Source organism: Ciconia boyciana, chromosome 1 (genome assembly GCF_034638445.1).
Source record: "Ciconia boyciana chromosome 1, ASM3463844v1, whole genome shotgun sequence".
Lineage (NCBI taxonomy): Eukaryota > Metazoa > Chordata > Aves > Ciconiiformes > Ciconiidae > Ciconia > Ciconia boyciana.
The window spans coordinates 117,375,067-117,902,520 of NC_132934.1; the positions used below are offsets into that span (position 1 = coordinate 117,375,067).

General features: G+C 40.9%; 12 protein-coding genes and 1 long non-coding RNA gene across 63 annotated transcripts in view; 7 read left to right on the forward strand and 6 right to left on the reverse strand.

Moving 5' to 3' along the window:
• Positions 1-7,766, forward strand: part of IFNAR1 (interferon alpha and beta receptor subunit 1) — a 24,976-nt gene extending 17,210 nt beyond the window's left edge. Inside the window, exons 9-11 of one of the 2 annotated variants that reach the window (XM_072845579.1) lie at positions 747-900; positions 4,006-4,133; positions 5,570-7,766. In XM_072845579.1, coding sequence (XP_072701680.1) covers positions 747-900; positions 4,006-4,133; positions 5,570-5,797 — 510 coding nt within the window. In that variant the 3' untranslated portion in view covers positions 5,798-7,766. Of the gene's footprint in view, positions 1-746; positions 901-3,978; positions 4,134-5,569 lie in introns of both variants that reach the window. The other variant, XM_072845570.1, reaches the window with a different exon arrangement.
• Positions 7,767-24,836: 17,070 nt separating this feature from the next.
• IFNGR2 (interferon gamma receptor 2) lies at positions 24,837-38,102 on the forward strand. The gene is made up of 7 exons (XM_072845662.1): positions 24,837-25,108; positions 28,724-28,850; positions 29,329-29,504; positions 31,502-31,650; positions 33,077-33,230; positions 34,342-34,496; positions 37,017-38,102. The coding sequence occupies exons 1-7, from the start codon at positions 25,030-25,032 to the stop codon at positions 37,182-37,184; spliced, it is 1,008 nt and encodes a 335-aa protein (XP_072701763.1). The 5' UTR covers positions 24,837-25,029; the 3' UTR covers positions 37,185-38,102.
• Positions 38,103-38,145: 43 nt separating this feature from the next.
• Positions 38,146-62,738, reverse strand: TMEM50B (transmembrane protein 50B). 10 transcript variants are annotated; one of them, XM_072845683.1, is made up of 9 exons: positions 54,348-54,374; positions 51,038-51,547; positions 48,546-48,646; positions 46,535-46,710; positions 45,802-45,914; positions 44,641-44,708; positions 43,632-43,724; positions 43,368-43,425; positions 38,146-40,947 (listed from the first exon to the last, which is right to left on the reverse strand). In XM_072845683.1, the coding sequence occupies exons 4-9, from the start codon at positions 46,631-46,633 to the stop codon at positions 40,902-40,904; spliced, it is 477 nt and encodes a 158-aa protein (XP_072701784.1). In that variant the 5' UTR covers positions 46,634-46,710; positions 48,546-48,646; positions 51,038-51,547; positions 54,348-54,374; the 3' UTR covers positions 38,146-40,901. The 10 variants fall into 10 exon arrangements, with proteins under 10 accessions (XP_072701784.1, XP_072701817.1, XP_072701843.1 ...); XM_072845716.1 differs by lacking the exon at positions 51,038-51,547 and adding an exon at positions 47,120-47,219 and having other exon boundaries at positions 54,348-54,370; XM_072845742.1 differs by lacking the exons at positions 48,546-48,646; positions 51,038-51,547 and having other exon boundaries at positions 38,146-40,752; positions 40,854-40,947; positions 54,348-54,441.
• On the reverse strand, positions 46,643-62,858 carry DNAJC28 (DnaJ heat shock protein family (Hsp40) member C28). Of its 7 annotated transcripts, none has more exons than XM_072845623.1 (4): positions 62,612-62,748; positions 61,739-61,885; positions 59,546-60,718; positions 46,643-46,710 (listed from the first exon to the last, which is right to left on the reverse strand). In XM_072845623.1, the coding sequence occupies exon 3, from the start codon at positions 60,663-60,665 to the stop codon at positions 59,547-59,549; it is 1,119 nt and encodes a 372-aa protein (XP_072701724.1). In that variant the 5' UTR covers positions 60,666-60,718; positions 61,739-61,885; positions 62,612-62,748; the 3' UTR covers positions 46,643-46,710; position 59,546. The 7 variants fall into 7 exon arrangements, with proteins under 7 accessions (XP_072701724.1, XP_072701733.1, XP_072701741.1 ...); XM_072845632.1 differs by lacking the exon at positions 46,643-46,710 and adding an exon at positions 58,971-58,985; XM_072845640.1 differs by lacking the exon at positions 46,643-46,710 and adding an exon at positions 61,349-61,417 and having other exon boundaries at positions 59,341-60,718.
• A 238-nt stretch (positions 62,859-63,096) lies between these two features.
• Positions 63,097-91,545, forward strand: LOC140647393 (trifunctional purine biosynthetic protein adenosine-3-like). The gene is made up of 23 exons (XM_072851958.1): positions 63,097-63,630; positions 65,424-65,529; positions 67,308-67,456; positions 68,257-68,352; positions 69,013-69,187; positions 70,778-70,889; positions 71,355-71,414; positions 72,267-72,392; positions 73,083-73,170; positions 74,369-74,454; positions 74,928-75,096; positions 77,231-77,462; positions 77,598-77,692; positions 78,423-78,532; positions 80,581-80,779; positions 81,358-81,609; positions 81,903-82,055; positions 83,885-84,091; positions 85,133-85,276; positions 85,604-85,734; positions 87,682-87,823; positions 89,035-89,150; positions 89,622-91,545. The coding sequence occupies exons 3-23, from the start codon at positions 67,312-67,314 to the stop codon at positions 89,886-89,888; spliced, it is 3,105 nt and encodes a 1,034-aa protein (XP_072708059.1). The 5' UTR covers positions 63,097-63,630; positions 65,424-65,529; positions 67,308-67,311; the 3' UTR covers positions 89,889-91,545.
• Positions 91,546-92,578: 1,033 nt separating this feature from the next.
• On the reverse strand, positions 92,579-133,914 carry GART (phosphoribosylglycinamide formyltransferase, phosphoribosylglycinamide synthetase, phosphoribosylaminoimidazole synthetase). 4 transcript variants are annotated; one of them, XM_072845772.1, is made up of 23 exons: positions 133,803-133,886; positions 129,685-129,719; positions 125,146-125,294; positions 120,931-121,026; positions 120,023-120,197; positions 119,219-119,330; positions 117,872-117,940; positions 115,733-115,858; positions 114,758-114,845; positions 114,257-114,342; positions 113,467-113,635; positions 112,639-112,870; positions 109,450-109,544; positions 108,146-108,255; positions 107,349-107,547; positions 103,275-103,523; positions 102,759-102,911; positions 101,374-101,577; positions 100,911-101,042; positions 100,163-100,293; positions 98,441-98,582; positions 95,226-95,341; positions 92,579-94,009 (listed from the first exon to the last, which is right to left on the reverse strand). In XM_072845772.1, the coding sequence occupies exons 3-23, from the start codon at positions 125,288-125,290 to the stop codon at positions 93,827-93,829; spliced, it is 3,012 nt and encodes a 1,003-aa protein (XP_072701873.1). In that variant the 5' UTR covers positions 125,291-125,294; positions 129,685-129,719; positions 133,803-133,886; the 3' UTR covers positions 92,579-93,826. The 4 variants fall into 4 exon arrangements, with proteins under 4 accessions (XP_072701873.1, XP_072701883.1, XP_072701865.1 ...); XM_072845782.1 differs by having other exon boundaries at positions 129,656-129,719; positions 133,803-133,866; XM_072845764.1 differs by lacking the exon at positions 129,685-129,719 and having other exon boundaries at positions 133,803-133,914.
• A 2,266-nt stretch (positions 133,915-136,180) lies between these two features.
• SON (SON DNA and RNA binding protein) lies at positions 136,181-180,351 on the forward strand. Of its 5 annotated transcripts, none has more exons than XM_072845803.1 (12): positions 136,183-136,474; positions 138,139-138,305; positions 140,738-151,645; positions 153,191-153,351; positions 155,677-155,817; positions 157,630-157,818; positions 162,132-162,242; positions 162,643-162,759; positions 170,086-170,233; positions 174,353-174,421; positions 174,510-174,625; positions 175,183-180,351. In XM_072845803.1, the coding sequence occupies exons 1-12, from the start codon at positions 136,362-136,364 to the stop codon at positions 175,339-175,341; spliced, it is 12,399 nt and encodes a 4,132-aa protein (XP_072701904.1). In that variant the 5' UTR covers positions 136,183-136,361; the 3' UTR covers positions 175,342-180,351. The 5 variants fall into 5 exon arrangements, 3 of the variants coding, with proteins under 3 accessions (XP_072701921.1, XP_072701904.1, XP_072701912.1); XM_072845811.1 differs by lacking the exon at positions 136,183-136,474 and adding an exon at positions 137,220-137,392; XR_012039624.1 differs by lacking the exons at positions 170,086-170,233; positions 174,353-174,421; positions 174,510-174,625; positions 175,183-180,351 and adding exons at positions 168,411-168,531; positions 169,279-169,362 and having other exon boundaries at positions 136,181-136,474.
• A 142-nt stretch (positions 180,352-180,493) lies between these two features.
• Positions 180,494-213,009, reverse strand: CRYZL1 (crystallin zeta like 1). Of its 13 annotated transcripts, none has more exons than XR_012039648.1 (17): positions 212,880-213,002; positions 211,703-211,783; positions 211,224-211,295; positions 208,194-208,271; positions 207,593-207,665; positions 206,150-206,194; positions 201,880-201,948; positions 199,709-199,842; positions 198,779-198,890; positions 194,928-194,951; positions 193,689-193,787; positions 192,833-192,954; positions 192,247-192,352; positions 190,508-190,553; positions 189,671-189,813; positions 186,316-186,396; positions 185,082-185,140 (listed from the first exon to the last, which is right to left on the reverse strand). XR_012039648.1 is itself a non-coding variant. In XM_072845968.1 (15 exons), the coding sequence occupies exons 1-14, from the start codon at positions 212,578-212,580 to the stop codon at positions 189,714-189,716; spliced, it is 1,179 nt and encodes a 392-aa protein (XP_072702069.1). In that variant the 5' UTR covers positions 212,581-212,610; the 3' UTR covers positions 185,002-185,140; positions 189,671-189,713. The 13 variants fall into 13 exon arrangements, 5 of the variants coding, with proteins under 5 accessions (XP_072702044.1, XP_072702054.1, XP_072702069.1 ...); XR_012039645.1 differs by having other exon boundaries at positions 211,577-211,783; positions 212,880-213,001; XR_012039646.1 differs by lacking the exon at positions 212,880-213,002 and adding an exon at positions 212,482-212,509 and having other exon boundaries at positions 211,577-211,783.
• A 131-nt stretch (positions 213,010-213,140) lies between these two features.
• On the forward strand, positions 213,141-357,754 carry ITSN1 (intersectin 1). 11 transcript variants are annotated; one of them, XM_072845844.1, is made up of 39 exons: positions 213,141-213,317; positions 246,538-246,597; positions 254,192-254,284; positions 256,252-256,315; positions 264,063-264,223; positions 265,740-265,919; positions 266,552-266,645; positions 269,392-269,492; positions 270,137-270,200; positions 272,477-272,614; positions 273,571-273,686; positions 277,230-277,492; positions 278,302-278,451; positions 278,625-278,765; positions 284,241-284,328; positions 284,503-284,642; positions 294,875-294,999; positions 300,342-300,571; positions 301,957-302,078; positions 308,815-309,059; positions 310,699-310,858; positions 311,732-311,937; positions 312,633-312,715; positions 314,928-315,094; positions 321,938-321,983; positions 326,712-326,833; positions 330,008-330,125; positions 334,163-334,354; positions 344,480-344,601; positions 345,506-345,612; positions 347,018-347,201; positions 347,652-347,750; positions 348,600-348,767; positions 350,367-350,639; positions 351,161-351,282; positions 353,517-353,599; positions 353,700-353,783; positions 354,213-354,386; positions 355,335-357,752. In XM_072845844.1, the coding sequence occupies exons 2-39, from the start codon at positions 246,570-246,572 to the stop codon at positions 355,481-355,483; spliced, it is 5,202 nt and encodes a 1,733-aa protein (XP_072701945.1). In that variant the 5' UTR covers positions 213,141-213,317; positions 246,538-246,569; the 3' UTR covers positions 355,484-357,752. The 11 variants fall into 11 exon arrangements, with proteins under 11 accessions (XP_072701945.1, XP_072701986.1, XP_072701963.1 ...); XM_072845862.1 differs by having other exon boundaries at positions 213,142-213,317; positions 350,427-350,639; positions 355,335-357,750; XM_072845893.1 differs by lacking the exon at positions 213,141-213,317 and adding an exon at positions 253,598-253,681 and having other exon boundaries at positions 355,335-357,753.
• Positions 357,755-365,968: 8,214 nt separating this feature from the next.
• Positions 365,969-369,528, reverse strand: ATP5PO (ATP synthase peripheral stalk subunit OSCP). The gene is made up of 7 exons (XM_072851981.1): positions 369,390-369,528; positions 369,112-369,162; positions 368,888-368,998; positions 368,369-368,498; positions 368,141-368,253; positions 366,456-366,542; positions 365,969-366,148 (listed from the first exon to the last, which is right to left on the reverse strand). Exons 1-7 carry the CDS (start codon positions 369,417-369,419, stop codon positions 366,035-366,037), a joined length of 636 nt encoding a protein of 211 aa, XP_072708082.1. The 5' UTR covers positions 369,420-369,528; the 3' UTR covers positions 365,969-366,034.
• Positions 369,529-371,854: 2,326 nt separating this feature from the next.
• LOC140643783 (uncharacterized) lies at positions 371,855-377,060 on the reverse strand. 3 transcript variants are annotated; one of them, XR_012039652.1, is made up of 4 exons: positions 376,975-377,060; positions 376,458-376,635; positions 372,383-373,784; positions 371,855-372,259 (listed from the first exon to the last, which is right to left on the reverse strand). It is a non-coding gene; the product is annotated as an uncharacterized lncRNA (long non-coding RNA). The 3 variants fall into 3 exon arrangements; XR_012039653.1 differs by having other exon boundaries at positions 373,657-373,784; positions 376,908-377,034; XR_012039651.1 differs by having other exon boundaries at positions 376,908-377,034.
• Positions 377,061-433,680: 56,620 nt separating this feature from the next.
• SLC5A3 (solute carrier family 5 member 3) lies at positions 433,681-456,019 on the forward strand. Of its 4 annotated transcripts, none has more exons than XM_072846041.1 (3): positions 442,187-442,352; positions 442,776-443,068; positions 447,700-456,019. In XM_072846041.1, exon 3 carries the CDS (start codon positions 448,002-448,004, stop codon positions 450,141-450,143), a length of 2,142 nt encoding a protein of 713 aa, XP_072702142.1. In that variant the 5' UTR covers positions 442,187-442,352; positions 442,776-443,068; positions 447,700-448,001; the 3' UTR covers positions 450,144-456,019. The 4 variants fall into 4 exon arrangements, with proteins under 4 accessions (XP_072702133.1, XP_072702142.1, XP_072702149.1 ...); XM_072846048.1 differs by having other exon boundaries at positions 442,779-443,068; XM_072846032.1 differs by lacking the exons at positions 442,187-442,352; positions 442,776-443,068 and adding an exon at positions 433,681-433,821 and having other exon boundaries at positions 447,700-455,945.
• MRPS6 (mitochondrial ribosomal protein S6) lies at positions 433,687-480,621 on the forward strand. Its single transcript, XM_072846068.1, has 3 exons — positions 433,687-433,821; positions 468,105-468,244; positions 479,992-480,621. Exons 1-3 carry the CDS (start codon positions 433,777-433,779, stop codon positions 480,170-480,172), a joined length of 366 nt encoding a protein of 121 aa, XP_072702169.1. The 5' UTR covers positions 433,687-433,776; the 3' UTR covers positions 480,173-480,621.
• The last annotated feature ends 46,833 nt before the right edge of the window (positions 480,622-527,454 follow it).

The following is a 527,454-nucleotide window of genomic DNA, read 5'->3' on the forward strand; positions in this document are numbered from 1 at the left end:
TTATTTTCCAAAGAGGCACATATATGGTGTATCAATCATGCAATCAGTTTGGATTTTTTTTTCTCTGAAAGATTCTTTTAAAAATCTGGTCAAGATTACTTTTATCACAAAGTAATTGAGATTTTAATTTTTTCCATTGATGTGGCTATGTGTAATGATTTGCAGAATTGCACTGAGTGTTGTACAAGCTGCTAAATGGCTCACTTTTGAATACAAGTTGTAGGGTTCTTGTGATGCCGTCTTTCTTACGGTATGACTCTGTGCACTGTCTTAATGTAGCTTCCGGCCCCTCAAATTCTTTTCTTTCTGTATTGCAGTTTTATAGCTATATGTATCATAAAACAATGAAGTCTTGCATGCTTTTAGCTCACGTTTTAATGGATCTTTCCATATTCTGTAAATGCTTCTTACAGTAAAATATTTTACAGTAATCGGTAAATGTGTATGTGTAAATGTGTGGAAGAAGAGAATAAAACAAACTGCAACAGGAAGTTTCATTTTGCACACAGCTTTGAACTGTAAAATTTTAGTAAGGCAAAAGCAGTTGGTTCTTGCTGATAAGTCTTTCCTGAATGTGTTTGCTTAGGAGAGAGTTGTCAGTTCCTTTTACTTTATTTAATCCAAGTGCAGAATGGTGTCTAACTTCTTACAGAATTACTCCTTCAGCAGAGGCCAAAATTCTAATCTATTTGAGTGACTCTTGTACTATTTATGTGCATCTCATTCTTCCAATTTTTCTTTTTCAGGAAGAAATCAAAATGAAAGAGATAAAACAGACAATAGGGACAGTCTCTGATCTAACACCCTCGACTTTGTACTGTGTAAAAGTACAAGCGTTCTCGGAAGTTTACAACAAAAGCAGTCATTACAGCAAAGAGGAATGCATCAAAACACCTGGAGGTAGGAAGAGCTTGGGAATTGTTACACCTCTGGAAGTAAAATTGCTAACCCTTCATAGGCCTTTACAGGTCTCGCTGGTTAAAAAATATTTGCAGCATGACCTAATGGCCTCACAGAGTAAGCACCTAGTTGGGCAGAGATCCATATCAGCAGTCTGTCACTTTGCTGCTCTGTGTTCCCTCCTATAGCTAAACTAATAAACTGCTTCTCTTCTGACCTGATCAAAATTTCATTCTGGTTATTCCACGACACAACTCACTGTAGAAATTATCTCAGATTAATAACTGTAATGACTGTGAATTAAACTTGCTTCTGTACAATGACTTGTTAATAGGCAAGCTTTAATTTCCAGTACTTTCAAGATATTTTTACGAGGGTGCAAGGAATCACTAAATGCTATGTTTTAAAGACTATTTTATTCTTGGAATTGTCTTAATTCTTCTGTGAATGAATTTAAATTTTAAAAAATCCTGTGCTAAAGTGTGAGGAGGTAAATCATCAGACTCATTACAGCTGAAAGCTCACCTTTGTGCAAAATGAGAATACATTTGTAGATGGATTACACTCACTCAGAACACAAGAGCAGGTTATCTGTTGAATTTAATTTGGCCAATTATCTTCTATTAACAGGTTGTAACACTAGAAAAACTACTAGATATCCAAACTGACTTAAAACTAAGAAAATGTAATAATAGTAATGCTACTTTCTCACATCTTAAGCTCTTAGGATTCATTTATATTTTAGTCCTCGCTGCTTTGTCTTTATCAAGCCTAAAAAGAAACAAATGTTACTTTTTTTACATTCATAAGAGAAATTCTTTAATCTATTTTTACTAGTTAGTTATTAGTCTTCCCCATATCATTCTATTATAATGAGCCTATTTAAGACCAAGCAGTACATTCAAGACTCTATAGTCATACAGATTATGCCCTGTACTTCCCATACGTTCTTATATCCCAGTGTGGAAATCTTCCATTCTTTGATCACTCGTACCAACTGGAAATAGACATAAAAAGACCTGATTGTCTCATCTTGATTATTTATTATCAAGATAATAAATAATCTTGGTATGTATTAATTTTAGTATGTTCAGACTCCCTTCAGTTTGTTTGTTAGAGATAGTGCCAGAGAATATGTTGCAAAGCAAAAGAGTGGAGGGGAGAAGGAAGTTTGCAAGACTCTTGAACTTAAGCACTGAATAGCTTATGACTATACAGATAAAAGATTTGACTACAATATTTTACTGTCAAAAGCTGGATTCTGTCATGTAAACTCCTCCTTCTACCGTAAGGTCCCAACCTTAAGTCCTGGAACTGAGCCTAGCCTGTTAGAAGGTTTTCCACAGTTCCTGGCTTAATACAGGGATGCAGAACCATAGAATCACAGAATGGTTTGGGTTGGAAGGGACCTTCAGAGATCATCTAGTCCAACCACCCCTGCCATGGGCAGGGTTGTCTTTCACTAGATCCAGTTGCTCAGAGCTCCATCCAACCTGACCTTGAACACTTCTAATGATGGGGCATCCACAGCTTCTCTGGGCAACCTGTTCCAGTGTCTCACCACCCTCATCGTAAAGAATTTCTTCCTTATGTCCAATCCAAACCTACCCTCTTTCAGTTTAAAACCGTTGCCCCTTTTCCTGTCACTACAGGCTTTGGTAAAATGTGTCTCTTGTCTTTCTTATAAGCCTCTTTTAAATGTTGAAAGGCCACAATAAGGTCTCCCCAGAGCTTTCTCTTCTCCAGGCTGAAGAATCCCAACTCTCAGCCTTTCTTCATAGGAGAGGTGTTCCAATGCTCTGACCATTTTTGTGGCCCTCCTCTGGACCTGCTGTAACAGGTCCATGTCTATCTTGTGCTGGAGGCCCCAGAGCTGGACGCAGTACTCCAGGTGGGGTCTCATGAGAATGGAGCAGAGGGGCAGACTCACCTCCCGCCACCTGCTGGCCACTTCTTTTTATGCAGCCCAGGATACGGTTGGCTTTCTGGGCTGCAAGCACACATTGCCAGCTCATGTCCAATTTTTCATTCACCAGTATCCCCATAGTCCTTCTCCACAGGCCTGCTCTCGATCCATTCATCCCCCAGTCTGTATTGATACTGAGGATTGCCCCAGCCCAGGTGCAGGACCCTGCACTTGGCCTTGTTGAACTTCATGAGGTTCACATGGGCCCACTCCTCAAGCCTGTCAAAGTCCCTCTGGATGGTGTCCCTTCCCTCAAGCTAATCAACTGCACCACTCAGCTTGGCATCATCAAGTTGATGACACCATGTTTGAGCACTGAAGTGAAATTAATCTCTCCTTTCTGTACTGACCAAGTAAAATCTTGTGCTGACCTAGTGTGTAGACTACCAGTGTAGAAAATAACTGGAATAGTCTTAGGATTGATTTCTTCTTAGATAAGCATCTGAAAGGAATAGATGCTCACTGGAAGATCCTTTTTCTCTCTGTTGGCTGTGTTGTAGTCATCTGAAGCTTAACAATTGGAGTTCCTCTCTTGTCCAGGAAACCATTTGGATGCTTTTGGGCCCCTGAAGACCCTGCAAGTCTAGGCACTCTAATAATTTCCTTGCTAAATAACCATGGGCCAACTTCACTTTCGTAATTGCCCATTCTTACTCCATAGGCCATGGGAGTTCTTACTTCTGTATCTCTGCCTTTTTAAAGGAGAGCGCTCTATCAATTACATATTATGTTCCTTGGGATTATACCCTGTACACAAGCAATAGCACAATAGATTTACATGCATCAAGTGCTTCATGGTAGCTGTCTACGTGCAGCCTTCTTGTCCTGCTGTCAAGTAGTGACATATAACTGGGAATAACTGGATCTTGGTTCTGATCCTGTCTGCAAATGCCTGTGTTCTTATATTGGATGAATATTTTGTGCTGTGTTTTTTAATAAAATTATCTAAGATATTGGAATGGCATCATTTTTGTAATGATCATCATGGCTGGGTATAGTACTGCAGAAATGTGAAATTTTATGATAAGTACTGTAGCAGATTTGGAGATATGTTCTTTAATCTTTGTAGTTTATGAATACCTAGACTGAATGGTTTTTATTCACTTTTTTAGATAAAATTTTACCTCTGATCATTTTAGCGACATTTGTAACTGCCCTGATTGCTGTCTTGCTTGTGGCTACACCACTTATTTTTGCCCTGTATCAAGTCTACAGTAAAATCAAATACGTGTTCTTTCCATCATGCCAACCTCCTTTGAACATAGAGGTAAGATGAGACGTTTTTCTCTCATTCATTAAGCAGATGTATTTTTAGAAAAATGAACAGAAAATATTATGAAAAAGTGTTTCTCTGTTATCCTGTGGTCCTATGGGTATGCCAAGATTAATTGTATAAGTTTTAACGAAGTGCAGGAATTCCTATGGAAAAAAGGGGTAGTGTCAATTTCTAGAATTCTGTGATTAGCAAATATTTTAACTTTTATGGGTTTTCTTCTATTTGTGCAAAAGTGTTGCTAACAATCCTTCATTCCAGAGAGTGTGCATGTCTACCCAATGTGGTAAGGTACTTTTGCCCTGCTATGTGAGATCAGAAATGTTTTCCTGTTGTGTAATCTGGAAGAGCATGCTCCAGCCTTTTTACCACCCTTTAAAACTCAGAGGAGGTGAAAATGCAAGCCCAGTCTTTAGAGGAAATTTTAGTGTAGCAGGTAGCAAATGCTTCTACCATGTCCTGACCTAGCAGCCTGGATGGTCTCTAAAAAGGCAGATGTTGTCCAATTTCCAGCTCAGCTTGGCACAGGTACTACTTAGTAGGGATCCTGTTCTGGAATGAACAGGGCAACACATAAGTGTGGGTATATTTTGAAGTGTAGCAAGAACTGCTTTTCACTGTGCTTTCTTCTGTGTGTCTCAGAACATTGTTGTTGAGTAGCTTGTGGCCTTGCTAACATCTGTCATCTTCTCACTGAAGCTCCTAGGATACGTAGTACACAAAGCTTTCTGAATGAAGTTGTAATTTAAAACCAGTCTCATCGTTTACAAGGGCTAATCAGAATTTAATTTATTTGTAAGGCAGCATTTTAGCTGGTTTGTTCAGTAGAATACTGGTAACATCGTTAACACAATGCATATTTAGAACCTTTTGTGATGGATTTGATATAAATGACCACTTCAGGGAACAGATTTGAAGCACGCAGGATAGACAGCAGTGCACTGTTGAGAGCTGTATAAGGCGTGGTATCCTGCTGCAGCAGCTCACTTTCTCTTCCTTCTTTCAAACTCTGCTTTATAACTGATAATGATTTGTAGACTTTGCAAACACACACCTGTCATTCCTGTGCTACCACATGATCTTTGGAAGTGTTCTAAATTAGGATTTTCTTTTAGTTCTTGTGTGGCCTCATAAGGCTATAATCAATGAAATATTGCAATTATATAGACGATTGACAACTACGAGCATAGCAAAAGTTAAGATTAATGTTAGAGTCAATCTTTAGTGTTCTATTATATGAATGCAACTAAACTTCATCCTAACTTTGAGTTTGTGAACTTAGGGAAGGAAATGGCATGTTATAGGTAGAAAACCTCATGATGCGACTGAATACAATAAACCAGATTTGTACAGCTCTGGTGTTAAGCAGAGTCATTATTTAGGTATTACGTATGAATGTTCATCTCTCTTTTCTGCTTCTCTTTTTGCAGGGTTTTGGAGGACAGCTCTTTCACAGTCCTTATCTGTCAACTACAGAAGAACCAATAGAAAATTGTTCTATAATTGAGACTGTCATCACAGAAGAAGTAAATCAAATTGATTTTAAAGACTACAAACATTCTAAACAGAGCAGTCGAGATTCAGGAAATTATTCTAATGATGATGATACTTCAGGGACCAAAGTGTCAGAAGAAATGCTAGAAAAGGAAATAGTATAACTTCTAAGAAAATAAAATTCATATAGGGGACTGGCAGAATAATAAACACTTAAAACTTTTTTATTATGAAAGTTGCAGCCTAAGGAGGGCAGTGTGACTTTGGGATCTTTGTCTTCAGGTTTCCAAATCTGTGCTTCGTTAGTGGCAAGTTGCATACCCTTTCTGCTGCAAGCTGACTGAAGTTAAAACACAGTTGACACCTCGTACCTTACACCATTTGGACTGGCTTTTCATCATATGATAAAAAGAATACCATCTGTGTAAAGAGGAGCAGGCCTGTACACTTTATATACTTGAACCTGATAACCTCAGCAAAAGCCTGCTCTGTTCCACAAGAAGAGATTCTGGCTATCTTAGAAGTTTGGTTTGAATGCCAGGGTGTACTGTGACAGAAGCCTTAAATTCCAGTATTGAATTGTAATGATGTTTACACAGGCAGAAGGAAATGGACGCCTGATACAATTTGAAGAACTTCTCTGACATTCTCTTCCAGCCCCTTCGGGGGCAGTGCTTTTTGGCTCAACAGGTCCAGAGCAAAAGATGCAAAGAGAGGAATGGTAGCCTCAGTGAGGTGGCTCCTCTGAGCCTCCCTGTAGAACTCCTTGTGGCCATGGCTGCAGGATGCCCCCAGTGCCCACTTGCTTGTTCAGGTATCTGTGTCCCTGCGTCAGGGTGCTCACCTCTCACAGCACTCAGTAATCTGGGCAAGTATGGGGAGGGGAAAAGGCAGGAAGGAGGTTTGCTTCACTTTACTATAAAGAAAAATCTCATAGTGGAAGCTCTTTGTAAATAGAGGTTGGGTCAAATTGTTTTGCATTGCATTTAGGATAAAAAAACTACAAACATCCAAACCAGATGTACACTGTAAGAAGAAGCTAAAGAATACTGTTAATTTAAATGACAAGGCATGTTAAGAGGTATATTCTTGATTTTTTTTTTTTCCCCCCCCATAGCTACATAACCAGAAGTGTAACATATTTACTTCAATTTAATTGTATTTAGAAATGTGAATCTCTTTTAAGAAGGAGGAAACTTATTTCTGTAATTAGAAGGACCCAAGTTGAATTTAGAAAATGCCTTTTAACAGAATGGTGAGGATGCTTGTCATTCAGAGCTTTTTCAGCTTAGTCTCATTTTGCCAACAGACTTTCCTTTGTACAAATTATAAGGATATGCTGCAATAATGTTTCAGTTTGCATACCACTTTCTTTTGAAGTAATTTTTTAAAGTAGCTTATTTTTTATGAAGAAATTGATTTAGAGTAAACTGGTTTTGAGCTTCCTGTGGGCTGTTTATTGTAACAAGCAACTGTTGGTGTTTATATATAATTTTTTTAAATTTTGAAGCTGTGATCTAATTTTATAAATTTTATATCTCTACGTTCATTGAAGAACATAATAAATTTTGCACATTTACTACTTTATCCCTTTCTTGGTTCCATATATTTTTGACGTAGTGACACTGAAGCTACACCATGGATACTTTGGAAGTTCCCAAGTGTGCTGGTTTTGGCTGGGCTAGAGTTCATTTTCTTCACAGCAGCTAGTATGGGGCTATGTTTTGGATTTGTGCTGAAAACAGTGTTGATAACACAGGGATGTTTTAGTTACTGCTGAGCAGTGCTTACACAGAGTCAAGGCCTTTTCTGCCTCTCACCCCACCCCACCCCACCAGCGAGTAGGCTGGGGGTGCACAAGGAGTTGGGAGGGGACACAGCCGGGACAGCTGACCCCAGCTGCCCAAAGGGCTATTCCATACCATGTGGCGTCATGCTCAGCATGTAAAGCTGGGGGAAGAAGGAAGGGAGGGACATTCGGAGTGATGGTGTTTGTCTTCCCAAGTCACTGTTATGCATGATGGAGCCCTGCTTTCCTGGAGATGGCTGAACAACTGCCTGCCCATGGGAAGCAGTGACTGAATTCCTTGTTTTGCTTTGCTTGTGTGCGCAGCTTTTGCTTTCCCTATTAAACTGTCGTTATCTCAACCCACGAGTTTTCTCCCTTTTACTCTTCTGATTCTCTCCCCCATCCCACCATGGGGGGAGTGAGCGAGCGGCTGGGTGGGGCTCAGTTTCCGACTGGGGTTAAACCACGAGGCCATGAGTCTTCAGTTATTGTCCTTCCTAAAATACCCAATGTGAAGATCATATATAAATTTAATTAGGGCTTATGGGTATAAATTTTATTAGGGCTTTAATTAGGGCTTATAAATTTAATTAGGGCTTAATCAGCTTTAAAACTCAGTGTGGGGAGGGGCGATGAAACAGAAGTTTTCTGTCATGGGATTGTTAGTTGAAGGGAAACCAGCATCTGGTAGTGATTTTGCATATTGGGTCACACATGCTGTGATTTTCCCATGACTTCTGCTTTTGGAATGGGTTTTGTTATTAGGATTTTTTTTTGTGTATATTATTTCAGAATCACATGCTTGATGTTGAAACCTGGGTAAGAATGTACAGATAAATACATAGTCAGTAGAGAACCCCTTTGGTGGTAAATCTTTATGGGATATTGGGTCATTTTTGTATGGATGCTTTACTGAATTATAATTGTGCAGTGCCATTAGCTCTTGACTGTACTTTGTACTGAAGTACTTGGCATATTTGTAAGTGTTATGTACTGCTGTTTGACATTGGGACTTTATTTCAAAGAAAATAATTGAAGATGCAGGATGGTAGAATTATTTCTCACCTTACTAGGAATTTCAATGTCTCTTGGGTAGGGGGAAGCAGAGGAGATCTGCAGGGGAGGATTTGCGGTAGATGGCTATGTTCTGTGCTTCCTATCAATACAAGGTTTTTTTGAATGCGTGCCAGTGATGATTTTCACTTACGATGAAATTCATAGGTACAGTAGTACCTGGTAATGGATAATTTGATGTAAATGAAGAAATGTAGTTAAGTCTTGGGGCATATATGCCTTTCTTAGGGATTGATGACTTTAATGATCTACCTTTACTCAGTGCTGGTGAGGCCACACCTGGAGTGCTGTGTCCAGTTCTGAGCTCCCCAGTACAAGAGAGACATGGACACACTGGAGAGAGTCCAACAAAGGGCCACAAAGATGATGAAGGGACTGGAGCATCTCTCCTGTGAGGAAGGGCTGAGGGAGCTGGGACTGTTCAGTCTGGAGAAGAGAAGGCTCAGGGGGATCTCATCAGTGTATGTAAATGCCTGAAAGGAACGTGTAAAGAGGACAGAGCCAGGCTCTGTTCAGTGGTGCCCAGTGGCAGGACCAGAGGCAATGGGCAGAGACTGAAACACAGGATGCTCCATCTGAACATCAGGAAACACTTTTTCTCTGTGAGGGCAACCAAGCACTGGCACAGGTTGCCCAGGGAGGTTGTGGAGTCTCCATCCCTGGAGATACTCAAAAGCCGTCTGGACACGGTCCTGGGCAGCCTGCTCTGGGTGGCCCTGCTTGAGCAGGGGGGTTGGACCAGATGCTCTCCAGAGGTGCCTTCCAACCTCAACCCTTCTGTGATTCTCTCTTTTTGGACAGTACTGCAAAACATTTAAGATAGGAACTAAGCCACTCTTTATTCTGTTCTTCTTTTCAGATGCTCTGTCAAGGCCCCATTAAAAGTATAATTGCAGCAAACTTCAAACCATGACGTAGTTGATAAACAGCCCCATGAAAATAATCAGTCTCAGTGCTAAGCAGTTAAACTTAAGCTAGAGGAATACCAGACTTGGCATAGTCCTCCTGACAATCACAGTTTATTAGGGTTGAAGGTAGGCCTGGAAAATTTCTGACAGGTAGGCTTGTGGCACTGAGAGAGATCATTTGGTAAATTTTTAAGGGAAAATATCCTCTTGTTGCAGGTTGATAGTCATCAGAATAAAATGAAAATTCTGTGACACTTAACTTGCATTTCTTAACGGTCCACCTATCCCTTCCCCAAATTTCCCTATCTGTAGCACCCAACTAAGAAGTGCAGTGATATGCTTTAAGAATCCCAAGGCATCAGAAGTGTCACTTTTTGACAAATGGATTATTGGCCATTGCTATCTGTGACAGATAATCCAACTTTCAAAGACTTGCTTAAGTGATTGATCACTTGACCGTTTTAAGTCAATTTCTAGAAATGCGAGCAAGATTGCCTGCAAGTTTTCTAGCAAGAGATCTTTTCCTAGACCATCAACCCTTTACCTACTCCAGCCATTTGGATTATAGAACTGGGGATACATGTGCAGAAGAAAACATAGTTGTCTTTGTAGAGCTTCTTCCCCTTGACATTGCCTGCATGTCTGATACTGCAGCTAGCTCGCAAGTGAATTTTACACACATCTCGATGAGGAAGGCTTTCCAATTACATTAGAGTAGTGGCGGCCTTAGTAAATTCTTGTTTTCATCACAGATGATAATTCCTAGGTATCTTCTTTCCCACTGAGGGCAAAAAAAACCCCAGCCCTTAAAACTGTCACTGTAGTCCAGCTAACATCCTATTTTAAAAAGCAACATGACATTGTGGGCACTCAGGACAAATTATTTTATTTAGCTGCTTGGAAAATATTTTGGCAAACTTTACACTAGAAAAATCTGTGTTGTCAAAGTAACTTGATCTCACAACAGAATCCAAAAGATCTTGAAATCACTGAACAGCAGCTGTTGTCTTGTTTTCTTTACACAGGAAACAACTGTAATACCAAGAAATCCTATTTTTAATATAGATAGCTACAGACTGGGGTAATTTATTCAGCGATGTTGAATTGATGGTGCCAAAATTACCATCTAAGCATCTGTTAGTAAGTGCAAAATTATTTTAATTAGTGGAAGCTACCACCATATAAGCAACACATGATCTAGTTAATCTGACAGGCAATAGCATAGAATCAAAGAAACTTCCGCTTGACCATATACCAACGTTTTGTCATGGAGACACCAAACTTGAAAAATCCTATACTTTCAACTAGTTTTCTTTTTTGTGCAGTTTCGGGCAGTCCGGAAATAATCTCGTAATTAGTACCAAATCCAATTCTGTTGCCTTGCTGATGCCTTTTTCCTAAGACAGCAAAGGCAAAGCATATGCAAAAAGAAAATGGTGTCAGTGGCAGCTTTGCTTAGCTTCCAGTAACTATATTCCCTTTCCTTCATTGAGTGTCATTTATTTACTAAACCTGCCAGGTATTGCTATCCAACCACATGAAAAGTAAGGTTTTTTCCCTGGCACACCTTTCTAGAAGGAGTGTCGGTACCCAATGCTTTGAACTCCCTCTGCTGGTCTCGTAACAGCAAATTAAAAATCCTCACCCAAGAGTGAAGATGGGAGAAGGACAAGGGCAATATTCAAACAGCCTTGTAAAAGGTTGGGGTTTTTTTTCCAGATTCATTAAACAGTCTCTTAAAAGGAAACTGATTTCAAATTAAATTATCCAAACTATTTAGCCAGTAATTTTCTGCCACAATGACCTTATCTTTAGATCCTTGCCCATAATCCATATGTATATTTGTAACTGACCGGCTGTGTAGTAATGCAAAGCTGTTGATTTAAAGTACACCAGAATACTGTTTGGTTGGGTGGGTGGGGTTTTTAAATTTTTTTAGTCTCTCCTCTATTTTCAAATGAGATTCAAGGTCAGTGTATAAATTCATAATTTTGTTTAAAAGCACTTCTTTTTAGCTAACGACTTCTGAAAGAAACCTGTACTTTATGTATGGCAATTGTCCCTGTGCTCTGCACGTAAGTGTCATAAGTATCAACAACCAAAAGATGATGATTATTCTATAATACCAAATGGAGAGAAGGCCACAGCTGCTTGTCAGCTATTTGAACATCATGTGGCTGCTTAGGCACGTGTTGCCAGTTTGTATACTGACTCATAAGGCTTTTGACTCATTAAGGGATTCTCCGGCATTGTTTCTCTGAGGATATCGACCGAGGACTCTGATATTAACTCTTCTTGAAATAAATGTCCCAAATCCATTCCCTCTAGCACAGAATCCCTGAGTCTTGCACATTTAAACTAGGTTAGACTGATATATGTGTATATCCATATTAGCTGATACTTATAAACACTTCTCAGCCCTTTTGTGTCAGCATTGTCATTTCCTTCGGTTTGAGGCGGGGCGGTGTCTGATTAGCACTTCTACAGAAATGCCAGGGTAGCACGTTCTAGTAACACAGTAAAGCTTCAGAAAAAGGTCCCTTTCCAAAAAAGCTTTCAGGTATTGTTTGTGAAATTGTAACCACATGTAACCAAAATGATTCGTTTGTTCTTTTGTAACTAAGCAACATAGAGATAGGAGCAGGTTAGACAATGCTTTAATATTGTGTTTGTACACCTATGGCTATGGATATGCTACTATGCCCAAAGACAATTGGACAAGGAGTAGTACGGACATGCTGCTATGTTCCCAGTACAGCCCCAGCCCATCTTGACAACGAGTCGAGGGTGGTTAGAATAATTGGTTTGTGTTAAGGGTGCCAAATCATTGTTAGGGACCATGCACCATGAAGAAGGGCAGCAAGTTACATAAGCAAGGTGGGATTGCACGTGTCCAGAAGAAGGAGTCAACTAAAGGACACACCTGTACGGCCACCAAGGACCACCAGAGACCCCCACAGAAGCCCCTCGGAGCTCAAGGATGCATGCGCAATGACCACGCAAATGTGATAATTAGTTCCAGGAAATAGAATTAATATGCATGATCATTCCGGTAAATTTGATGCATATGTATGTAACTGGACAATATAAGTTTCGGCTGATGTAACCTGCGGTATGCACGCTAGGTGGAACGATACCCCGTGCATCCGGCGCCGTAATAAAGAATGCCTGCTTCTTAATACTACATTGGTGTTAAGGAGTTTGATTCCCGATTTCAGTGACAAAATGATTGGCAGTGTGCCACAAGGTGTATGACAAAGGAAACAAAATTCCTGTATTCTTTAATAACAGGTTTCATGTGTGTAGTTCACTGCTAGCTTTGCCAGTTTCTGTCGTCTTTTTTTTTTCCCTTCTCCAGCTGCTCTGTCTCGGGACTCCCCTCCTGCCAGGCCGCTGGAGCCCAGCCCAGGGCTCTGGGGTCTCTGCCCAGGCTGAGGGATGTGGCTACTGCTCTCCTGTTTGCAGGTTCAACCAGTAGCGAAGCTGAGCACGTGTCCCGGGGCACACACACAGGGGACACTGACATGGCTGGTGACGCAGACTGCCACAGACAAGGTAAATGTCTACAGACCTACAAATAGGAGACCTACAAATAGGACTCATGTAAAGCACAGCCAGCCAAGTCCTTTTCCTCCTCTTCTGCTGGTAGAGATAGAATTCATTGATCCCCCCAAGTACCAGCACAGCCCCTCCACCTTTCTGGTATACCCCTGCCCTGGTCCCAGGCCCTCTTACCTGCTTCGTGGTCCCCTGCTCCCTGGCTAGTCCAGCTTGGTGTTCACTAGCAAACACATGCACTCACAGACTTGTCCCACTGGCACTCCACGTTTGCAAGTTCCCCTGGATACCAGCACCAACCCTTGCCCGCTTGCTTGCTGGCTAGGCCAGCTTGGAGTTGGCTAGCGAATACGTGTGTACACCCCATGCACACCAGGATTAGGGAAGACACAGACGCGTGTCGTTCCCCCCTCCGCCAGCACCAGGCCCACAGGCTGGTGCACAACAGTCCTGTTCCAGCTGCCAGTGCTGAGTCCCTCACTTGCCTCACTCTCGCTAGCCCCCTGAAGGAGCCTGTTTTCAGAACACGCACCATTCCCACCCCAGTGGCTGGAGGTTAAAGCCCCCTACTCCAGCAGCTGACGCCACATCCCTGGTCTGACTCCAGGAGCTGGTGTCAAATCCACTCTCACACACACAGCTCTCACCGGTAGCTGGCACTTAGTCCTTGCCATACACATGGGACAGAGACTGAGACCACACAGAGAAATAAATAGTTAGGAAAAGATTGAATAATAAGATACGAGAAGATAGGACAGACTGCAGTGCTCAGGCACAGGGCTCAGCCAAACAAATGTACAGACTGGCCCTGTTTTACGTACAACCAGCCCCTTTTATACCCTTTTCTATCTCCCCCCCTCCCCCCCTTGGTTCCTTCCTGCTTCCCCTTCCCTTCTGCATATCCTCTCATGGCTTTGTACAGCTCTGTTGATTCCTGAACGCCTCCCAGCCAGGTATCCGGGATCCCCCTGCTTCACAATCTTTATCAGTTGCAAATTCCAGGAGGGGCCTTCCCAGTCCTGGGACTGGTACCTGCAGTTTCTGGAGAGCCCATCTATTAGTGTGAGTGGCAAGGTTTGTTTTGTCAGGTTTGTGTCTCTGTATACTGTTTCTCATTTTCCTCTTTGTCCCTTTGTTTCCTAACTGACAAGGTCCCTGATCAGATAACCTTGCTGGAATAGCTCCCGGACCAGATACCCTTAAAGGAGCTGACACTCTCCTTCCACAAAACCTTGCACTGAGAAGATGATTCATTTCATAATACACAAAACAAATATATACTGAGGTCCCAAACATCTAGACATTTGAGGGAGGTTGTCATATAAGCAATCCTGGAAAAGGTCTAGCCATGAGACCCTGCTTGATAGCTCAAGAAAGGTGTCTGTTGGCATTTTGAGCCAAAAGGTCTTTTACACTGCATGTAAAATATACGCATAAACTTGCCAGAAAAATTCCTGCTAGGTGAACTGTTTTTGTTTGTGCCCTGGTAGGGTCTAAGGTCCTACCCTCCAGTCATCCCCACTGTCAAACCTGTGTGTCTCTGGCCCTGTGTTCTTAGGCAACTTGAGAGGTTTTTTTGAAAGGCCAGACAGGAAAAAAAGGGGGGGATTTCATAGCTCTGTATGATAGCATGTCTCTTCCTTCCCACGCATGATAAAGATCATAGTGAGCACACAGTTTCTTATCTTTTTGTGTTGAAGTAAAACACACGCAAGAAAGTTCATAGCTGGAAAGCTGAAAAATCTTGAAAGACGACGCAGTTTTGCATCTTTCCCCTATGGGAATGATGATACCTCAAAACTTTTAAATCTTCCCATGAGAGGCTCAGAAGATTTTTCTTAAATCATCACTTCTCAATAAATGTGTGTGGCGTACGTACATGCATACATACATGGGTGCATCTGCCTTCCTCTTGAGCATGTTTTCCACTGAAAGTTTTTAGGAATTAATTTCCTCCTTTCAGTTTACAGAACCTATTCCTGCAAATGAAGCCCCAGAAAATGTCTACGTTTTTTCACCACAGCCCAGTCTGCAGGACTGGGGTCCTACTCCTTTTTTCTTTTTAACTTGTGCTAGCATCAAGGTTGTAAATGTACAAATGGGATGCAATCTAAATTCTCCTTCAAATACACATCTAGAGTTGCAGTCACACCGAGCAACCTGTATGTACGTGCTGTACTGGCTAGACTATTCTTCACCCTGGCTGCATCAGTCATTCCTGTCCGTACATGCCCTGAATGTTTATAAAAGGAGCAGCATGCACCTTCTCTCAGTTCTTCTGAATTTCTTGACTGAGTCATAGCAAATTTCCTTTCACACCTTCCTAGAAAACAGCCTTATTTTTTTTGTAAGGCCCTTGTTGACCTCCTAAAAGCTTATTCACTTCTCTGGTATGACCAGTTTTCCCTTATCCCCCACTTTCTCTTCATACCGATTCTTCTGCATCAGTTCTGCATACTGCTGTGAAACTGGCTGCCTCTAGCCACGTTTCTTGTAGTGGAAGGGGCTCCTCTCCCGCAGAGCCACTGCCATTTCCTTTACGGCTTTGACAAAGAACATAGAGCATGTTCTCTATGCTATTACCAGCCTGGCTTTTCAACTAAAGGCTGAATGTGCAAGCGATGATGGTAGCAACTAACAGTCAAGACTAAGGTTTCTGTGGTGCTCTCTCCAGAAAACAGCAAGGAGACTTTTTTCATTCTCTGGGGTGGCCTCAGAGTATTCTTCATCAGAAAACCAGATCTCACCCACCCCAGAAGCAGCACGAGATCTCTGGTAGTTCCCTCACCTTTGCTCCAATATCTCTCTACCTACAGTGACTACAGGAGAGTGTCACCAGAGCTCTGGGTCCTTTTGTGTTATATTTACAGCTGTGATTTCCTATCTGCTCATGCACAATCAAAGGCAAAGGCAAACGGCTCAAGTAATTCTCCTTTGTCCCTGTGTCAGAGGCCATAAAGGAACGCCATTGCCTATACATAAAGCAGTGTCCTTTCACTAGTCAGAGGATCAATCTCTTTACATTGCAGAGAAATGCTACAGAGTCTATATGAGATACTAGAGGTCCAGATGCATCTTTGGCAGAAAGTTGCATTCTCCCAGTGCCTTCAGCTTCCCTGATAGATCAACTGCCATATCAGTTGTCCTTCAGAGACATTCTCGGCCACTAATTTCTGTTTTTAAGTGCTGAGGACTTACTATTTGCAGAAAATAATATCTAGCAATTGGAATTAAGTGCTTTGCTCAACCAAGGTTTTTCCAGAAGACTATTAAGATCTTGAATCTTACCTCTACAAGGAAAACCACCTCCTTCCCATACTGTGTATCTGCTCTTTTGCGAAAACTTTCTCATATGGAAGCCTCTGAGATGTAAGCAGAGTTTTCGTTAACACATCAAATTAGTTCAGCCATATTTGCACTGCAGCCCTTGACTCTAAAGAACTTCTGAAAGTAACCTAAAGGACACAAATCAATATAGTTTTCCCAGTTTTAGTCACCAGTTCCCCTTTAGAGTCCCCAGAGTTACCATCCCCAAAGGATATTGCAGTAAATGTCTAATCACACTTGGCAGACTACAATGTTGGACAAATGGATGGCATTTGGTTATGATGTCTATAATTAACTTAAAGCATTACCATTTCCAAACCCATCTTGCCTAGTTCTTTTTCAGGGACCTTAATCCCCTGTTGGAGGAGCTTCTCGTAAGTAATATTGCTGAGTCTGAGTGACGGATTCAGTTCCTACTCACCTTCAGAGAGAGGTGTAACAGTTACTATTTCCTGGTTACTTCCCGAAAGAGTGGTAGTTTGAGGCTTATTTTAGATCTCGGGAACCTAACTGCTTTTATCTACATATTTTAAAATTTAGTACAGTTATTTTAGCATCTGTAATCCCTTTCAGTAAAGGGATTAATTCACATCTCTCAGTCTGCAAGCTGCGTATTTTGACATCACATCTAAGTCTTGTATCAGAAGTATCTTTGCTTCATAGTGGTCCCAAACCTTTCCTAATTTAGAGTCACATCCCTCTCTTTGGAAAAGAGAGTCTTTTAGAGTCACTAATTTAGAGTCACAGTCCTAATTTAGAGTCACATCTTTGGAAAAGCCAAGATGTGAATTCTCCCCAGGTCTTTTGTCACCAAATGAGGTTGTCAGGACAGGAGTGGGCTCTGCGGGCACCCATAGGGCCCACACAGTTTTGGTATCGGGATCATATAAGGCTCTCCATGTGAAAAACTGGGTCTTTGTCTTTGCTTCCAGGTCTTCTGTCAATTTGCCAGGGCAAATTCCTTTGCCTGAATCTTGGCTTGTACCTCATCACTTGGATGCTGGAAGGCTTAGACAAATATAATCATGCAATTCTCCTCCTCTTCCTCCAAAACAAATTTGCTTAACAGTAAGCAACTGTCCCCCAGAAAAGCCTATAAAGCAAAATAGCTGACCTTCACAGATTGAAGTTCAATTATGTCCCTATCTGCAATGCTTGTTTCTCTTCCCTTCGGGTTGCAATTTGGAATATGGAAAAAACCTCATTCTTCTGTATGAAGTAAAGAGAAGTCCTTTAACAGCTTCTTTGACTTTTCATTCCCCATTCTGTTTAGCGCTATTCAACTACAAGGTGGCTTTTGCAAGGCCTATCTAGACCCTTCCTGTGAAGGACCCAGTTTCTTAACAGGATTTAAACACAGGCTGCCATTTCACAGCATCCTGAGCCAACCTATCTGCTGCCTTCATGGTTCCCCAGACCATAGTTTCACCCTTTGTCTTGTCCCAGAGCTAGTTTCACCAGAGCTCAGTAAACCAGCAGGAAAAAAACCCAACCAAACAAACATGACAAAAGCAAACAGTTTCCTGTTACTTAACACAAGGCTAAAAATTAACAAAATATATAAGGAAAGAGAAGCAGTGTAATACCAGTCAGCAGCTGCATGGCCTTAGGCATGCTGCAACAGGAAACACTCTGAGCAGCTTGTTTCCACCTTTGTTTGTTTACGATGTCTGACTTTTTGGGAGCAGTTATTTCCATTAGATGGGTGGGAGAGATTCAGGCCCTAAAGACAAACCTTGTTAGTCTTTTTTTTTTCTTCTTCCTTTTTTTTTTAGAACTAATTATCTGAGATCAAATTTCAAACAGACCTAAGGTGGTGTCAGAATTTAATCATCTGGTTTGAGTGAATCCGTACGTTTTCTTCTGAAATCTTACGAAATTCAAAGCTGTACTTTTAAGCCCTCTCTTACTTTAGGCATGCTTTGTCATAGCCTGAAGACAAGGTGATTTAACCATCCTAGTCTGTGCCCAGAGGAGAATGTCCCAGTGGAAAGCTGCTTTTGAAAACTGTTGAGGGAGCCAAGACAGGGCCTCAAAGTCTGATTAGGATTTTGTTCATCAAGACCCTGAGTGGTGTTGGCAACATCCATTTGAAATTCCAGTAATAGGTGAGATTCAGGAGGTCATGTCATAGATCTCCACTTGTGCTTTTCAGTAAGCATTATGGTCTAGTTCAGGCATCAAAGAGGGATGTTGCTAGGGGTAAGGCAGTCCGGCAGGTTGAGATTTGACCCTACAGAAGAGCTGATTTTACCGCTGTTGGACTGGATGAGTGTTGCTGCTCTTCTACCCCAGCCTCAAGCCTTCATCTCCCAACTCCTTCTTCACTCCCTTGTGTTGGATCTAGTAACTACATGGTGCCAGGACGCATCGGTTCAACGAACTTTGAGGAAGTTGTGTCAAATCAGCCAGGCCAGCGGGCTAGACCAGTGCCATGAGCCAGAGAGGGGACACAGCCTCCTCTTTACAATGCAACTGACTGTGCAGTCAGCTTGCCTTTTGTTCAGGTAGGAAGCTGGGGATTCTCTCCCAGGCATTTTAATGTGGTCATTGCCTGTATTTGCCCACAATACAAATGTATATGTTAGACAAGACCTCAAAGGAGAAAGATGAGTTATTTACATGCAACTGTTTTGGGACACTCATGTGTTCTAGAGGTGCTTTTGTAAGTCATCTCCCCATGCTGCAAGCCTTCCATTACCAGAAATAATACTTGATCAGGTAATGTGCCTTAGGGTGCGCTCTTCAAAGAAGAATGACTTAAGGAATTAATCTGTTTTAACCTCCTACCCTATCCCCTAGAGAGTTCCCACACCAAAAATTGTTATCTTCCAAACAATTCTGCATCTAAATGTCAGTATTTGAGGAACTTGGTGTTTTCTGTCACTGTGATCTTTTTGTTAATACAACTATTTACAACTATCAACAACATGCCCAGGCATCTTAAATTAATGATCAATATGAGACATCAAGACATGCCTTGTCTTAGAAATAATGATCTGGAAGACAAGTTTATCTATAGCAGATACAGGGTGTTTATCTACCCACATAAGCACATCTCTGTTTCTGCTGCTTATGTAAACTGCTCTAAGTAGGCATGCCATGACTAACTGATTATACTTCCTCTCTGTTTCTAGGATACTTTATTTCATCAGACAGTTACTGTAAATGAATGCTAAAGCTTTTTTTTTTCATTTTAATTTAAGCACCACAGCATGCTGAAATGCACACACCACAATGGGCTCAAATCCATTGGCCTGTAGGAAAGCCTATTCTAGTTGCTTGGTTCCCCAGTAAACATCCTAAATAATGCTCTGATTCAGAATATCCAAACAAGATCAAGGGAGGTGTTCTTTTTTTCTTCCTGATCTCTTCGTCTTCTCTCCTTTTGACAGGCACAAGCAGTAGAACCTGAGCCTCATACAAGTACAGCTTGCTGCTGTGCCTGTGAGTGGGAGAAGACAACCTGCAGGGAGTTCAGTGGGGCCAAGGTCCTGCTCTAATACATTTGTATTAAATACTAAACAACTACAAATATTTCCTACCTTTTTCCTGGACATTAACTGCTAAATGATATGTCCTGTGATTAAAAATGACACTTCCCTGTGCTACAAGATCGAAATGCAAAGCATGACAGCACCAACTTTCCAATTAAAACTCAAAAACTATCTAAAGCACAAAGCAAATCTCTCTACTGGTGTGACATAACTTCCTTAACTCTCTTTTTCACTTTATAAACTTATCTCAGAACAGCTCAGACAAATAAAGTAACGTTTTTCCCCTGAGGAGAGGGCTGATCTTTAAAACATCACTTCACATGACTCAGGTGTTTTCTGGTTGCGTGACGCTGTGGGAACCCCCTTCAGTCAGCAGCAGAGCCCTTCTCCCTGGTGGCACCGAACTAATGAATACCCAAACTAGTGCGCACCTATCTTACTGCCGGAGCTGCTGATTTCTAAGAGATCATGAAGAATACCAGGCTCAGCAAAGAGCTGGTGAGAAGTCAGACTCCTCAAGGCGCTAGCCTGGAAAAACCTGTGCCCACGTGCCTACCTCATCATGGGCCTCATCAGGCCCCCGCGGCCAGAGTCACCAGAATACCAAGTTTGGAGGGTCCCATGCAAACTCAAGCACTTCTGACACTCCCTGAGGCCGGAGCAGGGTCCAGGCACTGCTGGTAGCTGTGGGTGCTCATGTCTCCTTGCAGGGTGAAGTCTGTTCTACCCAGCATTTCCCTCTGAGCGCAGGCATCGCTTCAGCCCAACCGCCATGACGCCGGCTGGCTGTGCAGCAGTTTGCGCACGCTTTTTCTCCCAGTTGCTTTCCTGGCTCCTCTTTCCCAGTTTTGGATTCTTTTCTCCTTTGTTCTCCCTCACCTTTTTCAAGAGGAAGCATCAGAAATGGATCCTGCAGCAGCTGGAGGAGCACGAACGCAGTTCGGAGAGCAGAACAGATTCGGGTGCTAAAGAACGACTGACAGGGAAGAGAGCTGTCGCGGGGGGGACCAAGACTTAGGTGGCTGTGTCAGGGGACAATAGAAAGAGAATAAACAGATGTTTATCAGCTCTTTAGAACCACCCCAAATCGCCTCTTCCCATGAGTAGATAAAACACTTGTTCACTCTCTCATACATTCAGAGACAGAGGGTGGTATATACAGGGTGTCTGAATGCAAAAATGCAATATAATCCTTATCTCCAATATCCAGATATTAGGAGCATTTTTCTAATCTTGTGATTTAACTTTTGAACTATTTGATGGTAGCACCTCTGCTTTTGCAGGTTGGGAATAAGAGCATGGGAAGATAAAGAGCTTGATGTCTTCATCCATTTGCTATGCAATGATGTTTCCCATTACAAACCCCTTGTGAATAGAAGTGGGCTGCAGAAGGTTTAGTCTGTCAGGTGCTGGGGACCAGAACATTTTAGTTATTGAAAGTCCTGGAGGGAGTAGAACTTTTAAGAGAACCAAGATGTCTTGCTGAATTGGAGATGTCCCTTTACATGCCTAAATATCCTTCCATCCATCTCCAAAAGGACACCAAAAGTTTGCAGATGAGGGTCCAGATCATTCCAGCTTTCTCCTACAAGTTAGTAGAGCTACCACAGCAAATTTTGCAGAGGGAGGCTTTGTGTCTGAACAGATCAGTACACTTTTCCTATAAGATTTCTTTTTTTTTTTTCACGTTAGACCAGTATTATCTTCCAGGAAGAAGATTAAAAATCATAGCAGCAAACACCATGATTGGAAGTAAAGAGGTAAGAGTTTGAAGAGCTAGCTTTTGTCAAAATAAATCTTTAATTTGTTTAAGGCTTGCCGAAGCCTAGTTTGAATAGGAGTGGGCTTTCTTGTGTGTGTTTACTTTTGTTTCCTGTCCCCAGTACATTTGTGTTGTTTCTTGCACATTAATGACCTATCTTGCAAGCGTCTGTAAGTTCACACTACTCGAAACATCGGCAGAGTAAATACCATAGATGAATTCCAGTGCCTGTTAAAAACTTTTGGTCATTTACAAACTGGGGGGGAGGGGGGATTCTTCTTTTTTATCTTCTTCCTTTTTTTGGTTTCTTAACTGAGTTAGCCATGGTTCTTTACGTGAGATGCCTAGAAGAGGGATAAGGGAGGAACACAAAGGAAGGTGGTTGATTTCCCTCCTAGACCACTGTGGCCCCACAATTGTTCACCTACTGATCACTACCTGATGTATGAGGTGTCCCTGAGTCTTACAATGGATGCATTTCACCTCTACCTATGTGTTATTTTTTGAGAAATTCCTTATCTTTTGTGGATGCAATTTTTTTTCAAGATTCTGTGCCAGAAATTTGGCTGCAGGAAAATGATTGCCTTGATATTGATTAGCTGTCTTCTTATGGGTGAGGTGGTTTCAGTTTTACAAGGGTGAACCCAAGCATCCAGATATAATAACTGGCAAGGCTGGGATTTTAGAGTAGTAAATAGTTTGCATTGGTGAAATGCACCCAAAACTACTTACTATGTCAATCTTTTGCAGTTATGTGCCATAGTGAATTTTCTTTTTTTCTACAGGTAAGACTTCTCAATGGTTTTAAGAGCCTGTAACTTGCAGTGATAGATGGAGCTATTTCTCCTGTGAAATATATTTCCTTCAACCTTCACTTGCTACCTGTCACTTTCCCATGTTGATAGCTTTTAGTGAGGGAAAGGGACCAGCAAGAAAAAATAATTTATCCCTTACTTTGGGATTTGACATTAACTTTGCGTTTTGCTCCCTAAGCTCAAAGAGAAGAAAGCAATATACATCATTATCTCTGAACTCCTGTAGGTTCTACAGATTTCCTGGGTTAATTAATATTTTTTTCTTTTGGAGCTGATTGATAGGATCAGATGTTGCATTGACTCCAGTTCTCTCTCCTCTCTGTCTTCATTAAATCACTATTTATTCTCAGTTCTCTCCTCTCTCTCTTCAGCTCTCCTTAAGCTACTAGTTTTAACAAGTCGTCCCTCATCCACTGGTGGTGAAAACCACATATTTCGTTAACCTTTTTTCATGAAGGCACAACCAGTCATTTTGACTTGCCTCCTAACAGCCTGCTAGACTGTAAGAGAATGATTTATTGGGCTTTGACTTAAGAGGAAGCTCAAGGTAAGAGAGAGATCAGCTGGAGCAAAACCAAAAGCCTGCAAAAGTTTCCTGTCTGGTTTGGCAAAGGGAAAACACACATGATCGGTTATGGGATTTCTCTAACAATTACAGTAAATACGTGTCTTTCAGCGCAAGGGGAGACCCCTTGCAGCGCAGAGGGAAACCCCGCTTCAGAAGTCATATTTTGAGTTGCTCTTTAATATACCTAAATTGTCTCTGTGAACCAAAATCTCATTAATGCATGAATTAGAGATGCCACCAAAATTAACATGCCTTCTGCACATGCCGTTTTGCTATTTAAGTTTTGCTATTTAGTTAGAAATTGTCAATGGCTTTCTCAGCTACGTGCTTGGCTACCTGCCACCAGAAATGCTCCACAAGTCATGCTAACAGTGCGTGACCGAAATTCCTCCACTGGCATCGTTATTAAAGGATCTGTGTCTCAGCATAGGCCTGGCACCGGGGAAATCCCAAAGTGAAGCTTGTGGAGCAAAGGGTTTCAGAAGAACAGCGCTGCTCGGCTGAGAGAGTTGAGTCACTCTTCCCAGAAGGGTTCAAAAAGAGGTCAGACATGTTGAGTGCAGAGAAAACAGGCTCCATCTATAACCGAATGACTTTAATCTCTACCATCACCTCCTAGCCCATCTTATTTTCACAATCAACCAACCAACCAACCAGGCGGCTTTTCAGCATTTCCTTTTTTTCCCCTCCTTTGTTTATACTCCTCTCTAGCTATTATCATTTGTGTCAGTGTTAAAAGGCTTTGACTGAGTTTCTGGCCCGTTTTATTACTGTACCTTCCTGCAAAAGGAGGATCTTTGCCTTGAAAGCTTGCAACTGATAAGAGCAGGCCATTCGGGGCTAAGAGAAAGGGAGGAATTTCTCTTTCAGTTGAGGAAGAGCTGAGCTACAGCGAAATCAAACGATTCATCCAAGCTTACTTGGAAATCAAAGCTGCCCAGCCCTTACCTAGTGCTCTCAACGCAAGATATTCTTGCTGTACTTGCCTGCTTTCCTTTTGTTGGAAATCTGATGACAGTGATGTAAACTTTGCTCAGGGAGCCTTCAGGCAGCCAAACATCACCTTTATTAATATTAATTAAAGATGTTTTAAGTACCCTAACTCTGCATGGTTTCCTCTGTTGGCAGTCATGCCGGTCATAGTTCTGCTGACTTCCCCATCTTGTGCTAATAACACGTATTTTCTCTCTCAAGTGTTTAAGAGAGAGTATTGTGACTTTGTCTGGGAGACATATGAAATACTCCTCCGCTTTAGGGTGCTTTTAAACTGAAGTAGCGTCGAAGCTCTTAAAAACAACGGATCCCTGCCTGGTGAATTATTTACAAACAATTGCTCTATTAAAACAGTAATAATTTGGGAGGAATGCTGCCCCCTGGCATCACCTCCAGATTTTTTAATCGCAATACTGCGTAACCAGTAGCATCAGTTAAAGGTATGTGGTTAGGCTTAACCACGGGTTGGTGTTAGGCTCGAAGCAGCCAGAGAAAGCTGGGGAAATTTAACCACCTAACGGCAAGATTTTCTCCCACCGACCGCACACCATAAACCCTCTGCGCCCGTCAGCGCGTCCACACCGCATGCGGTGCTGCCTGCAGGGCCTTCCGCGGGCGCCGGGCAGGGGCCGGCCGCGGGGCTCGGCCATAGCCCGCCCTAACGCCGGGCCGGCGCCTGCCCGGGGCAGATGGCGCCTCCAAGCGCTCCCCGCCGGCCCGGGGCCGGCCGCGGGGCTCGGCCATAGCCCGCCCTAACGCCGGGCCGGCGCCTGCCCGGGGCAGATGGCGCCTCCAAGCGCTCCCCGCCGGCCCTTGGGGCGGTTGGGGCCGTTGGGGCCGTTGCCCCCAGCCAGCCCGGCCGCCCGCGGCGCTGCAGGCGGGGCCGAGGGCGAGCTCTGCCTCCCCGTAGGCGAGGGTGGAGGCGGAGCGGGGCCGGGACGCAGCGGCCGCCCCGCTCCCCGCCAGCAGCTGCCGCAGCTGCGGCCGGGTCGCGCGTGTAAGGCGGCCCCGCCAGGCCTGCCCGCCGCCGGCCCCGCTCCTCAGGGACCGGCGAGCAGCCTCTGCGGCGAGCGGGGCCGGGCGGCGGGGCGCTGCCAGCTGGGCCATGCCGTGTCGGGCGCCGCTCCTCTCCCTTCTCCTCTTCCTCCTCCTCCTCCTCAGTTCGGTCCGGGCCCCGGGCGCAGGTGGGTGCGGCGGAGCGCGGGGCTCGCGGCGGTCGTGGCCGGCGGAGCGGGGCTGGAGGCTGCCACCCGGCCTGCGCCTCTCTGTGCGCCTCCTCCCCGGTGGCCTTCCGGCTCGGGAGGCGGTGGAAGCCTGTGGGACCGAGGGCCCGGGCTGGGGCGGCTTTGGAGGGGGCTGGCGGGGGACAGCGGGGCTGTGCCTCTTAGCCAGTCCCCTGAAGCAGCCCTGGCGGGTGCCGGAGCCGCAAGCGGGGGGCGGCAGCGGGGCCGTCGCGGATTTCACCCTTTCCTCACCCCGCCTGTGCCTGGCCCTCTGAAGGAGAACAAGGCCTAGTTTCTCCTGCCGCCCCCGGGGTTGCTGCTCCTAGAAGAGCTGCCGTCGTCTGGGTTGCTGCCGGCTCGCCTCCCAGCCCGAGGCTGGCTCTGCGGCCGGCTGCCGGGCACACTGGGCAGCGTGGCCCCAAACCGGCCGCATCTGTGAGAGAGCGGCTGAAACCTGCACGGGTTCGGCCTTGAAGGGGGATTGATCCGGTGTAAGTCGTTGATGTGTCTGTAGTTCGTGATGTGGCACCCCTTCACCAACTGTACTTGAGCCTCCTCCGTTTAATTTTGTGAATTGACGGTTTAGGTAGGATTGGATTTAGACTTCGATGTAAATGCTTTGCCATGATGGGGCAGGTTTGCTCTTCAGGTCAGGTCAGGTCTGAGCTATAGCTCATGAGTATAATCCTGGCTTCAGGGTGTTTCCCAGCAAGTGTGGAAGAGCTGCTGTGACGTATCTTGAATGAGGTACGCATACAGCATGGTCCTTGTTCAGGCATGCGGGTACCTCCATGAGTTCAGCATGTCCACTGTCATGTTTCCTTGTGTTTGTCAAGGCCTGGCTGGCCAGCCTGTGGCTGGTGAGCCCCGTGAGCTGCTTTCACTCACTGTAACTTGTGACTTCACACTCTGTTATGTGAAAGCTTTGACTTGCTGCTTGAAGAGGCAGGAAGTCTGCATCAGGAAAAAACAATCTGAGCGTTGTTTGGCAGATGCTTTACAAGAACGGGTTCAGTGAGACCACCTTCCAGACAGAGAGAAAGGACGGGGCATTTCTGCCTTTCCCTGGCTAAGGTAGTTTGGGTTTTTCTAGGATACTTGCATATGTAGGTGCTTTTTTCTGAAGTGTGCATTTTGTTACTTTGGGTCATACAAACTAATGATCATTACAGAGTTCAGTGTGTGATTTCAGAAATTTAAGAAACTTCCCTTGTCAAGTTGAGATACCTAACTAAAATATGAATGCGTTCCTTCAGTGTGCTACGGAAGCATCTCCTCAGTACAATAGTAAGTGCCTTGTGGCGCACAGCACCTTGATGGTCAACTACAGAACCATAGATTTGATAACTTTTTCAGTGTTTTTGAAGCTAGGAGGGGAAGTGATCTGTTTCTAAATGCTAATGTAAGGCAAAATAATCAGTGTGCAGTCTTGATTGAGGAGAAGGTGAACCAGCTGCCCTCATCCTTCATTGCTTCTTCATTTTCTTTTTTCTTTTTTTTAAGGGGCAGAGGAAAGAAGAAAAAAATGCTAGTGCTTATGTTTCGTTCTGACAGGTTTCTTGAATTTTGTAAAATTAGTTTGTATCTGATGTCTGAGTGAACAGATTACTGATGGTGTGAGATACCTTGCCACATGCCAGACCAGCAGTGAGAGTGCAGGAAAGAATCTGTGTGACTGGAAAGTGAAAACTTTTATTGAATGAAGAAAAGGTTACTTAGTGGCCTCTAAAATACACGAGAGATTAATAGTTTAGGTATCGTTTGTAACTGTAAGGAATCTCAAACAGGTCTGCAATGCTGAATGGTTCATCTGTAGGCTAAGGCAATGTGTGTTTACTTAAAAGCACTACTCAAAAGTTGAGGCTGAGAAACTAGTAACATACCTAATTAAAACTTTGAGAGCTTAACTAGTTATTTTGGACCTAGGGTTTAATGCAACTTTATGAAGATTCGTGGCGTCTCTTTCCTGTACATGGAGCACGTGAAGAGCCTGGCTTGATGTCTCTTCTGAAAGATAGTGCTGTCAGCATCCGTGTGCTGTCTAGCGCTGTGTAACAAAATCAGATGTAGAAATCAAAAAGAAAAAACTTTTTAACATTATCCCCATATTCCCAAAGAAGGCTGGGGCCAGAATTTAGCTTAAGTGCTTGATTTTCTGATCTTATTTATGTAAAAATAAACAAACTGTATCTTAGGAGACTATTGTCTTAAAAACAAAAAATGGAATCTTATCACATGGGATATCATGTCATGTTATGGTTGTCTTTGAGCTTAGGACCTGTTGACCCAGTGTTTTGGCCCTGCTTGGGGCAGGGGCTTGGACTGGAGAGCTCCCCAAGGGCCCTTCCCACCTGAGTGACTGCAGTGCTGTGGTTAAAACTGTGAGGCTTTTCTTGTTTTAAGGGCATTTGATAACCATGTTTTCCTGTCTTCCTCGCCTCAGCCTACTTGCGGTAATCTTAGTCTCTCTTTTGGCTATCCCAGTTCCTTGCCGTCGGTTTACTTGTCTTCCAGTGTTTTTTGGTTCTCCGTCCTGTTGTTTTGCCCCGTTTGCCAGCTAACATCTCCCTCCAGCTGCTCCCCCACTTAACTTCTCATCTGGCTTTCTTTACTTCTCCTGCCCCCATTTCCCCAGCCCTTAGTTCTCTGCCTTTTGCTCGGCTGCCCTCCTTCCCTCCCTCCCTCCCTCCCTCCCTCCTTCCCTCCACTTGGTTTTTCTACCCCTCCACCCCCAGATCGGTGCCTGGCCTTTGGCCGTGCTCCAGTCCCAAGAGGAGCTTCCTCCTCTGCTCTGCTTGGGCCAGCAGGGAAGTGGTTCTTCTCCTGTACTAGAGACACGACTCTTTGCTCTCCGCTTCCATGTTGCTCGCTTCCTGACAAGCTGCTTGAGAGCACTTGCAGTCTTCGTTCACCCCCAGGAGTTTATAGCATGACCGAATTGGGGTGGACATTCCTCCTAGCAGAAGGCACGCCTCTAATAGAGGTTTCTGTCCTTTTCTACTTTGTGAAATCGTTTTCAAAATTGACAAAACTTCAGGCTTGCAAGTGGAACAGTGCACTATGTGTTTGTGAATGTTTAAGTATGAGAAGGCTTTTTTTTTTTCCCCCACCTCTTTCCTGGCAAGTTTCAGTGAAGTGACTTCAGCGTTTTCAAACAAGTTAGCAGGAGGCAGATGGTCAGGAAAAATGTGGTCTGAGCTGTTAGCCCAGGAAAATGGGAGATGCAAACAATTGAAATTGATGAGCTTTTGTAATGATAAGTGGCTGTGGACCTTAATATTTAGCTTCCTGGGGCAGATGGGTGGGGTTTATTGTTTTGTGCTGGATTCGGTACTTTCGGTGCTATGTTCTGTATGGAATAAATAAAAGCAGTAAGTTGCAATTCAGTGCTTTGTGGGTAGCAGCAACTTAAATGTACTGCTACTAGTGCACCTAGAAACGGAATGAGGAGGAGGAATGGTTTTGCCTGCAAAGCAGTGAAAATATAATATCTGGTGATGGAATTTGGAGACCAAAAGTTAGTTACTGTGTATTTGAATGTTTAAATAATTATTTTTATCCCTCTTCTTACTTTAGAATCTTCTCCCCCTTTACCGGCACCAAAGGATGTGGTGATTTATTCCTATAACTTTCATAGTTTGCTGAGGTGGTCTCCTGTTAAAGTGAATGGAAGCTCGGTGTTATATACAGTCCATTTTAAAACGTAAGTAAATAGTTCTAAAAACAACCAAACTAATTTTGTTCTAATCCAGTAACACAATTGGTTTAAAAAAACCCCCAAAAACATAAAAATGAATAAGCTCAGAAATTAAAGAATGAGTTGTCTATTACAGATACTTTTATGTATATCCAAAAGCAGCTTCTGGAGACTGACAAGCTCATAGCCTGTGATGTGTCCACTAAACTGAGAAAACTGAGAAAAGACCTGAAGAGCACCCAGAAATGTTGCATAGTTTCCTGTATAATTTTAGCCTTACCAAATTCTCTCTCGCTAATTTTAATTTTTCCCAGGTACCGAGGAGATGCAGGTGCTGAAAGGGCTGTGAAATTAAACCTGCATGAAAGCGGTAGTTTTGTAACACGTTCTTTTGTTACAAAAATTGTCTAGGTGGGAGGGACTGTATTTTAGGTAGTTGCTCTCTTCTGCTGATGCTTTATTTGTCCTTAATTTTGCATTGCAGAGGGGCCTTTAACCAGTGGGATGAGATGAACTGCACCCGTATCACCCTGACTGAATGCAGTTTCCCTTGGTCACTTAAGGAGCGGCGCTGGACTGTTGTTTTGCGCGTGAGGGCTGAGCTAGGGCAAGTGACTTCTGACTGGGTGGAAACAGATCCATTTGTGGCAGAGAGAAACAGTAAGGGCTATTTATTATTTCAGTGTCTCTCTCTCTCAAAGGAGATTTCTTTGAAAAAAATGTTTGTTGTCTGTTCTAGGCTTTTTTGACTCTATTATGTACAAAAGCCAAGTGAGAGAATTGTAGGTGTTCAGTTAACAAAAACTACAAGGCCTCTGTGTGTCACTAGGAATTTGATACTACTTAGTTCCTCTGTAGTGGGGTTAGCAGTGCGCTCTTTCAACAGGTATCAGAAGAGAAACAGAGGAGTTTCCTTGGGTGGTTAAGCCTTATAAGAGCTACAATGTATATTATGTTAGAGAGTTTTCCATTGTCTTATTTCTCTGCTTAGCACTGCCGCATGTGCACATACCCCCCCTTGATTTGTGGTAGTCTGAGTACAAACTACCTGTTTCTATTGAGCAGATCGCTTTTCTAATAAATATAAACTGTCCTGACTACAGTGTAGAAGGGTCAAGGCACACTTTAAATCCCGTTAAATGTGTGAACAAGCATATTGTTGTTTTTATAAGATCTGCTCTTTGCCTTGCTGTGACTGGTTTCAGGATTAGAAGAAAGTAAATGTTGAGTTTAAAAATCTCTGAAATGATAACGAAGCAGAGGAATGGATTTATTAACTCTGTAGTTCAAGTTCCCCCATACCTTGTGAGGAGCAGTGGTGGTCCATGCTGCAAAGAGTACGATACTTTTCCTGGTGATTTAAGCTCTAAATCTTGGATTTTCGCTAGTAGTAAAGAGTGTGGGGATGAGGAACTACCTGAATCCTGAGTTGAAGATTACAACTGATGTATCCGTAGCTTGATGCAGAATTGTTTGGGAATGGGATCCTTTACACGTTAGGAAAGTGCTGGGCTAATGGGAATACAAGACAAAGGAGAGGCTCTGTGTGGGAGCGATGTTTGTGTGTCTGTTCTTGGGGGAGCAATAAGAATATTATGTGATCATTCTTGTATGACCACCCTCGAGATCAGTTCCTAGACACCAAGACCATGGGCTACTCAGCCAGGCTGTTCTCTTCCTTTAATGTTTGGGTTAATGTTCTCAAGCTCCCACTTGAGAAGGGGAGCTTTAGGAATTTGTGAGGACATGCAACAAGGCATTTGCAGTTGTATAGCAACAGGAAGTAGAAAGAAACTGAAATTTCTCTACCAATATAACGATCGTGGGGACCAATTTTCTCTAATGGCAGACAGAGCAGGTTCTACTGGATTTTTTGAGGTACAATAAGCAATGATTGCATGCAAGGATTTTTTTTTTTTTTTTTTTTTTACTGTTAATAGTTACCCCTCTTTAGTACAACACCAGCTGTTAACTAATATTTGCATGAGTGGGTTTTTTGAGATCCTGGAGTGCTTTACAAATGGTGATAAGCTTAACTGGTGAAAGAAGTCAAGATACAATGGATAAATGACTAATGACCATATAACCTGTGATCACACAAGTCTTTTGTATTAGGACTGACAGTACTTTATATAATATTTTTCATTATTTAGACCTCAGAGTACTTCACAGAAGGAAGTCATGATCCTTACCCTATAGGACAGATGGAGACATCAAAGCAAGGAGGCAGAAACTAGTTATTCCTCTTCCAATCTATTGACCCAAACAGTATGGTTTTTCGAGAACATGGAATATGTGGCAGGCTATTTGAAGAAGAAGAAGAAAAAAAAAAGAACGAAATTGTATCACCATTAACTGCAGATAAATTCAGATACATTCTGGTGAATATTTACTGAATTTCCAGGGAAAGTTAACAGAAAACTTTTTTTTTTTAAATTACCTAGTTTCACTTATGTTTTCAAGTCTTTTTCCTTAGATTTGTAATAAAGTAGATATCTTAAATGCATTAAGCAGATGAGAAAATGTTGTATTCCTTTTCTTGAGAAATAGTTGTAAATATTTAGCGTGTTTGCTGAGAGTATCTAAGTAAAGCTGACAACAGTATGATGAGCTGTTCTGCATTCCAGGGGTTCACTGCTCTTTCTGTTTATTTTCAGCTACTGTAGGGCCCCCTAAAGTGAACAGAGTGAATCTAAGTTCTGACTCACTTCTCATTAGTGTCGCACCCCCTTTTGGATCTGAACCAGGTGATTTTCTTCAGTATCATGTGTCCTACTGGGAGAATGCAACAAGTACTACTAAAAAAGTAAGAATTCTCTCTAATTTATTTTGTTCATAATGCCTTAGTGACTACGAGATACGAGTCAGTGTCTCTTGGCAAAACAGCAGAAATGGAGGAAGAAAACTAATGTAATTTTTTTCTCTAGCTGTGAAGGTCACCATTTGTTGTCTTGAAAAAAAGTTAATTTGGTCTTGGCACAAGTATTGCAGGTATCATGAAACTTTCAAAAACATCTTTTTTTCCTCCATATGAAACGAAGGTTAAATCATGTTGCAGATCAAGTGAGAGAATCCACAAAGTGTCAAAGGTGGCTTTAAAATGACATTTAGATTCCAAAGTTTCCTTAGGTAATTTGGAAAACTCTGAAATATCCTTCCTCCTTTCCTGTGCTGGGCTTGTTTGTGCTGGCAGCTTCAGTAACAGGCTGCTTTGGCCTGATGTCGCCTGTTCCGCGGGCAGAGAAAGGCAGAGTTATTAGAAACATGCTGGACGCAGCTGGGATGAGCTGTTCCTGTTCATAGTGAGACTTGGAAGTGTTGGTCTCATGCGCTTATGCTGCTGTCTGGGGCCCTGGTAATTGTGTTCTTGACAGGCCAGCGTTGCAGCGGAGGGATTAAGCTACATTTAAAAAAAAAAACAACAAAAAAAAAAGGAGGAAGAAGATTCAAAAGAATGTCATTCTGAAGTCAAATGTTTAAAAAAACAGAAGCAGAAAAAAATTAATTTATTTAAAAAAACCTTTTGTTTCAAAGACCTTGCTAAATCTGATACACCTCCGCTTCCTTCCTCTCTTGCACCAATGTGTATTTTTCTGACACACATAAAATACCTTCATGTTTGGGATTCAGACAAGAAGTCACTCTCGTATGCTTCTGTAGGCTTCACCGAGGCCCTTATCCTAGCTCCTTGCAGGTTAAAAATTCTCAAAAGACTATGGTGGCTGTGTGGAGGTTTTGCACTGCCCATCAGCTGTTTTCCTCTTCAGTAGAAGGAGCTGAGATGGTGGAAGCTCTTCACTGAACTAGACTTCCGTCAGCCTCCTCTGATGGTGGAGGCAGTTCTCATGGCTTGTTTTTCCTTCCCCCTTCCTATATTGCGCTCGCTCCCTGAGCTGTTACAGAAGCTGCGTCAAAGTGCCCAGCAGCATATTGTGCATAAAATGAGATCTTGCATCAGTTTATGCCTCTGCTGTTCCTGGCCTTATAGATGATTTTAAATGGTCAGGCTTAATGTCATTTAAAAATAATGACATTTCAAATGCATTAAAGTAGGAAAGTTGAAATATATTTCACTGCTTCTCTTCTTTGGGAAAGCTGAAAACTATGAAAAATAAAATGAAAAATAAAATCTCTGCTTTTTGAATGAGAAACTTTAAATATGGGGAGGGGATTTGTGTTGAAACAGGTCTGTTTTTTTTACAGTAACACTTTTTTTTTTGTCTTTTAAACAGGAGGCAAAGACGAGCAATACACTATTCAAAATCGGAAATCTAAAGGAATCGACACTTTATTGTTTTAGAATTCAAGTAGAATTGAAGACAAATTCAGATTTCCAGTTACTTGGACTGCAAAGTGTCCCAGAGTGTTACAGAACTACAATCAGTGGTATAAATCTGATATTTTTTTTTTTTTTAAGTATAATGGGATGAGTGTAGAACGTGAGTCTGAGATCATGTAACTGGTCACTTACATACCTGTATTTGTCAGGAGTGCTAAGAGAGCACCACTGATAGTAGTTCACAATTGTCATTAATGGCAAAATAATAAGGAATTTTTCAGTCAGTAATTGAGGGTCTGTGTTGTACTCTTCCCCTCGTCCTTTTCCTTCATAAATACTGCTGTGGGTATTACTTTCTAGAAATATGCAGAGAAAGAAAATACAAATACTTGGTCTTTAGAGGAAGTCATTGATGAAGGAGATGGTGTTACTCTTGCAAATCCTCTCCCTCAGCCACTGCCTCCTGCAGGACAGGAACGTTCATTCTCCTTTTGACCTGCTTCCTTCTCTGACACTGTGAGCTCCACGTTTTTGTATGAGATAAGAGAGAGGGTGAGGGGAGGAGAGGGCATGTGCAAGATAACAGAGTTTGTCCCTCTCTCGAATCTCTCCATGTGACCACCAACACACAGGGACAACCCATCTTCAGCATGCTTTGAACACACTGGAAGATGTGTGGGTGAAACCTGCTTATGCAGTTTCTGAAGCCCCACAGGAGCTGACCTCCCGGGTAGCGTTGACCAAGTACTTGATTGCAAGCCCCTGAGCTGTGATGTTGGAGTCTGTGATGCTCCCTTTGCTCCCTTAAGGGAGGTGCAAGTTCTGAAAGAGAAGCCCCTGGCATTAATGGCCCTTGCTGACAACTTGGGGGTGGAAGGACAGATTGCATTCCCCGCCTGCCCTCTGCCCACCAGCAGTGATTCCTTCAGCTCTGTTTGCTCTGCTAGTGTGTCAAGTAGAAGCTTGCCTTAGGCTGCGTGATTAAAGGGAAGAAGCTTGTGGGAGCTGGTGACTTCCATGTGCAATCACGAAACAAGCTACTTCTGGACACAGGTGTTTAGAGTGCATCTATAGTAGAGTTGTGATCTTAGCCTTGGAAATTTATACTTTGATTACCAAGTATAGTAAATTTCAGCTTGCTGTATATTGTTTTACATTTGATGATGTATAAATATGAACCTACCATATGTATGTGCTGTTTTATTTTTTCTTTTTCAGAGGCAACCAGAGCTGGATATATTATACTAATATTTGTGTTGGTGTTAGTTTTTGTAAATCTGGTAACAGTTAGTTTGTTTCTTCTGTGGAGACACCACAAAAAAATTAAATATTGGTCTCAGCCACCTTTAGACATCCCATCACACTTTGAAGAGGTATGTGTAGACATTTCCTTTTTCTCCCCCCTCTCTCCCTCCCCCTGTAAAAGACAGTGATGATCTTGGAGTTAATATGAATGAAGCTAGTTGTTGCATAACAGAAATAAATATAAATAATTGTTGACTTAGTGTAAACTGTTACTTTTCTCATATATGATCTCCCACTTTATTCCTCTTTTACTCAACTGATTTTTTTTTTTTCTCTGCACTAAGATACAAATGCTGCTATACTCCTGTTATGAAACTGGAGCAAGATTCTCTGTTCTTTACCCCTTGTCCATCCCTTTCTTTGCTTATCTGTCATCAGGCCTGAAACAGTTGCTCACTTGAAGCAAAAAGCTTTTGTGTGCTGCAGAACATGTACTTGGGACCTAGGTCTCTGATTAGAAATCAAATATGGAAAAGCGAACACTGATCGTTTTAAGAGCAAGGACTGACTTGAAGACTAAGGACTACCTAGGGGAATGTTCTTGGGCTTTTTCTTTTTTTCCTGTAGTTTTAGCAATACTCAGATGAGAAAGTAATCCTGGGACTTTTTTCTCCTTGTAGCTTACACATTTCTGTACTAAATGATACTGTTTCAGTCCTGTTCATCTTCCTCTTTTTAGTATTTAAACAGGAAGTAGTCTTTTAAGTGAACTTCTTGATTTAAAAGTTCTTGTTCAGCATACATTCCTTATTTTTAAAAGCTTGTATTTGTTTGCAGTTCTTTGAGGTGTATTTCTTTGTATATATCTGCGTGTCAGAGTAGTCCATTGTACTATGGTAGTTCTGTGATGGTGGAGCTGTTTTCCAGATTTTTATAGACGTATGGGTGAATGAACCCAGACTTTCTGCAGAGTCCTAAGTACATCACTTTCTCTCTTCATGCTACCTCAGCTGCCATTTCATGGGGCACTGCATTTCATGAGACAGCTGTATCACATATCAAGCAAAGTATATCTCATGTAGGGAAAAAAAATCCTTGTACAGTGTACTAAAACAGTGCAGCATTTCATGCGAAGGACTTGCAAGAATAGAGTCTATCATCATGTGTTCTGGAGTAACTGTATTAATCTGGAAAATACACAGAAAAGTAGATACTCTTGAACAATGTTGAGCCTGGTTTTGGGCAAAACACTGGTAAGAAATGAAGGTAAATCAGTCAATATGTAGAATTTTTTAAATGTGTATTTCTAAAAGGGATCAACCAGCCTGAGGCTTCTCCTCTTAAAACGCTTTCCATGAGTACACAATACTGATTATTTTAAGGCAGTTTCATATGTACTCTTAGAGTTTCAGAAAAATCACATGCTTCCGTCCTTTACAGAAGGATCTCAGCTTTCAGCGTTGGAGTTACAGGGAGCAGTTCTACCACAGAAATGCCTTCACATGCCAAAGCCAAACTGATGTCCATTTATGTCTTGAATTTGCTAAAGCAGATGTATTTGAAGTTCCCATATGAAACATTTGTTTTTAATACAGCTGAAAAAATCATCCTGTTGCTCATTAGCCTTGCTATGATTACAGAGGAAGTGGTGCCTTAATTGAAACTAAGGTTAATTTTGTCCCACAACAGACGTGACTTGAGCTGCAGTCCCGTCTCAGCCAGATTATGACACCTCCTACAGTACAGAACAGCTTTTGAGTAAAAACTTCAAGCTATGTCAGTCTTTTAACAATGTGAAGGGGTCTGTGTTCCAGACTTTTTTTTTTTTTTTTTTAAATCAGGGAAAAAGTGTTCAATGGCAGATTGGTTTGGGGTTTTTTTTGGTTCAGTACCTGAAGTGGTAGAGGGCTCCAATTCCCCATGAAACACAAGACCAGCTTAGTGATAAAGAGAGTATATGGGGGTGGAAGGAGGAACAGAAAGCACTGTCTCTGGCCTACATTTTTTTCTAATGTTCCTTTCTTTGATTATGCATTCATTATAAAGCTGATGACTTAACTTTGGAGGAAAGGGGAGCAGAGGGGAAGGCAGACCAAAAAGTAACTGCAAGAGAAAAATGCCACTAGAGTTTTTGGGTAACAATAAAAGATGCAGATCTGACTTGCCTGACACTGAACAAACCAGAATCTGAGATCTCGTTTGCTCCATCAGTGCTTTAGACAAGCTGTCAGTTGCTAGATTCCTGCAGTTGGAGGATATTTCCCCAGCAGTGTAATAAAGTGGTTTTGTCTGTTGTTTGTTCTTAATTAGTAGGAATTTGCTTGAACTGACATGAAAGGAATATTAGCCAAAATTTATTTAAAAAAAAAAAAAAGGAAATGCAGGCTGCTTTAACTCACTTAAATGGATGTTTGCATGACTGACTCCCCACCCCACCCACTCCCACAAAATAAGGTATTTTTAACTTTCTCCTTGTGCAATGTAATTTCAAGGAAATCCAGAACAGAATATGCACTTAGCAGCTCTCACTGTGAATTCTGGTCTGAGGCAACTTGCCTATAGGTGGTGGTACCCTGCTCTGTCTCTGTATTTTGAATACATCTGTTCTGTGGATAGACATCTAAACTGTTGTTTCTGGCTTTTTCCAGTATTTGAAAGACCCTAGCATGCCTGTTTTAGAGGACAATTACACCGAGGACGATCCCCATGATTCCTTATCTGTTGTGTTTTGTGAAGAAGGAAGCCAAGTCTGTGGCAGCAGTTTGGATGGTCAAGCTCATTCACACAGCGTCTCCAGTGACAGTGAAGTAACTTAAGCAGCGCCCTAGTGAGAATGCCTGTACCGAGTCTTCGCAGAGGCTCCTGCCCATGAGCAGCACCACGTGGCTACTGGCAGGACAGACAACAGGCTCTGGACAAAATGCAGCTCCTGACAAATCCTGAGGGAGATGTTGCTTCCTGAGAATAGTGTGGACCCTGAGCCTTTGTTTAAATGGCTTCTGCTGTGCTACAACAGCACCTGTGTTCTGCCAAAGAGACTTAAAAGGTGGACCATGAAAGGGAAATGAACACTAAATTGCCTAAAGACAGATGGTTATAAAATGGTTATATTAACGTCATCTTATTTCCCATGCCAAATTGAAATAAAGCTTTGAGAAATAATGGCACTTTATGGTAGGATATAGTACAACCTGGGATTTTTCAGTGAGTGATTAATTGCACCATGAATTACTTACAGTGGCTTTTGTTTTGTTGCCTTATTTGTGAAGTCTGTGTTAGCACTCAATGTGTATTATATCCCCCCCAGTACGCTTTTCTGAATTGTTTTAAGTACGTGCAGTTGTCTGTGGCACCTTCTTCCCTCCAGATAAAAACAGCAGTCTAAAAAGAAATTTTATAGTCCTTTCCTCAGCATGAACCTGTGCAAAGAACTGCTCCAAGAAGGGCCTCCTAACACATTCATGAGAAGCATTAATCTTCTGCTCCTGCAGTGAGACAGTTGTTCTTCACAGCAAACCAAACTTTACAATAATTTTGCTCAGAATTTATATAATGTGTATCAGTAATTACCAGACACTAAAATCTCTTGTTGAATATCAGATTAGTCCTGCAAATGGAAAGTTGACTGAGGGCTGTTTTGAGTCCCTTAAAGAAGAAGCAGAAGACTACGAGTTAAGCCTCATATCACAATCCTGTGGGGTTTGGAAGGTGTCTAATAAAGAACAAATGAACCACTTCTGTACTAAAAAGATTGTTTTTATTTGTTTGACTTTTTTCCTGGGTTTGATACAAGTTGGTTAAAAAAGGGAAAAAAAATATGCTTGTTTAGTTGCAAATGACTTGTTCAAGTTACTTAGGTCTGTTAATGAACCTGGTCACTGTCAGAGCTGTGGGCTATCTGAGGTAATGCTGTTCCGCCCCTTCCAGGAATACAGAAGACTAGTCTGAAACACCAGTAACCCTTTTTCTAAGCGCTTCGTGAGGTTATTTCCTCATAGAGCTAATCTAATCACTTGTGATTAGGCAACGTGCCATGACAATGTAGTTATCTGAAGACTTAGTCATACTTCAAGTCTGGTAAGAATTTTCAGGTCAGCCACAAGCTGCATAGTACCTGCTTTTAAGTTCATCCATGTTCTTTTCTTTTTATATACTGTGCAGTAAACAAATGAAGAACCCCAGGCACGCAAAAGGAACAACCTAAATGCATAACAGAGGACATAGATAAGGCAGCAGTTAAAACATCTCCTGTGAATATTTAGCAATACAGCATACAACTTCCTGAATAAGCCCTACACTAGACTTCTGTTACGAGAAGTTACACAAATAGGCCAAAGTTAAAAACCTTTTGTTAGGTGTAACTCAAGGGTTATCTTCACAACTGTCAACTGTAGCGGCCAAGGCATTACCTAAAATGAGCCATCCCTATCCACCTTGGCCTGCGCTGGAACTACCTGTGGTGTAAAAGCGGACCTCGGGATATTCTGAATGAAGCCTGCATGGTTCTTATGCTACACCTGTTTTCGGCTTCGGATACTGGAAAAGACACATGCTCAAAGCTGTCTCTTTTCTCCTCCTAGCAGCTGTACAGAGAGCACAACCACTCCAGCTCTCTAAAACCAGAAGGGATGGTCAAGAAACACTTGCAAGAAAGCAAACTTCTGGTAGAAAATGCAAGTCACCTCAGAAAGAAGCTCTTACCCTGCTCTTAAGAAAACTGTTTTTTTAACTGGGAACTTGCATTAAAGCAGACTGTAAGAGTTCTTCCAGAGCCAAACACTTAGCTTGGGTCAGGTGTAAGATACTGTAAATGGGATTAGTTATAGGCTACACTTGTTTCTCACGTAGTAAAAAAGCCAACAAACGTTCCCAAGCTCCTAAGCAAGAAACTGGCAGATCTGAAAATAAAAGCCTTGGTGTTACTTACTAGCTGGGGTAAGACCTGCTTAAAGGTCAGTACTACTTGAGCTATTGATTACCTTGTGAAGTTCACTATTTTGAGAACATAAGATCAAGTTTATTGCCATTTTCTGAAATTACAACCAAACAGACAACTTATGTACAAAGCTATGATTAACACCAGTGAATATATTGTAACTCACTGCAGGATGGTGAAATCGGGATGAAGTTAGTCTAGCCAGTAGCACAATTTCAGCTGCAGTATTTGCTTCATATTCTGTCCACTGGAGAGATTCCCACAAGGGAGCAATTAGATGACTAACAGTATACAGTAACCATGCACAGAAGTCACATTCTGCAGTGTACTACCATTTGGTCAGCAATCTTGATACATGGGAAGTTAGAAAAGCTTTTAGACACAAGGTAGATTCAAATGCTTTAAAAACCACATAGAACTCATAAGATAAGGAAGTCACCAACAGCAAGATGAATATACAAGATCAGTCCAAAGCTATAAAACATCATTGTTCTCCCTTTCTGTATACTCCAGCTAGAAGAAACTGGATTTCATTTTTTGGAAGCATTCCCATAAAGTGCCCATGAAATTTAGGAGATAAATACATTTTAACTGGGGCAAATGGCAGTCCTAGAACTGCCAATTATTTCAAGGTAAGATTGTGAGCAATAAATACAGCTACTATATCCCCACTTGAAATGCTCGCCTTTTAAATAGAAAAGGTAATAGGTAGCACGATAACTGTTCATTTACCAGCAAAAAGCTTCCCCCGAAGCTAGCATAATTTTAAAGATGTTAATCTGACTCTCATTTATTCTTTATATTCCTTAAGTATGACTGGCATCAGTTTGTTTTTTAATTCTAGTATCAGTAAATACATTAAATACTAATTGGTATCTATTACGCCAAACAGCGTGAAATTAATTCTAACGACTGTGGTGCTACCAAATGTCACTTGTGCTATAGCAATCAGAGGTCAAGCACAGTTTGATTTGCCATGCAGAACCTGCTTAATCTAGGGCCTTGTTTAAAAATTCATAACCTTTTACAAAAAAATAGCTACTTTATATTTTTCTGAACAGTTATATAAAATTCTTAAAATCAGCTCTTATCTCAGCATACAATAGAATTTACCCTCATTAAATACAGGCTTAGCTGAGTCACTTCCATGCGCTGACTACTCCTTCAGGTTACGCAGGCAGCCCTCGCTGTCAGCCCTTGCAAAATTGGCTCTAGCTCACCTGTGCATGAAAGTAACAACCCCTTTTACAGGGTACGGGCTTTATCCTGCTTGTTCACTAATAGTTCCACTGAAGTCTCTGACACATGTGAAGGTTTGGAAGATCAAGTCTTAGGAGTTGATGGAAACCCATGTATTTGAAGAAATAAGCCTGAAGATTTCCGAAAGAAAGCCTGACATTCCCTTTTTAAGATATATACAGTCATATGTACATATTCACAAATCTGTCCTGTGAAGAGAGGGGGCTTATTACAGAAACTGTAATTTGTCTCAGTTCATACCATTTAGAAAGCAAAACAAGGACAAATAAATGTAAATATTTCTACATACATAGTACGACATAGCAACTACGGAATAGACAATGCTATACGTGATCTCTCATCCCCATAACTCTTCTGTTCTTCCAAACTTGTAGATCAGAGTACTAAAGGGGGAAAAAAAAAAAAGAAAAAAAAAATCAGACCATACATAAGCTGGAAAAGGTAATTTTAATAGTATCCTTATAATCTTATACTATCCGCACTGCAAATCTGCATCCCTCCAGTAACCTTAACTTTTATTCAAGTCAGTGTCTGGTTTTTGTACTTATATTTCATTTACTATGCATTGCTAAAACTATGAGATTCAGATGAAGCAACTGCTCAAATAAAAAAATAGCCAGTCTCACATTGAAAGCAGCTGCTCTTCTGAAGGAAAAAAATTATGGTATTTAAGAGATTCTAGGACTGATCCACAGAGTTACAGAGCAGCAAGTCTCATCCTGGCATCTGGCAATCAGCTGAACATAATGCATCATGCTAGGATAGAATCTAAGCAATTAAGTTTTTCTGAGCAAATCAGAATATTGATCCTGTGGTGGACAAGTGAGATCCAAATTACAATTTGATTTCCAAAATTTCTTTTATAAGGTTGGATGCAATTACATATTGTCATGAATAAAAAAAAAAAAGTTGAGGGAACAAAACCAAGCATGATTTCCTTATTGTTCCTTATCCTTTATTTTTTTCTTATAGCCAACAAACAGGTGGTAAAGAAGGGCACAGTCATACTAAGTCATAAGAGAATGAAGAGGGAGGGAAATGAGAAATACTGACACTGAAAACAACAATAATAAGCAATGATAAGTATAACAAGCTAGACACCTGGGCAATTAACTAGAGAAGAGAACTACTAATACAGCATGTTGAACTAAGTAAAACCTGGTGGAGTAACAACCAGGGCTGAAGCACAAGTCCTGAAGGAGACACATGGCTCAGGGAATATAGACATTATGGAATAACACTGATGGAAGAGAATCTGATTCAATCAAAAAAAAAGGTTTGGGTAAGGACATTGAGAAGGGCATCGTTGATTGACCCAGGTCTGGTCTAAGGAAAGGAGTCTACGGCAATGGATGGACTTATCTATCAAATGTTACTGCCTAAAGTGCATGGTGGGATAAAAAACAAAGACTTTTTAATTTTTTTTAAATAAAAAGGTTGTAGTTTGTCTCATAGTTCATACCCAGAAAACAAATTTTAGAAGACAAAACAAATAAACCTAAAATATATCTACATACAGAGTACAATAGAAACGAAGGAAAGACACTTTCAGAAACAAAAAGCAGCTTCAGTTCATCATAAATTCAAACTACTGAAATAAGACTAAAGATTTCAGGCATGGTGAAAGTATTCTCAGAAGCCTCCCTTCATCAGTATCGTATTTCAATCATGTGCAAGACTACAGAAGAGATTTAGGAACTGCTATTTTCTGCAAGAACGTAACTGATTTTCCAAACAGGGAAGCACAGTGGAGCTAGTCAATCTGGCTCACTGCAAAGCATTTGATATGGTACTAGAAGGAAAATCGTTAGCACAGTAATTTAAGTGGGTAAGAACTTGCAAAAAAGGAGGTTATGTGAACTTTTTCAGTGACTGATCTTGGAACTTACACTATTTAATGCTTTCATAGTCTTTTATTAACTAATAAAATTCATGGATTGCAGAATGCATTATCCATATAAAAAGAGTTAGTACAGATACAGACAGTTTCAAAGTATCAATTATATACACTTAATGATATTAAGTGAAATAAAAGAAATAGATTTAAGTGTAATATTACAAAATGTACCATTGTGCTCCTATAAAAAAATTTATCACTCTTCATAACTGAAAGCTTATCCAGTAGAAACAAATCTTGGTGTATCAACTACCAGATAATTAAGCCATTGGTAAGAAATAGTCAGGAAAAGGGCAATAGGATCTCCTATCTAGTGCTGTTCGGATATCTGAACAAGGTATTTGTAGTACAGAGATGAAAGCATTATTGCCATTATCCAAAGACAGTGACAATATGTCACCCAGAATACTGTCTATATTCTTGGTCATCCACATTCTAGAGCTGTAAATTCAGTGAGACCAGAAAGAGCTGGACTAACAGGAGCATGAGGGGAATGAAGAGCCTCTCACGGGCTGAGAAGGGGTAAGTAAAAGATTGTTTCTAAGCACTGGAGCAAAGGGAGTAGAAAAAAGTAGCAGAGTAAAAAAAGAAATATATATAGTTTTTAAGGAATAGTTTGATCAGTTTATGCATTGAATAATATCACATCAGTTCTCTGTATAATGTCAGTTTACTCACTGACCCAAGAGGTTCCTTTGTCACCCTCCTCAAGTAAAGGTCAGGGTGGGTAATAAATCAAAATACGGAGGGTCCTGCATTGAGAGCAGCAAACTCCACATTTTGGAAGGTCAAGCCTAGAGTCAGCCTCCAGCTTTCAGAACTTAATTTCCAGGAGTATCAATGTGCATGAAAGCAGGTCAGTGGGATAACCCGTTGGAAGGAGGGAAATTTACCCAGATAACTTACCTGAAAAATATCAACGCATTTTGGAAAAACACTGCTAATCCAGGGTAAACATTAGTGTCTGCAAAGTAAGCAACAAAGGAAATATTAAGTTCTTTTCTATTGGAAAGTGTATTTAAAGCACTATTCATAGTATTATTCACTGACTACAAAACTAGATGGTATGGCTCTGACAATAACAGACCACACACTTCCATTCTTCTGGATTTTCTGCCTTTTGGCTGACAGCAAAAGTACTTTTCTATATGTGAAAATAAATAAACTTACTCTGTGTAACATATGCTCCAAAAAGAATCCACATTGAAGCAATAAGTGAACCAAACATCAACATAAAGCCAATGAAGAGCCAGACGCGAGCACCTGCAGGAAATATTAAAACCTCCAAGAACCATGTAGAGTATTGTCCATAGTGACAGATGATCCAATTACGATACAACTCTATTATGGTACAATATGTTATCTTGACGGAGGCACAAAAGGAAAGGATTAAACCCTATATCAAGGACAAGATAAACCAAAATTTGCCTTCTTGAGTAAAACACATAGTAGCTGGATTCCCCTTATTTTAGTGAGCAGACACAACTACCAGAAATTTCCCCTCATTGGTAGGGAATGTCTATAACATAACTTAACACAACTTGGAGTGGACTAATGATGAGGTACTTTGCCAAAGACACGGTGTTTCTGAGGTAAAGATGCCATTCCAATAGGTTACGTAAAACAAACCCTTCCTGTGTTTACTTCAGAAAGATATTTTCAGATGGGCAACATCTACCATAGCTAGACGTTACCTGCTGAAAAAGAAAGATGACGCCATTGAAAATAATCAACCTGCTCAGTCATGGGAATGGAAAAATATTTCTATGCAAAGACTTTCTCAAGCCGATTTATGAATGACACACAAAAAAGCATTGTACGCTAGTTCAAAAATCAGTAAATCCTACCAGATTTCCAGTGAGGCATTCTACAAGTCATGTGAAAACAGATGCTGGGATCCACATGGGAAATAGTAAGGGAATTATGAATGAAAGCAGAGAGAGGACAGCAGGTCCACAGACACCACACAGTAGGTGACATACAGAGGAAACAGCATGTTTGTGGTATGTTCTAAAGTAAGACATTTGTAAGGAATGTCTGCTCCATAGCCTACCACAAGGCAGAAATTTTTCTCCCAGTAGCTATACAGGATTTGCAGAGGTTTAACCACCACTTAGAAAAAAATCAACACCTAAATAATCAGTCTTTCAACTCAGCATGATTTTTAGAGTTAATTTACCTGTTCTTCCTAAACATCCATCACTGTAGCTGTCTCCTCTCACCTGCGCATTTGATACAGCATTTATCCTAGGAACAAAAAAAGTGTATACACTTCAGATTATTAGAAAATCAATTTAAAGTTATAAGTGAAAAGCTAGCTTTTTTTAAGATGCGAAAAATTCTGGGAAAATTACTTGGCATTCTGTATAGTCACATATTATTACATGTCCCTTCATGGAAGGATTCCAACTGGATTTCAAGCAAACCCTGTATTTGTTCATTAGTTTTATTTAAATTTTTACATTAACAGACCTGTAAGATAAAAGAATTGCCCTTTTTAGTGACTGAAATATTCCTGGTCACTTTCTGGCTGTTTAAGTTTCTAAAACATCTAAAGCCACTTCACAGGAATAATAACAGCCAGTAACACAGTGCTCTCATGATTATGATACAAGTTGCTTTTGGATGCCTTGCCTTCACAGTGAATACCATAAGTATTCAAGTGAGACACACCTTGTAAGGAGGGACAATACATTTTCTGAAAATTAATTACACTGCTGAGGAAAAAAAACCAGAAACTTTCAGAGACCAAGTGTTAAGAAGTTCTTGCGTATCCAAATGCATCCTCTTTTCTCGCCAATACTGTATGATTGAATAAAAGCTATTACTTCTCCTTCAAGCTTGCCACATTTACATCTTTACAACAATAGCTATAATACTACTACCTCTCCCATTTGAGTAAGTTTTGGGCCAGAGACAACTGTAAAAATTATTTAAAAACAGGGGAAAATGCAGTCAAATGTTTTATATTGAGGTAAGCAACTGGTCAGCATTACATGAATTTGCTTCTATGAATCTAAACACTTATTCTAGAAAGCTACTTGCATAAAGGAAGGTCTGCTTGCTTACATTCAGCCAAAGCACATAGGAAAAGCAATTTACCCTAAACAGATGGGGGGGATAGACAGAACAATAAATAAATAGACTACAATCAGAAACAAAGGCCACAGGTAAAAGAAAAAAGGCCTTTACATTGCCATGCAAAAAGGTACGACAAGATTACTCATAAGTAATTTATAACCAAGTAATTCAAAGTTTTATCCTACACCATATTGTCTAGTAAAAACTGTGTCTAACAGCTCATGTTTATTTTATAAGAACTCCCTTTATATACACTTACATGAAAAAAGCTAGTGTTGAAAACACCCCACAGGTATGGAACGCATGGTTCATTTGTTCTGGCTTAGGGTAAACTACTGCAGCATCTATCATTATCCACCAACCTGTGAAAAACTAGAAATAAAATACACCAGTATTATGAGGCTGGAAGGGTACAGAGACAGGGAGATAAAACATGGCAAGTGTTCGTGCATACTATTGGTTTAATTGTCTTTTAACAAGTATAAACTATTCTAGAAAGTTATTAGCTTTAAGTCGGACTCTAAATCCGTTTGATATGCAAGTTCTGCATAAACCTTAACACTGATGTTTTCAGAGAAGCATTTGGAAATCGGTCACATTTTCTATTCAAATTAAATACCACTGTATGGCTAAATTCCCTGTACAGCTTTAAGAACAAGAATCCAGATTCTAAACACATATGAGATACAAACTATGTATAACATGGGTGTTCTAACATACCTAATTATGCCAAAAATCCACCAGGAATTTCAATCTTTTTTAAAGAAGAGATAGCAGAACTGGTACATCATTATCAAACAAAATGCAAAGTTATGTGACCTGTGAAAAAGCTGCCTAACAATTACACTTAAAAAAACCCAAAGTTAAAGAAATATACTGGATTAAGGTGCAGTTAAAGAGTGAACCTTCACAATATACAAAACAAAAATGTAACTTTGTCATACGTCCAAATTTGTCAACACAGTTATGATTCGCATCCTCTCAAAACTTACCAATACGCCTGCAACTATTGAAGCGATGGCATTTCTTCTTTCACTCCAGTCAATACACTCACATTCTGGCCACCGGAAGTTGTCTAGGAATCCTGCCATTTCCTCAAAGATTAGATTGCCCTTCTTATTTTGTACTTATACATGAATTCTTCCATTAACAACTGTGTCCTAAATACCTGAAACACAGCCAAAGATGCATTTAATACAAAATAGTAAAATCTTGAGATGTTTGACAACTGTCACGGGCAATCTTTACAATGTGTTTTGTTTTTTACAGAATTAAGTATTCCATATACTCTATGGATTCTATATTGAGCTATATTAAAAAAAAGAACCTACCTTACAAACAGAATTACAAAATAAAATCATCACATGACACAAAAACTTATGCATTACATATAAATTATCGTATCTGAAACAAAAAAGAAATTGAATAGAATGCACTGTTTGTTCAAACGTATGGAACACAAAAATAAAAGCAAGCAAAAAAGCAGGAGCGAAAAAGAAAATATTTCAATCTAAGTTTCATCTTCAAACCATAATCCTCTCTCTGGCATTAGCAGTTTAAAAAAGTAAGATACATACAACAGGGCTCCATACGCAGACCAGAACGTGGTCGTTGAGTCAGGCCAAGGAACCTTGCATATTTCCAGTCTCCAAATAAGACAGATAATATAGTGCCTTTCTAACATAGGGAAAAAGACATCAACTCAGTGAATCAGCTAATACCAAGGGCAAAGAATGCCCCGCTTCACAGAGAGAGGATCACGCAAAACTTTAAATACAGGAAGATGAAAGTAAAGTTAATTAGCGTTACAAAGCGACTACTGAAACAACACGGTTCTCCAACAATTTGGTGAGGCAGTAGCTGTAAAAGATTCTGCACTACACTACATCTATTCTCACACTGTAAGAGGATCAGCATATAGAGCTGGCATGTCAGAGGTTAAAATACTTAGTTTTTCTATTGAACAGTGACTCACAGCCACTCTTGATGCCATTCTATTTTGTTTTAGTATTGCCAAGTTCTGTATTTTCCCAATGTGCCATAAATAATTTCCAGATACTTGTTAAAGGCTACCAACGGAAAAAGTCCCTTATTACTGTATTACAGGAAAGACTGATGTATAACATTTTTCTGGTTAATAACCGTAATTAAAAGTCCACATTAGGAAGTAAAATAAAAATTAAAAAAACAGAGTTTACCTACACTACAAACACAGGCCACCTCCTATGAATAAGATAAAAAAATTTGTCCTCCTGAATCTAGTTCCAAAAGCCCATCCATAGTTATGATGCTACTTTAAAGCATTAAAATCAATTGCTCAATTCCAAAATTATTTTACTTTTGTATAATATCTGGGCTCTACCATACAGTTATTCTCCTAGATTACACTTTTGCCTAGCAATTTTCAGATCCCTATTCTTTCTACAACTTTCATACAAAATCGCCATTACAGATTTACGACTGCTCCTACAGCCCTTCCTTCTTTCCCACCCTTAAAATGGCTCCATCTGTACTTTATTTGTTCCTCTTCAAACCCTGAATGTGTCTCTTCCTCATCCTGCAGTAATGACTCTCTTCCCCTCCCAGCTCCTTGCCCACCCACACTGGAACACAGCTCATGGTTCCAATTGCTGTCACCACTACAGACTACATGGCTCTCACCCTGCGATGCAGCTGGTCAGTAAATAGACCAACATGCTGCACTATTTCTTCTCCCCACTAAACACAATAGTGGTTATGTCAAATCTGCCAAAGTCATTGTCTTGCCCATAAATACACTTTCAGTCCTTTTCAGAATGACCAAAGCTGTATTTCTTCAAAGCTATATATTCCTTTGGAATTTTTTCCCATAATGGTCCATTAAAATAGTATTAACACAGCTAAATAAAATCACCTCCTTCAAACATAATATAAAGTTCTACTGCAATTCAGAAAGCAGGTCAAGAAAAGCCACTGGAAAAAATTATTTCAGCTATGTCAACAACAACAGAAATTATTTTTCACCCTCTACTTGGATGCCATCCAGAGGTACGTCAACAGGCTGGAGAAATGGGCTGAACTGGAGCCTCATGAAGTTCAACAAGGGGAAGTGCCCAGTCTTGCACCTGGGAAGGAACAACACCATGCACCAGTATGTGCTGGGGAACAACTGGCTGGAAAAGAGCTTGGCAGAAAAGGACCTAGGGGTCCTAGTGGACACCAAGTTGAGCATGAGCCAGCGATGTGCCCTTGCTGCAGAGAAGGCTACCAGTATCTTGGGCTGCATTAGACAAAGCATTGCCAACAGGCCAAGGGAGGTGATCCTTCCCCTCTACTCAGCACTGGTGAGGCCACACCTGGAGTGCTGTGTCCAGTTCTGGGCTCCCCAGTACAAGACAGACATGGACACACCAGAGAGATTCCACTGAAGGGCCACAAAGACGATGAAGGGCCTGGAGCTTCTTTCCTATGAGGAAAGGCTGGGAGAGCTGGGACTGTTCAGTCTGGAGAAGAGATGGGTCAGGGGGATCTCATCAATGTATATAAATACCTGAAGGGAGGGTGCAAAGAGGACAGAGCCAGGCTCTTTTCAGTGGTGCCCAGTGGCAGGACCAGAGGCAATGGGCTCAGACTGAAACACAGGATGCTCCATCTGAACATCAGGAAACACTTTCTCTGTGAGGGCAACCAAGCACTAGCACAGGTTGCCCAGAGAGGCTGTGGAGTCTCCATCCCTGGAGATACTCAAAAGCCATCTGGACATGGTCCTGGGCAACCTGCCATAGGTGGCCCTCCTTGAGCAGGGGGGTTGGACCAGATGCTCTCCAGAGGTGCCTTCCAACCTTAACCCTTCTGTGAGTCTGTGTTACCTAAGAAATAGCCTGTTAAATTCTTGGATGACTTCATGAAAGAAATCTTCTTACTCCTACAAAAATGCTTCAGTTCAAAAGGCTGAAATGAAATGAAAAAAATCATTCCCTTCTATGCTTTAGAAGGATTATACAGTTTCTTTTGCCAGCTAATATACTGTCCTGGTTTTGGCTGGGTTAGAGTTAATTTTCTTCCTTGTAGCTAGTATAGTGCTGTGTTTTGGATTTAGTATGAGAATAACGTTGGTAACATGCTGATGTTTTAGTTGTTGCAAAGTAGTGCTTATACTAAGCAAGGACTCTTCAGCTCCCCATGCTCTGCCGGGCGCACAAGAAGCTGGGAGGGGGCACAGCCAGGACAGCTGACCCCAACTGCCCAAAGGGCTATTCCATACCATACAATGTCATGCTCAGTATAGAAACTGGGGGGTGTTGGCTGGGGGGCAGCGATCGCTGCTCGGGGATGGGCTGGGTGTCTGTCAGTGGGTGGTGAGCAATTGCATTGTGCATCACCTGTTTTGCACATTCTTTTATCATTATTATTATTTTTTCTTCCTCTGCTGTTGTATTAAACTGTCTTTATCTCAACCCACAGGTTTTACTCCTCCCCCCACCAATTCTCTCCCCCTTCCCATGGGGGGAGCAGGGGAGGGTGAGCAAGCAGCTTTGTGATGCTTAGTTGCTGACTGGGGTTAAACCACAACATATAATTAAGCCAACTTCCAATCCAAAAACTGACTAGCGCTTATCCTAGTAAAACCCTTTCAACTTTGCAAAGTCAGTAATGCTAAACGTTATGGATACCATACATCGCACAAAAACCTGTCTTAATTATTAAGTGTTTTTTAAACATAGGTGACAAACCAGAGGCATTGTGCTCACTTCAAAAATCTGAGACAAAATCTCTCAATACTTAATTGTATTGGATATCAAATGGAGTTTTTACAACTGCATTAGTGACAAACAAGTGAAGCTAGGGAGACTAGAAAAAGTTGTTTGGTTTTTTTTTTTAAATACCTTCTAAGATGCAGGGCAACCTTCTGCCAAAGCATATTATTTTATCAGAAATTGTATTTTTGGTGCTTGATACTGGCTCACAAACCTGCACTCTGCTTTAACCTTATCTTTGCGCTCAGGAGAGAAGCGCCCTATGCAATGTGAATTGGTGAGATAAACACTATTTGCTGGCAGTCTTTCTACGGCAAAGACTACTAACTGACTACACAATTCTCCTGCTTCACTGGAATGACAAACATGGAGAAACAAGGTGCACAGAATTTGCAACAGAACACAGACAAGAAGTCTAGAATTATTTCTACACGTGTCTAATGCCAGAAACTACCTTTGATTTCACAAAGAAAGCTTAGTGCTAGAGCAGGCATGTAAGACTACGATCGGCAGTAAAAGGAAACAGAGGTGCTAATGCGGCTGCCCTTTTTCTAAGATGATCTAAACATTAACTGAATTTTGAATTCAGAATTCTGCAAAGGAGTCTTTCATAGAGGTATTTCAAGAGCGTCCCACTTAGTAAAAATAATTAAACCTTTCTCTCACTACTGACATAGCTCCGTACGCGTACAGACTTCACAGATACATGACTAAAAAGCAGTGATACACAATTTCTTCCAGCATTATGAATGTGCCTACCTTCTGTGACCAACGTGTGGATATTCCTCTCTCTGTGAGGGGACAATGCCATCTCTGATCAAATGCACACCCGACTGAGGGCACCCACATGTAGAGGGCACGACAAATAAGGGCCGTGGGGTTTCCATAAAAAAGGATGCCAGGAAGCAGACTGCAGGATGCCAGAACAATTAATCCAGCCTGAAGTCCAACCAATTACTTTCCCAGGCTCTCATTTAAAAGGTAAGCATAGTGCCGATCAGACTTACTGGAAGGACGCGCAGTACAGAGCCAACCCAAATGCTTGGCCACCCTCTCACAAGTTGTTAAATAAACACCTAGCTATTATACAATACTGGTTTTAATACGCTAGAGGGAAGGGACGCCATCCAGAGGGACCTTGACAAGCTTGAGGAGTGGGCCCATGCAAACCTCATGACGTTCAACAAGGCCAAGTGCAAGGTCCTGCACCTGGGTTGGGGCAATCCTCGATATCAATACAGACTTGGGACGAATGGAATGAGCGCAGCCCTGTGGAAAAAAAGGACATGAGCTGGCAACATGCACTTGCAGTCCAGAAAGCCAATTGTATCCTGGGCTACATAACAAGCAGGTCAAGGGAGGTGATTCTCCCCCTCTGCTCCACTCCGTGAGACCCCACCTGGAGTAATGTGTCCAGCTCTGGGGTCCCCAGCACAAGACACACACGGACCTGTTAGAGGGGATCCAGAGGAGGGCCACAAAAATGGGTGCCTCCCATTTGGGAGGGCTGGAACACCTCTCCTATGAGGAAAGGGTGAGCGAGTTGGGGTTGTTCAGCCTAGAGAACAGAAGGCTCCAGGGAGACCTTATTGCAGCCTTTCCATATACAAAACGGGCTTATAAGAAAGGTTGAGAGAGACTTTTTACCAGGGCCTGTAGTGACAGGACAAGGGGCAACGGTTTTAAACTGAAAGAGGGTAGGTTTAGATTGGACATAAGGAAGAAATTTTTTTACAATGGAGGTGATGAGACACTGGAACAGGTTGCTCAGAGAAGCTGTGGGTGCCCCATCATGGGAAGTGTTCAAGGTCAGGTTGGATGGAGCTCTGAGCAACTGGATCTAGTGAAAGACGACCCTGCCCATGGCAGGGGTGGTTGGACTAGATGATCTCTGAAGGTCCCTTCCAACCCAAACCATTCTGTAATTCTATGATAATGTTCCATATGTATGTAGTTCTCAACACCCCTAGCAAAAAAGGAAGAAAAAGCTATATTTCAACTGTGAAAGACCAGTGACATTGTGAAGCTGAGTCTCCACCAAGACCACAAGAGCTAGGCTAAAGTGTATCCTCATATGGCTTAATATGGACACATACACAGGTTTTAGCCCAATTATATCCTACTACGCAGACAGAAAACTCTGACGAAGACAGATGCTTTCAGCTGGACTTTCTTACCTGAATAAAGGTACAAAACTCACTCTCTGGGTTTAAACTTTTACATCCACATACTTCATAGCAAAGAAACAGGTAAAACCCCTTGCATTAGCTGTCCTTCAATGCCCTTCCTACAATCTGTCTCCTCCCCTTTTCCAAGGGCAGACAGGCGCTCCCACTGTTCTCAGGAAACGTTTCTCACTCATGTCCAATAAACAGAAACACATGAACACTTGCACGAACAAACTGGTGACTGACGAACTAACAAGGACAATTATACTCACTGTAAAAATAACACTTGGTAGACACTAGGACTCAGGTTAAAACAACTAGTACATTATTCAGACAAATTAAATGAAATGAAAACACAACAATCTGAGCTCAAAATTTTCATCTGAAAATCAGTTTCTCCCAAAATGAATTGATTTCACTTGAACAAAGTATTAAAAGCAGTTGCAAGAAAATAGGAAAAGTCTGCAAAAAGAAAACTGTCTTAAGCTGTACAAGGACCCTGGAATGCTGTCAGGTTAGCAAAGAACGGAACCTCCTATTTCCAAAGAAGAAAGTAAAAGACGGACAGGAGGAAGAGAAGAAATTTAAAGTCAAGAAGAAAACCCTATTTTCCTTGAAGAAGACAGCATCTTCCACAAGCAACCAATCAGAATATGCTTTAAACCACATACTTTCGCCATATGTGTATACTAGGAAGAGATATTTAGCATGGTTACTGTAAGGAGCTTATGTGAACTTTTCTATTAAGCCCAGTGTAATTTTTTAAAGAGGGATCTTTAGACCACTCACTCATTTCAGTAATTACATGCAGTTTCACTTTCATTTTCCCACACACCATAGCACTATGCTATATTGCCTAGTTTTTACATATCACAGAAAGACAGGAGGAAAGAAAGGAATTTTTAAATGAACTGACACAAAAATAAGGCTGTGTGGCAAAATTATTAAGCAGGTAATCACCTTGCATGAATCTGTGTGATGCTCAGCCCTAGAGCAATGTGACTGCTGTCTACAGCAAGTATTCTTTAAGAGTGTTATTAAAATTTGAAGACTTGAGGCAGAAAAAAAGATCAATTCTGCAATTATCCACAGGCCTATTTTTGCTCATAAGAGTATACTATGTTCATCAATATTTTTTTAATGGGTTTAAGCCATGACAAGGCAATATGCGGCAGAATCCCAAAGCTGCAACTAAAGTCCTGAGAGTAACTGTCACGCCGAGGGCAGCATCACTTAGAGAAAGTAAGTAATTTTTTTAAAATTTAAGCTACAGACCTCAAACTTTCTGCTCAGTACCACCGCTCCCTTTCCCACATGCGGATAACTGCAGTCTGAGGAAGCCCTGGCTGAGGCCCTGCGGCGGGGAGGGACGGGCCCTGCTGCCCCCCAGGCCACTCCGGCACCCGGAGACAGGCCCGCGGCTGAGGCCGCGCTACGGCAAAAGGTCACGGCTCCGGCCTGAGGGGCAGGGAAGCGCGGCCGGACACCGCCCCCCGCCCCAAGCCCGAGGGGCGCCGAGCCCCTTCGCGCTGCCCCCCCAGCTGCCCCAGGCCGGCACCGAGGGGTGCGCGGGAGCCCCGGGCACCGGGCCGGGACCGACGGAGCCGCCCCAGGCTCCGAGCGCAGGTGGAGGGAAGAGTCGCGGCTCCCCGCAGCGGAGGGGGCTGCGGAGGGTCCCGCGGAGGGTCCCCCGCGGCTCGGCTCGGAGAGACGAGGCGGAGAGAGGCGGCTCCGGGCACCGGGGCGCGCGAGGGCCGTTGGCCAGGGGAGGCAAGCGGGCGCGCGCTGACACCGGACACGGGTGTCCCGCGCTACCCTCCCGCCTAACGTCCCCTCCCCCCCGCCGCCCCTCTTCCCCACCGGCGCCGGCGGAGCGGCAGGAAAACAACGGCGGCACGTACCCCCCGTCCTGGGCGAGACTCTTCCGCCTGCGGGGAGCGGGGGTGGGGGGCGGAGACCCGCGAGCGACGCGGCCGCCCACCAATCGGAAGCTAGCGCTTCGCGTCACCGGAGGCTGGGTGAGGACGAGGCGCCACAATTGGCCAACGCGGCAGCCCACGCCAGCGACCGGAGCGACTGACGGCAGGAGGGGCCGGCACAAGCCCCGCCCCCTTCTCGGGCAGCCCGCCTCGCCTCCTCCCGCGCCGCGGCGGGGGAGCGCACCCCCGAAGCCTGGGTGCCACAGCAGACGCCTACAATCAGCTCCCAAACCGCTTATGACCCACGTCGTCTTACGCACCGTACCCCTCGTCGCCGTACAGTGTCCCACGAGTGCAGTACAGCGCAGCGCAGCACCCTTACCATTTTTCAAGCAGCTCCCATATTGGAATGGACGTACTTCACCACAAGACGCCGTTACAGCTTAGCCCCATGTCTCGTTTAATAAAAATAAACAGGATTAATAAGTAATTCTGTGTTCCTCTCGGCTGTCCAGCAAGAAGCATCTGAATTACTTCTTTCTGACTTTACCACGTTTCCCAGCCAGCTTCAACGTAGCGCAGGCGGTTATCACACCCTCACTAGCAGCCTGCTGATGGCCACGTTCTTCTCGCCACATTCCCGTTCCCGAACGCAGGAAGCGAGCAGGGGCTCGGGACGAGCCAGCAGCACTGCTCACCCCAGGATCTCTCCGTACCTGCCATGGCCAGGGAGAGCCAAGAGTGTCACTACACATTTTGGTTGCACAACAGACGTCAAAAGATGTCTGATTGCAACGTGGTTTTGAAGATCCCCGAAACATACTAACCAACCCAAGATTTCTGACCCTCAATGAATTCCCTTCATGCTTCCCACACACAGGATTCAATTCTCTTTTTCTGGCTTTCTGGCCTGTTTCTTGCCAAAACATTGGAAAGAGAGCCATACCAGCACCAGAGGTACCTTAAGAAAGAACCACCTTCTCATAATATACAGATGTTATATATAATATACAATGTTGCCTATTATAAAAGATTTGATGTCAAGATTTTAGAGATACTAAGGGAAAACGCTGCAACTGAATTAAGTATTGAAGTTAGGAAAGTGATTAGTCTTGAAAATTCACACGCTGGTGTGATAAAAAAGTACAGAATCAATCTGAAAAGTGAGAAGTAGAAATTTCAGAGCGGAACAGGACAAACAAAAAAAGAGGAAGGCATTTCAAGGATATTGCTCAAGAACAACGAAGAGCAGTATGGGGCACTAAGTAAGAAAAGGAGCACTGTGAGAAAGGCCAATAAAGACGCAACTGAAAGGCAACAGAATATTCACTTTCTTGTTAAAAGACAGTTAAGCTGTGGCCCCACAAAACCCCACTCAAAGTTGTACTCAAAGCCCTCTACTCTCAGCTCCCCTCCTTTTTTCTTTCAGGTATATGTGCTTACTGTGTTCCACCAGGTCTGGAGCTAAGCCACAGTCTTCTTTGGAAGCAGCTCCTCCTTTCTCACTTTACCTGGCCCAGAGAAGAGGCTGCAGAGAGGACTGAGAGGACAGTTGTTTCTTACTCGTGATGCTTAGAACCACACCGCAAAGAAAAAGTTCGTAACAAAACTCTTGCCTTGCTGTTCATTGAAGAAGGAACACAGCCAATTTTTTTTGTAATCCACATGTCCCTACTCTCCAACCTCTATCGCTGTTAATACATGTGTCACCACCTTCTCACCCTCATCTGGAAGCATTACATGCTGTTTGCTTCCCCCCAAATCTCCTCTCTCCTTTCCAGGCTCTTCCTATCACCCCTCCCACCCCCCATGCATGCACACACATGTTTCTGTTTTCTCATCAGCTGATCTCAGCTGTGGGAAGGTGAACTCTGCGGTTGCCACATCCAGGGAAACACAACTGGTAGGGAAATAACCTCAAGGGAGACACCACACATCCCCTTCTCCCTCATAGTGGCAGTCTCTCTCACTCAGAACAGAGATTTACCACTTGTCTTTGTCTCTTACAGCATGCTCTGCTCTTGCTTCTCCCGACTTTTACTCCTTCTCCTCAGAGCCTTCTCTGTAACTCCACGTGCACCCCGAGAGCTGTTATTCCTCTGAAACAGAAAGATACTCAGCAGGCCTCAACATTTATAGGGTATATAGAAACTCTCCAGCTTACAGGACAGCCTGAGACATTACTTCAGAGAGCCTACAGCTATATGGCTTTTCCTTTTCTTGGAAAGTACTAACATGTAATTGTATAGCTTGCTAACAGTGCTTGAAAAAGCCATCAGATTGTTGGGCGAGAAGCAGATTCCTCACCCTGAGAAAAACTGACACCTTAGTTAATATATCCTAATAATAAATATAAATAATATTTTGTCTGCGTATTAAGATGTCACCTAGATAAGTCTTTCAAGCCACAAGCCATATGGCAATTAGATCAACACACAGGGAGTTCTGGGAATAAGCAACACGTATTGCATCTGGAAACCACAATTATTTCATCCTTTTGAGGTCAGTAATAAGATATCTTATCAAATTCAAATTAACAGTCTAGTCTCAAATGGAAAAATTACTTCTGAAGGCCATTCTCTCCTAGGTTTTTCTAATTCGTATGCAGTACTTGGTGTTACTTGTTCCAGGAACACTGACTAAATACTGCTCCTAAGAGTTTGTGAGCTCAGAGCAACAAAAAAATAGACCATCCCTGCAAAAATATACTCCCGCACACATCTGGGGAAAAAAAAAAATTAAATTATTTTTTTCATCATCATTGCCGTAAATGTTGAAGAAGTGGATTTTTGTGCCTGGCAATTTTTCACGACATCAGTGTAAAGCTGATTTAAAGTGCTGAGAGTCAGGTCACATCTATGCCATTTAAAACCAAGTAGTTTTAAAAGGAACATAAAAATCACTCAGTATGTTGACTCATCCTTTATGGCAACTTAAATATTTAAACTGCTGATACTTATCTTCATTGTGAGCCAAAGTGGATTCCATCAAAGCTGGATTTACTACAATCTGGTTTCTGTTTACTCTTGTGCAATGAATTTGATTTGCAATCAGCTCTTTTTAAATCTATCACTGGATTAGTTTAAACAGCAATTCAGATCCAATTCCATAGATCATAATGAGAATCAAAACCTGATCTTTTTAAGAGTACTATGTCAAAGGACTTCCATAACAGTATGTTTAATTTACAGTCTTCATTAAAAGCAAGAACACATAGGTAAGTTACTGAAATAAACAAGACAGACATACACACAGCTGCTCAAATGAGTGAGGAGCTTATGAGGTCAAAGCCTTCTGGTATCACCTGGCCTACCACTGTGATCTCAATGAATCATATCTGTATCACAAAGGAAAGGACAGCAATCTGAACTCTGAGTCCCCAGAAGCAGAGGACTGCCATGTAACCCGATTTTTCTTTCTGAGCATTTAGATTGGGGTTACTTACATGGCAGATCAAGACCACAGGCACATTTTGTTCCCACTTCACCACTATATAGGACTTAACTCCTGTATCAGCAAGACACTCGTTATTTCTTACCCTCTTTGCAAACTTGGAGAGCCACTGAAGAGTACATTAATTACTGGCTGGCCCAACTGATCTACGCACTGCTAGTGGACTCCTGCCCCCTAACTGAATCTCAGCAGAAAGGAACCAATAGCCATGACCTAATCCTTTCAGCTAACGCCAGGGCACAGCACAGCACAAGCATCCCAGTGGCAACAGATCAGCCTGCACGTAACACTGTTCTTTTTACTTTTGCCACCTTAATTCCTACAAAAAGGTATGTTAAAGGAAGCTGAGATTAGCCCTATTTTCTAAAACATGACAAACATCTTGTCATTATTACTTATTTGCTGTAACACGAAGGCTTGAAAGACCTGTAGTGGTTACCAATACATTATATTCGATTATATTACTAGGTTATATAATACCCTCTGACAAATGATACTTCAATTAATCCATTCTACCAACAGATATAAATAATGGTCTGCCTGCATGTTAAGACCTCATTGAGATGAGCAAGAGCACAAAGACCAAAAGGAGCACATGCAGTGTTATCTGCCCAGAAGCGAACGCATTAACCCAGACTCTGCTGGTGCTGGGGCATCTGCCAAAGGTCATCATCTAGCTTTCATTTCTGAAACTCTTTGAGAGTGGAAATTCCCTCTCCGTGACATACCAGAGCCTCTGGGACACCTTCCTACAGACCGGCAGGGCACAGCACGACTCCTGCACAAGCGGAGACAGGGACAGTCTGAGTCAGAGCAGCATGAGTGAGGAAGGGGGCCCACACAGATATTAATATATCCAGTGACACCTTTTCAAAGGCAAAGTCCTCCAGGAAAATCAGATTGTGTGGGGAGCTGAGAGGTTACTAAAGGTAAGTAAATCTTTGGCATCATGGAGATTTTCCCACCCTTCAAGCCATTGCCCAGAAACTTGAATAGTACAGCAATATTTCACAGTAAGTTATTGATGCCAATATTCTAAAATATTTAAATGGTGCAATTACTTTTGAAAATTAATATTCCCTTCTCTCACCTCCGAAAAGCCCTGCATCTAGGGTACAGTTTTGGCCAGTCTTCCTTATTTGCTTGGATGCTTTCTGAGACCTCCTTCTGTGTTAAAAGCCAGATACAAAAATGGACTTCTGATGAATGTACAGCCCAAGTCCAGACATCCAGAACCCTCCCTTCATTCCCATTTAATTTAACCTTGAAGAGATGAATGTACTTCTAAAAAAATGCATGAAACCTGTCAACAATTTATGAGCTGTACGCATTTAAAGAAGAAAGGATAAAGGTCGAACAGGGCACAGCAAGACTTTTACTTCCACTTCGTCCTTCATGTGTTTTTGTTATGCCTCAGTTTTGCCTTTTGAAGAGATAACAGACTGTAAAAGTGATCATACTCCATTGTAAAGTGAAGTGTTAATTTTGATTTAAGCAGAAGTAAAATGAGCTGCAAGAGGACAACTGAATTTATTTGTTCCTTAACAATGTTCACAAATAAATCAAGCACCTGCACATGCACATCAGACAACCCAATTACTTTTAACTGGTGTAACAGTGGACAGCTGGATTTTACATTTTCAGTGTACCTGGAATTTCTCTAGTGCTACAAGTTTCATTAATAAAGTGCATTCAAAATCTTGACAAGACAGATGAATTCGTATTACCTTATTTCAATGTAAGGTTTAACCACTTAAATAGAGAAGACTTCCACCCAAGCTTTTTAACATTTTCCTCTTCATTTTCCTTTGTGTCTGAATTAGAAGCCTCTCTGCTTTCCATCAAAGCTTCGTAAGTCTTTTGTGCTCGAACAATTTCTTTGTCTGCGCTGAAGTGCACCATTTGTCTGCTCAGGATAGGAACAACTAAATTGAAGTTGTCAACTCTTTTGTTTAATTTCCTGATATCTTCTATAAATTGCTCACAAACACCATTCCATTGCTTTTGCCTATATGGTGTCATTGGCCCTCCAAGCTTACATCTGGATGCCGCTATACTCTTCCTTAACCGCTCAATAGTTTCCCGTATTTCTTTCTGCATCAGGATCCACTCTGGCTGATAGCCATTGTCTATCAGAATCCTGTTCAAGTTGTGAGTCATAGGGTCGATATGCGGACAGTCTGAAAATTTCTGCAAAGGTTTTCCTTTGCCACTGAGGTTGTCAAAGTCTCCTTTCGCCATCGATTCCTGGATGAGGTCCTCAACCAACCGTTCAACTGCCTGAGTTATTTTCACCTTTTTGCTCTGCCTCACATCTTTGGCTTTCATTAGGTCAGTCACAGCGTATTGGTTTTCAAGTCTCTGCTTCCGGTACTCCAACACTTGTTCAGTAGCACGGTCTACTCGAAATTGCATGTACTGCTTTTCTCTTTGGCTTGGTGTTCCAAAACCAACGCCTTCAAAACTCAAGTAGTGTCTATGCTGTGGTGCTTTTGATTTGAATGGATCTTCCTCATCTTCATTGTTCTCATTTGATTTCTTTTTGGTTGCCACATCACTGAGCACAACTCTGTATGCTTCTTCTACTTTCATAAATGCTTCGGAATCAGCCGTGGCAGAACCGCTGTCTGGATGGTATTTTTTAGCAAGATTTCGATATGAGTTTCTGATATCATCAAGGGAACATCCTTCCTCAAGCTCAAGAATTTTGTAAGAGTCCTTGATGCTCCTTTTAGGTTTGTAACCCGACAACATTCTGTTGCCACAAATATAGGGAAATGGCTTCAGGTTTCTCGGAATCATTGCTTGACGTACCATTAAACGATGCCCTATGTTGTTAGTCAGCATGACACAAAGCCACTTTACATTTCTTCAGATGCAGCTACATTATAAACAATGACCTATAAACATATTTTTATAAAAATTGTGTTAAATATGCTTTTTAAAAGAACTTACATGATTTAAGTCTTATCCTTGTTATATTATTTAAAGAAATCCCTACAAAATTTCAGAACAGTACGCAATGTTCTTTTCTTTTACAGACTAATATTGAAATCTGCATTTCTTATTAATTACTACTGAAGTAGTAGTATTAAAATGTAAATGCAAATTAATTAGCAATATAGTTTTCTCCTGGTCTAGCAACAGTAGCATAGGTTTGTTTTGCACTGCAGAATTCCCCAATGGCCAAAGCTTTATTGCCTTTCTGCAAACTCAGTGCAATGTAAGCTGGAAATATGCTTTATGCTGAGCGGTGACTCTGCTGAAACAAATCTCTCCCTTTCCCGCTATACACCTACATACAGCTGTCAGCTGAATTTTCTATTCATATACATCAGTGCCTCGAGATCTACTACCTGGTACATTCTCAAAGGATTTCATTACAGTACCCTTTTGTGTTTTGCAGCAACAACTGAAGTAGCATTTGGATTATAGATTCATTTAGATTAACTCTTGTATCCCAGCAGGATACAGGGCTCTCGCATCCTAGTGGCCAATCTCCTTCATTTGTGCCAGGTAAGGTTACAAACCTGGAACTCAGAACAGATCAAGAGCAGACAGTATCTCATTCCGTCAGGAATACCAGTGCTTCTGCATGACTTTGGGAAACAGCAAAAGGAACGCCTTTAGCAAATGACAACATAACTAAGTCTTCACGTAAAATCAAAAGTAGAAAAATATCACACAAACTGCACACACAATTTACACACCAGCTAACTTCTCTTTATTAATGAAAATCCCAAGACAAATGCCGCATACATGGTGCTAAAAAGTCTCCTTCCACAGATTCATCACTGACTGCAACATACCCTTTGCTGACTTCCTTTCCAAACAAAAAACTAGGTTAAATCAAGGTTAAGTTTAAGGAATAAATACTGTTTGTATGTTCTGCACATAACAAACTGCCGTTCTGCACTAACCTGCCCGAGACGAGACGGGAAAGGAGATGTGCTTGGGACTGGAGGAAAGACTGGATCAATCCTGAATATGCTCAGTTGATTTTGATCCAGGTAAGGTATTAAGTCATCATCTTGTGGTTATTATAATGGACCTTATTAATTTTTTTTCTGTGTAAGAAGGAGAGAAGGTGATTCACTGTATCAAGGTGATTGGCAAAGATAATTTAGTTCCATATGGCCATTAAAATCCACATAACTACTACTTGAATGGAAAGATAAACGGATACACTCTTGAAATTCCACATACTGATCAGAAGCAGACTTCCTCATAATTCTGTAGACCTGATTTTAATATATTTGCGCTGAAAAAGCTGTATCAAACTGTATGTAGAGCACTCGCCCCACGGCACCGAAGGGTGCCGGCTGGGGGGATTTTTATTCCGCAGCCGTTTGAATTCAGCTCTCCCCGATGGGGCTAAGTACGGGGGCACAAGACCGAGCCCCCCTCTCGCACAAGGCCGAGGAGAGCGGTGGCACCGAAGGGCGCGCCCCGCCCCGTCCCCCTCCCCCTCCGGGCCTGGCGCACCCGACAGCCCGCCGCTCCCAGGGCTCCGCCCGCGCCCCGCTGCCGTCAACAGTCCCAACGGCTGCCCCGCAACCGCTGCCCCACGCGGGCTGTGGGGACAAGGACGAGCTCCCGCCCCGGGAACGGACAAGCGCCCTGAGGCGATGTGGCGCAGAAGGGCTGAGGAAAGCAGTTACCGGCATGCGAGGAGCCAGGCACTCGGCATCCCTCCCCCCCTTAACGGCTGTCATGCGGGGCGGGGGAAGCTCCCCGCACCGCCACGCACACTTTTTCGCCCAGGGCCCCGCTGCCCAGCACCCCCGCCTCACCTGGTCCCCGCCGCTGCCCGCCCTTCCCCCTCCCGCACAGCGAGGCAGGCCCGAGGGGGCGCGGCAAGCGCGGGGCCAGGGGCAGAGCGCCAGCAATGGAGGAAGAGGAGGGGCGACTGCTTTTACCCTTCGCTCAAGGACGTCTCCTAACGGCAGGAGGGACGCCCGAGAGGCGGCGCATGTGTGCCCGGGAAGGCAGGCAGGCAGGCAGGCCGGCCAGCCCGCCCCCGCGCCCTGCCGCGCCGCTCACCAGCGGGGGGAGCCCCAGGCCTGCCGCAGTCGCCGCGTGACGCCCGTCCCCGGCGCGGGGCCACGTGACTAGGCGACGCGTGGACGGGCTGCGAGAGCCGGGAGGCGCGGGGGAGGGGCGTGTTGTCAGCGCGCGTGCGCGGGTGGCTGTGGCGGGCTGGCTGGCTAGCGCGGGCAGGCTGGCTGGCGCATGCGCACTGCGGCGGGAAAGGGGGGGGGGTGGGCAGCCTGGGCGGTGTCCGACATGGCGCTGGGGTTGGCCGGCCAACGCTGAGGGTGTATGAGGGGCACGACTTTTATTATTCTTTTCTTATATGTACACTTACACATGTAGACCTTAACTGCTTTTCAGCCTTCGTTCTCCTGAGTGAATTCCACCGTAGTAGATGACAAGCTCTCCTGCCTCTTCACGGGCTTGTGGAACAGCTTGTGTGCAGTGCGTACCCTGACAAAAGCTTAGGCTTTCACAGCCTTCTCGTCCTTGCCCATAACACCGTTTTCAAAATGCTGTGAGTGCCTTTGAGCAGCTGGACTAGCAGCAGGGTATGCTGGCATGTGCTGGGGTCACCCAAAAAGGCAGTGTCAGACTCATTGCAACCCAGAGCTCCCGGCCTCCACTGCGTTGCAGCAGGGCAGGTAATGCCTGGTGGGTTTTCCTACGGCCTCCGCGCGTGGCATCAGCTGGCTGTCAAGGGATGGCAACTACAGCTAAAGAAACCCCAAACCAAGAAGAAGCAGTTCTTACCCTCAGCCCGGAAAGGAGGACCCAGGTGCGCGAACAAAAGGCCCAATAGATGGAAGAGAAATAACAATTGGTTTCCTCTGTGAACACCAACATCTATTATTAAAAAACAAACAAACAAAAAAACCCTTGTGTTTTTTATTAGCGGTACTTGATGGGGTATGGTTGAGCATGCTGCATATCCAGCCAGTGAAACGGTAGCATTGATGTCTGAAAGGAAGCAACAACCATGTAGAGCAGTCTGCTTCATTTTACAGCTTCCAGTGTTACACTCTGACTGCTCATCCTGTTAGGGCTTTGACAGTATACTATCTTGGTGGATAAACAACACTAAAATACATTGTTTCAGGGAGATTTTCTCTTCTGTTCATTAAGTAGTGGTTTTCTACATTTTTTAAATTTCAGGTTCACTTTCTGTAAAAGTCAGATTCACTTTCTGTAAAAGTCACATTTTGATATTGGAAGTTTCCGTGTATATTGTCTTTCTCTGATGTGTATTCAGTTAATCACCTAAGAAAACAATTTGGTCAAATAATTGCAATACAAATTGACCCGCTGGAATGAATGCAAGTTTAAATTACCACCTTCTGGCCAGCCATGCAGCAGAGAGATGTTTCAGGGCTGCACGAGTTCTGTTTCTGACTTAAATTGTGACAGCTTCCTGACTGTAAGGAAAAAATCCAAAAACTGTTGCAAAAGGGAGAGAAATGTTATCCTTGTTTCATCTTACAAGAAATAGGACTCTTCTTTCCTTGTGGTGGTTTGCTCTTCAGCCACAGGTAGAAAATGTGGAACTGTGAGTTTGCAAATCTAAGGAAGGCAGTGTACAGATACTTGGTAAGTGATGCTTAAGACTATTGTGGCAGGCATGTCTCCTTAAACTGGGAGGTTCAAGTACAGCATCTGTCCAACAGTACACAAGCTGTTAATTCCATACAATTTTTAAACAAACTTTGGAGATTTCCTTTAAAAATTGTTTTAGTGGTGTGAAAGGAATGGCTTGTGTTTCTATTAATGTATTTTTTATTTCTCATTGCTTGACTTTAAGACACACAGACACTGCTCAGTGCTATGTTGGGATACATTAATTTTGTTTTCAGTAAAGAGTGGTAGCATTGCAAGCTTGCCAAACGTTAACCGAATTACTTCAGATACTATCGTGAAAGGATTAGGCTGTTGAAGAGGATGGTGTAGGAACCAGTGGAGAATAAAATAACACTTATTATATGCATTGTATCTCTGACACTGCTTGTATTAAATTTCTTCAAAAGGTAAAAAGGGTAGTAATTAAATGGGGCACAATTCAAGCGTGTGCTAGATATTAAAATAACCTTTATATATACATCTAAGGATATGTTCCATTACAAAGAATAGGTGTGTGGGAGTTATGCGTGCAGGTTTTAACGGGAGTGTTTCTGTTTAGCTATAGACCATGAAAGCTATGTTTTATTTTTACAAGTTGTCTTTGGGATTCTTTACTTGTCAGAGGATATAAAATTGCTCTTAACATGGGAACTGAGCAGTGATCTCAGCTTTTTGATACCACATTGTAGCTTCTTTTTTATTTTCCTAGGGTTGAATACTAGTAACATTGTAGGACTGATTGGTGGGGAAGAGTTGTTTTTGTTGTTAGCTGAGGAAAAATGGAAAGAGAGGAGAATGGTCCATGCTGCTGAAGTCTGTAGGGAGGTCTGTTTTGAAGGGCGGGCAGCATTAAGGAGATCCTGCTGGGGATCCTCCCGTCAGGAGGATAAAAGGGGACAGGGCAGCATGCAGGTCTGTCTGCTTCCTTCACCCTCTCACCCTTATCCTTGGCTTTAGGAGATCAGAAATCATTTGGATCTGAAGCAGGAGCTGAAGGAAGAACTCGAATCTGTCTGGGGGACTCCTCAGCCTTTTGTGTGGACAAGCAGCAAGGTCTCACACGGTAAGGGAAGATGATTCAAGGGAGATGTCCCTCTCTACAGCCTTTCCTCTAGGAACAACTGTCTTACCAGCTTTCTTTTCTTCCAGCACGCTTTTGAATTGCTTTGGAAAAAATGTCTTTAGTGTCCTCACTATGATGTGGAATGGAAACGTGCATTTTTTCCACAGGGTAGGAGGCATTGCTTGGTTTCACTCTCTTCCCAGTCAGGAACTTTAATTTATTCTGGCTTAGAAAATGTCAGTGAACTGTGAAATTATATTTAAGGGAAAAAATAATTTTGCTTTTAAAAACACTTTGCTTTTTACTAATAACGGTTGGGCCATAGTGCCTAACGAAGCTTTGTAGAGAGCATGTTGATGTCTTTGTTAGAGATAGAGCAGTTGTGACCCTTTACTTTTAAGTTCACAGCAACTTCCTAGTGACTCCGGAATTATTTGTCAAGCAGTTTGTTATTTGTCAAATTATTTGTCAATTATTTGTCAAAAGGAAAAACAAATTATGACATATTGGATAGTTGCACAGTATAAAGACTTAGAAAAGTCTTTTGCAAGGAAATCAATCTGGCGATTGACAGAGCATTAAGCATATGCTCTGTGTTTATATGCCTGGAGCACAATACCCAAAACTTAAAATTAGTCTCTTAGATAATCCACAACGGTCTGTAATCCCCAGGGACAGGCTACCTGAAGTACTTACATTGTACTTGGACAATTTAATAATTATGAAAATATACATAGTTAAATTTTATTTTGTTGATAATAGGTTAAGACATCTTAATACTGTTTCAGGAATTCAAAATGTGATTATTGATGTATCACAGCTCTATGAACATCTTTTCTGAAATATTATACCTCAGTGTCACCATTTAGCTTCTGTTTGCCTTTGGAAGCTATGTAATGAACTCAAACCAATGGTTCTGATTTCTTGGAAAAAGACTGCTGACATGTTGCTTGCAAAGCTGGTGTTTTATGGTATCTTTAATTTATTATCTATTTCCTGGCTAAGGACTGGTTTATGCCATTAGCATCTTCCTTAAAGGTCATGTTCTGGGGTGTATTTTCCTTCTGACATTTGTCCACATTCAGCACATACGGAAAAATTAAGTTTGCAGATGTGACCTACGTTGAGTATGATAATATTTCTGAAATAAATCAAAACTAATTTGCCTAGAAATATTATTGAGGAACTGTTTTAAATGTCAGTGTGCTAGTGAAATTAACAGTTGTTCCTTTATTGAGCATGCTGTTCTGCTGAAGTTACCCTCTTAGCAGTTGTCAAAGTGTAAAATCTGTTCTGAAAACTGTCTTTGCCATTTATTACTGAGGATGTTTACACTCATAAAAGTTCCTAGACTGACCAGGGTGTTCAGTTTGAAATATATTTATCTGGCAAGTTGCCTAGAGCATTTGTATGAAACTTTTTGTCCTGTCCTGTGTAGTTGTGCAAAGGACTTGATGAGACCTAGTCATGACAAGATTATTTCAGCCTGGATACTTAAGAGAGGAAATCTTGACTGTACTGAAACAAGTGGAAAAAAATCTCAGTGATTTCATTGTTGTCAGTATTTAAACCAAATGTGAATGATGCATCCATCCAGTGGCACTACTGCTACAGTCACATTGTTCAGATGTGTTATAGATACCTTTCTAATCTGAACTGGATTGATATTACTTACCAGTTATAAGTGAGAGATATAATTTATATATTTTTGCTTATTTTTACATGGGTTTGTGAAATAAATAGATAGTACTATATATGATGATTCTGGGTTTGCACAGGTTAATGGCTGATCGGGTGCTTGTGATTGGCAGTGGAGGGAGAGAGCATGCGCTGGCTTGGAAGTTGGCACAGTCCCCACATGTAAAACATGTGTTTGTTGCTCCAGGAAATGCAGGAACAGCTGACAATGGAAAAATTTCAAATTCAGGTAAAAAGGGGGAAAAAAATAGAATATTGTGCCAAGTAATCAGTAGTATGTGTGTTGGAACTGAAACAAAACAGACCACATTTGTGTTGAGTTGGTAGGAGATAACAATTATTCTTTTCTTTTACTGGTACCACAAATTATTTAAGGCACATAAGTATTTTTTTCTGTATGTTTTGTTTCCAAATTTTAGAACTGCCTAGTAAAACATCATACGATATCTATTTTTAGCCTAGCTTCTTAAGATAGTGAGGCTTATATGAGACTGTGTATTTCTACACCTCATCTCTTTCCTCCCACTGTTATGCTTTAATTCACTTACCAATTTCAGCAAAATGTAACAGAGGAATAGAAGGCTCAAAGTTACTAACTTCTGGATAGAAACTTGTCTGTTGTCTGCCCAGGCTGCTCAGCTAAATATAGCTACATCATGCACTGCCATTGAGTAAATCTTTGCTCAGATGTTGAAATTGAGTTTCCTTATGAACTTACAGTTTTATTTTTTTAACTTTTTATTCTGTTATGATAAGCAGCTTTTAAAAGTTTATATTGATTACATATAGCAAATAAAATACATTTAATAAGTTAGCAGATGTGTTTAAAAACAGTAGTGCAAATTGGAAATGTTCACTGTTCCTTCTGGATCCGTTATTATTATATTGTATGTTTTACTTTGCCCTTCATGGACTGTTTCATTATTTTAATCATACTTCTTAGGGAGATGGAACAATGACATTCTCATCTCCCATCTCTTATTTAGGCTTTACAGTGGTAACTTAATTGAATTTCCTTTTCCTTTTCAGCTGTATTAGTGAGCAATCACACTATTGTTACCCAGTTCTGCAAAGATCATAACATTGGACTTGTGTTAGTTGGACAAGAAGCTCTTTTGGCAGCTGGTAAGGCTGAAATAAATTAACTTGACAGTAAAAATCAGCACCTTGAATTCTACTTTAAAATGACCTTTCGGTGTGTGTCTTAGGACACACACTGACTTAATTAAACTGAAGAGCAAGAAAATATGGATTATCTTGTAAATGGGAATTGTAGTAACTTAAAACATTTGGCTTCATAGCTGTATGCTGCTTTTTGTGTGTTAGAAATCAGCAGGGGAAATCATTCGGGATCAAGAATCAGTAACGGTTACAAGTACTCTTGTGTCTTCTGCTCTGCTTTCCTTTACATAAAGAATTTTCTTGCAATAGTCCTAACGTTGTTGCTGTACGCAACAGTACCCAGACCATCACATGCATTTATTGTAATGTTCAGTAAGATCTTCGTGTCTTAAATAGGGAACAGAAGCACTGACAGTCCTAGTGCTAGTCATGGGATGGTAACTGTGACAGTGCTTAGTAATGTAAAGAGCTAAAGACCTCTTAAAACTAAATGATGAAACAGGTCATTGGATATGCAGAACCTTATTTTAAGGATGAATTAGCTGTTTGAGACACGGAAAAGTGTAGCAGACTGCCAGAATGGTTATGTGGTTTTCCTTTTGTCAAAATGACTTGATGTTTCCAAAGAGATGACTTGTTTCTTTTGCTATTTTTGATAATTAGGGATTGTTGATGACTTGAGAGCAGCAGGAGTTAGGTGTTTTGGACCATCTGCAAAAGCAGCCCAGCTGGCATCCAACACCAGTTTTGCCAAAGCCTTTCTGGATCGACATGGGATCCCAACAGCAAGATGGAAAGCCTTCACCAATCCCCAGGAAGCTTGTAGGTTTATTATCAGGTAAATATTTTGATACTGGAAACTCCTCTGTAAAGTTATCTATGCATTTGGCCTTCACCCATGATAGTTACCTAGAACTAGGTAACTTTTCAACTGTTGTTCTTCTCAAATAGCTACTGAATGAATTAGTTTTGTAATTAGAGACAGATGGTGAAGGTGCAGGGAACTTAAACAGGTTGATTTTTCTGTTCACAGATCACAGCTCTTCTTTGATCAGCTTCTTCAGGATGCTAGTTAGCCATTTAAAAGACAAAAAAATTGTGGCAGAGAAAAATATTTCAATAAATCTTTCTGTAAGGGTGAGAATAATTTCTACAGAGACAGATACCAGCAAAATACTATCTATGGAGTGATTTGGGCGGGACTGGTCAAATACTTATAACTTAAGGAGGATACTCTTATGTCTTCAAGGCTAGACAGCATCTCTCTTACATGGAGAGAGAAATGTAACTGCATATCTCTGCAATTGCTTTGAGCGGTAACGCCTCTGAAGTCACTGGGGATCCTTTGGGAGAGTAACTTACCGCTGTGGCTATTTTGGTCCAGTCTCACAGCAGCTGCTGTGTTCAGCTACACTGCTCTGTGGCTGTGTGTCGGTTTCACGGTCTTCTTGTCTTTGCCGTCACATGCTACATGTGGTATAATCTAGTGGAATTTTTTTTCTTTTTTTAAATAAAAACAACCTTTTCATTGACTTTGCTCTGTAACAGCATTTAGTCTGTATTACTGCCATGTAGAGAAACAGGCCAACAACTTGTATGTCTGTAAGCGTGCATAAGACTCAGGTCAGCACACTGAGATGTGGAGAAAGGGAGCTTTGTGTGAGCCTGCTTTGGCGGTTGTATAAATCTAGGGTTGAAATTTATCCTAATATAAACTGTAATGTAGAAGGGAGGAATGAGATGTTGTTTCAGAAAACAGGCTAGTAGTGTGTAGAATCAGCTCTTCAAAAGGGACATTTTATTTGACTGTCCACAAGCCGGAGAGAGGTGAATGGATAAAGTGTAGTTAAAATACGTTAACATTATGCTGGTTTGTTCTTTTTTTTCTTCTAGGTTTAGTTTGTGTTTAAGAGTAAGTGGAGCAATTCTGGGAATACAGTGTTAATACACTAGTTCTAACATATCCTTTACATGCAAGACCTAACTCCGCCTTAACCTTACAACCCTACACAGAACTTCCATAGTGGTTTATAGGATCATGTACTGTAGTCTGGTGTTATGGAACTATAAATCATCAATGAGTTCATCTTTCCAAACCTATGACAGGAATAAAATAGTAACCCAATTCAGGGAAAAGAGGAAGAAACTGTGAGGTGTCAAAGTTCAGTGACTTGTCCAAAGATATACATTGAGTTGGTGTCCAGCAACAGAATTCATGGATTTCTGGTTCACAGTCCTGTGCTGAGGGCTATAAAGAGCCCATTCACCTCCATCACAGGATGGGCTCGCAGGGAGTGTATTTTTCTGAAGTGTTATTCTTCAACTGTTCAGAAAAAAAGGAAGAATATGAGAGGCATTCAGCTTAAAAACGATAATTTCACTGGATGCCGTAGGGATACCTGAATCTCACTTTTGCTTTCATTTAAAGCACAGACTTTCCTGCACGAGTTGTACGGGCAAGGGGCCCTGCTGCTAGAAAAGAAGTGACTATTGCAGCCAGCAAAGAGGAAGCCTGCAGAGCTGTCCAGGAGATTATGCAGGTGGGTGAATCTTTAATTAATCAGTGGGAATCCAATTCTTTATGTTCTGTGGCCTGAGAGTTTGTAATTTCGGCCACAGGAAGCAAGTATTTTCAGGAGAAACTTGCCCATTTGACTAAGGAATTTCTCTGGGTATCGTCCTCAAATTCCTCATGTTTGCCCCAGACAGTGGGCAGTGAGCAGGGCTTTGCAGAGCTGGTGACTGAACTCTCATTCCAGCACTGAGTCCTGCTGTCCTGCCTCTCCAACTTTTTCATGTTTCGTTGGCTCCTGAGGTCTGATAAGGTGCATTTCAATGTCTCTTCCTTATCTCCAAATGAGATTCTATTAGCTTTCATCAACATACCAGAATTCAAGCAAGTCGGTACTTTTCATATACATTGTTTTTTCTGTTAAAAGAAAATAAAGAGAGGATTTAGCTGGTAGATGTCATGTTTGCTAACTGGAGAATTTTTTTTTGTACAGGACAGAATGTTTGGAGAGATGGTTGTTATTGAAGAACTTCTTCACGGGGAAGAACTTTCTGTATGTGATCAATGGTGTGGTTGTGTGCTTTTATTCTTTGGCATTATTGCTATGCTCTGTGCATAAACACACAAGTTTTTTGTTTCAAATAGGTTTTTTTTGTTTTATTTGCACTTACATAAATAAATATGCAATCTGAGCAATTTGATGTCATACTAGTCAATGTATGTTGTCAGTGGAATTTTCTTCTACATTAGCCATAAAATTGCAATATGGTGATCTTTTTTTCACCACTTGATGGAAAATGATCTTTTTTTCCTAAGATAACCTAAAACATGTTTGTATGAACTTTGTCTTGGTAATTCTTGTTACATCAATAATTTTGTGCTAATATTTAGTGCCTATTTTAGCACTTTCCTTACCATGGATTACTACTCAGTGGCAGGATAAAACTTAAGCATGCATATTATATGCCACATGAAAACTGAAAACGAGTTCTTTGTGCAAGGTTTGTCGTGCACTGAGAATACCTCACACTCATTCAGGCCCCAGATCTGCAAACACACATGTTTAACTTGAAACATATGAATAATTCTGTCAAGTCAGTGAAGACTATTCACATACCTTAAGGTAAGCATTTGTCCACATGACTGATAGGTCAAGATCTAATTAATCAGAAAGGAATTGTTATGATGGCCACCATTTCTCTTGATTATTTAAAAATGAGCAAGAAAGCTCAATGAATCCTTCAGGTCAGTGGGCTTGCAGCAGAATAAGTGGATCCTATTGCTTTCTGTCTTTGATTCCTAAATTTTCCTGGCAGAACTGAGCCTCAGCCTATGACTAGCAGCGTTAGCTTCCTTTAGGACAGGACATTGTCACTGTTTGTGTGTTGTGTGTGTCTCTTAACAGTGCTTGTGCTTCACGGATGGTGTCACTGTTGCCTCAATGCCCCCAGCCCAGGCCCACAAACGATTATTGGATGGTGACCAGGGTCCAAACACTGGAGGGATGGGAGCCTATTGCCCAGTTCCTCAGGTATAGCAATCCTCCTCAGCGTGCAATAAGGCTGATCACATCTGTGGTTAATATGTCTCCTTTACGGCCCAGTCTTTTTTCTATCACATAGGCCAGATTTCTTCTTGAACAGATTGACGCTTTGCTTGTGTAAGTGCAATATAGGGCTCAAACTTTAGTAGTCATTCTTGAGGATTTAATGAGCCAGTGTTCTGAGGAATGGTCTCTCTTTTACCTTTTCCATTTTTCCTAAACTTGGTGTTTCTCTGCTCTGATTAGCATCACTTGAAATGTCCCTGCAAAATTCCCCACATGCCTGGAGTCTTTGTGTCTTGAACGTGACTTTGGGTTTCTTGTTGTTGATTCTTAAAGCTGACTGCATTGTTCTAAATATGCTGCTCAAGTACATTATTAGTGTGTTTTTCTCTAAGTACAGAAACAATCTTACTGTGTACAGCCCAGGTTGCTAGTGTCTCAAACCTCCTTAAAATTTGCCTTCTAAAGAAAGAACCAAACAAAAAATCTTGGGAGACAGAGGATCAGTGTATCTGTCCTTCAGGCAGCAGCACCCTGATGGAAGGAGTGCACTGGTTGGGGGTGGGAGAGCAGAAAACATAGCTGAGGGATTTACTTACCCCAGTCCTTTCAGGTCCTATGAGCTAGTCCAGCAAATGTCATCACTGTCTCAATCAGTTTGATGTTGATCGTCAGGTTCCAGAAGTTCTTCTAGAGAAAATCAATGATGCTATCCTTCAACATGTTGTTGATAGTATGAGACAAGAAGGAACAGCATATGTAGGTAAGTAAGCATTCAACTGAAAAACAAGGTAAAGTCATATTAAGATTAGTTTCATTGTTAGGGAATGCTTTTGAATTCCAAATTATGTTTGTTTAAAAAAAAAGTAAAAGTTAATTTTTCATGCAGTATTAAGCTGTACTAGTTTGGCTTTTAGCTCTTCCTTTGGAGGGAAGAACTTTCTCCATGGAACATACTTCTCCATGAAACATACTTCATTTTTATTAAATATTTTGTATTTAAACAGTTGCAACCAGACTTTCTGTAGTTCAAGTTCATATACTTAATTACAGGTGTACTGTTCACTCCTGTATACAGCAATGTACATTTTCCTAAGATCTTTGTGTTAAGGCTCTTTTGAAAAAGGAAGGTCATGCTCACAGCTGTCACTTAATGCCAATGGCTGCTTTTGGTACTGAAGACCGTCAAGATCACATACATGTAAAGAATTGGGTTCCAGTCTGCAATGTATTCTCTGCTATTTGGTAACTTTTTACAATGCCCAAATCTGCAGTAAGAACGTAGTGTGTGTTGGGCATTTTCAGGATGATGCTGGAGGACCTGATGCTTTGTGGGGTTTAAATTTTCACACTTGTTATTCTCTGGGGATTGGTTTTCTGATTATACAATGACAGGCCTGCTTTAGATCACCACATGCATATATGTGTGTTGAGTAGAAATCACAGCATGCCAACTTCAATAAGTTTTTGTTTGTTCTTGTTTGTTAGTAGCAGTAGTGAATTTTGGTTTGTTATTTTTGCCTGAAATACAGAGGTATACATCTATATTTATGCATAACAATAGTGCACTTAATGGTAAGAAAATAGCAATGTCTGCTTAATGAATGAGGTTTTATGGGAACTTTTTTTTTCATCCTGTCAGTTCCTTCTGATCTCTGAACGCCTGCAATTAGAGGGCTGTAGCAGAAGGCAGAACTCAGCTTTCTGATGCAGAGAAGTTGCTTTCCGTTGTATTCGGTCTAAAATGTGACACAATGTTCCTCAGGTTGTTGCTAGCCACCTTGTTGGTTATTGTGGAATTATTATAACTTGTGTGTAACTGCTTTGCAGTATCCCTGCTCCTAATTCCTTATGGTTTGCAGAAATGCTTCCTGCATCCCAAAATACTGTGTTGCATTTAAAGGAGTTCTTGAAAAATAAATGTTTAAATTCATTTGCTTGGCTGTGTTCTTTCTGTTCAGGTGTGCTGCAAACAGGTTTAATGCTTACCAGAGATGGTGTGAAAATTTTAAACTTTAAATGTCAGTTTGGTGACCCTCAGTGCCAGGTGAGTGAAAGGTACTGGAAACTTAAATATGCTTAGGGAAATGTACGTGATAGATTTGCATTTATTTCTTCCTTCCCCTGAACATGCAGATCTGAATGAGAGTGTTTAGACAATGTATGAGGTACCTTAAAATTTTAACTAGTCAGCTTCTGTGAATTGTTAGTTAAAGAATTTAAGTTAAAGAGCTGTTGCTCAGATTTTATTTTTCTGGATAGAAGCAGACTGGGAGGGGCCTAAATTCATCTTCCTTCTACATAATCTCACATCTCATGTTGTAAATTTCTGCCTGTTACAAAGAGATGCTGCAAATTAATGCTCACCTATAGTTTCCAAATCTACTGGTATAGGGAAATAGAGTATTTTCCATTTGGCAGGTACAGATTTTACTCTATTAACTGAGTTTTCCCTAAGTTGAATTTCAACAAGTCAGCAAAATAAGAATTAACTTCTATCACGATGAAAATTATCTGCAGGTAATTCTTCCACTGCTTAAAAACGATTTTTATGAAGTGATTCAAGCAACAATCGATGGCAAACTCTGCAGCTTCATGCCAGCCTGGTCAGAAAATAGTACAGCTGTGTGTGTGGTCATGGCAAGTCCAGGATACCCAGGAGACTATGACAAAGGCATGGAGGTAACAGGTAACTTCAGTAGATTGTTTACTCTTTAATTTTAGCCTGGTACTTCAATGAGCTTGCATTTATCTCTTCTCCCAGAGCACTGCACTGCTTTCCTCCATCCTACCCCTCACACTCATCAGAATCTAGCTTCCTCCGTCACTCCTTGTCCTTGTGGAAGGGATAGCTGTTCAGTAAGGCCATTTAACTGGAATGGATGCCTGTCCAAAGTAGCACAGGGGCTAAATGATTAAAATTGCATCATTCTGTAAAGCTCTGTCTGTAGCTGGTTGCTGAGATGAGAAGGTGATGGGGCATTATGTCCTCTTGGAACAACTCTGATGCGTGCATGTGGAGTACTTCCGCAAACTGTACTGGAAACATGGACCACAGTGTTGTCTGCATGTGACTGCTTATTGCTAGTTTTTCTCCCTTGCTGGGAGGTCCCTTTATCTTAGCTAATGCTTGGCCAGTGATAAGGGTGAGACTTGAGGACCTGTGGCCTTTAAGATAGGAGCAGTTCATGCCTCCACCATCAGCTTGGTTCCTTCCCTTGTGCCAGCCAGCCAGGTCATTACTGTGTAATACTAATAAGCACCTCTTCTTCATAGGGCTCGAAGGGTTTTGTGGAAGTTGGACATGTGGGCTTTAGATCAATACTAATTTTCTGTGTTAAAATTCTTGTGGTTCAATATTAAGATTAAAATTTTTTAAAATGTTTAAAATCAGAGGAAACTGTTGCAGAACTATTTCCTTCCCCCTCAGCTACTGCTTTGCCAGTCCAACACTATGCCTTGTGTAAAGCAACCCAGACAACTGATCTTACATCAAGGCCACCTTATTTTTGTCAGCACTCCAGTTACCCTACATCACCCAGGGAGGAGGTCATGTTATATTGCTTTTTCCCTTGTCAAGATTTCTGCTGTCATGTTCTCCTTGCCCACCCTCCTCTTCCAGTTCACTCACTGTATTTATTTTGTTTTGTCAGTGATATTCTGGGAAACTCTGCGTTTCTGTAGCTGTAAAAACCCATACCACGTAACTGAATGAATCCCTCTGCTAATGAGCTGCCTTTCATTAGTCAGACTCAGGAACTTAACTTTTTTCAAGTTGGTTTTCATACCTTTAGGAGTGAGGTTGTATGACCATGCTGCTTGTTAATCACAAAAAAAGACAGTCAAAACAATGAAATTCAATTCATTCTTTTATTATTATACTCCAGCCCCTAGAGTTGTGTGGTTTTTTTTTTTCCTCTTTTCCACATTGATTCACACATTTTAATGACTTTAATAAACATTTTATTCTGGAGTATTCGCTAAAACATGATGGGAAGGAGTTAGGTTTCTGTTGCAGCAAGGCTAGCTGGGGCTCAGCTTTGACCTTGTCAGGGCAGTGCTGTGGCAATGTAACACACTGTACTTTCAGCAAGTATAAAGATCCCTTTTCCTTGTTTATAAAATCTGTCTAGCTGACAGCAAGGGGAAAACTGTGTTTTGTTTCACTTTTTCCAAGTGATGGCAGCAGTTCCTCTTCTTCCCTTATCTCCTCCTCAAAATATGAATCTAAAAAAATGCCTGAGCAATTTTGCTTTCCTCTAACAGGAAAATACATGGAAACAAATTAAAAGAACAAAATATGTAATTTGTTTTAGCTATTGGACAGACACCTGCAAGTGTTTGTAGAGCATTGATTTCAGGTGTGGTAGGGAATTGTGTGGTGTGGGCACAGCAGAATAGCAAGGGGAGTGCTGAGGTAATATTAATATTAATGGTTTGATATCAGGGAGAGGAGAGAATCCAAGCAGTAAACTGCTGTGAATTGTGACTTCATACAGGAAAGCCCTGCACAAATTATTCACAATTACAATATTCAGCACAGTTTTGCCCTGACACAGGCTAGTTATATATCCCGTTGTGGCTCCTGGATCCCTTATTTCTGTTCCTGTGTGATCTATGTCCTTACTGGACCTCTCAGAAGGGAGTCTTAGGGCCAGTGGAGTGGGATACCCTTCAGTGGTAATGCTGTTTCTTGGAAGAAGGGTAAGGTGGGAAGCTTTATTGTTGTTCTCCCTTGCCTGAAGAAAGGTCTTCAATCTTCACTGCTTTGCCAACATAGTATCTGATTTAAAATACTCAGAGAGTTCCTTTTGCTTTTGTAGGGCTGCTGCAAGCCAAAGAGTTAGGGCTGGAGGTGTTCCATGCTGGCACAACGCTGAAGGATGGCAGAGTGGTGACAAGTGGTGGCAGAGTCCTGTCCATTACTGCTGTTAAGGAGGACCTGATTAAAGCACTGGGAGAAGCCAACAGAGGTGTAGCGGCCATACGTTTCAAAGGTGCCACTTACAGGAAGGACATTGGCCATCGGGGTATACGGCTTCTCAAACAGTCTCTGTATGTAAGCAAAGGCACTAGCAGAAATAGATGCTAGTCCAAAGTTTTATATCTGTTATTCCCATTTCTGTGATGAATGATGATCTATGCAGAAAATGTCACTACTGCTGCTAGCATGTCCTTTACTCTCTGCAGGGGTCTAATATACAAAGAGAGACACATGGAAGCTGTAACCCGTGATGTTTTGTTTCATCAGCCGGAAACATCAATTGTAAGTGGTACCAGATCAGGTAAGATTGGGAACCATCTTTGAATTTCCACAGTATACTGAATGCGACAGAACTTTTTTTTCCACAGGAAGTGAGCAATGCATTCTTGGCATTGAAATTGAGCTTGAGAAACTGGGCTGAGGTCACCAAGAAAAATTAAAATTCTCATTTCTTTCTCATCACTCCTCTTTTGCTTAATTAAAAATAGTTGGCTTAACATGGGGATGCACTTTTTCAAGGTTAGTCTAGTGAACAGAATAACTCCTGGATTAAGGGAATGGTTTTGTACGTCACTGGACAGAAGTGATCCTACCAGCTGAATATATGAGTACAACATCCAAACAGTTATTAGGGTGTGACTAACAATCACTGAACTTGTTATTTGCTCTTCAGGCTATGTTCTTTACTCTTAGCAGTGATCTACTGAGGAAGATTTCTTGTTGATTTTTTTCCCCTTAGAAAAAAGTAGCTGCATAAAGAAAAAAGATGAGCTGTTAACAGTTTGGTAAAATGTTTAACCTTTGCTATACACAATCCATAGGTCACAAATACAGAATAATAAAGATCTATTTACAGCACCATGAAATATTTCACTTTGGGGTCCATGCTTCATAAAGCTCTGCATGTTTCTGTCAGTGGACACAGTGCTGACTTCTCCAAGAAATCATAATTTGCAGTACTTGCCTTGATGAGTGTTTTGGGTGGTTTTATTTCCCTTAAAAATGATCCTTGACATATTTGTACTTGGCAGGTAGTCATTCAGAAGTAGGAGGCTTTGCTGGTTTCTTTGACTTGAAAGCATCCGGTTATGATGATCCTATCTTGGTATCTCAAACTAAAGGCCTTGGACCTAAACTGCAGGTAACTTGCAACTTGACTGTAGCAAAGCTTATGTTATCTCCCAAGACTGTTTTAAATGCCACAGCTAATTGCATCATCTACACCCTTCTGAGCATTATAAATACATCTCAAGGCCACTGCAGTGGTCATTTGAACTTTGTATATGATCTTTTGAGCAGGGCCTGTGCATATGTCATTGAGAATGTGGAAGTTCTGGATATTTTGTGATGAAATGATAATAAAACAAAACATTTAGCTGGGCACTTGAGGAACTAAGAACCAGAATTTCTGCTATAAAATAGAGGATCCGTTGGCTTTGAGAAAGATCAGTTCAGAGAGGAATTGGTGCAGTGAAGTGCTGAAATGATAACTGTCAGCTTAATAAATTGTATGCAGAGAGGTAGCATGATTACCACTGTTAGGGTACTGGGGAAAAGAAGGATGGAGGACATAAACATTAAAGAGAAAGAGAAGCCAATAGATAAATAATGCTAATTACACAAGAGCACATAGGATAAGTTGAGCCAGAAATATGTTTATATATTGAATCAGAAGGCGGCTTTCAGCCATCAGAGGAGTGGAGGTCTGAAGCTGCCTTTCACTGATCAAGCACAGCAACTTGTTTCAAGTTGGTGTTTATACCTTTAGTGATGGGATGATGTGATGTGGCTTCCTGCAACAGCAGGAGGCTGAAGGATAATAATCCAGAAGGTCTTTTGCAGTCTTACATCCTTGGACACCTCTGAGCATGATAAAGTGATTGGTGCTGATTCTTGTGAGTCTTTTTTCCAACTGCTTGGCAGAGAGACATTCCCAACTGTGTTTACACAGACTGTTCCCAAGACTCTTCGTTGGCCAAAAAAAGTTGGCCAATGCCTATACACATTGTTACTAGATCAGTGGGAGGGAGATGTTATAATGCAACAAAGGACATGGGATGACTGGTTTCCATAGCACTTCTAAGTCCACCAGCCGGTGAAAGAAATCAGGCTTGTAATCCAAACTCAGACTTTGTTTAGGTGCTGATCTGTTACCATTTTGAAACCAATGATAGTACTTATCTGCATTTTTCCCTTCCCCATCTTTCTGTACTGAGCTTTTCTGCATTGGTATAACTACACTGATAGAGCTGTGTCAGTGAAAGGCAGTTACCTTGAAAATTTACCCATACACATGCAATCTTTGTCCTGTTTCAGACCCTGAAGTGGTAACTGACAGAGGTGAATTGCACTGTGTGAGCTGGTGGTCTGCACCTACATCAGCAGTTGGCACAAGCGGAACTGCTCTGGTGTATCCCTGACGGTGTAGAAACTTCTGCTTGTAATAAAGTAGCGTAAATGTCGCCGCTTTATAGAAGCCATGATGTCTGAATCAGGTTTCATTACTTGTAGGATAACTTGATAACTTTTAAAAAATCGAATAGCAGCATTCCTGAGGGAAATACTATTGCTTTGTGAAAGACCTGTCTTTCAAGGGAGCCTACAGACCAGGCCCACGTTGTTACCTGTGACATGAGATAGCTGAAATTAAAAGACTTCTTGGGAAGGCTGGGAGTGAAGAATCTCATTCCCTGTGGACTTGGAGAAAAAGAAGAAAACTACTTAATAAATTGTTTAAGTTTTGCTACGTAGCCCAGTGAAATTAGCAGGCAAAAGTAAAGCAGAACACACAGTGATGTTTGAGCAACCCAATCTTATTTTTGGAAGTTGCTAGGATGTTCTGTAGGTTGAATGTCCTGGGAACTTGTAATTGCTTTTAGACACCTCTTATTCTGGATTTGACATAATATTCCAAAAAGCAAGCAAACAACCCACCCAAAATGACAATTTCTGGGTAGCTGGAGCTAGAATTCGAATTAATGTTTCAAAAAACAAAATAGATTTTTCTTTTCTCTGCAAGAAAATGAGCTGTTTTGTCTTGATTTAAACTAGATGTACCAGGTTATCTTCTGCATGTATGTTCTATTGTGATTCTTTTCAGGGAAAAGAGGATTTCTGCTATTTGACTGATTAATGTCTGAGTTTTGCGTATTTCTTGTCACCACTGCTGGTTCCCACCATGTTTTGCAGATTGCACAAGTATGTAAGAGACATGACACCATAGGTCAGGATCTGGTTGCCATGTGTGTCAATGCCGTCCTGGCTCAAGGAGCAGAGCCTCTTTTCTTCCTCAGTTATTTTGCCTGTGGCAAACTTGATATTGAAGTGACTGACACAATCAAAGAAGGAATAGCTGAAGCTTGCAGAAATGCAGGATGCGCTTTTCTGGGTATGAACACTTCTCTCCTTTGAGATTTGAAGGTTCTGATGTTGAAATGATTACTAGTGAAATAGACTGTGTAGGCAGAGGCAGTATGTGGCATTAGAACTGTTGGTTTCTGTTTGGTGGAAAAAACAGTCAAGCATTTGGGCTTAGACTCTTACTTATCTCTAAAATGGGTCAGCACAGAGGGATGATTTTTACTATTCATGCATTTGGATCCTGATTCTTGCTTATTTATCCTTGTACAAAGGAGAGCAAAACTGGATGCCTCACATTCTTGAAGTGTTAATGTTTTCATTCCCTCTCTGATACTCAGTCATAGCAGGGACATGCCAGATAAGTAGCATGAAATGGAAAAAAAAAATTCTTCTTTCATTAACTTCATGAGGCTTTGTTTTGTTGAAGTCTTGAGGTGAGGTAAGAAGCCAAGAAGGATTTTTAAAATATATCTGACTGCACTGCTTAGGCTTCATGTCTCTGCAGCTATCCTGGATGCGTTGCTTATTTTAGAAGATGCTATAGATTTAAAGTTAACAATAAAAAATGTTTACAGCTAATGCTGACTGCTTTCTCTCCCCACTTAGGCAGGGAGATGGCTGAGGTGACTGGCATGTATTCTTCTGGAGAGTATGACCTGGCTGGCTTTGTGGTTGGTGCAGTGGAGCGGGGGCAGGTCCTTCTGGGGCTGCAGAGAGCTGATGAGGAGGATGTGCTTATTGGACTGGCCTCTTCTGGGATTCACGGCCATGGCTTTAGCATCATAAGGAAGATTCTCTTAATGTCCTCCTTACACTACTCCTCACCAGCACCTGGCAGTTGTGGTGACAAGACTCTAGGTACAATATCTTTCTTCTCAAAACCAAAACTGCAAATGAATTGTGTGCAGACATTTTCATAACTATGGTGCTGCCAAGGGTTGTTTACTTCAGGATGGGTTAGGGTTAATCAGTGTTTGGGGTAGGTATGTGGGCTTGCGTCCACAGTTTTGGAAGAGTGGGCCAGCACTTTTTACTGCTTCCCAAGGTTGTCTGCCACAAAGAGCAGAAGCGAACCCGTTGAGAGAAGCATTCCCACTAAACACCTAATGACCTTTTAAACAAATTGATTAAATTGACAATTTTGTTTGCAGGAGATATATTGCTGAGCCCAGCAAAAATGTACAGTCCATCTTTGCTGCCTGTCCTTCGCTCAGGGCACGTGAAGGCTTTTGCCTTCATTGCTGAGGAGGGGTTGCTGGAAGGCATCTCCAGAATCCTGCCAGAACATGTCAGCGCTGTCCTAGGTAAATGTCAAAGATGACTGTTTCTGTTTGACAGAATTTATATACAGCATGGACTTGACTTTTCAGCTTCAGTTATGACCAAAGTCAATGCTTTTCCAAAGAGCCTACCAAAAACATTCCTGTTTCAAGTAAGCATCAGCTGATGAGCACCACTCTGTCATTGGAGAAGGGAAATTTAAGGAGAGTTTGAAGGCAGCTCACCTCTAGGAGAAAAGGGATTTGAGAAGATTGTGTATTCTGCAAGACACCTCTCCATACTAAACGTTTTGACCAAACAGTGAAGCTTGTTGAGAGAACTAATTTGAATGCTTTGCTCCACAGTCTGTGTACACACACACACATTTAGTGCAATTTTATGGTAGGTGGTAGCTTCCTCAAAACAGATCAGCATTCAACATCTGTAAGTAAGGTAGAACTTTTTCTGTGTAAGCCAAAATTGGGCAAAGTAGTCATAAGTTCAAAATATTAAAGAAAACCATATTCATGTGAGTCCAAAAATATTGTGGGGATGGGGAGAGAGGAAAGAAGATGTCTGTATGTCTGTCTGTATTTCTCTAGAATGAAATTAGAAAGGAAAGAAATAAACCCAGTTTACTAATGTGGTGCCCAGCTTGCTTGCCAGCGCCTGGAACCACAGACAAGATAACAAGCCCAAGGGATTGTTAGTTTTCTAACATGAAGATGAGATGGCAAGTCTACACGATCAAGCTTTCCAGAGACAGCCTAAGGCCATGCCTTCATGAGTAGGTGCCGTGGTTTAACCCCAGCTGGCAACTGAGCCCCACCCAGCCGCTCACTCACTCCCCCCCGGTGGGATGGGGGAGAGAATCGGAAGGGTAAAAGCGAGAAAACTTGTGGGTTGAGATAAAGACAGTTTAACAGAGAAAGCAAAAGCCACACACACAAGCAAAGCAAAACAAGGGATTCATTCACTACTTCCCATGGGCAGGCAGGTGTTCAGCCATCTCCAGGAAAGCAGGGCTCCATCACATGTAATGGTTACTTGGGAAGACAAATGCCATCACTCCGAATGTCCCCCCTTCCTTCTTCTTCCCCCAGCTTTATATGCTGAGCATGATGCCATATGGTATGGAATAGCCCTTTGGGCAGTTGGGGTCATCTGTCCCAGCTGTGTCCCCTCCCAGCCTCTTGTGCACCTGGCAGAGCATGGGAAGCTGAAGAGTCCTTTATTTAGTATAAGCACTACTTAGCAACAACTAAAACATCCCTGTATTATCAACACTGTTTTCAGCACAAATCCAAAACATAGCCCCATACTAGCCACTGTGAAGAAAATTAACTCTATCCTAGTCAAAACCAGCACAGTAGGGTCACTGTGAAAGCCCATCCATGTGTAGACCTCTCAGCCCTGTTCCAGTCTGCCCATCAACACGCCTAAGTATACACGCTTGTACTAATTATTGATTCTTTGAAACAGAAAACCAGGATCTGCTTAAGTAGTCCAAAAAAGGCAGAAGATTATTTGTTCCACAGCTCCTTTATCTCTTATGGAAGAGATGTATGCCATCTGTAGCTTTGTTCTTCTGGCTGATGAGGGATGAATACATGTTAATTTGCCATCATTTCCTACATGTTCTCATTAGAAAGCCTGGAGAAGACTTGGCTCGCACAAATTACGACTAGAAACCTCTAGCTAAGCAGCACCTATAAACTTGACTGGAAGTTGGGTCAGTGTCTTCCTTGGACAGTATTCTTAAAATAGCAAGAATTAGTCTCTATCAGCTCTTGTAGTATACCACTGTCGTACATAATAAAAGATGGGTAGCAAACATTTGTGCTGACCATATGCAAATTTCAATAATTTTCAGATGCGCTCAGTTGGAAGATTCCTGAAATCTATTGCTGGCTTTACAAAGAGGGAAACCTCTCTGAGGAGGAAATGTCTCAGACATTTAATTGTGGGATTGGTGCCATCTTGGTTGTGCAGAAGGACCTGGCTCAGCATGTTCTTAAGGACATACAGAGGCATGAGGAAGCTTGGCTGATTGGGAAGGTTGTTGCGCCTTGTCACTCAGGTTAGCAGGTGTCCTAATGGGAAATGAAGACACTCACAAAAATTAAACAGAGTATGTTTTGATTCAAAGTGTAACAGATTCATCTGTCTCACTTCAGAGGGGTTTCCACTTCAGGATGCACTATTTAATTTTTAAGTTGATACAGGATAAGTTGTTTTAGAGTATGATTCTCTGAAGTGCTGAGCATCTCTGGGAGGTACCAGTTACCCTCAGTTCTATAGGCACTGAGGAGACTCCTTACTGTGAAGTTTGTGTAGTTCATACTTTTCTTCTGTCATTTCACTAGGCTGGAGGCTATTTGACACCTTCACATCTAGATTTCATTATTAAATACAGTGAGAAGTGAATGACTTGTTTTCAGAGCGACAGTACTTGAATAGTGTCTTACCTAGGTACCTGCTTGAGACTCAGGTATATCCCTCTGATGACTGTCTGCAAGGACTCAAACATTATTTATTATTATATTTGATTATATTTTACCACAATCGTGGTAATCAACCCACTCCTTTCCAACCCCTTCCCAACTCACATGAATCCTGTGTAAAGATTGAGGATAGGCCACAGCTGTGTACAGTCACATGTGATGGTAAGTCTTCATTCTGGTATGTCCGTTGCTTGACATACAGCAAGACATGAGCCAAAATCCCTGTGGAAGCCAACAGCTTGGGGAGCAGTTTGGGCAGCCAAAATGCAACCTCAGCTCTGTCAACATCATCTTTAGTTTTATTTTGCAACGTGAGAGAAAGAGGAAGACAGGTGTAAAAGATGGGGATAATCTTTGAAAAGACTATGCCATATCTAGGCATTTGGAGACAATTCTGCAAGTGAGTAACACAAAACAGATGAGCACAACTAGCATGAGTTGGTTTGTTTGTAATGTAATGTATGTTTTTGTAGTTCAGTTAGTGCTAGCATAAATTAATTGCTGATAGGTTTTTCTCTTAATTGAAACTTATGATTCGTAAACTATACAAAGTAAATTTAAATGGGAAAGTAAAACTAAGGTATTTTACTTTTAACTTTTTCCTCAAATATTTGGAGGAGGTTCTCACATCAAAGTCGAGAATCTTCTTGAAGCTCTACAGCTGAGCAGCCCCCAGCATCTGCTGAATAACGCTGTTGTTGGGAGTCAACACCAACCCAGGAAGAACAAAGTTAAAGTGGCTGTTCTCATCTCTGGAACAGGTGAGCTTTCATTTATCATCGCACAGAGAAATGTCCTTAAAAAGGAGAGGCTGAATTTAGCCCTGATACAAGTGCCTCCACCTTGCCTTTTTTTTCAGTGGGGTCTATGGAGCCTTCTAAAACCAAGGTTGCATTTTGTCTGAAGTCAAGAAGGTGTGTTGTACTGCTTAACAAATGAGCTTTATGAGTGCACAAATTCTTTAGTCCTCTTCTATTTGTGCAGTTGTTGAAAACAAGATTTTTGTTAGATAAATGGGACTGAGAGCCAATTCTCAGTGACATAGATGCTCATCTATTTCATGAATGTTTGCTCTCTCTTCATTTGAGGCACAAACCTTGCTGCACTCATCAGTTATGCAAAAGAGCCAGGAAGTTGTGCTCAAGTTGTCCTTGTCATCTCCAACAAATCTGGTGTGGAAGAACTACGAAATGCAGCCCGGGCTGGAATTCCCACTAGGGTAAAGACACCCGTTTTCCTTTCCTTTTAATCACCAACTCACAGCTACTGAATCTCTGTGTCTTTATGAAATGCTTGGTAAGCATTCATGTTTCACTTTAAAACTTTTATGTGGATAAGTGGACGTAGCACAAAGCTGTCAAAGTTACCAGTAGAGGCAGAGCTGAAAGCTGTATGAACAGTGCTCACTGGAGGCTGTGAGTGTCTTTCCCATCTCTTCAGTGAGTGTCCCATCTCTTCAGTGAGTCCAGAGTTAGGAAGGGACTTAAAATTGCAAGTGCTTTGATGATTTGAGTCTGAGACTGTAGCCCATGCAGCTTCAAGCTTTCACTGAAATCAGTAAGACTTCAGGCTCTGTGAAACACATAGAATCGTAGAATCATTTAGGTTGGAAAAGACCTTTAAGATCATCAAGTCCAAACGTAAACCTAACACTCCAAGTCCACCGCTAAACCATGTCCTTAAGCACCACATCTACACATCTTTTAAATACCTCCAGGGATGGTGACTCAACCACTTCCCTGGGCAGCCTGTTCCAGTGCTTGACAACCCTTTTGGTGAAGAAATTTTTCCTAATACCCAATCTAAACCTCCCCTGGCACAACTTGAGGCCATTTCCTCTCATCCTATCACTTGTTACCTGGGAGAAGAGACTGACCCCCACCTCTCTACAACCTCCTTTCAGGGAGTTGTAGAGAGCGATAAGGTCTCCCCTGAGCCTCCTTTTCTCCAGGCTAAACAACCCCAGTTCCCTCAGCCGCTCCTCATAAGACTTGTGCTCTAGACCCTTCACCAGCTTCGTTGGTCTTTGGACGCACGCCAGCACTAACATAAGCATGTTGTGGCTCATCCTTTCTTGGCTCATCCTTGCTAAGAAAGACCTTTGTCTCATGTTGTGCTCAGCCACTTTCAGCAGCACCATACAAGTCTCTTCTACCTGTGGTCAGTAGAGTAGCACTGTGTTATGGAAACTTTCATAGGTTAGTTTCGTAAAACAAAAAAAATGTAGAAAGAGAGTAACATCATGTCATCGTATTTGTCCAAGTATAGAACATGGCTTTTGAAAACATTCAACAACTTGGGATTTCAATTGCAGCCCACCAGCAACTCTTCCTTCTAAAGTTTAATGATTTCGAGCAGTTACCATGTTTGTACAGCTACACACAGATGGGAATAAATACTGTTAGAAGGTCTCCATGCATGAAAAAGTTTTCAGCAAGCTTCCTCAACAGCTGAGTTGGCTTCATGTTACTTTTTTTCTGGCAGTGTAGACACTCATCTCTGGGAAAAAAAGTTATGTCAAAATTAATTCACATTTTCATAGGCAAGAGCATGACAGCTTTGTTAGCCCCTTATTTGAATGTCTTCATGAACAGAGTCAGGAATCAATACTTACCTTGGGAGCTGGAGCCGAGAGTTGGAGTAGAAATAGAACAAGACTTGACTCCTCCCCTTACACGGAACATCCAGCCAGTTTCTTCTCTTTTTAGATAAGTTCATGATTTTCAGTAAGCAACTGTAGACTTAACTGGTGGTGATGATGTCAATGGGTCATTACTGTTTTTACTTTAGTCTTTGGCTAGACATTGTGGAGTAAGAGGTCAGTATCTTCTGATATGTTCCCCCTTATTTCCCTCTACACCACATTACCCACATGTTTCTCATTTCACAGTTGGCTTCTCTTTGGGCAGATTTTCTACGCATCCTAGAAAGTATCCTGTGTGAAACAGCCAGTGTTAACTAGCAAGTGATTGGGGTGTTCTCAGGAATGTTTGTATGAATGTGAAAAATCACAAATACCCCGAATAATGCACAAACTTACAACTTTTAAATCCTCAAACATCCTGGAATGAATCCATTTTACTTTCTCTTTGTTGCCCAAGTAGCTGCTCTCATTCACACAAAGTTATTTCCTTGATATGGCTTTTGGTCTGTTTTAATGTTTTAGGTGATTGATCATAAGTTATATGGGAGTCGCTCTGAATTTGACAGCACGATTGACCGAGTTCTTGAAGAATTCGCTGTTGAACTAATATGTCTTTCAGGATTTATGAGAATTTTGTCCAGTCCTTTTCTCAGAAAATGGAAAGGTAAGAAATTGTAACTGTAAAAGAGAAATTAAAATATGGATGCTTGGTCTCACCAGAATTACACAATCATAGTTCTTCGTCTTTTGGTTAAATCTCCCACAGCCTTGCCGGCACTGAGGATTGCGTGTAAATCAGTGGGGCTGCCCTATGCTTCCATTCTTTCCAGCCAGTGGGACTGTGCTGGGGTTCTATCTGTGCATTGGCAGAGAAACACCTTGTGCTGCCATAATGAGTAACAGAGGGGCAAAATCAGGGTCATGGAGTTGGTCTGTCTGCCTTCCTGCTGGGAAGCAGAAATGCCTGCGGAGCAGGCAGGAGTTTGGTTCTGTCTGCAGTAGAGGACAGATAGCATATCTGTGTCATTTCTTAAGGAGCTGTGCTGGGGAGTTGTGCTGAACTTACTCCTTGCAGCTGTTACTCAGAAAAAAATGGGAGGGAGACTGATTTCTCAATGCCTTTCCCTCCTGTGCTGCCCTGAAGGCTGCACAGCATAGCAGTACTCTGTACTGTGTGCTGGAAATACAGCCGTTGCAGACCCCTGAGTGAGCGTGGCTCTGCTCGGGGGCAGAGCTTTCTTTAGACACGCTCCAGGCAGTGGAGGGGGAATGCACACTCCTCTTTCCTCTTGGCTCTGGGCGCCAAGTGCCAGCTCCTGAGGCCTGACTCAGAAGTTACTCGCTCACTGTGCGGATTGCACTGAGACAGGCTCCTTTGGGAATGATATATGAAAATCACTTCCATCTGTGCAGTGGGTCTTCATCAGGCTGCAGTGTGAAGTCCACTTCCAAGCCCCTCATCTGCAGCATGAGGGCTGGTCACCTGGGAGGGGAGAGACTTACGACTCCATCTGTCCATCCACAGATGCAAAAGCAAATTAGGTCCTTGGCCTTAACTGAAGCATGCTTGCCTGGCTACTGCCGAAGCCTGCACACCATCGCCTGTGTTCCTGGAAGAGCAGTATTTCCTCAGATCAGAGCAGCACTTCCTCACATTTCCTTAGAGGTTGTAACACCATGTATATGTTTTGCTTTTTAATTTGAATCTGAACATGCCCTGTTACATTCTGACTGCAGTTGAGACCATTTAAACTCCTGAGTGGTGCTCAATGCTGTTCTTTTGAACTGATGATCACATCTCACTTTTATTTTTAAAGGAAATTCTGTTCAAATTTATTTTTTTTTCTTTTTTTCTCCTCTCACACTGACGCCCAGGGAAAATTTTGAATGCTTCCCCATCACTTTTCCCAGCAATCAAGGATAGAAACGCCCATCAGCAAGCCCTGCAAAGTGGATTCAAAGTTACAGGCTGCACCGTGCATTTTGTCCTGGTAAGTGTCCCCTTGCCTAACATTGAGTAAGTTATGAACAGGAATTTGCTTTTTTCTTTTCTCTCTGAAGGCAGAAACAGGAAGAGGTAACAGGAATGTGTGGAAATCTTGGGATCGTTACCAGTAAAAACAGGAAGATGTGGGGGTTACATTGCATTTGTGGTTTCTTGAGGTCCTGTCTTCTTCTTTCATATTATGGTTTTTTTCTTCAGTTTCTCCTACCCTCAGCAAACGGCCCTCTGAATCTTCTAGTCCATGTCTCTCTCCCCGCTGTACCCACTAATGTAATGTAGGTACCCCTAATGGAGGTCGTAAGCCTCTCCAGATGTACTTTCAGCCTCCTGCACACAACTACAGGTGTGCTCACCGAGATCTCTCATGAGACTTTCTCTGCCCTGTCTGCGTTGTCCGTAACCTTCCTGAGACTGTTAACCAGCCTATTCTGAAAGACTGTCAATATCCCCATTGTAGGAGGAATCTAGTCCGAAAGCAGTGATCCACCAGGAGCCGGTATCTGTGAAGGCAGACGACACGGAGGAGACACTGTCAGAAAGGGTTAAAGAAGCTGAGTGCCGGGCTTTTCCCATCGCCCTGCAGCTGGTGGCCAGTGGAGCAGTGCAGTTAGGAGCTGATGGTAAAACCCACTGGAAACAAGGGAGCCAAAGTCTCTGTCTTCAAGAGGAGACATGCACCTCCTCTCTCGTGGCTCTGGTGCCTCAAGAAAACGATGTGGTGTAGCCAGGTTAATGAGCGGCTTGCTCTCTGCTTATCTTTCTGTCCTCCCTCCTCCTCCCTGCCCTCAATGTGCTTCTTTTTGACTGCAGGCGTATCAGTGTCACAGGTTTCCATTCTGAGCTGTGATCCTTTTCCCTTAGCTTGCAGCTTTAGTTACACTCCTTTTGCAAAATTGGCAGTGGAAGCCAAGCTATCATTTCAGATTTTTAAATTTCTTTGTTCTGTTTTTTTCATCTGCAAAGGAGATACTGCGTTACAAATCAGAGGGGGCTTAAGCTGTGAAAATGGTCTAGTGCTTCAGAGGAAAATTAATTCTTCTGAGGGATCAATTTTTGTTGGCTGCATCATGTTGCAGAGCACCAAGAGCTTCACAAAGCAGCCACAAACACAAATCATGCTGCTGCAAGAGGGTGACCAGCTACTGTTGGATGGAAGAGGCCAGACATGTTGGGGCAGATCAGAAGTGAGGCCCAGCGTGGCATGGTGTGGATTTGGGGGTGAATGGGCATTAGGGACAAATGCATAGTTCTGTGGGAGGAGGTGGGAGCCTACAAGGACCTTGTCCTTGTGAGCCCCATCACCATGGGAGCTCTTCAGGGCGCAGAGGAGAGGAGGGCATGTAAACATGCAGCAGTGTGGGAGCCAGAGTCAAGTGAGCTGCCAAGCAGAAGATCCAAAGGCCGAAAAGGCAGGGGACCTTTAGAAGGCAAAACAAAATGAAACAAACTCCCCTTCACAGATTATTTGTCAATAAGATGTAATAGTGCATACTGAACGTACATCTAGACACTTCCCTGCTCCTTGAAAGGGAGCAGTGCATACATTCCCAGAATTTCATATCAAAACATTTGGATCTTGAGGGATGAAAATTTGATTAGAAGGACTAGAAACACCAGATTTCAGGCATTTTTCTTCCTTCATCCTTGAAATCAGCAGATCAAGACATCCTCAGCTTAACTTGCAGTAGCAGGAAAATCTCAATTTTCTTTGTTGACTGAATGATTGGCTCGGTCCAGAAAGTCACTGCTGTTAAATAAAACCTTTTTCTGTGGAAGCTTGTTTTTTATCTGCCAGAATAATGACTTGCATGCAAGTAACAAATCAGAGGAAGAAAGCTAGCTAAGAAGCTACTTGAACAAACTAGAAAAGAAGTAGCCAGAGCTGAATTTTCCAGAGGAGGGAATTGCTAATAGCCATTAGATGCAGTGAAAAAAAAGTATTCTTGTTTTGGTATTACATGTACTGTACTAGTAAGGGACATACTGTATACCTTGCTCTTGGCTGTATCAGGCTGTTTGAGAGTGTGAGTCGGCCCCGGTTAAAAAGTCTAAATTTTTCCTTTTTTTTTTAATGTGTAGCTAGTGGTGTTTCAGTAGTTAGGGAGGGGAGAAAAATTCGGTTCCCTCCTGTAAGCTCTGCCATTTATGTACAGAAATCTGTAGTTGTCTCTTGTGTTCCAACGACTGGAGCAAGGAACGTGTATTTTTCATGATCTGGGAGAAATAGGAAGAACTGTAACAAGGCAAGATTAACAAATGTTTGGTATATCTAGATAATTTTTATGATAAACACATGGCTTAGTTTGCTTTCGGTCTGTTGTAACTGTGTAGTAACTTAATGTTTTATATTGTTTGAATTGCATAGCGTGCATGACTGAATGTTTCCAACCTAACAAATAAAATGTTAAAAGAGAATAGGGTGCTAGTTACTGTGCTCTGATAGGTCTCCAGACTATCACCATGGTATCGAACAACTCTCTCCAATTGTGTTCCTGGCATCCCTCTGAGACTGGGTGTGGTGATAGGCTATTAACCTATTTATTCTTTTTTACAGACTGGTAATTGAAGCAAAGCCGTCTAAGATCCAGTTCACAATGAAATTTCTTTTTATGCATTTGCAGAAATACAGATAGGTGCTTAAATCCCATTTGTCATCAGTCTTAGATGGCAAAATACCTGAGTCTTGCTCAAGATGTCTGTGATGGAATGGGGTGTTGGATATGGGGGCTCCCAGGTCTTCTGCTATCGGCCTTCCTGGCAGTGATCAAACTGCTTTTATCAGTAATGTTATATTTGTTACTGTATACCTGTACTATACTGTACAGGTAGTGATTTCACCTCTAGTAATCTTACTTCTCCTAACGTGTGAGTTAATTTAAGTACAATTTCTGTTGACTTGTAAAAGGTTTGCTGTGTCATGGCTGAGGCACTGAACTTGTGCAGACTGAACCCCTGCCAGAGCTTCACACTCCCCACATCTTTTGCATTCTCACTGAGACAGGCTGGATTTCAAGCCTTGGCGGGCAGTTTGCCTGCAGGGGAGGCCCTTCCGTGGGAGGGCACGTCTGTAAAGAAAAATGCTGGGCTGAAGACTTAGCTTTTATTCTTTGCCCTTTACAAGCAAATTAAATTTGACCATGTCATTTTCCTCTGTATTTGCTTGAGCTTTATCTTCAGTGACAAATGATGACAGGAATATTTTGTCAGCAAGTTTCTTCATTACGGACCATCTGGCCACTGAAAGGTCACCACACGCCGCGAATCATTACTAACTTATGCGGGATTGCACATGTCTGTAACCTCGCAAACTGACTTACTTACAGTTGCTGTACTGTAGCCGAAGTTAGGTTCCGTTTCACAAACTCCTCCTTCAGCTTATCCCCCCAGTAAAGGAATTCCAAGGAAAGATTTTGATATTTAATTTTTCAACTTTATTAGACTTTATTTCAAATCCAAAGTGAGATCACATCACCACGGAAGTACCATAAGGACATCATCGCACAGAATACAAATCAGCTTTCTCTGCATTAAAGGGGAGCTCTAAAACATACATAATCAGCTTCAGTCAGATGCTTCTGGTTTGTACGGAGGAAAATTGATTATTTTACTAAATACATCAAAACATTTTCACAGCTATGCTAAAACATTAAAAGAAAAACAGGTGCTTTTTCACAAGAGTTCAGCTGTGCAAAAAACCTTACTGTTTTCAGAATGATAACATCAACTGGGTTTCCATCAGTATTATTCCAGGTGAAAATACTGTTCTAAGAATAAAGGCACTTAACTTCAGCAGAATTTCTGAAGAATGTCTCACAAGCCAAGAACACATTTTGTGTCTCGCCCTAACTCCCTTTCTGCTCAAAAAAACACCAAAAATCCAACCTTTTCGTCTCTGAACAAATCTCTGAGGGGAATTCATATGTGGATTCACATGGGGATGCTCGAAGGCAAATGGTCAGCAGCCATTTAAATCTATTTAGCGTCTGATTGATAGCAGGTCCAATATTTGAAATTATGGGATATGTCCAGAGAATCAGGCCAGACAAGATTACCGACATTAAAACAGAAACTAAATGGAAAAAAATCCATGTCATTATCTGCAGGAATAGTTAGTGTTTTGGGAGGCCAGTTTTTCTTGTTTTGGCTAGAGATTTTTATGAGTAAAGTTTTTTGCCTTTAGCTGTCTCTTCCATTGAACTAGTTCCAGTACTTTTCCTCACAAACACTTCACAGCACATGACAAGAGAATCCCTTGTTACAGCCTGTATGGTCTGTTAGAGAGTAATACTGATGTTCCTAAATCAATCTCAGCGATGCTCAGATCTCTCTGTAACAAACTGAATGTTTTTTGGGTTGTTAAGAAAGTGATTGAGAACCAAAATGATGGCCAAGGAAGTGATTATAATTAGGAAGCATGTAACAGAGCCATTGCTGAAACTCCTGAGAACAGCCCCCTACCTTAATATTCCCATTTGTGGCTTTCTCCGGATTTTACTTCAAATCTTTACCCATTTGAGGGAGAACATGACATGGTAAACTCTACGTCGAAAACACGTTGTGAAGAGAATACAGTGTGCGTGTTATTAGGCTGTGTGACCTCTGTTTTGACCAATTAAGGCACCCCAGCTGTCCCATCTGAGGACCTTGACGGACATGCTGCTCCTACTTCCAGCAGATCCTGCCGGCTTCCCCCACCTGTACGGCCCCGCTGGCGACAAGCTGCAGGGCAGCTGGGAAGGCTCGGTGCTCGGCCTCCTTCACCCTTTCGGACAGGGTCTCCACTGTGTCACCGATCTTAACGGGAACTGCCTCTTGGAAAATGATTGCTCCAGCGTCAACTTCCTCCTGTAAAAGCAATAGCCAGAAGGTCTGTACGGTTGAAAGAGGAGAGAGAGGGGGGCCCAGCTGTACGATAATTAATGTAATCCTGCTGCCTCGGGGTTCTATTTATCATTACATTATTACAGCAAACATGAATTTCGGCTAACATGAGGAGTGCAGAAAAGATGCTGGCACTCACGCTGGCCTGTGAGGAGCTAACAGAAGTGTAGGGTTCAAAGTAAAAGAGGAGGCAGGCAGAACACCAGTTAGTAACATTTCTGCTACAGAAAACAACAAAAGCCATGTTAACTAGGGACATGATAGGCTAAATTGGACAAAATGATGACATTTCAATTCAGAAGAGTGAATTAGCCAAGCCTTGGCACAGAGTGGGACTAGGGGACCCAGCAGATCTTTCTTTTGCATGTTAATGAGGCAGACCCCTGCTGTTTAATTATTGTTTGCCAGTACACTGCCACACAGAGAGGAAACCCTAAGTCATACCATGGGGAAAGGAATGCAATTTTTCCTTCTATCTGGAAAAACAGTTTTTGTCTCTTTTTTCCAAGAGAAAGCAAAAGTCATGAGAATAGATTTCAGGAGCAGTGGAAAAGGGGAGGATAATCTGAAGAATGCAGTAGAGGAGGGGAGACTGTCAACTGTCAACCCTGAGAACTGAACAAGATGGAAAAATGCTCCCTAAACTGATAAAAATGTGCATCTTCCAAGTTGAGAGATCTCTGGCTTGTGTTCTCTTATTTTTTTACTTACATAAATTGCCAAGTTTCTCCTCTGTTCCCACAAACATTAGATTACGCCTTAACAAATCTAAGCTTCTTGTGCCACTTCCAGTGTTGCTTTTTTTCTTGAAAGCAACAAATAAGGAAGGTTGTATGATAAAATCTAAGAAGTTGGTGCTGTGTAGTAATAAAGATTTTCAGCTAGCCAAGGCCTTATATGAACTAGTACCCCCAGCGCAACTGGTGGAAGGCAGCAGTGGGATGCTTAGGGAAGAAGTTGACTTAGGTAAAGCTTAAACTCCTGTACAGACTATTCACTTCCAGTTCCTTCTCCAGGGACAGCAAACTAAAGCACTACATTGTCTAATAATGTTATGAATGAACAACGCAGAAAAGGTAATCAAACGTGATGGTGTAAGGGTGTTCCAAGCAAGCTCTGAGGTGAAAATGTTAAGACTAATGAATTACAGAGTTAAAGGGAGGGAGAGGGAAGTACTTACGGCAACAAAGTGTACAGTACAGCCTGTGACTCGGACTCCAGCTTGTAACACCAATTTGTGGGCATTTGCTCCCTTAAAAGAAGGCAGCAGAGATGGGTGGATGTTCAGTATTTTTCCTGGAAAATTATAAGTGAGGTCATTGTCTTTTACCATTCGGCCTTACCAGAGTGTTCACAGTACCGTAATCAGCAGAGGAACAAAATACATTTGTGAAAAAGATTTTTCACGACTTTTGCAAACACTTGTTTTTTGATGATACTGACGGATAACCAGCCCAAAGCATTTCAGAATGTCTCGCTATTTCAGAAAAATCAAAGGCAGCAATCAGTTACAATTAATTGCATGGCTAAAGCATATTTCTCCAGTCACTAATAATGATTAATTTTTCGATGTAGCTGTCCTTTCCCTCAGCATCTTGTTCTTCTCTTCTTTGATCACAAGCACAATCCTCTTTCTTACAAACTCAGCACGCGGAAGAAACTCGCTGCAGTTTCAAATGACATAACAGGTCCCCCATGACAAGGCAAAAATTCTTCAGCCTCGACTTTTCCTCCACACCTGTTTTGGCTTAACAAAAGACAACAGCTGCTCATAGAGCAGCCCTTCTCTCTGCCCTTCTGAAAAGCACCTGTCTACTGCTACTACTCTCCACGCAGAAAGTTGGCTGGGGGATCCTGAAATTGGTAACATCACCTCTAATGCTCAAGCAGGTGCGACCATGGTTATAGCACTGGGAAGCCTGTGCCTTATGTTTCCCTTTAAAAGAGAAAGCATATGCCTGCGTTCCTACCTAGCTGTAAAGTAAGGGAGAGTGGCTGCCTGTGACCTCAGGGTCTCACTGCTACAGCAATGCAATGGTTAAACCATGAGAAAACCTTCTTTCTCCTGGCAGATTTCCCCTGTCTGTTCCTAATACATCTGTGACAACTCCTCCTGCCCATTCTGGACCAGGGCGAAGTCAAAAGGTGCTTGGCAGCCCTAGATCTCTTAGGTTCAGTACAAAGCCTTACAGGATAAAAAAAAGTGGCCATCGATACTATTTATATCACAGTATGCTACGCCCACGCCGTCTCGGCATGCCTCCTGTTTAGGAAGACTGTATGTCATCAGGATTCATTGAACGCCACCTAAATGCCAAGCAGTGAGACTGAGCTGACACGTGTTGGCAGAGGCAGCAGCGTACCAAAATAGAGGCTTATGATTTTGTAATGTGAAGTGAAGGCCATTTCTGGCAGCACGATACAAAAGCTTGCACTCTCACTGCGATAACTCATGCAGATACTGACCTAATGCAGCCTAGAGACAAATGTATCGACTGATCTTTAACAATATCTCAAATGTGGTTTGTATCTCAAAAATACCCCTTTTTAAGCATCAACATCTCCCTGCTTGCTGCTTGAGCAAAAAAGTTTTGGGGACAGTGAGCTGAAAACAACACTCTGCACTTCTGTCTGAGTTTCCCCAGTTTCTCATTACAGTACTGTCAGAAACTGCTCTAAAGGAAAGTTTTGTTTGCTTGTTTTTTTGTTTTTTTTAATCTGTCTGTTATGTTAACATTCAAAATTAACATTTCAGGGCCATTAAACAAGATAGATAGTTTCACAACCAACTTACACTGTATGTCCTTGTGACTACAGGAGAAAGAAAGGTAATAGCTTTTAAGAGAGCAGCAACAGGAACTGATTGCTCCTCGACAATTTAGGCTAGTCAGTGCATGGCTGGGTCAGAGTTTTACAGTAGGCTCCTGTTAGCTGGCACAGATCCCTGAGCTGAACTGAATGTTTGAGCTCACATCTAAGACCTAGCTGGTGGATACTCTTGGTCAGAGCTCAGGTAGGTATCTGTTTTCAAGCTCAATTCAGCGCTGGACATTTAAAAACGTGAACTAACCAGTGCAGCCATCCTGCACTGAAGAGAGTCTCTTCTTTTGCTCTCAGGCCAGTCATATGTGTAACACAAGTCCTGCACTGTGCAGGGCGATCGTCGGTGCTGGAAGTGCTTCTGTCCCTAAATCAGAGGAAACTAAGCTCATCCTTTACTTGCACAAGATCTCTGCACTGGAGAAAGTTCTTTTCCATCCTCTACACAGATACTCTACTCAAAACACATCTCTCCTAGTGAGGGATTCCTCTCTCCTAACTACAGCTGTCTACAGCACAGACATTTACATCTTCATCTTCTGGACTCTGTAACAAATGGAGAGAAACAAAACAATTCCTCTGACTTAACTTCAGTTGACAGCTTTAGCATAAAATGAATTGCCTCCTAGGAATGCCTGTTTTGCTCCACTGATTTTAAAGAGAGGTTTGAAAAGTGGTTCAGGTGTAAAAGGTCTGTGTCACAGGCACACCCAAAGTAACACAAAAGTCGCGATGTGAACAGAAAAGGCTGCCCGGAGAGCTGCAATGTATAGGCTGACCAGCCTGTAACTGGTATGAGCAAGAGCTAGTTTAAGTAACCGTGACTGAACCCAAACCAGAGCAAACAGTGAGAGGAGCAGCTGCCTCCGTGTGATTCAGGACTCCCTAAAAGAAACAGAAAGAGATAAGAAGAGGAATGTAACAGCTGAGGGAGGGAGAACAACACTGAAGTAGGCAGAGGTGTTATCAGCCTCTAACAAAGACCTGGAAAAATTGTAAAAGATGACCAGAATGGAGACACGCTTAACACTTTGGACAAACAAGAGCTGAATCTGCCTGTAAAACATGCCCCCCTCAGATTCAGTCAGCTCCTGGGACGTCTGACCAGAAGACTGGCAAGATCTTGTTAACAGGAACTGCATATCGCTGCCTAGTTTTGCAGTTTTACACGCAGCCAAAGCAGCTCATCTCTTAGGGGAAGGAATTATCAGTGGCTGGATGCTCACCTCTCCCCAGCCAACACTTGCTGCTTAGGTAACAATTTGGGCTGCACCTCATGTTTGCAGGGGTCTGAAGTTTTCACAGCCTTATTTTAAAATATTTTCTAATAACTCAAAGACCACAAGATCTGCATTTGCCCTCAGCTTCCTTAAACCTCTGTGGAAATGACAGAGGGAAGGGGAAAAATACTGTCTTTCTCATCCTTTTCCTTACAATATGGGAACAGTCTAGTAGTTTCCTGCAAACCCAGAATTAATATGGTCCCTTTTCTATATTTTTCCCATTTTCTTTTTCCTGAGGGTAAGCTATAAAATTACTTTTTTAAAAATGCATACACTACTATGCTGTGCTTACCTTCCCATTTTTTGACAAAAGGACCCGACAGTATTCGCATAAATCCAGCCAGACAGATCAGTTCAACTGAGAATTCTTCGAGGACTTTGTCAACTGCACTGTCAAATTCAGTGCGACTTTCATACAATTTATGGTCAATAACCTGTGATAATCCAAAAGACGAAGAAATATGGACATGGTGATAATTTAATCTAAATGTCTTAAGAGCACAATTAAATGGTACCCTGGAGTAATAAACAAAAACCAAGTAAATCTCTATGTGTGGTTCGAGTTGGGTGCACATACACAGCAAGAAGAGCAGTTCATAAACGCATGCAGCTATCAGACAAACATGCAGTCTTTATTCCTATTCACACAGAGCAATCGTCAGAATAAATAAGGGTTTTATTTTATTAGGCCCACAGCTGTAGGTCCCAGCATTTGGACACAATTTAACAACCTACAAATTTAGGTCATAAGGATAACCTAAAGTCTCAGAATGATTTCACTCAATTTAAGGCCTCTGATAGTTTTAAGCAGTTGAGCCTTGCCGAAAATTATATCGCAAAACCTTGAAGGAAAGGCTAATCACAAGCTGATAAAACAGCCCCTACTGCAAAAGGTCAATATAACTGAGTTAGGTATTTTCCGTCTAGGATACATCCCCTAATTTAAACAGGAAGAAGGCAGTGCTACGTAACTTAAAACATCCACAGCCTTTTAAATAAAAATACCTGTTAATCCCTACCAGATTTACCCCAGTGGCACATTTAAATATCACGTAGTAGTTTTGAAAAACCAGAACTGGTTAGCTGAAAAGGTGGCAGAGAGCACTAGACATAGAGCCCAGCTCAACACTGGTCTGAACTCTGCTATGAACTACCAGGTAGTAACTGGCAAGGCATGTACTCCTCAGTGTCTCCGTTTCACCACTCGCTCTCCTTCGTAACCACTAAGACCATCATCTCTCCAAGGCTGTATTTTTTTTCCTCATTATGTTTCTTCTTCACCCACATACCACAGACATAGTTTACTTGTGATCTTTGTATACTCCCAAGCAAGAGACAGCAGCGCTAACAATCAGATCCTGCTACCCTTCAAGTCAATAACACAGCTTGCACTGGGTCCAAATCTTCCATACGTCTGTAATTATCAGTGAAAAGTGACTGTAAAATGCTCCTAAGTCAGAACAGTAGCATTTCACATCTGTGATGCAAATGGCCGCACAAAGGGCAAAGCAATGCAGCACTGGATCTGGTGACACTAAGGGAAAGGCACTTTGCTTTGAATGAATCCTGGAGAGCCTGAAGGGAGTCAGTGGAAGGTCCCACTGAGTCTGACCTTTCTATTTCATTCAAATGAACTACTGTGTCTGTTTAGCATGTAATTTTAAAATTAAATTCAAATAAAATAGCTTGTTACTTTAGTGCAAACGCACTGCAGTTAAATAAATGGCAAAGTTTCTACTGTAACTGGGGAAGTTTTACGCTGGTTTAATACAATGAGTGTTCCCAAAACCATCAGGATTGCTACCAACATCTCTGAGAAGGAGAAAAGGAAGTCTTTTGCTTCCTATGTTAGGTAGTTTGCCCAAGGGCACAAGTTCATGACAGACCAAACAATAAAAGCTAAAGGCTTCCTGTCAAACCATCTCTTACCCTAGTGAAACTCATTATCTCACAGTACCTTCCTGCTGAGTCAGAGCTAATGATGGCTAATTTTAAAAAGATGAGAAATACTTACCCTTGTAGGAATACCAGCTCTTTCAGCTTTCCTTAACCCCTCCACACCAGCTTTGTTAGAAAGAACAAGAACTATTTGTGCGAAACTGGTGGGCTTCTTTGTGCTGTTTATGAGGGCTTCCAGGTTTGTGCCTATGAGTGAAAAAATAATTAATGAATATCAAGTCGTTCCTGGAGAATAAATATAGTTAACAGCTAGAAGAGGTGTTAAATAAGAGGCAATATGGGTGAGACCCAATCCAAAAAACATTGATGTTAACAGTAATCCTTTTTTCATTGATTTTAATGGGGACTGAATTCGAGGCTACAGGGCTTTTACTAGCAATTAAATTTGTAAACTGTAATTTTTGGAACTGGAATGATGGTCTAATTCTTAGCAAGTGAGAATACTGGAAACCCTGGGAGTGCCTATATGGCAAGAAGAAATTCTGATCTATTTGTGAAAGAATGCTGCTGTCCCTACAGTGCAATGCAGTGGTTGCTTGAACCTAGAGACATGCAGAAATTTGTAGATAAAATGAACACAGATGCAATTCATAGTCAGTTTGCAGCAGAGGTTGAAGATGATTCTGTTTGTGACTGAAATTAATCCAAGGGCAAAATCTATTCTGCCTCTTACTGAAAGCCTGTTAGAAGCCTATCAGAACTTCCATGGAGAATTGCAAGGACTTCAAGAGATTTTGAATCTGAGCTGAAGTTCCTTTTTCAAGAGTCTGTTTTATGCTGTAGTAAAGAATATAAACTCTCACCTGTTCCAGAGATAAGGACAGCAACCTTCACTTTGTTTGTCTGGATTTTGCCTTGGATATGGCTGTGCACAGACAGCGACCTATTTGCTTGCAAGGCTCGAAGCATATTATGGACTTTAACACGGGCTGAGCCTGAACATGTACAAGAAAAAAAAAACAACCCAAAACAACAACACGTAAATAAAGGGAGAAACAGAGAGAGGAGAAAAGTACACATGAAAAGAGATTAGTGGTACTGCTTTACTTATTATTATTTATTTATAGTTCTGGTGACATCTGACATTGCTAAGCACATGCTCTATGAACTAAGACTGAAGTTGTGAGCACTGTCATTTTAATACCCTGTGCAAAAAAGCCATGGAGGTTCCAATTAAGAGATTTTCAGCTAACCTCCATGGAGACTCACCAGCTAAGGAATTTAGATCTGCTTTTTTTTTTTAAAGGAAAATAAAAATCTAATAACCTTTTTGTAGGGAGACAACTCTCCCGATCAGCCAGGCTGCCTCGTGTCTCTGTATATCCTTGAGGACCTGCTGAGCCAGCTCCTTCTGAACTACCAAGACAGCACCAATCCCACAATTAAATGTCCGAGCCATTTCCTCCTCAGAGAGGTTCCCTTCTTTATGGAGCCAGCAAAAGATTTCAGGAATCTTCCAGGTAAGAGCATCTAAGGAGAATTGAAAATACAAATGAAGAGTGGAAATCACTACCAATGGACAAATACTAAAATTATTAGAGCATTAAGAGGCAAGATCTGGATGGAAAGCATAGATAAAGTCCCACGGCAGCATTAGCTTGAGTGAAATCAGCTTCCATGCACGGAAACAGGATGTCTTCTCCTTCCTTGCTGAACAAGACTTGGGAGTCGAAAGAAGTGTCACTCTGGGAGGAAATTAATCATATTGCTCCACTGCAATCCGTTAATCAGTAATTCAAAACGGGCTCTGAGGCAGACTTTGGAAAATCCTCTTCTTGAAGGTGACAACTCTGCTCCTACAGAAACTATTGTACCAGAATGATAGCCTTAAAAACTGTCACAAAAGTCTCACACTGCCCCCAGTTCCCACAAGGTAAGGATGATTTACAGCAGCATGAGAAATGCTTCTGGATGAGCCGCTGTAAAGGAACTCCAAAGACAGTAAGTTTCTTTCTCATCATGTTATATCTAAAATGGTATTAACCCCATTTATATATACTAGTGTCTACTGTGGACCACTGGTTAAGTGCCAAGTGGACTAATTATTTACATGCGGTTCTGGAGTGCAAAACTCAGAATTAGTTCCCTTATTTTATTCTACAACCCAATGAACACTGCATAACCTATAGTAAGTCATTTACCTTTCCATACTACACTTTCTCCATAAGTGAAATACTACTTCTAGCATACCTAATGAGATTGTGGTGAGGATTAATTACGGTATGTCGAATAGCATGAGATGTACTTGAGCTAGTAACCATATCTGAATGCTAATCAAAGACTTCATGAGTGTCATTTAATTAGCAATAATTTTGTAGGTTATTGCAAATGGTGACAGCTCACTTTGGGTTGCTTTTAAAATTGTTTTATTTTTGCAAGTATGGATAGAGTTTCCTAAAAAATCCAATCCAAAACACCATCAGAGGAAGTGAACTCAATGAGCAGCAGTCTTAAGACTACAAAGTGTTTTGACTGGCTCTGTTTCAGGCACAAGGAGAAATTCAGCAACAATGAAGAAAAAGGCGAACTTACTTCTAGACAGACAAGTCTAGCTCTTACAGTGCAAGTCAGTTGACGTGGCCCCATGTACACAGCTTCCCCCAATCCATATTAACATGAGGATATTTCTACGTCTTTTCTTTTTATCTCACCTAAAACGACACCAAAGGACTCTGGGAGAACTCTGGGGATGTTTTCCAGCAAGCCCCCTCCAGTGATGTGGGCATAGGCTTTCACATGGCCTGAGCGAAGGACAGGCAACAGAGTCTTACTGTAGATCTTAGTTGGGGTTAACAAGAGATCTCCTGTAGATGAAAGAGGATGAAAGAAAACCAGTTACAGCACAGAACGAAATGGTAATCGATATGAAATTGAGGGAATCTCAAAATATTAATTTGCTGGATACTAATGAGCATTGTACTACAGAGAAAAACACAGTGTTCCACCCTTTTTAGCACACAATTAGTTATTTATCCCCTCTCCCTTAATTTCTTTCCTGCATATGTGATTCAGAGGAAAAAGAAGACAAGAACATGTTCAAGAACAGAATAATTTTTTTAGTGCCTTAGAAAAGTTAGAAAGGCAAAGGCACAGCCAAAACAATTGTGTGGCATTTGCCTGTTCAGAAGTTCAAGCTATAATGCAAGAAACTGTGTTATAAGTGGTACCTAATGTCTGATCACCGGAGACACCGACTGGAGAAGAGAAATCGAATGATGACTTTTCCACAATCTTCCTTACAAGGCTGTACCCATTGCTGTGAACCCCAGAAGAAGCTACTCCAATAACCACGTCCCCATCAGCAATTCTCTCCAGCTGGGGCAGCATCTGCCCTCGCTCCACTGCACCGACAGCAAAGCCAGCCAGGTCATACTCTCCGGGTGGATACATGCCTGGCATTTCAGCAGTTTCTCCTCCTGTGGGAACCAAAAAAAGAGAAAGGGGGTGTTGGAAAACCATTGGGACCAGCAGGCATGCAATTTTGCAAAGTTTACAACTCATAAGGCATTAACAGACTAGGTTTTTTAATTAGATAAATGAACATTAAAAAGAATTAAAAACACGTTTGTCACAGGCCCTTCAATTGAAAAAGCAATAAAAAATTGGGAAAGAACATTTCCTCCCTCACTCTGACAACCAGTATCAAATTGCTGTGCATTCTCATTTTAAAATCAAAGCATATATTTAGTGCTTCTTAATTCCAAATTTCTGCCAAGTTTAATATTCTCCATGAAAAACCTACAAGATACAAGACATACAAGACATTCACGCAAGGACATCGAAGGAATAACATAGCTATTAGTCTCACTTGCCTTCGTAAAGATTTTGTACGTAGCGCTATCCTGCCTGCCACTCCTGCCCACAACCTGGCCATCATTATCACGCCAACTCTGAACATCTAAGGTTTATAGACTTTTGGGAGAACAACTCTAAAAGAGGGTCTTTCCTACCCATCCGTGCAGATGAACTGTTGTCTAGGCTATTATCTTATATCCTGATTATTAGAACATCCTGTTGTTTTGTCCTGAAAACCATGTTTTATCTGGCTGACCTTATTCAGAGTGCAGTCTGAAAAGGTGATTTTCCCAGCTTGCAGAGAGATGCACAGCGCTGCTTAGGCAGCATTCTCTCTCTATATACATACCATACTGGCTCCCCTACTGCCCTTCAGGTATAAGCTGATGGTCTGCACTGTTGAAGACCTGTGTTCTGCCTGCCACGGTCACATTCAGTCTAGAGAAGGGAACTTGCTGTGTTTGGTACATGAAATATGCATTTACTGCTCGCTCCAAAGCCTTCCAAACAGGCATCTTCACACTACCCCCTCATATGTGGAGAAACTCTCCCCAGCTATCCTCACAGCCATCTCATCAGTCTCCTTCAAACCTCTCTGCTGGTCATGACGGCTACAAGAAAACAACTGGACAATTATTAAGTTGCCATTATATTATGACTTCTGCCCAACATGCTGCCCAGTACCGTCTTGCTTTTCTTTTGCACTCAGTAGGTTTCATTCAATACAAAATTCTTCTGTTTCCAGGAAGTGTCCCTGAAGGGGCTCCAAATTTACCTGAGTGATGGTGGAAGCTGCTCTTGTGCTCAGTGCTTGACGCTGCTCAATACTAGATTCTCTGGAAGCTTTTCCAGGTTTCTGCATTACATTGCTATAATCAACTTTAAAATCAAAGTTCATTTGCTTAGGTACATTAGTTTAAATCTGTATTTAATCATCTTTGTGCAAAACCAAGCACGTAGATAAGCCCCTCAGTAACTCACTATCAAGTGGTGCGATAAGCTTAAGGTGACTGAGCTAAATATTCAGCTATTGCAGAAATGCAAGGCAGGAATTTAGGAACATGCTTCAAATGAGACTTTTATGAGACGATACTATACAAAGACAGATATACATGCTATGTGAATGCACAGTGAAATGAACGTGTGAAGTCGGAGCCCAAACTGAATTGATGATCCAGGCTACAGAAAAGCATTTCCTCCTTAGGTTCAGAGTTACTGCATCATCTCTGTCCTCTCTCTTCTGAGAGTGCCAGAAATTTGGGGAAGAAATCATGGTTGTTTTATTTATGAGTTCGGACTTATTTTTATATTAGCACAAAAAGATATTTACTAACCTATTTACAATTTTGAGAAATTATTCTCTGGTAATTAATTTACAACATCCAAAGCCCTTTGGTAGTTTTAAAGTCTTCCAATTGGAAATAAAATCTTGAAAATTCAGTAAGCAATTTCATAGCAATATTTCACATAACATGTACTTATGCTGAAGTATGAATGGTTCGATTATAGTTGATAAACAGAGAGAACACCTTAAGACAAATATAAAACTGACCAACAGTTCATGTGGAAAAAAATAAACCAGAACATAAATAGCCTCTTGTTCAAAGCTTGTAAACTACCTCAAAATGACACGCTCCCACTTAGAAAATACTTTTGTTACTAACTTTCTTAAAGAATTGGAAAAAAGGAAAAAGCTACAGTATTACAAATTATAAAGTGGTACCTAAAGTAAGACACATGAACTGTCATTTTTAGTCTCAAATTAAAGATCTTTTTTGAAAAATCATGGTAATTCTCCATGTCTGTTTTTATAAAAAAAGAAGGAAAAATAAAAACTATGTGAGAAAACTGAATTTTCTGGGTTTCATTGCTTTAAAATTTAACCCTGTGTTGTACTACTTTGTCGTGGTTTAGCTTCAGTCGGCAACTAAACACCACACAGCCGCTCACACACCCTCCCCTACGGTGGGATGGGGGAGAGAATCGGAAGAGCACAAGTAAGAAAACTCATGGGCTGAGATAAGAACAGTTTAATAATTTGAAATAAATAAATAAATAAATAATAATAACAAAAATTGTAAGGAAAAGGAAAATAACAAGAGAGGGAGAGGAACAAAACCCAGGGAAAAACAAAGAAAATGAGTGATGCAACCGCTAACCCACCACCGACCGATGCCCAGTCAGTCCCCGAGCAGCGATTGTGCCTCCTGGCCAACTCCCCCCAGTTTCTATACTGAGCATGACACCATATGGTATGGAATAGCCCTTTGGCCAGTTTGGATCAACTGTCCTGGCTGTGCCCCCTCCCAGCTTCTTGTGCGCCCGGCAGAGCATGGGGAGCTGAAAAGTCCTTGACCAGTGTAAACATTACTTAGCAACAACTAAAACATCAGTGTTTTATCAACATTATTCTCATCCTAAATCCAAAACACAGCACTATACCAGCTACTAGAAAGAAAATAAACTCTATCCCAGCTGAAACCAGGACATCCTTTTATAAAATAAAGACTTATACAAAATAATGTATTTTTCACTGACCTAGAAATATTTTTATTGAGTTGAACAGCTTTAAAGCTGTATTTTTTAAGATTCAAGAAGTGAAATATTGTATCATTTTCATCGATAACTAGATAACTGTATACCAGAATACATACATAATTTGTTAGTAAAAGGTATTATCTACTTGTATTATAGGGCTGAAAAGGAAAATGTTTAAATTTGAGTCTTAACATCTTGGAACATGCAGATCTTCGTGAAATAAATCTTCAGCAAGTCTTCAGTAGACAAATAGTTTTGCTATTAGTTTTGTAACTAACAAAACCTCGTTTCTTTTATGTTTCTGTCTTGTGGTTAACTTCTGTGTCTTAAGTAGTGAGCTTCAGCTGAAGCTTGTGTTGCATTCATAAGGACATTCTCTGGCTTTCTAGTTTTATGAAGCTTGTGGGAACACAATAGGTGTGAGATCTCTACCTTTCCTGTCAAATTTGGTTAAACTCAGCCAAGAGGTTCAAAGAATAATATGTATGCACACAGGGACATGTGCATGCACAGTAACACATATAAATCTTTTTTCTGGAGGAAAACTTGAGGATTTCCTTTAGCATAAAGGATAAAAATAAACAAACCTATTTTGCGTATTTTAAGGTTTAGTTGAAAAATACAAAGAACTAAAATACATGAGTTGTTAGTTTTCTAGGTAGCTGTTATAGTTACAAAGTTAAATGAAAAGATACGAATAAGAAAATGTATATGCAACTTCCTGAGCTAACGGCAACATTTGTAGAGTACTGTTTCCTTCCAGTGGGTAGAGATTACCTGCTCTGAAAGCAAAGACATGTGACTTTTCTCTAAGATTCTTCAGTAGAGTAGGAAAACAAACACATTAAAACCAATTATAAGGAGATTGCATAAGATTTTTCAAATCCTTCAAAGAAGAGTGTTCATACCCAAAAGAGCGCATCCTGCCTTTTTGCAAGCTTCAGCTATTCCTGCAATGACACCCTGAGCCACTTCAACGTCAAGTTTGCCACAGGCAAAATAGTCAAGGAAGAAGAGGGGCTCCGCTCCTTGAGCCAAGATGTCATTGACACACATAGCCACCAGGTCCTGACCTATGGTGTCATGTCTCTTACACACTTGTGCAATCTGCAAAACACAGCAAGAGAACCCGTTGGTTAGCTTTGAGAAACTGAAACACAAGCAGAGAGTCTGCAGTGGAAGAAGGGGATCAAAATCACGCTGTTCCTCTTAGATGCTTTTGAGGAGCGGCTTCAGTTATTATCGTCTCTGTGAGCCTCTCCTAACATTGTGTTTTAGGAATTGTTACTTTCGTAACTGGCAAGTACAAAAGGCACTTTACGGAAGGAGACTGAACTGGAAAAGGTTTCATTGCAGCTTGCGTAAACACAATAGCAACCGCATAATTAAATGTTTTTCCCCATGAGTAATCTTTTTGAGGGTGGAGACTCTACCTTAATGAAACTGAATCCCTGATTACGTACTCAATATTTAAAAAGAGTTATTTTAAGCATCATTTCAAGTATGGCTATTTACATGCCAGAAGTTAAACGTATAGTTAATTCTTTTGCCTGAAGGAGGGCACTTGCTTTTTAATTCCCTTTTTAGAAATACAAATAGGTGTTTTTAAAGGACAACTGATATTTTCTGTTAAAGCATTAATGATGTGATTAAGCATTTTCCCTTCTGTGCTATCTTCCTTCCTTTACATGGATTTTCACATTACCTTGAGTTTTGTGCCAACACCATCAGTTCCAGATACCAAGATAGGATCTTCGTAACCAGCTGCTTTCAAATCAAAGAGGCCAGCAAAGCCTCCAAGTTCCGCATTGCAGCCTGCCAGCCAGAAAACAGGAAAAAATAATAAACTTACTTTCATGGGTTTCTCCAGGATCTCCAACACAAATTCTCTCTGGTATCTGTCAACATGACTTTGCTTTGTCACCAGGAAGCTTTTCTCTGACATTTAGAGCCTCTTCACAGAGGCACGGGAGCTCCTAATCCTCTTAAGTTTGCTTTGTCTTATTTCTCTGTTATTACCTAAGACTAAAAATCCAAAACTTTGTGATTGAACATTCAATAATTACTGTCACTGATATATTTCCCCCTTGTACTTTTTCTGAAAAACAGAAAAGGAATTGTGGTAACAGATTGAAGCCCACTGCTTTCTGGGAAAAGATTATAACTAGGCATTTTCCAACTGAAATTCCTTATCTCTTGACTAATACTGCTACTTAGAGTATCTTAAGACTCCTTGTTCCTAAGACTCGTTATGACAGGTAAGTATGGTAACCTTAAAACTAAAATTGGTTAAATGCTAAGAGTCAAACAAACACGAGTAGAAAATACTATGAATGCTAAGAAGTGACTAGTTATACTAGCGTGTGTGTGTGTCTGTATACAGTTTTCTCTCTGTGTATATCTGACGTTGTCTGAAGGTTCTCAGTTAATTTGAAGTTAAAGCGTTATTATATACATCAGTGATATTTTAAATCTATCAAATGAATTACAAGGACTTGCTAGAGCAAGATGTGCCTGAGACCACAACAAAAAAGGACGAACTGATTCTGTTTTAACCAAGCAAAAGATGTGTCTTCCATACCTGTCTCAAGTAATAGATAGTATCTCTGAGGAATTATACATCTCGTACACCTTTCTAAACATTTATCTACAAAAATTGTATAGTTTACTGTGCAAGAAATAATAATCCATGTAATCAAAAATAGCACTAAATTGTAGGATTTTTGCTTGCATTTAACCTTTTAGATCGCTGAACTGTGTTCTCTAGCGTCCTTAACACACATGACATTCAGGAGATATAGTTTAGAGTCACTTTGAGAAGAAAATCTGTAAATTTAACGAAGGACATTTTTAAGAAATCACAGGCATTTGCTTACCACTAATAATTCTTGTGTAATCTAGAAACACGCAGAACACACAAATATGAGCTTTTGTATCAAGATCAAGATCAAATGATAAGCCTCATTGCCATGAACTGACTGAAACAGGAATAGAAGGTACAAGTCTTACCTGACCTTGATGTGGCTGCAGCTAGGGGTTTAATCTTCTGAACCAAAGTATTCCCTGCTGCGATGTCTACCCCACTGTTTTTGTAAGTCAGGCCTCTGAAAGATTGTTAAAAAAAAATGTTACGGCAATTGCTTACTAAATGCACAAACATATATTTTAAAATAATATTTACTTCTTTACATCACTGCATCACTAAGAAGATTAACCATTCAGAATCCTATTCTGCTGCCATGTAGAACTATTTTCCCACTTGTACAGTAACTTTGCTCATATAAAATGATTTCTAAGTATTGCAGTATTCATTTCAGGCAGGCTCAATAGCTCAAAGGTTAATCTTTTTGCTGTTTGGAACCTGACCTCACACATATACCTGAAGATAGGGAGTATTACACCAAAGAAACAAAACTTCATGGATTTGCAGCACAGAGAGTTTGCCATAAGCAGTATTCAAAGAGTTCCAGATACCTTGAAGACAGCATCAGAGCATCAGCATCATACACTATCCAGTCAAATAACAAGATAAAAACCAACCAAAAAAAATCCAATAACAAGGTAAAATAGGTAGAATAACAGATCAGATTTTTCAAGGTTTGAATACCTGGTCTGGATACTGAGGCATCAGTAGTATAGTTCCTACGCTCAAAACAAAACGTATATAGAAATGCACAGCTACATCAGACCACCTCAGCACCTTGCAGGATCAAGCTCAAGTTAGCTTTTCAAAACAGAAGTATCACATAAATCAATAGCCCTCTGTGATACTTTGAGAGCTTTACAACTGTAGCTTAAAGGTTCCCTCTCCTTATCACCTGGGATGATACCACCACAAAACCAACTGCACTTCTTTTTTACTTTTTTACTCTATGAAAGCACGTTTTAAAGTTTATTTTAAAAGAACTAAGTTTCTAAGGACCATTTTAGCAATCTAGAAAGAAATGCCTATAAGCTCCGTTTTTTTCTTTTATATACAGCCATACAAAACAGAAAATACCCTTACTACAAACAGGTGTATGTAACTTGTCTGTCCATATGACTGACTGGAGACATTAAGTATCATATCATATTTACAGAGGGACCTTTTCATTTTGGAGATAGCAAGTTTAATGACTTCTAATTACTAGTTGTACCAAACATATCTCACTCCAGTTAAGCAATTGTTACTTCTATATTGTCAGTGGCACGAACCAGGCTACCTGGTGCATCCCTATTTTAGGTTCATACCTACTTTAGCTCTCTTATTGATGTGATTCAGTATTAAGTTTAAATTCTAAGAGTGAAACACACTATTGATTAACAAGCACATGTACAGTAACAAAACAACTGGCCAAAGAGCTGTGGTACCAGGAAAATACACAGATATCTGCACTCACATTGTATCACTGCTCAAAAATTTGCAAGAGGAAAATAATTATAAGAAGCAGCTATTCAGCCTGTGAATAAGAGTCAAGGAAATATTAGCCTGCAATAACATGAGACCAGTCAGGCCCCTTCAGTGTGAACATGATGAATATTCAACATATTTTCACCATATTTTTAAAAGCATGGTACTTTGACTCTTTAAAAGGAGAGTACTGTTCTAAAATATTCTTTATTAAATAAATATTCTGGATATTTTCACAAAGTGAAACACATAGGACTTAACCCTGCAAAGCTGCGAAGAGGAGGTGCGTCCCCAACTTTACTGAGCCAACCATCACCCTTCCTTCACTGTGTGCAACACAGAGTCCAAAGTGAAGCGTGCCTGACTGTCTGTTCTTCCAGTTTTAGGATGGCTGAGCAAAAACACCAGCCAGGCAGGTGTTTTATATATATATATAAAAATATAAATATATATATATTTATATTTTTATATATAAAGCGCCTATCACCATATTGATAAACATTCTTTGGAACCACTGACAGCAGAGGTAAGAACAGGAGTCAGCCTGTTAGTACCTCAGCACTTCTGTTTCCAACCGATTTAAAAAAAAAAAGCCACAAGACTTTGCTGCCAGCCTGCCTGGCTGGTGTTTTTGGTCAGACCATCCTAAAGTCTGCTGCAAAACCACCTTCAGTCTGTTGGTGCAGACTGAAGGACTGTGAAACAGGCGCTAATTGTAAACAGTTCCCAGGAGTCTCCTTCACAAGCTAGGGATCCTCCCACCATACAGGCACTCCAGTCAAGAAACTTGCCGGCCATGGCCCATGAACTCAGTGATTTAGAGAACTGTTCATTAAAGTACCTTCTTCTCTTGCCTCACACAATGACTTAATTTTTTCTACTACAATACAAATACCAATTACGCGTTTTCACAAAAATTTCTCAAAAGATGCACAGTAGTTGAGAGAGAAAGAAGACTAGATACGAGCACCCTTGTTCATTTAGTAAGTTTATTGATCATAATTTTACAATATACTAATTGGCATACACTGTCAGCAAAAATGAAACTCTTACTAATATCTTTCAGAGACTACAAAATAACCTATTATCAAAAGTTATGTTTTGAGCTAATTGGAGACTAGGCATACAGATATGCTTCACATTAGGTAAAAATGAGTCTAAAAACCTGTGAGAAGCTCTCAGTAACATCAGAGAGACAGTAGGACACACTGCTTTAAAAAACCCCTGCACCCACATCATCTCAAGATTGTTAAACCACGTACTGTGAAAATAAAAGGAATAATAATAAAAAGGAGGGATAAATTCTACCCATGTTGTTAGCCAGCTATTCCATTAAAATGCATATCCCAGCAAGGTAGGTGTCTCAAGACCATTTTAACCATTTCTAAAGACTCTAAAATGAACCAATAAAATAGCTCAAACTTTGTTCATACATACATTTAATGATATTAATATTAGACTTATGGACAACACAAATCTAGAGCAAAAGGTACGTTTTAGAGCCTAAGAACCAGAAGTTCACCTTCCCTAAAACAGACGTAAGAAAGACAGCAACACCACAAGTTACTCCTGTGTGCTGGTCACTGTAGTTTAACTCAGACTTGGGAGAATAAGAACATGGATGAGAGAGCCGTCAAAAAGCCTGTTCCTTCCTTGGCTGGTCTTGCTTAGATTGCTCACAAGGACGCTAGTTAAAACTTGCCTAGAGTTATGCATAATATCAACATCAGTTTATTAATGTAAACTAGTGATGTCTTTAAGTCCCTTTTACATCAGTTATTTCCATTTCAAGTATTTCAAATATCTACCTGGATTGCCTCAGGAAAGCTATAGCCCGATAACCAATGTCCTTTCTATAAATGGCACCCTTGAAATGTATGGCTGCTACTCCCTTGTTGGCTTCTTCCAGTGCTGTCATTAGATCCTCTTTAACAGCAGTTACTGTAAGGACTCTTCCACCACTAGTCACCACTTTGCCATCCTTTAGGGACGTGCCTGCATGGAACACCACCAATCCTAGTTGCTTAGCCTTAGAAAGTCCTGTGATTGTTGTTCAATAAAATAAATGCAGAAAAATCAGTTGATTAGAACATCTCTATTAAATTACACATGAATAGATATTCAGCACTTATTGACTGTGTCTAGAAACCACAATTGAATTCAGTGTGATCATGCTGGGAAATGGGGATAAATTTGTATAAACTACATTTTGAGGAGAGACAAGTCTACTACTTTTATGCTCAGAGACACAGAAAGAGGTATTTTGCTGAAACATCTGCATACAACATTTAATTCAAGCTGGATTTTACACTTCACTGACATAGAGACCACAAAACATATCAGCATCAACATTACATAAGAATCAGTGATCAGCCCAGAATTACTTTACTGTAACACTTATTAAAGAAATGCTACAGAACCTAACAATATAGTGCGGAGATTTGAAAATGCTATGGGTGCGTTACCAATAAACTTTGATGTGTGAAAATTCAGTAATCTCTTGCTGACCCATAACCATAAGATCTAAAGTTTCTACGAATCTGAGTTACACTGATTGACCTTCATCTGGCAAAAGAGAGAATGGAGAGTGGGCAGGAGAGGAATCAGACTTCTGCAGTTTTTCCTGCTATATTTACCTGTTATTTCCAAACCCTTGGGATATGTTCCTGGATACCCTTCGCTAGCCATGACCACCGTCACAGCTGCACTGTCTTCAAACCAAACTGGCATGGAACTAGACAACTTTTTATTGATAACCGCTTGCATAACTTCATACAAATCACTTTTCAACAGTGGAAGAATTACCTACAAAAATACAAATTAGCAAATTAAAGAAAACAATGCACATTGTTACATTTTCTTCACTGAGCTTTTAAAAATACTAATGCAACTGTAAAAATAACATTAAATAAGTACATTCATCTACTGTATTTTCACACATATATACATACTGTGCATAATCTATGTACCTTTAAAAATACTCTTCCTTGAAGGTAATTTCTATGGGTAAAAGAACTGCTACATATGGAGGGGAAAAGGCAGAGGCCAAAGAACCCTGTTTGTTCTGAAGAATGGAAATGAAGGGTTTTGTTCCACTTGTCAACAGGGAGTGGGGAAAAGAAGTGTTCACTTCTTCAATAAAGTAAAAAAAAAATCCAACTCCATTCCAGAAAATATAGGAACGTGCTGCGTTTCACTCAAGCTTACCCTTGTAAAGTCCATATTTGAATATAACCTGCTGAAATCTTCTCTGGAATGGAACAATTTCATAACAGACCTTCTGTCTTGAATAAACAAACCAAATATTTTAAATCTCAGTGCTATTAGCTAATTATTCATCTGAAAGTTAGTTAAGAATAATGGTAGATGGTAACAGACTTTCTTCTCCCATAATGGCAAACTGTACCTACCTACAAAATAACTCACCTGACATTCTGGGTCACCAAATCTGCAGTTAAACTCTAGAACTTTAGGTCCATCTTTGGTAAGCATTAATCCAGCATAAAGCACACCTGGAATAAAAAATTATATAAAAAGCTATCTAAGCAACTGCATAGGTAATTTGTTTTGAATCTATTCATAATAGTGTTGAAAAGGATGCCACCTGTGTTAATTTAAAGGTAGAATGTTAACACTTTAGAAATGTTAAAAATATATCAGGCAGAAATAGTTCTGATTACAATTTGGCATCTTATTTTCAAATGTTGTCCTTTCTGTTCTTCCTTACTGGACAATTATCCACCGTTAATGAAATTATATCCATTGGTTTCAATGGACCCTAAATCAAGCCACTGATACTAAACCCAGTTTCCAAATAGATCAAAGTTATCTTCCTTAACTTACAGTGTGAGTTAGGCCTATAAAGAGGACAAAGTAAAAAAACCGTCTTTCTCCTTATGCTTAAAACCCCCAAACTTCTGTACATACCAAAATAGGGGACACCTTCTTTCCTCATGCCATCAACAGTTTTCTGAAGAACAGTATCATTTATTTTCTGCAGTAAATCTTTAGAAACCTAATAAAACAGGATTAGAAAACAGCATTTGTAAAAAGGGAGTGCATGATTTTTCCTACTGTGATGACTAGCGTTTTTAAGAGCCAAGCAGAACACTTGGATGGTCTCTTGCTCACTCCAAAACATTTCATACAACAGAAAGCTACTATTTTTTTCTCTCTCCTCAGACAACATACCACAGCATTAAAACAACCATCTATTTCTTCAGACACTTTTCCGTGCTTAGATCTACATGTGCAAGCAATCCCACTGGCTTCACTGGGACAAACCATTTGCACAGACATACTGGCATTTAGATAAGGCCTCCCAAAGACAAATCACGGTTGGAAAGTATAGTGATCAATGATCAAATTTTATTCAATAAACAAGATTAATAGCTTTCTATATGAACAAAACCTGTAATTTTCTTCAACATGAAAAAGAAAAATCTCTGGCCATGACACAGGTGAATGGAAAGCAAAGTCAGTCCTTTTGCAAATAGTTCCTTGCCAAACAGAAACCAAACTACCTTGAGGTACAGCAAGTGAACTAAGCTCATCATTAGCTTAGTTTGGCACAAGATAAAAACGTGGTTTTAAGCACTTAGTTCTAACAATGAGTATTTCATAACACTTAAAAACCAAATCAAAATACAAGGTTGCAGAAATAACACTTCCACCTTTATAATTAAAAGTAATTCACTAGAAATATCCTCCTCTTTAGAGAAACAAATTTAAGTTATGGACTTTACTTGACTACGTCTGTTTTAGGCAATTCTTCCCATCCACAAGAGCCCACTCTCTTCACTCTCCTGTTCATCATGGTGGAACTAAAAATTCACACATTCTTTCAATACTAGAGCTGTAGTACAGCTTTAGTGAAACATCTCCTTGTCAATACATTTTTACCTGAGGTGCTGGGGAATAAGCTCCCATCCCTCCAGTGTTAGGGCCCTCATCTCCATCCATTAATCGCTTGTGGTCCTGGGCTGGAGGCATGGGAGCAATTGTGACGCCGTCAGTGAAACATAGGCACTAGAAAACAAGGAGGATAATTAAAATCCCAGTGTATGATTAAAATTAAAGCACAAACGTGCAAATGTATTTGATTTTCAGTGTTGCAAATGGATATTTAAGAGTATAAAATCTGTCTTCCTGATAAAACAAACTACAGTATTCTAAACATTTCCCTTTTCCCTCAGGAAGCAGTGCCTCAGTTTATATGACCTTCTTACAGAGATTAACTTTCATATAACGTATAAAAAATTATAACATAATATCAGTAGTTGTACTGAAAAGAAATACTCAAAAGGTTAAAAAAAATTTAAAATACTCCATGGTGGAAGCTACTTCTTCCCTCCCCCTTCCTCCCCCCTGCCCCGGAAGGAAGGCATTACATTCCTTTCAAGATTTCCTTTTCCTTGTTGATAAAACTATTTACTTTTGAATTATTTATAAATTACTTATATAGCAGATGCTTTTATCCTCAGTATCTTCATAATAACAAGCCTGCTGGCATCTCCTGTAACTGGATGATGACGATCACTGTCTGGACTACTGCTAGCAGTACTCATAAAAAGATTTTATAATGTTAATTAAAAAACAAGCAAGGATTCCCCGACAAAACCCCCAAATGCCAAAATATTAATATATTAAAAACTACAGTCATTTGCAGAAGGTGAATTATTTTGACAGGCAAGGCAAGCAGTATTTTTAATTTGTTGTTGTCAGTCATCATAGAAAAAAACCCTTTCAACTGTGTGTTTATATTGTTGTGTTATAGTACAGTAAGTCTGATAGTATTCTAAGGACTAATTAAGAGCATTACATATTTTCCACCAGAGAATGAAGATCTGGATAACCCCTTAGTTCCTAAAAAGGTCAAGTCAACCAGGAAAGAATAAGGATGGCCAATATCTGCACATCTAATTTCTTCATATCGGGCAGGAAACCAGACTATGCAAAGATTGGCAACAGCTGGAGATGATCGCTTACTTTATAAATACCACCACCTCCAAGATGAATGTTCACAACATCCAGCATAAGTCAGTTCCAGCTCCAGGACTCGGGAACCTGAGCTGGTACTTGGCTGTTTACTTTGTGTGATGCAAGTGTCAAGTTCCCCTGCCACCTCAAAACCTAGGCTGTAATTCTCCTTTTCTCCTTCACACTCTGCTAATTAAATCAGATACATGTTTTGAAACAAAGGAGCTGAATCAGCTTAAAACGAAGGAAATGTCCTCTGTACATCTGCAGAGTAAATCAACACTGTCAAATCATTCAACAGCCTTTGGTTCCAGACCCTTCGTCCCTGGGTGCACTTCCACATTGCAATCTCTCTGGCAATTAAACTGGTTAAAGAGGATCCTGCCTGCACCTGTCTTGAGCTGATTGTTCCCTTGCTCCAAAGGAGTTTACTGTTCCCTCATGATGCAGTTCAATATATTCCCTTCATCAGCAAAGCTGATTAAAGAAAGTCTCCATCCTCCCTTATGCCCAACCACTCCTTGCCTTGCTCTGCACTTCGCCATCCTGTTACTTGTACTGATTCAAATGGCACTGGGCTCTAAACCAGAGCACAGAAAACATTCAAGGTGGTACTCTTGATTTCTTTGAAAAAAGGTCTTTAGGTTGCAGCTTCATGAACAGGTGACTAGTATAACTGAATCAAAGGCAAACAGCGGTGAAGAGGTAGCAATATGGAAGGGAAGGGACATCTTATACTGTCTTTGCTGTCAGAGGAATCATAACACAGAACTGCACACTCAATGACACTCAAAACTTTTAAGGTTTGATTTTTTTTTCCATGTGGCAACAGCTGATTACTGTTTGAGCTATTTTTATTTCAGTTGAATTATTTCAACAGACTGCAGGAAGTTTGGTTCTTAACACAGCTGTCTTTAATTAATACAATTTTATTTATAAACAGGTAACTATTTTAAATTAAAGTAATAAAATCTTACACATCCCTGCTGTAGGTACTTACATAGTGTTTCCTAAATAGTTTAGAACAGGTATAATCAAAGTGTTAGTGAGATGCACACTTACAGAAATTTCTTCTCCTTCAAGAAGTTCTTCAACAACAACAGTTTCCCCAGCTGTGCCAAAAGTCTTATCCTACAGTAAAAACAAAATCTCTTAAGTTCTGTTTCAGTTATTTTAAAATATTCAAAATGCAACAGGAAAAAATATTTTTAAAACAGCAAGAAAAATGCAGCATGGTTTTGAGACTATTAATCCATTCTCCATCCTGGGTATGTCAGCAATGGTAAAATATTTGCTCCTTTTTTCTGTTTGTTCTTAAATCAATGCAGATTTTAGGCTTGAATATTTTTAAATTGCAGAGTAAAATTATGACTTACTGAGCAATTCCTCATGCTCTACCTTCTGAAGTTTGGACCCATGATACTGAGAGTAATAGCAATGACGGTCAAGTATATAATCTGAACTTTTACTTTCTTATAAAGTGCAATTCTAGAGAATACATTGGAAGGGGGCAATATTTTCATATTCCAATGCAGTGTTTGAACACTGACTGCATATTTAGGCAATTAAGAACCACCAATCCACACTGACAAGATAATTTTGTGGGTCTATAAGTCTCTCTAACATACACTTTTCTTGTTCAGACATTGGGCGACATGTTAAGACATATATTTGTCCAATAGCCATACACACACATACATACACAACAAAATGTGAGTGCAGACCCTATATTCTGACTCTTGAAATACAAGTGTGTCAGATAATGTCTCCTATGAATCAGCATAGCTCCACTGAATTTTAAGATGCTGTGCTGCTGACACCAGCTGACGACCTGACCTGTATGTTTCTTATTTTCCAGCTCTACATTCCTAACTGTTCAGATGAAATTGCTTCATTTTGCTTCTCTTCAGATTTTGATGGTCCTAATATATTTGTTGAATATCCTACCTAAATATACACTTTACTTGAAATAATGCCACTGGAATTTTACTACAAGTTTAAGTGCTGTGTGACTGGAGTCCTAAAGCTGATGTTGCTTGTCAAGTTTCAGCTCAATCACAGTGTTAATATTACAGCATTGTAGTACCCGTTTGATTGCAGCAGTCTCAAATGGTAAAAAAAAAAAAAATAAAAAAAAAGGAAATCCATATGGAAATAAGTGTGGGTGTTCATTAGGAATGATTTTATTTTAGCCTACAGGAACTATGCCGAGAAAGAGTACCCTGCCTCAAGCAATAAATATCACAGAGCTTCATAGCTGTCCAAATAATGGGTAAAAGATCCGATGTCTTTTAGTCAAATTCCTATTATGTAGACATAAAGAATATCCTTGAGACTCTGAGATGGTTAACTTTAACAACTTATTTTGTGTGAGAATGCCTCCATTTAGTGCATGACATTTCTACTCACCTGCATGATTTCCGTAACAGCTTTGCAGGCTTCTTCCTTGTTTGAAGCCACAATTACTCCTTTGCCAGCTGCCAGGCCACTAGCTTTTACAACTAAAGCAGGGAAGTTTGAACTTCAAAGATAGAAAAGAAAGATTCAACAGTAAACACTCTGTATTGCAAATAAGTTTTGTAGGCATTTTGAACATTTCAATAGTTGAAAGATCAAAATACTTATCAGTTTTCATAGCAACCATTTTACCTTATTGAATAACACACAAATAAAAACCAGGCTTCTCTTGTTATGCTATGCCTGTAAAGGTTTTCTGCTTCCTGTTTTTTCCCCACCACTGAATTTCATTACTGTTCTGAAAGGTTGCTTTCCTTTTAATAATTTACTGTTGTATCATTTTTGGGTCACCTGGATTGTATTCTGATGAGTAGATCACCACTTGCTGAGTAGTCTCCAATACAGAATTTATATTTGTAGAGAAAAGGTACAAAGAAGGCAGAACATGTGACTATCAGACTGCAAGCTGGGTTACCACAATAGGCAATTTGAAAAAAATAAGAACTTTTCCTACATTCTCCTGTAAACTGAACACTGAACTTTGTTTTAATTGAAGAGCAGTAAATAAGAACCATTTAATTATCAGACTTATTGCAGTGTGATAGTGTCATGTTAGATTATCCTTTAAAACCTTTATAGATGTTCTATCGCAGCCATAAGTGTTGATATATTAGTAATCATTTGATTGCTTGTTTTAGATACCTAGCACACTGTATATTGCTGTAAAAAAAAAATCTAAAATGACAATAATTTTACCTGTTAATAAAACTACACGCTGCTTTAGGATCAGTAAAAGATTTCCATCTTGCAGTCGGGATATCATGACGATCCAAAAAGGCTTTGGTAAAGCTCTTACTAGACTCCAGCTGAGCTGCCTTTGCTGTTGGACCAAAACACCTTACTCCAGCTGCTGTCAAGTCATCAACAATTCCTAAAAATGGCAAAACAAAAAAATTTTAAAAATCACCAGATGATTTATAGGAGTCATGTAGTCCAAGTCTACAGATGCACTCATTTGTTGGAACAAGTATGTCAGGAATGATAAGCCATATATATCTATCCAGTGCCTATTTTACCAGATGGATGGTAAAAAAGACACATTCTTCACTGTAATCAGGAGCAGGTAACCCTGCAATATCTGGGACTAAGAAGATCTGCTGCATTTGGTAAGAGATGACAATCCCCCCTCGTTTTATTATAGATTTTAACTAGAAAGTTGACATTAGTCTTTTGTGAAGATGACAATTGTTGATCATGTAAAAGGTTAAAACAGAAAAATTATCAACATGTTTATAAATTTTTTTTTTACCAAGTCCCAAATTATTATTATTTCAAAAAATGAAAACTCCATAGGAAAATCAAAGCTCTAGTTAAGGTTCCTACATGGAAACACTTTGATACCTCTTTTACGAATTCCAAGCACTTAAAAAGAAACTGAACATTTAAGGATATTTTAACTGTTATATTGCTCACACAATACCCTTCAGAAATTCATTGTCATCACAGCACAATCCTGAATTTCAGGAAAACTGTCACGGAGGATCTGTTTCCATTCCTACTGAAGACACTCAGATACTGTTGAGTGGTGCACAGAAGGTGGGGACTAAATTTTAGTTTTCTTCCTAAATTATGAAGGCTATGATTTTTAGCTTGGTTTCTCTTACCAGCAGCAAGAGGGACCTCTGGACCAACCACAACCAGCCTGATCTCCTGATCTCTGCAGAACTGGGCAAGTGCAGCATGATTGCTGACTGAAACAGCTGTCAAAGATACAAAAGGGTGGTAAGACTGCATTCATTACTGTTGCTTAGCACTTATTTATCACATAATGCTGAAGCAGCATTTTCCCCACTCACATTCTTGAACGGCAGGTCACTGTGAATCTGGAAGAGCGAGGCATACACTGATATAAAGACTCACACGCGAGGCTTGGACCAAAATACACCACCAAACCCCCAAGCACAGGCTGCAGTTTGACAGGGATTGTAAGCTGACCTTGCTCTTGAAAGTGAGAAAAAAGTTTCGGGTTGCCCTACACTGTCATACAGTAAATGGTTCTCATCTTTAGGAACATCCTGTTTGCCAGCACAAGAAGCATCGCAAAGGATCCAAGTGAAAAATAACTCACAAGAAAAAAGAAATAAAATATTTTTCAGCCAGTCTCCTCCCTGAGTAGGGTCACCATGAAGCTTTACAGATGTCTGTGCCACCACGGTGTAGGGGACAGGAACGAGTGGCTGGTGGTGGGATCGTAACCAGTTTCTTTTGCTTTTTTCTTTCTTTCTGCAGTGCCAGCTAAAAATTGCCACACTAAACTGTGACCCCACTGAAACAAAGGGGAATCTGAACATTCTTTCTTACATTAGGCTGAACTTAATAAAGGCAGGTGCTGTAATTATGGGTAAGGATATTTGGCCTTAGGTTTTTAGGACCGTTATCTTTCCATAAACAAACATTTAATATGACGATACTTGGAATGCCAAAAACTGCGTAAACAAAAGAAAAAGCTTGCACTAAAGACAATAATGTCAAGTCTCATGATAAAAAATTTACGCAAAGGCAATGCAATTCCACTGCTTTTATCAAGAATAAATAAAGCCAAGGTCTACAGAGGACGGGAACGTGAACCCAGAGAGAGCCAAAAAAGCAGCAAGCGTGGCCCGGTGTGGATTGGCTGCCCCTGCAGGGAGGAGACTAAGAAGACATCAGGGCACGAAGGGAGCACGGTACAGCACAGCACAGACCCTCGTTGCAGCTGGACTACTTGCTTCAAGTTTTGTCTGCGATCTCCTGTTAGTGACTGTACTGGCAAGCACGCTGGGAGCTGATGGTCTCTTGCAGCTAATTTCTGAGGAAGCGATGAGAGAGAAAGGAGAGGCAGTGATACAGCAGCTTCTGCTGGACAGACATGATTTTGTGTCGTCCCTGCCATCCTGTATGAATAAATTGCCTGCTTGCACAAGAGAAGCGGTCATTTCTGCCTAAGAGATGGCATAAAAGCAGCTATCTGAAACCTACATTTCGGTTCTAGATTTGCCCTATTTGGGTGGAGCAGGGGAAAAAAACTGAACACTAATAAAAATTACCTCCTTGATACCTATTTAACAGTTCAATTATTTTGTTCCACCAACATTTGTAAGCAGAAGCAAAGGCCTTTGACTTTCATGTGCAATTTATGCCAACTGACTTCTGGCTCACAAGAGAGCAAAACAAAAAGCATAACACACTTGGCTTTAAAGTACTGATTAACATAAAGGTCAATATTGTCTTTCAGTCCCGTGGGGCTGTTGTGAAAGCAGCTGGAGAACAGCAGATCCCAACCGAAGAGAGCGGGAGCTCTGGTGGGCCACTGAAGAGGGACGATCCCTGTTCCCCGCAAGATTAATCCATGCGAAGGGGAGCAAGGAAAGGAATGAGCCCGTAAGGTGATTGTGCTTTTCATCCCAAATTGTCTTGCCACAGGCCTGATCTACTAGTGATATGAACAGTGAACATGGCACAAGATTTACATGATGTGGAAATGTCCTAGTAACAAATGGAAAGGAATAAATCTCATTGTTAATACGTAATTGTAACTTTCTCCCCAAACACCCTTTTCCTCAGGATGTAGACTGAAAGGGGACATTTTTGTAGCTGTGTTTCATTTCTCAAAATGACAGCTAAACATTCCTTTTGAACCAGAGAGAAGGACCTTGGACCAAGGTTTTCAAAGCTAAAGCTTAAAGTTCAGAGTATACATCACACTGAGAGCTAAAATGTGATGGAAGGAGGTGTCAGGATGCTAAAGTCCATTCACAGACACGCATATGTCTATCTCTGGATTCTGCAAGCCATTCTGTATGGTTCTGACACCAAAATTGCCCTGCTAATTAAATATAAATTGAATACAAAACTATATTTAGCCACTCAACCTAAATCTGTCTTTATTGTCAGAAACGATTACTGGCTCAAATTAACCATGAAAACTTTTTTTTGACTTAGATACAGGCAAGGTTTGAAGGATTTAAGGTTATTTATAATTTTAAGCTCACCTTTGTTTCAGAAATCATCTGAGAACCAGAGTTGCAATGCTAATTAAAGGCAATCTCATGAACCATGAAGGGAGGATGGATTTTCAGAGCCAAATCTTGATTATACCAAAAAAACAGAAACAATGGTAGAGGTTTCACAGACATCGTTGCCCAGTCTCACGCAATATAATAGGGCTCACATGCTTCTGTAAAGCTGTTTTCCATTTTCTCCCCTGAGTTAAAATCTAGACCCCCGTGGTAGGACTAAAATGCCTGAGCAGGTAAGACAAATTGTTTCCTTAAAAACCAAAGAAGTCAAACTCTTCACAAATTCTAGATTCTTCCCGTCCCCTGGCTAGCTGAGGAATTCTCTCCCAAAGTACATGTGAGCCCATAGTCTAGAAAAAAAGATTTTAGCACACATGGTAGATTCCATGGACCTGGCTCGAGCATTATTATGCACATGCTCAAATATTTTCCACTGTTGAGGGTGCAGTATTTTTTATGGAATAACAAGGTGAGAGAAAAGCACAGCAGTTTTTAAAAGACAGCGCTTGCGAAAAAATACTGAAATTAACATTCTGCAGGCCATACAGACTGCCATTGACCCCATTTAGCACAAGGATAAAGATTTTTGTTTGACTTTCTGGGATGAGAAGGAAACGTATGACTTTCCTGTCAGGCTCTTCCTTGGGCCTTGTCCTCAGAGACCAAATAGAACAAAAAAACTACTTACAATACTGTGACTAGTCAAAGAAATTAAGGACAAAGTTATTTAAACAGCCTGTAATTAAGCATTCCAATGGAATTAAGTATGATAATTACCTGCTGTACAAGAATCTGACAGTATTCACGTTTCCATGTGAGATGGTCACAAAAAAAGTTTTTACTCACATACAGATACGAATGCAGAAAATTGAGGTCTATAATTGACGTTCACATGCATACCATGTTAACTTTAATTCCATACGTTATCACATGTTTTAAAGTGGCAACTTAATTTGGTTGTTTAAAGTACCTAATTCAGGATCTGTTATATAAAGGACACAAGACAGGAACCTCTGAGCAATTACCCCTGGTTTTGTACTGATTCACTGTGTGCCTCCAGGCAAACCCCTTAGACCAGTACTTTTTTTAAATGCAGCACGTAATTTTGGATGCTCAATTTGAAATACCTTAAGCTCGATTTCTCAAAACTAGTAACTATGAATAGTTTCAATTACAGCCAGTCAGAGCTTAACACATTAAGCTGGAAGCTCAAAACAGGCAGTCAGTAGAAGAGAGAAACATTTGAAAATAACCTTAACTTCTTAAGGTCACTAGGACAAAGGAATGAATGTCTTTCTACGGTTGAACATTTCAGGTGAGAAAGTATTCTCATCAAAGGCTGTAGGGATCACAGGGCTTCAATGCACTTCTGAGAATATAGTAGTGAATTTAGTACTTTAGTTGCTGGCATTTGCTTCAGGCACTTTTCAGCTGTTCACCAACCAGTTGTTGAACTGCAGTGCGTACCAAGAGAAATCATCACCCCTTCTCTGCTAGGCTGCTGGGAGGCAGGAACCACTGCAGCTATCCCAAGCTGTATTCCCAGAGGAATGTGCATTGGACAGATGGAGTTTTGGCTGCATCCTCCACCCCTGAACCCAAAGAACTAGCTATCACAACTGAGATGATACAAAATGAGTGGTAGTTGCACAAGGTTTTGCTCAGACATTTTTATTTATTAACTGCTACCATCTATTTCACACATCCGGAATTTTAAAAAATAGCAATAATAATAATAATCATTTCACATTAACAGATCCACGAATGGAACAACTTATTTGTTGAGTTATCAAATTTAGAAACGGTATTTTTTCTTATTACCTGAACTTGAAATTTTTCCATTGTCAGCTGTTCCTGCATTTCCTGGAGCAACAAACACATGTTTTACATGCGGGGATTGGGCCAACTTCCAGGCTAGCGCATGCTCTCTCCCTCCACTGCCAATCACAAGCACCCGATCAGCCATTAGTCTGCATAAAACCAGAACACAAGCAAAACAGCCAGAATTAGGTTAGGAAAGCAAGAGCTTCACAGACCACGGTTTTAAGTGCTGGGTGCAACGCAACTCCTAACAGAGGTGAATGATGGCACTTTGTTTCAGGCAACAATATTTCTATAAGGGTTTTGCTGGTTTTTAAAAAAAAAGAAAAAAAAAAAAAAGATACATACATGAAAATGGGTAACTGACTTCATCAGATGTGATATAAACTAAATGTCAAAGACTGAACCGCTCCAGAACACAGAAGTAACCCACAGGGCAACCCATCCTGGTTTTCCTTTAGTCAGATTGGCAGCTGCTCCAAGTTATACAGAAGTCTGTGATACAGGAAAAACCTTTACGAGTGACTGGGCTGTGATTTGTAACCTACAGAAATTCCTGGAGAATCCATGCCTGCAAAGGGGAAAGCCCTTCTGATGAACTGACTGTATGAACACAGTATTACAGTGTTAGGGAGCTGAATGGGACCACTCAAGACTTTTCAGAGGTAATACCTGAAAGAGTTCTACATACTTCAGGAAAAGGGAAGACTAAGAGCAATGAGACAGGCAAATCAACTTCCAGCTCTGGCTTTCCTTAGGAAAGAACAACCACGAGGCAAACAACAGGGAAGACCAGGTGTCATTAATAAAGGAGCTCGCTCTGAGAAGGTACTGCAGGACACTCACTCCTCCCTCCCATTCTGCCGAGTTTTAGAAAAACACATTAGCACTCTCTTGGCCTGCAGAAAGTAGGTGTATGAATGATGGTTGCAATTTCATTATAAACTGTCCAAAACCTTTTCTGTAGTTTGGAAACAAAACGGTCACAAAAATTAAATGAACTCTCTGTTTCACCCTCCCTATGTCCTTATGTGTGTGTGTACACGTAACTTACACTATTGGATTCATGTCAATATTACAACTTTTTCTTTAAGCAGCTTTGAGAGTTAGCCTTTGCATTTAAGACATGTTTACTTCTATGTGTACTCTCTACATATTTACTGATGTACATCACCTCAGAATTGCTATTCCAACAATAATACCACCCAACTAGCAAGGGAATGGAAGAGTTCGCTTATGCTGAAAAAAACCACTGGAACTCAGAAAACAGTAAATAATGAACTAAAGTAAGTACATAATTTATAAAATAAACACATATGTCTTTATTTGGAGTTCCTTGAAAAGCAAAGGCTAGCCTCCTAACCTATTCAAAGAATAAGCTGTTAGAGTCACATTAGTCCAACTATATATATAAATTACGTACAGAAACGATACCACTGCACTGGTTAAAGTGAGAGTTTTATTCACAGAAGTCAAACAGTCCCTGAAGAATCTGTTCAGTGAAGCAGAAAGTGAGCAGCTACAAATTGGTAGCTGGTCCTAAGCCCAAGTGCAGCATGCACTACTTGCAGAAAAGAATCGAAAAGCTTTAAATCATAACATATGCAAAATGACGATCTAAGCCTATAAAAAATAGCTTAAAGCATTTTAAGTAATGAGAATAAACAAAAGAATTTCATGTGGAAAATGGTAGGATTTATTTAAAGGACTTTGCATAGCCAGTGAAGAGGCTTGATGTGTCCCTCTGCTGTATGAATGACCTCCCCTTCATCGGGGGAGGAACGCAGCCCAGATAAGAGTTTTAGTCAAGAGGAACGACCAGTCTCCCTGCTGTAATCCTGGCACACGTAACACGCAACCCTTGGTCGCTCCCTGTGCCTCTTCCATTAAGCAGCTGGTCGTTGACCTGTGCTTGCCAATGTGTACCCAATGAGCTCCCAAGGCGAGCTCAGAGAAAAACCACCGACACATACGATGCAGCTTGAATACACACAGGCGACAGCTCCATTTCCAAGAGCAGCAAAAAGTCAGAATTCCTCTGTGGCCCCCTCCTTTAGAGGAGGACAAGAGAGGACGACTAGCACAAAGCACATCTTCAACAAAAGAAAAGAAAAGGAAAAAAAAACCCAACAGATTTCTAAGGGAAAAGCAAAAAGACATGACAGAAAGCAGATTTTCAGCCAACTGATAAGGCAGGGGTGTGTGCCTCTCCCCCACGTCAGCTGCTACAGCTTGACTTGAATAAAGCTGCTCCCATAGCTCTGACCCTGGAGAAACCCATCCTTCCCGAGGACCTGGACTATGCAGGAAATGGCTTCTGCTCTGAGGGCTCTATGCGATGCGTATGGTGAGCCTGATCTTTAAATCCAAGTCCCCTGTAATAAACTTTAGAGAGGACGAGCCCACGCGTGTTTTAGAAGGTATTCCTATGCCATTTGCTAATGTATTTAATCCATTAACGAAGGAATGATTTGTTCTGAGAGGGATATTAGGCAGAACATCCAGTCAGAATAAAGACAAAACAAACACGAATAGAAGGATAAAATACAGAAAATTAACACTGAGTTGTTCGCTATGAACTAAACACACTAGAGTTAAAATTTAATTGTAGTTTCAGGCGGGGGGAGACCAATAGCTTTCTAATCACCAGTGTTTGGCAAAATATACATGTTGCAAAGTTGCAGAGATGTTTTAATTACAGAACTCCAGGATTACTTACAATTAAAAAAAATAGTTGGGGTAAAAATTATCAGTTATGGTATCCATACTTGGGATGTCAAGTTACGCTAAACCTCTTTTATATTACAATTCAAGCAAAAAGAAAAGATAAAAGGGGCTGGCTACAACAAAGGGATGAATTAGATAAAGATAGTTACCTAGGACAAAAGAATGCAATATAAAAGAATAAACGTTTACCATGTAGCAGGCAGTTATCTCCTACGCTAAAGTTAAACCAAACAAGTATGTTTCCAGTGCTGTCCACAGACTGTTGTCATTAAATAATAATTTTTAAGGCCAATTTTATCAATAATAATTACAGCATTTTCTTACAAGTACCTCAGAACTGAGCGCAGAGATTCAAACCCGAATAGAGAACATACTTACTCTGTCCTACCTGCTGCCAGTCTGAGGAGAGTAGTACTCAAGAGTTCAGATGCGCAAAGAGAAAGGAGATAAGCAGCCTCCGGTTAAAATGTAGTACCCCTGTCCCAATACTACCGCCCCACTGACGACACTGTGCAGCTAGCCAATGAATGGGAAAGTTCAGCCATTCCAGCTGGGAAGAGGGGACAGAAACTTGCGTACAAATGGTCTAGGAGCGAGGAGCAAAAACTCTGCAGAGCAGAACCCCATCCTGTTGTTTCTAAACATGCAAAATAAATTCTGTCCCATCCCAGGTATGTTTTGCAGATAAAAGCCGTTTACTAATCAGATTGTAAACATTCTCTTTTTACCTAAAAATGAGGCTACGCATTTTTGCTATGCATAAAAATGAGGTTATGCATAGTCCTATGCATATCAACAGTATGAAGGAATAAGGTGCCTGATGCACATTCATGCTCCATTAAGCCTACTGCTTAAAAATAGTAGGACAGGCTTGAAGATCCAGTGACACTGTTGCCAGCTAAAGTAATTCACCATGCTGGCAACTCAGTCAAAGAATCATTTATTTTTTTCCCCAAAAGTAACGTATTCTAATACTACTGTCAGCTGAAAAAAATTAATAATATACAGCATAAAGTTTTATATGGGAGCAGGTAAATAGAACAAGCCATATACCATATGTTCAAATAAAATTTAACCATTTTATAACAAAATGTGAGTAAAAAATAAGTTTCAGCCATTTGTTTTGAAATTCAATATTATTTGTGCATCCCACAAGTGGTATCCTAGCAACTTTTACTTAGGGATGTAGCTTGAGAAGGACTTCTGGTGGCAATCCCAGTTTAGGAGGCTCAAATCTAGCAGTTGCAGCCTTTCTTTTTCACACCAACATAAAAAGATGCTGTGTAGGCCCTCTGCTGCCCAGCAATATCTTGCATTAAAAATGCAAATTCCAAGAGGTGACATTTCTTTTTATTTTGTCAGTAATCCAGGAGTCAAAAATTGGTTCTCAAAAGGCCAAAAGCCATTCACAAGGTAGTTATTTCTTCTGTGAGGATTATCACACACTCAGGTTTTTTTGGAAGCAATATGTAAAATCCTTAAACTCTGAAAAGATTCCAAAACACGGTACGTAATTACCTTAAACAACCACTGTCTGCTATTGTAAAGAAGGAAGATATGTTTGTTTAAAAGACGTTTTAAAATAAAGACAGGTGGCATTTCAGGCAAGGGTCGATTACTAGGTCCTTATAGGAAATAAGAACAGGAAAGCAGAAACAAGCTAATCACTCCATGTATCCAAGAGGAGAAGACACGAGGATAGAGTGAAGAGAAGTCGATTTCCAGAGCCTATCCCTGAGGTTGCCAGTAGTAAGTCAGCAGGGACGAGCATCAGCCTAGACACCTTTATTCTCCACAAAAGGTAGGGCTCACCAAGAAGCTGGGCAACTCTTCCACTAGGTCAGGGCCTGTGGAGCAGAGAAAATAAAGTGAGGAAGGCAAAACCAACAGTGTCTGATAGCTTTCTCCATCCTGACTCCTCCATGAGGCATGGTGAGATTTCAAATACAGGTAGAAGTGAGATGAGGTTACTAAATCAGTTGCTGCCCCTTCCCTATTAACAGGGAAGGGACGCGAGCCATTGACTCTTCCTTGAACTGAGCCTGTGCACAGGCTTGGGGGTTAAACTGAGCTCCTTGCTTATATTTATGAAGATAATTGTATAAGAAAATGTAAACTCCTTAAGCAATTTCTTCCCAAGTTTCGGTTTCATATCATAAGTGTGTGGTGCAAGTTACCTAAATATTTTATCTCAACTAGATGGAGTCTCGTAATAAGCCATTGCCTTATTACCTCACCCTAACTAAAGCCAGAAAAAGGTGCAATTAAAATAAGATCTACGCAATATAGCACAAACAGTAAAGGGCATGACTGGTGGCAGCTTCAGACAGTATCTTTTTTTTTTTTTTTTAAGTTAAGCTCCAATGCTGTTGGCTTTCTCTGTGCGCCTTGATTGAGAGACCTGGGTGGAAGGTGTTTTGCTTTGGTGAGCCAAATAACACAAACCTTGAAAACCTGTGTGGAAAAGGTGCAACAAAACAAAGTAGTTTAAAAAGATACTTTTTAGTGTCTTAGTTTCAACAAAATCTGAGCTGAAGGTGGAGTGACAATGATAACACTTAGGTATACTTAAAATGTTACACTATGCAGCACCCAAGGTGCTTCAGCCCTTCACTAAAAGGTATTTTCTGCTCAAGCATGTTTACACTCTGCTGCTAAAAATTTACACATGCATGAATGCTGGACCCATTCATGTACCTTGTTGTCATTGAAAGGGGATGTCGTGAACCCAGATACACTTTCCCCTTCTTTGTACTGGCTCCAGTGCTCACCTGAGCATAGTCAATTCACTGAGATTTCATAAAACTAACCTGAGCAAAAAAAAAATGCCAATCCAAAACCGATTTCTGTAAGCTGAAGTGGCTTGAAGTGCAATCAGCCAAGGTCTAGAGACACTAACAGTGAATGGATGGGACAATAGAGCTGCACAGAAGGGCAAGACCTGCCTTTCAGGCAGCAGCAATCTACTCTTATCACCACACGTGTAACATTTAACCTTAGCTGCAGCCTATTTAAAAGCTGCAATACCTTAGCTTCCCAACACTGGGATTCAGGAAACCTGATGCAGGCATTCAAGTTTCTTTATACAAAAGACACGGTCCTTGCCCAGAGCATCTTAACTCCTACCTTTCCTAGTACTTAGGCTACAAAATAGCCCAGCAGTGACAGCACTTACCCCAAACACAAAGAACCCAAGCCCAGCATCACCAAGAAGGTTCAAACCCACACCCCCCAGTACCCGGAGGAGAGCTCTTGGCTTTGGACTAAAGGAGAAGGTTCATTTTTCCTCTTTAAGCTAGGCAGGAGAAGGAAAAGAAATTAAGACTCACAGGACACAGCAAGAACACAAATCTGGGAAGGCTGTGCAATTCAGCTGCCTCCCCACCGACTGTAGTATTAGTGTCTAGCCCTAGCAGTCAGGACCATTTATGCGGTTTTTTTTCATAGACCTGTAATGGGATAAAATACTGAAAGAACTGCCTGGAGAAGAGAAGAAGCCAAAACCTAGGACTTCCTCCTCCCAACTTCAACAGCTAGGCTGCTGCCGTACTCCCACCCGGGAACCTGCCATCCTTTACTCGGCTTCTGAACTTGCCAGCAGCCAGATAGCACAGTCCCAAACCCCCTCAGGCTGAACCCTGCTCTTCTGCTTTCTGAATTAACGCTCTAATCAGCAGGCCGAGTAATTTCTTAAGAGTCCACTCAATGTTCTGAGTGCACACAGATCTCGGTACACAGGAGATGAGCTCCGAGATGGCCTTCTCAGTGAACCTCTGCCAACTACCGGACCCTGTTCAAGCTTGGACACCAACCGGCGGCTGAAATGTGCAAGCTGCAGGTTCATGGACTGTTGTTTCACAATTGGCTCGTGCTGCCCTTTGCCGGTGCAGCTTCCCATTGGTCCCACCAACTTCTCCACCTCCAGTCTCTCCTTCCCTCTGCCACCCGTGTGTGCCAAGGGTGTGCAGTCACTCGGATGAGGCAGCCAGTAATGCTGGAAAACTAACACTACAACAGTGACCAATGCAGTAAAGTAAATATATATATGCACACATAAAGGAAATACTTTTGTGCCAGGTTAGCGCGCTAAACTAACTCACCGAGGGACGAAGCGATCGGTACAATGGAAGCAGCAGAAGGCGGCAGCGATAGGGTGAAAAGAGCTTAGTTTTTGCTGCAGCAAACTGCTCATCGGCCCAGCTGTCCTGTACACCGCACCCTCAGATCATCTTGATTGATTGAGAGACCATAATGCAATCGGTGGCAAACTCTGCTTCACAATTTACCTTCTCACCCAACTGCTTGTTCCCACCTCTTGCCCCAGCCTGTTTATGGTCACAGGGCAAGTTGGATCAGAGAATCAAATGAGGGCTGGGGAGGAGAAGAGATCTGTGTCTCTCCACATTTTTTTCCTGTATGGATCAGTTTCCTGAGGGAATTCACTGTACCAATTGTGCACGCAGCTCTGCTGGTGCAATGCAAGGTGCAGAAACAAACAGCCATGGCGCTTAAACTGGCAAAATGGCCAAAATACAATGACGGAACTGCAAGTTTAGGCTAGGGCAGCATTAGGCTCATCCTGAAGGAAAACAGCACGCCCTTAGAAAACTTCTAATTTTCTCAGTTTTCAATATTGTAAAGAGTTACTTAAACAGTTCAAAGGCCTCCAGAATCAGGTGGCAATTATGGTTTTTAGTTATAGCTTTGTGTTTAAATAAGCTTCTTTTGCTCATGCATTTTATTTAGGACTAATTCCTGGCTCTCACCTGGCCATATAGTGTGGTGTATCAGACAGCTTTATAAAACAAGCGATGGTGGTTTTTACCCAAGAAAAGTCATTATTATCTGCATTTCATCCCTGCAGAAACCAGAACATCACACATATGTCTTTCATGGCCTGAACTGAGGATCTGCAAGGCAGGCATCTTGCCTCCCGCTGTGATCCTCCAAATGGCTGGATTGTACTTTTCCTAGGCAAAATGCTACTGCAAGTTTCACCACTAAAAATAAACGGACCTTAAAAGTTTTATCACCCTCCCCAAAGTACTAAATTTTGACACGTCAAACTCTGTAGGAAGCTGGAAGTGCTCAGCATCTTTCACCATCAAAGCCTCAGCAGAAGCTACGAGGTGAGAATCAGAATGAACGAGGGAAGATAAATGCCCTTTCTGTGTTACTATTTCAGTTATACACACAATATAGTGAAATAAGTATCAACTCTGCTCATTAATTTCAAGTACCCACTGGACAGATTGAAAAAAGAGAAAGAAAAAAAAAGATGGCCAATGTTAAAGTTGGTAAGCCCCCAACTTCGCAAACAGCAGGGAAAGAATCAAAGTGAGTCAAAGTCCAAACCAAGAGAGGTTAGAAGTTTAATATTTACTTTAAAGCAAATATTTCACCACTTTTTCGAAGCCAAACAGAGCAGAAGAAAAAAAACCCATAGAAATAAAAGCCGTGTGCGTTTTAAAATACTTTAAGGCGCAGTACATTTAAGAATGCTACACACCAAGCTCCCCAGAAGGAAATCTGGGCAGGAGACACGCAGTTAAAATAAATATATAAATGAAGAAGCCGTTAGCAACCAGATCTCCACACGCCCCTCCACGGCCATAGGTGCGGGGCAGAGCAGGACCGGGGCTAAACCAAAGCCGGCCGGGTTTTTAGACGAGGCCCGCTCTCCGCGACGGCCTGGGTGCGGCACGGGCCGGCAGGAAGGCGCCGGGCCGGGCCGGGCCGGGCCGGGCCGGGCCGCCCCGCCATTTTACCGCGCCGGCAGCGGGGAGCACATGGCCACGGCCCCGCCGCCGCCTCGCCTCTCCCGCGCCGCCGCCGAACAGCCCGGCGGCGGGAGGCCGGCTACGGGCAGCAACACCGAGACGGGGCGGCCCGCGGAGCGTGCCCTTCTCCAGAGCGACAGAAAAACTTACTTTTCTTCAGGGGGATTTTAAGGAGCGGGAAGGCATCCTCTGCCGCGCCGCCGAAAACTACAGTACCCAGGGGGCACCGCGACATGGCGGCGGGTCGGCCCCGGGGCGGGGGCCGGGGCTGGGAAGCGGGGCGGGCGGGAAGGAGGGAAGGGTAATCAATGTCTCAGGTTGGAGAACCATTAATTGGCTTTTGCACGTAAATTCTTCAAGTCTAGACATATTTTCCGCTCGGGGCGGCTGCTGCCTGCGGAGCATGCTGAGCCGGGCCGGGAAGGTGCTAGAGCCGGCCGAAAAAGCTTACCTATATGTAGGTTTTTGTTTTTACGTTATCTAGGAAGTAGAGTATTGCTCCAGAGGGTAAAGGTGATAGTTTATTAAGTTGGCTGGATAGGACTGTGCAAAGATTGATTTTGTTTCTATGTCCTCTCAGGGGGAATGCTCCTATGTATCTTTAAGTGCTGCGTAGGAGCAGCTCCTTAGTTTGTACCACACAGAACTTTCTACTTTATGAAACCAAAGAGTATTGGGCAACAATTAGTCCAATTTAGCATTAAAATTGTGCAACAATACTGTTAATGAAAACAGATTTCATCCATAATTTTGCTTCTTCCCTCCCCTCCCCCCAAGAGCTATAATGTGAAAACCTCACTGTTCTTTGGAAATTTGCTTATGAAATATAGGTTTAATAAATATTGTTTGCATATTTAAGCACGCCTTTGACTCTTGCTTTAAACGGGAACAGTCACATGAATAAATGCTCTAAGTAGTACTGACAATTGCAGCAGAACTGCTCTTAGTAAAGTCATATAATGTGTTTACAAAGTGAACACTAAATGTATCTGCAACAATCACTGGTCTTGACAAGATGGAAGTAAAATATTTCATTTAATTAATCTGAAAACTACCTAACACCTAACTGAATGAAAGTGTTTAACTAAAGGGTTGTGATTTTTTTTACAGCAGAGATGGGACGGGAGCACAGGAATAGTTATTTTCCTGTGAGGCTGTGGATCCTCATTTCTATTAATAGTGATTTTCGTAGTTATTACTTTGTCCCTGTTAATTTTTAGGGAACCAGAGCGAAATACGCAGCACGCGCTAAAATCCTTCCCTGGCTTTTGTACCTTTCTTGATGGTTTTATTTGTATAGATGGAGGCCTACAGTGGTAGGGATGTCAGCGTAGTTAAGCTACTTTGAATGAATTAACTGCAGTTGAAAAGGGTCCCTTTCCTGAGGGTGGGCAGGTCCGTGGAGTGGGTTCCCTGTGGCCTGCATCAGAGGTGTGATCCCTGCCTGGAACAGCTTTTCTGTCTGAAGCCCCTAACACAGGCTAAGTTACGCCTGTCAAACCTGCTGTTCTCTTGAGTACAGCTGGGGTCTTTTTGGAAGGTGTAAGTTAACAATTATATCGTGCTGAAAGCCCTTGCAGCTTTGTTGGTAGGGCAAGGCCCCTACTAGCAACCTTATGCCTATGTAGAATATCACTACTTGCTTCTGGGTAAAAGCATGCCTGGTCTAGACAAGGCCATTTGCATCAAGGGAATCTAAATATGTCTGAAATTGTTCAAGTGAAACGTTTTCAATCTTTAGCTCATTGAATACCAGAAATTAGATACCGTATTCTATCGGAAAGATCTAAAATATATCAATGTTGGCATGGCACAGAAGGTACAGGTTGTTTGTAAAAGGGCCTCTTAAATACAACTGCCTTCTATTATAGATGTAATAAATCGACTGTGACATAAAAGTAAGCAAATTGATCCAAGTATCAAATCCATTATTTTTCCAAAGTTAATATTAAGGCACACCGCCTCCCAGCGATACACAGTATAGAACAATGCTGCTTTTAAAGGGTCTTGCAAGTGATTATTAAACCACATTGAACTTGAAGCTGATGTTGCAAATAAAGACCCCAGCAGCAATTAAATTGTTATACCTAGGTTTTGAGGTGTTTTACATTTGTTTCAGGTCAACTAACCCCCTAAGCTACTACTTCATGACACCAGAAGAAACTCTATGCGGGGTGAGTCTTCCAGCTGTAGGATTATTTGGTTTTACAGGACCGAGTCGTATTTGTACACATACATCCTTGAGAACAGATTTTGGGGTAGCATGAAGGGGACCCCCAGGGTGGCTGTGCTCGGGACAAATTGATTTTGGTGCGTTCTAACAAAACGCCTGGCAGAAGACACGGCTTTGCAGGTGGGCTGAGGCCGGCTTGCACTCAGGTGTTATTTATTTATTCGCGGCGGCAGCATTTTCTTTCTCTTTCTTTGTTCCTTTAATTTTTCCTCCCATCTCGTGGGGCGCCCGCCCGCGCTGCCTGGCCCCGCAGACAGCCCCCGGAGCACATGTGCGTGTCACAGCCGGGCTGCCTGCTCTCACGGCGGAGGGGGAGGGCGCCTTTCGCATGGAGCCGCTCGGTAAGTGAGGGCAGCGCAGCGCCGGGCCCTGTGATGCAGCACTCGTGTGCGGGCAGGCCCCCCTGCTAGGCGCTGCCCGCGCTCGGCACACGGGGCGGCGGAGGCGCGGGGCTTGGCCCCGCTCCATGGAGACCAATGGCATCGCTCTCACCCACCCCCACCGGCCCCGAGCCCGCCGGCACGCACAGCCGCACGCTTCAGCCCACCATGGCCCCGCCGCCGCCGCCGCCGCTCCGGCCCTCGGCGAGGTGAGTGCCGGCCGCCGGGCTTCTCCGCGGAGGCCCAGACGGCTCCGGGCCCCGGTGGCCGCCGGAGACGGCTGCGACCGCGGTGGGGGAAGCGGAGGGGAAGGGAGGGCGGGGGGCTGGGTGGGTGTGTGTGGGGGGACGACGACGACGGGGACAGGGCCGCAGGGACCGGCGGTCACCGGCCACCATGGTGCCCTCCACCGACTTCCCCTTCTTTTCCTCCCCTCCCCGGTCTCTCGGAGGCTCAGGCGCAGCTTTTTCGGTGTACGGGGCGCGAGAGGGGCCGAGAACGGGGGGGGGGGGGGGTGACGCCGGTGTGGGGGCAGAACGGCAGTTAACGGTTTCATCCGTTGGGGGGGGGGCAGGGCGCCCCGCCGGGGCTTCGCCTCTCGCTGGATGGGGGAAGGGGAGAGCGGGGGGGGGGTCGCCGGGATGCGCGCCGCCGCCTGCTCGTGGGCGCGCGGGCGGGGGGGTGGGGGTGAGTGCAACAACATGGCGGCGCGGCGCGCTCCTGCGGGGGGGAGGGGGGAGCGGCGAACTCCTCCGAGACACGAGACTGCCCCCCGGAAGCCAGACGGGGCTGGCGCTCTATGGCTTTTGCTCAGCGCTAGAGCGGCCGTCCGGAGGCCCGGGCTGTGCTCCCCCTCCCCTCCCTCCGCGACGTCATCCGTTAGAGGGCAGCCAATCGCGAGAGGGCATCTAAGCGAGCACGTCAGCAAGGGCCCTCGGCCTCTAGTTGCGGCGGTGCCTTGTGGGATATTGGAGGCCTCGCGTCTCAGCAGGAAGGAAAGCGGAGCGCGGAGGGGGGGCCCGTTGCGGTACGGCTGTCATGGCGACTAATATCGAGCAGATCTTTCGGTCCTTTGTGGTTAGCAAATTCCGGGAGATCCAGGAAGAGCAGCAGCAGCAGCACAGCGGGTAACGAGCCTGCCTGGGCCGGCGGGGGAGGCGACGCAGCCGCGCTCGCGCCGAGGCCTAGCGCGCGGGGAGAGGAGGGGTGTGCTGGAGGGGGGAGGTGCGCGGGCCCCGCCTCGGGACGGAGGGAGACGGGCCGGGGCCTAGGCCTCTTGCGGGTCGTTTCGGCGTCAACATGGCGGGGCCCGGGGGCTCGCGCCCTTGCGAGCGCCTTGACCGAAAACACGGCGGGGGGCGGGGGAGGGGCGGGCGGACGCACGCACGCGTTGTCTCCTGGCGAACGCGCACCCGTTTTCACTCATGGGCTTTCGCTGTTGGTCTCTTGTGTCGGGGCAGGAGGGGAAGGGGCGAGCGTCTGTGCGATTTGTCTTACTACGTTTAAGCTCGCTTAGTTTTCCCCAGCCTTACCTCGCAAAATAAGCAAAATCTGCTGGAGAAGAGTGAGTGATGGGTGCTTATTTTGTGAGGGGAGCCTATACAGGTTCTTACATAAAGCATGGGGACTGTGGCACATTCGAGAACGTGGTTTTCCTCCCTTGTGCCTAATACTCAGTTGTCACAACGTGTTCTGTTGTGAATAAGTGAAAGTTAATCAAAAGGTAGATGTTCCACTAAAAGCATGGCTTCTTCAGGAGGCTAAAATACTGTTTCGAAGGGTTGAGTATAATAAACGCTTATGAATTAAAAAAAAAAAAAGGTCAAAAAAGGCTCAAAATTGCTTGTATTATGTTGATATTTTTTTTGGTTAGTGGAAAGGTAGAAGGCCAGCCCAATGGTGACACAATCCCAGCTGAGCAAGCCAACCCTTCAGATGACACTGTTGCTGGTGCTGGGAGTCGACAGAATGATCAGATAGTACAGAAAATAGAGGAAGTGCTCTCTGGAGCCCTTGATACAGAGCTGCAGTGCAAATCAGGTAAATGAAAACACATTTGGCAAATATGTTCTTGTTTAAGAAGGTTGTCATAGTGCTTAAAATTGAATCAGTTTTACAGAGATGAAAAAGTACTTTTCAGTACTGCTCCTCTCACTGAGCTTCATCTGACAAGTTGTATGTTTATTGTAATGTTTGTTAAGTATTTTGTCTACTGTGATTTACAACCATAGATGGACAGAGAAATAAGTAATTTAAAAATTGAAGCTGGTTATTATATGAAAGCATTACTTAGTGTGCGAAAAAGTTAATTTTCTTTTCTCTCCATTACAATAGTGCTAAAACTTATAAATAATATCCATATATATATATATAAAATTGTGCTTTATTTTGTATATACCTACTTCAGGGTCTCAATGAGTAGTTCTTACTAACAAAGCTGGTACTGATAGATAGAAGCATTGTTTGTTTTGTTGTTCTGGGTGTGTTTGCAAGATTATTTCTAAAAATCATTTATTAGAATTCAGAACTGTATGATTAATTGTTCTGTCACAGTAAGATGCTTTGTTGTTTTAAAATGAATAGTGCACTTATCTTAAAAATGTAGATATCTAGCTTGCAATCTTCCAAAGGTTAAGAAATTTTTAGGTAGCAATCTCGTAACTTCACTAAATTACTGGATTTATTATGCCAAAAAGTTGCATATGAATATCCCTTTTTGTGGGACTAGGCTTTTCTGTAAAATTTCTGAATCGGGAGTGTCAGAGAGATGAAGGCTCTAATTACGGCATTTCTAATTTTTTTGAGTTGAAACATAGGTGACTGCTATGTACTTGGTAAGTATAGTTCCAGAGTGTGGGGGTTTTTTTTTTTTTTTTTTTTTTAAGCAGCAGTGTAGAAAATTGTTTATTTCAGAGATTCTATTTGCAAGGTTTTGGAATTGCTTTTTCTTTCTTTTATGCACAGTGGCTTGTTTACCTTGAGCATTTTCAACAGTCTTTCACTTATGCTGTACAAGCAGCACTTTAGGCTGGCAACTAGTGTTTGTGTGGGGGTTTTTTTGGTGTGGTTTGTTTTTTTTTAATTGTATTTTTGTTCTTCTGTCGTGGAAGAATGAGGCAAGCTAACATGGTAATAAATAAGTGAGACCTATTAACCTGGAAGTTAATAAACTTAACTTATGGTAAATGTTCCCACTGTTCATATCTGGAAAGGAGTTAATGTTGCTGTTGGACAACAGATTATCTGAAAATGCTGTTAGGAAAGGTCATTTGACTCTGCTTCATTGTCCTCTTTCATTGCATTCACAACAATGTTGGTGGAAACACTATTTTTTTTGTTAAGCTGTTTATTCTGTAAAAATGTGTGTGCTTAAAACTATCTGAGATACTTGTTTATGGAATCTTAAGTCACGTTCATTTAATAGTATTGCAATTACCAACAGTTTTTGAATGATTTTGCATTGTTCACTTGAAAGAGTATGCTTTGTAATCACAGCCATATTATAATTGAGAATCCATATTCCTGCACTGGCAAGTATAAATATAATCATTGAAGATCACACGTAAGCAGACTTGAATATATAGCTTATATTTAACAGAAATTATAACAAGTTGCCTTTAATAGAAGATCCAAAGAAGGGTAGGGAAATGAGGTATAGAATTAAAAGAAGGTGATGGAAACGTCAGTCTTCCTCTTTTTCTTTTCCCCCTCAGTGATTGCTTGTCCCTGCAGTCACCTGAATTTATTAGTTACTTTCCCATTTGAAGCAAAAGCTCTATTAGGTACTTGCAGGTTTGCAGTTGCTTGTGGCAACTGCAGTCCAGTCTGAGCAGCTGGTTGCCTGCAATGCCTTAAAGCTTGTTTGGGATTGGGGAAGTAGATGCTGTTTCCCCAAATTTGTTTGAAGAACTTAGTCAGTGAGGAACTTAATCAGTAAATACACTCAGATAATTTCTAACACACTAGTAATATTGGGCTCACTCACAAGTTAAAGCATAGTAGAGGATAATGCGTTGGCCACATTTTATACAGTAAGCATACCATCACTTAGATAATTTGTCTGGAAAATGGGAGTTCTTGTTTCACTTCCTTGTGCAGCTTGGTGTAGTTTAAAAGTACATCTCCAGCCTCCTGGAAGAATGCACTGCCCAGTTGCATATAGGTGGAAGTATATTCAACTACTTCTTGGAAGGAGTTATGTTCTCACTGGAACTGTGTTGCTGACCAAGAAGATTTGGTTAACTTTTTGACAGAAGAATTAGTTCTTTTTACTTAAAGTGACCCCTGAGAGGAAGGGTAAGAGGGCTCAAAAGGGAGTGTGTACTATTTGTGTATGGTAGTTTAGTGAAGAAGGCATGGGTTTCAAGTTTAAATTTTTTGTACCTCTGTCCATGTACTTGGTCAGTAGTCTAAAAGAATTTTTAAAATGTAGTTTTAATAACATTTACAAGGAAAATATCATTTTTTTCTAGATGTAGACAAAAATACTGTGAAAAATAGTACTCAGTCTACAAAAAGAAGCTCTACTGCTGAAGATGAAATTCCTAGGAAAAAATCAAAGAAGAACAAGAAACACAAAAGCAAGAAGAAGAAGAAAAAGAAGAAGAAAAGGAAGAAAGAGAAAAAGCATAAAAAGCAGCCAAAGGAGTCAAAGTTGAGTACACGTCATGGAGAACATGCAGACTTGCAGCCTGCTTCTCACTTGATAGCAGAGAAATCAAGCTCCAAATTGAGTGTACAGCATGTGGGATGTGGAGATGCAGGTCTGGCTGTCCATGTGCAGCCAGAAGAACTGTGCTTAAAAGCAAGTGAGGAGCTTGATAGACAAGCTTTAGGACTTGTTTCTCATTCAAGAACTGATTCTCAGCAATCTGCAGAAAATCTTGGAAGTGAGAAGGGGACTTTGTGTGCAACAAATCCTCCATTTACTTTAGAAGGCAGCCAATCTGATATCCAAGAAAATGCTAGTATAGCTCAAACTGAAATTTGCACTAGAGAAGAACAAATTAAACAGTCTCATGAAAATATTTATCCTATAGCTATTAATGCAAGTGAAAAGGGTGTTCTTGTTGATACTGGAAATGATACTTTGTCTAACATCCCATCTGGAGTTGCCAGTAAATCTGAAATTCAGAAAGATTCAGCAGCAACTCTAGCTTCAGAGGTAACAGAAGTACTAAAAGGTTCAGAAGTTATTCTGAAATCTAAAGGCACTGGGGAAGTAAAAGCTTTGGATACAGCTCTTGAGTCTGAGACCATGGAGGTGTTGAAATATTCAGAAGCATCTTTACAATCTGTGGCGCAGGGGCGAGCAAAAGAGCTAGAAGCAACTTCAGAATCTGTGTCCTTGGCAAGTGATGTGACAACAATTCCTAAATCTGCAAACCAGGCAGATCTGAATACTGTGAAGGTAGCTCACATGTCTGTGGCCATGGAAGAAGTGAAAATTCCAGAAGCAACTGAAAAATCTCTGCATATGGGAAATGTGGAAAGAACTTTGGAATTAGGGGGTGTGAGCAGAACTTTAGAGCCAGCCCTGAAGCCCTCAGTTATATCTGATAATTTGAAAGTGATGCAGTGCAGCCCCACAGAGGGTTCAAATCTCTTGAAGGCAGATGTATCTGTGCAACATCCTTTTAAAATATCTGCAGCGACTGCTGTGACCCAAGTGGAAATAAAAAGTGCCAAAATACCTCTGGGACCAGGAACTGTTACAGAAGTGAAGGATATTGAACCAGCTGGAAGCTCTGTGCATGTGGAAAATGTGAAAGCTTTGGAAGAAACTCTGCAGCCAATTGCTGCAGTAAAGCCCAAAACTTTGGAAACAATCATGGAACCTGTGGGTGTTACAGCAAAAAATGTCAAAGCAGCTCGAGAATGTCTGCAAGTTGAAGTAGTCAAAGATACAGAAGGTACCACTGATCCTGCAACAATGCTGAATGCATCAGGAGTGTTCCTACAACATAAAGTCTTGACAGAAACAAGAAGTGTGGATAGAACCCGTGAATCTGCACTTCTGGCAGAATTGACAGATGTGAATGTGGTTGCAGAGGCAAAAGGTTTAAGAGCAGCTTTAGAACCCGTAGCAGTTGTGCAGACTTTCGTTCCCCGAACAACTCCAGAAAGCCAGATGGTGGAGGGTTTTAAGGGTCCACGAGCAACCATGGAAGTTGCAGCACCAACAGGAGTAAAAGATGGAGAAACAAGTCAAGCTACTCTGCAACTGGAAAATACTAATGCTTCAAAAATTTCAGTATCTACTTTCAAGCCTGTAGCTGTAACAGAGACAAAAGATTCAGAAGGTACTTCATTACTGAGACAACCAGAGGAGCTGAGAGAATCAAGATCTGAGAGTGAATCAAATGTGAGAGGTTTGGAAGCAACTCCCCTGTCTTTGCAGAAAGAAGACATGAAAAGTCCAGGAGGAGTCCTAAGACCAGTGGCTGTGGTGGAAGCAAAAACTTTGAAAACAACTTCACTGTCTTTGCAAATAGAAGGTGTGAAAGCTTCAGAAGAAGCTGTGCATTGTGGGACTCTGGCCAGAGGTTTAGCAGCAACACTAGATTCAACAGTAGTGTCAAAAGGTTCAGAAATAAATCTAGATAGTATGGCAGGAGTAGAAGCAGGCTCAGATACAGGTCTCCTAGCTATGAAAGTCAGATCTGTAAGACCAGTGGGAAGTTTGGAAACAACTATAGGACCTGTAGCAGAGACAGAAAGGAAAGATTCAGAAGCAGACCGTGACACAGCTGGGACAGAATTGAAGACATCTGTATCACACCTGCACATGAAAGGTGTGAGAGATTTAGGAGATCCAGCATCTGTAGGTATGGCAAAGATACCAGCTTTGGAAGTAGTCTTGCAGCCTGGAACCCATGCAGTGGCAAGGGGCTTAGGAGAAAATGTGTGTTCTGAAGCCAAAATGGGTAGCAAAGGCTTGGAAGCAAGTCCAGGACTTCTTGCCATAGAAGAAAGGTCAGAAGGGACTCCTGAGTCTGTGGTTGCGTGTGTCAGCATGGAACCAGTTAGAGAGTCTGAGGCGTTAGCAGGAACGATGCATTTGAAAACCACAGCAGAGAGAGAACCAAAACATGCAGAAACAGTTGCAGCACCTCTTGGTGCAAGCAAAACAGAGAGTTCCATCATTTCACAGTCTCAGGTTATGACACATACAAGAACTTCACAAACTGAGGTGGTAGGGGAGATAAAGGATTCTGAACTAGCCATGAGTTCTGCCAGTGTAGAAGTGAGAGGTTTAGATAACTTGTCAGAAGTTGAGGCAGTTACGCAGGTAAAGGATGTGGAAGCGAGATCAAAAGCTTCACACTTAACGCAGATGAAAAATTTGGAAATGGTTGTGGGATCTGAAACAAGGACACTAATGCAAGGTTTGGGAAGGACATTGGCATCTGAGGTGGTTAGAGAAATGAGGCATTCTGAAGTTGCTCCAGAAGATCCAAACAAAGCAAAGGCAAGGAGCAAAGAAGCAATACTAGAATCCATGCAAACAGTGACGGTGCAAACCTTAGAAACAAGTTCAAAATCTGTACAGGAACAAATAGTAGGTCATTCAGAAGCAGTATTAGAGTCTTTGCCCAGAGTGGAAGAAAAAACTGTGTCATCAGAAATAGTGTCAGAAGTGAGAAACTCGAAAGGAGCTTTGGAATCTAAGACTTTGACAGATGTGAGAACTCAGGGACCTACTGTAGAATATATAATTGCAACAAGGAAGACAAGCACAAAAAAAAATGAGCCCTTGCTTATCAATGTAAAAGATTTGGAAGAAGCTTCAGAAATGGAGAAAGCAGTGAAAGCAAAATATTTGGAGCCAGCATCAGAAGCTAGAGAAGTGGGGCTGTTGGAAAGTATGAAAGAGTCTGCAACAGTAGAGGTGAAAGGGTCTGAAACAGTTGAAGAACCTGAGGTACACATGGATATCCAAGGTTTGGAAACTTCCCAGAAGTCTGGAAATGTGGGGACAATGAATGTTTTAGAAGTTGCTTCAGAAGCTGTTTCAGAATCTTTGCACACTGAAAAGCAAGAACATTTGCAAGCAGTTCTAGAAGCAAAACCTGCTGCAGAATGGAAGAGTACAGAAGAGGCTCCAGAAATCTTGAGTGCTGCTGAAATTAAAACTTCTGAAGCAATTCCAAAACCAGGGGACATGAAAGATCTGGAAACAGCACTGGAACATGAAGTGTCAGCAGAAGTACAATATCCAGAAGGGGTGCAGGGTCAACAAATGGAGGATGTGAGAGCTCCAGGTCAAGCTCAGGAATGCGAGATACTGGTTGAGAAGAAAGATGCAGAGCAAACTCAAGCATCTGAGCCTTTAATAGCAGAAACAGTTTTTAGTTCTTCACATGCAGCAGATGAAAAAGATTCAGCAGAGACTCCTGAATCTGAAATAATCAGAGACGCAAAACAGTTGGAAGCAGCTCCAGCTCACGTGGCAGAAACAAAAGATTTGGAAACAGCTCCTCTTCCTGAGACTACTGTAGAGCTGAAAGATGCAGAAGCAGCTGTGGAGTTGGAGGCAGAGACAAAAGATTTGGAAGCAGCGCCAGTACCTGAGACTGTTACAGAAGAAGTTCCAGTACTTGTGGCAGAGGCAAGCCAGTCAGAAGTCATTCCACAGGCTGAGGCTGTCAAAGAAGCAACTCCAGAACAGGAGTCAGAGAAAAGAGATTCAGAAACATCTGATGTGCAACCTGATGTGGCGGCACGAATGAGGGAGACCCTGATGAGACTTGAGAAAGTTATTGAAAAAAGTAGCCATAGAAGCAGTGATAAAAAACATGATGCAAAGAAACAAAAAAGGAGTCGCTCCAAGTCTCAGTCCAGGTCTAGGAAGCGGAAGAAAAAATCAAGGTCACGCTCTACTTCCAGGCGTTTGACCTCTAAGAGAGCACGTTCTAGGAGCAGAAACTATTCAGATTCCAGAAAAAAGCATTCCAAATCTAGATCCCGATCTGTGGAAAAGAGAGAGAGAAGAGTGTCTTCCCGGAGGTCCAGGCGCAGACGTTCCAGGTCGTCTGACCATTACAGGTCTAAATCCAGATCAGCAGAAAAGAGAGGGAGCAGATTGTCCTCTGGGAGGTCCAGACGTAGACGTTCCAGGTCGTCTGACCACTACAGGTCTAAATCCAGGTCAGTGGAAAAGCGACTGTCCTCCCGAAGGTCCAGACGAAGACGTTCCAGGTCTTCTGACCGCTACAGGTCTAAGTCCAGGTCAGTGGAAAAGCGACTGTCCTCCCGAAGGTCTGGGCGCAGACGTTCCAGGTCTTCTGACCGCTACAGGTCTAAGTCCAGGTCAGTGGAAAAGCGACTGTCCTCCCGAAGGTCTGGGCGCAGACGTTCCAGGTCTTCTGACCGCTACAGGTCTAAGTCCAGGTCAGTGGAAAAGCGACTGTCGTCTCGAAGATCTGGGCGCAGACGTTCCAGATCATCTGACCGCTACAGGTCTAAGTCCAGGTCAGTGGAAAAGCGACTGTCCTCCCGAAGGTCTGGGCGCAGACGTTCCAGATCATCTGACCACTACAGGTCTAAATCACGGTCAGTGGAAAAGAGGGGGAGCAGGTTGTCCTCCTGGAGATCCCGCCGCAGGCGTTCCAGGTCCTCTGATCGTTCTAAATCTAGATCCAGGTCTTCAGAAAAGAGAGGGGGCAAAGAATACTCGTGGAGGTTCAGACACAGAGGGTCCGGTTCCTCTGATCGTTCGAAATCTAGGTCAAGATCTGTTGAGAAGAGAGGTCGGAAGGCATCTCTGCGGAGGTCTAAACGTCAGCGCTCAAAGTCCTCTGACCGTTACAAGTCTAGATCCAGATCAGTAGAAAAAAGAGATCGAAAGCAATCGTCACGGAAGTCTAAACGTCAGCGCTCAAAGTCCTCTGACCGTTACAAGTCTAGATCCAAATCAGTGGAAAAAAAGAAGGAGTCTTCACGAAAATCTAAGCGTCGCCGCTCAAAATCTTCTGAACGTTACAAGTCTAGGTCTAGGTCTGTTGAAAAAAAGCGCAAGGAATCTTCAAAAAAATCCAAACGGAAACGTTCCAAGTCCTCTGATAGTGTTAAGTCAAGGTCCAAATCTATAGAAAAAAGAGAGAGTAAGTTATCCTCAGTAAAGTGCAGTAGCAAGCGTGTGGAGTCTTCTGAACTTCAGGAGTCAACCAAATGCCTTGAAAAAGCTGAAGTTCCTGAATCTTCTTTTGCAAGTGAAGGCAGCTCTTCCAAATCCTCTAATGGTCCCATGTCAGTAGCTTTGTCTGTTGAAAGAATAAACGGCCCAGAGCTGCCGCCAGCATCTGAAGGTGGATTTTCCAAAACTTTTGGTACTCTTGAGGAAAGCTCCTTGTCTATTGAAAAAACAGCAGGTCTGCAGCCCTCTGTGATGTCTGAATTTGATAGCTCCAAAACCCCAGATGACCAAGAATTGAGATCCATGCCTGTGGAAAAAACACAGGTTTCAGAGCTTTCTATGACATCAGAAGATGGATCAGCTGACAAAGCAGTGGCACTGGAGTCTTCATCACTACCTGAACTTACATACTCCACATCCAAGTCAACATCCTCATCTGTCGAAAGAAGGGGAGATCCAGAAACTTCTTCGGTAACAGAATTTCAGCTCTCTGCACCCCGTGAAGATGAGTTGAGATTTACCTCTCTCAAAGAAATAGAGGGTCCAGAGCCTCTTCTGACACTTGAAAGTGGATGCTCTGTATCTTCTGATGATTACAAGACAATCTCCTCATCCTCCGGAAGAATGGAGGTTCAGGGCTCTTCTCTGGTGTCTGAAAGCGTCCTCTCTGACTTGCCTGATGGTCATGAATTGAGACATATCCCCGTTGAAAAAACAGAGCTTCAGAAGTTTCTGCAAGTACCTGAAAGTGAGTCTTCCAAGTTGGCTGACAGCCCTGAGTCAAGGTCACTATCTTGTGAAACAGTAGAGACTCAGAAGTCTTTTCTAGCACCTGAAGTTACATGCTCTGCATTCCCTGATGCCTGTGAGTCAGCCTCCTTGCCTGTTGAAAAGGGCCAGATGCAGGAGCCTTCTCTGGCTTGTGACAGTGGATGCTTCAGGTCTCCTGATGAACATGAATTGGGATCCAGCTTTGCTACACAAATAGAGGAGCTTCCATTGATACCTGAAGGTGGGTCCTTCAAGTCACCTGATGGAAATGAACAAAGATCTTTATCTGTTGAAAAAGTCAAGGCTCCAGATGCTTCCCTGACATCCGGGTGTGGTCCTGTTGAGCTCTCGGATGACATAATTTCAGCATCATCTTTTGAAAAAATGCAGGAAGTTGTACTGACAACTGCAGGACAGAGCTGCAAGTCTTCTGAAGCTCATGAGTCCAGATCATCTGTTGACAAAGATTTAGATGGTCCGACACTTTCACAAGTACTTGAAATTGACTGCTCTGAATCTTCTGAAAGGCATGATTCAAGGTACCTGCCTGCTGGAAAAATAGAGGGTACAGGATCTTTCTTGATGTCTAAAAGTGGAATTTCCGTATGTCATGATGGCCATAAATCAAAACACAATTACTTTGAGAAAACAGAAGGTGCAGAACTGTCGTTGGCATCTGAGCTTAGGTGTTCTGTCTTCCCTGAAGGCTATGAAGTGACATCCACTGCAGTTGAAAAAATTGAGATACAGAAGCCTCCTCTCCCACTGGAAAGTGGGTTCTCCAAGTCTGCTGATGTTTGTGAATCAGTAAGCACACCTAGTGAAAAACTACAGACCTCAGTGACTTCTCTGACATCTGAAGGTGGGCTTTTCCTGTTGCCTGATAGTCATGAATTGAGACCTATCCCTGCTGAAAAAGTAGAGGTGCGAAAGTCATCTGAGCTGAAATGCATTGCATCCCCTGATGGCCACAAGTTGAGATCTGCCTACGATGAAGAAATACAGGTGCAGGAGCCACCTCTGATGCTGGCGAGCAGATGTTCTGTTTCCTCTGATGGTCATGAGTTGACATCCACCCCTTTTGAAAAAGTTGAGGTAGAGGAGCCTTCTCAAACGTCTGAAAATGAATACACAATAGGGCTTGATGGCCCAGAGCTGACATCAACCCCTGCTGAAAAAACAGAGATGCGGGAACTTTATCAGATGTCTGAAGAAAGATGTTCAGTGTCCATTGAGACCCAGGAGTTGCGGTCACCCTCTGTTGAAAAGATAGAAGTGCAAGAGGCTGCTCTGACGTCTGAAAATGAATATGCTGTATCTTGGGAGGGCCAGGAGTTGAGATCTAGCTCTCCTGAAAAGGTAGAGATGCAGGAGACTTCTGTAGTACCTGACAGTGAATATGCTGTGTCTTCTGAAGATCACGAATTGCCATCTTCCCTTGCTGAAAAAACAGAGGTACAGGAGTGTTCTCTGATGTTTGAAAATGAATATGCTGTATCTCCTGAGGGCCAGCAGATGACAGCCAGCCATGCTGAAAAAGAGGTGCAGGAGCCTTCTCTGACATCTGACAGTGAATATGCCATCTTCCCTGAAGGCCAAGGATTACAGTCTACCCTTGCTGAAAAAACAGTGGTGCAGGAGCCTTCGCTAATATCAGACAGTCAATATGCTGCATCCCCCGAAGGGCAGGAGTTGGTCTCTGCTCTTACTGAAAAAACAGAGGTGCAAGAGTGTTCTTTGCTGTCTGAAAATGAGTATGATGTATCTCCTGAAGGCCATGATTTGAGATCCAGTCCTGTTGAAAAAGAAGAAATGGAGGAACCTTCTGAAACTTCTGAAAGTGAAAGTTCAATGTCCAGTGATAGCCAGGAGTTGCAGTCTACTGTCGTTGGAAAAACAGAGGTGCAGGAGTTGTCTTTGATGTCAGAAGGTGAATGTGCCATGTCCCCTGAAGGTCAGGAGCTGCAGTCTAGTCCTGCTGAAAAAGTAGAGGCTAAGGAACCTTCTCTGACATCTGAAAATGAACATGCTCTGTCCCCTGAAGAGTATGAATCAAGATTGACTCATGCTGAGAAAACTGAGGATAGGGATTCTTCTTTGACATCTGAAAATGACCATCTTTTGTCTTTCGAGAACCAGGAGGTAAGATTCACCGCTGTTCAAAAAGCAGATGTGCGGGAGCTTTCTCCAACACCTGAAAATGACTGTGCAGCATCCCCTGATGGCCAGGAGTTGAGATTCCCTGCTGTTGGAAAAGTAGATGCTCTCGAACCTTCGATGCTAAATGATAGAGCCTCCATGTCCCCTGATGACAGTGACTTGAAATCCATCCCTGTTGAAAAAATGGATGATGCAATGCCTTCTGTAATGCCTGAAAGTGCATGCTCCATGTCCCCTGATGGCTATAGTGTGAAATCTGGCCCTGGTGAAGAAACAGAGGATCTAGAGCCTTCTTTGATATCTGAACGTAGACATTCCACATCCTCATATCAGGAAGGTCATGAGCTGAAATCTCCCATGGAGGAAGAGGGTCTAGAGTCCTCTTTGACTTCTGAACATAGACGATCTGTGTCTCCTGAGGGCCATGACCAGAAATCTACCATAGATGAAGAAATGGATGATCTGGAGCCCTCTTTGACATCTGAACACAGGCGGTCCACGTCCCCTGATGAGCATGAGTCAAGATCTAGCATTGGTGAAGAAGCAGAATATCTGGAGCAGCCTTTGACAACGGAACGTAGATGCTCTGTGTCTTCTGATGAGCATGAGTCAAGGTCTACCACTGGGGAAGAGGTAGAGGATGCTGAACCCTCCTTGACAGCTGAACGAAGAGACTCCACATCCTCTGATGAGCATGAGTCGAGGTCTACCACTGGTGAAGATATAGAAGATAGGGAGCCCTCTTTGACAGCTGAACGTAGACACTCCACATCCTCTGATGACCATGAGTCAAGGTCTACCACTGGGGAAGAAATAGAGGATTTGGAACCTTTGACAGCTGAACATAGGCGCTCCATGTCTCCTGATGGACGTGAGTCAAGGTCAACCACTGGTGAAGAAGCAGAGGACCAGGAGCTCTCTTTGACAGCTGAACGTAGACACTCCACATCCTCAGATGAACATGAGTCGAGGTCTACTGCTGGTGAAGATGTGGAGGATATGGAACCCTCCTTGACAGCTGAACGAAGAGATTCCACATCATCAGATGAGCATGAGTCAAGGTCTACCACTGGTGAAGAAGTAGAGGATATGGAACCCTCTTTGACAACTGAACACAGACGTTCCACATCCCCTGATGGACGTGAATCAAGGTCTACCACTGGTGAAGAAATAGATGATGTGGAGCCCTCCTTGACAGCTGAACGAAGAGACTCCACATCGTCAGATGACCATGAGTCAAGGTCTACCACTGGTGAAGAGGGTGAGGATGTGGAGCCCTCTTTGGGAGATGAAGATAAACAGGATTCCATGCCTCTTGAGAGGCTGGAGGAACAGGACTCTTCCTTTTTAGCTGAAAGTAGGCGTTCTGAGTCTTCTGAACGTGAAAAATCTAGATCCAAATCTGTTGATAAAATATCTGACAAAGAGTCTTCACGAAGATCTATAAGCAGACGCTCACCATCTCCTACTCGCCAAAAGAGTCGATCCACATCTGTTGAAAAAGCGGCAGACAAAGAGTCTTCACGAAGATCTAGACGTAGACGTTCTAGGTCTGCTGCTCGCCAGAAGAGTAGATCCACATCTATTGAAAAAACAGCAGACAAAGAATCTTCACGGAGGTCTAGACGTAGGCGCTCCAGGTCCACTGCTCGCCAAAGGAGTCAATCGACATCTGTTGAAAAAGCAGCAGACAAAGAGTCTTCGCGGAGGTCTAGACGTAGACGCTCCAGGTCCACTGCTCGCCAAAGGAGTCGATCCAAATCTGTTGAAAAAACGGCAGACAAAGAATCTTCACGGAGGTCTAGAAGCAGACGCTCCAGGTCTTCTCAGCGCAGATCCCAGAGATACGATACAGAATCTCGCTCTAGACGGAATCGCTCCAGATCAGTAACACGGAGAAGAGCATCAAGATCAAAATCTAATCGTCGCTCTCGGTCTAGCTCGTTGTCACGTTCAAGGCACAGGAGGAGGAGTAGGTCAAGGTCAGCATCAAGAAGGCGGCGTTCCTTATCAAGAGACAGGCGTAAGAGATCTCAGAGAAACAGATCAAGATCTACTGACAGAAGAAGAAGAAGATCAGATTCAAGAGATCGTAGAATATCACTCAGATTACGGAGCAGGAGTCGAACACCTATTCGTCAAAGACGATCAAGGTCAAGAGGAAGAAGACGGAGCTCTAGTAGGTCACCAATTCGACTACGGCGATCAAGATCTTCAGGGAGAAGAAGATACAGCAGATCACCTGATCGTCGTAGGTCGAGGTCATCGGAACGATTTTCAAGCAGGTCACCTAAACGTCTTACAGACTTGGGTGAGTGATAATTTTATTTTCAGTAGTTCCATGGTTAGGTGATACTAAGTCATTTACAGAGTCTTATTTCAACATATCTCTGTAGCATTCACAAGGGATTTCTTGGAAGTCGTTTTGTTGCATTACTTTTAGGCAGTGACTTCCAATAGGAACTTTTATGTTGGAGCTGAATCAGTGCTTACCACTTGGATTAAAGTGTATTTAGAGCAGGTTATATCTTGGGTATAGAGCTTTTATACAAAGGTAGTACGTTGCAGTCTTGAGGAACACTGTTCATTGTAATAGTAAAGGCCAAGTACTCTGTAAGGAACTTGGGAATTTCTAGTTTCCCTGAGAACAAATCGGGCATGAAAGAACATTTGAAAGTAAGTGCGAATTGGAGAGTTCTTAGCTCTGTTGTCAGCTGTAATCCTTGTTTATCTGTTTCCATCAGTCTGTCTTGCCTCTTTGCCATAGTAAAAACTTAATGGGAAGGGAGTCTCGTTTCTGAAAATATTCCCAGACCCAGCTGATTGGAAAATAACAAATCCTAATGAACTGCATCTTTTCTCTGTGACTGGAGGAAGGGAGGCCTTGTAGTTTCCTTAGGTAGTAAGTTACATAAGGAGAAAGAAGGTTTTAATTTTGAGAGACGGGCTCTTGTACAGTGTGTGAGGAAGCTTCCTTTTGTGGACCTCGGGTTCTGATCCTTTTAGTCCTGTCTCATAAATTTACCATGGAAGCCCCTCTACCAAAGACGTATTTTTGTACAGAACATGAGAATTAATGAGCATCCTTGAATCTGCCTTCATGCTTTGATTATGCAGCAAGTCTGTATCTATATACTTTTATTGCTTTAGAAGTAAAGGAATGTTGTCCTTTTAGGATTTTTGTAAAGCTATATGCTTGCAGAGATAGTGCTAACTCATTTATTTGCAAACTGGCAGATCAGATAAGATGTATTTTATTTTCATTCCCTATTTCTGTGATAGGGCCACATGTGCTTTTTTCCTTAATAAAGCAAAATACTGTTTTTTTTAACAGTTTTGCGTGTAATTGTATTTTATGCAAGTGCACATTTTATTCAATGCCTATGTTTTTCTGTTTGTTGGTTTAGGCTTTCAGTAGCTTTCAGGGTACGTACTGGGGGACTTGAGGGGACTTCCTCAAGACCTTTGAATGCTTTTCAGAGATAGCTAGGAAGTAAACTTGGAATTTATGCTGTGTAGAAATGACCCAGTATTTCCAAAACTAGAATGAATCAGTGAAGTAAAATAGGCATCAGAACATCTGTGGTTTGGAGGATTTTGAGTGCTGTAATTTGGACTCCCGTGCTCTGTGAAAAATTTGCAATTTCACTTGTCTGTTGGGTAGATCAAATTTAAAGTCAAGAGCAACTAAGTACCATTTTAGTTATTTTCACAGAAGATAAAAACGCACAGTGTAGAGAAAACGCAAGATTTTACCTTCATACTTTGTTTAGTCCGCCAGAAATGCTTATTTCTTACTAAAACAAGAATCTGTAAAAATAATTTTTCTTATTTAAAAAAAATCTTTTTTTTTTAGACAAGGCCCAGCTACTTGAAATAGCCAAAGCTAATGCAGCCGCCATGTGTGCTAAGTCTGGTGTTCCTTTACCACCAAGCCTGATGCCTTTGTTGTCTCAAAAGAAAGATGACAAAGCCAATCAGAAGTCATCAAGAGATACGCTAAAGGAGCTCACTGAGGTAAGCGAGAACAACAGTATCAGACCTGAAAATAAGCAAATTGGGTTTTCATGACTTTAGGCAAGCTGCCATTCTGTGTACTTGGTTCGTGTGTAAGCTGGCTTGTGGTTTGAGCCCTTATTGTCTACACAGTTGGGTTTTTTTAAGTCATGAAAACAGGCTTTTTAATTCCATGGAAATGCATGAAATCCAGTTCTTTTGCAATTCTTTTGCTTTGGTTTTGATTCTGTTCTAATTTTATACACATTGGTAGTTCTCCTTGCAATCCTGTTAATAAAACCAAAGCTTTCACTTCTAGCTTTTGGTTCTGGTGGTGTTACTTATTTATATTCTTACTTTTGTTAGTGAATTTCACATTGTTAAATGTTATCTCTGGGTTAAAAGTCTAGTGCCTACTTCACGTAGTTCTGTATGTTTTAATATGCACTCTAAGATATTTTTAGAGAATTACTGTTGCAATTCTATCCCGTTGGCAGTTCAAGTCTACAAATGGGATGTTTTTGTTCTGATTGTGGGCAAAAAAATTGCTACTTGTCCTTTTACTGTAGTAATGTCACCTTGTTCAATTTGCTAATTTCCCCCTACTTTTTTTTCCCCAAAAACTAGAGAAAATTCGGAATGGAGGGGGGAAAAAAAGTGCCTTTTTTTTTTTTTTTTTTAAATTGTATCGTTGTTGTGACAGGTCTGAAATACCTGTTTATGGAAATAACATCTGAAATTAAGCAATATCAAATTGCTGAAAAGTAATCTCTCAGTTGTGTGTGGGCTAGTGGAAGCAGAAGTACTTGTTAGTAAAAAAGCTGAGGTTGTGCAGATACACTGTCCAGACATCTTAAGTGGTTCTTCATGTAACCTGACCAAGATCCAGTGTAGCTAGTGCTAATCTGGTATCCCAAAATCTGCCCCTTCCTTGCCCTTTCCAACTGTGGGAATATGTTGGGCAATGGTCCTGTTCCATTGAATCAAAATTGGCCACAGGAGCAGTCCAGGCCATTGTCGTATGGTAGTGTGCCCAAGTGGAGAACCCTTCTAGAGCCTCCTGTTCAGCTTCTTGCAAAGCTAGCTGTGTCGTCTTTCCTCTCTGCAATGTAACCTGCAAACTGGACAAACTGCTTCCAATTAGTTGCGAGCCAGCTAATAAATACAGGTAATACATTTTGTTGATTACCTTTCCAAATAGTGCAGGCTTTTCCTGTTGCCTAAAGAATGTGCTTCAGTCATTGTTTGGAGGCATCTTGGCACAGAAGAGCGCAGTAATCTTTTTTTTTTTTTTTTTAAATAAGGACTGATGAGAACAGTGCCATCAGTGTGTCTTGATTTTTAGAGATGGAGCTGCCTGTTTGCTCTTTATATGCTAACAATCAGGTCATCAGACAGATGTGACTTACAATGGTATGAACTTGAACTAGAATCAAATCAGATGATGGCTTCTCTTTGCCGGTATTATTTCCTCAAATATTATGTCCTCAGATGTCTTGTAAGTTTTGTAAGTATACTTTTCATGAATGGGGACATAATAGAAGCATGATGCTAGACTATAATGTTCTCAAATGCATTTTGGACTAAGTTATAGTTGCTGCTGGTAAAGACTCAGTGCAGATAACCATGATAGGTAAAGAGTTTTTCATCATAAAATTCTAGCCTCTCTAGAATGTCTTCTCCCCCGCCCCCAACTTTTTTTTTTTCCTGGAGGTTCTCTTCTCATTTGACTGCAGTATCCCCATAGCACTTGCATGTTTTATATTCAACTTCTGTTGAATAGAAAATGGAGATGTCTTGCGTACCTGGCCAAAGTCAAAATATTTCAGAAGAAATCTGACGTCTTTTGGAGCCATTGCTTCTGACTAGGTCCCTGCACTACCAGTGGAACTTAGAATTAGTAACTATTAATTCTTAGGTTTTCCTGTGTAGTAGTTTTGTGAGTTATACTGATGTTTCTATCAGATTACAATGTGTTAGTTATGTGGGATGCCAAACAACCAGTGAGTTCCTACTCTGGAATGTTTGCAGCCTTAGACTCACATTCTGCAACTAGCACTGTGTAGCAAGTTTCACAGCATGCTGCTGAAATCTTATGTCTGTGAAATTATACACTGCATGAGTGCCTAGCAAACCTAGGTAGGTGTTTGGTAATGTGTGTAAAATGTCAAAAGTACATATACTGATGACATTGGTAAAAGATTTTCTCAGATTATACCTCCTGCTTTAGAAAAGAAAAACACTTTTTTGTAAAAATGTTCTTTTTGTATGTTTTGGTTGAGAGTCCAGGTTTATTGAGAGTTGTCATGTCCCTTTTTTTTTGTGGTTGTTTTTTTTTTTTTTTAGAAATGCAAGAAGATTGCTCAAAGCACAGATGATGTGATAGTGAACAAACCTCATGTTTCTGATGAAGAGGAGGAAGAACGTCCTTTCTATAATCATCCTTTTAAGCTCAGTGAACCCAAACCTATTTTTTTCAATTTAAGTGTGAGTACTTCTTTTATTTTCAATATTTTAAATTGTGGTTATTTTTAAATAACGCAAGTAATTTGACAGAAATTAAACAGGGATTGATAACCTTGGTGAAATTGTGCTGGGGTGTTGTTAAAAGTACCCTTGGTACAATAAGAAACTTGCCTGCAGTCTATGAAATTGTGGTAGTTCCCATAATTGGATTGAAACTAGGTTTTTTTTTTTTCGTTAATTTCTTTGCAGCTTTTAAAACTTAAATAACATAAAGAGGATTGGTTTCACTTTTTCATTGCAAAAATATCAGTATGAACTTACAAACGGCATTGGAATTGGGAAATGCTTTTGGAACAGCATTGTTTTTCTTTAAAAGACAAACAAAAAACCCCTAGCAAAATTTTAAAAGCGTTTTGAGTTTTTCTAAATAAGATGATGCCATCAACTTTGTGCAGACTCCAAATCTTGTATGTCTGCTGCTTCAGTAGATCTCAAGTGTTCACTAAAGGAGAAAAAAGTTCTGTTAGTTTTGAGATTAGCCAATAGAGAAGTAAATGCTGTGTTAAGGATGAGGATCACTGATGTTGCCTGTTACTAAGAGGGCCTAAATGTCCCATTAAACCCCCTCCTTAGGGGACTGCTTTTGACTCTGGAGCTTGTGTTGACACTTTCTGGGTATGAGCATGTTGGAAGGAATAAAATGAGGGAGCGTTTCTTTAAATGCATCTGGGAGTCATGCTTTGAAGCATGGATTAGAATTTGGCTAGGTTTTTTTTTTTTTTTTAATAGTTGTATCTTTGGGGGGTTTTTGTGCCCATGAAAGTCTGCTCTGATTTTGCAGGGTGTAAGTACTATAAAAGTATTAATATGCTAAGTGAAAATATAAATAGCATTTATATTTCTGTGTACAAATATATATAGCTTGTGGCATACACAAAATAAGCAGTAATGCATATTTGCATAAGATGTAAGGTAGAAATAGATTTATACTTTATGTTGTACCATTAGAAAGTGGTACAACAAAACTCAAGAAACCTTGGGATTCTGTACAGGCTCTGAAGAGGAATGTTCTTTAGTGGTTATGGGCTGGTCTGCCTGTTTTCCACAGTTTTGACCGTTTTAGTATCATTCTTTCCATTCTTTCTGGATTCTAGTCTTACTACCATTCCCATTCCTTTGATAGTAGGAGTTTACCCAGCATTGTGAGCTGTCTGGGCTCTGTTTTCCCCTTAGAGGAACCTGTCAGAGATTTCTGCAGACTCTTAATATATTAGAAATACTTTCTAAGGAAAACAAGCACATAGACTTATTTTTCTTTGAGATTCATGCTGCTATTAAAAAATAATAAACACTAGAAAACAAAATGTTGAAAATTGCTTTCTATGTATAGTAATCTAGAGCTTTTTATCATCATGTGGATATTGCAGCCGATGTTTTTTGCTGCCCAGGATTTTGATTTTGGAGCTTTCCATTACAAAATGCATGTGTGGCAGATTAAGATCGTTCTCTTTATGATGGGGTGGAGGGAAAGCAGAGAGGTTAATTGTCGGAGTGAGGTTTTGCGTATTTTTTGCTGCTGAAGCTGATATAAGTGATTTTTAGCTTCTAGCTGTTTAATCTTCTCCTGTACTGCAGTTTGTTCCTCAATTGTGTGTTTTTAGGGCTGTGCTAAAATGATTTGTTATAAAGGCTTTCGGTTTGATGTTAGTAAGAAAGATGACTGTTTTATGAAAACTTAAATTCCAAGTATATGCAATAAATCATTTCTCAAAGACATGTTGTGAGTATCATGTGTTTTCAAGTTTTAACTTTTTCTAATTTTATTTCTTTAAGACTCCCAGCATAAAACCAGCACCACCACCACAACCAAAAAATCAGGTCAGCCTCTCAAAAGAATTTCCTGTTTCATCTGGGTCTCAACATAGGAAAAAAGAAGCAGATAGTGTCTATGGAGAATGGGTTCCAGTTGAAAAAGGCAAAGAAGACAGCAAGGATGATGTTTTCCCCAAACCATCCATTGAGGTAAGGAAGGGAAGGAAAGCATATCATATAAGAAAACCAAAACCGTTACCTGGTCAGTCTGGTATCAAATTACAGTCTGTGAAAAAAAAACGCGTACATAGGTAGTATCTAACACTTCAATAAGCTAATTATCCGAACTGCTGCGGTCTTCAAATTTGGTTGCCGTGCTCATGTGGGCAATGATGAAAGCAACCTGCACCCATACTGTGTGCTTTTGTCAACTAGTGACTTCTTTGTCTCAATAGAATTTAAACTTTTGCTTGAAGATGAAAAACAAGTTTCTTGTCCAGTTTCCTGCGGAGGTTAATACCCTAAGTTGAGACTTTCATAATTAAAAATTTAATAATAATTAAAATTGTCCTACCAATCTTAGAGCAATAACATTGCATTGAAATGTAATCCATTAAAAATAGATCTGAAAGTAGTTTCTAGAACTGCCATTTCATCTGGATGTATCTACTAAATTTTTAGCTTTACAGTCACATTTTCTTACATAGTTGTCTTCCATGTGGCCTTCCAAAGGAAAATCTAATTGCATGTATAATATACTAAAAAAGAAAAGCAAATGTTTTTCCCCTCAAAATGTCTTCAAAAGGATAGTTTGTGGGGGTTTTGTAATTAAGTAAATTAAATATTTAAGGCAGATGTAAATTTTTTCAAGTTGATCTTAACCTCACTGTATCTGAAGACTTGTTCTCATACCTTTCAAAGCAAATAAACAAAAAAGCCTTGGCATCAATTTCTGATGAAACAAATCTTTCCACTTGGTGCATTTTGTTTTTCAAGAACTTTTAAAGATTGTACAATTTACTTCCTGAAGCACAGAAGGTATTTTCTTCTGTGTCTTTTACAGCACCAAAAGCACAGTGAATATAACTCATTCAACAGACATTTTCACAGTATACCTTAGAGTTTGATGGTCAGGCACCCAAATAATTGTTCCCTCAGTGTAGATGGTAACTGCTGTTTGGTCTTTGACATGAACCACTAAGACGACAAACATTCTGAAATGTTTGTGCTGAATGTCATTCCCAGTTACTAGTGTATATGTAAAAAGTCCAGAGCATAGAAACATTGTATACTAACATTTGGCCGTGTTTTTACCAGGTGGTTAAAAGTCTTGTCCTTCAAATGGTTAATGATATGCTCGTAGTTCAGGCGAGCTCTATAGATGTCTGCATCCAGGTTGCCAACGACGCTAGGCTTGTGTCTTGGACAAACTGGGTTAGCTACGCACTGATGGTTTGTGTATTGATTATGTAGAAGAGGCCTTAAAAATTTACATTGGAGTAAATATATTAAACATAACTTTATTTCCTTTCTGTCATGTGTATCTTTATAAATGCTTGTAACAAATGTTGTCTGTTTTTATATTTTGTAAATAAATATTTTTATTTGCATTTACCTTAACTTGGTTTGTGTTAAGGGTGATTTCAAGGGTCATTAGCTGACAGCAGAGCATACATTCCCCTTGGGTTTGGCAGTCCTTAATTTTGAAATACAGGAATACTCTTGTAGTAGCAGAATCCCTGTATGTTTCCCCAGGGAGTCTGAAAGGTAACAGAGTGCGTCTCTGCTTAACTTTTTAAATGCTTATGAAGACTCTTTGTGGATGAAATGGCTTCCTTTGAGCAAAATAAGCCAGATAAGCTCCCTTGCTGTTGGAGTAGGGTAGTGGGGGAGTGTGCTTGGATCCTCAGAAAGCTTGACATATAATTTACCTCCATTCATTGTTGCTAATTTTGAAATGTGATTGTGACAATTCTGATGCAAGTCTATATTGACATTAAAAAAATAGGTAATTGGTTTTATTTTTATGTTTTTATTCAAGTCACAGAATTAGTTATGGGAGTAAGCAGTCTGAAATGGCCCTGCTAACATATTACAAATTCTTTTAATAAAACATGCTCTTAATATAGTTTGTGGTAGTAGGAGATGGAGGAAAAAGTCTTGAGTAATCTGAAGTATCGGTATGTCTCTAGAAGCCAGAGAAACCTATGAGAAAGAAGCTGTATTTGAAAGTCTGAAAGTATAGAGTTGAAGTGTTGTATTTAAGTTTGGAGTATACACAGGTGACTATTATGCAGAGAAGCCATCGTGGTCTAAAAATGGTAGTAAATGCATTTGGTGTATTGGTGGACCTACGAAGAATGTCAAAAATGCCTGCTTTCTATTGTCAGTCTCTTACTTCTTGCTTCAATATTTGTGGTTTGTGTCTGTGGGGAAAATGTTATTAAAAGTCAGGATTGGAAAGGCAGAACTTTTACGGAGAATAGCATGCTGAACTTGAAACTGTTTTACTTGACTAAATAATAACAACTTTTCATACTTCAAGCAGAGATTTTTTTTTCAAGATCCAAAGCTGCCATCGAGTGTCTTGACATAATACAAAGCCATGATGGTCTCCAAAATGGTGACTGACCATGTGGGGAAAGTGTATGGGAATTCTAACTAACCAGGGTATCTACTAATAGGCCCCAGTCCGGTAAAGCATTAAAGTACACATGTATGTTTAAGTATGTGAGTGGTCCCAATGTGGTTTCAGTGGACTACTTGCATGCCTATGTGTATTGCTGGATTGAAGCTTTTGGTGAGTAGAATAACTTTTATTTATCTCCTGAACCAGTTTCACAAACAAAACATTAAAGAATTATTTTAATTATGTAAGGCGAACTTATTAACACAAGAAAGTGTATGTTGTAAACAGGCATTCTTTTACATATGTGACTGTCATGCTAGGTGATCGTTAGATAATATTTTAATTCTTCTTGTGCCTTGTTTATGATCTGTGTTTTTGTCAGCTGGGACAATAAATAAGCACTGAAGTCAGTTTCATAGACACATAGGACTTCTGGGATTTTAAGTCTGTCTTGGTCAGTGCCAGATGTTCCATTAATGATCTTCCCAGCGGAAATACTTTTTGTCCTAAACAATAAAACAAACAAAAAACCAAAAACCCGTCTTAAAATAAGATTTAATAGCCAGAGTGCAAAAATAATTACTCCGTTTTATGCAGTTGTACACATTTGTGTCTGTCTCTTACTGTCTTTAATATTTACTAAATTCTTGACCTGGTTCCTGTGACGGGGATTTTGTGGATTAACTGTGTTTTTCTGTTCAGCAGAGTCAATTTTAAATTAATTTCCATTTCTTCTACTGGCCCTTTATTCTAGTATAATGTGTGAGAGGCTAAGGTTATGAGATAGTGACTAACAAAAGAGACAAGTCTTTTGTAATACAAATTAAAAAAAAAATTAAACCAACAACTTACTTTATGTCTATATGCCACCTGCTGTTTTGATTATTGGGTTTCTTCTGTGCTTCAAACAGTTCCAGCCCTTTCAGTCTCCTTCACATGCTGATCTCCAAAGAAATTTCACTTGTCTCTGAGCACTGTTCTTTTTCTCCTTTCAAAATAGAATTATCCATAAAGTGCACATCATCTGAAGAACAAGGCACAAGTAATTTTACAAAAGAGCTGTATACTAGCCATAATTTGTTACATCTTTATATCCCCAAGTGTTTTGGATTTCTCTTGATTGCTTTGCACATAGAGTAGAGGTTTGCACTGAGCTTCTTCATCTGCTCCATATTTTTACCCAAATGATTCTGATTAGTATGTGTGAGAGAGTTTCAAATTTATTTTTCTTTAAATTTTACTGTAGTTCAGCAGTACAGACCTAAATAATCCTTTCCAAAACAGTCAATTTTATGATCTACCAGTCTGGTTTTACTTTTATGCAAGTCTGCTTTAGGCTGAAGATTAATATTTAAAACACTAAAGCCAAGTTCATGGGATACACGTGATTCTTGCTGTAACTTTTTTTTATACATATAACTTGAAGTTTTAGTGTGACTTAGTAGTAGGGTGCTCATGGGAACAGCTCTGTATGAAGGCTTTTTTTTTTTTAATTCTCAGCTAAATTACATTTAATTCTGTTGGTTAATAAGATTCCATTGAACAATAGTATGCTTCTCTATTTAAGTGTTACGCACCAGAACTTTTTGTTACCAAAATAGTTCTCTGAAAAGAATTCTTTTGATATTTTGTATGTACAGGTGGTATGAAATTATCAGGGTGTTATACTTTAACTTCAGATTTTGTGTTTGTTTAGGAAAGCCCATGTTGTATCTACTTAACAAGTAGTCCCAGGGTTTTTTTTCATGTTGCCTATTTATATATCAAACCAACTATTCGATGTGTAAAACAGCTTTGTAGTATTCGTAGCATTTATTTTACAACAGCTTTTTCCAGATCAAATGGATATTATTGTGGTCTGATGTATTTTTAAAAATAATCTTTTTCTTCCTAGGGTGTGGACATAACTACAGCTATGAATGATCGAGCAGTGGCTCAGAAAAGGCTTAATGAAAACACATTTGATTTAGAGGCCATGTGCATGTTAAATCGTGCGCAGGAACAGGTATGTTGCACTTCTTCATCAGCATTTTGATGAACTTAAAGTAAATGTTTACCCTTCATACCAGCTGATTTTTCTTAGGTATTTAAATACAGGTTTTTAGAAGCCCAGTTTATGGGCACATCTTTAAAAATTCTGCCTTTATTTTGCACTTCGTAACACTGATTTTGAGGATAAGCAAGCCATGAACCATGAACTCTTTAGACTTTGAGCTCAGGCTTTAGGGTTAACATACAAAGATGCTCAGCTTTTTGGAGTGTCTGCTCACAAATGAGTGTTAATGAACACAGCACTAAACGTAAGTGAGGAATCATTATGAAACTTACTGAGAAGCAACAGAGAATTGCAAAGGAAGAATGTGCAAATGTTTATTTTGGTCTTATATTTGATTTTTATTTTGTAGATTGATGCCTGGGCTCAATCAAACTCCATACCTGGCCAGTTCACAGGAAGTACTGGAGCACAGATACTGTCCTCAGATGAGCTGACCAACAGTGGTCCCCAAGCATGGATTAGAAAGGTAGAAGTTACGCAGACATACTTGTCTAACTATCACATTTTAAATAGCAGTGGAAGTATCGGAAAATGCAAAAAATGTGCCTTAAAAACCTATGGTAATGCATGTGTCAAATACAACAGGTTGATTTAAAACCTTGCTTTGATCAATTTAGATACTTGCTGCTGCTGTGTCCGTTTTGTTGTGCATTAAGGTGTTGCTCATGACATAGAGTACTTCAATAAGGTGTGCGTCTGGTATTTAAGTCAGATTGGTTCATATATACTGTTACTTTACACTGAAATGACATTCATGATATTGGTATGGTTGCAGTGGTAGGTCCATCACTACTTTTACAGGATTGGGACAGATCAGGCAAGGTTTGATCCTGATGTTATTGAAGTCAGTGATGTTTTGGCATCAACCTCAGTGAACCAAGTCCCAAACTGCCATTTTGTTTGACTTGGTTCTATCTGATTGCTACTTTGCCTCTATTTGTATCCCCAGGGTTTTCTGGGAGCCAAAGATTTGGAGTATTAAACCAGGAGTTGCAGTTGGGTTAATAAGTTTAATGTCATCCTACAGTGAAATAGTTACCTCTTACTGCAGAGTAATACTGGCTTATTTTTGGGGTGTGGTGCGTCATACATACATGCGTTTTATAAGTTTAATAATTCATGCTTCATCTTTGAAAATGAATACTGCACTGGTTCTCTTTCAAGAAGTAGAACTGAGGAATTCAAGCAATATCCACCTTTCAGGCAAAAAGAATAATGAGTTATGGCGGTCAATTTTGCAAGTAATGTAGTTGAGTGTACACTGTATCTGCTTATCCTTCCAGAACGCAGTGTTAAGACAACCCTCAAAACCAGTAGGTTAGATTTGAGGCTTAGGTAGAATTTTCCGTAAAACTTGGTGTAAACTGAACACAAAAGTCTGGAGTTATAACATCGTAAAAATAGAAATATTTTTGCCAAGATTCACTAACTTGTTTTTCCACTTTATATAGCCAAGCAATACAGAGAGCCAGGGAACGCAGAGATCCAAGTTACTTGCTAGATGGGAATCTTTTGGGCATTAATACAGAGCATAGATGATAAAGTCTTATTTTAACAATTATTGACTTTTGAGAGTGTAATAAAATGTTGGCTTTGATGATTACGGTAATTGTCCCTGGCAGAGGAACTTAAAAATATAAAGCACTCAGCAGGGATGTATTGGTGGGAAAAGGAGAGCTTTTCCCCCACAGGGCTTGTGAAAGAGATCAGCAAGCCTAAGAGGGTTCTCCCTTTCTGCATACCTTGAGTGGGTTCCCAAGGCAATGGAAAGGGAGCATCTCTGATCATCTCTTTCCCAAGCCTCCTCCTCTTACCTGTTTTCATTCCTTGTGGTTCTGTGGTGATCTTCTGTGCCTTACAGTAACAGGAGTGTCCTCACAAAAATTAAGTGGAGAAGGCAAGTGTGTTTTCCCTCTGTCTTTTAACTTCACTCTGTGATCTGCTTTAAAAAAACCAAAAACAAACAACAACACCCCCCCCCTCCCCCCCCAACAAAAAACAAACAAAAAACCAAAAAAACAACAAAATGCTTTATAGGGAGAAAATGAGAGAAGAGTCTGGTCTCTGGCTTGTGGACATGACTGCTGTGAGGAGCAGAAGCATATTGGAACATTTTTTTTGAATCTAGAAATAAAAGCGAGCCAGCAGAAGCTCTTCTGTCCTTCCCATAGCTGTAAAACTGTAGTGGTTTGCAGTAGTAGGCGTCCTCCCTAGCAAGCATCATGTGGTTTGTCAGAAAGGAGGCTGCTACTGGAAACAAGAGTTGTTGGGTGAAGAAAATGAGGACACAGTCCTTTCCTGCTCTGGCATTCCTCAGCTTGACTTCTTTTGCTCTTTCCAGGTTCCATATTCGCACGCACATTGCCATCAAACTCATGAGAGGACAAGTAGTTAGTCATGCGCCCTCTACAAGATGTATCAGGGGCTACACAAGACTTGCCCTGTGTCTCTTAGGAATGGTGGGGCCTGTGAAAGCCTTCAAAACTTAGGTTTAATGAACTTTAATGTGGAGTCCCATCCTGTGGTTAGAGAATGATTTCACAGAAGAAAGTGAAGTAGGGATGATGGGTTATGAATGCATGTTATCTTTCTCAGTGACATGAATGCAAACCAGCCATGAAATGCAAAGTACAGGTTGTGTTTTACTTAGGCACTTGAAGTTGTGTAACTTAGTTCCTGTTAACTATGCAATGTAGCACTGAAGTCAGACTTGTACTCCCTTTTTTGTCCTAAGGAAATGCATTTTAACATGAAAAAAAAAACCTAGTATTTTTTAATTTTTCATCTGCTAGTAGGGCTGTGGAGTTTCTTGGGGTATGTTGTGTGTGTAAATTAATGCACGTTTCTGACTGAAGATGTTTACTGAAGGCATTTTGCTTGGGAGATTGCCATAAGCAATTGCCATAAGAGGACTTGTGGACGTGCACTGTTTAGCAGAAACAGAGTCCACATCAGCTAGTTATTTGTGTATCATTAAACAAAGAATTAGAACATGTACAGACATTGTGCTTGACAGATAATCACAAAACTAGATAGATGTAAGAAAACAGAAGAGCCGTGTCAGGAGGGGAGAAAAAGTACTGGGGGAACTTGTTGGATAAGTGCTGTCTTCACTTTGCATTTCTTGGATTTCAGCTTTTTTTTTATTTTAAATATGACTCTGGAGAGGTAATATGTACTCAAACCAAATATGCTTGCGATTTCAATTTTGTTTCAATGAAGTTTTGAGGGAATTAGTTACTGAAGTGGTTAACGTGGCATAGTTGAATGATCGACATACTAAGTAGAAATATGGTTTATTTTTCTAAGTGATGTGCTAATTCATATGTTCATGCGTAGGGTTCTGAGCAGTATTCATAAAAGAATAATATGTTGTTAGGTTTCTTGTATCATTAAAGCAGATTCATGAACAATATTATCTTTTTCTTTTGAAAAGTGGTTTCTGTTTCAGTTTATCATCATTGGTGTAATCAGTTCACAAATATGACTGACTTGTTCTGGAGGTTGCTGCTTCCCACCCCCCCCCACCCCCCCTTTTTTTTTCTTACAAATACACTATGATGCTGAATAAATGTCAAGTCAGAGGAAGTGGTCACTTTTTTTTCCCCAAGCAAATTCTGTTGAGGTCTACTTACTCAGACTTTCCCAGACTCACCACTTGTTTCTGGGTTTACCAGCTTAATTCTGTAACCTAAACTTGCTCTCAAAACCAGGGTTTTTGCAACGTTTTACATGCACAGGGTAGTGCTTGGAATCTGTTTCATTCAGTTGTGCTAAAGCATGACACACAGTTTTACTATGGCCATTAGAGTGCTCTGCTTTGTGTAGCAAGTTCTGAAAAGTTAAAGCATTCCTTCCATTCTTCCACAGCCATAGCAGATGAGTAAAACTCACTGTAACGATGGAGGTAGAACTAAGTCTTGTGATTGTCACTTGCACAAGGACTGCTGACCTTCTAACAAGGCCACTTATCAAAATACTTGTATTCTTATTGCCTTATATGACACAATGAGCTTTCCTTGGAAGTGAAGGCCACATGGCAAGGCAAATCAACTATATGTTAGTTATATTGGACTGGCTCCCTGTTCAGTCCTCAAAATGCTTTTTTTCCAGCTATTCTCAGCTTGGTTTCTACTGATTGTATGTAAAAGCTGTGAGCAGAAATCCTGAAGCTGATTGTGAGCGTAGTTTTTGTAATGCATTTGATGGGATTCTTCGGAAAGGTATTCTTCCTCTTGTATTGGGGAAGGAATGTGGCTGCTGCTAAAAGCACCGGTTTATTTAATGGAAAATTCAGCTCTTTGCAAAAAGGTTTTGCCAAAGATAGATGCTTGTTCCTGGTGCTTGACTCAGAGAAATTCTTCGGAGTTAGTCTTAAAGTAATCTTTAAGACAGCCCATTGTGCTATAGCTGAAACTGTCCACCTAGTGCCTTTAAGGCTTTGTTGTCTTTTGCTTAATAAATTATTGCTCAAAAGAAATAAACCTTCCTTCTGACAAACCATATGTTTTAGTGCCATGTCAGCATTGTGAGAAGGAATGGGTATTTTCTTTTCTGAGAGCAGAAGCTGATGATGTATTTTAAGATCTCTCAAATAATTATGGCTTTAATATTTTTGATGTTGTGGGTGCTGTTTTATGGATTGTTCAGTTCATTGCTGTATGCTGTCCTTTGCCCAAAGACAACTGTTGCAGTTGAACAGTGATGACTGTCAAACTTGTATTGTGTTTCAGCAAAAAACCTGTAAAATTGTCTTTCAGGTGTGATTTTTCTTGTGCATGTTTGCTTGTTTAAGCCCTTCTATGCTAATTCAGGCATTCATGTCCCCCAAAATTTGTTGCTCTAACGTAGCTTTAAAAGAGGAATAGTTTTAATTAAAATTACTAAAAAACCCTCTTAAGTGATGAGGTTTTACTATGTAGCCTTCTTTTTAAAGAAAAAGTGCTGACACAAGAATGTGGCTTTATTAGTTGTCTCCATCTGCTGGCAGAATGGAAGTGTGCTTTATTTGGCTGACCTTTCATGGAATTTAGAGATCAAAAGATCAGAAAAATGATACTAAATTTTCATGCGGACTTACTCAAATTGAGATTTGTGAATGAAAGAGAACAATTATTTTGTAAATAATTAATTCTAACAACAGTAACCAAAACCTTAGAAACCTGGGAGTTTATTGTAATACATACTCTCCAGTTTGATAGCCTCCTTGTGGGCCAGATCTGCAAGGGTACATAGCTGCTAAATAGTTTTGTGAGACTTGACCTTTTATGATTTTTAAAACTGAAAAGAAATGTCTGTCTTGCTTCCCTGCTCTTGTTAATGTTTCTACAGTTTTTACGTTTTCAAATGTAATTACAAACACAGCATTAGTTTTTATCCATACTCTGTTAAATCATGGGCTGAGTTAAGTTGTCTGTCATTAAATTATAAAAAAAAAGTCAGAGAATATAATTGTACAGGTGACATTAGAGATCTAGATTCAGTTTATTATTAAAAAAAAAAAAACAAAAACAACAAAACAAGACTGAAAGAAGAACTTTTTCCCCTGCTGCGGGCCTTCTTTGCTTCTTCAGTAAACTGAGTCAAAGTAGGCTTCTCCTGGCGCCTTTCATATTGGTACCGGAATTACTTCTTTTAGCCTTTTAGTGTGTGATGCACAAGTACATGTATTCTGTAATGAAACAAAACTTCATTTCTAATTCCTTGTTGTCTTGGTTCTGTTGTACATGTTTAGGAGTCAGCATAGTGTAAAATATTCCTACTAAAGTTATCAGCTAGGATTCTGAATTTGCACATTTGAAGACGTGTTTTTAATAAACTACATTTTGGAATTAAGAAATCTTTTTATTTCCAGTGTGGGGAATTTGGTCAGTCTCTGGTAATTCCTGTATAGGAACTTGAGGCTTTGATTTTTAACTACGAATAGCAGTATTTTGATGCTGTTCTCTCCTTTCTACACCACTCCTAACCCCTGAATTAGTACATTCACAAGTGTGATGAGAAAGCTGTGTAATGTTAAAATGACCTCATCAAGAAATTGCACTCTCATTTGTGAACTGAATACACGCTGGTGATAATGAAACAGATGTTTATATTGAAAATTCTATCATTGCAAAGCAGGTACAAAAGAGGAATCGGAACCCAGGGTGACATTGACTGGGGTTTGTATCATTCTCGGCATGGTTGCCCTTTTCTTATGAGAGGTTCCTGGAAAAGAGAGGGGAGGATGAAAATGGAAGTAAGTAAAAGCCATTCTAGGTGTATAGATTGAGGCAGTTTGTATCAAAGAAACTGATTGTCTCTGTGTACACACACACACTGCATGGTCTGCACCAGTCAGAAAAAAATTGAACTGGAGAGGTGCACTTAGCCTCTCTATTCTTCCATCAGAGCACTTTGTTATTGAATGCAGCATCCAGTTGCATGATTGATAGGTATTTACGGTTTAATAGGTAAATATTTGGAGAAGTCCTGCCACAATCTTCAGCAATTATTTTTTTTTAAATTTTTTAACACCGTGTATGGTGGGGATTACACACATACGCATCATTAGTGTGTGTCAGTTGCCAATTTGAAATCCCCTTAAAAATATATTATCCTTAGTCTCTGCAAAAGTAAGACTTCTGGTTTTGTTTACATACAAGTCGAAACCAAGGACCTATCAGTCCTTCGTCCAAATCTGGGAAATGCTTACTTTTGCGAGCACAACTCAAAGGAAAAAAAAAATGTTCTATTAATTTGCTTTGATAGTAAGTAAAATTTTCACAAAAATACTAGGCATTGTATCATCTAACCTACTATGCGAAATAACTGATGGACTTATCAGTGCCAGTGTGTAAACTTGTATATTTTAAGGCAAGCAATTTTTTGCTGTGATGGAAATGATTGACTTACTTACTTGGGTCAGCGGGGGGGGCAGAAGAGAGATGATAGTTCACAGAATAACCTGTGAACTTTCACCCCTCTATATGGAAACTTGTTTCAGGGTCAAATCCTTGTAGCTGCCTTCTTGCCACGGTCAATGCCAGCCCTACTATTCACAACACTGCGGCCATCGAGGCCTAGGTACGTAAACATTTAAGGAGTTTTTAAAGTTCTTTACATCAAAACAGATTTTTAAAATTTCTGTTTATAAGCTTTCGCCATTTAACAACTATTATGTTAATGATGATTTGAAAGAATGTGAAGACTACTGCTGCTAAACTGTGTGGCTAAGCGCCTTTTTTTCCTTTAAAAAAAAGAAAAGAAAAACCTGTATGTTTCATGTGGATTTTCAGAGTAGAACTTGAATGTGCAACTGCTGTATAATAAAATGGGGAAACTTTTTTTTTTATACTTAAAATATGCCTAAACACTATGTGAATGTCATTACTAAATGTGCTTGTATTTTGTTTAATAACTAGGTACACTTGGCACACATGGTGCCAGTTAAACAGTTAACACTGCCTCCTTTCACAAGATGAGAAGAGATGCATTGGAACCAAAGTAGCGTGTTTAAAAATGGACGGTTATCATTTTATTAAATACCTATGTCTGAAATGGGTCACTTGCCACTTTTGGATTGCGTTAGAATTTTCTTAAGTTGTTCTTTTTTGAAAATATTGATTTGTGTCTCGTGTGTCTGCGTGAATTCTGGTTTATACAAGATGTTAATGTATATAAAGCTAAGGTGTATTTTTTTTGAATTGAGTCTGTGAAAGGTTGTTAGAAACATTTTTTGGAAGCTCCCACTTATTTTTTAAAATCCCAGTGCTAACTTTAGGACTTGTTTTACTTTTCTTTTTCTGGATAGGATCAGTTCTTAAGAGCAGCACCTGTAACTGGAGGAATGGGAGCTCAACTGATGAGAAAAATGGGCTGGAGAGAAGGAGAAGGGCTTGGAAAAAACAAAGAAGGCAGCGTTGAGCCTATTATGGTTGATTTTAAGACGGATCGAAAAGGTAAGCCCCTCCTTAAATGCCTTATGGCAGTATAAACTTCTCACATCTGTTTTGGAGATAGCCAAAATAACTTCGAAGTAATAAGCTTTTTCTGGGTACAGCTTCAGTCTGAAAATTAACAGAGTGACGCAGATGATCTTGGTACTAGTTTTTCAAGCCCTGGATTATGTATATAGGCTTTGTTCTTATGCCTGTGAACTCTTCCAGCTGTTCTTTAATTTTCCCTAACCTTCATGTTACATTTTAAAAAGTGCTTCTCAGTGGTTCTTAAATTAGGGATGTGCTTCAGTTGGATGTATGGAGAAGGCATGGACAGGGAAAGGAATTGTGGAAAAGCCATTGTGGTCGGTCTAGAGAAAGTGGCTGAAGCAGGAATGAGGCAGGATAGAAGACTGAATAGTTTGATCAGTTTTGAACTGGGGTGAAGGGCAGAGGTGAGAGCTAAAGAGTTGAGTTACTGCTGCCTTTCAGCTGAAGTCCTGACATGAATAGACTGTCATACTGATGTTTTTAGGTCTTCCAAAAGGATTCTGTTTCCTTTTTTGTCTGTCTGATCTCCCTGCTGTCCCATCTCCTAGTTCAATCCTGCTGCAGGCACCTCTGCTCAACTACAGTGGTTTCCCTGATTGTTTCCAAAGCTTGCTTTAGCAGTCTTTCCTCTTCTTCTTTGTATAGGCCGTGGCTGCAGGTGGAGAACTGTTGCACTTGTCTCATTTGATTGAAAAGAACTAGCCTTCTATTTATAGGCAGCATGCTGCTGCTTAAGCTGGCAGCGTGGTTGGCCATCTCACCAGCATATTCAGCAAGAGTTCTGTTTTCAGAGTGAATGTTTATGAAAATTTTCCAGCTGAAATACCTATACAAGTACTAACCATTTTAAATACAAGATGCAGAATTTCAGCAGTTGAGATTTATGTTTCTATTTCTATGTTCTATTAGGCATGTTACCAAACCAATTTAACACTGACTGCAGGAAAACAAACTCTTACTGTTGTTCTCCTAAATATTTGTTTAAAACCAAGAACCTTTAATATATTAAATATATCACATCTAATATTAAAGCATGAAAATACTTTGAATTATGGATCTGTATTAGCTTTTGTCAATGCTTGTAATTGAGCTCAGAAGAAAAAAAAGCATATAAATGCAACTGTTGTGAAGTTTATTTGCAGAGGTGCTGTTGGAAGAATCTTCAGGTGTCAATTGCTAGTTCTCAGTAGTTCAGTACTGCTCAGGTGGCCAAGCTAGCAGTTAAAATATAATTTAAACATTTAAATATTAAGTGCAAAGAGGTAGAAAATGAGAGAAGAAGCCTATGTTATGAAATATCCATTGCTTTCTAAATTCTAAAGACCTTCTAGCAGCATAATATGGTTTTATAAATAGAGAAGTGCAACAGTATCGAAGAACACAATAATACAGCCATCTTTGTTTTATACGAGCAATGACCAAATTTGCTTTTCAGCTGTTTTTCTTCTGTGCAACCTTTCTGTTTAAAGAAAGAAAGAAAAAAAAAAGTTATCTGGTGACAGAGTGATTGCCAAGAAAATCTTTGAAAAATATTTTGTTACTTTTACTTAATTACTGTGATCTCTGTAGATGATGTTTTGTAAAGTTATCACTGCTGGTAAGTCAATTTAGCTTGATTAGTATCAGTCAGAGGGAAGAAATTGAAAACAGTCAATTCCAGTATTATTTTCTCAAGCAGCCTGCATAACATAGAGATTTTTGTGGTGAGGAGGGAAGAGTTAGCTCTGTTTGTTATGTTGCTTGCTTTTTTTGTTACAGAAGGAGGCAGTATTGCTGCACAGCCTGGGAACATTTTGAACATTAAAAACATTTTGGTGATATACAGCTGTGTCACAGCTCAAGTTATCAGTTCTAGAAGTGTGCCCCAGGATCCTCATGTGGTTTCTGATAGAAATTTCCTTAATACCTGCAGAATTCGATACTGAAGTTTCAAGGATCAAGCCCTAAGGCCTGAGACAGGGTCAGGTCCTCATTTTGCTGGGCATTCTGTAACAGTTTGCTCTTTCTGCTTCAGAACGCTCGGTCTTCAATAACAATTTAAAATGTTAGTGGGAGTTAAAGGATGCCTCTTCTGGCATGCGGTAGATCCATCTGAAAATACTGATAACCTTAGTGATGGCCGGGCTTTGCTTTAATTACATAGTTTCAAAATATTTGATTATTATCATATATGCAATCTTATCTGATAATTTCCACAAAAAATTTAAAGGTGTTCTGTGTTGATAAAGAATACTTTTTAATGTTGAGCCAACTAAGTCTATAATGTGGGGAGACAACTTGCATCACAAAGAAGCAGCATGTTTCGTGCATTACAAAGAAGCAACTGAACAGTGATGATACGTTTATGACGAGTAGCTGAAAAGCTGCTTCAAACATTAGTGTTCTTTGATGCTTAAATATATAAAAAGTCTTTTTTTTTTTTAAGTTCTGTGTAGAGGTTTGAAGAAAAGTCCAAAATTTTTAAAAGGAGTCTGTCTGTTGTTAAGTAACCCATTTTTGTTTTGTAGGGGTTTTTAAACACTTTTTTAGAACTTATCCCCTATACTATTTCTAGGTACAGGAACAAGCAGTTTGCTAAGGAGTTACTCGGTAGGCTGTGCTAAGACATGAACCAAAAGGTTGTCTGCCTTTGCCATAGACCTTTACACCCTGTTTTTTCCAGACACTGAATGAGATCTGTAGTTCTCTCACAGACAGCATTGAAACCAAACCCTTCCTGAGCTTTGCTGTCAGACAGTAAATTGTTGGTTGTTTGTCTTCAGAGAAGCTTGGTCCATCAGCAGATCTTGTCAGAGTCTGTTGCAGCTTTTTTGAAAATCCCTCTTGAGGTACCAGAGACAAGATGTGGAAGACAAGTGTCAGTGCCTTAGAGTGAGGGAGACACAAGTATTAATGCAGAGAGTGATGTAAGAGGTTTTTTCGTTGGTGGAAGTCTTTGGTTATTTTGGATATAAAAGTCTGTTGGGGGGAGGGGGGGGGAGAAACTTTGTTTCATTGATTGTTGTCTATGAGGGTTTCATGCCACTTGAAAAGTCCCTGCTTAGAAGCTGCATGAATATTAGGATGAAAATCTGGTAAGGAGGGAAGGATTTTCTTTTAAAGCAAAACAAAACTAAATGCCAACCAAAAAAAGCTGAAGGAGCAGGAAGAAACTGGAAAAAATTGCAGTATCTCCCTGTCTTTATTCACCAAAGCTAGGAACAGAAACAAATTGAGGTAAGAAACAAAGTAATATTGAAGGATTGAAGTCTGAGAAATCGTGAAAAACTGGTCAGGTACTTTGTTTATGTGCATTTACGGTAATGGCAAAGTGAATGGAAAGAAACTTGAATGACTCCATAAGCATGGCATGGTTACTGGCATTTGATACATTTTTGGCAATTGTTACATTTTATTTCTTGCTCTCCTAAGATTTAGAAAGAAAAATGTTCAGCTTCCGTCTTTCACAGTGACTTCCATTGGAACTTGTGCTCTTTGTATTGACTTGGGGCTCAGTTGCATGCTTTTCTGCTACTTAATATTCAGATGTGGTTGAAATCACGGTAATTGGGCTGTGAACTTGCACATAAAGGATAAATATTTGAATGCTGTTAAATAAAGAGAGCACATGTTGTAAGAACACCACTGTGTTATTCGTATCATAAAAGGACGTACTAGGTACACTTTTTACTGTTTAATGGAAATACTTCAAATGCTTATTATGTTGGAGGCAAACTGTTAAGGTAGTGGATGACTCTTGGGTTGCACAGAGCAAATACTGAAGGAGAGGATGTTTCTAAGTTTATCTCTTGTTCAGTGTTTTTCCAAAGAAGGCACGGAAAACCAGGTGTTTCCAGACTTGCATAAGACTACTCAAAGTTTTCTACTACCTGGCTCGTTAAGAGTCTTACTAGAGCAGTTGTGAAGAATTATGTGTAGTCTGGAGGGAAAAAAATGCTGGATGAAAGGGAGGTTTGACAGACTTCTGAAAAGACTGTTGTATGGGTGTCTCCAGGTTTCGTCTCCACTGAAACACGGTATTGCTTTACTGATGAGAATACAGAAATCAGGTGGGAATCATAAATGTAAACTTGATTGTGTTTTGTTCAGGGCTTGTTGCTGTGGGAGAGAAGGCGCAAAAGAGATCTGGACACTATGTTGTGATGAAGGATCTTTCAGGTGAGGTTCTTCCTTGTCTAAAAAAACCTAATTTAAAATGATTGCTTTGGTAGCAGCATTGAAATTTCACATCCATTTTATCTTTAAGGTAAACATCCAGTTTCTGCATTGATGGAGATCTGTAACAAAAGAAGATGGTCACCACCTGAATTTGTGTTGGTGGATGATAGTGGGCCTGATCATCGCAAACATTTTATCTTTAAGGTGTGTTTGAGTTTCCTTGTTTGCTGTTGGTTTTTCTATTAAAGGTGATGTAAATTCATGTTTCTATTTGCATATAAACATAGAAGCCAGCTCAGGGGTGGCTGAAGACTGCGAAGCAGTGTCTCGATGCTAACATTTCAGAGTCCCGTTTCTGTAAAGGCCAAATTGGATCTCTCAAGCACTTTAATCTGTAAATCCGTCAAGAAACACACTTCCACTTCTTACTAAAATTATTAACCTATGCGGTATCATATTCTTGCTGTTTACGTGCAGGCATGGTGGTAAGTCTTACCGTTGTGAAGGTAGTGAGCAAGATTTAGTTATTTCTGTCCTTCAGTTATCTTACGATGTAGGCTTTCTTTTTCACGTAGTGTCTTGCATTAGCAGTTACTATTTGGAAATGATTGTGCTTACAGACCAGACATGGATTTTGTCTACCCCTAAAGAGGAATTGCATAGAGAATGTGCTTAAAGGAGCTCTGTAGCGCTGTCTCAAAACAGAAGTGAAGAGGCCCTTTCTAACGCTTTCTTTTTTCTTCCCCCTCTCTCATGAACAGGTGAGAGTCAATGGAAATGAATATAGGCCTACTTTTGCCAGCCTTAATAAGAAGCATGCTAAAGCCACAGCAGCAACTGCGGCTCTCCAAGCGATGGGACTTGTACCAAAGGAAAGCATGGTTAATACCACCATGTTTAGGAGTGCCTCACACCGCTAGATATTGTTTTTTATATTGACATTATTTCAGATAATTTTACTCTGCACAAAAATGGTATTTGCCCTTTCATGTTGTAAATACATTGGCAATTCCCACGTTGTAAAAACTGTACAGACACCTTCAGGTTTTTCTTTTGTACCATCAAAATGTATTTAAATCATACTTAGTTTTTGGTATGTTTATATTGTTTACATTAGTGATGTAATTATTTCTTAAATGACTAAATCAGACGACAGACTCTGGAGGCATCAGTAATCTAAACCCTTGTTTTAAAACTCATGCAATTTCTCTTCAATACGGAATGTTAACACTTTCATACTGTTTTGTACTATGCTGCAGTTTTCCCTGGTCTTGGTAAAGCTACTCTTGCACTTTTGCCGACAGCTGGTAAAGGTCGTGCGGCTTACCTTAGTCTAGTCGGGGCTGGCGTGTACTGCTGGACAGATACTGGGCCAGTACTGTGACCCCTGTGAGAAAGCGTGCGGTGGCAGCGCTGTTGTACAGTGTTACCACTGCGGCTTCTCTTCGAATTTTGTTTGGGGGTTTAACTTGCTGGTGCACTGCGACTGGCCGTACAGCCCGTGCTTGAGGACATACGTGATTAGGCAAAAGACGTGCTTTCAAAGGGATGGCAGAAAGTCCAGCAATGGAACCGATGAGACTTGCAATGTAAAGGTGACTCTCCCTGCATGTTGAGAAGGGAGATGATGGAGTTGTCTATTCCAAACAAATTAACACACTGCCTGATGTTGATTGTATGAATTTGTGGTTAATGTGAATTTTAAACTCTAACAAATCTACAACTGGATTTGGGGGGAGGGAGGGGATAGAATGATGCTTAAATTGTTGTACCCAACTTGGTCAATAAAGCAGCACAAGTTCATAATCTTAATCACTGGTCAGTAAACAGTAATTAAAATGTATGCCAAAACAACTTTTTGAAGAAACGCACAGTATAAAAGTACGCTTTATGAAGATTATCAACAGCTGTTAGGGTTGCAGAGTCAGTTCTAGTAATTTTTTGGTTGCTTTGGGCTATTACCAAATTAACTCCTTGGGCTTAAATTTTCCATGCTTGTACTCTGCCCTCAAGGAGACAGCCTGATCCAGAGTTTTGGCAGTTTGACAAGGGAGAGGATGTAGAAAGCTTTTCCTTCTTTTTTTTCTTTTTCTTTTTTATTTAAGAAGTGTTAGTACTTTAGCTATGTGCACTTTGAATTGGAAAGGGCATTGTACACCTCTTGCCAGATTTGTCTGAGTTACGAGCAGATTGCCAGGGTTTATGCACTCTAGTAGTTCAGGTGCTTATTTCAGAAAAGTCATTCTGAGGTCTCTCTTGTGTTGCATCTACTGACCAGAGCTTTATCTGGGACAGGAACAAAATAGTTTGTACGCAGTGAGGCTGCGCTCAGGCCTGAAGTGAATGACCTTTGCAATGGTAGGAGGACCGTGGAGGTGAAGAATTACTAGTACCTCCTCTTCCACAAAGTAAGGTGACTTGTGTGTATGCTGTCAACTGTTACGGAACAAGGTGTCTTTCTTTGCCCTAAAGCGACAAGGATCAGTGTCTCATGTTGTGTACAGCAGAGAAATGGTATTTGGTTCTCCACCACGCACTTCTGAGAAATAAAGCCCCTTATTAGTCTGTCAAAGCGCTCTAGAAATGCCGAAGTTAATCTTAATTTTCATGGACATAGTTGTCTTTAATTAAACTTTTTTTCCCTTTGGCTTCTCGCCTTCAGTCTCTGACTAAATACTTGAAGATCTCCTTGCCTCATTTGTGGAACTAGTTGGAAGGTGTGCATAAAAACCAAAAGTAAATATGATGGTACAGCAATGGAAAGATCTGCTCTGGGAGAACTGGGTGTTGTATCTGTCTTAGCTGAAGTCTGGCTTTTTGATGTACAACTCGGGATTTGATGTAATGAACACGGATGTGGGAGCAGCTCCTAATCAGACTTTTGTTTAAATGTCTGGTTTGATAGAGCTAAAGTGTCAGAGGTGTTGGTCACTCTGTTTAGTCTATGGTGTCCATGTAAGCACTGGTTTCATAGCTGTACAGTATCAAACCTGGGAACATACAACCTCTTGTACTTGTTGTTTTGTTCTTTTTTTTTCCTCTATATTCCCCATGTGTAATGTAAAGATACATGTTATCTCACAGCAGCAAGGAGCAGATGAACTCGGTCCCATTGAAGACTCCATTTAAAAAATAACTATTTAGGCAAGTTCTGGATTTCATGCCTTAAATGATGTGGTACTCGATGTGGATTTAACCTTTGGTCTTAAGGAAGACTTACAGAAAAAGAAAATAATTAAGGTCTGTAATGCCCTAATTATGACACTTCTTGATTTTTGAGGTTTCTGTTCTGGTTTCATTCCTTGTTGTTTAGAATGATATATGAATCTAAAGTTAGTGCAGCGATGTGCTTCTGTTAAATTTGTAAATTTGAATTGGTTTGAGTGTCCTTTGCATGCAGGAATAGATAAGTAGTGATACATTAAAAAGAACAACTAGGAAACACTCTCTTGGAACCTGGTTATTTATGCAGCACTTCAGCTGTCTTAAAGGTGAATAGTCTGTGACTCCTGCTGATGGAAGATGTGGTCTGTTTGGCTGTTGGGTTTCCTTTTGCTGCAGAATTATTTTCCTAGAAGTAACCTTGCTGAAAGCTTCTGACTTCCCTGTCACGCGAGAGAGGAGCATTTTGAAACAGGTGCCCGAGAACTTGTAGCCAGCTTCCACCAGAAGGATTTCTTTGCACTCTTCTAATTTGTAGTTTTTAAATAGTTAGGACCGGAGGAGCAGGAAGGTGAGGCTCCTATGCCTCGGAAAATTCAAAATTGCCTCTTAAAGTGCAAAAACTATATGCAGACTCTGATAAAACTATTTATCAACTGCCACAGTCTCTAGCATCTCCCAAACAAATCATAGTTGTGATGAAAATTCACCCATTGGACAGGTTAAATAAAGCTTACTGCTCTACAGGTGTCTGGAATAATGTAGTATTTACTGAAAATACCTTCAGGTGGAAGAGCAGCAGACTGGGTAGGGTAATGCTGTAGCTTTTACAGGGAAAGTTCACTGAAGTCAAGTATGCTTCAAGAACCGCACTGAATCCCAGAGCTGTAAGCAACTGGGACATGCTTCTGAAATTACAGGCAAAGGTATGACTTAAAACCAACAGTTTACAGTACAAGGAGGAGCTACAGCACCGGTAACGGTGCAAAGCATGTGATAAAGAATTTGGTCGTAAATCTTTGAAATTACATGGTTCTAGACTACAGGAATGTAATTGCAGTTCAGTTGAAATGACTGCAAGCTGTTAATGGGTGTTAGTAACTCTTAACATGCTAGATGTGAAAACATAAACCGGAACTGAAATTCATAGTAATGACTGTATTTCCTAGAAACAGATAGGTTTAAGTCCACATACCAGCATGGTTATTGGCTTGATTAAAATTGCTTTCCCTTGGAGGCAGCTACAGAATTGCCTGTGCCTATTGCTTTCAGTAACGTGTTCCATGCGCTAACACGCTCCCTAAGGAGGCCCGTTGCTCTAGCACAGGCTCAGAAGATGGTGCCTGTTTCAGAACTGGGGCCGTGGGCTCTGAGGTCATGAGCAGCTTTCAGAAGGGCTCACCCGTGTGGCAGCAAGGGGAAGCTGTGCTCCGTTCAGCGCACCAGAATGTGGTCGCTGTGAGAACCACCGTTGGTGACCTGTAGTGTTGGGCTAAAGGTTAGTTCATGGCAGACGGCAAAGCCCAGTAGCAGAGGCGATGACTGATGGAGGCAGACAAGCCAGATAAAAAAGGCACTGAGTTAACCGCTACTCTCTAAGAGTGACTGGAAATGGAAGTGTAGTTAGTGCACCAGCCACTTCAGAAACCCAGTCTTCTGGTATTCCCTATGATGCCATTAGCACTAGATTTTAAACTCTTGGTGTCTGATATTAATCAAAGGGGAAAAGTTCAGCAATTTGCTTCTAGATTAGTTAGGGAGAAGTGTAAAAATTAAAGTCAGATTGTACTACCCTGAACTCCACCAGAAACAGAGTATTTGACATGATCAAAGTCTTTAAGTTGCCTTTTTCCATCATGAGAGAGGGACTTTATCTAGGTTTTCTAGATGTTTTGTTCAGTGTATGACTAGGCTGACAGTCTCATGGTAGTTACTGTAAACTAACAAATGCAAACATAAAAGTATTCCAGAGTAATTGTATACATGCTGTATTCTTGGGGTAGTAACTGGAAGGCACAGGAAGCTGTCATCATACCTCAACCTGCAGTAACTTGTTTATGTACTGACATAAAATTTTAAGTTTACAGGTTGTTTCCTCAAATAAGACATGGCTGCAGTCTAACGTTACTGTTCCAGAATCACAGAGAGAGATTCTGAGGCTGTGAGCAGAACGGCACTGTAGTAAAGATGAGAGTAGCTGACCACGTGGTGTTAGCACTGCTTTATTTTCTGTGCACAGTTGAACTGGAAATCTTGCCGGAGTGCACAAGCATGACTGTGTTCTACATACTGCTCTTCAGATTTAGTATTCTCTGCTGCAGGAATCTGATCATCTGACAGCTGTGTAAAGTGACATACACACCTCCAAAATAACAGCTTTGACTACCTGAAGTGAAACAGACTGCATTAATAGACTCTACTATTGCTATGAATATACAGAGTTGGATCAGCAGCCCCCTGCTGCCTCTCATTTTCTTCCATCAGGTGGTGCAACTGTGTTACTGTTCCAACTTGTTCTGATTCAGGTTACAGTTTGTACAAATTGCTTTTTAAAGGTCTAGCTCACTTTAACATAAGTGGGTATGGGAATACTAGACAGCTATGCCAAGCAGCTCTGAGGAATCTTAACCTTTTACTCTGATTCAGTTGCAGCCAACACTCTCTGCTTGTGTCCATCTGGCTCCCATCTGTCTTTGTGGAGTTCAGAACTGCCTCTAAACCATGAGGTGCAACATACCACAGTGTAGCTATCAAGCTTCTGGCAAGGCGCTATAAGCAGTCTTGGAAGGGGTTTTGCCAAGAATTCTACCCATCCACAAAATGGTTACGAGTTACCACACAGAGCAGTAGCAGAAATTCTGTACTTCAGAATAGAATTTGCATGTGCATGAAGAATACAGACCTTCCAGATGCAGTTCAGACCAATAAAGTAGATAATCAAGTTTTATTTAAAAAAGGCTTTACAAAAGGAGATGTCCAAGGCATTTTTCCTTCGTTTCCTTCAAAAGTCCTTTGAAGTGTTTTATGATGGGTGATGTGCAATAGTTGTGATGTTCAACTAGACTGTATCCCTCCTGGTACTGCATAGGTGCTACCTGTGTAGACCCAAATGAAGTACAGCAACTGCACACTAGAGAGCATTCTTTTCCGTTAAATGGAACTAGCATACCTAGGACTTCCAGGTATAAGCATAATCCTTCATTTCCAGAAATCGGATGGAGGATTTTCCCAAGGTTGGACACTGACTCAGTTGATCCAAAGTCTTAGGGTGCAGTCCACATGTAGAAAGATCTTTGCATACAGTTTCCTGCAGAAATTCACATGAAGAGAGACATGGAATAGGTATTTCTGTTTGAAATACCTGTAGTTTTTAATGTTTGCTTGTGTACCTCTGGGGAACACCTGAAAAGCCAGTTTTCCGTTATTCCGTTTGTGAGGGAATGACAAGCCACAAGGACTGCCAGGTGGTGATCACAAGTAATTGGGTGTAAACCCATGTATGAAGGGAAAGTTTTGTGTCCCTCAGTGTCCTATGATTTGTAATAAAGATACTGTTCCTAACAGGAAAGACTGTCTCTGCTGGTTTCCTTACCTTATTTAAGGCAGGGCTTGTTTTGTCAAGATTAGTGTTAAACACAGCGGTTGGCTCATGTGTGTATAATACAGCAGAGAACGCTCCCCCCTGTGCAGACTGGAGCAGCGTGGTCAACGAATGCAGGCAGTGAGGCATGACAGGGCCTACGATCTCCAAACTGAATATATCCTCATACACCAAGTGAACCCTGGCTTTGGCATTTATACTTCGAGCCTGAAGACAAGAGCACATGGGATTAGTTTTTGACACACCAAGTCCTAATCTTCATTTACTTTAAAACTGCAGTGCCACAGTCCTACTAAAAGTTCAAAATACTTCTAAATATTGTCAACTTGCTGTTCAATACATGAGTATTATGATGGTTTTACTGTCTTTGTAACAACTCCTCAAATGTACTGACTATGATACACAGGAATGCTATAATTAAGGTAACTGCAGAAGAACAATGTGGAACTGCTCTGGTGGGAGAGGGCTGTGCCACCTGTATGAACAGCAGATCCTTTAGTATCCACCACCACCTTACAGTAGCAGGTGGCAAGCCATGGTTCAGAGGCTCCCTCATTGCAAGCAGCTGTGACAGTTTGAAACCCCATAAGATCTCAGGAGAATCTTTTAAGAACCATTTTAGTACGTGGGAAGTCTGCTTAACCTCTCCTGTAGCAGGATGTGAAGAATGGAAACACTGGGATTTCAGTTTAGCAGCGTATCTATGTGGACAGAGACGATTTAGGAGGCAGTCTGGATTGCAGTCAAAATGCTAACTAGGGCTATAGCAACAAAAATTGCTCTGCTGTACCTGAGGGAGACTATACAAAGTTGGTGTCTAATCTACTGGGTAAAGAAACACCTTTCTTTTCTTTATTGGAAAACAGAGATGGTTGTGTGTGTTTGTTACTTACTTTCAGCGTTTGCATTGTTCCACCTCGGAAAGCAACAGGGGACAACAGAGTTGGTGGAAGCCCTGCTTGTGGACCTGCAACAGCCACTAGGCTCTTACAGTTTATCAAGAAGTTCAGCAAGGTGAACGTGTTTGTTCCTTTCACTAATGCAAGGGATTCGGGTTTGTGATCCATCTGCACCTCATGCTTCTCCTTACGACTGTGGTGACTGGAGTCAAAGGAAAACCATAAGGAAGTGAAAAGCATCAGTGCACCAACGGAAGAATCAGAGCAGTGCAACTCCAGAACTCCCCCTGCCCCTGACCAATCAAGTCATTAAACAAACAAACCCAACAAATCCACCAAACTTTACACTGATTCAGATTTGTTCAAGTATTAAGCAGCGTCTTAAACCTGACTTCTGATTTCATTATTAACGTGAGATAAAAAGCATTTTCCAGGTCCAATGCCTTACAGCTGGCAAGTCATGTTTACTGAATACCTATGAAGTTAGCAACTCCTAGTTTTACTATGAATTTTGCTTCAAAGTAAAGATAAAAACATAAGCATTTAGAGTTCAGATCAGGAATCTGCTTTTGAAGCATGTCCCCTGACTGTCCCCACTTACGGTGCATTGCTGTGGGGCAGTCTCAGGAAGCGGAAACAAGATTCCTCTTGGGTGAAAGCCAGTGGAAGCTGCATTGGGCAGTGCAAGTGCAAACGGAACCAGAGGAAGACCGAGTTAATTGGTCCCTCTGAAACATGTACAGGTTCTCAGCAACAGCTGTGCTGGTCTACAGCTGTGTCCCTACTATGCTGCACTACTTCCAAGTGCAAACCTAGCCTACAGGAACATACACCCTTTTCTTGGGGGGGGGGCAGGGGAAGTAATGAGTCTTTCTAGTGAAACCTGTATGTGAGGTGACACAATCAGTTTGTGACCTAAACAGATGGATCTTACAAAGTTACATTAACAATTCACAATGGCTTTTCCTTCAAGAAGAGGAGCGTCTAGAAATACCTGTCATAAAGAAACTCAAAAAGACGTGCAGAGTCTCTTAATATGCAGTAACGTGAGGATTAACATTTGGAAATAAGTTCTCAAAAGCTCTTCTAAAACTTAAAGCTATACCACAACAAGATAACATCTGCAGGGTTTTCCAGTATCATGATATGCAAGGAAAGGATACAGTTGAATAGAAATAGCATCTGGTTTCTTAACCTTGTCTTGGACTCCCATCTCCTCAAGCCAAGAGAAACTTTCATCATCATCATCACTTGGAGCTGGTTCCCTGGGAAACACAGAATCAGTGTTAGGAGGGCAATACTTCCTATGAAGGTTTTCCAAATGGAATGTACAGGAGTCTGTAGATGCCCTTGAATTCTAGCATTGTAGAAGACTTATTACATACTCTCCATCTTCCATGCTGCTGCTCACTTTGAGGCTGTTAGCAACTTCTGTTTCCAAATTCACTTCAGAGTTTTTCTGTTTCCTAGTTCTACTTTCTTCTACCAAAGGTAAAGAAAACTCTATGCCTTGAACAGAGAAGGAAAGCAAGCAATGAAGGGTTTTGTAACACAGCTAATGCACTTTATCAGTTATTCAAATCCTAATTGGACTGGTTTCGCCTTACCTTCATTCCTCATGGCTTCCCTTAAACCTCTAGTTGTGGGAGAAATTACAGCTGTGATAACGTCACTTCCCGCAAGACCAGCCGCACGGAACAGGACAGTGAACTGGTAGGTACATATATAGAAGTAGGGACACAGTTTGGCTTTGAGCAGATTGTACAGAGAAGTAAAGCTGACAGACCTGCCAATTAGAATAAAACAATTCTGTAACTGAAGTTAATTCTTTGCTATCGACACATCAAACTGGATTTCGCTGGGTGTTACTGATGTGGATGTAGTCTGCACAGGTTTGAGAGCATACTGAATCGTTAGATTTTCAGACGTGCTCAACACCTAGGAAGCTGCACTCCTCTGAAATGCAGCCTGTCTGTGAGTGCTATACTCTTCCAGCATACTTGCTTTCTAGCATGTGGAGTTTACACGAAGTATCAAAGGCAACTTGCTAACAGAATTTCCGGAATTCTACCCAAATCAAGAACTAGGATCGGAGAGGGGCATTTGACGCAAGAAGGTAGCTTTAGTATTAAACTTATTTCCTTAGCCTGGTCCTCAAAATAACGAGCATTCTAGCTGAAAAAAAAAAATAATTAAAAAGCTTTCTCATAAAAATGGAAAGAACTTCTGCATTAATTAAAACCCCATTGTCTTAATCATACTAAATACATCAGTTGTTTGGTTCCACTTACCAGTCGCTCATTAGTACTTGTTGCAAGGCTTCATCCTGTGACCAAGGACTAGCCTTTCCAGCTATTTTTCTATCTGCTCCAATCCGAGGGAACAGCTGCAGCCATGGCAGCGAAGGGTGAAGCCAGTAAACGAGGCTTTGCTGAAAGGCACAACGCAGTTCTGTGGACAGTTTCGGTTCCTAGGTGTCAAAAAATATTTTATGAGGACAGTGATACTTTACTTAAGGCAGCATTGCAAGTGACAGATTAAAAAAATATTACATTAGATACTAAAAAAAAAATAAAATCCCGGGCTTGTGAGTAAGCCAGACTGAAGAAAGACGGACAGCAACCAGCAACTGCTCCACAGTTGAAGCTAAACGATCGTTCACTTATTGCTGTTTGCCACTATAGGTAGGAACCATGGATGGAATTAGATTAGTAGTCTAAACGAGCCTTATTCTTAATGCAAGACCAAACCAAAACCGAATCAAGCCTTCACTGCCAGCATGTTTAAGGAAAGGTGCAAAGGTACATCCTCCTTTCTAAAGCTGGAGCTTCGAGCTACCCTCTCAAATATTACCTGTATACTCTGTGGCAAGTTTGTTTCTGTAGCTCTACAATGCTGAGCAAATCCTTGAGCTTCCTCTTGTGCTTTTAAATGTTCTGCCCAGGTAAAAGGTTGGGAAGACATAAATAGAAGTCGTGTTTTAATGCTCCAGTCTGCAGGAAATTCATGTCTTGGTGAGGAGGGAACTTCAGGTGCAGCGACAGGTAAATGAAGGTCCTTAGAAAACAGAAATAGCATCAGCTAAACCCATGGAAAATTTAAAAAAACCCTATGTAGCTACCTATTTATATTTTAGTATGGTTAGGTCTCCTCCCATGTTGATTTAATACACCCTTCCTGGCAGGCAGACCAAACACTGGACTATGGCTATGACATGTAACATCTTGAGTTTAGCAGCCTATAAAAAGACAAGTTAAACCTGTCGTCTCCTGCATGTTTGTGTCCAATTCAGTGCAACAGCAAAAATGCCTAGCTCATTTTGATCCTAAGGAAGTACTCGCATTAAGCTAAGAGACATACTTAAAAACAAGCTTTTGCAGACCGATTTGCTGGACTGTTCATAGGCTAACCGAAGTCACAGTTTTTACTCAACTGATTTAGTCGGTAACAGATTCTAATAGAAATATGGCATTATATTGTTTATAAAAAAGCATAAGAGGGTTTTCATTCACAGGGGTCTTTCCAAAAGTCAAAGTAGGAACGGATAAAAGGATGAATAATTAAAAAACCCCAAACTTAGCCTGAAGTTTATGAAGACAAGAACTTTCATGCCAAAAGTTATTTCGTTTCATACTCTCTTGGTGATTGTAATATCAGACACTTCCTAGAGGATGCAAAAAAACCCACTGGGGAGCTCTAGGACCGTTTGTTCTCTTTGAGAGGTCATTTTTCTATTCTGCTAAGTTAGTTTGAACTTAAGTTTCTGAAGCTATAACAACGTTAGACGTTGCCTGCTTGAAACTCTCTTTGAAGGACTGCTTTTCAGGTATTCTCTTTCCTACGTGCCTGGTGAAGTTGTTTGTTCCCTTTCTGTAGCTGAATAAAAGACTGCAGAAGACCTACCACTTTGAAGAACACCCTTGTCTCAACAAAATATAAAACTAAGAAACAGAAGAATTACAGTTAACATGATAATAAAACTGGAAGAAGACAACAACCTCTGTCAACTAGAACTACAACAGTAGCCATGTCAGGCAGAAGGCTGGCTTTTAAAAGACTGTCACCGTAACAGTAAACATCAAGGCAACTTAAGAAATTTTCTTGAATGCTGCATTTTAGTACATCATTTTAGACAGAGATGGAGCATCAAATACTAAATTAAATAGTTTCAGCTTTTTTGTGAACTGAGAACAGCTAAAAACGTTTCAGAAGCAGTATGAGCTGTTTCGTACATTGGTTAGGGTGAGGATGTCTGTTTTTTCAGAGGGCTCTGCTCTCCTGGAGGGCTTATCTTCACAAACAGGCTCTAAAAGCTGAAGAAAAAAGGAGTGTAAGATACAGCACAAAATAAGCACTAGGCTGATAATTAAAAAAAAAAAAAAAAAGCCCCTTGCAGTGTAATTGCAAGAGCGATACTAAGCACATACATGCTGCAAGCAGCGAAGTGCAACAGCTTGGTTTCAATCCATGTACAAAGCTAGGGCAAGCCCCAGGCTCGGGGACTGGCTTTTTCAGGGGGAGCGGGCCCCGGGCCGGGGCCGCCGCGCGCGGCTGAGGGCGATGCCGGCCGGCGGCAGCGCGGAGGCCCCTTCTCTGCCCGCGGGGCCCTTCCCGTTTCTCCCCTCGCCTCTCCCGCCTCACTTGGTCACGGAGGAGAGACTCCCCGGCCACCGCGGGGCCGGGGCTCGGCCCTACCTGCCAGAAGAGCGCTGCCGAGGGGGACCCGCCCGCGGGTGGCGGCGGCCGCCGGTCCCGCTCCCCCAGCTGGGGAGTGCCGGCCGCCCGCGGCGCGTTGTCCAGGCTGGAGAACGGGTTGCGGCGGGCGGGCGCGGAGGGGGCCCGCAGGGCCGCGCCACAGGGCGGGGGAGCGGCGGCGGCGGCGGGCTCGCTCCTCCGCAGCCTTTTGCGCTTCAGCCGCAGCATCGCCGGCGGCTTCTTGAAGCCAGGCGAGTAGCCGGGCACGGCGGAGGCGGCCATGGCCGGGCAGCGCGGAGCGGAGCGGAGCTGCCGGGCGGGAGCCGCTGTCCCGGCTTGGCGCGAAAAGGGGCGAGCTCCGCCCCTGGGCGGTGCTGAGGTAACGCGGCGGCCGCCGCCATTTCCTCCGGCCCTGGGAGGGCGCGGAGCCGCCCCGCGGGCGGCGGCGAGGGGGTTCCGGAGGAGGCCGCTTCGGCTCTCCCATGCCGCTTCGGCTAGTAAATAAAAAAAGCGTTACTGCTAAAAGACGTAAATGGATTTCTGAATCTATTCTGGAAAGCAGCCTGAATGGATTTCTCTAGTCAGGTATGAAGGAAATCACCACACGGCTGCACCGGGACAAAAGTCACCTGTGAAGATACTACAACATGGTTACAGTGAGGCTGAACACACACTGTGCATATGTGGAGTAGAAGACTAGTTCTGATTGCGATCTGTGGCACTGGCTAGGGCCCATGCTGGAGTATTTTGCTTCAGGCTATGCTGCAGAAAGGCACCCATCCCCTCACCACCAAAAAAACGGGCAGTAGTTTTCAGCCCACGCTAGACAGATGATCCTTTCCAAAATACAGCTCTGAAGGCGATTAACTAAAACAATGATGGATTATAAAACTAATCCAGATGCAAAGCTGATTTTGAAGACACATGGCTGCCCTTAACGGCAATCTACGCATCATCCACACATCATCTGGCTGTGTGGGGCTTGAGCTCACCGGAGCAGAAGCATCCTCAGCAAAACCGGGGTGAGAGCCTGAGCTGGCACTGCTCCTGATGCCTCTCACGGTTATCAGTGCTATAGGAGACCACGGGCAGCCTCACGAGGCTGTCAGATCAGCGTACAGGTAGTGGTGAAGTGTATGCAACTTTCTTGTCAAAGCTGTGAAGGAACAGGCAAGCACCTGGCAGCCCTTCCCTCCAGAGCTGGAGGGCCTTGCTCTTGCACTCAAAACTACCTTCTGCTTTCCTCTGTCAGGGGATGTGCAAAAGAGGTGGCAATTGCTTAGGGAGCTTCATGAACCCTCTTGTTCAAGCACATGCAAATCTAAACCTAGCATTATTAAAAAGCATTAGAAAATGCTGAGACATCTCAGCCAACTAAATGCACCTATAGGCAGCTTAACACCCAAAGTACAAAGAGACATTTGCTTCCATAACCTGATCCAGCTGAAAGACTAAGAGCACTTCAGCAATAGCTAGCCTTAGTCTATTGTATGTGGGGTTCAAAAGGCATTTATATATGTAGTTGGGAGCAACATATCTACCGACAAAAGATCTAGTAAAATAAAAACTATACTATAAAATCTTTCTTCTGCAGTTTTGTCAGTGGTTGTCCCTGTTTTATTAAACCTTATTTTTTTAACTCTTATTTTGTTTCCTCTGATCTGCTTTATTTTGCAACATTTAAGCTAAAATGAACAATATCAGGACAAAATAAGCAGTTGGGTACAAAGCTTCAGAATGTCAAACTAACATAGGATTCACATGCTTTAGATGTATGTACACACGTGCACAAAAGCATCCCTTACTGTAAAGGCTGCATTACACCACATTAGCAGTAAAATAAGATTTACTCATGCTTTTATATGCTTCCCTTGCATAATTTATCAAGAACCTACTACAAGTCCAGTGAATGATAGAATATAGATTAATCATGGTTCTAGATAATCTATTTTCACTCAAATGTTCCAACTTCTTACACTGGTTTAAAGTGCTAGTGTCCACTGAGCCATCCACACAGTGAAAACAAATAGCACACTTGAACAGAAAAAATATTTTTGCTCTCAAATAAGAGCAAGGAGGAAGCCATATGCTTTGAAGAAAGAAAAAACAGCAGTTCCTTCCCTACTGCTGATTTGCAGATGGTTCACAGTAAAGGAGGATGTTGGATAAACAGATTTGAGCTGTGCTAGGCACAAGGCTGCGGTTAAAAGAGGGGAAGTGCAAATGTACAGCATAGCAAGGTCTTACTGGAAAGATATCAAAGATAACATTACAGTAACAAGATACATAAAGTGCCTCTAACACCTGAATGACACGATCAGCTTATGGACTCTAGATTTACTAGGTTTACTGCCTGGTTGCTAAAATGAAGAAAATCAGCTGTGGGGGGGAAGTCTTACTTGTCAGTGCCATATCCTTCCCCTCTAGCATCCTTGCCAATTTGGGGGGTTTTGCCGGTCTTTCAATTAAATAACAATTTTAAATGTGGATTAAAGACTTAAGCATACCACAGAGAATGTCGAGTCTCAATGCAGTCAAAAGCAAAGGGTAATATAAAGGTAACTATTGGCAGGGGCTTGAGAAGGGAGGACTAATAATAAACACCAATATTTTTTTCCCCCCTTTAATTTCTTATGGTTGAAAAACAACAGCAACTGAGTTTGCCTGTAGATGTTACTGACATTTGTAATTGGGGCAGGGCAGACAAGATTTGTGTGTCAAGACTGCTCCTTTAAAAGTTGCTGATGGGAACATTCTGCTCAACTGGATCCAGAAAAACCCTGAAGTCACAGGGGCTTCATAGACCATTTGTGCTGAGGTACAAAAGATCTTTAAATTCTGGTTACAGAATTATTTTAAAGTGTATGCTTATTTACTTCTCAGATACATTACGTTTCTTTATCTTCCACAGGCTTAGAAATCAGGAAATTGTGTGTCAGAACTGGATGACTTGTCTTTTTCTTGCTTGATTCTTCTGAACTATTTCCATAGAAACTTTGGCTTCATACAATGGGATTGGTTCATCCAGCTGAGGCCTAAAATGGAACAATATGTCAGAAATGTCTGGTGAGCATGCTCAGATCAACAGAAATATTGCAGGACTACTGCTATAGACTTTACTTTCACTATGTAAACTTTACTCCTTAAACAAAAGTTTTATAGCATTGCTTGGGTTCACAGAAGAAGGGAAGAGCCCTAAAGCAAACAGTAAACAGAAGTTAATTAAAAGATATCCTTCTTACGGGGTGGGGGGAGGGAAGGTGGTGGTGGCGAGGCTTTTGCTCAACAGCAATACTGTTATCCTGCATTAAGAGAAAGGGTCTTCCATTCCCACCTCATTATGCGAGTCTCCATATCTACTGAAGCTGTCACTCTTCTCAGAGGAGTATTAGACAGGCCTAATGTCTTTTACAGCCAACACCATTTCTCAGTCCGACACACTGCTGAGCAGCCAGATACATGCTCTTCCTCCACCAAGAAAAGAATGCGCTGCCGTTGCTAAATTTTGACATACAGCATAATCGTGGAGTTTACCAAATTTCCTTGTGCTTAGCCTGCTGTATTACATACAGAAATAGACCATAAACTGCTCCACATAAACCATGGGAGGCATCTTTTCCTGAGCATCTCAATATAAATTTGCAGTACAGTGCTGGCAAGAGTTTTCTACTTCTAATGTTGAATTAAACAAAATAAAAAAAAGGAAAGTAAAAAAAAATCATCTCTCACCTGAAAATGCTACTTGATAATTTCTCCATTATATCTTCTAAGATGGGTATCTAAGAGAACTGTCAAGGTAACAACATATCTGCAGGTAAATCTTTCTATAATCACGTTTGCTGGCAAAAGCTCTGTACTGATACAAAACCAGCAGGATCAAAGCAAAATGAAAATTAACCTTAATTCCAACCTTTAGATTGGATTTATGCACTTGTTTATATATCAGAAACCTCCTTTCCTGAAAATAGTATGCAGAAATGAAATATGGAAAATGAAATTTTGAAAAATAAAGCAAAAGGGTTAAGACTGACAAATGCAGCCCACACTAGTACAACATTAATCAATCAGAATGGCAATTGCATTTTTTGTGCAGAATGAAGATGACAGACTTTGGTACCAGTTAACTACCCCTACTACGCATACACACATCTGAGGTAAAAATCAAAATGAAGTTGGGAACATAGCAGAGTCTGTGAATTCTTGGAGCACCACTGTGCATTTGTAAGGGATCTCTGAGTTAATGACTAACATTCATGACAATGCAACAGATGAGGCTGTATTTAGTCTTTATATGAAACTTAAAAATAACATTCCTTCCTTCATTTTAAGAGCAATCTGGTTAATATTTGAAGCTCAAGCCATTTTAAAAAGCAATCACCTTGCGATTTCTTCAGATGATATTAATGCCATATGCTCAAGAATTTCACAAGATATAGAGATACAAAAAAAAAAAAGCAGATTTTTCCTTTCAACTTTTAAAGCCCGCTGAGATAAAATGTGCTGTTTTTATTAAAGATACCCCAGGAGATGACAGAAGAAATCTTATTGTTTAGTCAGCTTACTTTTTATATGTGGATAACTACTCAGTAAGCATTCAACAAAAATACCAAACTATGAAATGGTTCATGATAACCTGCATCCCATAAATATTTCCTTAGTGTGCCTGACCTTGCCTAATCTACTTTGCAGTTTAGTGGAGGAGGGGAGGACTTCCTTGCAGTATAGCTAGTCGTTTCACAAATATGACGGCTTAATCCTCACCTGCCTCTGCTGTTGTGCTAAACTGCAAAAGTGATTCAGCAGATCTCAATCTGCAGTGCAGTACAGAACAGGGAGGGTCCTTAAAGCCATAAACAGACAAACCTTCCACTACTTGAAGCGATCCACGGAAAACTGTCATGCTAGTAGAAAGCTCAGAGTCCAGCTGCTTACGACTAAATGTAGGTAATGCAAATGAAGGAGGCATTCCTCTTCCCACACCTCTATCTTTGCTCAGTAACTTTTATGTACATAACATTGCAAACAAGGAAAAGGTTATTAAGCCAAAATATTTTAACTTTTACAGTTAAACTGATTGCATTAAGATTTACAGATGATGCATCTACTGCCCAAAAGAACAACAAAAACTTCAAAAATGTCATATGCATGATATAAAAACTTATAGAATCAAATCTTCAATTAATTGGTTCAATCTTGAACCAAAATATTGCATTTTCTCCAGAATACATGTTTTCCATTTCAGCACTGCTTTTAATGAAGCATGTAGAGACACATATTTAGAAGGAATGCAGAGACTAGCTTAAAACATGAGTGTATGTTATATTTTAGTTACACTGTATGCTTAGCTGTGCTGACCTTTAAGCCTCTGGTTACATGACTGAGTAGAAGAGAATCTATTAGTTGGTTTCTCGGTTATATTTCCATCCACTCATGTTAGCAGTCATTGTTCAAAATGACCAAAAGGATATAGAGGTACTTCCCTTGCTGTATATTGGACAAGTTCCATATCTCATCATTCAGAAAGGAGACTGTGGCTCCTTTAAGAAACAAGGAATGGCTATCTGGAGGATCCAGCTTAAACAAAATGAAGAAAAATGTTATTTTGTTATATTTTCCTATAAAAAAATAAAGATTAAATGGTTATTTTATATTGATGGTTAAAAAACCAAACCAAAACCCCACCCCTTACCCATTCTTAGAACTTAGCAAACTTGTAATATTTACAGCTTTAAATTATGCTTTTCTGCCTCGTCAAACAGTTTAATACCCTGAGCCAAACAAAATATGTCCTTAAAAATTTGTCAATATAACCAAGCTATTAACATAACTGACTATAATCTTAGAGAAGACAGCCCCAAAATTTTCCCAAAGAAAAATAAAAACATTTATTATTAATGCTGTATACTTCCCATTTTCTGGATGTGAGAGTTTTCTTAAGTGAAAACTAATGTTGTTGAACAGTGGGGAACCATTCAGCCATGACAGCAGCTCACAGACACATCCATATATATATAGATTGTGGTACAAACTAACCTACTGACACAGTATCTTTACCTGAAGACTTTTTTCTGTTGTTATCCAGTGTCCCCCAACACCAAGAAGAGTAATGATATCATGCTTATGAGGCAGCAACTGTGATTTTGAATTTGATTCATCTTCAGCACTATATAATTTCACTGGGCGGGGGGAGAAAAGAACAAATTCATTTGAGCTCAGAAGAAAACTCTGTTCAGAATAAAATGTCCATCTCTTCCTTACTGAAAACCACGTATCTTGGGATTCTTTACAGTTCTATGTCTTCAGATACAAACGAGTTGTGATATATGCGTATGAATACACACAATGAAAAACAGCTGTCTGGAACAGCACTACGATTAAATTACGCTGTTAGTCACACGAGACTATCTGAGAAAGCAGACGATTTAGGAAATTCAATATCTATTTCTTTTAACAGATTTTAGTGGAACTCTAAGAAGTTCTTAAATTATTTCAGCTAAAAACAGTAACTTCAAAGTTTTCAACTATTACGATTGTTTTAGAATACAGGTTGACAGTACTGGTCATTGTGGCGTAATTTTCATATTAAAATAAGGTAGCATAAACAATGATGTCACAGCTCTACTCTTTAAACAAATTTTTTTTCTTTCCAGTTTTAAATAGAGGAAAATTTCAGACAAATTTAGCAGATGACTAACAGTATTAGATGCTTCCACTAGAGGGTGATATGAGGAGATCTTAAAGAGATCTTGCTTAAGGAGATCTATTGAGTAAAGATACAAATATAAAATTGCATGGGAACAAGCAAATGTAATCGTTTGAGGTGATGCAGCCTCCACCTATATTATTTGGAAATAATAATAAAAAACCTGCTAACGGTGCTCTGAAGACCAGATTTTCATCAGTTACATACCTCCAGCATCTAGAACGATATCCACTCCCAGGCCACCTGTTTCTTCCAAGCAGCTTTCTGCCACATCTATCTTTCCATTTGATACATCTATCACTCGAGCTAGAAAGAGCAGTACATTTGGCCAATTACAATAGAAACATAGAGTTTAGATTCAGAGCAGAACAGAAAATTTCTAGTTTCTGAAAGTATTACAAGCCAGTTTGCAGCTAAGTCAAAGAAACTAGCCAATAGTTTTTTCATATACAGTGCAAGATCAACACCAAAAATGTACATTAGCTTAATGCAGAAGTAAAACTCACAAGTCTGTTTAGGCCAAAAAGGACAAAGTATGCTACTATAAGAATTAGAAATCCTTCTGTAAATTCATTCTTTGCTAGTCTTCTTTTCCAAAAGCGCCTTCAAAAATATCAAGTTCTGGAGTGACTAGCCATGTTATTGAAGCAAAACAGAGTGGCCAAAATGATGAGGAGGCACTTTATTTCACATCTCCCAACTTTCAAATTATCTATCAAATAACCATAGCAGTAATGCTTTGGGAGAGATTTCCAAGCATAGCTTTCTTCCCTTACTCTACATAAAACCCACCACTTCCTGCCAGTCCCTTGCAGAGCCCTTCTCTTGCTTCCACATCACAGAGGGAAATAAAAAACCTATTCTCCCTGGCATGAAGCCCTGTCTCCCAGTGCAAGTCAGGAGTAAACATGTAAAAACGCAATAAATTCAGTCACTTTACGAGGCACTGAGTTGACTTTCCTTATGATTCCAGCAAGTCTTTTAATCTTATTATATCCATCTTTTCTTTAAAATAATGCTTAGTAGCATCCTTACTTATCTCACAGCATGGATAAACTTATTAATATATTACTTTCTGGATGATGTTTTTAACCTGTAAATGGCTCTCTGGGTCATTAAATAAGTATTTAGATGGAAGTATTTACATCTCCTCTTGAAATATTTCTGAGCTGAAAGTCACTAATACATTTTCTTCTCGTATATCTGTGATACTGTATTTATAGATGGTTATAAAGATAAACCACAGCATCAGCAATAACTAGGGCAGAGAAGTAGCAGCTAAGGTTTTTAGTTTTGTTTCATAAATATGAGGTAGAACAAACATTTAGAAACTAAACAGGCCAAAGACTTCTCAGCAAAATGATAATTGAAATAATGTCAAATAAATTTTTGAGGCACATTTCCAAAGCATAATGGATTAAACTCAAATTTGCAATGTGTACTTACCCACTAAAGGCTGCCGTATACCTTCTTGAATTTAATCAAGGGGGTGAGAAGGAAGGAGAGAAGAAAAATTGCAAGAGACTGGTCATTAAGAAGAATATTAACAAATACTCAGTTAATGCTTTGGGGTTTTTTTTTCCTTCCAATCAAATCATAAGATGCATTCAGATTCTTAGGTCAATCATTCAGTTTTTTCACTGAAGTCAAATTATCTGGCTAAAGAGAATGCACATGGTCATAATTTAATAAAGATGTCACATTAATTTAATAATGATAGTCACATTCCCTGTATGCAAATAAAACCCCATAATATCCTTTTCTTATTAGTCTCCTCAGTCAAGAAGTTAAAAGTTTTTTCTTAACATGGCAATTTGACATGGTATAAAGTTTCTACAAATAGTTTAACTTTTTGAGAATAATTCTGATTTAATAGACTCAAAGCCTGACTACCAAAAAGAAAGGCAATAGTTTAATCAGTTTGACTATTCTCTGATTTCTGTTTAGCAAAAATTTCCAGTTTTGTTACTTAATAGAATAGTTCAAACAGTACTTATCAAAATCCTGTTCCATTTCCTTCCTAGCAAAATGCTGTAACAATTTCTCTCCACTGTGGAAAAGGCTGAGCAACAAATTATAATGTAGTTTTCTGTAATCCTTTGTCATTTATGCAAAATTTCTCACAAAACATTTGTAAATTAGTTCAGTTTCTTCTTCTGTGTCTTCTACAACTTCTAAAGTAACATTATTCTGACTGGCAAAAAGGCTTCAGTTTCTCTCTTCTTTCACTGTTGGTGAGAAGTAGAAATATCAATATTTGCACAACTTGCTACCAGAGTTTACTCTCACCCAGTAAGTTCAGCTACAGAGTTTAAAAACTGTTACACAAAAGATCTGCTACTTGGTTTATTGAACATGCTCAAGAGAGCCATGAAAGCACTGATGAGTTCTTACCACAAACATATCCACCAAAAGCTCAATATTGGTTTTAAATAAAAAACCAAACAAACAACAAACCAAACCAAAAAAAGAAGGGGGTAACCTAAGGAACAGAAAAAAAAAAAAAGTATATATATTTTTTCTTCTGTTCTGTAACAGAAACTCATCACATAATTTATGTAATATTCTGTCTCTAGTCTGAAACATGGGCATTAAAATTTCAAAATTTGTTATAATCCCCTCCTTCATACTATTATTCTATTTACTCCAGAGAGTACTGAGGACATGCAAAGACCCCCATCTTCTTGGTCTAAATATGACTCCTTAAACATTAACAAGAACTTCTACTTCAGGCACTGAATAATTTTCATTTAAAAACCCCAAAAAACAAAAAAACACAAAACCACAAAAAAACCCCAAAATGCAGAAACAGTGGCTTTTTGCTTTCACACTCAAACTGTTTCTCTTTTTAATGCTGCACCCAGGTTATATCTCTATTTGAAGTAAAGCTGCAATTAAAATTTTTTTCACCATAATGTATAAGTTCCACAAACATTTGCAAAACTGCTAAACTAAACTCCTTTTGTTGTAAAACAAGCACATACATGAGCAATATAAGCAATGGCCTTTTCACTGCAAGAGATGGTTATTTCAGCCATTTTATGAAGCAGATAGTTATGCTATACACTGGTAACGCAAACTGCTGCTCATCGACCACTGATAGACTCTTGCTAAAAACTAAACAAAAACCACCCCACTAAACAGGCACAAAACTGGAAAAGCCTCCACCCACAGACATTAGAAGCCAGCTAGCTAGCTATGCTTGGGTTACTTAGAGCATTTATTTTATATTAACATTCATATAACTTAAAAACGCCAGCAAAAAGTAAATACGCCAAGCAACTGAAAATCATATTCATATGTGCTGACCGGACTGTGATAATAAAATTAATTACAAAGTCCTGTCTTAGCTAATAAAGTGTTCATATCATTAGCAAAATATACCCATAAAACTACAAATTGAAGTTTTAGGTATTTTGAATTCACTCTTTCACCCTGTAACAGCTGGCATAACAAACCTCTACATATCAACAGCATTCACAAAAATGCTTTATGTTCTGATGTCTAGAATGTCTACTATTACAGTAAAGAAGACTTCTGAAATAAGAAAAAGAAAAAATAGCTTTTTTTGTGAAGTTGCAAAAAAACCAGAGGTAATATAAAAATCTAGAGACCTAAGTCTGCCAGGTCTTCGAAGAAATGGTTACATTCCCAACACAGAACTTTGCAGTTCCCTGTTGAAGATCATTAAGGTCAGACAGCAAAAACGTCTTTCTCCCTGCTCTTGTGTAATAACCTCTGCACGGCACTCCACTTCCTGCTGCATTATCAGCACTCCAAAGCCACTACTGGGAGAGCTAAATACTCACTTGGTAGGCTGGAAGTGAATCACTCCCTGACACCGCAGATGTGTGTGAACGTGCAGCCCCAGAATGCACATGCACACTGTGTTGTCTCTGTGCTTCCACTGCCAGTTCTGTTCTCGGGAGCCAGAAAGGAATTAAAATTGACAAGAACTCTTGTTCTCTCTGTGTCTAAAGAGCAGCTCTCTGGCTTATTTCATCCCTCTGCTAGCTTACTATCCTTGAGCCAGCAGGGAGAACACAAGGACAATACTATGTGCACCTGCATATTAGCAATGCCTGATTTTAGTGAGTCGCTAAGAACAAGACAGGAGATTTGAAAACTGCTCTAATTCTCCATTTGGAAAGCCAAGATTGCTAACAATATTACTATGCAAAACAACAAAGGAGAAAGGAGTCAGAGTCAGGGACAGTTAACCTTGACATTATCTTTTTAATCAGATCTCATCTTAACCCATATATATTTTGATTGATATGACTGTAATGTATGTAGACATAACTGACTATACAATGCTTTCCCCACAGAGATATTCTTACAAGAGACACAGCTACTCTTACTTATACTTCTTTGAATGACAACAAAAATCGTACACCGAAAAATAAACTTAGTGATTATACTAGGGCAGTCTTTGCATTTTGAGAAGTATCAGACGCTAGTTTTAACCTTTTGTTCACTGTACAGCAAAGTTCACGGACTGCAATCAAACTGGACTTTGCAATGCCATTTTAAAACTGTCTGAATAAAGAAATATTCTACTTTCCTCCAGCATTCTGCAGCATTGAAACAAGAAAAAGTTTGATCAGGAAAGATGCTAGTAGCTTTTACATAGAGTCTTTTCCCATGGTCCAAAGAGCACTGTTATTTTGAGGGAAAAACCCCCAAAAACTTAAGTATCAAAGAGAAGAAATGGAAGAAGTCATAGATGAATACACACATTAGGTCTAATGCAGAGCTCATTTGGATAATAGGAAAACGCAGAGCCTTTGAGCATCCAACTACAGTTATGACAGTACTTGGAAGTGAGCTGCCACACAGCTTGATAAAATACTATTAGAAGTAATTTGAATCCGATGAATACTGTATCTCAAGTATATGATTACATCAGAACTCTGGCTCAGGTACCTAGATTACATACTGCGATACTGGTGATTTAGTAATGCTTTCTTCTTGTTCACAAGCAACAATTTTATAAAATGAAAAGACTTCTTGAGTAGTTAGACCAAAAGCCAGCGCTCAAGCACTATTGTGTGAGATGGAAAATATTGAGAGACAGTCATCACAACTTAAATGAAGAATAAAAATGCCATTAAATACACCTAAAATATAAATTAAATACCTATGGAGTACAGAATAAATTTTAAAACTATTTAATTAGACTATTTATAAATCTGTGTTTCAGTTTTCAGCTGCTGAAATAAGTCCCTAGACAAAAAAAAATTAAAAAATTGAGACATTGTTTAGCATAAACTTTAGCACTGAAGAATATCACTTACCCACAGGAGGTCTAAGCCTCTCCAGGTACTGCTTATCTTCAAGACTGTATGCAGTAGAGATTACTTTAGCTCCTCTATGTTGTGCTAACTGAATAGCTATTGTACCAAACGGCTACAGAAGAAAAAAGGTAGATGAATTTATTTACAGCAACAATTCCATGCAGTTCAAGAAAGATTATATTGCAAAGGATGTTCAGGAGATGTAAGGAGACTATCCAGAAATGAACTTACTCCTTCAATAAAACATATCTGAACCAAGAATTTGAATATTCACAGATCTGCTTCTGTTCCAAGTGAGGCCAAAAAAAGTCTTTTAATTCATTGGGAAGCTCTGAACAAACTTTTAGGAGTTAACTAGTTCTCCTCTTCAACAATAGCTCAGATTCTACTTTAAGTAACACAAGTACCATAACTGCAATTGCAACTTGTAGCTTTGGGCTTGCTTGCTTGTTGAAGGAAGAAGTGCTACCAAAAAAAAGCCCCAGCCACATTTACATTAATGAATCTTGGCTGAGGTAAGCTGCACATCTTCATTAGCAACAGAGACTGCAGTAATGCAAATGAAAATATTTATATCTAAGAGAAGTTAAAAAGCAGTGGTGGGAAAGGAATAAAAAAAATTAAGGCACTTTCCTCCAGTTATACCTGAGGGCTTAGGGCAAAACTATGTCAATGTAAAACACCAGAAAAGAACTACCTCTTCACTACCCACACAGCATGTGAAGGACTGTATTCTTGGCTCAGTGTCTTAAGTGGGAAGGCCTTTCCTATTAATCCATTAAGTTAATGGCACTGCCAGGAGTAAAATGCAAGGCTTGATACATTTAGTATGTTGTAAGAAATCAAATGGTTCTGGTGGTAAGACACTTATTTATGGCAGAGGTCGTCTTTCTGTTCCGAAATTGTTATTATTGCACAGTTGTTACCTACACTTGCTCCATCCATTACAAGGACAGTTTTTCCAGGAGAGACTTGGGAAAGGTAGTGTAAAGCTGTGTATGCTCGGACACCATCACGAACAGCCCCGGCTGCTTCAACCCAACAAACTTTTTCTGGTTTACGAACTAATTTGGAGGAAGAAACAAACAAACAAAAAACCAGATGGGAAAAAAAAGCAGCAAGTCCCTGACATTTCACTCAGAATTATTTTTTAGGCTTCATAAATTTCTAAAACATGAAAAAAAATTATACAAGTCAAATCATCTACAGGTGTAGTTATGATCTATTTCACAAAGGCAATATTCAAGTGTTGTGGCTTATGGCAGAGTTAGGTCAGCTACATGGAGTCCAAGTGGAAAAGGCAACTGTTATTCCAAGAATAATCAGTTTGCTTCTGCAGCACTCTTGTGAGCAAGTTCAAATACAAATACAGTATTTAAACAGGAGAAAAGAGAGACCCACTTCCTACCATAACCTCCTGACAGAAATGATCTGAGGAAGTCTCTTCTTTTCACAAAGATAATTCTGACACAGAGAACATACAATGTGAGTTCCAACCCATGAGTTCCTAATTTTCTTTCTCTATAGGCTAGAATCTTCTGCTTCATAATCCATTGGTATAAACAGCTTCTGGAGGTTATAGCACATTTTAAGAGAGACAAAGGTCAAGATAACTTTGTCATCTCTGTTTTCTGTTGTCTCTACCTACAAGACACTTAAGAGCTTTCCCATTCTATCCACATGCTTGAAAGCCTGGGGAGGTAATGTTAATGAAGTACTCTGTTAACCAGAAATCACAAGTTCAAACACCATTCTTAATGTGAGCAATTTACATGATTTAGCAGAGCCCTTGATACTAAGCTAGAAAATCATCATAGCCCAGCTGAGAGTCTAGCACAGAACTGAACTAAGTAAGCACAATCCCTTGAGGCACACTAGAAAGGAAAAAGACTGGAAAAGTCTGGTCTGTCCTTTTAAGCACAAGAATTGACAGTGTAGCCTGAATCGGGGAACTATGAAACAACATAAGCAATGCAATCACCTGGGAATGTTTATCAGTGTGCTGGAAAAGAATTCTGGGGATCATCACCAGCATCACCACTTTGTGTGCCAGTTCATACTACTTAGCACAAAGTAAGCTACTGAAGGTAATACAAAGTCAGACATATTTTCTGCCTATAGCTAATGTAAATAGTGATAAAGCAGCACAGACCTCTAGATTTCATTTTGCTTGATTTGTACTTTTAAGTGTTACAAAAAATAAACCTTATTTTTTTAATCTCCATGAGTCCATTACTTATTTTGCAAAAACTGCCACAGCTAGTCAGGAAGATTTCATCTTCAAACAAGTCAACATAAATAATATGTTGTCAACATAAGTCAACATAAATAATTTACCTCTCATATATATTAAAAAACATTGAGAGGATATTTTACCATATTTTATGCAATAAAAGTAGGGTTTCAGTATAAACAAATTTAAAGGAGTCACCTCGTAACTACACAGCTTGAGTTCATGGACAGTCACAGAAACACAATACAAACTAATTTGAGCAAAAGAGTAGCTTGCTCAAAGTAACACAACAGACTGTTGGGAGAAGCACATGTATTCCCAAATTTAGTATTCTACACATTAAAGCACGCTATGCCCAGAAAGGGGAAACTGGAAACTCACAATAATTGAAAAGAATGTTTCAATACTAGGTTTTCCCCAATCCTCATTCCCTGAAAATTTATTTCTCCAGCTTCTAGTCTGCTAATTTTATCCCATCTGTTAGTCCAGTCACAAGTGATATTCCTGGATTGAGTCAAAGTGAGGAAAAAGGCAAATTTCTCCTCATTTAATTTTGTGACAGATGAGGCGAGGAAAAAGGAGAAAGACAATGAAGCAACAAAAAGGGAAGTTAGAAGGAAAAAAAGAAAAAGAGTCAGCTTGTGTGTTTAGGCAAAATATTAACCCATTAAACGATAACAGCAAAAGAAAAAACCCTTGAGAGTACATAGTATTCAAAGCTTCTATGAACAGGTGGAGTAAACAGAATGTCTGTTGCTATATAGAACAAGTTTGCCCAAAGGTCCAATTAGCTCCCTATTAGAAAAGCTAAACTGAAGTCTCAAGATATAGTAAATTTAAATATTAGCAAAATGTATGAACTACATACCCAAGTAATGCTCATGAACTAGAATAACTTCACAAAGACCAGACTCTTCAGAATCCAGGGGCAAAATTCCTGAAAAAAAATTGGACATAGACCTTTAATTTCAAACAAGCATACTTTATAACAGAAACAAGCTCCTAATGAAACTGTTAGTCCTGCTTGGTCTGTGGTTCAGTTGCCCTCTTGTCAGGTTTATGACGGGTTAAGAAAACTTGGCAAGGTAACAGCCTGTAGCCTCTACGGGCACAGTGCACAAGATGGTTCCAAAGGTGCTCCAAACAGCATTTTGGGGTTGGAGAGAGAAAGAATGGGGATATCACTGAGTGTTTTTTGCTACTGGCATGCTTAATTTTTGTCCCGTCATGTCAGAACTAATTTTACACTGCTCTCACTCTGATGAGTGCTCCTGTTTCTACTCTGGGCCATGGCTAACAGAAGAAAATTGAGCTCTCATATTGCAAACATGCACAGACTGAGCCACACTACAGATACCTCTACTCTTCCATCCTGATGCCTGTAAGTGTGTTGTTAGCAAAGGCAGCAAAAAAGGGACAGAAAGAAGCAGAGGAAGAACAAGCAAGAATGCGTGAGTGTAAGTTTTAAAAAGCTGGAATAGAGAAGAGGAACTGAAGAAAGAAAACACCCATGGCAGACAGAGAAAGCAAACACAGAGCAGGCAGAAGGGGGGGGCGGAAAAAAAATCCATCCTGGTCACAACAGTGCTTTTTTTCTCCACTGGCCAAAGAAGGAGATTCATGAACAGTAGGTTCTGGGATCCGATCAGTCTTCTGAATATATGTACCCTCTTTCCTTGGTAAATTAATATTTTCTTCCCTCTCTCATCCAAATCTTATACTCCATTTAGACCAAAGCAAGGGCTTTGGCTTAAAATCCTCAGCAAATTTGGCTGCTATTTCCAGTCTTTCACAATTCCTATTAAAAAAATGGTTATCCTACAGTACTTGTATACATCTGCAGATCTCTCAAGGGTTTATCTGTGGAATAATAATAATTAAAAAGTCTAAAGTAGCTATCTACAGCAGCTATTGTGCAATTAGGAAATAATGCAAGAAGGACAAGAATCTCAGAACAGAACACACTTTCTTACAACATCACTATCAATTCTGTCTTACTTTCATAACTTAAGTCATCCTCTAATCCTTTAATTTAGCATACAAAATCTAAACATGTACGAAAGAATGTCCCCAAGAAATATCTCTTCTACCCTAAAGCATCATTCAGATTTTGATGATTAATACAATATTGTATTTCAAATGTTACGAAAAATGTCCTTATAGTAAACTAAAATAGCCTTGGCACCTAAACCAGCTTGCATTCTAACACCTTACTATAGAAAAAACAAAACACAAAGCTCAGGGACTTTCAGAAGTTCAGGAACAAGTCATGTTACCTCCTAACACTCAAGACAGCCTCCAAGGAGTCATTATACATTGTCATCAACTCACAATTGATTTCAGGGTCTCTAAAACCATTCACAAAACCATGACTCTTATACCAAGGGAAAGACATATGGCATCGTAAAGAACCATGCCCCTTAGTATACCTTATAATGCTTACGAAGCTCCAACGTGAAGTATAGACCTTTATTTTATGTATGCTATACACATCAAGCATTTAACACAAGTACAAAATTAGATTTTTCCCCTTACTTGTCAGAAATACTCCACATAGCATAGGGCTTTCGTGCATTGATTGTTTATGTATTCAGTAACAGGGCATATGGAAGAACTGACATGCAAACTGGCTAACCACCAGTAAATCTAAGCAGGTACATTTATATTTAGGTTCATGTCTCCTCCAAGTATTTGTGGCCAATTTAACTCTCAGAATATTTTTTCCCTGCACTTATTTTAATGAGGAACATGGCGTAATTGATTGCTAAAAGATTCTGAGAGCAACAGATAAAACTGACTGTAACTTAGAAAGGAGGTCAAGAATGTATCTCAAAACAAAAGATTTTTGGCTGGTCTGAGGTTTTACTACTGTATTTTTCTTAACCAAACAGTTATGTATAAGAGAATACATTATATAGGCAAAGAAATCTCCTCTGGAAGATTAAAGAAGAATCAGGAAAAACTTCAAAAGCAAGAAACAATTCTTGGTATGATTTTAGGAACTGATTAACGATTTAGCACACCAAGTACTTCCAGTGAGCACAGTACTATTCTTACATGAAAAAGAGCAGATTCGTAAATAAGAACTGTATTACCATATTATTACTGTTAAACTCAGTAAGGAGTGTCTAACAGGACTATACTCTTTGATAGAAGGACAGGGTTTTTTGTAAAATTCAAGTAGAAATATTTCTGACAATTGTATATTTTGGGACAGTTCGATGTTATTAAACACACAGGTAACCAAATCATTTGGCAATAGCTCATTTTCTTTTAAATCTGCTCATTCATTAACTATGTATAAAATCACAGCAATAGTAACTGGGAAGTGTGCTTGTTAAGAAAGATTTACCATAACAGAAATATTTCACTCCTATCTTTTGTCTTTATAACATCTATATTGGATGCATAAGGTTGAACATCTGTTTGAAAGGGAATGCTATGAGATTTCAGTATTTAAAGAAGTGGATTTTCTTTCTTTTAGGGCTAAAAATATTCAGTGCTGTTTTCTTCATCTTCCTATTTCCATACATGTAATTCTGACTTTTCTGTACCTGCATTTGCAAACATTCAATATTCAAGAACAAAAATCACAGACAACGGAAGTCTCAGACAAAATGAATCTGCTTCTTTCATGATCCAAGTACAGATTCCATTCCCTTAATGTCAGATTTACACTGAAGTAGCTCAGCTGATTCAAACTAATTATTCTATATTTGAATTAACAAGAATGGCATTAAGTCCTAATTCACAAAAAACCCAACCCTCCTACAGCCACTTAGAATGTCACTTAGACCTCTCAGGTCCACTGATGTATTTTCAGAGGGTTTTTTTTCCCCAACTACTTATTGAAACTGTATTCCTTCAGCTACAACAGAAAGCAATTGAAACACAAATACTATTTTAAAATATTCAACAGATGCAGCATATGTCAGTTAAGATATTTAACCAAATGAGCAATACTGTTCACAATAATGATACTATTCATAGTTCAAAGTTAATTCATATGCAAGACCAGAAAATGCCTCGCCATAAGTGTTCTACTTTATTAAACAAAGCAAAGCCACTTCTGTACCCTATAAAATGGAATATTAATTCCCAACTGTAAGAATTACACCTTCTGTGGTGAATAAATAATAATAATCACACTTCTTATTCCATTAGATTTAAGCTAATGATATGAAAGGTCTGCCAGAGTTTTACCAGGAAAAGAAAAGCCCCACTTTCCATGTGATTTTTGACCTGGAAGTCTGTTTTAAACCATAAACAAAAAAGTACAGTGATTACCACTTGCCTTTCTGATGGGTTTCTCTGGCAATAATGTCATAGCAGGATCATAAAGCATGGACTCCCTGTGGTTAATTTAGGTGGGAAACAAGTCCACTTTCAAGAACTCTAACGTGCAGTAAAAATTAAGATTCTGGAAAACGAGCAGCTTGAGTCAGTGCTTCTTTTTAAATGTGGCCTTGTATGTAGCAAAACACCTGAGTACGTGTGCTGCTTTTAGCAACTCAGAAAATCCAGTAGAACTGGTGAACCTACTTGCATGTTTAAGTTAGGACCACTCTTGATTTCTTTACTCAAGCAGGAATTGACATGACTTAGAAACTGAACAGTCTTCAGTATGCTTGAAAAAGAGTGTCATCACTAGCAGTTAAAAGTATATTTTTATATCATCCTCAATAAGGCAGGAAATATAAGCCTAGACTTTGTATCATCCACAGAAATCAAAACATACATATTAATTACCTCAGCATGGTGTTATAAGAACAAATAATTGTGTTGCCTTTAGAACACATCTGCCAATTGTGTTTGCCAGGTGGTTGCCTTTAGAACACGCACTCCACGTGGCTAATTGGACCCAGGTGTATATTCTTAAAGATTTGGTGAATGTAGTAGGACTATGACACATTACATTAGCTGGGGACCTGAACTTCCATTCTTATAACAAAAAACTTCCCTAAGACAACACTTTTAGAATACAATCGTCATTTATAAGAGTTTATTCTTGTGACACTAGTGGAATCTTTCAAAATAAAGGTCTAATTGTAGCTTTAGCAATAATTATAACCTCAGCCATTCATTATAAAAAGATTACTAACTGTGTTAGTTGATAAGGCAAACAAGCATTAACTCACCCACTACTTCATCATCTGGCTGAAAAAAGGTCACCTTTCTTCCAACTCATGAAGAATATATGAAAAGGAGGAAAGAAGGTATGAAGATAAATGTTTATAGTGGAAATTGAACATGCAATTGAGAGCACTGTTTATCACTAGCTCACAAAACTAAAAATACACCCTCCTAGTGAAAAAAAAAAATTCTATTAAATATGCACATACCAAACCCAAATGTTTAATTCACTAAACTTTGGCACCTCATGCACAAACAGTTACATGCAAGTATACACACGTATATGTCTTTAAGAGATCTAGGCCTTAAACTACGCATCAAAGGTGGATATGCCAGTGAAACACGGCCGAAATTCCTGAATGTTATTTTGTCTTCACTATTCTAACAAATGATTTTTACAAAGAAATTAAAGATTGTTACAGCATGTGCAAGTAATATCTTAAGAACTCAGTACATGAGTCAGGGCAATCCCAGACACAAATACAGGCTGGGCAGAGAATGGATTGAGAGCAGCCCTGAGGAGAAGGACTTGGGGGTGTTGGTTGATGAGAAACTCAACATGACCTGGCAATGTGCGCTTGCAGCCCAGAAAGCCAACCGTATCCTGGGCTGCATCAAAAGAAGCGTGACCAGCAGGTTGAGGGAGGCGATTCTCCCCTCTGCTCTGCTCTCTGAGACCCCACCTGGAGTACTGCGTCCAGCTCTGGGGTCCCCAACATAAGAAGGACATGGACTTGTTGGAGCGAGTCCAGAGGAGGGCCACGAAGATGATCAGAGGGCTGGAGCACCCCTCCTATGAAGACAGGCTGAAAGAGTTGGGGTTGTTCAGCCTGGAGAAGAGAAGGCTGCGGGGAGACCTCATAGCAGCCTTCCAGCACCTGAAGGGGGCCTACAATAAAGCTGGAGAGGGACTTCTTACAAGGGCATGTAGTGATACGACAAGGGATAATGGCTTTAAACTGAAAGAAGGTAGATTTAGATTAGATATAAAGAAGAAATTCTTCACTATGAGGGTGGTGAGGCACTGGAACAGGTTGCCCAGAGAAGCTGTGGGTGCCCCAACCCTGGAAGTGTTCAAGGCCAGGCTGGATGGGGCTTTGAGCAACCTGGTCTAGTGGAAGGTGTCTCTGACCATGGCAGGGGGGGTTGGAACTAGATGATCTTTGAAGGTCCCTTCCAACCCAAACCATTCTATGATTCTATGATTTTATTTAGAAAGCTGTCATGCATTTTCTTTTTTTAAACTCTGAACAGATATGCAGTAATTACAGTTCAGTTCCTTTTTCTACTTTCATTTCAGTATCATTACTGACTTAGGGGAAGCCTCATTAAGAAAGCAAATAGTTCCTACTATTAAAGGTGTACCACGCAAACAGTATTTATTTGTTCTGGATTACCAGACCTTAATTCTTGCTCCATACCCTCACAAGACAATTATACTAACTTACCTTCCAATACAACTCCAGAAATTTCTCGACCAACAGGTAGGAGCTCCTTCTCCAGTTTAATTTCTGACAGAAGCTGAATTAAAATAATGGTTATAACATTCTTACTAAGGGTCAAAATTTGCACACTTATTATCATCTTACAGTGTTTGATATTCACAGTAAGAAAGTTGGGCCATTACCAAAATGTTATCTGGGGGAAAAAAGTACACACATTCCTCATTTAATATTAAAAACTTTGCACTGGTTTTCTGTATTTAAATTTAGAAGCACATTAAAAAAATAAAACAGAGTTATTAACAGGCAAGCCAAACTGTAACTTAAAGTCAGTATGCAGAGGATGATAAAAGGGATTTACTGTAAGAGAACTCACAAATGACAACTGATCTTTCTCCATAAATTAGGAACCAAATTAGAGGTGCTTTTTATTTAAAGAGATATGCAAGAATACCACATCAATCCTGTGCCCTCTTTCTCAGCAGTAAAGCCATATCCTCAGATGGCATAAATGGAATCCTGCCAATTACCAGCTAAGGCCCTGGCTTAGATCTTCAATGGAAACTGTAAACACCTCTAGCTTTTATAAAAAAAAAAAGGCAAATACCTTTGTATCTATCCAGCTCAGTGCACAGGCTCTAACTTGTACTTTCACATCATGGTCTCTTGTAGGAGGAAGGTTTTCCTAGGACAAATTTATAGACGTTACACTATACAATGCAACATGAATGTGCTAGTAAGATCCTCTCAAGCTCCTGAAAGCACTTTTCCACAGTCTTTGTTTTAGATTGTTTTGTAGTCAGAACAAGAAATTTCTTTCAATGAAAAGGGAACTGATATCACAATGGATTTACAACACCATTTTGAGTACATGTATATTACTATTACCAACTTGGCCACCTAGACCTTACTAAGCCTCAAAAGACACCATCATTATTTTTCTGCCTTTTTTTTTTTTTGCAAGTTAAATATCACACCCTTACCTGAAACAATTTTAGTAGGTAATTACCTCTCTAGTGGATGTCTAACAAATAGAAGGAAGCAGATCTTTAATATTAAAACTATACTGCAAGAGTGATGGAGAATTTTAAGAGAATTTTGACATGAATGTCTGACATACTGTACTGACATACTGAGGTAAATATTCAAGTAGTCCAGATAGTGTCAAAGATATAGCATCGATAAGAATTGTTGTTAAGTCCCACAAATGATGGACACCTCACATACAAAAGTGTTCTACTAATGAAGTCTCCCCTTACTATTTTAACATTTGGTTTTGGGATTGATACCTGAAATTATTTTAAGTAGTTGAGTACTGCTACTTTAAAGTATTTAATTAGCTAAGTTGAGTTCTGAACTGCTGACTCCACACAGCTGTTAAAGAGCTACCTCAGGTACTGAAGGCAAAATCATGTATTTCCATGTTATACTGTAGCCTGTAGTCTAGCTGTCTATTGAAATTGAAAGTGGAACACTTACCAGAAAGTCATGAGAGTGCTTTGTTTCTACTTCTGAAGTTAAGATATATTCTTAAGTGTTTAAGATTCCTTCCTTTGATTTTTTTTTTAACTCTTCCCAAGAAACAGCTGTTGCTTTTCTCCTAGGCTTAGCAACATGAACAGTAACCTCTGTCCAAGGAATATTGAGCTGAACTTTTTCTCACCCCAGCTGAGTTAAACACATGCTGTTCCTTTAAAATTGCAAGGCATTTTGCCAGTCAGACTGCCCTCCTGCTCCTCAAACAAACCAAAGTGGGTTCTCACTCTTTGTTCCACAAAACAGAAAAGCCATTAAACTGTTCAACTATACAAATTCTGCATCTCCGGTTTTTAAAGAAACAAACAAACAAACAAACAAAAGAAGTTAGAATCTAAGGGCCTTGTGTAACTGATGTGAATTTAAGATTATATTGTCTTTTGGAACTATCCTTTTGGTATGCATAGTTCAATGAACCTAAGTACTGCTACAATGCACAAAATAAAACTGCTTGCCTTTATAAAATAATAAAAGTCTTAAGAACAAAAAGAGATGATGAAATGTTTGTGCTGTTAACTGGTTCCTGCCTTCGTAATTTAAATATGTCATTATTAGGAACTGACCAAGTACCATAAGGAGGTTTGCTACAGAAATTCTTCATCCAAGCTACTGCCTTTTTGTTATTCACCTTCTGTTCTATTAAGGTCTCCTCAGCCAACTAGCTTTCCTTTTCCTCACTTTTTTCAATATTTATTTCGGTTTAAGATGAGGATTCCACAGAGCTGGTCATTACACAGACACCTGCAGAATCAGTTCCTGTCTGAAGAGATTTAAATACGCAAGTAGGCAGGCAAAGTCTATGCACAGGAGTGCAGTTTCAAGATCTACTTTAGCTTACTTAGGACTGTACCAGAGCTGTCCGGCTCACCTGTTGCCAGCATCTACATATTCCCATCCCCTCCTTTGTATTGGAGCTAGCAATCATGGAGCCATCACAGTGATGTGAACTAACTTGTAACAAATTACTACTTTTCACCTGGATAAGTAAGCTGATCCATCTCACCTTATAGCTGCACGACTCCTAAAACCATTACAAGGAAGAGAACAAAAATGTGCAGCTGAAAGGTGAACAAACCTTTTCAGCAAAAGCACAATTTCACAATCAGTTTAAGTAGATTTAAGACTGCTCCATGAATATGCACCTTGGTTGTATCAAAATCACCCATCTCATTGCATCCTTCTCTTCAGGCAGTTCATTAGATGTGCTTCACTACTGGGACTTTGCAGCTGCTCAAGCAAGACTCTCACCAGTACTACATTGTTTCATTTTGGTATATGGCTCATAGTTATATTTAGGTATCTATATTACACAGGTAATATACAGAGGTATATTAGGTATCTATATTACACAGGTATACATAGGTATCTATAGTAATTTATTTTGTACCTGTAAGAGATTTAAGAACACAGGTTCACATCCTCAAAACCATGTAAGCATTTTTCTACTGTTCAGACACCCATACTGCATCGATATACACTCACTGACATCTTATTTTAGCCTTATGCCACAAGCTCATGTGTATGCACTTATCCAATAAACTGACAAAGTCTCTTTAGCACAACAGTTTCAGCTAAATTTGATGGAAAAATAGTTGTCTTCTCATTGTTCGTTTAAGTTGAAGGAAAATAGGTAGCTAGACAAAGGAGACTTATCAATGCCTCTGAGAAAAAGGCTGCACTGCGATCTCAATTCTCACTAAGAGCAAAGAACTCACAAGAGGAAAGAAAATAATAGTAGGAACACTCCAAACACAATACATTTCTCAAGCTATACTTCTACTTTTTCAGTGACCAGAAAATCCAACCAGGGGATGTGAATCCATATGAAGCCAGGGTTCATTTTTTACACCTGCAAAACTTGTTTTTAAAATATGGACACCAAAACCGCACAGAGAAATCTAGCGCTGGTCTTGCTGAGTGCTGCGTGATGATGATAGAATACACCTCCCCTACTTTCATTTACCTGCCTGTATGTGCAAGGATTACACCAGTTCTTTTTTAAGTCTAGAGAAGAGTTAGGTGTTTCAATTCCCTTGGGGCATTCAGTCACACTCTCTTCTTCCACTGAATGATTAATAGTGCTATTATGATCGGAACTCACTCTTTCCTGGAAGACAAATGTCATTTCCTCTCCAGGTGAATTCTGCTGACAATACAAGGCCTTCATAGCAATCTGAAAAAAGACACAGCAACCAAACTGTAATACATGCAGTACCTATAGAGCAAACAAATAACTACAGCTTTACATTACTTTATAAGCAGAATAGTGATTGTTTGCAAGCAACACAGGGCCTGTAAGTCCTTCCAATACTTAAGTTCTAAAACAGATCAACAGATAAGGCAAGATACAGTGCTACGTGCAACAGGTTACATCAGTATTGTTGACCATAATATAGCAAATACTAGGGACTGAGGACGTACAGCAAAAGGTAGTGAATGATACACAGGATTTACCAGTTGGTGGTCCAATGCAGTAGGTGGGTTGTTTGCCACCCAGGCCGTGGGCACACAATTGGACTAGCTCAGACAAAGGCAGCGCAAAGGGCAATAAAACCAGTGCAGGAATACAAGGAACCTTACATATGACTTCACTAAAAATCACAACTTGGGTTTTTGCTCTCCTCTCCCAACTTGGCGTATGTTGTCCTAAACAAACAAGCCCTTAGGAGAGGAAAAAAAAATTTAAAAAAGAGGTCTCTTCAAGTTACAGGAAAAAGAAAAGCACAGAGCGGACAGGCAGAAAACCATGCGGCCATTATATCACTTCTGGCAGCCAGCACTAACACCTCAGGGGACGCCCGGGGTTAAAGGGACCGCCCTAAGTCACCTCGCCTTTCAGAAACGCAGAGCAGCGCGGCAGCCGAGGCCCGCCATGACGCCGACATGCCCCGCAGGGAGCCCCGAGCTCGGCGGTGCCGGGTCACTTCGCCTGCCTCTCGCCGCGCTGCGGCCCCACCACCCCCACGTTCCCTGAGGGCAGCTTCCAAGCTGAGCCCCCTTCGGAGGGCCCCGCTCCTCTGGCCGTTAGTGCCACCGGCCACGCCACTGCTATTATTCCGGTGCTTTACCACACCGGAGAGCAGCTCGGCGCGGGGGGGAGAGACAGCGCCTCGCCAGCGCCTGCCTCTGCCTCCACGCCGTGACATGCCGCAGCAGCCCCTCAGCGCCCGCCGAGGGCCAGCGCAGAGGAAACCTGCGCAGAGACGACACCAAACCGAGGGGCTCCAAGCCCGCCCAAGGCATCCAGCCTCCTTCGCCCCGGGGCCCCCAGCGGGAAGAGACCCCGGCAGCCGAGACGACGCACCGGCAAGCCCCCAGGAAGTGCCGCCGCCCCGCGACCAGCGGTTGCCATGACAAACCGTTACTTCCGCCACGCTCCCACCTCGGCGCCCTCCGGCGACTGCGGGCACCACCCCCACACCCCTCTCCCAGGCCCGACGTCCGGAGAGGTCCCACATGACCTCACGATCGGCCACGGCGCCCGCCGCTCGGCATAAAAACGGAGTCGGGATTGGCTAGGGCGGCTGTCGCTCGCTACAAGAGAGGAGGTGGGAGCAGGCGCCCCACCCCGGCGGCGCGAGAGACTACAGGGCCCAGCAGGCAGTGCGGCGCCACCCGGCCGACTACAGCGTCCGGGGCGCAGCGCCCGGCGGCTGCCCTGCGTGACCTCCCGAGAGCGGGGTCGGCAGCCGGGACACCGCTAGGGGCGGGAAGGAGGGGGGGGGGGGGAGAAGAAGACGATACCGGCTTGTGTTACCCTTTTGTAAAATAAAGGGGCCACCCGCCCCCGCAGGTGCGTCCCGCTGGAGGTGAGGAGGGAGCCCGGCCACCCCCTCCCCCCGGCTCCGCTCCCTGCGCGCTGACCCCCTTGGCGCGAGAGGGGGCCTGGCGGAGCCCGGATTGGCCGCAGGAGGCCGGGTCCCTGCGGCGTTCCCGGCACCTGATTGGCGACGCTCGCCTGCCCGTCGGGCGGGGGGGCGGGAGGGAGGCCGCGGCCGCACGTCAGTACGGCGGCTGTGAGGGCGAGCGCGAGCCAGGGCTCCTCCCCCCGCCGCCCGCCAGACGGTGGCTGAGGAGGCAGCGGGAGGGGATGGTGCGTCTGGCGGAGGCGGTGGCGGACGCCGCTCCGGCTCCTCCATCCCCCCCGCCGTCGCCATGGGTGTGAGTAGGGCCCCCCGGCCCGCGCAGATATGAGGTACTGCCCAGCGGCGGCGGGAGGGGACGGGAAGGAGGGGGCGACCCTCACTGGGAGGGGCGACGGTTCACCCCAGGCCAACGGCGCCCGACGCGCACCCGCGGGGCGGCAGCGGCGCCTCTGCCCCGCGCTGCCTCTGCCGCCCCCCGCCTCCGTACGGTACCGGCGGCCGGGCGTGTCCCGGTGCCCGGGCCCGCTGACAGTTGCCGGGTGCCCGGCACGGAGCGAGGCGCCCTGCTCCTCCTCATTTCGCTCAGTGCCGTGGTCGTCGCCGGTGTGGGCGGCCGGGGGGGGGGGGGGGGGCGGGCGCGGAGCCGTGAGGTGGGCGCCTGCGGGAAGCGCCCCCCGTGCGGGTCCGGCGCCGGCTGCTGCGCGCTGGGGCGGGCGCCGCTGCTTGCCTTCCTTGGGCTGGCCTTTTTTTACTATTCTTTTAATTTTTATTGGTACCTCACGGGGGTGGGTTTCGTGGGTGCCGTTTTCGCAGCTACGGTTTTGTGGGTAGAGGAAAGCGGGGCAATGCGGCGGGGGGAGCGCCCCGGTTCGTGTGCGCTGGCTCGGTGATAGCACAGCCCTCGCCGTCACAAGACAGCCATCGCTCCCGGAGGGAGCCGTGTCCCGGCCACCCGTGTCCTCCGGGGGATCTCGGACGTGGAATGGAAGGGGTGGGTTGTGCGGCTGCGGGTAGCGGGTTTCCTTTTACCGCGTTAAATAACGATTATTCCTGCTGCCTCCGTCCTCTTTGCTCCCTGCCCCTTCGACGCATACGGTCCGCCCTGGTGCGAAGTGAAGGAGGAATGCCATCCTTTACGGCTTGAAAAGGGCACACGACCAATTGAACGAGGGAATGTTGTCAGGGCGTCAGGAAAAGGAAACCGGTATATGGTCGGTTTTTTGTCCTTTCATTTCTGTTTGCCTCGGATTAGGAGACAACTTTATGGATAATATTTCCTGTGGACATCTTTTGTTCTGATTCAGCTGCTTCTTTATTTTGAAAGAAATGTGGTTTTTGCTTTGGAAAACTATTTTCTGCGAACTCTACCTTTCTGTGGGGTGTGGATGTCATGATAGGGAAAACATCTCCATAGATCACTGAAGTAAGAAAGTATTGTTTAGTAAATAATTCTTGTTAGTAAAATAACTAGCATTCCAGATGTGATAGTGTGGGACTCATTAAAGCAAGAAAAACACTGTTTTCCTCTACCTCTTCCCACCCCCCAGTTCTAAGGTATGCTTTTTGTTTAGAGCTTGTATGGCAATATATATTTAAAGTAATCACTATGTATTTTGACAAAATATTTGAAGTCAACCTCCAAATGCGTGCATTTTTTCCTAAATCAAAAAGCCAAACTGTGTATTTAGGTAGTGATGACTCTGTAGAGTGTTAGACTGTGCAGTGTTATTCCACACTGTGTTAAACAACCTTTCTTTCTTTCTTTCGCCTTTTTTTCTAGTCACCAGTAACTTCCCTCGATGAGTATGACCAGGTGATGTTTTTATACAGTATACTTTTTAACATACCAGTGAATTGATTACTGAATTATTTCTGTTTTAAAATGCTCACACTGCATCTCCAAAGCCCTGCTGAGGGGGTGAGGTATGGAAGGAGGAGTCTTGCATGTCAGCTGTATTCAGATTTCCCAATACAGGAGCAGGGGGTATACTTGCTTGTGGGTGATGAGGAGGTGTACTGATTGCATATAGAAGTACAGGTAAAGAAAACAGCTGCATTCTTTTTGTCAGCTTGTAATTTAGGATATGCAGCCATGTATGTTTAGGCGTGCATGTAAGTCAGAGAAGCTTGAGCCATTTTAGCTTGCGTGATTAGCACTTGTATGCTCTCACTGATTTTGGCAGCTTTACGGGGGTCATGTTTCATACAGATGAACTGTTTCTGAACAGTTTCTCCAGTGTATTAGGCTCAAACTTCATCTGAGCTGAGCGGGCTGCTCTTTGCACTTGCTGCTTCACAAACCACACTTAATTCTTTCAGTTCTAGTATTCTCTCTATAATATCCCACTGTCTTTCATTCCAGATAAGATCCTTTTCAGAGTAGCTGTGTTTTCTTGATAATTTTCCTTTATATCCTGGTTCAGTGGAATAACTACTTAGATACAGTAAAATAAGAATTGTTATCTCAAAATAAACTGATGACCTGCAGTACCTGTTCTGTCTCTTGCTGCTGTTAGCTGTTTGGTGGAAAGTCTGCACGCCCTTTCCTTAATACCTCTAATCATGCAATTAGGATAGATTTAGATTCAGGAAAGAATGTGAATCTAGCAATTAAATCATTCTAAATGATGATGTTGAATAGCCTTTTCTGGTCTATCTTTGTACTGTAATCATAGATTGTAATTTTAGTTCTTAGTAGGATAACACCAGGGACAATAGGAATATAAAAGTTCCATTTGTAGAATAAAAAGGAAAATAAAAAAGTTAGGGAAAATGTCAGCAATGGCTTGAGGAATGGGGAGAAGATAATAATGGAGAGCTATCAACTATGAACATTTGTTTATGCTGTCTTTAGTAACAGAGTAGAATAAATCATAAGCAGAAAGATTTGTTTGTAGTACACATTTCAGGTGGGAGTGGCTCAGTAGTTAACCTGCACGGAACCAAAGAGATCAGATTATTTTTATTTTTATTTTTTTACTATAAAAATAAACCAAAGATTGCTTCTGTTCCTGTTGTCTGCTAGAAACTTTGAATGCTCATTGCTATTGTATTTAATGCAGCTGCTGAACTTGAAATGCCCCCTACACAGTAAGTTGGTTTTGTTTTTACTTGCATAGCATGAAATTGGGTGGTGTGGTAGACAATTAGAAATTTGGTCCAGTCTGAGATCTAATGATAAATTACTTGTGCACATAAAACCTTACTGTGAGGTGCTAAAATTTCTGTATGATATGTGGCAAAAGTAGTTATCCTCTTTTTAAGAGTACACTTTCTAAAATTAAAAAAGAATATAACAGATTCCACTGGTTATTTTTGGGTGGCATGATTATTGTAGGTATGTCTCGATATTTTAATTGCAGATTGCAGTATTCATAACTGTATTTGCCAGTCCTTCATACAACAAAACAAAAATTGTATAGCTTTGGAGTGTGCATGTAGATGTCTAGTTAATCCATCTGTCTAGAACGAATCTCTCTAGGTAGCTCTGTGTGCGTGTGTAAGGGGTAGAGGTGGTCAAGTTCTTGATAGACCATGCGCCATTTGTGTAGGAGAGATTAGTTTCTAATTACTGATCTCAAATGCTTTTTTACAATTGAAACTGGAATTTGTCTACCTACTTCAGAGTGTTAGAGGATTAACTTATTGGCCAGAATAGAAAATGAATGAACATTAAGTAATTTTGTGTGGGGAGGAGTGAAGAGAGGTATCCTCTGTCTTCCCCAGAAAGAAAGGGTTTTTTTTTCCCTTTTATTTCTCATGCAAAAGGTGCATTTTTACAACATTCCCTTCATTACAATCAGGCAAAATGCAGAAAAATTAAATGACATAGTACATACTTGGTTTGGTTTTCTTTTATGAAATGTATTAAACTTACATATGTTGGATATTACATTTTCCTTTTTCATGGGTTGTTTCTAAGGTGATTGAATTAATTAGTGCTAGTGTAATTTCAATGGTTGTCTTTCCTTTTCTCTGTAAAGTCAACTTTTCACAAGCATTGTGTGTGTAAAATGTGTGTCTGGAATTTTGAAATAATCATATTATTAATTGCCTGAAACCTACATCTCTGCTGTATGTTTCTCTTTCACAATAGTTCTCAATCTGCCTTCCCCCGCTCTGTCTCTTGTGGTTATGTGTGCCCACAGGATATTTGTGGTGACCACAGTATTGAAGTCTAAATACTATGGATTTATAAGAGTAAGTTTTTGTGTGATGGCAGCCCTTGAAAATCACGGGCTTGATGGTATGTTCTAGTATTATAGATAAATATACTAGTACTAATATTGTAGATTAGCAAGCCCTAGTAATACTATTAAAATAATTTAACTGAAGACCTGTTGTCTCAAGAGTTCAGGTTTTCCATTGTATTTTGGTGGGTAGCTCCTAATTTCCATGGGATCCTCTACCTAAATATCTTTTAAGGATCTAGACCTGAGGATGACTAATCCACTGTAAATGACTGAACAGTGGTTCATCTTTGCATTGTTTCAAGATACAGTTTTACTTGCTCCATATAAATGCACAATTTGTAGATAATAGTTATTAATATACTTCCAAAATACAGAGAACACCTGGGTTTAAATCTATGGTTTCTGAAAGAGTGTTCATGGAGAGCCATCTGAAATAGTGGGGACTTCTCTAGAGGACTCATAATGAAACTCCTTTGTAGTACATCGCTTTCTATACTTTCATACATAATCGTAAATAATATTTACAACAATTAAATATACCTATGAAATCATTAATGAGCTATATATGAGGACTTATTCACAGCATTTAGAAAATTTCTAACTCAAACCACACATAATAAATCTAAAGTAGTGTCTTTGGACCAGTTTACTAGTTAGCTGCCCTACTTATCTTGTAGCCATACTTTCTAAAGATGTTTTCCAAAAGTAATTCCCAGACTTTACAACTGAGAATGAAGCAGTGGAAAGTGAAGTTTTTACTTCCAGCTAGAATCACACGTGCTGTGAGCAGGTAGTCTGGGTTTACCAACATCCTTGACAGTTAACTGCAGTTTTTATCTTGTTGTTCTTGTCCCCTGCTTTTTGAAGAAAGAAGCAGTCAATTTCCGTGACTGTTTGGTGTTATGATTTGTATGTATTTTTACGGAACTTTGTTAGGCATAACCAAACCACCTTCATTGTATTAACTGCCCACAGATTTCTTCAACAGAATTTTTAAGGCTTAAAGGACTAAAATAAACAATTCTACATTAAAATTAAAGCTGTATGTTTGAGCGCTTACTGAAGATACTGAGTGGCAAGTAATGCAGAGCACAGATTTGTGGTTTCTCAAACCTGACAGCCAGAGTTTCTGTACTGATAACTTTATTAGGGTTTGAAGACCACCACACCACGGCTTACCAGCAGGCAGCTTTCCTCAGCTTTGTCCTTGCTTTGTAATTGGAGACATCTGTAGAACCCTATTAAGATTTTGAGGTAAAGACTGTATGCTAACTCTTAAATGAGACAGTAGTTGTTTTAAGCAATCAATTCCAGTTTTGCAACATGTTACAAAGTAATTTGTTTGTCAATAAATGTAACAAGCAAATCAAATTGTTGCATTCCTTCTGTGATCCTGCAGGCCTGCTAAGATCCAAAGGTACCTATGTCAGAGTTGCATTGGAGAAATGAGAACTTTTATTCATTTCTAATAGTACTTTTAAGTGTCTCAGTGTGAGTACCTAGAAACAGTATATGAGAAAAATAGTAAAATGATGTCTAGTTGTATGTTTAAGAAAGAGCAACCACCCATCTTGGGGAAAAAGAAAAAAGGTATTTATTGTTTTCTAAATAATGCTTATCCTGCAAAGTATACATTAACTCTTTGTTAATTGCCCTACCAGTTGAACTGTAAAGGAGAAGTCCAATATTGACTACTAGGAAGGTAATTAAACTGTGCGTCTGTACAGAATAGAAGAGTTTTGGGTGCCCGTTTAGCTGAAGAAGCTGTGTAAAGTCAGCTACATATCTAACTTTCAAAGGTCAAGGTGAGTTTATGCAGGGACACTCAGATGCTTATCGGTGATGGCTATCTTCATATTATGTTACAATTTAATACCTATAGTTGTGTTTTGGAAACTTAGTGCTTGTATATTAAGTGTTCATATGGCTGATCTGAAAATTGAAGCTACGATCGAGCTAACTTTGTGTTTGGAGGTCACCACCTCTTTATTAAAAAAAGCCTCCTATTAGTAACTGTAAAAATACATTTTTCATGTACTCTAGCTATATATTACAGTTTCAAATTAACAAGCACAAGAATATAGACTGCCCTGTAAATTTTAAGGTGCAATATTTAACATTTTTTTAAAGTAAATTTTTTAATAGGTCATGGTGGGATTGGTCAAAACTTCAGTGTTATCTTTTCTGCTAGTCTTGCAATGGAAGAAGATAAAAGACTGAGCAGATTACTCAATTGACTAGTTCCAGTTATATTACACTATGTTTAGACATGAGCTTCACATTGTTAATCCCTCATCCTGCAAGCTGTTCTGCATGAGCACGTGCTTGTACCCCTACAAAGCTGGCAGTTGAAGAGAATCTGTTGCAATATATAGATGCACCTGTGAAGAGTTTCTTGCAGGTACATGGCCTTCAGCCATGTACAGATTCTGTACAGATTCCTGTGTTTGTGGTGAGGAGGTTTAGACAGAAGCTCAATTACCCAGTGTAAAGTTCCAATAACTTCCATAAATCTTCAGGGTATTTTGGGGAAGTAAGATTCTTTCTTTCTTACAGACAATCATGAACTAAAGTTGACAACTTCAGAGTTCTGTTTTGTAATAAAATGCCAGTAATCTGGTCATGTACCAAAGGGGATGATGTAATAGTTTAATTTCTTGCACAAAAATACTGACATTTTTTCTTTGACTCTTGTGAGTCCCAGTTGGATAAACTTGTTTCTCTGTTTTTCTCAGGCAGACAGATAGGCTCCTGTGATATTCAGGGATTTTTTTTTTGGTTGGTTGATTGTTTTTGCATGGGCATCCAGTGTAATTGGCTTTTTTTTAGATAGCAGTTCTCTGACCTCGTCCTTCGGTGCATCTACTGCATGTGCTACCACAGTATTTGCTTTACTAGCTCCTTGCCTTCACCAGTCAACATTCTTCTTATCTGTTCTTTTTTTTTCTGTTTTTCCTCTTGTATCTGTATTTCTTCACTTTAATGATCCTATATATTTCAGCATTATCTGAAGGCTGGCAGGTATTCTTTCCCACTTAAGCTTTGTATTTTGATGTTCATTGATTTTGTTCTGTGGATGTTTGTAAGAGCCAATCCCAACAAGGAAAGATTGTGTAAAGTAAACTACTGGAAATAGTTTGTAGAGCTACCTGAAATACTTTTAAAATTTTCTCACAAAGCAGCACTCCATTTTAATACCTCTGTTCTGCAGCGTGTGCTCAAATTGCCAAACAGCATAATAAACAACAACGAGAAGAAGGAAGAATTTTTTTGTTAGAATGAAGTAACATGGAATTAAGTTGCTGTAGGTATTTGGGCAAGTACTACATTTGAAAACTAGACATGTAACAAGGCTTTCCCCCCATTCTTTTCCAACTATTCCTTAGAATTGCCTCTTTTTAAATTCCAGTTTGTAAAACTTAAATTCAGACAAAAATTTCAAAACATAAAAGTGTTAAAATATGTTTACACATGGCAAGGTCAGCTATACTTAAATTAATGGCCGGACATCATGGATTTTGGAGATGTTTAATGACAAAGTTTGAAAACATCCATTAGTCAGCTTAGAAGTTTCTGCATGTTCTCTGTTCTGTACTTAACTCTACTTAAAACCATAGTAAGCAATATAATATGCTCATAAAAGAACAAATAGCAACCTACTATAGAACATAATATGCTAATGTTAAGAAATATGAGAGAAATTAAGTTTGTCTTGTAGATAGTGTCTGCTGAAAAATGGTATTGCTTCAAGGAAATGTTGCCAAACTCTATGATGACATGGGCAGAGGAAGAAAGCAAAGGCATTTCATTTTTTGTGTGGTGTAGCACTTGTCTAGATGTAATGTTGGCATTACTGATAAGCTCTGAGTGGCTGTGGTCAGGAGTCAGTGGCTTAGTTGGTATCAATAAGTCTGTCTTAGTGTTGAAAATTCCTGTTTGCCGAGAGCCCTGAGATGGCAGTCCAGTCCTTGATACTGGACTTCTGAAGAAGAGATCTTGTAGTCGACGTGGAACTAAAATAGGTGGATCCTCCCACTCTAATAGTGGGTTCCTCCCACTATTATGCTTTTATGGTCTCTGAACCAGGCTTGCTGATAGGAAGCTGCTAAGGGTGTTATCCATGCTCAGAACATGCTTCATCACCACAGTTCTTATAAGAATAATCTGAATGGAGTTGAGGCTTGTGCAGCATTTTCACTTTAACAGTTTCATGCTTTTTTGATTAATCAGTCATCCTTTTTGCACAATCAGAAGTTATGGATGAACCGTAAGTCACATAGCTCTGCACAATAACTGGAATTCGCTCTTATGAAACAGAAATATGAAATACTCCAGATGCAGTGCTGACTTTAACATGTCAAATGCAGCAATGGATTGATTCCTTAAATGTGTCGCAAATGTACATTTGGTGCTACTATTTAAACTCAATGTCTAAATCTGAGAGGATTGCTTAAAACTTGTGCTGTCTGTAGATGATGCAAGCAAAACAATTTTGCTTTGTGGTTGTTTTGGGGAGAAAAAGATGGGAAAAGGGAGGGAAAAAGATGCATCCTTTTGAGTCAAGTACTCAACGGTATTCTGAACTGCTGACAAATGCTATTGTGTGACTTGTAAAAAAAAAAAAAGCTTATTTGTGTTAACTAGTTGGGTTAATTTAACCCAAAGAGTTAAATGTGCTATTATTTTAGAACTTACAAACAAAACCGTGAGTACTTATGTAATAACCCAGAAGTGTCCCTAAGTAAAGCTGTCTTTTAAATAAAAAAAAAAAACCCAAACAAACAAAAACAAACAAAAAATCCAACCACTAAACCCTGCATGAACTTACTTGATGTGTTCTAAGAACTTATATAAGACCTTGATACTTTGGTGCCCCTTCCTATTCTTCCTCTATCTTAGGAAATCTGGCAAAGTTTTATTTTAATCTCTTTGTGTTACCTACGCCTTTTCAGGTGATGTTATGGGGAAGATCCTGGTGAAGACTGTGGACTAGTTAGTGGTAGTATTTGTATGGGCAGTTAAATTGAATTTAAAAGCTAAATTTGCATTGGAAGCCTTTTGTCCAGAACGGAGTGGTAGTGTTTGACATGCCTTGTGAATAAGAAAGAAATAAAGGACTATTGGATTAACAAAAGCAGCACAGTATTTTTTTGTGTGTGTGTGTCTGAGACTAGCCATTTTAGCATCAGATCATCTTAATGCTCCCAGATTAGAGCTACTGGTATTGTGGGAGAGAAATAGAAAAGTTTGAAAATATTTGATAAAACCTTTCTTTAAAAGAAAAAAGACCAAAACAAACAAAAATGCTGAAGGCAAGCCTTTTCTATGTGAACATCATCTGATCCTACAGAGTCTAACTCTTAATTGGAGTACAGTCTTTGTACAGCAAAGGCTAAATTTGATGTGATGTGGTATCTCTGAGTATTTAGGTACCACCATTTGTTTAAGCTGTTGCTTGTTTCTTTGTCAAACTATGGCAGAAAACTTTAGGTTTCAGTATTAGAATTCAGAATTTCATGGGCAGGTGACAAACTGGTAGGATCTGGGCTAGTTTCACTCTGCTCCTGCTTGTCTCTTGATACAGGCTTTGGAATCCTTTCTGAGAACGGAGGAGAACTATAGGACTAAAAAGGAGGAATATGTAGAATTGTTTTTCTTTTTTTCTTCCTGGTCTCGCCATTTGCTCAGAGGCAGGGATAAGAGAAATGGAGTTTGACCTTTCGGTGTTTTTGGCTCTTATTGGTTGCTGGCTTGAGGAATTGAACGTGTTCCAGAGATGACATGTTAGCTGAAATTTCAGCAGACTGAAAGACTGTAGTCTTTTCAGCTGGTAGTTGTTTCTGGATACTTGGTAGGCTCCATTGATAGCTGAATAATAAACCTTCTGCCTATTGTGTGTTGTTTTGTGGGGTTTTTTTTCATGGAGTTTTAAGGACTTTTGTATAAGTAAGAGGGAGGATTCTTCCTTTGGTGGTTTTGATAGATGATAAAGTTTTTGTGATCAGAAATCACATGAAGCTTCAGAAAAAATTTTGCATTTTTTTCCTGCTCTACATGCTTCAAGCAGGAAAATGTTACACTGTAGCTCCTCTGGAATTTGTTATGGCAAAAAGTTCCTGCTTTTCCTGGATTGCCTTGATCCAATCCTGAATTAAACCACCTGGGGTTTGTTAGGAAAAGCAAGGTACAGGCTAGTTGGGGCAGGGCAACAACTATATTAAAATAGCCTTCCTGAGTGTATGTAGGGAATATGATAATGCTGAATCTCTTAAATGGCTATCTTCAAAATCAAAGGAGGCATTCTGCTTGGGAGTTTCAAAACAGTGACAGAAATTTAGTCCTCTTATTTAAAACAAAACAAACAAACCCTCAAAAACCTGCAAGTGTTATGAATCAAGAATACTGACTCAGCTAAACTTTGTGCACCAAAATGAAACCTAGGAAGCCTGCATATTGAAATTCTTGTGAAATTTAATTTCCTTTTGTGTGGAGGTTTATTGTACTTTGTTATCCTTTCCCAGCTTCAAAAAAGAAAAAAAAAGGGGGGGAGGGGAGAAATAAATAAATTTAATTTTAAAAAGTTAATTGAGTCCTCCAGAGAGAACAATGCAATACTCTCCACCTGAGATACTTTGTAGCTAGAGAGTCTTAAAAGGACAGTAAATATAAGGGGCAAGAAAAGAGCAGAAGGCTACAAATAGTGTGGATACACCAGAATGCAGGTTTCCAAACTTAGTTTGCTCTGATCATTGTTTTTAAGGTGGCAGCAGAAGTTTCTAGTTCTGTACCAGGCCATGTACAAGAGGAAGCCCTTGGATTTTCTGGCAGTCCTCAGGTACTTTTCTGGAGTAGCTTAGATACTTAGGATGAGCCACGCTCTACAGCTGGGGAAGAGAGATGGAAAAACACTAGGTTAACAACATTGAGGTGCCGAAGAGGAAAAATGGGAGCCTGTCTCAACTAAGGTATTTTAAACATCTACCTGTTGAATTCAGTTGTTATCCCTGTACTATATTATGAAACTAGATTAATATAGTCTACCAATAATTCCATCTTGTATTAGCTTGGCTTTGTCTCTCGTTAAAGATTAAAGACTGTATTCTGAGAAGATTTAAATAGAAACAAAACCTTATTGCGATAAAAGGAAACAGAGGTTACTTAGTTAGATGGCTTCCATCTTTCTTTTGATTTGTAGACTTCTAAAATATGTCTTCTGAGGATATACATGTGGGACAATGTAATAAACCTAATATTAGGCTCAATTTTTCTGAGTTACTTTTTCGAGTTACCTAGAGTCTTCCTTTGTCTTGTATATGAGCTAAGGGAAACTGTACTCTTGAATTCTCATGGTCTCTGATTCTCATTTTGCTGAGAAAAATGCTTTAACTGAGGTGCTTGTAGGCAGGTTACAAAAGGGAGGTTGAAGCTTTTATGGATACACATATCAGGAGACTTATGGCAGGAGTGGTTGCATCTGAACACAGACACAACCAAATTGCTGCTTTTTTTTGAGAGCTTACAGAACCCAAATTATATATGTGTGCAGCTACCACTGTGGAGCTGACATGTTCATGTGGCTATTTGTTTTAAGTCTCCAGAAGATTCCCTGATAGACTCTTACAGGGGACATGGAAGTATTAGTAAAGTTGGCCTCTTGGTGATGTGGTGATTGGAGTAACCAGCGTGGAAAAAAGTCTCATGGAAGTACTATTCCAGAGGAGAGGCTTCTTGAGTGATGTGTCTGTCCTTGCAGAGTAATAGCAGCTTGCATACCTACAATTTGTGTGTCTGTTTATTTACCTATTCCTGGTTATCTGATTTGTTTTAAATTGCCCTAGTTTTGTAACTACCTCAGATTTGTACTGTATCTTGAGTCACAGCAGTGAACATACTTTTCTCTTCCCACTAGGAATAGGCTAAATTTGTTGGGAAAGTATTTGGCAGTTGTATTCAGTTCATTCTTTTTGAAAAATATCTCAGCAGCTGGTTGCTATAGAATCATTATATCTCTTCCAGATTTTAATGTTTAGTGGGTTGGATACAGTGGGGACGTTATTGGCAAGGTAACTGAAAAAATGTGTTAAGTTCTTTCTCTCTTGGGGTGATGCTGGCTTAGTGCCTCTTTGTAGGACTTCTTTATTACTGTTTTTCAATGGCTTGCATGAGCAGTACTGTTGGTGGATGCTGTGACCTCTGGCACTGAGTATCTGGTTACTCATATTTTTGGCCAGGCTGTAGCATTTTAATGTTATGGTTCATTTCTTTTCTTGCATCTTTGTGTATCAGTTCAGTTGGTATGCCAATCTAGAGATAAGGATTTAAAAAATGAGGTTGAACCGAGTTTCTATTATAGGTCTGCAACACTTAACTTTGTACTAAAACCAATAACAAAATTAGGTCTCTCTTGCAACTGTTAGATACCACTTGGAACAGCTATGGTCCCCTCCCCTCCAAGCTTTTTGGGTTTGGGTTGTTTTCTTGTTGGGTGTGGTTCCCCCCCCCCCCCCCCCCCGCTTCATAGTGCTTAATTCACAAATTATTTAGATATGTCACTGGGGCCTGATACTCTGAAATTGCTGTTTTGTAAAGCAGACCAATTCTCCTGTCACAGAGAGAATCTTTTCCACGGTTCTGTTATATTGACATATGCAGTCCTCTAGAAGATCAAATCTTAAGGATTTGTCTATGTAATCAAAGCTTTTTTATTATTCAGAAATAAATCAGCCTGAAACATAGGCTATGGTCAAGATGGTTCATGCACTTCATCTTGTATCCCTTCAGAATTTTTTAAGAATGGCCTTCTCTTCAGGGTTGGCATAAACTATGTGTATTATTCTAATACCTGTATATTGTTTGCATGTTCAGGCAGGTATATGTTTAGTTCTGTCTTAATATTCTAAATGCTTTAGTTCAGAAGCGGTGTGGTAGCTTTCTTAATTGTCAGTAATGAAATTAATTTCCCAGAAAGACTCAGGGAAGACTACCCAAATTTCGAAGTAGGTTAATATAAGGAAACAGGTGAGTAAAACATAAAACTTACTATGTTTGTGTAGCCTGATGCTGGCCACCAGCTGTCATTTCTAGCTTTAGCTCTGACATACCAGTCCCTGTTTCGAGACAGTTTTGTCTCCCTCTTCCATTGCTGCTGTTATACAGTAAGTTTATTCCTATTATTTCCCTACAAGTAAATAGTACACACTGTCCTGAGGTATTACATTTTCTTGTTAGTCTTCAATGTTTGTGCTGTTACCCAGATTCTTTGCCTCTATTTCAACTTGATTCACTTGGTACCTTCAGTTTGCTGAGGATTTTAACACTGCATGTTTTGACAATGTACTGGCTGCTGGCAATCAGATTCTTGAGGCCTCCGTTAAGACTTCATTTTTGGGCTGTTAAACCAACAAGAACTTTTCAAAAGGCTAAAGTAGTGATTGCAGGGTTGGAAGATGCTGATTTTTCAGCTGGGCCTAATTCAAAATTCTTTCTCTTTTGTTAGTGTTGTGGTTTAACCCCAGCTGGCAACTGAGCACCAGACAGCCGTTCCCATGGTGGGATGGGGGAAGAGAATTGAAAGGGTAAAAGTGGGAAAACTCGTGGGCTGAGATAAGAACAGCTTAATAATTGAAATAAAATAAAATAATAATAATAAACAATAATAATAAATTGTAATGAAAAGGAAAATAACGAGGAGAGAGAAATAAAACCCAAGAAAGACAAGTGATGCAAATGAAAACAACTGCTTACCACCAACTGACTGATGCCCAGCCAGTCCCCAAGCAGCGGCCTCCCTGCCAACCTTCCCCCTAGTTTTATTGCGGAGCATGATGCCATATGGTATGGAATAGCCCTTTGGGTAGTTGGGGTCAGCTGTCCCAGCTGTGTCCCCTCCCAACTTAGTGTGCACCCCCAGCCTACTCGCTGGTGTGGTGGTGTGAGCAGCAGCAAAGGCCTTGACTCTGTGTAAGCACTGCTCAGCAGTAACGAAAACATCCCTGTATTATCAGCACTGTTTTCAGCACAAATCCAAAACATAGTCCCATCCTAGCTACTATGAAGAAAATTAACTGTATCCCAGCCAAAACCAGCACAGTTAGTACCTTGAAGGAAATGGAGGTGCTGGTTTTTTACTTTCTCCCCACTCCTCAAGCATTTAAATTCTCAGCTGTACAAGCAGTGATTAAATGAGCCATAGACAAATGTATATCTGAGATACTTGTGTTATTCTCTCAATTGTCATCATATATTTAGCATTTAAGAACTGGTAGTCAAAATAATTAGTGAGTTTTTTCAGCAGGTCTTAAAGTAAGAACATGAACTGTTGCCATATAGTAAAACTGTGGTAGCTCAAAACAGTTGTCATGGACATTGTTCATTGGAGAATTAAAAATAAAAAGGAAAAAGAAAAGAAGTGTGAGTAAATGATCTGTTTAGTCTAGAATGTCAGTGCATCTCTTGGCAATGCTTGCTGGCAGGCTTTATTGGGGATTACTTGCTTCTGCCTTTTTCTCCCTTAAGCATATGAACTGGCATTTTTTACTGGAATTTTTTTCTTGCATAATTTGGGATTTCCTGCTTAAAAGTTGCACTAAAACAGCTGTACGTTTGAAGGAGTACTTTGAGTACTTGGGTTCTGAAACTGTCAGCAGCAGTATTTAAGCAGATGAGAACTGAGGCACATTCATGTAATTTTATCTCTATGGGTACTTTATTGCTCACTTATGTGAGAAAGTAAAGTTGATTTGACTTGTGTATGAGATTTATGCTAGTGCTGCTCTGGAAAGTTTAAAAGTGATAGAAAATAGTACTGTAGCTTTAGGAAAATTAGTTATTGTCACTAGATTTTTCAGAGGAAATTAATTTAACAATCTTACTCTTGCTGTGTCCCACACTTACTATAATTTACTGCTTCATGGGACCTGTTATGATTGTTTGCAACTTTGGAACTGAACATATCTAATAGAAAATGCTGTATATCATACTCAGCATATTTAGTGCCTCCATTGGTTCTTGATTAGACGTATTCATTGTTCTGATGTCACATGGTCGTTGAGTGTTACTACCTTTTTCTGTCCCCAGAGGGGACAAGGTAATTTTGAGGCAAAAGTTCAGATTCTTTCCCCTGCAAGTAGCCCACTCTTCTTTCCAATACGTTAATTTTTTCTGTTGCCTTTCATTTCAAGTGCCGGTAAATGCCATGTGTATATTTCAGGAGAGTTGAACACTAGACTGTTGAGTTTTTGAGAAAGGCTTTTTTGTCTGATGAAGGTTTGATTGTAAGTGCTTCAGTATATGGGGTTTTTGAACGGCTGAAATATTGACAACTTAGTTTTCAATGTAAAATATCTTTAGCCTACACTTCTCCTACAGACAAGTGACTACAAGAAAGTCTTGCTTGGAATTTTAGAAGGTAACTTATTAGCTGTAATGGTTGGTGAAGGAGTGGATGCTTCATTATAATGCCAGTTTTCATTTTCAGGTCTTAAGTCAGAAGCTAAATAATCAGAAATGTATTTTTAGAATCCAAAGTTTATTTTTAAAATCTTGTCAGTTGCCAACTCTTAGAGTATGCTGTGCTGTACTGAAGCCAGCCAGTGCAAGTTGAAAAATTCCTGCTGAATGTACTGCCAATTATGCTAGCCTCTGCTCTTTCAAGCTTCCTTCACAGCTGTCCCCAAGCCTCTTCTGATGATGTCTCTGCTGCAGAAAATGGCCCTCAGGCTATCTTCTGCTGGAGTCATAAGACTCAATTTTCAAGGTAAACTTGCCCCTATTTTTAACAAGCCAGATTGAGAAAGAAAGTAATCCTGATCCTGATTCAAGAGTGAAAGCACCTTTAAAAGTTGCAATAGCTTCTGGAGTAGGTTGAATAAATGGGGACTGTAATAATTCTAGCTGTCAGGTTTTAATCCACTACTGCAAGTGTGATCTATAAATTGTGCAAACTTGTATTCCTCCTGTGCTATAAATTGTACAAAGTTTTCATATCTATCATTCTCGCACGAAGATATGTTAACATATTTGTAATGGACAATAAATGTCATTTGTAATCTTATACTACAGATCTCTGCTATTTCTTCCCCCATGTATAAATATGTATGTATGTAAACCTGATTCATGACCTACAGATGTGATCCTGTTAGCAAAGTAAGGTGGGTTCCTGTTCTTCCAATAAAAAGAGGTTCATCTTTCTCCGGGCAGTTTTTGGTACCTAGCTATATTATTTTATTGCTATATTAATACTGACTGCCTGTTTGAATGACCAAAAAATGGAGAATCTTGAAAAACTAATGTTACTTACTCAATATGGTTTTTTAGAAGAAATCTTATTAGGGTACTGTTTTCAATTTGTGAGAAGTGATAACTGAATTAGGTATGACATATGTCTGCCATGGATACTGTGCTCTCCGGGCTGGAAATGGAGTGACTTATGAGAACTACTTAGTCAAATTAGATTAGTAGATTACAGTCAGCTAAACAGCTAGAAAATATGAGAATCCTATATGTAAAGTCCCATTTTAAGATGAGATCAAAAGTGGTGAACCAGAGTGCAAAAAACTACCTTACAAAAAGACAGAAGAATTTCTTAAATTAACTTTTTTTAAATTTGAGAAAGATTAAAACTGCTGCAAGTGAGAAACGTCCTTTGCATCAGGAGAAGTAAATTCACTAAAATATCTCTGTGATGGTAGCATACGTCTAACATCCCTTCTGTTATATGTACTCAAATGTTTTTTCAATCTTACTATGTATGTATACACATATATTTTATGTGAGCTGTTTATTCCAGAATCTTTCTGAGCTTTGGCAGCATGCTTTATCCTGAACTTGAAATCAGCATAGAAAGGAAGGAGCTGTCTTGAGGTTAAGCTTAAGGACTAGACATACGTTTTTCTGGTTTGGGAGGCATATCAGTATATTGGTCGCTATCAGTGTATCTCTTTCATCCTATCAATCTTGAAACCATAAGACAGAATAATATGCTGAAGATGCACAAGTTTAACCAGCTTTTCAGGAGCTTGAGCTGTAATTGTTAACAAAGCATGGGAAATAACATTCTGTAATTTCTCTTATGTTGTTACTGATGGCAAGATTAAAAATGGAGAGAAGGTAGCTTCATAGCCTTTGCAATGATATAACTTAAACACTACAGATTCCTTTCTTTAGTGTGGTTATTTCCTCTTTTTATAGAATTAGATTTTTAGGCATGGAATTCTCATTTTAGTGAAGATGATGTAAATTTCTTGACTTTGTCCTAGGATTTCACTTGATAACTGTTTAAATTGATACTAGAGGTGGCATCTCTGTCTGATTCCCTGCAAATCATGGCTTTGTCTTGACAGACACTAACTTTCAGTGAACCAAAGTGAGCTCATGGCAAAAAACATACCAAGAGAAAACTGTCTGTCTGAGATATAGCACTGATGACTTCTATAGGAATTTAAAGTTCACGCATTTAACAAGATGGCTGGAGTCTTTCACTTCTTCAACATCTGTGTCCTTGTGAGGGAAGATGAAAAAGAAGGGGTCTTACAATCCTATTGACTACTTTAAAAAAGAAATATACTAATCACTAGGCAGGTCAGATCCTAAAACAAAGTTCTGTCTTCAGATCATCATTTTGTGTCATCATTGGATGATGGGTGTAACATCATCTTCTGAGCATATTTGATCTCTTCTCAGAAGTGTGAAACTTGTAAAGCTTAACCTTTGTGAGGTTTTACATGAGTGCTGTAAGAGCTGTGGGAGTTTGACGGAGGAATGGGATGAGTTGTGTTTGAACTATGAGGTGGATGAACCACGAAGGCTGCTGTAGCATCATGCCCTTCTTGCGCTTTTATCAGGCTTGTGTTGTTTCATTCTTTGTTGGCCCTCCTCTCTGTGACCTTTCTTTACTACTCCCCATATAAGTGTTTCAGCTCTTCACTTTTTTCTGTCCCTGCCTCTGCTGAGGAAACAAGTCTCTTGAGGATGCAGAGTTCAGGGTGTTTCTTCATAGTAATCAACCTGCTGCCACCACACAACTTCAGTGAATAAGGATCATACTGTTACATACCAGCAGAACTGTACTTATGTGTGTAGTTGGGCACTGATTAATAGTTAGCATTTTAAAAACTTGCAAATGTGAGGGTTTTTAAGGAATTCAGTAGGCTTGTTTTCATAGCTGTCTTCACTTTCTGCTTGAATCAAACTTGAAAGGTTTTTTAGATCTATTATGTTGGGAAATCAGAGCATTGTATTACAATTTTGCAATTTGATTTTTTTCCTATTCGAAGACAGCCCCACAACCATAATGTGACTTGTAACAAATTTTCCTGATTACTAGGTACTGAAAAACAGACGACTTTTGAAGTACCCACAGGGGAGAAATTTGTAAGCTACAGTAAATAAACCTCCCCATGCTGCAGATTTGTGACTTACAGTAAATAAACTGTTAGCACTAACAATAACATTAATGTTCTTATCCTCTTTAAGGAAAGGAATTTTTATCCTGGAAAGAGGTATTAAAGCATTTCAGTACAGGGAAATTACTCTTTTCAGTATTATTAACCATACCGGCTTCTTTGGTCATTTACAGAAGGACCATAACAAAGTAGCCTGCTTTCCAGATCAAGCACGAAAAATGCCTGTGCATATGGTGCCTTCCCCCTGTAACCTGCATTCTTCAGAGAAGCCATCTTATCAGCTATAAATATTTATATACTGAGAATGAGCACCTCTTTTTTTTTTAACTGCTTGGTATATGTATCTTTTAAAAAAAAGTCCTGTCTTCTGTATCTTCTGTATCAAGTTTTTTTTCTTGGAGTTGGTTGTTTGTGTGCATGTCCTGGTTCTGTCTTGTGTAGGCTTGAAATAATTCCCAACCCTTGGCAGAAATGCAGAGTGTTTGTAGCCTGGAACTTGGTGACACTGTGTTTGAGTGATCCCGTTGCTCTCTCAACTGCTCAGCAGTTAGAAAGTGCTGCTGTGGAATAGTGTTTGCAACATCCAGCTTGTTATGACTAAAGCTAAAATCTGTCTATTCTTCCAATAAACTCTTGCTTCTACCTATCTCTTTTTGTGGTGAGGAAAACCTTAACCTCACTGTATGTGTGCTTTGAAGGAGCCTGTGTTGCATAAATACTTGCACCTCAACTCCAGTGAAATATATGGAAAGCCTTCCTTGGTTTTTTTTGTGTCTTTTTTTGTAATTTCTTTGCTGCCTCTGAACTCATTATTACCACTGGTAATATATTCAACAGGATGATTCCTGTCCTTGTATCTTAATGTTTGAAGAATCTTTTACCCCAACCAAGAACTGAAACTTTTCTGATTGTTGTTGAGATGCAGGAGACTGATTTATGTGGAACTGATAGAAAGCACACTCGTCATCTGGAAAGGAAACTTGTTACATGCCCTTACACAATTTTTGGTGCCGTTCAACTGCACTCGCAGTCAATTGATAATTCTATTTAATATAGAAGTAGAATTTATAAGTTGGAATATGCTTTTAAAATTTTTTATGTATGTATCTACCATTCACCATTTCATTGTGCAAAACATTTTTCTTTCCCTTATGCTGTCGCATATATCAGTTGCCTAGCCTTGTGGACACACCTGAAATGCTTTTACTCTTTCGTGAAAATTGCTTCTAGGCATGTTGAAGGGGAACTGGTACCCTGATGGAAAAAGGAAACAGAAAAACCTTACTTTGGGATATACCCTGCCTTATGCAGTTAAGCCCTTTTTACTTCAGCTCATTAATGTGTTCCTAAGGATATTTTAAATAGGAAACATTACCTCTAGCAATTGAGCTTTAACATATTTAATTCATTATTTAAGCTTTATGCAGCTTTTGCATTCTTGACAATGTAGGAGAATCCTTTATCCTCCATATGTACTGTTGTCTGATAAGCAACCTTTCTAGTGTAAGGAAATACCTTAATTTTACAAATGCCCAAGGGTCTGTCCTTATCACTATGTGAAAAATAGCACAGGAAGTTTCAACCTGTTCATCCAACACTTGCATTTCTTCCCAATAAAGCTTCTATTTAAAGTGCTGTTTTGTCTTTTCATTGTCTGCTGGAAACATATTTGTGTTAAATGGTATACTACTATCCTTGGGTAACATCAGGTAGGTCTTTGGAATATTTTTTTTTTCCAAAGGTGTCTTTTCCTTTATCAAACTATATACCATTGGTTTAATTGGGTTGGTTTTGAAAGAAGTGTTTCATTTTCTGTAAAGCTGAGAACTGATGATCCTACTCATGGAAAAGAGTTCTGGATCTTAGTACAAGTAAAGCTCTAGCTAAATAAAATGGTCTGCTTCATAAAAGAAATGAAGCTGCAGTAACTAACTCCTTGCAATATGTCAGCTGCTTTAGACTCAAGTATGTTGTCTGTATTCACCTGGGAACTATTATTTGTATTGTTTTATTAGTAAAGTTCTCTAAATATTCTGCTAAGGGTGTCTGCCTTTATGTGATCTTCAGTTTCAGAGAGACTGAGGAGGGTTATTGAGTTGTATCCTGTGTAGCAGGTACTGCTTATTGTATATGTTTCTTATTTGAAGTAGAAAAGAGATTGTGTCCTCCTCTTTAATCTCTTTTTAAGCACAATTTGTCACCATTTCCTTGACTAGAATGTAGCATTGGTAATTTATTCACTGTGTTACTGCTTTTAGAGAACTTTGGCTGAGTCCTCTTAAAGCCTGTTGTATGCCAAATGAGTAGAAGCCAAAATTTGGTAATCTTTGTATGAGTCAGTCCATGCATACTTTCATTATTTATATATATATATTTATATTATATAAAAATAATTTCATAAGTCAGAACAGTTTTGTCTGTTCATGCTTTTTCTGATTCTATGTCATTTCCTATCTAGTCTCCAGTATTTCCTAAAGGGTCAGGATCATCTACAGATGCAATACTGGTTTCTTCAAATAAGTTAGTAAGTTGTCATGGGTTGACCTTGGCTGGCTGCCAGATGCCCATGCAGCTGCTCACTCACTCCCCTCCTCAACAGGACAGGACGAGGGAGAGGATGGGGTGAAAAAGCTCGTGGGTTGGGATAAAGACAGGGAGATTACATTAACAGTTACCCTCACAGGCAAAACAGACTTGACTTGGGGAAAATTAATTTATCACCAGTTAAAATAGGTTTGGATAGTGAGAAACATTGACAAATTGAAACAATGCTTTTCCCCCTCCTTTATCCCAGGCTCAACTTCACTCCTTCATTCCCAACTCCTCTACCTCCCCCATGCCCTGGCAGCACAGGGGGGTGGGAAATGGGGGCTGTGGTCAGTCCATAACAGTTCTTCTCTGCTGCTTCTTCCTCTGCATGCTTTTCTCCTGCTCCAGCGTGGGTCCTCTCCACAGGCTGTAGTCCTTCAGGATAAACCTGCTCTAGTCTGGGGTCCTCCATGGGCTGTATTGTGGATATCTGCTCCATTGTGGTCTCTCCATGAGCTGCAAGGCAATATCTGCTTCAACATGGTCTCTCCGTGGACTGCAGGGGATCCCTGCTGGGGTGCCTGGAGCACCTCCTCTCACCTTGGGGCTCGCAGGGCTGTTTCTCACACTTTTCCCCTCACTGCCAGGCAGTGTTTTGCCCTTTCTTACACACACGTTCCCTGAGGTGCCACCATCTTGGCTGAGGGGCTCAGCTGTGCCCTGCAGTGGGTCTGCTGGAGCCTCAGAGAGGCCGCCCCTGCAGCCCCCCACTGCTGGCACCTGGGCACCTGCAGTCCATATAACTTTTTAAACTCATCCTTGTAACAAAAAGGATTTAACCTTGCTGTTTGATGCTAAGTGGTGTGGCACTCTATGTAGATACCTACACGTATGAAGCTACATACATATTATTTTTATAGCTATATACTTTTTATTACATGTAAATTATGTGTTGCTTGTGATGAAATCAAAAGGGTCAGATAACTGGGGTTAATGCAGTACTTGGATCACTGCATTGTACGCAAATATATTCAATTGCCTTACAGTGCTGGGGTCAGGACTGTACCTGTGTGTTAGTGCCACAGAGCAGAGAATTTCCTGGTGTGTGCTGCGTCGGTAGCTTTACAGGACAATAAGACGTTTTTAGCTGTATATGAGAATCCTCATAATTAAATCTTGAGAATTTTGTTAAGTGCTTGCTTAGTCAGTATAACCCCAACAACTGTGACTATAACTTTGCGGAGTATTTGTGTGACCCCTTTCTCTGGGGATTTCTGTTGTGGAAGAAAAAAGTAATTTCCAAAAAAGTTAGGAAAGCATCCTAATTTTCAGGATTTGTTTTAATGCCTGTTTTGTTCTTGCCTCAAAGAACAAGCTTCTGTCAACATGCTGCTCAGTGGTGCTGGGCAATTCACTGATAAGTGATTTCTTTTTGACATGAATTTTTGTTTTTTTAAACAAAAACAATGAGCGAGTCTCTGCCATTCACCTTCATTGCTTTGGGGTCTTTTATTTTGGTGAAGTGCAGGGAGATTAGCCATCCCTTAGGAATGCTACTCATGTTCAGGGCAGGTTCAAGGAATGCTTATGTATTTTGAGAGGTCTCCTTCAGAGAGTTTTGCCCTGAGATCAAAGTTCTTGAATTGACATTCTCAAGGAAATCGATATGACTAATTAGGAAAAAAAAAAGAGGAATAAGCCACAGAGAATGACCGCTATCAAGCTCTGTGAACAATATGGTTAAGTGTGACCAGAAGGAAGGCAAATAACAGGAATACTTGTCTAAATGACATAATAAATGTCTGTTCTTGGATCTGAAATTGCTCCTAATGTCATGCAGAAGAGTTAGGAAGACAGAGCTTTGAAGAGATTCAGAGCAGAAGGCACGTGGGTGGGAGATGTTGGCTACTTCAGTCAACAGCGATGTGGTCTGACACAACTACTGATAAGGCAGTAGTTGTGTCAGACCACAGGCAATTATTCAGCACCTACCAATCTACTGATTGGTAGATGCTGAGTAGTTTCTCCTATTTAAAGCACTATTTTGAAAATCTGCTATAGCAAACTGCTTTTGCCATACCACTGCATTTATGTAACTGATAATCCCCTTTCCTCTAAAGAGTTCAGAAGAGCAGATGCTTATGGAGGACAAACTGACCTACTCTGGAGTAGTTCAAAGAAGAGAGCCATCTGTGCCTTGCCTTATATCACCCACTTTATCCCATCTCTGCCCTACTAGACCTTTTTATCTTATGGTTTTGCTTACAAGGAGGGAAAAGGGAGTGGACACACAGATCCTGAACTCTCTCGATTTACACTTATGCTGACTCTGGGCTTTTTCTTCCTTCTTACCCTTCCCCCAGCATAACTGTTGCTTTGAGGCAGAGATGGAGAATGTGAAGTGAAAGAACTCAGAACATCTGATTTTTTTTTTCTTTTCCTTTTTTCATTGTCCCCATTTCAAATGATCAGCTATCAAGTTCAGACAAGAATGGGGGTTTGCACAGCATAGCTACATGGGATTAGGTTAGGCCTACAAGTAATGAAATCTTGGGATAGAAGACTGTCACTGCTGTCCAAGAAGGACTTGATGGCTCTGACCTATTCCTTTGGCTGTTCTCATTCCTCTAAGAACATCAAGCTAGGTTATGAGTCCTTCGATTCTGATCTCTATAATGTTAGAGACGGTTGTGTTGGCCTACTCAGAAAGGAGGAGCACAGATCTAAACCGTGTCCATAATTCCTTTGCTTTTCAGTCCTGTGACTGAAAACACAGCTCACAGGTCCACTGTCTCCACGCCCCTATTACTTCTGAGCTCATGCAGGGGTATGGAAAAGGAATCCTTGTGGTTAGGGTGGCTTTAGCTGCAGTGGAGGTAAGTAGCAATGATAGATTAAAATGTTGCATTGAGAAGGCAGGAACACTAGAGTAATGCTGGACCAATACGGTGAAACATGGGAGAGTTCACGTAGAGTTGTGTAGTGGGAATCTGTAGGAAAGTGGGGGAAGAAATTTATCAGCTAACCTCTGGTATATTTACATGACCTTCTTGACTTGCAAGTAATATAGCGGTGCCCACCTAGCTATAGGAGGTGGGCCAAGGGGGAGTGGAAGCAGTTGTGCTGTGATAGTTGATGTAGGAACAAGGAAAGAGTTAATCTGCAAAAAAATCAGTAATCATATTATTCTGTAGTTGAGCTATTTCTTGCTGAGGCAGTAAAGGAAGAAACAAAGTTACTTGTTATTTGGACTGGAGAGATTAGAAAACTTGATAAGGGAAAAATGCCTAGTGAAATAGAAGTGATCCAGTGCTACGCTGAGCTTTCAAAACAACTGTGCTTTACTCTCCGAAAAGCTACAGTTAAAAAGTTAAGAGTGGCTAAGTTAAAGGTGTGGCGTGACTATCAGCCTCTTCTTAGAATAATACACTAATATACAAATACCATAAAACTAGCACCTAGATATTACAGAGCCCTCAGACTTTGCTTTCCTTTGGCTAAGGCCGGACTCCAGGTTTTGGCCACTTTTCTCTTTTGTTCCGAGTGTATCTTCTACGTGCCATTGCTTAGTGATCCTCGAGCCATGGAGACAGCCAGATTAACAGTTCTGAAATAAAGCATGACTGTCTTCATTTTATGTAATGTAAATAGCAGAACCAATCTGCTTTATCTGATTCTATTAGCATTCAGTATAACTATGAACCATTACTTACTGGCAGTTGAGATCACTGCTCAAGTTCATGTTTGCAAAACAAAATAGACTTCGAGGGTCTAAGAGAGCACAATACTTTCATATCTAGCAGTGATATCATGCATTTCCTTGTCCTCCTTACTGAATCATTCTTGAAGTTAATGCCAGGCTACTGTTAACACTGTCTGGTAGGTGTGGCATGTATTCCTAGCTCTGTAATTCTTGTGTTTCAGATTTTTAGTGTAGCAGAACTTGTTTTGAAGGGGGAGGAGTCAGAACTTGCCAACTGCAATTGTGTTAATGAAGCTTTTTAACACCCCCCCCAACCAAACAAAAAAAGAAAGCAGCTTAATAGTACACCTTTGTAAGTAAAGACTACTAAAAAGAAAAAATAGAAGTTGTGAGTGCTAAGAAACTTAAGTTCGAACTAAAAGTTCATTCTAAAAATAAGAAGTCATACTTTACAAGGTCTGGTGGTTCAGAATGAAGTTGTCAAATATTAAAGTGAAAATAAAATAAGGTATTTATTTTATTTCTTAATAAGGGTTTTATAAACAGTTGAGTGATGCAGTGGGTTTTCCATCATGTTAGATCTTTTAAAATGAAAGCCAGTCATCTCTTTAAAAAGATACTGTAATTCAGTCACAGTTCACTCAGTACTGGAATTACTGGGTGAAATGCTGTCAAGATTAAAAACAGCCCATGTATGTACAAGATTAGAAACAGCCATTCAAATTGTGCTAGCTAGACTATACAACAAAATGATCTTATCACTGCAGCCTTTGCTTGCTTTCCTTCTAAGGTTAATTCAATTTGATTAAACTGGGAACTCCTTAAGGGAAAGACTTTTGCTTTGGTTATATAGCCCCTACTATCCTGAAACATTTTAACTGTAGTGCTTGGGAGCTGTTTGAGTACTACTGGTAATACATAGTCATCAGCAACATCTCTTATGCGGATGAAGGTGCAGAATGTAACAGCACTGGAAGATCTCCGGTTCTGTAACTTCTCATTTCCAACCTCATAATTTAGTTTCTCTGCTGCTTGTAATACCCATGTGCAAAACATGTTCTCATGGTTCACGATCAGACTGAATTAGGTTTCTGTTCCAAGTTACACTCTTAACTTTTATCATGAATTAGAATACTTTCCTGCCATAGTTTCCTCAGCTTTGAAATGGGGATTGTCATTCTCATTTGCTTTAGAAGGGATGATATTAGTGCCAATAACCAGTTACCTAATTGCTTCTCATCTATTCAAAGAAGAAAAGGACTAAATTTTCAAGGAATTAGTCTCTGAACTCTCTCTGAAGAAATAATCTTGTATGTTTGTTAAAAACAAGTTCTGAGCACCTTGCTCAGGTTAAATTAATAATTATTAATATTTAGATGTCAGTTAAAGAAATGAGAAATACCTTCACCCAGAAGTGTATGAGTTAATATAGCCTGGGAAACTCAGTACTTTGTTTTAATGAAAGACAAATTGTGGAAAACAGCAAGCCAGCTGTTAATCTGGATGGCAAAAAAGTCTGTTGCCTGGATCTTAAACTTGTCTGAGAACTTTGAGTGGTATAGGTCTGATTTGACCAAGAATCTTCTTCATAACCATGCTCTTGAACTTTGACCTTAAGGTCCTGAAGTAATAAAAATGTGTTTTGGACAGTGTGTCCCTTGTGTAGTACTTCAGCAAGAACAGACAAAAACCTGGTAGTTCCTGTGGAAGTACTTGTGGAGGGCTTTCCGACAAAAAACACTTAAAGCTTACATGACTGAACAAGATAAAGTGACAGTGCCATGGCAAGAAAATAAACAATGTCCTTAACTGCTTGCAAATTTGTTGTACACAGAGACACCATCTGTGGTGTTAGTCTGGGGCTTCCACCACAATTGTTGATAAATGTCAACATTAGGTTGAGAAATGTCTCCATTTTTCCTGTTTTTAGAAAGTAAGGAGTTCTTTATTTGTTAGACTCTTGAGCTGTCTTCTGACTTAGCGTGGAAAAAAGAGTGCCTTGCTACTAGACCTGTTGCCTGCTTGGTGGGTTTATAGTGATTTTTCTTCCTTTGTGGTCAGGTTATCCTTTCCCCATAGCAGAAAATAGATAGCGTGAATACAGAAGTGACCTCCTCAGCAGTTTGATCATTGCCACAGGAATTGAAAAGCATTTGCAATGGTGACGAGCTTTGTTAATCTCATTTGGATGCTTGGCAAAACATACAAGAAACAGTAGAAGTTAACATTTGTAAGGGTTTTTACAGTTAGAAGTCATTCCTGTAAAGAGCAGAAACTGAAAAGTTTGACTGAAACTGGTAACTGTATTAATGATCTGATTGCCAAAGAGCAAGAATCAAACTTTCATTAATGTCTTAAAATGTTTTGTTTTCCAACATCTATCTAAACCTACTAGGCTTTGCTGAATATCAGAGTCCTTTTATTAATACTAGTCTAAAGACTTTCCCATGTAACATGGGAAAACAACAAAACCTGCTGTTAGTCTGTGATACTCTCACATGACATCCTGCTTGGGAGTATTTTGTCATAATTTGGAATGCTTGAGAAGGATGTGGGTTTTTTATCTGGTTGGTTTTGTTCCTTCTTTTCCTGTAGGAGGAGGAAGGTGACTGATAAGTTGCCTCAGGAATTACTTCTTGAATTGTCTGCCCAAATTATCTTGCGAATGATTGTATAGGAATAGAAATGCTGTGCTGCACTTTAAGGAAAACAAAAATACAATTTTTTTTCTTGTGAAACTTGTCCATATAAAGACACATAGCACTGAAATAGTTAAATTGCTCTTAATTTATAACTCCTATGGCTTTATTGCAGTTTTCTATGTAAACATGTCCTTAGACGAGCACAGGCAACTTTAAATAGAAACTATAATGAAGTTTTGAGCCACATTGTTAAAGTCCATATATAATATGCAGTGGAAAGAATTTTCATACATGCCTAACTTTTATGCATAAGTGTTGTTAGTGTAGTTGTTTTCAACCTGATCATTTTTACTGATGTCTTAGATAAGACATCATACTTAAACTTCTATATGATCTGTATGTACATATGCAGTTAGTCTCTGTAAAAGTTTAAATATATAAAAATATGTATACCTTAAATATACCTTTAAATGAATAACTGTTTCTCTAGAAAGCCCTCCTCTAAGTTTAAGGAGGAGCAGAATGTTAAAAGAGTACTTCTTGTATATATAAAAGAGAGTACAACTTGTATGTAAAATATTGGTTTATGAGAAGAGAGTAAATGATTTGGAGTGAGGAATGGGAAATAAAATATTTCTGGGCTTATCTAGAATAGTATAAGATGGAAGAAAGAGCACTAACAGCTGAGATGGCTGGGCATTTCCTTGTCTTCCTTGCTCAGAGCTGGGTGTAAGCAAATTTTTCTCATAAACTAACCTGTGCGTTTTAAATGTATGTTTTAACAGTCTCTGTGTATATAAAAATAATTGTGTAGATTATGAAAGTTCTAATTGTACCGAATATAAAAGTTATGCCTGTCTGAATGCCTTGGTCCTGATGCATGTTCTACACTCTACATCCACGTGCCAGTATGATATTTCATCATCCCCCGTGCTCAGGCATGGGGAAAGCCTCATTGTGCTCTGAAGTCCATGGAGGTCATGGATGGGAGGATTCTATTTAATCCAGTAGGATTGCCACAGTGGAAGACAATCAGGGCTGAGAACCTATCTCCAAGTATTGTCCATCTCCTTAGCTCTGAGAAATAGCATTGGTCCTCAGACTGAAAAATGTAGGCTTCTCTGGTCTTACTGACCCCGTTATTTTTGAGAGATAATGCTCTCCTCTTTCCCCACTTTCCTTGCTGTAAATGTTCACTCCCAGACTGTGGGCTTTCCACCTCCCAAGTGATGGAGAGGTAAAACCCCTGAACACATATGTTGAGTGAAACTGGAACAATGCTGACAACCAGCATCCTTTCTGCCTGCTCGTAACAACATAGTACAATAATCCTGAGCAGCAAAGAATTACAAAGAGCAGACATGTATAATGGGTCTTGTGTGCATTTGCAAATTATTGATCTACTGGAACATCATTTGTTCATTACGCTGCATTCACTGACCTGAGAACACTAATGTTCTGGTGCTACACAGACCTTTGCGGGGAGAGGGCGTGCAGTATGGTTGATGTGGGTGCCACTGTGAACTTGAAAGCTGGTGTGTATGCCTTTTCTGGGCAGTTGGGAAGTACAGAACTTGTGAATGATCATAGTGTTTAGTGGTTTATATTGTGTGTATATTAGACTTACATCTCTGTTGTTTATAGATTCAACAAGGCTAAGTGCCAGGTCCTGCACTTGGGTCACAGTAACCCCATGCAATGCTACAGACTTGGGAAAGAGTGGCTGGAAAGCTGCCCAGCGGAAAAGGACCTGGGGGTGTTGGTCAACAGCCAGCTGAATATGAGCCAGCAGTGTGCCCAGGTGGCCAAGAAGGCCAATAGCATCCTGCCTTGTATCAGAAATAGTGTGGCCAGCAGGACTAGGGATGTGATCGTCCCCCTGTACTCGGCACTGGTGAGGCTGCACCTCAAATACTGTGTTCAGTTTTGAGCCCCTCACTACAGGAAAGACTGGAAAGGAGGTGCTGGAGTGTGTCCAGAGAAGGGCAAGGAAGCTGGTGAGGGGCCTAGAGCACAAGCCTTGTGAGGAGCAGCTGAGGGAACTGGGGTTGTTTAGCCTGGAGAAAAGGAGGCTCAGGGAGACCTTATTGCTCTCTACAACTCCCTGAAAGGAGGTTGTAACGAGGTGGGTGTTGGTCTCTTCTCCCAAGTAACAAGCGATGGGGTGAGAGGAAATGGGCTCAAGTTGTGCCAGGGGAGGTTTAGATTGGGTATGAGGAAAAATTTCTTCACCGAAAGGGTTATCAAGCATTGGAACAGGCTGCCCAGGGAAGTGGTGGAGTCACCATCCCTGGAGGTATTTAAAAGACATGTAGATGTGGTGCTTAGGGACATGGTTTAGCGGTGGTCTTGGCAGTGCTTGGTTAACGGTTGGACTCGATAATCTTAGGTCTTTTCCAATCTGAACGATTCTGTGATTCTAGATTAAGTGATATATGTTAGAAGAAAGTGGTTAATGTTGGATCTGTTTGTCCAGTCTCAGTGCAGTGATGGCTTAAGCTTTTTTGCGGACAAGTGAAAGTGAGTAGTTCAATGTTCTTTATTCTTTCTGATTCTTGTGGAAAATAAACTATTTGATGGACTGTTATTTAACAGTTCATTACTAGCATAATTTTGCTTATGGTAAGAGTTTTGGGCTGGCTTTCTAAGGCAACAGTGCATACGATTGACTGACAGTGCAGTTGTGGTTCCCCTTATTGTCTCTCCTTCTTCCTGCTTGAATAACTTCTGAACTCATTGGTCACTGTCAGTCGAATTTGTTAGAGTTCAAAAAATTGCTGAGATATCCAAGTTCCTACAAATACGAATATCAGTAGCTAGTTAGAGAGAAATTACTGCTTTCCTGAAAGGAATTGCACAGAGCTCATTTACCCCTTCTGTTTTTCTGTCAGCTTTCTGGTCAGTTGGTTCCTACATAATTTTTGTTTTGTCCCACTATGTGTTCTTTTTTGTTGGGGGTGTCGGGAGGAATAAGGAAGGCAGAGGAGTTAACGCTGTTGTGGAACTCTAGAGATTAGGGTACGAGGAATGCAGATCTAGAACAACCTGTTACTATTTCAAAATAATGTTGCAAATTGAAATGTCAGTGCTTGTTATTTCCGTCACAATAATTTACAAATATATGATAAATTTATAATATAATGACTATGCCAGATCATTTTCAGATAAATAACAGCTGGTCTCCATCCTGGAGATATTCAACCCCAAAAAATAGTGTCATAGAACAGCCTAGGTCAGAATGGACCTCGAAAGATCATCTGGTCCAACCTTTCATGGGAGAAGGAGCCTAGATGAGATTACCTAGCACCCTGTCCAACCGCATATTGAAAACCTTCGGTGATGGGGACTCTACCACATCACTGGGGACGTTGTTCCAGTGATTGATTGTTCTCACTGTAAAAATTTTCTTTCTTATATTGAGATTAAACCTCTCATGGTGCAACTTGTACCCATTGCCCGTTGTCTTCTCCATGTGGCTCCTTGTGAGGAGAAAGCCTCTGCCCTCTTTGTAGCTGCCCTTTAAGTACTGGACTACTGTGATGAGGTCCCATCTGAGCCTTCTCTTCTCCAGGTAGAAAACACCTAACTCCTTCAGTCTTTCTGCACAGGGCAGGTTCTCCAGCTCTTTGATACTTAAACAAAAAACTACAAAGTCAATATTGGAATGCTGTGAAATTCCTGATCTCTTTTAACCTTCATTTTCATATATAACAAACCCTGAGCTGTTGGAATCAACTGTCCACAGTTGCAAGGTTTAACTCCTGCAGAGTTAGGGCCCCTGATGTCACCTTGGGCATGTAAAATGAAACCTCTGGTTATGGAAGTTGGGTGTTACATTGGTAATAAACAGCAAACTTAAATTACTCTCATACTGGAGTATGTTGATCTTTCTCTCCCACTGTTTGCTTCCTATTGTATGTCTGTCTGAAGTCTATTTTATTTTGTTTTTCAGTCTCTCAAGTTTAAACATAGCTTTCTGCTCCTTTTCTCCATTTTACCCATCACTATTTAATCTGCTTACTGCTCTTTTATTATTTTCTTTTTTTTATTTTCTTTAGAATGCTTTTATGCTTTCTTTGGCATCCAGCACAGGGCTAGTCTTTAGACTTCCCACTCTCTCCCCTCTTTTGGATGTGTTCAAGGTAAAGGAGGAATAAACTACCAATTCCTTCGGAGTACTGGTAAGCTGTGGAGGAGTATGTTCCCTTAAGTGGCTAAATGTTTTCAGACCTTTTATGCACTCTTCTGTCCCAGTGTTTACAATATTTAAGTTTTCTTAGCTTGCAAAAAAAACCCCAAACCAAAACAACAAAACAAACCAAACACCTCCCCCAACCCGCCCTCTAGTTCTCTTTTGCAAGTCTCTTGTCCTTCCGTTGCTGCCCCAAGTGCTTTTCCCGTCTTTCTGCATACTCTGGGAAATTGAAGTAGGAAGAGAATCTTGCTCTGCTGGTCTCTGTCCTGTTACCTTTTTAACACTCGAGCGTAAAAACTGCCTGTGCTGTAAGATTCAACAGTACAAGTGTGGAAGCTCAGAGAACTTGTCTTTTTTTTTTTTTTTTTTTTTTTTCCCCCTAGGGTTTGCTTGCAGTTTTAAAAAATAGACGCATAATAGAGATATTGCCTGCAACAGAATACAATAAGAAAACAAAAGCAAAGATTAAAGTGCTGATCTTCTAGCACTTAAGAAATGCTTTTGAAAGAGCTGTACACCTAAGCTTATTCTGAAAACTCTGTATCAGTATGCATGTGATTTTAAACTTCTGAGATGATGCTTGCTGTGCATGAAATTAGTATCGGCTGTGTTACCTGGCATTTGGAAGAAGGTTTCTGAGTCATGTACCACAATTGGTTGCTCTGCTAAATTATGAGGAAAAAAAAAAATCAGTATTTTTTTCATAGTTCTCTGAATTACAACTGATGGGGAGACTGGCTTACAAAAGTGCTCTGGGTTTTTCTGCAGTGACATCTGTGGAGTGTATATATAGTAGGTTCCCAAGTTGGAAGCCAGAAGAGTATGTGGGAAGTGTGAAAGGGGGATGGGGAGGGGAGCAAACAAGAAATTCAGACAAAAGGAAATTGTTGATGCAAGTTAATGCCTTTTCTTAGGGATATTGATAAATTTCTGCTGCTGTTCAAGCAGTCTAAATTATTCTCCTTCTGATTCTGTTTCCTTTTGCTTTTCTCCTGTTGCCTGGAAAACATGAGTGGAATCTAGTAGGACAAGAGGCTGCTTTTTCATTGTTTTGTGGCTCTGTTGCTAGCTATTGTCCTCTTGGCTCAGGCAGTTCATGTCAGTCTTTGTGTGGAGTAAGAAAAATGTTTTTCCTTTTTTCTTTAAAGATTAAGTTTCTAGACTGTGTAGATTGCTTTTATTTGAAAAGCAAGCAGTGCTAACTTAAGAGTATCTCCCATCAACTAACCTATTTTTGCTTGCGATGTCACCTTTAGCACTTTTTCATTCAGATGTGCTTATTAAATTCGTGGGCTAGTTTGAGGGTAAAGCAGTCTTGAAATCTAGATTCATTTTTTAATGTCCTTTCTTTGAAACAAAGGAACTCTAAGCAAGACAGCGCATTTCATGAATTTTTCTGTCAGGAATAAAAAACAGATCACTGACAATGTTGTATGTTTTCAACAGTTGGAAATAGAGCTGATTTTGCACTTAAGTAGGAGCAGAGCTCTAACACTCGGTAAAGTAATGCAGCCTTGAGCAGTGTCACTGAGATCTTGGCTGTTGTGGCTGACTTAACTCTTTTCTTTACTACATCACTGGTAATTTATAAATGAAGATTGTTTGTGAGGACATTCTTGAAACAGAACTGAAATGTAGCTGTTTGCTAGTATGAAAATGCACTCATGGATGCATAGGATAGTGCAAAAAATGAGACTTAGTTCTCTTGTAAGTAACAGTTCTTGCAGGTAGTATTTATATGATCCTACTTCTTCACTGCCTTTATTTTTGCTGTGCTATTTGATTATACGGTAGTACAGAAAATATATTGAAAATGGAAGATACTGTAACTTTGATTACCTGTTTGTGTTGTTTGTTTGTTTTTTTTTTTTTTTTTTTTTTCCAGGCATCTGTTAACAAGCTAAAAGTGACAGAACCATGGCTCAGTTTCCAACACCTTTTGGAGGTAAGTTTTCTATAGTGTATTCTGAACTATTATTTATGCAAAAATTCTGCATAAAAGTGTTGCTTTCCGAATATGTTCTGTATGGATAGTGTTTATGGATAGTGTATCTTTCTGAGATGATAGTTTATCTGATTTGTGATGTTTTTGCAGACCCATTAGAGAACACACATGAAATTTTGCAGAGACATCTCAGAAGAGTCAAACAGAAAAGCTCTGCTGTATCCCTTTTTGTGCATTTATCCATTACGGTCCTACAGTTTGTAACTGTAGGGCAGATCCAGGCCATTCAGCCATTGGCAGTAGGGCATAGCCTCATTCTGCAGTTACCCAGTTTTATTTGCCTGTTTTAAGCTTCCCTACTCAGTCCTGCCTGCTTTTTTCATATCTTTTCAGAGGAAATTCTAAAATGCTATTTAAATGTTATAAATTCTCACTTTATGAGCACTAGTTGTGGCTGGGAATTGGACGTGCTTTTTCTTTGAGGATTCCTGGACTTTTTCCTTGCTAAAAAGTACACCAGATGCCTTTGGATGCTGTTACTTCAAATTTCTTTTCTTTATTGTCCCATAACTCATGTTTAGATTAGAACAAAGGTGCTGCATTTTTTTAGGTCTTCATTTATAACAGGGTAAGGTATAGCATCTTGAACGTCAGTCTTTTTGAAGGATCCAGGAAGGGCCCTGGTAGTGCAATAGAGACATTACTTTTTATTATTCACATGAAATACATTTTTGAGCCCGTTTTTGCAACCAATCTGAAGAAAGATTACAAAGATAAATTTCAGTGCTGGGAACTAGTAACTAGTTTGGTTCCACTTACATGTTGTGTGTGTTAAGGGCTTTTCTCTGGAGATGCAGATATGATTCTTGTTCTGTGTATATGTATGTTTGTGTATACATATATACATATAAATATGCATACACACACAAACAAGTGTGTGCATGTATATGTATATAAATATAGATGGAAGTCTAGTTTTTGGAATTGGATATAGCTAGGAACTTGCTAGGAATTTGTATCTAGTGTTAGTGTTTCAGTGGGAGACTTCAAGAAGAACGCATGTTATTCAGAGTATGTTGATAGAGAAACCCAGTTCTTGTTAAACACAATTGATTGGATGCAATTTCTGCCAGTCTGAAAAAGTCCATGAAGCACAACAGAAGAAGCATGTCTTTACATGGGGTAGCTAGAACAAACATATAATTGGAAGCTGCCATTCATTGCCTCAGTTATCTTTAAGTCCAGCCCTCTGGAATTAAATCTTGTTTGGTGCCGGACTTTCTCAGTTTGGGAGTGAAACTAGCTGCCAAAAGCTTTGATCAAATAAACTCACTGGACAGTTCCACATAGGATACCCTTTCAGGTCATATAAAAAGTTGTGAGTAACTTCATTTCACCCTAATTTTCACAGTCTAAGAGAATTCATGATGTGAATGAAATCTTGTTCAGACCAAAGTATTTCCTTTTGCTTAGAGTTAGGGCTGTATTTTGCATGCACCCATATTTAAATATGTACATACGTTCTTAATGGAAATCTTGTCTTCAAAGCATTCTCCTCTGCCCTCTTCAGAGAGTTATTGCATTACAGATGGATAGCAGCTTTCTTTTTTCAACTTTGTGTATTACCATTTGATCTTGCATATGTTGTCCAGAATCCTGTTAACTCTAGTACATGGTTTTAGGAAGGAAGGAATTAGCTATTTCTTCTCAAACAACTTTTCTCATCTGACTGCTCTACAACAAGGAAGTGGAAATAAGCACGTGGCTAATGTAGTTTCTGGAGTATCTTTAATTTGTAATGTGGTGTGAGGGAAGTTTGTTACAATATTCATACTTGAACCAAGTCTACCAAGTAGCATCATACCTCCTCTTAGAAGAATGACAGCAAAAGTCTAAGATTGTTGTAAGAGGAAACAAATGGTGTAAAGAAAATTCCAATTTTTATGGGGAAATTTATCATCCTTTTGAGAATGCAACATTTTCTGTTACTTGTAGTCACCAAACAAGATGCAGAGGAGAAGATTTATGCAGTCTCCATCTTGGGAGAGCCCTCACTCCAGATGTGCAATATCTGGTATCCATCTGCTTGTGAATACCAATAATGACGTTTTTGTTTTTATTTCACTTGCTTTCTTTTTAAAGAGTCTTTCAAGTCAGCTCGGGAAATGGGTATGGAAAGAGCACAGCACCCACTATTTAAATTGGGGTGACTCATTCCAGAACACTGCTCATTTTAAGGATGACTAATTAAAAAAAAAATAGGCATGGTAGAATTTTTATAACTGTTGGGAAGAATGTGGTACGCTCGACCTTCTATCGATTTGTTCAGGAGAAGAAAATGCCCATTTCATATATGAGAGCCCACTGCTTCACTTTTGCAGATGAGGTGATTGCTAAGCCATGTAAAAGAAAACATGGTCAGAGGGCTTGCTGCTGCATTCAAGAATAGCTTGCTTATGAGTCAATTTTGTGGTTTGGTGACTGCCTCCTCTGTATCCAAATATATTGAAAAGCCCCACAACCTCTGTTGGCATCCAGGATCTGAAGCCATGAATGATGTCTTGGTGTTGGGTAAGATCATGCTTCATGTCCTCCCATAGGTCTTATTGTTTCCTCAAATGACAAAAGATGGAAATGAGGCAATGCCAGAGATGCCATTCATACTTTTCTGACTGAAGAGGCTACTAGGCTTGTTTGGTTTAACATTGGCTCTTTTGATGTTCATATGCCACAAAGGAGATCTACTGTTTCAATACCAACCAAATTTCCATCTGGAAGAGTAAATATTGACAATCATTTGTTTCAGTTGCAGGGACTCCAGAGAAGAAATCAACAAATTTTGTTTTAAAATAGTTAATAGAATACATTTTCAGTTACCTTGTGCCGTAAGAGTGTTTAGTTCTGGGTTTTATTGCCTTCTTTGAGGAAGGATAGGAAGAGCTAAGGTTTTTTTGGGGGTTTGGTGTTTTTTGTTGGGTTTGGTTTTTGGTACTGGAGTCATGCATACCTCAAATTGAGAGAGAGCAAGCCAGCGAATCATTGCAAATTTCATGTTCGTTTGTTTTTTTTTTTTTGTTCTCCCCACATTATATTCAATAAATTCTCCCTCTTTGTGTAAGCTACCACATCCAGCCTTAGGATCTTAGTCTGGAGTAGTCATGTTTCCAATACAGGGAGATGTTAATCTGCTCCTAGTTGGCCTAGACTAGTTGGCCTAGTCTGCATATTGGTCATAAAGTCTTAATCAACACCATTCCTTTCCTTCTGTCAGGAGTTCAGGAGAAGATGGGGGAGATAATTGCTTACAGGAACTATTGTGTTTTGGGATGTTCATATCCAAAGAAGAGTCCTGTTTCATCCCCACAGGGAGCACAGCTATGAAATCTGTTTACAGTGCCTCCGTGAGCTTAATCACTAAAATTCTGGGGTTTTTGGACTAATCTTAAAATGTCCTTTCTTTGAATTAGATATTATTAACCTGTCAGCTTTTAGAAATACATAGATTACCTAAAACTGAGATGATAATTTTTTTACCAAGAATGTAGCTTTTCTTTCATTAATGAAATCTACCATTTAAAGGAATGTTTTTGGAATCATAGAATCATTTAGGTTGGAAAAGACCTTTAAGGTCATCGAGTCCAACCGTTAACCTAGCACTGCCAAGTCTACCACTAAACCATGTCCCTAAGCACCACATCTACATGTCTTTTAAATACCTCCAGGGATGGTGACTCCACCACTTCCCTGGGCAGCCTGTTCCAATGCTTGATAACTCTTTCGGTGAAGAAATTTTTCCTCATACCCAATCTAAACCTCCCCTGGCACAACTTGAGCCCATTTCCTCTCACCCCATCGCTTGTTACTTGGGAGAAGAGACCAACACCCACCTCATTACAACCTCCTTTCAGGGAGTTGTAGAGAGCAATAAGGTCTCCCTGAGCCTCCTTTTCTCCAGGCTAAACAACCCCAGTTCCCTCAGCTGCTCCTCACAAGGCTTGTGCTCTAGGCCCCTCACCAGCTTCCTTGCCCTTCTCTGGACACACTCCAGCACCTCCTTTCCAGTCTTTCCTGTAGTGAGGGGCTCAAAACTGAACACAGTATTTGAGGTGCAGCCTCACCAGTGCCGAGTACAGGGGGACGATCACATCCCTAGTCCTGCTGGCCACACTATTCCTGATACAAGGCAGGATGCTATTGGCCTTCTTGGCCACCTGGGCACACTGCTGGCTCATATTCAGCTGGCTGTTGACCAACACCCCCAGGTCCTTTTCCGCTGGGCAGCTTTCCAGCCACTCTTTCCCAAGTCTGTAGCATTGCATGGGGTTACTGTGACCCAAGTGCAGGACCTGGCACTTGGCCTTGCTGAATCTCATACAGTTGGCCTCGGCCCATTGATCCAGCCTGTCCAGGTCCCTCTGCAGAGCCTTCCTACCCTCCAGCATATCAACCCTCCTGCCCAACTTGGTGTCATCTGCAAACTTACTGAGGATGCACTTGATCCCCTCATCCAGATTGCTGATGAAGATATTAAACAGAACTGGCCCCAGTACCGAGCCCTGGGGAACATACCTGTGATGGCCTGCCAACTGGATTTAACTCCATTCATCACAGCTCTTTGGGCCTGGCCATCCAGCCAGTTTTTTATGCAGTAAAGAGTATGCCCGTCCAAGCCATGAGCAGCCAGTTTCTCCAGGAGAATGCTGTGGGAAGCGGTGTCAAAGGCTTTACTAAAGTCTAGGTAGACAACATCCACAGCCTTTCCCTCATCCACTAAGCAGGTCACCTTGTCGTAGAAGAAGATCAGGTTGGTCAAGCAGGACTTGCCTTTCATAAGCCCATGTTGACTGGGCCCGATCACCTGGTTGTCCTGTACGTGCCATGTGATGGTACTCAAGATGATCTGCTCCATAACCTTCTCTGGCACTGAGGTCAGACTGACAGGCCTGTAGTTCCCCGAATCCTCCTTCTGGCTGTTCTTGTAGATGGGCGTCACATTTGTTAACTTCCAGTCAACTGGGACCTCCCTGGTTAGCCAGGACTGCTGGTAAATGATGGAAAGCAGCTTGATGAGCACTTCTGCCAGCTCCCTCAGTACCCTTGAGTGGATCCCATCCAGCCCCATAGACTTGTGTGTGTCTCAGTGGTGTAGCAGGTCACTAACCATTTCCCCTTGGATTATGGGGGCTTCATTCTGCTCCCTGTCCCTGTCTTCCAGCTCAGGGGGCTGGGTACCTGGAGAACAACTGGTCTTACTATTAAAGACTGATGCAAAGAAGGCATTAAGTGTCTTGGCCTTTTCCTCATCATTTGTCACTATGTTTCCCCCCATGTCCAATAACGGATGGAGATTCTCCTTAGCCCTCCTTTTGTTGCTAATGTATTTATAGAAACATTTTTTATTGTCTTTTACGGCAGTAGCCAAACTGAGTTCTAGTTGGGCTTTGGCCCTTCTAATTTTCTCCCTGCATAACCTCATGACATCCTTGTAGTCCTCCTGAGTTGCCTGCCTCTTCTTCCAAAGGTCATAAACTCTCCTTTTTTCCCTGAGTTCCAGCCAAAGCTCTCTGTTCAGCCAGGCCGGTCTTCTTCCCTGACGGCTCGTCTTTGAGCGCATTGGGATGGCCTGCTCCTGTGCCTTTAAGATTTCCTTCTTGAAGAATGTCCAGCCTTCCTGGACTCCTTTGCCCTTCAGGACTGCTTCCCAAGGGACTCTGTGAACTAGTCACCTAAACAGGCCCAAGTCTGCCCTCCAGAAGTCCAAGGTAGCAGTTCTGCTGACCCCCCTCCTTGCTTCTCCAAGAATCGAAAACTCTTACTGTTTTGTGATTGCTGTGCCCAAGATGGCCTCCAAGCATCACATCACCCACAAGTCCTCCTCTGTTCACAAACAAGAGGTCCATTGGGGCACCTTCCCTAGCTGGCTCACTCACCAGCTGTGTCAGGAAGTTGTCTTCCACACACTCCAGGAACCTCCTAGACTGTTTCCTCTCTGCTGTATTGTATTTCCAGCAGACATCTGGTAAATTGAAGTCCTCCATGAGAACAAGGGCTAGCGATTGTGAGACTTCTCCTAGCTGCTTATGGAATATTTTGTCTGCCTCTTCATCCTGCTTGGTGGTCTCTAACAGACTCCCACCATGATACCTGCCTTGTTGGCCTTCCCCCTGATTCTTACCCATAAATGCTCAACCCTATCGTCACCATCATTAAGCTCTAGACAGTCAAAACACTCTGTAACATACAGGGTTACCCCACAGCCTCTCCTTCCTTGCCTGTCCTTTCTGAAGAGTTTATAGCCATCCATTGCAGCACTCCAGTTTTTTTTCTTCCCCTTGTCTATTTCCTTTTCTCTCCAAAGTACATTTTGCCACATGAAAGCAGATTTTAAATAGAAGAAATTCAGGAGGCAGGAAATTCTCATATTCTTCATAACTGCTGAGGCAGAATCAGACGCAGCCTGCAAGCAGTTTGAAATACTTGCTGTAAATATTTGTGGACCTTGTATCTGAAATTTAATCTCTGATAATTTAGTGCTGAGACAGAGTGAATGCTAGATCTCCTCTTTACTTTTCTACAAGTCTACATTTTATCTTTTAATATTACTTCAGTAAAATGGTGATTCCATTAACTTAAATGCTTTCGTATCATTATGTTCCTATGCAGTAGGAGTTACAGGAAGGTGCACCAGTGTAATGTACTTCTGTGGATGTTGAAATCACAATGTTTTACTGGTTAGAAATTGTTGAGACAAACCTGAAACATAGTGTTACAGAGTTCATTGGAGGTCTCAAGTGGAAGTTGTTTGCTCTGAGTACAAATAATTTGAAGAAATGAAAGTGAGACATCTGCAAGTGCTGCAAAAATAGAGGTAGAACTGGAGAAAGCATTGTGGAAGGATAGTAAATCTCAATGTAAACTAAATATTCACCTCCAATTTATGAGTGTGGTGTGAAGAGTCTGGTCTGTGTAACACATTCTTATTTGGATTTGTCATTCTCAGAAGAATGAGGAGCACGCTTTCCTGTGCTGTTGTTGCCCATGAAAGATGTTTACTATCTGGTTGAATCACACTTTTCCTAGACAAGTAAGGAGAGTTCTTCTCTTATAATAGTACCACATGGTACACAACTGATTATTTGAGGTACGTTTTCAGTTAAAAGAACTTGAATTACATTTCAGCTGTATGTGCTCTGAGAGGCAAATGACCTCCCACCACCTAAGTATCTAGTGTTATGAACTTTCTTCACTGTATCCTCTGGTATGCTGTTGTTGTCTTTTAATAGCCCATTTGTAAGTTTGATTGCACTTTGAGTAGCCTAGTTGTAACTTAAGATTTGTATGAGCCAGATAAGTGAATCAGTGCTCAGCAGTCATCTTAATTGCTTAACACTTAAGTTCGGGTAAGTTCATAAGTCCTAACTCGCTATTTAAGGATTCATGGAGCTTTCAGCTATGGGCTTTGAATGAACAGCTTCTGTGTGTATGTTGTTTTCAGAGGTCCAGTACGATATGATATAATTACACTCAGAAATAAAAATAGTGTCGTTTTTAGATAATGTTTCTTAATTTTATTTCTTCGCTTCTTTTGAACTAGGCAACCTGGATATCTGGGCTATTACTGTGGAGGAGAGAGCTAAACATGATCAACAGTTCCATAGTCTGAAACCAACATCTGGATTTATCACTGGTAATGAAATAGTTTTAACTTCTAATTTCATTTAATTAAATCGTAAATAATGAGCCTAAATATGTATAGAGTTTCCTGGGAGACATTTGGGCATAAGAATTTAAAAAATTGATCAGATATTACTAATTTTATATTCAATTTTTCATATGCCTTACCACATCAACCCTTCTTTTCTGATATTTTCTGGTATTTTTCTGATACTTTTCTGATACTTACCAGCTACACAACTGTTTTATGCCACTTGACTTTTCTGTAAGTAGGATTAAAATAACTGTGACTCTATAAAGCAGTTCTATTGTGTAGAGGCAGCTGATACTTACAAACTGTAGAGCTAGAATTCAGGATGTGGTATCACCCTGATGCCTGGTAATATTTATAGTGCTTTTGATGTGCTCAGTAAGTTAACTCACTGTACTGAGTCTGGCTGAGATGGAGTTAACTTTGTTCATAGCAGCCTGTATGGTGCTGCATTTTGGATTTGTGACTAAAGCAGTGTTGATAACACATCAACATTTTGGTTATGGCTGAACAGTGTTTGCAAAGCCTCTTTCCCATACCACCATGCTCCACAAAAACTGGGCAGAGAGACTGTTGTCTTCCAGGGTAGCCGTTGCTCAGACACTGAGCTTGAGGGCAGTGGTGAGTGATTACCTTTGCATGACTTGGGATTTTTTTTCTACTCTTTCACTTATTAAACTGTCTTTATTGTGACCAATGAGTTTTCTGAGTTTTCTCAGTTTTGCTCTCCCTATTCTCTTCCCCATCCTGCTGGGGGGAGGGAAGTGAATGAGTGTCTGGGTGCTTAGTTTCTGCCTGGGGTCGACCCACTATGCTAACGTACTAATAGATTAAGAAGTCTGTTTAAATAAAGATGTATCAATTTAACTGAAATATGTTTCAGAGACTGATTGTTTAAACTAGTGAAATCAGTGTGGATGACCTCTTTAAAAAACCTAAATGGCAAAATTGATTTAAGTTGTGGGAACCAAAGCTGCAAGTAAAGGAATTGCACTGATCCTACTAAATTTTCATTGAACACCACAAAATTTGCTTTGGTTTTAAAAGCAGTAGGATGCCTACTTTTTTGTTAGGTTTTTTTGTTGCATTTAATTTTCTTTAGTGCTATCTAAACTCTGATGCTCAATTGAAATGAAAGGTATAGAAGTGTTTTACCTTTCTTGTTGTCTGATCCATCAAGAGGATTTCCAGAGTGAGAAATCAGAATCGGATTCTTAGCAGTCTCATCACAGCCTTACATGCCTCCAAGTATACAATTTGGTTGTTTCTGCTCCTGTTACATGACAGATATGGTACAAAATACTACTGTTTTTATTGACCTCCTTTGATATTTAGTGCTATTTCTAGTCTGTTTACAACTTTCCTTTACAGGCCACAACATTTCCAAGTGTCTAATCCTTTTGTAATTGTTTTGCTATCCTTACTTTTAATTGATAGTTGGAAAATGACTTTGAAATATATCATTGCTTTCTTTAATGGTGGCTTATCAGGTTCATATCAGGGTAAAGACCACTTTATTTAGTTTGTGCTAGCTGGCTGCCATTGTACTTCCAAAAAATCTGAGATAGAGTTTATATTGATACATACTTTCTCTGGAAGAAAAAGTTTTCTTGTTCTCACAAGGCATATGATTCCTGCAAAGAGAGCCATTAACACAGATTAGGGACTGTGAACCATGAGTTTCTCATTGCCCTAAATGTTTATGCCCAGATGACTTCATGTGGTGCTAACTGTTGCAGACTTAAACAGTATGTGCTTGTTGGAAATATCTGGTAGGTTTGCAAGTGACAAAGTAAGTTTAAATCTCATACTCTATTATGTATGTGTAACATTAAGTATTTATGGTTTTACTGTTGCTTCTGTTTTAGAAATTTTTGACTCATGATTTCCTCTTTTCTCTTACAGGTATTTTTAGCATTTTCTGAAATTATGTCCTATTTATTTCATAGGTGATCAAGCTAGAAACTTTTTTTTCCAATCTGGATTACCTCAACCGGTGTTAGCACAGATATGGTGAGTATATGGGAGGGGTTGGGAGAATTGCAGTTATGTCAGAGTGAAGTTTACTGGTACAGACTTGGACAGTAACTATATTTCACATTCTGGGGTTTAAAAATAACCTATTTAGTTCAGTGTGCTTTCCAAAAGTTTACAAGGCAAATATGCTTTGTAGTATGTTTTAGTTGAGTTTTTAAGTTACTGGTTTAGTTATTGGAAGTAGCCATCTTTCTGCAAATGGCATTTTTGAAGTTGGTGATTTGCAACCCTCATTTCAAATTACTAAATGCTTTCAACTTTATTAAAACTGTACTAATGCAATCGCTAAGCACAGTAATTAGTATGAAAAATCTTCTAATGGGAAAGCCTATGCAAGACTTGAAAAATTTGTTACAAAAATGAAGACTGGCATAGACTATTTCCATTGTAGTTGGAGATACAGCTTGAGAGCTTGAAATTTTTACTATTCCTTGGTGAGTTTAGACAGATCTCCATTGCTGTATATTACACATCACAAACATTTCTATAGTCTGTCAGTTTCTTCATGCAGGATTGCAATTGTTTCTGCTCCAAATTATCTGACCCTACCAGACTTGGACATGCTAACCTGCATAGATTATTCATAATTTACGTTAAATATATTACTACTAAAACTTTTTCTGGTGCTAGACAGAGTGAAATAATACTGGTTTTCATTCTAGATTGGAAAAAGCAGCAGAGGGATGGATAACTTTTGAAAAATATGTTAACTTTTCCTCTGTTGTTAACTGCTTGAAAGAGGGAGTAGTTATTGCAGTTATAAAAACTTTGTGCTGTAGTAAGGACTTCTAAAGGCAGAATCTTGCTCTGACTGGAGAAAGAAGAGAATTATTTTCTTCCAAGAAAAACAATTGCTTTGGAAATATTCATGCCTAAAAGAGGGGCTGCATTTACATGGCTTTTAAATAAATAGCTTATTTTCTTTTCAAATTATCTTCATCTTAGAAATACCAAATCTGGTCTGGTTATCTTATTTGTTGAAGACTCATTGAAAGTTCAAATGTCCCTTTGGAACTTCTCTTGCCTCTTAATTAAACAAAGAAAGAAGTTTTGTCTTAAACAAGACATCCTTTCTCCAAAAATGTTCTGAGGCATTAGCTTTAAATAGGTGTTAACAAAACTAAACAGTTGTAAATAGTCTGACTAAAAATCTCTTCCTCTCTGAATTATTCAGTTTTTCAGCCTCTTGAGAGGGGGAGAATCATTCCACTAGTTCTGTAGTTGTCATAGAGACAAGACCTGAACTTGCACATTTTTTTTAAATAAAGCTAAACTGAAACTTATTCATGCTGCCTTTATAAATCATAAAAAGGCATGTAGACATCCCTTTCTTACTGTCTCTCTTCTTTTTTTGATCATCTCTGAATTCAGATAAGTAAATATTTAAGTAAAAATCTAGATCACTTGTATATATTCCCAGTTGGAATTAGAAGAACCAAGTAGGAAAATAGTCGCACAGTGGTAGTAAGACCCCTTAGAAAAAAGAAAAAGAAAAAAAAAGGAAAACCCCTTTCTTTTCCTACAACTCAAATTATTTAATTCTTTTGATCTGTCAGTGAATGTTTGTTTGTAGCCTACCACAGATTACTGCTGTCCTACAGAAACAATAGAAGTTAGACTGTTTAGTGGCAAGAAGTCCTTTGCAACCTCCAAAGGACGTCACAATATGCTCAAGACTGCATTGAACATTGTGAATCATTGTTTGTCTTAGCTCCCAGGGGTAAGATCTTGAAGTGGAATACTTGCTTTGTGGATTAATAGCAATATTCTAATGTTATCTATCTAAATCTCTATTAACATTGATATAGATCCATGAGTACTTTAATAGAGGGGGAAGTTCTGGAGTAATAAGCCCGGAATCTCTGAGAGAGATAGGAGTGCATAAAACTTTTTTTCTATCAGTATTCTTTATTTCCTGAATAGATGGAATTTTTTTTTTTTTAAGAGCATTTGATTATTAGAGGGAGAGAAGGGGAGGTACAACAGTCTTTAAAGAAGGGAAGTTGTTATTCTTAGTTAGAGCAACTTGTAAAACTCTAAATTAATTTTCTGATCCTAGAAATATGGAAGTGTATGTATGTTGTGTTTTGGAATGGTTTTACTATTCTTAATGAGTGTACTTATTTTGAATACAGTTGATCATATTAATCTGTCTGCAAGATAGGAGCCTAGCATTTTTTTCATAAAGGATTACCTACAGCTGTGTGTAGACAAGCTTATGCTAATACAACGTTTCATCTGTTTTGGCTATTTAAGTTCTTGTATGGAAAAACACAACTGGGAAAGGAACTGCAGGGGGGGTTGGCCTAATGAGTGATCGGCTATAATGCTTTCAGAGCTCTCTGCAAAAAAAGCAAGCCCTCTGTCTCTATGAGTTTCCAAACATACTAGCTCATGAGTGAGAGAATTTTGTTTGCGTAAATGAGCAGTATAAGGATTTTCGCTGTCTTAGATTTTAATTAAAATTGAACTGCCATTTTTGTATCATGAAAAAATAGTTTTCACTAGAACTTCAAGAAGTGCTAGCTAGCTACCTGAAGTACCAGTTAAAAGTCTTCTGCCTCAAGAGCTGCTTTGAGAATATTCTGCAGTGGGTGTAATTGTTTTCTAAGATGAGACTCTAAGGAGTATATCTTATTTTAATTTCTGCTATTAATCAAAGCTTCCCCAGAATTCATGTTTCTTAAAATAGTAGCTCCATGGTTTTTAGCATTGAGAATTCCTGTGCCCCTTCTACTCATCATTCATTTAAGAAAAAAGAAGTCTCTGGGACCTCAGTGGAGCAAATTAGTGGAATTATTATGGTCTATCATGAAAACTTCTTTACTGTTTTACAGTTTACTTTAAAGTTTACTTTACAAGCTTTGGAGTCTGCCAAGCTGATAATCTATTAAGAAGCTTCTAAGTAGGCTTTGAATTGAGACTGCAATGGCTCGGAAGATAACTGTTTTTAAGTAGACAATAATCTGGCTTTCTTCTAAAGCCCTCATGAATGGTGGCCTCAAAAAGCATCTTCTGTGTAGCCTGTCTCTGGAATTAAATGAGAACTAAAATAGTCAATGCCATCTGTTTTTCATGCATGTAGAGTTATTTATTTTTCAGGACAAACTAAAGCCATTGGTTGACTTTTTTTTTAAGGACAAACTAAAGCCATTGGTTGACTTACCTATTTCTGACATATGCTTCCCTCACAACCTTCTTAAATTTGTGTCCAAGCATGGGAGTGAAAGATTATGAGTGGCAATTCTGTGAGTTGTAACTATTAGTATACATGCATTGATTAAGTGACTGATGCTAAAGACCTAATTTCTGCCATTAAGGGTGAGTTTTATAATGCAATATGGGATTGTATAATCTAATATGGGAATATAAAGCTAAATAAATCCAGATTTTTGAACTGCAAGGAGGTTTCCTTGTTTTAACACTCTGTGCTATTTTCATGGAGCTGGATGTTTTGTAGGCTAATCATAGGCATATGTGACGGAAAAAACTGTGCCTGCTCAGTTTCTGTGCCTCGTAAATGCAGAAATAATCAAGTTGTCTTTGCATTCTGCAGAAAAGAGGAGAGGAAGGAGGAGGAAAAGATCTGTAGGGGAAGAATTTTGTCAGCACCTGAAACTTAGCATTGTGATGAAGCCCACTGCATTCTCTCCCTGTTATAAACACAGGCCTGTTCTATAAAATATAATAAATATTTAGTCAACGTTTAATCCATTTACTGCTCTGCACTGGTTCCGGCCAGACCTAAATGAAACAAATTTAAGGACACTACATTCTTCCAAATTTCATTAGAAGCAGAGTAGTGAAATTAGGTAGTGTTTACTGTCAGCCACTCACTGCATTCAAGGTGATATTTATTCAAAAGTTGCACTGTAATCTAGCAGCATGACGCTAGGTTCAGTAATTAGAAATGGAAATTTGTCCTATTTTTGCACTGAAGGTTTTGTCAGACAAAAGCTGATTTTTGTTAGCATGCTGTAAAAACGTGTATAAATTATGTAGTGTGTACATAACTTTTCTCACTGAAATTTGTGCTGTTAATTTAAATAACAAAGCCATTGATGTAGAGTGAAGGAGTTGAAGAGAAGGTCAGACGTTAAATTAAAAGCTACTGATGATTATGTGAATAGGACTTAAATTAAAGCAATGAGACTGGTGCACAGCAAAGTTTCTTATTACTGGACAATTAATATTTTCTCACGTAGAATGCAAAGACTTAACTGTGTTTTAGCAGTACACTCTGTAAGTAGTGCCTGGAGAATCAAGGTTGCCTACAGTGTGATTATTTACTCTTACTGCATTTTCATGGCCATGCATATGACAGGTTGAGGGACTTTGCCTGTGCTTTAGTAATGGAAAGGCTTACATTTTTATAAATCCAAATATTTGCAGGTGTAGAAGCCACTTAGATTGAAGAAATAAGACTATTATAAATACAATTTGTGTAATTACTTTGCTTGAATGCAAAGATGTAAGGAACGTTATGACTATTCATTTGAGTTGTCGGTGCCAGTTGGTCACTATGGAGCTAACTGACTTCTTCATATGTTGAGGAAGGAGTCATCTTTGGAAGGACTACTGACTGCTTGGAGTGCAGTCAAAAATCTCCTAGAATAGGTTTATCCAGATCAATTTATCTAGATTCATTCCTATGCACATCCTCAGCTTGCTAGCTATATAAGCCTGGTTTTTACTGCCTGTTTCCACTGCGCATCTGACAGAAGAACGGCTAAGCAAGTCTTGAACTAAACTTTCATTAAAAACCCCCACACATTTTCCCTCTTGAATGTTTTTGAATTTTCTTTAGTTGCTTTCAGAAAGGTGTGGTGTCTGCTTGTAAACATCAGTTAAATGAAGTGAATTATCTGCTCCTGGTTTCCATTGTTCTTAATACTCTGTAATTTTCTAATGAGGCTTTCCTACCCTCGGTATTCATTCACTGTATGTTGGTTTACTTTCTAGTGCAAAACCCACAAAAGGGAGCAGTTCAGAAAATACATGTAGCTATCAAGTTTCTGATATTCTAACACTCCAAATGCCTTTTGCCTCTTGAATGTTTCAGGTTTGTAGATTTGCAGCATGTATTTCTCCCAAGTGAGACTTCTAGAAATCTAACATCACTGTTTATAGGTGCTGACTAATGTACATTATATGAACTGTTTTGATTGTAAAAAGTAAAAGCTGTATGAAGAAGAAAATGAAAATGTACTGAGCAATACTGTTCCTTGTAAGCCTGAGTGATTTTGGGCAGCAAAAATTCTACAGTGTGTTGTGGGACATTTCCATGCTATTGTTGAAAAGTAGATTGGATATTCTTAATTGTCATAGTTAAACTATGAATTCCATCAAAATGAATTTGGGCTTTTTACAGGAATTTTAAGTTGATATAAATATTTCTGATGTAGAGAAAATTTTAGAGATGCAAACATGTCTTTTTGAGGTTTATGCCCCTTTCATTGTATAGGAAGAAAGGCACTGCATACATGCAGTCTGTTTGCAGGTTTCCGTATAGCGGCTTGTGGCATGTACGCCCCACTGGGCAGAAAGATCTGATGGAGGCTAATAAACTCTTAGTATTTTTATGTCAAGAGAAAGCCATTGCATTTCAGAATAAACAGAACATGGATAACCTCAATAACAAAATGCGAGAAGCCTACTTTGTGTTTTTAACTATTTTCTAGAAGTAACTATACCTCTCATTTTGAAATACACATTTTTTCATTAACAGCTATTGCAGTCTATCCTTGCTGTTGCTTAACACTCATAGGAGAGAGGCTCCTCTGCCTTCACTAGGGTTCTCCCACTCATCTCTGCAAGTTGCGAGAAGATAAAAACATTACATCTTCCACTTCAGCTTAGCCTGCCAATACATCAGGAGGTACCAGTGTGTTGCTTGCTCTTCATGGAACAGTGATCAGAAGCTGAGACTCTAGGGTAGTGGTGTTCTGCAAGGAAGAGGAGATACCCATTCCAAATTGGTACTTCTCTTGGTCTAGGTTTGCCATGCTGGCCTTCCCTCTTCCTTCTGCTGGTTGGATTACCATATATCAAGTCTGACTGCTACAGTAGGATCTTTTTAACTGATTATTTCTCAAATGAACGACATTCTAAGCGATCATGACTGAAACCTGAATCCAAGTCACATTAGGCTATGTGGGTCCCAGAATAATTTTTTACTAAACTTAGGCTTCCAAAGACTTGCTGGTAGTGGGATTAGAGGAAGGTTTAAAGTTACTGAACAGCAGGCAGATTTCATGTGTAAATTAAACTTCCCTGTGATACGAAGCTTCAGGAAACAACACCTAGAAGTTCTCACAGCCAAAGCTTGTTCTTCAATGGAATATGTGTAGCAATTCAACATCTTTCAGGGAGTGGTGCAATGCATACTTTTCTTTTTAACTATAAGCCTGAGAGTCTACAGTTTCCTCACCAGACTTTCTCTTTCTTCTTTAAATACTGCTGCCAGACTTTCAGTAGTATTATTTAGCCTTGTGACATCAAAATTGATGGATTAAGACAGACACACCACTGAAAATGCCGTCTTACAAGTGTTGGGAAGGGTTGGAGTGTCTCCATTTTTGGGGAAGTGCTACTGGTGATCTAAACCAGGAGAAACTCTTTAAGATGTATGGTTGACCTGTGGCAACCCCTGCTGGGACAACCCCTCTTCGTTGAGTTTTCCTAGGCTGTTTTTTTGGTTGGGGTGGCAGGGTTTTCATTTTGTGAATGCTTTGCTACTGCATTTACTTGGCTGTCTACTTATTTAAGTATCGGTTATAAATAACTATCAGTTTACTGCAGTACTTTTTTGGTAACTTTTCACATATTTGCATGAAAGCTTTCCTTGGCAGGGATTTGATCAGAAATAAAGCTCTAGTTTAACTAGACTGCCTGGGTCCTTTGTGTTGTCATGTCTGTGACATGTATGTGTACGCATGAACTTAAAAATATATATTATTCCCGTACTGAAATGTGTACTTAATTCTTCAAATGAATGCAAAGAAATAAGCATAATATTTAAAACTAAGTTTACAACTGATTACATTATTAATATGCATTTACTCTGTTTTTTGGTTTGCAATTGCAGGAACTAACATTCTTCTTCCTGCTTCTCTCCCACAACCTCCCAACCCTATTCCCTGCTGAGCATGGTTTTCTTAACCATCAAATGAAGAAACAAAAAGAAGACTGTTTAAGTCAGACTACTTTACATGAAAGCCTATTCAAGGTCTAGGCTCAATGTTTTATCTTGAGTACTATTGTTTAACTGAAAACACATTTGTACACTTGCAGATGTAATGGTCTTTAGTAAGGTGCACAGATTTAAAGAACATTTTATTTTAAATATAGCTAAAGTACAGATTTGCAGACTAAGTCATTTGATTCCCTGTGGTGCTGTTTGTAGTACCATGTAGTTTCATTTGTGTGATTTTGTGAAGTTTTTGTAGAACTACGTTAACCCTTCTTCTCTAGATGCTTCACTGTAATTCTTCTATGAGTTGAAAAGCGACTTTGAAAATATTTATTAATCACTCCAAGAAAGAAATCAAGAAGCTCTCAGTTTAAACAGTGTCTTGTTTCATGACTATTTTTAGCCTGGCATAATTATTTTGAGTGGAAATTAATTAGTCTTGAATATACATGCCTGTGTGTGCATGCTCCTAGGTCAGTTCCTGAAGTTCATAAGTTAAGAACCTAACTGTGAAAATCATGTATTTTGTAGGGCTCTAGCTGACATGAACAATGATGGGAGGATGGATCAGTTGGAGTTTTCAATAGCTATGAAACTTATCAAATTAAAACTACAAGGTTATCAACTCCCATCTGCACTGCCTCCTGTCATGAAGCAGCCACCTATTGCTCTGCCTAGTGCACCAGGATTTGGTAAGCTCTTTGGTTTGCTCCTTTTTAGCTTGTATTATAGCAACCTAAGTTGAAATGTATTGTTTTGCAGTTTCTAAAAGAAACTTTTAGGAAAAAGGACTTCTAAAAGTACTCAAAAAGACTCTAAAAGACTCCAAAATGCTTCCACATGCGTGCACGCGCTCCAAAAAACATCTCAATGAGCCTTTAGCACCCAACCATGTTAAATAACATAAGTTGAGGTCCTCTTTGCTTCAGGTCTTATACTGCTCCCCATACATGCCAAACAAAAGTGTTTGCGGGGAGAAACGAGATGAATCAGGTAGCAGGGCTAGTGCATTCCAAAGTGATGGAGTTTTTATTTAAACTATTGTTATCTCTTTTTTCCATTAAGGGATCTCCAGCTTTGGCAAGATTAGCTATGTTTTTCTTGACTTTTTACAAGTCGTGGTAGTAAGGCACCCCTCTGCTTTTATTTTATGAACAGTGCTGCACTGGTATTAGCTAGAACAGCTGCTGATTCAGTTGTCATGGTTAGTACTGCCAAGGTCACCATCATTTCAAGGAAAAGAGTAGGGAAAATGGGATAGTGAGAGGAAAATAACAAAATGAAGCTGAACCTCATGTTTGACACCTTGATATTCTGCTGTATTCTGTAGTGAGAGGTTCTTTACCTTTTTGGTTTAGTCGTTACTGTGACTCAAGTTGATTGGTGTCTGAGAATCACTGCTGTCCTTAAGAAAAGGGAATAGTGCATTTGATGACCTGCATGCAACAGTGTCATTTGATCAGTTGTTGCTTCCATAAGTTTTACAAACAATTTTATATTTGACTGTAAGAAATCAGGGAAATCGAACAGAACAAATACTGGTTTAAGTGAGAAAAGGCATAATAAAGTCAAAACCCCAAGAAAACCAGCAAAATCTGTGATTTATTTATTTATTTATTTATTTTTTCCTCATTCAGTGTAGACTTGATTTCAGCTGTTTGCACGCAGCCTCATTCTTCCCATTGGCATGACTGGACCTCCTTAACCTCCCTGTTATCCATGCAACTGTGCTTACACCTAAAATACCTCATTACTGTGCTTTACCCTATTAGCTTTGCACTGTTTCATCTTGACAATAGGCTGCAAGCAGTTATCCTGAAGCTTGTTCTTTTCAGCTGTGGCTAAATGTAGGCTTTGGGTTCATTATTCACTAGAAGTTGACAGTGCTGCTCTTCATTTAGTTCAAGGCAAACAATTCTTTTCTTCAGCAAATGCTAATAGACTTTTTTGGTCAGTGTGGCATCCAGTGTGATCTTATATGCATACATTATAAAGTGGTATGTTGTTCCCTCTGCATTGTTTTATGTTCCCCTGCCATGCTAATGGTGCAGCGGACTGTAAGAGTTCTTTCAGGGGGTGTGTGGAAGCTTCCATTTAAATTTGCTCTTTAATTCTGTATTTACTGCTGCGTTGCAGGCTGCAGTTAAATTGCTATATCATATTAGGAGTCTCTAAATTAGAAAAAATTTCTCCTTTTCTTGCCCATAGGTATTGGGGGCATTGCCAGCATGCCATCTCTTACAACTGTTGCCCCAGTGCCAATGGCATCTATTCCAGTAGTAGGAATGTCTCCACCACTAGTATCTTCTGTTCCTGCAGCAGCAGTACCTCCCCTGGCTAATGGAGCTCCTGCTGTTATACAGCCTCTGCCTGCTTTTGCTCATCCTGGTATGCTACATACTGAGACTCTATTTACTCTCTTGCTATTAACAAACTATTTTGCCATTTTCTTTGCATCCAGAGAACAGTAGACATGGAATTAGCCATTCTAACTTACTTTAAAGAATGACTTCGGGTAAGGACTGTCCTTTGATTTAGCCCAATGTAATTGGTAAGCAAACTTGTATAAAGGTTAAAAGAAGAAACATGGACATATCATACTGTAACAGTCAGTCACGTTGAGCAAAATATTAACCCCGTTATAACAGCAGTATGATAAATCTACGTTGCCAATAAACTGTTGCCTAGAAATTGGTCCTCTCCTGTCTATTTATAACTATTGAAGTGCTGCTATTTGTTGGGATTACTTTAAAATGCTGGAATACATATGATTTCTAGCATTAATCACAGTCTAATTTGATATCAACAGTGTTTCCATAAAACTGCAAAAGTAAAAAGACATAAGAAGTGCTTGTGTGTTTTCACCTATTTTGTTGGACACTGTTAACTTAATATTTTTAAAAGGGATACCATCAAAAGACCCATAATGCTTGTATTTGATAGGAACTAAATGAATGTCATTGAAATTCTACAGTTTAAAATGCTGGCACTAATAGATACATGTATTCTCTTCTTTACAGCCACATTGCCAAAGAGTTCTTCCTTTAGTAGATCTGGTCCAGGATCGCAGCTAAACGCAAAACTGCAAAAGGCACAATCGTTTGATGTGGCTAGGTAAGTTGGTATGGAATGAGTGTGTGTGTGTGTGTATCCGGTTCCCCGGAGTTAGAAAAACTACTTCTCTTTCGCAAAGTTGTTTTCTGAAATAATATTTACTTGCAGAAATCAGTTCCTGCTGAGATACTACTTCAGGATTTCATAGGATGCTGTGGTTTTACAAGGAATGCTCCATGAGTAGTGAATCATTGAAATATAATAATTAACTATTACAGTATGTGTTGACACTATTTTCAGACTCTTGAAGACTTAATTTTTAGAAAAGCATTTGCTGCTGTAAACATAATCTGCAAAGTATAATACTGCACAGGCGCTCCTCCTGTTAGTGTGAAAACATAACAAATAATATTCTTTAAAATTAGCAACTCTAGGATTATTTTTAAAAGCAAAATACTTAATAGTTCTCATATTTTAAATGCACTTTGCATAACTGTTTCTTATATATTCTTCAAGTTCTGCATGAAAAATCACCTGAAAGGCTTTTAGATTATTTCAAGGCCTAGGAAAATGTATGGTCAGGCAAAATGTATTTTACTCTGGTCTGAAGAAATGTATCTAACAAAATAAAACATCATTAGAGGAGGTAAGATAGTAATTTCCCAAGGTCTTTATAAATCAAAACTTTCTCACGGGTCTATACTACAGATTTTTTTGCAAGAAGCAAATGGGTTGGGACATTATTTAATTTTTTTTTTTTTCTCATTTTTCTTCTGCAGGTTTTTCTTGTGCCCTGGTATTAGATAAGCGACACTACTGATTATTGGCAAATAGGATTAAAAATCTTTCAAAACAAACAATTCTTTTTATCTTTGAAATCTAGTACTCTCAGGAACATAGTGGTGGTGCTCTGATATAATTTCCAGAGGTGCAAGAAGTTATCTGCTTTGTCTATAACAGCACTTTTTGTATTTGTAATGAATCAAGTTCAGGGAACTTCAGCTGAAATGGCTTCTAGATATTCCATAAGAGGGCTGTCATAGTTTTGGGATTAACTATATCTGAATCTTGCTGGTCACTTTTATTGTCAACAGAGGCCTGAACCTCAGGTGAGATGACTTATTTTCTGAGGTGGAGTTACATGGTTCTCTGAATCTGCTTGGGCCAGGGTTGGAGCTTCCTTAGCTCAATCGCAGTTAATCAATCAATCACAGTAACTGTGAAACATCTGCCAGCACCAAAGGGGATATTCCTTCAAAGACTGCTGCTAATGCTGAGCGATGAATTGGTGTCTGTCTTCAAGTTTTCTTTTGGATAAAACAGATAGCAAGGTAATTGATTTGCAGAGCTTATGGAAAGGGAGGAAGAAGCTCCAAGTCCATTAAATTGAAATGTAAAGTTGAAGTTTGGTGGGTTTTTTTCCTAGCTGAGGATTATTTTGAATTTTGAGAAGGGTGAAATTCAAAATTCCACTTGCGGTGCTCTTATCACTCTGTCACATCACCAGTAGTGAACTCTTGGAATACATGGTATTTGGCATACATGAGTCAACTGTTTTGTCCTCCAGCATTTTTTCTTCCAAAACTACCATTTGAGTATCCATGAAGGAGAGTTTCATTACTTAATGTACAGTAACCTTACTTCACAGATCAAGGTACCTACATATGTAAGACAAAAGTAGACTTAATGTGTGGGAACTCCAAATCTAGCAAAACTGGTGAGGGAGGAATTCACTTGGATAAAACTTAAATAGTCAGCTTTTTTTTTTTTAAAAAAGTTTCAGTTCTTATTTTCATTATTTAAGGTGCAGCTTGTTTTTGCTTTGCTCCCATGAAAGAGTATTATTAAAGCACAATAGTTTGGAAATAGAAAATACAAATAGAGGTATTAGCTGTTTTTGGGTCTTGTCATATGAGAATAGGGTATGAGGTCAATTAGTAGAGTATTTATATAATCCTTTTCAGCTCAACTTTGAAAGATCTTACCATGCTGTCTGCTCAGTGGACCAGGGAAAATGGATTTAGTGGTTTTGGTTTTGGTTTTTTTTTTTTTTTAAACTGTAATTTGGTTGCTGTTACAAATGGTTATTTAATCTGGCTGTTCCCCCTCCCCCCCCCACCCCATAACAAAAAAGGACAAAGTTTGAATGTGCCTAAAGACAGAAAAACTGTGCTCATTGTTTTTCAGTATGAAGACATGTCAGCCTTGAAGCATGGGAAATTATAGCTACAAATAACAGCACTCAACCTATTATGTAGATGAATTAGAACTGGGAATATTACATTTGTCAGTTGAGTTCCATTACGAGAAACTTTGATTGCTTTCGGGTGTAGCTTTTTCACACTTTTTTCTATGTTTTCAGCATATTTTATATTTGTTTTTCTTAATCAGCTTATGAATTATTTGGCTAAGACAACCAGTTAGAAACAGGGTAAAATGGGATATTACTTCTGCTGACTGTGGTAAGGCATTTCCTATTATATGTTTAGGTAAAAGCTTTTAGCTCCTCTAAACTGTTTAGGTTACTTAATTCCCTGCTAGTAAAGAAAAATGCAAAACTTTTAGGCCTGTCATTCAACTGTACCAAAAAACATCTTCTAAGACACTGAATTATGATAAATGTTTTCAAACAAGAAGTCAAAGCTGTTGGAGTTTCAGGAATAGAAGTGAATATTTGTGAAAAGAACCATTTCAGGCATAAAACTTGATCTCTGTGCAGCACTTCATCCTGGTGTACCTGTTAGTTTCATGTGATTAAATTTAAAATTATATTTCCTTCCCCTCCTTATCCTTTTTCTCATTCTAGTGTGCCTCCTGTGGCAGAGTGGGCTGTACCTCAGTCATCAAGACTGAAGTACAGACAGCTGTTCAATAGCCATGATAAAACAATGAGTGGACACTTAACAGGTATTGAAGCAGTTTTTGTTGTCTCCTTTTTTCGAACTGTAGAAGGCCAATTATAATAGCATTTAGAATGCTATTCAGATAGTAAGAGACTCTCATTTCTCTCTGCTGTCACCATCAATATTTTTATGTTGAAATCTCCCAACTGCTTAATGATCTTGTTTAGGAGCAAATATTTATCATAGCTGGGGTAATTTTATCAATTTCTTTCCTTTATTTTCTGCAAAGTAGGTTGGCACTGGGAAATGATTCTTGGAAAGAGTACAATGGGTTATGTGAAAACTTGTGCAGCCATTTACAGTGTTCAGTTCATCCACTGATGAGGGTGCCTATCCAGTTTCAGAAAGAAATTAGAATGGTACACTGGCCTAGTTTTACTAGTTCTGGGAGCAGCTCTTTGCCTTTCATAGCCTTTTTTTTTTTAAATCTGAGTGATTGTTGTGGAGAAGGGAAGAGTTATGTATTTTTAAATATTTTCCTTTTGGGGGGGGGGGCTAGGGATAGCAGTATGTATAGCCTGTTCTTGCTGATAACATCTCTTCGGTGTTACCTATTCAGAACTGAGCTCTGCTTGTGCAGTAGTTACTTGGTAATGCAAGAAGAGGAGAAAGTTACTTGTTTGTTTGTTAATCCTTGTTTCACTTTAGGTCCACAAGCAAGAACTATTCTTATGCAGTCAAGTTTACCCCAGGCTCAGCTGGCTACAATATGGTAAAAATAAATCTATCAATTTCTACCAAAGTGGAAACTATATTTAAACCTCTATACTCTATACTGTTGGTTTTTTCTCCCTTTTCAATCTCGATCCACGGGGAGGGAGATTGAAAAGGGAGACGATGATTACATTTATATAACGTAAATTATTATACATTGCTCTTTTTAATGTATAACTTTATAAAAAAACCCCTGCACTTCTATGCTTATGTTAATATTACTCCACAAAAGTAAAAAAGAGCATCTTTTACACTATGCATATAGACGTTTTGTAAGTTGGGTTTCAATTATGGGGTTTTTAGGCAGACCAAATGTTCAGCCTCCTATGTCTTCCACATCCCCAGCCATATCTGATACAGCACCAGTGAAACTTATACATTTGCACAGGTAGTACAAAATGAAGCTTAATCCAGAACCATACTTTCTTTGGGGCTTGTCTGCCTTTTATGTGAGTTTCTAAGGGCTTATTTCCAAGGGGCTGGACTTACATACGTTTAAAATAATGGATTTTAAAAGGATTTGTCTTGGCTTCTCTTTTTCCTTTCAACTTCTTGGTTGCTGAAGTTTATTGTGTTCTTATTGTCACAAGGATTAGCCTCTTTCCTCCCTCATACTTTGGAAGGTCATGCTTTCCTATGTACTGTGTAATGTTTCTAATTTATTACTTGGGTAGTACTTGGTTATTGCTGATTTGTGGTTATCTTTGGTGACTTCTCAAATGGCCTTCATGCTGCTTCTGTATATTTTTAATTTCCAGTTGCCCTCTACAAGTTACTTCTAATTAAATTCTATACTTTATAAGTCTTTGCTTGAAAACCATTGTCAACTCACTAACCTATGTGACTTCTGCGTGAGGATGTTAACTCTGTTGTCACTCTAATGTGGCAGTTCAATGGAACTTGCTTTCTTGGCTAAGCACTGATGTTTTTGTTATGTCTTAAAAAGCACTCTATCCTTCTCTGTTTTCTAACAAAGCTACTGTAAGGAAAAAAAATATCAACCCAATCATCCAGCAGATGATTAGCCAAAAAATACCCTGCTTGTTGCCAGCACTTAAGTAGGTTGCGTGGGCAGGGGAATGACATCAGCGTACTCCAGGAGTTCTAAACATAACTCTTTTAATTTTTGACATTCAAAACTGCCAAGTCTATTGAGATAAGGAGTGGATTTTACAGCTTTTGTTGTCCTAAGTATTGCTCCCTTTCCTGATACTTACTCTCTGGCAGTGGAACTGCTGTTGCTGTTCTCTGGGGCAAGATTTGTTAGTCTGTATTGGGGGTGGATTCACTGACTCATAGACACACAAAGTGAAGTATTGATGTACAGGGTGTCAACTATTCTGTAGCAGCTGTTTTGGTATATCCGTAACAAAGATGTGGACCCAGACTGTTAGGATAGCTGATCAATTATATCCTTGCATGGTAGATTTTCATTCTACTGGCTTGTTCTTGTGGCCCAGCTGAGGAGTTCAGTAGCACAAGCATGGATTAAATGGGGCTATAATTGTCTTCCAAACTTAAATCCCATAAACAAAGTCCTGTGCCTTGAGACAAGACTGATTAAAAAAAAAATGTATCAGTGCTTACCTTTGATTTTCACAGTGTCATGGGAAATTTTCCTGCATGATTCGAGTGCAGCATGCTAGAGAAAGCTGATGTTTAGGCTGCTAAATTTTGTCCAATGACACCTTAATATGAGGAAAAGCATTTTGTACATCTGTTGGAGCACTGGTTTTAGGCCATCCAGAGGCGTTACTCCATAATTTTTAATATGTGCATAATACTAAAATGTTTTTGTGCTTGTCAGGACTGGAATATTAATGGCTTTGATTTTAATGCAAATGTGTGCTCTGGAATGTGAGATAGGAGCCTCCAGGGAAGGAGAGACCAAACCAAAAAGTTCTACCAAACATCTGAGCTGATTCTTTTCTAAATGATACTGTGTAGTGGCTGTTCACAAGGAGTTCAAGAAAACCGCATTGATTAATGTTACTTATGGTACATAACGCTGCATATGGTACAGGCAGCACTCAAAGAGCAAGTGAAGTAGAAGCCATGGCTATAAGGATAGTTTCAAGGAAGACATGCATGAGAAATCTGGGGAATAGTGAAGCATTTGGTTTTTGCTTTTTATTTGTTTTGAAGAAAGAAAGTAGTGTGAAAAAAAAGTGAAAAATTGAAATAATTTGGAACTGAACACATTAAAACTATGCTTTTTAACAGTGATTTTTAATATTTAAGAGTTTACTTACTTTGTACCTTTCCTTTAAAAAGGAATCTTTCTGATATTGATCAAGATGGAAAACTTACAGCCGAAGAGTTTATTCTGGCTATGCACTTAATTGATGTAGCTATGTCTGGTCAGCCGCTGCCACCTGTACTGCCTCCAGAGTATATTCCACCTTCATTTAGGTAACTGGTTATAATTCTGGAATCTCACTCCTAAATTTTTATTTCATTTGGGAAAGCTGTCCTGTGAGTGTAAAGTACAAGAGATTGAAAAGTAACCTCTCTGCTTTTTGTACTGTATCTATGGCACAGAGTGCCTTCTTGTTGGGAAATGCTTGTCTAGCTTTTTGGTTTTATTACAAGTACTGGATGCTGGAAGTAGCAAGAATTCCTTGTACGAATACAGTTTTGGTCAATGTCTTATGCTAGCATACCTTCCAAAACTTACTCAGTCTGGCCATATAAATTTAAAGTGTTATAGTTCAAGCTTATACTTCTGTAGAGCAAATGGGATGTATTGGGATTCAAAACATGCTATGAATTTGCACTGTAGCAAATTCATATGTCTCTTGATACAGTAATATCTGTGAATAGTAGCGGTGAGTCATTACTTCTGTTCCTCTGTTTCACCTTTTGTGGAGAAATGGGTGGGAAGACAGTATCAGCAATGGAAAGAAATGTTTGCATAGAATCATAGCTTCATGTTCTTTAAGTATCCTCCTGAAGATTACAATTTTTTTGTTTATTCCACGTGGGACCTTGTTTTTAGCTTGACTATATAGAGCTCTTCCTCTGTCTTTGCAACTTTTGCTATAGTTTAAGTTGGCATTTTCCCAACTTCAGACTGGTCACAAGTAAGAGACCTTGGGGACGGGATTGAACACATCTGTAAGTTGCATGGTGCTGTGAACTTTGAACTAGGTTTCTCAGGTCACCAGTGGGTACTGTTGGGACTGTGGAGGATACTGTTATCTTAATGGCAACGACTGAGTAAGATCCTTTGGGCAGCACTGAGGGAACATTAAATATCATTAAAATTACATAATTGCATTTAATTTATGATTTCATCATTACATCATAAATAAATTTGGCAGGCATAGGTTCTTTTAAGCAACTTGGAATTATCATTTTATTGACAGAAGAGTACGCTCTGGTAGTGGCATATCTGCTGTAAGTTCAGTATCTGTAGACCAAAGGTTACCAGAAGAACCAGCATTAGAAGAAGAACAGCAGCAACTGGAAAAGAAATTACCAGGTGAGCAAGCAAAAATAGAGATGCATTGTGTGCTGTTTTCAGGGAGGTGTTATCATCAGGTTATATGCTGTGGAGTTATAAAAGCTTACTAAGAAATGTTTTCTTTCCAGATCAGTTTGTGACATGTCAGAGGCATAACTAAGACATTGTTTGGTCCAGCTAATTCCTGACTGTTACATGATCCTTTGTGTTAGTGACAGTGGAGTTATGAACAGCATTCAGGTTGCTTATCTTATGCACTCTCAACAGAGGCAGCACTTTGCAGCCCTATTATAGGACTGCAGTGAAAACTTTTTACTACCTCCATCTTCTGACTTAGGTGGAGTGTGGTTTGGCTTAGGTACTCTTTAAAAGATCACAGTATACATACAGAGGCCTGTTTCATTGCAGTCTGTGTGACAGTATGTTTTTTTAATACAAGCTTTAGCAGCTCTGCGTTTTGGAAAATTAAAAAAAAAGAAAAAAAGAAAGAAGGGGGGGAAACAAGGGTAGAAAGCCTCTTAGATGGTAAATGGCTAAATGTTAGGAAATGTCTTAACACTTCTGATCATCCCCTCACTCTTCTTTATACTTTCTTTACTTTTGCTCTATTTTATTCTAAGATGATCAGAATGCCACACAGCTGAAGATGTAACAAACATGACAGATTTAAACAGTGTCAAAATAATGCTTTTCTGTTTTGTTCTAAATTATTTTTCAATTTAATTGATTCCTAACACTGTATTGCCTCTTTGATCACAACTTAGATCTGAGTCGATGTTTTAGAAGACTTTCTATAGTAATGCCAACATCGTTTCACAAATCTATTAACCATTTTAGAGCTCATGACTGTGTGTGTTTAGTTAGGATTATTTTTATTCCCCATGTACGCTACTCTGTATTAATTAATATTTGAATTTCCTCTGCTTCTTCATTGCCAGATCACTCAGTTTTGTGAGGTTTGTCTAAAGCTCTTCACAGTCAGGTTTTTATTTTAACACCATCACTATCTGGCATCATCTCTGGAAGCTGTCTTGTTACTTTTCAATCTCTTCCAGATCATTGTTGCACACTGCACAGCACAATTGCTAGTAGAGATCTTTGAAGGAGGCTACTGAGAATCTTTCTGTCATTGTGAAAGTTGGTAATTTATTTCACCCCTTAATTCTAATCTTTTAACTGTTTGTTAGGTCCCAAGGACCTTCTGTCTCTTTCCGTACCAGGTTAGTTCAGGGGATCTGCATGTGAGCAACTCAGATACAACTCTTGTCTTTGGTTTGTATTTTATAACTAACTGCTGCTGGCAGTCTGCTGGGTAATTCCTGGCTGTAGGAGGATGAAGGGAGATAGCAGGGACTGCTGAAGCAGACCTCGCTGAGGTCTCACAATGAAATGTTTGGTCATAGGTGAGAGATGACTCCCCTGTATTGGCTTTTTGAGACCTAAGTCTTGTGTCTCTGGAATCAGAGGATTTTGGTATGCAGTTTGTAGCATCAGGAAGGCCAACCACTGCCTTGGCTTAGTTTCTTTATTAGACTTTGAAATCATGCAAGTATTCTTCTGTTGACCTGATTTTCAACTTGCTTATAGATACAATTGGGTCTATTAGACTTGAGAGGCAGCTCTTTCCTGCATTGGTTCTTCCATGGTATCATGTTTAGTCATGTATACTAACTCTCTGTCTATTGTAGCCTCTGCTACTTTGCCCAGCGTGGGAGTAGACTGACTTGTCTGTAGCTTTCAGAATCATTACACTGTCTTTTCTTAAAGTCTGGTGTTACACTTGTCATCTTCTAGCCTTACAGCACTGATGTTGATTAAAGGATGGATTGCATAGCCCAGCTAGTAGTTAATGAATTTTGTATTTGAACTATGGATTAGCATTGTCTGGGTTTCGCAACCTGTTACTCTTCATTTTTTGGGTTTATTTTTGTTTTAAAGCCATTTCTGTTTTCAGTTAAAGAGGAACTAGAGCGTATAAGCCTTTTACTGTATTTGATGTATAGATTTTCCATTGTAAAGATCACTTATAATAGTGAATGTCATCTTGCTTCTTCATTGGTTTTGCTAAATCTGGCTAGGTGTTGTGTTTTTTTTTTTTTTCTTTTGAGACATTTAGAGTTTTTATTCTTGGCTTTTATAAAATTTTAGAAGCTTTCACTTAAGCATAGTAACACAAGCCAATAGCTACTTATTTAATTTGCTAGAAGTTGTTCTCTTCTATTTTTGTACTTTGGATATGCTTTGTTTTGTTATCTCTGGTAGCTACCTTGATGTTGCTGAGTTGCAAGATACTAGCTTGTTGGGCAGCCATCTTAGAACCTGGTGTTTCTTCTTAGTGGTATGTGTTTTCTGAGCCTTGAACATGTTATCTTAATGTCCATGCTACTTGTAAATGTTTTGCCCTTCTACATATCCCTTTTAACTGACTTCCTTGACATAAATCTCCCCCCCCCCCCCCTTTTTTTTCCCCCTTTTTGCTTCGTTTCCTAAATCAGTGGGGGTTATAATCCCATTCTTCGTCAGTCTGTATCTTAATATTCTTTGAACCCGGTGGCTAATTTGAAACAAACTTGACAGACATCAAAGTGATTAAATTTTTTCAAGTTTTATGAAAATTGGTGATTGGCAATAGGAAAGGGGGCCAAACTTAGAAAAAGACAAGAATTCAACTGGTTCAGTAGATGTCAGGCCAACGTGTCAAACAGTTAGTGCGTGCACACTTTGAAGTAAATATGTGCTATCTCTTGACTTGACTTGCATTCCAAAAATGTACATGTTGGCATGGGGAGAGAGAAATACGGAATATGGGGTATGGGAATGGTGTATATATAGGGTATGAAAAGAAACAGAAGGTGAAGTGGAAAGAATAATTTGGAGGAACTGTGAGGGAGGGGCCTAGGAATGTGGAACAAGGGAAGGACAATCCCTGATATTGCAGAAGAATGTCAGGGAACCCGTGCTGGAACTGAAGTCATTCTTTTAGGACAGTAAGTGATGAGGATGCGAATCTGTAGGAATCCAGTCTTCCTGAGTAGCTGCTCAAGAACTTAAGCAAACCATTTCTTTTCCTGACTGTGATAAGTAATCTTATGAGAATATGAAGTTTTAATACATTCTGGTCATTTGCATAATGGCTTTTTGATAATATAATCAGCTGAATTCTTTGCCTTGTAGTAATTGAAGTGTTGGTTCTTGTACTGCTACTATTGTCAAATGTATAGAAGAACTCCAGATCCTGTGTCCTCACAGAAGATAAGCTGCTGAATGGTTTGTCTAAATTATACCCACTACTTGGGCTTTGTGGAGAAACCTAGAAGCCTGGGGAATGGGAACTGAAATTCACACCTTGGTTTCCTAAGGACGTGGGTTTAAGGGGATCTGCAATATAAATGCTAATGATAAAACCTAGAATTACCTGTAGAGCTATATTATCAGTAGTTGAGAGCTGCATCTAGTACTGTTGGAAGGTTGTTTGACTTTGATTCAGCATATATGGATTATTTTTTTTAAGTGAGTAACAGAATTTAATTCTCCTTTGCCCCATGTTTCCACACATTAAAGTTACATTTGAAGATAAAAAACGGGAGAACTTTGAACGTGGCAATCTAGAACTTGAAAAACGGAGGCAGGCTCTCCTGGAACAGCAACGCAAAGAACAAGAGCGTCTAGCCCAGCTGGAACGGGCAGAGCAGGAAAGGAAAGAACGTGAGCGGCAGGAGCAAGAACGTAAAAGACAACTGGAGCTAGAGAAACAGCTGGAAAAACAACGGGAATTGGAACGGCAGAGAGAAGAGGAAAGGAGGAAAGAAATAGAAAGAAGAGAGGTAACCAACTGGATAAAAGGAAGATGGTTATGTCGCTGGCAGCTGTGTTTGGTTAGAACAAAATGTAATGTGTACGCTAAATATTTTGCCATCATTTTTAGTAAGCAAATGTTTAAAGAATGAACTTAAATTTCTGGGTTTTTGAAGGTAAGGAAGGAGTCAGCTATCTATTTTTTGTGTGAAACGAATGGATGAGACAGATCTAGGACAATGTGCTCCTCTGACTTCTTTAAAACTACTACTACTAATAATTATTATTTTCTTTGACATAAAGAAATGCTTGAATGAACAAAGAAAAACTTATGGGCATTGGTGGCATTCATGGTTTTCCTGTGATGAGTTAATTTGTTAAAGAAAACACATACTGGTTAACTTAAAAAGATACTATTTTCAAATAATGATGCATTCAGTGCAGTAGCATTTTATTCTTTGCAAAGCTGCAGAATGTCTAATGTTGGAGGTCGGAAAGAGATTTGATGCTATCCTGGAGAGTTCTTGAAATCTTAATGTGAAACAACATGTTAAATCAGAAAATTGGATCTTGGGAAACTGATTAAAATGGAGTGATATTCTGTTTAGTCACCTGTCTGCTGTACAGTGAAGCCCCATTTCACCAGTGTTTTCAAGTGAACGTTTAAACAATTGAGCAATTTGTGTGCTTAAATAGAGGCACGTATGTAGTCCACAGTTTAGCAGTGTGTTTATATTAATGTTTTAATTGCACATTAGAATATGAATATCAGCAATTAGAATAGTTTCTCAAAATAATCTTTCATCTCTTTTTAAAATTTATTTTTTAAATGCTACAGGCTGCAAAACGGGAACTTGAGAGACAGCGGCAACTTGAATGGGAGCGTAATCGTCGGCAAGAATTACTAAATCAAAGAAACAAAGAACAAGAGGACATAGTTGTTCTGAAGGCAAAGAAGAAGACCTTAGAATTTGAGCTGGAAGCTCTAGTAAGTGATCACGTTGCAGATAAAACACACGAGCACAGTAGTGACTGATATGGCCATGTTCATTTTCTATAATTTCAACTTTTAAATATGGAATAAAAGTACTTTTTAGATCTTGACTTGCATGACAAGTCATTCTGGTAAAAAAGAGAGATGTTTTTCTTTTTTTTCTAAAGAATGATAAAAAAAATCAGTTGGAGGGAAAGCTTCAGGATATCAGATGTCGGCTGTCTACCCAAAGACAAGAAATTGAAAGTACAAATAAATCTAGAGAACTGAGAATTGCAGAAATCACCCATTTGCAACAGCAGCTACAGGTGAGAAAACATTCTCTAATTTTGTTCTTGGCCTTGCATTTTGGCCTCCTCAACTGCATCAATATCCTAAGCAAACTTGCCACAATAAATGATGTGTTTTTCCTTGTACATAAGGAATTGTTGTAGATAATTTGTCATTCTTTTAAGTGAATGTTCTTCAGACATGTCTAGGAATTGCTTCCTACACTTGAAGGTGTGTCTGTGATTATTGCTTCATCCTCATGGAATCCTCTTGTGAGGAGCAGTAAAAAATTGTTTGGCTGAAGATGTTAAAGGGTTTGGGGGGATGAGGAGAATGAAATTTTACGGCATGTATTTTTGTTGGCAGTGATTGCTGTTTGTGTGCTGAAAGAAAGAATTGACTTCAGTGAAGTGGCTTGTTGATGATGCTTTTTTTTTTTAATTATAAAATAATGACCTTTCAAAATTGAAGTTACCGGTTAAACCAGTTAGTTCTTGGTCTAACCCTGGCATTCATCTTTCCTGCTTCTCTATCTAAAATTCTCTGTCAAATTAAAGATGGAATTGAGTAGATGTCTGCTTGTCGTGAAAGAATATTCTTTGCAATTTGTAAAGGTTTCTAGACGAGTTGTAGTATTTGATTTAGGGATTTTTCTCTTTATTAAATATTTTGTATTGCTTGAAATTAATTCTTGGCCAGTAATGGGGACTCTCAGTGCTTTTCTACCACTACAAAGTGAATCTCACACTTAATCTTATGAGGGCTTAAGTGTAAAACCTATCTTAAAACCTAATCCTAGGTTCCATTTCAACTTTCTAAGCATAATTAGTATAGTGCATTCATCTGAACAAAACCAGAACTTGAAAGTTTAGGTTTTTTGTTTTATGTATGAGTAATTTTTTTACTTATTTCTTACATCTTACATTTCTATTGAAGTTTTGTGTACACCATTACACCTTTCACAAGACATCTTTCTTTTGGCAGCAGCTTGTTATAAAGAGCATAATTTAGGGATCATTCTTGCACAGTGTTTGTGTTCACTTGATGCAAACAATAGCAAACAAGAAATCCTACTATGGGATGCTTGTGACAGACAACTGCCATTGTTAGGCTTGAAACCACTCTTCTCTCTTCAATGAAGTGCTCCTGTATTGCCAACTGAAAATGAAGTCAAACAGCATTGAATCAAGTGTAGGAAATTAAGTTACACTTAGCAGTACTGGCTCAGAGAGGCAAAAAACCTGACCATGCTTGATAAAATGCGTGAAAAAGCCCCCATTTACCTGAATAAGTTAAAGACTACTGATTTTATGTGCACAGCCAATCTCCATGTAAAAGCAACAACCACCTGAATTTCCCTCTAACCCTTCTATTCCAAAAGCTTTGCATAGAAATGGTCTAAGGTACCGTAACTCACTTCAGAAGAAGCTAAGGAGCTACATAGCCATTGATAGATAAATGCTATTTCAACAAATTGAATGGAATTCATATCCTACTTTCATATTTCATATTTCACATTTCATTTCTGTTAACTTGGTAATTTTTGTTCAGTTAGCCTCTGTAGTCAGAAAAGAGAACGTATCTCTGTGCTTTTGTCATAATGTAACAAATTAAGAAGGAAAAAATGATATGTTACAGTAAAAAGCTGTAAGTCATTTATGTTATAGCAAAGACCAACGTGCTACAGTTGAGATAGGGCCCCATTATAACAGACATTGTAAAAAAACATGAGAAAATATCATTATTATCAAGAACTTGGAATGAGCTTCCACAGCTGGGTATAATAAATGGAAGGTGCAGAGGGAAGAAAAAAATGTGAAACCAACACTATTGGGAAACAAGTAATGAGAAAGATAATCTATCTACAAGTAGATGTGGTTAAGTAGCTTATTAAAAAGTACTAGATAAGCAAGGGACAGTGTTCTCTGTAGACTCATTAACAATTTTTTAAATTTTTAATTATATCCTTGGCTGATCATAGATGTGCTTTTTCTTACCTACAGCTTTTATGCATTGGTTTTAACTACATCACCATGAAAGGAAAAGTTAAGGAGGGCAGAGGAATTCTTCGCCTTCCTGACATTTAGTTTGTGCTACTTATTACCGAATCACAATGGTTGAAAGCAGATAGCTTTTTTTTTTGTCTTCAGCATTTTGACACCACTTTGAAATTTTGTTGAAACATCTGGCGAAGTACAATGAATTTTGCACAGTTGTCTACATTTTACTCTTGTTTTGGAATCAGTGCTATATTTGTAGTGATTTTTAACCGTCTCCAGCCATTGTGGTTGGTACTAGATGGTACATATCCAGCAGCTTAGTTAATGCCTGTTCACTTACTAAATTGCTTCATGCACAATGACTGTAAGAGCACTTCTGTAACGAAAATCACACTTGCCTTTCTTGGTGGTTGTTTTGTTGGATTTTTGGTTTTGAGGTGGTGGGTTTTTTAGGTTGACAGCAATAGCTGTGGCTTTCTGGTATTATCTTCTCTCAGGTGATCATTGATCTCAACCACTAATATTTCAGTTAGTGTCTATTGAGAGGTTTATCACAATTGTGATCCCAGAAAGAAGTGTCACTACTTAGTAGAAAAGGGCAAATTTTATCTGGGGAGAACCTGAGAGAGTGGATAGCTTTTTCCTGGAGGGGGAGGGGGGAAGAGTTTCTCAAATATCCTGTAAATTTTACTATCTAATTTGTAGAGGAAAGACTAAAGCAGTAAGCGACTTCTTTTAAAAGGAGATTTTGAATTTTGATCCTCTAAAATCTCCAATAGATTAAAAAGTCAATATTGTCAGTTATCTTTGTAGGATGATATATCTTCCCTTGGAAATATTTTAGTTTAATATATCTGACACTTGCTATGGAAAGATGGGTTAATTCAAAGGAGTAATTATTCTTCAACCTATTCATCAGTTTCAAGATAGAGTTTGATTAAACTTGTGGAAGATCTTGTATAACAATCCTGGGTGATGAAAATTTGTGCTAGTTATATGAATTTGTGGTATCTGGTAGCGTGGTATTTCCAGGGATGTTCGGAAGGATGCCGTCTTCCAAACACCTTAACTGTATGTGTTGGAATCATGTTTATACTGTCTGCAGGGCTTCTGCTAGTTACCTGCAGGGATTATTTGCCTCCTTGATGAACACTTTGGCTCTCAAGTAATTTGGCTTTCATCTGAAGCACTGGAAGCAGGGTATGTGGCAGAGACTTAAGATGTATGGTGGTATCTCAGTTTCTCATACACCCTCTTGTTCAGGGTGTAGGATTAGAAGGGAACTTTCCCTCATTAGATTGATAGGAACTGGGTTTTGATTGCTTTGTTTGCCTTCTACTGCTCTATGGGACATTTTTCAATTCTTGGAAATTTCTTGTTGCATGAAACTTCAGTGTTAGTGATGCCATTAATTTATTTCATCTGTTTCTGCAGTACAGCTAAAGGATGTGGAAAAGCATATTGTGGATGCTCTTGGAATAGATGCTTATTACATGGTTGTCTGATTTCAGGAAACAGAACTTGACCCTCATCATCCCTTGGCATTCTCTGTCCTTAAATACTCTCCAAACTATTCTGTATATTAAGATTGAGTAGTCTGGAGTTTAAAAGTATTCTGGCCTTTAAAAATAAACAACTAAGGTTAGGATTACATTCCACCCTGAAATATTGTCCTGTGTTACTTTTTGTGCTTGAAGAATGATAATTTTTCTGTAAATGCTGTTTCATTTTTACATCCATTCTGCTATTTGGCTTATCTAAGTGGTTCTTGAATTGGAGTGATACAATTTTGATATCCTTGTGTCTTGAAAGGTGATTTCCTTTCCTCTTTCTCTTGTTTATCCATCAATACATTTAGTCTACTAGATGCCAACTTTCTTGGATTATACTACTTGAAAACGTCATTTCCACGATGCCTGTGTACTATAGTAATTTAATAATACTGTTTAAACTTTCATCCCAGACTATGGCATGGGGCATGCAGGTATTTGCATGGGAGGGTGTGGTGGAAGGCAAAGTGTGAACATAAAGGACAGTGTTTTGCATCTAGTTTAAGAACATGGTAATGGTGGTTGTTGGGAAGGAGGCAGGCCCCCTCAGGCAGATGATTTGGAAAATACTGCATTATTTATTGCTGTTTCTCATTTGGTTCTAGGTAGGGAATAATAGTCCTATGACAGGAGTATCTGGCCTTCATGATATCCTTGAAGGGCTGAAAAAGATCTGCTGATGCTATAGGGAATGCAGCTGAACAATGACAGACACATGTAACTCCCAATAGTCAAATGCATAGTTTACCTTAATTTTGATACTTTGTGATTTTATAAAGTCCTTGACTCTGCTGTGCTATCTTAAGTACATTTTTTGGAACATGAAGAGATTACAGTAGTCTGCAGTCATTGCATAATTGTAAGATCTGAGCTGTACACTGCAGAGGCCCAATCAAAGACTGTCATGAGTAAAGTGTGACAGCTACGAAGTCATGGCAGTATGGTCAACCTTCTGTTCTTGTAACAAAAACTAAAAACTTTTCATGGAACTCACTCTGGTATTAAGCAATTAGGTGACATTTATTCTTAGGATCATATTATGTCATTTGCAATCCTTCATGACAAATTGAAATTGTCAGGTGGTTGATTCCTCAAAAGCCTGCAATTCAAGACAACTGCTGAAATAAATTACTTAGTTTGCCTGAAAGATGGGATGTTGACACTCAGGCAGCTTTTATAAAATAAGCTGTTTCACATCGTGCTTCTATGATATATTTTGACAAATTGAAGTTGGAGGTCAAGGCTTCTGAAAGGTGTATGAAGTAGCTCTTCATCCTCCAGAAAGAGCAAGGATTATATATATTTTCATATATATATATGATCCACCAAAGGAGGAATTTCTCATCTGCGGGATCTCCTGTAATATATTAGTGTACAGTCTTATGAATGTGTGTTGAAATTGAGAGAGATCATAATCCTCTTTCAAGAGTGCTAAATTGAGAGATCTAGGACCAAAGTATTCACATCTAACAGAGCTTGTGTTGCATAGTGTTTGGCCATAATATATTCCTTTAAAGTGAAAGCCTTTATTTTTTCTTCTTTAAATAAATGGTAAATATTTGTCTTTCTATTCCTGATCAAAGTTAATATTCATTTATTAAAATGAGAATTAAACGGTTAGTAATTGCTTGTTTTGACATTTCCTGAAATCTATCCTTATCTCTTTGCCCTGGATTTTAAGTAATTCCAAGCCAAGTTACCTAGTCAATGAGAATCAATTCTCAAGTAATATGCTTAAATTTGATATGCTCACTTTTTTGTATTGGCAGAGAACTATGTCTAAGTGGTAGTACCACACAGATAGTGGTTGGATAATAGCAATAATACATAGTTCAGTGAGAGAAAAAGTAGAGTCATTTCAGAAGAAATGAAAATTAGAGGTCTTACGGCTAAGGTCATCCTTCACTCACCTTTTTGTCTGTTTCTCTTCTTGTTTTCTCTCTCCTCGTTGTCCTCTATTCAGGAATCTCAGCAGATGCTTGGAAGGTTGATTCCAGAAAAGCAATTGCTTAATGACCAGCTAAAGCAAGTTCAACAGAACAGTTTGCACAGTAAGTGTATTTTTGTACGTGTCCAAGTTTGTACAGGACAAGATGCTGCATTGCACAGTGTACTCTGTAATTTCTTTTTTTGTGTTGCAAGATGCATGTTGAAAAATGTTGCTTTCTATGACCTAAAATTCTCCATGTAAGAAAAGACTTATTTGAAAATATGTTTAAAACCAGGAGATTCTCTTCTTACTATCAAAAGAGCCTTAGAAGCCAAGGAACTAGCACGTCAACAGCTTCGAGACCAGCTAGATGAAGTAGAAAAAGAAACCAGATCTAAACTTCAGGAAATTGATATTTTCAATAATCAACTGAAGGTAATCCTAGACTTTTTAACCCTTTCTTCTAAATGTTCAGTTAATTATTTTCTAAATTGATTATGGAAAAAAATATTGAACTAGAATGATTGATTTAGAGTATCAGTTTTGGGAACATTCTCAAATCTTTTTTTTTTTTTTTAAAAGAAAATACTAGTTAGCATCCAAACTCAGAGTTTGAATCAACTTAATCTGCAGAATCTATTTAAGAATAAATTTGAGTTCTGATTCCAGATGCCTGATTGCAAATATGAAATTACCTGTTTCTGCCCTTTTGCATCAAAGAAGTGCAAGACTGTAGTAGGTCAGCAAATCTGCTGGAATCAGTACTTCAAATTGAAATCTTTCATAAAGAGACTTGATTTTCTACTGACACACAGATTTTTTTAATCTGCTGTTCGTAAGCTCATACTTGTTCCTGAATGTAGTTGTCTGTTGTTTGTGGTTTCATGCTTTATTGATCAGTCTTTTGTTAAAACTGTGTGATTTTTGTTTATTTCTGCACAAGAAAATTACAGAAATTGCAAAAGTCAATAGAGGAAGTGTTCAGAGAGAAGTTATAAATCAGTTTTAGTTATAAACTTTTAATAGCATTCATTTTTTAATAAAATATTCTAATGTTAAAGTACTTTATCTGCTAATTCAACTGATGGTTTCTCCTGAAAGCTGACTAGAAAAATACACAATTTCCTGCGAGATATAATAATATACAAGATATAATATATAATTGTGCTACAAGTATTTAGAAGGAAAAGCGCTATGATAGATACATTAATGTTTCTATAGTTGTTTTGAAATTAGATCAACTATGACTACATCATATGCTTTAGGATGCAAGGCATGTTTGAAGTTAAGCTACAAGTAGCTTGGTTTAAAGTTGTTAATAATTCTAGGAAAAATTAAAAGCTGTAGACCATACCACTACCTGTTTCAATGCCAATTCAAAGATGACTCAAGATCTTAGGCAGGGAAGTAGAAAGGGGAGAATCTCTGCAGAGTTGTAAGAGACACAAGACAAACAAAATATTTGCAATTTATTTTAAAAGAAAACAGAATGGTTTACCTCACTTACATTTTGGTTTTATATATATGCTTTTTGGACACATCTTAACACATCATGCTTTTTGGGTGATTTTTTTTTTTCCTTTTAAACGGAGTCCTTTTGAAGTGTTTTGCAGATAAATATGACCAAAGGTTCATAGAAACATAGAATGGTTTGAGTTGGAAGGGACCTTAAAAATCATCTAGTTCCACCCCCTCTGCTGTGGTCAGGGAGACCTTCCACTAGATCAGGTTGCTCAAAGCCCCATCCAACCTGGCCTTGAACACTTCCAGGGATGGGGCATCCACAGCTTCTCTGGGCAACCTGTTCCAGTGCCTCACCACCCTATTAATTCTAAAATTAGTGTCAGCATTTGGTTTGATCATAAATGACCTAAACAGCTTATAAATGGGCAAGGGGGTGAATAATCTTAGTACTGTGACAGTAGCAAAAAAAACCCAACAAACCCCAAACACACAAAATTCAATATTTTAAATACTGAAGGGCTCGACTTAACAAATAACAAGCTAATGATAATTAAAAATTGAAAATGCACATTAAACAAAGACACTGATTTATCAGAATGTCTGCCATCTATCCAAGTATGCCTTGTCTAATTGTAAACTATTTTGCAGTTTAATGGGAAAATTGATTTCTGTGTTCAAATCTTAGTATTTAGATTTATCACTTTAGATGCTGAAAATCCATTATGTAGACGGTTCTTTGGGAAGACTTTGGCAAGCTTCCTCTGGCTTGAGGATATTTTATATTTCATTTCATAATGTGTAGAAGCAGTGCTTAATAGGAAGATGACTTTTTGATGCTGTATGTTGGTATTTTTGCCTTGCTGCAGCTTGCTTTGCTTGCTTGGAAGAGATGAGTTTAAGAGGCGAAGACAAGGCAGTGGGGCAGTTGTACTATTGAAACTGAGATGTGTGAGTTTCATTCAGAGAGTTGTATCTTCTCCCTTTTCTAGTTTCACTAGATGTGCAAGATGTATTTTTGGGGGCCTGGATGATTTTATTACTAGATTTAAATATCTACAAAAAAATCTACCTTTTTGTGGACTCAGCTTGGAATGGTTGTATTACTCCCACTGCCAGAGAAACCTCTTAGAAGATGCTGTGTGTGCAGCAGTGATTTAATGGCTATTGTTCTTGTGGAGAGAGCTCTCATAATGCCTTGCGTATGAGACTTTATGCACAAAGCTAGTGAAAGCTTTGTGAGACTCATAGTTTTATTAGGGTTTGTATGAAGTGGAAGTTCTGTTCTTAAACCAAGGCAGAACACACTGATCTCTTAGGTAATAATATTGCTCAAAACAAAGTAGTCTAGGAACTTGCATAATTCTCAGATACTTTTACCTAAACTATCAAAAATCTGTGACAACTTTTAGGAGCTGCCACTGGAAAGATGGTTGTTACATTTGAAATAGGTAGAAAATGGCTTATAAATAATTGCCAAATTAATAGCTTCCCCAGTTAACAGAAGAACTTTTTGTTTACTTATTAGTAACTGGCTGCATAAATACAGCAGGCTCATTTGGTGTGCTACAATACCTTGCAATTTGTATAATTATCAGTCAGCTGTATAAAGCTCACATTTAAATGTAAAACCTTTTCAAATAACGTATCAAAAATTCCACCAGATCTGAGCTCTAAGTATAATAAAGGCTTATTATCTTGTAAACTAAGGGAAAATATGTAAAGATAGGAAATACAGAAATGTTTATTTTTTAAAATGTATTTTTATTAAATAAATTAAAACCTCAATTTTTAATAAAGGCTGTTTCTCAATTATCATGTAGGTTAAAACTGATAGACTTCTTTTATGATGATCTGCTCTTACTTTGTGCTTCAGTATACTAACCGAGACATGCACATTTGATGGGGTGGCTGTTAGGATGGCAGCACCATAATTGACACTGTCTTGTGCAGCTTTTGTTCTCTGACACGTGGTGAGAGGCACTGGCGTTTGCCCATGTCTATAACACAACTAGCTTCTGGATGAGAAGCAGAATGATGTGGTACTGTTTGTGAACTCCCAGGAAAAAAAAGCATATCTAAATACTCCTTTAGGTATATACCATGTTACAGCATTTTGCACTCATTTCCTACAGGGAGAGGGAGTAATACATGTCTTTACTTAGTCAAAATGCTTAATTTAATAGAAAACAGAACCAAAATGGTAAATATGTAAGCTACTGCTCTCTGAGTACAACCTATATGCCGAAGTAGTTTTGATGAAATGCTTAAGAGACAGTGAAGTTGACAGCATCCTTAAATTTTGCAAAACTCCATTTCTGATTCATTCTTTTGAAATAGGCTACACTTGATCTACTGATAGGGAATACAGAAATATGCCACAATAGTACAAGATAAAATGAACTATTTAACTAGTATCTAGTGTGCCTTTTCATTGATGAGACCATAATGTTTACCTAATGTTCCAATATATTTTAGGTTATGGGTCAACTTGTTAACATCATAGTAGTATACAGTGGATTGCACTGCATTTTGCCTCCATATTATAGTTTTTATGTTCTGCAATAAGTGAATACTTAAAACAAATGTTAAATTACCTCATCTTTGCTTCATGTCTTAATAGCATATATGAGTGACTAGGAAGATAAATGAAACATATTTTTCCACTGGATCTTTTGTCATTGCTCCAAAACAACTGATTTAAATTTCTTCTGATTAGTCCTTTGGAGCTCAAGTACTTTGGTTACTTTTGTTTCAAGTTAACATCTCAAGAGTTGGAAATGTTCATAGAATTTGATTCCTTTTCAAAAACTTTCTGGAGTATAAAATGTTATTAATATTTCAAAACAGGTAGTTTCAAGTATCTTTATTGAATATCTTTAGGTAGAACCACATGGTTTCAGGAAACTTACTACTTGTTTGGCAGAGAAATAGGTACCTTAGCCTGCAGCTGATCAGTTATCCTTTTAAACCAGATTTGAGGCATTTTATCGGAGAAGATGATAGTCTTGTGGATTGTGCTGTATTTGGCTATAGAGTATGTGACTGAGTTTGTAACAAGGCTGAAAGTTGGGCCACTTTTCCGTGTCCTGAATTATGGTTGAAGAAATCTAACTTCCATTACTCTTTAAAAATCTTAGCCTAGAAATCTAATCATTAAAATTGATACAGTTATTAGTAAAATGTAACTAGCCACTTGTTTATTTTCTTTACTTTATAAAACACTTCTGTACAATAGAAGGTTATTAGATTTCCTGTTTGTATATGTATAGTCCTACTATACTTTACCTTTACAAATTCTTTTTACATTCAGTGTGAATTTACATGTAAATTTTACAAAGGTCAGTCATTACACACTGCAAATAAAGCAATTAAAATAATTCTTAATACAGTTCTTGTCTCCAAAGACCAAATAATAATTTCGTATAGCATAGAAGAATCAAGTATTTAGAGCTTATCTGTGTTATTGCACAGGAGAAGACAACTAAATTCGTGTTTCTGAAATATGTTAGTCTTGCTGAGAAGCTATTCTCAGTGCCTGGAAAAAGTGGTGAACAAGTAGAATCAAGTTCTTAAAAATGTTTTACATTTTGTGTCATGTTCCAGTTGTTGTCAGTCCCTGTCTAGTCAGTGTGCACTGGACAAGTCTTGCATATGAATGCCTGTTTACATTTGAGCATTTCTTTCTTCCAGTCAGTGGCAATGGAAGATGCAATGCTGCAGTGCCTGGCAGTTCTCCTGGGCTGCGTCAACTACTTAGACTCCTTTCTAAAGGTCTCCATGCCATACTCAGGCAGTACACAACTATCTCAATCTGAGTGATGAACCTCCTCCAGTTATGTGCTTCACTTTACCATAAACAGATGAGTGTGCAGTGTTTAACTAAGTTAGTATTTAATAAGAGGTGCTAGCACTAAAACATAACCAAAGAGAAGAGTTTATAATTTGATTCTTTATCTAATCCTTACTGCCTAGATGAGGAGTGTGCCTTGAATTGCAACCCGGGCAAGGTACTAGTTAGTTGTTTTTGTCTTTTGCTTATCTGAAACTTCAAGATTTTAAGTTAATTGCCTGTTTTGGTCATGATGTTCAGAATTTTTAAAAAGAAAACACTTTTATGTTAAGTATTCCTGCACAGCACTGTAATTTGTGATTCCAGGTATGAGAGAGATGGCAATACATTCCCTTATTAAATCCCCCATAGCTATAATATGGGGTGAAAGGAGGAACTGTCTCTGTCAAGGACAAAGCAGGTGCTTTGGGAGCTGGGGAATGGGGTAGAAGAGAATTGCTGTGGGAAAGCCTCAGTGAGCACAGAACTGTAGGGTTCTTTCCTCTGGGATCAAATGCTCTGGTTTGTCACAAGGGGAGAAGATTTGATGGAAATCTTGTGTTGTAATCCCTGAAGTATCCTAAGTTCTATTGTCTTTCTGTCGAAAGGCAAAATTTGGCTTAAACAACTACATTTCTAACGTTAAGGTTTTCATAGCAATATGACTTGTCTGTATATAGTGAATATTACTCTGCTGTATGAAACTCATATTTTAATTCATATTCAATATTATGTGGGTGCCTAAATGTGGCTATTGTAACATCTCAAAATTATACTTGTTAGTCTGTTTGTGAATTAAGTGGAAAGGTAACAATTTATCTCTGCTTTTAAGGTAAGACATGCTTTGTCCTGCACACCAGAAACAAGCAAAGCATTGTTATGTCTTTGGAGTTACAATATACGATTTGTAAATGTACAGCTTTTAAGTTGCTTATGTCTGTAAAAGATGAGTGTAGGACTGTGCTGAATATTCAGCTGGCAAATGTTTCATTCTGTTGACTGTTGAAGTGTTACTATAATTTTGTTCAACTGGTGTCCTGTAACACTGTGGGAGATGCTCATTCTTTCTCCCCCATCCTCCCACTGGTACTTGGCAAAGCAACAGAGCATCTATCTGTTGCATGAGATACTGATCAAATCTTTATTTCCTCCTAGCTAATGCAAAGAAAGACATATATTGCATTTTTTAGTCTCCAAAAATATTCTATCCAGTGCTAGGAGTATAAGCTAGGTTAGATTTTGTTAACTGTTACAGGTATGTCACAGAAAAAGCTCTTCACAAAATACTGAACTAGCACATCGGCTTAGGTGGGAGGGAATAATGTGTTAAAATGCCTATGGAAAACTTAAATAATTATTAAAATGTCCCTTGAAATCCTAACTTAGCTGAGCATATAGATAAAATGACAAAATAAGCAAACAAAACAAATTATTTGGACCAGAGTTGGCAGCAGCACTTAACTGCTGTGATGCAGCAGTTAATGATTCTATTATATGTACTCAGTATGAGAAACTACTTGCTCCAGACGGACATGGAGGCAAGGCTCATAGCTACAGCTTCCTATTTGGAAGTTTTCTATTTGGCAGTAAGAGTGGCATACATCATACGTTTAGTGGTGAGAGAAACATATATGTCTAAACTATAATTAAAACTAAGTTTGTGCTAGCCTTGTAGTTGGACATCTAGTGGAAGTAAATAATGTTTGGTGCACAGATGTCTTGCAAGTTGTAACTTGTTTTTATGTATTTGTGAGTTCAGGAAGTTCTTCTGAAGGGGGGAAAATACCAATATTCTGAATTACGAGGTAGATTCCTCCTGATTCTGTGTAGATAGATGAACTGAATAATTCTTTCTAGTTTACAAATTTCTTGTTAAAAAGTAAACTAAGCTCAGATACTTGCATCGGGATTGTCTCACTTAAAGCTTTTGAGATTTATTGGGGTTTTTTGTTTAGCTGTGATAGCATTTTCTTGTGGTGTAACCCAAGTCGGCAACTAAGCACCACGCAGCCACTCTCTCACCCTCTCCCTGCCCCCGGTGGGATGAGGGAGAGAATCGTGGGGGGCGGGGGGAAGAGTAAAACCCGTAGGTTGAGATAAAGACAGTTTAATAGGACCGCAGAGGAAGAGAAAATAATAATGATAAAAGAATGTAGAAAACCAGTGATGCACAATGCAATTGCTCACCACCAACTGACAGATGCCCAGCCTGTCCCTGAACAGCGATCGCTGCCCCCCAGCCAACTCCCCCCAGTTTCTATACTGAGCATGACTTCGTATGGTATGGAATAGCCCTTTGGCCAGTTTGGGTCAGCTGTCCTGGCTGTGCCCCCTCCAGCTTCTTGTGCACCTGGCAGAGCATGGGGAGCTGAAAAGTCCTTGACCTAGTATAAGCACTGCTTAGCAACAACTAAAACATCAGTGTTTTATCAACATTATTCTCATCCTAAATCCAAAACACAGCACTATACCAGCTACTAGGAAGAAAATTAACTCTATCCCAGCTGAAACCAGGGCACCTTCATACTCTTCAAGAATTTTAGTTCCTCTTTCTTTGCCTAGTGATTATTTCTATTTAACTGCTCAAACACCAGAGTTTGGGATAAAGATGCAAAGGGGAAGAAGAAACAAACCCGGAAAGCACTGTTGTCTGAATAACTTAACATTTTGCAAGTAACAACAGGTTATCTTCAGTGTTGCCTTATTACAAATGTGTGACTATCCCAGATTTCTCTGTTCAATAGCAAGAGGAGTTCTCATTGGCCAGGACTCAGAATCTTGAGCTTCTTTGCATACAAAGTTAAGTGACAGGAGGGGACATGAATGTGAAGGAAGGCTAGAGTAAGCAGAACAAAAGATTTCTGAACAGAAGCCTGTGATAAAGCTGAACTAAACGTAGGAGTCAGAAACCTGTGCTTTGGCTAGCAGTCTCTTTACCCAGAAAAGAGAAACAGCTTGTTAAAAATGATGAATACTAGTCAAGATATTTGGTACTTCACAGAAGTAGTATTTTGAGCTTCAAGAGCTTTGTAGATACTTAGTTTTATGGATTTCTGCAGTCTACAAAAATTCCTAATACTGTTGGATAGGTGGAAAACTGCTTTCAACTGTGCCACTTTCTAATCTATGTCCTTTCAGATGAATGCTTGTAAATCACTCTACTGCTAATGTTCTTATGATTGTATATTTGTCCTTTGCACTCGTACATATTTTTTGATACAAATAAGGGTTCAGGTGGTCATGTAGAGAAGGTGGGGGACTGTGATTCCCCCAGAGAAGTTAATTTGAAACAAGGGTCAAATCCTTTGTACCTCAGTATATTACAAGTGTAACAACATACAGTTATTGAAAACGACTGTTCACTCTAGTTAGCACTTCAGAAATTTATAGTCTGGTCAGAGGCCACCCCTAGTTCCAGGTGCAGTTGACCAACTGTGTGTTCACTGCAATCTCCTGATCCCTTTATTTTCTCCTTGTTCTTTATGGGCCAACTACTAAACCCCCATTATGTTCAATATTGCTATTGTATTTCCTTTTTTGTAGCCCTTTTCCTTAGTCCAGAATAAGGTTATGCATGAATGTTTATAACCATGGGCATTCAGGGTTTAAAAATTTTCCCAGAGGCAATATCCTGCCTGAATAATTCTGGTGATTTTGCAGGAGTAGTTTATTTTACATTCTGTAATATCCATGCTAGAGCCTGACTAACTACTAAGCTTTAATGTGGCTATGGAAAATAATGATGATCATAAAATATGGTATTGCCCAGATTATCTCTATTTCAGTGAGTTTCATGGCCTTAGCAGAGTTTTGATTAAAACCTGTATAAGAACTGATTATCTCTTTAATGATGGTGAATTCAGTTTTCATTGAATTTAAAATTGAGGATCATTAATGAAATGAGACTGAGAGGTGGGATGCGAGGTTCATCTTAACTTTTTTTTAAACTTTCATCCATATATCAGAAGTGTTTTTAATACCTTGCAAAGGTCATGTGCTACTCTTCTTTGTAATGTAGTTATTTTGACATCTTAAAATTTGATGTTGCACAGTGTGCAGTCTTTCAGCACTAATGCATGTATTACTTTCACTAACTAAAATTTTTAGACACAGTGCAAGTACAGTCTGTAAATAAACAAGTATTAACTTTCAACTTTTATGAAACTATAGCTAAGAACTTACTAATAATGTTGTGAAATTAACTTACTGAAACTTTTCTCATTTTGGCCCTTTGAATCACTTGATATTTAGGTTTGGAGTTTTTATTTACTGTTATGCAATTTTCTACATTTCTGTCAGTGCATGAGGAATGCGCTGAAGTCTTCATCTGGCTAATTTGTAGATTGTGAATTTCTGAAAAACTATCCTAATACTTTCAAGATTAACTGTTTCAATCCCTGAATGAATTAAGGTAAAGCTTTTAAGAGACAAGAACTAAACAAACCTGCATGATGTAAGTCGTAACATATTTCAATAAAAGTAGACATTATTAATATAGATATTTAGAAACAATTTCCTGCTACGAACATTTTCTGCATATTTTTGTCTTTTTTTGTATTTTGTATTTTTGTTAAAACATAACAATTTTTTGAAGTGAACTATTTTCAGTGAAAATTTCAGTTGTCATAGGTAAAGTTACCCTTTGTTTCCTTGTAATACTGAGGAGTTCAGATGCAAAATTCTAGGTTATGCAAAGAGATTCAGGATAAAATTTGTATTTGTGTTAATAGGTGTTATTGCAGAAAACAAATCTTGAGGAAAAGATGATGTTTTTATTATTATTTATATTCTAAATGTTTCAGGCAATGTCTTTCCCGTGAATTAGAGGAAAACTGACTTGTATATGGATGAATACTCGCTGTGCCATGATTCATCCCAGAGACATTGCTTAAGGAATTCAATCTCCTGGGTATAAAACAATCCTGAAGATTCTTTAGTAAATCACCATTAATTTCAAAATAAAACCAATTAACTGAAACAGTTTCTATTATGAGCAGCTCAGAAGTCAGATTTTTTGTATGGAATTTAATAAATTGATTCAACAAACCAGCAAACAAAATAAAACATAAGTGACTTTTCAGATTAAGCTTTGTCAAATTTTTGTCAACTTTTTAGAGTCGCATTTAAAAAAGGCTTTCTTGTTTCTTAACCCTTTAACATCTCAGGTTATATGGATAAAAATAGGAAAACAGTAAGTGGCTTATAGACCTCTGAAATCTACCTTAAACGTCTGCCAATGCATTTGGCAATACTGTAAGTTTGAACAGAGATATCCAACCATTTGCAAGTTTTGTTACTTAACAATGAAATATATGGGGCCATTAGTTATGATTCACATAGTATATGTTTACACATATTTTACTTTTTTCTCTAGGAGCTGAGAGAAATACATAACAAACAGCAACTACAGAAGCAAAAGAACTTGGAAGCTGAAAAGCTGAAACAGAAGGAACAAGAAAGGAAGACAGTAGAACTGGAAAAGCAAAAAGAAGCTCAAAGGTAACAAACTGCTGTAGTTTAAGCCCTTTCTGTAGAGATGTTGGAGTGCAAAGCATTTTGCAAACAAGTAAAATAAAATTTACATTTCCAGGAGCATAATCTGATCTCAAATAATATATCATTAAACGGCAAGAATACCCAAGACCTAGACCAAGTTTCATTTCAGTGCAGATGATGCCCCTTAAAACTAGGGGAATCTCTTGGTTTATCTTTGAATGAGAAGTGTGCTGTGGAGATGAACTTCTACATCTGTCTGTGACTCTTAACTCTCAGTGATACATACAGATTTCAGCAGTGTTACTTAAATGTGTAGTGTACTTCTACACCTAGAGACGTTCTTGAACAGTGTAACTAAATGGCTCTGTCTTTTATACTAACATCAAATACAGAGCTAATGTTTTTCTGCTACACACTTTGTTTTTCTACATCTATTTATAATATATTTGTGTAAAATGAATGGCATATAGACTAGCAACCAATTCTATTCTGACATCATTTATCAGTAGCTGTTTGATTTAATTTTTAGCAATTATGTGGAGTTTTTATACTCTTAATGTAGACAGATGTTGGTCAAGAGATGAAAACGAAGGCCTGGGAACCAGGGGCCTTAAATTATTGGTTATAGCATTAGAAGAACTGTGACCTATAGCAAAGTGATAGCCTGTGTTACTATTTGGTGAGTCAAGTGAATTTTTACATTTCAGGCAAAACCAAAACAAGGTCTCAGTGAAAACCGTATCTTCAAACAGAAATTTTATGCATAGAAAGCAATTAAGTTTAGATAATTCTTAAATCATTTGCATAAAACCTATGCCTTTAAAAATCTTAAAGATCAACTTCAGAAATAGCAAACTTTCTAAGAAAACAGCTTTCTGTCACAAAGAAATAACTACACTAAATATGGTAATTATGTTGGAACTTTCCTTGAAAACAAGAAGGCTGCTGAGGTACTGGGAGTATAGGAACACTACAAATAATCTATTTCAGAATATTAAATAAAATACTCCACTCCTTTCCAGAATAAAGGAAATTTTAAAAAGGAAAAACTTCGGCCATGGAAAACTTTGTCTGACTTTTCATGCTAGCTGAGCATTCAGACGTTATTGGTAATGTAAAACTTCATGCTGTCCAAATATTCAAGCTTCTAAATGATCCTAATTGGTATACCTGATAATAAGCAGTCTGCCAGTCTTACTGATTTCCAACAGACACCAAAATGAATAGGTAAATGATTAATACTCATAACCTGGATACTGCCCATAATGATTATGGAAGTATGCTGCCTTTTAATAGTTCTAGTGAAAGCAAAGAAAGAAAGAAAGAATAATCTTGAGATCATAATTATGTGCACTTTAGCCTTTGGCTTAATGAATAACCACAATCACTTTATACTGAGAATCATCTTAACAATTCTTTGTTGGTAATTATGCACTGAATTGTGCGCATAACTTAATTGAGTGAACAAAGATACAGACATACATATTGGGGATGGTAGAGGTCTTTTTGAAGACCTCTTATGGCTAATTAGTCTTAATTATCTTAAGGCTAATTCCATGCAGACTTGTATGATTGTGGGAGTAATATACAGTACAGAGGGGGGAAAAAACCCCACATTTGAGTACAATGAATAGAGCTTACTCTTGGTGTTTGGGTTAAGAACTGCCTGAGTGGTATAATGCAGTTGGTGAGAGAAAAAAGGAAATTAAAAGAGTAAAAGCAAGTATAGGTATATCCCAGATTAGAGGTCATATTCCACAATAATTAGCACATCAAGAGTCTTGAAGTAAGGAAAAGAGCAGAATGTCAAGTTTTCTATTCCTATCCCCAAGCTGTGGAGCTCACACCTATGCTTGTGTTTCTTTAGCTTCTGTCTCTTCTTATTCCCTTCCTTGTTTTCAACTCATGATATTAGCTTCCATAACAGTCAAAGAAGAAAATTCTGCAGCTTCTATGGAAGGAAAAAAGAAATCACACATATGCCACACCCCCCCAAGATAAATTTTCGTCTGCTCTTCTCGCTCCAGCAGTTAGAGCAAACTTGGTTTATAAGTATGGGAAGACTTAATCACTCTGCTAGAAACATAATTAAAAACTCAGTTTCCCTTCTAAAGCCCATCTGACTAAACTCACCAGGTAAGACACCGCTCAAGTCAAAAGAAAATTGAGCTCTGTATGTGTAGGTGGTGCAGCTTCAGTGTTGCAACAAAACTGCTGAGTCATTGGCTCTGAATACTTTGCAAATGAACATACTGTTTAATATCTGCATAAGTGATGTGGATGATGGGATCAAGTGTACCCTGATGAAGTTTGCCGATGATAGCAAACTGAGTGGGGAAGTGGACACTTCGGAAGGGAGAGCCACCCTGCAGGAAGACCTGGGTAGGCTGGAAGAGTGGGCTAACAAGAACCTTATGAAGTTCAACAAAGACAAATGAAAGGTCTTGTACCTGGGAAAACGTAATCCAGGAGTGCAGCACAGGCTGGGATCTGTCCGGCTAGGAAGCAGCTCTGTGGAAAGGGACCTGGGGTCCTAGTGGACAACAAGCTCAATATAGGTGAACAGTGTGCTGCTATGGCAAAGAAAGCCAACAGGATGCTGGGTTGCATCAACAGGAGCCTCACCAGGAGAGATAAAGAAGTCATTATCCCACTCTACTCAGCGCTTGTCAGGCCACACCTGGAATACTGTGTTCGGTTTTGGTCCCCGCTATACAAAAAAGATGTGGACAGGCTGGAGAGGGTACAGAGAAGGGCCACAAAGGTGATCAAAGGACTGGGAGGCCTGCCATATGAGGAAAGGATGAGAGAACTGGGTTTGTTCAGCCTTGAGAAAAGAAGGCTTAGGGGAGACCTTATTACCATGTTCCAGTATTTAAAGGGTGGCTACAAAGAAGATGGAAACTCCCTTTTTACAAGGAGTCACATGGAAAAGATGAGGGGTAATGGGTACAAGTTACTCCTGGGGAGATTCTGATTGGACACAGGAGGAAAATTTTTCACAATTAGAACAATCAGCCATTGGAATAATCTACCCAGGGAAGTGGTGGAATCCCCAACATTGGAGACTTTAAAGATTCAGCTGGACATGGTGCTGGGCCATCTTGTCTAGACCATGCTTTTGCCAAGAAACATGGGACCAGATGATCCTTGCGGTCCCTTCCAACCTGGTATTCTATGATACGAAGGACAAATTCAGCAATTAAAATAGGAAGTTATCAGAACAGTGAATTTATTAACTTGTTAGATGTTATCTAACTTGTTATTAACTTGTTAACTTGTTATCTAACTTGTTAGATACATTGAAGGCAGAAAAGTGTAGCAGTATTTCACAGAGGAGAAAGTGATATCCTTCACACTGGTGTCTTAACCTCTACTCATGGTATACTGATGTGGAATATTGAAATCGTATTGACAATTTCATTGAGAACCAAAGATTTTTTTGAGCTTGAAAGTTAGTAGCTGCCATCTTAAACAGATACTGGGTACCTTGACATCTCAGAAAATATTCTTGTCAACTCAAAACTTACATTGATAGAGATGAGATTCTTGCTCTCTGGTGCCAACCTACTGTTTGGAAAGTGGATTTTTCCCCTTAAGGAATTAAATTTTTTTTTCCACACAGTTTTTGGCCAGGAATTCATTTTGCCCTTGGACAAAATGTACTCTATATAGTAGGCCAAGTCTGTAATGACCAGCTTGTTGTCATGCGTTTGTCACTAGTTTTGTAAGTATGAAGAAAGTATCAAAGTGGAATAGGTCCTGGAACAAAATAAAGTGCCCTGTGCATCCGTTATAGCCCTTTAGAGTTATCTTTACTGGTACAAATTGTTTATAGCAGAGAATATTTATTCTTTTCTTCTGTTGTCCTCTGTCGAGGGGGAAGGACTTGTTAGCTTTCGTGGCTGGGAATGTGAAATTTTCTGAATAGTTCTGCAAGAGTGCTGTACAAAGCTTGCAGATATTTTTACACTTTGCCCCTCAACAGGAGGATCAGGACTGCCATATTTTCTGATTACTGCTTTTTTTTTTTTTCTGATTTGGCTATTTTGAGTCTTACCTAGGGATGTTTGTGGCTTTGAAAAAATAAGCAGAACCAATTTGATTCCTGACTTCTTTCCACATTTTAAAGCTGAAGTCAGTGCTGAGCAGATAAACATTGAAGTGTATAATTTGCTGCTTGTTGGGTTTCAGGGAAAACTTTATGGTAAGAATTCATTATTGAAAATGTCTGGTGATAACTGTAGCTGGTATCTACAGGCCTAGATTAAATAAAAAGAATTGTGGGGCAATGAAAATGGTAACTTGCAATGCTGATATAATGGGATACCTAGATTGCTTGAATTAGACTGCTTGGGAAGATATTTTGAAAAGCAGCCTTACAGTTACATGGAACTGAAGGGCTTATGTCTGGGCTTTTGGATGCCGAGGAGTTTTGTTTCTTCAGCCAAGGGAGATTTTTTTTTTTCTCTTTCTTCCTTCTTTCTCCATATGGTTCATCACTTAAAACAACTGCATAGGGTTTATGTAACTATGAAAAGAGAATACACAAATATTGTTGAATCCCCAAGTTGAGACTCAGATGTTGTTGAATTGAAGAGGTGGGACTGAAAGTATAAGATGCTGAATGCTATCAAACTTATAATTTTCAGAGCATTGCGAGCTGAGTAAGAGACTGTTCTAAGATACCTGTGTAAAGTTTCATACAACAGTTAGAAAAACACAGGTAATTATATTTATTTTCATGTCATTGTAGAGGAGAAGAGATCACAGCCTCCATAAAGAAGGCGAAGTTTAGCATTTACAAATCTCTAAAGAACTCTGACAAGAAAAAATAGTGTTGAATGTTTTTTTCCATCTTGCATTCAGCTCCGAAACATAACTAGTTTATCATTTCTGTATGCTCAGGCTGCTCTTTTAGAGTTCTGTGGAATCGTATTGTGAAGGTACAGAATTGATATGTGAGTTAAAATAAAAAATTATATTAAAGGTAGTTTTTTAAATGCAAAGACAAAGCAACTCAAGGTAATGGAGGCCTGTGCTTAGTAGTAGGTTACATGAAATAGTGTTCTCTCGCTTGTCTGAGAGTCACAGCTCTTTCTTTATGAATACATATGGAGTCATAGGAAATCTTTCTGAATATTTTTCCTTTGCCCTCTAGGAGTCATTGTGTAAGAAGATGCTGTGGAGTGGTTGATAACTCACCAAAATAAAATTAACAGCTCTTACAGGGTATGCAAAAGCCATAAAAAGTACACTTTATACTATAGATCACACACAAGGACAACTAACTTTTATGGTCTTTTGTTTGACTGGCTTAAAAAAACACCTTAATTGTCCAACAGGCGAATCCAGGAACGGGATAAACAGCGGCTCGATCGAGTGCAACCAGAAGAAGAACTTCAGTGGCCAAAAAAAGTTCAGGAAGATGAAAAGCAAAAAAGGGAAGAAATGACCAAGAAAAAGGAAAGTGAGGATAAGGGGAAACAGGAAATGCAAGAGAAATTGAGTAAACTTTTCCAACCACATCAAGAGCCAATCAAGCCAGCTGTCCAGGCTCCTTGGTCAAATGCAGGTAGAGGAGAAAATCAAGAAATGCTGTTGCACGTGCTTCTTGAACATTATTTCCTGTTTTGTCTTTCCATTTAATACAGAAGAATATTATGTTTCAAGATTGGATTGCTAGTCTTATTAAAGTAAATCATGTATAGATTGAGCTCTAGACTCCAAAAAGTTGTTCTTTTAGGCTTCACTATTCTTCCTAAAAGTATGGTGTTTAGCGAGTGTAAAGCACAGTTGATGAGACTCACAGTGCCAACTGAAGAGAGAATCTTAGCTGTAAGTTGTTGTAAGATTGTGATGCAAGATGTCAAAAATTACTTCTGCACTTTTCTTTACAATTCTTATTTTGGTGTGGAACATATGCCTTGGGATTTTTTAGAGTAGTAGCAATATGTCATTTAGTTATCCTTTTTCCTCTTCCCCCTTCTCCATTCATGTTGTTTACTGAACAAATGACCTGAAGTCTAAGATTTAATCCCTTTTTTTCTGCTATGCACACAATCACTTTCAGCTGAGAGCTTTTTCTCTGCATTATAGCCTGATTTTTGCCCGTATTGGGAATCATGGTTCCCTCTTAAGTGGCTTTGATACATACACAAGAGAACTGATTGCGAATGTAATATTTGTTTAAATGTTTGATCAAAGGATTGCATAAAGGCGGTATCACCTTCTGTCTTTTAGCCCAAATCTAGGAGTGACTTAATCTAATACGTCCTCTTGCTAGGTTTTTTTTGTGCAGAGTAGCAGAGGGCGCTTTTATGACCAAAGAGGCAAAATAGAAAGTCCATTATACAAGAGCAGTTTAGCTTATATCTTTGGGGTTTTTCTGTATTCTTCTCTTTCTAATAATGCATCTTTAGCATGTAATTTTTTTAAAACACTATCTGTAAGTGACGTCTTTTCATCCAATCTGTATGTATCAGGACATTTTGAAACATCTTGCTTGGAAGTATAGCCAGGCTGCAAGTGAAGCTGCTACACAAGCAGGCTCTAAAAGTATTCAGGATACCATTGATATATGCAAGAACATGACTGTTTGAATTGAACCTATGTCTGATAAGATTTAACCTACAAAATCACTGAAGCATTTGAGAAGTCATATATGTTGCATCATAAGTACATGATTCTTTCTATGAAAATAGTTGTATATATTATAAAAGTTAAAATATAGTAATACTTTACCTGATGTCTAGAAGAGAAAATAGTAAGAAAATTGTATTTTAATTAATTTATTTGCGTATTTCCCCTTCTATAAAAGGGAGATAATATACTTCCTACAGACAATGTAAGGTTTGTTAATTTTTGTCTCCATTTTCACCTCATTTTTCAAATATTTTAAAATAATGTGTTTTGATTTCCCCCCCCTTTGTATCTGTGTGGTTTTTTTCCTTTGCTCAGAAAAAGCTCCTCTAACCATTTCTGCTCAGGAGGATGTAAAAATAGTGTATTATAGAGCACTGTATCCTTTTGAATCAAGAAGCCACGATGAAATCACTATTCAGCCTGGCGACATAGTCATGGTAAGAAGGGATTGTGATATTACTTGAAAAAATTACTTAAGTTTTTGTACTTGTGTGATTGAAATTATATATGGCAAGATTTTTTACAGACTTGAGAAAAATATTTCAGTGAATACCGAAATTATATGGTATGACATAGTAACCCTATTATAATAGTGGATAGCCTCTTACAGTTCATTGTAAGTGTAAAGTTTAAACATAATTTACGAGTAGATCATATCAGTTTTAGTATGCTGAGCTGTGTGTGTCTGTCAAAGTGTTTGAAAAGGTTCCTATACAGAAGTTATCTCAGTGAGAGGTTTCTTGTCCTCCAAGGTATCTAGGGAATAAAGTTACTGTTATTTTCTGTTGAGAGAGTGGCTATTATATGTGGAATCAAAAACTGGCTTTGATAAATAAAGTATGTTTCTAGTAGGAAATTTACCTTTTTATAAGAATAGTACAAGAGCAGTGTAGAATTTTTTATTTGGAAAATTGCCTTTATTAAGAGAATGTGATGTCCAGTGTAATACTGTGTGAAACAATTACGCTAAACTACAAGATGGCTACACTTCTGTCATGATCACATAAACATTAACATAGGTTCTGTATGGTGGTGATACTTCTTCAGTAACACTGGAAATTTTTTATACACCTCTCTTGGTGACAATTTTTGACATAATGATCTAGTATAATTGTAACCTGGAATTGTTTGTATGATAATTTGATCTTTTTTTTTTCTTTTTATCTACTTAACTCTTTTGTGAGATACTTTTACATTTATTTTAAAGAGGATATACAGTAGATAAAATGTCATTTCTAAAAAATGGAAACCTCAAAACCTAAAACTTTGGTTGCAGGTGTGTTGATACAGAATAATTTCCTTTCCTTTTTTTAAGTAAATGATGAGGTACGGGGATATGGTATTGCTTTTGTCTGTAATTATTGCTAAAATTATAGTTGTGTTGTTAATGACTGCAGTTATTAAATGTGTATATTCATATTAATAAATTGCCAGTATGATCTTAACATGCATATGTCTATTCATAATGAAAATTCCTAGTGTAACTCTTAAATGATACCTTGTTCACTATGGGAAAGTATACTCATTATAGCGTTCTAGCCAACAAAATCGATTTTAAGAGCTATTGCGTTTTGGCACAGTCTAGTAAGAATGGATTTTGGAAAAAATACACTTTGTAGATTCTCATAAGTTGTAATGATAACTATTTTTTAAAAAGCATGTATTCTGGGGAGATGAGCCTTCATCTCTCAGCCTTTTTTTTTTTTATTGATTCAGCTATGTCACACTGAAGTGTTTGTGGCATTAGAATCTGATTTTGGAAAATAAAAGGTGAATCCTGGATTAGTAGCACTACTGATGACTCAGGAAGAGGCCCAATGCTTGCCTTAATAACAATGCAATGTGCTGTTATTCTGTATCAAGAAATAGTATTGGTCAGTCAGCTGTTAAATGAGACAGGGTACAGGCACATAGGTCTCCTTAGGCTGTTGAAAAATTCTGTGTTGTCTTGCTTTCTTGGGAAATAGATTGTATTCTAGGCATATAAGTAAACTGCTTTTTTCCTTGAGGAAGTGTGGTCACTATTAGGTAGACTTGCAGGGAAATATTTTTGCCAAAAATGTATGATCTTAAGGAGCACTTCACACATTTTAAACAGAGACGTACTTTGAGGTAATCTGAGTCTTACTATATGTTACTTTGGGACTTTATTTTAACTTACTCTACAAAAGTAGAGTAACTACTCTCAATTTTTTTTATTTAACTTACTTTTGACAATAATTAAACCTGACGACTGATACTCATGGGATTTACCTCCTGCTCTGCAGTAATTGCTTAAAATGGGCTACTCTTAGAAAAGTTAATATAAGTAAGACACTTTTGTGAAATGTGTTATAATTCTGCCTTGCTTTAAATCATTGCTTTCCTGATGGAGGTTAAAAGGGAATGGGTAAGTGTGCTATATGACTGTTAGGAAGTCTATGCGATTTATTCATTTTCATAAATACAGATTTTGTTACCATGTAGTTTACTTGTTTTTTAATTCACATAGGGTAAAATTAATAAACAAGCTCACATTGTCAAAAGTAATTTAAGTGCAATGGACCAGAACTTACTTTTGATAATGGGCATTTGGACTTCTAGACTCTTCTCTGTCCTTAAGTGTTTGTCGTGTCCTGTGGTTCAAAAAGGTTTGAGTCGATTACATTTTTTTGAAAATAATAATTTACAAGCTTACATGTTAAAGTGTGTCTAATTTATGACATAAATGCAACTCTGTAGTTAAGCTGACCTATACAGTTAGTTTACCGTGTGCAACAAAATAAGTATTGCTTAGAATAACTGTGTTCTAACATAGGCAAATTTAGCACTTCACCATTTCAACATTTTTAAATGGCTTTGTGTGTGCAGGCTTGTGCAATCATGTCCTGTAATCATATAGCTGTACAGAACATACCACCCAAACTGTAACTGCCATGAGCAAAGAATCCAGCTGAAGCCCAAATCCATTGAGTGCGCACATTGGAACCAGGCCTAAATCCTGGATGTAAATAGGACTGCAGAATTCATTATGTCAGAATGACTTGTGGCTTTAATAGATGTATAGCTTGTAAATAGTTTTTACAACAGTGTAATGCACTTTTACGCTGTGCATGAATCTTGAGACCTGTCTTGGTGGAAATGAGGGAGAAGGATGAGGGTTTATTCTGAAAGGAAAAGTATTTGCAAATCTGAGGAGGGCTTTCTTCTGCCTGACTTTTCAGTACATGTTAGTTATCTGTAGCACTGATGTATCTTGTGTAATGGTTTAGAGAATGTGTGGAGCGTGGGCTGTATTTTTTTTTAATTCTTCCGCTTTTTAATTACAGGATTTTTATATTTTCTCTTAACTTGGATTTCTGCTTTCTCTGCTTCTTACCTTTCTATGTACTTTAGATTTCTTTCACTGTAAACTAGATTGGTTTATAATCCTAACTATAATTTAATCAAGCTTTTGACTGGGAACAAATATTCTGAGCCAAGAAAGCCATGCCTCTTTCAGGGCTCTGTTCAGTAAGTTAAGTTTCTATTATGTGTATGAATATATGTATACAACGTATGGAATTCTTTTCCTTTGGATAGCTCTCTTACAAAGCAAGTCTTGCTGGCATTTGCTGCTGTTAGGCTCCAGCTTGAAGTGGATGAATGGATTCTGTTGTTGCTGATAATGCTTTATATAATACAGCTTATTTAAATAAACTGAAGCATAATTCAATGAAATACAGGTGAATTATTGAATTACGGAACTGTAGTGGCTCCGATAGCAGAATGTAAGTTAAACAGGAAGTTCATAAAGAAGCTTCCATGGAAAGTCTAAAACAAATTGGTAGTTTCTCATCAGTTTTGTTAGTTATTGATTGTGAGAGTTAGAATGAATGTTCTTTGTATTAGACACATAGACAGCCTCGTTGTGTTAGATCCTGTGTAGGCGTAATCAGCATATGGCCTCTGGCCTGCAGAGCTTATATTCAACATTATAACAGGAATTCCAGTAGTCTCAAAATATCTAGATCAAAAGCCTGCAAGTGGAATAGAATTAAAATGGTCATTTAATGGATGGATAATTGAACAAAACAGATGATGATACTCTGTTTAGCTTTGATTAAATACTTTTTGTGAGAGTATTAGGGTTTGACTTCATATGGAGAGTGAATATCTACCGTAAAACAGGGCTTCTCTTTTTGTGTGCATGCACTGCTGGTGATACACGAGCCAGGTCAAAGTGGAGTAGGCCACTGCAAAGCCAGCCCTTCTGTTGAGAGATACACGAACTGGACCTAGTGCTTTTGCTGCTAAGAGTTGTGTTGCTGTTACTCCTGTCACTTGTGTTCAGTTGCTAGAACTAGGTAGTTGTAAACCGTGACTCTAAAGTACTGTTGAATAAATAAGAAATAAAACCACACACACTATAATTCACTATTCAAGTGTACATTTAAAGTCTAGTTGGATTTTGGAAAAAAATAATCTGGGATAGTTTGTTGTAGGGACTTGGGTATAGTAGGTGTAAAAATATAAGGAAATTAGAACAAATGAATTTTAAAAAGGCTCAGAAATTTATTTAAAGTTGCAGTACTGTACTAAAAAAACAAATGCAAATTATATTTTATATGAATAACTGAGAAACCAGATTTTTTATGAATTATAGAGTTAAAATTATCCTTCAAAGTGCCTTTTCATGAGTATACATAGAATACTTAATTGGATTGAATAAGCATAAATTTCACTATCCTAATAGGCTGTTTTATGAATTATTTTAACTTAAAACTGTCTTCTAAAGAGACATTAAATAGGTTGTTTTTATAACCCTTTGGTAGTTTGGTTTTGTTTTTTTTTTTTCTTCCCTCTGCTTGTACAAAACATTTATTTCTGAAAATTCACTGTGGTTTCTGTATGACTGTGATTCATTTCAAAGATGACCTTTTCAGAACATCACTATAACAGGTTTTTGGCTTTTCAGTCCTGATTCTTTTTTATGTTAGTGGTTCTAGTTACTACCTGACCAACTGAATGACAGTAGAAACTATGTGACTGTTATTACTGTTTAGATTATTCAATTTGGCATCAGGTGCTGATAATCCATTTCTCTGTCTCTTCCAAGATTCACTCTCTGCTGTGACCCTCCATCACTCATACTGCTGCTTTAACAATCCTATTCAGTGCTGCAGTGGAAATTTTGCTCTGCACTGCAGTAAAACCACATTGAACCGGTCAAGCATGTAGTCCGTTTATTTCTGGGTTTCCTTTGAGTTAATAGGGACTGAGACAGAAGCTGGACCCAACAAAAAGCAGAAATAATGGATTGTTTTGCACCAAAAGAGGGGTGTGGGATACAAATTACAATAGGAGGCAGTCAAAGAGTCAACAACTGGCCTATGGCAAAGCAATCTATCAGCAGCTCAAATGAGTAGTCCAGGGACAATCAGAGGCAGAAGCTTTGCTGCTTTGGTTTCAGTAACTTCTAGGCAAAAGAATGGTTCCACCTTTAGTCTAGAGCGACTAGTTTGCACCATTGCACCTTTTTTTTTGCCACTAATTTTTTTCTTTTTCTACAAACAAGCAGTTGATCGGGGTATGTTTTGATAGAGTGAATTCGTAGCTGTGTTTCCAACTGTAGAAGCATCTAGCTTGAGACACTCCTATATGCTATTTTTGTATAATGTCATATACTGAAAACTCCTTTGACTGAAAAGGATACTATTTCTTATTCCTTAGCTCATAAAGCATTCTGTTATCAACAAATCACTCACATTGATAATGGATTTTTAGGAAATAGTGTCAGGTGATTTAGAAGTACAAATTTAAGCATCTCTGCTGTACTGTTATCTGCCACAGTCAACTCTTGAGTTATGCTGTCGTTTGAAACTCTTACGTATTTTGAAATATTGACTGCTGCTGGCCTAAACAGATGACAGAAATTCTTGCCAAAAGCCAGCCACTGTGTAGGGTTGGTTATTTGACTTTTCATTACTGGCCTGGTTTTAGTGCTGACTTGACCATTGCTGGGAAATCTGCAGCTAGCACAGCAGATTGTTGTACAAAGTAGGTGTTATTTACATGTCAAAAGTGCAAACCCTATTCATATGTAAGGGTTTGCTTAAAAACTGAGATGCCTTTGACCTGTCAGAGAGATCAGATAGCTAGAACACCAAATTTACCAAAATTATTACCGAATACAATTTTTTCTTCTAAAAAGTTTCTGCAACTGACATTTCCTTTGAGGTATTTAGCCACCATATCAATTCCCCACGGGTAGCAATAGTGAATTAACTTTTCTTCTGTGATTCTTGCTGAATGTGGTTAGGTGCAGCTCACAGAATTTAAACTGATCACTTCTGTTGAAATAGCAGACTAAGACAGTAGCCTGTCCATAGAGCTTGGAGAACAGATGTGTGAAATGTTTAAGAAGAGTTAACAGGAAAGTGTGAAATTTGCAAAATCATAGCTTAACACGATTATAATAATAAGTAGGAATTAATACAGCTGAAAAAATAGCCCTGTTTCATCCGTCCCTTTATGGCTTGACAAAGATATCAGAGTGAGGGGAAAGAACAGAGGCCTGCAAATTTATGTAGGAAAACTTACCATGGAATTGTTTTGTATAAATATGTTAGCAAATCTGTGGATTTGTTTTGAATTGTTCAATGGGTGTTGTTTTTAATATGCTGTGTTTTTTGTTGTATTTTCTGCAAGAGAAAATCTAGGAAAACTTGTTAAAAACTGCATTTTGTGTTAGTTAAACCAGAAATACCAATATTTAATGGATTTCTCTAGAACTGACTTCTCTCAAGTCTGCTGCACTATGACAGACTTTCAAGCAACTGTTTAAAAACCCATGCTTAGCTTGTGCATGAGGACTGAAATAAAACTTTTTACCTCATCACCAAGAAATCCTTTTGATTTTGGCTTGGGGGGAAAAAAGGAAAAAAAAAAAAAAAAGAATTGCAAAGCAGTATTGCGTTGCAGAATGTTCCCTTATCTATTAATACTCCCTAGAAGGAATAGCTGTCAAGATACTCCTCCAAAGGTAAATTAAATAACAACAACAAAATTCTGCCTAGGTGGAACTTGTATTTGTAATGAAGGTGTCATGTCTCTGTAACTAGAGAAAGTTAATTACTGTGGATGAGATGGATTGTTTTAAGTAAAAATTCCATATGTTATGTTTCTTAACTTTCTAACTTAATATGTCTACAGGTGGATGAAAGCCAGACTGGAGAGCCAGGGTGGCTTGGTGGAGAATTGAAGGGGAAAACTGGATGGTTCCCTGCGAACTATGCAGAGAAAATACCTGAAAATGAAGTTCCAGCTTCTGTAAAGCCAGCAGTTGAGGCAGCTACTGCACCTAAAGTTTCTGTGCATGAAACCACTACATCGCTAGGAGCTCCTGCTTCTACAGAGTGTACTACAAATGCCAATAACTGGGCAGACTTCAGTTCAACGTATGTTTGGGTAGTGATTATTGCCTTAAATGTGGTGGAGTCCTTTTTAATTGATTTGACTGTGGTGGCAGTTAACACAAAGTATCAAGACTGCAAAATAAGAATAGCTTGTTTGAAGTAAAATATTTTTTCCATAGTAAATAGTTAAAATTGCAGCCTTGTGGAACTTAAACCATGCTGCCATCATATCTGCCTGAGCAATGCAGAAGGACACATCACAAATAGGAGACATTCCTAAGTGAGGATAGTGACATGGTGAAAATTCCAAGGTGTTCACCTTCCTTCTCTTAAATTAGTTGACACCAATCCTCATTGAAGGTCTCCAAGTTGGATTATACAAAATATGATAATGACAGAGTTAACATGAAAAGATGATTTATTAATTCCTTATCACAACATTAATAAGACTGATGCAAGTAGAACATGTGCCCTTCCCTAGATGTCTTGTTAAATTAATGCTCTGTGCAGTATTATCAACCCGATGTAAATGGGGTTGGGCAAGTAATTGTCTTATCTTTTGATCATCTAATACATATTTATAAATTAAAATCTAAATATCTTAGTGCAATATTACAGTACGTAATATGTTCTATTTCAAAATTTTCATCAGATAGGTCACAGTAGCTTTTCCAGTTATTTAAACTTTTTCTCTTTTACTACAGTCATTTTTCTGAGGGGGAAGGGTAAGACTAAGTCTTGAGCTTCCTGGAGATGTCTGGCACATACTGGATTTTATTGTTTTGAATAAATCATCCTTTTGACAAAGTACCCTAGGTGGATAATGCATGCTTTCATGGTTTTCATAAAAATTAATACTCAGTTTCAATACAAAGTGAGTCCCAGAACATTTATACTAATAATACTGTCCTTGGCATGATATAGGGGTTAGGGATGGTTGTGGCCTTTGGACACTATTACAATCTAGGTGGACAACAATTGATTACTCCAACTAACAGCACAAGCAACAGGCAAAGGAAACTTAGGTTAAAGATAGGTGCTTTGTTTACAGTCTTAGAGTTCAGGGGATTTTGTTCATTTAAGTGAATATTTGGAGGCAGAGATATGGATTATGAGATTTAGTAGGCATTTTAAAGGACAAAAGATAATATAAAAAGGATAAGAGGTTGCATAAAACTCGAAAGAGTTGAAAGAAGTCAGTAGGAAATAATTTTAAGCAAAAGAAAAAAGGTAAGGATTTGAATGAGAAGCAGCAAAATGATGTATAAGGGATAGGGATGTGAGAGTTCAGTGACATGCAGCTGTGAAGATTTCAAACCAGTTTTGAAGAGAATGATGATTTTTTTAAGTTACCTGTTTCCACTGTGTATAATATAGACTGCACTACTTGAACTTCTGTTGTATAGGGGCACAACTAAGAAATTAAACTAAATTACAGGAACAGCTGGCCTTAAGTAGCAAGGACAAGCAACTGTATTTAGAGATTGCCTTTTTAAGGTAAATTTATTGTTAGCCTATGTTTGATTGCACTACTTCCACCTGAGAGTTATGATGCTCATGGAATATTCAATTAAAAGAAATTAACCTAGAAGGTAGAGATTCTTTTTCTGTACAGTCTTCCTGCATAAGTGTTTTTATTCAGTTGAAAAGGGTAGGAATTATGTAATTCTCTTTTTTTCAGATGGCCAACAAACACTAGTGAGAAACCAGAGACTGATAACTGGGATGCCTGGGCAGCTCAGCCGTCTTTGACTGTTCCCAGTGCAGGGCAGCTGCGGCAGCGATCAGCCTTCACTCCTGCCACTGTTACAGGATCATCTCCCTCTCCTGTCTTGGGTCAGGTGAGCACCTATATTCACTAAAACTGTTCTGACCCAGCAGAAATGTTTGCAAAGCAAAGTATGAACCTTGACCATGCATTAAAACAGTCCCCTAAGATAGGTAAGCTATTTCAGTTTGGAATGATGAACAGGTAGTGTACATGCATTTGCAAAATCAGTGGCAGAATTTAATATGAAGTGGTTTCTGTTCTGCTATTCTGTGCTGGGTTTTGTAGATTTTGGTGGTCCAGTCTTAATGTTTTGGCAGGATGCCAGTTGAGTCACTTCCTTGGGGCTTTCCTGAATCACATGACAATAACCTTCACTCCGAAGTGGATTATGTAGTTAAGTGGTATAGCAACAGCAAAGCTTCACATCAGATGAATTCCATCCATCTGTTAAGGCATTTCCTTTTCCTCAACTGAACAACATGTTGTTCTTATAAGCTAATGCGTTCTGAAAAATGCTAAATATCTTAGTATCTTAGAGCAAAAAAAAAGTTGGAATGTACAATGAATAACTTGCAGCAAAGCATCATTTTCCATAAAGTTTACTTAAGTCCTGCCAAAATAGCTTCATGAAGGTTTATTATATGTATATCTTAATTGTTTTATTTTTTATAAATAAATCTTTATTTAGCTTGTTAAGCAAAACCTCTGATAATCTTGCATTGTATTGATTATGTGTTAACAGATAGAAATGTAGGAGGACTGTAAACGTTTCTGGTGTTACTTTGTAAGTTTAATTGACTGACTTTGCTTTATACAGTTGAGGGACAGTCTGTGTAGTTTGTTGCTATATAAGTAGCATAAGAATATAATTCCTTAAGCAGCTTTCTTTGGGAAAGGTGGTGCATGACTGACTTCTCTCTGCCTTTTTTGAAAACTGCATTAGGGCGAAAAAGTGGAGGGGCTTCAAGCACAGGCTTTGTATCCTTGGAGAGCAAAAAAAGACAACCACCTTAATTTCAACAAAAACGATATCATCACAGTTTTGGAGCAGCAAGATATGTGGTGGTTTGGAGAGGTTCAAGGACAAAAGGGGTGGTTTCCTAAATCATATGTGAAGCTTATTTCAGGCCCCATTAGGAAGTCAACGAGGTATTTTATTTGCTTTTACCATACTTTACTTCTATACTTTAATAGTTAAATAAATATGAAGAGTTGCACACTTGAATTTTAAAGTTTAGAATCTACTCTGTAAAAATGCTTTTTTTTATATGACTCTCTTCTGGGGGGTTTTGACTTCCAACCCTGGAAATCCATGTGAGGAATAAGAAAACTGACCTCAGTTCTCCTTGGGTTGTGCATCACCAACAAAAGATCTAAAGCTTAATGAATGGTCTTAATTTTGTGTGACTTGCAACTAAAAAATTAGTGTACTGGATTTTATGAATTACAGCTATGTACCTTTCTCCAAAATAAAAATGTATACCTCAAAACTTAATCACTTATCATTACTCTTGGAGGATGAAACAATCAAAATCTGGTTCTGTGTAATGTGAAGGCAACATTAACATTAGTAATGCAAATGAGAATTATTTTAGTTTTGGTTGTTGTTTTTTTTTTCTGAGGGAGTAGAGGAGGTGGAGAAGCTTGTGTATTTAAGGCAGTTACCTAAATGTAACCATGACTGGCCATCGTACTTAAAAGCTTTAATTTGCACATTTACTGTCTCTTCTTTTAAAATGTAGGGAATTGCTTAAGGATGCATATGCATTTTTTAGTTGTTAAATATAATAGTAATTTTTCTGAAGATATTTAATTTCTTAAATAACTGTTATTTTCTTCTAAAGCATGGATTCTGGTTCATCAGAAAGTCCTGCTAGTCTGAAAAGAGTAGCATCACCAGCAACAAAAGCAACTATGTCAGGTGAAGGTAAGCATTTCATACTGAATGACATTAATAGTATTTTACTATGTAATTAAATAGAATAAGTCTGCTTATTACCAGAAGCAAGCTTAGAATCAGATCTTAGTGTTTTAAAATCCAGCCTGTTAAAATTGAAGTGCAAATCAATTTGCCTCTAGAATGATTTAAAATTATTATAGTAAGAATTTATATATGTTGTGTATATAGAAGAAATAATTTCACATGCCATTAAAATATCATTTGTAGTTTGTACTGTCTCTTGTATAAATGTTTTGGTAACAATTCCCAATCTGGAATGGGTTTTTGCAGAGGGCCAAAGAAGCACATCTAATGTGTGCTTAAGTACATGTACTTCATGATGTCAGGAATTATTAATAAATGTCTCAATCTCACCCAAAGCTCATTTCCAGTGTTTCATTAAAGGTCTTGATTAAAGAAATTACAATCAGTTATAGAATGTTGTGATCTTTATGGTCAAGGCTACCCCTCATTTTTAAAGATGGAGCCTGGGGCACAGACAGATAATTGTCAGGCCTCTGAAGGGTTTTAAAAGACTTGCATTCCTGGCTGTTACCACCCTTCAGCTGGAGGTTAATGTCTCCAGATGAGCTGTGTTAACAGACTGTGTGGGCATTCTTAATCCACTTCACTGCAGAGTCAGCTGGGTTAATTTAAATCACAGTCAGAGTAAATAAATGAATCTAAATATAGGTTACAAGTGAACATATGTATATAATCTCTACAGCACACCTTAAGTTTTTTAACTACAATTCTACATACAATTTGAAGTGAAAGAGTCTCTTTGGTTACTGATGTATGTAATTCGCCACTGGCATGAGCACTACAGAAATTAAAAGGAGGGAATGGTAAAGATCCATGTAACAAGGAAAGTGAGATAATCAGTTATTTCAAAATACAACTGGTCTTGCTCGCTATATATTTGAGGAAAAGCAATTGTAGAAATGCTAAGTCTTTTTTGTAAAGTATGGGATATCTCAGGTTATATGTTTGTATTAAAGGAACACAACTTTTTAATAAAATATTTGAAAAAAGCTGTATTTTTAAGAAATAATAAAGTATGGATTTAGCATCTTCTATTACATTTAAAGGATTTAAGAAAAAAATCCATGGGTATAGCGTACATTATGATATTTAATGTGTGTGTTTGTGTGTACGTGCATACAAAGAGATGTGCGTGTTCTTCAGCTGCAGTTGTTAGACAAACCATGTCTTAGCTTTCATTAAGGATAGTAATTGTGGTTTGAATTCTTGCCGAACTTCCCCGAGCTAAGCTTCTTGGTCAGATTTAGTGTTCAAGCAAATAGAACAATTGCTAGCTGCACTGGAATACTTGAACGTTTTTGTTACCTATGCATGAAAGTCTTCCTGAAATATTGTGAACTGCTCTTAGGTCCAGAGCTGGTCCTAGAAGTAGATGATATAATCTTCAAAAATCTGTTTTGTGCCCATATTAGGTGTGATAATGCTCAGTTAAATAAGAAAGTATCAAATTGTATAGAAAATGTTACTGAATTGTCTGAAATTCTTCTTTGTAATCATTTATGTAAAAAATTTTCATGTAGTTCTGTGATTGAATTATGCATTCCGTTTCTCAACATCAGTCTACTTTAGTGTTTTTGCACTTGAATACTAAGTAGTTGACTGTGTCTTAACAAAACAGAACACATTCAGGCTTTGTCTTAACATTTCCCAGCCATCTGTTGCCTAAGATGCAATGAGATGGGCGCCATGCAATGAAATGGGCGCCCTTCATGCAAAGCTTCAAGTAATGAAAGAATTCATTGTATACGAGAGCCAAACAGCATATGTAAAATGAAGACTGTATCTACAGATATTTGAATACTGAGACTTTCTATCCCCAAGACTGAAAAGCATCAGCACAAAACAGAAACAATTGGGAAACATGTTTTCAGAGTAGTTTCTGATATAAATTAATAATTTATGTACATTTTAATTATACTAGCAAATTATTAAAAAAAAAAAAATCCGCCAGAAGCAGCCTTTTGGTAGATTGTATTTAGTTCTGATAGATACCATTTTATGCATTAAATATTGAGGTTTCTATGAATAGTAATTAATAAATTTGTCTTTTGTCTAGCCGTGGATAGACTACATTATATTAGTTAGGTTTTGCAAATGATAATTGAGCAGCTTATCAAGTGTTTTCCCATGTTCTGTATTTATTTCCCTCTTACAGAGTATATTGCTATGTATACTTATGAGAGTTCTGAACAAGGAGACCTGACTTTTCAACAAGGTGATATGATTCTTGTGACAAAGAAAGATGGCGACTGGTGGACAGGAACACTGGGTGATAAATCAGGAGTTTTCCCATCTAATTATGTGAGACTCAAAGATTCTGAGGTAGAGACATATTGAAATATTATAAAATTTAGCTGAGGGAGGTATGTTTTATTTGGTGTTGTAGTGATAGTTGCAAGTCAGTGGATCATAAGGGAAGGAAAAATACTTCACAGTTTTACTGAATGTGAGATTGGAAAGGGAAAACAATAATAGCTGCATTTTACAACAAAATGTCATAAATAACTTTGTGGATCATATATTAAAATGAACCTTGCATATGTTAATAGTTCACTTGGCAGTTTTGTACAGACAAATCAGAATAGCTATGACTGCTTTGTTCCCCAGGTAAGTTTTAATGACTGAGTTGTATCTTACTGCCATTATTTTTGAAAAAGATATAAAGAGTAATATCTCAGTCTATTATATTCCCCCCCCACCCCCCCATTGTTGTTTTCTTGCAATCAAGGGGAACAAATTTCACAACAAAACTTAGCTAACCACTACATTTATTTGAAAGTTCTTGATTCAATAATAGAGGTTCTGTTTCATCTAATTTTTATCCTGGAAAAATCCAATAATACACGTCTGTATTAAATTTTTTTTCTTTCTTTCTAGGCATTCTAAAGAAAGATGTTTTCTCATTTATATTCCTCATCTGTTTGAGAGGATAATTCATCTACTAGTAGGAATTAGCCTTAGAGTCATAGTTGAATACAATACTAATCTCTTGATGAGAAGGAGTTTTTGTTTGTCTCTAAGAATAATAGGGGTTTTAAAAGTAAATAAATAAGTAAAAATTACTGGATTTTTAGAAATCTAGGTGGTAAGGCTTTTTCCACAAGTCTTGAATTTTGTGCGTATGTGACGCAACTCAATGAATGACTGTGTCTGCAATATAGAGATTGAGCAAAGTCACTCCTTAAAATTATTTCTGTTGGTGTAAAAGCCGAAGAATAAAACCTGCAGTGAAATATGTAGCTGTAGAAAGCCTTTATATAATGAATGTCTAGATAGTAGAGAAATTTCAGTAACATCCTCTGAGACAGGATTTAAAAAAAATTGTGGTTAATGATATTTAGTATTGCAGTCCTTGGGAGAAATAGTATTGTGATATTGCTTTCAGAAACATTTTAGAACCTTTTCTCACCTATATTTTGCATCATGTAACAATTTTCTTCAATCCCTAGCACTACTGGTTTGAGAACTAATCAGTCTTACACTGGAAAAGTCCTGTCCCAGTTTTGATTAGTTGTTCCCTTGTGTTGTGAGGTACACTTTTCTGTGCACATTAAGACTGTAGTTTCATAGAATAGCATCATAGAATCGTTTAGGTTGGAAAAGACCTTTAAGATCATTGAGTCCAACTGCAAACCTAGCACTGCCAAGTCCACCACTACACCATGTCCCTAAGCACCACATCTACACGTCTTTTAAGTACCACCAGGGATGGTGACTCCACCACTTCCCTGGGCAGCCTGTTCCAATGCTTGACAACCCTTTTGGTGAAGAAATTTTTCCTCATATCTAATCTAAACCTCCCCTGGCGCAACTTGAGCCCATTTCCTCTCGTCCTATCGCTTGTTACTTGGGAGAAGAGACCAACGCCCCCCTTACTACAACCTCCTTTTCAGGTAGTTGTAGAGAGCGATAAGGTCTCCCCTCAGCCTCCTTTTCTCCAGGCTAAACAACCCCAGTTCCCTCAGCCGCTCCTCACAAGGCTTGTGCTCTAGACCCTTCACCAGCTTCATTGCCCTTCTCTGGACACACTCCAGCACCTCCATGTCTTTCTTGTAGTGAGGGGCCCAAAACTGAACACAATATTTGAGGTGCAGCCTCACCAGTGCCAAGTACAGGGGGACGATCGCATCCCTAGTCCTGCTGGCCATGCTATTTCTGATGCAAAATGATCATATGTAACCTATTCTAAGTGTGGACAGGTACAGTCCTACCCGCCACACTTTTGCTGCCACTGTCTTTCATCTGACTTGTTAATAAGCCAGTTCAGGACACTAAGCAGAGCAGAAAGCTAGTCTAGCAGAAGTAATACATACTTCTAAGATGGTACTCTGATTCATCTCAGCAAGGGTTAGAAAAATGTCAGTATGAGAATTAGTACCGGAGGAGAGTAGTGAAGGAGGTGAGATTGGCTCAGCATCTGCTTAGATTAGCTTAAGTTGGTTTTGAACTGCATTCTTAGCTGGCTTTTGTGTTAAATACTTCATTTCAGAAGCAAAACATCATACCTTATGTTTAGTATATGGTTTTGGATATGCCTCTGCTCATTCCTACCTTTCAGTTGCATCAAATCTAGTGACTATGGAGCAGCACATAAAGTTAGATCAGGTCCCAGACTAGAAGAGGAGTACTTAATGGTTCAATTAGCAGAAGCGTTGTAGCTGTAGCCCTATGGAGCCCATCACAGCAGGCTAGCTTGCCTTTTTGACAATTAGAGTAAATTTTGGACAGTAGTAAGTTGTGGTGTTAGGCAGGGTATAGGTTTACCCTGACAACAGAGCTCAGTGAGAGTCCAGACAAGAAATTCTGAACTCTGTCCCCAAGTCTAGCAGCTTGATTCTCCTCTGAGCAGTGCAACATCCCTTCAGTTGTGGCAGCGGAGGTGCTTGTGGGTCTGTATCAGGGAATTTACCTGGTTAAGAAAAGCACTCCTTTTTGCAGTCCAGGATGTGGATTATAGTTCAGCCCTGCCAGTAATTCTTCACATGCATGAAAAAGATGGTGGCTTGCCCCACGGAGGTATAGGAACAAGTGTACAGATAATTGCCTAACCTGTGGAATATCTTGTGATCATGAAACTGTGCCCTAAGTCTCTTTATATTACCTCTAAGTTCGTATTGTAGTTGATGAGCGGGAACTTGCACTGTCAGCCTCCTAAAACCCTGTGAGGCCTGTTTCATAGGTAGATAGTAATAGTTACTAATTAGTTACTTAACCTCAGCTACATTCTTGTTAGTAAATGTTAAGTTTCCTCGAATTTTTGTGAAGGAACTATTTTTGTTTTCCCTTAAGATATTCTCAACAGAGTTTAGTCTCAAAACCTGGGAATTTATATTCAGATGTGCAGAGCTGCCTTTTGTGTGCCTTTAAGGACTGGATGCTCGTCCTGTCTGGTGAGAGACAGGAACACATATTGGCAAATCTTCTTTGTAGAGAAGTCAGAAATAGACATTTAATACTAAAAACTATTTTTATTAGAGAGGTCAATTTGATGTTTCTCTGATCTCAACTTGTCTGGGGCTGAAACAGCTAAGTGCAGTTCATTAAAAAGTGCTCCAACTGCCCTTTTTGCTGGTGAAAATCACATCTTCAGATAAAATCTTGATGAGAGAGGGAGGAAAAAGCACAGAGCTCACAGAGATCTTGATATCCGGGATGTTTATTTTCATAAAGTGATTCATATGCTCCACAGGACATATTTCTTGTTCCAAGTGGATAATTGCCATTACACGTACAGTGTTTTGCTATTCAGCTTGTTCACAGAGCCAGTTTTTACAAAGGATTTCTCAATAGCGGCTGTCTGTTAGCTTTCAGATGTGCCGCTGTGCTTGGACAGCTGGCTGATTGTGGAAAATGTTACTAAAAGAGTAAATTAATTTAATGTGTTCTGCACTATTGACTTAGGCCTGAAGAAAAAGTAAGGCAGTGCTGATCTTTCAATAGCAAGCATAGAGTTTGTAGAAATGGTTGTAAGCCTCAAAATATCAATGATTTATACATCAGAAGAAATTTTTTTGAATCTGTTCTTCTGTACCTAGTCCCAGGCTACCCATTCACCTCCAGCTGCTAAATTAAACTATTTCCTGTTCCTTAAAGTTTCAGCTTATTGACAGAGTGAAAGTCTTTGTTCTTCAGATAAATGACACTCGTTCATGGTCCATTCTCAGAGTTTCCATTACATTGAGGTAGATGGATACAGATCTGTAACAGGTTTTTATTCTACCCTGCCTTTCTCTGAGACTGGTGATAATTACCTCTGCATAAGGTACGGAGCTCATACAGTGGACATGGAAACACAAAAATTTAGATGCCTCTAGTTACAAAACTTTGCGTGCATGTTCTGAAAATAATATTGATCTGAATTTATTTAATCTGAATTCTAAGGCTCTTACTGTACAACACAATTGGCAAGTCTGCTGCTGTGTTTTATTAAATTAGCAAAACAAGTTCTACTGTACTGTTTCAAGAGACTTTATCACTTGTCACAAAATATCCTCAAAGGCAGTTAGTGTCTCAGGTGTACAAAAGGGAAATAGAATGGGGTAAGTCCTCTCCACTGTGTTTCTTTCAACAGGAAGAATAGAAAATACTTCTCCATCTACTGAGTGGGCCAGAAGCTGGGTACATCTTAAGTGGATTATTTATTAATTTAGTTATTTATTAAGTACTGCAGGACTTCTCTATGTATTTCTTCTGCTTTTTTTACCAGGGATTCAGAGAATCCTCAAACAGAATTCAGACTTAGCCTGGTCAAGGTGATTTTGAAGCGTCTCTCTTAAAATAATCTCTATATGTTTACCAGTCAACTGTAAAGATACAGTGTCACAGCCTGTTTCATCTGTCCATATGCTCCTAATCTGGCAACATGGATGTTGACTAAGTGAAATTTTCAAGGAGTGTGCTCTCTGAAGGTCCAAACACTTGTTCGTTATTGAGGAGGGGGGAGGGTGTTTCTCTGCTGGAAACACTTTCCAAAGTAGAATTAATTCCTATTATTACCATATCAGTGCCAGTTGTCACCTTTGGTTCCACACCTTTTAATCTTCCCTACTTGGGACTGTCGATGGACTCTCAGTCATTTTGTCTGGACCATCTTCTCCTTGTCCCCAGACCTAAACTTAGTCTTTGTATCTGATCTCTCTATGATGCTTTCCTGTTTCATGTTTTTTGTTAATATAGGTCACAGTGGTTGTAGAAAAAGGTGGAGAACTGAAAAGAAAGGAACATAGGGAAGAAAGGAAGATTTGCTGGCCTTGTAGAAAGTAACTATAATCAATCTTTTACAATAAGAAGAAAGTAGCACTGAAACAGCGGTATCCAAGTATCATTTAACTTAAAGCATCCACCTTCCACAGTCCTTCCCAAAATTTAAGTTGCAAAATGTCAAGGAGAAGCATGGTATACTAGATGTATGTATGGTGCTTTGGTGCCAAATTAAAATAAATAAATAAATAAATCTTCTAATCCCCACTCTTACCTTCCAGTACCAGTTACAGCTTGTGAGGTAGGCAATGCCAACTCTGCTGGGCTTTCTGCTGTTGTTAGATGGGGTTGGCTTGACTAATACAGTGTTGTGAGGTGCTATAGTTCAGTCTGAAAGATCAGGCTTCTTTAGTAGCTTTTCTGAAAGATATTCAAAATGTCTTACAGCAGCTATGTAATCTTCAAGACAGATTGAAGATCTATCTAATAATCTGTTTTGTAGAGGCATTCAAAACCAATATGCGTTTTTTAAATGGTCCTGTTCTCTCGGTCATTTAACTAGTTTTTTAGTTACTCCTTATATTAGTTTCTGCCAGAATCCCCAAGTTTTCAAAGCATCAAGTTAATACGGAGAATATTGAAGATTAAACTGTTCTTTTCCATAGAGAAATTGGGATTCTGTGAAAACCTTCAGGTCATTTGATGTAGACTCCCAAGTTTGTAAGGAGGATCCTAAAGGAGAAGTTGAGGGGAGACGGAAGTGTTGTGAGCCTTGCTTGAAGGCAAGAGGATAGTTATGGTTATTCAACATTTCTGACCAAACTACAGTTTAGATTTGTTATGTTGCTGTTATCTATATCAAGCCTTTTTATTGTAGAAGATAAGACTGGCAATGTACTGGGAAGAAACTGAAGTAATTATTTAGTGGGCAGGGGGAAGCTTTCCTAGACAGGGTGGTGACTGAAAGGGTTGGAAGATGACTGAGGAAGGGGGGTGTGCAAGGGGCAGAGTTGAGACCACACACTGTTTTGAATACTCTTAATTGCATGTATATCAGTAGACCTGTGAGCGCATTAAAATAAATAAATGAAGATAACTCTTCCCAAATAACCAGTGGCCTCAAAGAAAAATAATTTATTTTTTTTTCAGGAAGAGAACTTTGAGTTTGTAAATTATGAAAGCTTTTCATGTTAAATTTCATCTTAGTATCACTGTTTTCCTATACATAACAGAACTGAACTAATTTCACTGCTTGGTGGATTTCTTGTGGCTGTTCAAAGGCTTTTCTTGCACATCTCTTGGCCTGGATGATGATGATGTTCATCCCTCATCTCACCCCATCTAGGTTCAGAGGAAATACCTACAGATAGATGGCACCTTGCTATTTGGTGTGCTGTGCTCTCAGTTGGCTATAAAAATGGTGGTGGGTCTTTTACTACTGCAGCACACGCCACCTACAAAGTTCAGATGACTCATCTTAAAGATGCAGTAACTACACTGACTATGCTAATGTGCCATATGTGAAATTTTAGAACCATAGTATGGACAGTATTGAAATAATTATGTCCAGTTAGCTTTTTAGGCATATTTGCAACCCAACTCGACAGAATGTTGTTTTAACTTGACAGAATTCACATTCTGTAGATACACAGATTTATACTTCAAATGCTATGTAATTTGGAATTACATTGGTATTTGCAGTCCATGAAAGGAAGAAAAGTTCAGGAAAGAAGTCTACACATTTATATAGTTAGTCATCCACTTCCATACACTGCTTGTTATTTATTCCTATGTATTAATTGCCATCTAAAATATTAAGGGTTTCTGTAAGAATAGAATCTTCCTGTGAAAGTTTTTTTACTTACGTCCTTGTTTAGTGTGTTAAAGTGAAGCACAGAAAATCATTTTCATATACTGGAGAAATAAATATGAGTGCTAAACTTACATCTTACTTTCTATTTCAAGGCTCCTGGAGCAGCTGGAAAAACGGGAAGCTTAGGGAAGAAACCTGGTGAGTCATATATTGTGACAGCACCTTATATCTGTTCTTAAGTCCTTAAGTTCAATGGCAACAAAATCTTTTCTGTGAAAATAAATTATATCTGCTCTTGGTCACTTTGTAGTAGTTTGCACTGATGAAAACGGTTGTCTATAATAAAATAATGCATAATCTGTCAATCATTCTGTCTAGCATGTATCAATCACTAAGTATCATGTAGCTAGAGAATAAAAATCTGCTTGCTGAAAAATGAATGTAAACTTCATGATAGATTGCTGAACAGAACAGTGGAAACCTACAAAAAGCCCAAATTTGCCATTGCCTCTGAAAATGGAGGTATACATTCTTACTCTGTGGTTTTACAGCATTTTGCCTAGAATGCTACACAGTATGGTATACATGGACTTTGTAAGCTCTTGTGCCTGCTTCTCATTTTCAAGAGCACATACTTTGTATTCATGCTGTGTAGCTTATTGCCTGTCAAGCCTGGTTGTATTGCAGAAGATCATGTTACAGGTTGCTTTTTGGCTAGAAAGAGGTCCCCTGGCTCTTGAGGTGGTGGGGGCTATCCTTCCAAACAGCCATTGTATTTCTAAAGATCATTAGAAAAGTGCATTCTCTGCCACTGGCAGGCATTTGCAAACTTTCCAGAAGACATCTGTTTTTTTCCCTCAGTATATTTATTTGCTTTTGTACCAAAGAAATGACTTTGCATTGAGCTGAACCAAAGTAAATAGGGGGTGCTCCGTGCTTCTGTTCTTTCACTTTCTCTGAGGTTTGTTCAGTTGCACAGTGAGGTGGTTCAAAGATGTGGTATACCAAATCTTGCCTTATTTCCATACACACACACATGCATATCCATACTTTGTTTTGTGGGGAGGAGGTTTCGCTCTGTCTCCCTGAACTGGTTCACTGTGTTAGTGTGTAAGAGGAGGTGGGGAGGGTAGATTGCAGCAGCGCCAACTTCATTTGGCTTACTGTGACATATGAGCAATGGGCTGCTCTTGTCAAATCTTACTGATCCATCTATGGAAAGAAGGGCCTGAAAGTAAACTACTCCTGCCTTTTCTAACTTACATTTGCATGATTAAAAATAGTTGTGTTAATAGATACAAAGCTCGAGAGAGGCAGACAAGAACAGAGATCTGGAAAACCTCTAGAAGTAATACCTGGTAGGAATAGTGAGAAGATGCTGATAGGTCTGCCTGCTTTTTCCACACGTGGGAGAATGGTGGATTGCAAGAGTTCAGCCTAGAGTACCAGCCTTATAGTTGCTGGTCTCCTGGATTCTAACTTTCAGTGAAGTAGAGACTGGAGGGATGTTGACAAAAGGTGTGTTCAGAATCTTTGGAGTTTAAGAACAGTTTGGGAACAGTCCTGCCTGTTTTGCAGCAAGGAGATTCATGGATGTTTTTGCTATAAAAGAGCTGCAAGTGCTCAGCCAATGTAAGTGAAATGCTAATGAACGAGGTGAAATATTCCTGTTTATTCTAGAAGCAGCAGGACGAGTGGGTGGGAGTTGGTAACAGTGTGTGTTGAAAGGCAAGGGAAAAGAAACCACTCTCTTTGTGAATTTAAGCAGCAATATGAGGACAATTATATCTGTGAGAAGGCATTTATTTCTTTTTCTAAATGTACCTGTTTTAGTAGAGGCCACATTTTTTGGCCTGGACTATAATTGAATTGGATCTCATCTCAGTAATTCAATACTTAAATCAAAATTTAAAAGTCCTTCCTGGAAGGAAAGCTATTTCATTTTTTTTTTAACTTTTTTGCTGAGTTGTTTTCTCTAACTTTCTTCTTCTCTGTGACATGCAAGAGCTGAATGTTAAACTTGTAATTCATATCGTAACTTATTTAACACACAGTCCACAGTAAAAATTCTTTGTGCTGCTCGTTGGTGAAAGAGGATATCTGATACTTGGAGCCTTGTAAATCACCTTTTTGAAGATAAAAATGAGAAATTTCTTGTTCTGAGAGAGATGCAAGGTATAAGATTTTTGCGCTCTCAGTATGATATACTGAATATTATAATTACCATGGTAGTGAGAGAGGGTTTTGCCTGATTTTTTTTAAAAAATAATTTATTTTGACAAACTCCCACAGTTAAATGTTGGCTTGTGTTCATTTTGCCTCCTGAATGGCTCTAGGGTGGAGAAATTAATGTGATACTGTGGAAAAACCTGCAAGTGCAGGGAGCTTGCAGACTTTCTAGCAGTATAGTCATGTTTCCTGCCAAATATCTTGCTTGCTTTGCCTTCATACAGGACAGACTGTGCTGCTGCTGGCTTTTCTCTATGTAAACCTTTCTGCTCTCCTATCATCACCTACTATATTTTACTTAGAAATGCTTTCTTCTGTCTTCTGCTTTCACACTTTGTGTGCTGTCTAAGTTCCAGATCCAGATTTAAAGCATCTTTCTAACTCTCAGCTACTGGCTTTTTCATCACCTATTTGGTTCCACCTTTTCCTGCCTGCGCACCTCTGTGTGTCTCTCTGTCCCCTCTTTGGGTTATCTTGAGGGAGGTTCTGCTGTCATTAATTCTGCATGTGTCATCATTTGCAGTGATCTCAGACTGCTTGTCATCTCTCTGCTTCTTCATCCTCCTTATGTTGTTTATTTACATCTTGAATGCTTCTCTGACCATTTTTAATTTTCCTAATCATACTTTTCTTCCAAATTTTAAGTAAACCATCTGGTTGTTTTCCTGGCAATCTTCAAATCACTTTGTTATTTCTTCCCTGCAACAAAACCTCCCTCTGTTTCAAGGGAGTTGGCTTTGTGGCTTCCTCTGCCTACAACTGCCTTTTCAATGATTGCTCCCTTTCTCTGCCTTACCAGCAGATTCCCCCCTCCTTTCCCAGCCTGTGGGTGATGTGTTGTTACTGAGTGCCTCTGCTGTTTTTCTTGGCCACAGGAAGTTTGGTGCTTGTTGGCAGAGCGGGCCAAGTAGGATGGTGCCCAGCACTGTATTACTTTCTTAGTACGGCTGCCCATGAGAAAGCTGGAGACCACCTCTGCGTACTTGCTCCCTTCAGCCTTAGTCCCTTTTGCTGTTGTTGCTGTGTTGACCACTAATCCACCTCACACTCACTGTTGCATTGCTTTCTGCTACTTTATAAAGGGACAAAGTGACGGCAGATGTGACCTTTTTCTGCGTAGACTTTCAGTGCCAGTTTTTTAGGATAGACTAGATTGAAAATATATGCAAACAGTAATCATAAATGAAAATAACTGATACAGATTTTTTTATCAAGATTTTCAAATAAAAGCTAAAATCTCAAGCAGCATATTGACCTGTGATCAGATAATTGCTGAGGTTTTAAATTAAGCTGACTGTCTCTGCACTAAAGCAGTTGAGACACATTTCTGTGATCTTGTACTACTGGCTCTGCTGTGGGCTTGTTCTAGGATAGTCTTAGACCACAAACATAACTAGTCAAACTCAGTGCCCACATTGACTGTTTGATGGTCCCCAACTTCATTTGATGTATTGCCAAATAAAAACCTCCTTTGTCTTAAACACAGGGTCAGAATTTATTATTCCAGGAAAGGTTTTTCATAAAACCAAAAAACCAAATTCCCCATCCCCCCAAAAAACAACAACTTCTAGATCATTCTGTTGAGGAGAATACTTAAGTGATGAATGACTGTCTACTGGGATCCTAAAGTGGAGTTTTCAGCAGTAACAACACTAATTTTGTGCTGCTTTGGCTGTCTGAGATCCTTTACAACTAAATGAAGGCTAAAAAAAAATTCCCCACAGATTCCCCTTAACTCATGACTAAAAAGGCACTACGTAAATGTAGCAGCCTAAAAGGTTTAGCTTACCAAACGCTAAAAAGTTCCCAAATCTACCATCCTCTGTTTACAAAAGGTTGCCAGTTATCATAGTATTAAACATGTTCTCCATCACCCTAAACGTGGTTTAATGACATGCTAAACCTGACTTAAAAGCTATCAGTAGGACATCAAAATACCTACAAGCCGCTTATAAGCTCCTGTCAGTTCAAATTGGTCCAAGTGGGTTAACCTTGCCAGTCTTTGTGGTGACTAAGTTATCATCTGTCTTTCCACAACCACTGTAAAATGGAGTAAACTGCATTGTCTACTTTGGCTAATTTAACAGAGAGATAATTGTAAGCTCACAGTTGCTCTCAGTCAGATTCATGCTGGTAGATGATCAAATAAGGCACCAGTTTTGTATTAATGTTCATGGAATAAAGATTTCAAAATAAATCCTTTTTGTTACATTTTGAAAGCATTCATTGTTTTGTCTGGTCTGGTGGTGAAAAATTTTCTGCAGGCCTTCATTAGTTTGCACCTCTGTTACTGCAACTTCATTATATTGTCATCAACATGTATCTCCTCTTTTTAGGGAGCTTAGTCCAAACTGATGCTACAAAAATGTATTTATTGGAAAACAGTATTATGACACTTGATTTTAAGAGCCATATAGCTCTAATGATGGTCATTATTCTTTTTCTCTATTTCAAATATTTTTACTATCCTACCCATAGAGCTGCTGCACCTCTGTTTTATTCCTGTAGTGCTATGAACTTCTGATCTGTTTTATAATTACCATATGCTTTCATGGAACTACATAAATACATAACAATTTTATGGAAAGAAATACAAAATGGATATATTATGCCAGTGATAATAGCAGAGTTAATGTTGTATATAATGTGTTTGGGTTTTCCCAAATTAACTTTTTTTTTCTTCCCCCACTTCAACAGAAATTGCCCAAGTTATTGCCTCTTACACAGCAACGGGTCCAGAACAGCTCACTCTTGCTCCTGGTCAGTTGATTCTTATCAGAAAGAAGAATCCAGGTGGCTGGTGGGAAGGAGAGCTCCAAGTTAGTTACTGTTTTTTTGAAATAAAATTCCGTATTAAAAAAACTGTAATTTTTAATAGTTCAAAATGATGAATGCATCAATGATAAATAATTTTTAAAATGTTCTGCAATTAAGCATTTACAAATAAAATGCCTTTACAAAAATATACATACATTCCAATTCCTTGAACTTGAAATAACTTTGGAGGACAGCAGGAGGAAGCCATTGTGCCTCATTGTAAGTCAAGGATACCCATCTCATGAATCAGACCCAGCCTGCAGTCCACTCCCTTGTACGTTTTCCTGGAGGCCCATCAGATATAGGAAAGGAGTGGATTTTAGGGCGTATTGTTTTGGCTGCTTTTGAATCTTCCCAGTCTTGTGTCCAGTAGGCTGCTTCATGTGAGCCAAAAAGCAGTTGTCATGTCAGGTGGTGGGGAAACCCAGCCATGCAACAGGTGTGCATGGGACTGTTGGGTTAAGTGGCAAGGGTCTACTTGTACATCCCGTTTCAATAGTGACCATGCATATCATGTACATTTGGATCAGCTGATACCTGTGTGCACTCTGAAAACAGAAGAAGTACTGGGGTGCACAGTCCTGAATGTCTTCCTAAGAAGCTTTCTAAATTGCTTCAGCCAAAAGTTTGGCTATCCCTTTTGTTGAAAGATTGAGAAGTATCTTACAGCAGTGGTTTTTGTAAGATGGCCACCACTTTTTCAGGTTGCTTAATGAACGTGACAGTGTAGAATACCAGTCTGAGGGCCCCATCTCAGCAACAGCTCAATTTAATGTAGAAGAGTGAAAAGAATGGTGTCTCTTGCAAGCATCAGATAGGAGAGAGCTTTAGTGTTGTATTAGAAGATAATAGATCATAAAATATTTTAACCAGGTTTTTTTAAGAGTAGAACTTGACAATTTGGAAACTTTGATTCTCAGTGACTTTCAGTGGCAAAGCTTTTTTTTTTTCCCCTCTCCGGTACCACTGAATGAGGTTTTGTTTGGTTTTGTTTTTTTTAATAGGGACTATTACATGAAAGAATGTAATTGATTTATTTTTGCAATGCAGATGCTCAAACTAACTCAAATATTTTTTCCACAGTACTACCTGCCCTTTTTGCCTTTCCTGGTGATATTTTTTCATCTTTTGTGGAGAAATCATCTTCCAGCATTGCTTTGGTGTTCATTCTCACTAACCTTTATGTTGTTGTTAACTTGTAGCTTTAAAGAGTCTCACACTAAATGTATTTTAAGATAGAAAATAAGCTTCACTGGGCAAGAGCAGTCGCAATTACCACTTAGCAGCTAATATGAGGGGTTTTTGAAAAATTAATTTTTGGTTGTGTAAATACTCCTGTGTGGCTTTGGATACCTTACTATCTTACATATGGTTTTACAAGTTGTTTTTTTCTTCGTTAGCAGTCCCCTATCTGTTATTTTCATTCTCCTTTCCAACACTGTAATACTAGTTCTTGCTCCTTTGTTATGTGAGCACAAAGGCTAACGCAGCAGTATGGTGAAATGGATTGAAGAATTGATTAAAAGTAAAAGCAGCAACCCCCCCACAAAGTAGTGAAATGATGACAAGATTTGGAGAAGGGCACTAATATTAACTTTCTTTAAGCATTTAATTTCAAAGTGGCAGATTTTTTAGAAGTATTATGTACAGTCCAGTTTCAGCCTTAAGTAAATTTTGATTATATTTGTCTTAGGGGTCAGCGTGAAGGTAAAATAAGGCAAATGTGTGAAGCATTGCATTGCTGGGTTTAATGCAGTCTTCCAGAATATCTTAAAATTAATGATCTAGATACACTTTAGATCAAGTGCTTTCTTTTTCAGTAAAGAAAAAGAGGAAAGGAATTGGTTAAAGAATAGTATGTGTTAGATGAGGGGTTTTTTTTCACTAAAATTAACATCTATTTTGTTTTTTAAAGGCAAAATTCTACATGGCCAAAATTCCAACCTTATTCTAACAACACAAAAAGAGAATAAATAGTTAAAAGTAATTCTTAACATAGATTTAATAGATTTAGAAGCTGACCTTTGATTCAAAGTTTTAGAATGACCTTTCTTACAGTAAGGATTTTTCTTCTGATTTTATTTGCAATGAACAATGCAGTTGGCGAAATAACAGAATGCAGTTTCTGTCAACTTCCTATCCTGCTTTGGTGACATAAGCTTTGTCACACTGGATCGGACCTGCAGTTTGTCTGTCCCAATATCCTGTCTCTGACAGTGACTCATTGCAGCTGCGTTACAAACTGTAGAGCACTGCTGTAGGCCAGGTGTATGGTAACCTGCTGCTCTCTCAGCACACACACATGGACCACACGCACACTAATACATGTGTGCACCACGTTTTCGTACTGATGTTCTCTGGTTAGATAGGCATGAGAACATCTACTGATAGGCATGAGAACATCTACATAGTGTACTTTCCAAAACCTTAACATCTGTTACTTAGGGTTATTTGGACTGTGTCTACCCATATGTATTTGTAGTTGCCAAAGCTTAATTTTTGTTTGATTGGAATTTGGCTTTGGGATTTTGCATTTGAATCCAAACTTTACCTGTTTTTTCTTGCCATAATGTTTTGCTGTTGTTCTAGTACTTGGTTAATGTGACATATGTTTATACTCTGTCTGTTGTTTGGGCAGGAGAGACTATTAAAAAGTTGAGATACTGTTTCTTTAAAAGAAAAGAGGTAATTGGGATTCTTAATCTACTTAAACTATCACAATCTAGGTATCTATTTAAATGCAATTCTTTGCATAATGAAAAAGCATTTAAATGCTGCCACTCATTAATGCAATAGCTAGCCTAATATTCTAGAGTTATGGTTTAAACAGAATCAGGAGAAATCTTTCAGAAGAATCAGGGTTGTAGTATTAATTGTAAAGCACACAAAGTAGGAACACTGTTAAGTGAAAAATCACTCAAATTAGTAGTAAATAACTACTGTTTAGATATTATAAACTACCGTTTATATATTATGAAAGCTTACTTCACGTAATAGAAGTATCATAATATTAAACTATTGCCACAAAAATAGCTGACTTGTTCCTTATAAAATGCATTTTTTCTTATTCTAAAATAGTGGGTGTGACTGCAAGTAGTTAAAATATTGGCTGAATTACCTTGTCTAAGGATCTGTTGATGTGCTTAATCCTCTTAAAAGAATTGTTTTTTTACTAGGCACGAGGGAAAAAACGGCAGATAGGATGGTTCCCTGCTAATTATGTAAAACTTCTGAGCCCTGGTACCAGTAAAACTACTCCAACCGAGCTACCTAAATCGACAGCATTACCTTCAGGTAAGCAGTGTGGTTGCATTAAAAAAGTTGCTTTTGTAATGTGTATCATTTACAATAGGTCTTCTAAAAATAATTATGGACATTCGGTAGGATATTTAGTATCTGTTATACAAGTCACTTTGGTTAAACTCTTCATTTTAATTGTTTTTCTTTTAAATGAGAAAAACATGCAATTGGTGTTGTATATTTATGGTGGTGTTCCCTCGGGTATGAACTGTTGACTGCTAAAAAGCCATCCGTGACATTACATCTTAGAGTAAAACATTCAAATTATCAGTCCTATTTGTTTGCACTAATTGTAGTAAAGGAGGTTTTAAAGGTTCAGGATGGTCCATGGGCTTAGCAGTTGAGGCACCTCTCATCCAGAACCTTTTATTTTTCCTAAGGTGAAGTGTGAGAAAACCACTCAAATGAAGATGTAGCTTTTTGTCCTGTATACCTACTTATTTTAAGGTTTATGAAAGGATATAAGAGCAATAGACCATTATATTTTTTAAAGCTATTTGTTACAGCTTCACCACAGGGAATATCAAACAGTCCTGTCAGTCTACTGCAAGGTATAAAGCCAGGCAGAAGACTGAGAACAAAAAGTTCATTCCTTGCGACTGTTTCAGTCTTGAACCATTTTGGGCTTGTGAGTTGGTGTAGTACTAAGTAAAGAGGATTCTTGTCCATCAAAAACATGTAGGATGGATGTATTTTCTTCCATAAGCCACCCAAAAGACTTGACATGGTTGTCTGTCATCTGTTTGGATTTAGTTGGGGGTGGCAGGGGGCAAAAGCTTGCTGCTTCCCCAGGCCATTTTTTGACTGTCTATCATTCAAATGAAATAAATGTTTCTAAATGAAAAATGGTAGTGAGCATAATTTTCTCCTTTAACTATGTATGAAGGATTATCATGCAGTTTATGGAACTAGAATAAAATAATGAGGTATTAGTTTCATGTGTCTTTGGTATAAATAAAAGTACCATATCAAAGAAGGCAAATGTTATAAATAGTGCTAATTGGCTCCTTTGGTGTTAATCATAAAGATGCAGAACATCAGACTTCTGTAAAGACTCATGAGTTTGGGTCCTGCAGTTAAAATGGTAACCTAGCATAGACACACACACTTTTACAAGGCAATATGATGGGATTTTATTTTTTTAAAAATTATTTCAGGTTTGACAGCCTGGGACTTTTCACACATGCCAATAAAACTTTTACAAAATAAACTTTTTAGCACTTTTTTCATTGCCCACAGAACATCAAAATCTTAATGGCATTCATTTTTATCAAATTCAGCTTTGTTATAGACCTTTCATTTTGGAGGGTGAGAAGAATAATCTTGTCTTTCCATTATGATAAATGCTTGAGAATTTGGGTAATGCTTGAGAAGCATCTTCGTAGTGGAAGTATGTTAGTGGAGAGGCTTACTATAGCAAAAGACATGGAAAGCCTGAAGAAAACCACCTACAGGGGCTGAATAATGCCCAGGGTGGTTCATTATCAAGGGTCTGAGAGTGTGCCATTACTGTCTGGGTTTTGAAGGTAGGGGATCCATCAGAAACTACTATCATCAAAGCCTCTGTTTCTTTTGTCATTTTGTTTTGATGTATATGCTCTCCGTCTGCCATACTACAATGCAAACTGCATGACTTGAAAAACTTTTTTTTAAATTCTGTTGCATGGGCACTTTTGCTTTATGCTTTGAGGTTTTCTTAATTTCTGACTGCTTTGTATGTGTTCCCTTCTAAACTTGTGTCATGAACATGTCCTTCCTGGTGCTGAGAAATGAACAGAACTATTACTGCTACTTGGAGCTAGTCAGGCATAAGGAAGTTCACCATATAGGAATAGTGGGAAACGTGTTTCAACCATTCTGGTTGTTTAAAGAAAGACAACACTATAGATTGTACTGGTTGTGAGTGTTGCATAAGAACCTGGTTTCCCTCTGCTATTGCAGTAGGGCTAGTATTAAGCAATAGACAATCTTTCTAAAAAGGAAACAAATGGCTGAAAAGCACTGGAGCTCAGAGAAGGTAAGCTATAGCTTGCTTCTGTAGTTAGCAATGGCTTTTGGAGTTTAAAATAAGTGAAGAACTTTCTTGCTGGGATGACTATAAGAGCTTCCTATATAGGAGTAAGGTATATTCTAAGCTTTGTGACCAAGTGTAAATAAGATCAAGATGAGGTCACTGCTTCAGGTTCAGGAGCAGTGGAGGAGTAGGTTGAGGAGTACTATCTCTTCAAGAATTCTCTTAAGTTACCTCCCCAAGTTTAAGGTGATTCTTGGGATCCCATTGGACTATTTAGATATTCCGATGATGCTACTGGACAGCACCAAATTTCTTAAAGCTCTTTGAAGTGGAAGAGAATGATCTGAATGAAAAATTCTTGAAATAAATTAACTCTAGAATGGGTTACAAATCTGTTGATGTACATATTGTATTCAGGTATGGTCTAGCTTAAACTTTATCATTCGTAATGTTAGTAATAACCTGTAAACGTGTAACAAGAATGCTGTAGAACAGATTCACAGGTCTTTAAAGTGAAATGTGAACACCAATGGTGTTCACACATTTGAACTTGTGTTAGCACAAAACTACCTAAAACAGGAGTACACCATAATATACATTTCTTTAGAAATGCTGGTTTATATCCAGTATGCCAGGAAAATGTACACTTTGGTTAGCTGATGTGTTAGGCGTCACAAATGACAGTGAGTGCCCATTTATTTTTATTTCTATTTATTTATTATATTTTCTTTTTTTTTCCTTTTGTAAGTAACAAAGCTAAATATTGAGATATACACAGAGATCTTGTTAAACGTGGAGTTCATTTGACTATGATGTTTGTGAACAGGCACAAAGTATTAACTAAAGGGAGTTGAATAATTTCCAAAATATAAATTCCAAAAAGAGAGAGGAGCTATTTGACAAATTTAAATACATTGCTGGCTGAGTACAAGAATGAAAATACAAGAAAATTTTAGGCTGAATATAATAGAGAAAACCTGACAGCAAGGCTAATTAGATAGAAGTCTTGCGTCTTAAGGCAAAATACCAGAAGCCCTGTGACTTGGCATATAGAAAACAAGAGAGAAATAGAGGAAATTATGTATCTAAATAAACAGTCCTGCTGCTTTAGAGAATTAAGAAAACTGCTCTATTATAATTGATCAGAAACTGCTCTGTCCTGAGAACCAGTCAGATTTGATGAGTTTCACAGTAAGGAAATAGAAAATGGGCTGCTGTAAGGAGTCCTGTGGTGCCAGAAGGGCAGCCTAAATGACCTAGGATGCTTTTTATTTTTCTCATTCTTTCCAAGATCTTTGTGTTCCTAATGCCTCAGTGGTAGTACAAGGATATCACCAGTGGCTTTCTCTTGAATTATAGAGCTGTGTTGAGCCTGTCTGGTGCTAATTAGAAAAGCGTGCCTTTTTCAGGCTTCAGGTAGTGGAATTTAAAGTTTCCCAGACTTTTCTGTCCATTGACCAGTTCTGTTGGAAAGCATACTTTTCAGAACAGGTTGGTGAGGATGCAAAATGCTATTTTTATAAAGGTACAACAAACTCGGTGCTTTTGTGGGCACAAAATATATATATGAAGTGAAAGAGAAGTGCCAATAGAAAACTAACATCCTTGAAGTGTTTGACTTTTTGCTAAAATTTTAAATTTTTCCAATCTTCTCCTACTGTTTGAGCACTTCCAAACAAAAATATCTTGGGTACAGTTCCAGGCAGGTTACACTGTTCTCAGTTTGCACTGCTGTGCTCTGCCCTCCCTAGTGTGATCCTGACCCCTCAGTAAGCTGACTGAGAGAGAGCAGTGCTGCTAGGAAACTTTTTTTTTTTAAATCACCTGGAGCCAATTTGTTGAGGGCTCAGCTAAGCATCAGTACAGGGGCACAGGACAGAGGGGCAGGACCGGTTCAGATCAGCGTAGTGTTTTGGAACTATACTGTGACATCTGTAGTGTTTGTAGTTGGTTTATGCATAGCTTATGTTTTGCTGATACGTTGCCAGTGCAACAGACCTCTTCCTTTATCTTACAGTGTGCCAAGTAATTGGCATGTATGACTACACTGCACAGAATGACGATGAGCTAGCGTTCAATAAAGGCCAGATTATAAACGTCCTTAACAAGGAAGACCCAGACTGGTGGAAAGGGGAGGTGAATGGACAAGTGGGTCTCTTTCCATCCAACTATGTGAAGCTGACAACAGACATGGACCCAAGCCAGCAATGTAAGTGACCCTCTCTGCTGCCATGCTGTGATTATTTGTGTAGTACTTTAAGATGAAACATGCAGCATTGCTGTGATTCTGCTGTGGTTTGCAGAACTCAAAACTTCACTGCTGCACTTGTCAAAGTCTCTTTGAAGACCTTCTGTAATGCAAACCTTATTTTATGTTTGTTTTATTTTTAGTTACCATCCCCTTTGTAGCATGTTACCCTTTATCATTTTTGCACCATGCTGTTTACATGCCTGACTCATTTTCCTAGCTTGAATTTGCTCATTGTTTTGTTTTGCTTATGTGTTGTTTTCCTCCTTTTTCTAGGAATCATATGTTGTCCATCCCCCACTCAGGCTTGAAAGTCCTCAAAGAGACCCACTATCCCATATCACTGCCCAGAGGGATGATGGGAGATGCAGCCTTGATCATGTGGCTTCCAGCATGATCATCTACTGCCTTCTGAGTAGAAGAACACACTGCAGAGCAGTTTACCTCATTTTACATTAGTTGCATGTAATCGCAATGTTTGAGTTAATTACCTACAGATATAGAAGCAAAATTAAAATGAAACAAAAAAAAACACAAAAAAATCAGAGGATAGTGGGTCCTTTTGTGGCTTTCATAGTTACCAAACTAATTTTTCCACCTTTGCACAGGTGCTTTCAGTAGTTTTAAAATTATTTTTAAATATCTATTTTAGCCTTTTAAAGGAAAAGTATAAATTAAATTTCTTCATTGCAATTTTGTTTGTGCAAAAAGACCCACTATCAAGGAATGCTGCATGTGCTATTAAAATTGTTCCAAATGTCCATAAATTTGAGACTTTATGTATCTTTCTTTTTTATTGTTCACTTGTCCAGTGTTGTCAATATGTCTTCTTTTTTTCTTTTTTCTTTTTTTTTTTTAATTACAAAAGAACAGAAGGAGTTAAATCAGTTTAAGGAACTTTAAATGTGCCCAATTACAGATAAGGTATTTTGTTGTAGTTGTTGTACTGTATGTATCAGGTGTTCCTTGTTGAGTGTGTAATACATTGTGGAGAGAAGAAATTAACTTCCTTCCAATGCAAGAGATATTAACCTTGCATAATGTTGTTATCCCAGTTATGTTAATTTTATTTTGCACATTACTGGTAGCTGCATACAGTTAGAAAACACCCTGATTTTGTGTTTGTCTCAAATGTTTCAGTTTTTGCATTTTCGTATCAGAAATCAATAGAATACTACATTCATGTGAGATTTGAGAATTAACTTCTTTATCTTCATCTTGGTTACGTGAAGTTTGATTTCTCATTTTTACTTTCTTATGACTATGGAACAACACATTTTGAACAAGTAATTTTCCTGACAAGAAAGAATGTATAGAAATCTCTCCCTGCAATTAATTTCCAATGTTTACATTTTTTTAAACTAGACTGTGGAATTTATACAAATTAATATTAAATGGAGCTTACAGTCAAGTTTATGTAGTAGATGTGCTGTAGCTAAGCCATGTTTGTCTTTCCAGCATTAGTTACAAGCTCTTGATAAAATGCCTGGTGCTGTCAGTGCAGAAACCCTCTCTTCCCAATGCCTCAAGCACAATATAGCCATTCTACTAATTACCTTACCATTTAGTTATGTCCTGGTTTATGTATTTCATTTATTTCTAAATTTCATGCTGGCAGTGTTGTAGCGTTTCTAATCCTACCCCATCTCCCTCCTTCTGACCCGTCATGCGGTGCAAAGAACAAGTGAAGCTCCTTATTCAATTGCACTTCAGTATTTCATCAATATGAATGTAAATTATATAAATATATAAAAACCTGCAGCTTTAACAACTGTAATACAGCCTTTAAAATTAGTTACATGTATAGATAATTAAATTCTTCATATAAAAGATAGACTAAAATGTGTTTGTTGTCTTGTTGCTGTGTACACACAGAATTCACCAAGTGGCATTAGTGCATGTAATGAATTTGCTACCAGAATAGCTGAAGCCCACCTGTTTAATTTCAGAATTACACTTGTCTTGTTTCTTTGAATATTATTTCAATATAATTACTCAGATTGATCGTGATTATCTGCAACCTTTTGCACCTTTATTCAATGCTTTCTACGTGATACAAATCAGTTGATATTTTTTGACACTATGCTGGTAGATGAATTAAGAATACTTTGTTGTTTTACTATGGGTTTACATTGACTTAGGCTCTGTGTTTTATGCCAGAAGCTCTAGTCTTAAAACATGCACAATTGCACAGATTTTCCTTCTTTTTAGGATAGTATTTAACATGCACAAATTTTTCATTTACCTCTGTGCCATTAAAAAAAAAAAAAAAAAAAAATTTTCTTCTCCACCATAGCCACTTGCTGAAAAATATGCTGCCTGGTGTGATGGAAATTGAACAGAACGTAATACTTGTACTTTTCAGTGCCCATTGTTTTGTTTACTGAGAATGATGTAGCCAGATTTTACTCCACTATTTCAATATTTCGTGCATTAAAATGTTATTTTAATGAAAGGGTATCTCTATTTTCCCATAATGAGCTGTGTGTTGAAAGATTTATAACTTGACTAAAAGCATTTGTCCTAAGGGACATTCTGGTTTTTATGACTTCAGGCCAGAAACATACTTTCTCCACATATTGAAATATTGGCAATACTTTGGATATAGGGGATTCAGATGCTGCTTTTTTTTTCCCCCATTAATTCAAGTGAGAAGAAAAATAAAGCTATTACAATAATCTGCAGGCTACATGTTTCCTAACATGCTTCTTAAAAATGCTGAGAGTGGTGGCTCGTAAAAAGATTTTCAAAATCACAGTGCTCTAAAAGTTCTTGGGGTCAGTTTTTTGCTGAAGTGAAAAGAACAGCCTGAAGTTGTCCCTCTGTAGACACACACACACACTGGTGTATGTTGTGCCCAGGACTCCTCAGACAGAAGAGTACTGTGTATTATGCAACAGAGCACCAGCTGTATCAGTCAGTCTATTGTTGAGAATAGTTAACTCACAAAAACCTCAAAACACATTTAAAATGTCCTAGACAAAGATATTCAAACCATTGTGGCTTATATCGACATACATTGTTGAAATACCTATAATGTTTATTTACTCAATTATTAAAGTTCTTAAGTGTAATACTATAGCTTGGCATGGTAGTGTTTAATCTTCCTCATAATCGGTTATTTCCCTTGAGTAGCAGGGAACAAGATATTGCACTTATTCTTTCTTACCTGCCTGGATTTTTGGTTTATATATATATATATGCGAAAGGGAGTATGACAGCATTTCTTTAATAAAGAAAATGTATTATTTCCATTTAAAAAAAATAGTTTTTCAGGGTTGTGTCTCAATCCACTTTTGACCCTCTCTCTACCTTCCTGGTTCATCTGAAAAGATCTTTAACCTCCTAAGGCACATAGTCCCCTCCGAAAGCAGCAGATCTGGACTGCAGCAAGCAAACCTATTTCCAAAAAATGCTTGCCTCCCATGATGGAAATGTGCCCACACTCTTGTTTCTTTGGTCCTTGAATTTGTGGCTGCAGAGCCAACAAGCACTAGTCCCAGTCAAGGCTGAAACAAGATTTTCATAGACAAAACTAAGATGGTTTTTGATTTTTATTTGTATTTTAAGTCAACAGTAAGAAAGAGAGCAGTCTCACTGCTGCCTACTCAATTGAATGCATTCTTTATATTAATTTTAATTTGTGAAGTACTTTTTCCCTTTGCACAGAAGCTCAGGAAAAGGAGCTGTCACTTGAGGGATGTAGAGGAGACTGGAGCTAGAGACCACGCCAGGTGGTGGTGGGGTTTTTTTCACAGTTTTTCTGGGAGAATTCTTCTTTGAGAAGAATTTCCTCTGTATTCAGCTGCTGAGGAAGAATTTCCGGGAATGTTTTTTAAGGGGATTTGTTAATATAAATTCCAATGCTTTAAATCTGTCCAAGACAACTCAATCTAAGATGCGGGTTTATCAAGAGTGCTTTGCTTTATATTCAGAATCAGTTTTATTTAAATCTCAATTCTTTTGGCGCTTCAGTGGCGTCTCTTTCAGCCCCCATGAGCTCACTGAGCACATTTTAAAATGGTCTGTTCCCTCAAGGCAGCAAAATAACTGCATATTCTGGTTTTGTTCTCTGGTTTTAAGGCAGTTCTTTTTAGTTCTTTGTGATTATTGACTCCAGCTATTTAACTTCTTGTTAAATAGCTCCTGATATGCAGTCCTCTTCTGATTACAATAAATGGCTTATTTTTAACTGTTTTTTAGACAGCTTCAGTAAGTCCAGGGACAATATAGCTCAAATATTATTTAATCAATTGAATTGCAAGCTAAGTGCATGCACACAGACAACTGGATAACAAGCTGCTACTTAGCTAAATAGAGAGCACTAAGGTGACCTTTTGATTCCAAACCCTGAAATAATGTTTTTAGAAGGTTGTCCTGGATGCAGTTAAAAATGTAGATTATTTTCACAAAGACTTCATTTCCCGCATGTAGACTTTATGGACTTTTGTACTTGTTTGATACCCTGCAAAGGAGTACTTCACAATGAATAAGGATTCATTTGGGGTTATTGTCCATGTGGAGAAATTGGGAGAGCTATCTTAACTATATCTGGCATAACCTAGTAACATTAATAGTATGTGTAAACATAATTCTGATATACGCAACAAATTTCTATAGCTTGTTACTGCAAGTTTCATAGGTGTTTCATTCCCCTCCCCTTTCCATACATCTTAATTTGGAAACTTCTTTAAAAAAAACAAAACCCAAGAAGTATACCTGTAGCCCTGTAGTGCTCCTCCTCAGCACAAAAATTCAGATAGAAATGTCTGCATAGAGCTGGAAACTAATTTGAATCAAACCTGTAACTCTTCTTCTGTAACTTTTATTAATCCCGTGGAGCCACACAGAATAAGAAGTCAGATTTTAGAACAAGTTCAGTCTTGTGGAATAATTTTATTTAAGCATTTCATGGAAAAGGTAGCTGTTAGTGTCTGTAGGCGGAAAGATCTATCCTACAGCAAGTGGGCTTAGAGCTTTTAGAAGGTGTTGGGTTGATTCCCTGTGGCCTTGTGGTGCTCCTTGATCATAGGCTTTGGCTCCATTTTCTGGCACAAGTTTCTCATTTGTTTCTTCGTGCCCTACCTACCTTTTTGAGTCTAACGCCTTGGCAGCAGCTGGCCCTAGCAGCAAGAAGAAGCTCTGTGCCTACATGCCTTTCAGTTCCTGACTTCAGTGTTTGGTCTGTCCAGGTGTCGGTTTGTACCCACAGAGTACTGACCTGATGCTGCCGGCTCAGGTGATACTCACCAGTGTACAGCTGTGAACTGGTGCCAGCGCTAGCAGAGTGCCAGTCTGAACCGGGCTCAAATCAGTGTCACAGATAAAGGTTTTGTGTGCCCTGGCCTAGACGGCTGAAACCGGATTCGTGTTTTCTCTGTCGCACTCACACTGTCAAGTGCAGTTTTCTCTGCTGAATTGTTTCATATGTTGGAGTAATTCTGGATCCAAATGAGTGTTAAAATAAATCTGGTTTGATTCCTGCACTTTAATTCTTTTTTGGGGGGGAAGATGTGAAGCCAGGAAAGATGATGGCTGGAGGTCTGCCCAAGAAAGTGAAAAAAATAATAAAATATTGTATTTTAACTTTTAGAATGCTACATTTAGTTACCACATTTCTGACTCCAAGTGAAATATCTCTACAGCGTCTTTATTTTTGCGGAAGACAATGTAAAACTGGACTGTGCAGTTCCTTCAGCTTGGATCTGTGGCTGATGCTCTTGACTGATTTGCTGTTACTGTACAGTAAATGGTCAGGGGCTCAAGATAGGTCCTGGGTTATAATTCCCAGGTCAGATTTAAAGTTACCTGATGTGATATAAACAAGTCCAGGAATTGGTTAACTTGGCCAATTTATATTTTTAGATGCATCCATGCCCTCACACATAGGATCTCCCCAAGCAAATTCTGGAAAGGGACTGGTAGACATGTTCTGGTTTTTCCTGAAAGGATTTAGTAGGTTTCCTTCACAAATGTCTCACCTTTCTTCTTTACCTCCTTCCCTTGATTGAATACTAAAACATTATTTTTCATAGAAACTAAGGTATTAACCTAAAACATTGCAGAAAGATTTTGCTATTGCAAAATGAAGATGATGGTAGCGTATCACAAATGCACATTGTTGAGGGCTACAAACCTTGCCTTTAACACTCGGGCATGTTCTAGAATGTAAAAAAAAAAAAAAAAAAGGAAAATCGAAATTGTTATGAAGGGTCCTTGAGTCTGTTGCTTGGCCTGTGTGGGTTGGCAGTGGCAGTTACTCCACCTGATAATAGCTGACTGGTGTGAACAGGAGGAGGAGACACACGTGTTGGTGGTGACTGGTCTTGGCAAAAACAAAGTAATACTTAATATTTTGCAAGTGGGACTTTTGAGACTTGTTTCTAGATCCTACTTCCATCCATCTCAGAGGGAAATGCTCTGCTCTAACAATAAATGGACATACTAGTCCAGTTTAGAAATTCTGAACATGCTGAAATCATTGAAAATAGCTGTGAAATGGGATTTTGCATCACAGAAGCTTGAGATGGAGATCTGTTTGATCACCAGACTCTGTGCTGTCCTCAGCAAAAGCTTGAGAGAGTGAGTCTCTCAGTGGAGGGTCCATCCCACAAGATATTTACAGGAAATTGGTGGTTGCATCTGAAGCTAGCTGACAAGAAGACTGAATGGTGAAATGCTGTAATTTGAGTGAAGAAATGCTGTCATGGTGCCAGGAGTGCTATTTCTCCCTGCTTAAGGTTTTGGAGGAAAACTGTGGCGTAATTTTTTACTGCTTCTGGTTCCCTATAATAGAACAGATCCCTGTCTACTGTGATCTTGTCATTACGGACTGGGCCAGCATGAGGTTTACAGTGAAATCTGGCAGTTTAGTTATTTAGAAAATCTCCCTGAATTAGAAGAAATCAGAAGTTGTGCCCATGTACGTAGATCAGTGAGTTCCACAGCAGAACCTTCCTTCTGAAAAAGCAGCATCTCTTGTGCATTGCTTTCAACCTTAGTGGTTAGCTGAAGACCCATATTTTCAGGGCTGACTTTGTAAGGAAAACGAACAACAACTTTACTTCTTAGAATGGTTTTTGAAATTATTTTTTACACTTCTAGAATCCCTTAGTCCTACAGGTCCTATGGTGATAGGAGGTCAAAGCACGGATTTCTAGTTACAGCATTTGTGTGTTGGTTCTGTAAGTCCAGACATGAGTAACCAGTATGGTGAGTGTGTGCGAATGCCTCTGCTTGGGGTCATACTGGTTGTTCAATTAAAAAGGGCAGAAATTAGCATATTCACAGTGCTGTGAACATATAGAGTTAGCTATTGTAATTTCCCCATTCCTTTCTGAGTTTCCTAGATTGTTTGTAGCTCAGGATTCAAATTTGGCACCGTCCAGATGGGATCCAACACTCTACTTTCTCAGAGCAGGAGAGAAAATATGAAAGAATGGGTCACTCAATAACTGAAAAGACAAATGCCAGTGCCTGATTTTAAGTACCTGAATGGCTGTATGCATAAGGGACTATCTGTGTGCTTTAAGTTAGAAACATTAACCATTTCTACACTGAGGTAAGGTCCTGTACTTTACCCACAGCAGAGCTTTCCCATCTATCGGTGGAAATGTCTGATATCAAGGGCGCTCTCTAGCCCCGAGTAGGAGTCTCTTTTAGTGAATTGAATTAATGAATGATATTATTACAGCTGCAAGTGGAATTTGGATGTTCATAAAAGTACTTTGCACAGTACTTTGGCATCCATGAAAAAGTAGCGAGAGCCCTATGGCGCGACATTTCCCCTTGGAAAGGAACCCAGTTCTCCTTTGGTGTCTTTAATACAAAGACAAGAAAAATCTTAATACTTGTGCACCTCATGAAGAAAATCCCTTATCAGAAAAGTGTCTCCTGCATGTTCTACTCAGCTTGAAGCAGGCTATTTTCCCAAATATTTAGTGTTCAAAAGTAGACCATTTGTCGAAGTTCAGAGTAGCCCATTTACGTCCCAGTTGGCTGACTGTCAAGCTAGCCGCTAAAATATATTATGATTCAAAACGTTAAATGCTTCCTCTAAAGGTTGGTGGTTGGAAACCACACTTCAAACCAAGGTAATCAGCATCTTTTAACACTAAACTTCCCTAGTCTCTAGAGAAAAATAATTAAACACTTTGTTCACTTTTAATGAAGCTGACAGTGCATGGGGAGAACTAGTTCTGTTTATTAGACCTCTGATTTACATGATAACTAAGAAAATGCTCTGAAAGCAGCTGTTTATTAAACAGAAATGAAACTTTTGGCTTTTGAAATGTGCCTAGTGCTTTGATTATTTTGGCATAAAGTTGATAATTCTCAAAACCTACTTTTTATTTCAAGCAAAGTTTCAACTGCGTTTTCTAAAGGACTGCAATGTACAGTATCTCAAAGGAGCATTATCAATATGCTTATGTTTCTAATCTGATCTGTTCTCAGCTTCTTAATCATAGAGAAAGCTATCTTGACTGTCTGTATCTACTTTTTTTTTTTTTTTTTTTTAAGTCAAATCTATCATTACCTTTTCAGGAGCACAGATTAGTTGAAGCAGCAGTTGAAGATAGCCCATGAAAAACTTTATGGTGATACACATGGACCTTGCCAGTGGCATAGTGCAAAATCAGCTCCTGAATTACATTCAGGAAGCTAAAAATGCAGTAAATACTATCTAAGTATTAACTGTATATGTTTGGCCAGGGTGTGATGTGATGAGGAGCGTTTGAGAACATCTGATCTAAAAAACCCTGTCAGATCTCAGTAGGTTGGTGTCATTGTTGATGCTTGTGAACAATGTAAAAAACAAGCCTTGACCATTTTAAACCCCATGAAGTGAAGGTCTCCTTGAATATTTTTCAGTCAGAACTTTTTCCATAAGGAAAGTCTGTTTCTATGGGGAATATACTGAATTTGTCCGTACTTCGCTGAGTATTCTGGGAAATAATTAAACTGAAGAATTTTGATTGTGTAGAAATAGTTGTAAATAGTGCATTTTTAAAGCAAAATGTTCTCAACCTGTTTGAAAACACCTTTGCTTTTTGAGATGCATTTTATTTTATGCAGAAAAGTAATAAAAGTAGTGTTAAAAGCGAAACTGGAAGAAAACATTCTGCTTGACAGTCTCAGAAGAAGATACTGAAAAATACTGGCTTATAGAAAAAATTGTAATGAAACGTTCTGTTCTAATTCTGAATAGAAAATGAAATTTGAGATTCTAGAATTTATACAAAAATTCTAGCATCTACACCGGATAAACACAAGGGAGGTGGTTTGCAAAAATTAAAGGACAAAACTGATGGAAGATGAGTTCTTAGTTACCGACTTTTCACATGCTTTTAAAGATAACGGAGAACAATAATAAACCCTTTTGGCTTGGCCTATAAATTAGTCGAATCTGTGGAGCAATCTCCACTGACCTTCATGTGTTCTGGCTCAAGTCCTTCAAAAATTTAGAAGCAATTTTTAATTGAAGTGTGAATAAGTAAATAAGCTCTGCAGGACCTTCTTGATTAGGATGCCTGCTTTGACTACAAGGATAAAGGCTAACCTTCAATTTAGAGTATAAATAAGCTGAAATTCCAAAGTGTGCATCAGAGCATTAAGGTCACTGTAGCGCTCTTTCCTAATTCTGTTCCCTTTTAGGATACCTCTATATTTTCTTTGGCAGTAATACCAGAGGAAGTCTTTGCCCCCTTTTTTATTAACAGCGATCCATTTGAGGATTTGTGGCTCCACTTGAATGGCACCACTAAAGGGGACAGTGAACTTCGGAGTGAGGTTGGAAATGGGCAGGTAGCGGTGAGGAGGACTTTTAAGCTTTGCCACCAGAGAAAGGTTATGACTTAGAAATGGCCTTGATTTAAAAAAAAAAGAAAAAAAAAAGTGTTAAATACAATGTTTTGAATCACGAAGAGCTGAAGCATTGTTAGCGTTGTGCCATTACATGTGAATAATGATAAAGTGAACTGAACAGGCAGTAGTTACTGTTCATTAAGCCTTACTTGAACTGCTACAGATCTGAATCAATTTGCAAATGACTGTAAGTAAAATCTAGCATCCTTTTGTGTTTTCCAGGGTGTGCAGACTTGCATCTTCTGGATATGTTGACACCTACTGAAAGAAAAAGGCAGGGATACATCCACGAGCTCATTGTCACAGAAGAGAACTATGTAAATGATCTGCAGTTGGTCACAGAGGTAAGATGGCACAGCAGCTTTAGGAGCAGGTTTTAATCACTCATCTTTTTAAAGTAAATCAATAATTTCACTGTGCAAACTCATTTTATATCACTGCTGTGTTTGACTTCCTAGGGATGATCTGTATTAAATTTTCATCTATCTATCTATCTATATCTATAGATATATGCATGCATGAATGGGTGTGGGTGCAACTATTGTTGAGTCCTTGTGTTACCATCACCAAAACATTGATGTTTAAAGTATCATTCTAGTAAACCTTTTTCACTCCTGATTTTGAATGTTTATTACTCATGTATAAGTTCTTAAAGCTTGAAGTGCTTTATGTGCCAGTTTCCACATTCACAGTGGCTCTCAGATATCACTTACTTTGATTTTCTTTAAATGTTATGAGGTGCCTCTCTTATGTGGGAAAAAAGGGAATTAGTACAGGCAACTGACTTAGACAATTCTTTTGACAGAGAGGGAAAGCCCCTTTTTGAAAAACAGGTCAAGATATGCAAACCTGAGACACTATGAGATAAAGCAGAACTTCCATAAAAGAGTCCAAAGTAAAATGTATTTTGAGTTGTATTATCAAAGTAATCTTGGGATATTTTGCAGGAGACCTCTGACTAAAATTCTCAAGTTTCAAACAGATTATCCAGGTCATAATTAACACCACCAACACAATTTAGAGTATTCTCTTTTAAAGCCATATGCCGCTCACAAACATATTATCAGGGAACACTATGGTTCTCTAGGGCACAGCGCATGTTTGAAGTCTGTTCCACAGAGTGTCAAGTGCTATTCTGATGTGAAGTTTTCTCACCTCTAAACTAAGGAAATGAGCATCATCAGTCTCAGTCACTTTGATTACAGTTACCGTATAGTTTCTAAATTGCTTAATTTTCTGAATCTATAGATCTTCCAGAAACCACTAATGGAATCTGAGCTGCTAACAGAAAAAGAAGTTGCTATGATTTTTGTTAATTGGAAGGAGCTGATTATGTGCAATATAAAACTACTGAAGTAAGTTTTTTCCCCCCATACTTAGCAATAACAAAATCATGGGCGCCTCCCCCTGCTTCTCCTTTTAGCTGCATGAAAATATTTGCCACTTATGCGAGTAGTAACCAAAAGGGCCATGCATTTTTCCTTGTTGGAAAAAGCAAAATAGTAACAATGTTTGCTATGACTTACTGTTGTTGTTGAGAAAAATCCAGCAGTTCTTTGCTGAGTAAGTATTTGCTTTTCTCTTGGTGTACATGTGCTCCAGAAGGCAAGACCAGCCTCTCCTGAAGAGTAGTGCCTGCCAAGGCTACCCACAGTCCTGTCGTACACTTCTACTTCCTCTGTCACAGCCCATACCCAGTTCCAGTCCTATTATCTGTGAATGCAAAACAAGGCACAGCAACCTCTGCCTTCCCTTATTCTGAATTAGCTGATGCATTTCTTTAGTTATTGTAGGCTTATAGCACCTGAATGAGTTTTGTGAGGAGCAGCGCCAACAAAGCCTGGTTTCCTATGGATTTGTGTCCAGTGTATCCTGTACCCTTCCTTCCAAAGTCTCCAACTACTGCAACCCCAACTCTCTACCATGAAACTCCATGCAGTGCAAGTACCCTTATTTCTCCCTTCATTCTCTGTGGCCTGTGATGGATCCAGTCTTCCTACTTGCATCCTTCTCACCCATCCCTACTGCCTCAGCAAGACACAGTAAATGCTGTGGCTGGTTTGGAGGCATGTGCACACAGGCTGCTCATCTGGTTGTTGCCAGAGAAACTGAGTAAGGATTGAGTTAAACCTGCATCTTCGTAAGCAAGAGGATTAATAAAGTTCCTTTTTTCCCTACTGAGCTGGTAATTTTTGTTAAACTTATATGGATTTATAATCATTTAAGTTGGAAAAGACTCTTAAGATCATTGAGTCCGTAACTTTGAGATATCTCCTTTTTTGTAAAACGTATTTGAAAATGGCCCACAAGTTGAAAAGTTATGACAGTGATAGGACAAATGCAGGCAGCTCAATGACAATAAACCTCCTTTCCTTAGGAAACCAGGCTAAAAACTAGAAGTAGCTTTGAGCTTAAAGTAGTGGTAAGCTTCATATCCCTCATTCACGAGCATATCTGTTACTCTCTAAACTAATAGAAAAGGAAATTACATTCCTTTTTATACTGTATCTGATCTGGCATTGCATTAAGTTAATGTCAAATAACAGTTCGGTTACCACAAGAGGGAAAAATGTTGTTGGCTGAGGGTGCAATTTTGATTATTGTATTCTTACAACATGCAATAAATCTTGTGGCTGATCTATTTATTATTCAGGGGTCTCTATTTCAATGATGAATAAGAATTAAACCATATATTTCATAAATGAGGAATCATTCTTTGGTGGTCTGCTTATAAAACACACATGACCTTTTCATGTTTAGGGCTTTGCGTGTGCGTAAGAAGATGTCTGGAGAGAAGATGCCAGTGAAAATGATTGGTGACATACTGACAGCTCAGCTGCCACACATGCAGCCTTACATTCGGTTCTGTAGCTGCCAGCTCAATGGGGCAGCCCTCATCCAGCAGAAGACAGATGAAGTCCCTGAGTTCAAGGAGTTTGTTAAAGTAAGAAAAGAAGCAATCACCATGAATTTTGTACACTGTAAATTTAGCTAATCATTTCACTAATTTGCAAAACATAGTCTCAGATAGTGCTCTGTGTTGGGCTAGAATGAAGAATCTTCAGACTCATTGAAGGATTACATGTTTTCATTGAAGGAATACATTTTTTCAAACAACCATAGAGCCATAAAATACTTTGTTTAATAATGGTTTTGCTGTAAAATGCTGGGACAGTAAGAAGAGGCCCTTCTCTTGTACAGGCAAGGCAGGTGAAGAATATGTTGTAAAAAACACAAGAAATTCTACTGAACTGATCTCATTTGTGATCTAAGAACAGATTTAGCTGAGGCATGGTGTTCATTTGTTGCCTTACCTTTTTCCTTCTTGGAGGAGCTCATTTTGCAGGGTTTTAAACAAACTGACTAACACCACTTTACCTCTCTAATGTTTCAGAGGTTAGCAATGGATCCTCGCTGTAAAGGAATGCCGCTATCAAGTTTTCTACTAAAGCCTATGCAACGGGTAACAAGATACCCACTAATAATTAAAAATGTACGTTCTTTTGCAAAGATGATGTTTTTGATGCTGCTTTGCTTATAGCTTAATTACAGGGTAGTTTCCCTCTTTGTGTCAAGCTTTATCACTGTTAGATATCTGATGTACTAGGGAACGTGGGGTGTCCTTTTATATTTGATCACACTAGAGCAAATGCGGTAGCTCGTTTGGCTTCAGTGAAATGACTCTGGATTTCCAGTAGAAACAGAGGTGAAACTTGCACACAAAGAACCAGAAAGCAGTAAATGCTGAATGAAAACTTTAAAATTCAGATAACGGGAGTAACGAGTCAATCTTATGCTCATCTTTGCCATTTTCCACAGTGTCATTTCCTCCCCATAGTCTCATAAATGACATTCAGTGTGCAAGCCTGAATGCCAAATTGTTGCAAGTTACCTTACTGCACAGCTTACATTGCTGGATGACTTACAATCCTTTCCTGACTTTCATTTGTTGCCTAACACTTACCATCCTGAATAATGTTATTGAACTTGGCCCAAGACTTTCACAGGAAAGAATTATAAATTGGATGTTGGCATTTAAGAGATTCCTTAAACAGTCATGGATATATTTCTGTAGATGTCTGGAATTTGCATACTTATGTCGGAAGAGTGAGCAGTGTACTGATGCAAAGGCTCTGCAGGCAGGCATTCACTTCAGCTGTTCACAAACAGACTGTGAGTTTGTCTGCTATTTTTCATGTTTGTCAAGGAGGAAAAGAAATTTGAAACATACTGCCTGGCTCTGATGAAAATAAAGAAATAAAACAGAGGCGTAGGGCTGACAATATAAATATATTTTAACTGCAGATAACAGAAAAGGCTAATGTATTTTATTTATCTGTAGATAATAGAAAACACTCCTGAAAACCACCCAGACCACAGTCACTTGAAGCATGCTCTTGAGAAAGCAGAAGAATTATGTTCTCAAGTAAATGAAGGAGTGCGGGAGAAGGAAAATTCAGATAGGCTGGAGTGGATCCAGGCTCATGTTCAGTGCGAAGGCCTGTCGGAGGTAAAAAAATGTTCTATCTAGAGTAATGCAAACGTGGGCGCACTTCTCCACCGGTCGGGAAGAAACCATGGCTCACTTACAGCACTGCATCAGGGGACAAACAGTGTAATTAATCAAGTCATATAATCTTCAATCCTTTGTTTTCATCTTTCTTTGGTTCCCTTTCACTCCTGCACGTAATCCTTTTTGCTGCTCGTGTTATTGCCTTCTATATGATAAATGCTGCTTTTGTTGCCTGCCTCTGGACTAGTGCCAGGTTCAGTGCTGCAATTTTCAACCACAACTTTCCGGTTTCATAGCTCTTTATAATACAGTGGTTATTCTACTGCTGTATCTCATCCTGAAGCTATACCTGACCATCCTGGAGTGCTTTAATCACGGAAAATATTTTTTGTGATAAAACTTTCTATGCATTTTGGAAACTCAAGAAATACAGACCAAGTCTCTCTCAAGACTTTACAGAGAGAATCACTGCCTACCATCGCATATTATTTTTTAGGGTAACATGCTAAGCTTCTCTACTGAAACTATAAAGAAAATGTTGTGTCAGTATGTCCTGCAAAAGGATGGAGGATATTTTGATGGCCTCCCTATTATTGGTGAAGATAATAGAAGCAGATAGATCACAACTTGATTTTCAAAGTATGAGTTGAGTTTTCAGTTCTAGAATATTTTAAAAAAAAAAAAAAAAAAGCACTGGTTGGTTTATGAACCGGAAGACATTGCATTTAATCTTATAAAATCTGTTTCAGAAAGACAGATATGACAATTTCAGAAGGGTCAAAGTCACATTCAGCTGTCCTATTACTACTGCCTGAAGGAAGATGGCTGCATTTATCTTCTGTACATGATGTCTGGCCCTAGAATGCCAAAAATATTACCTGAAAGACCAACTGGCTGCTTGCTGACATGGTAACACCAGTAGCAGCCTTGAATCTGTGGCAAGGAGTGGTCTGGCCTTCCCCCAGTTTTCTCACTGAGACGTTTCTAATCTGTAAAAGGAGCCACTCCAGATCTAGCTGCCTGGCCAACTAGGATGCCAAGAAGCGTACCATCACCTGGTGAAAATAAACCTGAAAATGACACTTTAGGAAAGGGCAAGCCTCTACTCATCTGGTAACAACCTCCAGTGAGTCTTAAATTCTGCCAGTTCTAGCCACTGGTCAGCAGCTGTCCTCTAACTCCAGGTATTGTGGGTACACAAAGGCAGGCTATCTGCAGTTCCTTTGGTATGTTTTAATGAGTGAAATTCAAACACAGTTCAGAAATCCAGGCCTTGTTAAGAAAGCTCAGCGTTTGGAGACGCCATTTGCATAACTACTGCTAATCCAGGACAAGTCATCATCAGCTCAATTCTAGTCACAGAGATGCATGCGCATGGCAGAGAAACTCAAAAGGAGGCACAAATGCTTTTGGCTTTTCTCTGACTGTCCAGGCCACACCCCGTGCAACTGATGTGCTGCCTTAAAGTTAATTTTCATGTAGCATTTCTATGACTTGCACTGCTTACCATGCGCAAGACAGAGACATTGCTCATCATCCCTGCGGCACAAGTTAAAACCAATGTCAGGACTCAAAACTATATTTGATCTCTTTCAGGGGAACCTCGATTGTTTTACTTTATACAGTGCGTTGTTGTTCTTCTTCTACTTTTCGCAGCAACTCGTATTTAATTCTGTTACCAACTGCTTGGGACCACGCAAGTTTCTGCACAGTGGGAAACTCTATAAAGCCAAGAGTAACAAGGAATTGTATGGCTTTCTGTTCAACGATTTCCTCCTCCTGACTCAGATCATAAAACCTCTTGGCTCTTCTGGCACAGACAAGGTCTTCAGCCCCAAGTCTAATCTGCAATACAAAATGTACAAAACTGTAAGTACTACTCTTAAATGGCGACTAAGATGGTTATATGCTAACGTGCATATAGCAGGCAGCAGCTCCCCTGCTGAATGTGTGGGCACTAGCCTTTATATAGAAGAGCATAAGCTGGGGATTCCAGGGACTGATGGTGAGAAAGCTGGTTGTTTGCTTTAGCGAGATAAGAAAAGATGCTTTTGAAGTTGTGCTAAAACAACCTCTTCAACAAGAGGTCACGTGTATCAGGGAGTGATGGGGAGAGTAGTGTTTGCTGCTCTTTGTGGGAAAGGAGAGATTGCTATGCTTCATGAGGCTGCTTGCTTACTTCAGGAGAAGTGTTCCCAGACCCTGGAGGTACCTATATCTTTGATAATAAGAAAATTTTAAAAAATTACTTATCTGAAGAAAGATGGGAGGCAGGAAGAAGGGGAAAGATACTGCAGGCACAAGATAAATCTGTTGTAAATTGCTCTGTGTTGAATGCATCTGTTCGGATATTGTGCAGTAGAACTCTAGCTTTGCCTAATGTTTTACAGCCCATTTTTCTAAATGAGGTACTAGTAAAATTACCCACAGACCCTTCTGGAGATGAGCCCATCTTCCACATCTCCCACATCGATAGAGTCTATACACTCCGGGCTGAAAGCATTAATGAAAGGTGAGTACCCGCACAGGCCATGTTAGTACTGAATTTGAAAAGTCTGGTGCCAACGTATATGATGTACACATGTATAGCAGTTTCCAAGCAGTTTATCTTACAAGACTGGAGAATTCCTTCTGCTTGAGAATACGTTGACACTCAATATATGAAAAGGAGGGAGAAATAATGATGTTTCCTGAATTCCAGTAAGATCAACAGTGAAATGGCTAGGAGGGCTGATATATAGGCCATATATATTTTATACATATGTGATATATATATATCTCACAACATCTTATGTTAGCATAAGGAAGGCAAAAGATGCAATCCTGTCTTCTTCTGTTAACATCTGTTTGTTTGTGCCAGTGCAAGCATTTGTATGGCTGTATGTTGAATGAGATTGAGGAACAGGTCAGAATTAGAACTTGAAGCAAAAACCTACCAAACAAAACCCAATTAGTTTTAACCTGGTTCAGTTCAGACTGAAACAGTCAAAGGAACGGAAACCTCAGCTGGTGATTTTTATCTCTGGCAAGCTTACGGAGACAGGATTACACTGACTTATACTGAAAAGGTTTGTGTACACAAATGTAAGGCCTTGCAAGATAACTTTTGTTAAAAAATAAAAGCTGAAAGTGCAGCAAACCCCTCCCCCATAGTATAGACATTGTGTTATGCCAGCTTGCAAATGTATGGCCCCTAAAAATTGTGATGCATAAAAATGTAGAAAACATTTTTGTTCCCTGCCTGCCTGACAGTGTTATTCATTATTATTTATACACATAATTTTTCTTGCAAAAGATCATACTTTCATGGATCCCATTTGTCCTTTGGGATGCTGTCTGTCCCTCTATGCCACAGAATGAATGAGCATTGTGGTTAGACCCTTGGTGATGAAAATTGACACAGCCTTTTCAACTTAGGCTCTGTTGCACAAATCAGACTATAGCAATAATCATCTGTTCTGCGTCAGAGCACTCGCAGCAGTAGTCAGAATCGTCTAAACTCTGCACCGCATTCATCCTACCTAGCTCGAGGAACTTCAGCGAGATGCTTAGGCACACTACACTGAATCATCAGTGGAAAGAGCCAGATCTTCACTTACTGACAGCCCTCTGGAGGTGCCTGCCTCTCTCCATTCACTACAGAGAGAACCCACAGGAACTGCTGTGGGTTCTGAATTTAGGCACTCTAGTCAAATGTGGTTACTTATATGGGATACAGCCTTTGACTTTCTTCTATGCCAGAATTGCTTACTAAGTAAATGCAGCATTTTAGGTGAGATACCTACAGGTTTTCATCATTCGCTTGCTTTTAACTAAGAGCAACAGAAATAAAACATTAGCATCAATGAGTGATTAATTTGCCCATTTAATCTTAAAAAACCTTTATGATCAAAGGCTTGGTATACTTCTGAAGCTGCCATTTACCATTTAGGGCTGAGCTGGAAGACAGAATTGTCCTTAAGTGTTTTGTTTTCTTGAACAGCTTTCTGTGCAGAATACAGGTGAGTGTTCAGACGCAAATCCAGGCCAGTGTAAGTAGCTGCAATGCCCTGTAGAGCAGCAGCTCTTCATTTTGGGATCAGAAATGGATCCACAACTTCTAGATTCTCTCATTTTGCCTTGACTCAGGTCTCAGGCTCCTTTTTATGTCCCAGCATAAAAATCTTCTAAATCCTTGAGATCCCTTGGTACGCCTTCTTCCACGCTTTTTCTCTGTCAGTCTTTCCACTCCGTCTCTTAAGTATGAAATGATTTCCCAGAAGGGCCCGTAGGGAACCATGATCATTCATCATCTGTGTACTCCCTGAGTTATGCTTCATGTGTCCTGAGGCTCAGAAGGATTTTGGTATGAAACCTCAGGGGTCCAGAAAAGTGGCCACCTCTGCAACATAGCTGTCTTCTCTCTACTGGCTACAGGAAGTTAGTTTACTACAATAAAGCAAAAGGCTTGGTGAAAGCAAACCTGTTATCTATACCTTTTGGTTTCTCACCAAGTCCCTCCTGCTTGTGATTCTCTTGAGCTTTCTTTGTGTGGTGGGATCTGCTAGCTTGGGATGGTTAAATTTCTGCAGGTGCTATAAATTCCAGTAAGATCTCTTCCAGGCAGACAGCTTCAGTGTAGCAGAGCCTGTGATGGGGCCAGAGCCTTGGCTGGGAAGGATGGACAGCTTTACTTTTGTCTGCTGTGCTCCAGGGAGGAAAAATGGAAATGGTATTTTGCAACTTTTTTTTCCTTTCCTTCTGAAGGACTGCCTGGGTTCAGAAGATCAAAGCTGCTTCAGAACTTTACATAGAGACTGAAAAGAAGAAGAGGGAAAAGGCCTACTTAGGTACAGCATGGGATGCAGGGGGTCTCGTCTTTTGTGGAAAAGTCCATGGGGAGGAAAATACTTTAATGACTTTTCTCTCTCCTCTTCTGTTTCACCACAGTTCGCTCACAAAGAGCAACAGGCATCGGGAGGTTGATGGTGAATATTGTTGAAGGCATTGAACTAAAACCTTGCAGGTCCCATGGTAAGTGCCTTGAGTTTTTCATAATATGCTCTATGAAGAAGACATTCCTCTTTGTCAGACTAACTTTGAAGGAAGCTCTGTCCAAAACATGGTTCTGTTTAATGAAGCCGTTTTAATGAGCTTAAAATATGCGGAGGTGATTTTGTGCAGTTTGGTAGTAGTCATGCAGTTGTCCTGCATTAAGCATTTCAGACAAACTTAGTTTCCACCACATAAGCCATATCATAAGAGATCATAAGCCACAAATTCCTGAAATGAAGAGTGGAAGATGCTCAGCACCTTGCAGAACTGTGTCCCTGTTCATTGTAATGGCAGTGAGGCCACAGTCTTTCCCCCATCCGTTGGCTGTAGGAGTAAAAGGATATTTAGGAGGAAGATCACACGCCTAAAAATGCAATTACTCTTTTCTGTTTGTTTCCATCTTCCCAGGAAAGAGTAACCCGTACTGCGAGGTGACGATGGGCTCTCAGTGCCACATTACCAAGACGATACAGGACACCCTCAACCCGAAGTGGAACTCCAACTGCCAGTTCTTTATCAAAGACCTTGAGCAGGACGTGCTCTGCATTACAGTGTTCGAGAGGGACCAGTTCTCCCCAGATGGTACGTAGGGGGCTGCTGCCCTTCCAAGGGTATTGTCAAATCTCCCATTTTGAAGAGGTGCATGCCTGCTGAGGTGAATCATAGAATAAGAGAATGGTTTGGGTTGGAAGGGACCCTTAAAGATCATCTAGTTCCAATCCCAGTATTGAACCCCTTTGCCTATTGGGAGCCTACTCACCCTTGCTCCCCAGTGGAGTCATGCTAGTATCAGCGCAAAAAGAATCAAGCTCTGTGTTTTTTGGGGGCTTTCCTTTCTTGTGCAACTTGTCAACAACTAAAGTGTGGTTTGCAATTCTGCTAAGTCTTTAAAAAACTCTGGATGCTGTTTGCAAATTGATAGATTAATGCAGGAGGAAGAGAAATGTCTTCAAGTTCCTGTAATATGCAATAACAGTGGCAGAAATGAACCCAGGATTCCTAACCCATTCTTATTTCATAGCCTGGGATAAACATACAGAGCATTGAAGAGTGTATTTTGGAGTCATAATCTCTCAGGAAGTATTTGGATAGGACTGTCATTCATGTGGCTAGTGACAGTTGGCCCATTGACCTCGTCGCTAGTGTGATGCACTGCTTGGCTCTGTCATCTCCAGAGGGCTTCACATTCAGTTTGAACTGTGCAGCAGCCTTTGGCCTTTTTTCTAACGTATCATAAAATAAATAAGCTACTGAAGCAAGGCAGCTGTGAATTACATAGTGGATTTTTCCGCTTATGGGACCATTTTCTTTTAATGCTGCTGCTGTCTAATATGGTCTAGCTAAAATCCTCTTCTATGCAGATTGGAAGCCTTTGGCCTTCTTCAACTGCAAAAATATAGTTAGACTGAAGACTTGTTTTCTCCTTTTGTTGTGTGTAGATGGAAGCTTAGTTCCTTCTGCAAATTAGCATTTTATTGCAATGTAAAACAGTTGTGTCATTTCTGAGCATGCTGTCTTTTTGCATTTCAGACTTTTTGGGCAGAACAGAGATCCGTGTGGCAGACATTAAGAAGGATCAGGGTTCAAAGGGACCAGTTACAAAGTGTCTCCTTCTGCATGAAGTCCCAACAGGAGAGATAGTCGTCCGACTAGACCTGCAATTGTTCGATGAGCCTTAGAAGGAAAGGGACCAATGTTTTATTTCAGTCTGAGTTCACTGCAATAGGCGTCTGCAGAAGCTGTCACAAAATCCTTACTGGTGTGGTATGAAACTACTGCTTGCCCTTCACACATAAGAGGGTTATCAAAGCAAACAGGAGCATCTTTGTGCCTTGATAATTCTCACTGAAAAATGAATCCCAATTTAGTGAGGAGATCTCCCTCAATTTCTCTATGTGGAACTTGACGTTAGTTTCCTGGGTTTATGAAATAACCTAGTTGTTCGTTGTGCTCCAGTCTGAAAGGCTGGCAAACCACATAGGTTGCTGTGCTTGCTCCAGTTACCCTACTCTTTAATTTACATGAAGAAGGCAATGTTGGTATGTTTTGGAGGCTGTCTGCAGGGTTTTCCCCCTTAAGGAATTCTGTGCCTATTGCTCAGCAAATTGGTGTGTAAATGTAATGTGAATGGAAGGAGCAGTTACGCAGTAAGAAGATCTTTGAAGATCTTCATGATGGTACTGAAAAGACTTAGAAAATAAATAGTCTATATCTATAAACAGAGAAGATTCTATTAACATACCACTTCATGGCTCACGTTGCCCCTGAAAATAAATTATGTACAGGCCTTCTGCACAGAGATGAATTGCACTCCAGAAGAGTCCACCCACTCAGTACCTTTGGAAGTTGCTGTTTTCTATAGGACTGTAACTGTTCAAACAGTAACCGAAGGATTAAACATAGAGCCCTGCTGTATGTTGTGCTATACCACTTCGATACTCCTTTACTACTGCTGCTTGATTGTGTGACCGCAGATGGATGATCTGTCACCTGCAGTGGGGAAGAAAAAAAATCACGGTTCTAGCTCAGGAAGCTAATTTCTACCCCGCAGAGTCTAGTTTGCAAAGCAATCAGTGGTGACCAGTTATTAAATTGTACCGTGCCTAACTGTGCTTGACATCGTGTTACTGAATTCAGGGCAGCAGCATCCTGTAGCTCACAAAGGTGTTTGTGGCAAGCCGGGGTGATGGCAGGTTCGGTGGCAGCGATACTGGATGCAACCAGCAACAGAGCGCTTGTGATGGTGCAGAGTGGGTAACCCCAAAGTAAAAGCCTTGGCATCTGCGGGAATGCCAGGCCTTATATATCCATTTAACTCTAGGAATACACATGGATAGGCCCACATCCAGCAAACTTTCCCTGTTTGGCAAAGCACCCAGCTTTAAGCATGCACTTACGCCATGTTTCCCTTAAGCACATGCGTAAGTGCTTTGCTGAGTCTGGACCCGAGAGACAGTAGACCCCTAAGAGTAAAATTCCTCTTTGTTCTGCTTGGATTCATTTTGTTCATGACCTATCATGCATACACTGGTATTTTTGTAAGGACTTTATTTCCGAATGGGAGGTGTCAGCCTGTTTCATTAGCATGTGAACGTTCTTGTGGAGCCTGTTGTTAGGTTTTGGTGTTCCTTGCATGTCCTATCAGTACTGGTTTCCACCTTTCCTGTATAGGCGGTGTTCTCTAGCACTACAAGTCTTATTGATTTCCATTAGGAAATTAGGATATATTCATAACAGATAGGTAGATACAGTATGGTAATAAGTGTAAACTGTGCTGGGAAGTGACTGTGTATTATAATTTCCTACAAGACCACTGTAATGTTTCAAGCAATGGGAAAAAAAAAAGTATGTTGGAGGGACAACAAAGTTTACATTTCATACTTTTCAGAATCGCTTTATTATTTATTTATTGAAGATAGTGTAGAATTTTGTATCAGAAATTACAGACATACTTATGTATTTTTTGAAACAAAACAGAGATACACACTTTAGTTAGAAACTTTCAACTGACCACATTTTAGAGGGAGTATAACTTCCTAGGCATGCATTTGTTTACCACTAACTGGCTGAAAACACGATTAAGAGAACTTTAAGTTTCTATTTTTCAATGTTGTTAAGAAAATTGTTTCAATTAAAGTATGTAAATAGTACTAAACCCATGCTTTCCTAATTCCATATCAATACATTTTATTAAATATAATGTATATGAAAATACACATTGTTGTGGTAGGATAAAAAAAGTGATAAAATCTATTAATGGAGTAACATTAAATGTCATTGTCTAACCTTTTATTGCTGTCCTAATTTTACTCAGTAGCTCTAAATATGGTGAACATTCATTTCAGTGTTTAAAAACTAGCATCACTTTTTTATGGTATCATTTCACCAGCATGAATTACAGTAACAACTAAAGAGACAAACGGGACAAAAAAGGCCGTGGGTGTAATGCAGAAATCCTGGCTAGGTTTTCGAAGGGAGCCTCAAGGAGCTGCACCTTCCTCTGAGACTCAACGGGTGTCGGAAGCGGGGGACCCTTAGCTGCAGGGGCTCCTCTCAGATTGCGACCCTTGCCATGGGCACGTACGATTGCACCGTTTTGGGGAACTGTAACAGAACTCCTGAGCACCCTCCCGACCACCATCACTTGTGGTTTCCCATTTACCCTCGGTGCACGGCGATGTTTACCTCCCGTTAATGTCAACAGGAGTTACGCAAACATGATGATGATGAAAGGCTGGGGTTTGGCTCACAGATATCTAATGAATCCCTCCTAATTGGTCTAATCCTAAAGAGGAAGCTTGCCCTGTGCATCCAGGACAGAACATATACCCTTAGAGCCAGCCGACTGCGTGTCAGGATGTCGCTCTTTTCTCGCTTGCTCACCCTCAGTGCTCTGTAGCATATTGGCACCATTGGCTTCCCAGAGAGAACTGCTTTTCACCAGGGTTCACCAAAGGTTCTTAGAAACCCATTGACTCCTGCCTGGTTTTCCCTGTTCAGGAATGCTACGGTCTTGCACATTGCTTTGCATTAACTCGACGGCTGCACGGGCTACAGGTTTCTGCTTTTCTACCCACCGTAGCTGTGTAGACCTCCTGCTCATCCAGGACTTCATGCTGTAAAAGCCTTTTACTGAAAAAAAGAGACTCATTAGCTGTATTCCTACTAGTGCTTTCACAGAGAAAACCGCAAGCTCTCAGAGGCTTGTTTAAATACCACCTGTGTCCTGAAGAGTTTGGGGAAGAGGGAGGCACACAGCAATACCTAGGAAGTTAGGTATCTCTCTGTGTATTTAGAAAGTCAGCTGGCATTACCGCAATGTATGAAGGTGGAGCCATCCTCTTACGAGTGCCACGTGCTGGCTGTCAGGCCAAACTCTGCTAGTCTGTGCTACCAGTATTCAGTACCTGTATTTATCTAGGACCTATTTTTCAGACGCTGGTTATTGATCTCTGAATATCTTTGTAAAATAGCACACCTTAGCTCACAGGTCCCTTTCCAGCCCCATCAAGATGTGTGTAAATGTTTCCTAATGTTATGCAAAACAACCACAACAACAAAATCGAAGCCCAGATAATACTTGATCGCGTTTTGGATTGAAAGAGCAGATTTGTGCAGATAAGCATCCCCACTAAAACACAGAGGTTGTAAACCTGTATATTGTGGAGCTCTGGGACTGGCTGTCTGCATTTGCTTTGGTAAAACATCCTTGTAGAGAGGCCAAGTACAAGGTCTCTCCGTTACTCGTCCTTAAAATGAGGCACTGGTGAGACTGAACTGGTACATGGGCCACTGGGTCTGGCTCTCAAGATGGGGTTTCATTTCTACCTTATAGCAAGCTCTACTTTATTGGAGAAGACCATTTGCTTAGAAGTAATTCATCAGCATCAAACTCCTTGGCTGGCAATCAGGCCTTTCTAAAAATAATACTGTGGCTTTTTAATGCATTCACTGCCTTCATTGAAACAGTGGTCTTGCTTTGGATGAACCAGGAGAAAAAACCCTAAGAGAAGAAAGAGCAAAATCTGCAGCTGTGAGATAACATGCAATGGAAGGAGTTGCACTGGTGGTTTGGTTTCCAAGCTGTCATTCTGGGAATTGCGTTCTTCCCTTACGTACATTCGTTTTAACAAGGAGAGTGGTAGTTCTTCCTAGTGCTTTCTTGGCTTTAAGTCTTGTAGCAGAACTGAGTTAATGGGTCAGAAACTGGAAGGGAACAACAGCACTTTTAGAAATTATGAACATGACTTTTGAAAGATGATGGTACCTGGGGATGGGCAGAATGTCAATGTTGTTGTGGCTGCAGACAGGACAGGATACCTCAGAGAAAGGAAAGGAATCTTTTTTTTTTTTTTTTTTTTTAGGGGGGGGTAGTTTAAAATCAGACCCACAGTCTCACAGCAGAACATCAATTATCCAGGACCCCAAGCATCCATAATAATAGTAATAATAACAACAGTGAGTAATAACAAACTATGTGTTTGTCCTTAACCTAGGTGAACCACACTGGATTTAGTGCAGCTCTGTATTTATGCAGGAGTTTGCAGGCACTTTTTTATAGAAGTGGAGCTTTTCAGTGTTTTTTAACAGCCCTTATACTCACCTTTCCAGGAATTACCTTCTGAGATATACCTCTCAAGTGCTTAGGCACTGTGCTTTTTCAAGATGCTTTCACAAGGACTTCATGGGCTTATAAACATTGCTGTCAGGCTCTTTGCTTTCCTGGTGCCATCCAGGCAGCTCTCACGACCATCCAGGAGATACATGGGTACATGCCCGTTCCATACAGGGAATCGGCTGCACCAGTATCAATGTGCCAGTTTTCTGGCCCTCAGAGGACTTGTTTCCCCAGGCTATAGCTGTATGAGGTATTTGCCAGCAATGCCATTATACATTGGCAAGGTGGATGTCTGTCCTTTCACCCCTTATCCCTTCCCATTTAGGACCTCTCCATCATTGCTCTGATTGCAGTAAGAATCAGCCTGGTCTTGTCGATCTGCCTCGAGAGCATTTTCTCCCTGTGGACAGAAGTCAGCCCTTCAGCGATGCTTCTCAGGGAAACCACCTGAGCTTGTTTTCCTCTGTGCTTGGTCGGATGTAGCTGGGGCAGGTTCAGCTCTTCAGAGGTCCAGCCTGCCACCTGAGCATGCACCCATGCTGTCCTTCCCAGCAGTACCAGGCTGGGAGCTCCCGCTGCCCACAGTGCAAGCCCACAGCCTCCGGTTCATTGCCATTAGGGTTGAAGCTCACGTTTGAGATCACCCAAGTCCCCTTCTGGCTGCGATTTTCCCCACCTCCTAAGTCCGTTGCCTCCCTCCAAGCCAAACACTGGCTGCATTGCATGAACTAATGCAGCGGGTGACCGGAAAACACATCTCACCTCATCTCATTGCCTTATTCCTTTGTGGTTTTTCTTCTGTGTACATCTTGTGAGTGAACTGGTGCTTCTGTCCTGTAATTAATTAAGTCCTTTGGAAAGCATCGCTCTTTCCTTCCCTTTAACCCCACTGCTGATGCTCAGCTCTGTGAAACAGTGCTGTTTTAGGGACTCCTTTCCAGGCTTCTCCCTCACAGCTCATCTGGCAGCTGCCATCTCTGCCGCAGCCCTCCAGCCCCTGGCTCAACGAAGCACTTCAGCAGAGACTTAGCTTTAATTCATGCCCCAGTTCAGTGCAAAGGCACACGTGAAGCCAGCCGGGTGCCTACGTGCTTTGCTGGGGACGCGTGGAGGAATTCAAAAGGCTTCGATAAGGTAGAGCCTACATTATGAACTTGGTTCAAGCTCTGTAAGCATTGAAGGATTGCAATAGAGCATCAAACAAAAAGTCAAGATTAAGATAAAATACAGAAGTAGTTTATAGTCTTTGCAGCTGGATCTGTTTTCTTTCTTATCTTCCCAAAAGTGGTTTTAGCCACTAGACTCAACAGAAGTGTATTTACCAGGCAAATCATAATTCATATACTTATAGGTTGCAACACATTTGGAAGCACTGTAAAGCAAAAAGCACTAGGTTGACCTGGCCTCAGAAATACCAAGTACCTTACCAAGTTCAGTGCTGGTGGAAAGCCAGTCTGTAAAGCCCTGAGAGGTTGCAGGCAGCCGGTGAGTTGACTTGGGCACCTTGAAAGACAGAGCATGTCACTGAGCTGACACTAAGCCAAATGACTGATAAACTACAGAACTTTTTTCTAGATGCACCTAATTATTATATATTTTCTCAACATGAGTTTTTATGAGGGAACTTTTTAAATGTTCATTTTAAAGTTTTTTTACCCTTGTGCATAGGATTGGGGGGGAAACATTGTGGAAAATGCAGTTTTTGTAATATTATTAAATACATTTTCAAAACTAAGATGTGACAAGTCCAGAGTTTTACTGCACCAGTGGTGTCTACTTTCATGCTGCTCCGTTTGCCACTGTGATAGTTCAGTTTGTTCAAATCTAGCAGTCAAAACCCTTGAAACACAGAAAAGCTGGAATCAGATTAAATCACCTTAGCTTTGAGGGGTTTGCTCTGTACGTACATTCCACATGTATCCTGGTGTTTGTTTAGCCCAAACACTCTTGTCCTACATGCATATCAATGTATCTATCTATAGTTAAATACATGCACTTATATATATATATGATTATTTGTGTATATAATATAGAAATACAGCTACATTGTTGTTGTCAAATACTGAGTAAATCTAACAGAAAAGCATTTATAGGCACCTAGTTTTGTTTGTTCATTTAAATATTTTAAAATAAGGACCATCCTTGGGAAATTATTTTTCTGTACATAGGAGGATATATTTAGGACCTAATTTAAAAGAATAAAGAACTGCAGTAAGAATATGTTAAACTAGCCTGGTTGCTTGATAGTGGTCAAAGGCTCTGTTGCGACTGCAGGTGAATCCCTTGTGCTGCTTGTAAAGATGCAAAAGTGTCACTAACCCTGGATTTAGCAGTCGGTTCTGGGATCTTAACGTGTTGTGCAAGTGAAGGGAGCCAGTGCTTCATCTGAGACCCCCTGGCAGCAGCTCCTGCCCTCCGCTGTGAGCACAGGTGAAGGGGAAGGCTGGGATGCAGGAGAGTAGGGGAACAAGGGAAGAAATAGGGGCAGAGCTAAAAAGTAAGAGCTTGGTGAGCAGCAGGATCTCTGCCTGCCCCCAAAAAGCACGGGTGGGTGTCCATTGGGTGATGGATTGGAAGGGCAATCTCTCCCAGCTGTGGTGGCTGCTCCATGGTATAACCCATTCTTGCCAGGAGGGAGAGGGAAGGTTGGGTGTGGGACCGTAGCGCTGGTCCAGGTGCTTGTCTAACTCCCTGCCACTGCTCTTGCTCCCTCTTGCCACGCCTCACTGCGTCTTTCAGGCTTTCCTAGGGTTGCACCACCACGCTCACCCCGGGATGGGGCTGCTTTTGGGGTGACTGGGCAGCACTGCCTGGAAGGCCATGCCGGTGCGGAGGGACCTGCACCGACCCTCCTGTACCGCATGCATCCCACCTAGGCAAGGCCCATAGCAAGCCACCGCAGCAGGTACGTGCTCCCCTCGTGGCGAGACAACCCCAGTCCTCCGGGGAAAAGGCAAAGCTGCCCCACGTGGGGCAGGTTTTCCTGGAAGGCTTTGGCTTTGTTAACAGCTTGTGCAGAATTACCCTGTTCCAGTTCTCAAGTAGCTGAAAAGGAATTTAGATTCCGGCAGCCTTTGCAGGCTGTATAATGGGTACTTTCTACTTTGTGTTGGTAAAGTGTTGGGGGGAAAAAAAAAAAAAGATAGCCATAGTATTTTTTTCAGTGTTAATACTTAGAATTGGGGAATCCTCCTCCCTGCTGGTGGTGGTGTTACTTTTTAGGGCACTTTTTGCTGCCAAACAAATGGTATCAATTAGTTTCCTTTTTTTTTTTCTTATAAAAGGAAGTATCGTACTGTCTGTAGTATTCACATGATCCTAAAAATTGCAAAGGCATTATAAAATAACTCTTATGTGTACATCTTAAGATCTGGACAAATAGGAGAAAAAGTTACCTTTCTTTTTGTTTCAGAGAAAATGGAATTAATTTGTATTGTTCATTTACATCACATCTAACTATTCTACAGTAAAAATTCATACTGTGAAGTTGGTTTCTTTGTTTTTTTTTTTAAAAGCAATCATAATAGCTATAATGAATAATTATAAATCAGATACCGCTGTTTCTCATCAGACAGTTTCAACTGTACTTGGGTTGCTGTGAATGTGTTGTTTCCTCAGCCACTCTTGGTTAAATAATTCTATTTACAGACACGGTCCAATTAAGCAAGAGTCCTTAAAATGTGTTCGCCTGTTTGAGGAATTGTGCCGCTTCCCAGACTGCAGTCACTGAGGTGGAAACTGCCGATAAGGTTTTAGGCTGTGTGATTTGTTTGACACAGATGAGACTGTAGCTGTGCAAGTGAAATTATGCAAGAATAAATCCAGGCTTTTTTAAAGTTTAACTGCGTACTGTCACGTTCTTGAGATGCGCTGAAGAAGCGATATTTTGTCAAAGACATTAAATAAATCTTCAGATGAGTATTTGTGACAAAAGACCTACACAGGTATAAGCAAAGTGGTAGACACAGCAGCCGGGTGGTAACTTAACAGCATTTAATGCCTGACACGTGCCACTTTTCCTCTCTGTAATGCATTGTTTGCATTTTTTTCAGATTTGAAAATTGAGAGTTGACCACATCTGTAGTAAGACAGCAAAAACAAATTATCAAAAAATAATAATTAAAAAACCACCCACCCCAAAGAACAACCAAAGGCACTTGCTTAATAGGCCAGGTGCCGTTACTTCATGCGCCTTACGATGTTACACAGGCCCTGCTCTGTGGCCGGGCATGCCAGCAGCAATGTTTACACACCTTGTCAGTGACCGCCTGTGGCTCTGCCACCCGACGATATAGAAAGTTCCACGCTGGTCTCTCCCCTAGTTTTTGTTAATAATTACTGAACATGGCCAGCTGCCCTGAGAGCAACACCCTCGGTATCCTATTAAGCAGTGGGTCTGGTTGCCTGGTTCAGCACCCACTGACGCTGCACCCCGAGGATGTATTCTCTCGCAGCTGTTTGGGGCTGTGCCGGCACAACAGGACAGCGCTGTAGCCAAAGTGCCACGCCGCAATGGTTTGTAAATCACAGCTGCTGTAGCGGTAGGTGAGATAGGACACATCAGGAAGCTCGCCAGCCGTTCGGGCTGCTTTGTCCAGGCCACGTTAATCCAGCTGAGCAGGGGCCGGCATCTCCGCTGCATAGCACTGAGCTCTGGAAAGCCGCATCGCTGCAGGTACAGCTCCCGGAGCAGCACCAGGAGAGGAAAGCGGGGTGCAGGAGGCCCCTTTGCACCACTCGCTGCCCCATGGCCTGCTCAGCCTGCCCCTCTCCCAGGGCCACAGGCCTCCAGCAGCCCCTCTGCCCTGCCTCTGAGCCTCCTGGGGATCCCAAGCGCCACCCACCCTTGTCACTGACCCCACAAGCTTCAGCACTCCCTCCCCAACACGAGCCCACTCTGCTGCTCCCACCGCCTCCAGAAGTAGCACTTTATTCTGCCCCTGGGGTCCCTGGGCCAATCCCATCCGCCCCTCTCCTGTCCCCAGGAGGGCTGGCGAGAAGCTGAGCGCAGCGTTTACTTCTCCTACCCTCCCTCCATGCAGGGTGTACAGCCAGCAGCCCTGGGCTGGCCCTGGTGGGAAATGGACTTCCAGCAGGAAGTACCAGAGAACTTTTAGCACAGGGCTAAATAGTCTCTCCCCTGCAGGGACTACTTCTGATTATTAAGTGTTCTGTTAAAAAAAACCATGGCGAGTTAACAGGTTTCAATAACAAATGAACTGAAGTGAGCTAGCACTACCAGTTCAACACCCCACCCCTGTGATAATGGCATCCATCCAAAACCTATCCAAAATTAAGTCAAGCATCAGTTCTTGACCAAGAACCAAGTGGGAGAAACAGGCATTTTACACTCCTTCACAAGCCCATCAGACTATCTGAACAGAAAACAGAGGCACAGCACTTCAAGGACAGTTAGAAATTTGTGTCCAGCTGTTACCTGGGAAGCACGTACAGCCGGTCATGACAACTCTGCTGTGGCGCCTGTCAGTTGTGAACCCCTGTCCCGTTCCAAACATTTTTGTACGCAGTTTTAAGTTACAAACACCTCCGCCTCTCACTAGTAAGTTTTCAGAGGGCAATTTTAGTTTAAGGCATATACAAAACTCTCTCCAACGATACAGACGTGGAAGTAAACTGGGCCTGATACAGCACTTCCTGGTGAGGATGCACTGATGACACAACTGTTTCAACAGCCACTGGCGCACTTATGAAAGAATCTACCAGTCGCAGTTCCAGCGTTCACACCTTCCACACACAGAACCAGCACGTGCAGCAGCAGGACTGTCGCACCGCTGTCCTGACAATACCCCGAGTGACAGTTTTCCCTGGAGATTGACAGAACCTCAGCAGCAGTGACCCCATCTATCAGCTCCTAGAGCATTATTCTCTGTTTCCTTCACAGCAACATTCACCTGCATCCAGGGTGAGCTAGCTTTTCAAGCTGCGTCATGAAACGTTCAGTGAGGACTAAGTGAAACTCACTGCAGCTTCATCACCTTTCTCCCTCAGCGCTGTGTTTCTGAATCAAAATACTTCGCACCATCTATTCAAGCAGAAATAATTTTATTGTTTCCATCCGACAGGGTTAATCGTGAATGATGAGGACAGCTTGCTAGACAGTCTCTCTCATGATTTTGGTGAGTTTCTGGATCTTTGACCTCGTTGACATGTCCACGTACTTCTCCCCGATATTGACAATCATGCCACCAAGGATTGACGGGTCAGTCTAAAGAAGAAATATTGAGCAGAAATTCTATTAGCAAAAAATTGTTAGCCCAGTATACAGTTTTTACACTAGTTAAAAAAGAAAAAGCTTTTAAAAGAACCTTTTTTAAGATAACTTTGCAGTCACTGTATTCCAAAGTTAAGATTTTAGTAATTAAAGCATCACCAGATCTACAAGAAAGCACAGAACTATGTAATATAGCAACTGGATTCAGTAAAATGAATTTTTCTTTTTAAAGATCAGAGAGATGGAAGCCGAGCTTAACATGAACTTGATGAAATTTATTTACAAGTCAAAAAGTCCAGACCTTGGTCTCCAGCTTTAAGACCTCTCCCTTAGCCAAGAATCCACTCAGAGCACTTTTTAGCTCAGTAAGGCTGGCATCATCCAAGGGCTGAAAAATATGAACAGAAGACAAGGAAAATGAGGACTTGAAAATATTCAAATGATATAACAAGAACCCAAATTTTCTATTCAGATTCTTCTAAAGACAGACACTTCCACCAGGAAGGCAGATTAAGCAGCCTTCTTGAACAGGAATAACCAAAGGACAGCACAGAGACAGCAGTCGCTTTGTGCCCTCCTAATTTCATGAAACATTGCATTATTTGTGCACATATTCCCAGCAAAAGTTCAATGCTGACATCTTCAGATGGCAAGTGTCAGGAATCCATGCTTGCCAAAGTAAGCACTTGATGGAAAACCTTGAGATCTACCTCACAGCGGCGTTCAGGCTGTACAAGGAAAGATTAATTTTGCTGCTTCTAACAATTAAGATCAGCAGCTTGAGAAGAAACACGGTTTCATGTAAAGCACTGGGCAGTGACCGAGGACACTGGCAGCAAGCCCGCAGCCCTGCTGCAGGCTTGCAGAATGCTCCTGGCTAAGCACACCTCTCTCCATCACCACGGAAGAACTCTGCATCCCTGTGGAAGAGACACTGTGAATTTGTCCTTGCTATCCCTACAAGTCACTTGGATACCACTGAGATAGAAACAAAAGGGTCTTCACCGAAGAGCAGCACCTCTGTGCTACTGGCAATTTAAATAATTTCTATTTTAATAGCTAACAGTTTGAGAGCCAAAAGAAACTAACAACAACAACAAAAAAGCAGCAGGAAAGTAACTTTACATATGAAATATTTAGGAAAACTTGTGGAAAGGTTTGCACAGGCTTGCGAGTCCACATGTCCCTGAAGGCTACAACTAAACTGACAATCTGTGCTCATGGCCCTACGGGGAGCCAGTTATTCTGAAGTGGATCAGCCTCTTTATTTAGTCCAGGTAGGCAGTTCACTGTACCCCTACCCAAGGGCTATAGATTTATGTTAAATACCTCGCTGACCAGCTTCCTGCTCTAACAGACCTAGGCATGGATCCATTAATAAAAAAGTTACCAAAGTGCCAGAACCACCTCCAGCCTGGCGTTTACAGCTCATGGAGGCACCATCTTCCCTCTCGCCTTCCTGAGCACCAGCCAGACTTGCCTGTCTGCTACTTTTGAAAAAGTCTTCCTACAGTTTCGGAGTTAGCCACTCTGTCCTGATTAGTGCAGGTGGTGAAGTAGGTAGAGCTGCTCCCCATGAGGCACAGCACCAAGCACCACAGGCATTCTCAGTCTTATCGGGTATCTGCCTTGCTCTAGTTAATAGCTCCTCTGTTAGTTCTGACCTGATCTGTATGATCCTGATGACAGAAATAAGAGCAGGGGCAGTTGTATCTGCAGAAGAGGCTGACTTTTATCAGCCACTGGGTTCACACACAGGAAGGAAAGATGTTACCTGTTAAGCTGAAATGGGAGGTTTAATTTTTGACCAATAATTGTTGGATATAAAAAAAACTATTTGCAGAAAGACTTTGATCTTGGTAGAGCTGAGGTATTTCCTCGCTACTCATATAGCATGTACTTAAACTATGAGAGGAAAATTAAGCTAAAGAAGTTTGCCTTTTAGACCGCTACCTCTTAAACTCGATCTAGAGGTTCCTAGCTCACCTGTGCAGTGGTGACAGTGCACAGCACTTCTCCTCGGTATGCACTCATGATCTTCCCGAACGCAGAAACAATGTCTGGAGTGTGACGCAAGCGACCGTTTTCAGCAAGCAAATCTGGAAGAGGCAGATGTATTGAAAGGTTTAAAGCACCCAGTAGAAGCAGATTTGCTTAGCTACCAGTAAACACAAGTAGTCTCAGAGGTTTTTCAGAATTCAAATGGTTACTCACTCATCAGGTTGACCGTAATAGGGGACATCTTCTCTTTTGCTAAAGCGTCATTCACTGCTTTTTGTTTAACTGCGCTCTTGGTATGAGGGTTCATAACAACAGTGGATAGCTTGGGGTCCTTCAAAAGAGTCTAAGAGGATATACAAACAACATGATAAAGACCAGGAGTTTTCCAGGCATCACAGGGCCTAACTGGACTACCCAAAGCAGGCAACATGGTCACTCACTGAGCAAGAATAAACGGGTCAGAAGGAGATAGGAAGTGAAATGGTAGCTCCAGCTATAGCTCATTTACAGTATGTTTCTTTTAGAGCTGATGCTCCTCCTGTATCGCTTTCAAGCAGGTTAACAGCGGGGGCGCAGTGCAGACAGCAGGCATACTAGTCCAGCTGTAAGTGGGAGTCCCACAGCGTGCAAGAGCTGGGCCCACCTCCCTCCTAACAAGAAGCAGCAGGCGAGCCCCACCACGCCCAAACCCCCGTGCCAGCTTAGGCAAACGCGGGCTGGAGAACGCCTTACCGATACTCGGCTCAGCTCCTTCTCCACCTGCTCCAGCTTCTTCTGCTTGGTGGCAGCGGAGTACAGCGCGGTGGCATAGCGCCCCTCCAGCCCGTACACCTGGATGGGGGGCTGGGGGCGAGAGAGCGGGCGGGCGCTTAGAGCGGCCCCGAGCCGGGGAGCCGGCGGCTGCCTGCCGCTCGCCGGGCCGGCGGCCCCGCCGGTGACACCCCTGCCCCCCTCACCTTGACCAGCTTGGAGACCGGCCTCGCCGCCGACGTGCTCAGCTGCCGCACCTGCGGGGCGCACAACGGCCGGCATCGACACGCGCCTCGCGCCTCAGGCACGGGGGCGCGCGCCGACGGGGGATGGGGAGGGGAAGGGGAAGGGAAGGTTCGAGACCCCGCGCGGGCGTGGGAGGTGGGTGAGGGCGCACGCGCGACACGCCGTGCCGTGCCGTTCCCTTCCCTTCCCCCTCCCAACACCCCCTGAGGGCCACAGGGCCGCCGCCCCCCAACTTCACCTTCAGGGAGAGCCCCGCCACCGCCGCCATCTTCCCCAACCGCCGCTCGAGGTCACAGCTGAGGCCAGTCCCCGAGGTGAGGCAGCGCGCAGGCGCGGCGGCGGCCACCGCCCCCGGCCCCACGCTACCGGCCCGCCTTTTCTGCCGCGGGGCACACTGGGAAAGGGAGTTCTTCAGGGAGACACCTTCCCGCCGCACCCCGTCCCGCCTGCTGAGGGCTGTGGCTCCTGAGCGCGGGCAGGGAGGGCGGCCCCCGCCTTCCCTCACGCCCGCCCCCTCCCGCACTGCCCGGTGTCCCTCTTCCCAGCGCCCTCCGAGCAGCCTGGCTAGGCCCTGCTGGCAGCTGGGGGAGAAGCCGAGCGCTAAGGAGCCTCAGCCGCCGGGCAAGCCCGAGGGGTGAGGCCGGGCCCCGCTGGCAGACCACTGCTCCTCTCGTGGGAAGCTGCTGCTTGGCGCGGGCGGGGCGGCCCGCGCTTGGCCCGCGGGTGAAGGAAACGGGAGCGGGGCCTCTGTGGCATCCCTGCCCTGCACGGGCTGGAGCTCCAGTTGAAACGCCCCCCTCGTTGCTGCTTCTCACACCCTGGTGCTGAAGGTGGCTTTCCTCCGGCATTGTCTGGTGGTGCGGGTCTCCGGAGAGGACCAGAGTGGCCAGGGCAATGGCTCCCCTTGAGTGCCTCACCCCCGCCTCTGGCTGTCCTGCACATGCAGAGTTACACCCAGCCCCTCGGCTGGCCGTGCATGCGTTTGTGGCTTTGCAGGTAGAGGGGCCAGGGGATGGGAAGAGCGGTCTGGGCCACAAGGGCTGCTTTGGGGCCTTGCAATCGCTGTAACAGGGTGCAGTGACCCACCACCCTTTCTCACGTTCCTGTAAGGGTCCTGCAAGTCACACCCACACATATCCCTCTGTTCAGATGCACCAGGAGAGCAAGCGTCACACGAGCTCTTCAACAGAGAAAGTATCAGCTATGCTTTCCTCACAGACATTTCTGCTGCCCTCTAACACAATGAAACTACCTCTGAAACGCAATGAGCTATTTCCTCCCCTCGGATAAACTAGATCCAAACGCCTCCTGGGGCAAAGACACAATCTCCCAGGTAAAGCATAGGGTAGGCAGCTCTGACTTTGGCAGTCTCTCTGCGTGACCTTGAGCAGCTCACTCGGGTCCTGCCTACTACTGAACTATCTTGAATGGTTAAACTCTTTCTTTTCCTAATTCTTCCATCTTTTCCGTAAGAGAAGGTAAAACGCTTGCCTGCTTCGCAGAGCCGTTACCAAGTTTGAGCAACTATTTTCTGTGGTGTGAGTAGCTCAGATGGGCGGTCCTATTGAAATAACAAAGCATGGCGTTAATGAAAAGCATGCTGCATGAAGTCTGCAGGTCAGACGTTAAACACTAGATGTTGCTGTTGCTATAAATTGAAAGCGAAATGATCGCTTCAGCTACGTCAAAACCAGAGGATTAGAATAACGCTCTTTAGGAAATACAGTCTGAATAAAAGAGCTGGTCTACCGTCCCGCCAGAAATACGACAGTATCACCAACAGGCTTTATTCTGGATGTCAGAATTTAGTTCTGTTTTCTATCGCTGGCTGTATTTGCTGTGGTGGCGTTCAAAGGCACAAGTATAGTCCACGACAGGTTTAAGCCTGACATAACACCATGCTTCTTGATAATTTTAATAACTACAGTACTAAGAAAAGCATATATAAAATGTAGAAAAATATTTGTTTTTCTTTAGCAAAAATCATATTTTTTGTGTGTGTGATAATATGCATGCACTGAATTTTTGAATGGTGCAGAGAATGAATTTATTTGAAGTGAGGTCCCGTATCCCAAATTTTTTTACTGTAATTCTGACATATTCTGTGATCTTGTAGCATTTTAATACACTATTTATAAGCCACAATCTGTCTTACTGAGGCCAGTCAAATCACTAAGAGCTGAGGATACTTTAATGGACTAGAGATTGGGTCAAATCCTGGTAGTGCTTTCAAGAATTAGAATCAGATCACCTCTCACAGGTTAATTTTAGACAAGTAAAATCCCATGGGTGATAAATGGTTTGTACCTTTATACCTTATACTGGAAGGAATATTTAAATCCTAATAAAGCCTGTTCTTGTATTTGCATATCTGTTACAATAATGGATTCCTCCATCATCATTATATGGGAGTTTTTAGGAGGTTTTTTTTCTCCTACAGAACAATTAAACTCCCCATACTGCCAGTCCTTCATCATTTGACATTTACCTCTGTCCCTGGTTTCAATTTGGTCACTTAGTGAGCACCTGAACATTTACAAGCTCTTCCATGAGAAACACCTGGAAGAACATCCACTTGTGGGTCTGCCACTTTAGTGCTTCTAGGATGTAATCTTAAAGTACTCATTCTTAGTAAATATAGTGATATTATAAACATCACATTGTTCTCCTGTTGGGACAGATTAGAACTGAAACAATGCAAAATATATTTTATTTTCCTTTTATTTGAGAAATCTTGAAAATAATTGGTCTGAGTTTAGATATATTTAGACACACTCTTGTTCTTATATTGAAGACACATGGACTTCACACAGGCATAACAGCCACAGAGTTCACTGTAATCAGCACTTTTATGTCTCTAGAAAGAATGTGATGATTCTTCAACCGTGATAGTGGTGCGAATGTGTTTCGATGTGAGCCCAGCTGTGTCAGGTGTCATAAAACTTGTAGCAAGTCTTAGACCATGCCACACAGAACTTGCAGCACGTAGAGGTAAAAAGGAGATGAGGTTTGTAACAATGCATCTGGGGTTCTCATAGTGATGAGAGAATATCAGGTCAATGCCACAAAACATGCCAAACTTGCCCTCCACCAGACTATGGCCAGCTCCTTTAAAAAAAAGAAAACAAAAAACACCACTCATAAAAAACTCTAATAATTATACTAGTGACCCAAAATTTTTAAGCAATGCTGCAAACACTGAATACTTTTCTCCCTCACCTTGCAACTCACCTGAAACATGAGCTTTCAGCCTGTTTTGAATGCTGTTCTGCACCTGCTAGTCAGTAATTGCATCCGTCTTTTTCCCTTTGGCTGAGCCTGGCATTCCCAGACTCAGCATGGGAGAGTCCCAGAGCAGCCAGGGTGTAGCTGCAAACAAGTTCCTGACCTCTGTAAAAAGTTTGTTATTTACAAGAAGTGGAGGAGTTTTCCTGTCATGGTGCTTGAATTAAGCCCAGAGAATGTGGCACAGAAAAGCTATGACCCAACTCACCTCCGCATTGCTACTGTGTTTTTGTTCCTGCAGCTGCTGAAGGAAGGTTTTTGTTTGTTTTTCTTTTTTTTTTTCTTTCTCCCGGGGGGCTGTCCTTTATCTTCAGCAGAAATAGTTGGTACACTCACTGAATCTAATTCACCTGCTTTTTTTCCATACCTCTGCTCCATAAGCAGTTCTGCTTGGGCAGGTAAGTTCAAGTGCTCTGTCACGCTGACTGCCCGGGGACTAAGCCTTTACAGGCAGAGTGACCCACCCACTAAAATCTTACTGCCTAGGGAAGACCTGACTCATTTTCCCATTAAGAAAAGGGTTTTTCACTCAGCGGCAGGGGACAGAAAACACTTCTTTTTTTCTCCAAACTGGAAAGAATGATTGTAAAACCACAAAAATGGTTAGGGGAATTCAGAATAGGAGCAGGAGCAATGTTAATCGAGTTAAGTGACTGAACTCACTGACCTTAGCATCAGAACACTCTACTGAAAGCTCTTCATAGGGATACTTGCAAAATCAAGCACCATTGCCTACGTTCTCCTGCCCTCCAAGGGAGGTTTCAATCTAGCATTGTTTTATGACAAAATGATTAATCGTTACAATTTTATTGTGCATGTTATACTTCTGAGGTGCTCATGGTGTTCTAGTTTATTTTCCATGCTACCATAGTAATCTGTTTTAAAAGGGGAAGAAAACCATAACTAGGTGCTTGTAGCTTCCTTGGCAAAATATCTACACTTTTAAAGTGTAGACTTAAAAAAATCTACACTCTTTTAAGATATCCAAGAAAGCCTGAAAAATTAGTTTAAGGGTGAGCTATGATATGGTTTTTATAGGTTGGTGAAATAAGCACTAATCTGCAAGGCTTTATACTAGAAAAAGTGATGTGGCCTCACTTGGACATTTGACCATTTTAGAGGTTGTCCATGAAATATCAATGGTAAAAAGAACTGGTTTGGGAAAATATGTGAATAATAGGCATGCTTTGGTGTAGGTAGTACTAATAGCTGAGCTTTACCATTTCACACATTGGCAGAGGAGCAGTTAGAACATCGCACTGAGACTCGGGAGATTTGGGATCTATTTTCAGCTCTGTGTTGGGCCTGCTGATTGGCTTCTAATTATTCTGCGCCTCAGTTCCCCCATCTGCAAAAAAGCAAGAATGAGACCAACATCCTTTATAAACAGCTTTAAATTCTGTTGATGAAACACACTTTATTAATAGCAATGATACCTTCTCACACACGCTGCTGTTAAAAAAAATTTTGTAAATTCACAAATGTCAGTCAGATTACGGTGATGTGCAAGTGGCTATGGAGAAAATAAAGAAGAGGAGGACCATCATGTTCCATCACTGCCATAGAATATGAGATGTTAACCTGGACTCACCTCCAGAGTCAGAATGGCAACACACGCAGGGAATTAGAGGTGTTGGTCTATATTCTTGAGGTCTGTCACAGAAATGCCCACCAAACTGGCAGAATTAGCAGGTATCATTGACTGAACAGGTCTAGAACATGAACCACCCTCTCAGCCAGCACTGAAAGTGCACCTTCAAGTGGAAGACCTCTCTTCCTTCAGTTTAAACTTGGGCCAGATACTGGCCTGAGTCATAGCAGGGTAGATCTCTAAAATACACAAGTCAGAGGTATTTCTGCAGAGCTGAGACCCCAGCCTGCCATCCACTCACCACATGTAGATCTTCGTATCTGCCTTAAACTGAACTTAGCTGTCTTGTGCATGGATGCAAGGATCTTGCCCAATGTGCATATTGCAGCATTTTGTGTTAGACAGATGCCTCAGAAGATTCTGGTTACATATTAGGGCTACAGCTTACCACAAGAGGGAAGCCAATACTAATAATATAACTTTATTCGCGTATTAACTATGGTCATTGTGGCAAGGTTTTTATCCATTTCAAGGCTGTTGCATGTCTCCTTCTCTTTCCTTGTAGCAAATGGGCATTTGATCATATGTCAGAAACTAAAGAACATTATTCCACATTCCATTTGCTCAATGTCCTGTGAAATGAATTTCATGGATTTGCCTGTCTCATTTGAATGACGAATACATAAACCTGAAACAGAAAGTTGGGACGAAACTAAGCTGGTTCTTTTCTTAACATTTAAACAGTTGACATGCAAGTAAGGGCAAGTTAGGTGGGCATGGCACTTCATAAAATAAAGATGGTGTTGTCCCTCATTTGGCTGAGCATGAGAAATTAAAGACTATTCTAGGAGTCATGGACATAACTATTTCTAGTAGCTCTTACCCCATAGTAATGACAAATTAATTCAGCAAGTCCTCTGACTTGTTCTTTAGCTTGTTTTGCAATGTATGTATGTAAGCACCTTCTTTATGGATTCATTTATTATGGCAAACCTGATCTCATTTACTCTGCTGCAAACCAAAGTAACTCTGCTGATTTCAGGAACTTCATTGAATCACTTATCTTGTGGTATGGTATCTGTGAAAGTCACCCTTGTTCAGATCACATGTTGAGGGCTTAAACCTGATAGGTCAAGATTTGTCATTACATTTCCTTTTGCAGCCAGACGTTATAATATGCATGTGGCCTTTTGAAAAAGGTCTTCGTAAAGTGGTGAAAGCAGTGCTTTTGCAAAAGAGAATTTAAAAAATAGTCTGGGTGTAACAGAGAAACTGAATGGGGATTCGTCAACAATATTTCTTTGGTTGATGTTTTCCTCATCTGTCTTCTAAATTGCTGCAAGATATAAATATATGAGAGTCGCTGTTCAGAAGATTTCTGTAGATCATTGCTGACATATGACACTGGTTAGAGATCATAATTCTTGGTGTTTGGAAGTCATGATTTTTGAGGAACAGCAGAAATGTGAAGCCAGAAGCAAAGCAGAAAAACATGTATGTTGAGGCTTCCTATGAAGACCCCTAGGGTGTTCCCTGCAAGTGCAGGAGAGGGAATCAGGGCAAGGTTGTGAAAGTCACAGACATAGATTGCAGGCCCCAAAGGACATTTGCATAACTAGCTTCTTTGTTAAAATTTTTTTTAAATACTTTAGGAGCATTTTGGGTATTTTGTTCTCCACACCACTGCGTCCCCTTTACCGCAGTCATACCTTAAAATGCTTTCCTAAAGATGCTGCTGGTCTCAGGGAAATTGTCGAGCTTAGAACGGGAAACATAGCCAGAAATATTACTGCCGCCCAAGTGGGCAGACACCTTTCACAGACCCTCACAGTACATTGTTGTTCAGGTATTCCCACACTACTTTTCTTCTTCTTTCCCTCCAATGCTGTTTTAGGCCCCAGTCCCATGTGTATATATGCATGTGTTTAAGTACACGAGCAGTCACACTGCCTCCAGTGAGAATATTCACATGACTAAAATCATGCACTTGCATAGGGATTTCCTGAATGAAGGGCATAAAAGGAAATGGCCAGGTTAAAAATAATGGGTTGGTTTTATCCCTGATGTAATGCCTTTGACACTAGTGGAATTATACAGGGCTGAAAGGGATCCAATACGTCCAAACAAAGAAGTATCTCCAGCTCCCTCACCTGCCAATTTCCGTATCTATGTTTATGGCATAATCAAAGTCAATCCTCCTTTCCCCATGTTTGGGTAGCTAAGGCTGGGGGGAATTCAGATCACTTTGCACCAGCAGGAGCTGCTCTCCTTCTGGACAGTATCTCCCCAGGTCCCAGGTGTGTTTGTCCTGCAGAGCTGTTGTGCCCATGGAGCTTCACCAGAGCCCTGTGTCCTCATTGCCCAGCACTGCCACAAGGGGTGTCCAGGGCGGCCAACGACACAGCAGGTCTTGCCTGTCCCACCACTTACCTGCTTCCAGCTGATGCTGAGCCATTTCGTGGCCTTAGCAGGAGCTGCTGTTCTTGGGGCGAGAGCCCCTCTTGTCTCTGTTGGTGTCTAGGTTGCTTCTCTTTGTCTCCTCCACCAGCGCTGCTTTGTTCTGTGTGGGTATTAAATGCTCCAGATGAATTCTCACACTTGAAAACAGCTGGTATGTAAATAAAAAAAAAAAAAGAAAAAGGTTGTTAGGCTTAGAAGAAACCCCTCTTAAAGTTTTTTCTCCCTCCTTTCTATGGCCGTCCTGCCCTGTGCCCACGCAGTGTTTGGGAGTCCCCAGCCCGTGCCACTGTGAAGCTCTGACGTGGGACCTGTGTGAGGCTGAACTCACACCCACAGCTAGGCTTCTGTGCAGCTCGTCTGTGGTTTTCTCCAGATCACCAAAAGCGTGTGCCATACCTGCCTGCTCACCCCGATACTCACTAGCATGGGATAGACCTCTGAATGTCAAAAGTTACGGAGTCAGGAGAGAGAGGAGAAAAAAACCCACCCCAAAACACAACGCTGAATAAACAGCCTCTAGCATCCAGGGCTCATGACTGCTTTTGACAAGATCTATCTTTAGTTATAATAGTGAGTCACATCATTGTGATCTGACTTTACGGTTAGTTTGAGGTATGAGCCAGGCCATGGGATTGAGAGCGAGAGCATCATGGGATGTAGCTGTAAAATTCCACTACTCGCTACTCTCTAAATCAGGTTTGAAGAGCATTAAGAAACAGGAAGCGTGGGGGGTGGGGGGAGGTATTTTTTCAGCGGAAAATTATTGCAGCGCATGGTGCATTGTGATGTAGTTCATCAGTGCAAGGAGAATAATAGGGGAGACGTATTAGCGATCGGAGACCGCCGTAATAGTCTTGAGCAAAGCACACCTCTCTCCGCATAGCTCTGTGTGCAAAGTGTCACGTCTAACCCACCCCACCAGCCACTACAAGCTAATGCAGGATTTTCTTGGATGGTGCTGCGTTGCTTAGCAACATTGCTAGGCAGCATGCTATACATCACGCACGGCACCGGCTACTACGGTGTAGCAGGGCTGCTTCCAGTTATTTTTCTGTGCTATAAAATATTAATTTTCTGCTCGCAAGCAGGCACGGCACCAGGAGGTTGAGGGACACTCCCTCCCAGGTGGACATGTGCAGCTCCTGTTGACTGTAACGGGAATCACAAGCAGCCCTAGGCTGAGCTGAGCTCCTGGTATGTAAAATGTGGGCGTGATTCTTGAGATATAAACACTTGCCATGCCTGAGATGGAATACAGGTTGGCTTTAACGTAAATAAATAAATAACGAGGCAGTGAAGGTGATGTGACAGACAGAATAATACATGTAACACATACCCCCCTACACTTTTTTCCTTTGACTGGCAGCAGATCCTGTTGTGAGGACTGCGTGTTTGTGTATACAAAGAGAGGGACATTTACTCGACATTCTGGGATATTTTTGAGGCTCCTCCACACCATGGCATTGTTGGATGAAAGCTCATATCGCAAATACCTGTGATTTAGGCTGTTTTTTAGGCTGATGAGTGTGATTTCAGTGGAGTCTGCCTGCCAAGCCCCCTCCCCAAAAGGACTGCATAACCAGCTGTTGCATGCACACACACACAAAAAGAGAAAACCAATCCTATTGTACAAGAAGCTGAAGTGTTATTACAGAAGGCAAACAACAGAGACCCTGTTGTTTGAAGATGGCATCTGCAGCTCGCTTCAGGTGTGCGGACCCAGAACTAGGAGCTGTCTTGTCCGAGGGCAAAAGAGGCCTCTGCAAAGGGTCTACACAGGACAGGGTTTGAATAGTTCTGAAATCTCCACACCTAAAATGTTAATTTTTTGGACATATCGTTACTGATACTGTTGGCAGGTGGCAAGAAGGGAGGGATGCAAAAGAGCTCATAAAAGGCAGCAGATAGTTTCTGGCATCTGAACACTGTTTTTTTTCTTCTGCACATCAGCGGACAGACTCATTGTTTGAGCCAAGCAAAGAGGGAAGCAAGAGGGGAAAACCACACTGTCAAAATACACAACGGTTTGTGAGATGAACAGCTGTATTACCCTTCATTTACACTTGCAGATATGGCAGCACTGATGGAGTCAGCAAAACTGTGTTTTGTCCGATAACTATTTTTGAAGAGAGCAGGAATTTAGTTATAGCTTAACCCATTCTATTGTAGGCACACCTTAATGCATCTTGGGGTATATGGTGGAACCAGATAAATCAGATTTTTCTACAATAGAGTGGTATGTCTTCGCACTACAGATCCCGGAGGAGTGCAGCGACTGCAGTTTGATACAGAAACCGTTCTTGTGGTGTTCAATGGCATGTGTCCAACAGCAGAACAAAGACAGCGACAGAACTTCCATTTCACGTTTTTCACCAAATCGCGGCAGACTGAAGCAAATTCACTGCCCAAGGCTCAGCTCCTCTGTCAGGTTGCTCAATCTTTGTACATAAGACCAATTTAATCCTAGGAGAAGATGTTCAGAATTTGCACTGAGAGTAGTATATGTACCTAACACTTTGGAGCGAGAACTACTGCTACAGACAAGTAAAATGTCATCCCTCTTGTACCTGTGCTTTAGGCACAAGTGTCATCTACAAGCCTGTCCTGGTTTTGCAGCCATTTTTGTCGGGCCAGATAAAAAAGCATATTTATAATCTGTCTTTTTTTTAACCTGAAGGACTTTAATTGGAATGATTGCCCAGTTTTATTGCTAGATTTTTAGCAAGATATTTATTCCATAAAACACTTCAACAAATATCGACAGCAGTCACAGTAAAATTGAAGCTGTATGAAAGATTTGCAGAATTTCAGTGTAAGTTTGCAAACCTTTCTGTCACTTCACAAAGCCTCTCAGCACTGACCACTTGACAACAGACAGAGCTTCTGTAGTTTTGGTGAATGAAGACCAAGCAAAAAAATGCAAGGCCAGTAACCGTGCGCATTCACTGATGGCTCAAGGAATGGCTTCCCCTTGTTACTCAAGCAGAGACGTGAATTGCTGCAGAAAGACTCCCATGAGTGGTAGAGGAATGCCAGAGCCAGCTCAGGTCTAGGACAGCCAGGGCGCTATGCCTGGTTCCTGCCAACGCGAGGACTTCAGCAGCAGAAAGGTACTCTGCTATGAGCATACATGTCATTTATACCTGCTGCAAGACCTCTGTGGAGTCTTAAGACAAATGACCATCTCTCTCAGCCCTTTCTGAGACTTTCTCTGAGAGTCATCACAGCAAAAGTTAAAAGATAAATTACACCTTACCACAAAATGGTGCCAAATACAGCACATGCAAGTGTCTAAGTCTGTGCAGAAAGCAGAATAGTGTTATGCAGGGCAGCAGTAAAAAAAGAAACAAGCTAATTTCTAATGACATTGGAAAAGAAAATAGCTGAAGGACTTTTTCTCTCTGTGAGTTTCATGGTAAATACCACTCAGTTTTTGCTATCATTAACATCTTATTATTATGACTACTATTAAGCAGTAGCCCCACCTACTTTTGTCTGTCTTTTATGGGCACGCCTCAGCATTTTACGAGTGGGAGGTTGTGCTAAGAGCTGGAAATATTGGATCATCATTTCATTACCACCTGGCTTGAAGAGCGGATCCATTAATCTGGTTTTGTAGGTATTTGCTGTGAGAAAGTAAGGGAGGAGGCCGCTACAAACTACTATAGTTACTGGGAAACTGCAATTATTTTTTTAAAGAAGAGGCAACATTTCCCTTCTACTTCCTTAAATTGATCACCACAGCTTCATTTTTTCCCTTTCTTCTATTGATTTGCAAGAAATAAGGTTTGTTTGTTTGTTTGTTTCATGCTACAAGAGATGTGACAGTCGTCTTTCTCTCCAAATGACTCAGGGTGAACGTAATCTGAAAAACAGCTCTAACAGAACAAACTTTTCACAGATAAACCCACAAGAACTGAATGCAGTGCTGGTCTCCTCCAAAAACTATTTGCATGTTTCCCTTTCCTTTATATCTATCTAGTATGCGTGGATAAGGGACAACATGTAGTTATGTTCAGAAGCAGAAGAGCTCTTCTATAAAGATGTGGACAACTATGTGCTATGTCAGAGAAGTTACTTGTCACCTACTTTACCTGGAAGAACTCTTGAAATGAATATAATTGGGAAAGAAAGTGAAAAACAACACTTAATAAAAATTACGTGCAATCAGATAGGATGTATATGTGTTTGTGGGGGTATCGGTCTCCCTGACTCTCTCTGATACTTTAAAAAACAGTATTAAAGTTATGAGCCAAACCCCTGAGAATGGACAAATGAAAGGAGACTAGCCTGATTGTTTGCCCCCTCTGCATGTGTGTTTTAGGACAAGCTTTTCATTAAAGTCACCTGCTATTTGTTCATAGAATACCCACCTCATCCCCTTGAAGGAGGTGGCAACCACTGAATAGTGTTTTCAGACCCCTGTCTGCCTGGGTGAAAGCGTGATGGAAATGCCTTCAGGAAACCTCCCAGTGAAGGACTGGAAGCATACATGCAGAGTATAATGCAGAAGTCACAAGCTAACTAGTGAAGACGAAAAGGAAAAAGTCAACTTGTTCTTTAGCTCAGTGCTGTCAGTCCTGGGCACTGAATGTAGTAGGTGTTCTTAGATAAAAGAATATCTGATCTTGTAATAAAAGGATATAATAATTCAAATGCACTAAAAGGATAGTTAAACTTATTTGGACCATCATGATCATCTCATCAGACTTCCTGCAAAATTCAGGATATTGATCCTCAAACTACAGTTCCTCCCTTCACCCTCTGACTACTGTTTGAGCTATAATATATATGACTTCGCTCTGATCATGTTCTTTTGATGCTTATTTTAAATGTGTTACTTGCATTTTGCCTTGCACTTTTGAATTGATGTTGCAGAGTAGCCAGCCCAGGTTTGCTTACAAAGATATGCACAAAGGCTTTGTATGCAAAGTTATATTTTAAATATTGCTAGAAGCAATCTCACATTTATGATGTTTTGGGTTTTTTATATTTACTTTTATTTATATTTACATTTAATTTTATTTAAACATTTATTTATGTTTATATTTCAAATTGCAGTGAATTGAAAAATGAACAAGAAATTATGGGTTCTTTTGTTTGTTTGTTTGTTTGTTTTTGTTTGAAGAAACACTCCTCCTAAGCAGAGAAGAAAAAGAAATCAGGATTTTTGTAGATGTAGACATTGCAAGACTTTTTCCTTTTTTAAATGAGGGGAAAAATATAATAAAAATAGTATAACTCCTTTCTTTGTTCAGTCATTTTTAATACCAGAGTCCTAAAAGCTGGTTTGGAAGATGAACATGCATTACAGAAATATCTCAGCATGCATTTTTTTTCCCTGGTCCTGGATCAGTGACAGTAACACCCTCCTGGATATTTTTCCAATACATGGGAGGCTGCTGATTGCTGGTTTATAGATGTTGGGGCCATTTCATTTGTTCCTTAAAATTGTGCTAATGTTGCTGTCATCTCACAGTATAAAACCATGCTGTTGCTATGAACTAAGAATTCACTGAAAAACTCAGTTATTGAAAAACAGTTACAGAAATCTTTCAGATTCATGAATGTAGCTGTACTGATTAGGGGTAATAGCAGCACTACCATCGCCTGCTTACTCTCTGTCAATAAATCTGTTGTTTCAGTCTGGGTGAGTAATGTGATCTAGCTTTTGATATTACACTGTTGTTCTGCATAGTAACATTTGTGCTCAGGTGTAACGTGAACCTATTGTTGACAGCGTGTCAATGAAAGTGATGCCAACCTATGCTTTAGTCAGCATGTCATTGTGCTCCTTACTCCAGCAAATTGTACATCCTTGTAATATACGTTATGTAGTTAACGCTTTTTTTTGCTTTTTAGTTCGGAAAAATAGTTCGATTCTGATCTCATGAGGCACATGGGGCTCATAGGGCTGAGATGCCCCATGAAGATCACAGGTAATTTAGTTAGAACCATTGGAGCTGCATTGCTCTAAAATTGGAGAAGGGCTTGAAGAATTAATCCATGGTTTAATTTACACAGCAGTCATTCTCTTGCAACTCTATTCACTTTGTTGGTGTTAGGAGGACAGAAGGAGGACAGGCAGGAGGACAGAAGTTTCCAACTCCTTGCCCAGGCTCCCTGTCGCATAGACAGCCTAAAGTTTGTTGCTGGCTTCTTGTCACACTCACTTCCCCTTAATGACCTTTGTGGTCCTGTTTCCAGCCTTGACAGTCTACTAAAAATCATGTTAAATTCTACCTGCAGGTCGGAGGGACTCCTGTTCATCTTCAAGTTTCAAGAGCTATTCATTGCATCTGACTGTCACATAGCCATTCAGTCCTTCCTCCCAGGTGTTTTCATCTTCTCCCGTAGCTTCAGTTTGTATTTGATGAACAGTGACCTCTTCAGAGGAATCTCATTTAATTTATCTTTAAAATGTCTTTCAAACCACTGCGATGGTATAAACAAAAAATAAAAATTAGTATTTATGAGTTGCATATTGTAATCCACTAAACAGTTCTGAAGAGCAATTCACAGGAAGCAGGGTTGGGAAAATCTATTTGCTCATCAGCCCCTGTCAGTGCTTAGCTGGTTCTCCACAGGATATTGTCGAGTGCTTTTTCCAGCTGATGTTTAACTGGTCTGTTCTGACTGGCCAGATTAAACATTCCCATGTGGGTTCCCGTTGAGGGGGGTGTCTATTGCAATAAATGCTGCGAATACCCTTGAGCTCAGCTAGCCTTCTCTGGGCTTTGCTGCCTTGTTGGAAGGTGCCAGCAAAGGAAAATCAATACAGACCACGTAAAATTGCTGGCCAGAGGTTTGGAATAACTTCTGATGCAAAGAAAGAAGATAAAGACCCCATTTCTGGGAGAAATTTTTCCAGTATTTAAATTTAAACGGGGTTAATTTGGGAACAGAATGTTCTAGAATGGGCATATCTGTTTCCAGGAAAAAAAAAAAAAGAAAAAAAAGGCATGTATTTCTCAATCAGCTAAAATGTCCCTGGCCATATGTATTGGCATTCTGACACCTCTTTCCACACAAAACTAAGCCTGGATTTAAGAACGCAGATAATTATTTGCTTAAAGTTAAGTCTAGAAATAAATCTTTTCAGGATCCAAATCTTGTTAAATTTTTTGTGGTGCTGGTGTTTGATGGCCTGGACAGAAGAAAGCTTGCAAATTTCAGATTTGTAGTTATAATTAACTATTAGGAGAGAGAAAATATTCCCTGAGTTTCCTTCTCCTTTTTCTTTCATTGTTTGAAGACTTTGTATGGACAAATTCTACAGCTGCAGAATTGTAGAAAATATTGGAACAGTGATGATGGTTAACAACTGGAATGGTTCAAGTGCTAATTAGATGTAAAGTGATGTAGAGAAAAAGGACTAAATAACAGCTGCTAACATATGGTCAAAACAAGGAAATATAGGTCAGAATTTTAAAGATTTAAACAGGATTTAAAGAGAATCTGTTTATTTTCTACAGAAGCATAGCAGTTAAAATCTGCCATTGGTTCTGCATGTGCAACATCGCATCCAAAAGCAGGACTGTCACACGTCCAGATACACCTCCTTCCACCCAGAGACTTTTTACTGTCACAAAGGGAAGAAGGTAAGCATCCACCTTGAACTTCCAGCTGCCAGGCAGATGTCCCAAGTCCCATAGAGTCGGCCACTTTGCCTGTGTGGAATAACTGTGCGAAGGACATGCGGTAAGTCCAGCGTGTTGGGGATGTGCTAAGCACCCTGCTCTTAGGCTGCAGGGTTGATCTGTGTGCCCACACTAAGTCCAGAGCTGTTCCAGCACTGCATGATCTCGTTGTGTTGAGATTTCCCAGATGGAAGAATGGGAGCCTGAGGTGGATGTGCAAGTAGAAAAAAGGCTGTATGGGTCTTCTCATGAGCCAGAGTGACAAACAGGTGAAAAAATCACCACTGAATATCCATATATGCACACAGCAACTGTCAGCCTGCAGTTTGTGAGCTTCTTGTTGGTCTGTGACTGTTCCTATGCAGTCATTGAAAGGTGTTTAAAGAAAGTGAGCCCACTGGCATGGGAATCGAATCACTGCAGAGGGATCTGCAGCTTCACTGGAAATATTCTAGGGGTGCAAACTGGAAAACGTTTAAAACATGAGTTAGGTAGAATTGGGTTTAAGTGCAAAATGTTGGGGTGAACCAATGTGGCAGACTTTGTAGTGCCTGTTTGTGGAATTTGGATTTTGGCACAATTTCATGTTGATTGATGCGGTTTTCTGTTTACTCTAAAGAGAGTTACATATATATGTATATATGCCATTTATACTTCATATACCCACATATACATATATACATATATACTTTGAGGTATGTATATACACATGTATATATACACACACATATATAGACATACCTGTACACACATATATGTATATATATTTATTTACATATACATACACATACCTCAAAATGCACCTCTGTTACTTTCCTGCCCATGTACTCCTTGTGTGAAACACGGAGACAACAGTGAGAAATGGTTCAAGGGACTCAAACGGTTGCAGAGCACTGCTTGACAAGAGATGGCTCAGTAAACACCAACTGAAGTGGCATTACCTCAAAAGCTGCTCCCCCATCTTTCTTACTTATTTTTTTCTTCGTTCTCCTCACTTTCACACTGCAATAGCAATAGCAGCCTCTGTGTAGGGAATTTTCTGTAAGTAATGGCTAACTAGGGTTAATGGATTTCCACTGTTTCTCAGTTCATCGGCTCTTCCCAGCTGGTCCCTAATCCCCGCAAATGCCTTGCACCTCAACTGTTCCCTTGTTTCCTGGACAAAGATGCAACAGACCTTTGGTGTCTCGAAATGGATGAGCCACTTTGAATCACACTGAAATCAACTATCCAATTTTAGCCTAGTCAACCTTTAATCATGACATGAGTGCTTCACTTTCTTTCATTCCCTCCCCCTCTTATATATGGTAACATGTCTTTCATAAACGCCAAGAGAAACAGGATAATCACTTTTAGTTCCTCCTCCAAGGTCAGGAAATCACATCTGACTCAAGCGTATCTGGTTCTTGTCCTCTCTGAAAGCAGCTATGACTGTGTGAGAACATAGCTGTTTAAATTATTCAGATTACTACTTGCCTGAGACAGTTCTTATATCAAGGCTTTCTTTCGTAGCTCTCAAAGCACTTGTGAGAGGATGTTTTACAGAAGATGAGAACTAAGATTAAGGTCTTGCCCAAAGTCCGCAGTAGAGCTGGGAGCTTGATCTCAGGAATGGACTGCGTTGTCCCAGTCATTGCTCCACTCTGCCTCACACTAGGTGGGATGGCAGAGAAGCAGAAAAGGGTTTCTGAGGAGGCTGGCAGCATAGCTTCTAACACTGGTGTATGCTCTGGAGGAGTTGTGACTAGCTTTTACACATCCAGTATTGAATGAGTATCAGCGTGTATCTTTACAGGTAGGGATTTACTGCTCTCTGACATTTCTGCCAGTGTAAATACAGGATAATTTCACTGCACCCACCATAAAATTGGTGAGAGGCAGCACAATCCAGCCCACACAGCTTTTCAAGTGAAAATACGGGAATGTTTTGTTGAGAAGCACCAGAGATAAAAGTGGCCGTTTGTATCATCAAACTACAAAAATGAAAGAGGAAACAAATGGTTGGTTTAATTAGCATTCATATTCCTATTATTCATGCTGGCTGTTCCAAGCAAACGGCAGGTCTTTACTCTGCCTTCTCTGGGAGCAGGAAAGAGGCCAGTTTCACTCTCTCCTTTTTTGTTATTATTTTTATCATCTTACTAGTACATTGATCAGAGTTTGTTGGCAAGTATGTAGCACAGATCATAGGCATTCCTAGTGTTGTTTTATTGAAATGAGTAAAATGACATCAGGAGGAAAGTTGACCCAACATGTTTTGTTTTGGTTTTAATCACAAAATCTTGCTGGGCACTGATCAATTCTTTTTTAAACAAGATTGCTCCAGATTAAACAAGAATAGTACAAACCAAACCATGCAGGGTTTGCTTGTTTTGGACACTGTTATTGAAGAGGTGTAGGTTATAAGCATCCTGCCAATTTGATCAGTTTAATGGTGCACGGGAGAAAGCATATAGCGAGTTAACTATTTATTATGCCAGCTGCCTATGCAATTATTTGAAGCTCCTTAGTTCATCTGACCTTTAGAACTTACTTTAAAACACAATCACTTTTGATCAAGTGGAGCACTAAGGTCAGTTCTTCCTCTCATAGCAAAGTAAAGCCAGCCAGTGTTGTGCAAGCAGAACTGGACCTTTTAAAGGATATCATTGTTTTACAACTGCAAGAGAAAATAACTTAAAAAATTAAAGACTAAAGGTGATGTGGATTTAAATTATGTTTTAGAGCCAAACAAGCAGTGCCAAAATAGGTCCAAATATAAAACGCTGTCATTTGGCCAGATCATCGTATGTCTCTTAAACTCGATTCTGGTTGTTTTGGGATACTCCTGAGTAAAATTAAACATGTATGAAAACATGTGCAGAATTTGGCAGAATCTCCTGTATTCACAGAAACAGACTGCTGTTAAGAAGAGCATATTTCAGCCTTGCAGACCACCTGAAGTGCTTTTCAGCCATATAATAAGAGTGAAATAAGATCTACATGGCCAGGGGGTAAATGTTTCCCTTATTCCACTCCCCACTTCCCCCTTCAGATTAAACTCCCACTGACTTCATTGACAGTTTGTCTTAATGGAGTAATAATTGAATAAATCTCAAGGTCTGACTCATACAATAGCCGTGCGATCCACCCAGATACAGTGGCTCATTAGTTTATTTAAAAAAAAAAAAAAAGGGGGCCTGTTTTGGGTGATGTTATCTTTAAGGAGGAAGACTTTGCCCTTTGGCGGCTGTTGCTGTGACAACGTTCACCTCCTGTCAATACTGTGATATCAGATCGGGGCCTCGTGATGCCCTTTATTTGGAGATGTGGAAGCTCAAAGTTTAGCAGAGTGGCATGGCATGTGCCTTTATGTTGGCTTTCACTTGTCAGGTGACAGCGGAGATGGGCATTGGCCCTGTTGGTTTTGACCAGAGAGGAAGCCTGCAATCTGAGCTGTGTTTCTTGCTAGGTCCTCCGTGGACTTTGAAGGTTAGACCAATTTTAAATCTCACAAATCATCCTTACTCAATTGACTGAGTCGAGAACAAATTGTCAAGGAAGTAAAATACTTTTCACTTGTTTCTACTCCATGTCCCATGATATCATTAACACCTTGGCTTAAGTCCTCTAGCCTATTTTCAGTACAGAGGCTCCCTCTTTTTCACCCCTTTATAGAGTTAGTATCAATACCTCCCACACCTGGTACCACACACACGTTCCTTCAGAGCAGCAATATACCCGTGTTATGGTTACAGTGTAGTTTTTCAGGGTTGTGTGTTAGGTGCAGCACGTATTAGAGGCACCAGACTTGAGTCAGATTCTAAAAGGGCCTAATTTTCACTTTGATAGCACAAGAAATACACTGACCTACTAATCCTCCCCTTCCCCCCCCAAATAAAGCATTAAATGCTATATATTTTCCCTGCCTCAGTTTTCTGAAGGAGTTTTTTACTTGTGGGTGTCTGTGATTCTTCTACTGCAGCTTTGTGCTTCTTCTCAGCACTGTCCAGCTCACCTTGGTCAGCTTTTTTCCAGCTTTGGACAGTCTGAAGTAGCCTGGACCCCACCCAACTGTGAGAGCGAGAGCATGGACTATCTGTTTCTGTCTTCTTCTAGTAGACATGGGAGTCTCCCCATTTACCTTCCCGTGGAGGTCTGAAGGCTTTGCCAATCTAAAACAGGAGAAAACTTGCTTCACATAGCCCTTGTTTGAGTAGACAAAAACTGAGGTGGATTGAAAACTGGCTGAATGGCTGGTCCCAGAGGGTGGTGATCAGTGGTACAAAGCCCACTTGGAGGCCAGTGACTGGTGGTGTACACCAGGGGTCAATACCAGGTCCAATCCTGTTCACGTCTTCATTAATGATCTGGATGATGGGGCAGAGTGTACCCTCAGCAAGTTTGCAGATGACACAGAACTAGGAGGAGTGGCTGATATGCCAGAGAGTCCTGATACCATCCAGAGGGACCTCTGGATGGTAGCAGGCTGGAGAAATGGGCTGACAAGAACTTCTTGCAGTTCCAAAAGGGGAAGTGCAAAGTCCTGCACCTAGAAAGGAATAATCTCATGTACCAGTATGCGCTGGGGAACAACTGGCTGGAAAGGAGCTTGGCAGAAAAGGACTGGGGGGTCCTGGTGGACACCAAGTTGAACATGAGCCAGCAACGTGCCCTTGTCGCAAAGGTGGTGAATGGTATCCTGGGCTGCTTTAGGAGGAGTGTTGCTAACAGGTTGAGGGAGGTGATCCTTCCCCTCTACTCAGCACTGGTGAGGCCACACCTGGAGCACTGTGTCCAGTTCTGGGCTCCTCAGTACAAGACAGACATGGACACACTGGCGAGAGCCCAGTGAAGGGCCACAAAGATGATGAAGGGACTGGAGCATCTCTCCTATGAGGAAAGGCTGGGAGAGCTGGGACTGTTCAGTCTGGAGAAGAGAAGGCTCGGGGATCTCATCAATGTATATAAATACCTGAAGGGAGGGTGCAAAGAGGACAGAGCCAGGCTCTTTTCAGTGGTGCCCAGTGACAGGACCAGAGGCAAAGGGCACAGACTGAAACACAGGAGGTTCCTTCTGAACATCAGGAAACACTTTTTCTCTGTGAAGGTGACTGAGCACTGGCACAGGTTGCCCAGAGAGGCTGTGGAGTCTCCATCCCTGGAGATATTCAGAAGCCGTCTGGACATGTTCCTGGGCAACCTGCCATAGGTGGCCCTGCTTGAGCAGGGGGGTTGAACCAGATGCCCTCCAGAGGTGCCTTCCAACCTCAACCCTTCTGTGATACTGTAACAAACCGTTAGGATTTATTTACCAGCCTTACTCCTGTGTCTTGCAATAAGTGACATAGTCCTTGTCAGCAAATGGTGAGTTCCAGAGCCACACAACGGTATCTCACAACAACCTGATATTTCACAAGTTGCATATAGGTAAATGCCACAGGCTATCTCACATATATAAATACTAATACATGTGTGCGGTAGGAGATGGGCATAGATACAATGAAACACTGTACGTGAGTGAATTTATATCTTATAATGAACAAGGAGGGGTTACTCACTTAATGAACTAATCTGTAATGAGTCATAAGGTAAATTTAAGTAATTGCTCACTATCTGGTGTAATAAAAGTGGTAACCAAAGATTTATGGATAACCGAAGATCTACTGTTTGATAGCAGAGAGCAATTTAATACCATCGGATGATATAGTTTGTATATGCTGTGGAAGACAAGCTCTTACCTAACAAGGCAGCGGGTGCAGATACATGGCACTGTCACGTGCCAAGGGAGACAAAGGACTGTGCTAGGAAGAGAAAGGCGAGAGTGAAGACCCCTTGCCCCACCCTAGTTAAGCCAACGCCTGTATGAGTCAGAAGTGACACTGGTCCTCAATAGCTGTAACTCGGAATTTCCTAAGGAATTGAGGTTTGTGTAATCACGGTCAATCTCCTCTTCCCTCCCTACCACTTTGGACTCTTTTGGCTAATTTCAGCCACATGAGATAGACGGGCTGGGTTTTCGAAGACATTACATTCCTACCAGTTTCATGAAAATCAGACTCTGGAGAGAGAGAAGGTCAACTCAACATCACCACCGAGGGGCAGGCAGGCAGAATTCAGGCATTAGTTTTTCTGTTTGATAGTGAGCGTTTGATAGCTGATCGGCCCATATGTAGCCCTGGACTAGCTGCATTGCGTGCTGTTTCTTGCTTGATAGGAATCTCATAGGGAAAGGTGCAGGGAATTGGTTTGGGTAGGGGATAAAGGGCAACAAATGGCAGAAAACCTGGCTTTATTCTTACCACTGGTTGTACAATAACGTGTGGAGTTTTCCCATGTGATGTTTTCCTTCTCTGTGTTTAATTTTTCTAATACAGTGATTTAATTAAGGGCTTCAAGAAGCTGAACTTAAGGTAGTTTCCTGAATCTGTATTCAATCTTTCCTGATATTTAAGGGAGTACAGTAGAGGGACTTGTAACTAGAATTTGGAGACTTTTGAGAAGGACTCCAAATGAGTGCTTTGGAGATGGGTCCTATTTTTCTCAAAATCTGAGTGTTTTCAGATCCAGAATTCTGGTTGTGACCTCTCTTGGACAGTAATTTTTCCCTACTGTACCAATAGGGAATGTTTTCCTTACAGGCTGGGTGTTGGGGCTTGATGCACAAGCTGTCTCATCTGTTATGGCAGAGCCTATGTTTCTGCTAGCATCTTCTGACATAAATATTCCATGCATCAAATATGTACGACACGCAACATAATTGCGTAAAAAAGGATGACGTATGAAGAAAAAGACACAGTGCCCGTGGCTAAGAATGTCTTCATCGGATGTTCAAAATGCATATCTACGCACCAAGGAAATATTTTGAGGTATATTATCTAAGCCTGCTGTGAATAAAGATTTTTTTCATGTTAAACATAATAGCTATCATTGGAGGACAAATCATTGGGATGTATTTGCAGTCCTCTTTTTCTGGGGCAGTGGAAATTTTCTTTCTTTTTTCCTTGCAGTAATTCAAACAAATCTGCTCTTTGGTCTTTCCAGCCAGATTACTTCAGTAGTTGCCCTCAGGACAGCTTGTTTAAGCATAAACTTATGTAGGGCTCATGCTTTTTGTTAATTCCAAGGGCTTTTATACTGGTTTCCCCATTAAACCTGAAGAAGGAGAGAATGACTTTGTCATTGTGACTGTTCCCAGTGAAGATGAGATGTTGTTTGATCCCAGACTGTGGAATTCCCTCACTTTAAGATCTATAATTTGTTAAGATTGGTAACTTGTAGTGCTTGAATTTAAGAAGTGCAGGATACCATAAGAACCATCTGGAGACAGAGAGCTTTAGGTCCTTAAGTGCAACATAGACTTGCAGGACTGAGGATCGAAAATCCGAGTAGGGGAGCTGGGAAAGAGAGAGGAGGCTATGGTGTTGTATTGTTGTCATGTATCCTTAGTGAAGTGTGGTGGTGAATTTATGACTCTCACTGAGGACAAGTTGCTTTTGCCATAGCCTGTTAATTTCTAACAGGAATGAATGAATAGCTGAGTGGGTGAAAGCAGCAAAGAACAACAAACAAATAATACAAACTTAAAGCAATATTAAATAAATGAAATGTTACAGTATGTGACTACACAGGAGAACCTGGGGGAACTGCAAAAAAGAAAGATTGAAAGGGAACGGGAGTTTGTAATAGAGTAAATACAAATTAATGCTAAGCTACAGTGAAATTCCCAAGGAATTATATTTTGCATCCACATGAATACTAGGGTAATTCATCATGATTAATGATGTTACAATGAATCCTGGTATGTGTTGAAATACTTTCCTGTTCTGAAAGTAGGAGAAAAATGTTTACTATGAACAGCTAAATATGGACATTAATCATTATGTCTTTAATGCCAGGTCAAAACTATTTTCCTGCTGCAATTATTCTGCTCATTATTATAATATTTAGAGTTAATAGACTGACAGAGACAAGCGTAAAATTCCTAAAGAAATTGTACAGTTGAAGCTAGAGTTGCATAGAAAGTCTCAGACCTCTCGAAATGTTTGGGTAGTCTCCGTTGCTGCTTACTTCTCACGAGGCATGGGTGCAAAATGGCCAGAGGAGAAAGAAACGTAACACAAGGTGTGTTGACACTGATTTCACAATATCCTTTGCAGTCAAGGCGTGGAATTAAATTCTCAAGAGTCATACTTGCTCTGTGAAGGACAACGTGGACTCTGGGTGAATGAGTGCAATCCCGGTGACTGCAGTGGCATGCCCTTCAGCAAGCATTTTGTTGCTATACTGACTAGGAGCCCGGGCGTCTGGCTTCTCTGCCCAGAGCTCCTAGGTCGTGCGCGCGTCCTTGGGCAATCCCCTCTGAAGCCCATCTCGCTGCTCTAGCAGTCAGTGCCACAACCGCTGATCTCGCCGTCAGCAGGATCAAACTCCTAATTTCCCTCTGTCTCTGTTCCCTATCCAGAGGACGTGCTTTGAGTCCAGTTGTAGAAACCTTTTCCCATCCTCAGGCTCCTGACTTCTGCTCTCCTTGCATCTGAAAGGACAATGTACCACCCCTGGACATATCTTCTGCTCCAGGCGCTGACCCTGGCCAGTTTGTGCTGCCCTTCCCTGTGCTGGCACTAGTATTTGTGTGATCAGGGGTTGTCTCAGCTGCTTCGTAGGTCTAATTTTCAGCCATCTCAGCTCCCTGATTTGCTTCTTGCTTGGCCTTGTGAAAGCTAGACGTAGTTCAAAGGAAACAGCAGGACATATTCCAATGCTCTCCAGCAACAGCCTGCACTTCAGGGATGCACTATTGGCTGCTCTTATGGCTTGGAGGGAATTGGAAACTGCAGCCTGATCCTGGTATTCCCCTTACATTCACCCTTTCCCTGTCTGTGGCCCATCTGCACTGGCCTCCTCTGATGAAACAGCTCATGTTATAAGTCCTCCTTTTTGGGTACCTTATGAGCCAAGCCAGCCCATGTACTGAGCTTCCCCTGTGCTTGGCTCAAGTCTGTGCCGATGTTCAGTGGAGGAACTGCTCAGCGGCAGCAGCCAGGAGAAAGACTATGCAGGAGCTAAAGCTGCTGGCAACATCCAGGTGGTACGTGCCTCCCGGAGAGCCAGACCCCTCTGGGGGTGTGTGACAGCTCCAGTAGCATAGGGGAGCACAGGCCACAGCATGCTTGAGTGCCAGTGTCCCTGTTTGGAGCTGGGGGACCCAGGCTCTCTGGAGATCCTTTGTTACCGACACGTGGCAGCAGGCTGGCGTGCTCTTCTTCCCCGAGCTCGCCTGCCACAAGCATGTGTTTGAGGGGCTCTTCTCATGCTGGAGTGGTTTTATTTAGGGGAAATTACACTGGCAGGCACATACCCATATCTGTCTGTTTACATTTTGAAGTTTCTGGGGCTGTGTCCAAAGTCCACTGAAATCAGTGGGAGTCTTTCCATTTATTCCAATGAACTCTGATCGGGCTGTGTACCAACACAGAAAGGAGACTTACGAACACTTTGCCATCTCCGCACTCCCTTCCTCCCCGCTTCCCCTGCCCTGGCTTCTCATCTCCCTCCTCCTCTCCCCACTGACACCATCACCACATAAACCAGAAAGGCTTAACAAAGATTTGTGTTATCAGTGACATTTAAAGCTTCCAGAAATCAGGAGTCTTTGTAATCACTGTTGCAGGCTTTGTAATCCTCCTGTGCCAGTACTGATTATACAGGTAATGGGGTGCTGTAGCAAATGTTATCACTGCCTATTCAGAGTACTAATCCAGTGACTAGAAAATTAATGATCGCATTACATTTACACGTATTTCTATCTGTTTAAGGTATTGGAATATCGTGCTTTCTTTATTGGATTTACTTTCTTGGTTTATGTCCTCTTTCCCCAGAGGAAATGCAGCCACTTCCCTTCTGTTGCCACACACAGAGAAAATGATGTGGGCAAGGCAATGTGGGCAGTCTGTGGCAGAACAGAGAATTGAACGTGCGTCTCCAAGCACCAGACTAGAGCAGGGAGGGTAGATCCCATGATTTCAAACAAAACAATGATTTTTTTTTTTTTTGAAGGCCAAATTGGTGACTTTTTGGAACACAAATGGTTGAAGTAATCATTACCAAGCAAACAAATAGAGGTAGGAAAAGGGCAGGGAGAAGAAACTCTGTATTTCAACAATTTTTAATGTTTCAAGTTCTTTAAGAGAGCAAGGCTTCTAGCTTAATCCAAGCTATACTTGGAGGTGATGCTGGAGCAACCGAGTGGCTTACATATGGGGACCAGTGAGACTAACAGTGCCTTTCTTATCTCACCCTGGTGATTCCTCCACTTTATTAGCCCTGGAAATCATTTTGCAATACTGTGTGTCCTGTTTATAAGCACTGTTGAGGGACGGTGATGTTTTATGTCATGGAAACAGGACTTTTATCTGCCTCGGATGAGTATTTAGAGGAAAATTGCCCTGGAAAACAAGGTTTACTACCTTGTTCCGTCCCTTCCGCGTCCCAGCTACGCAGCACCCGCAGCCTTTGCTAGGAGCTGGCCCCTCTGCCTCGTGCCCGTGAGTGGAGGAGCAGGGAGCCTGGCTGCTCTCAGCCTTCAGGGTGAGGGCACCAGCAGGGAAGGCTCCTGGGCTGGCAGAGGGATTCGCTGCCACCCCCCGCTGCAGCCCCTGGCACGGGAGCAGAGCCAAGGGGAGCTGGTGGGGAGGAACCCAAATGTGTTGCAATCAGTTACTCTCAGCTGACATCAGGGCCCCCGGGGGGCTGCCTGCAAGCCAGCGCAGCGTAAGCAGGCCTGGCGCGGGTTATGAGACACGAAAGTGGCTTGGAGCCACCTTTGTTCCTCCCCTCGTAGCCCCTCTGCTGTGCCCAGGAGCAGAGGATCTCAGGGAACTGGGATGGAAGCAGTGATCGGCCAAGAACCCATGGGGAAGAGAGAGACATTTTAGACAGTGATAATTTTGATGAGCTCTGCATCGTTTTAATCGCATACTCCTTACAAGGAGCTGCAAAGACTAATGGCCTATGTGGTATGATACTGAGAAGACGATTTTGTTTAACATAGTGGGGAGTGTATAAAGTAGCAGACGAGAGCTGTGGAAAGATTGGATTAAATTCAACAGATCTGGAGGAACTCTGTGTATGTGTGTGTGTAAATCCTGGGGTCCTTAACTTTGTCTTGGGCTGAGCACAGGCCAACCAGAGGCTGCAAAATCTACTGAAGGCTGCATAATCTACATAAACTGTAGATTGTCCTGATCTTATACTGTCATTTTTTATCCTAGGAGTACCTTATTTCTGAGTAATTTCTAAATATTATTTAAAAGGCTAGTACACATATATACAAATGGTTTTACTATGCAATAATCTTCACACTGTGGTTTCAGTCCTGGAAAGAGCAGTGGCTTTCTGGAGTTAGTAACCTGAGTCATGTGAATGCTCCTGTGTCATCTTTGGAGTTTATTTGCTCACATTAAGATAAGCAGGTATGCAGGAATGGGCCTAGTGGAGCTCATGTAAAGGGTTAATGAGATCCCTGCTATCATCAGGATATAAAAACATAAGAAATAGGCTCTAGAATGAAAGAGGAAATAGGTTTTCCTAATTTAAAACAAGAGGTAGTGACTTAACACAGCTCATTGCTTGAAAAAAACTTGGTAAGTTAACTCGGTCAATGAAATGGCAACATTTCTCAACAGTGTATAGCATTGCCTCAAACAAGCATTTATGTTTTTCATAAGCAGCTACGTTAAATTTTTAATCAACGTTTGGCAGATACTTTTATGTCTCTAAGCATTTCATTAATGTTTCAGCAAATGTGTCATATCTCCCAAAGCAAAGCTTTTGCTACATGTGTGAGTACCCCAGAATCCTTTACCACAGACAAAAGTAATGGTTGGGAGGAGCCCATGGTCTTGCATGGGCTTGAATACCCCAGTGGGAACATGACATAGCGTGAAGAATGTAGAGACTCAGGGAGAGCCACCTTAGGGCAACCTGAAGCATCTGAGAGCTGTTGAACTGCAGGCAGTATGGGGCAAGGTGTTGTTCCTTGATGGAGGGTGAAAATGGAAGGAGTTTGCTGGGAGAGCATGCATGGACTGGTGATATTTGTGAAGAGCATGCAGGCAAAAAGACCACAGATGAGAGAACAGTGGGGACTTGAGGAGGAGGTCCTGGATGTGACGGGAAGTGGAGGAGCAGCAGGGTTGAACAGCAAATACATAATCTCCTAAGAACCGGAGGGTACTGGAAGACTTAACTGTGGTCTAAGATAGAGCAGTTCATGCATGGCCATGGTGACTGAGATAATGAGGTGGGAGTGAGTGATGAAGGATTATATTCACCAGGAGGGAAGCAGTTTGATTCCTTCATTGCTCATTCCCAAGCACTCTAATGTTTGGGTGGTATTTCAGCGGCAGGGTTTTTATAAGGGAAGTGTGATGTTGTTTTATGGGGTGCTAGCCAGATCCCACTGAGCCGTACTCTCAATCTTCAGTCTTCTTAGTCACAGTTTTTTCAAGAGAGCATTCATCTGTTCATAAAGTTGCCAGTGTTTCAACATTATCATTGCTAAGGACTGGCCTACATTTACATTTTTTTTGCCAATATAACTGCCTCAGTTAGAAGTGTTGTTTTTTATGGTTTGGTATTGTTGTTGTAATAAAGGTGTAGTCATTAGTGGGAGTGCAGTTATACCAGGACAAAAATCACTTGTGGTGGTGAAAGTATCCCACTTAGTGCCTGGGAATAGCTGCATTACCATAAACAGCTCTTCACACGGTTGTGTAAAGGATGTATTAGCATGAAGGTTAACAGTATTGGAATGATAATGCACTACAGAGTTGTAATATAGAGAAAAACTTGGAAAACAATGTTGGAAAGGTGCTGCTGAGCCTTCAGAGTGTTTTTTCTTGGTTTTGAGTTTGAAAGATCTTTCTGATGCTCTAGAGCTTTTGTCTTTTTCAAGAAGCTCAGATTTTGTAAGTACTCCATATATTTCTTCTAGACTCATTCTTGAGCATTTAGCTTAAGTTATTTTCATGACATACCAACAAGGCATTTAGAAAAACTCTTGTATTCTTTTCTTCAGCTGCACAGAAACAACGGTGCAATGAGTTGAATTTAAAACAAACACATTGTTTTCCCCTTTCCTGTGATACCCCTCTACCAGCTCAAGATAGCGTTATATTGTTGAGTAACATGTCACTAAGGTCTTCTGGTTATTGCTTCCCCTTGAGAAAAAAATGAGTTCTGGATCCTCAGAAACAGCTTCTCCTTAGCGGGCTAGCTTTTCATCTGTGATTTTGGGCTCCAGTGCTCAACATAAGCCATCGTAAAAACCACTTGGAACAAGATTGTTAAGTCGAAGGCTACTGAAATTTAACCTATATGATTTTTAGGTTTCAAAGTATCTGTTCAGGGCAGAGGGCTTTAGACCAGCAATAATGCACACGTGAGCAGGAAAATGCTTAAGGCAAAGGATGTGTCAACCTCTGCAGGAGCATTTTGACTGACATACCCTGATAAAGGGTGCTTAAAGACTTCTAAGCACATGCCATGCTAGCTTTACAGATGCCCACTGTGGCACAGTCATCCTTATCCAGGAAGGTGCAGTGACAGTGATCTTTTCATGATCAGCTGGAGACTCATCACCGCAGTTGCACAGAGCTCCTTGTTGCAAAACGTGGCCATGCCACCATGCTGGAACTGAGCTGCAGATATTAGTGAAGCACTGCTGACTTGCTCTGGTTGGAGGTCTTGCGTACAGGTTGCTTATGCAGTTTACCTTTTCTCATTGTGAATGTTTCATCCCCTGCTCAGAGGGGTTTAGGTTGTACTCTACATCATGACCTTAGCTGTAGTGGTCAGTCAGGAACAGCGCGTCTCTTGGGACTGTCAATATCCAAGGAGTTAGTTTACATCATTGCTATTCCTGACTGCATAAAAGAAGTAAGCTGGATTTTATACCTGGAGACACTGCTTCTGTTAGAGTAAACATTAGGGTTGCTACAGTAACTGGACGCGTGCAACTTACCTATATCGACACCCTGGCCCTGCCCAGATTTCCTTCAGTAGCTACAGTCAGATTCTGCATTGGCAAGGTCCAAAAGTAAATAGTTCAGATTTCAAATACTTCATTGTCCTTAATTCGTAAAAGGGCACAGTGTATTGTACCCTTGCACCAGTCAAGTTCTAAGCAGACTCGTCTGGGGACGAATTTGGACAGTTTGGAAAGGGCTTTGCCAGCATTCTGGAGGCTCAATATATAACGATTCCTCTGATTTGCTCTGTAGCTAAATTTTAAGCCAAAGAGTTCAACAGCTTCTATTACTTTGGGACTAAATTGCAGTGATCAAGTTAAAAGGGTAGTTGCTTGTCAGGATCAAAGTGGCTTTGCATTCCCTCTAACTGCAGTCATTGCGTGAAGAATGACCATGTAATCCCATTAATAAAATAATGAATAGATACCAGCCTGGTTTTGGGGGTGAGAAGTAAGGCTGGGAGGAGGGGGAGGCTGAGGTTGGATAGCAATGCAAGTCATCCAGTGAGTCAATGGCAGGAGGTAGGGGACCAGGGCCCCCAGAAATTTACTGCCAAGTGTGAGCAAAATATAACAACAGTATAAAACCCCTAGTTCCCTAGAGAGACCTAGTCAGATGGAAACCTGGTCTCCATAGCAGGCCCTGTAATATTCTGGACCCGTGTTACATACTGAAATAAAAGTGACTCAGTGCCAGCTTTTATTTTAGAAATTCTATTAAAATGCTTTTTAAAAGCAAAATAAAACCAAGAGACACATGATCAGTATGAAGCAATTATTCGTAAAACTACACCGATCCAGGATTAAAATACTTTATTAAATAAAAAGCAAATCAATCTTAATACTGAGTAAGAATTAAGTCACCAAATGAATACCAGCTCTAAGCAATCCTGAGCTCAACTCTAGAAGGCGGAATACAAAGTTTTGCTATAAATCTCACCTAAATTATTGTATTGAACACTTAAATAATGATCTGAATCTGTTGGTTGTTTCATACTCAGTTCAAAGGGTTATTTTGGGTGCCCCTTTGTTTTGATGAAGATTGTATTTTTAAAATCTGTGTTATAGTCGTATACCGGCCAAGCACACTGCTACATTTTTACTTTTGCACCTTAAAAATTAAGAAAGAGATTAGGTCGCCCACGCAACTGGTTAAAAGAAAAGATGAGAGAAGTTGTTCCACGAGGAAGAAGCTTTGCTTCCTGTGGGTTTGTGCCCTCTCTCTCTCAACCATCGGTTTCCCAAATTCTCTTCCTGTTTGGCTGAGCAAGCAGCTGGCCATAGGTGTGCTGCCTGCCCCGCTGTTTGCTGCCCGCATGTTGGCCAGCCGGCCAGCACCGCGTGGCATACACAAGGTGCTGGCTTCTGCCTGCTCGCTCCCGTGGGGGCACTGGTCCCACACCTCTCCCTTGCCAGGATAAAAGGAAGGCATAGAAACCTCCCCTCTCACCTCTTTGAAACCTGCCCTTCTTGGTCAGTTTTAGCAGAAATAGACCGCTGGTTTGCAATATTATTGTGGGAACTAATACTTGGGCGAACAACGTAATCACTGTATCTTTGTGCCCTTGGGAAACCAGCCTGAGGAACAGAAAAGTAAGAAAGAAGATGATACTAAAAATACGAGGGCAGTGCAAGCTCTTCAGTTCTCAGAGTCTTCTGCACGCTTGTGTAGTAGGGGCTGGAAGTGCAGAGCAGATGTGGCACTGTTTTGCTGGCATACTGCTTTCCACTAGGAGGGATTTTTTTAGTCTGGAGAAGGAAGATGATTGATTAGTCAGCTACTGAAGGAGCTTTTAAAATGTTGACGCAATGACTTGCTTTTCCCCAAATGATAGCTGTTGATATTCTAAAGCAGCAATATTCCCTCAGGTTGCTTGCTGACCCATAAGACAAGGCTTTTCTGCCTCACCCTTGAATTTTGTGGGTTGCCTTGCACTGTTTCCCTTAGGGCCAGGCATCTTTGTCCAATCAAGCTTGAATTAGGTCACTGTTAACTAGTGTCAACTTGGAGGAGTCTTGCTGAAGCTGGCAGTCTAAAAAAAAATTAAATATTTTCCATGCCACAGAGACTATTGGTCTGTGACCCACCAAAATATCAAAAATCCAGATGCATAAGACCAATTCTGATGAAGTTGGCATAGTCTTATCTGGGTCAATTGTCTTAACAAGACATTATGTCACCAGTTAGGGGAAAATACAATCTAAAACCCCTAAAAATAACTAATGGGAAAAACCTTGCACAACAAAGCCAGTCGCACAGCATTTGATCATCAGAAAAATAAAAATAAATTCAGACTCATGATATATTTAATCATCTGTATTTATTCCTCTGCTAATCTAAAAACAGGCAAATGTTCTTTTTCTTCTTGGAAACAAGGCAATTCCGGAAAACTTCATATTTTAGGCAGCTCTTCAAACAGCTTTTCTCCTAAAACTTAAATTTCATTATTTGTTAGGAGGAAAGCCATTGGAATGAAAAAAATTTGAACTGTATATAAGCTCCTTTACCATACATGGTGGGTTGAACATGGACGGACACCAGGCGCCCACCAAAGCCTATCACTCCCCTCCTCAGCTGGACAGGGGAGAGAAAATATAATGAAAGGCTCGTGGGTCGAGATAAGGACAGGGAGAGATCACTCACCAATTATTGTCATGGGCAAAACAGACTTGACTTAGGGAAATTAGTTTAATTTATTACCAGTCAAAATCAGAGTAGGATAATGAGAAAATAAAAACTAAATCTTAAAACACCTTCCCCCTGCCCCTCCCTTCTCCTGGACTTAACTTTACTCCCAAATTCTCTACCTTCTCCCCCCGAGTGGTGCAGAGGGATGGGGAATGGGGATTGAGGTCAGTTCATCACACGTTGTCTCTTCTGCTCCTTCCTCCTCAGGGGGAGGACTCCTCACACTCTTCCCCTGTCCCAGGGTGGGGTCCCTCCCATGGGAGACAGTCCTCCACGAACTTCTCCAACGTCAGTCCTTCTCACGGGCTACAGTTCTTCACGAACTGCTCCAGCGTGGGTCCCTTCCACGGGGTGCAGTCCTTCAGGAACAGACTGCTCCAGCACGGGTCCCCCACGGGGTCACAAGTCCTCCCAGCAAACCTGCTCCAGCGTTGGCTCCTCTCTCCATGGATCCATAGGTCCTGCCAGGAGCCTGCTCCAGCACTGGCTTCCCATGGGGTCACAGCCTCCTTTGGGCATCCACCTGCTCCAGTGTGGGATCCTCCGCGGGCTGCAGGTGGATATCTGCTCCACCGTTAACCTCCATGGGCTGCAGAGGGACAGCCTGCCTCACCATGGTCTTCACCACAGGCTGCAGGGGAATCTGCTCTGGCACCTGGAGCACCTCCTCCCCCTCCTTCTTCACTGACCTTGGTGTCTGCAGAGCTGTTTCTCTCGCATATTCTCACTCATCTCTCTGGCTGCAGTTGCTGTTGTGCAGTTTCTTTTCCTGCTTCTTAAAGGTGTTATCACAGAGGTGCTACCACCATCGCTCATTGGAGCTGGCTGGTATTGGCTCTGTCAGACATAGGGGAAGCTTCTACCAGCTTCTCATAGAAGCCACCCCTGTAGCCCCCTCTGCTACGAAAACCTTGCCATGCAAACCCAATACACCATACCAGCTATGCTGAGGAGAACTGTTCTCTAGGCTCTCAGAATAGGCACCAGAAGAATATACTTTTTGTGTTTTATCACAGGAAGAGAACTTGGATTTCATGACAGTCACTCTGACCTAGCCTGAAGAAGACAGAACTGAAGACACCTGGAGGAAGCTAGACCAAGAAGGAAAAAGTGTAAGATAGGAGCACATATACTTAAGCCACATTAGCCGCCATTTTGTTCCAGAAGAAGAGTGGCAGCTCTGTAACAGCAGTAGCAAAAAGAGCCCAAGGAAGAAAGGGAAAGGCAGAAGAATCTCCAGATATGTTATGTGTATGCAGGGAGCATCCTGCATGTGAAAATATTTCATGGTGGTGATGTCTGAAGCCTTCAGAAATGCTATTCCATTAGGAGAGAAGTTATCCAGGCATTCTCAGCCACCAACTTCCAGGTCTTTTGTGTGAAAAAGCTGGGGGGGGGGGAAATTGAGGCAGGAGTACTCCAAAATACGGTGTTGAATTCAACCACTTATGGAGTTTTTCAAGACCAGCCTGGATTTGAGAGGGAAAGAAAAAAGCAATGCAGTGAGATGACTGCAAAGAGGGTCTCTAAGTCTGTGTTGCTGCGAAAACACGGAAAGGTCCTGTGGTCCTTCATCACAGCAGTATCCAGAAAACCCAAGAAGTTTTCATTGAGGGGATACCTTTGAGGAAGGAGATGAAGTAAAGCATTTCAGATGCCTTGGAGTTCTTGAGAATCTTGAAAATGGTTGCTTGAAGCTTTTTTCTTTTGCTAAGTGGATTAGAGATTTGGTTGGATTAGGACCTTAATAAATACCTACAGTGTTTGTCTTTCATCTGTGAAATGTTTGCCTGCTTTTAAATAGACTATTCTTGTTTGCTCCAGTGTTGTCATGTTGATGTGAAACTTTGGAAACAGGAATTCTGCCCTTAATTCAATAAAAGGATTTGGAAACCTGAGGCTAAAACTCGCCTCAAATATAACTGGTATAAATCCAATGTAGCAGGACTTTATTTCAGTGCTGGAGAAGCAGCAGGAGACTAGCTCCTTGACAATTTTTGATGTCTGGATGACTTGTTTATTTGCCTCATGACAGTTTGCGGTAGTGTAGCTATTATTTTTAAAGCTCAGCCCTGGCCAGAGGGCAGCCGTTCTGTTCCACGCGACGGGGAAACCCAGCGGTGCTTCCCTGGGCAGGAGACGGTTCCTTCGTCTGGAGACCAGAGGACTGCTGGCTACGGCAGCAGTCAACGGAGAGGCAAGGCCTGGCCATCTTCGCTAGTCCGGCAGCCATGCGATCATTAAACGAGAGCAGGTCTCGTGAAACAAGAGCAGATCTCGTGAGATCTGTAGGTGGCACCGAGTCAGTGGGGTGCAAGGAAAGGTACAGCCCAGCCATGCTCTTTCCCTCTGCTGCGCAGCACTCCTGCTGCTCCCCCCTTTGCTTTTCCTTTGCGGAGTGGCTTGGGTGGCCCAGTGTGCAGATACGCCTGTGTGTACGGTGGAGGAGATGCTGCCTGCTCTGTAGCCATAAACAGAGGAGTCATAAAACCTGCTCCCTGCCACTCTGGCTATCCCTCAGATGCTGTTAACTGATGAACAATCCAAAGGTGATAACTCGATGATGACAATTTATTGCAGTGATTTATAACTTCAGTCATGTACAATTAACAACCTACAGGCAATAGGAGGGCAATGTTGAAAATTTACTGCAGCCATTTGTCATTTATATTGGTGGCCAGAACAAAGTATGACAAGGCACAAAGACAGGCCACAGACCAGGCAGTGGGAGCCAGCTGCCAGCTTTGCAGATGAGGAGGCCCCCAGCTCCAAGTGCTGACCCACGGCACGCCAACCCCCTTCCACGCCCTCTCCCGTGAAGGCACAGCCACATGGGTTTTGTGGGCCTGCTTGTGTACTGGCATGATGGGGAGGGTTTCTCGCTGCCTACGAGGCCAAGGTGGAAGCCCACGGTGGGACTGTCAGGACCTGCTATTGCGAGGTGGGGTGCAAGGTGGAGCAAGAGGCTGGGGAGGTGTGAGAGGTGCAGTTGTACGAAGAGGTTGTCATGGCAGACCTGACCCACGGTCTGAGGGTGTTGTTCATCTAGATGGGCTGAGCTTGCTGGCTCCCGGCAGGCTGGCACAGCAATTGTGCCTGCCCCTTCCCTCTCCCCTGCTCCCACCGCCCAGTCTGCAGGGCAGGCCCGCTCACCCGGCCTCGCCAAGAGGCGGTAGCGAGGCACAAACCCAGCAAAGGTTTTTCTGATGGTGTAGTGAGCCGCACCAGTTTGTCAAGGGCTCAAGTCAGCGCTGAGGCAGGGTTTGGAGCAGAGAAGGAAGCAGTGGAGGAAAGGGAGAAAGACCTCTGCCCCTTTTGGTGGCAGTGAGACAGGGGAATGTCTGCAGTGACTGGAGGTGAGACAGTCCCAAGCCTGCTTCCCAGCCGCCTGGGGAAGGGGCAAGGTTGTGCCTGCTCCGCAGGCAGAGGTCTGTTTCCAAGGGCATTATTGACAGTCTCTTTGTAGAGCAAAGATTAGCTCAATAATGAATGCCTCAGAATAAATCAATGGTGGGACAGCTTCTGGACCTGGTGATTTTCCACCCTCTGCAGCTTCTAGGTAGCAGACTAGCACAGGCTGCAGCCCAGCAGGGCCAGCAGGGCATACTTCAGCTCCGCCTTGGAAAGCGCTCGAGGAGCCCACCTGCTTTCACTTCAGTTCAGGAGTGTGGCCTTTTTTCTTCAAGGTACATCTCAGCAGCATTTTACATATCCTCCAGGCTGGCGTTTTTGCTTCAAGGAGCTGTAAAGGTCACTGACAGGGCTGTTCAGGTGCCATTACTCTCTCTTCAACGCTACTCTGTCCTTTGACATCTGATCTTTTAGTGTTTGTGATGATGGGACTGGTTTTCATTCTGCCTGATGAAGACAGCTGGTAGCTTGCAGTGTTTATTTCTGCTGTCATAAAATCTTTTAAAAGAACTGTATTGATCTTTAAAAAAGAGAATTACAAGGTCGTAAGACAATTATGGCATGCTGAATTGTGTGGCATACATCAGTACTGAAGAGGTCAAGTCCTATGAGTGAAGGTGAATCTTAGATCTGGAGTATAATGATAATTGACCTGCATGTAACATCTCATAGGGTGATATAAATTCGTATGATTTATTGCTTACATTTTAAGAATCCTGTTTCTGTGGCCACCACAGCCACAAATAATAAAAAGAGTCCCCTTTGCAAAGACCTTATGGCGGCCATCTACTCATATGACAAAAAAGCAGGTGGGAAAGAGCAATAAGAAAGGAGGGAGGCAAAGGATGTGAAAGTACACTGATCAACCCAATGATCACAGGTGTTGGCATACTGTCTACCTGCCCCTTGTCAGATGATTTGTAGACATAAATAGTTGTTCAGCCCCCTCTTCTTCCACAGAAATCTCTTTTGATATGGCCCTTTAGTTGTCTTCTTTTCCTTCATTTTTTTTCTGCCAGAGCAGGACAGCAGTAGACAAGTTGGTATTAGACATGCACAGAAAGGAAGAAGCAAAGAAGAAACCAGAAGGTCCATGCCAGAGTGGAGAGTAAACAGGGAAACTGTTTTGTGATAGTGAGAGAAAGATGTCAAATGACAGGCTGAACAGTTTGGGCAAATGGAGGTGTTATTCTCCATGTCGTTTTAATAGCTGATGATTAAATAAGAAGAAAGAGAGGGCAGGCAAGAGTACTTTACTATTAAAAGGGATAAGAAGGAAAAATTGTGTGATCTCCTAGGACAGATCACACACCCAGAGCTAAACTTGTCACAACAGAATCAGGTTGATTCATGAGTCTGTGTGCTGTGTGTAATTATACCTTATTTAAAAATTTTAAAAAAAGAAGAGAAAATTAAAAAAGAAGAATGGTCTTAAGGTTCAGCCGCGCTGCTCTTGCAGAGCTAAATCCTGCCCAAATTAGGGAGGAGGAAACGCTGCTGAAAGGCCCTGAGTCGCAGGGCTCCTCCTGGCCAAACCAAGATTCCTCAGGATGGTTGAGGCAGTACGTTCTAGAAACAAAAACACACCCAGGCCTTCCTCCAAAGGCAGCTGTCGTGCTAGCAAGCCTAATAAACTAGCCACCCGCCCAAAACCACATGCCGCGGTAAGCTCTTGCGTGAGCTTGCCCACATGGTGAGCTGGTCCTCTGTGCTAGTGCTTTCTTGAGTGCGGAGAACCTGATCAGCTACATGGGCCGGAAAAAGAGGCCCCCTACATCTGCTGAACAGCACATGATAGGATTTAGCCAAAAGATGACTTAATTTCTGTGGAAATAGCCTGATTTTTTCCAAAGTGGCTGAGCACCACGCACATCCTACTGAGATGAGGGGAGGGGGAAGATGCAGGCGCTCAGCCTTGCTGAAGACCGCTGCAAAGGGCTGTGCTCCTTGGTGTGATGAGGAGATGGGAAGGGCTGTCAGGTCCCGCATGTCTTGCAGATGTATTTTTTGTTCTTGCAAAATTCAGCCGTGGCTGAAAGTATCCAACAAAATCTTTTCTGATGCAGAGACAAAGTGGGGAAACTTCAGCCTGAGCAGAGGATTGCTCAGAAATGTAGGAATGGGTGATAATGGGATTCAAAAAAATAGCGTTGTAGCTTGAAGTGAAACCATTGCTACCCCAGAGGCTTGTGTATTCTGATCAAGAGTGGGAGGCAAATTAGGCTGGCAACACCTCTGTCTAGTCACCCCACCTGCAGAGTTTCTGAGCATGGTATTTCCGAGCTTTCTCTATTAAACAGCTGAAGTTCAGCCCCTTCTGCACTGCTAAAACCATTTCTCTCTCTCTCTCTCTCTCATGTCCTTGATTAAGTGATGGCTACTGATAATGTTAATCCTCCTCTGCCAGCTCCCCTTCATCTAAACTGCCACTCTTAGCAAGGACTTCCAGTCCAGCTGGCTGACTTACTGCCTTCAAAGCTTCTGTTTTTCCTGACTCCCTCTGTCCGGGAACATAGCGGGGAAAGGAAGGCAGCCCTGCACGGAGGGCACTGACCGGGAAAGGACACAGACAGCCTGGGCTGCCAGGAGGCGGGTGCCAGGAAGTGTTGGGAAACACCCTGATCCTTCTTCACGCTCACAGATGCTGGCATTGGACAGCCTTGCCATACCCCACCAAAGGCACTATCAAGAGTCTGGAGTTAGGTCAGTTAAAAATGTGTGAGCTAGAGCTACGCTCTGCCCCCACACAAGTTAACTGCAGCATTAAATGTCAAACAGCGTTTGTTACCATTTTCTGCCGATCGAGTGCCTGGTCTGAGAGTGTGTTTTGCCCACCTACTCCATAAATTCTCACCATTTTCATCTTCCACAACGATTTCTTGTTATCTCTTGCCTGACTTGTTTGTCTTTGCTGGTGTCATGGTTGCAGCCCTGGAAGCTCCTCAGTCTGGGGCACACGTATTTCTGAGGTGCGATAGGTTTTGCGCAGACGTTGTTCTCCCGCACTCTGTTGACTTAGTGGGGGTGGCACCTCTACACTGAATAGCAGAGCATTGCTCTGAATGTGAAACATGCTAATAAATAATAACCTCGTTGACCAAATGCCAGAAGATTTTGTAAGCCTAGAATGGATAAACCAGCAATAGCTTGGTATTTGCTTGTCTGGTATGAGCTTCTCCATTTTGCGAGCCCAGTGTGGGATAGGCATGGAGGAGAAGTGAACATCGGGCTCTTCCTTAACTCTATCTTTAGGGCTGGCTGGGTAAGTCAAAGCACTCATGATACCGCCCTGCGGACAGTTTTATGCCGATCTCAGTCCATGCAACCACCTTCCTCCATGCATATTCCCTGCTGATGTTCCCCTCCGCCTTGATAGCCTTGTAGTCACACTAGTGCTCTGGCATGACCATGAGGCTATCAAGGCAGAGGGGAACGTCAACGGGGAATATGCATGTGGGTAAAGAGGAGGAGGCAGGAGTGGGCACCAGAGGGAAAATATTGACTGAACGGTGATTACAGAGCCACTCAGACATACAGCTGATGGCACGTGAGTCCACACATCTTCTTGGAAGTCACAAAAGCCAAGGGGCCCTGGCCCAGCCACCTCTCTACCTCTTGCCATACCACGGTTTTGGAGGTGGAGTAAAGATGTCCTGGATGTTTAGTATCAGGAACAAGGTGTTTGTGAGCATGACAGGGCTCTTCTGCCAGGTGGCTAAGATAGTTTTTCAGTCACTTTGCATCACGTGAGTGGGGGGTCTGGATTGACCCCATGTCGTATGTGCGTGCTCAGGCTGCCTGGTGCTTTGGAGTATTGATGTTTAGACACCAAAAGAAATGTTGAATTGAATCCTGCTTTCTTCGTAGCACAGTATTGATCTTTAAATAGGAAAAGACCAAACCATAAACTGGAAACTCTATATCCATGGAAACATGGAGCTTAGCTCCTACGACTCAACAAGCACAACAGTAATTATTTTGCTGTCATTTCTACAACTTCATAGCTTAATGGTATTAAGAGACCCTCTGCTCCTCCAGTTGATTATTATCTGTCATTTGTGGTTAAATAACACTGTCAAAAGAATATCACTGACTGAAATTTTATGTTCGCATTTCAAAAATAACACCTACCACATACTGCCATATTAAATAGTATTTGAGGTTTTAAAATTAAATAGATAGATAGATAGAGAGACAGACAGATAGACAGATAGATATTTTGTCTCTTTTTCCCCTCTCATTCATTTTTTAAATGGAGATACAAACATATTCTGTAGTTTTATTATAACCCTGATGGAGCCTGTTAGCTAAATTTCTTCTTTCCCTGGTTGTCAGGTTGGTCTTTCACTCAGCAGTGAAGGAAGCTTTTTGTAAATTGGAAACAAAAACACTGTTTCAAAACTGAAAAGGCAACAAGAATACCTCTGGCAGGACCAATTTATGCATAAAGACTGCTTTTTTACTGCAGCCTCAATACTGATGGAACTGGTTTTAACAGAGAGCAGAATTGCTCCTGTTAATGATAGCTTTTTTGGCTTATCTCAGAGCTTCAGGGAACAAATGGGGGACCATATAAACAGGATGGGGCTGGGGTAAGTGGTTCTCAACTGAACGTGACCAAGCTTTGGGTGACAGGAAGTTTCATATTTTAAATAAAAGGTGTTTTACTCTATTGGATCCCATAGTATTGTTTACTTCATAAATATGCTCGTATTCATATTGAGGAAGACTGTTTCATGCCACGTGTGGAACAGACTAGCTTTAGATAGAGTATTTTTCACCAGCTTTGTAATAAGTTGATGGCAGGCTAAAGACAGCGTTGGAAAACCCGTATTGAATCCTGGGGAGAAGGAATGAGTAGGTCTGATTTCCTTACCAGAGCCTGCAGGATGCTCCCTAAGTGTAACAAGAGGTACTGCAGCTTGCAACACAAAGGGCTTATAAACAAGGGAACCTTTATTGCAGAAAAGTTTCCACTGCAGCGAGTTCTCAAATGGTCCATAAAAGGGCATAAATTGGCTCTTTCATTTCAGAAAAATAAAATGCCTTCCCACTTGATAGCACAAATAGTAGAACCCGAAGCCAGCTCTCCTTTAAGGTGTTTACAGGATTAGGCACACACCAGAGAATGAGAGTGGAGTAGGGCAAGGGAGGAGCCCGCGCCTCCCTGGATTGCTGCGTCATGAACCTGGACCCAGAAGACCCATTCAGGTTTTATGTTAAAAAAAGCAAACAACAACACCTTAATGGTTTAAAAAGCACTGGCAAAAGAGAAGCACCAGGAAATGTGCTGGTTTTGTGCAGCCTGAGAAAAAGAGAGAAGGACTTTAATTTTAAGAGTTCCAGGGCTTTTTTTTTTTTCTCAGTTATTCGCATGAGAAAATAACTAGGCATTCCAACGACATCATTTGGCAGAAATGAAATCTAAGTGCTCCAATTTGAGTTTCAATAAATCAGTACTAGAATTGGCTCTGTCACTCTATAAACTCTTGGGCATTAGCTTTTATACCCTTTTGGAACTGGCTGGCTGCACTCTTAAGCACGCTGATCATGACGCAGTGATGGTTTCATCATGACACGCTCTAATCCAAAAAAAAAAAGCAGGAGAATATTTGTATTTCCCCCCACCCCAAAGATGAGTAGGTTTTTAATGGTTTTGTTACAGCCTAATGAAAACAGAATAGTTTGTTTAACATTTCCAGGATTTCCTTTCTTTTTTTTCTCTTTTTAAAAAAAAATTAGTTGGAAAAATAAAAAGGCAATACGATACAACGCAGCAGCCACTGCTGTTAACTTGGTCCTTCTGTAATGGCGTGTGGAAAGAATGCACAACAAAGGAAATAGAAAAGCTTTGTAAATACACGTTGCCCATTTTGGCAGAGAATAAACCTGTCTGATTATCTTTCTGTAACTGCTGTAAACAATATTACCCTTTTATTGAACAAATGCAAGCCCTTCTGAATCCAGTTAAAGGCTTCTCAGGTGTGCCCGTATGAGCAAATTTTGGATGCTGAGGGGCACGTGCATTGGTGCAGCAGGTATTTTCATCATAAAAGCTGTGAAGGCCTGGGTATAAGTGTGTGTACATTGGGGGGACTATGTATTTTTCCAGCGTAGATGCTGTCAGAGGCTCTTGGTATCAGTGAATATGAAAAGCATTGTTGTTTCTCTAAATGTTATGGCAAAAGCATGAATGGAATTACAGCATTTCTAAATATTTTGCCTAATTAGTCTGTTGGGAAGAATTTGAACTCCACTTGTCCTGGATGTGAATGCAAAGTATTGACTAAACGCGAAACGCGCTTGCTGGCCATCGGGAAGGCCCAGGGTCAGTATCACCAGACAGCTGCAAATCCCAAAGGACGCTTTTCACGAAACCCTCCTTCCTAGCCTTTGCATCTTTGAGGTTTTTTGACTCTGAACCAGAAGTGTCTCAGATTACAAGCCCCAGTCTTCCTCCCCTGGCTTAGAAGCATGTGATACAAACAAAACTGAAGGCATAAGACATTTCAACAGAGAGTAACCCAGGAAAGGATTATATCCCTATAAAACAGCTATGCCCTGTTAGGCGTAGCCCCAACAGCTGTGTTCCACTCTGCTGGATCTATTGGAGGGGCACTTTCTGATACATTATTCCCCAGCTTATTCAAAACCAAAGCTTACTTTGTGTGGTAGATAAAGTAGCTGCTTTCCTGTGGGAGAGAAGAGCTGGAGCAAGAGACTCTGCCTGCCGTTCCATAGCCATTACTGGGAGGGCTGGAAACAGTAGAGCAATGAGAGATCAAAGGGTTTTATCGTCGTGACGCAGGTTTAAAAAGAAAAGAAAAGGTCCTTAAATGCTCAAACTGCCTTTGGTCCACTGCTACAGCTACCAACACAGCCACAATAACAGTGAGCAGCGGTGGTCAGGTTTGTCAACAGAGATGTGGCCCTCTTATAGGGAGGTCTCCCTGGGATCTTCCAGTTCTTGGGGAGCTCTGGAAGGTGACGTGAGCCCTCCTCACTGCCTTTCTGCAAACACTAGACAGCTCTGCAGAACACGGGTGTGCTTGGGTGTGTCTGAGCAGGTCTCTGTACTTTTTCAGTATAAATCTCATTTAAACAAATCCTTCATCCAGTTAGTAGGGCACATCCTTCCCATATGCTTCATCGCATCATGTCTGCAAGAACTGGGAGCCAGCAAAGGAGAGAAGCAGGATGATAGAGAGAAGGGATGCTCAGAGGTAGGGAGAGGACATAGCAGCAACATTGAAGACACTGTTGAAGCAGAGGCAGATCAGTTTGGCCTCATTCTTCTTATGTGGGTAGATGACAGACCTCCTGTTGCCAACTTCTCTTCTGTTAGAAGGAGAGACACTTACCCTTCTTTCCAGAATTGTCCTGATCGATTGAGAGAGGGCCTTCTCCTACGTGTGATACTCAGAGAGTCCTGCGTGCCAAAAGCTTTTCCAGGTACCTCTTTCTGGGTGACACTTTGGTTGTCCCTTAGGCGTCAGCCTGTTGCAGAACACCTGCATCGTGGTCACCTGGAGATTAATCTCACTCTCTCAGCTTGAACAGCTGATATGGGCACTGATCCCTTTCAGAGCAGGGGAAGGCCCAGAACTCAGAAAAAAGAAGTTCCACTACTTCTTGTCCATGGGCTAAGCCTACCCGTGCAAGTGAAAAATACATGTGCTGTTGTGTGTGGTGTGCAAGTCTGCATGCGCTTAACTGCAGTGAATGTGGGATAACCTGCCATCACCTGGTGAATGAATTAACAATCTCCTAATAAATTCTGTTCCCACTAGGTTCACTTCTGCCTCCCACTGCTGTTCCCCTCCTCCTCTTGCTCCCAGCCAGCCTGAGCCCCCCGTGACGTCTTCTCTGTTTCAACCAACACTTTACCCAGCTGAGGAACAGAAAGTCGTAGCCTCCCACCTCCTCCTTTCACACTTTCACCTTATACCTCACCCTGCTTCTGCAAAGACCGCTCCCCCTCTCCTGCAGCGGGGTCCCGATCTCGCTCCCGGACAGCCTTTCTGCTGCGGGGGGCTGTGCTCCTGCCTCTCCAGGCTGAGGGTCCCACTAACCGGTGCCAGAGGCAGGCGGTGTCAGCAGGACCTGCTGCTGGTTAACTGTCCCCACGGAGAGGCTGGGACAAGGCAGCGCTATCTCACTGATAGCATAGAGCAAGATTACCAGGAAAGTGCAGATTCAATATGCAGAGGAAGCAAAATGGTTTCAGTGGGTTCACGGAAAGTTTTACCGCTTACTGTGGAGAAGCTGGCTTATTTTCTGCTCACATTTTCACACCATAACAAGAATGGGCTTGCAGGGCAGTGACGATTCTTCCAAGTCACCTTTTTATGATTCTCTGAAAACACATGGGGTGAAGTCTTGGCTCTATAGAAGGCACACCTGGCATCAAGGTGGCACCTCGAGTCACTTTAAACAGTAGCCAGTGACTTCCCAGGTATGCGCTAGAGTCCCCTAGTTCCTGTGCATTCAGAGAGCTAAACTCCTATAATCCATGCTGGGTGTCTTAAGAATCATGTACACTGTGAAGATGGGTTTGTTACACTCAAATAAATAAATATGTAGGAAATGAGCATGTTGAAAACTTCAGAAAAATGAGTGTGAGGAATCAAAATTAGTGAGGAACTAAAACTGGCAAAAATGCCTACTTAAGGGGGAAACAGCCAAGAAATCCTGTATTAGTGAAGCTTGTTAAATTAGCAACCTGTTGTGTCTGATATTGTAAGGCTATTAGCGGGCTTCCCACTTCACTGTGGTACATTGGGTTTGTTAATGTATGCCTCAGCCCTGTGATTACTTTTTCAAGCCATTTTAACATGTGAATTTCTTCTTTAATTTACTGTGTCCAGGGTTAATTCTCTGAAGAGAGAGGAGAGGGTACTTCCAGGTAAGGTGTTCAGTATTTAAAAAGCATCTTTTAGCCACAGCCATCATGTAATGTTATCAGTAAAATGTCAGTGTTTTTTTATGCTTAGAGTAGGAAATAATCATGAGATCTTAGATGCCTCAGTGAGGTTACACTCACCAAATGCAGGCACTCTAGGAGACTTTTTGCCTTCAGAACCTCTTCTTCTTGAGTCAAGTAAACCACTGATCTGTCTCATTTCTACACGTAGCCCGCGTTTGTGGTAAATTATTCTTTGCTTATATTCTTATGTGCCTGAAGGCTTCTACCTAGGAGCTGAAATTTGTTCTTTTATTTCAGGAAGTTGTCTAGATAGGGTTACAGCAAATGGCCCGCAGCAATCCTTAATGCTAATCTTTCACACACTTCAGAACATTAGGTTAAAGGGAGGACAAATACCGTACTTGCTCATGTAATCAATATGTTCCTCCTTTCACTTCCCAAGATTTTATCCGTAACAGCGAGGATATGGCCGTTACGCACATCTTTTCTACAACTGCTAGTAACCTTGCTCATGATCAGGCAGCACAGGTGTGTGCTATGCCATTAGGTCTGCATGCAATTCTTGTCCTTCAGGATAGGACTCGGAGGTGAAGTTTCCGCTCCTAGTGTTTCTCGGACATCCTGAGTATGCACTGACTTTGGGACATCTTTTCAAGAGTGTATCATGGTTTAGGATGCCTCATTTCTGAGCGATCAAGTTGAGATACCTGGGGTTTAATTTTTGGACCAAAGAAGTCCTCAGAGTGCCACCTGTAATTGGTGGCTGCCCAGCAAAAATTCAGGCTCAAGTGAACCCTGCTTGAAGGCATGCAGAATGGGTGCTGCTTTTGAAAATGCTGGCTTCCATCTCGTTTTTCTTCCTGGAAATTACTGCAAATATTAATAACCCTCATCAGGAGATAATTTGGCTGATAGTCTTTCTAGTCTCTTTGGGCTTTCTCTGTTTGATATGCAAGGTGGCTGAAAGTGTCAAACTTCAGCAAATTTAAATTAAGCACAAACTGCATTTTCCTGCTTGGTAACATAGCTTATTTGCTAAGTTCAAAGGGGCTCTTTTGATTCCTTGGGTGTGTACCTGAGTTATTAAGTGACTATATGCCTAGAAGTAGGGAATAGGAAACACAAATAGATAACATGGGGAGGCATTGATTCATCTTCATTTGTCAAATTGACTGTTTAACAAGTCTTTTATAACAGTGACTTCTGGGACCGAGTCCATCTGGGAGAAATAACTTTTATATAACATTTGGGGTCTAAATTAAGAGCTGGATTCTGCCTTTGGCTGCCCCCCTAAGTAAGAGAGGAGAGAAGCACAGATGGTAGAAAAACTCAGTGTAAAGTAGTGACCTTACATGCAGTATGACTGCCCAGCCAACAAATCTGCTCTCTGCACTAGAAGATATTGCTCATGTAGCAGACTGCACACTGAGGTAGCTCTTAGTAGCTAGAAAATAGCTAATGGGCTGTTTCTTGTGTTAGCGTACGCATGCGTTGTCCTCAGCAGCCCAAGCAGCTGCTGATACAATGTGCAATCAGCTGATGCTGGAAAGAGGGACAAGGAGCATCCCACGGCACCAGGCTGCCTGGTACAAACTGCCCTTCAGTGATTGTGCTCTTTATGAACTGGGGTCACCAGTATCTCTGTTCTTTGCCGACCGGGGCAGGACGCAGCGGCAGGATGGTCCCTAAGACTTCAATGACAACAATCAACTGTTTTAAATACTTCTGTGCAGGATTGGGCTCATCCTTTTGCTGGTTGGGTTTCATTTTGAAGAGTAGGGAGCGAGTATACCTCCTGCTGGAAAAAGGCCTTCCAAACAGTGCAGGCAACTGAGTGCTCTTGCATGGTAGGTCTTCACCAAATGGGAAATAGAAACAAAGGGAAGGAATATGTGACCTTCCAACCTTAAGCTCTGCATGCCATGTGGCTGGTGGGAGGCATTAGCAAGGCTCCACTGTTCATTGTTGTGGGTGTCTTTATGAACATTAGTGACAGAGAGCCAGCGGGCTAGCAGTAAATACAGATAAGCACCAAAATCCACATTAACACTTCTCCACTCCACTGACAACAGAAAAGATATTGAAAGTGTTACTGTTTTTCAAAAGTTATGTGCTGAATTCGGTCTGCAAAGCAGAGGTATTTAGGGCCATGGTGACATAATATATCCCACCGAGTAAGCAGTATTTGCAGGGGACTCTGTACAAGCCAGCTATATGTGTGCTCTAGCCCTACTTAAAATAAACCTACACATACTATCACTTTCTTATTCTGGGAACCAGCTAGAGGGAACGAGGGCTGCAGCAGCTACATATCAGTATATACTGCACATACGCTGATTACTCCCACTCTTGTCACGGCCATTTCTACTCAGCAGTTGCCACTGTTGTGGAGAGGCATAACTCCTGATATTTTGGAGAATGCGGGAAGAGAGTAGTCAATGTTTGCTTTGCTCCCTCACTGTTGTCAACCTAGGTGATGGGTTTTCAGCTCTGTGTGTGTGCATGTAGAAGCAATACGTGTGCACACAGGCAACGGGGTTAGAATTCCTTGCTGCTGTGGAAGAGAAAGGTGTATTTATTGACTGAGGAGCGCCTAAGCCCTGATCCAAGCTTCCCTGAAGTCAGTGGGAATCTCTCTGATGCTATTACAGTTGTAGTGTTACAACGCTAGAGATGGCAAAGCAGCAGTGGAAAATATGCATGATGCTCACCCAGCAAAGGCTACAAACCCTAATGCCTACCTCCCCTCTCCCAGTACCACCATTCTTTTCCACATAAGTGTGCTGGAAGAGCTGGTAGAGATGAAAAAATAAATACTTTGGGATAATGATGCTGAGTCATTAACCATGTGATGGAAACAATTCATCCAGTTATCACCAGCCAGCTCCACCTCCAGCCTCCCAGTAGCTGGGGGCTGCTAAAGTGCTGTCCCTCCTCCTCGAAGCCTTTTGTGTTACAAGTCCCTCTGTCCACAAGCCAGAGCGGGCACTCTGGTATATGACTCATATGCCGGGCACTGCATTAGCTACGATAATACTTTCTTCTCAGACCCTTTCATATCTAACGCAGTTGGGAAAGTCTGAAATAAGTAGAGTGGGGAAGGGAGAAAGATTAGCTCCTAATTTCTTTCCTTTTATGTATTTAAATTAGTACCTGAAAACTAACTTTAAAAGGGACCTCAGCTTGGCCTCTACAATTGTCTCAATTGTCACATCTACTTCTGCGTATGCACCATCCTGGATACAGGTGCGTACATACTGCAGATGCTAGCTGGCATATAGAAAAGCTATTTGTGCCGTTTAGGAGGTGCGGGAAAAGCTTTTCTATATGCAAACCAACATCTAGATTTTGAAAATGTGTCATTAAGTGGTAGTTTATCAGAGATTTTTTTCCTTCCTTCCTTCCAAAAGACTGTACGCATACGATTGAAATACTGTGCAAGCTGCTAGTTGGAACAGGATTTTCTGATTCTTCAGTAATTTATATTTACTTCCATCTAACAATGAAAATTGCTTGCAGTGCACAACTTTCAGCCTTCTATGGATTAAAATGCATTTTGGAAATCTCCCCAGATTCCTGGCACATTTATTACAACAACTCAAAAATATAGAGCATTTGGGATCTTTAATCTTCACATTCCTGTAATAAGAAAAGTTGTATAATCCATCTCTGAAGGACAAATCCTTATGAAAATATTGCGACTATATACTGATAGTAGGCTTTCTTCATATTAAATCTCTCGTCCATATTCAGCGAGGAAAACCCTCTCATTTTCTCGTATTATAACATTTGTTTGTTTGTTGAAAAGTGCCCATGAAAACTCAGCAGCCTGTTTCTGAAGGTCCACTTTCCCCTCCACCCCTCCTTTTTCCTCCCTACAGCTGGCTTCCTGCGCTAGTGCAGCTTGTGGGTGGGCAATGACGGGATCGGAGCAGCGCCCGCTGGAACGGCGTGCCACCTGAGAGAGGGGAGAGGGGCAAAGCCCAGGGGATGGACAAGCAGGCGGAAAGGCAGGGTTTAAGTATGGTGCATGTGCTTCCTACTCTTCCCTATTTGGTGTACTTATCACAGTCCTGGAAGGAGCAGTTTTTCGCTGGCAGAGGTCTTATGGGTCATTTCCATCCCTAACTTCTGAAGTGCTAAAGTTAATGGCATTTTATTGCTTCTTTTCCAGTTCACCTCTAATAACTTGGCCTCTGTACATTGCAGCTGCAGATAAAATATATACATGAAGGAAAATTCCACTGAACATATTGTTTTTCACTTTCTCCTTGTTTCCAAACAGCACTCTCAAAGCATGCAATGCCAAGTTACATATTATATATTAGTCCTCCTTGTTCTATTCCTGGGTCCCATACAGAAACCTGTTTGTCGTCTGTAAGGGCCGCTGAAGGGCAAGAAACAAATGGATCTTTCTTTCACATGTGGTCCAGCTAGCAAAATAGCTGAGCTGGTCTGTTGACAAACCTAGTATTAGAAAGCATACAATTTTCTGGAAAGGCGCGTTGTTCAGTGATCATCTATCTAAGGAGTGATCTTTGGATGTGACACAACATGAAAAAGTCTAGCTATTACTTGGATCTTTTCAGGGTACAGAGATTTTGGACACAGCCTGCTGAATTTGAGAAATCAAAGAGAATCTCTTTAAACTGGAACATCCTACTATGGATAATAAACAGTGCTTGTTGGTCACATTATGGAAAAAACTGGAACTGAACCTATCAGAACTTCAACAGGTTCAATTCAAAACTTTGACAGTCATTTGCTGTGTGATACCTATATTTATATTTTTATCTATAGCTATAGCTAGACCTATTGCTATCCTTGCCAAATGAAAGGCTAGATATAAATCATCTACAAAAAAGTGAGATATGGGACCATTGTTTATATGGTATGGAACAATTTCATTATTGTTAATTATTCATTTTGGTAGAACTACAAAGCCTTTTTTTAAAAAAAAAGATAGGAAAGGAAAGTTAAAGCATTCTAGTTTCTTTGGTATTTTCATACTGATATGGGCTTGTTCAGCTTCAAGACTTAGAAATGCTTAGAGCCCAGAAAGTTAAGGTTAAAAAAAGCAAATTTTGCCTTACCACTCTGCTAAAGGACATTTGTTGCTTCCTATGTATTTCTAAGTGGAATTTTCAATGCTCTTTCCAGCGTGGCTGTCTAAAACTCTACCACAAATGCTACACAGAGCAGAGCTGCTGTTTCTTACAGGTAACTGAACTTCTGTTTCTTTTTCTTTGTTCCTTTCTTTGTTGTTGTTGTATTGTGTATTCGTTCCCTGGTTCTGCAACTCACACTCACCCGCAGTAGTGTCTGCACAAGTCTCCTGCTTGCATCTCTGTAGCAGGTGTAACACAGTTCCACAGCAGTTTAAGCCACCGAAAAGACAAGATTACAGTGATGCTGGTACTGCACTTCCACAGCTGATGCTAATGCTGCCACCAAAAACGTGGTCTCACCTTGCCTCTGCTGCTCTTTCCTCTCTGCATGCTCATTCCTCCCATCTCCACTTGTCAACGTTAGCATTTATTTGGCAGGTTGTTGAGCCAAACCATGGATTTGATATGGCTGAAAATTAAGCAAGCCCCACAACTCCTTCATGAACATGTACGCATGTGGACACGTACATGCATACCTTTGGATTACTGTAGAAGTGCCACCATAGGCTGCAGACACAGGTCATCAAACTGTAAATAGTTTGGGCTTTGTCTTGTTTCCTTTTCACAGAGTGCCTGGCACACACAAAGCACTAGACAAATAACAGCATTGCCATGGAAATGATCATAGCCAGTAAAGATGATTGCTAGTATTCGTTATCTTCTGAACTTGAAGGAACCACTGGAAGATCATTGTATTGGTAGCCCAGGTAAGTGAAAACATCATGTCATTCAATCATTTGCTACAGCGAAGGCTTTAGCCTCTATCGCACGTATTCTATGAGCAGAGAAACGACAGCAGTGTTGTAGGGGGCTTTCTGTTGGCAAAGAAAATCCCTAATATGAAAGCTGCCCAGAGCACCACCAGTGTCTACAGTGGTCTGTGACCACTGCGGAGAGGTTGTTCTCTCCACTGGTATCAATCTGTGTTATCGCAGCGTGCCGTGGGAGCGCTGGACAGCACAGCTCCTTTGTGCACAGTTCCCTCTGTATGCATAGGAGTGGACGGTTCAGGCTGAGTTGAAACCGCTGCCTAAATAGGTGAGCAAACAAAGGAAGGCAGGATGTGGTCTTACTGTTCTAATTTTACATCAGGGGATGTTGGCACAGCGCTGAGCATGAGTAGTTGGTGGTGCCAATGGAAACATGCCAATATTGTCAGCTGCTGCATTGCCAATATTGGAGGGGAAGAGGGTGTAAAGCACTGGGTATAATTATGTGCATTACTGCCCTATTAACATGAGGTAGGTGTTTGGTACCTTCTATCTTATAATCTAGGTTTTCCATGAGAACTTGGGAATGTGACACATTAAAGAAGTGCCAGCTGAAAGAAGTGATCTTGAGAATTACTGATTGTATCATATCCTCCGCACAATTTTGTGCAGGGAGGGAACTATGCAGACTCCACTGCTAAAAACCAAGGAAAGGAGTTGCTGTTATGCCCTGAGTTATTCTGCTGAGAATAGCACAAGTTGTTCTGCCTTGCAGACTTGTAACATCTTATTACACAATACAGACAATTCCACATCCCATAAAGCAATGATACAGTTCATTGTTTCACAGTGTCCATTTTTTGTATCTAATTTCACCAGTGGAAATGGGAATTGCTAGAATAAATTTTTGTGTATCAGCGTTCATAACATCTCTGCAAGGGGCTATGTGACTTCCTACTTTCCTGCAGCTGTCATCTGTTTTGCTGTATCTTCCGCATATTGTTTTTCACACACATTTGCTATAGAACTTGTTCTGTGGCTTACCTAATCCTAACTTCTGTACTCACATTTTACTGATACAATATACAGTTCTGAAAGCAAAGTTCTGTTCTGATTCACCTCATTTTTGGTAGCATTGTCAATACTGTAATTGCCCTGCACGCATTGCAAGTCCCAGTAAATGTGACAGCTATATCACCTTTACTAAAAAAAGGTGTGACCCTTTCCCAGACACTTGTAGCCACTGAAGCAAGTCTGAAAATCCTTATTTTAACGGGATGCACTGTTGAGGATCACTGTGGTACCTCATAAAGACAGTCCCATTTCATTCTCACTTGCTGGACAATAATATGTGCACACACACGTGTGTGTACACACACACACACACACACACACACACACGAGGGCTGTGTGCATTGCTGCCAGACTCTGTGCTTGCCCTAACTTGCTGTGCTTAGTAACTCAGGTTCAACATACTCTTGCTCCTACCAAGCTTGCTGTGTTGTTAAATTGTGTGTTAAATTGCAGAACAGACCCAGCAGGGCTGTAAGTAGAAAGCAAATCCTACTGATTTTCTCGAAAGGTTGATTTTCTCGAAAATCCTACTGATTTTCTCCATTTTCTCTAAGAAGTTAGAGATTTTGGACACAGATTGGTATCTATAAGAAATGACGCTGCAATCAGTTTTCATCTGTTGGCTGTATAATTTTTGTCTCTTTTTTTGAGGTTGCAGACCTGAGAGAGGTTTCTGAGTTTTCATTCGAAGTATGGAAGAAATAGCTGATCCTCCATTTTTGCACATTCAGATATTCTTGCTTGCAGTGTTTTATTCCAAGACTTTTGCTTTGTTACTTCACCGTGAATAAAATAAAGATTGAACAAGCTGGAGCTTTTTCTCTCTTACAGATGAGACAGAGCTGTTGACTGTACTACATTGAGTTAACTCTGCAAATTACTGAAGGCAATGGGATAGCTAAGATGCCATTAACGGCATAAAAAGGCCAACAAGCGTTATAACTGGAAATGATGCATATGCTGTTAAAATATCCCTGGGTTGATCCTCAGAGCCCATGCTTTTTTCAGGTCTGGAGGTGAGAGTATGCTTTCATTTCTAGGTGGAGCACCTTTCCTGCAAAAATCATTGAGACAAAAATATGGAAGCCCTGATTCCTACTTCAGGCCTTTTTTCATGGTAGAATCCCATTTACAAGTTCAGACTAATTGAAAGTTTCATGCTCAGGAATGCAGAACTGGCCTGTAATTGTCACTAAGACAGATTTGTACTGTCTGTCACTTCATTCACTGAGGAACTTGCAGTATATTATGCTGAAGATTTACTACAAGCTTCATTAGCTTTTCAAAAGCCACTAAGTTCTTAATGTAAATTGGTTTGAATATACCCATGATTTAAATACACTAGATCCATGCACTGATTTTGTTTGCTGGGAATTAGATATATAGCTGAATGTATTTACCATGCAGATATGTTTATTGCTTGCTATAAATAATTACACAGAATCCCATATTTTACTTAAATTTTAAAAATATAATAAAAAGTGAGACACCAGATTACTTATTTAGTATATGTGTTCATTATATTGTATTCCATGAAAAAACTTGTATCAGTTCCTTGTCTTAAGAGAACTTAAATTATACTTGTAGTTGAATCGGTCAGGTAAAAACAAAGTGACACCAAACCCAGAGGTATTATCATGGTGTTATATACTCGTCGTTTAGCTAGAAAGTTTCATGGGGACAATTTAGTAAGAAATTAATTTTTTTTGAAAAAAGAAATGGATCTGGGTGAGCATGACAGGTCATTCCAAATCAATCTACGCTAGCAGCAGAAAGAACATTGGCTTACTCTCCTTTTTTGTATCAGTATTTTCATCCTGTGAAGATCTCCTATACTGTGGTTTTTCCCCAGTGTGGTTTTCCCCAATATCCACTGGGACAATTTAGCATTTGTAATACTTTAATTTCTGGTGATCATTTTTTCCACCTGCACACTTTTTCCTAGCTCATTTACAGTGTTTTCTCTTCTTGATTAATGTGACAGATGAAAACAAACAAAAACCTGAACAATTTTGGTTTTGTAAGATCTGGGTGAGTTGTCTTGGCAGACCTGAATCTGCAAGGAGGAGGAGAAGGGAAGAGCGAGTGGTTTAGAAATCTGTTGGGAGTCTTAGTTCTTAAAGGTCACGGATGATCCTGGTCTACCACCAGACAGCATCCCTGTGGTCTGAACATTTTATTAGGCACCTACAACTGCAAGACCTTAGGACCAAACACCAGTTTTGTACCCAGAAATAGCTTTGTGTTAGAGATGATCTTCAGCTAAGTGTTTTCGCCAAGGTTATGCTTTTTCTTGTGTGACTTGAGAAGTGCAGAAAGATCAAAGTTAGACAAGGACGCAGCCCCGCTCTCTGCTCTTGATTGTGCTAGGTGAGATTATTCTAACGATGCAGAGGTAAGTGGGTGAGTCAAAATGTTTGTACACTCATTAAGAGGAAACGGAATGATTTCTGAACTGAAGCTTGGAGAAAGCATTTCTTGCAACTTGCAGAATCAGGAGTGATTCTTTCGTACTTCCCTGCTAAATGAAGGGGCAGCGCTTTAAACAGTGGCAGAAACTGGTGTGCTCACTAGCCTCTCACAAAGCTCTTCCTGTCCCACCGTGACTGTGTTGGTTCTGCCTGATTTCAGACTGAGCTGTTCAAGGCTTCCTTAGCCAGCTGCTAACCTTCTATAAGCTATCTATCATTTTTCTGTGACACAACTGACTGCATTTGTTGAGAAAGGAAGAGCCAAGTTATTCTCAAAGTCATTCCAGTGCAGTGTATATCAGGCTGTCTCATAACTTTTCCAAGACTTGGGTTTTTCCTCTTGTGAAAAATAAAGGGAGACTCAGACATGAATGTATAATTTTATTCCAAACCCCCAAATCTTCCAGATCTTGGGGGAGTTCAGACAAATGTTCTGGCTTTTACTTTCAGTTTGGAAGTCTCGTTGTTGTGTGGGGTTTTGAAGCGCTATCAAAAAGACATTTTGCTACTGAATTCCCATCCAGACAGAAATACAAATTACCAGAAATTTCATAATAGTTTTAGAAAAACTGTTACTATTAAATTCTTAAAACCTACATAATTCCCAGGTGATCTCATTTCCCAGGTAGATGATATCAGTAACATTAAACACCTGTAAGCAGCCTGATCTTTGTAAAAGATAGTACATTTGCACAAATGTTAATTGTAGAAATTGAGTAACAACTGCATCAGTCATTTGTAAAACCTGAACTTGAAGCTTCCAGTTGTAACAGTATAGGCATCTACTGCAGGTTGCACGTGCATGAATAAGTGTATTATCCGAAAGATTTTAAATTCTCTAACTGAAATGATTCACGTTGCACTGAATAGCTTTCTTAATATAATATTGCTAGGACTAAATTCCTTTGTAGTATGACTCGAGTGAGCTCTGTTTACTGAAGTTAATACTGGGAAAAATATGGGATCCTGTTTGTTATAGACAATTATAAATTGTCACTCCATAATAAAGAAACCAAGACTCATAGCAAGGCCTTTTTTCCCCATGACAATCTTTCTCTGGCTGGCAGCATGACAGGGAAACAGAGAAGGTGCCTGACGAATACTCTTTATGTCATGCCAAGAGAGAATTCCTGAATCTTGTGGAATGAATGATGTGGGATATGTAACACTTCTCAAAGTGGGAGTAAAGCATGTCACAGCTAGCTTACTTGCCAGGCACGCAGCCTGGGGAGGGGTAGATTTGCCTCCTCACCTGCTAAACATACTTGGCATAAACTGACCGTTTCTCCCAAATATTCTTCTCTCTTCTCAACAGATTCTCACGTGCTCTTTCCTGTGCACCTTTGAAAAAGCACAGTGTAAGTTAGGTTTTATCCTTAACTATTTCTCATTTATTGAGTATTTCTAATATCTCCACAGAGACCTACAGAGGCTATTTTTTGCATTGAGATTTCTCAGACAGAAGTACTTGTGCATGTTCTGGATAACACATGTGCACCAAATCTGAGGCTTTTGAAATCATTAGACTTGCTCTGCAAGGTGGTATAGTTGGTCTGCAAATGCTTAGCAAATCCAAAACATTCCTGTTGCATCAGAAGTCCTGCACAGGTGGTAATCAACTCTACAATATACACACAATAGCTCTCACACTTCTTAGAAGCATCAGCCTCACCGTGCATGAAGCATAGAGGTGATCTGCAGGTGTGCAATAGGTGAGTCAATGATAGTCGGACATCTGTCAGCCATGCTCTAAGTCACAATTCCAGTCAGACTGTCTGATATCTGAAAATTCTGAAGAAATGTACGAAATCTGCATTTTCTGCCCAGACACAATTTTTTAATGGAAAAAGAATAAATGTCCGGGGAAAACTGGGTATACGGTAAGCTGGCGCAGAAGTTACTGTCTCCGTAAGAGAGGCAGAGACAAAGGCTGGCTGCACATTCGTCACTGTAATAAACTAGAGTTTGGGAACAGATTAATCTGAAGCCATGATGCAGGACTTCCCTCAGGAAGCAGGAGACAGGTGGGCTCCACTGAAACAAGGGAGAATTGTATTTGCTTGATTTATTTTTTGCTTTTCTCATATATTTACAAGATTATGAGCATACATATACATGTCAGCACTATTAATAGCAACATAATAGCACGGGGCTTGCATGTGTGATTTATAAGGGTGATGGGATCAAACCTCATCACTTCTCTAAATTAATCTGGGTTAGGGATTCCTCTGAGAAAATGTAGGTTTAAACAAGATTAAACAATTGGATCAGTTTAGATTTCCTTGTTCATGTTATTATATTTCCACAAGACAATTTATTATCAGCAAATGCCCTCACAGAGAACACGGCAAAGAGCTGTAAAGCTGGGGAGAGGCATTACGCATGTAGAAGGCGTCATTTTAATTGCATAGAATTACATTATCACTTTCACAGCACTAGAAAGATGCCTTAGCGATATACACAGTCTGTGGTCATTACCAACATAAAATGCAACCTTCACATGAGTTCTCTGTAAAGGAAACCTAACTGTTGAAACCAATGCTGTTACAGTACTACAGCAGTGCAAGAAGATGGATGGTACTGGTGTGAACACCAGAAAGACCGGGGTTTTACTCCCACTCATGTCATACACGTTTTGTGCAGCTTGATGCATGTCATTTCCCCCTCTTTGTACTTTTTCTGCTTCTCACACCATTTTCTTGGCTTAGCTATTCAGAACAGCAGGCCCCCAGGACAAGGACAAGGACTGTTGCCTCCCAAATGTTTGCAAAGCAATGCAACAAAAACAGTCTTTCAGGTTCATGACAAAACCTTTCAGTCCTCTCATAAAAGAGAAATGCTAGTACTTGGTTGTCTCCCAGGTGATGGGATTTCAAGCTCCTTTTGCCAGAAATGCACATGATGTAGCTAGATTTTTTTTTTTTTGCCTAAGTTACCAATGAAGGCTTAATATCTGTTTTTCACCTGTAACAAGAAACCACTGCAGCAGTAATTTGGCCATTCTGGCACAGCCTGTGTCTATTTACAATAGTAGAAGGTAGGAAGAGACCTCAAGAAATTATCTAGGGGTCAGAAACCTTTCAAAGTTTGCATATTAGATCTGATTTCTTTTTCCCTGCTTTGCGGTTACGTGCGCTGAAAAGAGCTTACTGGGAGCTGAGAGACGTCATTCATCAATGGTGACACTCTCATGGTGCCATGACTCCCAGCTCCAGATACTACCTATGCCTTTCAAAGATGTGTCTGCAAGTTGTTATGTACAAGCTTGCCTCACAAGCTGTTGCCCTTGAGTCTAGTACCCCCCTTCCCAAACACACTCAACAATATCTAAATAATGCCTTTTTCAGCTGTGTTTAAAACCATCAGTGCTAAAGACTCAATGACTTCCACTGGCACCAAGGCTTTCCTAGCCTCCTAGCTAGGAAGTTTTTCCTTATATATAGCAGAAACTGTAACTCTAGATACTAAAGCTCCCTGCTCCCCGCGAAGCACTGGGAGTTACCTACCGCCTTCCACTGAGCAGCTACCTTTTACATATTTGAAGACTGTTATCATGTTTCTTCTCAGTCCTCTTTTCTCTGGGTTAAACAAATCCAGCTCTTTGAGATTTCCCTCCAGGGTCAGTTTTTTAAGACTTTTAGTACTTCCTGTTGGTCTCAGGACTTTCCCTGATTGCCCATTCCTCTCTTGAGTTCAGTGACCAAAGTGAATCAGTCTGTTTTCCAGTTTGAGACCTCACCAGTGCTGAGTAGGAGCGGAGAAATTATTTCACATATCTCACCTAGCCAATTCATACATTTCAGCACAGTACTTGCTTTTCCACACCAGTGTGGCATTGTTAATACTTAGTCAGCTTGAGCTCTTCCAAAATCCCCAAGGCATTTTTGTGCAGGTCTTTTGCCTTGCTGGCTGCTCTGCATTTGGGGGTTTATTCTTACCTAAGTGTAATAGTTCACACCTGTTTTTACTGCACCGAATCCTCGAATCCTATTGTTTTTAGACCATTTCTTCAATTGACCAAGGTGCTAATCCTGCCAAGGTGCTTGTAGAACTTTCTCTACAAATTTGGTAGCCATACTCAATGTGACATCCTCCAAAACACAACGAAAATAGTGAGTGGTGCAAGTCCCAGGGAGGGCATCTGCACAACTGCTTTCCGTAACTCTTCCACTTCAACGATGAACCAATGATAATTCCTCTTCTAGTATTTTTTTCAAGCAGCTATGAGTCCACCTTACAATAGTTCCGTTTTAGCTCGCTTACAAGAAATCACAAGAGACTGTGTTGAAAGCCTTGTTCAAGTCAAGATACATAATAATCTATTGTCCATAAGACCTGCTACTTGTCAGAGAAGGAAATTAGCTTGCTCCAGCATGATTTATTCCTGGCAAATCTTTCTTGGCCTCTACTTATCATTTCATTATTTCCCATACACAAAAGAAAACTTTGTTCGATTATTTGCTCAATTTCCACCAATTCAAGTTAGGCTGTTTTCTGCACCTATATTCCCCAAGCTGCTTTTCTTCTTTTTTAAAAATGGGTACTTCAATCACCTGTCACTGGTCTTCCGTTCACCAGGTGCTATGGGAAAGGCTCCCTCATGGCTCTAGGGATCCTTCAGCCAGTTTCCCACGTGCTCTCCGTTGGTTTCTGTCAGGTCTGGCTGACTGGAAAATAACCAACTTACTGAAGTAGTCTATTCTGTTCTTTCTGTTATTTAGCCTTAGACATTAATGGTTAGTCAACTGATGATAGTTAATTCTTTTTGCTGAGAAGTGAGGGGAAAAAGACATTAATCACTTTGGCTTTTTCTGTGTCACCTCTTACTAGCTTTCCATCCTTGTCGAAGGGTAGATCATTTTTTTGCCATTGTCTTGCTCTAACTTCTAATGCACAGAAGTGCTTTCTTGTTACCCTCTCTTTCCTTTGCTAAGTATATTGACTTTTTTGCCTTGGCCTTTCTGATTGTATTCTTACAGGCTCATTTTATGCTTTTGTTCTTGTCCTTAGTTTGCTGTAGTGTATGGTCACATTGGAGAGCTAATGAGCCACTTACTGAGATTTAAACAAGTTGCTGCCTGTAAGCTGGGGCACAGAAACCGATGCTGTGCCTCCTGTGGCTCTGCAGCTTTCTTTCCAAGGTCTTCCTCTACCTGCTCATGCATTTATAGATGTTTCCTCGTCATCTTGTATTCCTCACAGACTACCATTTTTTACAGTTACTTTTGGACTCGTATCACTGACCTGCCAACCTCCTAGTTTAAAGCCTTACTTACACAGTTGAGCCCTCTCTTCCCACTTTTTTCCCTAGGCCCCACTGGCACTCAGCAGTTCTTGAAAATTCACCCGAGCCCTCCTGGTGACTCCACCTTCCCAACCACACATTAATTTCCAGTGTGCCAGAGCCAATGCCTTTGCCTGGAAGAATTGGACCCTGTCAGAGTCCCTGACCCCTCCACTGTCACTCCCACCACCCTGCAGCCATATTTGACTTGCTCATCGTCCTACCTGGCAGAACCATTAACACACAAGCAAAGGAGCAGTAGAGGGTCGCTGTGAGAGGGCCAGGTGAATCACAGCAACCTTACCGCACCATCTTGGATTTGGGTTTTTGGTGGGCAGGACACCTCCTGGGGTATCAGGCTGAAGAGCAGAAAGATGCCTCTTCCTCCCCTTTCCATAGAAAAGAATCACCAGCCATAAATACATTTTGTTACCTCTTGGGTGTGATGGTTTGGGGATGGGCTTGGGTTGGAATTATCTGTAGTTTAAGGTTTTGTAGATTCTGGTGACTCAGTTTGAGACAGTTAATATTTCAAGCGAATATTTCAAGAAGTTGATACGTTCTTCATCCAGGGCACTTCATAAGCCTAGTACCAATTTAATTCAGTTTCACCTGGGATCATTCAGCACTTCTGCAAATTAGACCACAAAATGTCAATTCAGATACGCAGAAACTAGGAGCATGAAATTTGTGGCCACCTGCGAGAAGTGTGGTTTAACTGACTTATCCAGCATTATACAAGAACTATGTGGCAAAAGAGGGATTGAATCCATTCCTAAGGCAGAGCTCAGCTGTTTTAACCAAGAGCTCATCCTTTTTCACATGATCCTGTACTGTCACTTACTGCACATCTTCCATTTGCTGAAACAAATGTGGAAAAACTCCTGTAGACAGCGGCCTCCTCCACTATGTAGTCCTGACACAGATCCAGAGCAGCTCCACCCTGAAAAATAAATGTGGCAGAGATCCCATGGAAAGAAAAGTATGCAATTATATACTTTGCATATGCATATGCAAAGGAGAGGAAGGAGAAAATAACACTCCTCATTATGTAGTATTGATTTTGCAACCTAGTCCTCATTTAAAGCAGATTTTATATGTGCAATTATTTAGCTTTTAAAAAAGCAAACAGTAAAAAAAAATCAAACCCCTTCCATCATGCAGCATCATATTGTTGGAAATGTCATTAGGGCTGAAGCCTTTAGCTTTACCGCAGAGCTCCCTGCCGCTCTGAGCTAACAGGGAAACTGATAAGAGCGGTGGGTTGTCATCCGTGCGTGGACAGGAGGAATATTAGACAAATTTACTTTGTCGGGGGATTCACAGGTATTTGCTGACAGAAGAGGACTGGTGGCGGGGGGTGAGTGGGGGTGGGGAATCCAGAGATCGGCGGTTTTATTAGAAGGCCTGAAAAACATGAGTCTTCCTGTTCTCTTCTAGCACAGCCCGTTCAGCTTCCTACTACCCCATCTTTCCCTGTCCTAGTTTTCTTCAAGACTGCCCTTTCTCCATCCTAGTCTTTTTCCATCCATTCTTACTTCTCCCTTTCCCCTTACCCTCTCTTTTACATCCTCACATTAGTTCCTAGTCCCAGTTTGAGAGCACCACATCACAATCTCCTCCACATTCCTTCCCGCTTGTCCCTGCTCTGGTCTCTTTGGCCCACACTTTACCCTGGCAGTCCCACTTTTCCTTCATTTCTCAGCTCTGTTTCCTTTCAGTCCTTCCTCCAGGGGCAACCCTGCCCACGTGTCTAAGAGCCATATTCCCAGCCAGGTACTTCAGGAGCCCTATGTACAAGCTTACAACAACCCCATCTATTAATACTGTCTCCTTCACTTCAGCTTTACTCACTCATCTGCTTCCTTGGGACCAGATGACTTCTGATATTTCACTGTTCTGACCCAGCTCCACCCGTCCCCTCTTTGGAGTATGTGTGGACCACAACCACTGCCATGACTGCAGAGCCATGCAGGTATTCCCATGCAGGCGTTGTACTTCCTTAGTTCCCCTGCTGTTACCTCGCATGTGCAGTGCTCAGCTACAAACCTTACTGAGAAGGTGAGTAAATATTAGGGAGAATAGGCATGTATCTGTATCTGTATCTATATCCCTGCCTATAGTCTACAGACAAACACCAGTACAAGCAAACAAAAACACACTTGGCAGTGTAATTACTCTTTCCACAGGCAACTCCTCTTTTCTACTAACACCTCTGAAAATCTGTCCTGATCTGAAGTTCAAGACAGCCAACACCCTAGTCCTAAACCTGTGATAAATTTTGATTTTAGTTTGATATTGTGCAACGTATCACAGCTAGAAATTAAAGCAATTATTAAGAGAATTGGCTTTTCTGTGGTGCACAGAGTACTTGTTTCAAAACTAGGTATATTCCATCATAAGAAAGAGATCACTGAAGCGCAATATAGTTGTGCTTAGAGAGGCTATTAATGGTAATTTTGAGGTTTTAAAAGTGCAGTATTTTTTCTTTCATTTTCCCCCTTAATCCCACCATGCTGGACTAGCTTCTTTGTCAGGAGTCTATGAGATATTGCATGACATTCTTCTAATTCCCTAAAACACTTCCAACAGCTTTTTCACAGAATAGGTTCTGTATTTACATATGCATATAGAATGCATGAGGACATATTTTTATCTTGTGCTTTATTCATTAAATGCATGAATTTAATGAATAATGAGTGACGTTATTCATTAGCGCTCTCTGTGCTGCTCTCTGGCATAGGGATGGATGTGAAAGACACTAAGATGCAGAGGACGGTTTGCCTCTGTGGCACCCCAACCTCCAGCATGAAAAAGCCATGACTCAAGGCTCTCAGAAGTCAAAAGTTTACACTTGTTACTTAAATATTAAATGAGAGTTTCCCACGGTCTTTGGATACTTGTGGTTAGCGCTTTGAGGAAAAAACAAACTTGTGAGATTCAAGGTAGCTCATACCTGGTGGACACACTACATCAGTAGCGAGAAAGTCAGAAAGCATTAGGAACTCCCACAAAGGTACGGGACGTCACAGATGTATGCAGTGGTCAGTCCATGAGCGAGTGTGCGTAGCTATACGTAGGCATGATGCATGAGACCAGACACCCCTACATGCGTGGCATTCAGACACAGATAGATACAGTCACTGTATCTGTGTTGCTAATACACGAGAGACCCTCAGGCATACAGATCTCATTCAGTGAATATGTATAGGGACGCCTGTCTGGGAGTGTGCTTATTAGGTCTCACATACAAGTGTTTCTGCATGCATGAGCAAATCCGAGGCACAGATACAAGTGGACTCAGGCTCAGTCTTATGTTTGCGGGGTCTCAAGACACAGCGCTGGAGTATGAGTGTGGGTGGGATTCACAAAAAAGGCAGGGAGGGTTTGTTGGCCACATGCAGATGTGTATTTGTGGGGCTTGCATGTGGAATGTAGTTAGAAGTGAGTATGAACAGTGAATATAAATGTATATCCAACCGAGAATCAAATATTGGCATTTGAAAGCGGCACTAGATATTTCAGTATATAGACTTGGGGATTTGCATAAAGTTCTGCGTGTGAGAGAGAAAGACTTCAGGAACAGGGATTGAACGAGTTCCCTTTTTTCTGGCAGAGGAGTGTTTTAAGCAGGTGGAGGGTTGGTGGAGTGGCAGGGCACAGGGGTTTCACGCGGTGGGAAGAGGAACGTTGTGGCTCACACGTGACTGTGCCACCACTGGCAGGGTGCACCGGGAGGGTGGGAATGGCTGCCCCGTCATGTGGGTATGGCAGGCATACCTGGGCATTCTCGCCTCCATTGGGGGCCATCAAAACAAACTTTCTGGATTTCCTCTGGAACTGAGCGGGCGCCTGTTCAGAACAAGGAAGCAGCTCAGGCCAGACAACACCCTATCAAAAAAACCCCAAGCAAAGTAACCCAGGGAGGGCTTGTACATGGTAAGCACCAACAGGGAGTAAACGATACCTGTCAGCTGACTGGCAATTACTGCCTAAGCACTGGGAGGGTGGGAGTTTGGGAATATGTGTAAACACTTCTGCATAGGCAATTCATCCCCAACAGTTGATAACTTGGAGCGGTACACAAAACCGCTCCTAGCACCCACGTAGGCTTTGTTGTGCCTGTAGGGCACAGTACCTGTAGGGAACTACCTAGAACTCACATCTGCTTAAGATGAGGAAGGCCCACAGCACTACCAGTACTGGCTGTGCTGCAACTGACGATGGAAAGTGCTGGGAAAAGTTTTCAGTTAGCAATACCTGCACCTTGGATTCGTTTCACCGACTGTGGTATCACTCCTGTGCCAACAGAGCAAAAGCAAGCGACCCTGCTTGTTGGTGTGGTAAAGCATGGCTCAGGTTCCCAGGTGAGATGCTGAAGCCTCTCTTGATGGGGTGGGGCCAGTATTTCGTAGACAGATATTTCACTGAAGTTCTTTAATCTCGAGATCTGCCTTCTTCCCTGCTTTCCACTCCCCTTGAGCCACGGCATGGTGGCTCTGCCCTCTCATCCCCTGCCTTCCTCTTTCTGAGAGCAGACAGGGCCAAGTGCTGAGGCCTTCAAAAACTTGGGCAGAAACCCGGTGTGAGCTCGCTCTCTTTAAAGCCAGCCCATGTATTAGGTGCTCTGGGGTACGTGTGAGCGTGAGGGAAGGGGGTACCCCCGGAGGGACGCGTCTCTGCTGTGGAGGAAATACTGTGGAAACAAGCCTGATGTACCACCAGGCTCTCCAAATGCCCCTCTTCGGTGGATGCAGGTGGTTGTAGGCTTCCGGCACAGCCACGGCTAGCCGCCAGCGTCGGGCATGCTGCTGACAGAGGGTATCTGTGTCGCTGACCTTGATGGCTGCGTGCGAGTACAACGCCAAGGGTGTGCGCCGACCACCGCCGGCTGGGAAATGTTTGCCCAGATGCTCCCTCGCCAGGAGCACCCAGGCATCAGGGCCAGCCATCTTCCAGCCACGCAGTTTTACCTTGACCCTGTCACTCCTCGGGTCCCTACACCCAGCCCGCTGCGAGTGGGTCGCATCCACCTGCACTTCTGTCGGTGGGCAACAGGCACTGAGGCGCCCCGAGGCGCTGGGACACGGAAGGTTCTGGAAGAGCTGAGGGTGCCCCACACGTGCGGCCCCGTCCCACCACGGCACCCTCGCCTCACCCTCCGGCACCGGGGCGCTTCTGCCTCGCCGTGCCGCCCGCCGCCCGCTGCCGAAGCCAGCCCACCCAGGTGCGCGGGGACGACGGCCGCAGGGCCGCGGCCGTGGGCGCCGGCGGCTGGTAGCCAAGCGCAGAGGCCCCCGGCGCCGGCGGCACTGTCCTCCCCCCCCACCATGTGCGGTCTCGGGTGTGTGTGTGTGCGCGGAGGGGGGGGAGCGAGGGGGCGGACACAGTGGAAATTTCCACTCCCTGCAGCAGCCACAGCCGCCGCCGCGGCGGGAAGGAGGAAGGCGGGCGCAGGCCCCGAGCCGCCGCGGGGGGGGGGGGGGGCGGCGCCCGCACCGCGGCTCGGCCCGCCCGGCTCGGGCCCGCTCCCCGGCGGCGGGTGTCCCCCTCCCGCCCCCCTTCCCCGGGCCGGGGCGGCCGGGCAGCCCACGGGCGGGCGGGCGGCGGCGGCCCCCCGGCGGGCGGGCGTGTGCGCGGCGGAGGCGGCGCTTGGCGCGGGCAGGGGGCGGCGCGGCGGAGCCTGCGCAGCTGCTGGCGCCCTTTAAGCCGCGCCGCCCGCCCGCCTGCCCGGGTGTCTGTGCAGCTTGGGAGCCGCGCGGGCAGGAGCCGTCGCCAGCACCGCCTGCCGCCGGGGACGCGCCTTCCTCCTCCGGTCCCCCCCTCTCCGGCATCGCCGCCGCCCCCTCCTCCCCACCCTCTGCCCCGCCGCATCCCCGCTCCTCCCGCCACAGCCAGCTCTAAGATGCCCCGCTATGAACTGGCTTTGATCCTGAAAGCCATGCAGAGGGTGAGTGAGGGAGGGGAGACGGGAGGGAGGGAGCGAGCGAGCCAGGTGGGACCTGACAGACCCCCCGCCCCAGCCCCCGGCGTCCCCTCCTTGCCGCCTCTCACCGCCGCTGCGTGCCGGCCTCCCCGCGGCAGCCGCACGCCCCGGCCCCGGGCGCCCGGCCGGCCCCTTCCCCCGGGGCGAGCCCTGCCGTCCCCGCCCTCCCCTCCGCGCTCTGAAGCGGAGTTGCGCAGCGTGCTTCGGGCTCCTCGGTGTCTTCTTCTGCCCTCTCTCCTTCCTCTTTTTCTCTTTCCCCCATGCGCCTTGGGAGAGTTCGCTTAGTTGCTCCCCTAGAGCCGCAGTCCCCTTCTCCCCCCCCTCTGGTCCGCAGGTAAGCAGATCCCACGCTTAGCGAAATAGATGCGCTTCTGCCTCTCTTATTCCTCCCCCCCTCCCCACCCTTGCCTGGTGCAAGTGAACTTAGCCCTTTCCGTGCCCCTATACACGGGTGCCAGCACGTCCCCCTCTTCCTTTGCAGCACCAGCGCTTTCCATTGCCGTGTGCTTCACCACATTCCCCCCCAGCACCTGCGATGGCTTCGCTGGGGACCTTGCTAGGTCGCAGCAGCCCCATGCTAGGTCCCCTGGCCTCTGGGAGGCCTTGTGGTGAGCCTTGATGGGGGACAGCAAGGACTCGCTCCAGCAAGCTTCCCTTCGTGGGGTGCCAGCTCCCTGCCTCTCCAGCCCCCCTCTGTACCAGGGAAGTCTCAAGAATTTTTTTTTTCCCAGCTGTTGCTAACACCAGTTGAGCTCTGCTGATACGGCTCGCCGTATTGCCCACGGGAAGGGTTGCTAGCCGTTGCCGCTCTTTTTGGCGGCGTGATGATAAGCCGTGGTGTGAGCGAGTGAGGTTATATGGTGCTTTTTCTATTTTACAAGAGCTGAATCAGTGCGGGGGGTGTGTGTACTTGTTTGTAAAAATAATAATAAAATAGGAGCATCTCTGTGTAGATGGGACCCTTTATTTGGAAAATAATAGCTGATAGTGGCCCTTCTCTAGTACCTTCTGTAACCTTTGTGTATCTGCTACTTTCCAGCTTAATATGCAGTGCTGGTGTTGGAATGTAGCAGCACTTCTGCTAGGCTGTAACCCTTCTGATCTGACCCAGCGTGGACGTGCTTGCTCTCGCATTTAACCTTCACTTAAATGAACATGTATATTTGTCATAGAATAGCAGGAAGCTAAATAGTGTTGCTGTGTTTCTTTTGTAGTTGCGGGAGCATGTATTCATGTATTACATGTGCTACATATACTAGTACATTTCCATTCATTTTACATGTACCATCCACATGTCAGGCTTTTTTTTTTTAACTTGGCTTAACTGCAGAAGCTGTAGTAGACTTCTCAGGTGAGTCCTCTAGTGGAGAAATACAGCAACAGGGAAAAAAAATCTGGTGACATTGCTGCACCACCTCACGGAGCAGCACTTGCTCTGACAAAACACACTGCTTTTGGACTTGGGTTGTCGACATGTGATGTGTTGTGTGGTGTTTTTTTTTTTTTTCCTCCACACCCCTCCCCATCAGTGTATAAGCCATAGGTAAGGTGATGAGATGCTTTTTGTATACATGCTGTCAATGTGGGAGATGCATTATGCCATGCAGATGCTATAAATGCAGAGCAGGACAGAAAGCGTAGCAAATCTGACATAATACTGAGACACAAATGAACTGACTACTCTGAAAGGATGCCATGGAGTGCTGTCTGGTGGAAAGGATCTTTGACTCCTAGGATCTGAGCACAGAGACGCGGGGATAAGCTTTTAGCTGTAAGATGCTTCTAATGAGCATTGATGCATTCAGGATTTAACATCTGCAACCTTTTCCTCTTTGAAGTTTGACTCTAGTATATTCTTTCCTGATAGATGTATCTTAAGGTGTGTTTTAGCTCTGTGATCATGATAAAACACTTAAGTTTTGGTTCAGGTGTACTGCTATTTTTAACCTACCCTTGTTGTAGCTCTAAATTTTGGAGAGTCTATCTCTAGATGCTGTTTTTTTGTGGCTGTTGACAGTACACCAGATCTAGATGCTTTTTTTTGTGTTCCAGTATCTTGCTACTGCTGCCTCTCTTGTGTAACGAGAACACTTGAAAAAAATTTCTGTAGTGGTTATATGCTACATGGTGCTGCTGAATCCTGGCAGAGGGGTTGCTCTAATGACCCCCATAGCAGTGCATGGTCTTGACCGTAATGCTAACTTAAATTAGTCGAAACATGGAGATCTGAATATGGGGCTAATAAAACAGTCTGAAATTACAGAGTGACGACATGACTCCTTCTTGTAGAAGTTAGAGAGATCATATACAATCCTGAATAAATTACGTTGCTGCTTAACACTAGTGCTTCCTGATGAAGCTACCCTGTGCGGGTGTTCACTGTCCTGCCCCCAGTGTCAGTCCCTCTTGTGCGGTGGCTGCGTGCTCCGGTGCCTACTTTAGTCTGAGGCTTGAGCAAGTGCTGACTCTTCTCTTGGTGTCTGTGGCATCCTTTCCTCATCTCTGACAGCTCCCCTGCCTTGCAAGAAAAAAAGTAAGCCCCTGCTGCCTGGCTTCCTTGTGCTTTAGGGCTGTCGTTAACTCCTGTGAGCTCCCTGGCAGCTTGAGTGCAAACCTTCCTAGAGCTACAGTCTGGTAGACTTTCACGGCGCTCTTCAGAGGCAAACTTTGTGATTCTGTGGGGTTTTCCCCACCCACAATTGTTTTCAATAGTTACCTTGGCATTTCCATAGATCTAGGCAGAATAAATCCCTCAAATTCCTTTTTGTTGCTTTAAACTCTGTTGCTGCTTAGCACTGCTTGTGTTCAAGTCAGGGATCCCTCCTCATTCTTTTCTTGCATGCGGCTTTTGTTGTGAACCATGGAGTGTGTTGTGCAGCTGGTCTCCTCCCTACCCAGCTAGCCTTGACATGGTTACAGGGCGAGCATGACCTGCCAGTCCTGCCTGATGCTCTCATGTCCCCTTGCTTCTTGGCAGACTTCCTCAGAGCCTGTTCAGCTTTCCTTTTGTGTCTTAAAAATGCAACACCGAAGAGCTTGGGGGGGGGGGCAAGGAGGAAAACTTCTACTTTCAGACTTTGTCACTGGTTGTCTGCATGTACTTTTCACAAAAGCGTGTGACTTTATTCTGAAGTCAAAGCTGAGCTGCCATTCTCTGTCCTCTTTTATAGGTAGCATATGATCAGGTCATTGACTTGCACTAGAGACACTGTGTTTGTAAATTGTCTGTGGACAGTCCTTGATCAGCAGAGACCCCAGTCAGTGACTCTTAGGAAAACAATAATAAAAAACTCTAAAAGCACCCCCAAAATAAATGAATACAAAACTACTTCTCTGTGATGTCACTGTATTTGAGGAGTAGCTGCAGTGAGGGACTTGGATTGTGTCACCGTTAGTATACGGAGGAGATGCTTTGGGAAAAGGAAGGTACGAGGCCAGTGAAGTGCCTGGAACTTAGGGTGGAAATAATGAATTTTGCCCACGTGTGTGGCTTTCTACACTCCAACATGCAAATAACAAATAGTATGGTGAGCTGGGGGAGTTTGGTGGCAGACTTGTTGTCAGTAGTGTGCGGGATGTGTGTAAACAACACATTGCCTACCCTCAAGAGCCCGAGTCAAAGACTACAGTTGTGGTGAAGGTAGAGGTGCAAAATGAAGATACAGCTGTTCATGCTCTAAACCTTGCTATTCATAGCAAAAGATGAATTTCTAATTATTTCTCGCTTTCTCCCAGGAGAGTCATCTTCGGCTTTCAGCAGGGGGATTATGGCAGAGCAGGACCTTCAGCAGGAAAGGGTAGTGACTCGCTAGTGAAATTAGCAGGAGTTGTCCCTTGCTGGAGAAGGGAGAGCTCTTCAGGGAGGCTTCCTCTTCCTACCCTTCTGTCCTGCCAAAACTCCCTTGAGAGCCCGGGGAAGGAAGTGGGGGGGAAAGGGAAGGAAGAGCTGGAAATGGCTTCCTATTGCTCTGATGCTGTTTTGCAGACTGACCACAGGGCGGCAATGCGAGGCACCCTCCAAGGAAAATTGGCAGCCTGGGGAACCTAGGACAGACAGAGAAGGTGGCGGTATTCCCATCCTGGTCTTGCTGCCGCTCAACTCTTGCGAGCTGGGACACCCGTCTTCAGCAGAACAACTTTGTAACTGGAACCGAAGTGAATGGACAGTTTGAAAATACTTTATATTAGAGTATTTCACTAAAAATGAGGAAGCATATCAATATTTTATTAGCAGGATACGCTTCTCCCCCACTTCACCTGTGACAAAGGACAAATACACAGTATGTGTCATAGTCTAAAAACGAATTGCCTTGTTTCAGCAAGTACCCGGACTAGGGGACCCATCCACCCACCTCTGTAATACTCCAGTGAATCTGGACTCTCAGTTTGACTGGCATGTTCATGCAATGGAACTTGTCTTCAGCATCTGTTTGTTGCCTTTGGAGTGGGTTGCCATGTTTCAGAAATCCCCTACCTGCTGTGGAGATCGTTAGCTATTTTAGGAAAGCCAAAGTAACGGGCAGTAGTGTTGCTTGACATCTTGACTATTACCCTTAATTGCTGTGTAGGCAGCTGCAGCAATTGGGCTTTGGTATCTTAGTTGCTAGGAAGAAGGCGGGGAGAGTGAAAAGGGCAGTAAGCAGGCAGATACTGGTTTTATTTTCTTTCCTTTCTGGTGAACATACCTGTTCTTACAGTTGAATCGTACATCTTCCCCACCCCTCTCCCCTACTTAGCAGGTTAAAATGACACAAAAGTTTTCCTCTGTTTTCTTTGACTTTTTTAGTAGGCTGGAACAGGTTCTTCTTCACACTATTATGCCTAGCGGGGAAGGACTCTTGGGTTGGGGGTGGTGCTGGAAAGAAGACCAAAGAGTTGGAACTAAAAGACAAGACTGGAAAACCACGAGATCTAGCATTGACTCTCCTGTAGGAGTCAGCTTTTTGTTTTCTGCCTTAAGCATTTCCATAAGAGTAGCTGGATTTTGAAGTGTGTGATACAGACAGCATTTGAGAATGATACCCTCATGGCTGACGTTTGCCACTTTTCAATCTTAAGATTTGAGAGTGATCCTCTTATAAGTTTCTGCCAAGTGTGGGATCTGTGCCTGGCTTGGGTATGGGGGCAGGTAGAGGATTATTCTCTCCTACAAAATAGTTTAAGCCTTTTTATAGCAGATGGTTGTTAACTAGGTGAATTTGGCAAAGTTGTCCAAAGTGAGTGCTAAGCTGATGGCAAGAATAAGGGACTCGAAAGCCTCTCGGTGTATACAGGCTTCTGCAGTGTATCGAGTGATGTGCTTGCGTGAGTGTGTGTAATGAGATGCCCTGGTTAACTCTGCCACTCTTGTTCCCTAAGCTGTAGAGCTGCAAGCCTGAGCGCTGAGGCAGGACTGTGGGCAGGCCCTTGTGTCCATGTTGACTTCAGTGGCAGACTTCAGTGGGATTTGGCTAGCCCCTTGCCAGTGGGCAGGAATGGTGGCTTAACCTTTAAGATACGGCTTCTCCTCTTTGCCTCCGTTACCTACTTAGCAATGTGCTCTTCTCTCTTGGTTGTGTATCTCTCCTCATTTGTTCACTGTGTGTATATACATGTGGATGCATCATGTATATGAACAGGGAGATGCTTGTAAACTTCACCATGAGAGCAGATTGTCTATCCTTTAACTCTTGAAAAAGAAGGAAGGAGAACCTGTTGTGATAAAATAGCATTATTGCTCTCCGTTGTTGTAAAAACCCTCAAAAGTGACTGACTGTTTTAAAGATGTCCATCATATCACTTAGAATAAGCTGTTATATACACATTCATACTTGAATTAATTTGTTTGCTTTCTTCTAATACATCATACATACCATACTTCGTAATGATGGAAGTTCTTGCTTTCTTTACATATTCTTTCAGGAGCTGATTTCTCCAATTTCCTTGTTCCAGAGCCATAATGCTGGCAGCCTGCACCCAAAAATTACTTTGGTGGTTGTTGATCGTTAATTGAGTAACTTATCTTGCTTTTTGAGCCACAGCTGCCCAGACCTCCTCTACTACAAGTCTGTGGCAATGGAAGAGTTGCTTATGTGGGAGCAGTTGATTGATGGAGCTGCATATACCAGCCTCTGTGCTGCTTATCCGAGGGCAGCAGGAACCTCTGGGCACCAGGTTGTTCCCTTCAAAACCGCCGGCCCAGTGGACCAGCAGGAATATCTCTGGTGTGCATTCTGTAGAAGAGCTGATAAGAAGGTGAAAGGCGGGGAAAATAAAAGGGAGGACAGATAGGCAAAATGTAACTAGTTGTGTAGAAGTGGAACAGGAAAGGTGGGAAGTAAAATTACAGAGAGTAAGGCAAGTTCTGTGTAAGTGAAGGACCTGTACTGTGGGAGCGCTAGTGCAAATACTGGTGCTGGAAATGAGACACTAAAGAAAATGCATCACTCCTGGAGAGGAGAGGGGAGGGAAGGAAGCAGATGGTGTAAAGGAAGGGTCATGAACCCTAGAAATATGATTGCAAGGAACTATTCTGCTATTTCTCACATTTTCTGATCCTGGTTTGTCCACTTGCAAGCCGGTCCTTGTGCTTCAGTTATGCAAATATCTAAGGAATAACAATTAAAAACAAAGGTGCCTGCTGAGCATGGATACAGGAGGGGAATGTGTTCAGTGGAGTTGATGTGTTTGAGACTATTAGAAAAATAAATAAATGTTTGGTAGGTTTTAATATAGGTAATTACAAAGCTTGATGTAGAATAGTGCTAGTTGTTTTATAACCAAGGTAACTTTATTTAAGCCTTGTTTTGGTGTTGTAAAATCCTCAAGAAGGATCAGAAATCTTGCAAGAGCACCCAGCAGACTAGGAAGCTTGGAGGGCCTCAAACTTAAATGCTAGGACTATGTATGCCCCTGAAACTTCTTTCTCGCCTTTCAATAAAACTTGTGATGCATTGTTCTTGGAAAGATTGTGGGCAGCCATAAATGTGATGGGAACTTGGAGAAGTCCTAAATAAGCTTAATGAGTCTGGTTTTATTTTTTTATTCTCCCTAGAAATTGTACGAAGAATTTCTTCCTAGTATTTTGCCCGGTTGCATGGAGACTTACAACTCCACTACTCCATTCTCATTCCCCAAGTAACTTCTGAGGTCTATACTCTCCTAGCCAAAATCCTCTTAAAATGAGGTGAACCAGCACATTTTTCTAGGCTAGGAGTATGCCAGTTACATCAGTTACTGCTGAATGGTGATAACCACCAACTGGACCACATCTTTGTACCTTGCAGCTAAAGAAAATGGTCATCTTCAGTAGTGGTAGAGATTTTACAACGATTTCTGATGGTGTGCTTCTAATGGGGTGATAATGTTTGTTGTCTACGTCCAGAAAACTTGATTATGTGGTCCCAAATCCTCTACAGAAATCAAATACTTGCATGTTTATGCTTTTCTTTACCCATTCTCTTGCTGTTGCTCTTAGTCACTAAGTACTTCATCGGACTAATTGAGGTAAATAGTACTTGCCAGTGGCAGTGAAAACGTTTGTGCTTCTGAACTTTAGGTTGCCACAAGAAGGAATTTGAGTCTTTGGGCTCAGTGTCCCTGTGCAGCTTCCAACTTAGTATGTCAGCTGATGTCTTGACACACTTAACCTGGCAGGGAAAATTCCACTTGATGCTGCATGATGGCAGAATCTTCTATTTTTTTTTGCCATCTCCTGGAGGAGACACCCCTTCCCACCTCCATTAAAATGGCTTGCTTTCCCTGTTTGCCCTGTTGTGCTCTTTACTTAGTTACTGTTGACCATGTGCCTTCTCAGTACCATCTTTCCTCTTCTGCTTCCAGTTCCTGTATAGAAGGAAGAAGGTCATCTGCCTCCAGTTGCAAAGAAAAGCATGGTTTCCTTGCTGAGGGATGGAGCTGCTTATAGTGACAACCCGTCTTTGGGCATCTGAGCCTCTGGTAGTCACCTGCTTGAGTTATGGCAGAGGCATGAATGATTCTGCTTATTTGCCAGGGAAGAGTGGCCCAGTTCCTCAGCGGTGCTGAGCAGGAGCTGTGCTTTCTGCTCTCTTCGGAGAACCCAGATAACATCTGTTACTGGTGTAAACATAAGCCAATTATTTGGGCTGACAAGGGGAGAAGGAAGTACTTGCCTACATATTTTCTTTAAACTAATAGTCAGTTTAACTTAAGTTTAAGTTGATGGAATAATCTTTCTTAAGACTTGAGTAACATGACTACAGTATGTCTAGGTAGGCATGGAGAAGATAGTCTTTCTTTCTGGTATCTCTTTATTTTAACAAATAAAAAGGAACTTCCTGTCTCCCTTCTTCTGTCCCCATCTTAACCCCCTCCTTCCCCTTTAGGTGTTTGGAGTTTTTGGAAGAACAGTGGAAGCAAATAAATCCACTATTCCTGACAGAGTGCTGCGGACTGACTCATGGGGAAAGAAACCATCCAAATGTGAATGCCACAGGCAGTGGCATGAAGTAGCTTGCTGAGGCACTGCTAGTGATGTAGGTTTCAGAAAATAAGCCATCTTCCTCTTGCTTTGCAATTCAACAGTACTGTAGCTTCTGTTGTGTTTATGGAGTACTGAATGAGCACTGCAATAAAGCTTGCATCCTCTTTCTTCTGCCTTCCTCCCCTGCCCCCTCCTTAATTTGTGACTTCGTGGGAGACCTAAATAGGTGTATAATCTTGGGATGGGGGGGGAAGAATGGTTAAAACCAAAACCAACAACTAAATTGATCTACTACTCTAACACTGTCAGTCACAGTGCCCTTCAGCTTCAGTTGGCCTTACAGTACTCCAGTTACTGCTTCTGTAGCAGTCCACAGTAGCATTACATTCCTGACTGGCAAATGCAGTGTAGTTCTCTCTTTCTTCTGCTGAACTGCATGCTGTGAGGTTACTTATTTCTCTCATGTCTCCTTCAGCAGTCCTTTAGAAAAGAATCGAGAAGAATGTATTGTGGAGCAAGCTTCTTTTTCTGATGCTGCAGTATAATGAAGACCAGAACTGGAGCGATTCCTGAAACCCCAGACAAAAAAAAGTGCACTATGTGTTCATAACAACTCCTTTGAGTGACTGACTTGAACCTTGCACCTCAGATTGGACTTTTATGGTAGTGATGATTTATAGAGTTGCCTCTGGCACCTGTGTTCTCCAAGGCCAGCAGAAGTGTTGATGCAGTACTGCTTTGGGGCAGCAGAGCGTGTGTGGCAAACAGGTTAGGTCGCTGCTGGTTCAGGTAACTTGTAAATGTGGTACTCTTCTACTCCAGCCTGTTGAGCTGCTGGGAATGCCAGTCCAGACCTTAACTCAAGTTATTTATTAGATGCTACAGGTCAACTTCTGCCTCCAAGCTTTCCTGCTTCCTATGACATACCTTGTTTGTCTCAGGTAGGATTCCTGCCTAGCTCCTCTGCCCCAGCTCCTGGTTGACAAGGAAGAGTCCTGAAACTGCAGTCCTGAATGTTAAGGGCTCTGTTGAGCAGCTGGCAAGGATAGCCCCTGCTTTCTTAAGGGCATGTACTACATAAGGATAAGTTGACACCTATCGGTTATTCCATGAAGAACACTTGTGCTCCTTTTTTTGTGTTCTAGAGTGCTGCAATAAATGGAACTAAGCTTTTTCCTCTTTTTGTTCTGAGAGATAGGTTACCTCAGGCAACCTTATGTTTACTGTGGAACACTGGACAGGTAGGAACTCACTTGCGTGTCTGTAGCAGGTAGCTTGCAGTGTGAGCAGGCCAGACAACACACTCGAGGGGTTGAATGTTGTACAGGCCTGCTCAAGGCACCAGACCTTTATTCTTTTTGGGTTGTTTTTGGTGGGTTTTTGGTTTTTTTTTTGTTTGTTTTTGGTTTTTTTTTCCCCCTGGGAGAGAGACTGTTAATATTTTCCATGTAGGTGTTGAGCCTGGCGATCTGGGTACATTTCTTCTACGCAAGTGAGTTTTTCAGTAGGTAAAATGCTACCAGTATGAGTTAACATACCCCTGCTTGAAGAAGGTGAAGAAAAACATTGTTTCTAAGAACCTCAAAACTACTTTGAAGTCTATGAACAAAGTTAAGCATGTACTTAATTTGCTAACAGATGATAGCAGTGGACACTCCTGTGTGATATGTGGGCATCTGCATCCTCAGATTAACCCTTAAAGTGTTGGCCATTGGGACTGACTCTTTAAGAGGAAAGGGAAGCCAACTGAGAAACTTCCCATCTGCTGAGAAGAGAGATAGACTGAGCAGAAAACAAATAGTTGCTTTAGGGCTGGAGCAATTTGATTCTGGCATATTTAAAGACCCATCTTATTAGAAAAGCACTGTGGAGAAAGTTTTCCTTTAAAACAATCATACAAATTTCTCCTAAAATCCCACCCTAAATCTGCTTCACATTATCTAATATCTCTTAAGGGAATTGCTTGAGATTTTTTTTTTTTCTTAAAGGACAGGCTGCCTGTTGGAGAGACATATGCATTGTTTCACCAAAGCTGTAGCCCTCTATCTTCAGACAAGAGGGAAGCACATTGTTTTGTGTCTTTGATATGATCCAGCCAGAAAACAGCCTTAGGGAAAAAAATTCACAGTCCTTGGCAGCAGCGCTGTCTTTCTGTCTTTTCTTCTGTCAGTGCCACAATGTACGCTGTTCTAATAACTTGAGATTAAACTCGCATGGGGCGTCTCAGAAGTCCTTCTTGAGACTTGAGGTCATAACTTGCTGAAAATTCAGAGGGACGAGTCTCATTTTCGTAATGAAAAAAAGTTCCAGGGTTATTTTAGAATTAGGTCTAATAAGAAACTGGTACAAGAAGCTACTTTAGTACAGTAATTTAGTGACAGTGCAGCAAATTTGTAGCGGCTACTGAAAACTTTATACCTTCCTGCTCAAGCAAGCTGAACCCTGCAAAATTCAGATGTTGATTACAAAGTGGTGGTTCAGGTCTCTGTAGACTGCTTATTTCAAATGCATGGTTTGGCTGTACCTTCCAGTGGAAAATGCTCAAGAAACTTTATGTATTGTTTATTTTGGTTAGAATGAGCCCATAGTACTTTGGCAAGTATCCTAATTGAGAAATGTCACAATTTATTCAAGGGCAGCCACATCTTCTACTTACACACTTTTCAGAGGGATTGAACGTGCTTGTAGTAGTCATACTATGAGCTGTGTACCTCTTGTATCAAATAGACATGGTTTTAACAAATATTTTTGTGATTTATGCATATTACTGTATAGTTTTGCAAGGTCATTGATTAACCTACGGGGAAGATGGTGGGAAGTGAACTAAAGTTCAATTCTAACATTTTTCAGTAACAGAGCAGGACAATAGAAGAGGGAAAATATTGGTTATTAGTATTTCTTTAGCTTGCCCATTATTCTAGTTTTGTCTATAGTAGTTTTTCTTCTTTCCACTGTGTCTGAGTAAAATATCTTCTTCCCCTTTCCTTAAATATTTATCGTTTTGGTATAAACTTTATAATGTAGTTGCATTTGAAAATTTAGCTGAATGTAGTAAAAGATGTAACACTCAAAAGTGTTACTCAAAAGTGCTTAAAACTAAGAATAGTATATTATAGTTGTATCTGATGGCGTCATGATCTGAAGCATTTATAATTTCGTGTTGGATTAAACTAATAGACTATTCAACTTCTGCATTTGCGGGTGGGGATAAATGTGAATTCTTCTATGGAAGAATTTAAAATACATCTGTGGTTTGAGGCTTATGAGCATGATAAATTTAGCACACTCCTGTAATCAGTCCATTTTGTGCCATGTCTCCGTAGTCTCTCATTATTGGCTATAACTCCAGCAGAATGAATATCTGTATTCTCTTGTGGGTTTGTGGTGGTGGTGGGGAACCCTTACTATCTTTTTTGATTCTGAACTACTCTTGAAAAACAGCCAGCTCGTACGAATAACATGATTGTGAATTTCTCCTTAAGGCTGAAGTTGGGGTTTGCTGTAAGCTATTTTTAAAATACATCTGCCTTAATGAGAAGTGCACACTCTTACATCAGCACTATTGCTGCCTTCAGTAATGCACAAAGTAAGGCAGAGGGGGGAGTGTGTGCATTTTCAACCTTAACTATAGTTTTTATTATGGTCTATCTGAGAACTTGTAATGTTTTTGTTTACTCTTTTTGAAACAAAATGAATATGCTACAGGGATGCTAAACAGGAAACCACCCAAATACTAGAATATGTTATCTGGGTGTTTGTATTAATCATAGATGAATTAATAGGGAAATGTGAGCTTCAGTGTAGTGCCAAAGCACTTCTGCAAATGAAGTGGAAGGTGGAATGCCTGAAGCTGATGCTTGTAAGACTTCTAAGGCTGGTAGACCTTATGGTCAGAAAAAAGATCCAGTGAATTTTTTTTTTTTTTTTTGTGCCTGCATTACCTTTACTGATGGGTGGGAGAGGAATGGAGTCAGACCCTATTCCTTACTCTTTTGTAGTAATCTTGAGTACTAAAGATCTGGGTCCTGATCTTCAGACTAAACCGGTTCTTTGCTTTGGCATTCTCTTCCCTTGCTGTGTCCATTCAGTGTAGGAAGCAGAAGAATCTTATGTCCAGCACTCTCGAAACCTATTAAATAGTTTTGGGTGGATATAGGTAAATGATACCTCCCAAGGCATAAATAGTAGATAGGAGCATCCTATCTCCATGGCAGAGGTAGGAGCCAGTGTGCAGCTCTTCAGTGCCCCTTTCTTTCCCACCTGTCTGGTTGTCTGCCAGCAAGTCTTTTTATTATCCCCTTCCCTCCACTTTGAGCCCTTCAATCCTGCTTGCCTAAATGAGTGCCTGTTTCCTGACATGCTTTGGTAGAATTGGGTGTGATTGGGGGTTCAGGAATAGAGCGGCAGGGTATGCTTTGCCTCAAAACCTTCTACCTCTGATCTTAGGGATCCTTTTCATGCTTGGATGCAAATGGATGGTGCTGGGAACAGCACTTCCTGGCATCCTAGCAACTGTGCTACCAAAATCCATCCGGTTCTCCCTCCTGTGCCTAGGGTGCTCCCAAAAAATCCTGAAACCAAATGGGTGTGGGTATCAAAAGGCACATGGCAGACAGAAATACCTGAAAGCCAGATGTCAGGCGTAGTTTTGCTTTTGTCACTTGCTTGAATGGGACTCTGTCTTCACTTAGATTACATGCGATATGCATGAAGAGCTTTCAGAATAAAATGTAACCTTGTGATCATCTGTACCCCAGACAGGTGCAAACTTGTCTAAAACCTGCGGAATAACCTTGATTCTCCAGCTGATCTTAAATTTATGTTGTTTTCTGACAGCGTTGTGACTTTACTTTGATTTTTTTTTTTAAGCTCTAGCAGCCAGCTGGTGTCTTAAGTGCATGCATGTGATGCTAGGATCTATCAAGATTTGTGGGGCGCAGTGCTAGAGCAATACAGGAAATGATTAGTTGGGTTAATGCTCCTTAGTGGTGTGTTGGTGGTTTTTTTGTTTGTTTTGTTTTGTTTTGTCCTAAGATTGCTTGAAAGAGGAAGGCCTGTTTAGTGGCTTGAGAAGTAGACTTGTGAGACTCCAAAGTAAAGAAAAATAAAATGTATTTCTGTTCCTTGCCTTGTTCTGGGGAATTTGGGTCATTTAATACTCCAGAATTGCTGCGTCCCTTAAGGTACTTTTAAACATTAAAGTTGACTTGTAAAAGGCGTTACTACTTAGTTCTACAAATATTTAATTATGTGTATTATGGATTGCATAAATACAGCAGGAAATATAAGGGGGAAAAATCTGTGGTGTAATTGTTTTACTAGACTTCAAATTTTTTCTCATTACTTCATGAAATTCTTCTCTAATTCAATCTTTGTCTTTTGTCTTTGCTGCCTTGCAGGGTTGGTACAGTAGGCCTCACTAAACTTAGCTGCAACTAAGAATTTCTCCTACATCAACTGAGTTAAGGCTGATGCTCTTGTGGAATGTGGATTAAAAGTGCGTGCTAAGTTCCAAATTTCCATTTGAGAAGCGGAGAAAGTAAATGTACCACAACCACCAGCATCAGGACAGCAAACCAAGGGACAAAGAATTTGATCCACAGTGTTGATATATGTTAACTGGTTCACGTGTTGCTTAAAAGACGTTTGCTGGGGGGCGAGAAGTGGACGTCAGCTGTGCGAAGTCATTTTGTTTACAAAAATGAGGGCTTCTTTGGAAACAGCAGACATTGCCATTGTGGCACTGTACTTCGTGCTTGTAATGTGCATAGGTTTTTTTGCCATGTGGAAATACAATCGGAGCACCGTAAGTGGCTACTTTTTGGCAGGGCGTTCTATGACCTGGGTAGCTATTGGTGCATCTTTATTTGTGAGCAATATTGGAAGTGAACATTTCATTGGGCTCGCAGGATCTGGAGCGGCGAGTGGATTTGCAGTAGGTGCGTGGGAATTCAACGCCTTAATGCTTTTGCAGCTTTTAGGATGGGTCTTCGTCCCAGTCTACATCCGGTCGGGAGTATACACCATGCCTGAATACTTGTCCAAGCGTTTTGGAGGGCATAGAATTCAAATATATTTTGCAGCATTGTCTCTAATTCTTTATATCTTCACCAAACTCTCAGTTGACTTGTATTCAGGGGCACTTTTTATTCAAGAATCGCTAGGTTGGAACCTCTATTTGTCAGTTATCCTCCTTATTGGAATGACTGCACTGTTGACTGTGACTGGAGGTCTTGTGGCTGTCATCTACACAGACACCCTTCAAGCTCTGCTTATGATTATTGGTGCCCTCACACTTATGATCATAAGTATTACGGAGGTTGGTGGGTTTGAAGAAGTTAAAAGAAGGTACATGTTAGCGTCACCAAATATTACGTCTATCTTGTTAACCTACAACATTTCCAATACCGATTCCTGCAATGTCGACCCAAAGCCTGATGCTCTTAAAATGTTACGTGAGCCAACAGATGAAGATATTCCCTGGCCTGGATTTCTGTTGGGACAGACCCCAGCTTCTGTCTGGTACTGGTGTGCTGACCAAGTCATAGTTCAGAGAGTTTTAGCTGCAAAAAACATTGCTCATGCCAAAGGATCCACTCTGATGGCAGGCTTCTTAAAGTTGCTGCCCATGTTTATTATAGTTGTCCCAGGGATGATTTCACGAATACTGTTTGCAGATGATATCGCCTGCATTAATCCGGAACACTGTTTTCAAGTCTGCGGGAGCAGAGCTGGATGCTCTAACATTGCCTACCCACGTTTGGTGATGAAACTTGTGCCGGTTGGTCTGCGGGGACTGATGATGGCTGTGATGATCGCTGCACTGATGAGTGACTTGGACTCGATATTCAACAGTGCCAGCACCATATTCACACTTGATGTCTACAAACTCATTCGGAAGAGTGCGACGTCTAGAGAACTGATGATTGTAGGAAGAGTCTTTGTTGCGTTCATGGTAGTTATAAGCATTGCCTGGGTCCCGATCATTGTAGAAATGCAAGGTGGTCAGATGTACCTTTATATTCAAGAGGTAGCGGACTATTTGACCCCACCGGTGGCTGCTCTGTTTCTTATGGGTATCTTTTGGAAGCGTTGCAATGAGCAGGGGGCTTTCTATGGTGGAATGGCCGGGTTTGTTCTTGGAGCGATACGGTTGATACTGGCATTTATCTATCGTGCTCCGGAGTGTAACCAGCCGGATACTAGGCCAAGCTTTATCAAAAACATCCATTACATGTATGTTGCGACAGCTCTGTTCTGGATCACTGGGATTGTGACCTTTGTAGTAAGCCTCCTCACGCCTCCGCCTACGAAGGAGCAGGTTCGGACGACCACTTTCTGGGCCGTGAAAAACAGGAATGTAAAAGAGAATGCCGCAAAGGGGGAGCTGTACAAAGTGCAAGAAAAGAGCATCCTCAAGTGCAATGAAAATGCTAACCATATCATTCCAAACGGCAAATCGGAAGAAAATATTAAAAATATTAAGCCGGAGGATATCAATCTTCTGGTTACTTGCAGAGATGACAGCAACCCAGTGATTTCTGTGAGTCACTCTGAAGTCGAGACACCAGTTGATTGTTATTCGAACGGACAAGCGGCTTTGATGGGGGAGAAAAAGCATGAGGAAGAGACTGACGATAGAGAGAGACATTTGAAATTCATAGATTGGTTCTGTGGCTTTAAAAGTAAAAACATGAACAAGAGAGCTGTTCGGGAGATGGAGGAAGAGACTGTTTGTTTACAAATGCTGGAAGAGACTCCAAAAGTTAAACTATTACTAAATACTGGACTGGTCTGTGTCTGTTCGCTTGGAATATTCATGTTTGTCTATTTCTCTTTGTGAGTGAATAGTGAACTTTTAAGGGTATGGCTAAACATACAGAAGTTGATACAGGTCTCTGGAGATTTTGTTTGGTTTTTTTTTTTGTTGTTGTGTTGTTTTCTTTTCTTTTCCAATAACATAACTGCAACCCAGGCATTGTTTACGCTATAATTGTAAGATCAACTCAACTTTAGCCTATTTAGAGACCATTTGAGATGTGTCCTATCTCTGCTGAAGGCAGAACGTATTGTGTGGTGTCTTTTTTCCCTTCTGTCTTTTTTTTTTTTTCCTTTCTCCATTTGCAGTACTAACCTTTTGTTTTTCCATGTGTACATGTATAAATATACCAAAGGCAGGCAGGTGGCTGTGTTTGAAGGCAGGCAGTTACAGAGCTCAGTCAGCGTTAGGGTGCAGATAACAAGTAATCATTTACCAATGTGTAAAATCTAAATTATTAAAGCTGTGTCAAAAGATTTTTACATGTAAGGCTGCAATGCACATCATCGTGTAGTCATTCTTTGTAACATAGCTATATTACCTTGGCCAACTTAGCATGTTTTAATTTAAGAAGCTCACTGCTTCTAGTTTTCTTTTTTTTTTCAGTTTCTCATTTCTCTTATGGCAACAACAGGAGATATTTTGTCTCATCTTGTAGCACTTAAAACATGATAGCTGTTAGTAGCTTCCTATCTTTTTTCTCTAAGAAAATTTTTGTCTTTTGATTCTATCCACTGTAAATTCCATTACTGAAAAGTTGCTGTATTTAAAAAAAGAAAAGAAAAAAAAACAACAACCAACCTGGAGATGACAAACTGACAATGGAGGAGAGGGGAAAAGGAAAATTAAATACTCTTTATTTGGGTTTTGTAGCATATTGAAATAGAAGAATATATATTCAGCCTCTTCAGTCCCCAAACCTTTAGGACATAATTAGGGTTAGCCTCTTTTTAGAGAAAAATCTGTATGTAGCTTCTACCACATGGGAAAAAGAAAAGTGTGAGACTGCATGTCTTCAGTTTGGTAAGCACACTGAAAAATAACTCTTTTTTTCCTCTGCTGCGTATGTATAGAAGGAAATACTTTGCAGCCCTATCACTGCTGCATACTGAGTCTGTAAGGGGAGAAAAACAAGTGTGGAGACAAGAGGAAGGGGAAGTGCGGGAAAGAGGTGGAAGTGGTCCTTATTTTCCAGAGTCCTTTTGCCTCATGCCTTCTCCCACTTCCCTTTTCACCCTGTCAAACCTTCTTTTTTTTAAGGAATGACTCCTGAGGGATTCTGTACCAGGAGATAAGGAGCACGTGCAGTCATAATCTGTGTCGGCAATTGAGGTCTGCCCTTACGATTCTTCAAAAAAAAAAAAAAAAGTGAAACTTTTCCTAGGCAGTCACAGTTGAGTAGTAGGTCTCAAAATGCTGAGGTTCTTTTCTCCTGAAGGATGGGGATGGATGCCCAAGGCAGGGATGACCAGTTCCCAGGTGTGGAGGACATGTGTGTGCAGCAAGTCGGTGGAGCTCAGCAGACTGAAAGGTTGCAGAGCTTGGCCCGCTTCCCCCTTGGTAAAGCAGGAGAACGTGTTGCCGTCCTGGGTGCTCTCGCCCTTACGCTAATCCAAGTCAGGACCTGTTTTTGGGCGCAGAGGCCAGCTGACAGTGTGTGGCTACGCTTGTAGTATTAAACTCCCTTACCCTCCAGGGCAGTGGTCGTATCCAGGCTTCCCATGAAAATAATTCTTCCAGTGGTCTTTGCTCCTGAGCTCATCTAGGGAATTGTTTGGGAGAGCACAAACTGTCTGGGCCAAAAATGGTCTAAGGGACCATGCTGACAATTCAACAGCATCGATTCAAGGGTCCAGAAATATTTCCTTGGCACAGTATAATTTAATAATATAAACAAGAACCAATACCTATGGGTGAAATAGATCTGTAGAAATGAAATTTGGGTTAATCCTGCCATTGGCTGCTGGAGAAAGTTTGCTTTCCAGTACAGTGGTGCCATAAGCTGCAGGCTGTCCAAATAGCTTTGTCGTATGATGTACAATACATACTTTCAGATAAAATTATTAACTTCGATTTTTGTTGGTTTTTTGTTTTGTTTTTATTTTTAAATCATCCCATTAATTCCAAGACTTTTAAACAGAGGCCAAGATGTCCCACCTTTCTCCACTTTGTTTAGTTGTTGGTGCTGGCAAGTAGACTACTCTAACTGGAAATACAGTAATAAGTGTAGGAGCAGTGTTGCAATATATGTAGAAGAAGAGAGTTACCATACCTGAGTCTTGATATTAATACCAGTGTGACAAGACACATTTTCTTACACTTTGTGTGGCTGGCTTCGTTCAGAAAAATATTTTAAATCCTTTTTAATGGTAAAATTGTAGTATGTGAAATCTGTTAATGGCGTCTCAAGTCAATTCATTAGTGGGCTGAGTTGGTAAAGACGGTACTATAAGAAAGATGTAAAACAGTTAATTGTTTCTATGCAGGATAAAGTAATCTAGGGCAAAATTTGATCTTAGTGGGATGAAAAATAACTTGTGGAGGGTACAGATAAGTCTCAGTCCAACAGTATCTTCTTGAAGAGGCTGGGATCTGGCTAATATGCCTCATTTGACACAGGGAAAGAGAGACTTATGTACCAGGCACTGTCCCTTAGTAACTTGGCATGTCTTTCTATCAGTGACTGGTACTTGGATTTTCCAGACCGGTCCTCTTTGCTCACAATATTAACAAATACATTGCCACCTAACCTGTGAAGCCAGGTTAGCTCAGGGACCCTTTTGCTTGGCTGCCATTGCTTCATCTGTGCTTGCTTTTTTCCCAGGGTGCCTTATGTGGTTATGAAGCTGAAGGCATGGCTTTTATTGCTACCTGAAGAGTGGTTTGCTTATAATGGCTTTTCCCAGCTTGTTTTTTCCTCCTCTCTTCCTCCCCCAAGTCATTTGCTATTTAAAGAGAACACTGTTTAAAGAGTTAAAACACAGGATGCCCGTATCCTGTGCAGTATAACTACAGTCAGATCCATGGTGAAATTACCCTTTGACTGTGGTAGGGAGTCATAATCCTTTGCAAATGTATGGTGCAGCCTTTGACTGTTGAATCTGAGATACTTCATCTCCCAGTTAATGTATTCTCACTTTCACTAAACTAACAAGTTGCCTCATTAATCACAGTGGTAACTGGCAGTCAGTCAGGATCTTAATAAAGTAATACTTTGCATCCCCCCATCTTTAGACCTGTTATGGTGAAGAAGCTTTTAAGCAAATTATTTCTCCAGTGCTTTTTCTTAAGTCGTTCAAAAAATGTGTTTCTATGCTACTCTCTGCCTAATGCCGGCCTCTTCGGTCGTATTCTGTTTTTCATGTCCTAGAGGTCACAGAACTTGCTAATGTTCTTCGCTGCATAAACCACTGAATAAAAGGCCTTTATTAGGAAGAAAAAAAAAAATTATAAGGCTTCAAGCAAACTGTCTATTGCTGAGCAAGTACCTTGCCCTGTGTTATGGACCTTAGTATAAGAAGTTGCTTGAGGGTTTTTATAGCGTAAACATGCCTTTGCTAATCTGATCATGATCTACATGGAAGAGGTGTTAACCCAGGTTAATATGTTTTGGTTTAAACACCAACTTTTTGGTCTGGTAAAACTACAAAAGTGTCTCCCATAATGGACAATCAGTTCCATAAATTTTAATGCCTGGCCACCTCCTCAGTGGGACTGGCTAGTCATGCAGGGGTAGATCCAGGAAGACACGTGCTTCTGTCTCGCAGTGATTGGTTTATTTATTGCCTTGAGCTTAGAACGACAGTCTTGAAAAACTTATTTTGGAATGACACCTTTTTTGTTGTTATTTCCCTTAACTTATTTTTCTGTTAAGATATTTGAATTTTCTCCCAGAAATTGGTTAGAAGCCTTTTTTATTTAAAAAAGAAAATAAAAATAAAAAAGGTAGAGGCTTCTTGAGAGCTTAATAGTACATTCCGGGAGACTATTCTTATTTAACTTTTTTTTTTTTAAATGAATGATTTGATGGTATTCTCTGCCAAAGTTTGGAGGTTTTTTTGTTGTTTTTGTTATTTTTCCTGTTAGCTTTTACTAATACCTGAAAGGAAACGGTGAGAGACTGTAAGAAATGAAAATGGCCTTCAATATACTGCTTGTGTATTTTCTACTTCTCCACTCTGTGTTCCCCTCTCCACCCTAATCCCAGAAAGGCCAGCATGAGACTTCTGATGCAAGTCATGAGAGTACTGTAACTGAGTAGTGAAAACGATTTTCCACAAGGTTACAGTGAAGCAGGCAGAGCCATCAAAGGATCTCTGCGCGAACAGTTAAAGCAGAAGATGCTTACAACTTTAAAACGTACAGCTTTATTTTTTTTATATATATATTTTTTTAAATCCTAAGATAAAGGAGATGTTGGGAGATGTTCCCTTTCAGAGAACAGGATACATGGAAGAAGTTAGAGTTGCTAAGCTCTAGCTTTCTTGAGGAAATCTTTGGATTTAGCATGTATAGCGAAGCAAAAATACTCATCTGTTAATTTGGTATTCTGTATGTTCTGTGCCCTTAAATGTAATTGTTTTGAAAATAAAACTAACCTTGTTATGTGATGTTAAAAAGCAGACTTGTGTGCAATGTTTTAAATTTTTTTAAGAAAATGTTTGTATATAATTAAATGGTTTAATGTGCTTTAATTGGCCTAAGGTAAAGAGTAGTCCTAGAATGTAAACATTATATAATTAGGATTTCTGATTTCACTGTGAGATCTCTGAACTCTCTTGTTTTGCAAAGTGGTTTGTTTTGTTTACAAAACACTTTCTATTATTTCTTTTATGGTGTTGGTTTAAAGGCATTTGCTTCACTTCTGTTCTAATATTGAATTCATGGTATAGTGACATCTGGTGACACTTAGCATTATCAGTTTCACTGTGTAAAGTCAGACACTTTGAGCAAAAATGGTAATGATATGACAATTCTCTGTGTCTATGAATACACGTTTTTAAATGAGGTGGTTATAAAAATAGTTGCTGTGCAAAATGTTAGTAGTCTTCTTCAAGAAGAAAGCAAATTTTCTAATATCACTAGAGCAGTCTCTTCATTCATCTTCTTATTTTTATAGCACAGTGTCAAAGTGATGCTGCTTTACCTTGTATCTCTGATATGTTTTTTTAGATATCTGTGAAGTATTTTTGTTTTTTGTTGCTGTTGTATTTTTCTGCAGATTTTATATAAAATACCAGTTAATGAACTGCCTTTTTGTTTTTTTTTTAACTGTTCAACTAAAATACATTTCAGACCAAAACCAAATGATATCATATAGCATTTGAAACCTGCCTTTTTCCTTGTCCCTTGTTTTTTTTGAAAAAGCCAAATGGGCATGTAGATAAGATCACTATAATGGATCCAGGTCTCTTTTGGTAAAGTGTTATTTAAAGGTCTGTTAAGATCTTACAAGACAATATACTGAAAAAAATAATTGTAGTAGGAATATAGATTTAGAAGTGTTAATGAGATTAATACAGCTTAATTATATTGTAAGTTGCTACTGTCCATAATGACAAGCTTTTTGTCATAGAAACGATGTATGATAAATTAATTTTGGTCTAGTGTATAGAATTATTATATTGCTATAAATCTTTGAAGTAAATCTGATGCAAAATTTTCATAGTTAGCATTGCTGGCCCTGTGTATACTGTTCTTTGTATACTGTATGCATATTATTTTGCCTACTGCATTAGTCTTCAAACTAAAACTCTTATTAGAGAGTATTTGGATACTTCAGGCTGTGTTTCTTGCAGTTTACATTCCTTTACCATGGCATTTTGTCCTGTCTAAAAGTATTGTATGGAAATGTTTAAAACTTCTGTACAAAGTTTCAATAAAAATAGAGGAAAAAAAACCCAAAACAGAATAGATATTTGTGAAGCTATTTTGGAGAACTTGTCCATAATTATGTCATACATATTCTTGTAGTAAGTGTTGCATCCCTATTTATGTAAAGATACTTCTCGTCTTGCCCCCATTATTAAAAGGCAGACCTCTTGAAGCAGGGCATGGGCATTTGGTTAGAGAAGTAAAAAAAAAAAACAAAACAAAACAAAAAACCCAAAACCAAACTAGATTCTCTAAAACTGCAAGAAGAACTTAAGGATCCAAAACTTGGTTGCAGAGTTCGTCTGCAAAACTTAACGCCGATTCGTGTTGTGGGGAGGTGGGGCTGGGGCTGGGCTGGACTCATCTTTCCATGACCTGAAGCTCAGGATGCTGGCAGGGCAAGGCTAGCCTCCTGAAGCACCCTGCAGAGGAGCAGCTTGTGTGCAAAACAAAATATGGGTGAACCCTCATTTAGCAGAGCAGCCTTGTTGGATATTGTGCAAAATTTCAGGGTTTGTGTGTGGTTTTTTCTTTTTTCTTTTTTCTTCAAATGCCCTGTTCAGCTGCTGCTTAACCAATTCTTGAGTGGGACAGGCACCTTCTTACTTGATTCTGGAGTGTCCTTAAATACCTCCAGTTGTGCTTCGGTATCCCTCTGGGACTGCCCCAGTGTGGATGCCTCTGTGTCTGTCTTGTGTTTATTTCTGACTGCAATCTAGAAATCAGCCCTGGTGCCCATGTCCTCCAAGGAGCCTGTGCCAGCATCATGCTCTGAGAATGATGTGTGTGATGCTGTTGTCTCCCTTGTAGGAAGCAGTTACAGCTTGTGCTCGTCAGTGCTTAAGATAGTTGCCGCTGGGGAGGGAAGGATACCTTCTCATTATTTTTATTTGAAAAAGATTAAAACACCAACACAGTTCTGGAAGCAGAGACCAAACGTGAGTCTTCCCCTTCCTTCTCCCCCTCGTCCCTCCCCATAAGGACGTATTTGAATTAATAGCCATGGAAAGTGTCGTGTGAATCATGACTTTTCGTCACCAGTGGTGACAGCTCAGCAAGGAAGGGGGCAGGCCTGGTGGTTAATCACCTGTGGATTGGGGATGAAGATGTCCTTTTAGAGTTGGGATGTTGGCAAAAATTGTGAGAAGAACACTAAAGCCAGATTTTCAGCTGCAGGGGGAATGCTGTATTAATCAGAATTATTCTAACAATTCATCAGAATTATTCTCTTCTTTTGCTGCTGTGTTTTAAAAGAAAAGTGGAAACTGTTGGTTGGTTGAAGGAATGGGTACAAAACCTACTTGGAGAGGAAGCTTTGGATTTGGGATGACAAATAAGCAGAGCTTCCAGCCTGCAGATTTGGTTTGGATTTGTGATTTCCAGGAGGGAGTGGGAGTCCTGTGTTTTTATTAGTTAGCTGTTAATGAATTGGTTATTGAATTAGTTTATTAGGTGATTCTCTGTTTAGTGAGCAGCTTTTCATTTCATTGTTGTTTTTTTTTTTAAAAGAGGCTCAAGAAGCCTCTTTGTCACCAGCTGGTTCTATTTGTATTGGTTAGCAAAGACTCTGTCAATCCCCAATTTACTGATGTCTGAGACTTTAATGCTTCTTTGGGTGTGGAGTCCTGGCCCAGGCAAGTTGTGTGCAGGTTCAATAAATGCTGCAGCAGCATTTATTTTGAGGGTTCACTGGAAAAACCCAAGGAGATGGTGGTAATGAGTACTCTTGGCCTGTTGGCTCTGAAGTGAACTCTCCCTCCTTGGATGTGGATGTCCCAGTTTGCCCTGTGCTTGTTCTCATGCCAGGAAAGTGAACCAGCCAGGAGGTTTCAGCTCTGTGACTTCTTCCTGCCTGTCTAGCAAGCATGTTTAAGCAGGTTGTACTTAGTGATTTTTCTTTTTCAGTGGGTTTTTTTTGGTTGTTCATAGCCTGATAGGAATAAGGTGACAATTTGACTTCATGGTTGTGATGCTGATAACCCTTAAATTTGTCAACAACTGTTTTTAATGCTTATCTGAACCATGAAACTAGTTTTGTAAGTTAGCTGTGAGTATCCCAGTATATATGCTGTAGCATACAGGAGAATTTGAGCAAGAAATTGCCAAGGTTCACTTTCACTTGTGCACACCAGTTGGTCAAAACAGCGTACCTTGCACCCTAAAGGCAATTCTGGTTCAGAGCCAAAGATAGGTTCTGTTCCACAAAAGTGAGGACTTAAAAAATATGGCTATGGTCCTCACTCTTCGGAAAGTTTTTTACTAACCATGTTCAGTTTTTTTTTTTCTTAGTCCTGACTTTTCTTTGTTCTTCTACGGCAGTAAGGATGTGTGTGATGGGTATGAGAGCTATGTGTTAGGAACCAGATCTCTAGTCCTTAAAAGGTTTCTCTCATAGAAGGGAGCTCTTCAGTGGCTTAGACTAGTCTGGATGGTGCCAGTGGTACACCCGAGGTCTCGAGTGTTGGGGACTTGGTTGGAATACGTCCTGACACCCAACTGCTACAATGGATGCTTTGGACAGTTGCGGATATTTTTCCCAAGACTGGGCTGTTGCTGGCACTCTGAGGCTGGATGCCTCCAACCCAGAGTATGTAAAAATTAACTGTATTTGGCCTTCACAGCTGTGACTCTCAACCAAACTAGTGTTTGTCTTCTGGAAGTCATGCAGTGCCTGTTTCCTTTGCTGCTGCGCAGATTTCCCCCAATTACAGTCGTGTGAAAGCTGATTTGAAAAATGCTGAACGTGCCCAGAGCAATTCCACTGGAAGAACCTCTGCAGGTTCAGAGCTGCCTGTGGTGTGCCATGAGTGAGCTATTGCCTGTGGGGAAAAGTACCAGGCTCAGTATCGCATGGCAGGGAGGCGGCTTGGGCTGTGAACTCTGGTCATGTTGTGTACCGTTTCCAACACCGAAACCCTTCTCCTTCTTAATACCACTGACTTTGTCCCTGGAGCATCCAGGGAAGCAAATGGTAACAGCAGCAGCATCACGGTGGTTTGATCCGTGTCCCCTCCCGAACTTGCACAGAAGCTGGTGAACGGAGGTGCCAGGCAGCTGAAGGAGCGATTAGCTCTGCGTTCAAGGCAGCCTCTTCCTGTCGAACACTTGGGGTAAGGGGATGATGGGCTTCAGCTTACCTTGGAATAGCAGCCATCGCTTTTGGACCCTTTCTGTCAGTGTCTGTAAGTCTTCCAAGCTGGTGTTAAATATGTGGGTGAATAGAAAAGCTTAAAATAAGTTGATGAGAGAAAATACTAGGGAAGCCATACACGCAGTGTACAGAGATGGAAAGAAGGGTGAGTTAGAGGGCAGAGGTTGAAAGAAGGAGCTTATTTGGGAATAGAGATCTTATCCAGAATTAAGATTCTTACTTAAAATTAGTCTTGTCTTGAGAAATTTGATAGTATAGGTGACATTCTTGAGAAGTAAGCTTCCAAACTTAAGTTCCAACTTAATTCTGGTGCTGGGTTGTATGCGTTATTTTTCATCCTCAGCCGGTTTTCATAGGAGTTATGTCATATTAAAAATCTTACCAGGTAAAATTGCACCACAAGACCTCTTACCCAGAGCGGAGGGCATAACCAGCTTTCTCAAGAAAGCAGTAAACTGTAACAGCTGTAATCTTTGAAGATGGGGAGGAAGAAAGAGCAAAACTTCTGCTCTCTGTGGTGGTTAAAATCTTGACTACATCTAAAAATACTGTCGTGCACAGGATTTCTTTTTTAAACTTGTCTAAGGATGACTTGATGCAAATCTTGATTAGACTAGGCTGCACAGTTAAGTCTGGCTTTACATTTTGCTTATCTCAGGGTCTTCTGAAGGTGGATCTGTGAGGTTGGGCAATTGCAGTCCAAACGCTTGAGGAATCAAAGGGAAAGTTTGAGAAGTCAGAAAAAGTTCCAGGGTATCTTAAAACTGGCAGCTCATTGCTTTGGGGAGAGGAATTGATGACATGAATTGGCAAACTGCAACCACGTACCCCCTCGCAATGTGCTCAGGAAGAGGTTTACCAGTGAGAAGTATGGAGATGGTGAAGGAAGCACTGGCTTCTTGACTGTGGTTCCAGCTTCTGTATCACAAGATTGGAGAAGATTTCTTTTCCTCTCACCTTGTCCTTTTTCCTGCTCCTACTATTATCTTTTTGTTCTCTTCATTGGAATGTCTTCTGCTTTTCATCTTAAACACAACAAATGTGGAAACAACAGGAATTTTATGTACGTGTGTGTGTGTGCATGCATTTCAAAGGCCAGGGAGAAAAGGTGTTTGGAAATAACTCCCTCCATGGTTTTTTATGGTGTGTGTGGGTTGTTTTTTTTTCCCCTTTCCACTCTTGATTATTTAAGCTTAATGAATATGTAAAATAAACTTGATAAAATGTATTCACATCTAGAAGTCATGAGAGGAACAAAACTTACTTGTAATTTCTGGTAAGCTTGGTCTTAGCAAGTTTCTGATAAGTAGACTTTAGCTGACCAGGAGTGTTACATTGAAGTCCATATTATAGTTTATGGTGGCTGAGAAGAAGAGGGTAAGTTTCTAAATGGAGTTTTAAGGAAAGTGTTTAATTGATTCTGAAGTTGTGGCCAATTGTGATGTTAACTGTTTCTAGTAATAAACCCTTGAAATGGCCCTGAATCATGGAGGATTTGGTTGCTGTTTACTTCAGACTTACAAGACACCTTCTAGAGTTCTTTTTAGAAATTATCAAGAGTATCAACTCTCTAGAATTAATTAAATTCAGGTAAGTTCAGTGTCGAGACTGATGTGTTAATTTAACTGTGACTTAGTATTTATAGGGTACTTGTATTGCTTGGGTTTTAGTTCTGTTTCTTTAATAATTTCCTTTGATCTTAAATGTTGAGTTAAAAAAAGAAAGATATATTGTGGAATTTAGATTCTTTGAAGAAGAAAGGTGAATTTTGGAACAAAAGAGATACTAGCATCACTTTGACTTTAAAAGTTGCTGCTTCCTCTGCATCCAAGTCCCCAGGCTTCATATTCGCATCGGGTGAAGTTGCTAGTTCCTTGGCTTATACCCCGTTAAAATGCTAATTAAAGATCTGTTTTGAGGATGGGGTGTTATTTTTAATTCAGACTGAGTCAATTTTGATCACTCCCCCAAACTTATTTTTGGTGACTTGCCTGCTCTAACTTTCTCGCTATTTGCCAAATCCGTTTCTAGAATAGTATCATGCCTTTTTGTTCAAGCAATGTTTGATGGAAGTACGAAATGGTTATCATGTTCAGGAGCACCTGGGTTTCTCCCGTTTGTTCCTCATTCTATATCGGGAAAATTGTACTGTCGTAGTTACAGAAACCTCTGCCCCTACCTAGTGCTGCCCTATGTCGACCTTTCCCTAGACTGATCCCTCCTCACCCCTGCCAGGGTCTGAACTTCCAGGCAGGTGTCCAGAATCCGCACATTTTTATTGCTCACTTTCTGGACATCCTGATTGCGTTCATTGGTCACATGCAGGCCGTTTTTAGCAGGGGTGCAGCACAGCTCCCACATCTCCTGTTCGCTTGATCTACTGCGTTTATTTCGATCTTTTCTGAATAGTACATATCCTTCAGCAGTTGTACCCTACTTAGGACTGCTGTTCTGTGTTGTTCATGCTTTTATAGTAATTGCAGCTTTGCATCTTGCACCCAGAGTTCAAGTTTGTTCCCTAGGCAGATAAAGAACAACCCTGCCACTAGCTGTGTTGTATGCCTGGCTATGGTTTTTGCTAATATTAGCACTATTTTTTTCTTTGCTGTCCATTCTTAATCTGCTGATTATTTTTTCATCTGTTTGCTGTGTCTTCTTGTGTACTAAAACAGGGTGTGACAATTAAACTACTCTTTCCAGCTTCCCCTTGTTTCTCATTGCAAAGCTCTTCTTTCTTATGCCAGTGTTGATCTTGGCTAGTTCACAAATGTATGTGTGGTTTTTTTATCATTTTCACTAATAAGTTTCTAGTGTTTTATTACGTAGTAAATGACAGTAAGGAGTTGGTTTTTTCCCCCTGTTTTTGTCGCTTTTGAATTGCAGCTTTCTTCTAAACATAGATTTTGCATTCTTTGATTTCTACCTCAGTAAATAATCTCAGAACAACCTTTTGTAACTGTTTAACAACCAGAGAGAGACATAATTTTATCCTACTGTTACTACACTGAAGGGATAATCAAGCAAATTATGATGGATTTCTTTCTGTTTATAATTTAAGGAGATGTGCCCACTGACTTTAAATGCTTCTTGTTGAACTAAGTGGAAGCTTAAGTGGAAGCTTGAGCACAGTCCTAGCCCTGAAACTAAGTATTTGGTGTCTGCTTCCTTTTGTCTCTCTAAAGACTCTTTTTGGAGGAGCTTTGGTGGCTTCAGAAGGCTTATTTTTTAGCCAGTTCTGTTTTTTTATCCCTTTGTCTTTTTGTCCTCTCTTGAGCTCCCTCTGGCCAGCTAACGAGATGGAAAATTGAGCAGTGGCGCGGAGTCCTTTCACATGGCTTCTAGTTGCAGCCACAGTGTTGTCCTTCCCTTTAGGATTGGGCGGGTGGCTCCTTGGTTTTTGGGAGACATCAGCATTACAAAAGCTTTATTTCAAGCCCTTGCCACGTTTCTGGTCTGTCTCCACGCTGTTCTTTGCAGCCTCATGGCTGATGAGCTCATGTCTGTTTGGCCTCTGATAGAACAGAAGAGACTTTACTGTCAGAGTATTCCCCATTTTTTTTCTGTTCGCCTATTTTTAATACACTTGCTGGTTGCCGTGTGAATTCTGTATGACTGATAAAAAACATGCTATAGTTTTTACTCACGCTGGTGGTATATAACTTTCCCTCAAAAAGAGGTGGTTGGTGCTGTGTTGCAGTACTTGCTGGTTGCTACCGTGCATTCGTGGCTTTGATCCTGGGTGGTAATTGATGGTGCACCCCCGTCCATTTCCATTTGCGCAGTCTGGTGAGATGCGGAAGAAGGCTGTGTGTTAAACAGCTTTCTGCTCACTTTGGTGATGATTATGCTAAGCTGAAGGACTGGCGAGGAGAAGGGGAGAAGCCGGAGGCATGGAGGAAGTGCTTAGGGCATGGCGTTCAGCTGTGGTTTGCGTGACAGCTGAGGCTATGTATAACTTAATGGGAATAGTGGAGTTTTAAATAAACTGAACTGGACTCTTTGTGGAAAGGTGCCTGGTGGTCTTGATGCGTGTGGTTCCTGCGGTATCGGCAGCGGCTGTGCAGGGTCTCCCTGGCGGTGCAGCCGCCTGGTAAATGTGGCTGCAGGGATCCTCATCCGTGGAGAAAGCCAACGGTACACAGAAAGTATGGTTTGTAATGTACCTTTGTTGTGATTGTTTTGCCCGGCAGATACAGGGTTGACATGCTAGTTAACATGTTTCTTCTGGGCAGCTGTAAGTTTAAAAAATGGGGGGGTAGAGGAGTGGGGAATTTTGATCAGTAGACAACAGTCCTTCAGTTACTTCTTGCAGGGGCAGTTTTCCAAGGAAAAGCCCTTGGACAGTCTGCAGTGACCTCCCTCCTCTTCCTTCCACGGCTTGGTCGGGTCCGTAGGGCTGTACCTTTCTGAGAACAAGGTAACTACTCGTGGCCGAATGGTAGTGAACCAAGTTCACTGACAGAGTTCACCAAGTTCACTAAGGGTGAAGCCAGTTGAAAGGGCTCTGGCTTGACTATGCACGCAGGAGGGGGAACCAGAGCTAGAATTACATACCAGGGCTTACGCGCTCTTGCTAATGCTTTCTGCTCTCCGGCATGGTTATCCTGGCACCGGCTTCCATTTTCTCCTTTTCTCTCCCCCATCTTTGCTTCCCCACATCTGTGGTACTGGAATTAGTGCTGGCTGTTCAGGAAAAAATGTTGTGGCTCCTGGGTTGGGAGCCAGGCAATACCATTTCCTATGTCCTCAACTGGTCTGGCTCTGAGGCAAACCAAGGAACCTGTGTCTGTGGATATTATGGTTAGCAAAGGCTAGCCTATATATAGTTTGGTTGATGGCTTTAGGCAAGCCATGATAAACCATGATCTTTTTTGGAGAGGAAAAATGAGAGGGATTATAGTGACAAGCTTTCAAAACCAACAATTAGTTTATGTTTTCAAAGTATGTCCACAAGTGGGGAGGTTGCAAAAACGCGTAATATTTTACAATCCTTAATGTAGAAATCTGTGGCTTTCTTTTCTTGTTCTTTTTGTTTTGTTTTGTTTTTAAATACATGGGACTTGATCTTAGGCTTCATTGTGTTTAGAAACTGCACATTGTGTTGGACATGCAGCCACTCAGGGAATGTGCTGATCTGTTGGCATGTATGGAAGAGACAAAAAGCTTGTGTGTCATTTGAGGGTATGAGGGATGTAGAGGAGTAAGCTTACCCAATAACATTAACTTAAATGTGCATGGTTGTTAAGAAGGGTACGTCGGACAACTCCACCGCTGGACATACAGCTGCTTGTCTAAAGGTCGCAATCAATTAAGATCTCTTTTGAACAGGGCTCTGTTTATGGATCAGCATTTCTTATGCAAGTGGGAGACAAGTAGCAACAGTAAACGCAACAGTAAACTTAACAGTATTTTAAGTCATTGACCTGACAGATTTCTCCTGCAATAATTGTCTGAGCACCGTGGAGGCTTCTGCAGCCTAACCATGTGCAGCAGGCACAGTGGGAGAAGACTTGAATGGCAGATCCTATTGCTTTCCAAGAGCGTGTTTTCAAGCCTAGGGTTGGAAGCACTACAGGTGCACTGCAGCGTGCAAAATATTAAAGCTGTTAGGTTAGCTGCCCTTTCTCTCCTAAACTTGCTCATTTCCCTTACTAATGAGGGTAAGTAAAATCCTAATGGTCGGTGCCAGATTCTTGTTTAAAAGGCAAAACCTTCTAGATAGTAATGTGTACCTTGGTGCCTGCTTCACAAACCCAGTTGTTGTTTTTCTCTTCTTTCTTGAAGCCAGATTTCTAGTATGGTTCTTACAGCATTAAACTGTGGATATCACTAGCAGCTCTGTTACCCTAGTTTTTGGTTTGTCTGTGTGAAGCTGCTGCTTCACAACAAATGAGGATGTCTCACCAGGGTGTCTCCTGATTTAGATGGGTTTTAGTGCTGACATCCTGCATTGATGGAAGCAGCATAAAAACTGTCTAGAGTTTGGGCCAGCTTCTCTCGCCTTTGTGCTATGTAAGTCGAGCTAAAACAGCCATAAGGAGTTTGGGTAGAAACTCTTCATGGGGAAAGTCTTAAGAAAAGAGCCTCTGTTCCCCTCTCTCCCCCTGTGTTTTGGCATTTGTGGAGTGTGGAGGACAGGGTCAAGTAAAGCAGAGCTGCTACCTTTCTCTGGCTGTTACTGATGTTTCTCCAATAGCAGAAGTTTGAAAGAACACTTTTCACTATGGCAAAACAACATGTGGGTGTGATGCAGAATAAGAGATTTTGTTCTGTGCTCTCTCCTAGTTGCTGGCATTATTGTGAAGACACTGCTTGATCTCCTTACTTGGCTTTTCTTGATTCTGTTCCTCACCTTCAGTCCTGTCAGCTCAGCCAACAGATTTCATAGTCACCCTTCCCCCTCCTTGAGTACCGCTCAAAGTACTGAGGAGTAACGTGCCATAGCTGCCGCTTCCCAGTTCTTCTCTGGTAGTATTTGCTTGTCCTTCTCCTTGGGTTTGCGGAGAGAGAGAGGACTGCATGTGACTGCTTGGTGGTAGTTGTCAGCCATATTAGAGGATGAAAAGTAATGCAAAATATGAGCATATAGAGAAGACAAAGAATCCAGTCTTGGAAGAAAATCTTTGTGTTGATGGGATACTCTCTAGTATTTGAATCTAGTATGCAGAAGTATGCAGAGAGACGAGATAGATTTAAAGGGGGGAATGAAAGCATTAACATGGTCAGCATCATCAGCTGTAGCATCGACATGTGAGTGCCTACATGATTTTACAGAATTGGTTTTATGCTATTTTTCTAGCAAAGGGCTGTGTAGTTGTGGTCTGCCTGTCTGTCTGTAAGTCTCTCCTTCGTAAGTTTTTCACACGCTGGTTTTGTTCCAGGTGAGCTCAAACAAGTTCTGGAAATCTCAGAAATTCAGACTCTTGTAACATTTGTGGGAGTGGCTTGCTTTGTGGCAAAAGGCCAAAAAGAGTTGTAAGGAGACCCAATTAGTTCTGCAAATGTTTTGGGGAAGGAGGTCCTAAGCATGAAAGGTGCTGACTTGAAAATCTAATGAGTGATAATGGAGGCAGCTATCCTAAGTCAACTGAAAAATAGTGTTTTGAGCTGATTTTGAGCTAAAATATTATTTAAATGAATATAGTATAATCCATAAGATCCCTTAATCCCTTCATCCTAACTTTTCATACTGTGACACGAGATACCTTTAGTATTTGTCTGTTGTGAGAAACAATAGTTTTAATGCATTGAAGAATTTTGGCAAGGTAGCAACGTTTCTTCACGTGTGAACATACATATCTGGTCCCCGCAATTATTTTACAACACAATCTAAACATATGTTGAAAAAAAGTCCAGGCATTTTTGCTGACCTTATAACTGTTTAGCCTCTTTGTGTTGAAAATAAATTTCCCGAACAGTTTATGCAGCTGGAGAGAGGGGGATAAAATTTCTGATTGATGGTGAGGAGCAGTAGGTGTGATCCCGTGACTGACTCTTGGCTGCCACAGGGCAGATAGCCCATGGAAGCAAGAAATGTTTCAGGCCATCTGTACTTCAGGTCTTTCAAAGAGCAGTCAACGTTGCAAAATGTCATACGCTGAACATCTCTTATCTGCATTTGGAGGCTCTTTCGTATCACCTTGTATCCTCAGGAAAATGAAAGAGAAATTTCACACGCTGGAGCATGGGCATGTTGTGAGATTCTGGTACCACCTATTTCCACCTATTTCCATTAAAGGATCTGGACATGAAACAATCCTTTTTCTTAGTCAAGGTGTACATCTCTACCTTAGACTTAGGAAACTAACTTTCAGTCATCTTATAAATAAGGTGATTGAAGGCTTACACAAGTCTTATTCTGGCTGAGAAGGGACAGTGAAATTATTATGGTGGTCTGATTTAACAAAGTAGAATCTGAACAAAGCTGAAAATCAGCTCTTTCATTACTTTTCCATTTGCAGCTGTTGCCATCTCACTGGACAAGTAGACTTGGGAATATATCTTCATGTGAAATGTTGCAAGGAACGCAGAAGAAAGCTATACAGTTTGGTTGGTGTTCAGCTGGACATCCATTTAGTTTCCTTTCTCTGTAGGAGATCTGTTTCTTAAAATACTTCTCGTTGCTGAGAGTAAGTTTGCCATTGTTTTCAAAACATTCTAATTTGTACTTTATTAACATTTTCATAGATATTGTTGAGTGTCATTACCGAAATGATTCAGCACTCTGAAGAGCTCTGATACGCAATGAGCAAGAAAACGTTGCATCTGTTTTACCTACTGTTTTTTGGCTGCCTGTCCCTCAAACTTGTTTTTCTAAGGAGTGAAATCTCTGCATGTTAGACTAATTACTGCACGTCAGTTCCTTAACTCTTAAAAAGGCTTGGATGTCAGCTATGCAAAAGTAATGAGATGTGCAGTGGTGTAGCCAAGGGTCCAAAGATCTATTACGCACACGCAGTTGAAATGACCGTATAAAATGAATGTGGTACTAATTGTTGTCTCTGCAGCGAGCCATGGATTAGTGTTCCCCCCACACTGTTCACTTTAAATATTGTGGCGAACAATAGTAATGAGCATTGATGGTCCAGGGACCCTAAAACTGTTGCCAATTCATAATTGCTCTTTGCCAGGTATATTTACTTACACCTGTGTAAGGGTCAGCCAAAGTGATACCAGGTGAGTTAAATCCATTAACTGTTTCCTTTTTCATGTTGCTGTTGGGGCCTGACTTTGAAATCAGTGGAAACTTTTCTGTTGCTGTAATTCACAGAGGAACTGGCTGTTCTTAAAAATTTTCTTCCTTAAGAGGTCTGCGTCTGCTTCCACTTTGCCCTCCTGGGTTACGGAACGATCTTGTCCAGTGCTGAGCTGTGCGAGTACAGGTGTCCCTTCTAATTGCGTAATAAGAATAACCAGATTTGTGTACATTTCCCGCTTTCTCTTTTTTTTTTCTTATAAAGCCTGAGACTGCAGCTGTGCTGAAGCGCACTGTCGAGACTCTTATGGAGAAAGGAGCCATTGTGAGGAACCTAGAAAACCTGGGAGAAAGGTCTCTACCTTACAAAATCTCCAAGCACAAGGAGCGCCACAGAAGAGGAGGGTATGCATGATGCGTTTTTCCTTACCATCCTTTAAGTGCTCCTTTATAAATGTACATATGTAACTCTCATTGTTTGGTCTTCCTTGTGCTTTTTGGGATACACCTGTAATGTCTGTGATCTCAGTAAGGTGGTGTGCTGCAGTGCGTGCATGCGTGCGTTCTGCTTCAAGTGTTTTGTGTTTCTTATTCTGTGTGGTGTCGACTTTTTGTTGGTGTTTAGTCGTTGTGTTACGAGTAGCCTAAGTCCAGGCCTGCAGAACTACTTTCCCCAACGTACGCAATGTTGTTTTGTTATGTCATTTTTACATAACTATTTTCCAAACCAGTCAGGCTGTTTACTGATAAAAGTTGTACTTAATCTGCTGGTTGCTAATTGGCAGGATTGATTCTTTTTCTCTAATGCATCTGAACTAAATGTTAATTACCATGCGTACCCTGTAAGACTCGCTTGTGTTTCTGATACAGTTGTTACGGATGTTAAAGGTGACGGTGTGGTTTACGGGAAGTACGATAAATGTAAATGAAGCTGTGAATTGGCATCTCGGATGTCGGGCTTCCCCCGCAGTGCAGGAGGAAGGGGCTGTGGATCGCACCACCTGCTCGCTGACGCCGGTGCGCTGTTGCTCCTTGAGGCTACCTCCGAAATGGATGCTGGCTCTCGCAAGGACTGAGAGATGTTGCTAAGCAACCCGCACTGCGCTGGGGCTGCCTGCGGTAATCAAAATAACAATTAGCGGCACTGCTCCTCCTAATCCCTGTCATGCAACCGCCCGTAAGCGGATGGCTGGCCAGCCTGCCGACCTGCCGCCCTCCTTGAGGGGTGTTTGGCACTGGGAAGGCGAGGTGGCTCCGGAGGTGCACCTTTATGAAGCCCTTCTTGGATCGTCTCCCCGGGGGTGACTCACAGTTTCATTCCCTCTTCTGAGGACCTCTTCATTCTCTTGCGAAGTGGGAGTGGTGACAGCTGCCAGTTGAAGCAGACTGACAGAAAGGGTAGAGGAGGAAACCTCCACCACGTGCCTGTTACTTAACCGAAAGCAACGGCGTTGTGGCCATGACTCTCTTGTGCTCATGCTCCATGGTGTCCTTCAAAACATGGCTTGATCCTGCCAGTTTTGCATTTTAGGATGAAGTCTTGTTGCCTATACATGGGAGCTAATCAAAGCCTTGTCTCAAGACAGAATTACTAATTACCTCATCCTTCTGTTGGAGTAGAAGCATTTTATAAACATTAAAGTCTTTTCCGAGGGCTTCAGCAGAACAAGGAGCTGGTGTTACTCTCCTTGTACAGGTGGGGAGCTAAGGCAGAGGGACTAAGTTCCACTAATTTTGGATGCTGCAGTTGAGACACTTAGCTTCTAGATTTTTTTTTTCTAGAGTACTTAGCATTCTCTAACATTTCACTGCTTCGGATGACGGTTTCCGCTTGGCTTGGGTGGCAGTACTTTTGCAGATCAGGTCTTGGGTTCTTCAACAGGGAAACCAGGACAGGAGAAGACAGTAACCAGCATCACAAGAAATATGTGGCAGAAATGAATAGAAGCCATTTATCCAGGGGATCTTTCAGACTTATAAACTAGCTTAACTCATTTACTGTAGCAGATTACCTACTTAATAAGCAGGACGAGGGGATCTGTAGACCATAACCCTCTTCTTTGCAGAGTCCTCAGAGCAGACATATTTTGTGTTCTGAATGAGGCAAAGTTTTAGTAGCAAATAATTGCGGTCATGTCTTGAAACACGGGCAGGAAGCCATCAGGTTAATGTCACCATCACTGTTCTTCCTCCACCTCCCAGTTCAAGTGTCTCTAAATATTTAGCAGTCATTCTGCTTGCCCTGGATTTGGGTCCTCTGTATTTGAATATGACAGTTCCCTCCCCTAAACTGCTTGTCTTCTTGAAAGGGAGAAGTGATTGAGAGAGGGTACTACAGGAAATAGTTGGTTTGTGTGCTTTTAATTGGAGAACTCAAATTCAGGAGACATGAGATATTACAAGGGGAAGCAGCAGGCACTTTCAGTACCTGGTAATGTGGGAGAATTGTATAAAATGTAGATTTTGCTGGGGAGATTGCAGTTCAGTGTAAAGGTATGGTGGATTCCTGGTATACCATCCATTATTTTGTATGGTCTGGAGAAGTTACTCAGGATATTAAACATAATCTAGGAATAGGATGTGAAAAGTCAGTTCTTGATCCACCTTATAAAATCAGTCAGTTCTACTTTACAGCATCTGTTAAAAGGAATCATTTTTTTTTTTTACAGGACAAAGTTAAAAAGAAAAAAGGCTTTTCAAGATACCTCACTAAGCTGAAAATACATCTGTACTTACTAAGAAATCCTAAGGTCTTTTCTCCTTCACAGCCAATATTTCATTCTGTCTATGTTCCCTTTCTTAGCAAGTTGGTGTAGAGTGGTGTATTAAGCAGTACAGAGTGTGTCAGCTTTTCCTTAGTCTGGGCTTTTTCTGAATTAACTGAAAGGGCTTCTGTGAGACTGCAAATGATACTGTGTGTCGGGAGGGGGGGAGAGTGTTGAATCTTTCAAAGCTTTTAATTTTGGGGTTTTTTTGTTTGCTTTTTAAATTTATTTTTTTTTTTTTTAGTTTTGTGATTCTTAGCAGAGCTTCAGCTAGTTTATTTTCCAATACTATGTAGACGGTTGGAGACTTAGGATATATGCTGAATCTGTTACTTCCTTGGACCTCCTGTCTGGTGAATTATGTGAAAATTAGTGGAACACGATACTCGTAGCAACAAATCGTATGAAAATTAGTGCAATACAATAGTCATAGCATGGGTCACAGCTTAATAGCGCGTCTCTTAGAGACAGCTCTTGTCCTAGTGACTGCTGCACGAACTGTCTTCCTGTCACTCAGAATGGCATGGAATCCCCCCACCTGCGTGGGGTGTTTGCCTGCAAAACAAAACAAAGCAATCTTCCTCACCAGTGCAGTGAGCCTGGCTTTGCTCCCTTATAAAACTCCCAGTGCTAGCCAGGCTGTGTCTCTTAACCTCAAATCAAGGGCCGTCAGTAGGGCAGAACCAGCTATTCGTAGGTCAACTGAGACGTGCTCTGTGGCATGCCTAGTAGTCATCCTTCTGCCAGAATTTTGCTGTATGTTTTCTTCATTTAGTTAATACCATTTTTAACTGCAATTCAAGTTTTTATATACAGCATATCATAAAACTGGGGGATTGACAGCAAAAGGACGCAGAAGTGCGATGTGCACGGCAAAGCTACTGCTGACTTAGCCAGGTTTTGGTAGTGTCTTTAGTGAACAGTAAAGAATTAAACTGGAAAATACATATTCCTAGGTCAACAGGGAGGATAGGTGTCTCCTTAATACAGCGCTTTTTCCTCTCTGAGTTCTGTAGTGCTTCGGCATCATCTGTCTCAGATATACTGCATTACTGGCACATTACAAATTTAAGAATATCCAGGAGACTTTACAGAGAATGAGAATTTTACTGCCAATTGATCTGTAAAGCTGAGATTTTTCAAAGCCTGCCATAGGGGATTGTGGCCCACAGCTGTCACTGGAATGAGCAGTTTTACTCTTCCAGGCAGCTTTGAAGACCTCTGATCATACATATAATTGACTTGTTTCTTCTCAGGAAATTATATTCACTGAGCAGGTGGTGCATGTGCATTGAGGGTATATTGAAACAAATTTAGGTCTTTCTCTTAAATGCATCTCTTGGCAGAAAACACCCTCCTTTTTTTAGAGACCTAATATTGACAGCTTTTGCATTTAAGTAATTATGAAAATAGTATGTTTCAGGAACTGTGTGGATGTCTGAAGAATCAAACTTTTAAATTACTGGTTTACTGATATTTTAAACTGAAGTTGAATTAGGTACTAATTCACATTTATGGTATTCATTGCCATAGTAGAAGATTAATATTTTGTTTTTAAAGTATTTAAGAGCGTGATTCAAGTAACATTTCACAAAATTGTTACAAATACTATTCACCTGATAGATGAATAAAATGTGGCAAGGACACGTTGGTTCCAGTACAGGTTAGGTATGTAAATTTTGTTGAGGCATTGAGCCTGAGTGACTTGTCCATGGCCACCATGTCTCTGAAAAAACAGTGGAAGAATGTAAATAAGGATTCCCAACTTTATATCCTAATAGCCAATGGATTTGTGCCAAATATTTTTCTACTAGCCACTACTTGTTTATAATTTTTAATGAGTTGTATCTAAATTGCTTTTAACATGGTGCATTTTTTAAAATATTGTATTACATGTGTCAGGAGGTGCTTATTTCTGGAACAAACAAAAGAGAACTGATTTAAATAAGGTGTGTACTAGTATTTGAATTCAAGGAATGTTAAACTCTGGATTTGTTGGCTGTTTAAGATGATAGAGAAGCACTGAATCCCTCAAAGCAGCTTTCAAATAAAGGGTCCAGACTGGGGCTGGGTGATGACATTGCAGAGCCATTGCTGCATATTTGGTCAGTGCTAAACTGGAGAATATTGCAACTGCTTGTAAAATGATAGATCTCAGTAGCACAGTCTGTGGGTTTGCACTTTGTGGCATACCTGTTTTCTTTGGCCTTGCCAGGCTATGCCTTAATCATATGCTTGTGACACTTCATGCTTCAGGGCATCAGATAAAGGAGGTGGTTTGGGGGACGTGGTTGGTATGTAGGATATTTTTACTTTAGGGGAGATGGTACAAGGGCGGCTGCAAAACAGCTCTTTAAAAAAATAAGATTCAGACACTCCTGTGGGAAGGTAATGGCTCAAACTTTTTGCAGACCCTGGAAGGAGCTACGACAGGGACTTTGGGGAGAAGAAAGTGGCCAGGTGTAACTGGGTTTTGAATACTGGATATCTTGCCATCCCCTAGAGATTTGTTGTTAGTGATTTTATTTCCCCCCTAAATGTTGCTTCCATTCTTATTTTTATCTTTGTTGTAGAAAAGATTATATACATCAGTCTGGTCAGTGCTCAGATTTAGTACGGTTTTGTAAATTGGTAGAGCACAGTGGCCTTTCCCTTCTACTTTGTTGTGTGTATGTGTGCACTTTTCCCTATTAAATCTACCTCTAATACAGTAATGTTTTTAGACCTTTCTCCCCACATTTTTATTATTTCATTTACTTTATTTGTGAGTTCTCCAGCTCAACTGTGCACGATTCTGATTATTCATAACAATTTCCGTGTTCTATTTGCCAGTTTTTCATTGCTTTGTTGTTTTTTCCCCTTTCAAATTTGATTTTGAAAAGATGGCAATTTTCTTTTGTTATTTGCTTGCTTCTCTCTTAATCTTTTTGTTTTGCTGTTCACTCCCAGTTATCTCATCAGCCCACTTGTTCTCTGAAATAGCAAACTCCTCAGGTCTTACTTTTGTTCTTGCTGAGTTGTATTTTGGGAGCTTATCTTAACATGTGCATGGGGAATTTTCTGCAAGAGGTGTGCAGGGATCCTGGCGATTGCCAGGGTCCGCTGGGGAGCACAGGGTATATACCGATAGCATCCAATGGGATCAGGAGTCAGAAAATCCAGGTTGCAGTGTTAAGTTGTGCTGTGGACTTGTTTGTGTGGTGGGGGAAAATGGCAAGGCAAGGAGGTCCTTTCCCAAGGACGCAGCATGATGAACTCCGCTTGGCTTCCAGGCCCTGCAGTGCTGAGATTACTCCCCAGGAGCTGGGAGCACCAAGCTTCAGTGCCGGCTTCCCCTCTGCTACTGCGGGGAAGGCTTGGAGACTGTCCTGGCCTTCCCACAAATCACTCCCACCTCCTCTGGGTGGTTTAGGGTCTGAAGCGGTTGGCCCTCCTGCAGGAGCACCTGTGTTTTGCCTTCATTATGTGGCACGTGACGTAACGTTGCTTGGCCAAAGTGCGTGCTCAGGAAAGGGGGCATGACTCTCGCGTTTCTTGGTGACTCGGTGGCCCAATGCACAAGAAATAGATAGTTATTAAGAGGAGTAATTCAGTAATTGAGCATCATGTTGTTTAAGAGATTTGAATATTTTGGGAACATATCTATGTAAATTACGTTACATGTTAAAACTTTCCCTCTTGCCTTAAAGTATCTGAGCTTAGGAACTGTACTTACACAACTTGTTTTTAAACAAGCAGCTTGTGGCAAAATAGTATTCCATGTGGACAAGAGATGCTGAAGTGTCTTCCAGTAACCCACGCTGTCTGGATACAATTTTATTTACTTTATTTGTAAGAATAAAATAATAGTTACCTGTCAGAACTGTTCTCTGGAGTGTTTACAAGTTTTAACAACCCTTCTCTTCGCTGCACCACCTAGTAAAATACAAACTATTGCATAGTTAAAGGACTTAATCCTGCAGATAAATGTACTGATGTGTTTAGCTTCACTCAGGTAGACTTTCTTGATGATTTTCATGGCTATTGAAGACCAAAGAGGAGGAAAGAAAAGCAGATGAAAGGGGTTGCAAGCTTTCCTTTCTTAATACCACCAAACTAAATTTATAGCTAATGCACAACCTGTGTTGTTTGTGTCTGGTCAGATTTTAGAACATCTTGATCTATTTCAGCAAAAAGGAGTTCTGGGTCTGTCATGCACTTGGATGAGAACAAAACCAGTTTGAACATTTGAGTATTATGCACATTTGTAGTATTTTCTGCTAAATTGATTGTCTTCTTCCACTAGATGGGGCTTTCTTCATTGATGAGTTGAACCATTAGTTTTCCTTAAAATGCTTTTGTCCACATGCACATGCATGTAAGTGTGCATGTGCCTCAGGTATCAGAGCCCTGAAATGTGTTTTTGTTTGTTTTGTTTTTTCTTTCCCCTCACCTTATCTGTGGAAGTGCAATTTGCAATTTTGGTGCTTTTCAGAAGAAATGGCATGGTGCAGTAGTTGGTGATGTTGAGGTGCCAGTATAATTTTCTGATGCACTAAATTCTGTAGCATCCTTGTTGTAAGCACATCGATTAAGTGTGATTGCTGCTTTTAAATAGTGGGCTTGGTGGGATGGGAATCAGTCGCCATTTTGGTGGTTTTTAAGCTGTGAATTATATAGAAGGCAGAGAAGTAACACAAGCAGAATTAATACTCTCTGTGTAATTTCAGCCCTGCTCATAACAATTTTGCAGACTTTTCAAATGCTGCCCAGTGAGCATGACTTTTCAAATACTCCAAAGATGTCAGGCTGCTTTCTCTTTTGCAATGTAACAGTATTTTTTTATTTTTCTGCAATGCTGCAAAATGTCTTTCCATTATTTAATTAGCTTAATAACAGGCATCTATGTATAGAATTCGGCAAATGAAATTTCTGAAGGCTATGGATGGTAAAATGTATTTTTCCACAAAGTACTTGCTCATTCTAGATTATTTGTGCCATTGCTGTGGCACAGGCTAGTTACTAAGGTACCAGCTTTTGGTTTTGATCTGGTACATCCCAGTTGCTGTCCTTGTGATTTTCAAGGGACGCCCATCTATTCCATACCTGTTTTTTAAAAGTTAAAGCAACACGTGTACTAGTCCTTCCAGGTACAAAATTACAATCCTTCTGAGCATGAACTTGCGTGCCTACCCTGCTGAGGAAGGGTAGCTACCACCAGAATGGAGAAGAAAAGCAAACTACCTCTCTTCAGAGCAACGCAGTGGTCCCAAAGATGAAGCGATCATTTAGGTAGCAAAACAATTTCATTTATATAGGATTACCTTAATGAGAACGAATGTCCAGCTGCTCTCACATGAGTGCTGCAGCTTGCTTTCCTCCAGGCGGTTTCCTGTTTCCCTGTTCAATGCTTCACCTCTACCTGTTAGTCAGAACATTTTCTTTCCTTTGTATCTTCCACCTCCCCACTGGGGAAGCTTACAAAGACTTACTGCCACTATGTAAAGGAGAAATTTAAGCATACAGACATTTTTTGGGCACAACCACGGGACCGCACAGCCTCTTCCAAGTCCACCCTACGTGTGCCTTTCCCACGGCTCCCCAGGCTGACAGAGTCGTATTCTAGGAGGATTTAAAAGTGAGTTTTGATCCAGGTGCTTTTCAGTGTTCTTTGAAGTCCTAGACTGTCCATTTGGAAGCAAAATATTTGAGTATCCTTAGGACTCAAAGTTCAAACAATTTCTGGCTTGAATATGTTAAAAAGCATAAATGAAACCTGTCTTTTTTTGCCCCTCCCCCATATGCAAAGGCATGTTCTTCTTTGTTTGAGATCGTATGATTTTTTAATTTTTTTTTCAGTTAATGCATTGTTTTAATATGTTTCAGTCTGTTCTCCTGTATTTAAATCATCCTTCTATTTACAGTCGAGCAGGATGACAAAAATAACTGTGGTCTCGTAGTGAATCAGTGGAATTTTCCTGCATTTCTCCCCTGATGACTCGGCTGACTCCTGGAGAGCCTAAATGCTTTTGCATTTTTGCTTGCAAGAATGAGGTGGTTTCCCTCCTGCATTCCTGTATTTTTCCCTATCTTTAAGTCTCGTTGGGATTTCGTTTTGTTTACTACAAAAGCAGTAGCTACAGCGTTGTGTATCAGGTCATAGATCACTGCCTGAAACGAAGGTTGCTGCATGCCTTATTGAGGGTGGGTTAAAAAAACCCCACGGCCTTGTGACAGCTAATGTAAATGTGTATATTTGGGGGGAAGGGGTTCCAGATCTCCTCAGGGATTGCATTGTCAATTGTGTTTGGTTATTGCTTTTGTAGCTGCTAGTTTCTTCTCTTTCTTTAATGAAGAAATAATATTTTTTACGCTGGCCCTCTTTTCCTTCTCTCTTTTTTGGCACAGGAAGGCAATCGTTGCTTGTTAACGTTGAAGAGCGGTGGCTGTTTTTAAAAAGTCGCGTTGTCCCCAGTTACTGCAGTTTTGTATTCTCAGATAAAATACCTATTCTGCGAGGAGTCATAAAGTATGCTGTAACAGCTCATCCTCCCATCCCCCCCCTTCTCCTTCAGTTATCAACAGTGCGTCAGTGGAAATTTCCACCCTTTGCTAATGTGAGAGAAAGCACAAAGTTGCAAAGCAGCCTTCGGAGAAAAAAAACTATTGCCGTTTTAGGAACACAATGAAAAGCAGCATATGACTTGCAAGCAGAAATGAAATGAAATTATCGAGAAATGGTGGGACTAAAATGGTGCGGCAAAGAGCACGGTTTGCAATATGAACAAATGCCCTTGCTAAGGGAAGGGGGCATGAAAGTGGTGGTGGATCACCAGGTAGAATTTCTCCCCCCATCCTCCTTTCTGTTAGTCGCAACTGTGGGAGAATTTGGAAGGCTTCTTCCCAAGGAGAAGAGTTAAGTGTCATCTGTTAAATTTACCAGTGGCTTTTAATGGCTTTAACAGAAAATATGACTTTCCCTTTTTAAGGGGCGTGCATCCTTCAGATGTTGCTGTGCAGTATTTCTAACGAATTGTCCAAGCTTAACTCCGTAAACTTTTAACCGCGTGGCATCTCTTAATTTTGAAGACCAGAAACCGGTAGGCAGTTCAGTTTTCCAAATATATTGAGCCGAATCCTGTTCCCCATTGAAGCCTGTGAGGGTTTGCGAGGAGGACTGAGCCCACCAGAGTTCCTCCAAATCCTTCTTGAGGCAAGTTATTCCTGTAGCTCTCAGTAGCTCTGCTGCAGTCAGAGGAGCAGCACCTTCGCTGACGTGACCTGGCACTGGTCCCTTGGCTTCAGTGACGCTCGGCCACAGCCCGCACCAGGTGGGCATCTCTTCTGGAGGACTCGTTGCTTCAGTACAGGCTGCAGGGAGATTTTTTCCATCGGACCCCTCAGATATCAGAATTCAGTGCTTCAGTCTGGTTTTTCTGAAAAAGACTTCAGAGCTGAATTGTGGCTATTCAGATTTTCAGGACTGGGATGTCTGGCTAAGGAGAATTTTCCTCACCGTGTTTTCCACGGGTGGATTCCACCCCTGTGCAGTAATCCAGCACACGCTGCTTGAGTCATTCCTGGCCCGATGGGTCTGCTCTGTGTGTAATATTTTTGATGTAACACGTTTAGTTGGATGAAACTGAACTCCATGCAGCATGAAGAACATGAGTGTGTCTGTTGTCCATGACCCCATCCTCCCGTATTTCCCGTTCAGACTTGGAGTTCAGCTTCTGGTCTTGGGGACTTACCATTCAAGATTACCTTTATGAAGGTGGACTGTGAAGTGCAATGCTCACGCTATAGTTGACTTAGTGACAATCCATACCTCTTGCAGAACAAATTCCTCTGTTAGGTACAGTTTTAAAATCAAACTGGGATGCTTGATCCTGCTTGAATGTGACTTCATTTAAGGGGTATCATTTTCAGGTTATACCGATGCTTCATGGGGAGGTGTGTTTGAGTGGACTAGGAGGAAAGGGGAGCTTTAATAAGAGGCTGCGTAAAGATTAAAATGAAATAGCTAGGTGGGAAGTGCTGTGCTGTGCATTTAGCCTTTATAAATTACTGCTAGTCTTGGAAATGAGGTGAGTGGTTAGTTCTCTTCAGTAGGATTTCTGAGACAGTTGGGTTGTCTTTTTACTATACTATAGTTAGTGCCATGCCAAATGCAGACAAAGCTATTAAAAAAGTGTTCTGGTTACAGCTCCATTGACAATGCTGGTTCATTCACAGCATTTCAAGGGAGGAGGGATGGCCAGTGACATGGCTCACTCATTTTTTTGCATTAGTATGATGGCTGGCACTAGGTTGCTTATAACTTGCAGGAACAATAGACATAATATTGCTTAATAATTTAAGGTACACCTCATGTTAAGAGATGGGACCTGAATTTGCATATCTGAGATTAAGTTAATGCACAGTATGTAGTTGTGTCTCTTGTCTGAAATGGGGCTCATGAAGTGCAGTAGACCTCTTCGCTTTCTTGGGTGTACTGGAGTTTTAAAAGCCTCTTGCAAAATTATAGTTGAGGTCATGAAGAAGGTTCAGTTCTTCAGCAAAGGAGTTTATTGCAGAAGTGACCTCAGTGACCTAAGATATTAATGGGGAGCAACGTCCTTCTTCCTGTAGGTAGGTGGTTGCCTTTTTCTTTATAGATGTCAAAGATAGCTGTGTGGTGGACACGAAGTGCTTACCTGGAGCAGTGCGTTTTATACGTGCTGTGCATGTGTGGAAGTAAGACCTTTTCAGTCCCGCCAAGGTCAGCACGACAGAATGCTCGTCAAGTGCCAACTGCGCAAGTGGGCATTGCCTGTATGTGGCTTCAGCTTCCACCCTCACATTGAAAATTTAAGATGTGTTCACATCAGAGATGTGCCTAATTTGGGATAAGTCCATCTCCTTGGGTTTCTTCTGCTGGTTTGTTTTCATTTCCATTCAGCTCCGAAGCAGAACTTTAAAGGAAGAAATGTGCCTGTATGTATATAAGCTTGAGATGTTTCCCACTGGCATCTGTTCCGCAAAGAAGCGATGCTGTGAATTTGAAGAAGGAGAATGCATGTTGTAACTGAAATGAATGTGCCACCCTACCTTTTTTTTTTTTTAAGACTATTCAAATCAAGGTGTGGAAATGAATGGAACAGGTACAAGAAGAGTAAGCTCTCTTTAATCTCCTTGGGTAAGCAGTGCTGTACAACAAAGAAAAGTTCAGGCTGAGCCTGCTTCAATTGAACTTTCCTTATTTGAAATCAAGATAATACTGAGCTTTTATTTAAAACAATTCTGGTACCAAAATGTAAGAAAAAATTAGGAAGTTTCATTTAAGAAATCCCACAGAACAGTTATTTGAATTAAAGTTGTTGCAGTACAGGTATTTTTTTTTTATTGTGTGTATGTTTCTCATTGCAGGTATTTTTTGATAGACTTAGAGGGCCCACCTTCGATTGTATCGACCATGATGGATCATTTAGGACGTGATATTGATGTAATTAGACGTGCTTTTATAAAGCATCCTCTATCAAAGACAGAAGAATGCAGTGGCATAATCCCAGTCAACTATGAAGATAAACTAATTGCCAAGAAGAAGTGACTATTCTAAATAGCATGTTTGAAACTTTTAAAAAACTTTTTTATTCCTGCTTTGGAAAACAATTGTCATAACTAATGTCTATCAAAAATAATCGGTTTTGGCCATGTTCTGTGTGGTATAGTACACTATCCTAAGTTATTGTAACATTTGAGGTTTCTTTTTGTTTCAAGTAATTTGAATAGACTTAATCTGTATGCTTATCTTGATATTTGACAACTCTGAAAATTGATTTTCTTTTCTCTTAGAGCATTACATTGATAATGAAGATTTATCTATCATCAGAATGCTAAAAATAGCATTCTTTTCTAAAGGCAGATTACTTCAGAATATGTATATTTACATAAGAGATTAAGAAGTCTACAGTGTAAATATAGCAGTATAAGATGTGATTTGTTGGAGGGGGTTTTTTTGCTTGTTTTTGGAAAAAGGTAATAAAAGTGTGATTAAAAATAAAACTTGACTCATTTCTTAAAAGCAGAAAAGGTACAAGAAAAAATAACTTACAGTGCCAAAAGACACGTCATACTTCTTTCTTTAAGGTAATAACTCTGTTCAAAGTACAGGTAAAAAATTATTCTCTATAGAAAAGGCCAGAAACTTCCAGGTGGCAGGTTAGAGAATAACCATGCTTATATATGAACAGAATAATAAAAGATGCTTTGTTTTACCATCAGCTAGAGCCAGATGGACATTTCAAACTGAGAAGAATGTCAGGACAAAGGTCTCAACGTATATTTTGTCTTTCTTTTGCTCTTGTAAAAAGGAGGAACAGCAATGCATGTGAATGATGACATTAATGTAGTACGACCTCCTGCAGGTCTGACATAAATTTGGTAGTTTCCAGAGGATCTCCATATTTCCCCCATGCTACTGAAGGAATGCACTGGCCGTTTCTCCCAGCTAAGGAGTATGCGTGTAACTTCTGTAGAAAAAAAGTAAGTTGAGACATACGTTGTTAGGCAAAGAGGATGTTCTTTACCTGAATAAGCTTCATCTAGAAGCTGCCTGCCCCGGCACTCCAGTGTTGTATGTTGCCAAAGGGAAGGCCAGTCTGGAGGCCAAGGTCAGATTCCGAGAGACCTGTGACAAGCTGCTCTCTAGGCTGCTGTTTCATGAGTTTGTCTGTTCTCTTTCAGGGAGGTAGCTGGCTCATTTTTTGAGGGGGATGCTGCTTTTTTTTTTGCTTTTTTTTTTTTAGATACAGAACTTCAGGGGAGGAAGAAACGAGCGTTTCTTCTGTGTATCTTCTTTTTTAAGGAAAAAGTGAATTAGAAAAATGAAAGAGGAAATTTTCTTTCTGTACGTCTTTATTCAGGAGACATGAATGCGTGTGTGTTTGTGGTTTTGGTGGTGTGTCCTGTATGTGTCATCCCCATCCTGTCCCCCGGGTTTTCTTTTTCTGTTTTTAAATCTGCTTTTCTTTTAAGAACAGACTGTCACATTTTGTCTCTTCTTTCGTGGAAGAAATGTTGGGAGAATAGAGAGAACGCACTACATGTCTACTGAAGCTGGATCTATATTAGGTGTGCCTTTTTTTTTGGTAGGTACGGCCAGTTTCGATCCTGTGGTTGCTGTGTGCACTGGTGCCTGCTCCAGGCAGAGCTTTTCTTATCAATGATTTTTTGCTTGTAGGACAGACCTTCCTTCCATACAGGTGTGAGCTTAGCCAGGAGGAGCCGTAGGTTTGTAAGTCTATGCTACGGGTTTGGCTCCCTGAGCCGCCCTTTCTGGTGGGCTGCTGAAAATTCAGATTTGCAGCGTAGAAAGTGCAAACTATGAGTAGGGAAATACAGAATGCCTTAAAGAATGTGTTTTACTCAAAGGTTTCTCAGAAGGTTTTCTTAAATAGGAAGTGCCCAGAAAGCCTGTAGTTTAAAGTCACTTTGCCTCTGGCTAGGACTTCGGGCCCTAGATTTCATTTGAGTAGAAAGGAGAATATACAAGCTTTCAGCTTCACACAATGAAGATGATTGTCAACAGAGGCTGTACACATATAAATGTTGTATGTTTGTCTTTATTCAATTTCCTTTAGCGTAGTATTAAATTTTGCATTTAATTTGTTCCAATTTCTAGGTTGATGCCTGCATTCAGTAGGAAAATCCTAGATGCTCATTAGAGATGAGCCCATCAGCTGATTTTCAAATACATGGCATTATTTGTTGTGAATTAGGACCTTTGGTGAGTCAGACATTCATGCCCGTTTTCTGTGGGGCCCATTTCTGATCTTAACAGAAGATTGATGGATGTCAAGAGCAGAAGACTTAAGCTCCTGAGTCCAGCTCATCCCAAGAGCAATCAGCCGGAGCGCACCTCTCGGAGCCTCAGCTGATCCCAAAAAGATACAGCAGTGCCGGCTCTGAGGGAAAGTGGTCTCCAGTAGGCCACAAAACAAGGCGTAAGGAGATGTTACCAAGCCTGTTTTCCTGTCTTCTGAAGTACTGAATATGCAAAGGGAGTGACTGAAAGTCATCTTTGCCTTTGGGATAGAAACTCTGACCGCTGAAACCAGTGGCCACAAGCAGAGCTGCGCTTGCTGGACTGGTGCGTGGTTACATAAGCACTGGTGCTTTCTCAGCAGCAGGATTTATTTATAAAAAGTCTGCTGAATAGCTGGCTCTCAACTGGATGTACTATTTTCTTCATAATTGATAGTTTCTAATATGAACTTTTTTTTTAATAGGGGGTGGGGTGGGGGAGGCTAAGGAAGGAGTCTTGGGTTGCAATTTGTTTAGCCCAGTCAGCCACCCAGACTGGTAGTTAGCTATTTTGGGAAGCTAATGCATAACAGTGTGCGCCTTCTCTCTCAATAGCTGTAAACGCAGGAACGGACACTGGAGTATATCAGAAGATTTGAGCAGTTCTGGGTTTGAGCAAACAGTCTTGAGTTGTGCCATGGAAGAAAGCGAGTAACTGTACCCTGAATGGTCATAAATTCTCTCTGCAGAGGAAGGGAAACCTTAGCATGACTTTCAGGTGCCTTTGCCTTTTTGATCGTAGATAGCTGGTTTGTCTCACTGGGCTGTAAGCAACTCTTGATCTCCAAGAATAAAATTTCAGAACGCTATGTGGTGTCGCTGGAAAGCCAGAAGAGTCTGTGCAGCCAAACCATGGCCAAATACCTAAAATGTCAAACTCCATTGGCATTCCCAAAGGCCTAAACAGTTTGAATACCAGTACTTTAAATTTTGTTTACTAAAGAATCTGATAGTGAAGCTCTTCAACCCTTCCTTAGATTATGGTCCCAAGTGTATAAAGTAAGTAGTTTTATGCTCCTAGATACTCTGGTTTTCTTGTTTGTGGATTGCGGAGAAACACTGAGTTGGGTAAGTATTAAAATAACAACTGGCAGTTTTCCTGGCTCAGGAATGTTTTCTCCGTCTTAACCTTCAGCAAACAAATGAGCACAAGTGGTTTTATGGTGAAGATCTTAGGTATGTCTTCAATCACTCTCTTTTCCTGATAGCCTCTCTCTCCCTCAGCTGAATCTTGTACTCTGGAGGTTTCTTCAGCAGAGTAAGGGCTCTGCACTGTCAAAGCACTCGGCACTCTGCTTGCAAAGCACTCGGCGTGGCCACTGGCTTGACCCCAGGAGGTCTGTGCATGCAGTGATTTGCTCCCACGGACCCAGAGCCTGTGCATCTTCCGGACACCTGACTAGTCTGTCAAAATCCTGTTTGTTGATAGTGTGAGCTTAAAGAATTTCAGGTTCTTCAGTGTCAGCAGAATATTTCTGTCACTAAATGTTTTAATGGCACTCTGAAAATCATCTTCCAGCTGGACTTCTACTTAGGAGTAAATTGTTGGAGTTGCAGGCTGAGCTGGGTACAACAAATGCGCAGGGATGTATTGCTTTGGAAATCATCCGAGGAGCAGTTAGAATGGCAACAGTCGACATGACTCATGGGCTCCTACTGTTGAATCTAGGCTTTGATCACTGAAATGCATCACCTGTCACTTAATGAGATCAGTTTCTGTTTAGTAAGTTGCTACACTCTGTTATGAAGGAAGACTTTGAAATTTAAAGCAGTCCTGTTGGAGTCACAGAAATTTCTCTTAAGGCATGACCAGTCTGCCACGCATTATTTCTGCTCAGAGGCTCCTAGGATCTGTCCAGCACTGCCAGTGTCTCCAGCATAAATGTTCAAGAATTGTAAGGCAACCTGCCCCAGATATTTTGAACTCGTGGCATGTAATCATGGGCTTAAAAATAATGAGTATTGTTTAAAATGTGAGGTTCTTTTTATTGGCCTTTCAGATTTTATGATTCACTTTTTTCGAACTGTGTTGCTGGCACGATTTTCACGTAACATCTGACTGAAGAGCTCTCAGAAAAACACAAGCTATAGCAAATGAAATGCTTGATAAATTCATTGGGACTGGTGCTATGTCCCTCCACCCACTGAAACAGAACAAGGGAAATTGAAAAGGGAATCTTTATTGTGTCCTTTCCTAGAATTCTGAGGTTCAGATAGGATAACAGTGAGAATTGATGTGGAGTCAAAACGTGCATTTTCCCAACTGCTGCACGAAGGGAAGATTAAAAAAGCATTACTCTCCGTGACCTACGTAATGTGTTGCTTTCTTAGTGCTGCTTCAACAGACTTTTAAAAACACGCAGGCTGCAGCTGGTGGACTACCTTAGGCTAATGCTGCCTCTCTTTGCACAGCTATTTGTGCAATGCTGCGGAGGAGTGGGAGAGTCGCCACTTACTGAATGCTGGTTAAGAGGGGGAGTGATGCATTGACACATTCCACTTCTGGAGTATTCAAGGTTGCCTTCTAAAAGCATTTTTAATGGGAGGTAATGCTCACTGTAAACCTGGGAGAGTTTTCATCTCTGGTTTTTTTGCATTGTATTTAGGCTGCCAAGTCAACCTTGTTTGGAGAATGCTAACTGGCACATAGAAAATCTGCCTTACTAAAATCTTCAACACTTTTATGTTGAGGATAGTTTTGGGGGACAGTGCGGCTCTACTGAATCAGTAAGAGGTCTCTGGCTGAGTTCTGTAGGAGCAGATGTATCCTGACAGTACGATGGACTTTCTCCCAAGGGGAATCCTTTAGCCACCTTAACAGGGTTTGCAGACTCATGAACTTCTGTAGATGAAGACTCACATGACGCTTCCATGCAGGGGCTGGTTGGTGCACCTTGGAGAATGCCTAACATGTGCAAGGCTCTCACGGAGCTTCTGACTGTGGTAATGAGGTAAGTTCAGCTCAATTTTCTGCTGAGGGCTGATGTGAAAGTTACATGCAGGGAGAAAAAGGCTTTAATTTTGAGTTTCCCTTCACAATTCACCTGGAAGCAGCAGTGGGGTGAGGCAGGGTGGAGGAGGCTTGTTGTATACTCAGTGTTCTTGCAGGCTGTCTGCTCCACTGTTTTTTGTATGTGACGAGGAGAATAAAATGTCATATATAATCTGTTCCGTCTATATGCATTGGTACCTGGGAGATACATGACTGAGGAAAATGCAAAGAGCAGGATCTTTATTATCTTATTAATGCATGGGCATCATTCCCATTCTCTTGGTCAGTGAGTGGGAATGTTGTGAAAGAAGTACACTCACTCCTTAAATGTCAAGGAGGTAGGCACCTTAGAAGTGCTAGGATCCTTAGCACTGGGCTGGAGGGGTGAACGGGGCCAAGCATCCTGTTCAACAGTAAGTGGCTGCAGCCATGGTCATAACGGACCACACAGTGAACAGTGTGATGGAGAAGGGTGTCAAAGGAGTAGAGGGTCTGCATGGAGAAGCTGAAGGGACCCACGCTAAGTACAGGCCACAGAGGTGTGTAGGAATGTTGGGGGGATAAACCAAAGTGCATCTCCCCCTCCTGCCCTGAAGCGATCTGTGTGTTTGCACAGAGGAGTACTGGAAGCAGCTGGTGGGTATGGGTCTGTGCCCAGCATGCTCAAAAGTGTAGACACAAGACTTGTGCTGCATCAGCATGCTGGAGGAGAATCAAACCAAAATTGTTTGATCCTCCAACTTGCTAACTGTGAGGCAGGGCAGGATATTGCAAGTTGTACCAGCCACTGGAAAGTGCAAATGGTTTGCTTTAGTAATCCCTGTAATCCCCTATAAATAATGCCCTCCCCTATACTGATGAAAAAAATTGCATTACAGCTACACCCAGCCAAAAGGGAAAAAATAAATGAAACAAAAAATGAACTGGTGCACTCGTGATGCTGGTCAGATTCATCTGAGCCACATTAGGAGAGCTTAGGATTCCTGCCAGAGAAAGGAGGACTATCATCAGGAAGAAAAATCTGCATCATCTTGGGCTGGAAAAGTAATTTTCAAGAAACTCCAGACCCCAAGACTTTGTTTGTTATGCAGGATGCAGCCTGAGCTGGAAGGTGGGGGATTAGTATGTTGGGTCACGTGCAGCTACTCGTTCATGGGGACTTTCACCCTGGGGTTCCTACACTGACTGGCCTCCTGGTCAGTAGTGGCTGCCCCCACTTTGATGTGGTAGCTCTTCCATGTTCCACGTGCACAGAGAAATCACTACTGGCTTTCTCTGGCACCCTCTAAGCTTCGCTGAAAAGTGATTTAGTGGATCAGGAGATCAAGCTGGGTTTCTCTCCCTAGGCTGGATACACTGGCAGAGCTGCTGAGAGTTATTTGCACTGTGACTGTAGGAAACTATTCTCTGGTTAGAGAATTGCAAAAGGACCGTCAACTGCTGGCTGATGGGCCCAAGATTTTTAAAAGATGTGTGTGTATTTGTTCAATGTACACTTAGGTGCTTGGGGTTGCCCTGAGATCTTACAGTGTCTCAGGCTGTGCTTTGGGCTGCAGTCCACAGGAGTTGCCTGTGATTGACAGAGCTGACAGTAATGCCCATTTGATGGTCCTTGGATATGCCATAGGGGTTATGGAGTGCATGGAAAGACATGGCTAGTGGGTGCTGGTACTGCACCTGCCTTTCTCCTTCCTCCTTCCTGCTCTCCTGCAGGAAGTCCACCATCCTCTGCTACCCCTGCCCAGAGACTGCCAGCTCAGCCGCCCAAACTTCTCATGAGACTTGGGCTTAAATGTTGGTGGCAAGCCAGAATGAGGTGTGGGCAGGTGGCCTGTGGCAGGGATCAGGGGTGTCACAGCTGCTGGTAAACGGGTCTCCAGGCCAGAGCTGGAGTCACTTAATGGATCTTCATGTTGCTTCCTCCATCCCCAAGGGATAAGTGCATCACCTTGGTTGGACTCGATAATCTTAAAGGTCTTTTCCAACCTAAATGATTCTGTGATTCTTTGACCTGGGGTCTCTGTGTGCCGGGAGGTGCATTCCCACACCAGGCAGCTGGTGCCTGCCTGAGTTGGAGACAGCACTGGGTGGGCTTGTCCCTCTGCAGCACCCTGGCTTTGCAGCTTAGGTTCTAGGGTGAGTGGAGAGGGCTTGTCTGGGACAGGGAGGATGGGGAGCAATAGCCTTGCATGCGACAAAATGGCCCGTGCGTGCGGTGCTGTGCCCAGAGGCTTGCTGTGCCAGCTGGCGCTGCCTGGGCTCTGCATGGGTGGAAGAAGTCCGTGGGCCTGGTGGCAGGACAAATAGCAAGTGGGACTTGCCCCTCGTGCCGGAGCTTCCTGCAGTCCCCCAGGCACTGGTGTGCTGGCTGACGTGCGACCTCGGAGGAGACACGCTGTCTGTGGTGGGGCAGGGAGCAGTTTGGGTGTGCAGTGGTTTGGCTGGTGCTGTGTTATCCTGCAGGTGCATAAGGGGTTTGGGCAGCTCTGGGAAAGCCACTGATGAGGTTCCCAGCCCTTTGTACCAACCAAGGGGCTCTCGTGGCATCCCTACAGACAGCCTGGCGTCAGGGAAGAGGTGCCAGGAAGCACGCCGACAAGGCAGTGTAGACGCAGCCCATCTTTCCAGTTGAAGAAGGCTGCAGCAGGTTTCTCTGAAGGCTTTCTGTGCTCAGTGGGTGAATCACTGCCGAGAAGTGCGGCACTTCTTCTTGTGTAGGTCTGTGCTGCTGGCTTCTCCACAGCCTCCGCCGACACTGAGTAATCACTCGGAGACAAGTGGGGCCGATGACTGTGAAGAGGATTGTAAATCACAGCATTATAATCGCTCCTCCACGTGACATTCTTCTTGACCTCTGGGAACTCTAAAACCAGCTGTGGTCTAAAACCCCCGGTTAATTGCATTGTGAAGAGCAAGAGCCCCCTCTGAGTGTTATTATGATTTGAATTACATGGTCCTTAAACGCTGGCATTTACGAAAGTACAATAGTGGTCTTCCTCATGTGAGAATCCACAGAAATGTTATGGGTTCTTTTAATGGTAAATGTGGCCAACCCACTGAAGCCAGTTGGAGTCCATGGTAGATGGTTTTACCAAAAGTATTTGCTAAGGTATTTTTGTGAGGATGAAAATTAAGAAGTCCAGATGGTCATCAAGGTATCTCATTCTTGCAAACACATGCACATGCTTTGTTTTATTCCTATGTCATTGATTTCTCCTTGGATCTGGGGGAGAATGTGTGTTTACTTTGCTTGCCCTGTTGATTTCAATCTGACTGCTTACTTGCACAAAGCTAAGCGCATACTTGAAAATTTGCAGGATCAACAACTTGCTCACTGTCATCCAGGTCCAAAAATCAGAGCTTTCTGCACAGTTCTCCTAAAAGATTTCTAACAAACATTTATTGAAAAATAATAGGTCGGGTTTTTTTTTAAATCCTGAAAATAAAGTCTAGCAGCTTACTTGCATACCAGTTATTTCCTCATTCAGATGCCAGTTTTTCCTCAGACCTGGGTGAAAGTAAAAATTTTGGAAGATTTTACTCAGAGTTCAACTGTTTTGACTTTGATCAGTGCTAGCAACAGAGTTCTTGAAAAAAAAAAGAAAAAAAAAGCAACTCTTGGCAGAGAGAAGACTCTCTAGGTGGGCCAATTAACTTTAATGAGTTTTCTCCTCTTTGCTATGTGTGTCCGTTATTTGAAAATACCTTGTAGTGTTCAGTTGAGAGCCTTCTGGAGTTTATGGAAAGCCTGCTGGCTTCTCCAGGCTGGCGTGTTGTAGGCATGCTTAGGGAAAGATAAGGACTTTTTCCGACTTCAGATGAACAGATGCCATTTGTTTCTGGCATCTTTCAAAGTTCTGTCCCTTACTTGGAGGTTGGACAGAATTTCAATGAAAATGCCTGAATCCTCTTTTTTCCTTTGTCCAGTTCTTTGTAGGTTTTCTATAGTACTTTTTACTATAAAGAAGTTCAATTTTACTTTTTAATTTGAGCCTCATTGTCAGGAAACAAACCATTTCAAACAGGATATGTCAATTCTCTTTCTCTTGTAGGAAACTCTGCAGTTTGGAAGTACTTGCACTTACTTGACTTTCAAGCTGTTTCAGGTGTCTTTCTATAATTAGATTGATTTTCACATATTCTACATTTCTCTCATCTCTTCTTCAATCCATTCCTGAATTGATTTCTTCTCTTTTGAGTTCTTCTAATTGAGCACTTGTATCATTGTCCATGGCCAGTGAGCTCTTTGAGGAACTTTCTATCATGTCCTCTGCAGAGATTATGGAGGAGATCAGGTGAGGTGTACAGCAAGTCTTGAAGTATTTCTTTAGAACTGCACTCTCCTGGCTTCATAGCGTCATACACACCTTAAGGGCCAGAAGGTGCCTTAAATAATTTAGTTTAATTTACTGGCTATCACAGACTCTACTTATTGCCATACTCCAACCTGTTTTGAGTTGGCCCAACAAGTTTGGTTTGGCATAGGTTTTCTCCTGAAAGGTAGCCAAACTTCAAATGAAGATTTCAAGTGAAAGCTAATCTAGTCCCTCCTCTGGAGAGCCTCTTCGATGGATTAATCACTCTCACTGTAAAATATGAGTGTTGTTTCTGCTTGGCTTCCTACAACTTGCCATCTGTTTGAGCGAGGCAGGTTCCCACTTTTGGGTTTGAGAAATCCATGGATTTAGTTTCTGAAATTCATCTTCCCCTTGTCTCATGGACCTTAAAGAAAAAAAAAAAAGGGAAGATGGGATCTCTGGTTCTCCACTCTCCCAATGACATGATAAAAGCAACTGATCTCCTTTAATATCAAATATTGTTAAGGTAGTGCTTTTTAGATGCAGAGCTTTTCCAGATCTGCTCACTGTCTTTGCTACCGTTCATACTGTCTCTGGTATTGCTTTTGTAGACAAGCTTCTCCACATGCTCCACTGTTGGAAGAGTGAAAGAAGCACAAAGTGGAAGGTGTAAGCTCAGAGAAAAGGCAGCATGAGGCACTGTGCCTGTCACCTTCAGAAGCAGAAGTCAAGATGTGTTCATAAGAACACTTGTTTGTAAGTCTTATACTGCTCATGATTATATTTCTCCGATGTACAGCTTACCATTAGTAGGAACATTCTTTATGAGACATTTTGCAGGAAAAGTAATCTATATTTATATAGCTATTATGTTTATTTGTAGCTTTGTATATTTTACCAGCAAGTAAGTCTATTCCTTCCAAGAGCCTTTCCCTGGAGGATCAGTAGGAGGCAAGATATCTCATTTAACAAGAGAAAAAGGGAGAGAATCTGGGGAAATAACAGATACCAAACCTGGAGTAAGGGAAAGAGGGATGGCCAAACTTGATATTTTTCAGTTAAAAAAGGGAGAGACTTGAAGCAAAGGAAAATAATTAAATAGTTTGAGAAAACACTTGACTAAAAAAGCAAGTGGTCTAATCAGGAAGAAGACAATTCAAGAGAGAGTGAGGAAATAAATGAATTTTGGAAATAAATCATCCAAATTATGGCCTGGTACTCTTATATTTGATTTCCTAAGTTGTCTGTAAATTGTTTGAGATGATAGAAAGGTATAAACCCAGAAAATGTATGTGTAGTGTCTAGTTACTTTAGGCCATGTGTTCACACTTTGGCTTGAACTCCCTGTTCACACTCCCTGTGTGTTGGCTTTCCCTGGCCGTTACCTGGAGTGCAGCAGTTTGCTCTCTAGGGAGGAAAGGGTAGGTGTAGGAGGGGATTAGCTTACACTCAAGCTCTGCTCCTGTGGGCACTTCCGATGCTACCAGCTCACACCACCTACCCCTCCAAGCTCAGGTCTGGACTACAGGCCGGCCACCTTGACAGTGTGGACAAAGTCAAGGTGACGAGAGATGAAGATTTACTGCTACAGCTGAGAGATCTGCCTGACTAAGGTGGCCCTTGCGTGGTCCACTACTTCCAGTTTGCTGGCAAAGAACTTCATCAGCCTTCAGGACTGACTGCTGTGTATTTGGACTGGTGTGGCCAAGAAAACCCCTGTCCTCTGCAGATGGGGCTGCTGCAGGTTGGACTAAAGAACATAAGAACACAGAGCAAGGCCTGATGGCAAGAACCTGAATGGTCATAAAAGGCTAGGGTCTTGGTTTTATATCTAATAACCTGGTATCTGAACCTAGGAGAAACTCTCCTGCCTCAGATAACTGCCTCTTACACAGGAGACTCTTTCCTTACACTGTACTCTTGGCACTTTTCTGAAAGCTTAGGCTTGCTTACTTGGCTGGGAACAGATACTAGGGCTTTAGTTTCACCGTAAAACAAAGAGTTTCCAGCTGTTTGCCCAGCAGTAAGAAGTTAACCAAAATCTGGACACCAAAGCCTGTAAGCCAGGTTCTCATAGTCTTCTAATGCCTTCCCACAGTAACCTAGGTCTGTGTTTTCTGGCTTTTGTATTTACTGCCCATTCACTGTCTGTATGCCTAAAGCTCCCTGCTGGCATACACACACCTGCCTAGCATTTCAATCGTTGTATCGCGAGACTCCATTTCTGCACTGCTCTGCTCTCTGCAGCCAGCTGCAGAAGATGCTGTCCCAGTCTGCTGACAGTGGACCAGAGGATCACACTCTGGGTTGTAGCTAACTACAACAGGGAACATTCTCATGGAAGGGTCCCTCAGCTTCCATACTTGTGTGGAAAATTGCCTGGGAAGGGACTGGCATCAGGATCGTGTGAGAAGGTTGTAAGGCTGGAGAGTGCCCACTGCAAGGCAAGCAATCATAACTATGGGTTGTGTAATTCTCTGCCTACTAGCTTTTACTGCAGGGAGTTTGTCCCACCCTGAGTCCGTAAGCTGTTCACCCTGGGATATCTGGAATGTAGAGCCTCACAGGCATGCAGGCACTTGGCTTTCACTGGAACTCCTACCTACATAAGATATGTAGGGCCAGGACCTGAGCACCCTCTAAGTCCCTGCGTGAAATCTGGGTCAGTGCAGTCCCAGTATGGCCATGGATGTTTAGCTAAAAGGTGCATGCAGCTCTGCAGATGAATACTCAAGAGCTGCTATGTCCCAGCAAGGGCAATGAAGAATTGCTTCAGTGAATTAAATGAATGCTGTTACATTCCTTAAATTATCTCCTGGTTTGCACTGCTGCTTTAGAAAAAGGAACGGGCAGGAATGTGCTAATGTGCATGTGTGTTTATACAGTTTTGCAGAACCAGCTGAGTTTGTAAAACTCTTTGAAAAACACTTGGCGATGAAAGGCTGCATCTGAGCGTGTGTCATTGTAACCCATATGAGCTTTATAGACACACAGAAATGAAATTAACTGCTTATTTTGAAAGCAGGTGCCAGAGTTTCCCTTCATATAATGCTCTGTCATTCTCAGGTTGTGAGAAAAGTCCCTCTTGTTTCTCCTCGTCAACAACTGTGCTCAGGGTAAGAGTTGTAGGAAGATGTTATGACATGAACAAGTCTTCTCCCATCACACCACCACGTTTTAATGAAATGGTTTCCAGTTAAATCAGGGATGATATTAAGATACAGATCATGCATCCTCCAGCTTCAAAAGTTTATTTCCCCAGAGAAGATGTGGGGTTTTGTTGTCACTGCCAGATGCTGTCTCCGACCTTGGCCCGCTGCGGAGTCTGTCTGGAGCAGGTTCTTAAAATCCAATCTCGAGCACGGCAGGGGGCTGCTCCTGGTGATGAAGCTGTTTTCTCTTCTCCACTCTTCATTAGGAGAATTTCTTCCATTTATGTAAATGGGCTTCCTTACATCTCAGGCTCTCTGCAAGGTGGGGAAAGAGAGAAACTGAGCACCTAACGGACTCTGACTTGCTTCCTGCCAGCACCTTATGCTGTTCCCAGCGATAAGCATGGAGATGTTAATCCTTCACGTAAGAGCAAAGGGTGGCAATGGCCATGCCCATAAAGCCTCATGTCCACGTTGCTGCAGGGCTCGGCAGACAGCAGCAGGAGGGGGCCCTGGGCATGCAGCAGTTTTGGGGTGTGCTGAAAGGGGCAGCCATGATGTGAGTGATGCCTGTCTGGTCGCCTCCTGACAGTGGGGACTTTAGGAACTACCGTCTACCTGTTTGGACCCTGAATCTAAAATAACCCTTTATTATCTTTTATTTTTTTTAATTTTACCTCTTTTTCTTTTTTTTTTTAGTTGCTTAGGTCACCAGTTAGGTAAGTCCTGGCAGGGCCTGAGGGGCAGGTCGGGGCCTGGTGGTTCCTGGGGATGTAATGGCTGCCACGCACCACTGCGTGCATTGCAAATGGCGTGTCGAGGGCCCAGAAACCTGGGCCCTTTTTTTTTTTTGAAACCTAATTAAATAAAATCTGCCTTGCAGTTCAAGCAACAGAAATGCCTGAGTGCTCTCTGAAAAATGCCAATATCTCAGTGTGTTACTTCAGCATGGGCCCGCTGCTGGCTCTGAGGAGCTGACCGCCACGGCCTTATCTTCCAGGGGGACTGTGCCTCTGCGCGACTGCAGCTTGCGGGTGTTTTGCCTCTTTTCTGTGCTTTGCAGCTGCAAATTCCAGTTTTATATTTGCTCAGCGGTTTCGTGGATCCCTGTCAGGTTGCTGGAATGGATGGACAGCATTTCAGGCTTTTCCCTTTCGTTGCAGAGGCATCGGCAGAGCTAAAGATGTTACATAAGTACGTTTCCCTACAAATGAAAAAAGTCACAAAGAGGCCGTGCGTTGAATTTAGTTGTCTCGGCATTTTAAATGTGCTAGGGCAAATTACACTGGTATTATCCTAGTATATTCCAGGTCACCTGAAGGTTATTAGAGAAAAATTAGAGATAAGGCATGATTGTTAATTAGTAGTAACACAGAAGTGTTTAAAAAAACCAGAAGAATTTGGTATAATATATTTTTTTATAACTTCCTTCTCTTTGAGAAAGACATTTTCCAAGCCAATTTTTTTTTTGCTATTCTCACAGAAGTGGTCATATCAGCTTCAAAGAAAAATGCTTTCATCAGTAAAATGGAGCCAGATTTGGGCTCAAAAATTGCAGCAGAATGAAATGGATTGCTACTCTCTTCCTCCTGCTGCACATTTTGTTTTGGGAAATAACCTAATTTTACACAATTGTAATGTTCTTTTTTATTTAAAAATAATTTTTATTCTGTTTTATTTTGTATTTTTCATTGTTTTAAACTATTTCTAGATATTGTATGCGCTGTTAGCATTGATGTAGTACCTACAATATGACATGCAGTTCAAACATTCTATCACTTAAATTTTTTTTTTTATTTTATACTAAATGTAATTTAGAGTAGCTTCTGCTTAGTGCTGACTGAAATATTTTAGTTTCCTTTCTTTTCTGTGTCAAAGCATCAAACTATCCTATGAGAGAAAAAAAGATGTTTTGATCAGTACTAGGCAGCAACTGCCCTTAATGGTTTTAAAAATAACACTTTTTGGTAGAATAGAAGGATATTTAAATTATGATATGTCATATTATGACATGTCAGTATTAGTCAGTGCATAATTCTATTGATTAGTCATGAAATAACAGGAAAATATGAAGTAAGAGAACTTCCATAAAATAGAATATATTTTAAAATGAAAATTCAAAGCCGTAAAATTGACTCTGGAAACCAGATAGCTCTTAATTCTTGTTTTCCTCCAGATTGTCCATTTATTGAGACATTGCTGAAATACTTGGTTTTAGCCTTCGATCAAAACCAAATTTCAAAACATCAAATTTTGATGAGAAAAGAAGTTCTGAGTTTCCATCAGCTCTGAAATGAATGTATGCTGTTGGAACTACAGTTGTAAGATGATCTCAGGTAATTTTCTTTTTCTTGTCCGTATTTTATGACTTCATGCTGCTATACAAATATTGCATAATATCAATGATCGTCATACGTAGAGAATTTTAGTTTTGTGAAACTTGCTTGTAGAGATTTTATGAGTAGAATAGAGTTTTATTTATGGTAGAATTTAAAACTGCTAAAAAGCTCTATACAGCATCTGAGACATAAGATGAGTTTTAAGTATGTGCCTATGTTCCTTTTGACAGCAAGAGAACTTAAGTATGAGCCTACCAATAAGCAGATGATTATGCTGGAAAAGCCACCACATTCCCCTGTCCTCTCCTTTCCACTGAAATGCTCATGGTATTAATGCCACTGCAGTTGCATGCTGTGCCAGGTTGATCGTCTGAAAACCAGCCTAACAGGAAAAAAAAGATCTGTTTGCAGATGAATTGTTTCCCTGATCTGGATCACTGTTTGGCTATTTGATTTCTTGGTACATGAAAGCCCTGAGCAGGGAGCAGGAGCATGCTGATGTGCTGTGGGGTAAAGGCATGAGCCAAGCAGCCTCAGCCAGTAGCAGCATAGACTTGTATTGGATTAAAGTAACCATATAAGCACAGCGTAAGTAACTTCAAGCTTTGTTTACTTGTGTGCATAAGACTGTTTGGGCATACTGGTTCCTGGCTAACAGAACAAGTACATACAACACTGCGTGAGAGCAATGGTTACAGATAAACATAACACCCGTTTCCCCCACCCCCAAACAAACAATTCCAACGTATGTATCCTTTTGTGGTGAAAAAATGTGAGCATTGAGAATGCAAAAATGGGAGTACCATGTGATAGCCAATGTCTATCTGCTTTTAACTCTTTCCCCATCCCTCTCCTGTGACAGCATCTGGTGAATTCAAACTGCTCCCTGCATGTCTATTAGCACCCCGTACAGTGTAAGTGAACGGAGAGTGCTGATGAGCCCAAGTCGTCTGTATACAGGGGAAATGAGCTGCTGATCTAAGCAGATAAGGCCTTGCAGCTGCGAGGATGACCACAAAGTTTGCTTAGCTTCATCTCTGAGTGGTGGGGCCACTACCTGTCCCTGCCTGCGTAGTGGCGAGAGGACAGGAGTGTTACCTCAGTAGCCTTGGGTGCACTTTTGGAGTTTCTAGTGACCGCAAGAATTTTACCCTTGGGTGCTAACAGCTGGGACAGGTCACAAATGCCCTGCAGAATGTCCAAGGAGAGATTTCAATGAGAACATGGTCTCAGTTTACTCTTCTGGATCCTCTTGGCTTAACATTTACCACACTTGGCCTGGAAAGATTGATTCATAAGACCGGTACTCAAAACATTTTATCTACCATCACATTAAAACGCATTAAATGCACTTACAGTTAATGGTGTTAGATAACTGGAATTGGCTTCATTGGAATTGCCTTCCCATTTTTGGGTACAGTGAATCCATCCTGTTTCTGGTGCTGCAGTTAAATGTTGTTGTATTCTTTACGCCTTCACACTCCTCCAAGCTTGTCCCAGCTATTTCTCACCCCTCACTGCATAAAGAACTTACTTTGTCTCTGAGTTGATGGCATAATTGCCTGCATGAGTACTCCTTAACCTGTTCCAGTCAAAGTGAGTCTACTATGGCAGCAAAACCCTACTGTATAAACTGTTTAAATTAACTTCGCTTATTTTGACTGAGTTGCCAGATGGAAGAGGACAACAGGAGGTCAGTGATGAGTAGTGACTTCTGTAATGCTGACTTTGAAACGAGGTGACCACTGCCTTTTCCCAGCTGTGCCTGTACCTCCGCTTATGTAGGAAGCTGGAATGATAATCTCTCTGCATTGTTCTGCAGGCCATTTCTTCTACAGCCAAAATATCTTAGTTCTTTGACTGCACTCGAACCCTGAGTCAGGGCACCCTGGACTCATCTGAAGTGGCACACATAGCCCTTTGCTGAGCTGATGCAGTTCTGGCAGTGTTCTGCAACAATGAAAGACAGTTTTCCCCTGCATTGTGCATTATTTATGAGCATTAACTTTTGCTTGGCATCATATAGCTACTGTCCATCCCTCTGGAAAATCTTACTGCCTGACTAACCTAAATAACTGTGCACCATTTGGAAATGTTGCTGCCCGCCTGCCTAAATCCCTTTCCAGGTCATCAGTGCCTGTGTTTAAAGACAGCAGACCTAGCGTGGCACTGGAAGGGTCTCATTGCCACCTTTGGCCATGAGGAAAATTGACTCTTGATTTTTCATGTCATTGCTTCCTGATTTTTAGATCGTTTTTGCCACATGAGATTACCTGGTCTCACGGCCTAGGATCATTTTGTGTCTGCAGAGCGTGGACACCTGAGTGAAAGTCAGTCTGTTACAATGGCATAGAGAGCCTCGGCAGATCAGCTGATGAGTACTGCCTCATTAAACTGCAGTGACGCTATCACATCCACCCCACACCTGTAGTGACTTCTGCAGGGCCTTTGTTGGCAGTCTTTAGAGTGCCTGCAAAGCTTTGTCAAATGGTTCTCCAGTGCCTTTACCAATATATTCTAGAAAACAGATGCCACATGATTTTTGTAGGGCAGAAACCACATTTGTGAGAAATGACCATGTCTGAGTGATCTTCTGGGGACATCCTGTCCTCTTTTTAAACTATTTTAATTTGTGAGGCCTAGCAGTATGTAACTCAGCTCTTCAGCTTCCTGAAAAAAAGGTACAAAACTGTGCTGTCCTCCCAGCCGTTGAAACAGGGACTGTTTTTAATGAGTTTACTTATTTCTATAAGAACCTGACTTGATTTTACCCAGACTCATGAAGGTAAAACTAGAAAGAGGGTGCTTTTTAAACTCATTCCTGTGCTCTATAGCTTACACATTCATATAAGCCACTATAGCTGACACGTTCATCTCCTAGTCAGACTGTTTTAGGAGCTAAAAAATGCAGGTTTGGGATAGGTATCGCCTCAACATTTTTAGTGCTGAAGATGGGTGCAAAGGAATCCTTTAGCTTCTCAGAAATGTAGTCTCTGCTGTGGGTGTTTCCCTAAAGCCTCACCAATCTAGTGAGTGCTCAGGTTATTTCACACATTTCCTGGTTCAGATTTCATTTCAGATTCTCATTTCAAGATTCAGAGACACTGAGGCTGTGTATGTGCTAGCACATGGTGATTGCCAGTAGGAGAAGGCATGCAAAACAGAACAGTTGGTGGTGATGAGGATGCAGGATCCACACACTCTGCAAATTTGAAGGGGCTTTTATTTTAGATTTGTTCTGACCCGGTCCCATAAAGTGACCACCACTTAGCAACTGGAGCACATTCAGTGCATTCCTGGTGTGCATCTTCTTGTTTAGTTTCATCTGAGAAGAATCTAGATTGTCTGCTCTGAGACATGAACACAGCATATTAAGTGAAGATGAAGAGATTTTCTTCAAAAGCATGCTCCTGGTCTGAACTGAAGCACTAATGTAGACAAATCCTGAAAGGACCTTTAGTTGATTTGTTTTAATACTTTGGGCTATTTAGTTTTCAAACTCAATTTTGGCTCCTCTGATTTCCCTCTTGTTTTTTGCTCACAGTCATTTATCATTGCCTTCATTATGACTGGTTTTCCAAACATGCAACTGCATGCTAGTCCAGCCTGAATAGCCTCTTGAATTTTCCTATTTAGCCATATGTTATTTCCTTAGGGCCTTTTATTAATGCACTACCATTGGTGATGATTCTGTGTTGGCCCCAGGTGGCTTGTTTCTTTTCCCTCTCTAATTTCAATGATTTCTGAGTCTGAACACAGTACCTCTCCAGCTTCCCCCCCCTTCATGTAACAATTATACATTTATGAATGCATTTGTCATAGTTGATTATCTAAGACTTACAACATGCTTGTTTCACAAGTGTCATTTCTACTCTATTGTTCCTTAGGTCCTTGTTCTCATTTTCTTGGAAGCAAGACAGGACAAGCAATTACTGTCAGCTGCTTTACGATTGAAATGAGGGGACCGGCTTTCTGAACTGTTCCAGGATATGGAGCAGAGCTGGTGCACTTTACCTTGGCCAAGAACCTTCCTGAAGTTTATATATGGTCTCACAGTGGTGTGAAGGATGACTGTAGGGAAGGCAGTTTAGTAGCTAGGAAAAGTCACCTCAAAGTCAAATGGTCAGAAGTGGATTGAGAACTTAACGGAGTGCCATTTATTTTCATGGTAAGGTCGTAGAAGACATTTGGAACTAGATCTTGCTGGCTGCCTGTCACCATAGACCCTTTAAAGTTCACTTTTCAGAATGCACATATTAATTTTGCAGGTAAATTTGCATATTGCAGCCTGGCAGTTGCACGCATAATTAGATGGCTGATTATATGTGAACAATTCACTGAGTTATTATCTCATTTGTGCTCAGCAACTGGGAAACTGCAGGCAGGTATCATTATAAGAACTAGATTCTTTACTGAAAAATTCTTTTAGTTCTGGCATTTTCCCGGTCACCCTTTGCAGCCTGTGAAATCAAGAAGCGTGTCAGCTGTCTAAAAGAAGCCTACATTTTAACTCCCAAATTCAGCCATGTTTACCATCAAATCAAAATTGCCTAATTATGGGCCTGCCTACTACAGTGGCTTTACTAAAGTCCTGCTTGTGTGCATGAGAACATTTTCGTGAGCACATGTGGCTTGGTTTTCATGGGTACAGGGTGCCAAAAAGACAGTTAATGAAATTCTGGGTTTGGCCTGACTCAGCAAATTTGTATGGCAGTGAAAACACCCTTAGGCTGGGAACAAATGTGCTCTGGCAATTCCTCATCCTAGTGAGTTTGCCCGAGGTGGGGTGTCTTTCAGAAGGAGTCAATTCCTCAGATGCTTTCCCACCTCTGCATGTTTTCAGTGCTTTCCCACCTCTGCGTGTTTTCACTGATTCCAGGGTAAAGGCTTTTTGTAGCTTTGTGGCACAGGTGAGCCTTGCTGCTGTAGAATTATTTGTGTATCAAACAGTGGGGGCTGCAGGGCAAGGTGGGTAATTTTGGCTCCTGCTCTTCCTCCTTGGCCCTCCGTAGATGCCAGTGTGTCGTTTGATCTAATTCCTGGGAATGCTGTCTGAGATAATCAATCCCAATTTTCTTGAATATGCTCACCTTCTAATTAAGGCTCAGCAGGCAGAGAGATCTAGTGCAGATAAGGTGTGCCTTGTTTACTCCTTAACCAAATGGGTGTACCAAAGGGAAGCGGTGCTCCTTCAGGTACTGCAAGCTGCTCCTCAGACCCAAGGGATTCAGAAGCATCCATCTTGTCTGAATTTTTCATGTTGTTCAGTAGGAAAACTATAACAAGCTCAGGTTTCCCTTACAGCTGAGCCTTTACTAAAGCAAAATTGAATTAGTCTATTCATTGCTTCTTTATGGCCTGATAAATAGCTATCACAGCAAATGGATTAGGGCTTGCTAATGCTGAATTTTTTTCTTTTTTTTTTGTTTGTTTTTTTGTGTGAGAATTCTCAGGCCTTACAACCCCTTTCTTAGCTGGGGGTTTTTCTAAATGAATGAGGTATCACTTAAGGTTGAAACCTAAACTACTGCTCCCCTCCCTTACCCCCAAGGAGGGGGTACTAGTTGGATTAAGCTAATCCTCTTGACTCGAAACCTCATTGACTTGGATATTAAATGACATTCCAGATGGGACCACACTAGGAGCTCTGTGCTCTGTTCTGGGCATCGCAATACCAGAATGGGCCTCTTCTCACTTCAGTTTCTCTTGTAATGTGGGCTGTGCGGTGCTGTAGGGCAATGTTTGACCTAAAAATGAAGGAATTATTTTCATATGTCCCCAGGAGTGGCACTTTCAGCCATGGTGAAGTAGTGTCATCTTAAAACAATTGATTAGAAGAAGTGGTGGCATCTTTCCCAGAAACTGTACTCCCTGGCATGAAACTGTAGGATGTTTCCTTGATGTAGTAGACTGCATGTGGGAACTGCGAGGGTGCAGTGGGCAAGTTGAGTTTGGATTGCTTTCAACTAGCTGAACCTAGGAAATTAGCTGAGAACCGACTGTGTCTGACTCAGTCAATGCCGACAGTGAGTAGAAATGAATGGAGAAGGACTACAAACTTGCTGAGGCTTTCTTTCTTTTTTTTTAAATGCTTTTCTGAGCTCACCTAGCTACATGCTCTGGACATCCAACCAGCCAGGTAACCTCCTTATCAGGTGTGGGCTAATGGAAAGGGCTGTGAGGGTTTTAGCTCAGTAGCTAGTGTTTGTCCATGTGGCCTGGGCCAAACACCACAGGGCTATGTGGCAGGCTCAAACCGTAAACTGTAAGGTGCTTAGGGCGGGGATGTGGACTGAAACTGGGTCTACTGTACACCAGTAGTTTTGTGGTTGAAATCGGCAGGGCTCCGCTGCCTCGTGATGGGTATTTCCTGAAACAGAGAAGCAGACCTTCCCTTGTTTCATAAACAGCCGTCCACATTTATGGTGGCAGGCAAATAATGCAGAGCAGCCCCTCGAGGTGTTTTCATGGGGCTTGTGAGTGGTGGAGTAGCTGCAGGCAGGCAACACAAACAGTCATTCTGCTCTCTGCACCCACCAGCAAGTTGGTGTGAACTCATGCCAGTGCATCTGGGCTGCTGCTAAGCAGGGGTAATGCTTTTGGCTGGGACAATGTGGTACGTGTAATCTTATTTTAAGATTTGCTCTGTTAAACATTTAGATTCCTTTATTGGGACTATTGAGAAAACAGAAGCTTAATCTCCAGGGAAGTGCAACATTTCCGTGGGGCTGAACCACCTTCCCTCATTCCCTCCTTCCTTCTTTACTCCCTCCTCCCTTGTCTGCTTCGCAGCATGCTGCGGAGTGAGTTCAAAAACACACACTGCGCAGAGAAAGTGAAACTGTCAGTGCATTAAAATGGGTAGCCCAGTGTAGTAAAACGTGGCAAAGCCTAGCTGCAGGCAGCAAGGCAGGGAATTAGCCTCGTGCTGCTAAGAAATAGATGTGTTTTCCTACAAAAAGAAAACTGTAAATCTCTCTCTCTGTGATATGACAGAAATCCTCACTGGGATGGAAATACAGTTACTAGGGCGGCACAGCATCTGTGTCCCTCCTCAGCACTCGCTCTTGGACACATCACAATGACTGAACCAGGTCGTGAAAATCAGGTGTGGAGGGGAGGGTCTCTAGGCTCAGAGAAGTGCTGGCCAGTTTGTAGGGGATGTGACTGCCCTTTTCGGGGAGCTTTGGCACTGCGCCCGCATGTGGGAAACCTCCACACTGAGCTTTCTCTTTGCTTTTATTCCAAGTGGTGGGATGGCTGAGGGGGGAGGAGTTTGGGGAGCTGCGTTCAGGGAGCAAGGCTAACTCTCATATTCTGCCTGGGTGTGGTCTTTAGCTCAGGGATGACAAATCTCTGGTGGTCTATACACAGAGTGTGTTGCTGTAATTGTTTTGGAAATGCTGAGGTGAATGTGTGCAAATTTCACACTTTCAGTGTCCCTTTGCTCCTCTTCCTTTTGCCTGGCCGAAGTGAACTGGCCTTCTCTGGCAGTAGAGCTAGGCTCAGCCTTGCCCCTCCAGTCTGAATGCTATTTATTTGCTATCAGTTCAATGCTATTTGCTATCAGTTCAATATCAATGCTATTGCTAATTAGCTGTTTGCAGTGGTGTCGAGCTGGATAACAGTTCCTAGCACCAGACTTGGCTTTCTGGGGTTTGGGTTGCATTGTATTCAGAAATTTTCTTTTAAAGCTGTTTTCGCATGCCATTACAGCCCAAGATGGCACCAAGCTTATAAGAAAGATGATCCCGTAAGATTTAACATTTACATGAACTCTTATCCGGCTTCTTATGGGATTTGCAGTCCCTGAACTCCATAAACGTTTTACCTCTGATTCACGCTTGACCTAAAGCTTATCTAGAGGCATGAATCGTGCCCTAGGCTAGCTCTCTGCCAAGCTCAGGCAATGGAAATTTTAAAGTAGGTTACTTAGAGACATGAATATGGACTTAACCACAGCAGCAGACCAGTGCTTTATTTCTGGAGCTGCCTCTTTTCACTGAAGGCCACAGACAAGACTGAAAAAATAAGGTTGTCCTTGGAAAGAATGTGTGTGTTTCTATTTGTCCTTATCTTCACCAGCATAACTGCTTAATGTCCAGAAAATGATCCTGTTCTTTTCAAAAAGATGGTTGTGCTATTTATCACAATGACTTTCTGTTGCAGAAAATTCCCCAGACTGGCTCTGGACCTCTTTGAGAAGTATTTCCTTTTACTAGTTCCAAATGTATGGAACTGTAATCTCATCAAGTGTGTGCTTCTTGCTCTTGTATGGTGCTCGGTAATGTGGGTATTAATGTGGGTTTTATTATCTTCTCATCAGCAGCAAAGCGCAAATCTGTTGAGTAGCGAATTATTTTCTCTAGTTGAATGGAGTTTTTCAATCTTTCTGTAATCCCGCTTTTAAATCTCATCAACCGGAATGATTTTTTAAATATCATTTGTATCTACAAAATTGAAATCTAGAAAATAACAGTTTTTCTCAGAGAGAGTAATAAGTTAGAAAAATGCCATTAGTTTGCTACCTAAAGTGTGGCCATATCATCATACACACTTGTGCATACTCACACTGCAGATTTCAAACAAAGTATCAGAATGGAAGGCCTTTATTAAATTACTCCTGATGTTTAAACTTGCAGCTAAATCTGTTTCTGACCAATCTGTAACAATACGACACAATGCAAACTATATGGGTTAGAGGCAAGCTCTCTGAAGATGCTTTGCACTTCAAAAAGGTGATCAAGAGCAAATCTCAATTTTTGATGCAATTGTCTACAAAGTTCAAGTGCAGTTCGAGCATCATTCCAATGTCAATTTAATGGCATGGTAATCAAACAAATAAAAAGGTTCTGAACCCAAAGGCTTACGCTAGTTTTCTATTCACTCCGAGAGCTTCTTCTTCTCCCTTTGTACACTAGGCTTGTTGGCTTAGACGTGTTGCATAAAATAACTGTGAAAAAGCTATGTTGACATCTAGATCAGTTATGCACACAGCTTCTCTGCTGACTGTGAGCAAGCCATGGGGAATTTCAACAATGGTGTAAATTTCAGGTTAGTAGTGGGTTAGTAGCAAATCTGGCATAGTGAGCATGATCCACTGATTTTTCTTGCATTGTTTTATGTCCTTCCATCAGTTGTTGCTGTTCTAACTCAGTCCTTTCGTCTTTATAATATGATAGTTATGCTCAGTTTGGGATTAAGGCATAAACTCAGATCTGTGTCCTCAGCCCATGGAATCATGATGATGAGCTGCCTGAAGACCTGAATCTATGATTTATCAGAGCAGTGGTTTGTTTAGCCTGGTGTGTCGCCTCCAGCAGCTCAGCAGCCACTTAAAATACATGTATGTATGGATTACACATCAAACCTGCTATGTGCAATGACAGTAATAATGCCTAACTCTCAAATATTGCCTTTCATCAATAGTTCTCAAAACGCTTTAGAAGTTATGTCAATATTAATGTCCCTATTTTACAAAAGAGGAAAGGGAAACCTGGGGAAGTAGATAGCTGCAGTTGCCCTGCAGGCTGGTGGTATAGCTGGCAACAGAACCAGCTGTCGGGGATCTTCTTCCTATGTATGTCCAGTCTCTAAGGTGCATGGCTCTGAAACAAATACTGATTAAAGCTGAATAAAGTGCACAGGCTCCTGTTCACTCAGAAGTTAGGCAAGGTGAGATTCAGCGCTGCTTGCGCTACCTTGTCAGATATACAGTGGGATTTATACAGTGGGACAGAGTTTTTAACAGGATACAGTCTGTAGGGTAGGATTATTCCTCCAGAGATGAATCACGGTGTAGCAAAGGAGGCTGCTGCCTGGAGTCTCATCATTTGTTGCTGAAGTAGGCATATGCATAAGGTACAAAACATGGGCTTGCAGGTGGTGGAAGGACAACTGCCTGATAAAGAAAAGCCTCATGTTGGCCTACTCCGGTGCAGGCTGTTGTCCACGTTCTCTGCCACAAAGCCTCTGTGTGATCCCAGGACAATCATTCATGCAGCCACAGGTGGTCATGAACGGTGTGTTCCTTATTTCCTGAATTACTTGCAAGCCTAGGGGCTCATCTGAGGCACATGCAGAACTGCTGCCAATGGTATGCTACAGAAAGCAGTTCCTGCCTATTTCAAATTGGGCACCCACTCTGACCAGACACTTTCATTGCTTCAGTTTCCTAACGAGGGAATAATAATGTCTGCCCTGCCCTCCGGGAAGTGTTGTGAAAATAAATGAATTGATGTTGTGCAAGCACAGAGAGACAGATTTTCAAAGGTGTTTATTCAAATACAGACAAATATGTAGGGCAATATACCAAACACTCCCAGCAATGCTGGTCCTAATTATTTAAGACTCTATTTAAACGTCTGTCTGCATTCTTGGTCTCCTGAAGAAACTATTGAGTCTTTAGGCCTTGGAAATACTAACACTGTGAATGCCACAGAGAAGGAAATCAGTGAGGAAGTGAATAAGGATATATTTAAGGATATAAGCTGAAGGAAATTTACTGTGACAGATAATGACTTTCTTCAGAGACAATTTGAATTGTGTGCTGTAAATAATGTTTGCCAACACCGAACGGTTATGGGAAAACAAACTAGTGAATAGGTGTTTGTTAAGAGAGCGTGCCCCATTCCATATGTGGATTGAGGCATGGGGCTGAAAGAAAAATGGCATGTGATTATGTCATTAAAAGCTGTTATCTGAGCATATAGATATGAGAGAGGTAAATGAGGGTTCTACAACAATGCTGCGAGTTTTGAACTCGGTCATTTTGTGTGCACTTGGTTGCTTGGTGTCGTGGTTTAACCTCAGCAGGAAACTGAGCACCACACAGCCGCTCGCTCACTCCCCCCATGGTGGGATGGGGGAGAGAATCGGAAGGGTAAAAGTGAGAAAACTTGTGGGTTGAGATAAAGACAGTTTAATAGAGAAAGCAAAACCCATGTACACAAGCAAAGCAAAGCAAGGAATTAATTCACTACTTCCCGTTGGCAAGCAGGTGTTCAGCCATCTCCAGGACAGCAGGGCTCCATCACGTGTAACAGTTACTTGGGAAGACAAATGCCATCACTCCGAACGTCCCCTCCTTCCTTCTTCTTCCTCCAGCTTTACATGCTGAGCATGACGCCATATGGTATGGAATAGCCCTTTGGTCAGTTGGGATCAGCTGTCCCAGCTGTTTCCTCTCCCAGCTCCTTGTGCACCCCCAGCCTACTCGCTGGTGGGGTGGTGTGAGCAGCAGAAAAGGCCTTGACTCTGTGTAAGCACTGCTCAGCAGTAACTAAAACATCCCTGTACTGTCAACACCGTTTTCAGCACAAATCCAAAACATAGCCCCATCCTAGCTACTATGAAGAAAATTAACTGTATCCCAGCCAAAACCAGCACACCTGGGGAAAAAAAGGAAAGTGATCCAGCCCTCTGAATGCTAAGGCTGGGACATTTAGCTATGCAGGGTATCTTTACAGTGTGTGCAGGCACTTACACTAACAAAGAGTGGTAGGCAGCTGCTATTCCCAGGCTGGACCAACAGCAGTGTGTCTCACAGGTGCACTGGAAAGGTGGGCTCTGAGCTTCAGTTCTGCTCAGTTCTGCTCAGTGCTCAGCTACATGACAGCCCTTCGGTGTTGCTTCATGTTCCCCACCTTTCCCTTGTCCTTCCTTGGGTCCTTTCCTCGCCAACCCACCCTCCTGCCCTGTCCCAGTCTCTCCTTCTCAAAGGTCTTGACTTGATTCTGTGGCCCTGCTTGTTCTCCTCACTTGGCAAATTTGTAATTCTCTCTTCCCTCAGGAATTATTTTTGATGCACAGCATACTCCAGTTCTCTATCTGATATCTCTCCCTTCTCCTATGATTTTTATTTGTGCCCTGCCACCACGCTACAGCCCTGTCTTACATCCCCTGGTTTTTATACATTGTAGTCTCCTTCCTTGGGCTTCTCCTTCAGTCTTGGTCTTCTCCTGTTCCCAGACCCTTCCTCCCTGACTTCTTATCTCAGTTTCTTTGCCTGAACAGGCTCATGTTTCTCAGTGTTGTGTATGCCCAGACACCAGTAAGATCTGACTCCCCTTTCTTCCTCTTCTTTCTTTGACCTCTTCTTCCCCCCAGCTGCTCCCCTTCCTAGTGTCTCTCCCCAGTCATTTGCTGCCAGTGTCTGTTTCCTCACCTCTAAGCTCCACATCCATTTCTGTGTCTCCCCTTCAATTGTTTCTGTTTTCGTCCGTGGCTGCAGCTCCTGCCCCTAGCAGGACCAGATCCCCTGTCCCCTCCATCCTTGTGGCTGCCAGTCACACGCTCTTTGCCTTGTGGTCCCAGCTTCCCCTTCCCATGCTGTGTCCAGCTCCTAATCCAAGGAGCTCCTTTCCCAATGCGCTCTAGACCTTTCCTCCAACTCTCCATCACAATTTCTCTCATATTGTCCCTGAATCTCAATATTCTCTTTTTTCTTCTCCTGAATCTTTTTTCTCTTTTCAGTGTCTGAGTCACTCTACTGTTGGATGCCAGCAGGGGCAGCATCAGAATGTAGCAAAGCAGTTTCCTGCTCTCAGGTCCGGTGCCTGGCCTCATGCCAGCCTGGAAAAGCCAAAAGCAGCCTTTGCAGGTTTTCCGTGCCTGAACAACACTAGGAGCTGTGGAAGGAACAGGTTCAGAGAAGAAGGAGTTCCGAAGAAACTGCCAGAATTGTTAGCTGCTGAAATTGAGGAAGTCTCCGCTAAGGATGTGTGAAGTGTGGTTTCTCTAAGATTTATAATTTCACTTGGACTTTTATGGCAGAAGGTAAAGCCATAACACAGACAGGCTAAGTTTTAGGCTTCTGCTAAATTTTAACATCCTCTCCAATGATATGGGAGTAGTAAAGCTGTTCAGAGGAAGGTTCATTAGAGTTTTTGCTTTAAGCGGTGAGATAATTTATCAACTCCAAATCTCATTCTGGGAAACAGCACAATGATTTTGGCTGAACTTTTCAAAACAAACAACAGACAGAATTCCACCTGAGTTTAGTGCTTGTCATACAAACTTTCGTCTGAAATTGTTAAAGTTTGACTGGGTGATGGGTGCACAAAAGCAAGGTGTTATCATAGACATGTTGTGCTGTATCACTAGTTGGCAGTTCCTACTAACCCCAGTTGGACTTTGTTAATATTGTTTCATTTTCTAGCTTTCCCCTTGCAAAACTATTAGCATTAGAAATGCATTTTAGAATTTGGCCTTCAAAAATCATGGCACCAAGTGGTACTGGCTGCCTACCAGGCTATGTGTGCGAGAAATTTTTTTTTTATCCTGTTTGGAATTTGGTAAATTTATAAGATCTCCCCACACCCTTTCTCTGCAGGAGTCAATTTCTTTGTGAGCTTTGCTGCTAAACTGTGCATAATTTGGGGTTTTCATTGTTCTTACCCTGCTTTTGAAGTTGCTTTGTGATTTTTGAAAAGATGTTAATTTTCCTTTTGTTGTTTTCTGTTGGCCACTTAATCCTTTCCCATTCTAATTGTTATTCTTATTGGTCTCCTCAAACTTTTCTGTTGTTTGAAATGTCTGTCATCTAAAACTTGCCTTTGTTCTTCCAACAATGATTTTGGGAGCCTCCCTGCTGAGCTGCATTCCAAATGTGTGTGTGGCTGTGGATGGGGGGATTTTGGCCTTCCTTGCTCTTTGACGCCTCTCTTTCCTATATCTGGGCTATCAGCAAATACAAACAGCTCAGAGAAAACACTCCAGTTCTGCTTCCTTTGACACTGATTGCCAGACAGCACAGAATTACAAGAAGCTGAATGTCACTTTCCAAATCCCATTGCCATTGTGTTAGACTATACCTTGGTGTGTTTATCAGATCTAAATCAGCAGTTGTGGGCTGACGAGTCTGACTGCACCTTAGTTCAGACAATCTTGTTTGTTAGAAAATGATTTTCTTTTTAAGTCTCTTGAGCCTCCCAGCTGCTGCTCAGCAGCTCTGCAAACATTTAAGAGCTATGTACTTATCTTTGCTATAAAGTGGAAGCAAACCAGAATTATGAATCATTCCTTCAAAAATAGTTTAGAATGGGATGGAATACCTGAAGGTATCCCTGGAGGTATACACTCATCAGAGGGGAAGTCCAGATGTTTGTCATGGACTAAATATTTTCATTTCAGTTCAAAGAATTTCACCTCAAAAGACCTTGGACCCTAATAACCATCTTCAAAGAGGATGTAGGAATCATAGTTGTGTTGACTTCTGAGAAACTTGGGATCTTAAGGTCCAGATTTTAAAGCTATTAGGGTACCAAGGGTTAGATACAGCCATATAAGAGCAATATTAGCTACCTAAGCCTCAAACAGAGATCCTTGACTCAACTTTCAGTGGGTACCAACTCCATGACCTGGAGGAATGCAATAGCCAAAGAGCTACTGGATGAAAATGGGACGTGGGTGCTCCCTTTCTTGGCAGATTTTTTTTTCTTTTTTCATCTCCAGATGGATAGGGGTAAGTGCCAAATATGAGGAGAGGATTTAGGGCTGTGACTTCTGTGGGCAGAGAGATGCCTCACTGCCACCCCCTGTAAAGTGCCAGGTTTCTAGAGGGCGGTGGGATGTAAGGAACCTGCTAGTCCTTGGAATTCCACCGTTGTCTGGCTTAGGCAGCTCCTTGCTCATTGCATTTGTTTCTGTGGATGTCGAAGCAGCTCTTCCCTGAAGGCCTCCATGCTCACACCAACATCACAGCTTCCAGTCAGTGACTTAGCAGCTCAGCACTCAGCATCACAGTGTGGAAGTCCCTTCTGGGGATCTGACCCTGAAATGCATGTGCCCTGTTACATTTACACATCTTTTGTTCTGGGTGGGAATGGCTTAGGAACCTGAGTTACTGAGGTGCTCTGAAAAATGTGTTTATTTAGGAGAATTTGCCCCTTGCTGAACTTCAGGTGACTGGACATGGTAGAACTGTGACAGTCCGGTCTTCTCATCAGTGATTGTGTTGTGTCCTGGCACAAAATGGTTTGGTTTGAAATATTTGTGCCTGCAGACCTCATTTAAAATTATCAGCTACTGTAAAGGAGAGGGCAAAAATGTAAGGAAATGGCCTTTGTGTGCCACAAAAGCTGGTATTCTTGATCAGTGCTAAATGTTTTCTCTTTCATTAACATAGTAAAGCCTCAGTCCTGAAAGCTTACTCATCAGTTTTTCAAGTTATTACAGCACAAAGTTGTAGCATGAATATACCCATAAGTCATGCTCTGTTTTGCTAACTACAGTCATACAAAAACTACTCAATGGCTTCTGCAGGTCTCTTGGAAGCCTTAAAGATTGAGACAGCCTCTTTTCCACTTTGTTACTGTAAAGCCTCACCTCTTGGCTCCCTTGTCGTCTCAAGCCAGTGCTGAGAACTGGCTTTGAGTTTGCTGAAGAAGCTAGTGTCTTGAACTGGCCAGTTTCCTGGCTGGCTGCTGGCCTAGGGCAATGCTTGCCGGGCTCAGAGAGGTTTGCAGGACAGAAAATACTGTCCTGATGGCACACACGTTTGCAATTTCCATCCAAAATGTTTTAGTTCCTGAGAAAGCAAGCCTGGGATTGACTATGAGGCTTTGTAAATGTATGCCTTTTGACCAAACCATCTTGGACAAGAAAAATCCCAACCCTAAAGGAATGCTACAGAACACCAAGCATTTCATTCAGGGTCTATCTAAATATGGCTGGTTATAACTGTGCTAGGTATTACAGAAGCAAGGTTCTCTCCCCCACCAAGGGAAACTAGCAGTCCTGGGAGAAGTCCCGTTTTGCCAGGGTAGTTAGGTCACCAGTTGGGCTTGCAGCAACTGAAGTTGTATAGTTGGAAGTCACATCTCCTCACCATCCTGACCATCTCAGCTGGCCCAGTGCAAGTCTGTAGTGTCGACTTAGCCTTACCCCAGCACCCCACCCTCTCCACAGCTTGAGACAAATAGCAGATAAACCAAAATCCATTCCGTCCTACCTGCCGGAGAAAGGTCTTCTCCTTGTCTGAAAGTGTGCCAGTTTCCTAATGAATCTCCCAACCCTGATTTGGGCAACAGTCTGTATTCAGTTCCAGGTGAGGAGCAACTGTCTTCCCTATATGAAACTTTTTTTAACTTGACAGTGTCTCTTGAGCTAGTGACAAACTGCGCTTTCATGAAAAATAACCAGTAATTTTTCAGTGATGCTGGTTTGACTGGAGGTGATTTGCCCAGAATACGTTGCTGGGAATCAGTACACTCCTGTAGTTCAGTAGTTGGTCTTTGTCAGATACAATCTTTACTTCAGTAAATTCATTAGCCTTACAGTGCTGCAGTAACAGAAAGACTCCCTTTTGACAATTAAGACCACAAGGGAGGGTTTGGGAAGATGATTGCTCCCTCCTGGGAAGAGATGAAAGACTACAGTGGTAAAGAGAAGAGATTTTTCATTATAGATCTTAAGATTAAACCCGAGGGACTGCTTGTACTGGAAGTCTGCCTTATGTTTTGTATCAATAAGTGAATTTCAAATGGTTGGCTCCTAGTCATGTTTTTAGGTAATGGTTCTCTAGTTTAGCTCACTCTGATTTCTTGGAGGTGGATTAGTACATAATTAAATATGTGGAACAGTGTAACGAAAAACATGATTCTATCAAAGCAAATTAATTGCTAGGTCTGGTTTTGAACTTAGTAGAATCACTGCAAACAATGAATTTGCTACATCTTCCCTAAGTACTTTCCTAGTGCCCTGTCTATTTATATTATAATCCTTGGCATTTACTGCAAGCAAACATAAAAGTAATAATTTTCTTGTGCAAATAAAAAATAGAGGGGGAGACCTGCTTCTTGTGTATATTAACGCTTCTGTGTCATCTGGTGGAAACTAGTTGGTGTAAACTACACTTAAGCCCCTATTAGACTACTAGAGATGTATAAAGGAGTCTTCTTAGAAATGAAAACCAGGTCATTTATCTTCTGTTGCATCTGTAAACAGAGTTTTTCTTAAATGGCAAAGAAACCATTAGTGCCTGTCTAATACTGCATCATCAAATATTCGCTTTTGTGCTAAGGAGTTCATGTGGAAACAGAAATTTAGGAGAAATCTGAGCCAGAGGTGGTTTTCGTCTATGGCTCCATGGGCAACTTCAGCTTCTAGAATGCTTAACCTGGCTCTTTTCAAGACTGCTAAATGGAAAGGCAACGCTGCTGCTTTGTAGAACAGGGCAGGGAGAAGTTTCTGCTAAAGACAAACTTTTAAATGTGAGAAAACCTGAAACTTAAAGCAATGCTGTGAAGGGTCTTTATGCTAAGAGGCTGATTTGAAGGTAGATGAGTCTCCATCTGTCCCATACACCCTTTCCCTGTACTCAGCCTCAGTCTGTCCTTTTAGGATTGCTACACCTTCTGGAGAGGTTGAAGAGTAGATGGAATAGGAGAGAAAAGAGGGTCCAGCTACCCAAAAGCTACTTCTTCTCTGTTCCTGTGGTTGCTGGAATTATGTATGTACTTATATATGATTTTTAAGTGTGAGGTGCTTATATTATGTTAATGCAGTTCTTGGGATTTGTTTTCATTTCCTTTTTGGTTGTTTCAGTCATTTTAAATGAGAAGAAAATGTTTGCTTACAACAACGTGAGCCCTGTAACAGACCTGTTTAATCCTCTGCACCTTGTCCTTCACTGCTGTGAACAAGAAGGAGCAGAGAGCCATCCACCTTGGTTGCTGCTGCTGTTTGACAGTTCTTGGCATGGCTGGCTTTCCCAGACGAGCAGCAGCCCAACTATTTACACTGTGGTTGTGTCTACAGTAGCATACTTGAGGAAATCTCCCATCGTTAGACTGCTGGCAGAGACAGTAACAGTGGGAGAACTAACGTTGGCAGGGCATCGGAGCTTTTAACCATCAAACTGGCTAATCCTCTGGGTATTCTTTGTGCCTCTAAGTAAAAATGAGGGCAAGAAATCCAATCCAATCCTGAGTGCGGCTTTACTTTTCTCAGCTTGTTTGCTGGGTCCACTTCACTGGTTCAATGCACACTAGTACATAAGCCTTACTGAGTTCTCAAGGTTTCCTCTCACTTCATCTAAACAGATAGAGATTTGCTACTGAGTTTTGTGAGAGAAGAATCAGGCTTTAATACTGAATTATCTGCCATTTATAAGGACAGAAAGCAATTCTATTGATTATTTCCCCTTTGGCATAGCCTTGCTTTATGCTAAAAGGGCACACAGTTGTTAACCTAGTTTTCAGAGCTGTGATGTGTCCTCCAGCATGGAAAGAACCAGTGCTGCAGTGGTAGTTTTTTCTGTTTGCAGTCAGAGGCTTTTGTTTTTTGGCTCTCTGAAATGCAGGCTGAGGGAGTGGAGAGCTGGGAGCATGGTATCATAAGAAAGAGATTCAGACATCAAGTCACTCTTACTCAAGATGCTAAATCACGGCTTTTCTGTTCATCTGATGTTTCTGGCTTGATTATATTTTCATTAATAGTTTAAAGATGTAGAAAGCAGCTTCCTTTGCAGTAATGTCTGAAAGCAATTCTAAAAACTCCTTGGATGGCAATAAGAGCTCTTCATCTCCAGATGTCCTACTTCCAGTTAACCTGGGTCAGTTTAGAGTTTTTCTTAAATGGCAAAGAAACCATTAGTGCCTGTCTAATAGTGCATCACCAAATATTCACTTTTGTGCTAAGGAGTTCATGTGGAGACGGAAATTTAGGAGAAATCTGAGCAAGAGCATCGGTGGTTTTGGTCTATGCTGATCTGCAGGGGCAGAGAGGCACCTTTGGGTGAGCACTCACCAGCCTGCTCCTTTAGAACCCTCTGGACTGGTTGTGTCAATCGGAGCGGTATCCAGCACTGTTTCTTCTGTGGGATGTCTCTTTGTATCAGGCCCGCTAGCCTTGCAGTCTAGCTGTATCTAGGCTCTTCATCCTCATTCTCCCTGGATACTACACCTATCTAGACACCCACTTTCTGAGGGCTCCATCTGTGCTGTTCCTCCTTCCTGCCTCTCTTCAGAAGGTGTCTTCCTGGACAGCCGTTTGCTGATCCTGTTGCTCTAACCTACCTTCAACAGAGTGTCTGCAGAAAAGCCACGCAGATGAAAAAAGAACCCGCCTAAGCCCAGATTTCATCAGGCAGCCTACCTCCTGGAAGTGTGATTTCTGGGGTCAAAGTCCTGTGTCAGATTTTCTTCTCAGTTTCTGTCTTACAAGATAACTTTATAATGATATTCTGCATTTTGGAAGCCTTTCAGATTTTGTAACTCACCCTAAAATATATTTCAATAAGTTTCTTCCATTTAATGCCAGCCTGCTGGCCTTGGTGGAGTATTTCTTTCTCTGTGTTTTCTAGCCTTCAGGTTTCTTAATTCACCTATTGTTTTATTATGAGTGAAACTCTTTAGGCTGTCTCAGAATGTGGCTGATGACCTTGGTCACTCCACCGGAGGTGCCTTCAAGGGTCTGATTTTTCAATAGTCACTGAGCAACCCAAACGATTTTCCTCCTTGGTTTTGTCTCTCTTATTCAAACCCCTACCTTTCACTGACAGAGTGTCAGGGGTGGCTTGCTTCTTGCCTATTACAAGCCCCATACCACATCCTTCAGAGAGCTGAGAGCAAGGGAAGCCCTGTTGTACCTCACAGGTGGGAAGGAGAGGGCTCCACACCAGACCCAGTGCTCTGCTGTGGGACTGGGCTGTACCTGAACCAATTCTTTTATTTATTTATCCCCTGAGAGGCCAGCCCACATGCTGGGGGAAACTAGCCTGGTAGCTAGTATGCTCATGTGGGAGAGAGGGGTCTGAATCTCACCAGAAAAGGGAACTAGCCCCGGATCCCTTGAATGCTCCATCAGTTCCTCTTACTGGCTGGGATGGCAGTGGGACCCCATGCAAGGCAGGAGTAGCTTAGCCCTGCTCTTTCTGAAATAAAATGCTGAGGTGCTTCAAGATAGGGGAGTGTTCAGCGAGTAGAGTGGCATGGAGGCAAGTACTTCATACAGCCCAGAATAAGGCAGCTGAGCCTTGGAGTGGATGTAGGATTTGAGTGTGTGTCCTTGGCACTTCCTCTGAGCCATCTGAAGCATCTGTTGTCCATTGAATGGCCTCTTGTGAATCCCTTTGTATGGGCAGATCCCTAAGCACCCTATAACGAGCCTGGCTGCCTACCTCAGTGCTGGGAATCCTACTGCGGAGCCCAGCACCCAGACATGAAGCAGCTGCAGTGTTGAGTGCTGTATGTCCAGGTCCCTTTGTAGGTAGGCACCATGTTGGTAACCTCGTTTAGATAAGCAAAAGGCTCTTGTTGACTTCAGATTGATTTGTGGGTCTTCAGGATACCTTAGCATGTTGTTATACATGCACAGCCCTGAATACCTCATAACTGGATGGACATGTGATAATATCCAATATAAATAAATGAGAATGCATCTGTCATAGAAGTAAATACAATGTGCATTTTCTGCAACACTCTTAAGCCTGTGTGCTGACATTAACAAATAGCGAAGACCAGCTCTGAAGTATTTTCTTCTCTTTTGTTTTACTGATTAATCCAGATCTAGACTGGCCTTTCTGCCTGCAGCAGTCATAGTCCATGTGAAATACAGCAGAACACAGAATGATGGGACTAACATAAGTCTAAAGAATATCTTTAAACAAGCAGCTATTCAGCATTTATTATTCCAGAACTAAAGTTAGAATTGCTGAAACTTTGCTTCTTTATATGCATGTGATGTTCTTACTAGCTACAAAAACATCTCTATTCAGATTGAAAACATCTTTACTGATGAAAATGATGTGAATTATCCTAATTTGGTTGCTCTTCTTGACAATAAAATTATTTTTTCACCAATGAATTCGTTACTAATTCCCATTGCAAAGCAATTAGTCTACCTTCTTAGTACTCTCCAAACATTAGCTGGGTTTGTCTATCTAATAAAATAAATGTGCATTTTTTACAGAAGGCTCCTCATTCATTCAGCAGATTAGTCTGTCTTGAGAAAGTGTGTCACTAAGTGCTAGCATAAATCTATGATTGTCTTTTTCTCAGGTCTTAGAGAAGATTCAGCATCTTAGATGAGTAACTGGCCACCAGATGAGCTAGCCTGCAACTGTAAGGCAAACCAGCATTTTAAACATGAGAATTGGCAGTTTCCAAGTACAGCAAATGCAAAGGTGTTTGGTCTATGTTTTGATTATCTAGTGTAACAACTACAATGTCCTGCAGTGTGTGTTCTCAGCAGAACTCCTTGTATGGTCGGAGTTTGCTCATGTTTAGGTACATTGCCAAATCAAAGCATCTACTTCTTTCTTTCCTGTCCAGTCTAGATATTTATATTGCACCATTGCTTGCAGTAGAAATCTCTTCAGGATGTCTTTTCAGTGGAATTTTTAACTTGAAATGGCTTTTAAAATGAAGACCGTAATGTTAGCCAAAATGGAAATTTCCTTGTTAAAAATATCTGGTTTTAATTACATTTTCATGTCTTCCATTAGGAAAACTGAGAGCTAAAAAATCTTCCTGTGTCTGGCAACCTAAACTTAAACAAACTGGCTAGCTTTCATCTGACTGGCTGAATTTTTGGGGTTATATTTTTTGATTGTAGAAAACTGGAAAACAGTTTGTGGAGGGGTTTCAGTTTTGCAGTGAAAGTTTGAAAAATTCTGTGGAAGACTGCAGGTGAATTAAAATATTTGTATTTAGCAAGTATGATTTTTACATATAAATGACCTGAACTTCTAAGTGTGTTCCGAAAGCAATCACTTACTTTGTTCTATTGAAACACATTAGTTCATAATTGCAATAATTTTAGGTACCTAATTCAGAAGGCTGGCTCCTAGGCTGTCTGTGTAATCCAGAGAGAAAACCTGCTACACAGCATGATTCTGGATGTGTAAATCAGGCTCTTGCTCTCAATTTCCTCTTCGAGGAACCTCTCTCTGTCCCTTGACCATATGGTATGCCCAGGGAGACCAGCTTCGAAGTTTGATGCTTTAAGATATTCTATGTCGGTATCACTATCTGACCAAAACTAGATTAGATAAAGGATGTAACTAAGACATTTTCTGGGACCATTGTGATATGTAAGATTAGCTGCATGTATTTGTTAACATAAGTAGGTTGGGTAAAATTGTTCTGTGTGTGAGAGAAAGAGAAGGAAAGATTGCGTGAATAGCTAAATGAGATTTCAAAAAATATTCCCTCCCCAGGAATGTGTGTCTCCTGGCTCTCTTTCCCTACACATCCTCTTGAATCCTCTATCATTTCTGGCATTTTTGTGTCTTGCAAGGCATCCTCCTCCCACAGCATCATCATTCCTCCCTTAACCTCTCTTCCTTTCATCTTAGAGCCCCATGCTTCTCTTGGCATAGTCAGAATCTCTCCTTCGCGCTTTTATAATGGCTTTCTCCACTACCCTTCAAGCCCTCTTCCACTAGTTCCCAGCTCCCCTACTGCAGAAGCAAAACTGTATAAGGACCTAAAAGACCACCTGTCTTCTAACTCAACCAATTGCCTGGCTATGGTCTATTGCTGAGAGTAACCTGAGCCAGTGCAAAGTGGAGCATAGACACCACTCGGTATGGATGATAAAGAAGTCAAAATGTCTCTGTAACACTGAAGGAAAAAAAAAAATCATAGAAATAGTGAGGTGAACAGCATCTTGAGATATTGTTTAGTTTCCTCCCTGTCCTGCAACAGGGAATGTATAAATCATTATATTCTAATTAGCTTTACTCCCCTTTCTTCTCTCCTTTGCTAAGTAGAGGAATTGTTCAACCAAAGTCTGCTGGGTGATGGTTAGGTCTAGGGCAGGAAATTGCAGTCCCCGTAGTATGCAGGGCCAGCACCTGGCTCCTGAGGAGCCCTCCTTTAATATTGCCTCTGCTGTGTTTTCAGTTAAAAACCTGAGTGTTTCCATGAGGTCAGAGTAGGAGAACTGTGGACTTCAAACAGCAACTCTCAGCAAGTTTGGCTTCAGCATCATGTCAAGCAGCAGACAGTCCCCTCATGCCTGTGCCGTGGCAAGGTTTGCAAGGGGCCTGGTGCTTTGTTCTCTGCTATTTGAGAAGCCCCACCAGACAGACCCAGAGTTAAACTTAGACCATACCATCTTTTGTTGTTGAAGAGAATGTAAGTTAGCATCCAGTGGCAAAACAACACCTTGTACCATAATGTCCCCGAATCCACTAGGTCTGTCATCTTTTCTAAGGAGGGAATTGTATTAGTTTGGCACAATTTGTTCTTGACAAGGCCAGTGTAACTGGTTGTTATAATCTTCTAGGTACTTGAAAAATGGTAGTTTTATTTAATAAGAGTTTCTGTTTTTCAGGGATCCCTGTTTTGCTGGCAGGTCTGTAATTCCTTCATCCTTTTTAAAGAGAAGTACTGTGTTCTCTATCTACCAGCCATTCAAGGCAATCACTCAAGGCTCTCAGATTACTGTAGCTAGCTCCTTATCATGTGAGGGAGGATTTCCTCAGACCCTGGTGGTTTGAACATCCTTAATTTATTGAAATATTTTTAACCTGTGTTTTCTACACTGTGGCCTACCTTGCTATTTCCTTGTTAATACTAAGTCATGGTTAACTTTTTTTTGTGAATACAGAAAGAAGCATGTTATCATATACTTTACATCTCTGTGGGCTCTTCTCCATTCCTGCTTGGAAAAGCACCACTTTCATTCTTCTAATTTATTTCTTATTGCCTTTATATCAGTTGTCACTTGATGTTCGTTTTTATTCCTATGTGCTTTGTCTATTCCACTTCACTCATCCTTAGTTATGTGCTTTTGCTTTCATTATTTGCACAAGCCCTTTTGATATTCTGGTCACTGAGGAACTCAGCATTGCAGACTCAGAGGTTGCATCAAGATCCTTCTTTTGAATCTTGTGGTTTGCCACTGCACATTCAATATAATATCCTTTACTAACTCACAGCTATCCCCAATTATCTTCCTAGAAGACTCTACCAGCCACTGGTAGCTGGTGAAGTCTGATCTCCTGAGATCTATTATTCCTTTTCTGCTGTTCTCATGTTTCCTTTTTCTTAGAATACTGAACTCTGTCACTTCATTCAAATTATCTCTCAATTTGTTATTTGTCAATCAATTGGAATTGGACAAAAGACATAGTCAAGCTTTAGCATCTTCCTCCACCTAAAATAAAAAGCTGCACTCAGCATGTTGTAGGCACTTGTCCCACTGAACTGTCTGTCCCAGAGATGCCCATGTACCATCAGATATTCTCTTTGGGTCCTTCTGATACTTGCCCAAGAAAAAACTTATTTGTCCCCCTCTCCCTTTCTAAGTGGTCTTTAATAACTTTCTAACATGGTATTTGTGCCATTTATTTAATCTCTATTTTTAACCAGATGTTCAACAAAGCCATCTTTTCCCTTATTTGAGACTCATACATCTGTCTGCTAGAGGACAGATGAACCTCCATGTTTATTCCTGCCTTTCCTCCCTGTAGTGATGCTCTAGTCCAGAAATTTGTCCTACCAGTGAGGTGTGTACGTGTTAGGCCTTTAAGAGATGATCACTATGCTGGGTAGTCTAAATCCTGCTCTACATCATGTCCCTGTCCATTGGCCTCACTGGATTTGCACAAGCACAGCTGAAACTGATGTTTGGACAAATTAATCTTTAAAACTTTTCTCTCTTTCTCTTTTTTTTTTTTTTTTTTGTTTGTTTGTTTTGTAACCAACAATAATACAAGGATAACGGTGGACTCTTCCACCAAATTTTCTGCAATAAAGGGTATCTTATACCAGCCCTATGCTACTCATTTAGTAAGCAGATTCCTAATTTTGGGGAAAACGGTTTATTTTGCTTATGGTTAAATAACTTCTTGGATGCTTAAAAATGAAATCTGATTCCTAATTGAAATGGTTTACTTCCATTGTGAATTTGCCAGTTTGTTATTGCAGAGTCGCACATGATTGCCAGATTCTGGCGCTGCTGTGGATAGTAAGGGTGGGGGAAAAATCATTGAAATATTTAATTTGAGGATAATAGTCCTGCAAATGAATGTTATAGGCCTTGAAAAAGGCAAAGGGAGCTCAGCCTACTTCACTAGATTGTCTTCACCGGAAACTACCTCCTGCTCAGGGTTATAGATTTGGGCCAAGTAATCTTTCTACTGCCTAATTAAGAAATCAGGTGATTTTCACATATTTTTCTCTGTTAAACAGTTAGAGCAAGAGCAATAACATGCCTACAGACCATGTCTGGGTAGGCATTTTGTCACATCTCTCTTTTTGATGACTTTTTACCTCTTTTCCATTCATAAGCTGCTTGTAAACAATGTTTTTTTTTAATATACTTTCATTGTGCCAATTCTGGGGCAGATTTATGGGGGCTCAGGGACTCTTTCACTCATTTTTCATCCTCTCTATTTGTTCCCCAGTCTTCCAGATTCTTGGAGGCAGGGTGAGAGAATATACCACCTTCTGTTCTGCATTGAGGCTGTATTTAAGTCCTGCTCTTCACAGTCACCTCAGAAACATTTCAAGCAAAGTATCCCTCATTTTGGGATTACACTTGCTGCATTTACCGTATGCTTTTTCTATTAGCTACAATCACTGCGTAATACTGGCATAAGAATCACACAAATTCAATCTTAAGCAATTTAATCTTAAGAATTAAGCAAACAATCAACCTCTTCTGTCCCAAGCAGGTCATTGATGCTTTTCTTCTGGACTGCACCACCAGGCCAAATAAGCTGTGTGCTGCTGACCCCCTTCCCTGTTTGAATCAGGGCTAAGGAACAGGAAAGTGAGGAAGGGGTTTGCTGACAGCACTTTTACAGCCCAGGGGAGAGACTGTTTTAGGCATAGAGGTGCTCCCAGAGTGGTAGGAAACTTTAGACCCTTCACAACTTTCCCTTTGTGGGAGATGTGAAGACAGGACTTCCCAGCTGTGTGAAATCTGAGGATTGTGGATGGATCCACCTGCGAAAGAGAGAGAAATGTGGAAAAATGGCAACATTCTCTCTTGCAACATGCAGATATACTCTGTCTACCTGAAGGCAGAGTTTGGTGACTGCAGATGAGAAGAAGGAACCTTGTGGCTGCAGATGATACCTGCTCCATGTGAGAACTATGATGAAAGAAAAATTTGGAGTAAGAAGGCAAGTGCTCGCAAGTCATGATCTCAGAGCGAGGGTTAAAGTTCAGACTTAGCTCTGTGTCCTCCTTAGAAGCTTCCAAGTGTAGTCTAACTTGGTACTTCTTGTTCCCCCCCAAGTAGTGCCTAATGTGCTCTGAATGGAAATTTCAAGTCATAACAGTTAACCACGGAGGCATTACACAACTGTACCTCCTGGATGCAGCCCCAGCAGCTGCCCTGGCAGGCTTTGGGCATGATGATGATTCTTATCTGTTTCTGTGTTGTGAGAGTGTCTAGAGATCGCAGTGTGCCAGGCATTGTACAAACACCTCGGAGAAAAAAGTCCCTGGCTGAACGAGTGCATGGCCCAAATAGCTGAGGCTGACAGAGTGTTGCTTGGGACATGGAGGTGTGGGGAGATGTAATGATTTTCCCAGCTCTGCGGTTTGATAGCAATGGTGGGGACAGAGTGCCGTTCTCCGTGTTTCAGGAGGACCTGCTATCTGTGCTGAAGGGTGGGAGTGTTCCTGCTCTACCAGCCTTTAGAGTAGCACAGCCGGGAGAAAACCCAGCAACAGGAGAATTTCTTCTTCCCCCATCCTCCTGCATGTTCACCATCAAGCTAGTTCAGTGTAGCCTGTTTAATACTTGGGGAATTCTGCTTCCTGAAAAGATGGGAGCAGGAGTGATGCATAATACTGTAAATGCAGTTCCTCGCTTGGCTGTGGAGACCTTATCATGCAGTGTCCTGTGGTTGTCCTGTGTACTCAGACCGACATTGTAAACTGTGGGAATATTTCTACAATCAACAACAGTTTTACTGTATGTTAAAAGTTTTATTTTCATACATAGTTTGCTGGCACCCAAAAGGCTCCTTTCTTTGTAGTAGAGTGTATCTCACAAACAATTCTGCTTTGGGCTACAGGACATCAAATGTAATATTTTTTTCTACTTCTCTCCCAGAAACCATGATCTATGAAGTAGACTTCCTTGAAATAGAGTTGCCTTCAGGGCAGTGCACGTTCATTATAACATGCTGGAACATGAAAGAACAAAATAAATATTATTTGATTATAAAATACATTTATTTTTCCTAGCCTAATTTTAAAATGGAACAAAATAATGGTCAAATCCACATGTTCTAAGAACCACTTGTTTCAAAGCACATAACCCTCCAGCTTGCTCACTCTTAATCTAGTTTAGATCCCTTTGTATCTGTTCTGGAGCAAAGACTTCAAATTCAGAAATTTTCCTTTGATTTCACTGGGCTTTGGGCTGGGATATAGGGAGCAGACCCTGTGGATGCCAAAACAAGTGGCAAAACACCAGCACTGTGACAGGGGTCAGAGAGTACCTTAATGAACACTTAACCTTAACTCTTTAGGTACTTCTCATTCATACCGTGCTATGAGAATGACCTCTGCAGCATGATATGTATTGGCTGAACAGAGGCTAACAGAAAAGGTATGAAACTGCTGTATGATAGGTGTTTCTGGAGAAAGAAGGGAGTATTATTTGGACTGACTTGAGCGATCTTGATCTGCTCTGCCATTCTTAAATGCAGCTTTGAGTCATGTCCGAGTGTGTCTTGACAATGCTGTACTCAGAGTGGGCCTAAGACTTGTGTGCAGGCATAGCATGATGATTGGTTGAGTTTTTTTGGGATGCTGCAGCAGCATATGGCATGTGCTGCAGCAGCATATGGCATACACCCCAGAAGCATATTTTGAATTTTTCTGAGTTTATTTGGATTCTTAAATGAGATTATTGGAAAGAAAATTCACATAAAAATATCACAGAAACATCTGGAAAGAGACTGCTAGATGAGAAAAGAGACTGCTAGATGAGAAAAGAGCCACATCCCTCATGACAATGGATTTTACTGCTGCCCAGCTCATAACTGCAGACTGTGATATGAGCCATAAGTATTTTCCAAAGGGCTAAATTTATTTGTAATTCTCACTGGGGTTTGCCTCGCTAGGCATTTGCAACAGCTGTGTGCATGACTGTTGACCACCTGCTGCGTGTATTGCCACCATGTTGTTGAGCTTCTGCTGCCAATGCAATGACAGAGCCTCACTGCTACTTCTTCTGAGGGTCTCCTAAAGGATCAGCGGTTGCAGCAGATGGTGGCAATTTTGCCATCGCCTTCAGGAGGAACAGATTTGGGCCTCTGAATTGCACCTTTTTATATATAGTATCCAGTGCTATTTTGCCTGGCAAACATTCAGAGCAAGTTTGGTTCCACGTGGCTCCTCCCTCTGTGTCACAGGACAGGGCTCTTCATGTGCATGTGAATATCTCCCAGATGTTGTGCATTGGACAAATTTAGCACTCAGGATGGGATGTGGCATCATAGCACGTAGACAGGATTTTCCTGGAGGGAATGGAGAAGCTTGTATTACAGTTGAAAGAGTAGGTTGCTGTGCAATCTGCTTCACTTGGTTTTGTGCTGTGAGAACTATTTCTTTTTGTGTGACCTCCAAAGTGGTCATGACAGCCAGGCAGGAGTACACAATGTCTAAATTTGGCGGAGTCCTTGAAAATGTATCCCATTTTGTTTGACAGATGTCCACTGAGACAGGAAAGAACTTTCCCCTGCCCCTTAGGTTGGCTGGGGACTTCAGCAAGCCTCCTCCAAGGGAATCCTGATATCATTCTCCAGTGCTGAAGCCAGGTAGTTTTATTTCAGTTCTCTGTTGAGAATTTGAGCAATTTCTCCAGGAGCTCAAGCAATGCGTTCATATCTTCATCATTTGCTATTATATTTTTAATATGTGTATCCTTGAGATCTAATTTGCAGATCCTATCGTGATAACCTACTGAAGTTGTTGCTTTGAAGTTGCAGCTGGCATTTCTGAGTCATCAAAGTGGTCAGGGCTCAAATTGGGAAAGAGCTGTAATGTACATCTCATTAGCTTAACACAAATGTTTTTTGTATAGTGTGAAGGAGGATGGGGAGGAGACAGCAGAGGGAAATGCCTTTGATTGCACAGAGGCAACCAACAGTGCAGTCTGACTCCTTGCTGGTGTATGGGTTTTGCTTTTTCATCTCAGTAGCGTAATCTGCAAGCATCCTTGGCCGCTTCATTTCCAGTCTGTTGGCTTTGCATGGAGGCAGGCTTTGCCCAGTAAAGCCTGCAAGGAGTTTAAGCCTTTTCCAGCTTGTCCACAACTTTGTGTGCACCCACATCTTTGGGTATAGGCCAACTCAGCAGCAAATGGGAGACTACTTCATTGAAGCCACTAGTTATTTCTATATTAATAAAATAAAGACTACAAGGGCCTAAGCCCAGGCACTGCAACTTGATTTTTCCCTACTGTTTAATTATTAAGTTAATAATTTAATAGTTCCTGGGGTGTTGGTGGCAGGGGGCAGCCAGCTCCCTCAGTGCAAGGACCATTCCTAACAGGCAGTTTGAATGTGTCACCCTGATTTGCAGGCTAAGAGAGTTTAATAGCACAGATATGGCCAGTCTGTGCCAGTTGACCTCAGGGTCAGTGCATGGGCCTTGCCACTCTGCAGTCTGCTAGTACAGGTGTAGCCAGTGATGCAGGGTCTGTTTCTATATGTGAGATCATGATAGTGAGCCTGTCAGTTGCTGCCATGATGAGGTTTTTTTCAAGCTCTTTTCATGACTGTCTCCTCCATCACAACAGGGCTGCCTACCACTCTCTTCAACTGACCTGCTCATCTGGCAGTGTGGAAGACCAGGGCTGGTGGTTGCTTCTGTATAAGATCTCTTTGTGCCCCAGGAAAGCAGGAGCATGCAAATTCTACTAGCATATGACTTGTCAGTTCAAAACCACGTATTTCACCAACAATATATATGGAGCTTTCTGCAGGCTAGCTGGTTACCTGCAGGGTTGCAGTGTTGCTGCCCTGCCTTGGGTTATGCTTCTGCTCTCACTGAAATGAGCAGTGACTTCATCAGTTCAGGACTGGACCACAAACTACAGCATTTCTGGGATCCTTCAAGATGAAAGGCACTCCACGTGGGTAAGTTATCATTATTTGTTATTATCCTCTCACTGATCCACTTTGGAAGACAGATGTGCATTCTCCCCCCCCCCCCCCCCCCCCCGAGAACTGATGAAACATGAAAATCACTTCTTAGATAAAAAAAAGCCCACAAAGTCAACACAATACATTGTGAGTTATTTGGTTTCTAATCTCTGAAAATGAGCCAGGTCAAACAGACACAGCTTCTCTGATAAATTGTTATTCTTAGAGATTTCATCCTTCCATGGAAAAGTACTGAGCTGGCTCTCTGATCTCCTCTTACACTGTCATCAGCATACAGCAGCGGGCCAGTGGAAAATTGGAGAAAACCAGCTGCATGTAGAGTGTTAAGGGCATTATTTTTAGATGCTTCATTTCTTTCTGACTACACACACTTCCCTGTGGAAAACAAGGCTGTCTATCCTAGTGACTTACTGGCAGCTGCTGCATTATGCACGGTGAAGCTGCTCCTTAGAAATGGGATGCTAAACATAATAAATAGAAGGAAAACAGACCTATGAATTTGTGTAGTGCACAACAGGAGAGATGAGGGAGATTTGAGAGTGAATGCATTGGAGTGTTTGGAAAGCGTGTGAGTTCTCCCTTCAATAGAGGTATGAGTTTGAGGGGTGTAACTCCAGTTGAATCTCCCTCTTCCTCTGACTGGGGAGTTTGCTTTCTTATTTCCACTACCCGTTGTGACATTTAACAAGTATCAAAGCTGAATGCCAGCTTTCCTTGCAAATACCGATCTGCTGTTACAACAGGGCTGCTAAAAAGAGGAATTCCCAGTTCAGAACTGCTGAGAACTATGATAGTGACTAAATGCATGACGACTCCAGTGCAGGCAGTAGTTTGAAACACATGCACACATGGATTGCTCCGCTGCCTCCTGCTGACAGCCCACCCATTATGTCCTAAGGGTGGTTTGCCAGTTAAGCTGGATGCAGTTAGATACGCAATCTATCAGTGTGCTGAAAAGGCTCAGTCTTCCCCTTTCTTCTGGCCCTGTGAGGTCTCACCTGAGTGGGAGAAGGAGACATCGCCAGGAGTGCAGCAAAACTTGCACCTCTAAGTGTTAAGTCATCCTCTGTATAGTGAGAGCAACACCTCATATGAAGAAAGGACAAACATGGAATCCGCAGGAGGAGGACAGCAGGGAGAATCTCTCCCCCACTCAAAATCTCTGTCTTAACCACTCACACTAGTCATTCCAGTTATAAACCTTTCCTCATCCAGATTTCTTAAGGGAAATGGGAAAGAAGAGTGTAGTGGGGGCTGCACAGGCATGTGGCTGTGGTGGCTGCATGTCTGGGTTTGTGGGGCATCATGTAGATTCTGGATGTGAGTAGAAGAGGCTTTAGTTGAATTTTCACTTGTGCCAGTGTTTCACATTTGTGATGCAGATGGATACAGCTAAGATAGCTTGTCAGAGGCCTATTGTTCGTTACAGTGCCTGGGAAATGTTTGGTATAAGGCCATGTGTTCCCCCTGCCCCAGAAACTGTTACTGTCCTACAGAAAAATGTTACATTTTTGCCTGACTTTAAAAAAAGCTAACAGTGTGTTAAACCTCTCTGTTTTTCCAAACAGTCCTTCCTCCTAGCTTTTGGGGCACTTTAGCTACTCCTAAATTGCTGGTGTTGGCAGCACGTTTTACCTCTGAGTACATGTCTTTGTAAGCATCCTGACAGCCAGTGGGGGTGAAACCTGGATGTGATCCAACCTCTCTTGCTACCCTAGGAGACTGTTTTGATGCCAGACAAACTAGTGAAGAACCCAAATAGTGCCAGAGCAGGATGATGCCTGTTACTGAGAAATTAGTTATTCTCTCTCGTGACACCTTGTATGCATGCACATGCAATGTCCCGCATTGTCCAAAGTTCAGACCTACGCATTTTTTACTTGGTTTTGCCAATCCTGAACCATTTTAGTAGGTATTTCCTGGGTCAAGTAGCCACTTCAGGTTGACCTTTTTGGGGAAGGCTTGCCTAGATTAGTTCAATCATTTCCAAGAATAAGGATAGTGAAAATTGTTGTTTTGTCCACACTGCATTAAAAAAAATAAAATTTTTTCAGTGGTTTTGCTGAGAAGCTTTGGTGTTTCCATGCTTGTGATTTCGCAATGGGATACCATAGTGTCAGGGGCATGCCTTTTGCTGTTTTTCCAAGATAAATTGCCT

What these genes read in the sequence shown, in the direction of transcription:
- ITSN1 (XM_072845844.1), top strand. Translation starts at nt 246,570, where the DNA reads ATGGCTCAGTTTCCAACACCTTTTGGAG. An exon ending in CATGGACCCAAGCCAGCAAT is followed by an intron (nt 334,355 to 344,479) that starts GTAAGTGACCCT and finishes TGTGTTTTCCAG; the next exon opens with GGTGTGCAGACTTGCATCTT. An exon ending in AAAACCTTGCAGGTCCCATG is followed by an intron (nt 353,784 to 354,212) that starts GTAAGTGCCTTG and finishes CCATCTTCCCAG; the next exon opens with GAAAGAGTAACCCGTACTGC.
- GART (XM_072845764.1), bottom strand. Translation starts at nt 125,290, where the DNA reads ATGGCTGATCGGGTGCTTGTGATTGGCAGTGGAGGGAGAGAGCATGCG. An exon ending in GGCAGGATGCGCTCTTTTGG is followed by an intron (nt 103,524 to 107,348) that starts GTATGAACACTC and finishes TGGTTCCCACAG; the next exon opens with GAGGAGAAACTGCTGAAATG. An exon ending in GTACTGTACACTTTGTTGCC is followed by an intron (nt 94,010 to 95,225) that starts GTAAGTACTTCC and finishes TTGCTTTTACAG; the next exon opens with GAGGAAGTTGACGCTGGAGC.
- ATP5PO (XM_072851981.1), bottom strand. Translation starts at nt 369,419, where the DNA reads ATGGCGGCGGTGGCGGGGCTCTCCCTGAAG. An exon ending in AGGAGCTGAGCCGAGTATCG is followed by an intron (nt 368,499 to 368,887) that starts GTAAGGCGTTCT and finishes ATATCCTCTTAG; the next exon opens with ACTCTTTTGAAGGACCCCAA. An exon ending in TCTTAAAGCTGGAGACCAAG is followed by an intron (nt 366,149 to 366,455) that starts GTCTGGACTTTT and finishes TTTCTTCTTTAG; the next exon opens with ACTGACCCGTCAATCCTTGG.
- SLC5A3 (XM_072846032.1), top strand. Translation starts at nt 448,002, where the DNA reads ATGAGGGCTTCTTTGGAAACAGCAGACATTGCCATTGTGGCACTGTAC.
- SON (XM_072845803.1), top strand. Translation starts at nt 136,362, where the DNA reads ATGGCATCGCTCTCACCCACCCCCACCGGCCCCGAGCCCGCCGGCACG. An exon ending in CCGCTCCGGCCCTCGGCGAG is followed by an intron (nt 136,475 to 138,138) that starts GTGAGTGCCGGC and finishes TTTTTTGGTTAG; the next exon opens with TGGAAAGGTAGAAGGCCAGC. An exon ending in CCCAAGCATGGATTAGAAAG is followed by an intron (nt 162,760 to 170,085) that starts GTAGAAGTTACG and finishes TTTTCTGGATAG; the next exon opens with GATCAGTTCTTAAGAGCAGC.
- DNAJC28 (XM_072845623.1), bottom strand. Translation starts at nt 60,665, where the DNA reads ATGCTGACTAACAACATAGGGCATCGTTTAATGGTACGTCAAGCAATG.
- TMEM50B (XM_072845725.1), bottom strand. Translation starts at nt 46,633, where the DNA reads ATGGCAGGATTCCTAGACAACTTCCGGTGGCCAGAATGTGAGTGTATT. An exon ending in TGGATGTTTAGGAAGAACAG is followed by an intron (nt 43,725 to 44,640) that starts GTAAATTAACTC and finishes TATTTCCTGCAG; the next exon opens with GTGCTCGCGTCTGGCTCTTC. An exon ending in TGGAGCATATGTTACACAGA is followed by an intron (nt 43,426 to 43,631) that starts GTAAGTTTATTT and finishes CTTACTTTGCAG; the next exon opens with ACACTAATGTTTACCCTGGA.
- LOC140647393 (XM_072851958.1), top strand. Translation starts at nt 67,312, where the DNA reads ATGGCTGATCGGGTGCTTGTGATTGGCAGTGGAGGGAGAGAGCATGCG. An exon ending in AGAAGGAACAGCATATGTAG is followed by an intron (nt 73,171 to 74,368) that starts GTAAGTAAGCAT and finishes CTTTCTGTTCAG; the next exon opens with GTGTGCTGCAAACAGGTTTA. An exon ending in TTGTGGTGACAAGACTCTAG is followed by an intron (nt 81,610 to 81,902) that starts GTACAATATCTT and finishes TTTTGTTTGCAG; the next exon opens with GAGATATATTGCTGAGCCCA.
- MRPS6 (XM_072846068.1), top strand. Translation starts at nt 433,777, where the DNA reads ATGCCCCGCTATGAACTGGCTTTGATCCTGAAAGCCATGCAGAGG. An exon ending in TCCTGAAAGCCATGCAGAGG is followed by an intron (nt 433,822 to 468,104) that starts GTGAGTGAGGGA and finishes TTTCTTATAAAG; the next exon opens with CCTGAGACTGCAGCTGTGCT. An exon ending in GAGCGCCACAGAAGAGGAGG is followed by an intron (nt 468,245 to 479,991) that starts GTATGCATGATG and finishes TTCTCATTGCAG; the next exon opens with GTATTTTTTGATAGACTTAG.
- CRYZL1 (XM_072845943.1), bottom strand. Translation starts at nt 187,060, where the DNA reads ATGGCCGCCTCCGCCGTGCCCGGCTACTCGCCTGGCTTCAAGAAGCCG. An exon ending in CGGCAGCGCTCTTCTGGCAG is followed by an intron (nt 186,397 to 186,778) that starts GTAGGGCCGAGC and finishes TTTTTTCTTCAG; the next exon opens with CTTTTAGAGCCTGTTTGTGA. An exon ending in ACTTGCCACAGAGTATACAG is followed by an intron (nt 184,554 to 184,936) that starts GTAATATTTGAG and finishes TTTGACACCTAG; the next exon opens with GAACCGAAACTGTCCACAGA.
- IFNGR2 (XM_072845662.1), top strand. Translation starts at nt 25,030, where the DNA reads ATGCCGTGTCGGGCGCCGCTCCTCTCCCTTCTCCTCTTCCTCCTCCTC. An exon ending in ATTTGTGGCAGAGAGAAACA is followed by an intron (nt 29,505 to 31,501) that starts GTAAGGGCTATT and finishes GTTTATTTTCAG; the next exon opens with CTACTGTAGGGCCCCCTAAA. An exon ending in CAACAAGTACTACTAAAAAA is followed by an intron (nt 31,651 to 33,076) that starts GTAAGAATTCTC and finishes TCTTTTAAACAG; the next exon opens with GAGGCAAAGACGAGCAATAC.